Below are 487,587 nucleotides of genomic sequence, written 5' to 3' on the forward strand. Positions count from 1 at the left end.
TTCAATATTTGCCAGTGTTGACTGTTAAACTCAGCCTATCCATACTGGTGTGCTTAAGTTTCGCTATGCAGCATCATAAGCCATGCATCTCCCCTCCATTGTTCCAACACACCACAGGGTATTGCTTTAAAGCACAGTGTTCAGCCCAAATCACCCATACACACCTTGTGAGCACATGTTTTATTCTACTCAGCTCATGTTGTAATGAGGTCACCATGTAATCCATGGCATTGTTAATTATTGTTCATTGTTAAATACTATTTACTAATTGTGTCAATTTGTACATAGCTGCCACAGATTTAATGAACTGATTCCTTTGGCATTGTAAGCTAATTGGATATATTGTGTTCCTTTATTTTTTTAATATTCTTGGATCAGATAAACTAGTAATCTTATTTGAACATGGAATGCTAAAAGCATCTCCTAATTGGCCATCTGCTATACCCTGCATATTGATGTCAAGCAGATGTGTTACACAACTCCTGTTTCTCAGTGTAACTTTATCTTTCTTTCCCTTTGTTTTGTGTGTGTGAGATCTCAGTTTATTCTTTCAATAACTGTGGACATGTGTTTGTTCCACTCCTTACAACATGTATTGGTTTGTTAATGAACAACTAGCAAGTAAGTAGAAGATATGACGAGGCATATTATAATAATAATAATAATGCACATTTATAATGCGCCTTTTTCACGCCCTTAGGTACTCTCAAAGTGCTACAGAAATTAATGAAAATATGTAGATAGATGAAGATGAGTGAAATTATGTTAAGTATGCTGAGAAAAGGTGGGTTTTCAGGTTTGCTTTAAAACTATCAAAACTGTCAGAGTCTTTGATGTCACATGGAAGAGCATTCCAGAGGACTGGTTCTGTGTAGGAGAAACTGCGATGTCCGAAAGATTTCAGTTTGTAGGAGGGTATCACAAGAAGATTTTGAGAGTTGTTATGCTCATGAGACAATAGTTCCTTTTAGCTGAAATAATCAGCTGTCTGGTATCATTGCAATACTGCCGATATATTTGCGGATGTATTTCTAGCCAAGTACTGCGCCATTGTCTCTCTGCTCTGCGTCATAGATACTTCTAGTGACGTACAACCTCATCATACCATGGGGCATGAAGACGAAGGATCACTTTCTTCTTTCACTTATTCAAAAGTGATGTAAGAGTATCACAGAAGAGTTGAACAAGTTCGTCAATGTCAGAAGGAGGATCACTCAGTAATTTTGAGGTCAGTATATCGAGCCTGACTGTTATGCATGCACAGGCTCACCGCAGTATCATGGTACAGCTGAATTATCATACACAAAGAATATTCATATTTTAGTCTGGCAGGCACAACTGCCAGACCTAAATGTTGTTGAAAATGCCTTGCTTCAACTAGAAATTTAGTAAATTGGTAAGGTTGATAATTGTTCCATGCCATTTACATGATATGAACTTACCTCCAGAAAACAAGAGGCATATTTTCCATGAATCAAGTCCATACTGAAGGTTGGGGATATCTTGCCAATTATAAGGCTTGTGCATCTCAGCTATATCCCTGCAGGTCATTTTATACATAGTAACGCTTTGTTATAAACAATAGGATGGCAGCCATGTTGTCCCAATACTTTTGAGTCTGTATACTCTGTATATAGTGGAAACAAACATTGACAAAACAAAAGTATATACCTTATGTTACTGAAACACACAGACAACCAGTAGTTACGTTTTGGGGTTTTTTGAAGTTCCATGTTGCATGCATATATTTCTTCACTACGTGAATGTTTATGGGTAAACAAGTTGTGGCTTATCTGAATACCTTGCTATTGCAGTATACAGAAATGATAACAGTTGAATATTCTTATCTCAGAATTTTATCCAACTTAGTATAAAAGTAGTTTAACAAACTGATGCACTTTAAATGAGACACCACATAAGTCACATGCATTTGTTTCACTGTTCCTAGTACTGCCCTTATCCCCTTGTAATACAAATTATTACAAATTATTATACAAAGAATTACTTTACATGTAGCGTTTACGCTATGCTCGCTGTATATTTCGCCGTCTTCGACGTTTGCCAAAACTGATCTGCAAGCTCTCTATGACCAACTCCCGAAGCCCTGTATTATAATGGGAGATTTAAATGGGCACAACCCTCTCTGGGGTAGTGTAAATATAAACGCTAAAGGTAAGTTGTTGGAGGACTTCTGTTCTGACAACGATTTATGTATTTATAATGATGGCTCCAATACGTATTTACACCCTGGGACAGGGACCTATTCTGCTCTTGACCTGTCACTCACAAATTCAGAACTACTTAATGAATTCGAATGGTCAGTCCATGATGACCTCTGTGGAAGTGACCATTTTCCTACTATATTAAAAGCTGTAACTCCATCCGATGTTCCTCCATCATCAAGACGGAATTTTAAAGAGGCTAACTGGACTTTATATGAAACACTGTGTGCTGAAAAGCTTAAACCTGAACGTTTTACTGACGTTCCTGATGCTATTAAATGTTTTTCTGATGAATTGAACTCCATAGCTGATGAGTGTATACCAAAGTCCTCTGCAGTTCCACACATAAGAAAACCATGGTTCAACGATGAATGCAAACAAGCTAGGAAGGCAAGGAAAAAAGCAGAACATTATTTCCGTTGCCATCCTATGGTGCATAATTTGAATAAATTTAAAATTTTAAATGCTAAAGCACGGCGTACTTTTAAACAGAACAAACGCCAATCTTGGCAAAATTATGTATCTAAAATAAATTCTCGGACACCCATGTCCAAGGTATGGAATATGGTCCAGAAAATTAAAGGTAAAGGTACTAAATCTACTGTCAATCATCTTAAACATGGAGATCAAGTACTTACCGATAAATCAGATATCGCAAATAAACTGGGTGAAACCCTTGCTAAACACTCTTCCTCTTCTAATTATTTACCTAAATTCCAGCAGTATCAAAAACAACAAGAAAAGAAAACTATTAATTTCAACTCAGATAATGGGGAAGATTATAATGAAACTTTTTCTATTCATGAGCTCCATACTGCTCTTGATCAAGCTCATGATACTGCTACAGGAGCTGATAACATACATTATCAACTCCTGAAGCACTTACCAGAATCCTGCCTAGAAACTCTCCTAAATATTTTTGATGATATTTGGACATCGGGTAACTTTCCTTCATCATGGCGTGACGCCATAGTAGTACCCATACCTAAACCTGGACGTGATCATACCGATCCATCCAATTATCGTCCGATTTCGTTAACTAGCTGTGTTTGCAAGACCATGGAACGCATGATAAATAATCGACTTGTTTGGTACTTGGAAACAAATAACCTTATAACTGATATACAGTGTGGTTTCCGTAAAAACAGAAGTACTGTCGATCACTTAGTGCGACTGGAATCATTTGTTAAAAATGCACTGATTAATAATCAACATGCTGTGTCTATCTTTTTTGATCTTGAGAAGGCATATGACACAACCTGGAAATATGGTATTTTAAGAGATTTACATGACTTCGGCTTGCGAGGTCGTTTGCCTCAATTTATTGCCAACTTTTTAAATAACAGACAGTTTCAAGTTCGAGTGGGTTCTACCCTGTCTGATCATTACAATCAGGATCAGGGTGTTCCACAAGGCAGTATTCTGTCTGTCACACTTTTTAGCATCAAGATAAATAGTTTATCAAAAGTTTTAAACGATTCAATTGATGGATCGTTATTTGTGGATGATTTTAATATTTCTTGTCGTGGGAAAAATATGCATACCATTGAACGGCAACTGCAGCTTTGTTTAAACAAAATAAATAAATGGTGTCTTGAAAACGGCTTCAAATTTTCTAAATCGAAAACTAACTGCATACATTTTTGTCGTAGATATAAACCCCATAAAGATCCTGAACTGTCTCTAGATGGGACGCCCATTAAAGTTGTGAAGGAAGCCAAGTTCTTGGGTCTAATCTTTGATTCACATTTAACTTTTTTACCACATATTAAATCACTTAAAACTAAATGCCTGAAAGCACTTGACTTGTTGAAAGTTGTTCAAATTCAAAATGGGGAGGGGATCAAGCTACCCTTCTCCATCTCTATCGATCACTAGTTCGTTCTAAACTTGATTATGGCTCAATCGTTTACGGGGGAGCCTGCAAAAGCAATCTTAAACTTCTTGATCCTGTCCATCATCAAGGTCTGAGACTTTGTCTTGGATCTTTTAGAACTTCACCTATTGACAGTCTCTATGTTGAAGCTGATGAACCTTCTCTTGAGCAGCGCCGTATAAAGTTAGCTTTACAATACATTACTAAATTATACTCTAATCATTCTAACCCTGCATATAACTGTGTTTTCAATCCCCTTTATGAGGATTTATACAACAAAAAGTCTTCTCTTGTCCCGCCTCTGGGACATAGAATTACACTTTTTCTTTCTGCTGCTGGGATTCAGCTGGAAAACATAGCTCCCTCCCGTCTTCTTTCTTCTACTCCCTGGCAGTTGGTCAGGCCTCAAGTAGACCTAACATTGACCACATTTAAAAAATCAGAGACTAATGAATTACAATATAAGCAAAAATATAATCAATTAAAACATAAATATAGCAATTATAAATCCTTATTTACAGATGGGTCCAAGGATGGTGGCGCTGTGGCTTGTGCCACTGTCATTGGATCCAGAACAATATCTTCTAGATTACCAGTTAGTAGTTCTATTTTTACAGCTGAAGCTAACGCCATATTAACAGCTCTCAAATATATTCAAAGACACCCTAAACGTAAACAATATATAATCTATTCAGACTCTCTTTCTTGTCTCCAGGCGATTAAAAATTTATCATGTAAACATCCACTTTTAATTGACATTATTGAATTGTATAATAATCTTGCTACTGGCCAATACGACATCGTCTTCTGTTGGTTACCCAGCCATGTAGGCATTTCAGGGAACACAATGGCCGATCTTGCTGCCAAGGCAGCACTCAACAAATCTGTGACACCGCTTCTTATTCCCTACAGTGATTACAAAGCCACCATTAGATCTTACATCCGTGATCTGATGCAAAAGAAGTGGGACACCCAAGTGGGTATAAATAAATTACATGAGATAAAACCTTACATTGGTTATACCCACTTGGGTTGTCAATCCAGATTTGAAGAGGTCATACTACGACGATGTCGTGTTGGCCACACTAGATATACTCATGCATACCTGTTGAAAGGTGAGGATCCTCGATTTTGCATCCCTTGTGATGAGAGAGTCACGGTCAAGCATATTCTGCTTGACTGTGTTGAATTCTCCATCACAAGGGATAAATATTTTACAGTTAAAACAATGAAGGATCTTTTTACCAACGTTAATTCTCATTTTATTATAGGTTTTTTAAAAGAAATTGATTTTTTGGGTGAATTTTGAATAGTATGTTTCTGTAAATAGATGTATTTTAATGATTGGTAGTTTGAATTAGTAACTTGAATTGTTGGTGGCTGTACCCTCAAAGGGGGTTGAAGTATTGTAAAATTATTGTCCTCCTGAGAGGGTACGTAAGTCCACAAACATTCACAGTAAATTTAAGTCTGCCAGGTTTTTAATCGTAGTATTCATGTTGTTTTAATTTTGGCTAACCTTTCGTACAATCGCCAGCAGCTGAGGGGATGATGTAAATCCAACTAGGGTCCATGCAGGTAGCAAAGGTACTGTAAGTCCCCATGGTCCCTAGTGTGGTGATCTACCTTCAGTTGTTGGCGATCTATAGTCTGTTTTTATTATGTATTGTCTAAATAGTGCTATTAGTTTTAACTTTCCATACTAGTTTTACTTAAAACTGTGATATGCTAGTTGTTTTACTGTCCTCCGTTGACAGATTTTTCCATATGCATATATTTAATTTAAATGTTCTCGTCACGATATGGCTGAGATATTGCCGATGTGACGTTAAACATTAACTCACTCACTCACTCACCCTGTAATACAAACCGATAATATTCATTTGAAACTAGGATCATTTGTTGAGTTAATAAAATTCTGATATTTGAATGTTCAATTGGCAAAAATTCCCAGTGTTATTTTGACTTTATTTGCTTTACTTCTTCTGTTTATAGTGATTTTCATTGGTACATTTGCTTTGCAAATAGAAGATAGTATCAATGCCATCAATATCATCATTGACATAAATAAAAAATAATTAAATCCCCATGGAAAAAACAGAATCTTGTGAAATCCAGGTTTGAACACCTTGTAGATCTGATGACTGTCAATAACTTCCCTTTGCAAACACTTTTCTAGCAGTTTGGAGAATCATTTTTGGTTTCTGATTCAAAGTTGTAAAGGTACATCAGTGAGTAAGTAGTACAGTGACCTGGCAGAAAACCTAGATTTCTTTAGGTTCAGGTCTCCGTCTTCACTTCACTGGGCCTCTTTTCACGAAGCTCTTGTATGCCTTAGATGTCATAACTTTCCTCATAGCATTCGTATTTCCTCTACTGTACCATAGGAGGTATGAATGTTTCGAGAAAAATTACGAGACCTTAGGCTTATGAGAGCTTTGTGAAGTGGGGCCCTGATTTTCAGTTTGAAAGACAAATTTGCCTGTTTGTATCATATTATACTTATTCAGAGACAAAGCATTACTCTGTATCAAAATTATGTTTATTCAGAGACTAAGCATTACTCTAAAGTCTAAGGTTACTTACAGGTGTGGGGCTTTGACATTATTCACTATGGCCCTTTTAAAATATTCATATCACTAATGCTACTCTCCAAATATTAGGAATTACATTTTTCTAATAACATGTTCAAAATACCTAGTAAGTGGCAACTGGAATGCAAGAAGTTTTTACTAAATGTTTTGACTTACCTTACTACCTCTAAAGATTCCAACCAGTTGTAAATACAGTGTAAAATGAAAGATCTTTACCCCATGAAACATGTCTTGGAAGATTGCCTGAGTTTCTTTTTGTCACTAGACCGTTAGTATCTCAGGGAAGTCCTCACTGGATCTTGTACTATGTACCAAGCAGACGGGAAATATGGACTAGTTTGAACATGTGAACATTGGCAGCTTTATTATGTTTGATCATAGTGTCTTTATCTAACTATCTTGGGGATCATTATGTGTGAAAAGCCATAGGCACTGCGTTCTTTTTATATGATCTAGAGTTACAGTCACCACAGCTACAGCTACAGACAAATTAAGCATGAAAGACTGACGTGATCAGTTTATTTTAATTTTGGGTGGAAGTCATGCGGAAAATCCGATAATTCACTGATAACATTTTAAGTAAATTTAATCTTTTGAATTTATTTCTTTTGAAGTTAACTGTTGTTACTGTAACTCAGCTCATGATCCTGGTGTGATGAATGTCTTGGGCAGTTAGTATGTTGAATCCAGTATTCTGATGTGTCTTAACTATTGAAGTTGAACTTGAGTTCACTTGTTTCCTGGTTGTACTGCAGTCCACAGAAGTCAGATTTGATTATGTGCTAATGTGTACCATATTACACATTCATGAAGTATTGATCAAGTATTTCCACATAACAATGAGGAAGTCTGCATGTATGTTCACCAGTGCAGGGAGGAATGGATTAGATTGACCAGGCTTAGCGACTCAGATTATCCATGTTGTTCATGTGTTTATGCTGTAACTAAGGACGACGGCAGTCTGGACATGCTTGGATAGTCATGTGGTAATTTTGTGTACGACTCTCCCTGTTATATTCAAATGAAGACTTGGCTGAGTGTTGTGGCTGGTCAGGTTTGCAGTGAATACATATCTTTTGTGAGTATCTGCTGGAGTGAGGTCAGGGAGAACGATTACCCTGAGTGTGGCTGTCTTCTCACTGGGTGGATATAACCTGAGGCTGGTGGTCCTGTGTGTATACGTGTTGGGATACAATCAGCGATGGAGTTTGTGAGGAATCTTCTCAGGAAGATGGAGCATTGGTACTTCTTTTATAGTGTTAACTCTTCAGTGTATATGATGGAACCAGTTGAAGCTGTCATTGTCAGTATCCTCTGATGTTGTCATACTAATTGTGGTGGATAATATGAACATGATATACCACTAGTGGATAATATAATGTTATCCAGCAGATACCATAATGTTACAGAGCTCCAGATAAGGCACATATTTGTGTATTTTACTCAGTTAAAATCACATTTATTCAATTAATTACAAATCTGGGAGTACAAAAATTGCACAAGAATCACTTAAAACCCAATAGGTCTATAATACATTGCATACATTACTCAATTAACTAAATTGACTTGCGTATGATTTGTCATGGCAGCCAAACTCTACAACAGCATTAGCTAATAGTAGGTGGTGCCTATTTATACATATGCTATTAAAGCTGTAGCTACTGTTGGGGGATTACTCTAATAGTCACATGACTGCCATGTTGAGTGTTTAGAAATGGCTTCCAAATGTTTGGCAATATGACAAATACTAAAAACTGTTATTCTATTGAGATGCATCTATATATATTTAGAATAATTAAGGACCCTATAAGGATAAGACACTCTGTGTAAAAGTGCTCAGATCTTTTAACTAGTTACAGTTACAAAATGCTAGTTACTCCCCAAAAACTGCAGCTACTCATACATAAAAAGATATTGGAGTAAATAGCCAGTTGCTTGAAAAATTATCTGGAGTTGTGATGTTTCTATACAACCAGAGGATAACATGATTTTACTGTACCTCGAGTGGATAATATAATGTTACTGTGCCATCAGCGGAGAACATCATATTGCAGTAAACCACTGGTATGATGAAATAGCCCTGCCTGCATACACTGGCTGTCTCACACCTGGTATCTTTAGCTGGTCCTGCTTGCATTCTTTGGTTTCACATTTAGTTTAGACTTGCTGTGTACATGTGCAGGGCTTGCAACAATATTTCTGGTTTGGCAGTATTCTTTACTGATAAGTAAACACACTCTAAAGAAAACAAAACTCAAAACAAATACATTGATTTATGGCGAGAGCAGTTGATCACAATTCATTTATGAAACAAAGACAGGGATTAGCTAAATAAATAGCTTACTTTATGTGAACAAGCTTTTGTTTCAACACATCTCCCTACCACCATTCTTACTGCGCATCCCCTTCTCACTACTAACAAAACACAAGATTTTTTATGCAGTTGCAGCCAACATTGGACATCAAGGATAATGTTCTCAGCTATGAATAGTTGTCACACATGAATAATCTTCCTAAAAGCTTTTATTTGGAGTGTGTTTACAGTATCGATACACTCACAACCAAACAGGAACTGGCCAGTGTCTATTGGCCACAGCGAGGGGACAAGTAATGTGAAGCCACCCAATACACTGGCAATCTCATGGTCTGTCTCTGAGTCCCTACTTCTCCACTTCCAAGCCCACTCTGCAAGGCTAAAGCCTAAAATTAAGCAAGTCTAGATTTCCGTTGTTACTATGAAAATTATATATATTACTCAAAAAAAAAAGAAACGCATAGCTGAAAATAGTTATCAATTTATACACTCAAGGTTCAGTAGTACAGGGCAGTCATGAAGAAAACCAGAATAAACATTAACGGTCCAATGCTGTTCCAAGGTCAAGGTTGCAGAGCAGTCAGTATCTTGTGTGGCCACCATTAGCATCAATCAATGGTTGCTTGGCATCAGCGTCCTATAGACTGGACCCAATTCCAGATGAAATGCTGGGGAATGAGTTGGTACTCTTCCGTCAAGGCTACAAACAGAGCAGGTAAAGTCTGGCTGAGGGTAATGCTGTTGCACATGATGATCCAATTCATCCCACAAATGTTAAGTTGGATTAGGATCTGGTGATCAAGATGGCCAATCAAGAAGCGGAATGTTGTTCTGGACCAGGAAATCCCTGGTTATCATGGTTATTCTTGCTGTATGCGGGCATGCGTTGTCATGCTGAAAAATGACGTTCTGGCGGTTCATGGAAGGAGGGACATGAGGCCTGGTGATTTCATCACAGTAATATCGAGCTGCCAAATTGCCCTGGATCTGAATGAGATCTGTCCTGCTACTGTATGAGAATTCAACCCAAACCATGACGCTGCCACTACCAAATCTGTCCACTTCCTGTACACAATTTGCAACATAGTGTTGGTTAAGACATCAATATACACATGCTCTTCCGTCGGGATGTCACAGCATGTAACGTGACTCATCACTGAAGATAACAATTCTCCACCTTTGCAATGGCCATGGGAGATGCTGGCGACACCTCTTTCTGTGTTGTTGCCAATGTTGACATGTAAGGACAGGTCTTTTCAAAGGTCCTCTGGAAAGAATACCAGCCTCACATAAGTGGTTCCTCACAGTCTGATTAGAAATCCTGTCTGGTAATCCAGATGTTGTGAAGGATGCTGTGGTGTACCTGTTGAAATGTCGAAGGCGAATAAACCTGTCCTGAGCAGGCGTGGTCACTTGCCCTGAGCACGCGTGACATGGGGTCGACTTCACCTGGGGCACTCACGAGTTGACTCTTGTTGCTGGTAGTGATGCCATGTCTTGCTATGGCATTCTGTGACACATTCAGTTGACTTGCATTTGCAGACTGAAACTCCCAGCCACCAAATGACCAATCGCATTGTTGCGCTGTGCCTCAGTAAGTCTAGGCATGACTTTAACACCAAATTTATAATGGTCAACTGTCCAAAGAGCATTGAAACCCCCGACTTTTATTAGAAATGATGCATGGAATGTGCGTGGAAAAGGAAATGCATGAATTTCTTCCTGTTCACAATTTGTAGCGTTCATTGAGAAAAACAGATTTTGGTGCGTTTTGGCGAGTTGTCCTCAATGTCAATGGGTTCTAACTCGGAAATGTTTGCAAACAGCGTTCACCATAGAAATACTGATTACATAGACACCAATGATTCAAGTTCAGAAAGTTACATGGAAAATTACTACCTGTGCGTTTCTATTTTTGAGTAGTTTATATTCAGGGACTAAGCATTAGTCTAGCAATATCACTGCTGGTATCATTAGATGGCCCTGCCTGCATACATTGGCAATCTTTATGCTGGTATTGTTAGGTGGCCTTGCCTGCATACGCTGGCAATCTCATCGTTGGTCTCATTAGGTGGCCCTGACTGTATCGTGAATGCTCAGATGGCTTGCACTTGCAATCTCACCACTGGTATCTTTAGATGGCCCTGCCTGCATACACTGGTAATCTCACCACTAGTGTCTTTAGCTAGCCCTGACTGTGTATTGTGGATGCTACCACATACCCCGACAATACGAGCATACCTTGACTATCTATCTCAGCACAAGTAATAAGTTCAAGCAACCTGAGTTGGCCCAGAGGGTACAAAGTGATTACGACCACATGACTTGGCTATCTCAGCACAAGTATCCTATACCCAATTTAACAGATCATGGAGAGTAGAAACTGACTTTAAATGTTATTTTAAATACAGATTAAGTTATGAAAGGTTACAAACATATTGTAAATTACCTGCTTCAGTTGATTGTTAAAAGTTTTGTTGAATGGTCTCTTTTTTCCCCAACCAATATAAGCTAATGGCCTCTGAGGTGGTGCAATAATAGGACATCAGAAGCATTCTTGAAAATCAGGTAATCAAGGGCTTGGGAAAACTTTCAAGATGATTGTTGAAGCCGTTTTGCTTGTTTCACAGTGAGTGTGCGCACTTCATGGATCACAATTAAGAACCAAGAAATTTATGACTACATGTGTCGGACTAACTCCAAATGTGACAGCCCCAAATAACATTGTTAAATGTTACCATGGTGAAGAATTGTTCTGATAATTTATGTCTGGCAATAACACGTCACGCTTGGGGGATGAATCTTTTACACTGGCATGGGTTGCACCCGTATGGACATGTCATTGTCTGCCAGTGGATCAATAGTAAACCTGACCCCCACCAATCTCGCATTCAAGAAACAATACTCCCACTAGTAACCAATGGATACCGAGAAGTGTTGTCAGTATATAACATCTGTAGGGGAATACTCCTCCATGTTTCTTTTAGCAAGTTACTGTGGATGCATGCTGCCAGCATTAATTCGTGTTAACAGACAGAGGATGTAGCTGAAGTTGTGTCTGCAAGGTCAATTTTACATTTGGATTGTGCAGAATATCTGGACTGTTTTGAATATTCTGATTGGCTTTAAGTGCTTAAATGGAGTGTTTAAGGAAGATGGAGTGTCTAAACAAAGGGATTGAATGGCTGAAAGCGTGGTACTTTTGGTATACTGTTACCAGTTGTGTATATGTAATGGAGCCCATTGAAGCTTTCATATTTAGTATCCTTCATGCTGGTGGGATTTGTCACCTATGTCAGTTGTTTGTTGTGCAGTATTTCATTTGTATGGAACTTCGTGAGGATGCAGTCATCCAGTGCACCACAAGTTGCAGAGAGTCGTGTCATTTACCCATGCCTGAAACCTCTTATGACTGGTATAAATTCTTGTGTCTACTTCATCACCATATCTTTACTAGTGTATAAGATAAGCCCCATCTGACTGCCCGAGACAGGCTTGTCTCTACTTCATCACCATACCTGTACTAGTGTATAAATAAGCCCCATCTGACTGCCCGAGACAGGCTAGATTTTCAATCGACAGTCGTAATTTACAGCTAACCAGCACAGTGGTGTGATTATGAAAAATTAGAGGTTCCATTCATCTGGTTAAATTCTGGCCTGGTCTGGTTGAATCCTTTTTGGGTTGGTGACATTTTGAAGTTACCACTCCTGATGTCTGACTGGGTTTTTGCTTTATTTCCTACAATGCTGTAATCAGGGTGTCATGTGATTGGTCAATGTCTGTATCTGCATTTGTTGCTCGATAGGATTTTTTTTCTTTGTTCACTTTAACGAATTATGTAGAGAATGACCTAGATCAAAATCTTTTTCAGCGACATTTGAAATAGCAATGACTTTTCTATGAGATGTCTGTCATTTTAGGAAGCTTTTATTATGAATGTTCTCCAGTTGTGGTGTTATGAGTATGCAGTGGCAATTGTTATATACCTACTACAACACAAACTTGATGCTTGTTTGATTGAGTCCCACAATAGAAGAAGTGTATGCTTTATTCATGCAAATGCATGTGTATCATACAGCTACCATTCAGGTAATGTTACTATGAAAAATTATGTTACAATGAAAAATATTGACTTGTGCTTAGGGTTTAGACATGATAGAGAGCAGGAGAGAGCATAACACAGTTGAAGGATTGTGGTCAGTAATCAGATGTGCCTGGGCTTGATTCCAGTTGTTGTCACAACAAAACTATGGACTGGTGGTCACAGTGTGGCTGCACTGTGGCTGTTTCCAAGGACAAAAGCTGACACTCACACTTGATCGGTCAACTGTTGTAACCACATGTGTCACACAGACAATATAGCCCACAGGAAGCTAACTGTTAAATAGTCATTCTGCCAAATCATTCAAAGTAGTGAGATCCACTGGGTGACGTACTAGGCATTTTATTTTGTGTATTGTGTTTTAGCAAACTCTTTACTTGTGTACTGGAAGAAACTAAGTATCCATTTTTCTTGAAATCCGAATATCATAAAATCTGGCTGAACTATATATGTGATGTGCATGATGTCTTTTTCAAGTAGAAACATACATGTATTTGCATAGGGATAATTAGATGTTGTAGGGCTGAATATATGATAGTTTGTTTGGTTCATACTGCATTCCTCCAACATTTGTCCAACAGTTTTCGATTTTAGTGAAGTCCAATGAAATCAGTATATAAGAAACATGCATTTGAAAGCACTTATTTTGACCATACATGTATGTGTTTAAATATTGATGAATGTTTTACTAAATTGATAGTCTTTATATTTTATTTGAAACCAGATGCATGAATTTGGTGTTTCACCTGACCATTATCTTTCAAAGTGTCAAAGGTGTGATGCCAGTTTTAAAAAAGTGCTTCAAACCCACTGGATATGTCACCTTGTATAAACCATTCACCGTTCACCAGGTAGGCAAATCATTATATAAATTTTATTTTATTGTTTATTTATTTATTTTCATTTTTGGGGTTGTAAATTTTGTATAAATAGGGATGTATTTTTACAAGGCTTTTTGATAAGGTAGATACTGTTTGTTTATGGTTAGGTTTAGTTTTACGCCACTCTCATCAATATTCCAGCTATGTTGTGGCTTTATGGTTGGGGCTGTACATCATAATTGAGTTTGAATATTCATAAAAAAGGTAATTTGATATTGAGGTTCCCTAATAATTATGGAGGGAGAAATCATGTAATTGTATTTTTGCGAGTTTTAATAAATGTTGTATTTTTAACATTTCCATCACATCTGTTGTGTTGATATTAGGTGAAGGTGGTCAAGCTGAAGAAGTGTGTTAGTCTTGTATACATGCACAGTGAAGCGGTCCTATAAACAGATGCATTTTTAATCCAAACTGATAGTGTCTTATTTTATTTCTAACAATCAAAGTCATATATTTCATGTAGTACCATTAGAATTTTGTATGACACTTGCATAGCAGTCATGTAATATATAGGTCTGTGGATGGATTTGAACCAGAGACTTTTTGATGACAGGTCAGGTGCCTTGTCATATGTGATTTGCTACAGGGTATGTCCTAGAGTGAATTCATACAAGTATTGTTATGAGACTCATGGTCAGGGTTCATAGAAACAGTGTGTATGGATTGCTGAAACTGACTATTCCACTTCCTGATGTAATATACTGTTTCTGTGCAGTCTTTAGATGTTGCTTGTAATATATATCACTATTTTGCGGCTGACCTTATATAGCTGAAATAAACTGCAGCTGTCCACAACAAAAGTTATAAAATTATTTTTTGTTAATGAACTGGCACTCATTAGGTGTGACTATCCAATTTGTCATTGTGAGCAGTCAGTATAAAATCAATATGTCAGCAAGCATACCTGTGAATCAATAAATATATTGATGTAGCATAGAAATGCCAATGTAATATATTGTGTCCATACTCATTTTTGTTGGATGCAGGTATGCCCAACATTCTGGGGTGGTGGATATCTTTGGGTACTTCATCCAACTGTTTAAACATATAGAAATAGTAAAACTCTTATGTTGTATTTTCACTGATCTAAATGCTAAAGATATGCAGAGGTGCCAAGTGCAGATGAAGTATTACTTCTGTGATCAGTTGGTTGCAATGATTTAGCATTGTTAACATGATATATCAGGGAATTATGTAGATAGAAGAGGTATTATGTAAGATCATATAATATGCAGTCAAGTTTCATTAATCTTACTGACCTATGAAGGTCCCAGGGTAGAATAGGCCTACGCAGATCGATGATCATGTTGTTGATCCCTGGATTGTCCGTTCCAGACTCGATAATTTACAGACCACCACCACATACTGTAATACTGCTGACTGCAGCGTAAAACTAAACTCACTCACTCACTTAATCTGACCTCTGTTTATCTGACAATCAGCTTTATCCAATGCTTTTGTTGGTAACAAGTTGAACAAACGTAATTTAGTCTCGGTTATTTACTCTGACATCCTCATTAATTTCTTGTGCAATGGACAATGTTGGATTAACGAGACTTGATCGGAATTCATAGAATGTCTGCTGTTGAGCTATTTTTTTTCGATGAAATAGTTTCAAAGTGTGCAACACAGAAACAACACAGCTTGCTTTATGGTGAGAAACAATGTCTCAAGAAAATGAAGTTGATGGTTTATGGCTGTATGAATGGCACCAAGAGAAAGTGTGTTATGGACTGGCACAGTTCCAGACTAGTCTGCAGAGCTTCCCATGAGATTCAGTCTTACAGAAGTTATATAGTAAAGCTGTACCATATCTCAGTGGACTCTTGTATAGGTGAGGCTGAAGGTATTTCAGTAGAGCCAAATATTTGAAATAAACACTAGTAGTAACAGTAAGTGCTTCATAGACGACCATTTAACCTTGTCTGGTGAGACAGTCATTCCTTAAGACAAATGGTTGCCTTCCTGTCTTCCTTCACATCCTAAACATATGACCACTGGAAGTCAGCTTTTGGTCAGTATCCACTGTCACTGCATTTATGGAGTGATATTTGTACTGAAAATGCTGAAATTTTGAAGATACAATATTTAGCTCTTGCTGGATGTAGTAAAGGGGTAACCTCATTTAAACCGACTTGAGTGTTAATTACACCTGTTGAAAGGTCTGAGGATATCCCATCACTGGTCACACCAGTACAACCTCTTGACAAGGCTGTTTCCACACTGACAAGGTTTCACTGAAAATCATTAGATAATATACAGCTCTCAGCAGTGTTAACAAATGTATTTCTTGAATTAGGCTCTTGTATATTTGTTGGTTCAAATTGCATATGATCTGTGATGGAGGAATGTGTGTTGTCTTCAAAGATGTGAAGCATTGATGAAGTCGGAATGTGTTTGCTTAAATGTATCTCTATTTTCTCATTTACCCAGCCAAATGTTCCTTAACTTGTATCAGATACAATCCTTGTTGCTGTCATAGCAATGGTCCTGTACACAAGCTATCTGTTCCTGCCTGGACATGCTGTTATGATCATCCACTTCCTGTTACGACTGTTTGGGATGTCAACTGAAGAGGAGGACAGTATCACCCAGACAACATCATGACATGGGAGATGCTTGTGTGCAGATGTTTCATGGTGGATGAGTGCAGAGATGGATGGATCATGGAAATCAACTGACGGCTTCCTAATAAATGAATGCACCAAATCATCATCAACTGAAAGTTAGCAGTGAGCAGATGAGAAGTACAGTGACTGAAATTATGTTGAGTTTTAATTTGTCAGTACCCTGTTAACTACATGGTACAGTTTCCGGTGGTATCATACTAATTAACAGATACCAGGATGAATTATTCATGACTGCAATGTAAATGCCTTTGTATCAATACCATCTGGAAAGTGGGATTTCCAGACAGGGTTTTGCCATTTGAAGCAGTTTTGTGTGATTGCAGCAGGGTGGACACTAGCCACTTTAGAAGTGTACTTTGAACTGGACAAAATAGTCTTAACACTATATTCAGTTTGGGGATGTAAGCAAATGGAAAATAAAGTTGGAGTTGCTTTCATGTTGAAATAGTATAGATACTATTGTTATAACCGCAACATGTTTTCTGGGGGTATTGTTTTGTACTCTGTCCATCTGTGCAAATTTGTCTTTTCTGGAGTAGAACATAAAAACCGTCAAGTATTTCTTCATTGAACTTTGCACATTAATGGTGGTGAGCTGATGCCTTTTGGTAGTTTGGGATTTTTTAATCAAATGTTTTTTGCATTTCCATGGTAACAAGTTTGACTGACTGAAATTGGTGTTGGTGCTCTTTTCCGGTGCAGAAGTTTGACTATGACTGAAATTGGTGTTGGTTCTCCTCTCCAATGCAGAGCTTTAAAACCAGTCAGTGCTTCTTTGCCAAATTTGGCACAGATAGGTATGGTGGTGAACTGGTGACGTTTCATAGATATGGATTTCTGAATAATGTTTGCATTTCCATGGTAAAAGATTTTACTTTGAATTTGGTGGTGCTGCTCCTTTCTGGGACACAACTTTACACCTTTCTATATACTCCTTCCACCTTGTTGGGTATTCAAGAATCTATGACAGAAATCAACAATTTTTTATATTTACCTTAATGAGGTACTACAAACTGTAGAAGCACTTAGTCTATTGATGATACAAGCATGCTTGTATATGAATAGGTTACGTATGTATGTTTTTGGTGTGAAGAACAATGTAACATTGACATAGTCATGACTAGCTGACATACTCATGAAGAGTGTTTTATCATTGTAAGGGATATTAATGACTATTTCTTGTTTATATACTTTCTCTGTTCACAAAATGTTTATTTTAATGTACCAGTGGCTGATCATTACAACACTACATATTAAGACGTAAAATTAAGTTGAACCGATTCCTTCTACAGTTGTGGATGGATGCTCATCTCATCGTTAGGCTTCCAGATCATTTAGGAAAGATGTTCTAAGTTAGCTGAAGAATATTCATTTCTCCAATCCATCCAAATGAGAGTCTCTGGGTAATTAGAAACATAAGAAACCAAGAGGTTCTGTGCATATAGATGTATTTGGAAGTTCAGGTTGTGGTGGGTTGGTATATATACAAAGGACGCTTACATTTTGTTACTTCTGTTATGAGTGGAAGTGAATATCTGGTATGCTAGCTGATGAGTTTCCTTGTATTTCCTCATGTCTGAGGAAATGTAACATATCAAGCTGTATTGAATATGCTTTTCTAGTTTGCAGAATATGGAATGCCTATTTTTTATTTAAGGTTTGATTATCATATGTTAAATGAAGTATAACTCATTACATCACATGAAAAGCTATTTTGGTTTGTTAAACAGGTCTTATCGACTCTTACCATCTGAGATGGATTTTTCTTCACCTTGACATGGCATCAGTGATGTATTTCCTCTCATAAAAAGAGAAGATCTGTCTGTCTTCCGTTGTTGGTTTAAGTGAGGTGTGATCTAGTGTGTTCAAGCCATCTCCTTTATGTCAGGATCATCATGTGTTGTATGTTAAAGATGAATAAACTTTATCCCCCCCACAGAGAATGTGTTTTTCTTAACATTATGTGGAAAAGATGTTTTCACTACATTTCAGCTTTGATTCAAGCATTTCATCCATTAGTAAATCCTACATGAACAGGGCCCACTTGCCCTGTGATCCTAGCGCTACAAGTATCTTCAGCCTTAGGTGGAGAATGAGAGTTACAATCATTGTAGCACTAAGATCTCTTTGTGCAAGTGAGCTCAGATCTTCTACAACTTAAGTTGTGATCAGTATTAGGAAGAGTGTGATCCAAGCTGTGAGTGTTCCACAGGTTTCAAACTTTCAAGAAAATTGAAATGGTTGGTCCCTCATTTAAGGTAATACTCCCAACAGCTATTGTGGGTAGTCTGCAAGCATTGGGTATCTGGGACTACACATCCCGATGAACCGAGGATTCATGAGGTGATCATAATGACCTTGACTCTGCATCATGCATTTCTTTTTCATTTCAGGCAACAAGGAAACCACAATAGTGTTGATGATTTTATTTGATCACACAGATCAAGTTGAAAATACAGTATACACATAACAATGCAAAACCCACATGAAAAAGAGAAGAATATCATCAATGTTAGTTTCTAAACATTAACATCTCTTAAATTCCTCGTACAAAGATCAGTTAATAGTCAAATGATTCTTTAAGAAAGATGTGCTGCTGATTAACCATTTTTCAATAGCTGTCTCATTAAAACCTGCAACTGATTCAGTTCAACGTCCCAACTTTTTAAACACTAGTGGCGTTCTTGCAGTATGTGTTGAAAATATAGCAAAGGATGAATCCCTCCATGAAGTTCAGTAACACCACACGTATATGGATGCGAGTCTATGTAAATGTCTCTCTGACAACACTGGATCATGTTACTATAACTCTTCATCATCTGAATCATCAGACTCCTCAAGTGCTTCCTGGGAAAAGAAAGAATAAATGAATGAACAGTCCCTGTAGTGTAACAGAACATATATATATATATATGTCAAAGTCTCAGCAACATGCAATTCTATTCACAGAGCCATGCCACCTTCTTCATTTTGTTAAAACGACAGGTTTTAGACACATGATTCACCATCAAGTCATGATCTCCATATGTCCAGGCTAGGTATTCTCGAAACATTTGTAGCCTTACGAACTCTTTAGGCCATTTGCTCTGAATTTTTTGGGCTACGAATGTCTTAAGAATAAGGGCTAAGCTCCAGCTTTTCGGTGACCATATACGTAATCCCTTTGATCCCTGCTCATGGTTCTGATGAAGGCAGGTGAAGTGTAATCATTCCATTCTATCTCATTTACAGACATCTTTTGGGGGCACTTAAATAATGTCACAAGAAACTCTGAGTTCATCACCAGACTTAAAATGACAAAAAAAACTTCGTAAGTAATGAGTCCTATTATTACTCGCTTAGACCAATGTTGCCCCATCATCTCTGATTGACATTGCAAGACCAAAGCTGTTAGGATGTGAAGACACATCGTCACGAAGCAGCCTTGAACAACAAATATCTGTTATTGGGGACCTTGAGGATTTATCTAAGAACATTTCAAGAGAAAACCAGTAAATTTGCTTTCACACCATACCTTCGCGTATTTCTCAGCTTCTGTGAATACCTCTGGAGGTACAAGCTCATGTCTGCCACCTGTACCTGAAGAGAAACAATCCCCATTGTTATTATGACTGTTAGACTATAGTCCAATGACCACATAACCTCAAGCAACCATAATACAATCATTCCAAACACTGATTAATCCCCAAATGAAGCTTACACTATAATAGTCCTAAGTCCTAAGATAACATGTTGAAAGGCAAAGAGCTTACATTCATCTAGTAAAATTACATACTGCAAGGCAAATCATGAAAACAGTCTGAACTATATCAATATCCTGAGTAGCAGTAGCAGTGAGTGAATGTAGTTTTATGCCACTCTCAGCAATATTTCAGCTATATGGCAGACTCCACTGTTCTGCTTGAATAAATGGTCTGATTGGTAAGACATCCTCAGTGAAGGTGCTGTACTGTTTGTAATAACACTGATGCTGACTGGATTTCCATCATGATATATGCAAGTCCTGTTCTACTGATGTGTACAAGCCAAAGGATGAACGTCTGACTAGCCTTACTGAAGTGAGGGTCAATATAGCCATACATACCTTCTCCAACCCAGCTGAGCTCAAGTTCAAAAGCCTTGTCTTTCACTTCATCATGAACAATATAAATTCTGAAAAATGAAAAAACATTTTAATTGCGAATGCAGTTTTTTGGTTCATTACTGCTGAGAGTATTTGACATATGTAGTGTTCTGATGCTAAGGTAACTGAAATCTAAAACTTGTACAAACAACAATGAATTCTATTATTTTCTGTATGCACGAACACCAGAAATACCATGCCAACAAATTCACAAAATAATCATGCAGTTTCAATGTCTGGTAACACAAAGTGTTTATTGTGTATCTGGACTTATTTACCATTTTTTCAAAATAGATTTAAATTTTATATAAAATTTGAAATGCTAACATTACACTAAGCCAAATCAAGTGTTGCCAGTAAACCAACTCATAATTTAATTCAGTAAACTTGATCAGATTACCACTACTGATACGTTGAAACTAATGTTGACAGAAGAATGGAAATATTGATTCAAAACAGCCAGATTTTGACCTGTTTTAAGTTCTATTTGATGAAGTTTGACAATAATATGGTAACCAAGTTTTTGGTACTTCACAATGGTACGATTTAGTGCAGCAAGTTGAAAGTCAATTGAATTTGGGGTCACTCGGCATGCAACATTACTCACATTTTTGCTACTTCTTTCACAAGTTCTTGCATTGTCATATCTTTCATCTGCAATGAAATATACATAATAGGTTACATATCAACATTCTGGGCAAATTCTGATTCCCAGACAATTGCAACCTGGGATGAAATTCCAAACAATCAATTATGATTATAATTCCCACCAATCAATTACCATTCAGACAACTGCCACCTAATACTAACAGATACAATTGTGACATCCTGAACAGTCTGCGATTTGTGGCTCACAACTACAGGCCTACAGAGCTTTGTGACTCACAACTACAGGCCTAGAGTCGTTTGAGGCTCACAACTACAGGCCTACAGAGCTTTGTGACTCACAACTACAGGCCTACAGTCATTTGAGGCTCACAACTACAAGCCAACAGAGCTTTGTGACTCACACTTACAGGCCTTCAGTCGTTTGAGGCTGACAATTACAGCCTTACAGACCTTTGTGGCCCACAACTACAGAAATACAGAACTTTGTGACTCACAACTACAGGCCTACAGACCTTTGTGGCCCACAACTACAGGCTTACAGACCTTTTTGGCTCACAACTACAGGCCTTCAGTGGTTTGTGGCCCACAACTACAGGCCTTCAGACCTTTGTGGCCCACAACTACAGGCTTACAGACCTTTGTGGTCCACAATTACAGGTCTAGAGATCTTTGTGGCCCACAACTACAGGCTTACAGACCTTCGTGGCCCACAACTACGGAAATATAGACCTTTGTGGCCCACAACTACAGAAACATAGACCTTTGTGGCCCACAACTACAGAAATATAGACCTTCGTGGCCCACAATTACGGAAATATAGACCTTTGTGGCCCACAACTACAGAAATATAGACCTTTGTGGTCCACAACTACAGAAATATAGACCTTTGTGGCCCACAATTACGGAAATATAGACCTTTGTGGTCCACAACTACAGAAATATAGACCTTTGTGGCCCACAACTACAGAAAATGTTAATACCTGAATAAAATTGATATTTTATACATATCCTGACTCATGCTTAATTGCTTACTCTCCTCTTCCTGGTGAAGGTAATGAAACACCTGAAATCCCTTAAGTTCCCTTCTAAAAGAAGCGGACGTAAAATCACACTCACACAAGTATTACTTCCCTTTTCCCATGCACATGGTCAGCTGACCACCACGCTACTTCACTCTCTCCTGCAATCGCCCGACACAAGAATGTGAGAATTCAGCAAGAATGTGAGAATTCAGCGTGACTGTGAGGGGCGACTGGGAGGGCTTTCGCCTTGAGTCAGGATAAGTATAAAATATCAATTTTATTCAGAAAATTACCTGACTCACGCTTAATTGCTTACAGAATCCGACAGAAACGGCGGTGCATCAGGCCACGCTGCATTCTGCTGGCTGTCAAAGTTACGCCCAATAATTTCCCCCTTAACGGGAACTTGTAACGGCAATAATTCAGTCCTGTTCTTCTAATATTCACTGTAGATTCTGGGTGGTTCACATCCAGTCAAACTTGTCTTCTGCAGAAGGCTTCGTTGACTGGAACGTGATGATATCCAAAATAAGTAGGGTTCTGCTAGTGTCTGATGCAACTGAACTGAGCAATTCCCATGTAGCGCTAGAGCAGAGGTTTAAGGCTCTGACTTCATGTGGGTTGGAGGATCACAGAGGTTCCAATCCTGCTGCTTTGTAGGCTCTCAGTGTAACAGCTCTGATCCACACTGAAAGAGTGTTGCGGAATACTTCCATAGGTGTCTCAGCAGATATAGGGATGAAAAGGCGCTTGAAAAGTTGTCTTCTAGACTTGGTACGTGCGTATCATGAGGTCCAAGGATTGAAGACATGGCCAGTATGCGGAATTGTCTGTCCGATTGACCTGGTAATTGATTTTTCACAATAAAATCATAGACCCAGATGAGCTGTCTCTTGGTGACTTCCATCAAACTTCGTTCAATTGAAGTCTAAAGAATGAATTTCTTACATTCATGCAGCTGTAGCCAAGGCATGTTAAAAACAGCGTCTTCTGAGACAGCAGTTCAAGTGAGGTCCGGTCAAGCGGCTCATCCTTCCCACGGGATGCTGAGAGTGTCTATTGCCCAGACTAAGGGATCTGGTACTGGTGACACAAAGGTTGTTGTCTGTCTGTTGAACCTTGTTGCAAATAAGTCTATTTGCAGTGATCCGAATGTCTGACTGATTAGTTGAAACACCTCTTGATGCAGCATCCACTCTGTTGGTGATGGAGGAAGAGGACAAGATAAGGCATCTGGCATGATGTTGCAGACTCCAGGTATGTGACATGTTTTTATTTGGAGATTCAGACTGTCGGCCATATCGAAGAGTTGAAATGTCAGGTGTAGTAGAGATGGCAATCTCATTGATCCTTGCTTGTTTATTATAAAAAGACACTATTGAGTTGTCTGTGTGGATCATCAGTAGCTTGTCTCTCAGTGCTGTCAACCAGGGATGGATAACATGCATCACCACTTTCATCTCCAACTGGTTGATGTGAAGAGTTTGATCTTCCTTCTACCAGATTCCTGCTGCCACCTAGTTGTTTAGATGGGCACCCCATCCTTGGAAAGATGTGTCTACATAGAGATGGCTGTTGAATGTCGAATGTAACAGTTCCTGCACAGACATTTGACTGACGAGTCCCCCATAGCCGTTGTGGTCTCAAGATGGCCAGCGCCATAAACCGGACAAGACATGAAACCATGACTCAGGAATTGCTGTCATAGATGTAGTTGTAGGCGTCTTCGTCTGGTCATATCCTGAGGTGACGTGACCAGACCGAGTAGACACTGTCACTGGTAACGGAGAGAGTAGAACTTGTTCTATCATCGACTTGAACTTTGACCCACCAAATTTAGATTCATATTTCTTCCGAGCTGAGTCAGTAGCCTGATAGTGAAGTCCAACTGTAGACGAGTTGACTTCTCTCATGATGAACTTGTATGCCGTGAAGATGCATCATTCATCTTCAGATCGTCAACACTGATCATTATGAGCGACTTGACCTTTGAACCAAGTCTATTTATAGCTGGCTTCCTGTCTGATCAGAAACTGCAATTCATTGCTGCAAGCTTCCTGATAGGTAACGTTGAATCTGCTGTTAGAAGACCTCTATGCCTCCTGAAGAATCAAATGATGCTGTGCGCTGCCAATCTAGTGTGTAATCAACATCTTTTCCACATTGAAAAGTCTGACAACGAATGTTGATGACTGCCTGACACTGGAACAATAACACCACATTCTGCGCAAGGCGTTGTCTCTCAGGGACCAATCAGACTGTAGAGTTGACATCACCCGTGTAGCAGTCAACTGATCATCATGAAATCCTGTTCAAATGGTTATACCCTCACTAGCATTAAGCTTTGGTCAGCATGTGTCTACATGTGTAAAAGCGCACGAAAAAAACTCCCGCCGCTTAAGCTGATGTAGACAAACTGTCCTCAGGTAGATATGTTGGAATATTTCCACCGAAGATTTTTCCACCAAAGATAATACCATAATCTCTTGTGATCGGAGGCGTAGTTTGCAGAGGTATCTTGTAGTCATCTCGAAGAATCTTTGTGACGTATTCGTCATTGAGAAATCCATGATTCTTCCAGTAGAGTTGAAGGCGACGACTGGGGGTAGAAACCTCCAGTCGTTCCGTACCCTTAATGTTTACCTTTTCCTCCATCTCTTGACAAACGGATGGACGTCTGAAGGCGCTCGTTTCCTCCATTGGGGCGACAAAAGGAAGAAGATGACTTCTCCCCTTGAGCGTTAAACTTCTTATCCCTCACTCTTTGTACCCTGGAGAACTTGGACTTGCTAGTGTAACACTGATTTGTCTGCTTAAGTACTGAAGTCACTGGATTTGATCATCATTAGTCTTCTCTGGAATCTTGAGCAACTGTCCTTGCAGCCCTCGTCGATGCTGTAGATTTAGACCCACAGTAATAGAGGCTAGGTGTTCCGACATAAACTGTTGATCCTTCCTCTGAGTGATAAGTGCTGACAGGATCATTCTCTCTTCCTCGTTGGCAGGATTGCTGAACTTTGTAATGAGAGTCTCGTCGATGGCTCTAGATCGAGCTAGTCCGAAGAACGTTTGTCTCGTAGTAGTGTGAAGTTGAGCAAGCCTCCTGTCTTCTACCTTGTAGGATCTGCTGCGAGCTGTGCTGATTACCTTGTAATCTTCATCTACATCAGGTGCTCTGATGAAGGGCTCCATGTGTTGAAGAGTGAAATGATGAGCGTTGAATGGCAGCACCTGTTGTTGTTGAAACTTGGTTGCTGATTTAACCGCCATAGATAACGTCTCAGGGATCGTAGATAGGGGAGCTATCGGCGGGAACGTTAAAGTATCGATGTCATCATTCTTCATCTTGTACATGTTAAGTTCATTGGAGTCCTTAGATGGTGAGACCAAGTCTAAGCCACCTGTGATCCACGATGTGACTTCCCAATCCAAGAAGAGCGTTTCCTCCGGCGACGACTCTCGGTAGTGTCTATCTTCATCCCTCATAGAGTAAGACGCATTCACTGAACACCGTTGATCCCTTCAATGTCAGTCCAAGTCTGAAGGGGACGATGACTGCAAACGCCTTGTATGAGCTGGGGTGACTGAAGAAGATGTTCTGCGCCGAGATCCATGACTGCACTCACGCAAGCGAGCATCCTCACTCACACGAATGTAACCACTCGTGCGGATGCACTCACTTGGCATGGGTGGATCCCTCTCTGGACTGTGACGAGATGACGGGGACGTTTATCTTCTGGAGCATGTGTGTGCATACACCTCTTCTTCACCTTCGGGTGTGAGTGCAGGTCTAGATGAGTGCTCACGCTGAGTTGCAGTTGACATTGTTGACAAGTGCAGTCTTCTCTCTTCTTCCAACCGTCGCTCCATAAGGTTCATCATCTGCGTCATAAATTACTCCATGAAGGCGTAACAACTGCAGTAACGACTGAGTTGTAGAGTTGCCTGCTGCGATGCCCGAGGCTGCTGTCTAAGTCTGCAATGTCTGATGATGCTCACTAGGGTTCTGAGGCATTGATGATGCTGTCGGGGTCGATCTAGATGACACCACATATTGACTACGTTGGTTGATATCTTGCTCACTGCGTAGAATCAACGGAGGCTCATCAAAGATGTGTCATTCTTGATGATGAAATACATGCTAAATAAAGACACAATAATAAAAAAATTGATAAATAATGATAAATAATGATGCAAATACAAAAGTCAAACACCGCACAATTTTAGTTAAAGGACCAAAAGAAAGAAAAAACTAATCGCCTTATACGGGACCCAAGGTACCTCCAGCCGTCCTCGTTGGGCGATAGGGAGAAAGAGTGACAATCATGGCCGATCAGCTGACCATGTATGCAGGCAAAGGGGGGCTACTCGTGGGTGAGTGTATTTGTATGTCTGCATCTTTTAGAAGGGAACATTCAAAGGATTTCCACTACCTTCACCAGGGAAGGGGAGATAAGCAACTAAGCATGAGGCAGGATAAGGAAAAATGACAGACCTTTGTGGCGTGGACACACAACTACAGGACTACACAGCGTTGTGGCCCACAACTACAGAAATATAGTTCTCTGTGTCTCACAACAACAAACCCATAGTAGACTTTTGTGGGTCACAAAATGGATTAAGTGAGAACTGCCTTAGGTGAGAATTGCTCTGCTCCCAATTATAAGGAGGCCTATTTGTTTTATTTTAATGAGATATATATCAATAACAAAGACAAACCTTTAGTTTTTCTATTTCTGTTTTGGCATTCTGTTTTGCCTTTCCTACAGCACAGCCATGGTAGCCCTGGAAACAAAAAAACAACAACAAAAAATAAAATATAAACCCATAAATCAGTGTTTGGTGAAAACATTCTGTGAAGGAATTTGTGGGTTTGACCAACTATAATGTAGGGTTACCATATCTTATTTCCATTTACATAAAAACCGCATCAACACAAAGCTGACAGAATTAAGGTTGTTTTCCAGCAATTTCCCAGTTATGAGGTACTGTGAACTACTTACCCATGATACACCAGAAGGATCTATGAGATACATCTGAGGACCATCTGCTTCATAGGAGCCGAGGATGGCACCAACACCAAATGGTCTGATCGAACTGTATAGTGTGTAGGCATGGACATACATGGACACTCGGTCTGTCAGGTGCTGCAAGAAAACAAACATTTAAGTGGCAAAACTTCTTTCTTCTCTTGATCATAACAAGCATGCAAGTGGATGTGAGCACACATCTACAATGAAACCAGAATGCAGCTAAAAAATGACATTTCATGATCTCATGATGAGAACAAACATAAAATGAGAATGAACAGTTACTATGAAACCATGATCACATATTTCTTTCACAGATAACAGAGATGCCAACCTTGAGTCAAATGAAAGTCAAGCCTTGCCCAAAGCAATTCTTGAGACCTGAAGGTGCGAACTGGGGTCAGAGTGAGAGGGGGATTGGGCCCCTTTTGATGGTGCGTGTCTAGGGCCCACAACTACAGAAAATGTTAATACCTGAATAAAATTGATATTTTATACATATCCTGACTCATGCTTAATTGCTTACTCTCCTCTTCCTGGTGAAGGTAATGAAACACCTGAAATCCCTTAAGTTCCCTTCTAAAAGAAGCAGATGTAAAATCACACTCACACAAGTATTACTTCCCTTTTCCCATGCACATGGTCAGCTGACCACCACGCTACTTCACTCTCTCCTGCAATCGCCCGACACGAGAATGCGAGAATTTAGCGTGTCTGTGAGAGGCGGCTGGAAGGGCTTTTGCCATGAGTCAGGATAAGTATAAAATATCAATTTTATTCAGAAAATTACATATTTTTCCTTATCCTGACTCATGCTTAATTGTTTACAGAATCTGACAGAAACGGCGGTGGGCCAGGCCACACTGGATTCTGCTGTCAGTTGTAAATTATGTCCAATAATTCCCCTCCCCCCCAATGGGAACTTGTAACAACGATAATTCAGTCTTATTCTTCTCATATTCCTTGTAGATTTAGGGGGGGGAGTCATATCCAGTCAAAAAAAGGTTTTGTTGACTGGTATGTGATGACACTAATATAGCTAGTGTCTTGTTATATAATATCACGATATAACAATTGAAATTAGTTGCGACCTTTCTTCATGTTAATTATCTTCATAATGAATACAATGTCATAATCACTTATGCTAGTCTGTTCAAGAAGTGCGCATAGACTTTCCACCAAAATACTCCGCAGAGCGGCTGGCTTTCATAAGTCACGTGATAAATCGGGTGAGTTAAGTCAGCGTCATCAGGGAACTGTTAGTTGCTGAGCAATGACAAGTGGTCCAAACTGATGAATGCCTGTGACATCTTCCGTGGCTATGTCTCGCAGGTAATGGTTGGCGAATTCTGTATTTGACTTCTAAGAACAGCCTTCCATCATAGTAGATAGTGAGTAATTATCATGTAGCGCTAGTGTAGAGTCTAGGGCTCTGACTTCATGTGGGTTAGAGGCTCGTGGAGCTCTCATCCAGACTGAGATAGTGTTGCGGAATACTTCTGTGGGTGTCTCAGTAGATATAGGGATAAACAGGTGCTTGAACCATTGTCTTCTAGACTTGGTACGTGCAATGTATATTTTCAATGCTCCCTTATCTTACCTTACAAGGATAAATTTTGTGTATCATGTGGTCCAAAGATTGAAGACAAAGCTGGTATATGGAACTGTCTATCCGATGACCAGGCAGTTGATTCTTTGCTATGAAATCCCATGAGCTGTTTCCTGGTGACTTGTGTTGAAACGTGTTTGATTCAAGTCTAGAGCATGAATTTCTGATATTCTTGCCGCTTTAGCAAGTAAAATTAGAGTCTTCTGAGTCAACATTTCAACTGAAGTTCAATCAAATGGTTCATATACATCACTTGTGAGATGTTGGAGTACAATATTTAGATCCCACGCTGGAGCTCTAAATCTGTGTTGTTGATCTTCCAACTTGAATGAACGCACTAAGGCAATAAGCTCTGGTACTTTAGTCAGTTTGGTCCCATGGTGATGACTGAGCTGAGAACAGCCAAGTATGTAGATAATGTAGAACCCTTCATACCTTTATAATCTGCTATTTGAGGATGAGTTGCCTTGTTCGCCGAAAATCCTTTTTGCCTGGCGTATGCCTCCAACCGTTTCCACTTGTCGACATAAAGTGTGCGAGTGGATTTCCGTAAAGCTAAGGTGTTTTCGCTGCTCTCACTGAATATCCTCTGCCTTTCAAACAAGTCTTAATATGGTCCATACGTGAAGATGGAATACTGATGGTTAGCCGTGCATTTGTTTTGTGTAGGGATGAATGAGAAGATTCTTCCACTCTGGTAACTGTAGTGTTGGTTGTCCTAGCTCTTCTATACGTGTTGGAAACAAATCTCTCGTTGGCCAGTAAGGCACAACCGAAATCAGTTGTAACCTCTTTGGTTGTCTGATTTTCTCGATGACTTTTGGTAACAGTACTGGCGGGGGAAACGTTTACGAGTTTAGTCCTTCCCATGGAACTCTGAGAGCCCCCGTTGGCCAGACTAGGGGATCTGGTACTGGCGACAAAAGGTTGTCTGTTTGTTGAATCTGGTTGAAATAGGTCTATTTGTGGTGATCCAAAAGTTTGACTGATTAGTTGAAACGCTTCCCGATGCAGCATCCATTCTGTTGGTGATGGACGTAGGGGACGAGATAAGGTGTCTGCCATGACGTTGCAGATTCCTGGTACGCGACATGCTTTCACTTGAAGAATCAGACTGTCGACTTGGTTGAACAGTTGAAATGTTAGGCTTAGCAGAGATAGTGATCTTGTTGATCCATGTTTGTTTATGTAAAACACTACTTTTGAGTTGTCCGTGTGGATCATTAATAACTTGTTTTTCAAAGCTGTCGACCAATGGTGGATGGCATGAATGGTTGCTTTCATCTCCAACTGGTTGATATGAAGAGCTTGTTCCTCTTTGTTCCAGATTCCTGCTGCTCCCCCGTTTCCCAGATGGGCTCCCCATCCTTGTAGAGATACGTCTACGTAAAGGTGGTTGATGAATACCAACTCTAACATATAGGTTCCTGCGCAGACATTCGATCAGTGAGTCCACCACATCAAAAAAGGCTTCAGGCTGTCTGGGAGCGGAATCTGTCCTCTGTTGTTGACATGAAGGTTCAAGAATCATTGTAAGGTACGCAACTGCAGTCTTCCTCTTCTGGTCACATCTTGCGCTGACGTGAGGAGGCCTGGTAGACACTGCCATTGTCAAAGTGTTAGCGGAGAGAGTACAGCTTGCGTTATCATTTCTTGAATCTTGACCCATCGGTCCTCCAGAACTACAATATGATTCAACATAGTGATGAAATGAATCCCGAGGAATTTGATATCTTGTTGAGGTTCCAATTCCGACTTTAGGCGATTTACTAACCAACCTAGTTGTGTTAGTAGCCTGATCGTGAAGTCTAACTGTAGTCTGGGTTGACTTTTCCACTGATGCGTTTGTATCCCGTCATCCAGATAAAAAGCACTGCGTAGCCCCCTGAGGCGTATATAATTGACAATGGGCTTGGTTATCCATGTAAACAGCCAAAAGGTAGGACTGTCCATTGATAATGCTGACCGTTGAAAAGGAAGCGTAGCTATTTTCTGGATTCTCGATGTATCGGGATATGCAGGTATGCATCTTGCAGATCTATACTGGCTACATAGTCTGCTGGTCTGATGATGAGTCTTAATTGAGGAAGATTTACCGTCTTGAAATGTTCTGGCTTCCATATAAACTTTTTGTTGAATTCCTTCATGTTGTAAATGAGATGGAATTTCTCTCTGAAATTCTCCTTCGGTACTAGGAAAATTGGAGAGTAAAATCCCTTCCGCAACAGTGTTGATATAGCATCAGTCAACTTGTCTAGTTGTTTGTTTGCGTAGATGATGGGAGTTGGTTGCTTTGTGAGCGGTGGTGTATCCTACTGCAGATTCTTGTATCCGTCTCATCAAATATTTATGACATAATTGTCGTTGAGGATTCCCCAGTTTTCCCAGTAGCATTGAAAACATCCACCCACTTGAGACGGTTGTATGGGAACGGCTAGGGTGGAAGACTTCAGTCGTTCCGAACCTGGCCTTTAGCATTTTTTTCCTCCACTGCCCCTAGACAATCTTCCTAAAGTCTTAAAACGCTTACTTCCTCCATAGGGGCGATGAAATGAAGAAGATGATTTCTCCCCTCTATCATTGAATTTCTTGACCCTCCCTCATTGAACCCTGGAAAACTTGGACTTGCTAGTGTAACGTTGATTTGTTTAAGGACAGAAGTCAAAGTGTCGATGGATTTTATCATCATAACTTCCCTTGAATCTCGAGTAACTGATCTTGCTACCCCTTCAATCTTTCTGTTGAATACTGTAGGTGCAGACAAGGGCTTTGTGAAGTTCTCACTCCATGAGGTGGTGGACAGGAGCCCCTGCCTACAAAGTAAATTAATTCCCCCACACAGGTGAGTGCACTAACTCAGCGTGGGTATATCCTTCTCTCTGCTGCGATCTGATGATCAGGACCTGGATCCTCTGGTGTGCATGTGTGCATGCACCTCCTCTTCATCCTCAGACGTGAGTGATGGTCTAGATGAATGCTCACAGTCGACAAAGTTGACGAATGCAGTCGTCTTTCCTCTTCCAATCTTCGTTTCATGAGGTTCATCATCTGTGTTGCAAATTGTTGCATGAAGATGTCTGTGTCAAATGCATGCAGTGCATGCATTGACGGCTGTGTTGAAGAGGTGTCTATGATGTGTTCTGAAGTGTTGAAGATGCCGTCGGTGTCCATTTAGTTGCCGATGTCTGATGCATGGTGTCTTTACTCCGTATCATTAACGGAGATTCGTCAAAATTTTGACATTCTTCTAAGGGGACTACCTCCTCCCCGAATGACTTCTTTATCAGCGAGGGATGATTCTGCGATGATCTTGCAGATGACAACTTCAACGACTTAATTTTCTTAGTCTGAGACGGTCCTGTCTCAACAGATGATCTCTTCTGCCATGTACGGGACCCCAGTTGCCTCCAGCTGCCCTCGCCTGGTGATAGGGAGCTTGTGAAATAGCATGATGGTCAGCTGACCATGTGCACGGGATAAGGGAGGTAATACTTGGGTGAGTGTGATTTTACATCTGCTTCTTTGAGAAGGGAACTTCAAGGGATTTCAGGTGTTCCACTACCTTCGCCAGGAAGAGGAGAGTAAGCAGCTAAGAATGAGTTAGGATAAGGAAAATTTTCAATGTGCTGTAGATGATTACAGCATACAAATATTGCACATATATAGCTCTAACAATCTCCATTTCTAAATGCCATATGTGTTGGCCTAATGAACAGTAATGTTATGCTATGTTATAACAACACATGACAAAACGAATTCCGTCTTTCAAAATGGAGTGTTGTGATTGTCATCATTACTATACCACAGTGATTAGGTGAGTGTTTATTGCCCAGAATGGTTGTTGTACACAGCAAACAAATAGCCTTGTACACTAAAACTTGATGTATATCGTAACTGTCCCTTCACCTATTCCAATGCTTGAAGCTGGTGACATGTTACCTTGAGGGGAATGGATGAGCCATAGTTGTATCTGTAGTTAGATGCCTCTTCTCGGGCTTGGTCCACCAAGTGGCGTGCATCAGACAGGAGACCAGCCACAGCCTGCAGCATAACACCATGTATTAGAGTGGAATCAACATAACTGAATCAAGACATAAAAAATACACAGCATTTGATTTACTGGAAAGAAACCTTTGTTGGAGGTGTGCTGGGAGAATATAGCCCATGTGTTATATGGACAAATCAATAATGCAATGATAAAATATCTACGGTTGGTAATAACTGCAACAAGGGTTCCACTAGCATGTGTCATTCAATTACATGTGATACTTGTCATTGGCATAAATAATTCTATTTCAAAGCAACTCAGGATAGAATGGTAACAGATTCCTCTACACAAAGTATCACCAGTTAACTTACCGCTCCTATATGTTTGTCAACATTGAAGATCCGCTTGTTTGAGCCCGGTTCATACAACTTTGAAGTTACCAGTTTTTCCACACCAAATACAACACCATCCTTGCCACGAATGCCTATAGCTGTCCTGTAGCCAAATAAATACATAGGTATTGACTTATATCAGAAGCTCTAATGTTTATCGTGGAATGGCATAGTAATTCTCAAAAATGATACAGCATGCACAGAGAATGTTAAAATTATAAATGACATATGTTTTTACACATTTACAACAGCAAATTGAACAGTATCCATCAGTTGAAAACATTATTTGCAGAGAAAAATATTATTTTTCCCTTAATCTGTATTGTACTATTTGCTTCTCTCTCCCTAAACCTGGACATATGGTGGAAACATTCCATGTTATGCTTGAAACCTGAATTCGAATTCACTCTTCACGTAACCCCCACTGTGCTCTTGCATAATGGCTGCATGAATGTTTTTTGATGTGCCATAGACTTAAAAGAATTCATATTGATTATGAGTATCTTCCTCAGATGAATGTCTAGGAACAAACTCCATATTTCTCCTTTTCCTATCCAAACACAGTGGAACACTTGAATCCCTTGAAGTTCCTTTGAAACATCCATATTGTTAAGTCACTCACCCACTGTTTTCAACAGCTTTTTGAGCATATTCCACCTGGAACACACGTCCATCAGGAGAAAACTGAGACGCAGACAGGTCATACTGAAACATAACATGATTATGATTGATATTGTATAAAACTGGCACTGTTGATGTGGGATAGCACATTTCCACACACTTTTTCAGATCTACTACTTAGGCGGCTCAAAAGTGCTCCACATAAACACTTTGCTTATACACATACGCAAAAATGAAAACGTAAGCATTGAACGTGGATGTTACTGACCCCACACCTCACCATTCATCTTTTCATGGAAGAAACACTCACAATTGTTGTTTACGTGAGTGAGTTCAGTTTTACGCTGCACTCAGCAATATGGCAGCAGTCTGTAAATATTCAAGTCTGCACCAGACAATCCAGTGTTCAACAGCATGAGCATCGATATGGGAACCGTTCACATCTGTCAACCAAGTCGGTGCGTCTGACCACCCGATCCCATTAGTTGCCTTTTACGTCAAACATAATTGCCTTTTGTGGCAAGCATGGGTTGATGAAGACATGACGACGTGGCATGTTGTGTCACACCAACATCATGAACACTTGGACAATGACATGATCCCAAATCTTTGGCATGACAAGTGAATGCTTTAACCACTTGGCACCCTCACCACCCTGTGTTAAAGATGAGGCTGTCCTGGGAATGTTGGTGACATGTTGTACAATACTTTGAGTCATATTTGAGATGATCCCTTTAGCTTCATTTGGAGAGTAAGTATCTCTGCTCATGTTTATCAAATAACAAAATGTACTTGTCTTATAAGGGTGTTAGCATCTACACATATAACGGTGATAGCATCTTGAAATAAAGCTGTTCATCATACCAGATTCTACATGCCACAACCAAGAAGTTGAACAAAATGCTTACACTAAAGCTTATCCGTCCTGGTTGATACTTTCTTTGAAACTGAGTAATTTAACGGAGTTATTCCGAGGGCATTAGCGCGTATGATTCGTTTCTTTTAAAAATAAGTGTTTGTAGCAAGTGCCTAAGAATGCCGACACGTTCCTCAGATTCATTAGGAATAATTTCAACGTTGCAATTAAAATCACGATAATTTTTAAAAATGCAACGTTTCATGACATGAAATTATGATACTTACACCTGTTCCGATGGAACTCATAGTTTATATCGTTCTGTTTGTCGCCTTTAGTTCGCTAAGTCATGCAGCCGATGAAACTGTTACAACGCATGCCCAAGCACCTGCTTCCGGATTGCAAAAGTTTAATCTGTACTCGACACCACATCTCATTTTCGTTTTTATGCATTCGACGCATTTTAAAATATGATGATGTGTCCATATATCATCACACGGTTTTACATATGTTATTTTTATGATCAAATATTAAGTGTAGAATATATTATGAATACTCAGAAACATGTAATACAGAACGAGTTTTACAATATATTTTCCGCCTACTAGTTTTATAAGAAACTCAATGACATTCGCTCTTCCGGAAGGGATTGTTTACATTTTTCATCACTTGGAGAAATGTATAAGTATGTTTCTGTTATGTCTGTGCACATTTCCAGTCATATGTTAATCTACAGTATCAGTGATAATGCGCATTTTATTATCAGTCTGAAAGTTGGTTACATATTTCTCAGGACCGAGTAGGCAACAAGAGAAACCACAGCCATAGGCGATGTTCGCAGATATGTTATTATAAAAGTTTTCATTTTTACCCTTGTTTATTATGAATTTGCAGCCTGCCCTTTGCTATTAATTGGCATCAGTGTAGGTTTTCATATCCATCTCAGTGTTCATATCTAGCTGCATGCAGTGCAACCTGTCGAGGTGTATGAAGAATCGATGAAACATGAGCCTTAACAGACCGTAAGCTGACTGTTCTTAAAGTTCTCATGCAACCAAACCATCAAACAGAATTAAAACACAGTTATCACTTATTCATGATAAATAAAATGCATTACTGATTAAGAAAAAGAAAATAAACAAAATTAAAAGCATAAAATCGCAATTCAAAAGTACAGTATTTTGTACTTGGGTTTACCTCCCTCGAAACAAAGCAGCCGTGTTATTGAACCCAGTCGGAGCCAGTGGGTGTGCGCTCAAGTGTAGCAAAGCCTTTTTCATTGGTCATTGGTTCCTTTGCCGATTCGCTTAGTCGGCTCTTTGTTTATGGCTTATAAGCCCGATAAGTGTTCATTTCAAATTGCATGTGGTCAATGATTGATATTGTGCATTGCATATTGTCATTAGCTGACAGGCGGACAGACAGATAAGTGTCAATAAACCAGATATTGAGTTTTCTCTGTGACAGTCTGCTTATCACAATCAACATGTGTATGTAACAAGTAGATTACTTGTTTGTGTATTCAACCAGGATTAGACTACTGCTCACGACCTCATACTCCGGGCAGGCATACTGTTTAAAGCATAGGTAGTGAAACCAATTTTTGCCCCAGCACTGGTTTTTTCCCCCATTTCTGTCTTATTGGTTGCAAGACTGCATAATATAGACATTCTGTTATAACCATGAAGTGCATGACAGTGTAGCTTTATCATGTTTACACATCCAAATGAACATTTTGCTTACTCTACAATGACTTCACCAGGGTAATAAACACAAATAGTTTACAGACAGACAGACAGACAGACAGACAGATTTATTCCAGTATAAGGCCTCAAGCCCAAAATACAGTATTGCAATCAATTGATAATGTACATTGCATGCATTAAATTCCGTTTTAAATTTCACGAGGGTACACAACGTAGGTTGTACACTTTGTACAGGAACATAACTGTAGCATGGATTGTTTTTACATCACTAAATTCTTTGACTGTGGGGTATGTATGATAGCCAGATTATATTAATTAGTTGAAGTTGTTGAAACGGAATTTATCTATAAGATAAGATAATATTGGATGCCACATTGGATAAGATACTTTTCAACATCAAGGAGAGATTTACACAACTTGTAATCACAACATTTTGAGTTGTCATGTAGGGATGAATGCCAATCCTGAATTAGATTATCTCTCAGTCATTACATTCCAATAAGAACAAATCGGTGTTTCCCATGTCATGAAGCTATACATTTCCAAATCCCAGTTTAAAGAGTATAATTATTTCAAATCTCAGAAGGCCAAGAATAGTGACCTGTACCAGAGATGGATGTAATCATGTAGTAGGCTTGGTAAGGGAGTCTGCACCAGAATTTAACAGCTATTGTCATCTAAGTTAGCTGTAAGTAGGTTTTGCCCCATTCTCCAACAGCCATATTGTTCAGTATGACTTTGCTCAATCTAAGAAATCTTTTGCAGAACTGAATATGAACAGTCTCGATAATCTTCTGATGTGATGTTTCCAGAAATAGTTTATACATTACATGTATTTTAGGGGGTACAAATACATAAATCAGTTATTGACGGCATTATAAATGAAACCCCGTCATTAGAACTACTCATTTCAACCTTTAATTGCCTTTAATCTACCTTCTTGACAACAGTGCACAATTCTCTTCAAACAAAATTTCAACCAATCAGAAGGGAGCATCTCTGTCATGTAATTTGAGGTACATGTATGTCTATGTGGGGCACTGCAGAATTCATGGACACTTCTGGGGGTAAATTATCTTGTTTACAGGTTCGTGTAAATCTGAAATCATGACAGTTGTTGTAAAAAATAAAAGCTTTATGTTTTCACAATGTACTGCCATTTAATCCTGTCACCGGCTTTGCCTAGTTTCTGAGTTACAACTTGTTTTCCTAAATGATTCTCTCAAAATTGCTTGTTCTCATCACAGATCATTAGGTTGCAAGCTGTGTAATGCCAAATACTTTTGGTCATGATTCAAATACATATTTAACTACAAGTAGGAAGTAGATTTGGTCTTCTAACTTGATGAAAACAAACCATGATCTAACTGATTCTTGAACTGACTTTAGCCTGTGTTGTCACAGTGTTTGACGCAAACATCTGCCAGTCTGAAAATAAAGGCTATTTAGGTTTGTTTTGACTGCCATTTGGAATAAATAAGAGTTTTTCGAAATTTGTGTGCAAACGATTCTGTGTTATAATTCCAGATAATATGTTAGTTTTTGTTCCTCATCCATGAGTGATCTGGGGTCATCTCTTGCATTTACTCATGTAGCACTGTGTTGATGAACACATTGTTCTTGTTTTTTTGTACTGAAAAAGTTCTTGAATACATTTAAGAAAATAATCAATCACTAATCACAATCTTCAAGTTATTTCCTGAGCAGAGGGGCGGTGGGATAGCTTAGTGGTTAAAGTGTTCACCAGTCATGCTGAAGACCTGGGTTCAATTCGTCACATTGGTACAGTGTCTGAAGCCCATTTCTGGTGTACCCAGGCAGTGATATTGCTGGAATGTTGCTAAAATCATCGTTAACCCATATTTCCTCACTCACTCCTAAGCAGAGAGAGAAAAATACTTTTGAGTGGGATCTTAAACCCCCATTTCATCTTACCTCACCTCTTATTACGAACATCATAAATAATATGTTTTATTGTATTACAGGAAACCACTTTCCCAACAATGTGACTGAGCTAAAAGCTTGAGAGGCATCTATCATAGGCTGTCAAGATGTATTCTGAGTGGGCCTCTCTTCAGGAGGAGATCCAGTGTGACAAGGGTAACCAGTCAGTGCTCCACAAGTTCCCAGCTCAAGTAGGGCGAGATGTGGCCTGCAGCGTGGTGCGTCATATATCAGGGAATCTCAGCATTGCGGCTGCCAACGATGAGCCCAGTAGTCTGCAAGATGACAAGGACATTAAGTGGACCATGGAGGTACTGAGGGGATTATTCTGGCTGCTGCAATCTACATGAACTTAGTCTCAGTATTATTCGTTACACTCCTTGACTGAGTCTAACAAAATCTAGTAGGAGGTCATGTCAGGTAACCTTTGAGATGACCAATGAGAACACAGCTTAACAAATTGCAAAAGTGGACATTCGCACATACCTTTTGAAGTTTTACCTTGGAAAGGTTTGTACCCAAAAGATTCTGAATGTTATTTTCCATACAATGGCTACCGGGTAATGCACATGGAGTATGCTACAATACTGTCAACAGTGAGTAAACAGTCACTGAAAATAGCGTTTTTGTCAATATTCAAGGATGTCAGCTTGTGGAAATATTAGCTAATGGTAACCATGTCATCACAAAGCCATAAGCCTGTATACTACAGGTCAAATACTTGTGTTTTATGCAGATTTTCGTTTATTGAGGGATGAGTGTCAGTGACTAGTGAATTTTATAAGACCCGCCAAACCCCAAACAGTAGCTGTTGTCAGATTGGTTAAATCTGTTCGGCCTTTTCTTGTTAAATTGGATGATTATACTAATTATAGGTCACTCAAAGTCAAAGGTTACCTGACCCGACCTCCTACTAGGTTTTGTTAGATTCAAGGGTGGAGTATAAAGGAAAGTACTGAGACGTAGTTTACTTGGACTGCTGTTTGCTGCTTCTTAGTCAATCTTAATCTAGTATTCTGGCTAAATTTGTAAGGTTTATGATAAGTTTTACTAGATGGTCCTCTTTATTTTGTTTTTACTTATTTTTGAATAGTTTTAAAATCTAGTTGCTAATGATGGTATGAGGGGAGAAATTGGATTTGGAGAGTTGCATCCATTAGACGTGAGGACTTGTGTGTATTCCACCTTGGTCCTGGAAGTATACAATAAACACTTTAAAACAGGGAGGATAACTCACTTGCTGAAAAGATGCATAAAATGTTCACTTCAAGCTTGTGTTCTGTTCCTCATTTTGTTTCGATTTTAGAACCCCATTATTCATGAGCACCATTTTGATATTCACCCATTCACTTCGTGAAATGAAGGCCTGAAATTACTGTAAACTTGGCTTTCATGTCTTGTAATCACTGTTTCTATATTCATTATATTATCCTACATGGACATTAATCAGATTCCGTAGGTACCATGGAACAATCTGTTGGCCTGTCCATAGAGGCCATATAGGCTTATCCAGAGGTAAGGTCATGTTTTAAAACAACAGTTGCCAGGTTACTGAGTCATTACCATGGACAGTAGAAATCATTGGCTGAACAATGGGCTTATCCACAGACCAACCCATGGGACTATTCATAGACCAAACCAAGGGCCTATCCATACACCAACTATCCTCAGACCAAACCAGGTCTATCCGTTGACTGTTAATAGCTCTTAAATGATCCAAGAATAATAAAAGTCCAGGTTCAGATGGCTTTTCATATGAATTCTTTAAAATGTTCTGGCTTCATCTGGCTGACTTCGTTCTTTGATCAATTGACCATTGTTATAAAACTGGACACTTGTCAATCACCAGAAACAAGGAATTATCACCTGTATTCCAAAAAATGAAAAACCTACACAATTCATAAAAAACTGGTGTCCTGTTACCCTGTTAAATTCTATATATAAACTATTATCCTCAATGATAGATTTAAAAAAGTATTGCCTGAAATCATTCATGAAGACCAAACTGGTTTAATGTCTGGAAGATACATTAATTGTAACATCCACTAAAAAATGAGCTACTTTTATATACAGAATCTAACCAAATTCCAGGTATGTTATTTTTAGTGGACTTCGGAAAAGCTTTCCACTCTTCTTTGGTCTTTTATTTCTAACACCTTGAATTGTTTAGGATTTGGTGAAAGTGTCTGTAATGAATTTCTACACTCTATTTGGATATCAAGTCAATCCTTATCATATATGGAACTATGTCACCCTGGATTATTCCAGTCTGTCGTGGTTGTAGGCAGGGGGACCCATTATCCCCATAAATTTTTCTCCTGTGTGCTGAAGTTCTTGCCATTCTTGTTAAAAAAATTAAGATTTTCAAGGGTTAACTGTCGATGATAGGAGCCACTTAATTGCTCAATACACAGATGATAGCAAACTTCATTTGGATGGCTCTAAGAGATCCTTCGAGGTTTCCACAGACACTCTTGAAAGTTTTGCAAATATTTCTGGATTACAAATAAATTTTGATAAGTCACAAATTGTATGGATAGGATGAAAAAAACTTGTAACATCAAAATTTTAGACCAGACCTAAACCTGGAATGGAACTCTGAAACAATTAAAATTCTAGTCGTAATCTTTTCAAGTAATTGTGACAGAATGATTAAACTAAACTTTGAAAGCAAAATCTGTGAAATCCAACAAACTATTAAAAGATGGTTGGAAAGAATGATAACACGGATGGGAAAGATTGCTGTAATCAAATAATGTTCATTTCAAAACTCAACTTCCTTTTCCCTACACTCCCAAATCCACCAGCAGAATTTCTTAGAAAGCTAACAATATTCTTTTCAGGTTCTTTGGGGATAATAAACCAGACAAAATAAAAGGGGGACTCGGTATGATAGATATTTTTGCTTATGTTGACTCTTTGAAAATTATCTGGATGAAGAAACTACATGTACTAAATTTTGAAATGGAACAAGTTTTCTGATATACTCCTTCTTGCAAGTGATCTTCCACCAATGCTGGCTATAAAAACAAAACGACTTCTGTAAAGATAGCTTTATTGCCTTCTCCAAGTACAGCAACAAACTATAACCAAAAATACTATGAAGAGTTCCTAAGAGAACCCTTGCTAAACAACCAAAATATTACTATGAATGGCAAATCATTCTGTAATCAAAACTTCTATTTTAATAATATATATACTGTACAGTCATGCCCTGTTTATCCAAACCTCAGATATCTGGAAAACTTGCCTTCCGAACGAAAATTCCTTAAAACGAATTCATAACGTTGTAAAATTACTCACTTATCCGGAAATCCGGTTTCCGTAACCTTACGGTTATTTTCACATACAAAACTCCAATTTATGTACATTTTTTGTCTCGTATATCCGGATGGCTGAGCGCTGTATGTTTACACACACGATTACCATGGGTCTCGCCTATCATAACATGAAAGAAGTCGGCAGTCTTTGAAGCGTGAGAAGATTAGTTTCCTCTGAGTTGCAAAGTGACACTGAGTTAATTTTGAGGCGTGTCAATTTGTAGGTCACTATAATTACTGATGAAGTGACCGGCAAATCTTTAAATGACACTGACATCCTCCAAGCAGTGTGTTCGGACAGCAAGGCTGATGATGATGACGAAGTTGAGCTCGTGTTTGAGACATTGTAATTTGTATGCACTGATATTTATATATGTGTAATCAATAAAGATTATGTCTGATGCCAACTATGTTCGTTTCTTTTTACGTTTCTTTGTACATTCGTTGGTTTCACATTAATTTCAGTCTTGCTTTGGTCGTACGTTTACCGATAGTGTAAATACACTCAAAACAAACTGATTAAATAATAATAATTTACGAGTGACAACTGTTCATAGCTGACTAAATATAGCGATTTGCATATGCTTTTCAGTTATTGATGTCCTACTCCTGTTGTTGCTGCATCAGAACTGTGTGTTTTGTTAGTTGTGAGAAGGGGATGTGCGGGAAGAACGGTGGTGGTGAGATGTGTTTATACAAGAACTTATTGACATAAATTAAGCTATTTTTTCACTACTCCTGGTCTTTGGTGAATACAAGTATAAAAATAAGTCAACACTATCGGTAAACGTACGACCAAAGCAGAAGTTAGACAGTAGATATTTTTACATGCTCTGGGCATGCATACAGCGAATCTTAATGTGAAACCAACGAATATGGCCCATGATTCAGATAACTGAAAATTCGCTTATCCGGACGATTTCAATAAAAACACAATGGTTCGGATAAACAAGGCAAGACTGTATTCATTGCCTGCTCAATACCGAGGGCAATTTTATGACATTGCAACAATTCCGTAACAAATACTTCCCCATTAATTTCCTTGATTTTTATGGCATTATAAGGGCAGTTAGCATATACCTCAAATGCTTTAGGCACTAAAAAATCCCTCACTTGGAAATAACAAGCAACACAAATATGCACAAGGGTCAAAGAAATACTACTATGTAATAACTTAGACTGAAGATACTTTAAAAGTTACTGAAAAATGGGAAGTAGAACTTTTAATCAACAAGAACTGGCCTAGCCTATTTACAGCACACAAAACTACTCCAGACCCTAAGCTTAGATGGTGCATGCATGTGTGTGTGCGTGCATGCGTCTTTTAACTTGATTCTCAAAAACATTGCTGAATGTTTTCTTCTGCAGTATCTGACATGATGTCAAAAGCTTCTAGTTGTTCTGAGAGATGGTTGCCTCCCTTTTTCTCTTTGTCACAAGAGTTCCTCCTTTGGTCTCCGTTGGTGTCATCTCTTCCATTGCCATGCTGGATGCATCCAGCGTTTTCAGGATTAGAGTTGCCTCCCTTCCTACCACCATCGTCTTTGATTCTTTCCTTGCCACCAGCGATCTGTGAGTCAGTTGCCATTGCTCCATCTGACTCAATGCTGGTCATGTGACAGTCTGACCCAGGTTTGCTGCCAGATGTCCATGGCTCATTGTTGCTGAAGTGACCAAGTGTCAGCTTCATCTGAATATACAAACAGAAAATCATCTTTTCAGTTACTAAGGGAATAATCTGTGCAAAATGCTATCTCGTAAATTATGTCTCATATGACACCATGAAATGGTACTTTTCCTGTATGTACAATGCCACACATCGATGACGAAAACATTCTGAATGTCTGCATTACATGTGTCTAGACTGAATCTATTATCAAGCACTGAGATAAAGAGCCCAAGGTCACTACATCAACCAATACAAAATTGTATTTTTGCCAAATGTCCAGTGAAAAAAGTACCATTACAACAAACTTCTCACGTCTCACTGTCTCCCATCCTTGGTATCAATACTTACTCAAAGTTATACTACCGACAAGAAATAAGGGAACTAATGAAATAATAGCGAATTTGAAACTGCTTTAAATATCCACAAAATCAATTTTAGGCGTCAAGTGCAATATCTGGTGTGTCCACCATGTTGGGCAACACATTCACGGCATCTTGATGGCATGCTGTTAATCAATTTCCGGATGGTTGCCCGTGGTATTGCCCGCCATTCCTCTTGGAGAGCTGCACCAAGCTGGGCCAGGTTGGCGGGTCCTGGGTCCCTGGCGTACACCCTTCGACCAAGAATGTCCCAGAGATGTTCAATTGGGGACAGGTCTGGGGACTTAGAGGGCCAGTCCAATGTCTGGATACCTTCTTGTCGGAGGTAAGCGGAGACTATTCGGGCCCGATGTGGTCTGGCGTTATCATCTTGGAATACAAAATTTCGGCCAATAACTCTAGCCAATGGAGCCACAACAGGACGCAATATTTGGTCAACGTATCACTGACCAGTCATGGCTCCGTTAATGATGACCAAATCTGATCGTCTGTCATGTGTAATCCCACCCCACACCATGACACATCTATACCTCCATATCGATCATGGTCAAGAATTGCTGCTCTGGCATATCGCTCCCTGCTCCGACGCCAACAACGTTTTCTGCCATCTGTGAATCGTAGGCAAAACCTTGACTCATCAGAGAACATGGTGTAACGCCAGTGGCGTATAGCCCGTCCCTGATGCTGCCTAGCCCATGCCAATCTTTGGCGCTTATGGTGAGCTGAAAGGGTGACACCCTTAAAAGGCCGTCTTGCTTTCAGACGAGCTTGATAGAGTCGGTTTTTAACGGTTGAGGTTGAAATGCGTCTTCCAGTGAGTGTGCGGAATTCTCTATTGATGGCAGGGGCCGATTTAAACCTATCGCGTAGAGCAATTAACGTAATGAGACGATCCTGTCGTGGTGTCGTTGATTTTGGTCTACCACGCCCAGATCTCATTGCAACCCCACCCGTTTGACGGTACTTATCCCACAGGCGTGAAATTACACTTTTTGATTTACCCATCTGCCGGGCATCTTCACTTAATGATGTCCCCCCCTCTGTCATCCCCACAATTCTCCATTTTGTTGCTTCACGGAGATACTGCCTCGGAGGCATTTCTGTCAGTAAGTGTCAATCTCTATTGCATTAGTGACTGCGACTTCTCCAGTACATTTACAGGAGTTAACTTCTGTATGCACGTGTAGCACGTGCTGGGCATGCATTATGCGAAATTCCATTGTCATTGGATGTTGCGTTTGGGAGATACGCCACAATAACGGACCCTGTCACAGTCAAAGTCATCTACATTCAATTTCTTGGTTCCCTTATTTTCTGTCGGTAGTATAAGTACTGCAATGTGTTGTCAGACATAGTGACATATTGTAAACGACTATGTAATCCAAGAAATAAGGTGCCATCACATTTTGTTTGCACATGCATGGATGGTGATTGCAAATGACTTCGGTAAACAAATGTTTCATTCATGAGTGAAATATTAGGCATTTTCAATTTGCTGACTCAAGGAATACAATAATCAGTGAGTATGCAAAATGAAATTATGCAATTAGAATATGACTTCCTTCACTCTTCCCTTGTATCCATGAGTCAGGGTTATGATTGTATTACTTTTCAATGGACATTTCACTTTACCTTAGTGGACTGACTCCTTTCCTCTCGACTTGCGGCCATGGTTGCTGTTTGTGATACTTCATCTTTTATGTCCATAGGATTACACCCCGGTATATCATCAACATGAACCATTTCAGCAGCATCAAGCATGACATTTTCATTTTGTCGATCATTTGTCTTGTTTGGATTCTTTTCCTGTGCCTCTGCTTCAAGTTCAGTGGTACCAGTATATCCTCTTCCAAGTTCTCCAACATGATTGTCATCATCTGTACCATCACCTGTTGACTCCAGTGTGCTGTCATACAGGTTAGTAGCCAAGTCACTTGTTTTCTTATTTTCTTTTTCTCTGGAGGACTGCTTCATGTTTCCATCAGCACAGTCTTCATGTGCAGATAAGGGTCGTTTCTGTTTGGCATAACTGGATAGCTCCGCATTGTTCTCAGACTCTGCATCCGAGGAAGAATACTCATTATCGGCATCATAGTCATAGATTTCAGATGTCAAATCAGAAACAGTATTGATGCTTCTTGCAACAGCTTCATCTCTTCTTTGTGAGGATCTTCTCTGTTTGTTTTTTACTGTCACTGAATCTGAGGGAAACATATCTGACACAACAGCAGTGACATCTCTTTCTGCTGTGTGTTTCTTTATTTGATTTGGCTTAGAGAGGGTACTAAGTTCCTTTTCAGTGTATGTATTTTCTGCCTTTCGAGTTGTTTTACTTTGTGACAGCTTGTATTTCATACTGGTATCCTCTTTGCCTGACATAATTTGCTGCATACCTTGGTCAGCATTGTTTTCCAGGAACATGTTAACCTGGGTCTTCCGGGCTCTTTGTGATGCCTTTAAGTCCTGTCCATCTTCATTATTTCCCAGTTTTGTGTGTGTGAAAATGTCAGAATGCTGTGTTGAAACCAAGATATTATGATGACAATTTTGTGAGACCATTTCTAACTTACTTTTTGGTTCACTTTTAGAGAGTGTTATTTCAGACTGATCTGTTGTCCACCTATGACCCTTGGGGGACTCTTCTTCCTCAGTCAGTTCAGGTGAGTTGCAGGATCTTGATGAAGATGTTTCACTGTCACAAAGTAAATTCAGATTTTCTTTGTCATTCAGAGACATTTCATTGTTGCCTGTGTCAGCACTGCCCTTCTTTGAAACTGGCTTTAAATTGATAGCTTGTTCTTTAAACCAGATTCCAGCTTCTTTGTTTCCTGCTGGAGGTTCATCGCAAAGATCTTCTGTATGTCTTGTACTTTGATGTATATCTATGTCATTTTGTACGTGTCCATCACTAATTGATTTCTGGTATGTCACATCATTTAATGCTCCAGCATTTGTCTCTGTTGTTCCTCTTTTTATGGTATGATGGCTTGATGGGTTCTTTACAGTCTCTGAGACTTTTTTTGCTGTCATGTCTGACCTTTCTTGGTTACTCACTGCCATTGTTGTTGCCCTTTCTCTTTTTCTTGCTATGACCTCATGTCTTGGTGGGTCTATGACTGCATTTTTCACTGCCGTTAGTGATTCACTTGCTAAGGTCTCATGACTTTGTGGGTGTGTGATGATTGCCTCAGTTGTTTGTCTTGCTATAGCCTCATGATTTGGTGGGTCTGTGACTTCATCCATCACTGCCTCAGCTGTTTGTCTTGCTATGGCCTTGTGTCTTGGTGCATCTGTGACTTCATCCGTCATTGCCTCAGTTGTTTGTCTTGCTGTGGCCTTGTGTCTTGGTGGGTTTGTGACTTCATCCATCTCTGCCTCAGCTGTTTGTCTTGCTATGGCCTCGTGTCTTGGTGGGTCTGTGACTTCATCCGTCTCTGCCTCAGCTATTTGTCTTGCTATGGCCTCGTGTCTTGGTGAGTCTGTGACTTCATCCGTCACTGCCTGAGTTCTTTGTCTTGCTATGGCCTTGTGTCTTGGTGGGTCTGTGACTTCATCCGTCACTGCCTCAGTTCTTTGTCTTGCTATGGCCTCCTCATTTGGTTTGTCTGTGACTTCATCCGTCACTGCCTCAGTTCTTTGTCTTGCTATGGCCTTGTGTCTTAGTTTGTCTGTGACTTCATCCATCTCTGCCTCAGCTGTTTGTCTTGCTGTGGCCTCGTGTCTTGGTGGGTCTGTGACAGCATTCATCACTGCCTCAGTTGTTTGTCTTACTATGGCCTCATGTCTTGGTGGGTCTGTACCTTCATCTGTCACTGACTCAGTTGTTTGTCTTGCTATGGCCTCGTGTCTTGGTGTGTGTGTGATTTCATCCATCAGTGCCTCAGTTGTTTGTCTTGTTATGGCCTTGTGTCTTGGTGAGTCTGTGCCTTCATCCGTCACTGCCTCAGTTGTTTGTCTTGCTGTGGCCTCGTGTCTTGGTGGGTCTGTGACAGCATTCATCACTGCCTCTGCTGTTTGACTTGCTATGGCCTCATGATTTGTTAGGTCTGCAACTTCATCTGTCACTGCGTCTGCTGGGTGTTTTGCTATGGCCTCGTGTTGTGGTGAGGCTGTAACTGCCTCTGCTGTTTGTCTTGCTATGGCCTCATGTCTTGGTGGATCTGTAACCATATCTGTCACTGCCTCAGTTGTTTGTCTTACTGTGGCCTCATGTCTTGGTGGGTTTGTTTCCACTTCTGTTTCTGATATTCTGTTTGTTTCAGGATTTGGTGTTTGCCTTGTTGCCTCCCTATAGGAGGCTACTTCAGTAGCATGGCGACTTTGGATACTCTGTGGGGTCAGTGAATCTGACAAATTTGTTGCCAAGGGTCTTTGGACAAATGTTTGATCAGGTGGCCCACATGGGTCGGTTTGTGTAGAGACTGTTGAGATCCTGTATGATTTCCATCTACATCTTTGGTAAATGAGCTGAATTGTGTTTTGAATTTTCTTGATAAGTGGGAATCTTTCTTGAGAAAATACATCCATTCTGTGATTTTCTGACGGGTCATCTTCACCTTCAAAGAATTAAGCAATTCCTTCATAAGATTATTTGATTATGTAGCTTTTAACAGTCTGTTTGTCTCAAAAGCAGACCAATGAATTGCAATCTAACTCGAAACCTAATAAACATAAAATGCTAAATGAAACACTGATCACAATCAAACACAATCAATCACAATCAATCAGACCACCTCTTTAAGGCTCTGGTGGAATTTATGCCCTTAAAAAAAGTTATTTAACAAACTATCATTAAAATATTGACACTGTTCGCCATTTATTACAAGGGAAGAGTGCAGACAAAGGGACAGCCAGGTGTTCACGAAGCATATGCACAAGTGCTGACAAAGTTATTGTTTCATTAGCCTGTGCTGTGTTACATATGTCCTTTGGGATTTGACTTTCATAGTTAAAGTACGGATTCTAGTACTTTTTTGGTTGCGTCCCATCAGGGTTTTGGACCCACTCCCTCAGAGTCAGCCACCTAATCGCCAGCACTCAAAGTCAGCCTCCTAGCCCGCTCAACCACTACGACTTCCACAAAACTGAAATTCAGAGTGGTGCCTTTTGCTATTTACAGTGTTTTGGCATTTTTGTTTTTCCTGGTTTTCATTGAAACAATTCTGACTTAGTCTCAAAATGGATGGAAAGGCTTAGTTTCCGGAGCACAAGTCGAAAACTAGTTAATATCTTACAGCAAAACGTGGCAGATATTTGAGGCAGACCACAAAGTGGTGCCCTTTTGCTATTTACAATTTTTAGCATTTTTATTTTTCCTGGTTTCCATGGAAACAGTTTGGACATGGTCTCTAAAGGAAGGAATGGGCTTCGCTTCCAGAGCACAACTTGCAAATCATTTCATTTGATATCATTCAACAGGTCTTGGCAGATGTATGAGACAGATCTTGAAGTGGTGCCTTCAAGTAATGTGTGTGGGGGGGTTGCGGGAGGGGGGGGGGGGGGAAGGAAATATGTCTTCTTCTTCTGATGACTCTTGTTTATAATTGTTAAACAAAATTAAATTCTGCAAAAACCTCACAGTGTTGGTCTGATGTCAGAGTTGATTATGATCAGCATTTCATTGTGTAGTATATCTTTATTAGTTTTTGAGTTAGACTGCAATTTATCAGTCTGCTTTTGAGTCAAGCGGACTGTAATCCTGAAAATATTGCTTCTTTTTTTGTGCACTCCTGTTAAAATGTTATGACCCCATGGGAATGCCAGAACTGAAAAGAAGCAGTGTGTTTGTGTTTGCCATAAGAGATAACCAATAAGGATATGATAAGTAGGACTTGGCTGATAGTTTGTCATACCTCATTAGCGTACATCATTACTCACACTAGTAGCCACTAGTCTGGCTTGCCCAAATTTAATGGATAACTGGTCATGTACAACTGAAATATTTCTTTGTAAAACAATCTTCTGTCATTTATTTTTGTGAAAACATGTTATTACCTGATTCTTGTATAGAGTTGGAGAGTCTTGGGGTCACTCTGTTTCCTAGGAGATAGACCACTGCTATCAGCAGCAATAGGCACAAAATACCTATGGCGATTGCCTCATCCATTCTGAAAGCAGATGACATTTTGTATGAGAATTACATCCTCCTCTATTTTATAAATGATGCTATTCTTGGTGAAGAATCTGCATAGGGAAATTGTAAGACCTAACTAGGACCAAATAGTCACAACATGGTGCAGCTGAGCTGAGCAGTATATATAAGGTTTAAGCCCACTTTTGGCATTCGCACTTTTGGCATTCCCACTTTTGGCATTCCCTCTTTTGGCATTTCCACTTTTGGCATTTCCACTTTTGGCATTCCCACTTTTGGCTGTCAGACCAAATAGTCACAACATGGTGCAGCTGAGCTGAGCAGTATATATAAGGTTTAAGCCCACTTTTGGCATTCCCACTTTTGGCATTCCCACTTTTGGCATTCCCTCTTTTGGCATTTCCACTTTTGGCATTTCCACTTTTGGCATTCCCACTTTTGGCTGTCAGACCAAATAGTCACAACATGGTGCAGCTGAGCTGAGCAGTATATATAAGGTTTAAGCCCACTTTTGGCATTCCCACTTTTGGCATTCCCACTTTTGGCATTCCCTCTTTTGGCATTTCCACTTTTGGCATTTCCACTTTTGGCATTCCCACTTTTGGCTGTCAGACCAAATAGTCACAACATGGTGCAGCTGAGCTGAGCAGTATATATAAGGTTTAAGCCCACATTTGGCATTCCCACTTTTGGCATTCCCACTTTTGGCATTCCCTCTTTTGGCATTTCCACTTTTGGCATTCCCACTTTTGGCATTCCCACTTTTGGCTGTCAGATTTCACACCTGGTTAACCAGCTGGAACAGTTGTCCCAGTGTGGGCAGTTTATGACTCACACTTAACAATTAGCCCCTTGACACCTTGTTAATGAGTTTTGATTGATTTAATTAGCCCCTATGTAGAGTGAAGAAGAGAACAGAATAATGAAGAATTTTATAGGGTGATGATTGTTTTATTCACAATATTATTATAGGATATAAATATATAGTGCACAAGTGCTCAAGGTACTGGTATTTCCACCTGTCAGCACACTGCCCCAAGCGTTGGTGATGATTATTCAAAATGCATTTCCAAAATCTTCCTAATGTTCCATAACTCCAATGACAAGAATTCTGCTTCCATCCACCGCACTGTCTATAATTACAAAATCTTCACCAATCTCAGTCTTTGTCCACTTTACACTAAGTTTCAAAGTGTTTGGGGTAGTGTCTTTGCTCGCTGTCTATACAAACTTTGACTTTGATACCTTCAAACATCTTAAGACAGGCTGCAATATCTTCAGGAGCAGCAGACTTGTAACCGGTCAGGAACTTTTTCCTCTCCTCCTCATAGATCAGTGGGATGGTGGTCACTTCTTCTCGGGCACCCTTTTTCATGTTATCGGCAAGAAAGTGTGCACCAACAGCACCGTGGTCAGGAGCATGGGTGTGTTCCTGGCCTCAGCGGATGACTGTACTGTCAGCAGTTATCGTCAGTGTTGCAAGACATTTCTCTTTTACAGCCAGGCACCTCCATGGATTTGTGCCATTCTTATTCACTCTGAGACAGCGATAGCCATTCAGAGGCATGTTGGCACCTTGCTTTCTTGCATCCAGTATCTGTTCTTTCTCTTCCATAGTGAGTATAAGTGAAACGAGAAGATAGATAGATTTATGGGTTTTATTATAATCTATATATACTCTGTTCTAGTATGTGAGATGAACTTCCCTCTTCATCTACTCTTGAAATTGCTTATCTCAGCCATGTTTTCTAGTATGTCAGATGAACTTCCCTCTCCAGAAATTAAAACATCCTCAGTGCCTAATTGATCCGAATTGTTGCAGTTACTACCTTACTGATGGGACCTAACTGATCTTAACTGCTGCTACAAACTACATACTCGGCAAACATTCTCAGTAACTAATTAATCCAGTAGCAAATTAGTTACCACCTGACTGACGAGCCTAACACCTTACTGACGAGCCCTAATTGATCCAGTAGCAAATTAGTTACCACCTGACTGACGAGCCTAACACCTTACTGACGAGCCCTAATTGATCCAGTAGCAAATTAGTTACCACCTGACTGACAAGCCTAACACCTTACTGACGAGCCCTAATTGATCCAGTAGCAAATTAGTTACCACCTGACTGACGAGCCTAACACCTTACTGACGAGCCCTAATTGATCCAGTAGCAAATTAGTTACCACCTGACTGACAAGCCTAACATCTTACTGACAATCCCTAATTGATCCTAATTTTCACACCCGTTTTCCCAATTTTGGCAGTGAGATCCAAAACCTGCTTGGTCCAATGCACAACAGACTGCCAAAAATGTGAAGTTACCATATAACACGTTAACAATGGATAATAACAAAAACCAAGAACAGTTTATACAAGAAAGTAGGCGGTTTACTGAGAAGCCAGGTGATTGATAGAAGCCATGTAGTTGCTAGAGCCCCATGTGAAGTAGGGATATCGACTGATGCACCTGTAAGAGTGGGAATATATCTCTCACTTTCACAACAGAGTGACCCACTTATTTCATAATGTTGAAAGTATGCAACAGTGGTTAAACACATTCAAATGAAATGTTAACTTTTAGATACTGAGTGTACTAACTTTATATGTAGATATACAAACTGACACTGGATAGAAGCTTTTTGTATTCACATTGTTGTCAAGAGCTTGCTTTACATTAGGCTGAACTGAGAAGGTAGTGAGTTATTTTTCTTGGTATTTTAATGGTATTGTGCACATTGTATAGATGTTATGTTTTGGGACATTCTGAACGAGTTACACATCTGACATGGAGCTGAAAATGATTGCTTCCTGTTGTTACTACACTATATATTGACTGCTTCCATTATCTCGTGTAACAACCTGCAGGATATAAGTTCTACTTGAATCTATGTAGTGATAACAAAATATACTTGACCTGTTCCTGTATGAAATTATTGTACTGTAATGTCAGGGTTGCAAGAATCAACTGTTGATGGTCTCTTCAGTACGTGTTCTTATTCCGGATGTACAGGCGTGCACCTGGTGTGCGCATGTGCTGTGTTCACCTTCTGTAAAGGAAGGAATGCTATAACCTATAGCCTTGCTGCATGGCTGTATTTAATGGGTGTATAGTAATTCTAGTCAATAAAAAGACAAATCTAGATAAGCAGATAGTAAGGACCGGTCTGTTATGGAGCAGCTTGGTGTTTTAGTCATATTTTCTTGAAAATTATCATTTAAACTAATAATTATTGCCTTAGAGACATGGGCTTGTCTGGATAGCCAACCCAACGATCTGTCATTCTGAAGGACCTTGTCTCCTTTCTTAGCAATGATTTGCTACCCATTCCATTATATGCAAAGGCAAAATCTGCTTGCAGCTGTTAAATTGCTTTTAAGTAATTGTCTTCAGCATGTTACCCTGTGGAGTCATTTGTGAAATATATATGCAGTTGTGTACATATGTTTCTCTCCATATCTGTGTGTCTCTCCTGGTCCATGTGAGGGAGATATCTTTTGAACACTGAAAAAAGTTACAAACATTTTGACAAGTAGTCCATTAATCAAATCCAAGTACATAGAGAATCTCACCCAAGTGTCTAATTTTATCAACATGAGTTGATAAGGTCACAAATATCCAAGGCTTGCAGGGGATAGTTTTAACTTTATCAACAAGTATGTCATTCAACACTGTACTACCGTTGCAGTGCTGCCATATCATAGCATTGTGACTTCAACAGCCTCATAATGTCATAGCATTGTCAGGGCATTGTACAAAATCTACCACCAAAACGATATCTCCTAGGAAATATCATCTGATCTAGCTCACACAAACGATATCTCCTGTGGAACTGAGTTTTTGAGGAAAAAATGATACACTATTTGGAATTATTGAAGATATGAGCTAAATGGGTTTTTTTCAAATTGCCCTAATGTTGAAGAATGTTTGAAGTTTTTTTTTTCTTTATTTCAAAATCACCCAATTTTTAAACTTATCCTATCTCACATTATGCAGCTCTCTCTTCCTCTACGACCATTTGTGGAACGTGCTTTGAGTTTAGTTGAATGAAAATCTTGCTGGCCTCTGACCATCCAACTTCTGCCCCTACTCTGATATCGGCACCTGTCAATCATCATTAAGCATGTGCAACTTACCCAGCTGATCACGTGACACTCCGTGCCTGTCATTCTCATCTTGGAGCATCCCGTAATCTGTGATGTTGAGCAGGTTGAGTGGGCATTCATTGCGTGGGATAGGATAAGTATTTAAACATACAATTTATGGTTAAAATTTCCAAATTTTTAGACTGATCCCATCTCACATTATGCATTATGCCACAGTTGGCAGGAGGGCCGCAGATTACCCTAACACTGCCAAAGTCTGTATGCATAAAACAAGGCATCCTCGATATCTCCAGGGTATACGTTCCGAAAAGTCTCCACTATACCCTGGATGCATCTACGGCTCAGCCCGATAAATTTATTACCTCCCTTGGCTGGCTCTTTATCCAATCAGGCGTCTACGCTGGGAAGTTGAGCGAACCAATCACAACTCACTTTCGCTTTTTAAATTCTCTAACCGATTAAACTTGGCAAACAAACCATGCGTAGATTCTCTGAAAGAGGTAGATGGATTTCTTGCATATGTTTTTAAAAAGGTTTCGGACCTATAAAGTTGCCTGTATGATTTCCCCAATTGTGAGTCGCACGGCGAGCAAACCTTCACTGTTGCAACTGCTACCTTTGTTGACACTGGCAAGTTCGGTTATAATGACGACCATTCTGATTGGCTACTGTGAGAAGGCGGAGCCAGCAAAGGGAGGTAATAAAATTATCGGGCCGACCCGTAGATGCGTCCAGGGTATAGTGGAGACTTTTCGGAACATATACCCTGGAGATATCGAGGATGAAAACAAGGAGGCCAGGAGAAGCACTAACTCCCAATATGCAAACTCCACACTTGTGATGGGTCACTTGAAACTACCCCTTGGCTTACACAGCACAAACTCTAGTGAGCGGGCACTCCCGAATAATGTGGTTTTCAGTCGCAACTTTTGACAAGCAAAAGGACACAGGTTGGCATGTAGACCCTGCCACCCCACGATTTGTCAGGTGACCCCAGTGATTTAGCCAGTCCCTGCTTCTATTAGCTTTTTTTTATGGATTCACACATCCTAAAAGTTAACTATGCAAGCATTATTTATATCTTTTACCCATGTATTTTCATTTGCCAGAAGTTTCTATCTTTATTGGATTTACAAAACAATGTACCAGTGTGAAAGCTTGTATGATATTCTTCAATATTTGATCAAATGTAATTGGTGTATATCCAGTCTCAGCAAACAGGGAAAAAAGCCATCTCTGGCACAGAAATATGCAGAAATAGTAATATCCTCCATCTTGTACAGGTGTGTTGGTGTAGCCTAGTAGTTTCAAAAGCACTAGTACAGAGAAATTTCTGTGGACTAGTTGTTCCTTTTGTTATTGTTTTTCTCCCGTGAGTACTCAGATGATATCCCAGAATTCGTGACTGGTTTGTTACCTCTGCTGTGCCACCCGTATGCACAGTTATTGATAGTTTAAGTATAGACTGATCAACAAAGTCATTTTTACTTCATTATTATGAAAACAAATGAAACACTGTGATCTTGTCATCTGCCAGTGGTAAAAAAATGTTAGGACTGAAAAATAACAAAGTTAGTGTGTACGTCTTTATATTTTGTCTTAAAATTCTAATTAGTTTATGGTCACATGTGGATACATTTTGAAAGTTATTATTATCCCCCCGGCATGTAATCCAGGGGGATATAGTCGATGCCTCTTCTGTTTGTCCGTCCGTAATCATTTTGTTTCTGGAGCGTAACTCAGAAACCATTCAATATTTTTAGACCAAACTAGATATAATAATTTCAAGCTATAGTTGTGCCTTTTGCTACTTACAGAGTTTTGTTTTTCCATGGAACATTTTGTGGTGTTAGTCTAATGGTGGGATGGGCTTCGTTTCCGGAGCAGAACTCGAAAACCATTCAGTATTTTTCTGCAAAACTTTGTAGATATATCAATCAGAACCTGAAGTGGTGCCTTTTGCTATTTACAGGTTTTTGTGATTTATTGTTTTCTCAGTTTCCATGGAAACGTTTTGGACTCAATCTCAAAATGGAAGGATGGACTTTGTTTCCGGAGCACAACTCAAAAACCTATCAATATTTATCCGCAAAACTTGTTACATACATGAGCCAGAACCTGAAGTGATGCCTTTTGGTACTTTCAGGTTTTTGTGATATATTATTTTCTCGCTTTCCATGGAAATGTGTCAGACTTAGTCTCAAAGTGGAGAGATGGGCTTCATTTCCAGAGCAGAAATCGCAGATCATTTCATATCTTTCAACAGATCTTGGCAGATATATGAGACAGATCTTGAAGTGGTGCCTTTTGCTGTTTACAGATATATGGCATTTATATTTTTCATGACTTCCATGGAAACGATTCAAACTTAATCTAAGAAAACATCAAGTAACTCTCACATGATTTGTCCTTTCAAACATGTGGAAGCCGGGGGGATATGTCTTCTTCTGATGACTCTTGTCTATATACTCACCAAAACATTTGTCATAAATATAACTTGTAGACATATTCATGAGGCATATTTTGCCATTGTGGGGGATATTGATGACTTTGTCTTCTTCTTGTCTGTATTTAGTATTTTGTATATCTCAGAATTTGAGAACGAAAAAAGACCAGTGAATCTAAATGATATTTGCTGTTTGTGATATTATGTTTCAGGTGCTGTGCTATGGATTGGGTCTACCTCTAAATGAACATGATACCATCAATGACTGTGTGAAGGTGTATTGTGAGTGGCTGACTGCATTGATTGTCCCCAGGCCCTGTGTGCCACGCCCCATCGTTGACGACCCCAACCCCTATGCACAGGACATGCTGCACCATCTGTTGAATCTGTTCAAACCACGGCCAGCAGCTGGTAGGTCAAGGAAGCTAGGAGGGAGAAAGGGTGTTTCCATCATTACCTAGTGAGAATAGGCCTGATACATCCACGTGAAGGGGTGCAAATGGAATAGGATGTTTACTGACCAGAAAAGTGATAACAGATAAAAACATTCCGTGAAAAGCCTAAAGCAATATTGACTGTAATATAGTCTGATCACAGTCCCTGAACCATATTATTTTTCCAACTGTCTAGCCCTCCTTGCAATGCTTAAGCTGTAAATGAAGCAAGTCTGAATTTCCCCAGGTTCTGAATCTCTGGTCTGTCTTTGTCCCTTAGCTGTATGTTAAGTGTAGTCCATAAAATTGTTTGTTTCATTTTTTACCGGACAACTTCTAGAATACCGATCAAGCAACGCAGATCTACTGCTGAACAGATGTTTTGTAATGCTATGCAAGGGCACAAGGGTGGTGATGCTAGGCCCCCAGAACCTGGAGGATGCTAGGCCTCTAGAACCTGGAGGATGGTATAGCAACATTCCCTGGTGGTTAGGAACATTCCATTAACCATTGACTGGTCAGTTTTGTCCAGGCTGCCATGATGTAGTTTCATGACAGAAACTGTCATGGATACACTGTTCCACTAACTCACACACTATCAGCTCTCTCCAATGACTGTTCCTCAGGTGTGGACTTAGTCAAGAGACAGGCCCTGCTCTGTCACCGGGTCCTCAGGGCAATCGAGGGCGTAGCCAAAGAGTCTAATATCTTGACCCGTGCCACCTGGGAGGCCTTGCTGAAGTTCTTGCTGGCCGCCAATGACAGCCTGTTGTCTCCTCCCACAGAGAAAGGTAGGACAGCCCATCACACACTGCTATCATATCACATACATGTTAGTAGAGATATCAGTTATGTAATGAGTCGATACAATGTCAGCATGTTATATAGCAAGCTGAGGTTATATCAATAATGACATGTGTTATATACAAAGTTTAGGTTATATGGGTTATAAGATGAGTTGTATACCAAGGTTATATCAGTAGTGACATCAGTTATATACCAAGTTTAGGTTATATCAGTAGTAACATCAGTTATATACCAGCTTAAAGGTCACATGCAACCAAAAAATCAAACATAATTAAAACACATTTATCACTTATTCATGACATATAATATACATTGCTGCTTTAAAAAAAAAAAAAAAATTATAAGCGTACAATCGCGATTCAAAAGTGCAATTTTTTGTACTTGGGCTTACTTCCCCCGAAACAAAGCCTTCGGGAGACCGAACGCAGTCTTAGCACCTGGATGTGCACTCAAGTGTAACAGATTCTGATTGGCTGTTTCATTTGCTGATCTGCTGAGGGTTCATTGTGTGTACAGACAGATGATCTGTTCGATGGGCATTTTAGAAGGATAGCGAGTCACAAGAAAGTAAGATTCTTTATGGATAACAACTTCTTTTTGTGTATTTGATGCGTCGTTTCAGTATGGATTCATATACTGTTGTCAAACAAAATCATACACACTAAAACAAGTCGTTATCCATAAAGAATGTATATAGAGACGTTGGGTTTTGAAAATACATGTTCTCCGAATTTGCGCTCGATCCAATCAAAAATCACATCAGTAGAGATGGTAAACTACTGCGTGGCTGGAATCTGTCATTCGTCCAAGTACAAGGCAGGACTTGAAACTGACAAGAGTTTGCACCAGTTTCTGTCAGATCCAGTCATCCGAAAAAAGTGAATGTAGTTTGTTTGCAACCCACAGACATAAAAACATGTCATGTGTATCACACGTGCCTAATTACATAATGTGGCAGAGACGGGACTCGGGTGCACGAGTCATAAATCAACTTATTTTCTTTATGTCGTATACTCTGATAGGTGTTAAGTTCAAATTACACGTGGTCAATGATTGAAGCTGTGTACTGCATGTTGTCTTTAGCAGACAGGCAGGCAGACATACAGGTGTGAATAAACCAGACACTGAGCTTTCTCTGTGACAGAGACTGCTTACCACAATCAACAAGTTGTTTTTACGTAACGAGTAGATCATTTACTTGTTTGTGTACACAACCAAGATTAGACTACTGCTCACGACCTCAGACGCTGGGCATGCATACTGTTTCAAGCTCCGCGAACCTATTCACTGCGCATGCGTTATGGACGCAGCGCAGCACAGCCGTTGAAACCAGTTTTCCCCCCAGCGCTGGGGGGAATTTAGTGAAACGTTTGAACTCCGATTTCGCGGGCTTTTTTTTCATCGCGTTTTTTTTTCAACTTTCTAGGTTGAATTGGCATTTTTTATGATTTGTTTCGGTAAGTGCATACCGAAAGGTACCAGAATCTGCAAAGTTGTGTTTTACGTTGCATGTGACCTTTAAATTTTATCAGTAGTTACATGAGTTTTATACCAACTTTGGGTTATATTGGTAGTACCATCAGTTATATACCAACTTAAGGTTATATCAGTAGTAACATCAGTTATGTAGCTATTGCAGATAATATTAGTTAGTAACGTGAATTATATAGCATCTTCATGTTATATCCCTAGTAACATCAGTTATGTAGTAACTTTAGATAATACTCATAGTACCTGAGTTATATACTAGCTTTAGGTTATATCAGTAGTAGCAAGAGTTATATACCAATGTAAGGTTATGTCAGCAGTAACGTCAGTTATATGCCATGTTTAGGTAGCAACATCAGATATATACCAAGTTTAGGTTATATCGGTAGTAAAATCAGTTATATACCAAGTTTCGGTTATATCAATAGTAACATCAGTTATATACCATGTTTATTTTATATCAGTAGGAACATCATTTATATACCAAGTGTAGGTTATATCAATAGTAACATCAGTTATATACCAAGTTTAGGTTATATCAATAGTAACATCAGTTATATACCAAGATTAGGTTATATCAGTAGTAACATCAGTTATATGCCATGTTTAGGTTATATCAGTAGTAACATTTATATACCAAGTTTAGGTTTTATCAGTAGTAACATCAGTTATATACCATGTTTAGGTTTTATCACTAGTAACATCAGTTATATACCAAGTTTAGGTTATATCAATAGTAACATCAGTTATTTACCAAGTTTAGGTTTTATCAGTAGTAACATCAGTTATATACCAAGTTTAGGTTATATCAGTAGTAACATCAGTTATGTAACACCTTAAAGTAAGCTGGAAATGTATGGAAATAAGAGATGATTGAGACTGAAAGTATCAGCCATTACCTCATGAGTATATATACTCAATGTTCTTACATCACCTTGAGTGAGAATGGTGGTTGTGGGTTAATATTTGCAAGTCTGGTGAATCACTAAAAACTGACTTAAATTTGATGGAACCGCTTCCTATAAAAGAGCAATTCTGTTGTACCATCATAATAGAAATTGGTTTGTAGTCAAAACTATGGAAAAGCATGCACTGTGTAATGTAGGAGTCCTCTACTTCGAGTGACTGAGTATCTACATCATGTACATTTATTATCCTGATTAGAAATCTGGCATTTTGTTATCATTTACATTAACAATATGGTTGTGTTGAGTGCAAGTTTTCCCTTTTCTTTAACTATACAACTAAACATTGCATGTGGATGCCTGTGGTGTTGAGACTGTATGAGATATACAGACATGAAATACTACAACTTCGCATGCCTTGTTGCTGTTATACTGTGTGATGAACCATGGACATATCAGATGTAGGGTTGTGTTGACAAGACCAGGCCACAAGGTTTCTTGTTTCACACAGTTTCCTAATAGTACACCAAGACTCAGAGTTAATCTTGTTTTGTTAAATTGAGTTCAATTTTCTTTTTGATGATATACTTTACATGTATTACCCCAAAACAAAATTGCAAACTAAAGGTTTGTTCAGAATAAGTTTGTTTTTAATCAGTGAAACAAAGGAAGAATGATGGTCTGGCCTACTTGAATATACTCACTGAAACAGTTTTGTTTGTGATTTCATTCCAACATTTCCTTATTTAAAGATGACAGATATTGTACGAGTGAGTACAACTTAAATGTGGTGTGTCAGCCTATATTATTCCTAACCTCCAACAAACAGTATGGCTGTGTAACATATGTATGTATTTTCATGATTTCAAATCAGTTCCTCAGTTCATCCCAGCTGCAGATGCTAATGTTAAACAAGCATTCCATTTTATGTGAAGTATATGTATGTTGTTAGACTTACACGCTATCTTCAAATTGAAACTCACTCTTACTCAAACTATTTTCCACCCAGCATGGCTGAATTTTCAAGACCATGGTTTAAGAAAACCACAACTCCTTTTCACTGTTCCTGTTGCGTTTTACTAATCTTGGTAACTGCATGGCATTTTGTTTCCTTCGAGCAGACGACACAGGACTTAGTTCATGTAAGTGCAGATCGGTTGGTACAGATCTTTGCCTTATCATTTTGATCTTCACCTCATCTTCAAGCTATGTTGTGCTACCAGCTTTCAGTGCACTATGTACTCGCTATATTTTTTCTTTAAATGCTTCTACTTTGCCTCATTTCAAATGCTTGTATTTTCCTTATAACTGCTTCAGACTGAAATGTTTTGCATCCAGTCATGGATGTTGTATACTTTAGTACAGTGTTATGAAATTAATATCTGAAAATGTTTAATTACTGCTTAAATATTTTCTGCTGTCTTTTTTTCCTCTGCTCAAGATAACAGTAGAAATTTTGAAATATTTCTTCTATTTTTTTTATATTTTTTTAATGTCCAGTACTAACTGTTCATAGTCATGTTAGGTTATAGTGTTTTTTATTAACTGGTAAAAATAATTATGATCTTTGGTCTCCAGACTCCAGTCTCATAGACGTAACAATTACTGAGACGTGCCTCACCACAGACTATTACCCAACTTGACACAAGATACAGCCAGTACTGTTCAATCAAGCTCACATGCACTAGCATTTTCCAGAACACAACTTCCTCTCTTTGTATTCTACTGGTGTATAAGATCCTGTACTACATCCACCTAATACAGCCGTGCATGCATGCCCAGGCAGGTGATGGTGTGTTTGGTGTTTCTGAAGTGGGGACTGTATGAGGGGTTGCAGCAGATATCTACAGCATTGCTGCCTGCAGTAACTCACGGGGATTGTGTGTCACCATGCATTCATGCTTTGAATCCTTGAAGCAAGAGACAAGATGGTGTCTGGAAACACTCATGACATTGTGATTCAAAAATATTTAGTTTTTGTTACACATACATATTACAAAGTTGTTGATACAAATATAGTGTGGCACACACTTCAACAAGTCTGGGAAAGCAGATGGTGTTTAGTGTACATTGTGCTTATGAGCAAATATCAGATATTAATCATAACCTATTGTTATACTAACTAGAAATGATTATCTATGCCATGAATAAGAAAAGAAACAATCTCTTCCAGCATTTGGGCCAGGCAAAGTAGAAGTACCATATTCACTTTAATAAGCTCCCTGAATGCTTAAAACATTTACATAATGGACGCTTTAATAACAAGCCTTCTGAAAAGGAATGGTGGGGACAAACTTACTAGTAATTTAAACATCCAAGAAGCTGATACTCTTTTATGATATTTAATAATAATGCTCCTGCCTTTGAGAAAAAAAATATTCAATGTAATATGCACAAAAAAACATTGATTGTCATATAAATTTTCAGTTATAAAGGAGCACTAACAATGAATATTTCCAGGAGTGCTTAGTTTTGTGGGATGCTTAATATGGAGAATATGGTAATTGTGTTTGTGGAATGAAGCATGTCGTGTAACCTTGCAGGGCTCTCCTACACAAAGCCATCGTAGCTATGACTGTTGTGCAGGAAGGAAGTGACAACTCTTGTATTGGTTGGATATTGTGAGCTTAAAAGTATGGGAGCTGCAGAAATCATTGTTGTGACTTATGGGGTGTTGTAACAATAAGGGGCGTTGCTGTACTAGTGTAAATCTGTGATTGATATTAGCAGTTACTACAGTTAGAACACTACAACATCTCAGTTGTTAAAATACTGAAATCATGATTGCTGTAGAGCTTGTGGCAACAACATTTCCAAACGTTAGTTTGGGGAGTTACGATAAAACGTTTTTGGGCCGGAGTTATACAATATCAATGTTGGCATTTATGATGGTTTTGTGCTAGTTATCCTCAATGTTTCACAGTGGTGCTGAGGTAATTAAGTAGTGTTATTTTTGAAAAGCTGTGGTCAGTATCCATGTATCTTGTGTTTATATCGTTTCAGCCTAAGATTGCTTTCAGTATTTTTACCCCCAAAAATGTATATGTAAACATGAACCAGTGGTTTGAACCAAGCCGGTATGTGATGTGAAATGAAATGTCCAATAGATTAGCATAACCAGAAAACATCATTTCATCTCTGGTAATTATTATTTTATGGATTTTTATCCCCTCAGCATGTAATGCGGGAGATATAGTCAGTGCCTCGTCTGTCTGTCAGTCCGTCACCATTTTGTTTCTGGAGCATAGCTCTAAAAAGTTCAATATTTTTTAGACCAAAATTGGTAGATATAACAAATGAACCTAAGGATGTGCCTTTTGCTATTTACAGATTTTTTGCATTTTTATTCTTTTTGATTTCTAACGTTTTGTTCTTAGTCTAATGGGAGGGGTGGGCTTCATTTCCAGAGTGTAAATAAAAAAACATTCAATATTTTTCTGCAAAATGTGGTAGGTATATCAATCAGAACCTAAAGTGGAGCCTTTTGCTATTTACAGGTTTTTATGCTTTATCATTTTCTGAGTTTCCGTGGAAACTCTTTGTACTTAGTCTCAAAATGGAGGGATGGGCTTTGTTTCCAGACCACAACTCGAAAACTTCTTAATATCTGTCAGCAAAACTAGGTACATATGTGTGGCAGACCCCAAAATGGTGCCTTTTGCTATTTACATATTTTGGTGATTTATAATTTTCTGGGTTTCCATGGAAATGATTTGGACTTAGTCTCTAAAGGGAAGGATGGGCTTTGTTTCTGGAGCACAACTTGAAAACCATTTGATATCTTTCAACAGATCTTGTCAGATATATGTAACTGATCTTGAAGTGGTGCCTTTTTGCTGTTTACAGATACATGGCATTTATATTTTTCATGATTTCCATGGAAACGACTTAGCATAAAAAACTGAAGTAACTGTCACATTATATGTGCTTTCAAATAATGGGGAGGGGCCAAGGGGATATGTCATATTCTGATGACTCTTGTTTTTCAAAGCGAAGATGTTCGTTACTTTGTGTTATTGAGGTATTGCTCTAATCCTAAATGTGTTATTGAGGTATTGCTCCAATCCTAAATGTGTTATTGAGGTATTGCTCTAATCCTAAATGTGCTATTGAGGTATTGCTCTAATCCTAAATGTGTCATTGAGGTATTGCTCTAAATCTAAATGTGTTATTGAGGTATTGCTCTAATCCTAAATGTGTTATTGAGGTATTGCTCCAATCCTAAATGTGTTATTGAGGTATTGCTCTAATCCTAAATGTGTTATTGAGGTATTGCTCCAATCCTAAATGTGTTATTGACTTATTGCTCTAATCCTAAATGTGTTATTGAGGTATTGCTCCAATCCTAAATGTGCTATTGAGGTATTGCTCCAATCCTAAATGTGTTATTGAGGTATTGCTCCAATCCTAAATGTGTTATTGAGGTATTGCTCCAATCCTAAATGTGCTATTGAGGTATTGCGCCAATCCTAAATGTGCTATTGAGGTATTGCTCTAATCCTAAATGTGTTATTGAGGTATTGCTCTAATCCTAAATGTGCTATTGAGGTATTGCTCCAATCCTAAATGTGCTATTGAGGTATTGCTCTAATCCTAAATGTGTTATTGAGGTATTGCTCTAATCCTAAATGTGTTATTGAGGTATTGCTCCAATCCTAAATGTGCTATTGAGGTATTGCTCTAATCCTAAATGTGTTATTGAGGTATTGCTCCAATCCTAAATGTGCTATTGAGGTATTGCTCCAATCCTAAATGTGCTATTGAGGTATTGCTCTAATCCTAAATGAGTTATTGAGGTATTGCTCCAATCCTAAATGTGCTATTGAGGTATTGCTCTAATCCTAAATGTGCTATTGAGGTATTGCTGCAATCCTAAATGTGTTATTGAGGTATTGCTCCAATCCTAAATGTGCTATTGAGGTATTGCTCCAATCCTAAATGTGTTATTGACTTATTGCTCTAATCCTAAATGTGTTATTGAGGTATTGCTCCAATCCTAAATGTGCTATTGAGGTATTGCGCCAATCCTAAATGTGCTATTGAGGTATTGCTCCAATCCTAAATGTGTTATTGAGGTATTGCTCTAATCCTGAATGTGCTATTGAGGTATTGCTCTAATCCTAAATGTGCTATTGAGGTATTGCTCCAATCCTAAATGTGCTATTGAGGTATTGCTCTAATCCTAAATGTGTTATTGAGGTATTGCTCTAATCCTAAATGTGTTATTGAGGTATTGCTCCAATCCTAAATGTGCTATTGAGGTATTGCTCCAATCCTAAATGTGCTATTGAGGTATTGCTCTAATCCTAAATGTGTTATTGAGGTATTGCTCTTCCTAAATGTGTTATTGAGGTATTGCTCCAATCCTAAATGTGCTATTGAGGTATTGCTCCAATCCTAAATGTGCTATTGAGGTATTGCTCTAATCCTAAATGTGTTATTGAGGTATTGCTCTAATCCTAAATGTGTTATTGAGGTATTGCTCCAATCCTAAATGTGTTATTGAGGTATTGCTCTAATCCTAAATGTGTTATTGAGGTATTGCTCTAATCCTAAATGTGTTATTGAGGTATTGCTCCAATCCTAAATGTGCTATTGAGGTATTGCTCCAATCCTAAATGTGCTATTGAGGTATTGCTCTAATCCTAAATGTGTTATTGAGGTATTGCTCTTCCTAAATGTGTTATTGAGGTATTGCTCCAATCCTAAATGTGCTATTGAGGTATTGCTCCAATCCTAAATGTGCTATTGAGGTATTGCTCTAATCCTAAATGTGTTATTGAGGTATTGCTCTAATCCTAAATGTGTTATTGAGGTATTGCTCCAATCCTAAATGTGCTATTGAGGTATTGCTCTAATCCTAAATGTGTTATTGAGGTATTGCTCCAATCCTAAATGTGCTATTGAGGTATTGCTCCAATCCTAAATGTGCTATTGAGGTATTGCTCTAATCCTAAATGAGTTATTGAGGTATTGCTCCAATCCTAAATGTGCTATTGAGGTATTGCTCTAATCCTAAATGTGCTATTGAGGTATTGCTGCAATCCTAAATGTGTTATTGAGGTATTGCTCCAATCCTAAATGTGCTATTGAGGTATTGCTCCAATCCTAAATGTGTTATTGACTTATTGCTCTAATCCTAAATGTGTTATTGAGGTATTGCTCCAATCCTAAATGTGCTATTGAGGTATTGCGCCAATCCTAAATGTGCTATTGAGGTATTGCTCCAATCCTAAATGTGTTATTGAGGTATTGCTCTAATCCTGAATGTGCTATTGAGGTATTGCTCTAATCCTAAATGTGCTATTGAGGTATTGCTCCAATCCTAAATGTGCTATTGAGGTATTGCTCTAATCCTAAATGTGTTATTGAGGTATTGCTCTAATCCTAAATGTGTTATTGAGGTATTGCTCCAATCCTAAATGTGCTATTGAGGTATTGCTCCAATCCTAAATGTGCTATTGAGGTATTGCTCTAATCCTAAATGTGTTATTGAGGTATTGCTCTTCCTAAATGTGTTATTGAGGTATTGCTCCAATCCTAAATGTGCTATTGAGGTATTGCTCCAATCCTAAATGTGCTATTGAGGTATTGCTCTAATCCTAAATGTGTTATTGAGGTATTGCTCCAATCCTAAATGTGTTATTGAGGTATTGCTCCAATCCTAAATGTGTTATTGAGGTATTGCTCTAATCCTAAATGCGTTATTGAAGTATTGCTCTAATCCTACATGTGATGCAGAATGAGCCTTGATCTAGCTTGATCATGTGAGAAGCTTCAGTTAAACAAGTTACGCAAGATCTTTGCTGGCATGATTGTGTGGTATTTGTTGGTCATTAGTGAAGTAAAATATATGATTTGTTAGTGTAGTCAGTATTTATTGGTTTTGTATTTTGTTGCATTACTGTAAACACAGTGGCATAGAGTAGAACATTGCTGGTCATATTCAGCTTCCTGTGTTTGTGTGTTGTTGACAAACAAGAATTAAACTTGTATCCTTTTTCAGTCTTTGTATATAATTTATATACTAAAATTATAAACCCAGTGACATGAACATTTGGACGAGCGGGGCTGTTGGAGGAGTATTGCTGATGGGACACACTGGATCCTGGCATGGAGAAAACAGGAATATGTTTCCACGTTATTCAGTCAACTAGGCAGCAATGCTGGAGACAGGGTCAAATACACCCACATGGTTGATGCTAGCCTTCCTCGACTGAGTTTTATAGTTCCATTCTATTATGATAAGTTTTAATGCTCCACCTTTTGGTGTACAAAGGGTTTGGCCAGTAAGGTGCATGTGGGGGACTCATAAAGTTCTCAGACTAAGATACAGATTAGGTAGGAAGGTGAAATTCATAAGCAAGTAAGCACGATTTTCCAGATTATGGTGAATGAATTCAATGAAATGAATCTGTCAGAGTATCTTTGTACAATTCATGCACACAGTAAGTCATTTCAGTAGTGCAACTAATCTGCACTGGTAAAACCTTGACCAAGCTCCCAGCTCTCACAGTTAATGAATTAAGTCTCATACAGTGACCTTGGCCACTACCCCTATGTAATGCTACTGTGAACTCAGAAGTCGTCAAACAGCAAAATTTGTGTCCATGCTAACCTATAGCATACCTACTGCTCAAGATGTCTGGTGTTCTATATTGAAGCGACCCCTGAAGGTCCCAGGGTAGAATAGGCCTTCAACAACCCATGCTTGCCATAAAAGGCAACAATGCTTATTGTAAGAGGCAACTAATGGGATCAGGTGGTCAGACTCGATGACTTGGTTGACACATGTCATCGGTTCCCAATTGCGCAGATTGATGCTCATGTTGTTGGTCACTGGATTGTCTCGTCCAGACTCGATTATTTACAATCAGCCGCCACATGACTTTAAAACTAAACTCATTCACTCACTCACTGAGTGTGGCATAAAACTAAACTCACTCACTCACTCTATATTGAAGCCTTAAGCCAGCTTGTGGGCCACACTTGCAGTCACCTACCCTGATTGTCATAATCAAGTATTCCATATGTAGACCATTTTCATAACATGAAAGTACTGGTAGATTTGTGATAGGTCAAGGCCATAACTGTTGAGATAGCATATCACTGTAATACAAAATACAGCAGTGCTGCAGGAAAATAGTCTTGGATAATGAAATTGTGATGTAAAATCATCATTCTGAGGACAGTGTTTACTTCCACCAAATCTACAAGTGAGTTACAGCACAAATGTCTGCAAAGAAATAACTGAAAATCAGGAATAGCTGAAGATACTTGGCAGTTCATTGTTTCTATTTAGAGACAAATGAATTATAATCTATCTGTAGATATATTTACAGAGATAAATTCACAGAAAAGGAAGCACAATCAGCCAACTTTCTAACTCGAATCTACCATTTTTCAAAGGTCTGTGGTAGTGGGTACAGCTTCAGCTTGAACACCAGGGTTTTAATCCAGACATGAATAAACATCCTGGAAACAAAGTTTCTCCTTGAAGTCCATGGTAGTAGTGGAGTCTGATGTCAGAAATCATGTATGCACGCCCACTCTCACCACCATCACAGACTCACGATAGTTCCACTTCACAGCCATGGGATGTCAAGCACACAACACCTTAACAATAACACATTTATGCAGTATTAACCTTCTGAAGGGTTTTAATCTGGAATTTTTATGAAGTTTAAAATGGTTTTCTTAATGTGACCATGGCTATTCCATTTTGTTTGAAATACTTCCATTATTTTCACTAACATCAATACTAATTTAATTCTGTGTTTGTTTGATACTTTCACTAAAAGGGCTGAAGTAATTTTTTATGTAATCGGAGAAGAGATATATGATGGGGTTGTTTCAGTATTGTTAGTAGAAGGTTGGTCTGTTAAGTTCATCATTGACATATCAAGACACTGTATGCCTGCAGATGATATCGGAGATCACCTGTGTGAACGAGTCCTCAGCGTGCTGTTCGGGATCTGGATGCTGGCATGTTCAAAATGCTTCCCATCCCCATCACTGTGGAAGACATTCCGCAACATGTGTCAGTTCTGGCGCCACCATGAAGCTCTGGTGATTCAGTGGCACAAGATCAACCATGCCTTGACATCCAGGATCATACGGATGATGTATGGCCCTGAATACCCTGAGCTGCTTGTTGGTGAGGTCCCACAAATGTAGGAAAGATTCGTCTTCAATGAAATATGGGTCTTATCATATTGTTGCCCAAGTAAGGTCCACAGTACAAAGTATACTGAAGCCTACCATATCATAAATGATAAGATATTTGTCTTACAATAGTTTCAGAGTTATTTTTTAAAATGTATGTATATACTGTTAGGTGATCAGAATACTGTAAATTATGAAATTTTTGCGTCATGATAGTTTTTCAAGTGGCGACCAACAGACGTTTTTACATCACAATATTTTTGCGACTTGCCAAATTCTCAAAACATAGTTTAGTTTGACAGTTTCAAAGCTTACTTGCATCTGAAAGTTTTATCTGAAGTAAATCCAATCACATATTAAAGTTAGGAAGGTTTCCACATTAACAGGGTCAGAGCTAATGATGAATAGGGAGGGTTCCCTGAATGATAGGGTCTGACCTGATGATGATGTTTCAGGTGAGGAGGACAGCCAGGTGATCCCACCTGACACCAGCAATGAATGCATCACACAGAGCTGGTTCCGGTTCCTCCACATTATCCAGAACCCTGTGGACCTTTGTCGCCCAGATACCATCAGCAAAACACAGCGCTTCCTGCAGTATGCTCTGACCAGTGAGGCAGTCATCGATCCTAGTCATCACGAGTGTCTGTTAAAGCTACCCATCATCTTCTTCAAGGCAATGCGAGGCGTCTCTGTCATGGTCAATGCTTTCTTAGGTGAGCTATATATGTTCAGTTCTATATTAAAGTGAGGTGTTTCAGATGAACACGCACTCAAGAGTTGGGTTGTGTTCTTTCTATTTGTTGTTTGACTTCTGTGTTAAATGGCCTCCAGTATTTCCAGACATTGGTTTTGATGTCAACCTAGAGGGAGCTCTTGCTCCACTTTCAGGTAATCCAGTTACAGGACCTGACATGTGGGACTACAAGGGCTCTTCTGCCAATAAGTCCAAGATTTCACACAGTTGTAATTCACAGATTGTCACTTGCTCTTATCCTGTGTACATTTACTCTCTGTGTAAGAAAATAGTCTCTCATTCATTACACCAGTACCATCAGATTTGTAAATCATCACGTCTAATGATAATTTTCATTTTCAAAGAAAATTTTATATTGTAATTGATCACACAGCTCAACAAACTAAAGACTACTGCCAGAATTATCATGACACAAGTAGTGCACATACAAAGGGAAGTATCTGCTCACTATTTTGGATCTTGTAATTGTTTGTATTGCAGCATTTTCCTGTTGTGGCATGTTTATTATAAAATTATTTATTGTTTTAAATGAAATTGCAAATGAAACAAAGGGGCGCAGTGCCTGAGAACTTGAAATCATGATTATTTTTAAGACCTAATATTGGCAGAATTACATGAGTTAAATATCAAATGCATTTCATTAGTAACTTTTGGAATGACTCTATTCACCATGGTTTGACCTTGACCTTGAAGGTGTTCCTCAGTCTGTGAAGGAGGAGAACCTGATGGCAGCTGGACTGATCATCTCCACAGCTCTGTCTGCCACCCCCTCTACACCCCCGGGGCAGCGCAAGACCACCAAGGCCAACTTACCCATGTCAGTCCTCACCAGCACTCTCACCAGCAAAGGTAAACTGAGAACACTTCTACATCATCATGTGAGATTAGTCCAGTTGTGAAGGGGACTGTAATGGTTACCAAATTCAGTTTGAAAGAGAACTAAGTTTTACTGCACAACAGAGAAATATTCCAGAAAGTTAGTTTTGCAAAATTAACATCTGATGACACATTTGTTGACGCTGTTTGTGAAAATGAATATTTAGTACTCAAAGCTGTCTTTGAGGGTCAGTAGAATGGCCCTGGGGCTAACAACTGCAAAGAGGGTTAGAGTAAGTGAGTGAGTGAGTTTAGTCTTATGCCACACTCAGCAATATCTTGGCTATATGGCGACGGTCTGTAAATAATTGAGTCTGAATCAGACAATCCAGTGACCCACAACATGGGCATCAATCTGCGCAATTGGGAACCGATGACAAGTGTCAACCAAGTTAGCGAGCCTGACCACCTTATCCCTCTTACAACAGAGCATAGTCACCATTTATGGCAAGCATGGGTTGCTGAAGGCCTGTTCTACCTCGTGACCTTCATGGGTAGCAAACAAGGTTGGAACTATGTACTATTTAACCCCACACGTTTATGTTTTATGTTGATGGAAAAATTGTCTCAAGCAAACTCGGTGACTTCCCCTTCAACTCTGTTCTCAGGTTCAAGCAAGGGCTCCCAGAATGCAACACCCAAGACAGCTGCCCCTCCAATCAGTAGTAGTGTGGGTAGACTTTCCCTAGGGAGTCGCTTCCCATTTGCTCCAACACGTCCCTCATGTAACAGTGTGCTGCACCTATTCGGAGCTTGGTTATTTGATGCTTCACTTGCAGGGGTAAAGCTCCATGCAGCTCATGCTACTAAACGTAAGTTCAACTTGTTGAAGTTAATTACCAGAATGCGTTTTATGTCTCAGGGGTCTGAACTACTGATGTGCCATTGTGGCTTACACTCTTTCTCTGTCACATCGAGAAAAGTTAATCATGGAAACACAGGTTACAAATAGTGAGAGTCAGGTTGTTTTCTGCAAAACTGAAACTTCAGATCTTCGTATAGCTATCTAACATTTTGTGTTCATGGTATCTAGTAACTGTTTATGGAAGTGTATCATCCTTTTTGATAACCTTATAGAGGCTTCACATGTACAGTAATTTTAAGAATCCCAAGATATTTGGGAACAACTTGTGCATCCTGAACTTGTCTTTCCCAAACTCAGACAAAAATCAGCGTCGAACCAGCTCTTTCATTGAGTCGAAGCACAGTTCAACATCTGCGGACCCATCCGATACATCATTGAGCAGTGATAACACATATGAAGCAGGGCGGGCAGAGGCTTGCGGCGCCCTCTGCAGGATATTCTGTGCACACAAAACAAGGGAGGATATCCTGCCAGTGTACTATTCCAGGTTCTATCTCATCATGTATTATGGGCTGCAGACTGAGGAGGTTAGTATCGGGAAGTTCACAACAGTAGCTGTAGTTGTAGTATGGTGGCTTACATACTGGGATCATGAAACATGGAGAGAGAGAATTACTCCTGATTCACAACCACTACAGTATACATGGTGTTTACTATACTGAGATATGACTGATTATCACTGTCTTTACAGTAGGGGATTACTTTAATAAAATAACTGTTTTGACCATAAGATTCATGGCTGAATTTGGAATGGAGTTGCAACACAAGTTCTTCAGCAGGAGTCACCAAAAACAAAGTATGTAACAACTGGTGCTTGGAACAGTGTCAGACTGACCAGTCAGTAGTTGCTTCCCTTTAGTTATTGGACACCTTGGGAGACGTTGTTAGTCACAGTTTGATGAAGTAGCAAGATAATAAATACCTCTTATAGTTGAGGGTGAGTAAACCAAGAAGTATTCCCAGCTTCAAGTGCAGTGACATCCCAGACTGTAGTGATCATCATCAGACAGTCAGTAGGCATTGTAATTATGATGACCTCAATGAAACTGATGGTGATCTTGTTGATAGTAAACACTCCGGCATGAGATATGTAAAAAGTGTTGTGAAATTGTGATGATTATGGCAATCAGTGTAATAATTCCCGCTTACTGGTTTCCCTATGGAGTACCAGTTATATCCCTTGACACGCTCTCCCTGACGGCACTGAAAATGATCACTGATCATCTTGATTGTTTCACTAATGGTGTGACATCATTGTGCTGAGATTGATACTTTCAGCCATACAGTATTTCACTCACCTGATGAATGGCTAGATGATTTAAATCCATGATATATATACCAAAGCCATTGGGGCACATGGGTATTGCAAACAGTATATGTTGCCAGGGTGTGATCAGTGAAGCCATTTGGGGACATGGGTATTGCAAACAGTATATGTTGCCAGGGTGTGATCAGTGAAGCCATTGGGGGACATTGGTATTGCAAACAGTATATGTTGCCAGGGTTTCATCAGTGGTCAAGTGTTGTCCAACATCCTGTTCAACTCCTGCGACCTGCTGCGGGTTGACCTGGCAGGGGTACAGATACTGGTACCATACATCCTCAATGCCTTGGAACTGGTTCTTACAAAGACACAGCCAGACTTCAAGTGAGTTGGGTACTTTACACATAACCTTTCTTCTGTAAACAAACATGTCCATAGACATTTTTCAGTATTATGACCAAATTATAAAGCCTTCAGGGCATCCTGTATGATGATGAGTCAGTGCCGTAAATATGAACTGATATGAAACACAGACATGTTTGAATCACAGATTGACCGGGAGTTTGTTACCTATGTTTTCCAAATGGTGACCTACTCCCCATAATTAATGGTTTGAAGTAGGAACAATGAAAACAACTACAAATGATTCATCACATACACAGTGAAATTTATATACAATTATATGACTATGTTTTTCTGCTACAGACTGTGTGAGCAGATTCCATATGTGGAACTGAGGAAAGCTTGTGTCCATCTGCTGCTGTCTATGCTGTGTCTGCCTCTCCACTTCAAGGACCTGCAGATCAAAGGTCAGTCGTCTGTATCTCACCTCACCACTGGTAACCACTGTGGTTGACTTCTTTCCCAGTCAGTCCAACATACTAACATTCCCACTGATACATGCCCCATAAAAGATGTCTACTGGCTAGTCTTATAGTGCCAGCTGTCCTGTGTCTGTCCAACATCAAAATGAAGCTAGGCAGTCAAGATAAATTTTTTTTTAGTTAAATCATCAAGGTTTGTGGTTATTTCTCTAACAATTAAGTTACTTTTCATTTGAACAAATTCCTCAATAGGAGCTGAAGTCTTAGTATAGTAAGTGTTTCTTTACGAAGCAGGTATTTGTAGATTTGATTGAATTCCATTCAAGATTAGTCCCCAGTCATCCATTCTCTGAGATAGATTCAGGCTTGGTAGATCAGACTTAGTTACTTATTCATGTTTTCAATTACAACACCATTTCAGCCTGGTTCTCCAGGTCCAGACTTAACCATTTAAGGGCCGCAGTGATATATAAGTGGCTATCACAAAGTGTCGTGGATGTGAGCATCTTTCTGATATCCATTCATGGATGGATTATTGCTAACTAATTGAACCGCTTCCATTCACTTCCTCATTTCCTTTAGTGATGTATGAAATTCTAGGGCAGATTATGTCACTGTGGTCATCGCAGATACTGACATGAGAATTGTGTCACATCTAGACGTCATTACTGGATTTGACATGCCACCATTAAACACTGATAAATCATCACTCACTCACCCATGTTTCTCACAGACATCTTGTCCAGCCCAGAAACTCCTGACCACTGTCTGTCCTTCATCTCGCTCAAGACGCGCATCATAGACCTTCTGCAGAAGGCCCTGTTCAACGAGACAGACTCCGGCAACACGCAGATGCTGCTGGGTCAGTCACTGAGTAGTTAAACATCTAACATGGATACAAATACTTGTTTTGTATAATTCTGAAAGCACTGTCTAATTTCGCAGGAAGAACACAACATAACCAGCAAAATAGACACTGAGGAAAACAAATGAGGGAACGCATGAAAGCACAATTGTTCCTTTATTTCTTCACAAGCCTTGTGTTGCAATGCAGGTGAAGACTTTAGAATAGACAAAGGAACTCTGCTTTGAACTGATGTTTCCTTATTTAGTTCCTTCAGTATATGCTTGTGAGAATTCTGTGATATTGCCAGTGATAGTAGAAAGTAAATCTGACAAGTAAGTACACTGTTGGTACAATATACTGAACATACTAGTGACTTAACTACCAGTCCTTGACAGATTGTGGTATGACTTATAATTTCATGTTTTAATCAAAGAAGGAATCTAATACAAGACAATAATGCTCTTTGTGCTACAATAGAAGTTTGATTTTCTGTGAATGATTGTGTGGTTGGTTGCAGGTGGGCTGATGCTGGTAGTGCAGGATCTGGCAACGTGTGAGGAGGCAGAGCAGCTCACTCTACAACCACAGCAGGATGTTTCTGATGGAGACATACAGGCTGGTAAGCTTTTCTCAACATCCATTCCATCTGGCCTCTCTTCTGAAACTCTATGAAAATGTAGACATCATGAAAAATATCATTAAAGAACAATTGATGAGTTCATTCTTCCCAGTACTCAAGCCAGTATTTGTGTCATGATCTTCCATCATCTTCTGCTCGCTTTGTTTTTCTGTTTCCAAATAGTTGAGTCTTTTTTTTCTGTGACTAGTGTAGATTTGAGACGGTAAAGATGTTTATGCTGATCAGTTTATTTCCTGTGTGTCTGTGTGCAGATGTGAGTCAGACCAGCACCAGTACATCCTCCGGGGAGTCCAGTTATCATGACGCCTCCTATCATAGACTTCACTCTCAGCCCAGGGATCTAGGTCAGTATCAAACATCTGCTCACTGTGTGAAGACTAGTAATACATTACAGCAAAACGAAAAACTTCTTCAAACAAATAGTACAAGTCACCTTTTCCATCAACATCTTGAATCTTTGGAGATATGTGAAAACAGCTTTCACTCAGCAACACATTGTTTCAGACACAGCATATGGACTTTTTGGCCATGCAACCTCTCTTGTCTGCACTCGACTCATGGCCTCCTGGAAGTCGGAACTCAACACAGCACTAGCAGCAATGGAACTCCTTGCAGGGTTGGCCAAGGTCAGCATCAAGCCCCCCAATGCTATGATGTGCAAAAGAACAGTCAAGTGGATCTGCGATTTCATTGTCTTCCAATGTAGCAGACCAGCTCCATCTCACTCAAGAGATCTTCATTCGATGATAGTTGCTGCATTTAAATGTCTACAGCTGTGGCTTGTGGAGCACAGTAGCCTGCTGTATGACAAGGAATGTCTGCACAATGTACTGGAAGTTGTAGAATTGGGAATATCAGGCTCCAAGTCACAGGTCAGTTAACAAAACAGGTTTTAACTTCTGCATTCAGTTACCATGGTAATATGCATTAACTGCGATTAAGCTACTTATTGACATGGTCTTTTATCTTATACATAAAAAGCACTGCACTTACTCTGCATGAAAAAGTCTTGGATTTATATTTTATTTCTTATTTCATCCATGGTAATTCATTTTTGTGTTCATATAGACAGTTTCATTTTTTCACATTGTTTACTTTTCATGGTCCATTGTCTGAAAGCAGCCATGCAACTAAGAATATCTTAATCATGCGGTATAGTGCAGGACTGATGACATTCTTAGTGATAACATTGCCTTGTGGAACAGGGTCCTGCATTAAAACAAATGTCTCTTGGACAAAAAGACCTTAAAGGGCAAGTAAACTAGAAACAGTATTGCAACTGTTGTGAATATCTAAATCTAAGGTGTCTGAATAACATTACAATATACAGACTATATTAAAATGTCCAAATCAAAAATCACAATCTGTTTGGTGTAGCTTTCAGCCTGATCAGAAGAAACCATAATGGGAATTAAGTAAGTCTCGTATATGGTAATAGCCTGATGGTTGTAATTCATAGCACATCACTGACCTGGAATGGATTTGTTTTCATTTTGAGGAATGGTTTTGCCCATCATTTTATTTTGTTGGTTTTACACTATTTACAATATTTGTCCAGTATGATTGTGGTAAGGCATTTGTGATTTAGGTATATTTTGTTTGAAAATAAAATCTGCAAACATTGCAGTGGTGAGTTTCCTTGCCCTTCAAGTCTTTCTACGATATGTAAATATAGTAAACATATGATAGTTGTGACTGTTAGCCTGTAGGCTCAGTTGGACTATAGTGCTTCAGTGGTCTTGTTTACGTATTTCCACACTCTTGTCAAATCTTTTTCATGCACAATTTTTTTGAGTTTTGTTTTAGTTTGGTGTTTTCAATGGTTCACTTTCAGAGCAAGTCAGCAGATTCTCTATATCTTAAGGTTAAGGTTGAGAAGGATACTAAATCTCTGCCTGCAACCAAGGTAGACTGTGGACAGTGTGTAGTCCTGTACATCTAGACTAGTCATATTGTGGTGCTTGGGCTGCTTTGTCAGTAGCATGTGATGATGAAAGAAGAAACCTGTGTTGTTTATCTGAGAATGTACCCCCACATCCATGTAACCAGTGTTATTAGATGATAAACATACCTTGCCTTGACCTCTTCAGTAAAATACATATGCATGCAAGTATTACTGTGAAATTAATATGTGTTGCATACTAGAATACTGGGATGGCTGCCTGCTTGATGTATTCTACTTGTATTCCATGCCACAGGAATTTTACTTAGTTCACAAAGTTTTGATTAGATTTGGCCCAGGGAGGATAATCAAACATGGAAAGCCTGTACTGGATGGTCTTTGTGGTGAATGTTTGAAATATCCCTTCAGACTGTTCGTGCTGACTTAGGGTTGTGTAGAACGCAGGTTACATGGATGCTATACAACCAGTTGTGCTTGGGAATGTGAAGTGTGTGATTGCCTGCCTCCCTTACCAGTCTGTGTCACCACATGGTTTGAGACCCACAAAGTATCAAGTTTATTTGTTGCACTCAGCTACTGGTGAAAGTGCTGGCTGATGGCGGTAGATATTGTTATACTCTGTTGATCGACCAAAGCTGAATGTTGGACGTATATGTATAGCTATAGAGCAATAGATTCTCTTGGGTATTTCAAGGGGATTTGGTTATATGTCTATTTGGGACTGATGTTTTCTATAGATATTTTTTCAGATACCAAGAATTATATTACAAAGAGTGAATATGTTTGAAATATACTTTACAAGTGATGGTCTCTGTCCTTTATGCCATCTGTTTAGGTGGTAAGGAAATTCTTAAGTTAATATTAGAAAGTTTATTGAGTGTATGGCGCGTTCTAACATTCTCTCCATATGAATCATTCATGTATATTTTTACAGCCAGATTTTGGAGTGGTGGTGATAATGTATTGCATGAAACCCTGAAAACCATGTCTCCTGTATTTTTTCATCCAAGATGTTCATCAGAGCCTCAAGGATCCTGAGCTTATATAGTCACAGTTGTCCTATTTCTATAACCTGCAACCAATTTGATATGTGTACTGCTTGCAGCCAGAACACCCATTGCAACCCAATACTATCATATAAAATCCTGATCTGATGATCCATTCTGTATTTATACACTGTTAAGATATAATCAGATATCCCAGATAATTCTTTGTGTACTATGCACCCATTAACTATGCTCATAGCACTGGAGCTTCCATGTTTGGCCAGTTGACATGGCACATTACAGAGTTGTTTTCCCTTAGCTGTCGTGAGCCAGGGTGTGTGGTTATGATTCCAGATCCTTGATAGGAAAATACCAGAGCTGATGTACATGTGTGACCTATTTTATTAGTAACTGAGACTTGTGTACCTTGATTTGTGTGCTGGGTACTCAGAGTCTTTTTTATCTCTGCCCATGACGTATTGATATGTCTGTCGCATTGTCTGAGAGAGCTAGTTCTGCGGCAGGAATCAAACTCAAGTCTTCAAACTGATGAGCAATAACTTTACCCACTAGACTCCCCAGTATTAGTTAGTGGAATGACTGATAATTCTTTTTTACCCAGTACTCTCACATCGGTGCAAGAGTATCCCCATCAAAGTGTTCTTATCCCAGTTTTGAGATTTTGGTTCATGTCCTAACATAGAGCTAGATGTTACCACTGACTCTAGAAAAACTGTGGTATGGCTTTTTTTTTGTTAGCACAGATTTGAAATCCTACTTCATGAGGCCTCATTTTGTATATTTTGTAGACAGTTAGTTGATATTCCTGTCAGTTTCATACAGCATTATCATGTCAAAACATCATTATCTTAATAACAGGAGTTCTAGGTCAAGCTTGATGTTTATTGCTGTGTGTTTGTTAAGGCATGTTTGTTTTGTTATCATCTGTAGTGATCGTATCAGTGTGCATTAACAAATTACAATGTATGTACAGCACATTTTTATTTATCGTTAAGTTTGAAAAAAAATTCATCTTAACTGATTTAAGTCTTCAGAAGCATTTTGTGTGATTTTAGATTTTTCACTTTAGTTTACATAAGAATGCATGCTGAAATTGTAGAAACAGTAGGATGTCTGATGGCAGAAATGAAACAATGTCTATCAAAGGAAATGTAGAATGTCTGGTTGTCCACTTTAGAACCGAGCAAGTGACCCACCCAAATTCAAGGGAGATAAGCAGTTGATGCCTGCATCCATGAGGGTGAAGGATGCAGCAGAGGCAGTGCTCACCTGCATCATCGACCAGGTGGTGAGTATAAGCATGCTTCCTGCAAGCACTTCATTGATGTGGCTAATAATTACACAACTCTGCTTTATTAATCTCATCATGTTGCCCAGTCACATGTTCAAGAAGCTTGATCCACAAAGTTTCTGGCTATGCTCAAACTGAAACAAAGGTTATTAAATAGGCATTGTATTAGTGCTAAAAAAGCTTCATTGAACATTGCCCTGTGATATTTGGAGAAAGGACATTAATTACTCATAACAACAGAGTTTGCGGAAATCATGTGTGCAAATATCATTTCACACGTGTCAGTGTATTGTTGACAACATCCATGTAACTTTGTTAGTATTTTATGAGGTCAGAATGATGTCATATTAGAAATAACGTAATAGCTAATGATTGCTGTTTTCATTTAACTTTCTTCATGATTTCAGCTCATTTTCTAAGAGGAGCTCAAAATGACTGAAATATGATGGAAAATAAAGAAATCAGTACACATGCATGTGAATCATTCTAATTGTACACAACGTTTGAGAAATGCTTGAAATCTGACATTTGTTTTGTAAACACAGAATGACATACATGCACGTATAATAATCTCTTTCCGTGTACATACAGTATCTGTGGCAATATACACTGACATTGTACCTCACACACTGTCTTGTGTGTCTAGGGGGCGTTCCCTCCACCTTGTGGTCCTGAGTCACTGTTCTCCCTGCTGGATGAGAGATCCCTGCTCAAGTACGCTAAGGGGAGTGCTCTTCCTGAACATGGCTCCCCTTTCAGATACTTTGCCATTGACAACTCCATCATTATAGGTCTGCTGGAACAGCCGCTCGGTAATGTTGAAGGTAAAGGAGATTATCTATGAAAAAGAGAGGATACCCTCATATATTTCCATCCTGGCCAGTCTGCAGTCTCAGTGCAGTACAAATGTAAATATAGATTATCTTAATCTGAGCATAATAAAGGGGAGCTAATCCATCAACGTTTTGATCATCATCAGTTTTCTTTACCAGCTGCTGGATACTGTAGAAGGTACAAAAAGGAGATTTATTTCCATATTCAGTCATCATTGGGTTTTATTATTAAAATTATTATACTAACATTTGTATAGTGCCAAAGTCCATTTCAACTGCTCAAAGGTGCTTTGTTTTTCCCTCAATCATTGGATGTCCATCACAACGTATCATATTTTCAATCTCAACACCCTGGGGAGTATACAACTGAAAGGTTATTGTTGCCATTACACTACAAACTAATTAAAACTAATTAGGTCTTTTGTGATTGAATTTGTTCATGCATTGCTTTTGTTAGGTATGAAAAATTATTTATGCAGAAGTGCTTAGAATTAATCTTGAATGGTAAAAGTTTGGCATGAGCATGTTCTTGGGGTATTGCCCCTTTCGGAAACAGGGGTTGAAAATAATGGGTTTGGTATTTTCCCAGATCCTCTTCCGATGGTGACATCTTTAATCAGAGGACCATTTGGTCGCCATGCATGGACGATGCAACTGCGACATTCACCCAGGGCACAGAAGGTGAAGACTGACTTGTAGCTAGATGTGTATCTCCTTTAGGCAGCATTCATCTATGTGATCACTAGCACTTCAGACACTCTGTACCAGGACTGGTGTTTCTGTCTGTCTGGTGTTGACACTGGTACAGTGTGTGATGCCCTCTTGTGATGTCCCCCACTGTGATATTGCTGGAGTATTGCTGAAAGTGGTGTAGTACCCAACTCATTCACTCGTAAGGTTACAGGATGAAACAAATGTGTTGGTTTATCAAGACAGGTCAAACATTGTCTCTTACCATTGACACGTTTTCATTCCAGTAAGTGCAATCATAATCTTGAAGAGGTATTGGTCCATACTTGAGTTATTTCATATCCTTGTCCTAGGTATGTGTGGAGTTCCTATTTTAACATGAAGATTGTTCACCTGGCTAGTTGAGTGTCATTACCACATGGTGTCTTTTATTGTTGTCACATCATTGACCATTAGGAATCTACACCATCTGCCTTTACGGGCTTAAGTTCTCCAAACACTGATTTGATACCTGTGAATTTAATTTTTTTCCTTATCCAGACTCATGCTTATTATTCTTATCTCCTTCTTCTATGCGAGTGATAGTGGAACTCTTGAATCCCTTGTAGTTCCTATGAAGAGGACTTACATTAGTTCACTCACCCGTGAGTTGCCCCCCTTGAATACTTTCCTGCCAAAACATTAACATGACTGACCATGCTTGTCACTTGGATGGTTGGGGAGCACTGGAGTCCTGTATACAGCACTATATCCTTTTGTCTTCTGACCCTATTATCCAAATTTAGGTTTGAATGGGTTCTGGTTTGTAATTAGTTTTATTGTACGTCAAATTTTGTGAAAAAGTATCCATATTTTGTGACATTTTTTCATTATATGTACTTTGTTTACATTTGGTGAAGTCATGCAGTCAATGCAGGTACCAGTTATCAGCGGCTGATCCTCACCCCCAATGCCTGTCATTCATCAATCCACGTTCTTCCAACTTGTGTTGCAGATACTGCATTAATTTATCGGTTTTGCTTTTTAATCATTATTTGTTTTGCATCTATAGACGTGCGATGGACCAGATGAGGAAATCATCTCAAGTCATTGATGATAAACAAAGTAATGCTGCCGTTTGTTGTGAACTACTGCTGAAATTCATAACATAGGTGATTTGCAGGGGCAGTCATCTGTTGCTGGTCAGGTATCCAAGAAGAAGTCAGCTACTACTATGTCATCAGAGAATTAACAGCAGTGCAGAAGAAGTCATCTTCATCTAGAACCTCGATGAAGTCATCTTGTGAGACAGTGAATCATTAGAGGTCGTTTAATGAAGACATCATTCCTCCTGTTGAAGCTGAGATTTATGCTCATCCTTCGATACTGGTACTTGAAGTTCCACTAAGATCTACTAGAACAGCATTGCAGACAACCTCAATGGCGAGACAATAGTCCTCTGCAACCACAGCAGCTGCTCAGCTATTTGAAGACCAGCCTCCTGCAACACAGACGTCCATCATCAGAGACAACACCAGTGTAACAGCGGCACAGCTGCAAGAAGCTGCAGATGACATCATGATGTCCGGTATCGTTTGGGAAAGCATGAGCCTTTGAGAATCTGTTCCAAAGAGATCTACATCCTCATCCCTCAAGTGTACAGTCACAGATGATGTTTGAGAAGGTATGCGTTCCAGAAGATCCTCACTTTCATGAAAATCAGACATCATGGAGGCAGAAGGTTCTACAAACATTCCTGAGAATATTGGAGACTACTAAGTCACATCCATGAACCCTCAACCTCAGGGACTGTCAATTACAAATAGACTGAATCCTCGTCTAGATACAGTCACTCCATGTCGGAACTCACAGTTCCTACAAACTTTCGGAGAAGGAGGAACACACGAAGGTTCACGAAAGAGAGGATCACAGAAGGAAGGTTTGCAAATGCACAGTTCACCAGACCTGGATCTATCTGAGGGAATATTTATGGAAAAAGAGGGCGATTATGTCTTCTCAGAAGCAGAGGTTATGTCAAGGAGGCGTTGGTATCCAAGTTCCAGATCCCCAAGACATTAGAGGATAGATGATCCTATCAGTGTTAATAATAAGAAAAAGGACCAACACTTCATGTTGGATTGCCTGGCCTTGACATCAGTTGGTCTCACCCTACATGATCTAGTATCAATGTGTTCCTGGAATGACAAAATCACCAGGCCTCTACTAAGAGGCATCTACCATCTTCGGCAGGGAGATTAACAAAGTTGCCAAAGAAGTCACGCATGATTCCAGAAAAGTCATGATGATGATGATGTCAAATGTCACAGAGGTACAGCTACAAGTCAAAGTCCTTTGGTGTGCAGAAGGCAAAGGAGAAAAATTACTCCAGCTACAGAGCAGGAAATGCTCTTTTCCTGCTCATCTGGAAACAAAAGGAGCAACTCTGGGAGAGGACACACTCCAAGGAGTTCCAGAGGATCAAGACATTGAAGAGTGGGTTCAGAATGACTGGATAATTCCAGCCCAGCCATTCCTGTACAACCTTCAACAGGGAGTGGATGTCTACAAAGATACGGGGAGAATTGGGAAATACTAGAGGACAACTATGTCTCGCAAATATTGTGAGAAGGCCACAGAGTGCAGCAGCAGCTCATACCACTGCCGACCCTCCCCACGCTTGTCTTCAACGATGCAAACAATCAGGCAGAAAAGGTAGAGGAAGCCATCAACTCTCTGTTTTCCAAGAACATAGAAGTGATAGATCCCCATCATCTTGCACACGACCTCTTCTTCCCAATTTTCCTAGTGCCCAAGAAAACTCCAGAGAAAAGTTCAGATCAATATACAACATGAAGAGATTAAACGAAGACTATATATGCAAGCAGCAGCTAGACTTCTCCATCAAACTGCTTACACAACTGGGATGGCTAGTAAACTTGATGAAGTTGGAAACATTGCAAGATCTTCAATTCCTGGACTGGATTACCAGTTGGAGATGAAAGCAGTGATCAATGCCATACAACACGTGTCAATCTCACTGATCGACAGAATGATTCTTCCTGACAACTGAACAGTCTCATACCAGGAGCCAAGAATGTTTTAGCAGATGCTCTGTCTCGTCCACTTCATCCATCACCTACAGAATGGATGCCTCACTCAGAGGCATTCCGGCTCATCATAATGAAAGCAGGATCTCCCCATATAGACCTGTTTACAACATGGTTCAACAAACAACTACAGACATTTATCTCACCAGTACCAGATCCTTCAGCCCTGGGCAACAGACGTGAGCATCTCATGGGAAGGACTAAACGCACACGCATTCCCGTCTGTGGTTCTACTACCTCAAGTATAATTAGAGATCAAGCCGACTCGAGTGCTACAACTGACTTTGGTCACACCATACTGGCCAGCGAAAGTCTGGTTCCCAGGTCTAATACAAGGACTCAGAAGTCCAACCCTAAAACTACCAAAGTGGCTGAACCTACTAGTACATCCGCACACCAAGCAAGCTCACGGATACCCGCTCACATTCCAGCTACACGTATGGATCCTATCGACTTGCTTGAAGAAAAGAGGATACTTTACCAGACCAACAAAAGCTGTGGTGAAAACGTATCAATGAATGTCACTTTAAACAAAAAAGTAAATAATAAAGTGAAATTTAGATTGCTAATCCTCATAATTTTACCATGCCATTTGAATATTTAAATCCCAGAATTTTAACGAACGATCATAGTTTTATAATTGGTTTGTGCTATAAGGGGGCATGCACATTAAATGAAACACTGCATGTACTCCCTTGTAATAGAAACCATTATAAGAGATTTGAAACTCTGAATATTTGTTACACAACTTCTGTCTAAGTTTTATAAGTTGAATACTTTATTTGATTTACACAAGTAGTAAGAGGAAGGTACTAGTATATTTAAGATCAACATGAATCTTCAGGATTCACTTGTCTTAGAGAAGTATGACAAGATAAGGTCCCCTGAACTACAGCGGAAGTTGGAAGAAGAGGATCCAGGAAGTGCCATTACACAGTTCCCATGGGGGGATACAGGTTGTATCTAAGGACAGCTGATGAATCAGTGAAGTTGCTTGACCCACCATCAGCTTCTGGAATCATAATAAGCTTGAGTCAGGATAAGGAAAAGTATGTAATTTTTTAGATAAAATTGATATTTTATACTTATCCTGACTTAAGATTTCAAGCCCTCCCAACCTCCCCACAGGAGGTACTTCAGGTTTCCATGTAAATCCAAGTGTCAGGCATATTCACGAGAGAGTGACAAGCATAGTTGGTCATGTGACTGTTTTGGTGGGAAAGTATTCAAGGGCGGCAACTCGTGGGTGAGTGACCTTTTATGTTCTCTTCAAGGGAACTACAAGAGATTCAAGTGTTCCACTTTCATTTGCATAGGAGGAGATAAGCACAAGTCAGGATAATAATAAAGTATCAATTTTATCTAAACAATTACATACTTCAGTGTATATCTCATGTTGCAACATCAGTACAGTTGTATACTGTTTCCTGTGTTAGATTTCATGACTTCATGGTTCTGTCCCCTCTTATGCTCCTGGAGTTATTGTTATGTATGAAGCAGCTGACACTGATAGATGTCTTCCAGATTTCGTCCCAAGCCCACCTGTCTGATCCCGGCCGGCCTATTCCTGATGGTGATGTCGGCATCCACCACAATGTTCAGCACCGATACTTCCCTGAGAGCGTGGACAGAATTCCGCTCACTCAGGCGTAAGTCATCATCATAGCGTTATAGCCATTATTATTTAGTACAGGACACAAAATCTGAACTCATGTACAAAGATGACCTTACATTTCATTTCATTTTCCCTGGCACTAACACATTTTGTAGTGGATACTGAAGTTGGTACCTTCATCTGTCATGTTTAATTTAGTTCTTGAACCAGTCATTATTTCTTCATCCAATGCTGTATTTGATGGTTTTATACCCATGTACACAAACTGAACTACACTTTCAATTCATTAACCACTCCTGTGAACTCAATTTGTTCCTTTATGTTGGCTCCAGGGATAAGAGTATACCCCCCATGGAATCTCTGGTAACCGAGAGCAACAAGGAGGAACTAGATCAGCTGAAGGCACTCATTGAACAGCAGATTGTTTTTGAGGCAGATGTCAGCAACCGGGCCAGAAAAGCAAGGGAGAAAACTCTGTTCCCAGATCCACAGACAGAATGCAAACCCCCAAGGTTGTAGTAGTATTTATATCAGTCATCCATGTCAGTGCCACTAATGCTAGCGCAGTGTGTACCTTATTCATGATATTATTTACAAGTCTACAATGAACATGTTGTATTTTTAGATCATTTATGTATACTCAAGGTTGAGGGTCACCAGGCCATTTATCAAGTGAGTGTCTTCATGTTATTGCTGTACTACCAACAAACCCATTGAAATGAACGTAGCTATCAATGAGGTGTAACAGTATATTCACAGGAAAATGTCTCAACTTACATGAACAGAAATCAAAGTAAGAGTTGCTCTAGGTAAACAGGAACTGTGGGAGTGGGAGCAATGTCACACATGACAGGCAAACTAAGCTGCTGTGTGGAATTGGACTGTTTACAGTCTAGAGATATGATGACAATATTTGGTGTGCAGTCATTCCATTCAAGAGAACTGCCAGCTGACATAATGCAATAGCAGCATACAGACACTGGACTGAACAAGTATGTCCCAAGATATGTTCCCCAATGAGATTCTTTGGGATGTTCTCTGTACAAATATGACCCAGCGCCCGAGTAGGGTAACTCTTCAGGCAGAATGGTGAACAAAACCACTATATGCATGCTGATCAAAAGCATGCCTTCAAAGTGTTGTGATTGTATCACAAAAAATGGTGGACATACCAGATGTTCATCTGCTCATCAGAATATAATTTTACAGATATATATCATCATTACACCCTGTCAATCATTTCCCTTTTATTGTCAGTAGTATTGTGTCCAGTTTGACACAGCATGATAACACAGAGTTGACATTTGAAGAGATATGTTACATGCAATGTGTCTGTATTTCCAATCTCCAGGGTGACCCATGAGTACCAAACAGCGCGCCTCTTCCTTTCCCACTATGGCTTCCTGTCTCTAGAGGCTCTCAAGGTAGGCCTTGACATTGGCACACTTATACATATGAAGAGTTACATAGTCACATTCACAGGGTCACATTCATGATGTCACATGGACACAGTCAGTGTCACATGGTCATATTCATTGTGTCGCATTCATTTGTGCTATACGGTCACTTCAATAGTGTCAAAGTCATATTCAATGTGTGGCATTCATTTGTGTCACATGGTCACTTCAATAGAGTCAGAGTCATATTCATTGTGTCACATTCATTTGTGTCATATGGTCACTTCAATAGTGTTACAGTCATATTCATTGTGTCGCATTCATTTGTGTCACATGGTCATTCAATAGAGTCACTGTCATATTCATTGTGTCGCATTCATTTGTGTCACATGGTCACTTCAATAGTGTCACAGTCATATTCATTGTCACACATGGTCTTTGTCACATTGTATCACATGGTCATTTTGATAGTGTGACAGTCACATGATCACATTCATTGTCACATGGTCTCATTCTCATGTCAAATAGTCATTTTCACAGTTTTACAAGGTCACATTCACTGTGTCATATGGTCATTTTCACAGTGTCATATTAAGAGTCTTAGTCACAATCATTGTCATATTTTAGTGATGTGATGATATTGATAATGCTGTATTGTCACATGTGAATAGTGTAGTGTAGTAGTTATGGTGTGCCTGATTGTATGTAGATACATTTGTGGTGTTGAATCAGGCAGTCATCAGGAAAACAGGAAGTCATTTTCTAACACTCACACTTTGAAACTTTTAGTACATGGACACTTATAATGTTGTAAATGATAATTGTGATATCCTACAAATGACATGACTTAACACTGGTGCAGCTTTATGCTAAGACCTATCCTAGCCATCCAGTCTGTTTGGTTACAAGATGCATGAACTGACTTTGTTAGTGAGCTAACTGTGCCTTTCTCCAGGAACCCTCCACCAGCAGTGTCCCACCAGCCCTGGTCATGCTGGACAACTCGTCGGGTGGGCTGTGCGCTGACCTGGAGGCACTGGACGGTGTACCCAGCAGAGACAATGATACTGTCCACATTTTCTATGCTAAGCCAGGACAAAAGACACCACAAGAAATACTCAGCAATGTGGTGAGTTCATCTGTTTAGTGTTTTACATGATGTGGGATAGGTGGCATGTAGTGGCCCAGGTACAGGAGTTGCTGACCTGTGACTGGAATCACAGAATCTGTCATGATTCTTAAGTTCACTGAATCCATGGTGGTAGGTGACACCATTGAGGTGAAAGACTATCATCACTTTGCTCTCGTCCTCATGGTGGCTCACTATGTGTATATTCCTAATACTAGATATTCACTATCGTAAAACACTGAGCTTTATACAGTCAGAAAGTTTGATCTTTGATGTTACAAGATGTGAGACTGACCTCAGCCTTCCCCTACAGACCACTCAGTCCCGTGTTCAGCCCCAGTTCCTGGAGTTCCTGCACTCACTGGGATGGCCCGTGGATGTCCGGCGCCATGCAGGCTGGACGGGACATATCTCAACCAGCTGGAGGATCATGGAGACTGAAGACTTTGATGGTGAGCCAGACAAAACACTTGGTGTCACCCTTGACAAAACTATAGTACATAGCACTCAAGCATTAGTGTTCACCTTCACCATGTAAACACTCCATAATCTTGTAAAATATCGACAGTAGTTTGTTTTTACACCTACAATTTAATGGCTATAAGTTTATTGTAAACTAAACTTACATGTCATTTACTAGTGCTCCAAATGTTTCTCCAGTGTTTCTCCCCAACTAATTTGGTCATTGATGACAATTGTGTCATTGTTGCTTGATAGCTTTGTTTGTTGCTTATGTTATCAACCTCTGGTTTTCCTGGTTAGACTCAAACATTCTCATGATGTGGATGGTTTTGTCCTGATTGGTGAAAAACAAAATACACTTACTAACAGCAGGCATGTTTCCTGCTTCAGATGATGACTACCAGACTGGTACCGGTGGCAGTGTGTACGATGGGAGGCAGCAGGTACTATACTGGGCTGATGTGTCATCAGAAATGGCCTTTGTTGTGCCATCCCCAGAGACATTCAAGCTGAGGACAGTCAGTGTGGTCAGTGATGCAGGTATGTCAGTCTTGGATGGAGGTAAATTAGACATGGTGTCGGTATCTTTATTTTTAAAGTTTCTTCCATTCTAAGCATTCATTCTTCATGTGTTGGCAGAAGTTTCAGGTAGTTGTTGTGTGAACCAGTGTTCCAGACATATTGGTGAAGAGCTTGTTTGTCTCCTGGTCAGCAGTGTATGCATGAATGCCCTGTACTACTGCTTCAGGTGACACACAGGTGCATGTAAAATATCACAACTGTTGCAGCTGTGTTACACAATTGGTTGCAGCTGGTTGTCACCACACTTTACTGGGGGCTAAACCTGTAATATGTGTTTGTTGATTAACACTTCATGCAGAAATACTTTCACTACATCAAAGCAGATTATAAAATACTCCGGAGCAGAAAATCTAGTGATTGATACGGTGAACAATCATCCACAGGGTCATCGTACAGTGAGACAGAGGTTCCCATTTTACATTGCTCAAAATTCAGTTCTAGATATATGATTCACTACAACAATTTATACAATATCTAGATATTACAGTCATTTTACAAATGCAATAACAAAAAAGAGATTGACAAAATATTTTTATGAAGTTCCAAAGGACATATAAACAAAACAGTAGCAGAAGTTATGCCAGGATTATGAGCCAGATTATATAGACATATAAACAAAACAGTAGCAGAAGTTATGCCAGGATTATGAGCCAGATTATATAGACATATAAACAAAACAGTAGCAGAAGTTATGCCAGGATTATGAGCCAGATTATATAGACATATAAACAAAACAGTAGAAGAAGTTATGCCAGGATTATGAGCCAGATTATATAGAGATATATTGCCTTCCATACACATTCAGTCCTAGTGTCTTTAGTCAATGAGAGATGAAGCTTAATTTTAGAGTGTTTGGACTTGTTCTGATAATATATTAGGTGGACATATTTTACAGTCAGCTTGTAGACTATTAATGGCTCACAAAGACAACTACATTTCCAAATTACTTCCACTTGAAAATGGGTTTTATCTTTGTTGATCAATTTTGAAGAAGTTAGCTTACAGGGGGTGCAGCAAAAGTCACAAATGAGTCAAGAATTCTGGGATATCATCTAGTTCCCATAAGGCATAAACAATAACAACAACCAGTCCTAAGGAATTGCTCCAGGTAAGGGGCGCTTTGGTGAACACAGGATCATTATTACTTTTGCTTCCTCAGACAAATCTCCAACGAGTGACCGTTTCTCCATGAATGAGCCTCACATCCAGCTAACCAAGCCGAAGTCACTTGTTCTGGAGGCAGAGAAGGCAGGTCGACAGGATCGTGAAAGCCCTGGGTCACCACCTGAGGCAGCAGTTGCTAGCGGTAACCAGGCAAGGACACGGAGACTCGGGAGACAGCCCACCTCCATGTTTGGTCCCGATACTAAAGTGTTTGCTGTATGGTTGGAAAACTTTGAAGACCATGAGAACTTCCCTACAGGTTTGTACAATGTGTACCATCTCAAGGGAGAGCATGCATGACCAAACTGAGGAACAGAGCATTGAAAAGGACTTCCCCAAACTGGACTCTGTAGTTAGTACTCCTGTTGTCATTGTGTGGTCCCCACTATATTCAGTGCAATGTGTATTACAGGGGATCTGCTGAGTTTGGCTAGTACAGGACAGGACTCTAATCAGTGTGTAGTCCCCCACTAGAGTACTGTCTGAGATAGAAAAAAAAACAGCTGTTTTTTCACAGTTATCTCTACAGTTTATGTAGTTCATATCCGAAAGTGTGAATTATAAGTTAAAATAAGTTCCTCCTAACAACAGTTCCAATGGTAGGGAGGTAGGAAACATGAAGAATTGTTCTGTACTGAGGAGAGATTAGTGCCAAAATGTGCAATGCAGATTTTTTCAAAGTCCAAAGTGATTTATGTGGAACAGACCATTGCTTTATACAAATTAGTGTGCAATGATATTATATGACAAACGGTAGTTTTAAATGCCGATTTTGTAATTAGACTTAGCGGCATTATAGAAGATAGCTGATGTAAAAAATAATAACTTTCATGCTGAAGCTATTAAGGATGTACCTTACATGGAGTCTCACTATCACTGTGAAAAGAATCAGGTAGTGGGGATCATCTCAAAAGCAAGACCAGGACGGATGAAGCAGATGATGGTTAGAGTCAAACTGGGGATAGATATGTCAGTTAAGATATGATTATCCCATAGGGGAATCAAATTCGGGAAGTATCCGACATGCCATAACATATGTAATAATGTCCAGTCCTGTCGATCTTCAGGTTCTCATGCCACCTATATATTTTGAGACGTTTTATACAATGCTTTTCTACAGGTATCAGGTAACATACCTTTTTACATATGTTACCATCAACTTCATGAAAGAAAGACATGTAAGATGTTTGTTAATTAATAGAATGAGACACATTCAACACACATGAAAATGCACAAAATATCTTTGGGATGACCCCTTTGTGCCAGAGGTAGCACATGCTTTTCATACCATGTGAGTCAATTTTCTGTCGTCATACCTGGCTGAACGACCAAATTGTCATCTATAGTTTGAGGTATTGTTTTGAGCAGTTAGAAGTTTTGCATGATATAACGAGTAAACATGCTTTTCTGGATATCCTCTTATGCCTCCCACTGAATGCCCAGTTAGGCTGAAGTGAGTTATTTTGACATATTCTGTTTGCAGCTGTGTAAATTTGAGGGATACAGAGTAACAGTCTGAAAACAGTTTTTGTCTCCGACAGTACAGTAGTATTCAGTGCAATCTGTGTTACAGGGGATCTGCTGAGTGTGGCTAGCACAGGACAGGACCAACAGTGCAGCTCCAGCTCATCCTCTGTACAGAAGGTGCCAGAGAAGGACATCTTTATCCTCTTCATACATGCACTGCAGAACGGCTTGTTCCGCATCCATCTGCAGCTGCAGGACAAGGGCCACACCAAGTAAGGAAAGATGATATCACAGTAGTAGACTGACATTGTTGCACTGTTCCGTGGATCTCACATCCTGGGTTTGGAGGGAATCACAAGCTTGGTTGACGAGTTTCATCTAAGTGTGTAATGAAAGAAACTGGCACCAAAGTACCTATTGTCACTGGGGTATTTACAGTGAGCCTTGTTCAGTTGTCCTGAAAGGAATGTGATGAGTTGACCTTGGTACGCCCCGTTCCTGTTATATAGTGCTAAGACCTTCCCGGTGACAAAATATGCGTGGATCTATTGGCTTTACAACCCTCTGTCTACTATGTATAAAATGTTTGATTATCTCTTTGTAGGCAAAGATCATATTGTCCTGTGATTTCTATAGAAGAATGACATGGACTGGTCTCCTATATGCCAAAATGTTCATAAATTAGTTTACAAGGCCAGCCTCGATTATGTAAATTCTGCTTTGATATAGCCGACATTTGATGATTTTTGTGGCATTGAAATAATATAAAATAATATTGTGTTACTTTGTAGTGCCTCGTGTGTGTGTGTGTGTGCGTGTGCGTGTCCTCCCTAACATTCACAAAATGCAGAAGCAAGCACATACTTCAAAACATCATGTTATTCACAATAAAGAAGTCGCCATCCATAAACCTTGCTTTTCTTATGTATTACACTTCTAAATGCCCCTCGCAGATTTCATTCACCCTTTCATTGTGAAACAAATATTGGTTGATGCAGTTTTCTCTTTACCCACTCACCTACTCACTCATTTCGCCTCTCATACTGATATCATGTACATGACTTAGCTTATTCACTCACTCACTCACTCACTCACTCACTGCCTCACTCACTCATTCACTCATTCAGTGATGTCAGTGTATTAGTTGCTATAATCTTTCCCTTCCTCACTCGTTTGTGTCATAATTCTATCTAGGATGTCAATGGCCATCCCACTGGTGGACGGAATGTTGGTGAGTCGACGCACGCTAGGGACACTAGTCAGGCAGACCGCCATCAACATCTGCCGCAGGAAGAGACTTGAGAGTGAATCGTAAGTTACATGCTTGTAGTTGATCTTATACAGCCCATTTTCTAAATATCTATGTCACTGTGTCTAAGTGTACAACCACATCATTTTAGCATACAACGGGTGCTGGAGTAGCCATGGTGTGGAAGCATTGGAGTCCCACGATAAAATATGAAACTCATTTGAGCAGTAAGGGTGTCCACAGAGTCACTGATTTAATAATCTTTTATCATACACTGACATTCATTTGTTCACTTAACAAGTGCTTTTTCAAATAATCATAAGAAATGTTAAATTCTTCTTGCATTATATGTGTGTATTTATTGTCATGAAAAGGATTACTTTTAAGGTGGCATAAAGGAAGTATCCCTCTGAAGCAATCCATTGGACTTACAGTGCTATTATTGAAGTATATATTCCCTGCAGGTACCAGCCTCCCCACGTGAGACGCAAGCTGAAGATTCAAGAGGTGGTCAACAAGTATCGCAGCAGCTTGACGGAGGCAGAGTTCTACACTGCTCTCTTCCAGGATACCCCCAAGTGAACATATCATGGCCATCTCACACTGATAGTCTTTGTGTGGAACTTATGTCTCCATGCAATCATACTTCAATCATAGCTTCAGATTTTGAATTGCAAAGGTTGTATATACCAAGAATGTGAAAACAGCTGATGTTGAGTTATCTCCCAGTTAAGGAAGAGTCACTGAAGCAGAACATCAAGAAGAGCAGTTCTGAATGTCCTGCCCTGGGCTGCTACATCTTGTCGTGTGTGTATGGCAGTCATACAGCCAATATCACAGTGTAAGATGTCATACTAAAAAATGAGGGTGTGGTCAAAGCCTCTAGGTCATTGTGGCTATACACTGTGTGTGAACATTTTTCTTAGGAAATGTAATTTGTTTTGTCAGTTCCAAATGTTAGAAAGGTATGTGGTTATGTGTATGTTATTGATATTATACTGTTAATATCATTAATATTTGTTATTCATTATTCGATCAGCCACAGGTAATTTCTAGTCACCCAGAACTCTGTATAGTCCTCAAATGTGAAGCCACCTACTACTTACTGACATCCTATTGTGTTGTGACTGTGTTATGTCCTGGTGCTATATGTCAGCTCTCTGTATGCAGCTGTGTACATGCTACACCCCATGCATTATAACACAGAACTGGCCTTCATGGTCAGTGTCACAACAATGACATTGCATCACAATGCTGTGCTGACCATTGTGACATCATTGGTTACCATGATGTCACAGTCTGATGATGTCACTAATCGTTCTGCCCCTGAATCTGGTTAATACACTTTACAATCAAGACACTAGTTATCAATGTGTCCAAACTTAAAAAGATGGCAGATGATTTTGGATGATAAATGGAATCCTTGTATCCGTTGATATTAAACACATCATGTTCAGCACTCCTAGCTCGGCAAGCTTCAATGTTTAAACTGTTATTGACTTTATGATGGTAACATATCAATATAGACTGACACATAGATTCTTGGTATACTGTGCAGTGTAAAGTGCTGGCAGGTTTGGCACTATGGGTATGCTCTTGCTGTTGACACTGGTGAGAAATGAATGCATTTTGATGAATTTCTGTTTATGTTTTGAATGTTACTTCATTGTTACAGAGTGATTTGCCATCTTGACAGTATTGCTATGAAAAAACACAAGCTAAAGGAGCTAGGTCTGAAATATCATTAGAACATCATGGCAACCTCTAAATACGTAGTCTTGTTTAAATATGTCTGCTATAGTATTGATTGGTTACCATTCATGTGAGATAATCTTTCTCCCCTATGTAATGCATGTATGTTCACCTACTTAGAGCTGTTTTATGAAACAATATACCCTGCTTTGAGTACAATGGTCCTTGATTGTTAAGATGGTTGCAAGATGGGTGTTGTGTTGAATGTTCAGATTATCAAGTATTGACAGTACTTGATCCACCATTTCCTGATTTGGACCAGTATCATCTCAACAGTGTTATGACATACTGATTGTCATTGTTACTCAATAGGGCAAGTGCTTTTTATGGGAGGCGTGCAGTATTAAATTTTATATATTGTTCTTATTTGTTTTGTTGTTTTCAAATGAGGTCCATGTCATACTGGCTGAATAGATCACAGAGGACAGGCATGGACGTCTGGTGTCTACTGAACAATGAATAAGCACAAAAGGATCTCCAACTTCATGTCATAGTGCCTGAATCTTCTGATGGTTTGCCATGGTCTGATGGTGAAGGTGTCAGTGTTCGGCAACAATATGGGTAGTTGGTCATCTGACGGTTTACATGGACTAGTGGCTGTGCCTGTGTTCATCAGTAGCATGGGTAGTCGATCATCTGATGGTTTACATGGACTAGTGGCTGTGCCTGTGTTCATCAGTAGCATGGGTAGTTGGTCATCTGACGGTTTACATGGACTAGTGGCTGTGCCTGTGTTCATCAGTAGCATGGGTAGTCGATCATCTGATGGTTTTGCATGGGTTACATGCCACAAAGAACAAGTGATACTTGGGGTTTGATCACTTGTATGTAAAGCACTCAATGACCTGAACATTCATTACTGGTTTCACCAACTGAACTCATCCCGTGTAATCATTGTATTAATAGATGGAACCTACTCTTGTTGATGGGCTACATGTACATAACTTCTGGGCTCAGTTGTCATCTCCAGCTGAGGTGTTCATGTCAGGGGAGGAGGATGCATCATGATGCATACTGAACCAATAACTAGGGTGATGCAGTCTCTGGCTACAAAAGTATAACAGTACCAGCAGTAGTCAGGTTTCAGTGGATTAACGGTCAAGTCCCAGCTATGTCAGTTCATTTAGAGCAGTCTCAGATAAGCATCTAAATCTAGACTTTTGAGTGAAGTGTAGGTAGCGTTAGTGAGCGTTAGTGCCATATCTCATATGTATCATGAAAATGAAAAACAGTGTTTTTGTTTTTGTTATTTTGCAACACTTTGCAAACAAATCCCTGGAATTGTAGTCTGTGTACTAGAATGGTTCTACACAGCATATACATGATACACGTGAATGGAGGCAACCCTGTTTGAAGCATACATATAATATGTTGGCTAGTAATGATGCGATTATCATGTTGGTTCATCTCACTGTCTAAGTAAACATAGTCTCAGTATTATTCATTGCACTCCTCTACTAAGTCTAACAAACCCTAGTAGTAGGTCACGTCTTCTGACTGTCCAATCAAATGTGAGACGGCTGAACGGATTTTACCAATCAGACAACCGCTGATCCCTCAACAAATGGAAATCTGCATAAAACACAGATATTTGACCTGCAGTGTATACACTTTGGGCTTTCTGATGAAATGCTTACCATTAGCGAATAATTCAGCGAGCTGACATCCTTGAATATTGACAAAAACACTATTCAGCGACTGTTTACTCACTGTTGACAGTGTTCTAGCATGTTCCAGGTGCATCACCCATAAGCGATCGTACGGAAAATGCATTCAGATGCATTCAGGTACAAATCTTTTTGAAGTAAAAGTTCAAAAGGTATGTGCGATTTTGCGATTTGGTAAGCCATATTCTGATTGGTCAATCTCAAAGGTTACCTGATGCGACCTCCTACTAGGGTTTGTTAGACTCAGTTAAGGAGTGTAATGAAAAATACTGAGACTAAGTTTACTTAGAATGGTTCATCTCAGGAATGTATTTATACAAATATACCAGATCCTACATGAGTTGGATGGGTCACTGGAGTCCTAGAGTCACATGCTCATCTTCCTCACATATATATGATCATCGTAAATTTCAAAACTGACAAAATCTTTTTATAGAATTCCCAAGAAATTATTTTGCTAGTGTTTTCTTCCTTGTGTTTCAACGAATCAATAGTGTCAATATATACTTGCAGTCTCATGACTCATAAAAACTTTTTCAAACTGAAAAAACAGTTTGTCTGGCTGACAGACCAATTCTTCAAAAGTCAGGCCTGGTAAACTATCAGAGTTTTTTTAGCCTACCAATCATAATGGTTCACAGAATCAGTAGAATACAATAGTGATACATGGACAAAATGCGGAGGGCTGTGTTGGGTTGCACTGATCTGTATAATCTTGTTAACCCTCCTAATAGACTGATGAATCAATACTAATGTCCCAGTATACTGTATCCACAGAAAGTAACACCATGGCAATCTCCAGAGAAAACATCTGTCAATAAACTTCATCAAATGATTGATTTTGGCGTATGGGATAAGATTTCAGAGACAAATTTCCTTGGCTACAGTCCTCTGGGAAACAATGAATTCATCAAAAAGAGCTGTTCGCATGTTTGATATACTTGCTGTTTCCCTGAGTTTAATAACTGTAATAGGCTGTTATTACATTGCCGGCTGTAACTAACACAATGGATGAACATTATTGGGGCACTGTCGTCAGTGCTGTTATAGTTGCAGTCTGACAACGGTATCCTCTCTGTACATTCAGTCTGAACCAGACAAGCTAGTGGTGGATATTAGGAGCACCGTCACAAGTGTCAGCTTTGCATTAGAGGGACGTGTCTCTGCACAATATTTCCAATAGACTGACTGAAGCTGTCTGAGGAATAGGAAATATTGATTGTGAAGTTAAGCCTGCTCTGCTAATAAATATTCCAAGGAAATGCCCTTGGGAAATAATGTAGTTTTGTCAAAGCCAGTAAGTAAATATAGTGCAGTGATAAGGTCAGTGAAAACCTATTTGATTACAGTGAATATTAGAGCCTAATATGTTCTGGAAATGAATAAAATATATCTACAACATATTTTTAAGCATTTTTTTTTTACACATTGGCACACATCACAAAACCTTCCAGCACTATTGATTAAATATCTATTTTCTAATGATTAATATTGTAAGGGAGGGTCAATGCTTGTCCATATTTGTGTATATTTCAGACAAGGTCTATATTGATGGATGAACGCTCAAACATGGCCTTGATGAAGCGAGTTTCTATTCTTTTGGAACTATATCATGTAGTATTCATGCATAATTTCTGCAGTAAAACCTTATCCACATCTTCTGAAACATCCTTGAAACTGGCAAAAAAATATTGAAACACTGTCAAATTCACTGAATCTAAAAAAATATTACCTCCTGTCCTACTTAACCAATGTCTCCCACCATGATATTGCTGAAATATTGCTTACAGCAACATAAAATTAAGGTCACTATGTAACTAAATATATTTACTATGTAAGTATTTCCCCAAAACATGTTTTAGCTTTATGCTGTACAGAATGATCAAGATATTATATATCATTTATAGAACTTGTGTCTGCTTGTACATAAACAGTAGGTGATATTCTAGTACTGTGAAGTGTTATGAAGAGCAAACACATTAAGGCAGTAGGTGTCCCATATGACTGTAGAGCTGATTATCCATGAAGCATGACAGGTATTTAGTTTGTTGTCAGCATTATCCAGTCTATGTTAAGCTGAATATATTCTATACCTTATTGATAGTGTATTCATTATATAATTAATTTGCTATATGCACTATATATATTAAGTGCGCATACTGTATAAAAACATTACACTATGTGGAGTTCAAAAAAACATAATAACAAAGTTTTTGAGTTCATTTTGCTTTTCATAAACTTCTTTATTTACAAATGCAAGTTTCAAAATTTAGAATTAAGTTTTAGCAGATCTGTAAGGAAATGAACATTAGATACAAGAGAGAAAAGCACACAGCTTTTAGAAACAGCGATCAACATAAGTTCTATCAGGCCTGAATGTTATATCATGTACTTTTTGCGTCACTGGACCAGCATTAAGCAAGATTATTAAATGTATATTAAGCATGTAGACCAGCAGATTCCTATCAAGTTGTGTGTGAATGTAGGTGTGTAAGATGGTGAATGAGTGTTTGTCCTAATGGGGAAAAATCTTCTTCCACTGTACCTTCTTTAAACACCCACGAAATACAACATTACATGTATGGCATGCAGCAGCTTGCATTACCCTGGCTGTGACCTGTCACATTTGTCACGAGAAACAACATACGTGAAACCAAACAAAAAACCCAAACAAACAAAATTCAGGGCTCTCATCAAGTGTCTGAACCTTGCTTTAGCTACTGATAATAGGTGTTAAACTTCTAAACATCTGATTAAATAATAGCTAAATGGTTTTACAATGGATTTCTGCTTTGTATACATACAGCACCTAACTGTAGTGATTGTTGTGAACCCACATCTCCCAGGAATCTGCTGGTGGTGTTGCTTAAAGGTCAGATAATTTAACTCAAAATATCAATGTTGTTGGGGCGTCAGTACACAACATAAAATGTGTATCATTAGTCTCGCATGCCATCAAGCTGTGTTATATGTATGCAAATGTTCAGATAGTGATATTTGTTTTTATAACTCAAAATGCTTGTCGTAGAGTACCATGTGTCATTAGAGATTTGTTATTTAGCAGTCCAAATAGAAATGTCACAATTAGCAGTGAGATCTTATACAATTCAAATTTGAAAATGATCACTTCTTTGAAATGGTAACATGCCAAATTGTGTACTTTTGTTGAAACAGCTAAAGACAAGATTGGGTGAAGATAGGACGAAAATATCTGGAGTTACATGTGTCATCCAACACCAACAAACAGTATATGACTAATACTCGGTTGTATGACACTTCTCAGTGAGAATGACCAAAACATGGGAGGGAGCTGTGAAAATTAACACTTAACAAAGGGGTACTCAAAGCCCACAGTCTAGGCTAATAAAAATTCTGTCCAACTTTCATTTTTGTGGAAGTTGCGGTGATTGAGTGGGTTAGGGCCGTTAGGCAGCTGACTTTGTGTGCTGGCAGTTAGGTGCCTGACTCTGAGGGTGTGGGTCCGATTTCAGAGGGGTACACAAAGCCTGCAGTCTTGACTACCAGTTGTCTTACTTCCATTTTTGACTCTGAGGATGTGGGCTCAAATCCCAGATAGGACTCAACTCAAAAAAGTACTAGAATTTGTACTTTACTAAGAAAGTGTAATCCAAAATATATCATATGTTACAAAACATTCAAAGCTGGAATTCATATAGTGAAATAGTTCATGGTCCAAAAACAAACAACTGTGAGTAGATTCAGATCTCAGATCCATGTGATGCAAATACTGCCTCACAGTGTCATTGTGTTTTCCTGAGAAGTATCAGGATTGTTGCCAAGGAAAGACTGTTGGACTCCTTAGTATGGATATGGCCATTTCCTTGGGAAGATGCGGAGAGACAGGGTATGAGAAATACCCATTGCTGTTATGTTTGGCTATGCTGGTATGGCATAACATTTATCCCTTTCTATGCCTCACTCTTGCATGACATTCTGCGAACTCTTGTCCAACCATATTTTCTTGTGATGCAAATCTTGTCTGTACACTGAGGTATATTGTTAACCCATACGTTCTTGATTGGTTGCTGATATTTTGAGATCATCAAATCTTGATCCTTAGCAAACTTTGAGTAGTATATGTAAGTAAATAATGTTATATTAATATTAATACACTGGTGATTGTCCAGATCAGGCCAGTTACACTCATAAACACAATGCTTGTAGAGGAATCAACTAGTCTATGTATTTACAAAACATGTAAAAGCATTATTTTATATAGATAAATGAGCTACTTTAAGTGTGTACAAATAACATATGAATCCTTCAGCCATGTATCTCCCACCGGACGTGAAGGTGTGTCAACAGAAAACTGTCACATCAATTTGGAAAGAGGAAACCATATTTTCAAACTGTGACAAGTTTTGTGTCTTCTCACATTGATGTTGTCACAGCTTGGCAAGGCAGTTGGAGCAGTATTCAGTTCCTTGAAGACGAATGTATGTGTGAATTGTCCCTTCCACATAGTCCCGAATGATGTGTTCATCTCATTACACCTGCACAATGTATATGGAACCCTGGAATGTGTTTATTATATTGTTACCATGTATCTGATGCCCATTAATAACAACACACTAAATTAAATTTGTGATAAAGATACGACAATCACAACAGTTGTTTTGTATTTTGTTTAGCAAGCATGCAAGACACATGAATATTACATGTTATTCAGGACATTTTGCACGTTAATTACATGCTGTTCCCAGATGTTAGAATGATTTCTGTACACGGATGGGATGAAGTCCTTTATGTGTAAGGGACACAAATGGTCCAGTTTTCTAAGGGACTGCAAGTCCTTGTGCAGAGCCATCAATCTCATGCAATCCCACAGTCTGTTGTTTGTGGGAATAGCAAACTGGTGACATTGATAATGTCAACATCATGCCCAAGCTTGTGGCTTTACCAAATGTATAAACCTGCACCAGATCAGTTGTTTACACAGACAGAACGCATATGGTGTGATATAACAAACACACTGACCAATGCAGCATTAACCTGCTCATCAATCGGCATAGAGTGAAACAGGAAATACATCTTCAATACAACTGAATTCAAAGGACAAACGTTATTGTGCAACTGTTGACACATTATTCTCCTATCATTCCTAGGGTGGGTCTTGTCATCTTTTTACAGTGAAATGCAGCATTTACTGGAATCAGCTATACTAGGGCTTATCATCAAGCCTCGTGAATGCTGGAGTTGAAACTAGCAGTTGTTTTGTCTTCCTGGTTTGAGAAAGTGTGGCTCCCATTCTGTGCCTAAATTAGGGTAGGAATTGTCTTTCAGGCACGCCATTACCACTATTAACAATGTTTAGGTGAGAGGTTTACTGTATTTAGTGTCATGTTTCAGGCGATACTCTGATATGTTACTCGGAAATAAGTATGGGCATGAAATGTGTTAGGGCAGACAAACCTTTATCTTTTATGTAATGCATGTTTGATTTAATATTAAAGCCATAACATTCTTGTGAAATGTCAAGTTGATATATCACGCTGCTGAGAAGGTGTGCTTGCAGAGAGTCAGTGTGTTACATGATCATCTGGCATAACCTGTCATGCAGTTCGTGAATAAAAACAAACATGATGAGTTGACAAGGACAAAATAATCATGTCTCTTGGGATGACCACACCCAGCATGGTAATATAAAGGTATTGATTTTCCAGGTCTAATCATGCCTTGCAGAGAATGACTTTGCATAAAGCACAAGACTGCAACTCCCTTGATTACTGATAAATGCCTTATACAAGCTTTGGTAAGTTATCATGATTTGGCCAGGTGTAATCACCAGTGGAAGGAAGCATGAACTTCAGACACTTGAATGAAATTGTCAGGAACTGGTCAGACATGTACACTTGTATGAAACAGCCAGGAACTGTTCAGACGTACACTTGTATAAAACAGTCAGGAACCGTTCAGTCTTCTACTCGTGTATGAAACAGCCAGGAACTATTCAGACTTGTACATTTATATGAAACCCGAACTGTTCAGACTTGTGCACTTGTATGAAACAGTCAGGAACTTTTCAGACGTGTACATTTATATGAAACCCGAACTGTTCAGACTTGTACACTTGTATGAAACAGTCAGGAACTGTTCAGACGTGTTATCTTGTATGAGTGAGTTAGTGAGTTTTAGTTTTACGCCGCACTCAGCAATATTACAGCTATATGGCGACAGTCTGTAAATAATCGAGTCTGGACCAGACAATCCAGTGATCAACAACATGAGCATCGATCTGCGTACTTGGGAACCGATGACATGTGTCAACCAAGTCAGCTAGCCTGACCACCCGATCCCGTTAGTCGCCTCTTACGACAAGCTGAGTCGCCTTTAATAGCAAGCATGGGTTGCTGAAGGCCTATTCTACCCCGGAACCTTCACGGGTCTATCTTGTATGAAAGTGTCAGGAGGTGCACTCTTATATGAAACAGTCAGGAACTGTTCAGACTTCTTGTATGGAACTCTCAGCAAATGTTCAGTAATAAACACTTGTTGCATAGGACATTCAGAATGTTGACTGTGATAACCATCTGTTGAGTAAAGCAAGAATTAATAAGAGACAAAGTGCAAACAGAACAGCTACACATAGATAATGAATATAGCTGTAAAGGGAAGTTTAGGGCATAATATTTCATATTCTGTCCGTGAAAAATATAAACATCATTACCTTTCCATGCTCAGTAGATTCCATGCCACGGTGTCCAGTATTTATTCAGTTGATACAATGCCAAGGTATCCAGTAACCCTATAGAAGAGCCCATGTCGAAGCATCCATTGGCCTCTCACAAGATCCTTTTTCAAGTTGTCCAGTGACCTCTCACAAGATCCCACAGCAAGTTGCCCAGTGGCCTCTCACAAGACCCCTCGTGAAGTTGTCCATGGGCCACCAGAAGATCCCATGGTAAGTTGTCCGCTGACCTGTCATAAGATCCCATGTCAAGTTGTATAATGGCCTCTCAGAAGATGTGTCAAACAATCTTGTCACTTTCGAAATAAAAAAAATATTTACCAACATCAAGAAATGATAATAAACTTACAAGTATTGTTGAATTATTCCAAAAGACCTATTTGTTTGTGTGAAGATCAATATCTCCGGTAAACACTTTTCCCTGCTAAGTGCCATATATGTACAGAGTCATGGAGTTATGAACATAACATGTGTTAAAGCAACAAAATGCTGAACAAAAGAAACTACAAGGTACAGACTTCAAACCAAATCTCATTTCATGTTTACCTTGGCCGTATAAATTCATATGAACTTGCATCGTGGTCTGTTTGTCATGCGCCCTCCGTCCACAGTTACACATCTTCTCCTGAAACCACTGCCCCAAATGCAGCTGGGATTTCACTTCTTAAATTCTCTAAAATTCGGGGTTTATTTTGCACTGTAAAAACATTCCCCCAAGGACTTCCCCAGGTAAGCTCCAATTCCAGTTGCTTATTGCTACCAACGATGTCCACAACAGCCATTCTGAAACACACATCTATGGTTTTTACTCAGTTGTGTTTTGAATCAGACGTACACTCTACCACAAAAGAAACATCACATTTCAAAACAAAATGCAAATTTTGTTCTTGCAAAGAGATGTTTTTATGATTGTAACGTTTTGTTAACGTGGTTTTCAATCCAAACTGACAGTTATTTTCAACATCAGTGTGTTTCCTGATAAAAAGGCAGACGTGCTAAAAGGGTCCGTATGACATTCGTGAAAATGATATCCCAAACTCGCTCGAAATCATGTTTGTTTTGACTCAGTGACCATGGCACGAGAGATCTGAGGAAGCAAGTCTTCGGTCACTCTGCTAACCATTTCAAAGTGATGTTTGGACAATCTTCCATAGAACGACGGACACAGCACGCCAGACCATTGGGACTCACAACTGACCCATCTGCTGTCAGAGATCATATGGTAGTCCTGTCCTCAACGCTTATCACCACCAAAACCAACTTCAGTGGTCATCTGATTCAAAGAAGAATAAATGACCTCACAACAAGGCCGACAGACACTTCGTAGAGTATGGACCCAAGAGCATTTGGCCTGTCATCATCCGGCTAATTCTTTCCATGTACAGATAATGCAACGCTTCCATCGAGACTCATGGGTACCAGACACAATACTGACTTTAGGTTATTTAGTGATACCATTCTTTGGTGGTTGTTTTTTGTGTGAACCCTAAATGTAATTCCCCAACATGTGCTAACCATAATTGTCAAGTCTGAACTCAATCCTGGGAGTGAATTAAAGTGTGAGCTTCAGGAAACCGTTAAGTAGGCTTGTGTTTTGTCAGCAGAGTAATTCAACACACTTGTTCTGGTTCTTTTCTCGAAGTTTTAAACTGCTGACTATATGTTTAGATGAGAATTTGCGCTTTGAAACTGTTTTTATGACTTGTCTGGGTTTTTTTTCAGCTGTCCACGGCATTTTATTACCCTTAAAATAAATTTGTTCAGTTCTGTTTGATTAATAGGCAAAGTATACGAAACCATGTAGGCGGATTTGCCGGCGTGTCTGTCAATATATGTCAAGAAAAATAAGATACCTATACCAAAACGTTGCACCCTGATATTATAAAGAAGTTGTCATCCATAAATTGCCCTACCTTTCTTACAATGATGCTGTTGTATAACAACATTCATTAACCAACGCTTGAACACATTCTGGTGTCGTTGGTGGGAATAGGCATGTCAAGTTCCTTTTGAATGGTCAAGAGGGAGCTGTAGACACGTGGCCATGCAGGCCATGGCACACACATCCTACCTGATATCTGACTGAATGCTGAAGAACTTCTGTCGATGGTGACTGGCTTTGTCCCAGTAGGAACTCAACTAACTCACTCACTCAAACCAAGATATAAAGTATGTCTCAGTCAGTTTTCAGTCTTCCACGGGACATGAAGCAAAAAAAAAATCCTGACATATGTATGTCTGGCACCGTTGGGTTTATTTTCAGCAATTAACAGCTCATTCGGGTTAGAGTCAAATGCATGTCCTTGAAAACTTATCCGACTATTCAATGCTGATTGCTGATGTAAATGATAAATCCCACACCTCAGCTCACGTTGATTGAGATGTGGTATTTTGCCTGAAAACTGGTCTCCAGCAACTTTCTCCAGCGGCTCACTGAATGCAGAATAGCAATTATCGTCTTGCTATTGCCTTGAGAGAGCAACCGAGTGATGATCGCATCTAGCGGTGTTGTAGCTCATTCCATTCTAATGATTTGACTTCGGCTCGGGGACTTGGCGGGAGTGAACAGACGTTACGCTAGTGATCCTTGCCGATCCTCCCCGATCCCTTCTGAAGGGCCGCTTGGCTTGCTTTATAATACTTGTCTTTAGCGCGATCAATCGGAACTGTCGTTTGCGTGTTGCTATTTTTAGACCTCATTCCGACTAGCAATTTGATTGTTTTTTCATATCATGATGGCATTTGGCTCTCATATGGAGGTATTTCGTAAGCTGTTGTTACAGTGATGAGATACGGAATGTGATGGGAAATTAGATTTCACATAACCCACGCGGCAGGCTTCCGTCTGTATAATCTGCCCTAAGGTATCTCTACACACGCAAGGTTCAAACATCGTTGGCTATGTTGTTACTGGCAATCACTGCTGACGGTCTATATCGTACAGTATGTCAGCTCGGTAGGGGCTATCGTAAACGTTTGCGTTTCGTTGACAGTATTCAGATGATAGTCCAGTGTGACCCCACAATGCATGCGTACTTTGATCGTGTGTACTGACCAGGCTTCAAGAGGAACCATTGTGTTGGAAGTTAGAATTTCGTGCACGAGACTCTTTATTTAACAAAGCCAAACAAGTGAATCATTCTAGAACAATAAAACATTCCTCTTGAAAGAATAATTCAAACACAAGGAATAAAATGTTCAAACACACACATGGGCTTTTTCGTTGGTGATCTATTTCGTAGCCTGTAGTAATTGATGGTGTTAAAGTATTCAAAGCATTTATCGCACTTGGCATATTGTGACATCGCCGAGTGAGTTTTTCGGTGCTTTTTCATTGGGCATGACATAATCACTAAGCCAAGCACTATCTTATCGATAAAATGTGCAACTGTTTTGCTCCCATTTGTAAGGATTTGTTACGATCGTGAAACCTTGCGTGTCCAAATGTTGTTTCAAATGGCCTCAGTTTATCGGCAAGTCTACATAGGTCTTATGCGGTCTCCCCGTCTTTACAGGGGACTTAGAAGTTTTTTTCAGCGGTTACACAGCTGGTTTGCACAGCAATCGTGAGGCCTCTAGACATTAGTCCTCTACGAACAATACGGTACCAGTTTGTATTCTATATCCGCTTATCAATGCGGCGACGTCACTGTTGACAGCAAGGACGTAGCTACCAATGTTACAAAGGCACGGGTTTACACATGATTGTTGCTATACAGGCTGGACAAGCCCTCCATACTATCTAAATATAAAGTTTTTTCAAACTATCGGACTAACATGAAAACAGTGGGCTTATACATAAATATACAAGCACCACCCAAGCACATCTATATAATCTAAACAGGTTTTAAATCTAAACATGTTTGCAACAACATGCATGTTATTGTGTATACTCAGCATCTAAACATGTTTACATAATGAGAAAATCTCTGTTTTCTAACACTGGTAATAGAATTTTAAAATAGGTGTTACATTATGTAGAAAGCTTAAGGTACTCAGTATGGAACTCAACCCGTGTTGTGCACCTTACTACATCAAAAGTTATCTCCCAAGGTGTAGCAGGCAGATAAAATTAGGAAGACAGATAAAAATAGGCAGGCAACTAAAAGCGTTTAAGTCGTCAGGTATGTAGTGAAACCTTTAGACAAGAATTACAAAGACTTCACTGGGTGAAAAAGCGCTGAATTTCCACAACTTCGATGAAAGATGCACAAAAAGAAAAACTCTTAGGTCTTACGAAATAAAGATTGAGATATTGTTTTCTTTTCTGATGAAAGTTCCGTCTGGCGTTTCCGAACTGTGTGAAAATTTGGACAAGATATACCAACACCCAAAACATATCCCAAACATTCATATGTGGGGTGGGATATCATCACGTAAAGTGACGCCATTGTGATGATCACCTCTTTCCACTGTCTGATGATAATGACCAAAAACACACTGCAGGCTACACAAAACAGTGGTTGTCGAACGAAAATGTTTAAGACTGGCCCCGCAACAACCCAGACCATAACCCTACGGAGAATGTGTGTGGACTAATACAGGACAGAATAAACCAAAAACTGACCCACACAACATAAGATAAGGTGCCTAAATAGTACTAGAATCATATTCATTTAAGTAAAACGTCTGTAGTTTATATACATGTATTAGATATTTGCCGAAACAACCTTCTCAGTAATTTCTGGGAATGCTTTACACATGAACCACGCTTAGTTAAATGTGACAGGGAGCAGGGGGTTGCTTGAAGCATTAGGTAATCTCAACAAGTTTTCATCCTGCCCAAGGTTAAACTGGTGTTGTGTATGCGTCACGAATAGAGTTGTAACGTACAGGAAGCTGAATATGAAAGGTTTTTTTCTGATTGCTAATATAAAACATTACTCCTGGATCATACCTCAATTATCAGGAACTTCAGACGGTGAAGAGAAGATGACTTGACAATACGTGATATCTAAATGTTATGGCAATTGGCCAGTCCTAGTAGACTTCACCCTCATTCAAATTAAGATCAAATATATATAGCTAATTGGCAAAACAATAGATCTGTTCAGATACACTAGGATTATGTGGTTAACTTTCCCAACCATGTAGACTGAACTAATGAATTGTTTGATCAGACAACATCATGTTGCTTGCACAAAAGTGTCTATGTACTGAGATATCTTTATTCTCACAAACATGGCAGGTTTGCAGAGAGGTAGAACCGTGGTACACGTTCACCATGACCTCCTCGGCTTGATCAAGAGTACGGTATTCCAATACAGGTGACAATTTTGACAAACGCTTTCATCACAAATTAATTCATAATTTGGGCGGAATTATTGAAGTAATTGTCATGTAATGTTTATAAAATAAATATACAAAGCAGCTATTTGCCGATTCAAAAGGTTAAAACAAGTGAACAACAAAAACAACATCAAATGCGTTTACAAGAAACTCCTGTGGGTGTTATTCTGGTTTGCCTGAGGAAGGTATGCTGAGATCAAGTCTCAGGCACAAAGTGATGTCTCCAAGTTTCGTTTATATTTTGATTTGCATAAAAGGAATCGATAAATATGCTGTATCTTGAACACACGTGACACCCAGACAGTGAGATAAAGCATAGTCTGCAGTTACGTGGGTGCGTGCATGCATGCATGTGTGCGTGCGTTGTTGTGTTGCCATCCATTTGATACTATGAATGGCCCAGCAGTTATCTGGCACATTTCTGTTTACATATCCATGTCTGTTCTGAAGCTGAGACATTCAGAAATTCAGTCTGGGACGTTCACTTTTGTTAATTTGTTTTGCGATGTAATTTATATATTGAAGTCGATGTTCGAAATTGTAATAACAATATTGATTATATGTGTATTAACTAATCTATTGAAGTAACTGGCGGTTGTCTGAAATAAAGAAAAACGGTCTGATTAGTCGGCTAAGACCAAAGGTCTCTCCGCTTTCTCCTTGAGATTTGGGCATTACTGATCAGCAGTCAAAGTAGATTGGAAGGGGAAAAGAAGTTCTGAAACTTTGCCGTCAACCATTTGAATGGAAAACGTGTTGCATTAAGTTGAGAGTATTCCATCTCGCAGTTGTCCTTGTCGGGTTGGTAAGAGCGCCTGTTGACATCGGTTCCTCGGGGCCACTAATGGGAATTGCCTAGGGCGTTTGTCTGTCAGAAATTCATTGGGATTTCACTGCAGGCCCCAGCACATTTGTCCAATCAGGACAATCACACAGAGCAGGTCACGCCGACACGATAGTGATAGGGTGGGCTGTAGGATTAGATTTAATCACTAACTCACACATACTACAGTATAAGCCCCGTGGTCTATAACATGACCCCTCATCCAGTGTACCCTTGAAGCCATACTCCTAGCAGTGGTTCAGACCATCCCTCCAGGGCCATTCAGGTCGAGTAGCGGTACACGTCTTCAGTGGTCGAGAACTGGGCACAGTCTTCTTGGTACTGTCATCGTATAAGCCAAACGCTGGTGCCACAGGGGTTAGGGTTTACAGCAAAGTATGGCATCGTTGTCCCACGCGTTATTCAGAGGAAAACCCAGTTGAATGTGTCCTTGTTTAAGTAACAGCGGAAAAAACAAGTCGTGGGCTTTGTCAGCTTAATTGCCAGCTGTACAGTCGGACCTTAGGAACATCAGTTCAAGACCTACATTGGACATACACCAAGTCTGAAACGAAGCTTAACTAAAATCAGGAATTCCCACCAAAACAAACTAGATATTCGTGAAAACGAGGATTTCATTTGGTTCTACATTTTTAACTCGAACAAGAGTAGGTAAAATTGGTTTACTGGCAGGACGGTATCACTGGAACTTGAAACGCAAAAATCTGACAACTGACATCAACTTATATAGCCTACGATCACTAACGGGGTGTTAACTTTGTACAGGTACAATTTTATGCAGTGTTAAAACCCCGTTAGCGACAGTATGTACCTTGTTGACAGAATGTTGCGTTACAAACCCCTGTGAAGGACATATGGTATCTTGTTTAATGGAACTGAAACAGTCGTGTTGTGCACGACTTCAGTCATGAAACTATTAACAACGCGAGTGTTTTGAGAAATCACATCACTTGAACTAAGAGGTACCATTATACCACCTCACACACAACACAAGACCTGAGTGGAGAAACGATGAGTTTATTAGACAGTCACCGAATTTGGGATTGTAAACTGTTCCAGCTATCTCACTGAATAGCATTTTACTGATAATATGATGGCGTTGTTATTGTGAACTTAAGATAATATCATATAGATTAACCGAAGCATCGATGATGTATAGCGTGGCAGGCTTGTGATTTACCAAAGTCGGGATATAAACATGCAATACAGATAAACGCACACTGGTCTCCGGTTTACTTGTGTCTCTAGCCTACACAGGTCTGAAGTGAACAGACTCCAGTTTACATAGGCCTTAAGCTTACATAGGTGTTCAATCAACTGATGTCCTCAGCCTCCATACTGATTTCTCTTGGACCGTATATCGGTATCGGAAGGAAGTGACAACTTCGAGTTGAATATTTGGGATTAATTATGATCTTATACGTAGGTATATAAGTAATGCAGTTTAGGTTATCATGGCCATATACTTGTCCAAGCTACAGAGTAATCAACCTTTGTAATAAAATTATTTCCACGAACGTTGTCCTGTATCAGTCGGTACGGCGGTTTCATTATCAGCTCTCACGAAATGGAACCTTTCCGTGGCATTGACCTTTGGATTTGATCGAACTACATGAATGGGAATTGGAAAACTAAATAGGGAAAGACTTGCGTAAAGAAGGAAATGGCAGTTCGTTCTATGGTCAGTTCTTATGAGAAGCACATCCATGATCTTGGTGAGAGGTCGTGTGTTTCACATGTGTTCCAACACTAATGAACTCTCTACTTCATGCGATTAGACTAATGTCAACTGGATGGCGAGTTTTCTTCAGTTCGCACAGCAGCATGATATATGTCGAAGAGGTGTGCGTGTTTCATGAAATAGGTCAAGTGCACGTGCCCCCAGAACAGTTCTCAGTGCAATGCACTTGTTAGCCTATCAGTCCAGTCTGATGTATGCTCCTGTAATAGCAGGTAATACGTTTCTTATGAAACCTTAAGTCATAAATCACGAAACAAACGTAACTCGGAAACACCTAAAACCGGTCATACCTTTGTAGCTGAAATGCTCTTTATCGGCGTCTCACTCACTCACTCACTCTGAGTACCAAGTCAATACAGAACGGATTGAGAGTAGGGTGCAACATTAGCTTCAAATATGTTCACTTCATCACGCTGACATCATCAGCAAAACATTCGGACGGTTCCGACATAAGCATTGCGAGCTCATATATAACTTACTAATTTAAACATCCTATGACTCATCCACACCATCATCATGTCGCCTTTGTTCTTGAAAATAACTTTCTATTTTCACATTCAGTACATGTGTGTACATCATGATCGAGTTAAGGGGAAATGTTATGATCAAAGGACATACATTAGGAAACCATTACGCTGTGATTTAGGAATGTGTCTTTCATATTATCTAATCATTATGTAACATCACCTTTTCATCTTCAGATCTACAATATAACATCAGCTGTTGTCGTAATTGATGTCCACAGGGATGTACCTCGATATGGAGCAACTGGCAGACAAGCACGCGTTCGTACAATGTCCGATATACTTCTTGCTTTAAGTGTGTATTGATATTAGTATAAACACAACCGCCTATCGACAAAAACGTTAAAAACAAATGTTGAGATGTGCATATGTTCCAGGTCACAGTATGACGTTGTCCAGATTGGTCTCAGACCCAGACCGGTAATGATAAGGAACTTCCCACCAGACAGTGTCATATTGTGTTGTGTTTCGTACAGACCACTGCATACACTGTCATACATTGCATGTGTGATTCACGTGTTTGTTTCATACGCAATCTTGAGTTCTTGAAAGGTTTAGTACAAGAGAGAGGGTAGCGTTAACGAGAGTGGTGATGGCCGGATGGTATGTGATTCTCCGAGTTGATGGCGATGCATCACGTTCAAATACATCACGCCACCACCAGACCGTGGGACCAAGTCTATCTTAAAGCAAAGGCTTGCAGACAATCTGTGCACACTTGTTATGTGTCGGGGATGATTCCAGTCATGTACACTGTAAATGTGGGCTGTCAGAATGGAATTGGAAGGGCGAGCCATTGGCAAACGTCCTGGGCCTAGATTTTCGAAACTCTCTTAGCACAACGATAGTCGTAAGAGCCATACATTAACATTACCTAACGACTGTCTTAGCGCTAAGAGAGTTTGGAAAATCTAGGATTCGATACACTGCCCCCCACACACATAGCTCCCGCACAGTTGGTGAGTGAGGAAGTTTAGTTTTACGTCGCACTCATAAATAGTCCTGTTATATGGCGGAGGTCTGTAAATTTTCGAGTCTAGACCAGGCAATCCAGTGATCAAACAGCATGGGCATCGATCTATGCAAATGGGATAAGATGACACGTGTCAACCCGATACCGTTAGTCGCCTCTTACGACATGCGTTACTGAAGATCAGTTGTAAACCTGATCTTCATGGATGCACAGTGGGTGAACTTGCCCACCCAGTTCAGGGACAATGTACATCGATGAACAACAGAAACCATATTACTTAGTTCGTGTTATCAAATGGTTTACTTTAAACTGAAGATGGTGTGATCAGATGTTAAATTAGAAACTCTGATGGCGCATAGAGAGCATGGTCTAGTAATACTTCGGCATGGTTTGCCTTTTAAAAACATGATTTTATTTTTTCTTTAAATTTAAGAAATGTTTTACCATATTTACACACCTGGTGATAGATGCTGAAAACATGTTATCCTTTAATAATAATAACTATATTTTCCTCGTCACAAGTGTCCGACATTTCCAACATGGAGGGGTTTATGTGGCTGCCAATTCATTACGGCATTGTCTCCATTGACATTTTGCTCAAAATTACTCAGAATATTTTCACAAACTGTTGCAGGAATGAGTGATGGTTTGAGAGATGTAATCGAATGTGGCAACAGTTAATTTAATTTTCAAGCATCTAAAAGGACAGCTCGGGATTCAATGTTTTGTTCTTCAGTGAGAAATATTATTACCACAGCTCCATCCTTGGTAGCCTGTGCATTTCACCAGCATGAGCTGTATGATCAACATTCGGTGACACTGTACATCGTTCAAGAAGGCTTGTCAGTGATGAATAGTGGCATGTTGCGCTATTTCTGAAATCACATAATCAGCTCTTATTACTATTTAATAAAATAATTCTGTCACATGCATTCACTTATTCAACATCTAGGTTTTGCCTCCAAACGTCTATGACACATGCACCCGTGAAGATCCTGGTTAGAACTGATCTTCAGTAACCCAGCTTGTTGTAAGAGGCGACTAACGGGATCGGGTAATCAGACTCGCTGACTTGGTTGAAACACTGCATTGAGATCGAGGCCCGTGATGTTGATTACTGCATTGCCAGGTCCACACTTGACTATTTATAGACCGCAGTCCGGCGTAAAACAAAACACACCCACTATTTGTCTTTGCAATAAAACACAATGATAAACTTTAAGTAATTATAAACAACCTGTTTAATTGATGAACGAATTCGTTGGAGCAATGGAGGTACATTTGTACAGCTTCGTGTGGTAATGAAAGTTTATTCATATTATTAACCCAGTGAAAGAATTATATATCGATATGTAAAACAGTCATTGTAAGAGATGGCGGGTAATCGATCCAACTTTAGAAAATACACAACTGTCAAGAAAAATTATGACGATTAAGAATGTTATTGGTTTTGAGTGTATTCAAGAGGTTCTTCTGAAAATTTCCACTCTAAATCTGTACATGGAAATGACGATCGTAAGGATCATCACGGCAAGATCACCGATTAACAAGACCAAATAGACCATCTTTCCTAGGATAGCCGTATGGTGGAATGAATATGACAGTCAGTGTCCTACATGCCCGTTTTACATACTCATTTAAGTTTATGATACTAGCAATACTGCCAGTGCCATACGACGAACCTTGGCGGAGTCCGTACTGCAAGGCTGCCGGATCTACGAGTTCTAGTGATCAGCATTATTTGGATGCTCCTATATACATGTAAATTTACAAATGATATTTAGGTCACTGGTATTGCCATTTTTAAGGAGAAATATAATTAGGAAGTTGATTTGTGTCAAGTATCATTATATATTTTTTCTACCATGATCAGAACCTCGCTGTTGATCGTAGACGTCTACCACAAACCCGGAACTGTTCTTCAGTCTAGGATCCAAACTCATTGCCAGTAGCGGCGGCAGCTGGAGTATGTGATAGTCGACAAATTGTTACACCTAAGTCACTTGCACAATAGAACATTCGGAATACCTGGAGGTCCCTTCTTTGAACAAATTTAATTTACGTCAACCATTTGTCCATCTGTATCAAACTTCTGATTGTGGTTATGTCAAACTGTGCGGTATCAGGACACGCTGGGTGGAGATTGCCTAACATTGGTCTTTCATATCTATGCTCTTGTAAACCACGTATGTAAGTCACTTTCGAACCGTCTTTCATTACCACATCCAAACTGTATGAATACATGTTGTAAACGAAACTGGTTCAACGAGATCCGACAGGTGTGTAGTGATCAAACGACTGAGTAAAACGTTCGTTCGCCATGTGAGAAATTCGTGTTCCTGCAATAGGTACACGTTCAATTCTCTTGGTCGCCGCCACGATATTGCTTGAGAAGTGCAAAATATGTTGGACATAACCCAAGCACAGATTTCTTTGACTCAGTGGTTAAAGCGTTCGCTAGTCACAACGTAGACCCGGGTCGATTCACCACATAGGGACAATGCCAAATTCACCGTGATATTGCTGGAATATTGCTGAAAGCGGCGAAAAACCAAACTCGCTTACTCTTTGACTGTTTACCTGACAATCTATCACGACGTCAAGGCAAAGGCAAGTTTTTCTTCCTAAGCGAAAGGGTGGATGGCTGTTTTATACGTGGAAACTTCCGGACAAGGTTTCAAAAAGATTACGGAAAAATGCAAGTTACGACGAATGTTAGAAAAGATGGTCCAGCGTGCTTACACATTAACGAGGCGCCTGACCCTCTGGGAATCATCACAAGGGTTATGTCAATATACACAGTAACGATGGGTCATAAATATCACTTTAGAAAAAACTATTAGGCTGTCATAGTTAAATGGGCGTTCATTGTCCGCAGACGGTTGCTGTCCGTCAGACAAATTAGACCGCTCGTCTGTCGTGCGCGCCATCGACCAAAGGGAGGTAATCGATCGAGAAGAGACGACGAGAATCATTTAGAATCACTTACTGCAATCAATTAGACTCCACCTGGTACGGCACGCCACTTGGCATTGTTCAAGCTGTGTGATTGGGGATTGTTGAAAGACATAGTAATTCTGATTTCAGGGAAAGTTTTCACATTAATCAAATGAAAGTAAAGACGTTGAGACAATTTGACTCCATCGGGACGCTGATACTTCTCCGTGACGTACCGACGTGGTGTTCGAGGAGGCGCTCTGTTTAGATTGCGTTTGACTCTTGAGGACCTGACTGTGCCCTTCCTCCAACTTAATAACAATGTCCAGACTGATGTATATAAATTGAAGGATGCCTTTGCAACATTGCAGTAAGAACTGGATTCGTCTTCGGGCACAGCTGTAACTGAATGATGAATGTCATTGTTTGATTAAAATGAATGAATGAATGAATGAATGATGCTACGGCTGGGTTTAGAATTCGGGATGCTATCCTGATGAACTGACCTTGAAGTCTGACCTTTGATGTAAGAGTGAATCTAAGTGTGCTTGAAGCGCCATCTGGCGGCCGGTACTCGATGACCATGCTCTGATTATCGGGAACATGGATTATGTGGATTACTTACGGAATGTTCTTCAACCCATATAAAAACAGGCAGCTGTTGTCATGGTCACCAGACTTGCATGTATTACCAGCGGGGCAGACCAAGTTCGTTGTCTTAGTGAACACCTGGTGCCTAGTATTTCTGTGATGACATTTGTAGGAAGCGTTTTCATCAGTGTGCTGGAACTGTTTCAGCTTATTTTATTTCACCTGATCTAAGATCGCGTCCTGGTAATCCATCACTTGTAACTGTAAATGAACCATATTGCTCAGCTGTTCACTCCGCATTGTACATGACAAACAATTGCAGTATTGCTGGAGTAATGTGCCATACATTGGCCAGTACAAGTTGGTACAAGGTGCATGTCTGTCTCATGACAACAGCTGATACAATGTTTCCCATAAGGCCAGGGCCTCCCTTCACAAAGCACTAAGGTTATCGTAGGCACTAAGGTAAGATGTTAAAGAATGGGGGTTAAGGTTCACCTTAGTGAAGGTTACTTCCTGAAAGGAGCCTCTGGTTTTCTGAGGGACTTGTGTTTGAACAAAAATCCAGCTTATGACTCCCTTTCAAATAGGGTTACTGAACATTTTCCTACATCCACATTGTTGAGAATACCGAAACAATTGTTCATTACCCTTTCCATACAGGTGAATGTATAAAATAAGTAACAGGCTCTCTTTGCGCTAAGACAGTCGTAAGTGCCACACATTAACATACACGTACGACTACCTTAGCGCTAAGAGAACACCGAAAATCTTGGCCCTTGACCCCAATCCTCAAAGCTCGATCGTAGCGCTGAGACGATCGTACTCCCTTAGTTTTACATAGACTTATGACTGTCATAGCTCTAAGATCTCATTGATGAACGGAGCTCAGGAAGGTTGTTGTCACTCATGCTGTCAGCAACCGGATTGTTCATAAGCTACATATCTCACTACAGCTTAAATATTTCAATATGAATAATGTCAGTACGCGAAGTCGATGTGCCGAGGAAGTCGATAAATCCTCGATAGACGTCAATTCCTCTGTATGCTTTACAATAATAAACCCCACGAATGTACTTAGTTGTGCTGTCTTGGGAACCATAGATTGTGAATGTACTGTAAACGGCCTGGCTGGCCTGTTAGTTAATTTACTCACGTCAGTTCCATGGATGTCGTACCAGGGATTGTAGTATCATGGCGGCATGCCTAGTGCCAGAGAGTGCTGCCAGCTGACCCTCTAGGAGGCTTAGATACAATGGCTGGTTACATTAGATGAATGGCGCTTACTGTCTACGTCGACTTTGTGTAACATAAGAACTACTGACTGCTTGATGGAATAAATATCATTGTTATTTATGTCGTTAATATCTCAATGCAAACAAACATTTCCCATCATCGAGTTTGGGCAATAGAATATATCTAGAAAACACACGTATCCCTCTGGTGCCGCACTCCGCAATATCCTGATATGTCTTGGTCAGACGCTCCACTGACTGACGCTATGAACATTGATCTGCGGGGAGACGATGACAAGCAGCCCAAGCTTGACCATCCGATACCTACACCTAGCATGGGTTGCTGAACACCAACTGTAACCCGGAGTTCATGGGGTCTGCTTGTCTCCCAGGAGTAGGCTAAAGACCATCAGGTGGAAGTCCTGTGGCACCAGGTCGAGTTCGAACTTCAACACATTTTATCTCTTCATCAAATGGACTCTATATTGTAGAGAATCAATGAAATCTACGGACATTATTTACTAACTTGATAAATATACGAGACCAGGCTATGGTAATATTTCTTTATGTAGTTTGCGGAAAAGGTCGCGAATGTGGACGAATCGACCATTCGTATTTCTCTGGAATCATACGAGATGATCGCGACTGGGTTACTACGTGGCACGGGGGAGCAAAGATCAAAAGACGCCATGTGGCACTTGTGCCGACCTCTAAGGGGACACCAACTACACTTTGGTCTTCCTTCAACGTGTCACGCCATGGACTCGGAACTCCATGTAGCGTTAAAGACGATGTGACTTCATGGTCCTATGTCGGGACTGTGTGTCTCAAACTTCCGAAAAGTCGAGATATATCCTTATGGAATCACGCTGCCGCACTGAGTCAGGCAGCATATGTACCAACCACTTATTCACTCGGGTAAAACTGTGGAAACTGTATCAAACTGAATCCAACCTTTCCAAGAGATTCACTGAAATCTCACAATTCAAGAAACTTTTAAAATGAACTCGTTTCTTATCCAAATATTTATTCTGTCCACAATCTCATAGCTCAGAAACACTATGAGACAATATAAATATTAAAACAGGCTCACTTTCTTCTCCCTGTACTCCATCTTGGATTCTATCACCATCACAGCAGAGTTCTGTTTCTAATATTAGTTCTTCTTTCACCGTCGCTCGTCACCAACGCTCCACAGCCTTCATATTTGCGCATACAATTACGTGAAGATAAGATCAATTCTTAAACAAATTCTCCATATTTTTCACATTCTTCAAATTCTAAAATAACCCTTGATCTGCTATGTCCTCTCTGGTGTGAATCGATCTCACATGGCCCCATGTCGCTAGCCATCTGACGTGTTCTCATTCAACAGCACGTAAAGGCCAGTTTACACCATGCGACATGCAACATGTACGGAGGCGACTCTATAGCCGGCTAGCTTCAGTGCTTCGATCATGAACATAAAGCGTCTGTGACATAAGAAGTGTGTGAATGTTACGTTCGTTTATTGCCAGCAACGCATATGTATATGTCACGTAGACATGGATATGTTTTAGTCGAGGCAATGAAACCATTACACAGGTCAGTTCACATCCGTGCCAACGCACCCCTGTGGAGATATTATCCAATATATGCGTGATTAGTATCACGTATGTGCAGACCCGACTATTGAGAATCTGATGGCCATGCCAAGTAACTGACTTCTCCAGATCCGACTATTGTAACAATGATATTTGTTGAGGATTACATGGGGGTTCTTTTGTTGATGTTGTTGATGATGATGTTGTTGTTGTTGTTTTGCTGTGTTAGAATGTGACGATTCGGTGAATGTAAAGGTTTTGACTTTTAGGTCGTAAATCATAATTTCTTACTGACTGCAATACTCCCCGCAGCACCAGCGGTCAATACCTGCACTGATACAGCAATAATTTGTCGTGATGTCATGACTGAAAGTGGGCAATTAAATATGATCGAGAAAGTGTTGGACACGAAACTTGGCCAGGAAACTTTTTCTCAGTTGAAAAGGCAGCAAAAAGAAACACGAGCAATGATATTGTGTGTAAACGAGCTCGGACTGTCTCACAGCAATGGTAGAGCGGGTGTTGACAGGGTCGGAGACCAAGCTCTTACACAGCTGTCGGTGTCCACACACTGCATACATGAAGACGTCTTCCTTGTTCTTCCTACAAAACACGTTGCTACAGTAACCTGTTGCGTGAATCTCACATATCTTCCATGAAAAGGTACTGTAGTATTTCCTAACTATGTCCAGCTCTAGTATGATTCCTTCATGCAGATGGAGATTCATACATCTTGTAAGCACAGGCATCAAGTAAACTCACCAAATACATATACATGGAGTGGAATGACTTCGGGATATTTGAAATGACACCGTACGGAAATTTACTCTAAATCATTGCATTAATATTCTTTCTTTTGCTGTGTCCGTGATTTGCTAAGACTAGGAAATATATATCGTCCAGTTTCCTGAAACTGCTCTTCTGTTTCTTAGCATACACAGTTAACCAGGTCACAGTGTAACCCACCCAGTCCTTCCAAAATGGGTCGCCCCTCTGGAACTGCTCTCGTAGGTAAATATCTGGTACTCAGAGTCGATGTAGTAGTTGTTGGGTGATGCTGATGTCATCTGTGTCAGCCCACTGATACACCTGCCTTAGACGAGCCGATCTTTCCCATACTAGCCCTCGAGTAGGGTGTCAAGGAGTGTCTACATCGTCACTTCGTCGGATTTGTTCTTTGACAAAGGGGGTTGACACTAAGTCGTCACCGTTCTAGCGAGGAACCACCATGAGATATTCGGTCCAAGATCCAAGAATGGTTCTGAAGACATCAACAACCGAAAGCTAGTGTGAAAGCTGACGTGGTTACTGTTCTGTTGGTGCGACTCCTCAGCACGGGGACACATGTGAGTGAGTGAGTGAGTTTAGTATTACGCCGCTTTTATCAATACTCAAGCAATATCTCGGCGGGAGACAGCAGAAATGGGCTTTACACGTTGTACACATGTAGGGAGTCAAACCCGGGTCTCCGGTGTTACGAGTGAACGCTTCAACCGCTAGGCTACCTTACCGCCCCTGAACAAATGTGAATACAGTGGGTGAAGGCCATTCCTTCGCATCATGTATGTTTGTCGTAAGCAATCTGCAGACACGGCCAGGGTCGGCCAGTTTACCGATTGTCAACATTTTGTATGCTATAGGTGAAAGTTGAATACAATATTTACTCACCTTGTTTTACATTGCGCTACTGCTTGCAAGTGGCGTAAAACAATACTTACTGTCTATATACTGAGTGAAAAAAGAAACTTCACAAACTGTCATTTTTAAAAATAATGAATATTTTTTCTCTGATAACACATTTATGTATCCGAAATGGGATCCCTATCTTTCGACTCCAGAAAAACGTTAGCAAAACCCACCCAAACCAATCCATTCGTCGTGCAAGTGGCGTTAGTGCCAAATCAGGTTCTGCACCTGCAGTCGATCACGTGATCTTCGCATCGAAGTTTTCTCCATTTACGTGTTTACATTGGCCTCAAGAATTGAAAAAGACTTTTAAACCACAGTTCTAACGGCACTTTAAGTGCCACGATTGTCAAATGTGCAACGTGAACGTGTCGTTGGCATGTTGCAAGCGGGAAGATCAGTTATTGACGTCGCAAGAGCACTGGGATGCAGCTGTCGTACTGTGTATGACTTGCGAGGTCCTCTACAACAAACTGGCACCACTTCTTATGGCGCAAGGCCGGGTCGTCCACGTGAGACGTCACGAGCAGAAGACCGTCAAATCGTCCTACGTCACCTACGTGACAGTTTTCTGGCGGCTACACGAACCAGAGGTCGACTGTCCTCACAGACCATTCGAAATCGGTTGCGAGCTGCCTATCTCCATTCTCTACGTCCATGTCGTGGGTCAATACTGACGCCGTTTCATCAACGTCAGCGTCCGCTGTGGGTCCAACCTCATCCCCGATGGACCCAGAGAGACTGGAATCGAGTCGTCTTTAACGATGAATCCAGGTTTACCCTCAGATTCGCGGACGGCAGGCATAGAGTCTGGAGACTACGTCATGAACGGTGCCCAACGTTGAGTACAGCAATCCAGTGGATTTGGGGGAGGAAGCTGCATATTGTGGGGTGCTCTCTGTGGGAATAACCGTTCCCGACTTATTGTCATCCGTGGAAACCTCACAGCTGCTGCTTACCGCGAACATTTGCGCACCCGTGAACTCGGACCTTTCATGGCGGCTCATGGCCTAGGTCTACAGTTCCAGCATGATAATGGTCGGCCGCATACAGCGATGTTGACACGAAATTTCCTTCAAAACGCTGGAATCAACGTCATGGACTGGTCATCGAGGTCCCCTGACCTGAATCCAAAAGAGCACTTTTGGGACGCACTTGGGAGAAGGCTTCATGGTCTTAGGAACAAACCTCAGAATTTGCAGGAACTTGGCGCTGCCTTGCAAGAGCAATGGCCCAGAATCCCCAGCCACATCTTCAAAAGCATCAGGCAATCGATGTGGAGACGGTGTTTGGCAGTGGTGAATGCACGGAGCGGCCATACACAATATTGAACTGAGAAATTCCGAATTTTTATTCTTGTGACTTACCATTCTGTATACCCATGTTTTGGAACGGCGGTGAAGCCTAATGGGACTGATTATGGCACTGTCAGTGTACCGAGTACATCACACAAATCTCATCAATGAAATAATAACAATTTAATCATCTTGCCATCTCTTGTTCTTTTATAGTGCCCCGAAGAAAGAATGTGGTGTTTCTTGTTTGACTCAGTATATTTGCCCCAGTTCTACTTGAATTACCACGACAACTGCTTTAACAACAACAGTATTGCTACTCGAACACACGGGTGGTACAGTTGTTGTAGTGTTGGCCCCTCAGGGCTCAATTCCAATGATGAGTATTATGTGATGTCGCGTAATAATAGAGCCGCCTGCATTGGTGATGTTGGAATATTGATGAAGTACAATGACTACATCCACTCCAAACACTACAGCAACATCAGCAGACACCAGATCGAAACACTTCAGCCAAATACACAAACACGAGTTACAAATATTTAAAATATTTGTTAAATACAGATGGGAACAGTCAACACCCTACAGCAATCACAGATACGGAGCTACATCCAACAAATCGCGCCATGTGAACATGGCTATATACCAAGCCAATCAGAAGCATGTTCCTTTGAACTAATTTGCCATCTAAACGCCCCTGGAAACACTGTGTCGGAGCGACCGTGGATAGGGGACATCGGCTTGTTTGATGGGCCCATTTACGCTATCCCAGCCTTCATATATTGCTTGTTACGGGAAATTTAGTCCTTAAAAGGGCAGAAAGTTATTCACCTCTGCTGTAACCGCGATGAGCTTCTCGTGGCGTTTGAAGTTTTGTGGCGTCTCTTAATGTCACCATTAAAATTAAGGCTGAAATGTCGACGTCAATTAGAGCGTAATTTACGGGGGCGTTTTTAAAGAGACAGTGAACCGTCTCAAAAAGTCTGGAAACAGAATGTGAAAAAAAAATTAATTTTAGAAAAAAAAGTGCACACGTTAAAACACTGACTGCGAAGAAGCATAATACTATCCGTTGAACAAATTCCTCGGAACATATCATATATGTAACTCTTTGATAATTTTATAAACTAGAGTCCAAAAGAAACGATACCAACGTTTTTCAAACTAGTTTATTACTAAGTGATTTTTCTTTTACAAAAACGTGCCAATCCGCATTGCATATCCCAAAATTTGATGGAAAATACCGGGAATTCTTTACCACTTCCGGGGAAAACATAAATTTCGTGAAAGTGCAGTATGGTATCCGGCCCCGTCATCCCTACTGCGGACCGCTCCTTACGCCTCGACATCGGCACGACAGATTGTGGGCCAGGCGAGTCCGACGCTGGCAACGTCGTTACTGGGCACGTGTTCTGTTCTCGGATGAAAGCAGATTTATCATCTTCAGAAACGATGGACGGCAGCTTGTTTACCGAAGAGTTGGTGAACGTTTGACGCCTAACTGTCTTCATCAAGACCGGCAGTTTGGAGGTGGAGGGTTAATGGTTTGGGGTGGCATATGTGGTGACGTCAAGACAAGGCGTGTCCTAATTCGTGGAAATCTGAATGCGCAACGTTATCGTGATAACATCTTACAACCTGCTGTGGTGCCCTTTCTTCAGCAACAACCTCGTGGAATCATTTTCCAACAGGACAATGCAAGGCCACACACAGCAAGATTGACACAGGACTTCCTTAACAACGCCAACATACAGGTTTGCCATGGCCCACATGAATCCCATCGACACTTATGGGACCACCTCGATCGGCAAATCCGACGTCGCCCTGTGCCTCCAGTCAACGTTCAGGACTTGGAACGATATCTTCTCGAGGAATGGCAATGCATCACCCCTAACGTCATCAGACGTTTGACGTCATCAGTCCGTAGGCGTGTTCTGGCGTGTATTGAGGCTGACGGTGGACATACGCGCTACTGACTTGACTTTGAGACGTTTCAGTTGACATTTCATATTGTTTCTCTGTTTAGTGCTTTAAGGAAATGTTCATTTTTCGATCCCAACCATCTTTAAAGTTTTGTCAATTTGTGGAACGTTTCCGAGGGGCCTAGTACCTGGGGTGTCTGAAGTCCACATAAGGCTAACAGCGGTGTCATGTTCATACGGGTAGCCATACGGATGATCAAGACATCTACGTTTCCGAACTTCTTTCAGTGTCTTGGGCGTCTCAACCTGAATCATGTTGAACCTTTCAGAGTACTTGTATCACGTTGATCTTTCCTCAAACATCATGGCAAAACTAGGATATAACTTTAATGCTTTAACTTTGAAATCAGATACACCAAACTTACTGGACATGCATGACATACATATGCATCAGTATTAACTGATAGGTAGAAAACATTTCCTGAATTGCTTTTGGCTGTTCTCCCACATGTAGCTGAAATGACCTTGTGTATCTGTATTACCCAACTCCTCATTCATATCAGTCTTCAGGCATATAGCAACGGTCTACGAACCAGTCTAGCACCCAAAGACCTTTCATCAGTGTACACGTGAAGTTGCAAAAAACATATTAAAAATGAAATCATTAAAAAGCACGTGCCGACGACGAGGTGGTTACATGTCTATATTGTTTTACATTAAGTTCCATAGGTAGCTAAGTATCAAATACAATGATCAGGTCCAGCCCAAAGTATAAGGTGCAGATCAATGAAAGTGGATGTACTATCTTCTAATGACTCGTAATCAGACAGGCTTGGGCGTTTTCCAAAGCTTATATGTAACAAATATTGACCGGTGCCCCACCCATAGGCAGGACGCTGGTACCTCCCAACAGCTCCACTGAAGATGGACTCCTGGAGCATCAGTCAGTTGTCTCGTGTATTGATGGTGTAATTAACGGGATGTTGTCAAGCCGTGTTATTGAACGCTCATCTCCACTGACAGTCATACAATATTGGCTCGGGCATGTGCAACAATATCTGGCGACGTGGTGTGATAAATGCTTAGCGATGCCCCTGGGATCGCCATATCTCCGGCACATTAGGCTTTCAATATTTAACGGTCCTGATCGAAATATTCTTTTTTCAGAACATATAAGTCTGTCATTTTTATGTTTCCCAGAGACTGATTTGGGAAGGCACATATTGATACCCATAGGCACTTTACTTCATCCTCGATCCGTTAATCTGGAACTCAGGAAATTTCACGATTCTGCATGGATAACCGAGGATCTGTCTTAGCTTTACTTATGTTGAAAGCGGCGTGTTTTCGCACGAGTCAGACGGTGGCGTTATTTCAGAGGAAGAATACTTCAATTGTACACATAAGTAAATGCATGTTTGATAGTGATCAATGCATGTATGTTTGATGGTTTGAACCGAAGCGCCAATGACTGACAGAAGCATATCTGCATCTGTAACAACTCCTAACGCTATCATCCTGATTCCAACTGTAGAGCGACAGCCCCAAATCAACACCAGCAGCTTGACGGAACTGTGTGTTGTGATGAGAATGTCCGTCAAAGATGGCACTGCTATTAACATCCCATTGTTGCTCGGCTCGATCCAGGCTCAAACATCATCGTGATTAATGTGTCATATTTAACATCAACATCGCAGATCAGGATATTTCAGTAGGATTGACAACTGCTATGGTATGGGTTACGCTGAGACAGACATCAAACAAAACAGATGAAACCAATTTAAGCGCGATATTGAAATGCCACCCTGGGATCGCCAGTGCTTCAATATGGTACTCGTTAGATCACATATAGGTCGATATGATGTGGTTCCAAGAGCTATTCAGTGAACAAGTTTTCAGACCGCCTTCGTGCTGTTGAAATATGAACACATACACTGAAACGTTAGATTTGTGTTTAAACAAGGCGGTGTGTGGACAAGTAAACCAAGTACGGCTAAGTTAGCTGCAGTTGTACCTGGCTAACATGAATGCGGACACGAACGGTTACGCGGTGGACCTTAAGATTAGGTTGGAAGAAATGCAATGTACAATAAAAGAGAACACAAACAGAACTGGATGAAAAATGATATCGTAACTGAAGGAATAATTCTTCCATCAAACCCCGAAAGGAATGAAATTAGCTGAAAAACCTCGAGTTCAGAACTTTTCTGAATAGGGCAGTTATGAAATCTGAAAACAGATACAACCATGCTCCTGGTCCATTTACTAAACAACATAATCGACACACTTAATTGGTCAAATTGTTTAAAATCACCAGACACCCCACGTGAAGGATGGAAGGGGAGCTAATGTACGTTGAAGTATTAAGTCCCGGTTCTTATCGATTACGGCAAAATTAAATGAATTAGTTTGGAGTCATATAAGTATGTTTCTAATTGGATATTTAAACTTAGGATATGAAGCAGCAGCAAATTATCACCGTGTCGAACACGTTGGGTCATTTCTTGTTTTCCTAAATCAGTCAACTCAAAAGAACATTTAAAACTGGAGGCCAATACCTAATGTAGCCTACAAAATAGCTTTAGTGACAATAGCTTGTGCAATAAGACACTTCAAACAAAATAAATGAAGACCAGAAAGGATTCATGTCAAACATATATAAGATATATATATTATACAGAATGCAGCCGTCTAGTAGATGATATCCTGAACTATGCATAATGTATGGAAATACTAGGTTTTCACCCTCAGTTAGATTGTGAAAAAGAATTTGATTCCTATAAATGTCATTGCATTTAAGTATTTAATAAAAGCAGTATAACAAGAGACCGTAGGCAAGGAGATGCGTTATTGTCATGCATTTTCTAATTATATGCAGAAACGTTAACCTTGGCCATCACACTGACATCAACCTAGAATGGTTAGCTGATGATACACATTGATCCTTGGTGGTACAGAAGGTGTCTGCAAGACATCTTGGAAACTTTACAGAGCCATGCATCATTTTCTGGATTAAAATGAATACCGATGAAACTCGTGTAAGACAAATGGTTTCACCATAAAATCTCTACACAACTATGTGTGCTTAAAATGGATACCGATGAAACTTGTGTAAGACAAATGGTTTCACCATAAAATCTCTACACAACCATGTGTGATTACAATGAATACCGATGAAACTCGTGTAAGACAAATGGTTTCAACTGCATTTTCTAATGTAATACAACAGAATTTACTCTCCTCCACATTACCTTCACACATAATTTGAACGACTTTATAAACAAACTAAACGAATAATCAAGAAGACGTGTACAGGGAAAACGTCATCCCTGAGAGGGCGAAACACGTCTTAAATCCCCGACTTTTACCGAAGCACAGCTACAGCATTACCTCCAAACCCAAGCAGAATGTTTTAACGATTGGAAGCAGAGTGTTATAACATTTCGACAGCATAATAAATCCGACAATTTAGCGGTAACACAGAAGAACTAACCCATCGAGGAGGGTGGATTAAGGATCCCTGATAAATCTAACATGATAGGACCGCAAAGAATACCTCGGATTTAAAGACTACTAAAGAACAATCAGTTTCAAACGAAACAAAGTCATCAATATGCTCAGTGATGGTAAAATTACTCTATATAAATAATAACTCTATAATACTCTATAATAATAATAAATAAATAACGTAACCATGATTATGTCCAATAAATACACAGTAGTGTGTATGTATACTAGTATGTATAGTGGTACTGTTGGTTTATGCCATTAGGTTCTTGGACACACACACAGTGGAAAGAGAATATGAAATATGTTAAATTTCGGTTCCAGAAAAGATCAATAGCATTAATTTGTGTCGAGGTCAAACGTGTGGAAAATGCAAACACTATTTTATTCAGAAATGCGACATTACCAAAAAAGGTAACATTTCATCACTAGACCCATCTATGTGCCAAGTTTGGTGAAGAAATATTTAACGGTTTTAAGGTTCTGCTCCGAAAAAGTAAAATTTGCAAATAATATCCCCACAAAACGCGTTATATTTTGGAAACTTGTGTAAGACAAATGGTTTCACCATAAAATCTCTACACAACCATGTGTGATTACAATGAATACCGATGAAACTCGTGTAAGACAAATGGTTTCAACTGCATTTTCTAATGTAATACAACAGAATTTACTCTCCTCCACATTACCTTCACACATAATTTGAACGACTTTATAAACAAACTAAACGAATAATCAAGAAGACGTGTACAGGGAAAACGTCATCCCTGAGAGGGCGAAACACGTCTTAAATCCCCGACTTTTACCGAAGCACAGCTACAGCATTACCTCCAAACCCAAGCAGAATGTTTTAACGATTGGAAGCAGAGTGTTATAACATTTCGACAGCATAATAAATCCGACAATTTAGCGGTAACACAGAAGAACTAACCCATCGAGGAGGGTGGATTAAGGATCCCTGATAAATCTAACATGATAGGACCGCAAAGAATACCTCGGATTTAAAGACTACTAAAGAACAATCAGTTTCAAACGAAACAAAGTCATCAATATGCTCAGTGATGGTAAAATTACTCTATATAAATAATAACTCTATAATACTCTATAATAATAATAAATAAATAACGTAACCATGATTATGTCCAATAAATACACAGTAGTGTGTATGTATACTAGTATGTATAGTGGTACTGTTGGTTTATGCCATTAGGTTCTTGGACACACACACAGTGGAAAGAGAATATGAAATATGTTAAATTTCGGTTCCAGAAAAGATCAATAGCATTAATTTGTGTCGAGGTCAAACGTGTGGAAAATGCAAACACTATTTTATTCAGAAATGCGACATTACCAAAAAAGGTAACATTTCATCACTAGACCCATCTATGTGCCAAGTTTGGTGAAGAAATATTTAACGGTTTTAAGGTTCTGCTCCGAAAAAGTAAAATTTGCAAATAATATCCCCACAAAACGCGTTATATTTTGGAAATATATATGTATTATGATGACATGAAAATGATCAGAAAATGAGGAGTCTTTATCGGAGAACACACATGAACAAAAAGAATCAACAACATTTGGACTGAGATGTTACTTTTATGGGGAAAATACATGACATGTAATGGTCAGTTCCTAAACACTGGTGAATCTATATACAAGTACAGCCAGCTCGGCACAATGAACACATACGTATCGAAAACAACCCAATATATTACCCAGTTGTGGATACATTTTGTCATGAATTCACGTCGGGGCTGTAGCCAGAAAGTATTTATGTCTTGTGTACCTTATTTCTTCAAGGAGCTTATTGGATTGGATAACATATGATATACTTGAGACATATCAAAATAAATAGAACTAGACTGTACAATTGTCCACAATATTCCTTCAGGCGCTTGCAAACTGTTAATGTCAATGATTTCAGTACAGTATTATTCACAGATGCCTTTCGACAAACGACTTGTATTCAAAATGAAATTTTGAAACATTTGTTGTCAAAATGAAAGAGAAATTATCTAGACTTACATTTATCTTGCAATTGTTTACTGGTAGCAACAGACATCTAGAAACAAGTCAATACAAAACCTTCCATGATATTCGTCATAGGGTAAATATGATGTTTTAGAAGCTTAGCCAAAAGAAATGATCTTCCTGATATGATGTATCATGATAATCACAAAACATAACAACCTATCGTTTACACAACCCGACTAGGAAGCCGACAACTTCATATTAACCATTCCCAAGATGATACTAAATGAGCATACCATTTCCATAGATTCAGCTCCACAACAAATTACAAATATACATCCTTTGTGACGTTTTGCTCTTCATGTCATTTACCGTTAAAATGCCGGACTACATCAGAACTTATCAGAAGTACTTATTCCACTTCTGTCATTTAATTGTATTCAAGTCACTCTGTTAACACGTATGTGACATCTGAATATTCATTTGTATGTTGGTGTATAAACTTCGACATACTAAACTGTAAATATGACCTCTAAAATTGTAAACATAAACAATAGATTAGGCTTCTCACATTGTAGTCCCTTTGGGAATTGAACCAAGAGCCACGTACTAATGGCTACTTCTTAAAGCATGGGAACCATGCGCAAGAAGGCAGGGACACGACAGCTAGATGGTGGTGTTGCCAGGGATATTGTGTAGCTATACTTTTCACAAGGACGGTTTCCACATCTTCTACAACAAGTCATCTACCAACAAGTCATAAATGTCTGGGTCTACAACAGGTATCACTATTAGAGAGATTGTCTCTTGGGCATGCGCGTTCCTGGTTCGAATCTCATATGATCTGGTATCCATACTAATTCAGCAAATAAGCCAAGGATCTGCAGCGCCTCAAACTAAGGTGGTATCATGTAACTGTCAAATAGGCCGCGTTAAACCCAAGTATGTCCTTGTCGAGCTCTACCTACACATTGGTTAGAGAGGCCAGCACACACATCGCCTCCGCAGTGTAATGTAATTGCTGGTAATGCGTCAGATCTGAGGTAATAGGACTTCGCGAGGCCTGTGCTGTCTGCCATCCGACTTAATGCAGGCTCGCCACAAGGTCAGAACTTCAATCCATATTTGTCGAAATTGAATTAAACACTAATATCACATTACATGACTGTCGTTAGAACATGGGGTACGGTATTCGGATGCGCTGAGGAACTTGATAGGGTCTTGAAGGCGACCTAATTCATTCGATAGCTTGTACACACCTCTCCCTTGGGTGGTGCCAATGTACAACGCAAGTTTGCCTTTATAGCGATTGCTTATTCATTGAAAGCATAAACCTACTAACGGCCTCAGCAAGGACTCCTAAGTACAACACATATTTGACAGGTAGTTTAAAAGGATTTACACTGTAATTCACGTTTAACTGTCGTGGTCCTTCCATGTACATTAACGCTTTATCTGGGGTCCATTAAAGTATTTCAGAATGGGTGAGCGAGTGAGTATATATGGCTTTACGTCGCTTTTAGCAACATCATGGAGGGGACACAAGGTACCCTTGTAGAGAATCAAACCTGGGCCTACGACGTAACGAGCGATCGCTTTAACCACTAGGCTACCCATCTGCCTCTGTTACACTCTTCAAAAAAAAAAAAAAAAAAGAAAAGAAAAAAAAAAAAGAAACGTGTGGGATAAATATATGTGAACAACTACTAATTCCAACCTATGCACATTTCACATTTCTTGGCATTACGTTGTAGATGAGAGTGACAAAGCAAACCCCATGTACAACTATATTCCAGTCGAATTAATTTTAAACCACGGTCTTTCACGCCTTATGATATCAACTGAATCTTGTCAGTTCCCGAAATATAGCACCGTAGGTCATGAATTATTTGTAAATGTGATAGCTTTATTTCTGTGATAGAAATGAGCCTTAATTAAATATTTCTCCAGACCCCTCGGCCAGAGTAATCGTCAACACCGACGTGATGGCCAATACGTCCGTCAGCATCACATGTAAAGACCACATTAACAACGATGCGAAGGACAATTCTTCCACTTACAATCAGTTTAAGTAAACTTAGCCTCAGCAGTATTTTTTACACTCCCATACAGTACAGGAGTATGACGAATAATACTGTGCTAAGTTTACTTAGGTTTACGTAGATTGACCTTCAAATAACATCACATCAACGCCGATGGACAGGGCAATGCAAAACTCCCAAAACTCCCAAAACTCCCAAAACTCCCTTCACTGCTTTCTGGAACATTCTGGAAGCACCGTACAATGTATTTGTTTTCTCAACTATTTATTTTCAAGACATGAAGCTTTCACATCAAACAATGCTGCCCTTTTCCAGATGAGGACAAATTATCTTTTTTTTCGAGACTCGCTCGTCTTTGAAAAAACAAAAATCAGTCGAGGCTACCTGTGTAAATCCCATGTTGAGTCCTATTAATCCAATCCTTGCACAACCCCTTTAAAGTCCCCGATGGACACACTGGAAAGAATGGCGCAGCATTACCTCATTCTGAAGATTCTAAAGTCTTTACATATATTATCTAAATCACATTTAATCACTTAGGCTTCGGCTCGCAGAAGCACATACGACATACGTCTCGGAAAGCAAATCAATGTTTCTATTCAAAGTCCGATAAACTCGCAAACTCCTTGACGCTGCTAGACCCAAATAGAAATGGAGTTCAAACCATCTCCGTATAAATCTCCATCAATGCCGATGTCTACTGTTTAAATCGACCGGACGTTGTAACCCTAGGAGGACAACTACGACATGTCACCCCCGTATGCCGGTACCTTAGGGGCGAGCCAGGGGCAGTGGGTATAAGACATCCTCTAATTAGGGAGCTCACTTCTCCTGCTCCATGCCTACCACGTCCCCTTTACGCCATCACACGGAACTGTCGCTACACCAAACCCGGAGACGCTGGTACAAACACTCAGAGTGCTAGCAACGTGGCTATAGCTCTGTATCAATTATATCGATCAGCTAGATTTGTTTGTCAGGATCCTGGAATCGACGAATAAATACAATGGAGTAGCGGTTAAGTCTAACGGTATCCTTGGTTGTGCTTCAGACATGCGAACAACACAAGGCATGACTGGGTACATATGGAAATTGACCCATTAAGTAATGCGAGGAAATATTATTCCACTTATGAATACAATCTGCCATCGATAGGTTATTTCAACCAACAGCGATAAGGCACATTTGGTGTATGATTTTATGATCCAGTTACTTAGTACGTAAATAAATCGATATGTTCTATAATCTGAAAACTCAGTTTTGCTGAGAGGCATTGGGGACCGTACAGGGTTACGTCCCTTCAGCTACCGGACACCTGGAGTTCCAATGTCAGGTTCGCTCATCCCGTATTCCCAGTGTGGACAGAACAATACAATGTCCGAGGGATTCTCCCATCTGGAAAACGCCAGCTATGACCGGCATCTCTCGTCCATCTTAATTCCCAAAAGAAGCTGACATGTTGTGAGATAACTGCAATACTGTACCGAGCGGAGTCCAATCAATGACATCATTTCCGAAGTGATCGGAAATTTTACATCGTTGTCATATCTCTTAAATATTGGTCAGTTAAACAAACAAACAAACAAACGTTGAACCAGACTTGGAACAGAGTACACGACATACACTAATGATAGTCCATTTATAACGCATGACAGAACTAAGTTTGTGAACGCAAACCTCTGTTCAGTGTTAGTCTGAACGTTTACTTTCATACACGTTCATATGTGACAGCCTGACAGAACAACTCCAATAGAATCAAGTAAATAAGTAGACTTTAAAGTTCAGATTGTAAAATATTTACGCCAAAGACCCGGGTTCAATTCCCCACATGGTAGAATAACTGAAGCACAGGGGCTTGAAACGCTAAAACCTGCCATCAGGGTATGTACTGTCACTAACAGGGTCTTAGCACTATATCCAAGGATCCTTATGTAGCCTGGCAACATCATTTTATCAGTGCCGTGATATTGATATTCTGACTTGGGATAAATACCCCGTGGATCGAATGATCAGTGCGCGCACAACAACTCCGACGGGTATTGTTTATTTGCCTTAAATTCATGATGATTTTTCGCGTCATTTAAGAAGACGAAAACATCCGCAAACTACTTTTGCCTCATGATGGCGGTAAGAGCTGATTATCATCTCCAGCACCTGCAGCATCTCTAGGAAACAACAAATCTGTACAGCCTCCTGGCATCCGTGAGGTTTGACTCGGACATTTATCATCTAAATGAAAGCTACGCACACAGATAGATGAAGGAATAAAATAGCGCAAACTGAGAGTTGAACCCAAGATGGTGAAATCTACTGTAAGACAGCGACAAGTGCCCGTTGGACCTCATGGATCAAATCTCCCTTGTAAAAATACCCTAAAATCGATGGGGCTGAAATTTCCATTACATGAGAAATGAAGGATGAACTGTTTCAAGTTGAAAGACTGGTATTTGGTTAACTTTGCTTTCTCCAGCACAGACTCTCTGATCCAATAAACCGCTTTATCTCTCTTATTCATTTCTGTATGAATGGACTTAATCTGTGATTGAAAAAGGACATGTTACGGTCATGGCTCTAGACTCGCATAGTATCGCGTGATCTCACTATGAAAATAAGACTTTTAGTCAATAGTAACTGCTCTCTATTGTAGTAGTAGTAGTGGCTGTAGTGTCGGTTGAAGTTGCTGCTGTTGAGGAAACTGGGAAATGTAATGGCAGTGGTAGTAGCTCCTGTAGTAGTAGTAGTAGTAGTAGTAGCAGCAGCAGCAGCAGTAGTAGTGGTAGTAAGTGGTAGTAGCCTCTGTAGGAAAAGTGACAGTGGCAGTAGCTGCTGTAGTAATGGTAGTGAAAGTGGTAGTAGCCTCTGTAGAAAAACGTAGTAGTAGTAGTAGTAGTAGCAGCAGCAGCAGCAGCAGTAGTAGTGGTAGTAAGTGGTAGTAGCCTCTGTAGGAAAAGTGACAGTGGCAGTAGCTGCTGTAGTAATAGTAGTGAAAGTGGTAGTAGCCTCTGTAGAAAAACGTAATAATAGTAGTAGTAGTAGTAGCAGCAGCAGCAGTAGTAGTGGTAGTAAGTGGTAGTAGCCTCTGTAGGAAAAGTGACAGTGGCAGTAGCTGCTGTAGTAATAGTAGTGAAAGTGGTAGTAGCCTCTGTAGAAAAACGTAGTAGTAGTAGTAGTAGCAGCAGCAGCAGCAGCAGCAGTAGTAGTGGTAGTAAGTGGTAGTAGCCTCTGTAGGAAAAGTGACAGTGGCAGTAGCTGCTGTAGTAATAGTAGTGAAAGTGGTAGTAGCCTCTGTAGAAAAACGTAATAGTAGTAGTAGTAGTAGTAGCAGCAGCAGCAGTAGTAGTGGTAGTAAGTGGTAGTAGCCTCTGTAGGAAAAGTGACAGTGGCAGTAGCTGCTGTAGTAATAGTAGTGAAAGTGGTAGTAGCCTCTGTAGAAAAACGTAGTAGTAGTAATAGTAGCAGCAGCAGCAGCAGCAGCAGTAGTAGTGGTAGTAAGTGGTAGTAGCCTCTGGTGGAAAAGTGACAGTGGCAGTAGCTGCTGTAGTAATAGTAGTGAAAGTGGTAGTAGCCTTTGTAGAAAAACGTAATAGTAGTAGTAGTAGCAGCAGCAGCAGCAGTAGTAGTGGTAGTAAGTGGTAGTAGCCTCTGTAGGAAAAGTGACAGTGGCAGTAGCTGCTGCAGTAATAGTAGTGAAAGTGGTAGTAGCCTCTGTAGAAAAACGTAGTAGTATTAGTAGTAGCAGCAGTAGTAGTAGCAGCATCAGCAGTAGTAGTAGTAGTAGTAGCAGCAGTAGTAGTAGTAGTAGTAGTAGCAGCAGCAGCAGCAGCAGCAGTAGTAGTAGTAGTGAAAAGTGACAGTGGCAGTAGCTACTGTAGTAGGAGCACGGACACAAGTATATTTGCTATAAACGTGTGAATATTAGTAGCACTGATAGTGGTAGCATCTGCTGTTGACTGATTGAGTAGCGGCTACAGTTGTAGTAGTAATAGTTGTGATACTGGAAGTTGGTAGCTATGGCAGTGGTAGTGGTGGTGATGACAGGCTGACATAGTACCGTGCGTACTGACGTGCAGACTCTCACGGTATACCTTTGTAATACTACTGGTTCAACCCTTGTGATCACTTGAACAGTAACTGGCGGGCACTAGAGTTTAATGAGTCAATGACGCTAATCCCAAAGTGGAATGTTTTCATGCATTCAGGCAGAGGGAACAACGAGATTCTCTTGTAGATAAATCTCACTTCTAACATTTCAACCACGATTTGTTACATTCACATTTAAACCATATTGAAACTATTACTGAAAATTAAATGGAAAAAAAAATCAGCTAAAACCTTTTTAACCAGTTTACCTAGAATATAAAAGACATGAGTCGCCCTGGGTTAAATACGGCTGAATATTCACGCTGGCCGAGGCGCGAAGAAACAGCTCAAAGTGCCAACACACGTCCTTGTCGAGTCTTTTTTGTAGTGTTTTCGAGAACATTTTCAAATTAATTTTCACTTCCATTGCTTTCGTAAGACACCGTGCTAATGAGAAAATGGGTTTGATTCTGTGGCGGGATTGCTTTATCGAGGAGGGAATATATTTATGATGGCAGTTTTCACATGCAGCAGCAACATAGGGGTGTTATGATTGATCGGGATTGACGTTGAAGGCATTTTGGTCATATGATTATCGACCAAGCCGCATTAAATTTTGTCAAGCGCGATTTTCCGCCAGTTTTAATGAAAAATCAATGGTTTGTATATGTCTGCCTGTGCGATTAGTGACTACCTTATCAACGTCATGAGCAGACGACAAACGCAATCCAACATGGCTGACATTTACCGAAGATCGATGCACTTTAGGTTTTTTTGACACCGTACCGATTGGAGCCGAATGGCAGTCTTGGTTCGGATACAGGCTGGTTTATTGTGTAGATTGGGATAATACTATGACCGAGCAGTAGCAAACGGCACGGGGAGAAACTCGCCACGGGAAATCCGGGCCAAGAAAACAAGTCATATGTGATGGCGATGAGGTGACATTACAAGTATCTCAGCTTTGTGGGCTCAACGAGTTAATGCTACTCCGGCATCATCGGCTAGTTAGGGCACAGAACAAGCATCATCACCATCATCATCATCATCATCATCATCATCATCAATAGTGTGATGGCAATGAGGTGACATTGCAAGTATCTCCGCTTTGTGGGCTCAACGAGTTAATGCTACTCCGGCATCATCGGCTAGTTAGGGCACAGAACAAGCATCATCACCACCATCATCATCATCATCATCATCACCACCATCATCACTAGTGTCAGTGGCTAGACGGCTGTACCTGTAGCAGAAGATGTAGTTGCAGCATTAAAGGATGTAAAAGGTGCACGAGTTCAATCGCTGTAGAAGTAGCAGCACCAGTGTAGTTGTAGAAAAAGCAGCAGTAACGTATAAAATTCTGGCTCAAAATATTACTAATGAGCCCGAGTAAATATCATTTGAATATAATGTTGTCTTTGTTACTGTTAACCTCTTCCTTGTTTGGGGCTTTGTCTAGTTTGCACTAGGTGTGGATGACACCAATCTATTCGTGTATAAATACAGTGAAAGAGTTTATGACTGTGCACTTCAGGACTGACATATATCACCAGATACCACCTCATTTGAATTCTATACGCCTTATATATGGAGATGCAACTTTGTGAAAAGTATCTTTCAAATACTAATATCTATGAGTATAACCCGGAGCTAACGAAACATATGCATGGTGTTAACACCCTTGGTATCCAAAAGGTTAGTCGGGGTTTAGTAAGCCGTGGTGATCAAACTGTTTTGTGCAAGCATTGTAATGTATGTAAGATGAAATACATGTACATGTTATTTACCACCGGGTGCTCAATAACTATGAACGGAAATATGTAATTGCCAAAACTGTGAATGATAAAGACTATTCACTGTAAAAAATAAGTATGTCAGCAAAGGTCATGTTGAACCTGTTGTAAGACAAATCACTTTCTAGTCGCTCCTTTTTTAATAATTCTCTATATATCGTACTTGTAATCTCTATTTGTAATATCGGTCCGGTGACCTTTATACATGTAAAGTGTCTGCAGCTGTTGTAGAATCAACAATAGTTGTAACAGTTGTGGTTCTCGTTGTAGATATAATGGTAGCTTGCTGCAGATGAGGTAGAAGGAAAAGATTTTCAATGTATAATTGAAACTGGACTTAACTCTTCTGTGACAGGGACATATGATATATATTTATAGAAGTTTACTCTGAAAGATAACGATATTAATTTGAGGTAAGGTACGTCATTGACAGTAAAAATCATCATTGCCGACCTTGGCTCGACATTCGTGGCTCGATTGCAGTGCCATCAATGGCGAATGTGAGCTGTGTCCCTTCTATGTCCCTCCAGATGGCCAATCGGATTCCGTCTTTCATACCACTTGTATTTTCTTCAAATATAATGGCGGAGCCAGTCAGGATGAAGGGATCGAAAAGGAAGAACAGCATCGGAGTAAAAAGGATCTTACATCGCGAAGTGCATCAAGTCATTGGAGGACCTTGATTACAAACATGAAACGATTTTGCAAATATCTGTCGACGCCCAACTGACGGCGCACATACCTTGCAAGTCCTGCAGTCTACTTAAATCTCGACAAAGTAGCCATGTTGTTCATGAACCGGATGCAGATTTTCTTTCATGAGTTTGACTGGTTTGTTCATATGTTCGTTGGTCCAGACAAACTCCTAGTTTAGAGAGGCTGGAAACTTTTGCCTCTAGTCAGTCCGCTATCTCCTTTACCAAGTGACGACGACCATGATATGAGTGAAACTGACTCACTTTGCCATTTTACTTGGTAATAGTCATTCTCTAATTGCAAATGATAAGAAAAGCAAACACTAGACTAGTTTCAATGTTTTAGGTATTGCACCGCCTGAAGTAAAGTAGGTCCACTAATGCCACTACATTTGATCAGATGGTCTGTGGGGTACTACTGAGGGGGGAACAAATACCACGATAGATGATCTGACTTGTTGCGGCTCCTTGTATGTCATCGATTCGCTCATGTCAATCGGTGTTGTAATCTGCCCGAAACTCCATGATATGCAGGCACTCTTGATACAGCTGGACTTCTGCTGACCGTGCCATAACATCAGGCAATAGATGATGTACCACACTTTGAGACTAAGTCAGCTGTAGGAAGACTAAGGATTCAACGCTTCCTAAGAGTCAGTGCATGCATGTTTATACGTGTTCCACTCAGACTAGCAAACGCCGAGGGACCTCTTTAACAGTTTCATTATGATATGTGAGCTAGCAGACGAACAAAGAGGAACTCGAGGAACATGACTTGGTCGTTTCTATGGCATTTGTTGCTTATCAAAATGGCATTGAAGCGGTAGCTTTACATTAAGGCTTGTCAGTAGCGTGTGGGTTTCTCATCACCGACGGTCCTAAACTACCGGTCCTCTCAAACATCAGGGTAGGGGTTTCTTCATACCATTTCATCTGAAGGATATTCTGAGTTGGAACGTCTACTGCACTAGGCCATGAGATGACATGCTGAGCAAATACAAATTTGTGAAACGTTCCAACCTTTTTTTCACTGTATATTCTTTCATTTAATTTTTTCCACTTGCTCCCATCCCTCTGAAGCATATCTTTGTGGGTTTGAATGACAAAATCTCCGTGTCTGTACTAATTCATTAAAAGGTCGACCAGGGTTTATGGAACACTTTTTAACGACGACAACGTCGCGGATATCCCAAATGATGAAGTTTGGGAAGGATGTTCGGTACACCTCTGTAAGTAGGTTGATTTGGCTGTTGGATCAAACCATAAACTATTTCATTTTTTTGTAATTAGCAGAGATAAAGAAAATGTCGTGTCCTCTTATCCCCGTGTCTGCATCATAGTGACGTATAGAAACCGAGTGCCAAAGTCCTGTCGTAGGGTGAACAGAATTACGGGTCGTGCTCAGGCCAGGATCTGCTGATTAGACTGCTCTGGAGACGAAACTCACTAGTGTCACAATTTCAAGAAGTGGTCGCAAATGGAGCAAAAACAATTTTGTTGCCAGAGGAATCAAGGCGGCCAATGTTAACAGATACTCGAATGTTGACGGGATGAACAACATGTAATCGCCGTACAAGGTGTTAACAACTCAGTGGACATTTTAGTTATGTTTAACAACAGTCATGCATGAAGGTCTCGGTGCTTGTTTTGTATCAACACTTATAGTTTCTTGTCTTTGTTGGCTTCCTTCAAGAAAGACTACGAAGTGCATTTGCAATTCCTATCATCATTCATGTAACGCACCAATCAATCAGCGTGTATTGATTAACGTATAAGGAATGAATAATGTCGCGAGCTGCGATCTGTCTTTATGTAGACGCTGATGACAGTATGCATGTTTATGAGCCAGATGACCTCAGCGTTCAGTTACCTTGAATTATTCAGTCTGACATACTAACCAGGACCGCTTCTTAACTTGGACATATGCGTGTTTGCGGGTCACAGATATGACCTTGGTTCCAGTGATTAAGACAGTTTTACACCACAAACACACACGTTTGTGTGTTTCAATTTCTCAGTATGAAAAGTACGTATCTAACAGTTTCAAAACAGTACAAAGATCACAAGTAACACATTCTATCTTCCATTATATCGATTAATGTTGCACATTTACCGAAAATATATATATATCCAAACTATTCACCATGGCTTTTGTCCCTTAAAATACGACGTTGATACACATATAAGGCCACAAGTACTGGATAATACACATTGGTAAATTTCATTCACGGTGTTGTTTAGTGTATATTTCGAAATCTCAATATCGAATTTTATTCACAGAATTGAATTTTTAAAAAGCATATGTTTTGGTTGTTTGTTTGTTTGTTTGTTTTTTCATTAAATCAGTAATGATCATTGTGAAAGGTCGTCGTTGACCACAGAATGTCTATGAATGTTTTAGAACATGTGAAAACACGAACGTTAAAGTGAACCATATTGCGGAGAACCGATAAATCACGTTGCATACATGTCGTTATTACATCACTAACTCATGTTCCCAACACGCAGTCCTCATACATTTTACAATGAAATAACAAATGGTCTTTTATGTGTGTATACGAATCATCTCGTTGAAATCAAGCGACATAAATCAGGTGTTAAAACGAACGCCGTACATAAAAGTATATACGTCACTCCTGGATATATATCATGAATACATAATGCCTAAAATATACACCATAGAAACATTATTGAAATACTGTGTGAAACAAATATACGGTAACTAGATATACAATAGGATGATAAAAGCACAAGGATATAAATTATTTGTACACATATTTTTGTCGCATTAAAGGCATATTAAAGCAGCTTTTGAGCACATGTTTTAGAAAAGGTGTTCCCAGCTAAAGAGGAGCGTTAATTTCTCAACGTCAAGGTAAAAGGTAAAATCCTGGTAAACCCTGATAAGCATAAACAAAACCGAATACAGATTTTACTCCGTGTATCATTTTCTCATATCATGAGAGATCCGCGTACCTGTACTTGCTCCTTAACGACTGTTCATGGGAAAAGTATCCCTGCAAGAATTGGGGAAATTTTAAAAAGGTGTATTATAACGACTTGGCACATACAACACAATATTGTTTTCTCCAAGTCTAACGTCATGGCGCAAATTCACGAACACCGTTAAGGGTATTTGCTCTATTTTCTCACTATTTCTGTCGAATAGAATTAACACAAAAATAATATAACAACAAATAGATTGTCCAGACGTTTCTGATTCAGACTTACAAATCAAAATTAAGCACCATTGACGATCTCGATTCTTCCCAATATGCCACACTCTCTTGTTGGTGAGTGTTTGAAAGTCACTAATCGATAGTAATTTCGCACGTCTGCCAACATATACATATCTATGCATATTTTGCTATGCATATTTGCGATCTTCATAGAAGTGAGACTTATTCATATGAAAATACTCATGATCAATCTGTTCTGCTGTTTGCATCAGCAATCCATCTTTCGTGTTTTCTTTTACACATATCTTCACGCAATAAATTATTTGCTTGGGGACAAGACAGGACATGCACAGGTGTAAATCAGTTGGAACCAATGTTATTGCATAACAGTTCAAAGCGGATGTAGAGCGTACTAATTACAATGTGGGAGATATAAGTGTATACTTTGAAACATTGGTATTAACTTATTTTAAACCTTCACACGTCTTGTCGATGTGGTCAAGCCTCCAAGTCTCTACATATGATCAAGAAAAGCTTATTCTCTCTTTTTGTAATATAAATTGATCTGACTGAACAATTCATTTCCTCTCTACACAGATACATTACTACCGATGTGACTAAAAATCTTCACTCACTCATCCTTACTAAACCCCAGTGACCATGACCGCGATCTCGTGGGCGCTCAACTTGACATATCTTATACAATACAAGACAGGCAACTGTTAAATTATTGAAAGTCTTTTAAATGTTTTTATCAAAGTTGTCAATGTGAATGTTGAGAAATCACTTCAAGATCGCATCACACTATGAAGGTTCGCCATTGACAATGTGTAAGATTATGAAAATAAAGAGTGCTGGCTGTTGAAAGGCTTTGATGTATGTATGGCAACACCATGGATAATCTCTTACTTGATGAAAGGTAATCTTTCATACTTGCATTTTACGGATCAATAGCACCGGCCATCTCCAATGTTTGAAAATCGCCTCGGGTGGATGAAATATGGCCTGTGACTAGCTTGCATCGTTGGAGTGATGATGTTCACAACAAAGAGACGTTGTAATGTAAATGCCAGGAGCTGTCGTAGGATCCTGGCATCACAGGCCAAACATCTTAATTTATATCAAGGAGGAAATCAACCTTTGAATATTGTTTATCTTCTGGACCTCTTGGTGTACACTGCTGTCTGAGTTTGGTTGCGACAGCTTTAAGATGGACCTGGTTGTAGGGCTACAATAGCGTTTGTTGGCGTTGTGTTTGTTGAAGTACAGCAGTAGTCGTAAAAATACTTACTACAATAGACGGTGAAACAAGAGTACGGTATTTCCGTGAACCGTCGTCATCAGTCAGGAAGTATAATATATCCCAAAACATATCCGACGTTTGGCTAATTGAGGGATGTGGCGGAATGATAGTAGTAGCAGAGGTAGCAGTAGTGATGGTAGTAGCAGCAGCAGCAGCAGCAGAAATAGCAGCAGTAGTAGTGGTAGTAGTAGCAGCAGCAGCAGCAGAAATAGCAGTAGTAGTAGTAGTAGTAGCAGCAGCAGAAATAGCAGTAGTAGTAGTAGCAGCAGCAGAAATAGCAGTAGTAGTAGTAGTAGCAGCAGCAGAAATAGCAGTAGTAGTAGCAGCAGCAGAAATAGCAGCAGCAGCAGAAATAGCAGTAGTAGTAGTAGTAGCAGCAGCAGCAGTAGTAGTAGCAGTGGTTACAACAGCAATTGGTGTGGAAGTAGTAGTAGCAAGAGCAGTAGTAGGAGGAGCAGTCGTGGAAGTGGTAGAAGTAGCAGTAGTAGTAGGAGGAGTAGTCGTGGAAGTGGTAGAAGTAGCACTAGTAGTAGGAGCAGTCGTGGAAGTGGTAGAAGTAGCAGTAGTAGTAGTAGGAGCAGTCGTGGAAGTGGTACAAGTAGCAGTAGTAGTAGGAGGAGCAGTCGTGGAAGTGGTAGACGTAGCAGTAGTAGTAGTAGCAGTCGTGGAAGTGGTAGAAGTAACAGTAGTAGTAGGAGCAGTCGTGGAAGTGGTAGAAGTAGCAGTAGTAGTAGGAGGAGCAGTCGTGGAAGTGGTAGAAGTAGCAGTAGTAGTAGTAGCAGTCGTGGAAGTGGTAGAAGTAGCAGTAGTAGTAGGAGGAGCAGTCGTGGAAGTGGTAGAAGTAGCAGTAGTAGGAGGAGGAGCAGTCGTGGAAGTGGTAGAAGTAGCAGTAGTAGGAGGAGGAGCAGTCGTGGAAGTGGTAGAAGTAGCAGTAGTAGGAGGAGGAGCAGTCGTGGAAGTGGTAGAAGTAGCAGTAGTAGTAGGAGGAGCAGTCGTGGAAGTGGTAGAAGTAGTAGTAGTAGTAGGAGGAGCAGTCGTGGAAGTGGTAGAAGTAGTAGTAGTAGTAGGAGGAGCAGTCGTGGAAGTGGTAGAAGTAGCAGTAGTAGTAGGAGGAGCAGTCGTGGAAGTGGTAGAAGTAGCAGTAGTAGTAGTAGCAGTCGTGGAAGTGGTAGAAGTAGCAGTAGTAGTAGGAGGAGCAGTCGTGGAAGTGGTAGAAGTAGCAGTAGTAGGAGGAGGAGCAGTCGTGGAAGTGGTAGAAGTAGCAGTAGTAGGAGGAGGAGCAGTCGTGGAAGTGGTAGAAGTAGCAGTAGTAGGAGGAGGAGCAGTCGTGGAAGTGGTAGAAGTAGCACTAGTAGTAGGGGCAGTCGTGGAAGTGGTAGAAGTAGTAGTAGTAGTAGGAGGAGCAGTCGTGGAAGTGGTAGAAGTAGCAGTAGTAGTAGGAGGAGCAGTCGTGGAAGTGGTAGACGTAGCAGTAGTAGTAGTAGCAGTCGTGGAAGTGGTAGAAGTAACAGTAGTAGTAGGAGGAGCAGTCGTGGAAGTGGTAGACGTAGCAGTAGTAGTAGGAGGAGCAGTCGTGGAAGTGGTAGAAGTAGCAGTAGTAGTAGGAGGAGCAGTCGTGGAAGTGGTAGAAGTAGCAGTAGTAGTAGGAGGAGCAGTCGTGGAAGTGGTAGAAGTAGCAGTAGTAGTAGGAGGAGCAGTCGTGGAAGTGGTAGACGTAGCAGTAGTAGTAGGAGGAGCAGTCGTGGAAGTGGTAGAAGTAGCAGTAGTAGTAGGAGGAGCAGTCGTGGAAGTGGTAGAAGTAGCAGTAGTAGTAGGAGGAGCAGTCGTGGAAGTGGTAGAAGTAGCAGTAGTAGTAGGAGGAGCAGTCGTGGAAGTGGTAGAAGTAGCAGTAGTAGGAGGAGCAGTCGTGGAAGTGGTAGACGTAGCAGTAGTAGTAGGAGGAGCAGTCGTGGAAGTGGTAGAAGTAGCAGTAGTAGTAGTAGCAGTCGTGGAAGTGGTAGACGTAGCAGTAGTAGTAGTAGCAGTCGTGGAAGTGGTAGAAGTAGCAGTAGTAGTAGGAGGAGCAGTCGTGGAAGTGGTAGAAGTAGCAGTAGTAGTAGTAGGAGCAGTCGTGGAAGTGGTAGAAGTAGCACTAGTAGTAGTAGGAGCAGTCGTGGAAGTGGTAGACGTAGCAGTAGTAGTAGTAGCAGTCGTGGAAGTGGTAGAAGTAGCAGTAGTAGTAGGAGGAGCAGTCGTGGAAGTGGTAGAAGTAGCAGTAGTAGGAGGAGGAGGAGCAGTCGTGGAAGTGGTAGAAGTAGCAGTAGTAGTAGTAGCAGTCGTGGAAGTGGTAGAAGTAGCAGTAATAGTAGGAGGAGCAGTCGTGGAAGTGGTAGAAGTAGCAGTAGTAGTAGGAGGAGCAGTCGTGGAAGTGGTAGAAGTAGCAGTAGTAGGAGGAGGAGCAGTCGTGGAAGTGGTAGAAGTAGCAGTAGTAGTAGGGGCAGTCGTGGAAGTGGTAGAAGTAGCAGTAGTAGTAGGAGCAGTCGTGGAAGTGGTAGAAGTAGCAGTAGTAGTAGGGGCAGTCGTGGAAGTGGTAGAAGTAGCAGTAGTAGTAGGAGGAGCAGTCGTGGAAGTGGTAGAAGTAGCAGTAGTAGTAGGGGCAGTCGTGGAAGTGGTAGAAGTAGCAGTAGTAGTAGGAGCAGTCGTGGAAGTGGTACAAGTAGCAGTAGTAGTAGGGGCAGTCGTGGAAGTGGTAGAAGTAGCAGTAGTAGTAGGAGGAGCAGTCGTGGAAGTGGTAGAAGTAGTAGTAGTAGTAGGGGCAGTCGTGGAAGTGGTAGAAGTAGCAGTAGTAGTAGGGGCAGTCGTGGAAGTGGTAGAAGTAGCAGTAGTAGTAGGAGCAGTCGTGGAAGTGGTACAAGTAGCAGTAGTAGTAGGGGCAGTCGTGGAAGTGGTAGAAGTAGCAGTAGTAGTAGGGGCAGTCGTGGAAGTGGTAGAAGTAGCAGTAGTAGTAGGGGCAGTCGTGGAAGTGGTAGAAGTAGCACTAGTGGTACGAGCAGTCGTGGAAGTGGTAGCAGTAGTAGTAGGAGCAGTCGTGGAAGTGGTAGAAGTAGCACTAGTAGTAGTAGGAGCAGTCGTGGAAGTGGTAGAAGTAGCAGTAGTAGGAGGAGGAGCAGTCGTGGAAGTGGTAGAAGTAACAGTAGTAGTAGGAGCAGTCGTGGAAGTGGTAGAAGTAGCAGTAGTAGTAGGAGCAGTCGTGGAAGTGGTAGAAGTAGCAGTAGTAGTAGGAGCAGTCGTGGAAGTGGTAGAAGTAGTAGTAGGAGCAGTCGTGGAAGTGGTAGAAGTAGCAGTAGTAGTAGGAGCAGTCGTGGAAGTGGTAGAAGTAGTAGTAGTAGCAGTCGTGGAAGTGGTAGAAGTAACAGTAGTAGTAGGAGGAGCAGTCGTGGAAGTGGTAGAAGTAACAGTAGTAGTAGGGGCAGTCGTGGAAGTGGTAGAAGTAGCAGTAGTAGTAGGAGCAGTCGTGGAAGTGGTAGAAGTAGCAGTAGTTGTTTAACAGAGCCTTGGTTACTCGCTGGACGTAATCAAACCGTCAGACCAACTACGTGAGTTTTTTCCAGATTTTTTGTTCCCAAAATATAAAGAGTTCTTTAACAATTCATAATTATAATATTAACACAGTTGAAACAAATTGTTTGTTACGAGGGAGGAGTGTAAAGAAAAGGATAGGTAGGTGTTAGAGAAAGGAGACAGCACAACACAGGTTAATGAATAAATAACTCTCGAGAGCACGTTGCAGTCACAGTTGGCTGGCCGCAAAACACATCACCCTGAATAGATCGTTTCAATACACTTATCTATGCAGCATATCTTCTCCTGTTACAAGTAAGAAAATCTGTACAATAACCGGAAGACGAATTGCAACGTTTATCGCTAAAAAGCGTTCTTGTCACCATTGTTAATTTCTATAGAATCACAATAGCCGATTGTTAATACCCGATTATGCTACGACTATCTACTGACTATCTCCCGTCATCTTTCTGGTGGGAGGGGGTGGTAATAAGTTACATAACTTGTACCCAGTCCATTTCAAAGTTGAATAAAATATGTTCAAACAAACCGACTATCTCCGACAAGACATTAGACTGGATCGGTAGCTTCTTTGGCTTGTCACACTTGGATGTCCTTGTGGTGTTCTAGGCCGGAGAGTTGACGTAAGACATCCAGCACAAGTTGACAGTATATCGTCAAGGGGTCAGTTCCCTCAAGTTTTGCCGTGGTCTGAGACAAAGTATAGTTTCCAGGCAAGCAGCTCATTCAGAAGTTTGCAATTAAGAAGGTACTGTGGCTTTGCACTGTCCGGAATGACTGGTTGTCAACCAAGTCACGGAGCTTGACCACTCGATCCCGTTAGTCACCTCTAACGACAAAGATGTGTTGCTGAAGACCAATTTTAGGTCCTCCTGGGTCTCCTTGTACAGACACTATACATCACGTCAGAAGGGAGGAACGCTACAGCTATGAGTGCTTCTATTATCAGTGCTTCTGTTATACAGCAAAGTGTACAAGTAGAGGTGAGACACTAAGTAATGTCGTAATTAGGCGACTAAGATGATCGGGTGGTCAGGCTCGTTGACATGGGTGACACATGTCATCATATCAACTGCATAGATCGATGCTTATGCTGTTGATCACTGGATTGTCTGATTCATTATTTAGAGACAGACGCCACATTTAGCTGGGATATTGCTGAGTGTGGAGTGAGGCTAAACTCACTGTACATGTTTGTCGCGTGTGTCGTGTCTGTACATGCTTGTCGTGTGTGTCGTGTCTGTACATGCTTGTCGTGTGTGTCGTGTCTGTACATGCATGTCGTGTGTGTCGTGTCTGTACATGCTTGTCGTGTGTGTCGTGTCTGTACATGCTTGTCGTGTGTGTCGTCTCTGTACATGCATGTCGTGTGTGTCGTACCTGTGCATGCTTGTCGTGTGTGTCGTCTCTGTACATGCATGTCGTGTCTGTACATGCTTGTCGTGTGTGTCGTGTCTGTACATGCTTGTCGTGTGTGTCGTACCTGTACATGCTTGTCGTGTGTGTCGTACCTGTGCATGCTTGTCGTGTGTGTCGTGTCTGTACATGCTTGTCGTGTGTGTCGTCTCTGTACATGCATGTCGTGTGTGTCGTGTCTGTACATGCTTGTCGTGTGTGTCGTCTCTGTACATGCATGTCGTGTGTGTCGTACCTGTGCATGCTTGTCGTGTGTGTCGTGTCTGTACATATATGTCGTGTGTGTCGTGTCTGTACATGCTTGTCGTGTGTGTCGTCTCTGTACATGCATGTCGTGTGTGTCGTGTCTGTACATGCTTGTCGTGTGTGTCGTGTCTGTACAGACATGTCGTGTGTGTCGTGTCTGTACATGCTTGTCGTGTGTGTCGTCTCTGTACATGCTTGTCGTGTGTGTGGTGTCTGTACATGCTTGTCGTGTGTGTCGTGTCTGTACATACATGTCGTGTGTGTCGTGTCTGTACATGCTTGTCGTGTGTGTCGTCTCTGTACATGCATGTCGTACCTGTGCATGCTTGTCGTGTGTGTCGTGTCTGTACATACATGTCGTGTGTGTCGTGTCTGTACATGCTTGTCGTGTGTGTCGTCTCTGTACATGCATGTCGTGTGTGTCGTACCTGTGCATGCTTGTCGTGTGTGTCGTGTCTGTACATATATGTCGTGTCTGTACATGCTTGTCGTGTCTGTACATCCATGTCGTGTCGGTGTATGCATGTCGTACCTGTACATGCATGTCGTGTCTGTGTATGCATGTCGTGTCAGTGTATGCATGTCGTGTCGGTGTGTGCATGTCGTGTGTATTGTGTATGTATATACTGCTTACAGGAAGTTACAAGAGCCACGTCGCCAACTGACGGAGGCTCTCATCTTCCTGCTTGGTATCTATATAACTATTAAAGTGTTGTCTGTCGGCTTTCCTCTCGGAAGTAGCAATCTGCACTTGAAGGTTCAGCCTACAACGCTACTTGTGCCTATGAAAACTGTAGACTTCGCTGTATTTGCTGATCAAGCACGAAACTAGGTAAATGGCCACCAAATCATTCTTCATTATGTTATTTGAGACGGATCGGTTTATTTGCAAGAATGATTTCTTATGTATGCGTTGTTGTTTTACGGAACAGTCGGTGATAGGAAAATTATTTAATATCAGTCTCATTTTACCTGTCCCTGTCCGGTAGTCTGAGTCTAGGGACTGATAACATGGAGAACGTTCCCGCTTTCACTCGCGCATTGTAACCATTCATAGCTGGATCCACATAAGGGAAGCAAGTTTGTACTGCCTGTGTTACCGTCGCAATCATCCTGAAAATAATGTCTTATACTGATAGAAACCTGTAATCATTCTGTCCGAACCACGCTGACAATACTAGTATATTATGCAATATAATGGGGATCACGATCCCTTTCATTACATCTACAATCACGGAAATACTTTATGACTTTGTGCAGCTGTCACTGTGGTTCAGCTTTTACAAACTGTAAACCTAACTGCTAAGGCTTTGAACACATACAACATCCAGTCTAACATTAATTAATCACGAAAATGTCTTCTAACCTGTGCACCAAGTGTTCAGGCGTTGAATAATTATCTTCGCATGTCTGAACTCAATTTAAACACTGTGAGTGCTATAATACAGATCACCTACAAGTGAATCCATATTTTATACGTTCAAGAACGACAAAGGACTTACTGAAAAATTCACTGTTACTGAGAACAAGAGAATTATTTAAAGGAATAAACATGTCGAGGCATTACGCCTACGTGTGCATGCGTGCGTGAGGAAAAGGGGTATCTAGGTTGTTCTGAAATATGAAAGACACATAAATATAAAATCAAGAGGCATTTTTCGTAATGTTGTTGGTTGGTGTGTTGTTCAAATTTGCACTCAGCAATACTCCAGCTGTATGGTGGCAGTCTGTACATAAAGGGGTCTGGACCAGGACCTAGATTTTCGAAGCTCTCTTAGCGCTCAGATAGTCTCAAGTTAATGTATGGCACTACGACTATCTTCGAAAATGATCAACAGCATGACCATAGACCAGCGCAGTAAGGATACGGTGGTATGTGTCTACCGAGTCAGCGTGCTTGACCACCCGATCCCGTTAGTCGTCTCTTACGACAAGTATGGATCATTGAAGATAAACCCTATGGACAGACATCCCTAAAGTGTTGATCACGTGAGTATTTGATGAGTAAATGAGTAAAAACAGACTACAAAGACAATTTGAAATGTTATGTATAATATTGATACTAACGTTAATTAACATGATCATAATCAAAAGCTTTACACATAATTTTGTTTCATATGACTGGACGACGGTTATGAACAGAAATAATTATGAACAGAAATAATTATGAACAGATGGCCGTTTACATAACGCCCCCACTAGACATGAATGGCACTGCGCCATACTAAAGACGAGAGAATAAATAAAGCAGTTCCTGAAAACACAAAGAGAAACATGTACACAATTTGCATGTTTCATCTACCGTTACATTTGAAATAAATCCCTGCATACAGACATATATGTGTCGTTTTGTACATGATTTCAATATATATTCAGAATAACGTTCCACACCCACCTTGAAATCATCATATGGAATGAAAGTCAATAAAGTATAGTAAAATATATTGTTTATCGAGGACAAATTTATGAAATAATTACAAAATTATTAGTACACACACACGCATATACACACACATACACACCACTGCAGTAAGTTCCGAGTGACTTCTTCAGTGCGCGCGCGCACACACACACACACACACACACACACACTTTATGGCTGTTCCTACTCCTGTGCTGTCAGCTGGGTTTCCTGATAAAGAGGTTACGTTGTCGTCATATTGTATTTACTCTGTGAGACAGGAACGGGCGCACTGTTGCTAACCGTCGTAGTGTCAAATCCCATGAACGCATCACACGTGTCCTTCCTTATTGTTCAGCAGGTTTGTGGGGTTAATTGAGTAACCTTACATGTGTTACTGCGCCCCCCTAATAACAACCTATACAAACGTTTCCGGCTTGAACGTCTATTCTTTGTTAAATACACTATCTTTGATACATATTAAGTCGGCTTTTCTATGGACGGCATGTGACAGAAAGGCCCTGTGTCTTACCAAACTGAACTGTGTTGCTGGTGTTGGTTCTTAACTATTGTTTAACACGGTCATCACCGAGGTCCTCCAGCTCCCATCGGCGTTCCCAGCGCGATCTTTTCCAAACCAGATCATTCCCCAGTTACACAACGGCTGCCAAACATATCCTTCTAGACGAGATGATACAGGGCCAAATATGGTGGATACACGGGGTGTTGAGTGACTTCCGGGCAACATATGGTATTAAGGTCATGGTGTCAACAGACCTCTTCACAGGTGCGTTGTCCTAGTGTCCACACTTCAGAGGCGTGAATACTGTTACAGGAAGTAGTCCAGTCATACGATTTCTTTGGAATCCCAGAAAAAACAGAGCCACTGCCTTCCCTCATGCCTCATGGAACCCACTCTGCCTTCTTCGTAAAAGCCTCCACTGTTCGGATAGTTGCATTGTCTCAGAGTGGATAGCGTTTAACCCTACACTCATCAATGACGACGACAGAATCTGCTATCTTCTATTTAGAACGACGTGAATTCTGACGAGAGACGAGGAGTCTGGAAAGTCTGACCTGAACCCGGCGTACAGAAAACGCGACATGCCCAGTTTGCTCTAGTCTGTCGTACAAACCATGAAGTATATATACCCAAGAAAGCCCACGCAAGTCTAGAAAATGTGGCAAGTCTAGATTTCCACAGCTTCAGAAAATTCTGAAAATGAAGAAAGTCTCAGGGCTCCATTTCATTATATTATTTTTTTTCACTATGAAAGTTTTTTCAGTAAAATATGTTCATTTCAGAGACTAGCTGTTAGTCTAAGTTTGCTCTTGTGATGACAGTTGAAGGTCTTCCTGATCGCGGATAATCTTTCCGGCTGTCTCTTCCCATCTTGAGGCCTACTATCCTCCTTTCAGCACTCCTCGACCTCTGCAGATACCGGCATGGTGAATGCTGAAATTTCACTCTTTTAGTTCGCGATAATTGATGACTACACAGAAGCCAGTTTTGCCATCGTCACCATCAGAGACTATACCTACATTTTGATGTCCGTTTTATTCAGATATTGTACATAGACAGTATTCAACACATGATTACACAGTGCCATTTAGAAAGTGGTCAAATGTAACATATGTCATATTTTGGGATTACACTTTCTAAGTAAAGTACAAATTCTAGTAGTTGTTTGGTTCAGTCCCATCCGCGATTCGAATCGCACCCTCAGAGTCAGGCGCCTAATCGCCAGCACTCAAAGTCAGCCGCTTAATCCGTACAGCTACTACGACGAGACATGTTGAGAGTTCACTGAACATCCTTGCTGTAAAGCTCACCAACCGTTTAAGAGAGGATGAAAAGATAAAAAATAAAAATATATCTGAAAGATACTTTGATCGCCTTTCATTTAAAGCAGCACGTGACTCTGACGTTGCGAGCTGCGAAAGGCCATACATTTGATGCATTTCATAAGGTTGCCACATCGGAGTCCTATAGATGTTACGGTTCAAGTTACATCACATGGCACACACCACAACCGAGTGACGTAACGGGATTGCTGACCAGTTCGGTGTGCTACCGAATTAATGAATTATGTATTCTGTCACTCACACACTCAAAGCAACTGTCTCTTGTAATCGTTATCCCGTTCATGTGATCAGCAGTTGTCACATACTCGACACTCGATACTTGTATTACCCGTTTGTTTCAATATTGGTAGATACATCAGCATACCCTCGGATGTGGTAACTGGCTCGGTGGGGATACGCCCATAGGGCCACATGTTAAAAGTGCGTCGACTTGTTATGAAGCCTGTATGCATTGGGGCTCTTCCAAGGGTTTATTAGTTCACATAATTACATCAATTAATTTGCCATTATACGCCACAGTAATCTTTGGGGTATGACTGGGAATCTAGTGCACGTCACAGTATACATAATATGACACCGTTATGCAAACATCTTCGTCAATGTCAGGTCAGCGGTCTGAGGCGACTCAGATCGTTTACATATGGAAACTGAACGCTGAGGAGGGACTGAACATAGGTTCGAATCCAAGATACGCCTTTATCAGCATCTGCTGTCTGTCTGGCTGCAACCAACCTGTGTTCGTAGACGTCTGCGGGGAATCGAACATGGCAGTACAAACTGCGAGTGAGTGTTTGAGCACATATATAATGATGATTCACGTCATTTCCACCTTTTGAGAACAAGGCATGATCAGGATTGGATCCTGGCAGTGTAAGGGAGAAAACTCTGAAGAGCGAATTTAGTCATCCGGGTCCTTCCGTTGCTGCAGTAGCGATGTCGAATACCTGTGCAAACGTAATCACATATACACACTTGAAATCAGCCACGAAGAACCGTAATGTACATGGGGTTCTCACGTCCGCGATACACTGCAAACCGGATATCCTGTCTTCGGGGGAATTCCGCATTTCTTGAGGTATCCGGTCGATGCAGAATGTGAATGGAGGAATAGACGCATGAGCCAGGATATCTAGGTACAGAAACTCCGCAGCAGTTTTAGGAAATGCACTTTACATATACATGTGACGTCAGATCCTAGCTTCAGGGGCCAGTATTTCACAATGGATCTATAAAGTCTAAGATTACATCCTTAGCGATCATGGTGCTGATGCGTAATCGCTTGTAAATTCGTCGACATTGTAAAGTGAAATTGTAGAAGATTTCTCAGTCCCACTAAACGCTCACATAGTACCACAAAAGAAAACCATGTGTGAGTGCCCGAAGCGTAAATAAAATACTCTTACAGTACTTACCTCCCTTTACAATCTTCGCCCTGGAGGGTCAGTTTCGCAGTTCCATTTTGTAAACGTTGCTGGAAATAACTGTCACATGACATGCATAGTCATATCTCCAACATACACTTACTGCTGACATATTAAAAATCCATTCACACACGTATGAATCACGGTTTTTGGCCGGTCGGTGTTCTTCATCAATAGTCATCCTGTTGGTGTGTTCTATCTTAATACATTTAGCGTCGAAATGACAATCAAATGAGCTGACGTCTTACAGTCATTTAAACTAAAAAATCCAACAGTCTAAATATGTTTTCCATTGAAATATGTGTTTTTGGTGTTTGTGATAGTTCTTATCACTGCGTTATATTCGCAAATTGTAAACATTTTCTCAGGCTAAACGTGTGTAATTAGGACGGCCCCGGCCATGTTCATTCTAAAACTTGAAACTTACAACAAGTGCCGACAGAACGTCGTCTTCTTCCAGGTGACTTAAAAGATCTTCAAACCATGGGATGGAATATTGATCGTAATTAGGGATAACTGGCGACTTTTGTTGGCGACATGATTTTGCAGGTAGTAAAGGTTTGTAATGAATATGTAGGTAGGTGTATTTCTGGTGTTCAAAGTCGTAATATAGCTGAAATATTGCGAAAGCGGCGTTAAACTAAACTCACTTTCTCACTCCAGCAACCTAATGCGCTCCGCATACGTCATCAGTCCGAGTCCAGTAGATCGATCTGTCAAATGCTTGAAACTGAAAACCTGGAAATACATCGCTTGGTGTGCAATAACAGGCGTCAGATGTTGATACAACCTGTCTCCCTTCAACACGAGAAATAACAAAACGAAAGCGGGCGTGTCTGTCTATGCAAGTGACAACGCCGTTGCTTTAAAATGAGGCATTTACTCTATTACTTTACACACTTTGATTACATTCTGTAGTAGTAGCAGCAGCAGTGGTAGTAGTAGCAATAGTAGTGGTAAATTACGTACAACATATTTCAAGGGGTGTATCTTAACAGCATTTAAACCCGAAGTAGGCTTCTCACTGACAGCAGGATGGGTGTTCCTTTTTCGTTATAATACTATTTGTGATGACGAATTATCCAGGCAGGTATTACCAAATAGTCGCAAACAGAAACGCCAGTAATGCCTTGCCCATCAGGAGGTTATCACCATTTGCTAGGCGTTACAGTGCCAATTGATAATAACCACTGACGAGTGAATTCATCAGTCCTACCCTTAGCACGCCATATTGGTGATTAGGCGCTACTGACATGCTTGAATATATGCAATATGCATGGCCTGGAGTAACGGTACCGACCCCACCTGCCAGTGACAGCCAGGCGCCATTTTGATCAAGTCACATGACCGCTCACCTTCATATTCCGCGAAACAGTGCGAGTCGGGCGAGTTCCTGTCAACAGTGAGAAGATCATAAGCTCACGGCAACCAACTGTAGATTCTCAGTGATGATGTTGCAACGGAAGCTTGCGTTTACTTCTTGATGCAGCACACGAGAAGCCATTGTGCATGGCTGTATATCATAGTTTTGGAGTTTATCAGTAACATTTGAACGGAGTTAAATCGTGTGTGAGGTCGGGTTTCTCAGTGGAAAGGAATACGCTCTCAGTGGTGGGCTTGTGTCAAAATACACTCTCGCCTTTCGCAGGCTTCCGAACTAGTCGTGATCAACCGTTAGTAGTGATCTACTAAAGAAAGCCCGTAAGATCGCTGTGAAATGAAAGAAAAGGGGCTTGCGAAATAGCCTAATACAGTATGGCGGGGGCCAAACCCGGCGTGCATGTCGTCCAGCTCAGGCCTATCCGTGTTCCGGAGATTCTGATCAAAGGACACAAGTTTATCAAATGGGATGATGTAAGTACTTGCCTTTCTTAATTGTTTATTTACACAATCGCGGTTGAGTGGCGATTCACGTGGGTAAAGCTAACGCTTATGCGTGGAGCGACTGATAGATAAAGCCACGCCTTTCTTGAAAGAACGTTTGTGCATAACGGGAGGTTCACTGATCCATTGACAGCAGTTCTATCAAGGTTCCTAGGGAAGCGTAACGGGGTGCGCGCCACTGTCTATCTGTAATTATATATACTTTGCCACAAATCATTGACTCTCTTTCAGCTTCACAAACCAGATGATTAGATTTCTTTTGTGTACAAAAATGCTGATGGTTTTAGCGCTAGAAGTCCGCGCTTCCGCCGAGAAGCATCCGAATTCCAAATGTCAATATAATAAACATAAATATTATCACACATTTACTCTGTTTACAGGGCATATTCAAGTCATATACGAGCCAAATGGCAGTCAGTGTATAATTTCAACCACAACACCGTGCTGTCATGGTGTTGATGCATTTGATAACTACAAGTTATTCTTTGGAGGTTATATATATGACCGTTTGTTTCAAAATGGATCACTCTACATGGACACTGTCTATCTCATTATGCAATGATTCTCCAACTCAGCTTGTAGTTAACATGAAACTGCAGTGTATAAGTAACAGGAACATTATCTTTTAGAAACATACATGCAGTGAAAATACTGCATGCATGATATTGATAATTAAGCATGTCAGAACCCTCAAATTGTGATGTTTACATCATGTTATGTATGAGTTCATTTGTTTACATCTCTGACTGACCAAGTGTTCATCATACCAAACATAACAAGAATGTTGGAAAGTCCTCAGTATCTTCATTTCAGATAACATGATTTATGTCCTAACAATCAGTTTCATTACTTGTTTAAAAGTGGGTATGGAGGATCAATATCTCAAACTATTGAATGAACGTTATAGTCTGAAATATTACTAAGTTCAGTTTAGACAAATATGTTTTTGAAACATGCACATGTTTTTCTTTTATATGCTCAGTTACCCTTTTATCAGTGTGTGCAAGTTTTTAATCCGTTGTACTGTTGGTGGAAACCTAAGCTATTTGTGAAATGTATTTTAAGGAATGTCACCCAGTATTATGAGTTTGTGTGAACAGTTTGACAAAAGCACTTCCCAGAAGCTAGTTAACATAATACCATCTGTATGGCTCAGGCCCACCTGTTTCATATTGATTGTGTGTATTGACCAAACTCCTGACTGACTTCTGGTATATTGTTGGGGTATATGAAATCATGCTAGAATCTCAATCAACAGCTAGAATTTCACAATACTGATAAATGGGCTTTTTTTCAATGAGGTGAATAGCAAAACAGATGTGATCAAGAAATATTGACATCTTTAAGAATAGTAAGATACAGGTACGTGGAAACAGTGGACAGTTGGACATGGTGGATATTGACAATATACATGCATCCTGTCAGCTGCAATTGATGAGGTGGGGAAATGATGGCTTAAATTATTGATATAGGTCATGATTTGTTGACAAGATGTAGTTGTAATGGTGATGGATGTTTGGGAAATGTCAGGTTGTATCTGTACTTTGAAGAAGGTTAACATGGAGACCCCACACTGTCATATTGTGCATGTTAATATCTGGCAAAGGGAGAGGTAGAGTAAAGGCCTGTGTATGTTTAATTATGAGTTAGCAGTGAGGTTAGAAAGTGTACTTCATGGGAGTTCTCTTTAGCAACAATTCTTGGATCTGCCTCCGATAAAATGAAATATGTACAAGTATGTGAAAAGTAGAAATGTCTCTAAAGTCAAAAATCACAACCTGTACATCACAGTATTGATCTATTGTGTCCACCATACGCAGTGGTCAATATTTTGCTTCCATGATTGATCAAGAAATCCATTGCGTTGTTCAATCAGGAAATCACTCCTCTACAAACAACTCAACCTTCAATTTCACAACATCTATCAGTTTTATTTATGATTAAATCATCACTTAAAAGAATCTAGAGAGAATTGTCACGAAGTCCATATTTGGATTTTACAAGTGATATTGCAATGTACATTTGCCATCATGCTGAAACATACTGCAACATTATTTTTGTTGAGCGTAGGTTGATATATGTATATTTCATAAATTACTGCAGCATTCATAATTAAACTATAGCAATATAGCATACTGTATAAATGCCATTATATGTCATGACTCAAGAGAGAACCACATTGAAGCTCTACAGTATAGGACTGCATGTAGAATGTTGTTGTTTGGACCTTCAACTGAAGCTCTACAGTGTAGGACTGCATGTAGAATGTTGTTGTTTGGACCTTCAACTGAAGCTCTACAGTGTAGGACTGCATGCAGAATGTTGTTGTATAGACCTTCAACTGAAGCTCTACAGTGTAGGACTGCATGTTGAAGTACACTGGAATATTGTTGTATAGACCTTCAACTGAAGCTCTACAGTGTAGGACTGCATGTAGAATGTTGTATAGACCTTCAACTGAAGCTCTACAGTGTAGGACAGCATGTTGAAGTACACTGGAATATTGTTGTATAGACCTTCCACTGTAGATTAAAGTGGTGATATTACCTACCCATCTTTTATTTTCTCTTCCTTAGAAAAAAAATTAATTGTGAGATTGTTAAGACAGCATTCAGCAATATTCCATCTATATGACAGCGGTCTGTAAATAATCAACTCTGAACCCACCCAACTTTAATTTTCTCTTCCTTAGAAAAAAAATTAATTGTGAGATTGTTAAGACAGCACTCAGCAATATTCCAGCTATATGACAGCGGTCTGTAAATAATCAACTCTGTACCAGATAATCTAGTGACATACATGAGCATCAACCTCCACAATTGGGGAATGATGACATGCATTAGCCAAGTTATTGAGCTTGACTGATCAATTTAATGTGTCTTACATCAAGCCCCAAGGGTTGCTGAAGGCACATTCTTCTCCAGATCTTCACAGGATTGGCCAAACAATATTCATTTTACTTATTAATGTAATGTGAGAAAGCGTTCTGATAACCGTCATAGAGGCAGCTTGATAAAACCCAGATACTCCTTGAGGTTATAATGATTGTATGTAAAAAGTATGATTGTTATCACATTTACTCTGCAACATCAGTTATTCAATGCCATGATATAATATTCATGAATATCTACAGGTTTAAGAGGTTACTTACACATATTCAGTGCCACACACACAAGTAGGATGCTTTGTCTCAGTGCAGTGTCAAGGTGAAATAAGGGTTCAGTTTGATAAAACAGTTCTGCTACAATATGATATTTCTCAAAGTGGGAAATATATCTTTCTTTTGATAGATGAGTAAAATATTTTTATGTTTGATTTGGTTTTAACTCTGATGCTTTTTGCCTTTTTAGTGATATAATTAAGTCCCCAGAACTTCATGATTTTGTACCCGTGAAGGTCCCATTGTAGAATAGGCCTACAGCAACCCATGCTTGCCATTAAAGGCGACAGTGCTTGTTGTAAGAGGTGACTAACGGGATTGGGTGGTAAGGCTTGCTGACTTGTTTGACACATGTCATCGGTTCCCAATTGCTCATATCGATGCTCATGTTGTTGGTCACTGGATTGTCTGGTCCAGACTCGATTATTTACAGACCGCCACCATATAGCCGGAATATTGCTGAGTGTGGCATAAAACTAAACTCACTCACTCATGATTTTGTACTTTGATGCCTACATGGCTTGCTGGATAAATATTCATAGTTGACAAATTGTTCTTTGAACAGGTTGATCTGATTACTCCTGTCCTTGCTTCAGAGGTGATGGGTGATTGTTGCTTATTGTGTCAATGATAATTAGATGTTCAGGATTATTTTAACATCAAGTGTAATTTCCAGTTATTTATATTTAACTGAAAAAGATAGCTGCTCATTGAAATATTACAAATCAGTCATTATCTTGATAAAAAAAACATGAACTGGGCCTTTGAAACAGTAATTTATCTTATCCAAATTATAGGACTACTTGATGAAGTTGTTCAATTTGTAGCCAGTTGGGCAGAATTATGTGGCATATGGTTTATGGGGTTATTTATAGTGGCAGATCTCGAACAGTCTGTTTTATATAACAATGTCATATGTTGCCATCAGAATGATTGTGTGTGATAGCAATAGAGACACTAAGAAGTGGGTGATACGAGGTATTATCTGTGTCAGTCTGTTGTATATGACCTTGTTCACTGTCAGCAATGATAGGACAAGTGTTGTATGTTTATCAATATGAAATTGTTTTCTGATGTATTCATAATGTTTCCTGTAAGATACTGCAAGATAAGATACTGTAAGATAAAAGGTGTTATTTTTGTCATGTTGTTAAGGGTAATATTTATTTTAATAAACATGGAATGAAAGTATTATGAACATCAATAGAATGTAAGGAAGTGTTAAGTCAAAGGAAATATGAAGTGTTAATTGTAATCTGATTGTGCAGGCATGGACAAATAAATAGCTTAAGTAAGTAATTCACTTGTAATCTCTAATTAGATGTTTAATTAGAAAAAAAACCCAAACATGTAGTAACAATTAAGTGCACATCAACAGCATGAAATCAAGTTGAAGATCAAATCAAGAGACACATTGTTTGGACACTTTGTTGGTTTCAACATTAGCCTCAAACTAAACATGTTTGGGTGTGTCCATTGTATTAATGTGTAAGTCAGCCATGAAGAAAATCTTATGTGTGTAGTGTGTACAATGATAACTTAAACATTATTCAGCGGCTAGTAACTGTTATTGAAAGGACTCTGATGGGAAGACTAGAATAAGTCCCTTGCACACTATGTTCATGACAACTGGTGACTTGGCGGATGCAATAGTCTGACTCTGTGACTGTCATATACCAAGTCATGGTACCTCAATGGCATGGGTCCCAGCTTACAGGAGCAGTCACTGGATTGTCTGGTCACTTACTGGACACACTCACAGCTTGAAGTTTGGTTAGCGGGGCATTGGAAATGATACTATGAGTGGGTGGTGCTGGAGTGATGACATACTGATGCATGCAAGTCATGTTTCTAACATACTGCAGGCAAGGGAGATTACAGCTTCTTACAGCATTGCTGCAGGCTTATGATAAGAGCAGGTGACTGGGTGGTCACAATGCGCCCTGGTTGGTGTCTTGTATATCATGGTTCACTGGTTCAGTGGTTTGCTGGTCTCTGGACATGGTAAGTGATGGTGCCTGGAATATTGCTGACTTCACTTTGTTGTGTAACAGTGCACAATTTGTTCTCCCAATACAGATGTGTAGAGAGGTTTATGGTGGTTGGGGTTGGGCATTGTGCATCCCATACTGAAGTTTGATTGTTTTTGTCCAGGTGCACAGACATTACCATGTGCATATAGATACGGAAATACCATGTTTGTCAACCAATGGTTTGTCATGCAATTTCAGTCTCTGGTTGCATGTAGTGGTAGTTACATATGGCCAGACTTACGTTTTTAATCTTTCTTGTTCATTTTGTTCAAACTTTCATTTAATGTTGCTTACAATAAACTCAAAACTGCAAAATCATGTGTGAAGTTATTGGCAGTGCATCACCTCAACAACATTTACTGCAGCCACAGTCGCATTACTACCTGTGAAGATCTGGGTTACTGGCATATTACTACCTGTGAAGATCTGGGTTTACCGTCACATTACTACCTGTGAAGATCTGGGTTTACCGTCACATTACTACCTATGAAGATCCAGGTTGCAATAGGTGTTATGCAGTCCATGCTTGTAGTGAGAGGTGACTAATGGGATCAGGTGGTGAGGCTCACTGTCTTGTTTGACACATGTCATCATATCCCAATTCCACTATTGACATCTTCAAATGAACTTTAGTTGGCCAAGAATGTATACATTTTTCATAAAATAGCCTGAGTTGTTTGCCACAGTTTGATTAATAATATGCTGACGCTGTATACATTTACACCAGGAACAGGAATAATATTGTGGTTGATTATTAGATATATGATGGTGCATATTTCCACAACTACCACAGTGATAGCATCTGTGACTTCACATGCACTTTATTTTCTTGCTGTGGTCAGTGATCATTTTTCAGTCGTTTGTAATGTGATAATAAATTCATTATCTTAAAACTCTTGAGAGACTTTTTGAGGAAGGATTTTACTGACGTATATTGAGAAATACTGACGGACGAGATAGTGGGTTTGATAGGCAAACAGAGGTTGTTGTGGCAAAATCACAGTAAAATCTCACAGGGAATATTTCACATGTCTTAGATTACAAGGGTGTCCTGAGTACTATGGAGGGAAACATTGGGGCCAGGTAGAAAGTAGGTCAGAGGCTTTGGGAACAGAGAGAGAGAGAAGGAAAGAGAGAGAGAGAGAATGTGTGTGTGTGGATGGGGGTGGGGGTTGGTTTTGTGTCTGTGTGGGTGGGGTGATGAAGCCGGTTCAGGTGGTTGTTGGGGGTGAGGGCAGTTCAGGTGCTTGTGGGGGCTGAAGGAGGTTTAGGTGGTTGTGGGGGAGAAGGCGGTTCAGGTGGTTGTGGTGATGAAGGGGGTTCAGGTGCTTGTGGGGGTTTAAGGGGTCAGGAGCTTGGGGGTGAAGGGGTCAGGTGCTTGTGGAGGGTGAAGGGGATCAGGTGGTTGTGGTGATGAAGGCTGTTCAAGAGGTTGTTAGGATGAAGGGGTCAGATGGGTGTGATGATGAAGGGGACCAGGTGATTGTTGGGGTGAAGGGGGTCAGGTGGTTTAGGTTGTGGGAATAAAGGAGGTTAGTTGTGTGTGGAGACCAAAGGGTACGACCAGGTGGTTGTTGGGATGAGGGAGGTCAGGTGGTTGTGGGGGTGAAGAGGTCAGGTGGTTGTGGGGGTGAAATGGGTCAGATGGTTGTAGGATGAAGGGGGTCAGTTGGTTGTAGGATAAAGGGGTCAGATGGTTGTGGGTTGAAGGGGGTCAGGTGGTTGTAGGTGTGAAGGGGGTCAGGTGGTTGTAGGATAAAGGGGATCAGGTGGTTGTGGTGATGATGGGGGTTAGGTGGTTCAGGTTAGGGGATGAAGGGGGTCAGGTGGTTGTGGGGATAGCACATTGAAACACAGCACATTATTTGACACAATGATGTCTGCATGACACAACTTCAAGGTTGTCAGTCAAGTATTCACATTAGAAATAAAATGTTTCATGTTAACCATTCATGAAGTTATACCGATTCACTTACATCCTAAATCCAGTTAACCATTCATGAAGTTGTACCAATTCACATATATCCTAAATCCAGTTAACCATTCATGAAGTTGTACCGATTCACTTATATCCTAAATCCAGCTCATCATGATCTCAAGATAGGGATAAAGCAGTGTTCCAAAGAAGCAAACACAATGGCTGGTGTTTGATAGATATTCCCCTGAGGTCTCCCAATAGGGTTCACATAGTGCAGCAGCAGAGGGCATGATGCTCGTGCTGGTGAGAAGGCCACAACAAGGGGGGAACCATGACGACTCCAGGTATTTATCAAGTGTTTCACAGACCAGTCAGCTGTAGTTCTGCAGAAGTTTCCAAACTGGAATGCATTCATCTCTGAAAATTTTACTTTGCAAGTGTGACTGGTATTTCTTGAATAAGAACACAAAACTGTTTTGATGTTTAAATCAATATTTTTGAAGGAAGAGATGCTATAGGGTGTGAGGTTGGTTGGTATGCATCTAACAGAGACTCACATGTGTGTAGGGCAACCCTCTTAGAGACATCTTGTTGTGTTTATCTGAAGAAGGCTGCCATGTTGGATGTCTATGTTCCCGCCAGCAACTTAGTTCTAGATGCCATATTTTCAAAACCAAATGTTTTCATGCTGTGGTGTGTTGAGACACATAGCATTTGCTTAGTTCAAATGGTTACTTGGAGGATTCAAGTCAATAGAGATAGCTGTGATTGTTGAACATTTTCTGATTGAATACATTTTTGTTTCTTTACCCGAGCAGATTCAGATTTATGATATGTTTTCAAGGGATGTGAATATATTAATAAAGGTAATGTTTAACATTAACATAGTTCTCAGAAGATGGCATTTGTGTTGCAGCATCTAAGCCAAGTCGGGCTGAATGTGACACATGCTTGCCGTGTGGCACATAGCAGCACTGGCGTAGTATGGAGCATCACAGTTCTGTTGACAGATCCCTGCGATACAATAAGCCACATTTCTGTAAGCTAATTTGCTTGACCTATATCACAGTACAAAAGGAGAACTAAATCATTTATCAAACTGATTTCAGAACTTCTACACAGGTTAAAAAGACAGAATGATTTCTTTGTGACTGAAGTGTATAGGTTGCCTATGAAAAGAGACAGTTCCACGTTTAAGGAGATAAGGGAATATTACAGATTATTCATGGGGTACAAAACCTTGGTTGAAAAGAGTAATGCTAGTTGTACTACTTGTACTCTAAGAGGACTGAAGGTCAAATGAAGGTCACATTATATTGTATGTAAAATTCAAAGGACTAGACATGGACAGTGAAATGCAAGGTATATTGTATTGTCACATGTTTTAGTGTTGAGAGCCAACGTACCCATATTGCCAGGTGTTTCTGGGAGGTCATATAGAATCCATTCATATCTATTTATCCATTCATAACTTTTTATTTCTGCCATCTTCAAGAATTTTATTTGCCTTGTTGTGTATGGAGGGTGTGGATGTGAAAAATACTTTATTGGCTTGACTAATATATAATATATGTAGGTCATTGTGAATATGTTACTGTTCTTTGATTTGAACTTCATGTCAGATTTGCCTCAGTGTTCCACTTTATGTCAGTGGGGCTACAGTGTTAAGTTCAACTTTGTATCAGTGGGGGCTATAGTGATAAGTTTAGCTTTGTATCAGTGGGGGCTATAGTGTTAAGTTCAACTTTGTGTCAGTGGGGGCTATAGTGTTAAGTTCAACTTTGTGTCAGTGGGGGCTATAGTGATAAGTTCAGCTTTGTATCAGTGGGGGCTATAGTGTTAAGTTCAACTTTGTATCAGTGGGGGCTATAGTGTTAAGTTCAACTTTGTATCAGTGGGGGCTATAGTGATAAGTTCAACTTTGTGTTGGGGGGGCTATAGTGATAAGTTTAGCTTTGTATCAGTGGGGGCTATAGTGTTAAGTTCAGCTTTGTATCAGTGGGGGCTATAGTGATAAGTTCAACTTTGTATCAGTGGGGGCTACAGTGATAAGTTCAGCTTTGTATCAGTGGGGGCTACAGTGTTAAGTTCAACTTTGTATCAGTGGGGGCTATAGTGATAAGTTCAACTTTGTATCAGTGGGGGCTATAGTGATAAGTTCAGCTTTGTATCAGTGGGGGCTATAGTGATAAGTTCAGCTTTGTATCAGTGGGGGCTATAGTGTTAAGTTCAACTTTGTATCAGTGGGGGCTACAGTGATAAGTTCAGCTTTGTATCAGTGGGGGCTACAGTGATAAGTTCAGCTTTGTATCAGTGGGGGCTATAGTGTTAAGTTCAGCTTTGTATCAGTGGGGGCTATAGTGTTAAGTTCAGCTTTGTATCAGTGGGGGCTATAGTGATAAGTTCAACTTTGTATCAGTGGGGGCTACAGTGATAAGTTCAGCTTTGTATCAGTGGGGGCTACAGTGTTAAGTTCAACTTTGTATCAGTGGGGGCTATAGTGTTAAGTTCAGCTTTGTATCAGTGGGGGCTACAGTGATAAGTTCAGCTTTGTATCAGTGGGGGCTACAGTGATAAGTTCAACTTTGTATCAGTGGGGGCTATAGTGTTAAGTTCAACTTTGTATCAGTGGGGGCTATAGTGTTAAGTTCAACTTTGTATCAGTGGGGGCTATAGTGATAAGTTCAACTTTGTGTTGGGGGGGCTATAGTGTTAAGTTCAACTTTGTGTATGGCTGGTATTACAACGTTGTACTAAGACCTGTGAAACAGTAGTTAAGATTTCAGTACTAGCTTCAGACCCAGTATTTCAGCCTAAAGAATGAACATTCACCCACTAGACTACCCACTACCCAGCATTGCAGATACATGTTTCTTATATAACAACCTGGCACCTACCATCCATATGACAATTGCTCCTTTGACTACTTGGCAAGGCCATTGACTTGTTATCTTATTACCAGGCAAAACTGTTGAAGGGCCTTTTGTTGATCGTGGCTTGAGTCAACCGTGCCTATTAAGTAACACATCCAGCTTAATAAGTTCACCAAGCAGACAGAAATGTAGCGCTATAAACACAATGGGATCAGCTTCATTAATGATTCAAACGCAGAATCAATGCTAATACTGTTCTAGCCATTAGGCGGTCTTGTTTGGCACAACCAAACCTGTAATCTGTGCTAGCTAAGTCATTCACGTTTCATATGCATTACTGTTAATATATTAATACTTTCATATGGTCATGTCAGTTTTTTACCTCATTCATTACAATATGGAAGTTTAGCTCTGTTGTAGATTAAGAGAGGACTACTGACTATTTGGTCACCCATTGTGATTGAGTCTTGATTATGTGTGTTGCAAAACCTGTTTTATTCCTGCAAAATTTACAATTCCTTTCCACTTAATTCCATCTTTATTCTAGAGAGGGTCAGCATACTGACCATTAATTTTATGTAATGAAATTATGGTACACATTGGATTAGATAAGAGATAGTGAACTGCCAAGGTAGATGGTTGACAGAAGGTAGTAGAGTGGACTGTCTAGGTAGATGGTTCATTGGAGGTTGTGAAGTGGACTGCTATGATAGATGGTTGATAGAAGGTCAGAAGTTTGTGTAATGGTCAGGCAAGGTAGATGGTTGACAGAAGGTTGTGTAGTGAACTACCAATGTCCATAGGTAAAAGAAAGTCTGTGATTTTCTATCAGTTTTGTGCTTGAACATTTTGCTAGAATGAGTAATTTGTGTAGTGACGATGCTGGGCATCTTGAAACAAGGCCTGAACAGTGGGTTATCATAATCTGGGATTGAGATTGGGACACAGATTTTGACTTCATTGAACTGCCATGTGGCACAAACCTTAGTTACTCTCTAAATATGACTGGCTTTGTCTTTCCTTTCAAGGGTACACAAATATTGATATTCATCATTTAAGCCCCTCTGAGATTGGTTAACATTTATTGCACCTTTAAATGAAATCAGTGTGTATCTGAAGCAACCAAGGACTGATACAGTGACCATCTTTTTGCCATCGACAAATGTCTGCTAGAATCTCTGGATTGGCATTTATCACAAGACAGAGAGCATGCTCTGTACAGCTTTTCATGCCCCTTTGTCGGCATGCAAGCACTTTTAAAAAAGTTTGGGAGTTTTCATTGATTTCCAATCGTTTTTACACAACTGAAGCGGCTTGCTGACGTCTATACTGCTGTCAGTTTCGCGTATTTTTCATGAGCGTAACATTTATGTCTTTTTCAGCTTAACAATCCTGATCATTAAAAAACAATTTCTGTTTACAACAAACCTTTGAGACTAGAGACGTAATGTGACCTGGTATGCTCACAAAATACAAGCCCAAGTACATGTAGATAGACATAGGGCATGAAGCACAGGACTTGAACAACACAATCTCATTTGCATTGACAACTAGTCCATTTGTCTATAGTGTGAGACAGTACTGTTTAAGAGGTCTTCTAACTGTATTTCAGTAATGTCCCACCATGTTCAATCTGAGAGGAAACCTGTATGGAAGCTGGAGGAAAATGTTCTTCTCTGGACATGCTTAAGTTAAAACCGCATGGTACTATAATGACAGAGCAATGACAGTATTTTCTTCATTAAAACCCCATGGTACTACAATGACAGAGCAATGACAGTATTTTCTTCGTTAAAACCCCATGGTACTACAATGACAGAGCAATGACAGTATTTTCTTCAATGTAGAATGTAAATCCACAATACTATTGGATAACTCTAAATATTTCAATGATGTTTCCCCAATACTGATTCAAGAACATTAGTACGGACACTTTTTTAACCTTGGAAAACAGGGATTTGAAATTTTGTATCTCTGTAGAGCAAACATTAAATCTCCATCCTCAAAAAAACATTCGGAAATATCCTAGGAACTAGTGTCAACTTTATTTGGGATTTGGTAAAATCAACATCCACTTCAGTCCCCTGCCTACACACTCTCAAGACTTGACTAATTCTTCATAAATAACATACACATGTATAAGAGATGTGATTTATCTTCAGTAGAGCAGGTGTATTGCACGGCAATTAGGATGGTGGCTGAGTTAGGCTAACTGGCCAGGGTCTGTTTGCGCAGGGTCATACATTATGTTTACTGTGGGTTGTTGCTCTGGTCAGGCAGGGTGGGTCGCTGTAACTGTGCTTATCCATGACAAACTTGGGATGCTGGCAGAGATAAAGGGATACTCTGATAAGCATATAGCTGTGAGAGCATTTTTCTGGGTAGGAAGAGTAGATGGGTGTGTAGTGTTTGTGTGTAGTGTTGTTCGGTCTCTACGTATGTGTATGTGTGTGTCTGTGAGCATATGATGTGTTTGTATGTTTACACGTGTCTCGTGTCTGTGTGTATGTGTGTGGGAGTGGGTGTGTGACGTCCACATGTTTTGCCAGTAGGTTTCATCATTCAGCAAGGTGAGCCACCCTGTTTTGTATGTGCATACTTTTACAAACAGCTCAAGTTTACACCTTCACAATGGCTTCCATAGATGTTAACAGTGGTGTAAAGATAAGAACAGCTTTCTCTTCAGAAATATGTCCCCATTAAAACAAATTACCAGTCTAAATGCACATGTCAAAGAAGACTTGTCTGTTCTATTGTTGTGTAACATTTATAAGTAGATCTCATCTGCTTCATGGCAGTCTGCTGTCAGAGAGCCAGACTGGGACCCAATCTAAATTCAAGGACTTACCCTTATTCATGAACTTGCAATGAGTTCGATACTGTAGAGGCCCAGTACACAGAAGGGATATACATGACATGTTCCTCTCAAAATGCTCATATGCCAAAGTCTTCCATGAATGAAATTTCCTTTGGGCTTTCTCTTGTGTCAATAATCTTGCTGTGCGTTTTCTGTGATTCAATCCTAGATAAACGTGAACTAGCACATGGGATGAATGCAGTATTGTGCATTACATGGATACAGCAGACAGACCTTATAGACACACCAAACTCATCTCTCCTGCATACGCTGTGATATAGGAAAAGTGTCCCTCCAACTGGGAATATGTACAACGTTACTTAACCTTCTCCATAGCGATAAACACAACACAGATAGTCTGTGAATGTTGTAGTTTTACGCTTTTGTTTGCCATTTTCAGCCAGCAGGAAGATGTTAGATAGGGGGTAATTTTGGTAAAAATAAACATGATCTTGCTTTGTGAGGTGACATGAACTGAACCTTACCTTACGGCTGCAATACAAAAACCCAACACCCATTAAGGGATTTAAACCCTGGGTCTTTGATTCAGACGTATGCCTTATTGACATGACCAGAGGTTGTCTGTGTCAGCAAGTTAACAAAATATGGATGTTGCATGAGATCATTTCAAGCACATTCATTCTTGCACAGAATGTGTGAGTAGCTGCTTGTAGTAATCTTGACTAAAAGCTGACTGTATGGTGCTAGTCTCAGTTTAGATCAATAACTCTCTTCGATACATTCTAGTAACTTGGTCATCCTTATCCCCTTCACTGGCCAGGAAGAGTAACACTTAGTACCAGTTTTAAAATTAGAATCACATAGAGATGGGATCTTCCACCCTACAGACTTCACTATGGCAGCGGTCTGGTCTTCTTCACACTTAGATCATTCCCCTGCCCTGAAGGTTCTTAATTGTGATGAACATCATTAGTTTGTAACTGTTAATTTACAGTTTCTAGAAGATTCTTTCTCAGTTATGTACCTGCTGAATGTTTATGTTGCTGTAGAAAAATCCCAATGTGGAGGGGCCATTGAAATTCACACATTGCATAGAGGACATTCACATATACTGTAGGTATATCATCACCTACTGAATGTGCTGAGTTGGATTCGCAGATTATAATTGTTGGTAATACCTGCATCTTGTGGCCATCAGGGGCTTCACTTGTTCAGTGTATGTTATCATGGTCATAATAGTTCAGGATAGGACACTAGAGACGTCAGTGCTTTGGGGAGACATGCACTGTCCATGCACGAGCCTGAACATTACCAGTCAAAGTGAAGTCAGGACTAGTTAAGTGTTTCCAGGTTTGAAAGTAAATCATAATGCACACATGGAACATACAACATGGACTATCAGCATAAGAACGGATCGTCCCAATCAGCATGCATAGCTAGTTAGTGATTGGAAAATATATTTATAAAGACTGCACATTGGCTGCAACAATTATTGTTTCAGTAACAGTGACCCAGTGTAACTGTCCATTTGTATCCATGTTGTAATGGGTTGTCTTCTCAGCAGGATAAAACCAACTGTGGATGATGGCAGCCACTGGGGTCAATTTAAGATAAATGTACAAATATATAAAGGTCAAGCAGGTACTATTTTGAGTGTTATTAAACAAGCATGACATTGTCCTTGTTTGTTGGAAAATGAGTCAGAATTGATCAAGGACCTGGACAAATAACAAGGATAATTATTATCTTTATCCATGCAGTAGTTGTAGATGGGAAAAATATGAGTGTCAAACAGAAATATGGCGAAGATCCTTCACAACTGTAGGCAGCAGTGGAAATTATGAAGAAATCGGGATAATGTTTGAGATGCCAGTTTCTGTAGCCATACATGAGTACCTATGCAGTTGGGATCTTATTTCCCCTATTTAATATCTGTTGAATTTTAACTAGTCTGTGTCACAGTCCCTGAACCACATCATTTTGCATACTGCCAAGCTTTCTTTGCATTGCTAAACCCTTAAATGAAGCAAGTAGTTCTGAACCTCTGGTCTCCCTGGGGCACCTTTTCAGTTTATATGGTTTACTTTTTAACTATCAAAATTATATACATCCAGACTAAACATCAGTCTGTATTTGAACGTAATATAACTTCAATTGCATTTCATAATCTACTTACAGGCAAGACTGCAAATAAATCAGGACATATCATGGATTAGAGTAGACTCAATAAATGTCAGTTACTTCAGTAGGCAAGCTGACGTCCCGCCATGAAAAGTGATCACTACTTAAATATCTCTTTGTTCGTATGGTAGTTATTCCAAGGACAAGTTGGGAACAGTAGATACTGCTTTAGTGATGGGATGTTTTATCCATGATGCTGCAGTAAGATATCTAAGAACTGTCCAGGAAGACTGGCAGTGATAGGATTCTGTTTGGGTGATTGTTTCTGTTTTCATGAACGGTTTTATGGGATTTTGTCCTGACAGGATGGGTAATGGAAGGGGACACATCAGTGATACTGATTTACAGAATGTTTCATGTCGCAAGCTGTTTGTCTGGACTAGTTACAGTGTGGCCAGATGTTGCCAAAGCTTGTTCTAAATATATCATGTATCTGTTGAATGACAAATTATAGATACAGATGATTCATGTTAAGAATCATGTCACATTTTAAAGCACATCAGGGGAACATGAAGTGCAATAAGTACACTTGTAATTGAATAGAGTGCAGGAGTGGGAAAATAATTCTATAGGGTATAATTGTCAGATTTGCATTGAGAAATTTACTGTTAATCTGATAAAAGATGGATCACTAATAGCAAGTGATGACTGTCATTCAGGGTGACAATGTAAGCCACTTTGTGGTCAGCCATTGACAACAACCACTGTCGAAGGGCATGCATAGCGTGTCTGAAGTTTTAGACTTATACATGGGGTCAAGGATGGGTTTATTATGATAATGTTTGTCAAGTATGCACCCTTGGGGCATCTTGTGTTGCCAAGTTGGCCATTTATATTGTCTTTATGCCGGTTTGTCCAGACAGAAGAAATTGATGGATAGGTTTAATGGGTTCAACTGAACGTTTGCATGAATTTTCACAGAATGTGTGTATGGATGTCCATGGAATATATGTACGGATCTCCATGGAATGTGTGTATGGACGTCCATGGAATGTCTGTATGGATGTCCACTGTCTGTATTGTTAATGTGACATTAAATTCTAACTCACTCACTCACTCACCACACTGTGTGGTGACAGATTTTGGCTTTCTGGTTTGTGTTGACCCATTTTGTCATATCTTAGTTGCTAAGATCAATGCTGAATATGTCAATCACAATTCTGTCTGATCCAGACATGTTTGTAGACATGTTTATCTGTATACTGACGTCATGTAAGTGAAATATTTCTGTGTAGCATAAAACAATGAACAAAAGTGTTCAGGTGCATTCTTTTTCTTTGTTAGCACAAAAAATGATCCAAGATGAGAAATACATGAATTTCAAACTACTCCTTGATAATAAGTGTTGTGGTACATGAAATCACTACTGACAATCAGTGCATACATACATCTTAGCGATAAACAGCACAGATATGGTGATCCTGGATTGGCAAGAATCTACATAATATCATTGTAACACCACTGTTGCTCATGTTATCAACAATAGCCATTGTTGTAGATTTCGTCAAAGGAGTAACAGTTCAAGATATTACTGGCCACATTTCATTTAAAAAAGCCCATTAAAGTAAACCCATCGATATCACTCATTCACTCCCTAGCTCACTCACTCGCTTTCTGGCTCACCCAGTGCTGTGATGGTGAAAGCAGGTGATGTAGTAAGATCTGTGTCAAGCTGTCAGTCACAACCTTCCTTGCATGAGGAGATTAGTGAGACAAATCATCTGAGATGATCTGACAGTAATGTGGAATGGAGAGTTTCTGTATGCCCAGAATGTGCTAACTGCCTGTATTTGATGATGTATTTTTGTGAAGTGTTTCTCCTGCAGCACTACCCTGCTAATCCATGGGTTGCTATTGCCTTTGTTCCTTCAGACTGGCCCAGACACTTAAGGGAAACTTTATCATTGTAATCCTCATCATCCTAACTGATCAGTTAAAGCAGTTGACAGTTCTACCTGGCACCAACATCCCTATGTTAAGACCTTTACAATGATTCTCACACTGCCTGGAGAGGCCCCAGAAGTATGGAGAAAGCATTTCAATTTCCAAACCAAAACATGTTTGACGTTTGACTCTTTTGTATATACATGGAGCATTGGGCTTATTTAGATCTGTTTGTTTTCCTGAAAAAACAAGCCCAGGCTTACTTCCCTTTAGTGATATGATTAGGAATATTTTTTTAAATATTTCTATATGGATTCACGACAACTTCAATGCTACAGTCAGCAGTATTCCAGCTATACCTCAGTCATGTGTATATTCAGTGAAAGTGATTGGTACTTGTAGGCACAAGAGTTAATCCCAGCTGCCAGGACATGATCACTCATAGTGATAACATCCAAAAGACATTTTAATAGCTACAAATTCATTTTAACATTCTCCTTTTTGTTGATATGTAAATGCCGTCATATCATTAGTCTTCCAAGCTGTTGCCAGCTTCCAGCTGCACTGTCCTTCCTAAAAACACCCATTTACCTGAAGTTATCCATGGATTGTGTTGAAGCAAGCGGTACGCAACTGTAGCATTATATGAATAGTTCTTTATATAAGAACTATTCGTGATGCTGTCCTGTGCTTTGGATTCCATATTTTTCAAAAAATTTAAGTGAGCAAACATCCTTATGCTACATATTGTTAGTCAAGGGCTTCTATATATTGACCGACAAAATAGGCATGCTAAGGCCTATGGATTATTAGTTAACACGGTAGTGTTCCAATCAGTGCCAATGGTTGATCTCATTTAATGGACCATAGGTTGCCCTGATTTGTTAGATTTGAGAACGTCGAAGTAAACCTGTATTTATGAAAATATTATGCTCTCATGAGAAGTGAGTAATCTAGGTGTATTTTCGCAAGGCCTTTGTGCCTGGCCAATCGCAGTATTGATCATTCATTTGTTCTAATCATGCAGATGGGAGACATATGTACATTGTAATTATATTGATTAGAGATATAGATATGACCAAAGTCTACAAAAGGGTCAAACATGGAATGTGTGGGAGCTGGGAAAACAAATTAGGAATGGTGTCTCTGCTCCATGTTCTGTCAGTATACTGTTCTAACACAGCAAGTAATATTTCTCATGTGATCAGTGCATCAGTAGATAGGACAATGTGAGATGATATGAGCTGATCATAGCCATCAGTCCCTTACAGCTACTGACTAGTGACGCTTCTGCACAGCATAGGCAGCCATTAGTGTTGTCATTGGTGTCAAATGAGGATTGCATGTCAAAATGGCTGCTTCATACCTTTGAATCTCAGAATATTTGAAGTTTTGTAGTTTACTTGACATTTTGTTGTTTTATGTTTCTATATGAATCAAAAATAACAAGAAGGAAGCATTAATACTAATAACAAGTATTTGTAAGGTATGGTTTGAAATCATGTTTCTCGTCAATCTGTCTATGAGTTTGGCTAATCTGTAGTGTATTTTACGTAAAATGAACATGTTAAATGCCTTTGTATTAGTTATCCAGTCTTTCCCCTTGGTTTAACTGAAAGCTGCTACTGTTGACTTGCTCCCTTTTGCCAGCAAGAAGACTTGCAACTGTTAAATTGACTAACGAGTAACAGTAATTGTAATCAGTTCCACCTGACAAGATATATGGACATAAGTCCTAGTTTGCTCTTATGACTAACATGCTGGACATATGTGTGTTGTGATGGCAACAGTGTATCTGCCCTGAAGCTTCTGGTCCATGTACTGTAGAGTTGATTGATCTTCAAGTGGGAGAGGATAACCTTTAGTCCAAGTATTAGTGAAGGATAGGGCCCTGGTGCCTGGTTCACTGGTCCTTGAGGAGCCTGTGGCCTGCCTTCCAGTCATGTCTGTATATCAGGCCCCTTATTAACCTACTAGCTGTTTCAAGGTCTCCAGAATTTGCCTTATTTTGTTGTTCCATTTAGATTCTGAATTCATACCTTATAATTCTTTTCTAACTCTCATTTATATTCTTGAAGAAATAGCAGTTATATACCCATGGCATGTAAATACATGGGGATGTAGTTGATGCCTTGTCTGTCCGTCCCCTCTGTCCGTAATCATTTTGTTTCTGGAGCATAACTGAAAGGCCATTTGATATTTTTCAACAAAATGTGGTAGATGTAACAAACAGAAACTAAGGTGGTACCTTTTGCTATTTGCAGCTTTTTGTCATTTTTATTTTTTTCTATTTCCTTGGAAACATTTGGACTTAGTCTGAAAGAGGGGTGGACTTCATTTCCGGAGTATTGCTCAAAAACCGTGCAATATTTTTCTGTAAAACTTGGTAGATGTATCAAACAGAACCTAAGGTTGTGGGTTTTGCTATTTACAGATTTTTGGCATTTCTATTTTTTTGGTTTCCATCTAAATGGTTTGGACTTTGGTGCCTTTTGCTATTTACAGATTTCTATCATATTTATATTTCTTTAGTTCCATGGAAATGATCTGAACTGAATTTCAAAATTCAGTGGTGACCTTTGTGTACTTAACTTTCAACAAAATTGATAGATATATCAAACCGATCTGGAAGTAGTGCCATTTGCAGATTTTGGACATTTATATGTTTCATGATTCCATCATACTTGATATATTACGATAGTCATATTTGATACATATGGATCACAATGTGTGATATACTGGGATCACAATATTTGATATAGTGGGTTCATCTTACTTCAGTTCATGAAGTATATTTGTCATTTTCTCAATGATAACTTTTTCTACAGTATTCACATGTTATATGCAGTTTTATTGCTTGAATACTTAAATGAGCTAAGTATGACAATTAATGACATTCTCTTTGTCATGAATTAAGCATATGCAGTCAGAGTTTTGAAAAATACGTCATTAAAGATATCTCAATGATATCATGGTGTGTACGTTTATCTTCCTGTTGTTCTCCAGGAAAATCATTTTGACTCCAGCATTTGTCATATGAGGACGTGAAGGTAAAAGAAAGTGTTTCTAGTGTACCTTAAGAAAGATTTACGATAGATCAAGAAAATTTTACTTGTATCATGCTTAGGTTTGTGTTTAGATCTACACTAAAGGTCATTTCTACAGTATTTTGCAAGTTATACTGCAATGCCATTTTCTGCATCTGTTTTTGAAAGCTTATGGTCAGTTGTAAGCTAATTTTGTTGCTTTGTGGACTGAACAAACTCTCCATGCATGAGTCGTTTGTAAGAGCCAGCACACGCTTTCACCAGAAACGTGTGATTGGCTGAAAATGAAGGTCGAGGTGATAATACTGAAAGTGCATGTAACCTTTTGTGAGACAGAGGACTTTCAGTTTTGAAGTTGCACTATATTGGTCAATACTATGCCTTACAAGAAGTTATATTATTTCAAACAGAAGAGCTCATATCTTTGTGTGTGAGGTACCCAACAGGCACAGGGCGCAATAAATTTTAGTAACTTTAATAAACAGGAAGTGCTTATGACTTTGTTGAAGTTGACAACAAGTACAGTTTTGGGCCATTCAGAATGGTGATAATTTTATCAACTCTACTGTGTGAAAGGCGATGTTTCGACATAGATTTTAATGTTGCTGTCAAGCAAGTGATCTTTCTTCATCACCTAAATTCCAAAATGCCCCTCAAAGAAATCATTCAGAATAAGGTGAGAATAGGGCTACTTCTGTTTTTGCATGCAACCCAGACACCTTTCTAGTTTATTATTATCAGAACACAATAATGGACACAACATGAAACAAGCGTGAACAGTGATAACATACAAGGACACTCCCACAGAAACCTGAAATTCTACATCCTGCCAGATACCATTTACAGTTTAAAGCTGGATGATTGTTTGAATTTGAAGGTCTGAGGTGCATGTCATGAAACCTTAATTTATGCAGTCGTAAGTTCTTAATCGTGAAAAGTAAAAGCCTATTAGTCTGAATTGTTTAGCCATGGAAACCTTGCAAGGTATTCTGTAGGAAAATCAACACATGCACTGTCCTGCAACATGCTATGCATTAGTTCATGTTTTCCAAAGTCCAGTGTTCACAATGGAGTGTTGTTAATCTTAAGACCCAAATACGTTGCTGGTGAATTTGAATTCAGATTGAAATTCAGCATGGAGATGTGTACCATTACTGCTTCATGTCACACATTTCCCCTTGCAGTGCACCGTTCCTTCAACGGTGACCAGTGGTGGTTCTGTTAAGCAGCTTATTCAGACCAGTGGAAAGGATGCAATTCTGATGTAACGTCAGTGTCATCCCATTAGGGATCTGTTCACCAAAAGAAGTTGCGTTATTCTTCAGCTGGCATGTTCGTCCACTCACAAATTATACCTTGCTCGACGTGGGAATTGGAAATTCAACCTTGTTGTGTGTCTGCAAGAACTCGATTTACAACTGCTTGTCAGAGCATGTGATTTGAAACCTGTTCACACTTGTTGCAGTCGCCTTCGATTATCTGACTTTTTACTGCTTCCAAAATTGATCTGTTGCTCATGTAATTTTGTAGTTATTATATAATTTTTCCTGTTTTCACCATAAGTGTTGGACTAAAATTATCAGCAGTTTTTTTCCCACGTCATGCAAGCATTTCCAGAGTAATCAGTCTATCGTGTGAAATTTTGGTGATTGAATTACTGTATTATAACTAATTGGTTAAAAACCTCGGTTTTGACACAAGCCATGAACGATTTGTTGCAAATCAATATTTTCTTTTTATTGCGCACTGAAATGTCAAAATGGTTTAAAATTGGTTTCTTGTCAAAGATTTTACCAGACCATGCCAAAACAAATTGATGTAAAAATATTTTTATCAAAGAAATTACATTTCCATCATCATTTCAACCATCATGTGCCATGTATTTTAGCAGTGCTTGTAATAGTTCAATACATTACTGTCAAGATGTAATAAATTATGTTTTTCCTGATGTGTGAAGTTGAATGAAGCAGTTCTTCATCCTGATGTGTGAAGTTGAATGAAGCAGTACTTCATCCTGATGTGTGAAGTTGATTGAAGCAGTCTTTCATCCAGATGTGTGAAGTTGAATGAAGCAGTTCATCCTGATGGGTGATGTTGAATGAAGCAGTCCGTTATCCTGGTGTGTGAAGTTGAATGAAGCAGTCCTTCATCCAGATATGTGATGTTGAATGAAGCAGTTTTTCATCTTAATGTGTGACACTGATCCCTATTACCACCATGCATATGGTAGTGTCCAAAGTATGTAGGCTTTAACACTGGTTTATACATTGGGGTCATTTGCCATTTAACTCTTACATTTGCCTGACATGCATTGACATAAAATACAGTTCAAAACAACTCCCTCACTGACTGTCTCACTCACTCATTCAGTCATCTGCCAATGACCATAGAATGAAAACTCATTATAAAACCTCAACAGTGTTTTAATAAGCAGTTATTGTTTTGGAAATTCAGAAACCACTTACTTAAGATGTTTTCTAGATGAAATCTGTGCAGCTGCACAGTTTGACATTTGAAACATTCAACTAGGGAAATGAATAAGATGGATGAGGTCAACATTGTTTAAACTGATGATTTTCCTTTATGAGTAAGTCCCAACTCAGCTATTTTAGACATCATAGCTCTGTGAAAAGAAAAACAGATAACCATAGCACAGCATAAAGATGGAATGTAATGTATATTGTTAGCATAATGACAACGATAAATATCAGTTTGTATGTGTCTGTCTGTATTTGACTCTAATATATTTGAAAGTGATTTTATGAACAGTTATTTTATAAGTGTTATTTATCTGATGTTTATTTTGTACAAGTATTTAAGAAATGGATAAAATTAAGTGGAGTGTAGAGTGGACAAATTCTTTCATGATGTCAATATGATTCACACTGTTGGTAACCAGTAACAGTAGTCTGGATGTCCTGAATTCGGTATCAACGTATGAAATTACCATGCATTCATCACTAATTTCAGTGTAGCTGTCAGTCCAGAAAATGATTCTGTCAGTATAGCCAGTTACAATGTTTGCAAAGGAGTATTGGGATGAACTGTAAATCATAGTGACTGAAAAGTGGTCACAAGGAGGTTGTGGATATATTTAATATGGTGTGTCGGTGATTTAGAGCAATGTTGTGCTATGTTTATCTTGTAAAATGTCCTTGGCCACATTAATCTGTGAAACTGGACATTACGTTTTTAAACGAGGATACACTTCTCCACCTCACTAGGGGTAGTCCTCCACACTACCAGACATTATTCCTCCACACTAAGAGACACTATTCCTGTATTTTTAGGAGACACTATTCATCCATTCTAAGAAACACTACTCCTCCACACAAGGAGATACTACTCCTCCATACAAGGAGACAATACTCCACACAAGGAGACACTACTCCCCTGTATGATTAGACATTACACCTCCACACAAGGAGATGTTACTCTTCCACACAAGGAGACATTACACGTCCACACAAGGAGACATTACTCCTCCACATCAAGAGACACTGCTCCACTCAAGGAGACACCACTCCCCCACATAAGGTGACACTACTCCTCCACAGAAGGACACACTACTCTTTCACACAAGGAGATGCCACTACTCCACACAAGGAGACAATACTCCTCCATTCAAGAAAACACTACTCCAAACTAGGAGATACTACTCCACATAAGAAGACACTACTCCTCCACACTAAGAGACACTACTCCATATAAGGAAACACTACTCTACACAAGGAGACACTACTCCTCCACACTAAGAGACATTACTCCTCCACATAAGGAGACATTACTCCATGCTAAGAGACACCACTACTCCACATAAGGTGACACTACTGCTCCACACAAGGAGACATCACTATACTTCCCACAAGGAGATACTACACTTCTTTTTAGGAGACACTACTCCTCCATTCTATGAGACTTTACTCCTCCATACAAAGAGAGAGTTTTCCACATTAGACAACCCGAGATAGTGATGCTTAAGACCAGAATGGTGGTGCCTTGCTGTCTCCTCTCAAACAGCCACCTTTGCCCTACCGTCTGTCATCAATATTCAAGCCAGCATCTAGCGCTCATTCAGAATAACATTTAACATCCAACCATGTCTTATATGGATGTTTGTCCTGTAATGTCTTATGTTTTACATATCTAGGGCATGGAGGCATGTCAACTGAAGGCCTCCTTAAGTTAATGCAACAACATCAAGGGGCTAGGTCAGTAGGCCATGTGTTTGCTTGTAAATGTGTTTTGTTCCCTGCCTTTTTAGATAAAGTGGCACCAGATTTTTACATTAACCTATTACAATGAGTAAAGATATGGATCACTTGAGTAGTGACAGTGTGTGATTTCTACATTGTAATGGAGAACCTGTTTTGATTCTGGGATGGATTTCATCACCATGAATTCCTTTGTATCACAGGCTAACTGAAGACCAGGATACGTGCTTTACCTGGTCTAATGCCAGTGTCTTTAGAGTCAGTCTCAGCAATAGATGTATTGATTGACACCCTATGTGTCATATTTATACAAACAAATCCTGTTGTGTGTGAAACATGACTTAACTAAATTGTCAGACATTTTTCATAAGTAAAGTTAGTTGAAGAAACAGATACAACTGAGGGACCCTTGCAAACTATACAGTTACTCGGAAGAGTGAGAGATGTGTGACAGGGGAACATTAGTTTGGCGGGATGGTATATATCAACATATGAAATAATCAGGATTCTAATCAGTTTGTCTTCAGAGATTAACCCAAGAAACAGCATCTGTGCTAAGTATTCATCTGTATGAGGAAGAGATTAGTCCTCCTTGTCCTAATCATTGTGGGCAGTGCATGTTTCAGTGTTTCTGACTGACAAAAGACACAGGAAATATTAGTCAAAATGTGTAATAATAGCTAACGGAGAAATAAATTTGGCAATAAAGATGAAAAGATGACTGATTATTGGTTTGCTTATTGAGTTTGCATAGTGTTCCCTGCAGGTTTTATGCTCAAGTGAACTTGGGACCCATGCCGCTTCAGCCCTTTGTCATCTGGCATGCACCAGGTTGTTTCACGTTTGTTGCTTTAATGATTTCAAATAATATTGTTCAGAGCAATGTGGTTTGGAACACTTCTGATTTTCATAGCATTGGGTATTGAAATGAATATTGATTCATGTTGGATGTTGATTTGATTAGGTGTGTAATGGACATTAGTACTGAATGACAGCTTGTACATACTTTAGCCATACTGCTGGGAAGTACTGATTGAATACTGCTGCCATGATCTGTTCCAGCAAAACCCATGAGCAAAAGTGTAAAATCATCACAGCAAGACGGCATGAGGAACATTTCTATCAAATACTGTTGCCTCAGACGTCTGGGATTGTTGAACTGGCCAATCTGTCCTCCTCCTGTGTTGCTGAAGTGAGCACTTCAGACATCATTAGAATATGTCTGATTAACAGCTAAATACAGATCAACCCTGATTAACAGCTAAATATTTTCAATAAAATCTGATCGACCTAATTTCTGAGATGAGATTTCAATAATTAATGGTATTACAGATAGATGTTGTTGAATGTAAGGGTCATCATGACTTCTTCTTTGCAACTACAGGTTATATATTATTACCCCTGCATTTAGCGCGAAGTGGGGTATATAGTATTAGGCTCTGTCCGTCTGTACATCCACACGGATTGGAATATCTCAAGAACCTTTGACTAGATTCTTTTCATATTTGGTATCTAGGATTATCACATTGAAAGGTCACAAGGGGACTTTTACCTTGTCAGCAAGATATCTGAAGAACTGTTCTCTGGATTTTCTTCATATTCAACACCAATCTTCATCTAGGGAAGGTGCAGGGTCCAGTCGATTTTTGGTGACCTTCAGTTAATTTTCAAGGTCATGGCAGCTGTGTTTTTTAGGAGTTTCATACACTGGTCAAGGTCAAAGTGACTCTTCAAAATATGTTGTGTTGAACAACTACAGTGCAAGATACCAAGAGAATTTGAGATCCCTTGTTTTTGTTGACATTCTACTTCATCTGACACTACAACCTTCACTTTCATTTCTTTTTAAGTTTGATTTGATAATATGCGGCAGGGAATTATGTCACCTTGGTGACAATGCCTGTTTAACATACATTCATAACAAGGATACCAAAAATAACATTGAGGACTGCAGAATATTGATGATTTGTGGTTACATTTATAACAAGGATACCAAAGTTAACATTTGAGGACTGCAGAATATTGATGATTTGTGGTTACATTCATAACAAGGATACCAAAGTTAACATTTGAGGACTGCAGAATATTGATGATTTGTGGTTACATTTATAACAAGGATACCAAAGTTACCATTTGAGGACTGCAGAATATTGATGATTTGTGGTTACATTCATAACAAGGATACCAAAGTTAACATTTGAGGACTGCAGAATATTGATGATTTGTGGTTACATTTATAACAAGGATACCAAAGTTACCATTTGAGGACTGCAGAATATTGATGATTTGTGGTTACATTCATAACAAGGATACCAAAGTTAACATTTGAGGACTGCAGAATATTGATGATTTGTGGTTACATTCATAACAAGGATACCAAAGTTAACATTTGAGGACTGCAGAATATTGATGATTTGTAGTAAACCTAATTGCTGGAAACAACATCGCAAAAGACTTTAGACAGTTTAGAAATGTTTTACCTCTCCACCTAGCAATGGCCTCATACAGGACGGAAAGCACAAACCCAAGTGGGAAGTATTTAAATGAACTGTTGCACTTCTTCTACTATACAGATATGTAGTGGTAGTTTCACACATCATGAGGTTGGTACTAAGCAGTAAAGTTTCAGAAAACCTTGATTGGGATTTGTGTCAGTCACAGACATTTGATTAATACTGACATGTCACCACAACAGCTGCTTGTATGTGTAGACATGACCTAAGCACATATTTTTGGTAGGGGTACTTTGAAGTGCAGAGTTATGGTTTTTACAGTTTTCAAAGTGTAAATGGCAGCACAGACTGACAGAAAACAGGAGAAATCAAGGAAAAGTCAGCATGAAAGTGTCTATAGAGTCATTTCTTTGAGTTGCATTTTAGAGATTGGCCAGTGTAATATAGGCATTATTTTGTGAGTGTGATGGTTTGATACTGATTGCTGTACCTTTGTCCTGCATGTCAACTGTAAAAGTATCTGAATTAAAACATGGCACTCACAAAATGAAGAAGTTATTATCGATAAAGTTTGTCCTTATAAAGAGTCACAGTGAGCAGCAGCATAATAGTGGTGTTTACCTTTGCAATCTGATGGTATGCTTTGATTTTTTAATTCTATTTGGTGTGGCTATTTCTACGGGTAAGCTGTACATTGGAAACATAGATGCTAACACTAGTGTAGCAAATATAAGCTGAAAACAGGTAATATTTCATAACTCTGCAGAAGTAGGAGGAACATTTCACGTATGTTAATTTACCCATTGTATGATGTTTTGATAATATTGTTTCTTTAAAAGTTGTATCCACATCTTAAGTTTGGAGGCATTTCTTCAAATCCTCTGTTTTTCATTGTTCATGTTTTCTGTCCATGAATCAATATGTCTAATGTGAATGGAAGCAGTTGTGGTTCATGCCTTGTTTGTAATTTCATTGTCCTGCATTCTGCTATGCAAATGGGTGGATGTCTTGAAATACACCTCCTATTTGGAGTTGCAGTTTTGATTGTACACCATTCAAAATACCTTTGTTCAATTTGGGCATTAAGTCAATTTCTGAAAGAGAAAAAATCAAAGTAAATATTTAAATGTCCAAGTGAAAGTGCTGACATCACAACAGCCACAGCTGCCTTTCTTAAAAAACATATTTAGGGAGATCAGCCAAAAGTTACCAGTACATACGTGCATGATAAGTGCATCATTGGTTGTTGTGAGGTTTTTAGTGTCTATAATAAATATACTGTTCCTGATGTGTTTGTAAAGTTTACAGACAGCATAGCATACATTGCAGAATGTGTGAAACATTGCTTTTTATTTTGACATTACAATACCCTACAAGAACCTGTTACTAGCAATTTATTCCTAGCATCCTGTTTGCATGAAATACAGATGGACAGCTTACTCATCCAACAGCTGGCCCTGTGATAATCCTCACAGCAGGAGTTTAAGCTGGGCCATCATATCAAACACTGTAGGGGACACTCAGATAAATGGCTGTGAAACATAAAATGTTATTCAAAATGGGTTTCCTTCACATTAAATTTACACAATTCATAGTCCAAAATTAGTGAAATAACATTGTGAACATGGTTCCTTGGCTTCTAGTTGACAATTTTATTTTCTATTAATGGATGCTCAACTCAGTGAATTTGTGACGTTTGGATGCCACCCCACCCCCCACCCCCCTTGCAGTGATCTGTACGGCCCCCTCACATGATTTGCATGAGTGCTGAATGACATGTTCATAATAGTTCTTTGTAACAAAGTTATCTTTCATGTTAATGGTGGTTGGTCATCATCTTGGGAAACATTTCCACTGAACAGAAATTTCGATATCTGCCATAGATCACTATCTTATATCTAGCAGCATTGAAAAGCTCTTAGACATTTTAGGATTGACTGTGGAGCAGCCAGTGCTGTACTGTTGAAGACTATTCTTTTATTAAATCACTTTTATAGTTCATTTTATATTCACTTTGTCATAGATATATATTAGAAAACTTTTCACTCAGTACAGTGTATGTAAAACTTTACCACTTAGCTGTCTCCTTCCATTTTGCAAGATATGTACCAATATAGTTGTGTCAGATGTGAGGTGCCTCCTTCAGCCATCTGATGTGTTACCAGCCACAGTTTTTTGCATTCTTTTCCCACAGAGGTTACTTGTCGTATCTTCCTATGAACCTCTGTTTTAATATGGCCCTTTCCTGGTGCAAGTGTTCTGGATTCATGATTGGTTGCAATCAGATTTAGTGGTGCAATTTAGCAATGTTGTTTCAAAAGTGATCATTTTACAAAGCGTTGGTTAAAATTCTGTGCGCTTCAGGAAAACTAGAACCGCTTCCCCCGCACAATGTGCAAACATTTTTTCCAAACAGAACTCAGTCATATTCTAGGAGTTCCCTCTAAATACTTCTAAGCAAGTTTGTGACGTAAATGTCATGTATAATTCTAATGCTGACATTTGCTTGTATGTGGCTACCGTAAGTTAGAAACTTGACATTTAAAATCATAACAAAATATTCTCCATGAAACCATTTTTCAATAAATATTTTAGTGATTCAAAGTTTGTTTTGAATTATTTCACATTTCCAAAGGCAGTCCTGTAAAGGTGAATCTATCAAGTGTTCAAGAAATCACAGCTCTCTGGCAATACTGTTACTTAAAAATAACTGTCAAGATTGCATCCATGGAAGAAACCTGACTCTGTTGTTAATATGTAGCAAATGAAAATATTTCTATAATATATGTTGACAAATGTCCACTTGATTGTTATTTTGACCATGGCAGGTTTGACAGAGTAATATTAATGTAGTCAGAAGTCAAGTGTTTTGTATGTATTCTAAGCAAGTTGTTATAATCTGTGTTGAAGTACCGCTCAAAGTTCTTAATTATTTTAAACAGTTTTGTTGAATTGTGTTTTCACACTTTATTAGTAAGTTCTGATTTAGATGATGAAATTATATTTGCGTTTGAATGCCTTTTATGCAACGTGGAGGGACAAATCCCATGAGGAAATTTCAGTTTCAGCAAAAAATGCATGACTTTCTTTCAGTGCACAAACTTTGTAGATAATATTGATGATAACTTCAGGGTTTGACAGCTTTTTTTAAACATATTTTGTAAACCTGATATAAACAAACTGTAGTTTTGGATTATTCGCCATGCTGACAGTGTTGCTTGGTCAGTGGAAATATTTCAGAGAATCAAGAAAGATGACCCGTTCTCTATGTTTCCCATGATGCTCCAAAAATTTTTCTGATGTCATTAGATGCGAGTAATACATTTTCTAAAAGGATATTCTGTGACTGAAGTTCCACCTTCTAACATGTCTTGCAGCTTGGAAAGTATTGTATTTCTTTAGTGCAACCAGTAAACTATAACTGTCTTTGAACTGATGATTTGTGCAGTGTCAGTACTTCTCATGCCACTGCCCTTCCTTAATGCTTGTTTCCTGTTGATGTTGATCATTTCAGTGTTTCACTCCCCACCCCTCCATCTGCACATGATGGCCTGGTCTCACTTCTGTGTCTGCCTTCAGTTACCATATTGTGCTGTCATTTCACATCCTTTCCTCTCTTTCTGTCATTGCTGGATGTCTTTTCTGCAACACTATTGCTTTTAAGCTTTACAGATTTTGCAGTTGATTGCTTCAGTCGGTTCTGATCTTCAATGCAGCTGAGATGACAGGAGTATCTTTCATTTTTTAAAGATCTGCAGTGAGTTCCGTAGATGACCTGTGACATATACATGTGACTTATCAGATTCAAGTATACTTTTTTCTCACTTTTGGAAACATGACAGTTTCATTACCACTTGCACTGCAAGAGTCTATCATATCTCCTGTGATACATGCAACCTGAAAGAAAGACACAGACAAGGAGAGAACCAGCACACAGAACTGACAAGCTTGCTCTGTGTGTTCTGTCATGTGACTCCGTCATAGGACATTCCACTGTCATGGTTGTTTTTCAAATAGAGCAATGTCATAGCCCACGAGATGACTGGAGATTGTGGCTGATAGCATGTCTAAAAGGCATCCCAGACTCTGCAAAGGTATGAACTGTCATGCACAATTCATGATATGTGTTGGGTACTTGAAAAAATGTTACACCGGGTCATAAACAAATTTGATAACGAACAATTATTATGATGAATGTTGAAAGTACCATGTGACAAATTTTAAAAACATGTAATTCAGCAAGTAAACATGAATATTGCATCTGTTATATATTGAACTGGATAATAATGTATCTAAGAAAACATTTATAGTGGCATGTTAGACGTTGTGGTAGCTTGAAACTGTTGTCAGGTTTCCTTCATACATTGTGTCATGATTTCAGCATATTGTGTCTTGGATGTTGCAGACCAATAAATAAATAAATAAATAAATAAATAAATAAATAAATAAATAAATAAATAAATAAATAAATAAATAAATAAATAAATAAATAAATAAATAAATAAATAAATAAATAAATAAATAAATAAATAAATAAATAAATAAATAAATAAATAAATTTGCATTTACAATACTGATAAACATTATTACTATGTTATGTTACTATGTTATTTCTATGTTGGAACTTTTGAAAAATATTGAGAACTTTCTCTCCATCAGTTCTACATGATCTTTTTGTGTTATGCCTAGGTATTATTCTCATCCCAGATAATGGCTATTCAAAGTACAAGGTGAACTGGCTTTGTTATTGTAATATCTGTGACACGGTAAAACACATGGCAACAGATGTCGAAAAAACACATATGATGTATGTTTACAACATAAACTATACCAAATGAATGTATATTGAAAACTACGAAATGTTCTGAAACTATGTTAGTGTTTTCAGCATATTCGGTTGACAAGATCAAGTTATTAATCGTGTTTCAAATGATCTACATCTTTCATTTTTTGTTTACAATCTTGTTTCATTTGTTCAACATCATTGTTTGTATATTTCAGGTTTAGTATAGTATTTGCAACATATATTTGTGTAAAATAACACAAACAAATTTCAAAACAAAAGCCCCTGTTTTGCTAATATCTAAATTTTCAGTGAATTTTCAATTCAGTTACTCAAGTTGGCACACCTATTGAAATTTTATGTCAGTTTGAACAGATTTCCCAATGAACAAATGTTTGCAGCATGCTGTTTGGTCACGCTAATGGCAATATACGCCTTGTGTCTGAAAATGAACATGAAAACGTCAATAAATAATTGTCTTCCAGTTTGTGTCACATTGCAATTTTGTGTGTCTTTCATGGTGATTTGTTTACACTGCTGTGATTTGATGATTTAATCACACAAATTAAATCCTTCCCTAGGTAACTGAAAATATTTGACAGATGTGATCAGTGATATACTGGTATCTCATGCTTGCATATATCCTTTTAATATGACGCGTTATATCACTGTATGTCTGTTCCTTCCTCCTCCTCTTGTTGAACAGTTCCTAGAGCCCTGCCAATCAAGCAGCCTTTCTGTACTAGTGTATATGTGTCAGAGCCATATTTACCAACCACAGATTTATCAAGAGAACTCTGGCCATTGTCTTGTGCAATGTTGGACAATTCCAGGTCAGTCTCTGTGACAGTTCCATTGATCCTGCAAATTGCCAGGAATCATGTGACACTATCGATGTAACCATTAGTCAAAGCAGGTGGTCTGTGCAGCATTGCTGCAGCCAAGGTGCCAGCTAGCCACAGCAACCAGTACCAGCTCCACAGTCACCGAGGAACAGATTGCTGTGGTTATTATGTTTGTGAAAATATCACCTCACTTCTATAGAAGCAATTGTGACGGCATGGACCAAGGTAGATAACTGGTAAAGCTGAACTCAGATGTGAGCTGCAAAGATGAGCACATGATCATGGTAACAGCCGGCTCTGACAGACCAAATTACATCTTTGTAAACGTCTGCAGTCTAAAGGTCATGAGACTGTCATGTCTCGTATTTCTCAATGGACAAATGTATGATTTGTTGATAAGAACAGGATAAGTAAAGGCCATGCAGTTGAAGGACCACAGGGTGAAATATTCAGTGATGCAGATGCTACAGTTCCTGTCTTCCATATGAACCTGTCACACACTGAGGTTCACAGTGGCCCAGAAAGAAATGAAGAAAGGGACCAACAATTTATCTTTTTGTCCATAACATTTTACAGAAAATGAACTGTATCTGGTAAAATCTGGAACCAAGAAAATTTTTATTCCATGAATGGCATTATGAGCGTTTGATGAAAAGGAACAAGTTATATGGGTTGACAACTTCCTTGTAGCAGTAGATACAGTGTGTCAGTGTAGATACTGAGAAATTTATCAAGCAAGTGATACACAGGATTTATGCAAGGAAAACTGACTAGATATTGACAGAGTATGACTAATCCTTGCAGTTGATGAATATATTATACATGAAAGTGAAATATCCTTCAAAATTCCTTATCCAGAATGTGTAGGATTTTATTTACAGTGTTTATCTTTGATTTGAATGAGTTAGGAGGAACATTTTCTCAAAGTAAAATATATTTGCTGAGGGAATGAATTAGAATGATGAGTTTAATACATATGGTTTATCCAATGTCATTTTTACTGTGTGAAGTTGCATGTGATGAATGTTGTGACACATCTGTTGTAGAAGGGCAGCCTGTTCCTCGCGCTCTTTGTACGAGGCAATATCCTCAGTGTGGTGACTATCCCATATCTGGTTAGAGACAATTAACAGGCTTCATACCACCTATATTGACTGAGCCTGCCAGATGATTAAATAATTTCTGCTACAAGCGACCTCCATCACTTAACTACCGCCCGCTTACTTATTCCATGGAAGTGGTCTGATGACTCGTTAGTACAACAATACATGGGCAATTCCCTAACTCTGTCTCTTGCAGCTTTCCACAACACTAGTTGGAAAATAATTAAGATAAGGGAGCCTTTGTGCGTTAGTTTATTTCCTGGTAAATTTAGTGCTGTGTGTTAGAATTGAACCAACCAAGTGACAATGGATATGATTGAGGCTCCTATCTTTGTATTACTGAAATAAATCATTGGAGAAGAGTGAAGAAGAGTGAAGAAGTGGATTAATGGACCACTTTGCATGTAGACACACTTTTGGTGCTGACATTATGGTCTTCATGGAAGTTGGTGGTGCGACTTGTGAATTCTGATGATATTTGGGGATAGTTATCTGAGACTGTGGACAGATGTGAATAGATGAGATGAACACATCAGATGAACACATCAGATGAACATATATGATATATGTTACAGTCAGATTGTGAAATCAGTGATTTTGTGAAATGACTAAAAATTTTAGTTGTTTCAATGGCAACTTGTTAGACTTAGACTGAAATTGGTGGTAGTGTTCTTTTCCAGAGCAGAATTCTAAAACCGTTCACTATTTCTTCACCAAACATGACACAGAGATTGTTGTAGTGCTGTACTGGTGAATTTAGGTAGTTTAAATTGGAAATCTGAATAAAATATTTTTGGTGTTTCCATGGCAACAAGTTTGACTTCGTTTGAAATTGGTGGTAGTGCTCTCATCTGAAGCAGAACCGTTCACTGTTTCTTCTCCAAACTTGGAACATAGATAGATCTGGTGGTGTACTAGTGCCTTTTGGTAGTTTGTGTATTCAGAATAAAATATGTTTGGCGTCTCCATGGCAACAACTTTGACTTAGACTGAAATTGGTAGTAGTGCTCTTTTCACAAAATGACTGATTTCACAATCGGGCTATAAAAAATGCATGATATGGATTATGAAAAGTGAAGGCAGTATGACGAAGTGGTGTGCAGAGGCATAAACTGGGTATGCAGAAGGGATATATATAGATGGTTTCTGGACTAGTTATATGAAAAGGAAGTACAATATACAATATGGATGATAGTGTAAAGTGAGACTAGACAATATGTATATGGGCTGAAGATGGAGGTATGACTACATAATATGTACATGGACTGAAGTTGGAGGTATGACTAGATGATATGTACATGGACCATAGATGGAGGTTTGAATATATAGTGTTAAGTGATGACTAGAACATATGTATGTGGATTAAAGATGGAAGTATGAATAGGTGATAGATACATGGATTAGAGATGGAGGTATGACTAGGTGATATGTATGTGGATCAAAGCAGAAGGTATGAATAGATAGTGTTAAGTGATAGTTAAGATAGTGTTAAGATGATATGTATGTGGATTAGAGATATAGGTATGACTAGAATTGTCCAGAAGTTACAAGATGATGTTGCTAAAACTTCATATTTTGCTAGATAGAGTATTTGAAATATTTTACTACATGACCTGAGGTTATGGACAAAGGATAGACAATTGAATATGACAAAGTTGTATTTCTAACTGATAATTACAAATATGACTTTTATTTGTATATGATTAGATTGTATGAATAGTCATGACAGGTTGATGTGTATAACTGTTGAATGTGAATATATATTATTACAGTGATTAAACTATGCTATGAGTAAGTGATTCACAGAGATGATATCGTCAAGATGAATATTTATATGCATGACTGCATTGTAAATCAGGTCAAAGAACACTTGTCAGAACTGTGCAAAATGTATTAAAATGTCCTAACAAAACCATGCAACTAATATATATAATATTAGATCATCTGTAATGGCATCTGTTTGTGAAGATCTAGGTGTATTGTGGCTGCCTAGCAACTGATGAGAATACATATTACTGTTGTTGATGAGGCTGTTGGCTTAATACACAGGTCTATCATCAGAGACACCAGAGGGACAAAGTCACATTGTCATTTGAAGTGGAAGTAATGACAACTTGTTAAACATTAATATTGTGTTTCCAATTACATGCATTTCAAATAAGGTTTGGCTAGTGTTTTGTAAAATAAACAGACCTGCAATACAAGAGTGCATTCTGCCTAAAGTTGCAGGATCCAGTGATGTTTCATTTTTAATGCCACACTTATCAGTAATATTTCATGTATATGTCAGTGGTCTGAAAATAATATAGTAATAATAACTAGATAGTCATTGAATCCTGAGCTTTAGTTCACACAGATGGGGTATCGTAGCTTGCATCTACTAAGGTACCAAACCTGTCCATCCAAGCTTAGTGACTCCAGCTTTAACTAGCATGGCTTTTGAAAGACAGTTGACTGCATCTTTACAGGGACTGTGACTTTGGCTGGCCTATGTTGTAAGATATGAGATGCCAGTGTTCACATTCTGAGATCTTAATGAAAGATGACAACGTAAGTCAGCTGCTCTAAGTGAACTTAAAATCTATGACTTGCAGAATGTGGAGGGGGGGGGGGGGGGGGGGGCAATGCTCTAATTACTATCAGTTGGTTCAAAGTTCAAAGGTGCCATGTGTTTGCTTGGATAGCCTTGTTGTTTATATGACTTGAGCCCTGGTTCAGTTCCACAGAGGTAAATGATACAGAGTTCCTTTCTGCTGTCTTGGTGCTGGCAGTCTGTTCAAGGAGGGACATCAGCTATGTACTAGAATTTGTATTTTACTGAGAAAGTGTAATCACAAATATTTTACCAAGAAAGTGTAATCCCCAATACAACTTATGTTACTGCATTCTCTTCCCACAGTGGTTACTTGTCAAATCTTCCTAGGTAACCTCTGTTGTAATACGACCCTTTCATGGTGTGAGTGTTCAAGACTCGTGGTTGGAGGCAACCAGATTTAGCAGTGCAGTCAGTGACCTTGTTTCAAAAGTGATCGTTCGCAAGATGTCGGTAATTTCCGGATGCATCGTGAAAACTAGAACCTCTTCAAATGTACTCAAATGTTTCTTCTAGACAGAACTCAGTCTTGTCATATTTGTTTCTCCACATTGCTTGCATTTGCCCAGTTGAATCTAGGTCAATGTAACACGTGTTCTAATTGGACAGAAACAAGGGAGATAAATCTGATGCCATTTTTTGCCACTAGGGGATTTTATGAGAACCGCGAAATATGGCTGTATTAGAACAGATGTTGGTAGGAAGATTTGACAAGTAACCTCTGTGGGAAGAGAATGATGTTACTGAAGTATTCTGAACTATTTTGGGTAAATATCCAAATATGTTAGTAAAGTAAATTTCATCTTCAACTTAATTTGACTTTAACGAGAAAAAACAAAACAAAAAAAACTCTTGACTTTGAACACAATCACATCCTGCAGTAGTGTTACTTGTGGACAGTTTACATATCCTTATGTGGTATTTCTGTGTTTTATTTGCCTAGATTGTTGATTGTCCTGTACAGATGTTTCTTTGATTTTATAATGTATGTCCAAAGTTGAACTGGCAAAATATCTGAAAATATATGTACAACACAAAGTGTAATCATTGTTTCAAATTCTGTCAGAAAACATCCTTACCGCCAAATCTCTGCACTCCACAAAGACCAAATCTGAATTAATAATAATTGATTTCATCTTTGCAACTTTCCTAAAAACTACAGAGAGCACTTAGTAAATATGCTTCTTTGTAATGTATTGTTCACTATCTCCCATAAACTGTCACTATTTGGGATTTCACATCAAGCAAAACTGAAGCAAATCTACTTGGACAATGAATATGTGCATTTGATGAACATAGCCACTTGTCAAACACAGACAGATTACTCCGCACACTTGGAGCAAACATCTTTGAAGATGGTATTAAATTTAAAAAGGTATTTCATACAAATCAGATCATTTTCCTGATATGATATCTCTCTGCCTCAAATCTAAGAGTCTCAAGTGTATTATACAGCAGTTGTAAACACTTTACTGCAATCGGAACAGATGTGAAGTCAGATTGCAGTTGGAAAAAATGTTCTCATTTCAGCTGCAAAGGACAGTTAGTGTTTTTAGCACTACACAAGAATAAACCTCTGTCATTCATAATTAAATATTCACTCATGTTTTTCGAAAAGCATGTATCTGTCAACACATTATCAATACGATTAGATACTCTAGTCCCTATGTGCTGTCAGATAAAGGGAAACCACTCTCAATATCAATATAAAGTTTGTCCTTGACAAGAAAAGGTCATGATCATTGTGAAAGCATGAAAAACATGCTGCTATATTTCAACTGTTATGGAAAACTGTTACAAAGGTCGTTGATCATCAAAACTCTTGGTTAAATATGTAGAACAATCTCCAGAAGTTTACTGAGACAGACTTGACTTTGATGCACTGACACTCTGATGAACCTGCACACCAGAGCGACGATCTGTTTTAATGCTAGTGTTTTGAAGAATTTCTAACTAGTGCCATGCTTTTCAGGTTTTAAACTACTGTACAGATAGCAATGTGTTCTGAATTTTATGTACCAAGTTGAAACAAGAGAGTGTTGTAGTTACACATGACACAGTAGATCTATGCCCTGAACTGTTTTACTTCGATCATGTTTTCTGTAGTCTTACGTGTGTGAAGCTGCTAGGACATCCCTGGCATATCATCACACTTGGCGTTATTCCAGCTATATAGCAGTCTGTAAATAGTCTGGTCCAGACCAGACAATCCAGTGAGAAGTGATCTGCATAACTGAGATTCAGTGAAGTGTCAACCGAGGCAGTGTGCCTTACCTCCTGATCACATTAGTTCACCTCTTACAAGCATGGGTTGCTGAGGACCAATTCAAACTCCAATCTTCACAGGTGTGTCTGCTTTCTGTAAACACAAGATAACTTAGCACATAGACACTACAACAGCTTTTAGAACTACAACAGGTTAACGAATAGGCCACCTTGATTGTTACTTCAACTTCAGTAATCATGGTCTTAAACCTTCTGAAGGAAATTGTAACAAAGAGACAATGTGAGATGTGACCAGCTGAGTGTGTTAGTCTGGCCCACAGCTACTGCCATCTTGAAGACAAAGTAGAAAATGAACATAAGTGTCACGTGTGTAACATTTCTCAATGACTTTGTTGATGAGGTTGTGCATGACAAGGAAGTACCACTGACAGGAGAATGTATATTTGTCTGTATCAAAATTAATGCACTATATTCAGGATCTTGTAAAAATTGATTTCACGTCATGTTCAAGATTGTTGAGACACTGCGTATATGAATGTGTGGGAGGCTGACTGATGCTGGTTTGTCATGATAGCTCACTCTTGAGATACCCAACGTGTTAGTGTAGGTCTCCTTCACCCACTGACATGGTGGTTGTGTGTCTTCATACCTCTTAAATGTTTATGGTTACTCATAATGTTGATCATTGGATTGGATTGATTATTTACTGACTGCTGTCATACAACTGGAATATTGCGGATTGTGAAGTTTAGTAATAAACAAACAGATGAATAACATAGGGATGTTATTAAAGGAATGAAATAATATAACATGTTGAAGGGTCACCCGAGATGTGACACACGCTCATGGTATGCTGCCATTACTCTGCAAGGAATCATTAGACTGCCCTCTCTATACCAGGCCCTAATTACCATGGAATGTCACAATTATTGCTGGGCAAATACATTTATATATTTAGCAAATGACTGTGACTAGTGTGGATTTATGGAGTCTGAAGCTGAGATGAGAAGGTCAGACTTCATCAGCTGTGGTGATATAACTGGGACTACTTTATAACCCTCCAGGCCTCTTTACTCCATTGCTGTTACAAGGGTACAACAAAACTGGGAAATGTTAAGACTACTTTCTTCGCCACTTATCAAAGATCATGAATACAGACACGTGTCTTGAGAGCTGATTGTGTAGGGTGTCAGAGCAAATCTACCAAGTTTTCTCCCATGACCGAATGTTATGGATGCCCCAATCATTTCCCTGACATCTGCATCAGATGAGTTTGGATTTTTTAGCTATTGTTAAGCATAATTTGTAGGACATGTTCAACTGTCTTAGATAAACCATTTGATGGACATTTAATGTCATAAATTGAACCCAAGGACATCATGACCATGTAGCCATAATGTTCGTCAATGGATCATTAGTTAAAGGATCATGATCATGAGGTTCTGATATGCATGAGGTCAGGAGCCCAGATAATGGGACCAGTTCAAAAGGTTGGACTTAATTCACACATCCCAACTTCTACCACCACTGGTTGAAAAAATATTCAATGCTAAAATATTAAGTGCCTGAGTTTAGGGCTTTCTTTTTGTTAAGTATTTGCCAACTGAGATTTATTTACTTACTATTGAAAATCATTTGTAGTGTTTGTATCTCAGTATTACGCCCAAGACTCATGATGGACGGACTACTAGCGATGATGATAGCAAAACCCAATTCATGGAAAGACCACTTGATGTTTATACTGACAACTTTGACAACTTATCTATAGAAATTTGGTTACAGTTCTTCCTCAGTTATAATTTGGACAAATTAGATTTTATTTGCCGTCAAACTTTTGAAACGAATTTGATGGAATATATTTTGAGAATGTTGGCTGTCATCTGAAAAATAATCGTTCACATTTTTGTTCTAGAGTTTTATATTAATCACATTTTGAAAATAGCAATAGTAACCAGTGAACATACACAAGATAATTGATAGGATGAAGACACAAATTATGAACTTTATTCTGTGGTGTCTTTGCCCAATGCTGTTACAGTCAGCACTAATTAGCTGATGACTTCCCTTATAAGTGTTCACCATTATCATCTTGTTCAAGTTCTACTTCTTATATGTTTGTTATTTAACATCCCTCAGCTATTCTATAGCTTTGTATCAGCAGTTTGTAAATTTATCTAGGCTGAACCAGACAATCTAGTGATAGACATCATGAGCACCATTCTATAGTGTTAGGAAACTATGGCTTGTAGTCAAATGAGCAAGCCCAGTATCCTGCTTGTTTTTCTACTACTTGACCAAGGCCATGATAGACATCATATGCCTATGTTCATCACAACAGAAGACTAGATGTAGAATAAAGGTCTTCACACAGTAGTCATCCTGTTCCATCTGTGTAGATGATATCACCAGACATGTCATAGTAGCATCATTCTTTCACTCTCTTGTCCTTCCTTCACTTGTGAAAGAATTACTTTATATATTTGACTGAGTATTCCAAAAGTCTTACAAATTGCTGGTGTTTATGAGTGCCCTACCATTGTCCTACTCTACTGGAAGCATACATACTGATGAAGACAGGGTCTGGAGGAAGTAATACCCAGCTGTCTTTGCTAATATTTAAAGAAATAATTGTATTTTGTTACATTGTTTCATATAAGTAACAATAAATCTGTATTGCTCTATTTTCATGTTTTTAAATGATAATAACCTGCCATGTGAGTTCAAATGATAGCAGGGCGGTGGGGTGGCCTTGTGGTTAAGTGCTTGCTCACCGCAATGAAGACTCAGGTATGATGACCCTCATTAGTACAATTTGTGAAGTCCATTTCTTTTTTTCCCAAGATGTCTTGTTACTGGATTATTGCTAAAACTGACATTCACTCATTCAAATCAATTTGCATATTGAATAACCCAGAACATTTAATCTTTGTATTTACTCTGATGGCTGGCTCAGTTTCATCAAAATGTGTGACAGTTGTGAGCCATTATACTGTTCTTGTTTCTATATATTTTTGAAAAATTGTCAGTGATAGTCCCGTACATCATCCAAGGCATGAGATGATTCTGTGATGTGATTATCAATGAACAGTACAATGTTTTGTCCACTTGCATTGGTTTGTTCAGTGTGGGCAAACATTGTTATGTGTGGCCGTGTTCTTTACCTTTCGCTTGTTTCAGTTTCACTCTAAAGAAACTAATTGAATTTGTACATGCTGGAGCTACACATAAAGCCTTTCCTAGAATTCAGATCAAAGGTTTTTGTTACTAACAAAACTAACAAAACAATTCATTCTAAATAGAAAAGAGAACTCAATATATTTATGCCATGCAAAAATCAAATTTGTCAAAGTCAAGACTTGTACACAGTAATCTGGTCCCTGAAATATGCTATTAGTTGAATGTTTAGGACTGTCTTAATGTGTCTTCAGCAGGGATTGAATATTTTTTTCAAAACTCTACTGGACTCAGGTCCAGCAAACTTTCAAAATCCACTTGAACAATTTCACTTGACCACAATTAACAATTAAATGTCAATATGTTTTAGTTCAACCCCTGCCTCAGTGATACACATAGATGTATATTAATTAGCCCATTGTATCTGTGATTAGGCTTGAAAGATTTGTGTGTTTCTTTCTATAAAAGTGATCCCAATTTCTTATGGTTAAAAGCTGATAAATAAGAACTACTGTTAATTTTATTGTCAAATAAACACCCACCGTAGTGTTGATTTCTGACATTGTTTGAGAGTGTACTGTGGTATTGTTGATTTTTTAAAACATATCACAGTTCACTTTCTTATCACAGTCAAGTTAGATTTTGACTGAAAAAGAGTTTCCAAAATACCTCATACTTCAAGTTTAATAAATTTTAAACACAGTTAGTATGGCTTCTATTACTTTATTTTAGAAAGCTTGAGAAATGTGGATCACAGTGGATCAGAAAACAAATCAGCATTAACCATTTTAATGTTTGTGGAAATCTGGTGAATGTCCAAGTGTTCTACCAAAACTGGTCGGGCAAATCACACATCTGTATGTATTTGTATTCCTCCCTAATTAATGGGGATAGATTGCTGGAAGGGCACATTGATTTCTTCTCAGGAACATGCCTGTTATAAAGCCCCTAGGTGACTGTTTTCTGAAGCACATAATATAACAAAGTCAATATGTGCCCCATTGCTAGGCAAATTATTATCAACCAGATGCCTGGCAATCAAATGGTTAGTGTCTGAATCTTTGACTATAGGGGTCTTGTTACCAGTGGAAGGACAAGTCACAAATTGAGAAAATGTATGAGTTTTATACTTAGTGTTTGAAGGTGAATGTATAAGCAGGTATATGGAGGAGATGGAGTTGTAGAGCTTGAAGGTGAATGTTTGAGCAGGTATATGGAGGAGATGGAGTTGTAGAGCTTGAAGGTGAATGTAAGGGCAGGTATATGGAGGAGATGGAGTTGTAGAGCTTGAAGGTGAATGTAAGGGCAGGTATATGGAGCAGGAGTGGTTGTAGAGCTTGAAGGTGAATGTAAGGGCAGGTATATGGAGGAGATGGAGTTGTAGAGCTTGAAGGTGAATGTAAGGGCAGGTATATGGAGCAGGAGTGGTTGTAGAGCTTGAAGGTGAATGTAAGGGCAGGTATATGGAGGAGATGGAGTTGTAGAGCTTGAAGGTGAATGTAAGGGCAGGTAGATGGAGCAGGAGTGGTTGTAGAGCTTGAAGGTGAATGTATGATCAGGTATATGGAGGAGATGGAGTTGTAGAGCTTGAAGGTGAATGTAAGGGCAGGTATATAGATCAGGAGTGGTCGTAGAGCTTGAAGGTGAATGTATAAGCAGGTATATGTAGGAGATGGAGTTGTAGTGCTTGAAGGTGAATGTTTGATCAGGTATATGGAGGAGATGGAGTTGTAGAGCTTGAAGGTGAATGTATGAGCAGGTATATGGAGGAGATGGAGTTGTAGAGCTTGAAGGTGAATGTATAAGCAGGTATGTGTAGGAGATATAGTTGTAGAGCTTGAAGGTGAATGTATGAGCAGGTATATGGAGCAGGAGTGGTTGTAGAGCTTGAAGGTAAATGTATGAGCAGGTATATGGAGGAGATGGAGTTGTAGAGCTTGAAGGTGAATGTATGAGCAGGTATATGGAGCAGGAGTGGTCATAGAGCTTGAAGGTGAATGTATGAGCAGGTATATGGAGGAGATGGAGTTGTATAGCTTGAAGGTGAATGTATAAGCAGGTATATGTAGGAGATGGAGTTGTAGAGTTTGAAGGTGATTGTAAGGGCAGGTATATGGAGGAGATGGAGTTGTAGAGCTTGAAGGTGAATGTAAGGGCAGGTATATGTAGGAGATGGAGTTGTAGAGCTTGAAGGTGAATGTATGAGCAGGTATATGGAGCAGGAGTGGTCGTAGAGCTTGAAGGTGAATGTATGAGCAGGTATATGGAGGAGATGGAGTTGTAGAGCTTGAAGGTGAATGTATGAGCAGATATATGGAGCAGGAGTGGTCGTAGAGCTTGAAGGTGAATGTATGAGCAGGTATATGGAGGAGATGGAGTTGTAGAGCTTGAAGGTGAATGTATAAGCAGGTATATGTAGGAGATGGAGTTGTAGAGCTTGAAGGTGAATGTAAGGGCAGGTATATGGAGCAGGAGTGGTTGTCGAGCTTGAAGGTGAATGTTTGATCAGGTATATGGAGGAGATGGAGTTGTAGAGCTTGAAGGTGAATGTATGAGCAGGTATTTGTAGGAGATGGAGTTGTAGTGCTTGAAGGTGAATGTAAGGGCAGGTATATGGAGGAGATGGAGTTGTAGAGTTTGAAGGTGAATGTTTGATCAGGTATATGTAGGAGACGGAGTTGTAGAGCTTGAAGGTGAATGTTCGAGCACGTATATGGAGGAGATGGACTTATAGAGCTTGAAAGTGAATGTATGAGCAGGTATATGGAAGAGATGGAGTTGTAGTGCTTGAAGGTGAATGTTTGATCAGGTATATGGAGGAGATGGAATTGTAGAGCTTGAAGGTGAATGTAAGGGCAGGTATATGGAAGACATGGAGTTGTAGGGCTTGTAACATAGGTAGGGAGATTGTTTCACATGGTTGAATGTGATGTTACATCATGGTTGATATTAGTTATATATCAGTTTATCACAGTGGTCACAGCTGGGGGTTCATATGTACTTTCACTGATCTTCTGGAATACAACATCAGATGACATAGCAGTCTCTGGCATCCATAACATCAGATGACATAGCGGTCTCTGTCATACATAACATCAGATGACATAGCTGTCTCTGGCATCCATAACATCAGATGACATAGCAGTCTCTGGCATCCATAATATCAGATATCATAGCAGTCTCTGGCATCCATAACATCAGATGACATAGCAGTCTCTGGCATCCGTAACATCAGATGACATAGCAGTCTCTGGCATCCATAACATCAGATGACATAGCAGTCTCTGGCATCCATAACATCAGATGACATAGCAGTCTGTGTGCAGACTCTTGTGGCCTTCAGTAAATTATCTGTCGATTAATTTTCAACGGGAATGTTTCCCCATTTCTCCTTTATTAACGCTCTGGAATCATCTGCAAGCCATCATGTTGCGATATCTTACTGTTTCACCTCCTGCTATTTCAACACTTTTGGCATTGGAATGTCTACATCATCTACAAATATTAACTCCTCTGTATGACATAGGCTTCGCTTGATTTTTGTAGAAAGAGTGTTAAACCTTGAACAATGTAGTCCCAAAACGTAACATGTCACTTCTCTTGTTCCATGGTAACAAATTCTTGCTCTACTGCTGAATCTCAAGGTAGACACTAGATCCAATCCAATGGATGGACAGTCATGACATACACCAATGTTGTCTACCCAGAAATCCTAAACAAAATGCCAACAGTATGTCATTAGTCCTACTTGACAGCAGAATGCATGATAAAAGCACGGAACAACTGTGACTTGATTCCATGCCCAAATGCTGATGAGAAACAAGCATCAAGCCTTAGAGTCCTTTTCTGCTATATATAGAACTGCATTTGTTCTTTCTTTCCCTGGGGTGATGGGGTTTCTTACCATGTCTGCTTGTCACGCCATAGACCCGAGGTTGATTCCCAACATTGGTACAGTGTGTGAAGCCAGTTTCTGGTGTCCCCTGTTGTGATATTGATGGATATTGCTAAGAGTGGTGTAGTAACACACTCAGTCTGTCTTGGTTTCTCCACCACCACCACATCATAGAATGTGCAGTAAAGAAGTCCCAAGTGATGTATTTAACCACATTACCATTCTTACCAGGATTTATCTGAACCATTGTGTTGTAACTCGTTTCTCTCGTGCCATTTAATAGATTCCCTTTAAAGGTCACATGCAACGAAAAAATCAAACATAATTAAAACATTTACTCATGACATATAATATACCTGGCTGTTTGTTCAAAAGAAATAAACAAAATTATAAGCGTACAATCGCGATTCAAAGGTGCAATATTTTGTACTCGAAACGAAGCCCTCAGGAGACCAAACCCAGTCATAGCGGGTGGATGTGCACACAAGTGTAACGACGGCTTCCGATTGGCTGGCTCATTTGCTGATACGCTGAGGGCTCATTGTGTGTACAGAAAGATGATCTGTTTGATGAGCATTTTAGAAGTATGGCGAGTCACAAGAAAGTAAGATTCTTTATGGATAACAACTTTTATTGTACTTGATGTGCCTTTTCAGTATGGATTCATATACCATTGTCAAACAAAATCATATACACTAGAAGTAGTTGTTACCCATAAAGAATGTATATAGAGATGTTGGGTTTTGTAAATGCATGTTCTCTGAATTTGCGTTCCATCCAGTCAAAAATCATCTCAGTAGAGATGGTGAACTACTGAATGGCTGGAAACGGTCATTTGTCCAAGTACAAAGCAGGAATTGAAACTGACAAGAGTTTGTACCAGTTTCCGTCAGATCCAGTCATCCGAAAAAAATGGATGTAGTTTGTTTGCAACTCACAGGCATAAAAAACATGTAATGTGTACCAGTATCACTGGCCTCTCACTTGGTTGACGACGATACAAGAAGCTGTATCGAAACGTTGATTAAAGAAGTTGCTTATTCATGAAGTTTTCTCCTTATGTATCACACCTGCCTAATTACATAATGTGGCAGACAGGACTCGGGTGCATGAGTCATAAATCAATTTATTTTGTTTATGGGGTATAGCTTGATAGATGTTAAGTTCAAATTGCATGTGGTCAATGATTGAAGCTGTGTATTGCATATTGTCTTTAGCAGACAGGCAGGCAGGCAGACATATAGGTGTCAATAAACCAGACATTGAGTTTTCTCTGTGACAGAGGCTGCTTACCACAATCAACCAGTGTTTTTATGAGTAGATTATTTACTTGTTTGTGTACACAACCAAGATTAGACTACTGCTCACGACCTCATAATCCGGGCATGCTTACCGTTTCAAATTCCGCGAGCCTATTCACTGCGCTTGCGTTATGGGCGCAGCGCAGCACAGCTGTTGAAACCACTTTTTTCCCCAGCGCTGGGGGAAATTTAGTGAATCGTTTGAACTCCAGTTTCGCAGGCTTTTTTGTCATCGCGTTTTTTACAACTTTCTAGGTTGAATTGGCATTTTTTATGATTTGTTTAGGTAAGTGCATACCAAAAGGTATCAGAATCTGCAAAGTTATGTTTTACGTTGCATGTGACCTTTAAAAATTTAACAATTCTTTTAGCTGTTGCTCTTTTGTTCTTTGAAACTGAATTACTCATGTGATGAATGATGCTTTCAAACTAGCCACAAATGACATGAGATCTCAAATGGATGTAAATTGGTTATGCATGGAGGTGAACTGCTCACCTAGTTTTAGTTAATAAACAGCTTTGAGTTAATAAACAGTATTATAAACAGCTTCTGCTCCACCAGGTCTCAGATGAAGAATGGCAGTTTGAGGAAATATCATTCCAGATTTAATTGATGCAAATCAGAATTTTACAGAAGAATTTCACTTTAACTTGTCTAATGAAAGTTCTAGTGTGAGTGACTGGACTGCTTAATTCATCGAGGCCTTAGGGGATCCTGAGACTCATTTCTGGTGTATACTCCATTGATCCTGTATTGAGTGATAACTCCTCTACTTGTTATTGTGTGACAAAGAAGGCCATGGTAGTGCGGAGAGTGGACAAGCATCATTTCTTAATTAGTTGCTGTCCCAGCAGTGCTACTCAAATTGGACAATTTAGACAGAAATTTGGCCTGCTTTTTGCACCAGAGGTTGTTCCTTGAGAGTTTGGGGTGTTCATGGAGAGTAATGGGACATGAAAGGAAAACTAATGAAAGAGACAGGCTGATGGAACTTCTGATGAGGCATTTTTTTAGGTTAACACTTGACTTAGGGTCCATGATGAATTTTGTAAGGGAGTATTTTTGTTTTCAGTTGATGGATGAGCTGCTTTTTTTCAGGGTAAAATGTTAAAATATTTGTATAGTCTTCGTTGTATTTACATTTAAGCATTTTTAAGAGTAGCCTAACAGAAGGTGGAAATTGTTGAGCTATATCTTACATTTATTCATCCCAGCTGAAAATTATGTTCCACTACTGTGAACCCATTCTGTCCAGGAATCCCTATGGGAGACGGGCATGAGTCACTGGGAACCCATTCTGTCCTGGAGACAAGCAAGTTTTACTGGAAACCCATTCTGTTTTGGAGATGGGCATGTTTTACTGGAAACCCATTCTGTTCTGGAGATAAGCATGCTTTACTGGGAACCCATTTTGTCCTTGAGGATCTGCACTGAAGACCATCATTAGGGTACAAAGGTATCGGTAGTGTACAGTTTTTCTAAAAACATCTTGAAGTTTGACTTTTACATGAACTTTCCTTTGTTCATTTTTTTAAATTAAAAATGAATGGGTTTTTAAGCCCCTATATTTAGATTCTGTGATTCCCACAATGGAAGCAATTCTAGTTGCAAAAGATATCCTGTCCACAAGGAATGGTCAGAATTGCTGATACCAGTTTTGAGATTCTATAAATTTCTTTATATGGACGAAATTCATGTATTGGCACCAAAAACAGCTGAATCTTTTAGCAATCAATCTCTTTGCTAAGACAACCAAATAAACTTCAAAGAATTTGACAAGGGAAACTTGATATAAAAATGTGCTGTTTCATCAAAATTTTAGACTCCTTGCAGTTATAAAATCAATGAACATAACAGCCTTGAAATGGAATGGATTTTTTATGATTTTTTCAGTCTGAGAGCATTATTTTAATTTTAACTTCTTCTTTCCACAAGTTGAATTGAAATATATGAGCTTATAAAATACTTTTGAAAGTTTGAATATGATTTTGAAAATAGAATGTGATTTTGAGGCTTGACAAATTCTCTTTAAAGTATGACTTTTGAAATAAGTTGCTAACTGTTACTAAGGAAGAAGACTGTTGCTACAAAAAACACACAGTACTGTATCAACATGGTGCATGTCAGCTCAGTGGATCAGCCTCCTTCCAACCTGTAAAAGAAATGAAACGTGAAGTGACAAAGAAAATCCATTTCTTGTGTGTTGCTTTGAGAGCAGCATGGTCCTGGGATTGCAAGAGATAGGCTGACATGTCTCATGAAGAGCTTTCAGGATCTGCTGCTTTTACTGAACTGTTTGGGTTTCCTTGTAATTCACTAATAAAGAAGCTTGAAGACTGACTGGAGATTGATTTGTCCCACAGCAAAGATGGAGACTAAATATCAGTGAAGTGCAAGGTCTACAGCTTCCTAAAGACACTGGGGATGGTGAAGCAGTCTGGCATCTAGGGTTGATAAATGTTGGTCAGGTGTATAGTGCACAGGTTAGACCAAACATGATGGAATGGAAACAGCATTATGGATTGATTACCGGCGTATTCTTCTTACCAAAAGTACTTGAAGTGACCCACCAGGGTTATATGCTCTCTTTATGACGTAGTATGTTACTATGAGACAATATTTATGTATTACAACATCTTCATTAGAACATATGGAAGTCACCACTGAGTCCACCGTGGATGGTGCGTTGCCCAGAGGGCTGAAGATCACCAAGCATATCATGCTAAAGATATTATACGATGGTACTTGTTATTACCATGCCTGCACATTGCATTAAGTGATGAAGTATTTTGTGTGAATGCCTTCTGGTAGTCTGATAAATTGAACTAAAATGTCAACCTCTTTTCATGAGAGTAATTTTTAACCCGTTTCCAGAATTCTAATATGTATGATACTCTTAAGCTTAGAACAATGTTCAGATGTTTACTAGTGTAGGGCAGGGTGGTAGCCTAGTGGTTAAAGTGTATGCTTGTCACACCGAAGATCCAGGTTTGATGCTGAACATGGATACAATGTGTGAAGCCCAGTTCTGGTGTCCAATGTCATGATATTGCTGGAATATTACTAAAAGCAGTGTAAAACTAAACTCACTCACTTACTTGTTTTTTGTTAAACTGGTTGTTGATATGATCATGTTGTGAAGACCTGCAATCTGCTGAGTGACCCACTCAGACCACACCGTCCTCCGACTCTCATACAACAAACACATGCTGATTGGGAGCCTTTCTCACCCAAAATTCTCAAAGGCAGAATCTCATGTGGACATTGAAGCCGATTGAAATGCTACTAATACAGGTTTTTATTCACAGAACGAAACCAAATTGTTCCCACAAGCTGTTATAGGTTCTCCTTCTGCACATACCGATTCATCTCCAGTAGACTCTAGTGTGCACGTTACTTACATGGGTTTCCCTGCTTACATTTGTTGGAATGTTATAAAATGTAAAGGGTATTACTTGGCACTGTTTGCACCATGCAGGAAAGATCTTATGCAAGTTCAATTAGGATGTGTCATTTATCTTAAAGAGTCAATTCATCCCTTGAGAAATGTACCACTCACTACAATGTTTCATTTGTTCGGGGCAGCCAGACAGGAGGAGGCCAGAACAGGCAATGGCAGTGCCAGACGTATGCAAAAAGGCTTCCAAAGTGCTTGCAGGACAATGTGCACATACCAATATTTATGTTGTCTGAAACTTGACCTTTACATATCCTGAAACATGGTCGAGAGGTAATTTGAATGTACTGGTAGCTGGGATATCCTTTAGATGACCTACTTCTGTGACCACTCTCCAGGGGAATAGAATAATCACTTGTTCCAAAGATTCTGCTGCAGTATTGTTGAAGACACTGTGGGATGGTGTTATCACTGGGTGTAAGATGGGTGTGAGATGCGAATGTTAGACACCCTGGTCTATTTTTTTCATGAGTGCTTTTTTCATGTCAGATTTTCCAGCTTCAGTATTGAAAATGATTGAATTTGCTGCATACAAGTTGTGAACATTTTGGACTTGTACTCTCGAAAGTCCTTATACGTGACTGTTTATGATCCTTTCATGGAACGGTTATAGCTTGAAAGTCTAATACCTGGATCTGTAACCACTTGAAATATGTGACAATAAATAGTGTCATATGTTTTGCTGTTTTGGTAATGCTGTGATATTTTGGAAATAAAATTTGACCTGACCGCATGATTTAGACTACTTTTAAAAGTTGTGATTTGCATCTGATAGATATTCCTTATTAGTTTTACTGTAACTAGGTTTCTGTGCATTGATTAGTCCCTTCTGTACTCCATGTTGATCATGTAGATGTTGTTGCTACGGTAGCTGCTACAGTGGTGGAGTGGACAGAGTCGTTGCCCAGAGAACTGAAAGTTATTGTCCCATGGTTATACCAGAAGACACTAAAAATGTACAGGAGTACTTGTACTCACTGTGTGCATGGGTCATGAAGGAGACGGTTTCTGAGTCAGTGTCATATGTCTGACTGGGGTAAGCCAGTCCAACTAGTTCATGGTATGTCATAGATCCAGCTAGTAAAACTAGTCTGAACCTGTACAAGCACCCATTGACACATTTATGAACATCACTTTAGAAGTGGAATTCCCAGAACACAACATATATCTCACATCACCATGCTTTTTACATTGACTTTTAAGTCAGGTCTGACTTTGGTATAGATGTCCTTCACTCTTTACTAGAACAATTTGCATTGAACCTGCAGCCGTTACATGTTTTACCTGTTGTATATTGTACCAACAACATGACATGTAGTGTTGGATATCATAAACTAATGAGTATGAGACAGTGTGTCTAGGCTGGTACAGTCATCCCTCACAATAACGCACTTCGTTATACCACGGATTCGGCTAAACCGTGGGGTAATCTGTAGCTCCCATAAATAAGTTGAACTGTGATCACATTACTTCACGAAATCGAAATAGCTAATCAACAAATCCACTGTTGCACTCTGGTAAATAAGGTAAACTAGTGAAATTCAGTGCGGATGGCAACTGACAGTGTTTATCGTACATATCCATTGTGTCTCATCTGAGGGGTTTTCTCTGTAGTAATTGTACCAACATCATAGTAGTAACTTATGAAAGACAAGACATGCCATTAGTCAAGTTACGACGAGTGCTTACAATGTCAGCTGTGATGCAACACACAGTACTATAGCGTGATTAAACACAGTCATCCAAGAACATATGGTGTCAGAAAACACATTTAATTTGATTAAATTCAATCCCTTTTTTATTCATTAAAACTGTTGACAGAAACAACGGAGACACCGTGAGAGAACAGCATTACCCTATTCCATATATACGTTTTCATTTTCAAAGTTTATTTCCACCTTCAGTGATACAATAAAGTTTTGACAAGGCACAATACACAAAATAGCAGTTTTGTTATGTCCTTGGAAAATGCGATTTTACTTGGCCTTTGTTCCACATTATGTAATAGGTGCTATAGCGCGGATGTCTAATTACTCGTGACCCCAAGACCCTTGTTATGGCGAGGGATGACTGTATCATGTCCTTACGTGATTATTACAGGCAGCTGTGTCAAAACTGGAGTCACAGTTCTCACTGCATCAGTAATAACTTTCATTTCTTCACTTGGGAAGGTCATGCTGTGACTACTGAACCTGACACCTGACCCTTTCAATGTCTGAGCCAGCATCCTCCAGGATATCAGTGCAGCAGGAAGTGCTTGTATTTGTCCAGCTGAATCTGTAGCTGGATCATCCACAAGATGAAATGCCGTCCATATGTCTAAGCCATCTTATCCACCCTTGAGATACAACAATCTTAGGAGATGATCTGTCTGCTTGATGACCCTTATGGTATCAATGTATTGACCACAACTTGGCGTATTCACCGCATCATGTTGTAGAGGGGATTGCTGCTTTTGGCTGTTCCAGCTTTGCCCAGGTAGCCTGAGATGATCCATCCTGGAGCAAACACACCATGGTACAGAGTTCATAGCATGAACTTTGTGTACAGCATTAAGCTTACATATTCTGCAACAAACTGATCCTCATTAAAGTATATTTTGGCCCTCTCCTGCCCGTGATGCAGTATACCTTTCCCGTATACTCCCCGTCTGTGATATTGATGCAACATTACTCACTCACTCGTTCACTGCCAGGTATCATCATGCTCTCAATATTGTTGTTGATGTAGGTGCAAGTCAGTTGTTATTTATGACTCCTCAGCAATATCGGTGTTTAAAACTCCCAAAATTCCAAGCCTTACAGGGGAACTGGTTACTTTGAAATATTACCAATCCAGATACAAACTTGCCTGTCAGGTTTTCAACAACAGCAACCAAAAAAACAAAGCACAAAAAATCAGATTTCTTAATTGTTTACTGCAGGAAGCCAGACACATTTCTGTAACATTGTGTAGCTTTACTATAGCGACTGCCATCTCCAACCTGTGCAAGCTCCATTCACATTTTTTATGAGCATCACGATGAACTACATAGGGCTAACAGGCAATGCACTGAATGTAGGTAAACTGAAAGTACACTTGTGATTGGTTATCATAACTCTAAATGTCCAGTCATAAGTAGTTAAAAATAATTATCATAAATACCTTTAATGCCTCAAACTGACTTCAAGAGAACCTGTCTGATAATGTGCACTGGACGCGATAGTTTTGAAATGTGACTGAACATGCAGAAATAGAGTGTTCCAGACGGTTGAAGAGGTGGAAATTTTAAATGCTGGCAATATTCCAGTGATGTCATATCATGGTTTCACAAAATGTATTGTTGGTGGAACTAACTGCAAGCTTTTAGAATGATGGGCTAATGTCTCAGCTGCTTGGCTACTACACACTGGCCACAGGCAGCCTACACGTCTACAACTGTTCAAGTTTGGATTGGGTGAAGCTTGTGATTGTTTCAGAGTAGATTCATATATCTACATTCCCTCTTGATAAATACACACCAATTTTTGTTTTGAACACGTTTTGACACTTGTTAAAGCTGTCTTCTTAGGACCTTGGTTGTTATAGAATTAGGCAGAGCGTCAGTTGTTGTGTCCTTTCATCCTTCCTCATTGAAGGCCTGATGTGGTGTTTCATGTAGCTCTGCACTATGCCGGGATTGCCCATGGGATTGGTAATTGTGCAAAACCAAAGGGTAATCTGGCTCAATTGCCTTTGTGAGTATAAACTTGCCAAATAGAGCAAAAACACTAACAAAAAATCAAACCAACCTGTGCTAATGTTATTTTAAGAACTTGCATACCAATTCATTTGTAAAATGGCTAAGTGCTGAGGAGAGTTTCCAGTACTTAAAGGAATTTCTTCAAGAATGGATTTTTGAGATTACGTTTGGTCAGGATAAAAACTCAAACGTGATTAATCAATATATATTTCTGTTATGTTCAAGTGGGATTTCATGATCTAATGAGATGTGAAAATAAGATTCTGTCTCAAATGCATGTGTATTAGAAGTTTCTCCACACATCAATAACAGTAATTTGTTTTGTCCAAATGCAGAAGGCATTGTCTTATATTACAAGACAAATGGGAGCTACCATTAGTGTGATTAAGGCTATGGTTATCTTTGATATAAGAGAGCTCACAATGATACACTCTTATTCTCAGTTACTCACTGACCTTCTCTTCTGTTCTTTATACATTTACACTTGCATGGGACTGTAACATGCACTTAGTCTGTTGTCATTTTAAAAAAAATGTTACAATGGCCTTTTGGTGCATCTGCTTTTTATCATGTTTTATGATCTGATACATAAAATTCATCTAAAGACATCTGCCACCAGCTGGCTTTGTTATATCAAACTCTCTTTCACTCACATAAGAATGCAAGATTGGGGTTCAATTCCCCATTTCTTGTGTCTGATGTTGCGATACACTCACTCACTCATTCATGTACCTCATGCTGCTCTGTGCCCTGTCAAGTTGCTGTGTACGTCATGCTGTTGTGTACCCTGTCAAGCTGTGTACCTTGTCAAGTTGCTGTGTACCTCATGTTGCTTTGTACCCTGTCTAGTCAAACTGCTGTGTATGTTTCTGTGTACCCTGTCAAGCTGCTGTGTACCTCATGTTTCTGTGTACCTTGTCAAGTTGCTGTGTACCTTATGTTTCTGTGGACCCTGACAAGCTGCAGTGTACCTCATGTTGCTGTGTACCTCTTGTTGGTGTGCACCCTGTCAAGTTGCTGTGTGCCTCATGTTGCTGTGTACCTTGTCAGGTTGCTGTGTACCTCTTGTTGCTGTACACCCTGTCAAGTTGTTGTATGCCTCATGTTGCTGTGTACACTGTCAAGTTGTTGTGTATCTCATGTTGCTGTGTACCTGTCAAGCTGCTATGTACCCTGTCAGGTTGTTGTGCATCTCATGTTGCTGTGTACCTCATGTTGCCGTGTACCCTGTCAAGTTGTTGTGTGCCTCATGTTGCTGTGTAATTATTATTGTTTTATACCTCATGTTGCTATGTACCTTTATAGGACTCATTGCTGTTATTATTGCTTTGTATGTCTCATACACGTCTGTAGTTGGAATATCACTAAGGTGTAAAGCAGTGTTTATGTTGGTAACTGTAGCAGTATTGTCTTTTAAGAGTGATTACAGTCCAGCTAATGAAAGTAGTTCCTACGCTGAGTCTTGGCAATGTGTTTCCAGTCAAACATGAAAAATACCAGGTTAGCAGAGTTTATCATTGTCCTGGGGCTCAATAACTAGGACTTGCCTAATTGGCTGATTCCAAATCCTGTTTATTGCTTCAGTTATCAGTAAAGCTTTGTAAACTTTTCCAGTGTATGCCTTTGTCTGTTTCTCTCATGTCATTTCTGACTGTACAAGCAGACATTTTGTCACATGCGAGAAGTATACATTCATCATGGTTTGTGTTCAGTATTTTGTAGTTTGGCATTTTATCTCGTCAGGACTGAAAATAATGATACTGACACCATTGTTTATTTCTTCAGTGAACATGTGCAGAGTAACTGTTTTTGTTAGGTGGGAATTCGATGAAAAAAGCCACTCCAACACTGACCATGTGAAATATCCTGACACCTTTAATATGAAATAAGAACATTTTGATGAATCAATGTCATTCTGAATGATGTGACTTAATAGTCAAAGTACTTGTGCGTCACAAGACGAAATTTCAAAATTTATTTGAAAGAAAAATAAATGTGTGTCTTCATCTATGTGAAGTTTGTCTGATAAACCATATGTCTGTGTAGGCTACAGACAAGACTGGTGATGTTTGACCTATTATAACCAATTTACTGGTTCGACATGAAAACGAAAACTGATATGCCGAAAACTGATATTCTGACTTGCACTTGGAAAACTTAGAAACACTCTCAATTCTTCCAATATTTCCTTTTTCCCACAGGAAGATAAATTAAGTTTAGTTTGTTGTTAATGTTTTGGATGTGAATGTTTTAAATATTTACCCATAAATGACCACTCATCTCTGATATGTCCTGAGCAGTCGCTGTCTAAAATCCCAGGGCTCTGAGAGTGGAGAAACTAGTTCAAACTAATAGCCACTGTGGTGATGTTAAATTGTTCCTTTCTTTGCTTCATTTGTGGCAGCTGTTATTATTTCCTTCCATGCGTTTAGTATTATGCTCTGTCCGTCTGTCCAAACTTGAATATCTTAAGAAGTGTTGACTTGATTCTTTTCATATTTGGTACCTAGGTTCATCAGAATATAAGACAATTCCCAGGCAGGTTTGTGACCTTGACCATCATTTCAAAGTGACAAAGGGACTTTAACCTTTTACCCTTGTCAGCGAGATATCTCAAGAACTGTTTGCAGGATTTTCTTCATGTTCAACAGTGTTCAACACCAAGCTTTATCTAGGTTTGGTGACCTTGACTGTCATTTCTAAGTCACAAGGGGACTTTAACATTTTACCCTTGTCAATGATATATATCTCAAGAACCATTCAGAAGACTTTCCTCATACTCAACACCAAGTTTTATCTAGGGAAGGTACAGGGCCCAGCCAATTCTGGTGACCTCCACTTAATTTTCAAGGTCATGATGACACATAAAACATTTCATCATGTTAAGCTGCATGCTAAGTTAGTCAGCGAGGTATCTCAAGAACCGTTTGCTAGATAATTTTCATATTCAACACCAAGCTTTATGAAGGGGAAGGCGCAGGGCCTTTTGGTGATTTTGGTGACCTAGACATAATTTCTACAGTCATGGTGACGATACTTTGAAGATTCTGACCATGTTAAGCTGCATGTTAAGCTGCATGTTATGCTTGTTTGCGAGATATCTCAAGAACCATTCACCGTTGTTGTTAAAAAAAACTTGCATTATATTGCAATATTAAATATTCTCTGCAGTACCCCCTCCAAGTTTCACCCCATGTTATGGATCAGTGATAGATACTTGCTGGGAGATGTCCCCATGGAGACTGCAGACATGTACTAATGTAAGGGAATTAGACATCAATCATCATCTTGATGACTGTTTAACATCTGAATATTCACTTAGGCTGCCTGGACATAGTGGGATAATAAAACCTCAGGTTCCTCCACTTCAGGTGGCACAGTTGGAACCTTGTTAGTAGTTAAAGTGTTGTCATGACAATGTTCATTCCCAGTATGAGCATAATTCGTAAATCTCATTTATTTGTGTTTTTCACCTTGATATGCCTTTAAAATTTCATTTTCACTTACTCACCTCATATGTATTTTGGTTCTAGCTGCATTTTAATTGTGACTTTGGTCTGACTTCTTTCTCTACTTGTCTTCTGGAGAGCTGGACTCAACATCTTTACAATAGCTTTAATGATTCCCAGTACTTAACGAGGTTATTGTGCATCACCACTACACAACTATTGTTCAATCTGTATGTTGCCTTCCATCTAATTCTGCAAATTTCCACCATGTCACAGGTGGCGCAGTTGCAGAAGACACTAATCTGTGATGAAGAGTGAGTCATAGCTGTGATTGTTGAAGATACCGATTTATTCAGATTTTGACCTTTAATCTGCCTTTAATACATTCATTGTTTTTGTTTTTTTTCTAAGATTAATTTTGTCTCAGTGACACTCTTGCTTGAAAGCCGTTAAAGCAAATGAGGATTCCTGGATGTATGTGAGTTTCACTCAGTACAGCAAGTCAGTGTGGAATAGTCCTGAAATTACTGTTTTCAGACTGATCCCATCATAGTAACATCAAGTGACTGTCAAAATGGGACACAGGGGCACTGTCTTGTGCTTCTTTTTGTATTTGATAAGCTAAGCATCAGTTTCGGTCAACAGCAGTTTTTGTCAATGACACCAGTTTCTGTCAATACTTTGCAAGCAGTGAACGTAATATGATGATGTTGATTTATTCATTTTGTTTAGACTATATAGACTTTTCACACAATTCACTTGCCAAGGCATGAACAAAAAGGCATATTTGGCCCAGAAATCTGAAAAAAAGCTGCTACCTCCCACATTTTTACAAGAAGTATGATAAGGTAACCAATGCTAAAATGTGCATCTGCTTGTATGAATTTTTCATATGTGGAACAGCTTTCCATCATTTAATTGATGGATTAGTAGCAAGAGGAAATTAATAAAACATGTTTTTCCCTTGAATTGTTGATAGATTAGAGTGCTGTGGCAGGTAACGAAGATGATACGTTTGTGGAGTAAATTAATTCTATTTTGATGTCTGCCCTCATTATTCTTATTGTGGGTTATTGAGTGAAGACTCAATTTGGAGTAAATTCTAAGTGTATGGACTAATGCTTTGGTTTTCTTTGCTGCTGCAGTGATTTTAATACAGAACAAGAGAATGTTTGTCCCAGTTATCGGGATTACAAAATAATGCTTTTTCACTCAATTTGCAGAATTTGCATTATGGACCAGTTGTCCATCATAGCCATTGTGCTTTTATATTTCATAAAACAAAGGCTTGATGGATATCTCAAATCTTTCTGATGCAACACATTTTGTTTCCCTCCTTCCACATGCAATACTCAGAGAAACAGTGACAAAGAAAGAAATACAAACATGTCTTGCAGTATTCCTTGAGGTATATGTATGTGTATCTCTATTAATTGTGCTGATTCAGAGGTAACAGGTCACGGAGTCACAGGAATGATCAGATTGATGATATTTACAGGTCAGAGCTACAGGTGTGATCAGATGATGTTTACAGGTCATAGCTACAGAGCTACAGTCTAGCTAATATCACGTAACTGGGTCAATACTGGGCCAGTGAAGTCAGAGCATCAGGCCCATTTAAGGCATTCCGTAACTGGGCCTGTACTATTTTGCACACTGGCGTTGAACTGGCCCAGTACAGGCAGAGAACTCTGACCCAGTATACAGCCGTAACAGTTGCCTAACTGACCCTTTACAGATTGACCGGCATTGGCCCTGTTATAAGTTTAATACCGTTTCTACAGGCTAAAGCAAGCTGATACCAAACAAAAATAATCGGAAGGAGAAAAACAAAACAAAACACAATGTTATAAATATGAGTTTATTTCCTCCTGAATTGAACTCATGTTTTTGAATTAGATATGCAAACAGGATTTGCGTGATCTAAAAACATGACATATATGATGAATGACCAAATGTTTACAATTTTCAAAATGCTCTTGTGTCAGCAAAATTTATACTGCATGTCGGTATTCAAAATTTAGCTTAACACTTAACTTGTGTAGCAAAAGTAGTCTTTACAAGTGATTCAAGACAAAGGTTGTTACTATTTAGAGTCACATTAAATCAGTTTACTCTCAGAAATATGGAAAGTGTCAACCTCCACCTTTTGGCCACCTCTCTAGTGCAGACGACATGGTCCTGAGATAATCTCCCACAATTCCCCACTGCCTCTATTGGGCCAGTATTGGGCCAGTACAGCATTGTGGTGTTGTGTTTACAGGAACCATCCATATGTGTACAGTTTTGCCTGTAATGGGCCACTAAAGGAAAATAAGCACTGGTCCAATATTGGCTCTATGCTGGAGTACGTTATGCCAGTACCAACAGTATAGGCCAGAACGATGCCAGCACTGACCCAGTAATGTGATGTTAACTGGGAGGTGTTTTCAGACTGATGATGTTTACAGGTCATAGCTACAGAGCTACAGGTGTGATCAGATTGATGATGTTTACAGGTCATGGTTACAGGTGTCATCAGATTGATGGTGTTTACAGGTCATGGCTACAGGTGTGATCAAATTGGTGATGTGTACAGCTCATAGCTACAGGTGTGATCAGATTGATGGTATTTACAGGTCATGGCTACAGGTGTCATCAGATTGAGGGTGTTTACAGGTCATTGCTACAGGTGTCATCAGATTGAGGGTGTTTACCGGTCATTGCTACAGGTGTAATCAAATTGGTGATGTTTACAGGTCATGGCTACAAATGTAATGAGATTGATGGTGTTTACAGGTCATGGCTACAGGTGTGATCAGATTGATGGTGTTTACAGGTCATGACTACAGGTGTGATCAGATTGATGGTGTTTACAGGTCATGACTACAGGTGTAATCAAATTGGTAATCAAATTGGTGATGTTTACAGGTCATGGCTACAAATGTAATCAAGTTGATGATGTTTACAGGTCATGGCTACATGTGTGATCAGATTGATGGTGTTTACAGGTCATGACTACAGGTGTAATCAAATTGGTAATCAAATTGGTGATGTTTACAGGTCATTGCTACAAATGTAATCAAATTGATGATGTTTACAGGTCATGGCTACAGGTGTGATCAGAGTGATGGTGTTTACAGGTCATGACTACAGGTGTAATCAAATTGGTGATGTTTGCAGGTCATGGCTACATATGTAATGAGATTGATGGTGTTTACAGGTCATGGCTACAGATGTGATCAGATTGATGGTGTTTACAGGTCATGGCTACAGGTGTGATCAGATTGATGGTGTTTACAGGTCATGACTACAGGTGTAATCAAATTGGTGATGCTTACAGGTCATGGCTACAAATGTAATGAGATTGATGGTGTTTACAGGTCATGGCTACAGGTGTGATCAGATTGATGGTGTTTACAGGTCATGACTACAGGTGTAATCAAATTGGTAATCAAATTGGTGATGTTTACAGGTCATGGCTGCAAATGTAATCAGATTGATGGTGTTTACAGGTCATGGCTACAGGTGTGATCAGATTGATGGTGTTTACAGGTCATGACTACAGGTGTAATCAAATTGGTGATGTTTGCAGGTCATGGCTACAAATGTAATCAGATCGATGGTGTTTACAGTTCATGACTATAGATGTGATCAGATTGATGGTGTTTACAGGTCATGGCTACAGGTGTATTCAGATTGATGGTGTTTACAGGTTATGGCTACAGGTGTATTCAGATTGATTATGTTTACAGGTCATGACTACAGGGGTATTCAGATTGAGGGTGTTCACAGGTCATTACTACAGGTGTAATCAAATTGGTGATGTTTGCAGGTCATGGCTACAAATGTAATGAGATTGATGGTGTTTACAGGTCATGACTACAGGTGTAATCAAATTGGTAATTAAATTGGTGATGTTTACAGGTCATGACTACAGGGGTATTCAGATTGATGGTGTTTACAGGTCATGGCTACAGATGTCATCAGACTGATCATATGGAAGGGTGCTATCTCTTGATACCTTCCATATATGGCACTCCAAACCATTACCCATCCTGGTACGGAGACCATGTAGCTGCATTTCATCTTGTTTCATCTGAGATAATGCAGGTTTCCATGGTGTAATTATATTATGAAAAGTCAGCCTGTCACTGTCACTGAAAGACTGACTATGATTTGGTTTGACTAAAACTTTAGTGACTTGTCCCTATGATTATTTCAACTGAATGAATCAACATTCAAGCTAGTATTTTCAAATCTGAATTGCAAGAAATCTAGCCTCATTCTTTCATGAGAAATTACATTAGGCTTTCATGTCATACTGAATGTCTGTACAGTTTAAAAAAGGCATGGTTCAAACTGTTTTTGAATTTCAAATGTGTCAGCTGCTTTTCTGAAAGAATTCAGATTGGCACAGCCCATCATTCCACAGACCATTTGCAGGACCATCTTTTGTTTAGGGAAAATATGAAACTCTCTTGCATCCCCTACCAGGATGTTACTCTTGGCGTAACAAACATTGAATATTTATTGATATCACTGACTGATGACTTCCTTTCTCCTTATGCTTAATGATCATGCAGTTAAATACACATCAAACAGGCATGTGTTGACTCATTGAATCAGTCCTTTCTGCCCAGTTAGTCGTGGTAATTGAAACGCACATGTAATATCCATCACCGTGTCATGTGGCTCTGAGACCATTTGATGCAATGTTAATTGCTTGTTAATGAGTCTGATCTTTCATCTCATCAGTAATCAATGATGATGTGGAGTTAATATTGACATACAGCTCTTGATGCTAACAGATGGCTGGCCGTATCGTGACATTTAGCTGTGCGCCTATGTTTAGTGATGCTCAGACTCTCTATGTGGCTGACCCTTTACGTTTTGAAAAAAATATAACACTTATGAAAAAAAAAAGAATAAAAATGTTTCAGACACTTGCTGACACATCCAGTGTTGAACAAGCCACTTACACTGGAGCTTCCATGCAGAATTCTCACATAGGTCTAGTTTTGCTGAAGCTACTGATGAAATGTTAAACTGTTCATGTTACCTTGATCTCCATGTCTATCTAAAACTGTGTCAACAAGATGGTTATCTGTATTGCTCACATAAATGTCTCTGTTTCCAGAGCTCAACAGTTGGATCTCATGTAACCCTGAAAACAGACGCAAATGGCTACATCATCTACTGGAAGGACCAATCCAGCAAGGTAAACTTTCTCATTGCAGTCACTCTCACATGTGAAAAAATATGACAATCAATGTCATATTTTCAGCTGACTAAATCAGGGTTCATAATTTGACATATATTGTCAGAAATATGGATTTCCATGGCTTCATATTCACCAAACTTTTTACTTTGCAAAAACATGCCTCTCTATTTTGATCCTTAAATGAAACTCAGTGTATTTTCTGAGACAGTAAAATATGTTCATTGATAATTTGATAAATTATTTAAGACACAACCTTTATTTTCTGATCGTATGGTAATTTGTCTTGGAAGTTTTTCCCTAGCTGATGAATTATTCACAGTGGATACAGCCTGAAGAAAGTGACCCTGTTTCATCCATTTTCCACTCAGACATCAGGAGGCTGTTGGATGTTTTGTGCACACTTAAAATATTCCTGTTTTAATTGACTAAATTTTCTTCAATATTATGCATTGTCCGTTTGGGGTTTTGTGTAAGTTTGTCCCAAATCTGCTTGTGAAGAAAACATTTCTGTTTCATTATGTGATCCAAATTCAAATGATACATGAACTTGGTCCTAATGGTGATGTAGGACATGTCAGGAGAGTGCAAATCTAGCAGTTTTTGGTGACCAAAATTCTGTAGCGAAATGTTAAACTTTCGAAAATTAAAATTAAAGACAGGTTATGCTGAACTTTTTCAAAAGTGACAAGCCAGTTATTAAGTTTGGTTCAAATCAGAAATACCCCTGAAAGTTGACAATGGTTTAGGTTGCCGGATGTGAAGTGAAAGTGAGATTACAGGAGATGTTCATCAGCTCTAGGATGACTTTGAACCATTATAGGTTAAATATTTTCTTTACAAAAACCCAACTTGTGGACTTGATAATCCAGGAATGATTGTCTTGCTCACAGTTTGGTTGCTTTAGTTTTAATCATTGCAGCCACATTGAAAGTAAAGTGCTTGAAGTTCTCACAACTTCACAGTTGGTTCTTTGACCTAGTTCAACTGTTCTGATAGAAATAATATTCCTCAAGTACTAAAGCTTCAATGTATATTGCGGCACTATTAGCTTGATGGTCATATTTATCTTCTGTTTTAGGTATTTACTGAAGGTTACACATCAACATTTTTTCACTTGAAGTTGATAACCCAAACTGTCCTATATGACTGTTCTTGTCATATATATTTACTATAGTATGTAATGCATTGTGTTTTGCTGAAAACATGAAGAAAGTTAAAACATCCATTGTACAATGCATTGGTAGTCCTGGGCAGAAGTGCTTTGCTGATTATTCAAGTCAAGTTAGCCACTTCCTTCACCTGTAAGGACTCTATGAGACTTCATTGCAATGTTAAATCATTCACCACATTGATTAATTAGCCAGTCAACCACCCATCCAGGCCAAACCTTCTCCCCAGCATGTGAGCGTGATAAGGGTTGCTTATCAAGAAGCTATACTGACATATTGGGAGGTATCACTTGTATGCTAAACACTAGATCTGCAGCTGTATTTCTTACAAATGATAAAACTTAAGTTAATAGACACAGTATATATAAGATATTGTGAAGAAGAATCAACTGTGAAGTAGTCATGGAAACAAACTCAGAGCTTGTTGTTTCCTATTTATGAGTTTTCTAATCAAACATAAATAACATAACTGGCAAGAGATGTAATTGAAAGCTAATCTGACATCACATAAGCGAAAAGAATTCACTACAAAAAATCGTAATTTGCAAATCACTAAATCATGGTTCATTACGTTTTTCCCCAGAGGAATCCAAGAGATTTGAGAATGTAAATTAAAAAGCATCTTGCCTTAGGGCAACAGACTTGGTTCCACTGTTTTATTCATCCTGACATTTCTTTGTGGCTCCTGCATATACAATTGAATCAAGAAGTTGCTACCGACATTTGGAAATAGTTGCCTTGTGGTACACACCACTGTTTACATTGAACATGTAAATTTGGTGCTCCACAGTCTTGAAAAAATTGTCCGAAGAATCATCTTTAAATGAATGATAATGAAGTGAGTGTGGATGATGTATCACAATTCTTGTTCAGGTAATGGAATTATGGACACTTCCTGTACAGGGTTCTTTGGTCACTTATGCTTCATGATTATTAATCATCAAATGAAATTGAAACCTTACACTTGTAATGTCATATCTAATGGGCATGTATTTGCAGTGCTATGACGTCTCATGAGTGCTGGTGAAAAACCTGGGTGACGGATAGTTAAGAAAATTGATGAAGACATGCATATCTTTTGATTATGCATGCATATTAAAATAGTCCTTGTGATATCTTAGTCCAGTGTAATTTGAATGAATGAAATTTGTTGATGAAATGCTCTTCAGATACTAGCAGCATACCTAAACAGTTGTCAAATATTTTAACGTATTTCTCAACTTGTTGAAAGAAAATAGCTCAATCAGTGTAACTCCAGGTATATAGCATAACGCTAGGTAGATAACAGCTTGATAATGCCATGTAACTCACAGTGGCTTAACAGGGCTACTGGATAACACCATGTAACTGGCTATAGTTAAACAGAGCTACTGGTTAACATAGTAAACGGTATTTTGGTGTAATGGGGCTACAAGATAACACCATGTGCCATACTGTGGTTCAACACCTCGGCTACCAGATAACACCATGTAACTGGTATAAATAGACAGAACTACTAGATAACATCATATAACTCATTTTGGTGTAATGGGACTGTAAGATAACACCATGTAAATGATTTTGGTTCAACAGGGATACTAGATAACACCATGTAACTGTGATTCAACATAAACAAACCTCAAGGGTACATGAGCCCATGGACCCCGAGGGACCAATGAACAACATATTTATCTTATTGAACTCATGAATTTTAATTGAGAAGTGTTTGAAGCACTGGTACAGCCTCATAGTATGGCGAATCATTTCGTCGCCATTGTGCAGATGACATAAGGAAAACAAATTTAGAGTTATCTCCCATTTACTTTCAATCGCAGAATATCGGTAATTTCCATGCATCATGCATGATTCAGTGTTATTCGAGATAATGAAGTACTACCATGAAGAACCAAATGAGTTTGGCATTTCCAGCAGTGTACATTGAAAAAAATACATTTTCTGTAAGCGTGGTACTTTGAAAAAAAATACAAGGGCTCTTAGCCAATCAGAAAGCGACATTCATGTGTGAGTTAAGATAAATTGCAATGTACCCCGCTGCTAGTAGCAACTCATTCAGTACTTCGTGGTAGTACTTATCTCAAATAACACTGAAGCATGAATGATAAACAGAACTTATTGAATTTGTTTGCAAATGCAAATTGATGGAAGGGAAATAACTCTAAATGTGTTTTTCTTTGTGTTGTCTGCAAAATCTAGCAATGGCTGTGGAAGAATTTGCCTCTCATTCCAACTGATGCATGTTGGCAAAACGTTGAAATGTAGTCCCTGTGAACATGGATAAAGGGAATTACATCACAATGATTTTAAAAAAAAAAATATGGGAAAGATAGCAAGATGCAAGATTCAAATCATTTGATTCACATAGGTTGGTTAAAGTGTACGATCCAATACCCATACTTCAAACAGTTCAATATTAATTGAGGTGTTTGGTAAGATAAATATGTTGTTTACTTGTCCCTTGCCTTTCAGGCTCAGGGAACATGACCGATGCCTTCCTCATGACAAGTGAACAACTTATTTTATCTTAATCTACACATGAATGTCGCTTTCCGATTGGCTAAGCGCTATTCTATTATTTTCAATGTACACCGCTGGGAATTCTGAAGTCTTCAGGTGCTTCATGGTTGTACTCCTTTGCCTCGAATAACATTGAATTACGCATCAAGCATGGAAATTACCGATGTTTTGCGGTTGAAAATCGATGGAAGGGAGATCACTCTAAATCTGTTCCTTGTATCGTCTTCAAAATGGCGATTCGCCTCAAGTTCAACAGAAGTGCTTCAAACAGTTCAAAATTAAAATTCAGATGTACGGTAAGATAAATACGTTGTTCACTGGTCCCTAGGGGTCCATGGCTCATGTACCCATGGCCCCCTCGCGACCAGTGAACAACTTATAATATACCTCAGAAGTCGAGACAAGAATTTTATTGTATTCAAGGTCTCCAGCCCACGTACAGTTTATGAAGTTATACATAAATGTTTGTTTTACAAGTCATTTGTGACTAATTTTTCTGTAATTCATTTCTTAACTTACTGGCGTATTCTATAAACAATGACAGATTCCTGATATTTTATTCATTGCAAATGACAGGTTTGACAGGTGATAATCTGGTATATATTTCTTTCTACTGTCAGCATATCATTTACAGACAAAAGTGAAGTGAATTTTATTATCTACTGCATCTTTGCATAATGGACGGATTTTTTGCTTCCTTTGAATGACCATTTTCCTTCCTTCATCAAATTTAGCAAACCTAGTCTAAATTTTATGAACTTATACCTTAAATATTTTTCAGGTTGGAGTAAAGTTTTAAATGTCCTGTATCAATAATAACGTGTGCTATGATTCAAACTTGCCAAAGAAACCTGACAGTGGAAGTCGCGGTGGCTAAGCAGTCTAGGCGGCTGACTTTGTATGCTGGCGATTAGGTGCCTGACTCTGAGGGTGCAGGTTCGAATCCCGCATGGGACTCAACCGAAAAAGTGCTGGAATTTGTACTTTTACTTTGGAATTTGTGAGATCCCAAATATGACATATGTTGCATAGGCTTAGCAGGTTATCTCTGAATGACAACAGTCTTTGATGTCAACAATTTATCATAGTTTTATTTCGTGGCCAATTGATACAAATAGGAACAAAATGGAAACTACAAGATTTTATGAATTAAATCATTTTGATGTAATACTGAATGTGCATGAATCTTATTCTGGTGTAACTGGTACAGCTATAGGTAACCAACCGTATCAACATAGGTATCCATGGTATTACTGTAATACTTACAGGTAACAGTATAAGTACAGTGATCTGGAGTAGAACTCAGAATCATTATTGAATTTCATGCAGTTCTCTCTTTCATACGGAATTAATGCATGATATCATGCAGCTGTCTGTTATATAAATATCATTTAGCTGTGTGTAGTATTATTGTGTTATTGTATGATACATGCATCTCACTGTGGTATAAATGTGATGCTAGGTAACAGCATGCAGCCTATGATGAGCGTGTGTATTATTCATACACCTTTAATGTCATCTGAGGCATGTATTCAAATATCACGATTTACATCATTTGGTTTGCTTAAAGTACAATGTATTCTGTTGTTTGGTACATTTGAATCTGTGCAAATCATAAATCCTACAGAATTCTTATTGTTTCACTTTTGATGTTTGTTTTGTTTTTTGTTTTTTTTTTCAGGAGATGGATTTTATTGATATCTCCCAGATACGAGATACACGAACAGGGAAATATGCCCGCGTGCCCAAGGTAAGCACTTTTGTTAAATTGGTGTGTGTATATATATATAGCATGGAATAGAATGAATTAAGCCAGATATGAGGACATAAGTACTGTTGTTCCATATTGGCCAGACCATTTAGTCATGTATTTTGATGCTACAGACATTTTGCACCTGAAAAACCTACACTGTACCAGGAAGACTTTGTTGATACACAATTTATTCTGAAAGGCATCATGTCACAAGAATGTAACTTCTTGTTGTTTCATGCAGTGGTTGAGTTCAAACATTCTAGCACCATACACTGATTGAGTTTGCACAGTCTGTCATCATGCAGTGATTGAGTTTAGACAGTCTGTCACCATGCAGTGATTGAGTTCAGTCAGTGTCGCCATGCAGTGGCTGAGTTCAGACAGCCTGTCACCATGCAGTGATTGAGTTTAGACAGTCTGTCACCATGCAGTGGTTGAGTTCAGACAGTCTGTCACCGTGCAGTGATTGAGTTCAGTCCGAGTCGCCATGCAGTGGTTGAGTTCAGACAGTCTGTCACCATGCAGTGGTTGAGTTCAGACAGTCTGTCACCATGCAGTGGTTGAGTTCAGACAGTCTGTCACCGTGCAGTGATTGAGTTCAGTCCGAGTCGCCATGCAGTGGTTGAGTTTAGACAGTCTGTCATCATGCAGTGGTTGAGTTCAGACAGTCTGTGACCATGTAGTGGTTGAGTTCAGACAGTCTGTGACCATGTAGTGGTTGAGTTCAGACAGTCTGTGACCATGCACTGGTTGAGTTAAGACAGTCTATGACCATGCAGTGGTTGAGTTCAGACAGTCTGTGACCATGTAGTGGTTGAGTTCAGACAGTCTGTGACCATGTAGTGGTTGAGTTCAGACAGTCTGTGACCATGCACTGGTTGAGTTCAAACAGTCTATGACCATGCACTGGTTGAGTTCAGACAGTCTGTCGCCATGTAGTGGTTGAGTTCAGACAGTTTGTCACCATGTAGTGGTTGAGTTCAGACAGTCTGTCACCATGTAGTGGTTGAGTTCAGACAGTCTGTCACCATGCAGTGGTTGAGTTCAGACAGTCTGTGACCATGTAGTGGTTGAGTTCAGACAATCTGTGACCATGTAGTGGTTGAGTTCAGACAGTCTGTCACCATGCAGTGGTTGAGTTCAGACAGTCTGTGACCATGCAGTGGTTGAGTTCAGACAGTCTGTGACCATGTAGTGGTTGAGTTCAGACAGTCTGTCGCCATGCAGTGGTTGAGTTCAGACAGTCTGTGACCATGTAGTGGTTGAGTTTAGACATGGTGACCCAGTGGAATTTTACTGACTGTGAATTGAAATGTGTGTGTAGACCATACAGGAAGACTAATTCTACTAATCATTGTTGCACCAAAATCAAATGGTGATCTCCCTTAGAGATTCTTCCGTTGTGTCAAAGCTCTAATAATATAACTTTTTAAGACTGAATGTGGAATGTGATAAATTCTGTGAAGGCAGCATATTATTTGTTTTCAGTTCCAAATATTTGTTCAAGGAATTTTGATGGGAAATCAAATACGTGTAAAGGGCCAATGGACAATACAGTGTTATTGTGAGTCAGACATTGTCAGTGTCGTCATCTTCACCCAAGCCTAGGTTCCATGATGGTGAAACTTTCATGTGCCATCCATGGTGACACCTGAAATTTTTTTCAGTTGTTTAAATCTGTTTATCAGTATGTACACAGGAGCAGTCGCAAAATAGCAATTACAGGGGTATTTTTATCAAGCAGATAAAGTAAAACTATAACAACATTATTCGTCAGTTTTCCAGTGCTACTCACATCCATATAATTGAGGTTATATAGGGTGACCTTCAAGGACCTTTGACATGAGCCAGCCTTCATCAGAAAGAGATGCCAGTGAACTGACATCAGGTAGAATCGCACACCTGATCATGTTACAACTTGGATATAGAAGTGAATATTTATAACGCCAGTTTTTATGTATACATACATTTAAGGGTAGGACAGCCTCATAGCTAATATTATTACTCATTACAACAAAATCCCTGTTCACTTTCCCTTACAGGAATGTTTTAAACCCTCCTACCATCTGCAGAACATTGCCATTGTTCTCTTACAGGTCACATGCAACCAAAAAATCAAACATGATTAAAAGACAATTATCACTTATTCATGACATATAATATACATTGCTGCTTGTAAAAAATCAAATAAACAAAACTGTAAACGTACAATCGCGATTCCAAAGTGCAGTATTTTGTACTTCAGCTTACTTCCCTTGAAACGAAACCCTTGGCAGACCGAACCCAGTCATAGCGGGTTGCTGTGCACTCAAGTGTAACGATGGCTTCCGATTGGCTGGTTAATTTGCTGACACTATGATCTTTTTGCTGGGCATTTTAGAAGTATGGCGAGTCACAAGAAAGTAAGACTCTTTATGGATAACAACTTCTTTTATTGTGCTTGATGCATATGGATTCATAACAGCTAGCTGTTACATGGATTTAAACAAGATGAGATTGAACTCACTAACTCTGCTGCTATAGCAATGTAAAACATTAAGCAATAGAAGTGACCTTCACAAAGTGAAATTCAGGTTTTGTACGAAAACTAAACACACTAGCTCTCTCCCAGGGTATATCTCACTAAGAAAGTACACCATCTCCATATGAAGTAGCCTATCGTTAGCTACATCAGTGCATTGCCTTTTTAGTCTCGCCAAACTAGTGATCACAACGATGGCTGCCTATGGATGCAAGTATGGCAATAAAGGACATTTGTTGTAGTATTTCATCACAGTATGTGATTAATTCTTGAGGTCAGAAAAAGCATTAAGGTGATATTCTTCCTCCTGAAATATCTTCTTATGAGATGGTTTCCATCACTATATTGATTTTTGTCATTTTTATCAGTTTCTCTTGAGAATTAAATCCCGCAAGAGTGACTGATAAACTGATTATTGATCTCACCTTATGTACGGGTTGTCTGGGACAGATGACAACAATCTTGTCCATTTTCTGAAGCTGATGCAAACTTCATCCAAATGTTCACAACATTTGCAATTGACTGAGTGTTTCCATTTAAGAACAACCTGTCTCAGTGACACAGGTGCCTTCACTCAGTGACACAGTTGCCTTCACTCAGTGACACAGTTGCCCTCGCTCAGTGACACAGTTGCCTTCACTCAGTGACACAGTTGCCTTCACTCAGTGACACAGTTGCCTTCACTCAGTGACACAGTTGCCCTCACTCAGTGACACAGTTGCCTTCACTCAGTGATACAGTTGCCTTGTCACAGTGATACAGTTGCCTTGTCACAGTGATACAACAGTTACCTTACCTCTGTTTATAGCAGCCCCATAAATATTGCTCAAATGATGACAGTTTGTGACAGAATCAGTACAAGATCTAAGTCTTAATTAAGAAAATTAACATAACTGTTTTCTGTATCAATACATCTTACTTGTTAGCCACAGAAGTTGATACAGAGTAGGTGTTTGCATCTCAGATGATTAATCTTGTTACAAGTGTCAAACTTAAATGGACTGGGTCACCATGCACACCCTTCTACAAGGGAGTAGCCTTGCCACAAGCAGTACATGCTTTAGTTTTGGTACATGTGTAATGTTGCACTTGTGTATACTTGTGTATAGTGTCATGCAAATACCATGTTGTAATTCCCTAGTCAGACCCTGAGGAAATCAAACAGATGTCAGTGTGTAATGCAGATTAGACAGGTTGTCATACAATGCTAGTTTCCTGTTCATTTTGTGTTTTCCAGACAACTTACTCTTAGTATGTGTTTATTTATCCAAGTTTTCTGCATTCTTGTTTATAACCTAGGAAAACATGTGACTTAAAAAGAATTTCTTCCACAACCTATTTAATGACAATTTTTTCTTTTGAAAATATGAGAACAGGCCATTTTACTTTTTGTGTGCCATAGATTTTCTTTACATAAAAAATACATTGACAGTATTGTGATTGGTTTCAAATATTTGTAGTTTGAACATGTTTGTGTTCTTTTCTAAACCATTATTTAAATGAAACCCTAAATTTGTCAATTCACACCATCTCAGATGGAGAAGAAACACTTTCATTTATTGATCTACTTTAAAATAAAATAGAATATGGAAGTACATTTTGTTTAATTTTATTGTTTTGAGGAAGAAAGTGAAATTTCCACCACCAAGTAGATCAGTTATATGACTGCTTATCAATATAGAAACTAAAATATTGGCAAAATGTCATAATCAGTATACGTTGTTAGGTTCTTTTTCTTTAAACTTTTTAAAATCATATTATCAAGTTCAGTCCCAAGTGAAGGCACCAAGGTTGATATCCTGAGTTAGGCACATTTACATAGTATTCCTGGACAAGATGCTTTGATCCACATTGTCTCCATTCAACCAACAGTAAAATGGGTACCCATGAGAATGTGCTGGCATTGTGAGAGTTTAGTTCATTGTGGCTGTATGTTCCCTGGGAGTTCAAAAAGTATGGGAAAGAGTCCTATGACCACGACTAGTAATCTACATAGCACCATGAGCAAACCATGAGCTGGATATGAGCACCATGCAAGTTGAGTATAGCTGTTCTGTCATATATGATTTTCTCAGAAACCATGAAATATTGTTGTGTGAAAAGCATCTTAACATAGTAGTCAGCACTTCAGTTGTGAGTGTGTAGAAACCTAAACAAAAACACAAAGTCAACGAACAGGATTGTCCTGATAATTAATAAGAATACTGTTGATACCTCTCATATTGGGTTGCCTATGTTTTTATCACCATTAAAAGATTTTTTCTGAAATGGAAGACCTGCTTTGGTAAAGAACGCTTCCTGACAATAAATCAGAATGTAATGAATGCTCCTTCATAATGGGCACTAAGTGTAATGGAAGACGTCATTGATTGCGTGGTTCCCCCTTTGGACCTGAGTAAGTAGCCTGCTGGGCAGTTCTGATCGCAATGCAGACAAACATTGTTTAAGCTGGATCAAAGATGGCTGCTTAAAGAGACTGTGATCGTTGTTGGTAGTCTGTCACCTGATCAGCAATCAGGCTTCTTTTAGGATGATGACTTTAGTCTATAAATGGCTTTTATAGCTCCTTCCTATGATTGTGACAATTACTGAGTCTTATGTATACAGCAGGAGGAGGCTATGGAATAAGATGAACCATTTTCCTCTCATATTCCAATAATTAGGATGGATATCGACTGGTCAGTTAAGCTGGTGTGTGTTTGGATGGATTTTGAGATGCCTGAGAGTGCAAATGTGAACATTCCTGGAAATGTGTTGCCATGTGATTGATCAATGGCTGCAGTGTTGCTTTCTACTGTTACAACCGATGTATTGATGAAGACGACCACACTGTGCCTGTTCCTGCTGCTTGATGTGCCCTCACACTTGAAATCATGCTGTTACAACCGATGTATTGATGAAGACGACCACACTGTGCCTGTTCCTGCTGCTTGATGTGCCCTCACACTTGAAATCATGCTGTTACAACCGATGTATTGATGAAGACGACCACACTGTGCCTGTTCCTGCTGCTTGATGTGCCCACACACTTGAAATCATGCTGTTACAACCAATGTATTGATGAAGACGACCACACTGTGCCTGTTCCTGCTGCTTGATGTGCCCACACGCTTGAAATCATGCTGTTACAACCGATGTATTGATGAAGACGACCACACTGTGCCTGTTCCTGCTGCTTGATGTGCCCTCACACTTGAAATCATGCTGTTACAACCGATGTAGTGATGAAGACGACCACACTGTGCCTGTTCCTGCTGCTTGATGTGCCCACACACTTGAAATCATGCTGTTACAACCAATGTATTGATGAAGACGACCACACTGTGCCTGTTCCTGCTGCTTGATGTGCCCACACGCTTGAAATCATGCTGTTACAACCGATGTATTGATGAAGACGACCACACTGTGCCTGTTCCTGCTGCTTGATGTGCCCTCACACTTGAAATCATGCTGTTACAACCGATGTAGTGATGAAGACGACCACACTGTGCCTGTTCCTGCTGCTTGATGTGCCCACACACTTGAAATCATGCTGTTACAACCAATGTATTGATGAAGACGACCACACTGTGCCTGTTCCTGCTGCTTGATGTGCCCACACACTTGAAATCATGCTGCTACAACCAATGTATTGATGAAGACGACCACACTGTGCCTGTTCCTGCTGCTTGATGTGCCCTCACACTTGAAATCATGCTGTTACAACCAATGTATTGATGAAGACGACCACACTGTGCCTGTTCCTGCTGCTTGATGTGCCCACACACTTGAAATCATGCTGTTACAACCAATGTATTGATGAAGACGACCACACTGTGCCTGTTCCTGCTGCTTGATGTGCCCACACGCTTGAAATCATGCTGTTACAACCGATATATTGATGAAGACGACCACACTGTGCCTGTTCCTGCTGCTTGATGTGCCCTCACACTTGAAATCATGCTGTTACAACCGATGTAGTGATGAAGACGACCACACTGTGCCTGTTCCTGCTGCTTGATGTGCCCTCACACTTGAAATCATGCTGTTACAACCGATGTAGTGATGAAGACGACCACACTGTGCCTGTTCCTGCTGCTTGATGTGCCCACACACTTGAAATCATGCTGTTACAACCAATGTATTGATGAAGACGACCACACTGTGCCTGTTCCTGCTGCTTGATGTGCCCACACACTTGAAATCATGCTGTTACAACCAATGTATTGATGAAGACGACCACACTGTGCCTGTTCCTGCTGCTTGATGTGCCCACACGCTTGAAATCATGCTGTTACAACCGATGTATTGATGAAGACGACCACACTGTGCCTGTTCCTGCTGCTTGATGTGCCCTCACACTTGAAATCATGCTGTTACAACCGATGTATTGATGAAGACGACCACACTGTGCCTGTTCCTGCTGCTTGATGTGCCCTCACACATGAAATCATGCTGTTAGAACCAATGTATTGATGAAGACGACCACACTGTGCCTGTTCCTGCTGCTTGATGTGCCCACACACTTGAAATCATGCTGTTACAACCGATGTAGTGATGAAGACGACCACACTGTGCCTGTTCCTGCTGCTTGATGTGCCCACACACTTGAAATCATGCTGTTACAACCAATGTATTGATGAAGACGACCACACTGTGCCTGTTCCTGCTGCTTGATGTGCCCTCACACTTGAAATCATGCTGTTACAACCTATGTAGTGATGAAGACGACCACACTGTGCCTGTTCCTGCTGTTTGATGTGCCCACACACTTGAAATCATGCTGTTACAACCAATGTATTGATGAAGACGACCACACTGTGCCTGTTCCTGCTGCTTGATGTGCCCTCACACTTGAAATCATGCTGTTACAACCTATGTAGTGATGAAGACGACCACACTGTGCCTGTTCCTGCTGCTTGATGTGCCCTCACACTTGAAATCATGCTGTTACAACCTATGTAGTGATGAAGACGACCACACTGTGCCTGTTCCTGCTGTTTGATGTGCCCTCACACTTGAAATCATGCTGTTACAACCTATGTAGTGATGAAGACGACCACACTGTGCCTGTTCCTGCTGTTTGATGTGCCCTCACACTTGAAATCATGCTGTTACAACCAATGTAGTGATGAAGACGACCACACTGTGCCTGTTCCTGCTGTTTGATGTGCCCACACACTTGAAATCATGCTGTTACAACCAATGTATTGATGAAGACGACCACACTGTGCCTGTTCCTGCTGCTTGATGTGCCCACACACTTGAAATCATGCTGTTACAACCTATGTAGTGATGAAGACGACCACACTGTGCCTGTTCCTGCTGCTTGATGTGCCCTCACACTTGAAATCATGCTGTTACAACCTATGTAGTGATGAAGACGACCACACTGTGCCTGTTCCTGCTGTTTGATGTGCCCACACACTTGAAATCATGCTGTTCACTTGCTGATGAAGTGAAGTTGAATGAAGCTGAATTATTGCAACCTGCTGATGACATTCCAGGTTGATGACTGTCACACAGGAGCTGATGTCAGTGCAGACTGATGACCAGTGAAATCCCTTAAAGTTCTGTAGGAAGAACTATTTTGGCACAATGCTGTAAACCCTTATTTACTACCAACACCTCTGAAGAGACATGGAGTCACATTAGCAACTAAAATGTCAGTGTGGCAATACTTGCCACTTACTGTCAAAGCATAATGTTTTCCAGTTACTTGTACAACATTTTTATGAATATCATGTTAAACACATAGTTTTGCATGTCATGATTGAAAGAACATTTTTTTGCATGCTAAGGAAAATTGTGTTATCTTAGAATTAAACTAGTTAATAATGAATGAGGAATTCGTCTCTCAAATGAAACTTGCCACTAAAAGAGGATTTGCCAGCTCAGCCTTTAATGGCCAACCGTTATTTAGAAGCCCAGCTGAATCGTTGAACATTTTTCCACAGATCCTATTTACCTGGAAACTAGCATTAGTGAAATGAAAACTCAACTGCATAAGCCATTTCTTTAAAGACAAATTCTTCGTAATTCAAATCTCTCTTTCTTGGCGATTTGTCCATTTGCTTCATTCTTTCTTTGAAGGTCAGTAGAATACTTTGTTATCAGGCATTTGCTGTGTGAATGATTGTGTGGATGTGTGTGGATCATACCAAGTTATTATTCGTGATCAAAATGCTAGTATTTGACCTGTTTCGAATTACCCCTGACATTGGTAGAATCCTGCATAATTTATTGAGATCAATTAATGCCACTGATGCAAGTTTACTTTGGAAGATTAGTCAAGGTTAAATATATTCATTTCTTCATGGAAACTTTACTTGAAGGTCATTTTGGATTAGATATTCATGTTACATGCCTATACCTGGCTGCAGGGAAAATCTTGAAATGAGATTTTAACTTACGATTTTAACTTATTTTAACTTACTCTTCCACCCACTTTTCCCAACTGTATGACTTTCGTCACGGACTAAAATATAATGATATTGAATATATTTGCAGCATGGTTAAGGTTCAACAAACCATATTTCATGTGTTTGAAAAAGGAGCTAAAGTCCATAAATGTGGGCCTTCCAGCCAATGAGCAGGTCATACACTTTGGTGGCTTCAGAAAATATTACTGGTCAGTTGTTACAGACAAAGAATATTTTCTTCTGAATGAATACTTTTTCCAGGACATCTAGCATGTCAAGTGAACAGTTGATTTTCTGGTACAAATTATTCTTTTCAAACAGATCTCAGGCCCCTTTTGAAAATCCGCTGAACCTTACAATCTGTGAACCTATATGCAGTTGTTGATTCTATTTTGGTCAAGAATAATTTCAGCCAATCATAAGATTCAGTGAAATGTATTCCCTGAAGGTGGCTTAGTGTTAAAGATAACAGAGCTAATAAGCTTCTTTGATAATTGTTTAAAATGGTTTCCTCTGGGGATGTTTTCGATGTTGTCCATTTTGAACATTTCCCCTTTATACTTGTCAGATGTTCATTATGTGTATTGATTAGCCAAAGACAAATAGAACTGTGTTCCCTAATCCTGTAATTCTGGCCACTGATGAGCTCTATGATAATTTGGCAATGAAAGCAAAATTGTATTTGGTCTATTGGTAATAACGTGTGATGTAAATAGTTTGGGTTTTGACTAGTTTATGAATACAGGGTCAGCTGGGTTGGCCTTGGCTGCTTGGTTAGCCTCAGCTGATTGCTTATTGATAATGGTAACCACTGACGCTGACCTGGGTTGCCGACAGCCATTTGGAAATCGGAGGTACCATTCCTTCTTTTGATGGTTTATGATTGTCCATCATGGAAGATTAATGGTCATATTTGAAGTTTCTTGTAAAGTATAAAATTGAATCTCCAGTTTTAAATGTTAAAGTACTATATGCTGTGGAATTACATTGTCACAATGTCTGGGCATAAATCCCAGCAGCTTGAATGTACTCCTGTTGAATCTGACAGTTTGAACGCATGGATGACTGCTGGAGTACCATTCTGTGTAGACATCAGATGTCAGTCTAGTCATAGACTGGAATCAGTGGATAACTGCTGGAGTACCAGTCTGTTTAGACACCTGCAGGCAGTCTGGACATAGTTCCGAACCAGTATATGACTGCTGGAGTACCAGTCTGTGTAGACACCTGCAGGCAGTCTAGTCATAGATCGGAACCAGTGGATGACAGCTGGAGTACCAGTCTGTGTAGACACTCGCAGTCAGTCTAGTCATAGATCGGAACCAGTGGATGACAGCTGGAGTACCAGTCTGTGTAGACACTCGCAGTCAGTCTAGTCATAGATCGGAACCAGTGGATGACAGCTGGAGTACCAGTCTGTGTAGACACTTGCAGTCAGTCTAGTCATAGATCGGAACCAGTGGATGACAGCTGGAGTACCAGTCTGTGTAGACACTCGCAGTCAGTCTAGTCATAGATTGAAACTAGTGGATGACAGCTGGAGTACCAGTCTGTGTAGACACCTGCAGTCAGTCTAGTCATAGATCGGAACCAGTGGATGACTGCTGGAGTACCAGTCTGTGTAGACACTCGCAGTCAGTCTAGTGATAGATCGGAACCAGTGGATGACTGTTGGAGTACCAGTCTGTGTTGACACCTGCAGTCAGCTCAGTCATATACTCAAACCAGAAGTTGTTGGTACTTCTTACTGACACCATTGGCAATTGGGCTTCTGCTCTCTTCATAGTAAGCTTAAACATGGATGCTATACACAGTAGGCATTGAGATTCCAAGATTCCAGCCCCAATCCAGTGACTGGCAAGGAAAGTTTCTTCATGGGTTTTTATGTGCTGCATTTGGCAAGTGTGCGCCATACATTCCACTCTGAGGGCCACTGATCATTGCAAGGGGCCATAAATTCAGCATAACTTGAAAATGATTGCAGCTGAATTAAACACTTTTTTCTTTGGGGATTTCATCAATAAATTTTCGTGTGCCAAGTTACTGATGGCAGTGCTGATCTAAATGTGGTTCACCTCAATAAGCTGGCTTCAGTGTGTGCTGGTATAGGCAATACACATGTGCTGCTAGATAAATATGGTCATCTTCAGTGTGATGTTACACCTCATGTCACATTACCTCACATTTACCTCGAAAAAGCTGATAACACATTTTAAGCAAAAATAGTTTGAAGATTTCAAATACTTTATTGATAAATTTCCTTGATAGAATTCATATTAACATGAAATGGCATGAAATACTAGTTGCCATTTCATTTCATCGTTCAGAAAAGTGAATGATAATTTTTTTTTTTGAAACTTCATACAAGGATTGGTCATTTCTTGTTGAGGCCGGTGCTGATGTTTGTTTCAGTAGAATAACATAAACATAACTTTCAACATGTTAATTAATTTCAATATATTTATCGCTAAAAGTAATTAAGACATGTCATACTAGTCAGTAGTGACTTAGTATATACAGAATATCTCCATGTCAACACACAAGGTAAGCTAGGTGTCTGTAAACTGCTAAATGTTCTGATTTCCTGAGATGAAGACTGCTTCATAACCAGCCATCCAGACTGTTGGTTTCACTGAGATTTTTTGCACTGTTAGTTATCACATTGTGTAAATCAGGTCACCTTGGCCCCAGCACAGTTTGGACACAGCTAAGACTTAAGCTGAACAAAATTCAATTTGATTTCCATGAAAATAGGTTTTTCCGCAAGGGTATTGGATCTGTATATGTTACGAGGGGGAGCAATTTTGGCCCAACTAATTTCTTGTTTTATTGGGTGATTCCCTCATATTGTGCATATGTATGGCAGGCTTGGGTGTTCATAACATGATTACTGAGCCATTAAAGGAATAGCTGCGTCAATTCTTCCATTAGGTTTCTGTCGGAATTTCCATATAAATGGATGACCAGTACGTTGTTGGCAGCCTTGACACATAAGAACAAGGGTGGGATTGTTACATCCTCCATATATCTGTCATACCAATAAAACATTTTGAAGCCAGTCCTAACCCTGTTGTAATTTATAAGTAACTGCTGTATTTGATGATGGCTTGTGGAGCATTTGACAAATAGTTCAGTGCTATTTGAGCAGACCTTTGGAAGTGTGTGGAAAAACATGGCAGCATGATCTTTTCGAGTGGTGTCAAGCAATCCTCAGCTGGATCAGGATGAAACAGTTTCAAGACTATTCATGATTTACATTCAGTCTATCTGTTTGATGAACAAGTAAATGTGTCTCAAAGTTCTGTATTGTAGTGTGTCTTGTCAAGTCATGATGAATATGGAGGAATTTGTCTGCTGAAAGTTCTTGGAACACTTTATCTTCTGTATCAAGATTTTCACCTTTCTATTTCAAGTGCTAAAAGATTGCCCATATTATTATGTGTGTCCCTAGGTGTAGTTTCCAGCTAAAGCTATGGTTCATATACATAGCTATATGCTCATAGCTACAGTGAAGTTATGGGTACCCAGTTACAGTAGGAGATGTTGAATCAGATCAGGTGGACATGCTATAGGACTGACTATCTTATGTGGCCTCTTGCCCTTAGAGGGAGATGACTTCTTTACCTTAGAGATTTAAATATTTACAGACCATCATAAAAACTGTGATCGATTGCTGAAATCTGCTGGAAGTGGAGAGAGCACAGTTAATCAGTGAAAGGAGGATGTGGAACAAATCAGTTTCTTCTAATACCACATATTTTCGGGAAATTTAAAGTGCTAGTGAATCAAAATTGTTTCTTAAAATAGCACCACAACATGAAATGGTCACCCCCTTATGTATGGTATATTGTAGGCAAAAACGAGTTGCTGAAGTGAGTGTTTAAAAGTGTACCTGAATCAATCTGAATTGATGTAAACTGAGGGTAATTATATTTCCTATTGATAACACATTTCAGGTGACCATCAATAGCCCCAATCAGCATATTGAGAAATTTATCAGGATGAACATGACATGGAATAGTGAAATTGTAAATTTGCAAAGTATGGTAATACTATTATTATTCAGCGTGATTGCTGCATTGGTAACATGCATCAAGACCTATACATCTACATTAAAGACTAAAGTGGCCTCATTAGAATTGAGAGATTGTGCTCTGCGCTTTTATTGCTCACTGATGTAAGGGAACCCTGTAACTGATCGATCACCATGAAGCCTAGAGGTCAGGCAGCCCTTCTGAGCCGTCAGTCCCTTGAATATGGTGCTTGCGTAATGGTGCTCAGAGCATTCGGTTAACATTCTACATGCTCACTTCATGCAACCTTGTTAAGCTATCTCACATAAGCAAGCACATCTTACAATTGGTATTTTTAGTAGTAACAGCATGGTATTCAATACATTGCATAGATCCAAGATTTCAACCTGCCCTGTTTTTTTCTTGAAACAGTTCTTCAAAGATTGTTATGTAAATGATACATCTACAGAATTTCTGCAACATGAAATTTCCTGTTTATGTGAGAGACAATTCTGGAGGGTTGTAAACTGTGTGTGGGTGTATACTTACATATGACCTCAGTTGTGGCACTCTGATGTGATACCGTATTTTAGCATTCAGTGTTCTGAATGTGTGGCACTCCAATGCGATGCCTTAGTTTAGTGTTCATTGTTCTGAATTTGTGGCACTCTGATGTGATGCCTTATTTGAGCATTCAATGTTTTGAATGTGTGGCACTCTGATGTGATACCGTATTTTAGCATTCAGTGTTCTGAATGTGTGGCACTCCGATGCGATGCCTTAGTTAAGTGTTCATTGTTCTGAATGTGTGGCACTCTGATGTGATGCCTTATTTGAGCATTCAATGTTTTGAATGTGTGGCACTCTGATGTGATACCGTATTTTAGCATTCAGTGTTCTGAATGTGTGGCACTCTGATGCGATGCCTTAGTTTAGTGTTCATTGTTCTGAATGTGTGGCACTCTGATGTGATGCCTTATTTGAGCATTCAATGTTTTGAATGTGTGGCACTCTGATGTGATACCGTATTTTAGCATTCAGTGTTCTGAATGTGTGGCACTCCGATGCGATGCCTTAGTTTAGTGTTCATTGTTCTGAATGTGTGGCACTCTGATGTGATGCCTTATTTGAGCATTCAATGTTTTGAATGTGTGGCACTCTGATGTGATACCGTATTTTAGCATTCAGTGTTCTGAATGTGTGGCACTCCGATGCGATGCCTTAGTTTAGTGTTCATTGTTCTGAATTTGTGGCACTCTGATGTGATGCCTTATTTGAGCATTCAATGTTTTGAATGTGTGGCACTCTGATGTGATACCGTATTTTAGCATTCAGTGTTCTGAATGTGTGGCACTCCGATGCGATGCCTTAGTTAAGTGTTCATTGTTCTGAATGTGTGGCACTCTGATGTGATGCCTTATTTGAGCATTCAATGTTTTGAATGTGTGGCACTCTGATGTGATACCGTATTTTAGCATTCAGTGTTCTGAATGTGTGGCACTCCGATGCGATGCCTTAGTTTAGTGTTCATTGTTCTGAATGTGTGGCACTCTGATGTGATGCCTTATTTGAGCATTCAATGTTTTGAATGTGTGGCACTCTGATGTGATACCGTATTTTAGCATTCAGTGTTCTGAATGTGTGGCACTCCGATGCGATGCCTTAGTTAAGTGTTCATTGTTCTGAATGTGTGGCACTCTGATGTGATGCCTTATTTGAGCATTCAATGTTTTGAATGTGTGGCACTCTGATGTGATACCGTATTTTAGCATTCAGTGTTCTGAATGTGTGGCACTCCGATGCGATGCCTTAGTTTAGTGTTCATTGTTCTGAATGTGTGGCACTCTGATGTGATGCCTTATTTGAGCATTCAATGTTTTGAATGTGTGGCACTCTGATGTGATACCGTATTTTAGCATTCAGTGTTCTGAATGTGTGGCACTCCGATGCGATGCCTTAGTTTAGTGTTCATTGTTCTGAATGTGTGGCACTCTGATGTGATGCCTTATTTGAGCATTCAATGTTTTGAATGTGTGGCACTCTGATGTGATACCGTATTTTAGCATTCAGTGTTCTGAATGTGTGGCACTCCGATGCGATGCCTTAGTTAAGTGTTCATTGTTCTGAATGTGTGGCACTCTGATGTGATGCCTTATTTGAGCATTCAATGTTTTGAATGTGTGGCACTCTGATGTGATACCGTATTTTAGCATTCAGTGTTCTGAATGTGTGGCACTCCGATGCGATGCCTTAGTTTAGTGTTCATTGTTCTGAATGTGTGGCACTCTGATGTGATGCCTTATTTGAGCATTCAATGTTTTGAATGTGTGGCACTCTGATGTGATACCGTATTTTAGCATTCAGTTTTCTGAATGTGTGGCACTCCGATGCGATGCCTTAGTTTAGTGTTCATTGTTCTGAATGTGTGGCACTCTGATGTGATGCCTTATTTGAGCATTCAATGTTTTGAATGTGTGGCACTCTGATGTGATACCGTATTTTAGCATTCAGTGTTCTGAATGTGTGGCACTCCGATGCGATGCCTTAGTTTAGTGTTCATTGTTCTGAATGTGTGGCACTCTGATGTGATGCCTTATTTGAGCATTCAATGTTTTGAATGTGTGGCACTCTGATGTGATACCGTATTTTAGCATTCAGTGTTCTGAATGTGTGGCACTCCGATGCGATGCCTTAGTTTAGTGTTCATTGTTCTGAATGTGTGGCACTCTGATGTGATGCCTTATTTGAGCATTCAATGTTTTGAATGTGTGGCACTCTGATGTGATACCGTATTTTAGCATTCAGTGTTCTGAATGTGTGGCACTCCGATGCGATGCCTTAGTTTAGTGTTCATTGTTCTGAATTTGTGGCACTCTGATGTGATGCCTTATTTGAGCATTCAATGTTTTGAATGTGTGGCACTCTGATGCGATGCCTTAGTTTAGTGTTCATTGTTGTGAATGTGTGGCACTCTGATGTGATGCGTTATTTTAGTGTTCAATGTTCTGAATGTGTGCCAGTGTGATGTGATGTCTTATTGTAGCGTTCAATGTGCTGAATGTGTGGCACTTCGATGTGATGCCATATTTTAGTGTTCAATGTTCTGAATGTGTGGCATTCCGTAGCTGGAATTTGTTGAGTGATTTCTGAAGGTATGGCACTATGACTTGGGGCACAGTTCTTATCATTAGTAAAAATAATAATGTACTATTAGAAATTTATCTGTTCTCTACTTGTTTGCTAAAATATGCTTTCCTTGCAGGATGCCAAACTGCGAGAATCGTTACAGAGCGGAGGAGGAGATGGATCGCTGGAAGATCGAACTCTTTCTGTCGTGACAGGCAGTGACATGTATAACATGGAAATGACAAACTTTGTGACGACATCGAAGGAAGTAGCCAAGGTATGTGTAAAGGTGACGCCATGACCTCATTTGTCTCAGAGGGACCACTCCACACAGCAAAGGATTCTACTCTCTCACCCTCATGACATGCCACTCTACTGACTACTTCAACTCAAAATTCTACACCACTCACCCAACAAGGCATACACCTCAACTCACTCACTCACTCATTCACACAAAATGCATTGCTCAACAGACAGGATACAACTCTACTCACGACATCCATCAGACACCACCTCTCATTCATCCAACATCTTCCTCACTTGAACATCCTCCATGGAAACAGACCTGGTCTTAATGGTGTCAGTTTCCTTCACATAAACTTGGTCATGAATTCAGATTGCTTCATGCTGCACTGATCTCTAACTTGCTTTCATGAGCATAATTCAATAACATTGAATTCATTTTGATTAGAACAGAAACAGTGCAAGTGTCTTCATCACTGTATTTCATTTTAACCCATTTAGAAATTCACCGTGCATCAGGAACGATGCCTTGCTTGTTTTGATGAGAATAATTTATGAATAACATGGAGACAGCTGACGTCTATTGATTATTCAATTCTGGCTTCTGAGCGTTTGAGAGACCAATCTCATTTGTCTGGTGTTGGGATACAATCTCTATCGACATACAGTGCCCCTCACTGGCGTTTCCTTAACGTATAGGGAGTACCACGACCTAATTATAGGTTAACGATCGTCATTTGATAAACTGAGATATTTCATTGACCCAGACAGTGGTCTTGACTGTCACGGGATACTTTATGAAATTGTCAGCTCTTCTGTGGTCCTTATCTTATTAGTAAGACCATATGATGTTTGGAGGCTTACAGTTTATTTTGTTACTCTTTACAAGGTGCAGTCTAAGTAAACTTAGTCTCAGTGTTATTCGTTACACTCCTCCACAGAGTCTAACAAAACCTAGTAGAAGGTCACGTCAGGTAGCCTTTGTTCGTCCAATGACCGTCCAGTCAAACGCGAGACGGTCAAATAGGTTTAACCAATCAGACAACAGCTACTATTTAGGGATCGGAGGGACTTTCAAAATATTGAGGTCACTGACACAGAACTCTCCACGAACAAAAATCCGCATATAACAAACACAATTAGTATATACGCTTTGGGGTTTTCAGGGGCACCATTTTCAGCGACTGTTTACTCACCGTTGTCATGGTTGTATGTATGCCGTGTGCATCACCCGGAAGCAAGTGTATGCTAAGTAGCATTCGGAATCGTTCGGTTACGATAAAAAGTTCAAAAGGTATGTGCGAATGTCCACTTTCGCGATGTGGTAAGCTGTGTTCTGATTGGTCAATCTCAAAGGTAACCTGATGCGACCTCCCATAAGGTTTTGTTAGACTCAGTAGTGGAGTGTAATGAAAAGTACTGGGAATAAGTTTACATAGACTGCAACACATTACATTTTTACATCACACTACAGCATTGTGACTGATGGACGTGGATGACATTCAGTAATAATGGTTCAGTGTGACTGGACAGTTATGTATGTTTCTACAGAACTTGCTTGTTTTAGATTGCTTGTTTGACATCAGTTCCTAGGTCTCATTAAAAGTTCAGAAACCTCAGGACATCAGTAACTAGGCCTCCCCAATTGTTGGATGTCATTAGGTTAGAGTCAGTAGCTGGACCTCAGTAACTTTGCCTCTCCAGTAGCTTTGTCCGATTAACTTGATTCTGGACCTCAGTAACTTCGCCTCAGTAGTTGGATGTCTGTTACTTGGCTTCATCAGCTGTTGGATGTCATTACCATTGCCTCATATGCTGGACTTCAGGACATTGGCCAGACAGGTACCTTGACCTCAGTAACTTGGCCTCCTCAGTTGATGGAGGTGTTTCACTTTGTGTCAATAGTTTGGCCTCAGTAAGTTTGTCTGAGCAGGTGGGCTGAAAAGTGTATGAAATGACCAGGGCCTAGCTCGAAACGTTATATTAGTACTACAACCATTCCAATCCTTATAATAACACACACCAAGGATAAGTGCAGAGTGCAAATTATGGATGTGGACAAGGATTGTGGACCAGTTATCCTGCCTTGTCTAGTGTCAGTACTATTATTATTATTTGCGTTTAACGTGCAGCAGGGGATATAGTATTATGTTCTGTCCGTCCGTACGTACAAATTGGAATACCTTAAGAACCATTCACTAGATTCTTTTCATATTTGGTACCTAGGTTCATCATAGTAAAAGACAGGTTTGGTGTCCTTTCACCTTCATTTCAAGGTCACAAGGGGATGTTAACCTTTTACCCTTGTTAGTGAGACACCTCAAGAACAGCGGGAGACTATGTTACCTCAGTGACAATGCTTGTTATTATCTATTCTCAAAATGTCCATAGCCCTTCTTAATGTATTGGCTACGAATAAAGTTAAGAATTCTTAGGACTATGGATGTTTCAACAATAAGGGCCCAGATTGTTGAAAGGCCAACACTACAGATGCATTATGCAAGAACGTTCTTAAAAACTATTTTCTCACTAATTGTAAGTCATACTGTCTTAATGTAGACATAAGTGTAGTCACTGTAAAAACTGTCAACCAATTGATGTTTGCCATGATTCTGGTAAATTTTGTTGTTACATGTTACCATAGGCTCATTTTCTAAGGCAGTTGATGAGGTCATGTGTGAACTGTCTTACTAGACATTGTAGTTGGTGAGAATATGATGTTTCCAGGGGATACTGGTGTGATATTGCTTCCAGGATCTGCTTCTTACATTGCTGGATCATGATAGGTGGTTTGTTGGCACTATTGCTGTTAAATGATACAGCAGCCTGTTTCTCATATCACTAACCTCAATCCTTTACACCACTAACCTTGCTTCCTGGCAACAGTTTGCATTGCATCACTGACTTTACTAACTGTTTCATGGAGATAAGATTGGTAAGATAAGATATTGTCTTGCTAGGGACATTTGTCTTGCATTGAAAGAGCCAATACAAACCATGTAACAACGAATAATTTAAAGTATTATGTACACAATGTCAAGCTTGTCAGAATATAATGATGAATTATAACATAATCAAAGTACATGATATAATAATCACTCATGCCTCATCATAGATTTCACTATTACAATTTGGGAAGAAGATTAAGAAGTTTTATGCTGTATGGGACTAATGATTTTGAAGTTCTGTTAGTTTTGTAATACATGATTTTGAAATGGCCACCAGAAGGCAGAATAATAACATTAATTTAAAAGGTGTGATGGATCTGATTGAATGGGCAGAGCTTTCTTCTTAAATTTTGACTCATATTGAAAAAGTAGAGGTTTGAATTTGAAGAAAGGTTTACAATTTTGTCAGGTTTGTTTTGTGAGTAAGAGGAAGATTGCCATATCATGCATGAAAGCAGAAAGTTTAAACACTATAAATGAATGTTTGGTAGAATAGTTTTAAGATATTAGTGTTTGCATTAAATGATCACAATTTTCACAGAAAGAAAAGCCACTGTTGTGCTTTCCCATGTAAACGATGTGAATTTGATTTCCATGAAAGTTTATTATCAATGATAGCACCCAGATATTTATACTCTTCTACTGTGTCAGTTATCATTTACTTTGTTTTGTTTATGTACAGTGAGGAAATTATCTTTGCACCATGAAGTAAACTCATCAATGTCTTCCTATACTCTAACTCTGACTGGCAAATTCTTTCATCTACAACAATAAAAAAAGTAATGTAAGTGACCTTCATGATTTCCGACTGGCCCATCAATGACTGATTACATCTTGCATATTTTGTTAGCATTGCAGTAAAGGTTGCAAAGATGTTTGAATAGATGTGTGCATTGAGTGTTTACTGAGAAGTATCAGCCTCTGGTTTGGGTAATGATAGCTCTGTTCCTTCTGGTGAAGGCTTTGTTTGACTAATGTGTGTATGTTTTCTGCATATAGCGGTTTTGGACTAGTATATACAGAAGTGTAAATAATCAGTGCTAACTTTGATGTAAAGACATGGTTTGTTTTGATGTAGTTATTCTGTCTGCAGTCCAGACTACCAGTTGTGTGACTGCCATTTTTTATGAAAGTCGCTGTGGCTTTTTTTGTGTGCTGGATGGGACTCAACCCTAAAGAATCTGTACTTATATGTATAAGTTATAACATGTTACGTGAATATGATAGTTCAGCTGGAGTATGGACAGTAGGAGAATCATTCAAACTTGGAAATGTAAATGCACTGCATTGTAGGTTTATAATATATGAAAAAATACTTGTCCTGAGCATTTGTACAGACAATAAGCAGATGCAGGACTGATTTCGGGTTTAGACAGCGACAATAATGTATGAACTGAAGCTGAAATTATCGATACCATGGATATGACTCTCAATGTATCATGTTGGTACTTCCTGCATCAGTGTTTGTCATGTCTGCCGCGACAGGAGGAGATTAATTGAGGGGAAAACCCACATCACGACAGGCACTGAGATCACACACAGGAGACTTTCGTAGGAGTTGACCGAGATGTTCCTGCATCTAAATCGCCACCTTCTCTGGGAGACCAGACCACTAGAGCATCGCATGATTTCAATGAGTCTGCCGTTTGATTGATTGCTCTTCCTGGTTTCATTCTCAGCTAGGCTCATTCGTAATCTTCATTTTAAGGATTTGATAGTTTAGTTCTCTCCTGATGTCTGCTTTAGGTTTACCGTTAAAGACATACTCCCGGTACTTCTGGCACAGCCTTGCCTGCAACAGAACACGTACTTGGTGTTGGGAGTAAGGATGTCTTGCTGCTGTCTCTGTAAATCTCACTGACTTCACTGATAAGGCACATTATTGGTGCAGGTGTTTATTATGTGATAAATGTTAGTTGTAGTGATGTGGGATAGGTATGTCAAGTTACAATATTAAGTAGCTGTCAAAAGAGTACAATTATAGTAAGACTTGAACATACATTAAATGCAAGATTTAATACAACACTGAATAATTCAGACAGGTTTCTTTTGTATCATTGGTGTGATTTCCATGGAAGTATTCAGTTTTATGTCTTCATTAACATATGTACTGAAAATAATACAGTCAGATACTCTAGCTTTGTTGGGTTTACTTGCAGAAGGTGCAACTGTTGATTTGAGGGATAAGCATGATCATTGGAGTGTTAAAGTCTTTAGGAAGAAATCAATTCTTTCATACATTATTATCTATTCATTTATTAAGGAGGATGTTATACCTCAATATATTATTGACTGATGGGAATGATCTGAGATAAGGTTGGGAGAAAAGATGAATGACCCTGACCTTTGAAATTCACAGCCCAAGTTGTATTTCCTGCAGCACAACCTCTACCAGGTTACATTCTAGCACTGTGGAAAACTCATCTGGAAAAAAATTTATTCATTGTGATGAGACATAAAAGACAGTTGTAATTATTCATCCAAGTAAAAGTTTGCTTGGTATGTTGCGAACCACTGCCCAATGGCTTGATGTGGCATCTCAAATGTCTGGAATCCCAATTTTTTTTTGTCAGTGAATGGTATGTATAGGCAGACGGAAGTGGGCAGACGGTCAAAATAGAGCAGATGCTCAAAGTAGAAAGGGCACAAAGCAAGGAATGTATGTTAGATGAATTGTGGATGAGAATTGATCAAAGTAGAAAGGGCACAAAGCAAGGAATGTATGTTAGATGAATTGTGGATGAGAATTGATCAAAGTAGAAAGGGCACAAAGCAAGGAATGTATGTTAGATGAATTGTGGATGAGAATTGATCAAAGTAGAAAGGGCACAAAGCAAGGAATGTATGTTAGATGAATTGTGGATGAGAATTGATCAAAGTAGAAAGGGCACAAAGCAAGGAATGTATGTTAGATGAATTGTGGATGAGAATTGATCAAAGTACATAAAACAGTTGCAGGGAAGTTAAGTGTGACTAGATGATGACATTGTTTGTCACTTTGATGAGGAATATTTCTACAAGCACTGTGAGACCTGCATGTTTATGTCAATTCTAAGGTGTAGACTTGAATGTGTCCCATAGCTTAGAATGACATGCATTCATTTTAACTTGATTAATGAATTGGTAGAATAACCTATGACATTAAGTTGCCGTAAATGACTGATAGATTGATGATGATGATGATGATGATGATGATGATGATGATGATGATGATGGGTTAAGCAATATATTTTCTTACGTAACTCACAGTTGCTGACTGCAACACATGACTGAATTAAAGAAAATCTCTGTTCCTTCATAAAAAGGTTTGGCTGTTGTGATGTAAGTGAAGAGCAGCTGAATCCATGGCATTGACTGGCTGATCAAGCATATTCCTCAGGGAAACTTCAGCACACAAAGTACATATAGTCGTGTGACAGAAGTTGTTTTCTCACTGGCAGATGATAGAGTTGTAAGAAGTTCTTCATTATTGCACAGATTGTATGGTTGACTTTTGGTTTTTGTGTTAATGGTGGATTAAGATGTCATTGAAATGAGTATGGTAGACATTATTGCTCCTTTGCTCTCTAATCCTCCATGTTGAGTCATTTCTTCAATCTGTCAATGTTTATTATTAATCTCACCTGATTTACCTGTAACAGTTGTGCTGTGATGATCAACTGATAAATGTAAGTTGAATGGCTTCATCTGTATGTCAATACACAACAACCTACTCCCATAAGGAAAACAGTTTCTGTGATATTAGAAATATTATTGTCTCATACCTTTTTTCTGACAGTGTGTTAAGTTCTCAGAACAAAGTATAGCAAGGGAATATGATACCCATGCGTTTCTGTTAACCTGGACTGTCATTCCCCTGAGCAGCCAGTGCCCTGATATGGTCTACATAGTGGCAGTTTCCATGTATTATATCAGGTGTAACAATATAGCTCTACTAACACAGAATTTCGCTTTTCTTTTGTGGGTGGTAAGTATTATGTTTGTGTGTAAAACTCGATTTAAAATATCCCAGGATCCCAAATGGACAGTTCCCGATGGAAGGATATGATACATCAAACCCCATGGTGACATATGTCTCTGCAAAGCTGCTTTCAACACTAAACTTGTATTTTTGAAAGAAGCTTCGGCTCTGAGAGGGAAATGAGGAGTTGTGCTGATTCTTGACTACTGTCATGGGTGTTAATGGCTTGAATTTTCTATCCAACATGTACAGGTGGCAAGTCATCCTTTGTACAGCAGTTCACCGCCAAAATTACCTACCTTTATGGAACTGATCACTGTGTTGAAGTCCCTGTTTCACCCTCATTATTATCAAATTGACTGTCACACTTTTAGGTGTCCCTTTCCACATAAAGCTGACAAAATATGATGTATTAAGATACAGTGTGGCAAACAATCCATTCGGTAACACTGTCTTGACACACAGACCTTGTTGTTGGCCTGCAATATCACCAGTATGTGATGGAGTAGCTTGGTTTCTGCCAACTTCAGATATTACTAGTTGCAGAATTCCTTTGCTACCGCCAGCATGCAAATGTGTCAGTTGTGTACACTTCAATGCTAGATTGTGAAGTGACAATCAATTTGCTTTCATATGTTAGTTTGTGTTAGTGTGATTCTGATGAGACGTCAGAGGCCAGTATATATTGACCAAGATTGTGGGAGCTGGAGAGGATCTTACAGTTTACACATACGTAGATATTCAAAGCTAACATCATCTTTTCATTCTTTTTCAAATATATTTTGTTTATCGGGTGAACATTGTAATTTATTTTTCATCATTAGGCAAAACATGTTGATTCCTCTTATAAGATAGACAATATTTTAGATATCCCTGGATGACAAGATAGACCCAGCAATCAGCATATCAATTATTCAGTTTACTAACCTGTTTTTCAATTAAGGAGCAGAGCTTGCAAATTATTAAATATTTTTTAGTTAAATGTTCTGTGTATATCAGTCAGGTAATTAGCTGATGCCTTTTGATATTTTGGGTTATTACAAATACTGAACAGCATTATATTTTCTTTCTCTGAACTGAAGGTATCCATGGCAAGAAACCAAAACAGGGGTATAAGTAGCCGAACTCAATAGGTATGAATTGCAAATGTCAATACGTCCATCATGAGGCAGACATTTCTGTCAATTCCAAAAAGAAGTAAAAATCTGTGAATAATATTTTCCCTGAAATGGCAAAGTCTGTTCATTCTCCATCTGGCCAATATGTGTGCATATTTTGCTCTTAGTGTTGGTCCTTTTGTTGACTATGTCTTGATGAACAATTAGGATCTTCAAATCCGTAATATCCCTTGGTAAACATCCTTGGCATTAGCAGTAGTGCAAGAGGTTTTACAAAGGTGGTAACTCTGGTCTTCAGCCATTCTCCCTCACTTCTGTTCCATTAAGCTGACATAGGTGATGTTACCGAATGACTTGTCTTGTCAACTCACTCACTCACTCAATTTATGTTGGTTGTTTACAGGAATGGGCAGAAGAGCTGTTACAATACTCAACCAATCTCCTGGCAATCAATGGCAGCTCCTTGTCATTCCTGGAAAAGGCATACACTCGCATCAGCTACATCCAAAGCCCGGATGGAAAGATTCCCACAAAAAAGTAAGACAAACATATCTGCATAGGAGAAACTACAGAAACGTCAGTGAGTTGTTGATGGTGCCACAGATGTTGTGCTCATTCAGGTTTATGCTGATGTCTGTCTCCATTTCACCAACACCAATAGGATTCCAGTGGTCAGATTTGCAATAGTAGAAAACTACACTGAATTAGTATACATATAATTTTCTTTAATTAAAGTGATCTGAAAAAAGGTTGTGCAATTGCACGTATAGGACTGGCAAATCTGGCTGAAATTGGAGTTGCTCCTCATTCCTAGAAAGGACAAACTTGAATGGCCTAGTAACATTGTTTTCTTTCTCAATGGAACCTTAAAGTATATCTCCGAGATTGAACCCAAGTTTAATTAAGTGTAGATAAATCTGAATAAAATGGCTCTGCTTTATCACATACTTCCTCTTATTACTAGTATCCTGAAGATGATGGCACAGAACCGAGATGACCGGCGGCGTGTAGAGAAGGCTCTGGAAGCTGCAGGATTCCCTACAGAGAAGGTGGGTACTACAGGGTGGGCTTGGGTAGCACATGGTAAATGTGGTTAGTGGATTTGTTTAATACAGGGTGGTTGTGGGTGGTACAGGGTAGATGGAAATACCCATTGATATAAACTTATCTCTAAAAATTCAGCTACCGCTAAAAGCTGTATATGTGGTTATGGAATCTAATATACAGTGTATTAGTGGAAGATTGGTGGACAAATTACGATGTCAGTCTAGGTTATTTTGAGTTCCTGTGTTGAATTTCAAGAAAATTTTCAGTTTCTGTGAGTTATGTAGTGATTGAGCAATATGCAAAATTGATTTTAGGCAATTTGCAAATGCTGAAAATGAATGCATATTATGAAGACGGTGTAAACGCCTATAGGTCAAATAGTTTTGACATACATCCAGAATGTTTCATGAAATCAAGCAAATAAAGAGGTGTATGCCATGTTTCCATTCCTAATGGAGGATTGTGTTGTGGCCTGTGATGATACATGGGATGTGAAGTGTGTTACGTATAGGAGAAAACATGCCTCTGAGGTTTTGGTAGACAATGGAAGATTGTAAGGGAGAAATTTCCTGACCACAATGGTTTTACATTGTCTACCAAAACCGAGAAGTGATTTTTCTAACTAATATGCTGTCAAAGTTGGACAATTACAATGTAGATGATCTTTGAAGGAAGCTACATAACTGTAACTGAACCCCACTTTTTCGTCAGCCCGGTGGCAGTGTGGTAGAGCGTCTCTCTACAAATCTTGCTAGGGAAAACATTTCCACTTTGAGCTTAGTCTTGAATTAAATTCTTGTTTTCAAACACTCATTGATTGTTGATATTCATATAGAGTTCGGAAAAGATGATTGCAGAAAGTAAAACCTGGGAAAAGATCTTTCTAGCAAAAAGTAAAACCTGGGAAGAGGTCTTACTAACAAAAAGTAAAACCTGGGAAGAGGTCTTTCTAGCAAAAAGTAAAACCTGGGAAGAGGTCTTTCTAGCAAAAAGTAAAACCTGGGAAGAGGTCTTTCTAGCAAAAAGTAAAACCTGGGAAGAGGTCTTACTAACAAAAAGTAAAACCTGGGAAGAGGTCTTTCTAGCAAAAAGTAAAACTGTCCCTACAAAACAAAAATCAAATGCAGTTATTCTGGGAAAGCAAGAGATGACCTAATATATAGTGAGAAGCAAACTTCAGGTTTACATGTTTCTGTTGATGGTAAAACATTCGATTCATAAAAATTAACCTCACATAATTTCTCTGTTTCATCTTTGGTCTGAGAAAAAATACATAAATTAGAGATAAACCTACTGTGTTTGAAAATCAGAGACATGCTGTACTGAACTGATGGTGAACAAGTATTCCAGATGAAACGTCACGCTATGCGTTTTGTTTGCCGTGACCATGGTCACACAATAATAGAATCATCTGACCTACTTATTTTCTTGGAAGTAGATCTGTGCAACAGTTTGAAATGACGGATGAGCCAGTGTTTACATTTTTCGAAAAGTTTCAAATTTGACGTGAGGGTGGACAATACTTGACTGGCTGTCGTATCAGAACCCTCCAGAATCGAAGAGTAGATCCTTTTCTGATAGACCTATGACTGTAACTCACAAAAAACTGTTGATTGTTATGATCGGCGACTGTTGATCGTGCTTTCATGTACTTGCCTTCACCCAGACATGTGATGAAAGAGGACAGTGCCGCTTTGTCAAAATGTATGTACATGCAACTAACTTGGGATTCCTTGAAACTGTGAGGCCAAGGTTTTTTCAAAGTGTACAAACATAACAGCCTTGCAGGTAAAACGCCATCGCAGAACTCTAGAGGTACAATTTTTTACGTACATTATTCTGAACAATGCACAACGGGACATGATGGAGAATGAGTAGCATAAATCTGGTGTTTCGCCAGACTGTCATCTTGCAAATTTCCCATGGTAAACAGAAACAAATATACCATTTTCCAGGTAGGTAAATGTTTACTAATGTTTTGTGTAGATAGGGGTGTATTGTTGCAAGGCGTTCTGATTTATATGCTAGATACTGTTTTTGTAAGGGGCTCTGTATTGTAACTGAATATTTTCATAATAGACCGTAATATGATAGTGAAATTCCCAGATAATTGGTGGAGGAAAAATGAGATAATTGTATTTTTTGAGTTTTAATAAATTTTTTACCCTCATTTCCATCACGTCTGTTGTGTTGGTATCAGTCATGTTGGTGGTCAAGCTGAAGTAGTGTGACCGTGTTGTATATTCATATGTAGTGACGCGCCTGTTAAATCAGACACATTTCAATAAAAAAAAGGTCAATTTGTATTTGTGGAAAATTCCAAAGTCTGTGTCAAAATCCATGGAGTTGTTTTTACAATCCGCCATCATTGTGATCAAATGAAGTAGTTCTCTCAATATGCGCAGTGAAATGACCTAAAACCAGATGAGCATCAATCCAGAATTGATGCCATCTGATTTTTCTGAACAACTCATTAGAATCCAATATTTTCTTGAGTCATGGTAGAATAAACAATAATTAGACTGACTTTAGGTCTTGCACAAGTCTGCATAAATCTAGTAAAGTTTCATTGCTAATTCCTGTTTTACAAATGAGTATTGGCCCAGATGTAAGAAGGTTTAAGGGTCCCTAGCTGATATTGGACCTTTTCTGATTGATTTTGTCCAAAAATACGCTTCCCTAGGTAAATATGTTGGGGGAAAAGTGAATTACCAGTTGACCATAATGTTAGAATGACCACATATTGCCTATATTCAGTACTATGGATTTCACGTTATATCATATGATATGGAAGACATGTCACAGTTCCTAACACTGAAACACTCTTCTACAAAATCAATGTCCACCACAAGTGTGGCCAGATAGGACCTTGTTAACTTCTTATGGGTGTGTCAGGCCTTGTTATATTAATCGAACCAACCGATTGATTTGGCCATAAGAAGCTTTATGTGGCAGATGAAAACAAGTCTGTGGCCAGGAGCCATGTCACCATACCTGGGATACAGCCAGTTGGGATGCAACGCCCATTTGGATCCTTGGGGACCAACACTACCAATTAGGATTTGGTAGTGACTGGTTTCAATGACCTTATCACAATAACGTGCATCTGGGCAAGATGAACAGCTTGTTTGACGTGGATATTCCAAATGCATAAATCATTCAGATTTTGTAATTGGGTAAACTGAGAATTAGTTAAAATTCTAAAATACTGTTCATACACATTCTATACACTTGCATTATAAGTTCAAGTTGAATTGTACTACAGGAAAATAAATGTAACAAAATGCTAACTTAAATAAGTAGTGCCTCCAGAACATTTTTATCCCTCAGCATGTAATGTGGGAAGATATAGCTGATGCCTCATCTGTCAGTCTGTGACCCTTTTTGTTTCCAGAGCATAAGTCAAAAACGTTCAATATTTTTAGACCAGACTTGGTGGATATAATAAACTGAAAGCAAGGTTGTGCCTTTTGCTATTTACAGATTTTTGGTATTTTTTTTTTCCCAGTTTCCATGGAAACAATTCTGACTTAGTCTCAAAAGGGAGGGATGGGCTTCATTTCTGGAAGGCAACTCGAAAACCATTTGATATCTTTCAACAAATGTTAGCTGATACATAAGACAGATCTTGAAGTGATGCCTTTTGCAGATATATGGAACTTATATTTTTTATGATTTTTATGGAAACGATTCAAACTGAGTCTAAAAAAACATCAAGTAACTGTCAGATGATTTGTCCTTTCAAATATGTTAGGGGCCGGGGGGGATATGTCATCTTCTGATGACTCTTGTTGTAAGAACTCAGCATTTTCATGTTTTTGACACAAGACAACAGTTTTGCTCGAGTGATATTGAGGTTACATATTTACTAGAACAGGTTGTACTCTACCATTAGTTTCATAAGGTCCATAGTGTTTATACTGATCAGTATTATAGGAAAATAAAACTTTGATTAAGGTCAGAATTCAGTATGTCCTGTGCGGGAATTTATTCCAACTTGACTTGAAATTTTGTGATTTGTCCATGTAGTCTTCTTGAATGTTGCCTATGTCTAAGGTTGTCCTGATTAACAAGGATGTTTTTACACCTCTTTTAGCAATATTCCAGCAATATCATAGCAGGGAACACCAAAAATGGACCTCACACATTGTATACATGTGGGAAATTGAACCCAGACCTTCAGTGTTACAAGCAAATGCTTTAACTACTAAGCTACCCTACCGTCCCTTGGGCTTGTTGTAATGACTTGTGTATTGTGTCTAAAGGGGAGATCTGCCTTGTGGCCTTCGATCAGGCCAGTCCCATGTGCCAGAAGCAGGTCCACAACATTCTTTAACACCCACTAGCAACTGTCTAGAGCTACGTCTGCAGAGCAGCGAAGTGTGCAGGGAAGAACTGAATAGTTATGGCCTCAAGTGATGCCAGGAACTGTGGTGTGGAGTCCCTGATTCACCACAACATGCCATGATTGTATACACACTGCTCTGCAGCCAATACTGTCCAGGTCCTATCTCACTGGAGATGCAGTCGACATGCTACTGAAGTTGTGTTAGACCATAGATATTTGTTGTTTGTTGTAATTCTCAAGTGCTAAAAGCACTTTCATCTTGAGTTATTTCAATCATGGCTACTTCATTCTTATATCCTTCCCAGAATTCAGTTAATGTCCAAGGCATAATCCTTTGCCTGTCATCACATGAGGTAAAAAAATCATTGCCAATTTATCTCTATTATATGCCAAAACCCAGGCCACTCTCATAGTGAAAGTGTTGCCTAGGTCTGCTCCAGCAATACAAGGAAGTGGTCAACACTGTTCACCTGCACTACTGCAGGATTTCTTCCTCCATTCTGATAACATGGTCTGTAACTGACCATTCTTCAAATCAGAATTAAAAGGCAGGAAGCCATTCTTTTGATAAACGATAACTGAACCTTATCCAGCACTAAAAGGGGTTGATTGGTAAATCTTACAATCATACCTTCTCTCTAATGTTGATAAAGACCTTTGATTTTAACACAAAGTATCAACTGTATCTCCACAAGAAGAGGTTCCTTATTCTTTCAGTTGTTTAAATGCAGTGACTGAGGACAACTTCAATGTATATATTGGTAAAAAATACAAGTCTCTCACTGGCTGCTTTTGAAAACATGTTTGTTATGATTTATGTATAGGAATTTGTACATGTCTAGGTCTAAATAACCTGGTACAGAAACTATAAGAAACATTTACACACTTTGAAGGAGCTTATGAGATCAATATGAGTCACTCAAGATGTTTACCTTCTTTGTAACCTCCCTGTGTACTTTCTAAAATAAATCTCAGCAGTTGTTGAGAAGATATTTTGGTGAGGCCAAATGGCTAAAAAGGGCTACAGTTTGCAAGGAAGATTGTTAGAACTAGGGGAAGCATGCCATTGCTTTCCATAATGAACAGGATATCGTGCAGTTTATGCAGCTAGCATTTCGCGAAAGGCTTTCAGAAAACTAGAAACTACTTCCCTGGCAACTGATCACCAAAACACTTGCAGCAAAGGTGCTATGTGTGTCAGATGTAATTAGTTGTCTTGTGTACGTGATATTGATTTGCCCGTCAATAACAAGAAGGGCTCAATGGTCAGGATGTTGTTATCTTTTGTGGCGTAAGTTTACCATTTCTTGTTATATGACTTCCCAACTGAAGATATAGCGCAGATTTCAGTATGGTGTTTCTTGGTTGTATAGGGTTGCAGTTGTTATTAGAAAAACAGATTTATATCCACGGCAAAGGTTCATATGCATCATTAAATCTTGAAGATGATTTAACCATGGTGATTAGACTAGAGTGGAATGCTATGTCAGGGTGTTCATGTGGCAAGAATGTATGAGAACAATATCACATTTGTTCCCTTGTTAAGTCCACAAATCTTTGGTGAATTGATATATTAGTTGTCACATGTATTCTGTTACTGTTTATCGCAAATTGTGCATGAATGCAGTAGTAACTGAAGGCTGTCTTCTGAAGAAGAAATAATAAGGAAATGGGTTTGTGGTGGAGTTTTGATGGATCAATATCTCTCTGTCCTGTGTGGTGTTAATTCAGTAATGTATCGAGTACTTGAGCCACATCTCACTATAGTTGATGTGTTGACAAACACATTTTTAAATACTATTCCTTTAAGGATTATCTCAGTTGAACTTATAACAAATTTGCAAAATGGTGAAACTGAAAGGTTAGGAAGGGATAATGTCTGTCGGTTATCTAAACATAGGTCATTTTAATTTTGTATTTAGTCTGGGTTTGGTGTTGTTGGAAACAGTTTGTGGTGTGGTAGCAGTGCGGAGCATGAGTCTGGAGGTGTCTTTGGATCAATAGTCCAGCTGATCAGCACCAGGTTCAATTTTCAAAGAGTTGTTTTTCAGATTGTTACCAGTACTAGAGGGTAGTTGGGCAGAGTGCAAATGATTAAAAAGATTGAGATATTTCCAAATATAGATTTTCTTATCAATCATGGTAAATCAGTGATGCAGTGAAGAAACGATAGAATGCCTTGTTGATGACATTGAGATTTTGAATAGTGAATGGTGTAACCAGAAATTGGTGTTTGTTATTTCTCTACATCATAAATTTGTAGTAATGATGGCTCGTAATCTTTCTTTTCACGCTTGAAGTAGATGTAATACATAATAAGAACAAGACTGGAAGAAAGCTTTTGTATCTCACTGATGTTTTCATGATACTGTTTGTTCTTTCCAGAATGGCACAATCGACCCCAGCAAATTCACCTTTGACAATTTCTTCAATTTCCATCACCAGCTTGTTGGAAGGACAGAAGTTGTCAAGGTTTTTGAAGAAATGTAAGATTCAAATTTTGTTCTTGATTTGTGTCACATGTTAAATAGGTAGTGAATGATTTAAGAGGGTAGGAAATTAGTTATGTGAAATACTTGATTAATTGTTGTGATGTACAGCACCAGTAACCAGGGCATATCAGTTGTGTCCCTTATCTTCATACAGGATCTGCTAATCAATGGATTGGTATCTGGATGAATATTGTTGGTCTGCCAACATGATCAACCTGTATCACTTGAGGCTTTACCAAATTAACCCATGTGACAACGTGATAGGACTGAAATACTGTATAGTGTGACATGAAATCCATCCTACTCACTAAAAAGCAAACTATTGTACATCCATCATGGTATTTACGCTAGTTGTTTTGCTCAAACTACAAGCTACATACACATTGTACCCAAGATAAGTACAGGATGTCATGTGTATTATATGTATGGTGTACCAACATATGTTAATGGTGTACCTGTATCACAACATTATGTTACTGGTGTACCTGTATCACAACATTATGTTACTGGTGTACCTGTATCACAACATTATGTTACTGGTGTACCCGTATCACAACATTATGTTACTGGTGTACCTGTATCACAACATTATGTTACTGGTGTACCTGTATCACAACATTGTTTCTTGAGTACCTGCGACACTACATTATGTTACTGGTGTACCTGTATCACAACAGTGCTTCTTGAGTACCTGCGACACTACATTATGTTACTGGTGTACCTGTATCACAACATTGCTTCTTGAGTACCTGCGACACTACATTATGTTACTGGTGTACCTGTATCACAACATTGTTTCTTGAGTACCTGCGACACTACATTATGTTACTGGTGTACCTGTATCACAACAGTGCTTCTTGAGTACCTGCGACACTACATTATGTTACTGGTGTACCTGTATCACAACATTGTTTCTTGAGTACCTGCAACACTACATTATGTTACTGGTGTACCTGTATCACAATATTGCTTCTTGAGTACCTGCGACACTACATTATGTTACTGGTGTACCTGTATCACAACATTGCTTCTTGAGTACCTGCGACACTACATTATGTTACTGGTGTACCTGTGACACAACATTATGTTACTGATGTACCTTCGATACAACATTGTTTCTGGTGTACTTGTGACACAAGATCATTACGGATGTATCTGTGAGACAATGTTACGTCATTCGTGCACCTGTAACACCGCGTTATGTTACTGGTGCACCTCAGTGTGTTTGCATAATACTGGCCGTATGTGATGTAGGGGAGCCAAAAAGAAGCCATACCTGACTGTGGAGCAGTTTACGGAGTTCCTCAACAAACACCAGCGAGATCCGCGACTCAATGAGATCCTGTACCCATTCTACACGGTAGCACGAGCTCAGGAACTCATAGATCAGTATGAAACCAAAACTGGGATGGCACAGAAAGGTAGGTTGCTTGGTTCTCTAAGTTTATCTCCTATTCAAAGAATTAGTAAATAACTACAAGTATAATCTGATGTTCTGAAACTTGAGTATGAATGTCTTTGCTATGGATATATCAAGAGGTTATTCAATGGAAAGGAATAGATCCACACAATATGATGTATTTTGGGGAAACTGATTATATTGGCTGAACCTGGTTAGATGTTGTACTGCCTGGCTATGTTGTCTTCTTTGCTGAATAACTGTATGGGGACCCACTCTATGCAAAACTACTTACACTTACAATCATTTCAGTAGATATAATGGCATTAGATATTTTCTTAGATCATTACCTTTAATAATTTGATTTGTGTGTTGTCCAAGTAATGGATGACATGCCTGTACAAAGGGGAGTAACTCCTGTCAAATGAGACTTCATTTCTTTCAGAATATTAAAACTTTTATGTATGTCATGATGACATTTATATGTGTCTGTTTAATGTGGTTACTTGAAGTAATTTCTCAGTGTCTCATCTCTGTGACTGTTTGTGACTTCTATTTGACAAGCTTTCAGTCTAAATCTTACAGTTTAAATGTTCAACTGTCTTGAATAAATTCTGCATGTGTGGAAAAAGATTAAATCTGTCAACATTTCAATGTAAGATATCCATCTTGTATTCTCTCTCAGGAATGATGTTTTATGGATAAAATTACCATTATTTGAATGGTTCTAATGTGAATAGGACAAAAAGTGAGTGAGTGTAGCTTTAAGCCACACTCAGCAATATTCCAGCAATATGGTGGCGGTCTGTAAATAATCGAGTCTGGACCAGACAATCCAGTGATCAACAACATGAGCATCGATCTGCGCAACTGGGAACCGATGACATGTGTCAACCAAGTCAGCGAGCCTCACCACCAGATCCCGTTAGTCACCTCTTACAACATGCATAGTTGCCTTTTATGGCAAGCATGGGTTGCTGAAGGCCTATTCTACCCCGGCACCTTCACGAGTCAAATAGGACAAAAAGACAGTGGTTAAAGTGTTTGCTCATCACACTGGAGATCCTGGTTCGATTCTCCACATAGTTTACAATGTGTGAAGCCCATTTCTGGTGTCCCCTGCACTGATTTTGCTGGACTTTACTAAGAGCAGCAAGGATGTGTCCTTATATGGTTTTTTTTCCTCTTTCTATGTACATGCTTTTATTACATGTGAGGACTGTATTTTCATAATTTTTTTAAAGAAAACTGTCACCCAGAATTTGATGTGGAATAATATCTGTTTAATGATTTCAACTTTTACTTGTGTTTACAGAGGAAGGTAAGAATGGACCCTTTGTATACCTGAGAATGTAGACTTTTAAGTTGATTTCAGAAATTAATAAGCAGTTTGAAAACCAGTTCAATGAAGGTAAAATGTAGAAATGTTAAACATTAATATTTTACAAACATTACAAGTCTTGAGACCTAAATATGAAATATATATTTTCAAAATTTATAAACAATCATGAGCAAAGTTTTCTGGTATATTTATAGTATGCACCACTCTATTGGGCTGGTTTTACTTTGTTTTCCTTGCTTGTGTTGCATGGTGTGTTGAATACAACACCTCATTAGCTTGTAGACAGAACATTTATTTACTAGTACTGTTATATTTTAGTGGTCCTGTGACATGATATAGTCCACCTCCCAGTCTTTGGTTTTAGTGCATTTTAGGTTGGGACAAATACCTTGGCCTTTTCATGTATTTTTTATTCATTTGTTTCTACATACCACCTTGAATATGATTATCTTATTTTCATTCTGCACAAAGAAACACATGAATATTATGTTTTATATATACATAGATGTACATGACATTAGGCATGGTTCACTGATGCATCAAGGATAGAAAACCTAGGCTTGAATGGTTCACTGGTGCACCAAATATACAAAACCTAGGCTTGAATGATGCACTGGTGCACCAAGGATGGAAAACCTTGACTTGAATGGGTCACTGATGCACCAAGGATAGAAAACCTTGACTTGAATGGTTCACTGATGCATCAAGGATAGAAAACCTTGACTTGAATGGCTCACTGGTGCACCAAAGATAGAAAACCTTGACTTGAATGGTTCACTGTTGCACCGAGGATAGATAACTTTGACTTGAATGGTTCACTGGTGCTCCAAGAATAGAAAACCTTGACTCGAATGGTTCACTGGTGCTCCAAAGATAGAAAACCTTGACTCGAATGGTTCACTGGTGCTCCAAAGATAGAAAACCTTGACTTGAATGGTTCACTGATGCATCAACGATAGAAAACCTTGACTTGAATGGTTCACTGATACATCAACGATAGAAAACCTTGACTTCAGTGGTTCACTGATACATCAACGATAGAAAACCTTGACTTGAATGGTTCACTGATACATCAACGATAGAAAACCTTGACTTGAATGGTTCACTGATGCATCAACGATAGAAAACCTTGACTTGAATGGTTCACTGATACATCAACGATAGAAAACCTTGACTTGAATGGTTCACTGATACATCAACGATAGAAAACCTTGACTTGAATGGTTCACTGATACATCAACGATAGAAAACCTTGACTTGAATGGTTCACTGATACATCAACGATAGAAAACCTTGACTTGAATGGTTCACTGATACATCAACGATAGAAAACCTTGACTTGAATGGTTCACTGATGCATCAAAGATAGAAAACCTTGACTTGAATGGTTCACTGATACATCAACGATAGAAAACCTTGACTTGAATGGTTCACTGATGCATCAAAGATAGAAAACCTTGACTTGAATGGTTCACTGATACATCAAAGATAGAAAACCTTGACTTGAATGGTTCACTGATGCATCAACGATAGAAAACCTTGACTTGAATGGTTCACTGATACATCAACGATAGAAAACCTTGACTTGAATGGTTCACTGATACATCAACGATAGAAAACCTTGACTTGAATGGTTCACTGATACATCAACGATAGAAAACCTTGACTTGAATGGTTCACTGATGCATCAACGATAGAAAACCTTGACTTGAATGGTTCACTGATACATCAATGATAGAAAACCTTGACTTGAATGGGTCACTGATACGTCAACGATAGAAAACCTTGACTTGAATGGTTCACTGATACATCAACGATAGAAAACCTTGACTTGAATGGGTCACTGATACGTCAACGATAGAAAACCTTGACTTGAATGGTTCACTGATGCATCAAGGATAGAAAACCTTGACTTGAATGGGTCACTGATACGTCAACGATAGAAAACCTTGACTTGAATGGTTCACTGATACATCAACGATAGAAAACCTTGACTTGAATGGGTCACTGATACGTCAACGATAGAAAACCTTGACTTGAATGGTTCACTGATACATCAACGATAGAAAACCTTGACTTGAATGGGTCACTGATACGTCAACGATAGAAAACCTTGACTTGAATGGTTCACTGATGCATCAAGGATAGAAAACCTTGACTTGAATGGCTCACTGGTGCACCAAAGATAGAAAACCTTGACTTGAATGGTTCACTGTTGCACCGAGGATAGATAACTTTGACTTGAATGGTTCACTGGTGCTCCAAGAATAGAAAACCTTGACTCGAATGGTTCACTGGTGCTCCAAAGATAGAAAACCTTGACTCGAATGGTTCACTGGTGCTCCAAAGATAGAAAACCTTGACTTGAATGGTTCACTGATGCATCAACGATAGAAAACCTTGACTTGAATGGTTCACTGATACATCAACGATAGAAAACCTTGACTTGAATGGGTCACTGATACGTCAACGATAGAAAACCTTGACTTCAGTGGTTCACTGACGCATCAAGGATAGAAAACCTAGGCTTGTATGGTTCACTGATGCACCAAGGATAGAAAACCTAGGCTTGAATGGTTCACTGATGCACCAAGGATAGAAAACCTAGATTTGAATGGTTTACTGATGCACCTATGTGACCTAGGATATGAAACTTTAGGGATATAACACATACTCTAACCTTGTCAGAGAATCAGCAAGTTGACAATCACAGTCACAGTGCTCCCAGCTGGACAATCACAGTGCCATCAGTTTCTGGTCTGTCAGGATGGCTCAAGTCTGTAGCCTTCCATCATGTTCCAGAAATGTAGCTCTCCATAAACACCAGTCAGTCTCCCCTTCTAGAGAGATTTACCTCACAGATTGACCATATCTATCAGTTATTCCTCCAAATGGTGACCACCTGAGACCAACATGCAGGGACTGAGTAATTACATATTGTAATGCAATTCTGAGCAAGTCTGGACATCACTACTGCCAGATCCTGGACACCTTGTGGCAGGCAGCTTACTGGCATGTTAAAAAGTTGGTGTGTGATTGCTGTCAAACGTGATAGATTCTTTATTTATCATCTGTGGAAGAGCATTATTGTCCAGTTTTGAGAGGAAATGAATGATCAAATTTGGTCAGTTTGACCATGACTAATCCTGAATTAAGACTGAAGCTTGAAGGACAGGATATATATAAGCATTGAATTACTGATCTTTCATAAGACACTTTCATAACTGATTTCTGATTTTTGTGTCATTTTCACAGTTAGAAGTTCATTTCTATATTTCTTTATACATTGCATTCCTGCAACTATGCATGGCAAACGTGTTCTGTTATTTTTGTGTTGTTTTGATTTTGATCAAACAAATTCTGGAATTGTTTTATACATATTGGTCTGGTAAGTCTTTTGATGTTGTGACTGTGTTTTCATGTCCCCAAGACATCAGTTATCACTGCATCAGTACAGTAACTAACAGTATTAGTATTGGGCTCTGGGGGGATGCAATAAACAACCATCAACACAATTTTTTTATCAGTTTTGTAATTTTAATGCTGTTTTGAGGTTATTGTCTTTTCGAAAAGTAACAGTTCTTAGGGTTATTTCAGAATATTTTTAAATATACATTTGAGTGTAGGTTGACATTCTAACAGAATAATGACATGTTCCGAATATGTAGTAGTATGTATGTCCTTCTGGTTCATAATCATTTGAGTGTGTGTTGCCAGATAGTGTGAGTAGCTAGGGCGTGCTTGTTAGCAGGATGATACATGGTATTTATATCACTTTGTTCCAGGACACCTGTCCCAGGAAGGGTTCCTCAAGTTCCTGATGAGCGATGATAACAACCTTGTTCCTCCCGAGAAGCTGGATCTCAGTGAGGATATGGACCAACCTTTGTCTCATTACTTCATCAATTCCTCACATAACACTTATCTCACAGGTAGGTAATACAGTGTTTGTCTCAATATTGGGGTCTCACAGGTAGGCCATATAGGTTTTGTCACAATACCAGTTTCTCACAGGTATTCATACAGGATTTGTCACAATATCAGTATCTCACAGGTAGGCCATACAGGATTTGTCACAATATCAGTATTTCACAGGTAGGCCATACAGGATTTGTCACAATATCAGTATCTCACAGGTATTCATACAGGATTTGTCACAATATCAGTATTTCACAGGTAGGCCATACAGGATTTGTCACAATACCAGTTTCTCACAGGTATTCATACAGGATTTGTTACAATACTGGTATCTCACAGGTAGGCATACAGGATTTGTCACAATATCAGTATCTCACAGGTAGGCCATACAGGATTTGTCACAATATCAGTATCTCACAGGTAGGCATACAGGATTTGTCACAATATCAGTATCTCACAGGTAGGCCATACAGGATTTGTCACAATACCAGTATCTCACAGGTAGGCATACAGGATTTGTCACAATACCAGTATCTCACAGGTAGGCATACAGGAGTGGTCACAATAATTTCAAATACCTTGTGTTGTTATAGGTCACCAGTTCACTGGTAAGTCGTCGGTGGAGATCTATCGCCAGGTGCTGCTCAGTGGATGTCGATGTATTGAACTTGACTGCTGGGATGGCCGTGGACAAGATGAAGAACCAGTTATCACTCATGGCTTCACCATGTGTACAGAAGTACCATTCAAAGTAAGCACCAATCAGGCCTGTAACATGTGTAAAAGTAGTATTGCAGTATTGTAGGCTTCACCAAAGAATTTGTTAGAAATGAGTGAAATTATCACCACCAATGAAATGACTTGTTACATAGGTGTAAAAATAACATTCTCAGTTTCTCCAATTAAAGTGAGTCACAGTCATATAATAAAATTTATGCACCAATGAAACAGATTATTACATGTGTGTAAATGTAGCTTCCTAAGGAGAAGTGATTTAATCATTTAAAAATTACAAACAGAAATTTTGTTCAAGTAGATGTCAACATCAAATATCATGTTTTAAACTATACAAAAATAGTAATCGTGCTAAAAACATGTTACATGATGCATGACATGCTCAAAGCGTTAGTATGAGCACCAGTCGGGTAGCTTTGTTTGTGTGGACCAAGGTAGACTTCAGGAGCTTGTAGAAAAGCTGTCTGTTGTTCTGATATGTGTTCATACATCACCATAACCCATACTGCTTGATGTTTACAGGATGTGATAGAGGCTATCGCAGAGAGTGCCTTCAAAACCTCGGACTATCCAGTAATTCTCTCCTTTGAAAACCATTGCACGTGAGTTCTGGGACCTGTTTTTATCTATACAGCTTCCATTCCACCTGAGGATAATCAGCAGGTGCTGTGTACAATGGAACAGTGCCAGAAGAACATGATAAAGTGTTCATATCGGACATGTACTGTATTAAAATAGAGACCATTGAAAAGGAGGATAGTTAATCAGATTAAAATATGAAGTAGTGAGAAGCTACATAGAGTGTAACATGAAGTGACACAAAGACTTTTAGGGATCATGCTTTTAGGGACAGTTGCTATAATATGCATCACCATGACTTTAGGTAAAACTAGCCTGCAACTATTAACCACGAGGACAAGTGACGTGAAGTTGGCAATCAGAAGAATACTAGTAATTGTTGCATTTAGTATGTTGCCAATCTTGTGCTCTTGCATTGTATTTTCATCAACTGTGGACAGAGTATTGCACACTCAGCTGTTCTGTTTCAGTCCTCGTCAGCAAGCCAAGATGGCCCATTACTGTCGGAGTATATTTGGAGAGATGCTTTTGACTGACATCTTGGATGAATATCCAGTAAGTTAAGTTTTTCTTGCCCAGAAACAGTCATGAGAAATGTAGATAGATGAGGTTTTAGGGTGACCTTTGGCCTTAAAAGGCCTTTCTGTGTTCATAAGAAATGTCCCTGGACTGAGAAATAATTCCCTTTATGCATCATTTCAGGTGCGGTAGTTCACTGTGTTGATTTACCATTGAGCCACTAGACTGGAGGAAGGAAGGCTTATCTATTACATCAATGATGCTTTAAGGATGTAGGATGTTGGGGAGGAATGTCTTTTGTCTTTTTAAGTTTTAATATTTATATTTTCTATGATAAAACACACATTAAATGGAGAATATGTACAAATCTTGGTTGTCTTGGGGATTTTTAATCTGATACATTCCTCAGTGTCACAGCTATGAGTTATGAGTATGGACGGTACATCTCTCACATGGATGTCACCTGTCACCTGTATTTTGAACTGATCTAAACAGAATTAGTCACTGAAATGAATTTTAGCTTGTGTTATTGATTCCGGAATCCTTCAAATGATTAACCTCGTTTTGCTATACCAGGGATACTCTACAACAGGGATCGGTCAACAGTAACTTGGTTCAATCCCAGCGCACCTTCACTTGTGTTTATCAGTTCTTCAGCCAGTTTATTGTATGAATGAATTATGGCGAGAATTAAGAGCAAGAATTATATGTGAATGGATGAAAAAAGGCAGAAAAATAACAGAAGCAAGAAATACATATGTGAACGAATGAAAGAATAAATGATACACTACGTCACATTTTTCACACACCTAAAATGCACCCTCACATTTTTAAAAAAATTAAACTATCACTATTACTAGCAAACACCTTTCCCTTGATGGTATATTCCCCACATAAACATTAAAGGTGTATGTGAAAGATGTTTCAGAGCAATAAGTAGAAACACTCGAACAAGGCACTGTAGTATTTCAATGCGGATGACATCAAATCAGCAATTTGAGGCGATGACCTCAAATACATCCTATCAATTTTTCAATTTTTTTTTAAAGTTATAAAACTACTATTACTTGCAAACACATTTCAACTAAAGGTATATTTCCTGTCTGAAAATTAAACAAATGTGTGAAAGAAATTTGTAGCAATAGAATTCAGTCTTTCTTTGTTGTGTACTGAGAATTAAAGCCAGTGAGCTATAACATGCCGACTTGAAACTTTACAACAAATCCACTGTACCAATAGTGACACTAATAACAATTATTTGACTTAAAATGAAGTGACAGAATAGGTAACTTATCTCCTACATGTAGGTTTTTTAGTTATTACAACACTCAGCCAATGTATTCAGCTGTCGAAAAGAGACCGGTTTCAATCTTCAAAACTATACTATACTATAAGAGACATGCGCTAATGAGCTATTCGAGAAGTGACTACTCCCCCTGTTAGAGTCTCCCTGGTTATACACATGCTCGTGTGTTTGTTGATTTTAAGAGTCAAATTCTTCTTTCAGCTGGAGCCAGGCGCTCACCTCCCATCTCCTGACCTGTTGAAGAGGAAGATACTTGTCAAAAACAAAAAGAAACATTTCCATAAAAGCAAGTTCTTTATTCTCATTCGGATATAAATAGCAAATCAAGTGTATGATCAGACATTTTTATGTGAACAGAATCCCAAAGGAAAGTGTATAAGTTACAAAGAATTCATTAATCCTTAAAAAAGCATGCATTACTTCAACAAGCTCTTGGGATTTCAAAAGATTTCAAAGCGGGAGCATTAGAGGTCTGGTCAAAAGAGTTTGTTGTTGAAGGATATTGTCTGTTATTTACCACTTTGAAATCATATGGTTATATTCCTAGGAAAAACTCTGTATGCCCTAATTAAACACACTGGGCACCTTTTTACAAGCATGAAGAACAAGTCAAAACTCAGCAGTAATGAACCAGCTTTGTTCAATATAAATGAATCTAAATGAATTCTTCCTAAATATGAATGTGTTAATGCAGCAGAATATGCCCTACAGAGTTTGGAGGCAATGGTTGTAACTGAAACTGAACATGAAAAAGGCTTACACCACATGATGTATATATTTTTACCCCCACACAAGCGAGGAGATGTGTTGAATCCTTTTTGGTTTTTACATTTTATGTCCATAAAATTATGTATTAGTGGTTTTGGCTATTTATCTTAGTATTGGCAGCATGTGTACATAGGTGTACCGTAGAGTGACATACAAGATTTAATTAATGAGAATGCACAATGATTTCCCCAATCCATGAATCAAGGTTATCCGAAACTTCAGGTAATTCTTTTATAATATCCCCTAATGAAACATGGACAGGGTTTGGACAGAAATTGTGCCATTGATATTATTTGTAGAGTTACTGATTGATCAGTTGTGTTCCTAAAACTGGTTTTATTTTATGATTGATAGCACCAGATGAAGAAAAATCAACTCCAACCAAAGTATCAGCGAAAACCTCCGAGCCAAAACCTAAAGTTGCTGAGGAGGCTGCAGAAGAGACACACCCTGCAGAGAAACCACAGGATGATTCAGAAACAAAAACTATAACAAAGACTCTGTCCGTCTCTAGTGAAGGTGGTGGGGAGAAGGCAGATGCTCCGCCAGAGGGTGGGGCAAAGACTGAAGGGGGTGCTGAAGAGGAAATTTTCAACAGTGAATCAGAATCAGACGACAGTGAAGAAGAAGATGAGATTCCATCTGATATGATATCAGAGGAAGAAAAGAAGAGACGACAGCGGGTGAAGAAGGACAGGGTAAGTGAAACGTAGATCCATACTTCTGTTTCAAGGCGTCTTAATTCAGCAACAGGGGATATTGATTAAGGCCTGTTTTCAACTACTTGAACTGCAGTTTTATATTTATTATGTAAAACACTGAGACCAATGTTGTGAAATACTGAAAGTTTCATAACATGTTTAACGTAAAAGACAACATGCAACACAAATAAAACACAATCATCACTTATTCATGACATATAATATTGCTGATAGTGAAAAACAAATAAGCTAGCGTACAATCACTAATCAAAAGTGCAATGTTTTGTACTTGGGTTTACCTCCCCCAATATGAAGCACCCTGGAGACCAAACCCGATCAGACCGAGTGGATGTGCACTCAAGAGTAACAAACTGTTTCCATTGGCTTATTCAGTTGCCGATATGCAGAAACCTATTTGTGTGTAGATTTCAGAAGTATCTTGAGAGTAGGAGAATACGTTTTTTGTGGATAACTTCTTTCATTGTATATGATGCAACATTTCATTATGGATTGGTTGTCAAGCAAGAGTGATAACAGTATAAGAAACCATACTGAAATATCGCATCATATACAATAGAAGAAGTTGTTATCCATAAATACTGTATACAGAGATGCTGGGTTTTGTAAATATATGCTCTCTGCATTTCCGTTCGATCCAATCAACAAATACTCTGATGTTGAACTACTTGTGTTTGTCCAAGTTCATAACAGAACCTTGAAACTGACAATCTGTGTTTGCAACAGTGTCAATCAAGTCATGCAGGAAAAATGGATGCAGTTCGTTTGCAACCCAGAGATATAACAAGTCTTGTATACAAGTATGAAACCAGATAGGTGTTAAGTTCAAATTGCATGCGGTCAGTGATTGAAGTTGTGTATTGCGTGTTGTCATCAGCAGACAGACAGGTGGATACATAGGTGTCAGTAAAACAGACATTGAGTTTTGTTAGTGACAGAGACAGCTTGTCACAACCAACATATTTTCTATGTTTCTATAGACACGTGTTAAAACATTTCAGTTTTTTTTAAGCTGAGCACATTTTAGCTATGAAAGTAGTATTTCTAATGCGACACTTTCTTAGAATCTGCAAGTATGGGACCAGTGTTTTTATTACTACAGACGTAAGATGCTCTTGGTCATAAGAAACATCTCTTGTTTTCCAACTTCAACCGTAGCATTAATAGTTGCTGTGTTTGTACAAGTTGCTTTCCCAGTTCAAGCTGCATGAATCTAATCACTGCGCACTGGGGGAAAATTAGTGAATTGCGACTTCATGTCTTTTTTTTTTCATGGCGTTATTTTTCAATCTTTGATGGGCATTTAGAAGTGGAAAACATAAGAAAAGCCAGATTTATGGATATCAACTTCTTTATTGTGGATATCATAATGTTTCAGAACGTGTGTTTGCTCCTTCATCAGGTGGAATATTGTCATATTCTATATTATAGATAGCTCAATGTCTTAGAGCATGTGATTGCTTCTTCATCAGAAGGAGGAGCACCTGATGAAGGAGAAAGCACACGCTCGGAAACATGTTATGCACAATAAAGAAGTTGACATCCATAAATCTGAAATCTGGCTTTTTTGTTATTTTTCAACTTTACAAGTTGAAAGTGCATTTTTGATAATTTATTTCTGTAAGTCCATACCAAAAGATATCAGAATCTGCAAAATTGAATTTTGCATGTGACCTTTAAGTGATAAAATCTCTGGCTGCTTCCTCAATACATGCACATCATCTTTTTAGTGGCATGACTGAAATAGATTTACTAACTTCGTTGTGAAAATGGAAATCTGTTGAAACCTGTTTTGTTTGTAAATCTTTATGAGCCATAGATGATTAAAAATTGCTAAAAAATGAGTGATCTAGTCTTGTGGCTAGAGTGTCTGCCTGGAGCACAGAAGGCCACTTGTTTGGTCCCCAGGCTGCATCTTACCAAAAGACCAGGAGGTGTTGGAATATTCATGGTGAAAAGTGGCTCAACTGCTAGAACCTTCTAGTGCCAGCATATGTCCACACTTCTACAAGCAGCCACCCATCCATGCAAGAATCTATGCACCTGCAAATATCTTGAATGCAGTCAATCATATTTAACCCTTCCATAAATGTGACATTTAACATTTCACTCTTATAACCTTGCTAGCCATCAGTAGGTGCAGCACTACTGATGCAGATTAAGGCAACATGTATTCATTCAATATGGTTGGACTGTATTACGCGGTGATGTTGCATCATTTAATGTTTCCCAGGGTACAGCTGGCAAGGAAGCTGAGGCTGCCATGGAAATGTCACTCCTCGTCAACTACATACAGCCAGTGCATTTCCATGCCTTTGATGTATCAGAGAGTGAGTTTTGGGATTCCTTAAATAGTGTCGGGATGTTACAATCAAATGCTGTGTGGTATTTCTGATTGTCTGTATATTGAGATGCCTTTTTTTCATTGTTTCATAATAGGATTTTTAATGAATGGTATATCTAGTGAGTTCTGCATTTAATATTCTTCACCTTCCTATCCCATTGAAGAGTTTAAAAAATATTACAAAATGTAAGTTCCTGGAGAAAGATGCTAATTCTCAGCTACCTCCATCATGTGCACATGCATCCACATATACGTCAACAACATCAAGGGCCACAGGGTGGTGACATGTTCCACAGCATTGGGGTGGAAACATATATTCCTTTGTGTGACTTAAAAATATTCTGTATTTTTCCAGAGCGTGATAGAAGTTATGAGATCTCATCATTTGTGGAGACACAAGCTGCAAGTTTGCTGAATCAGTACCCAGTGGAATTTGTCAAGTATCCTTATCTACAGTCTGTCATATGCTTGCAAACAAATGTTTGCAATATTCTTAAAAGTTATTTTTAATGTTCAGCCTGGGTAACAGGACTGAGATTTCTTCAGAAGAATCCTGGTTAGAAAGCCTGGCAAAAATATGTGATTGGAGAAGCAGGTTGAATATGACTGGCTGATTGTTTTCCAGAATGTTTTCTTCCACATGTTTGACCAGGCCCAGTGTGAAAGCAATACTTATTGAAAACATACGTTAGACGTCTAAATGAAATTATATTTTATCTTACTCTCCAGGATGAATGCAAGGTTATGTTGTCAGTTATTTCCAGCCAATATCTAGTTTGTTCTGACATTCTTTAACTCAATGAAGCTACAACAAACGTCAGTTAAGTCGAATCTACCCAAAAGGAACTCGAGTGGACTCCAGCAATTTCATGCCTCAGGTACGAACCTTACACCCTGCCTTAATACAGATATCAGCCATAGAGCACAGTGCCTTTGCCATGAGTATCACGTTTACACACTATGTTCTCCCATTACAAGTTTAAGATAATGGAATGCATATAAATGACATTATGTTTATGATACATACACTGCTGATACATAAACTGCTGATACATAGTAATACCTGTATTATTGTGGAAAGAGTTATTGTGGAAAGTTTTGGAAGGGGGTCAGGTAGCCTAGTGGTTGAAGTGTTGGCTCATGCTTTTGACCCCAGTTCAATTTCTGGGTACAGTGTGTCAAACTGTATGCCATTGTTTGTCTAAATATAGTTCCCAAAATATGCTCAGTTTTGATGATTTGTTCACCGCATGTTAGACCTGTGACATTCATGACGAGAATACAGGGCTTTTATTGTACAGGTAATGTTTACTTTCAGATTTTCTGGAATGCAGGCTGTCAGCTTGTGGCACTGAACTTTCAAACTTTGGGTAAGGTTTTCTTGGTGTAGTTGGTTGATGTGGTCCTAAATATTTGATTGAAAGAGTAGCTGACAAAATCCACACTTTATTATTTCCCAGCTTGTTATATTTTGAGGCTTGTGAATACATTTATCAATTTAACATAGCATTGCTTGAAGTGATCCATTGATATGCTTTGCTAACCATTATTGTGTTCTGGTTGTTATTGCAGACCTTCCAATGCAGTTGAATATGGGAACATTTGAATATAATGGTAGATCTGGATACATACTCAAACCAGATTTCATGCGTCGAAAAGATCGCCACTTTGACCCCTTTGCCGAGTCTACAGTGGACGGGATTGTCGCAGGCACTGTTAGCATGAAGGTAATACATGGAAACCATTCATGTGCCACACAGCGGTATGTGTGTCCCACTGCTGTACAATCATGATCTCATTCACTAAATCATCTGTTGGCAGGTAATCTCTGGACAGTTTCTGTCAGACAAGAAGGTGGGCACATATGTAGAAGTCGACATGTATGGGCTGCCAACAGACACTGTCCGAAAGAAGTTCCGAACAAAAACCATTCCAGCAAACGGCATTAACCCTGTCTATGGTGAAGAGGCATTCGTTTTCAAGAAGGTAAATTTGTTAAAAATGTCATATTTTTTCACTTCTTTCTGGGTTTTTTTGTAGCAAGATGAACTTCATTTGTCCCATTTTCATTCTTTACACAAATATTCCAAATGTTGCTGAATTACAATTTATAGTGTATGTGATATTAGTGTTTGATAATGGATATAACACTAATGCTGTTTAAATATGAGGAAGTAGGGTGATAGTGATGATATATCAACATCTTTTTTGGAATTTACAATAACTATGACGACAAGAACCCAAATGACTAAGTGAAAGGACTGTTGTGCTTGTAATACTTGAGTTTCATGATGTGATTTCAGGTGGTATTGCCAAACTTGGCAACTATACGTATTGGCGTGTTTGAAGAAACAGGGAAATTAATTGGACATAGAGTTTTACCTGTTGAAGGCCTACGCCCAGGTTAGTATGTTTTCATGTGAAAGAGTTTAGTTTTATGCCACCCTCAGTAATATTCCAGCTATATGACAGTTTGTAAATAATCATGTCTGGATATTGATATTGCTGAATTAAAATTTTGAATACATTCTGATGATGTAAAACCGCTGGTGACAAGCTGGGATGATATTGGTAGATCATTGTTGTCTGTACTCACATGTTACTTCTGATTTCAGGTTATCGCCATATTCCACTCCGTAATGAATGTAACCAGCCTTTGCCGTTACAGACTCTGTTTGTTCACCTCAGCGTCAATGACTATGTTCCTGATGCATTTGCTGGTATGGTATAGAACATTCAGTTTCCCACATGCTCTTCAGGATTAGTGCATGCAATAATTTAGACCTGCAACATGACATGTATTTTATGGCAAACATGGTACCTAAGTATTGACTGGACATGGATACGAAATTTCAACATCAGTAAGTGGTCCCACTTTTTCCTTATCATTTGTGTGAAAGTGTGATTTTTATGCATACATTGGGAACAGTTGTTGGGCAAGTAGCTTAAGTGATCACATGAGAACTTCATGGTTTACCTTAGGAGCAGCTGAGCTTGGGTTGGAAACCCAGATACAATAATGATCCCTGATCTATCAAATTTCATAGGTACTTTTGGTGTGTAAGGCATGCTTCACATTGAGCTCTCCACCTTTATAGATTGTCATACTGTGATACAAACCAGTTATTTCAACTCACTCACCATTTCAGGCTTCGCCGATGCATTGTCCAACCCGCGCGAGTACTTATCGAAACAACTCATGGCAGAAAAACATGCCCAGCAGATGGCTGTACTGTTTGACGATGATGGGGTAAGTCAAAATACCTCTATAAACTTCACTTGTAAGAGATGATTTCATGCACTTGCCTCAAAAAAATGTTTCTGATCGATTTTGTTGATGAAGCGTTTAACAGGGAGAACAGTTTCCAGGTCATATGTGATTCAAAAGTGTTTTAATGCACTTTGCCCAGATATATAGAGTGGGAGTAGCATTTGTCTATCAGCAATCTTCTTTTTGTGTTCTGTATAAGTTAAAAATACTTGCTGCATCATTTCATGATTATTGCAGTTTGAATGTATGACCAGACCTTTAGAATAGTCTCTTCTCTGCTAAAGACACATTTTGATCTGAAAATGTATTGGAATTATTTCATTATGCACTCTGGTTTTGCATGATCAGTGTTTGAGCTAGTGTGGAACATGGATTTGCCCAGATAGAGAGACTGCATGGTTCTTGGTGTCAAAAACAAACTAAGCATAGCCATGTAATTCAAAATTTGAATAGTGACAGTTATCCAATCAAAATAAGAGTCAATATGTCAGTATGAAGTGAACCTAGAAAGGGGGCATCAATACATTTATGCAAGTTTTGTCTAAGCTCTGCCCACTTTCCATGTGCATGTAGCAACTGTTAACAACCCATTATCAAAGCTTTGTTTACACAGGAAAGGAACAGCAAATCTTGATGGACGGACCAACGAATATTAATCATCAGTATAACACACGCCCCACAGCACTTTACCATCCCACAGATGGGCAGAGAAATACCTCTTGATAGGGTGTGGAGAAAATTTTGCATTTTGATTGGTTCACATACTTGAGGATTGACAGGTGAAGGGCAAACTGAATTTGTGGATGACATCACATCACCCTTCTGTACTTGAAGTTGATTATGCAGAGAATAAGGGAAAAAATGTAAGATTAAAGCTTTTAGTACTTGGTTAAGATAGTATCCATTTCTCTAGAGCAAATGGCATATTTTAGATTTCAGTAAATAAATTGACTATCCACAGAACTTGCTTTTCCTCCAATACCAGTTCTGTGAGATACTGAATTATGGCCACATCTTCCTATGACCAGTTCTGTGAGATACTGAATTATGGCCACGTCTTCCTATGACCAGTTCTGTGAGATACTGAATTATGGCCACATCTTCCTATGACCAGTTCTGTGAGATAGTGAAGTATGGCCACGTCTTCCTATGACCAGTTCTGTGAGATAGTGAAGTATGGCCACACCTTCCTGTAGCACAAAACATAGAAGACACTATGACCAGTTATGTAACACAGTGAAATACCTCAGTCATCCCTATGGTATGAAATCCAGGACTATAGCTACAACTACTTGTAGTCTAAAACATCAGGGTTTAATTGGCAACATACTGGCTGAATACCCCCACATCATGTCCACCCAGCTCAAACACTGCATGAAGAAATCTATGAGAAGATGAATGACTTTGCACATATTTGTTGCTGACAGTTGCCTCACTTATGGATTGAAAACATTTGCACTGTCAAAGTTAATTTGCTCTTTCTACTTTATTTTCAAATTGTTTATGAGTTAAGTCAGATTTTGTCACTCAGGTTGTTTTCAATTAATTCCCATGTATCCTCTTGTCTATTAGGATGAGCCGTTGGACGTAAGTGCTAGTTGGCCTGGACATGTGTGTCATGTTTTTATCTGTCATGCAGATTGTTGGAAGAGGACATGAAGGAAAGATTGAAATAGTTTATAGAATTTTAGAATATATTTCCAAAACAAACTGGTGAAATCAAGCACAGTTTATTTTCTATAAGATTGCTTATGCATCCGATACAGTAAATGCCTACAATGTGATATAAATTTTCACTAAAATTATCAAAATCAAAATTACTACCTCATGTCTTTGAATAGGGCAATAATGTGAAAGGTAAATAGATTGACATGAGAAGGGAAGTAATTCTGTCAAGAAAGCAAGTACTTCAAGGAAGAGTTTTCTTCTCTTGATCTTACAGTTTGATGTAAATATGTTTTCCTGCCTGCATCTATAACTTTATTGGTAAACCTAAAAGGCAGAGGTTTCATTTTGATTGTGTATTATTTTTTAATTCCAAAAGATAAACCTGCACAGATTTCGCATGAATTACAGACTACTCCTGTAAGGACTAAATCTGTCAGTTTTTCTTTATTGAGAGGATTCATTGGTATCATATATTCATGATTTACTTTTCTTTTTTGCATTTGCCTTTTACAAAAATCTATAAATCATAAAATTAGTAAACCACAAAAGCTCTGAGTCCTTTCTTTTCTGGATTTGTATGTCAGTTTGATTCAGTAATTGCTTCTATTGTAAAAATTATTCTTAGTTTTAAACTTATGACTTTTTGCAGATAAGGAATGGTGTAAAGGAATATATGTCATATGTAGACAAAAATCTATAAATTGTTTCAACACCTTCTGTTTGTCCGTCTGACCAATCATTATAAAGTGATGTTTTCATTGTATGCATGTGCAATTACAGAGTCTTGTGTGTACACAAGGAATGATATACCCTGGGGTATATGCAGCCCTTTACCCAGCCCGACATATTAACCCCCATCTGTTCACAAGCTGCATATGATGAAGTGTACAAGAGACACAAGGATCATCCGACATTGTCGCACACTGGCCCACCCACCATATACCATGTTATGCATGATGAATATCATAATATCATCCAATGTCATGTGACTGGACTGTTGAATATAGACATTCCCTAATATTAATATCAACAATCTGCATTCTTGAAGAATTCTCAAGTTGAATATGTTCAATGATGATTAAACATTTTTTACACACCATAAATGGTGCAGCTTGTGTTGTGTCCCTTTGTCATTCTAAATCCAAGGATGGAATTCTAATTCCAGAGTCCAACCTCAGTTAGATTATTGGTTTGATAGAACCATACAATTGTTCGTTGGGTTTTACCAGTGGTAGATATCTGGCTGGAACATGATTATCTCTGGGCTAGCATTTCATGTCAAGTTTTCAAGAAGTAATAATGTGAACTATTGTTATATAACATAATCCATGTAAATACATCAGCGTTAGATTACATCCAAGTAGCACAAAGGCAGTAGGATGGTCAAGTGTTTCGCCTTGCCAAAATCATGAATTAACTTTCTGATACACACTGAATTATTATTTGAATGAATAGTATTGAAGTGAGCTGTCAGTCACAATGACCCTGGCCTCCTTTAAAAGATTCATGAAGGATAGCTTGTGCTAGTTGTACAATGATATGTATGTACTGAGGCGAATATCGCAGATTAGGTATTAGTGTAGACAATATAAACTGACACACAAAAGTAAGTACACACCTGATGTTTAGGATTATTTTGAAAAAGCAACGTTAATATTTTGAAAAGTGTTTTGATTGTGACTTACAAGTGACAAACATTGTGTACCTGTTGCCAATGTTATTGGAATTACAGCTGTTGAAAGCACACACAAAAATGCTAAGATAAACAGCAGGCGAGCAAGAAGCAGCCATTGGAATTCAGGAGAACGGGACTTCAGACAGCTATATTGTCCAAATGTTCAGCTGCACAGGCAGACTATTGAGCTACATTAGCCAGACAGGCCCTCCATCTGACAGTCTCAGAACTGGAGAACCGAGAGTGACCAGTCTGCAGGATGACCATCACTTGTGTAATCTCCATCTTTACAACTGGATGATCACATGACCTCATCAGCTTCATCTGCGTTTGGCCACCATGTCAGCAGGAGCACAGTGATAACACAGCTACATGCTGCGGGCATCCAGGGCCTAGATTTTTTAAGCTCTCTTACGATAGTCTTAAGTGCCATACATTAACATTAACTTATGACTATCTTAGCGCTAAGACAGCTTTGAAAATCTAGGCCCAGATGTATTGACCATTTTGGTTCAAGTCATTGCATTGTAAGCTTCACTAAGTCATATATGTTGGGCAAGGAATCTGTGGCACTGACGCCATCTCACTGTGGTACAGTACCTGTTGTGTGCGCAGCATGTATACAATGACTTGTAAGTCAAAAACAAAATGTTTTTTTAAATATTTACGTTGGTTTTTAAAAAAAAAAAAAATAGAATCCCAAAGCACCACGTGTGAGTTTTGTATGTCAGTTTACTAGAAGAGAGATTAGTGTAGTGTCTACTATGGACAGGTGACATTCCGTGTTTCTGTAGTGTGTTTGGTATGTTTCTCCTATATAGATCATTCTGTAATTGGTGTTAAACACACCATTCAAGCTAAATATCAATTTGTATGGTGTTTGTTACAAATATTTTAACAGTCTTTGTGTCACCTGTTGAAATATACATGTTATAGATGCCAAATGTGTGTTCAACTTTGTTGTGTTTTTCAATAAGTGTATGCATGTTATATTTGGAAGTTTTTGTAATGGTCAAACCTAAAACTGTTGTTCAAGTGTTGTTTCAACATGGAGATTTGTTGTTACAAATAGTCCTTGTGACTCATCTGTTCTAGATTCAAGGTCATTTGAATGTACACACATACATTTGACTGTCTATAGCATTGATATCTGAGTCCTATATCTTAGTACACCCACTGAAAGTCAGGGACTTGCTTCCCCGTGGGAAATATATATGACTGTTTTGGGAACTGGATATTGTGGAATGAACTCAGCTTATGAAAATATGTGTTTTTGTAAAGTAGGTCTGGTCACATAGTTCTGTGCCATAAAAAGGTCCAAAACTTGATAATGGAATGAGAGTAACTCTTTCATTGTCATCATTAGAACTATATAAAGCACTGTTTCTTTCAGAGTTCAAATTCTTTCTTACCAACTGTTGTTCACTCTGCTGAGAATACACTACAGACCTTATGTCCATTTTTTTTCACTTAGTCTGCCTAGAGCCCTTTATCTTTACCCACATAAGGGTTCCCCTCAATACACATTAGGATAAAGGTTGGATCCACAGTACCCAGTGCAAAGGTAGCATTGTTGGAGATTTGATTTCCACAATCTCTGGAGGATGTGATATAAGCAAATATTGTCTCAAGGTATAACTGTCTGGACTATGTACTTCCTTAGAAGTTATGGACTAATATTGTCAAATGTGAAAATGTGTAGCTGAGTGTTCCTCATACTGACGGCATTTCACAGCCTGACGTAAACATTATCTTGCTCTGGCTTTGCCCAAATAAATTACCCCATGTATCTGTAATATACCACTCTTAGTATATCTGTGATTTTGCCCATCCATCACTGCATATATCTGTTATAATGCCTACCCTTCACTGGATATATCTGTATTAATGCCCAACACCCTTCACTGGATAGATCAGTAATACAGTCAGCACCCCTCACAGGACATATCTGTAATACTGCCCAACTCCACTCCCTGGATACACCTGTCATACTGCCCAATCCCTCCACAATATCTGTAATACTACCCGCTCCACTCACTGGATACACCTGTCATACTGCCCAAACCCTCCACAATATCTGTAATACTGCCCAACTCCACTCACTGGATACACCTGTCATACTGCCCAATCCCTCCACAATATCTGTAATACTACCCGCTCCACTCACTGGATACACCTGTCATACTGCCCAAACCCTCCACAATATCTGTAATACTGCCCAACTCCACTCACTGGATACACCTGTCATACTGCCCAATCCCTCCACAATATCTGTAATACTGCCCAACTCCACTCCCTGGACACACCTGTCATACTGCCCAATTCCTCCACAATATCTGTAATACTGCCCAACTCCACTCACTGGACACACCTGTCATACTGCCCAATCCCTCCACAATATCTGTAATACTGCCCAACTCCACTCACTGGACACACCTGTCAAACTGCCCAATCCCTCCACAATATCTGTAATACTACCCAACTCCACTCACTGGACACACCTGTCATACTGCCCAATCCCTCCACAATATCTGTAATACTGCCCAACTCCACTCACTGGACACACCTGTCATACTGCCCAATCCCTCCACAATATCTGTAATACTACCCACTCCACTCACTGGACACACCTGTCATACTGCCCAATCCCTCCACAATATCTGTAATACTACCCACTCCACTCACTGAATATATACTACCCATCAAAAGTTTAGACTCACTACTAATGTAAATGTAGTTATTTACTCCAGTCATCCGTTTCAAAACTAGATTTGCAATTGCAAACTAATCCATACTGTTTTAAGGTACTGTTTATACATGAACTGGTGAATTGTAAAACAAATTCATACTGTTGAAAAGATTATTGTCATGCGTTCAATAAAAATAAAACTCAGTGAAAAATAGAAAATTCTTATTAAAACTTTACACCATAATGCAGCTGCTCACATGCACATGAGTTGCTCATGCTTTTCAGCAGTTTCATGCTTGATCCTCGTGCATTTGATCTGATTGAGGTTTGCAGTTGTTTCTGCAAAGTTTGAGGAGAAATTCATCTTCGTTGTTACCATATATACATCTATAACATACTGAGTGTTTTCAGGGAGTCTAAACTTTTGACGGGTTGTGTAACTGTAATTCTGCCCAACACCCTTCATTGATGTATCGGTAAATACTGCCAAACACCCTTCATTGATATTTATGTAATTGTTAGTCCCCCTCCCCCCACCCCCCTCCCATACATATGTAGCACCTGTCTGACATCCTTCATTCTGACATGCTTCATTCCCAACTTAACACAATGTTACAGTGTCTTCCTAAATAATAAAAACATTGCTTGTGACAATACAAGATATATACAAGTGCAATAATAACCTTTGTCATCTCCCCTATGTTTTATTACAGTATAACACCATTAAATCCTAGGTAAATTTCATAGCATGAGATAGCTGCCTGGATAAGCATGACTAGTAACTTCTAGCCTAGAACCAAACAGTGAATCTCTTTTTTATATGAGGAAAGACATACTTATTCATTCTATTCTGTTAGTTGATGTAGATGGGGCTAGTTGTATGGAAAATACCATTTGTCATAATATATTAGTGTTTATTGACATTGCGAATGGATAACCATCATCTTCAGTATTTCTAAAGTCATTGTTTTCCTATAAATAAACACAATATTCATTGTTTAAAAAGTTTGTCTCTTGACACCTCTTTCATTTTTCATTTTACTTACGATTTTTATTGTACTTACATACATCTCTGTTTTTAGGAAGGAACACAAGATGTTCCCGAGAAAGGACCGCAACGTGTAGACTCAGTACTGAGTAGGAAAAGTGTGACCAATTCAAGTGTAAAGACTGGCACTTCAGCATCGCAGATTGGTAAACAAATTCCTCAGACAGTTCCTGAAAGGACACTGGTCAAGCAGGAGAGTACTCAGTCTGGAGCAAGCCAGGGTAGTGGTAGTCCAGGTGAGCTTCATTCATTCATACTTTTTGTTATATCATACATGGTGTCATGTTCAGTTTTCACATTTTCAGGGTAATGCAGGACTCAGCAGTGACAACAGAGTGAATGGGGTTGTCAGGCAGCGATGTAGTTTTCAAGTGTTAGCTCTTCGTGCAAAAGACTCCGACTCACAGTTTATGCACAGTTGTCACAGTTGGAATGTTGTATGCATTAAACCCCTGTTGATATGTTCCAGCTCCCAGTGCCCTCACTCGTATACCCTCTTCTCACCCAGGAGTTGAGAACGGGACATCCTCAGTCTCTGTGGCACAGACAACAAAGCTCAATGGTAAGTTACCATGTGTCACATAGAGGCTTGATTGGCAAAATGTTCACTGTTGTGGTGAGAAGGAAGTTCCTTCTGAATCAGATCACTGTGGGCTCATAGGAATCACCTGAAACAGGTGTAGGATTATGTGTCAGGGGAAGACCTAGTGTCAATCCTCAGGGATCTTAATGCATGTATTAGTGACAAGTGTCTTCAGAGAGATTGTCCTAATTCACAATCAGAATAGATCCTCCGTGTTTCTTGCTGGTCTTTACCACTCACAGAGTTTGGTATTGGGTGTAATCAAGACAAACCTGGTCGGATCTATTGTACATCAATCATTTTGTTGGGTATACAGGATGTTAGCTCCAGGTGTGTTTTGTGGTCCACTGGTCTATGGCAAGACAATTGCCTGACAGTTACCTCAAGTCAATTGTCCGACTCACTTTACCTAATGAAGACATGTTATTCTGAATTATGTTTTGATTTCAGATCCTGAAATTCTGACACCCACCCCTTTGTCTGCCCTGAAACAACTGAAGCCACATCTGAAGGTTGCTGGGAAGCGGGACAAGGAATTGGAGTCACTTCGGAAAAAACATGAAAAGGTAGGATGATTCATGCAAAATTACACTTAACTGTACCTTTCTTGATAACTAGTATGATGCAGCCATGTACTAAGATACAAATGATACAGTACTATTGGTACAGTGGCAGTATTTTGTAATTGCCTATAAGCCCATCTTGTTCACTCACTCTTTGTGAGTCCTATGCACGAAAGCCATTTTAAGTAGCATCTGAACTCTCTTGTTGGGTAATAATAATAATAAGAGTATTTATATAGTGCTGACTTCCACCACACAAACGCAATGCTCAAAGCGCTGACAAGTCACAGTTAATATGCACAAGATAATCCACGGATTTATGAAACATATTTTTGAAACAGGTGTGTTTTGAGTCTCTTTTTTAAGAGTGGCAGAGTTGGCACTAGTTTAAGATGAAGGGGAAGAGTGTTCCAAAGGGTAGCAGCTGCATACTGAAAGGAATGATTTGAGTTTATAAGAAGGCACACACAGGAGAAACTGAGGCTAGTGAGGCTACAGTGTGTCCACACTCACCCATCCATTTGTGTTGTTCTTGCAGGCCCAGGAGAACATGATTGACCAGCACGCCCAACAGGTGGAGAAGGTGGCCTCCAGTCAGGAGAAGGCTGCCCGGACTCTGGATAAAACACACTGCAAACTGCTCAAGAAAGCTGGGAAGATGGGGCAGGGTCTCGGGGAGGTCCAGGCCAAGTGCTTTGAGGAGAAGACACAGTTTGATAAGGACAGAGAACAACAGGTAAGTCACTCCTCAAACACTGTGTAAGGACTTCTCTATGGTATGATCTCCGTTACTGAAATATCAGACAATAAAACAGAATGGACCAATTCTTTCTGTAGGAATTCAGCTTGGTATCCGTCCCCCATAACATAAGCTTGCCGTGATAGGAAGCTGGCGGGTTGTCATTCTCAATTACTTAAACCAGAAGGCAACAAATATCCTCTGCCCCCAGGGTGTTCACCAAGTTTATGTTAGTGCTGGCCACGTTAGCTCGGTTGCCAGGAAGGCATTGTCACCCTTACCTGGACGACTCGTTGCTGCAAGCACTAGCTCAACCAGTTAGTTTAGATTCAACTCATGTTGTGTTAGATAACCAAGGACTTGGTTTTTTCTCTGGCAGTTCAGTACACATCAGGGTCTGGTTTCCCTTTCACCCAATCGGTTCAGAGTAAGGAAGATGGTGTCCTCGTTCCTTTCACGTCCCCAGTTCCCGGTGCATACATGGCCCTGATTGCTTGGTCATATGGCAGCAACTGTCTGTGTCATGTGGCAGGTGTGGTTTAGGATGCGCCCTATACAGCAGGCTTTGGCATGTCTTTGGGCTCACTCCGAGCATCTGTCTCACAGAAATGTCTCACAGTTCCGAAGTGGTTATTCCCTTACCTTCAGTGGTGGCTGATGTCGGGAATCTCTCCAATGCCTTCAACTTGTGCCTCCCAATGCCGGCTCTCATCCCTCACGGGCTGGTGGGGAGGCTTTCTGGGCTGTCTGTCAGTGTCCAGATGCTATTTCACAGCTGGAGCCCATCTTTACATCAATGTGTTAGATGTAAAAGGACAACAGTACGGCCATGATGCACATACTGAAGCAAGGTGGCATGGTGTCTTCAGCACTTCTGCTGAAGACATAAGTGTTCCTACTGTGGTATGACCAATAAGACTGGTATATCTTCCGGGCCTAGAGAACATGCAAGCATCCTGGATCACATGAGTGGATGCTCAATCAGCAGATATTCAGAATCATTAGTACTGATCAGTTGTACTGATCATTCTAGGAAGGTCTGTTCACAGCTGGTGGGGTGAATCAGATACCAGTGTTCTGCTCTCAAATACTGGATCCAGCTGGATTGGATGGACAGGGTACTGTGGGCATTCCCACCTCTATGGATTAGGCTGCTTACACATGCATGAGAAGGGAGGTAACTCCACTTGGTGGACCGTATAGTAAATAAAAAGGCTTTTCTATTTATTGTAACCTGCAAACCTGTAAATAATCTTGGATTTCATTCCATGTCTGCTCATAATGAACCTATTAAATTTAGCACTAATATTAAAGTAGAGCTATTAGAGAGAGAAATTATCACTATTCAATAAGTAGTCCAGTAAACATTAACAACACGCATTGTGTCATAAAATCAGGGCAAGTGGAAAATTAGTCAGGACAAGTTACTTTCTTGAAGTCACTTGCCCTGTGGCAAGTGGCTTTTCAAAATATTTTTGAACGCCTGTTGTTACAAATATCTCATGACATTTTCAGTTGCCAAAATGCATATATACTTATATGTACCCCAAAGAAGATTCACGTCAAAGAATTGGAAACCTCTACATGTTTAGCTAAATTTATAATCAACAGCGCCTTATAACATTACTCTAAAATAATTATAATGATTGATTAAAACATATGAAGATGAGCCTCAGGGGAGTAGTTAGAAGAACGTGACAGTTGCCTCTTTACCACTGGCTTGATGTAGTGCAGGTATATGCTTAAAATTTTTGTCTAAAACTGCTACTGCTAAAATACAAAAACCTTGACCTTTCCAGATCCGTGAACTGAAGCAGAACCAGACTCAGATCTATGTGGCGCTATGCAAAGACCATTACCAAGCAGAAATGAATATATATTTACGCCATCATGATGCGATATACAGCTCACTTCAGCAGCTCTTTGATGCCAGCCAGGCTAGCCACAACAAGAGGTTGGAGGAACTGCATGACCGAGAGGTAGGGGAGCTCAAGAAGAAGATGGACCAACAGAACAGGGAGCATATGAAGGTTCTTGCCAAGAAACACAAGGACAAACAGGAACTTTCAAGGTAAGATCATTTGTTAGGGTTTTTACCAAGAAATACAGGGACAAACTGGTTAATATTAGTATAATATTAAAGAGAAAGTCATAAGTAGACATGTAAATATTTAGGTAAGAACACGTAATTGTTTTGTCAATAGGATAGAAAATATGCCAGAACTAATGTACAAAATGTAAAACCTGTAATGCCAAGGATGACAGGTAAACCTGATTAAGTTCTGGTTATAGCAGCTAATTTTCTAGGTATGGAGGCTTAGGCAGCTTGATGGCTGTATACTTCCTTATGATGCTGTGCTATGATCCACTGATAAGCACTGAAGGCATTTCATGCTCCTACTCATCATGAAGTTTTCCTCGCAGTGTTTGCTTACATTGTAGAGATCAATATGTTTGCTGACTCACACACTCAGGGAGTCACAACATAGGATGAGGATCTTTTGATTTTGTTTTGACATTAATTTGCCATAAAATGCATCCATCAGTGTTGAAGGTTGAGAGTGTATGCAGTAAACTCAGCAATCAATTGTTTCAGAATAAAGAGAGAGGCACAAACAAAACATATCCAGGTTGTGGTCCAAGAGAGACAGAGGGTATGTTTTCTTGCAGTCTTTTTACATTGTATGGAGGTTGGATTCATCTGAATGCACTGCCTCTCTGTATTACATCACAGCCATTAATTCTATTTGGATAGCATTATACTAAAAATGGTTTACTTTTCAACTATGTCTTCTTTACTGTAAGTCATCCCAACCACTTCTTGACCTTATGCATTGCCTTTGCATGTGGCACGAATATTGTGTGTGCATTTTTTCGTTTTTTTTGCTATATTCTTTGTGTCCTTAGTGTTAACATCAGTTCGAAGATAAGTTTAAATTGTTTCATAAGATATGTATAGTTTGTTCAAATCCTAAGGCATATGATATGGTAGGCGAATATTTGTTAACCTATTTCGGAAGCCACGAAATAATCCTTCATTATGGTGCTTCATCATTATGTGTACTGTATGAAAAGCCTTTGCTACTCCCCATCATTGCTGTTATCTGTGTGCAAAGATGAGGGACAGGTTTGGAGAGAGTATATACTAAACTTCACATGACCAAAAAATTAAGAATTCACTTCTGAGAAGATACCTAGAAAAGTTTCAAACCTGATCTCTCATCACTGTTTCATCTGAAGGAGGCTCTCATGTCAATGGTGTCAGAGTCCATGCAGGCTTGCGACCTCAGCATTGATGAATAAATCTGTCATAAGATTGATGGAAAGTCATGTAGATAGTCACTCTTAGATTTACATCAGCAGAAGGCTGTGTCAACAGACACATGACTTCCTCACACATCTGAAGATAAGAAACATGAATTGGGTATTCAGAGGACCCATACCAGTGTGTGAAGTTGCAAGTGATGACTATGGATGTAGTTAGTCCGCCCATCTAATCTTCGTCTTGATAGATGATGTTTTTTCTTATGGGTTACTGACATCTCTCCAAGATCTCACAGATGACAAATACATGTATAGCTCTGCCTACTTTAAATTTAGCCAAACTCAATAGGACCCTTTGATCTGAATGCCACTGGTGACACTACAGTCCAGTAGACATGACAGATGATAACAATTCTCTCTACATCAACATCTGGAGATGAAAACTTGGGAGGCAGGTTGTTGTTACAGGTTGCTTCTGACAGCACATAACAGTAGCATTGTTTCAGCAACAGTAGGGAATGAAATGTTTTGACTGAAACTGTACATTTGTTCAGCTTGGCAGACTCCCATCAGAATCATGAAATGGAGACATCCAATTTGTTAAAGTCTCCTCTGATCTGAGATACTTCTCCTTTGCCATACATGGTCTCGACCTCAACTTTAGAGAAACACCCTCTATGACAGTCAGAAAGTAGACCCTCTCACTCCCTCACATCCATATAGCAAACATACTAATTAGAAAAAAGTCATTTTGCCTAAGAGCTGTTTATGATGGCTAACAGTGAAGAAGACTGTTGAAAATCTAATGAATGGATATTATCTATGATGTAATACCGGTAACTCTTAGACACAATGATAACTATCCACATGATACAGGCCAAGTGGGTTCATTCCCTACTTGGGCACTGGTATTGTACTACTTAGTTGTAATATTATTCACAGTTTTGCATTTTGTTTGTATGCTTGTTTCGTGGTGATGTGATAAAGATCTCAATGCAAACTTCATGTACAGTTAAAGGACATTCTGGAGAAGAAGAAGGAGGAACTGAAGAAGAACCTTGAGGCAGTACAGGTGGAGTTGGAGCAGGAGAAGGAGGAGGTAAGTCAAAATGTTTAAATACTGGAGGGATGTTATTTTGGTGGATTGAGGTCATGGTAGTCCATTTGGTGAAGGGAGGTCATGATGGTCCAGTTGTGGGGAAGGAAATCATGCTGATTCAATTAGGGGAAGGAGGTCATGTGGTGAAGCTGGGGAAATAGGTCCAGTAGGGGGAAGGAGGTCATGCTGGTCCATTTGGGGGAAGGAGGCCGTGCTGGTCCAGTTAGAGGAAGGAGGTCATTATGGTCCAGGATGGAGGTCATGCTGGCCCATTGTGGGGAAGGGGTCATGCTGGTCTATTTGGGAAACTGTTGAGCATACAATATTTATGTTCTTCATTTGCAGGCCATGAAAAAGTATCAGGAGGAGTTTGTCCAGAAATGTGACAGTATCATGGACCAATACAAGGACAAAGTCTCAACCCCAGGAGCAGACGGGTCAGGGTTCCAGACTGACAGCCAAATGTCACCTCTCAAAACCCCCTCTGATACATCCTCCCCTTCTCGATCTTCAGCTCATTCCATTCCCTCGAAGCCCTCTTCTCCAGTTCCAGCAGAAGAGAAGGCAGGGTCACATTTAAATGGCGGGTCAAAAGTGAACAGTCGTGAGGAGATGACAGTTATGTAGATTGGAAGCCAGTTAACTAGCATAATCAAATGTTGATGTAAAATATTCCTTAATTTATTCTCCTTATTTTAGAGCAATTTGAATGTGTAATCTTTGACAAACCTATTTGCTCACATGTTTAGATGTGTATAGAGACACAATGTCTTAAGATAAAGCCAAGTTTCAACATGTATGTATTTTAATGTCTATTTGTAAATAATACATTTTAAGAGGGACATTTTTATGATTGGTATCATATTTCATAATTGAGAAAGTTTGAATTTTGTAAGACAACTGAAGTTTAAAATGAAAACTACTCCACACTGTAAATATTTAGTGTAGAAACATTTTACCCCAGGGTTTTGAACTATGCCAAAATGGCTGACACTACTGGTGTGTAGCATGTTTTATGCTTGTTGTCACATATAGTAGACAATCTGCATAGAATAAGTATCAAGTAATCTTAAGAGGTACAAACAAGAAGCTAAAAATATACATTTGCCGGAAATAAATGACAGGAAAAGGTAATTGATATGATTCAGACAAATTGTGCCTCAGAAATCAGAAAACTGTATATTTAAAGTAGATTAATGAAGGGCTGTGCCTAAAGATTCCTATTGTCTCTTTGTAATTAGGTTGTGGTTTACTGCCTCTATGATCTGAATTAAAAATGTTATGTTAGCAAAGTAGATATGAAATTACTTGACCAAACATGCCAGTTTGTTTGTTAGTCCGTCTTTAAAGATTTACACCAAATCACAATGGACAGATTTATGTTGTATAAAAAAACAAACAATTTTATGTTACAGACCAAGAAATTCATTGGGATTTTACATCTGAGAAATCTATTACATCACCCCCTAATCATGATAGTATCACTTGTAAGATTTGTATACTGTTATATATCATTTCCAGTGACCAAATCAGACCATTTCACATGTAAGATTTGTATACTGTTATGTATCATTTCCAGAGACCAAATCAGACCATTTCACTTGTAAGATTTGTATACTGTTATAGTCATTTCCAGTGACCAAATCTGACCATGTAAGATTCCAAACACTAAAGGGATGGACTGGGTGTTATCTGTGGAAGTAGATACAGTTTAAGTGGTGAAACACATAGTCGCATGTTATATCCCCACACACTATCTGCAGGGTTTAACTGTTCTCTATAAATATCATTGTGATCATACTGGTGTATTATGATACATGGTTTAGGTAACAGGATACTTCCACAGTACCATATGATTCTGTATAAGTATCTGTGCATGATAATACTCTGTAGAATTATTGTGCAACAATATGGTCCATTAGTCTTGGCTCATTGTGACAATCTAAGCATCGCTGCTTTAAGATATTCTGCACATGCAATGGATGGTCAGATTGTGCATGAATGCAGGACATTTTTACATGAAGAGAACATGTCCAGTGATATCACTGAAACTGTACACTTGTGCAACAGTTCGTAAAAAGATCCATGGATCTCAATAGTATGTGTAGATACAGAAGCATAGATGTATTATTGGGAAGACACTGGTTTAGTGAAAACATGAGTACATCTTTTTGCTTACAGTCAGTACAATTTCATTGGATAAACATTGAAATTTGACTGAATTATAATTCTTAGCCAGCTGAAATGGAGCTTTCATAACTTTTCTCGTAACATTGGTACCTCCTATGTTACAGTATAGGAGGTAGGGAGGCTACGAGAAAACTTACAAGATCTTAAGCTTACAAGAGCTTTTTGAAATGGGTCACAGAACCCTAGTACTACTCATTAAAGGACTAATGGACATTGGGATATGTGTTAGACTGGGAAATTTCATGTTTTCATTTCTTCACTCATTTTTTTCTTTTTTTTCATATTTAGGATGACCTAGGTGCCCTGTTTTAAGTCAGATCATGAAGTTGAAGAGTCTTTCATCTGTTTGGACAGCAAATATTACAACTGTTACCAGTATTATCTCCCACTTTTCACTTTCTAGTGACCAACTCTGAATAACATAACGAGTCACGAAGTTTCTTTGTTTTAGATAATATTATCACAATGTCACAATGCTTTTTGAAAGGTGCAGTGATAATATTTGTTAAGGGGTACTTTCATGTATTCAGTCAAAATCTTTTCTGATGATAGATAGATTTACAATACAAATTTTATAATGTTTACAGTGTCCTTCTTGTACAAATTTGTTTATCTGACATTCCTATGCAAATCTCTAATAACAGCATAGATATTAATGGAGTTAAAACAAAATACTCAAGGATCAATCTGAAACACGACAGTTTTCTGAGCATAGTTGTCTCTCTTAGAAGTGCCAGGACATCAGATGCTATATGAACCTTTGTAAGCACTGTATACCCATCCATCCCAATAGTTTTTGACTATGACATAAATGATGAAAAGAAATTTGATACCCATGCTTGAATGATAGTTTGAATAAGTCCAGTTAACATAACCATTTGTACTGTTCCTTACATAACAGAAGTGAACGGTGGGGAGGGGTGTGGGTGGGGTGGGGGGAGGGTACTGAAAATATTCACTTGCTTTGTCCAAACAATGAACCAAATGACATTTCTGTCCAAACAGATGTAGCTGAAAGACAATTAAGATGATTATATTGATCTTTCTTTTATGTATCTGTGATTTTATATGTCAACCAATTTGAATCATAATTGTTTTATGTTTCATATCAGACAAATGGCATCAATGATATATATCTGATAACTGGATTTGACTAGTTTGTAGAAATACGATTTTTCATGGTTGTTTAATGTTTAGTATCAGACAAATGGCATCAACAGTATAAATCTGGTAACTGCATATGAATATTTGGTACAAGTACTGATTTTCATGGGAACTATTTTTTATGAATTCATAATTTTTTTATATAATGAAATGAAAATGTGTGTCATGTTTCTTATATGCTGAGTAGCCATGTTTGTACTAGCATTTTAGTAGTGTACATGATATTCCAGATTTTATCAAGACTGTCAGTATTCTCTTGTTAGCCAATAACTCCTGAACATTGGTTTTCTTTAAGAATGAGAAAAAACATCTACAGCTTCAGAAAAATACTGTGAGTGCATAGTTTTATATAAGTGATTATTGATCAGTGGGAAATGATGATGTTATCAATAAGCCTGTTATTGTTTGTGATCGTGAATGAAAATGTTTTCTTATTTATACACCAGTAATCCTGCATTTACACAGATAAGTGATAAAACATGCAGAGGAAAGAAAGCATTCTCTGGTATTTGCAGATTATATGAAATCAGAAAGATCTAACTTCATGGATATTTATTCTAGATGTTTCTGGAATATTGCTGCAATTCAGTACATGCAAGTCATTTGTTTGGTGACCTGGAAAATTCAGAGAAATAAAATTTTCTGAATATGATTTGCGTATATTCAGATACTCAGAAATAATATGCAAATTTCTATCACACTTTGTGAGCTCACTAGACATAGTAGTGCTATTTATAGATTTTATACAAAGTAGATTTCAGTCATTCATAGTGATGTGTGGAAATTTTCAAAATGTCTTATTTGGTATGTTGTCAAATGAGGTTTATTCTTTTGAAACATGGCAAATCTTATCGAATCTCATTTTATTGATTTTTCATGTGAATAAGCTTTGTGCATTTACTGGTGTATGTACGTTGTACTGTTAATGGTGTCTTGCTTTTTGTATTGAAATATTGAAGGTGAATGTATCAAGATCAATGACAGGTAGATTCTGTGAACCAATACACAGTGGAGTGATTAGTAGACAAGTGTGAATGATTTGATTTCTCATTTCACTGCACAGAAGGCTGGTCATGTTGATCATAAATATATTTCCTGGTCAGCAGAATTCAAGTTTCTTTTTTTCTGCTACACTGTAGTTCTTAATTAGTGGAGAATCAGCTTATAAATAATTTGATCCATATCTTTTCATTGTGTCACCCAATCAAGTGACTGGTTTAGTGCATCATGTCAAGGATAGCATAGTCTGAAACTACATACTAGGCATCATATGTAAGCATTATCATATAAAACAAGTGTATTTTTTTCGAACATCTATGAAATATTTCTGATATGTCATGCTTGAAATTGTGTCCATAAACTAAGTCATGCAAACCACAAATAAATAATTAGAGCAGCAGTAACTGATGGCACTGAACTCCATGACAAATACTTTTAGAAGAACTGGCTTTGTCTGGATAATTCCTGCTTTCATTGCTCTTCAGATGCCTCAGTAAAGTTTCTCTGGCTCTTTGATGTGCCAGGTGAATTAGAATCCATGATTCATGATGATTATGATACCCTTTTGCATGTTATTTCTACCTGGTGGATGTGTAATACCTTATAACCTCTGGTCACCAATGGAACTCATTTGTAATTGACCATCATGTCCAAGTGTTATCTGTATGGATTTGGGGCGCTATCACCAAGTCAAAGTTGTTGTGTCTGCAAACATTTCTAGACTAAAACACATTTATATCAGCAGGCATTGGATTAGTTTGGCATGATTGATGAATGAATTTTGGGGATATTGTACTTTTCTTAAGATGTATCAAATATTATTAAAACCGTTAAAAAATGTTAACAAAACCCAAGAGATATCTTTTCAGTAACAACATCATTATATATGAACCAAACAGTATTTCTTTAGTATTGGTAGTTGTGTTTATATTATTTAAATGCTTTTGCAATAAAGTCTATATTTTCCACTTTTCACTCTTTACACACAGTTGCATGGAAAGTCTGGATTGAAATTGACCCTCATTACATATGTTCGGTTGACCTGCACATTCCAATTGATACCACCAAAATATAACATTTACCAAATATATTTATATATGTTCAAGTTAACCATTGTAAAGAACTTCAGCAATCAAGCTAGTGTGGTTCTTATGTTTATGCTATAAGCAGGGTTCGGTCAAAAACTTGGTTTACCCAAAGACATTAAAATATAAAATAAAAAGCACTAGAGTGGCTTTTTCTTCCGTGCCAGAAATAAGTACAGTGATTTCCCCTTGTTATAAACCAAGATAAACTATTAAAAGTAATATGATTAAAATTAACTTAAATTTTAGGAAATCCTCAAATATGCTTTTTCTTTTTTTTATTCTTGTTGTTGACCTACCAGCCATGTTGTTTTGTCAAGAGATCTTTTAACCCCTGAAAAGATTTTTGCCCAAGTTGGGCTAGTTGTTTGACTTTTAGAACTAGTCAGGTCTCCCAAAGGCCATGCAGTAGACATGTGTATTAAAATCTAGGGGAGATTACTCTGTAGATTTCCTAGAACATAGTCCTATCTACTTGAGATATTTATATTTTTACATTTACATGGTGTAAATGAAGATCACTGTTTGGTTGCTATCCATCAACCAGTAGATCTTGTGGTGGAATTTTAACTGACTTGTTGATTCTGGATTTCGTAACCCATGCCATGAATAAACATACCCATGCTATTTCCTGTGTATTATCTTTGTTCAACATTATATTCAGTGTAGCAAATTTCATTTCTTTAGTGTCCAGATTTTCATGACTTTTCATTTTACATTGAACGAAAATGTGTGACATACTTACATGTTTAGCCAGTTATCCATGGTGCTCTGTGTAGTGATTGAAAAAAGAAATTTGTTATATTTATGCCACATAAAAAGTCAGAATCTGGGGAGTCCTTGCTTTACAAACGTGGAAGTCTTTTATTAGCCAACAGAGTGACCCAGTAGGTTTCTTATTTTCTCTTTCTCTCAGAAATGCTGCATGTATGATTTCTACTTTATGATCTGTATTTATCATATGATCTTACAGGTAGATATTCATGAATCTTTCAGAATTAGAAAACAGTCATATGTATTAAATAGAAATATTTATCTTCTAGCATGTCTGTGGGTCATCACCTGGTCATATTTCCATATACAATGTGCATAATGTGCTGTCACGTTCACTGTGTCAAGAACAACAGGTCTTTTGTATTTTCAATCTTTGTGTTGCTTGAAAACGGTTAGTATGACTGGAATCAGTTTGATATGTCAGTCTATATGCATACATGATAATGTATCAGAGCAAATCATCCTAATCTTAATCATTCTTATTATATAACCTTTGACATACAAAATCTGGTATAAAACAAAATAACACTCCTTTGGCAGGTTTTATAAATGAAATGTTTTATAAGAATTGCATGTATTGTTTCCAACATTATGGAATTTTGTTAAACGAAGAAAGGACACATATTCCTTAAACATAAAGATTAGTTGAAAACTTGCTCATTCAGCAATATTCACTGAATCACTATAGAGGATCAAGATACAGAGAGAGTATAGATGACATGTTAATGATTTTGTATATAGATCTGTTTAAGTAGTGAAGTCTAAGTCAGTTTTGACCCAACTAAAGACTTGTGATATATGCATGATTCTGTTTTGTTTTATGTTGATATTATCATAGGGAGCACATAGTCCTAGGTGCCAGGAGTGGCTTATTCTTTTTCTCTATGATTGATAATAATGTAGTGACCCTAGGTAAATACATAAAATAAGAATGTAATGTATCGGTAGTTTAATATCTACTATATCATGATTGCTTTAAGTACTGAACAGCGAAAAAATGTGAAAGGTAGTGGGAATTTTGAACTTTGATCAGCTTATGCCATAAAACTTCTTGTAAAATTAACTTGTCATATACTGAAAATAACTGATGAATAAACATGACCCAAACTACTGTTCAGGTACCTGTTTTGTATACCCTACATGCATAGATGTTATAATAAATCAATATTTTACAATATACAGTGTATATATACAGTGTAATATACATTGTCAACTCTTAGTTGTTGCATCTGTGCTAGTCAGTTTGCTCATTTTACCTGGATATTGTATATAATAGTGGATGAGGCTCAAGTAGGGTAACAGTTACATCAAGTTATTTATATGTATTCACAGGTTTCGAGCACTTAGTCAAATAAATATACATCAAATTATTTTACTTGATTTCTTAGCAAAGCCAATTTTAACAGTGTGTCAATTCTGGTCAATATTCTGTTTAGTGGTTCCCATCTTGTGATATTTGCAAATATTTTTCGTAATTATGCCCCATATATGCATATACAAATGTCCTATATTTTCACTTTTTGTATATTTTTGTTTGTATAATATTCTCCTCAAAACTGATGTACATTTCCTCAAAATGTGTCATATATGTCCTTAGTGAAAATGTTTCTGTGTATATTTAAATCATAATCATTTGTTGATTGGTGTGAAATATGTTTCTTAGCTTAGAAATGTCAACTAAAATGTCTCACAGAGTATTGAGTTGCTACTCAATGAAAGCTATATTATGTATGACTGAAACAAACTGTTTTTGTTGGGCATGAGAAAAGTTCTGCCTTTTTGCCATGTTGTCTTTCTGCTTCATGTCATCATATGTGTTGTTGATGTTATTCCCTGTTGAAATGTTTTATTTGACCATCCAAAGGAGTCTTTCTTTCACCTTAAAACCAGTGGACATTAATTGTACAGTCTGAGTGATCTCCCCGTGTCCCCCTTTGCGACCTTCAATCCCATCCCTCCCCTCCCCTTCCCTCTTCCCCGACCAAAGCAAGGTGTTCGCTTCATTGTCTCAGTACTTCATATCCAGAGTAAAATTTTAATACCTATCTGACGCGGTTGTGGTTTTTTGTGCATTATTATACCTTTAACCGGAACAGTATCTGGTGAATGGGACACACTGATTGTTCCATCCCCCTGACACAATACCAAAAGGAGTTCAGAGCTTTTACTTGAAGTGTGTTGCTGAGCATTAAGGGGATCAACAATCTAGGGGATCTGTACACAAAAAATTAGTTGAGCACCCCCCGACAACTCACGATTGGATGAGGTTCGAGCTTCACCCCTTGGAGCATGTCTGACACATGATTGGTCTTCATGTGCAACAAAGACTATCTTTTTTCTTAAATGGTTTATGCCAAGAGAGTACGAAAGCGTCATAAATTGATCCAAATCATGTTCACACCATCAGTACAATACATTTCGTGAATTCGGAACGCAAAGACGTCGCTCTCTGTTCTTCGATAATTATAATTACCAACTGCGAGAGAACAGTATCTGATGTAGTAAGGTGAAGAGATAAATAACCAGTCACAAGTTGCGTTTCATACGCTTTGCCTAAATATGCTTGTCTTAGCCAGCAATGGTAATTCACGCAAGTCGACTATGCCCTCGTTAGATGTAAGCTTGTATTGAGGTATATAAGGTACTCAAGAGACGAGGATTGAGACAATAGCAAGTAGACTTACGATGTGGGCCGACTAAACTACTGCCATGACTGTATTTTCTTTTGGACTGTGACCCATTCATGCAGTTTATTGCTTTCGTTAGTCCTATGACTGAAATACAAAGAGGCTGCGAGTGACGGTTTTACGCTGCTTTCAGCAATATCACAGAGCGGGACACCAGAAATGGGCTTCACACAAGTGGAGAAACGGTATACCGTTGTGGGGAATCGAACCCGGGTCATATGCGTTACGTGCGTAAGCTTTAACGATTAGGTTACCCTACCGTCCCGGCTAGATAAGGAAAAATCGAATCAGAAGGTCATGAACATCGACAGGCAAAACTTAATACGCGTGTAGGCACCCAGCATAAATTACAGGATATGCAATTTCCTGTGTTCTGCCTTCTTACAATGTTACAAATATAACCAAACGTTCTAAATGTTCAGTACTGGTAGACACATATTAGATGATCCTGCGCACTAAACGCATTTGTGACAAGAGAGGCGGTACTACGATTTGGGCGAGTACACTTGGCTGCTACAGGTAGCTTGACGATTATGCACGTGCAATACATGCTAACCGTGACATGAAATCAACACCGCTACTGATTAACACCTGTCTCGCTACTATGTAACACCAGTCTCGCTACTGTTTTACACCTGTCTCAATACATACTGTTAAACAGATTTCAGTTGTAGTAAAAAATGTCCAAGTTAGGAAAACATGGGCAAATAGTTCAATCTCAGGCAAGGGAGATAGCAGACAATGTTATCATGTATATGGACAAAAATTGTGCAACCAAAGCAGATTCTCTTTTACAAAGTAGTCTTGCTACTGGACTCTCAACGGCAACTTTAAGGCGCATTAAGGCAGAAGGTGGTAGGAGTGCGAGTGGACCTACATTTATCAGTCCCACCAAGTTGCGCAAACCCAAAACTTGCAGTTAGAAACTTGATGATTTCGACCGGTGTGCAGTCCGTCAATTTGTACAAAGTTTATATGGCGTGAAAAAAACAACTACCCACTCTGGATACGATGTATGATATGGCAAAGTGCCAGTTGAACTACAAGGGTTCTAAGGAAAGTTTTCGAAAAAATCTCAAAGACATGGGGTTTAGGTGGCGAAAAACGCAGTCAAACCGTAAACTTTTACTGGAACGTAATGACATTGTTTCCAAGCGTTTGCAATACTTGCGTGCAATAAAGAAATACAGAGAAGAAAATCGAACACTCATCTTTATCGATGAAACATGGTTGCATATACACCACATTGTCCCAAAGTGTTGGCAACTTGAGGGTGAAGTCGTAATAAATGGGGTTCAACCTCCGTCTGGCAGCGGACCTCGGCTTATTGTGGTTCATGCAGGGGGTGAAAACGGTTTTGTTCCAAATGCTTTGCTTGTTTTTTATTCCAAACTCAAATCTGCAGACTGTCATGACGAGATGAACTTTGACAATTTTTCCAAATGGCTCCAGGAAAAGTTGATCCCAAACCTTCCACTGCACTCTGTCATCGTTATGGATAATGCACCATATCATAGCAAGCAAGTGGACAAATGTCCGACAACCGTCAACAGAAAAGATGACATAAAATCTACCGACAAATTTGTGTACAAAGATATTTCTCACTGACTTATCAAAGTCAAAAGTTATTTTCAGTTTTCTGTACACAATTTTGGTGAACATAATAAAAATATGACAGAAATTTGGAAATATTGTTAGAATACTAACCATTTCTCTGGAACCGGTTATATAAATTTCCAAGACATGCATTCCCGGTCGACCACCAGCGGAATTATGGACGAAAATCAGCACGTACAGAGAAATAAGAACAAAATTATGGGATAAAAATATTTCCCCCTTGCTACTCTGATTTAGCCACCACCATTCAGTAACAGATAACTTTTAACATTTTAAAAAGTTAAATGAAACACAATTAACTATATGTAGTATCATCTATTTAATATTTAGCAGACGAAAAGTCAACTTTACCCATTAAGACAACACCGCATATTCCTTTGAATGATAAGACTGCAATTTCAGGCACAAGATACTGATATTTCACGCTAACCTTTAGTTAAGACGAAGACAAATAGATGATTGGGGCATTGGCAAGCATTTTAGATATTCAACAATTTTGTTAAAAAAGAAGGAAAATGTCATCTGCTTCGTGAAGTGGATCCGTGGTCCTAAACATATTTGCTCAGCATATTGTGTTGATTTCAATTCGTTGGGATTGTACCTGTTTCCAAATCGAGTGTGCTATAACAATTCATGCGTGAAACGCACGGGGAAAATGAACTTCTCGGTATTTATTAGACAACCTGTCTCCCTCATGTTTCAAGTGGATCGTTCTGTGGGGCGTTCCCAAGTATGCAAATTGGGGTCATTTGTCAGGTCGTGGATCATCTTATATGTGTTTACCAGTAGTTGACAATTACTTTTCATATTTTAAAATGTTAAATCACTGCATCGCCGCAGCTATTTCTGCATTTCTGTACCGCTCACCTTCTATAAAAAAAATTCCAATTGCTTTTAGTAATGTCATTAAATACCCACTGAAAATTATTCTCAGACAATTACTGGGACGCCTCAAGACACGCCCACGTGTATCCAGGAAGTTCAGGGTAAACCCTGACTTCTCTAAAATCTTTACGCAAGGCAATTCCCGTAGTTTTCTGTGTCTTTAAAAACGCTATGAGCACCACTGGCGTCAGTAATGTTTTGAGAGTGTCTGGCAGAAACTTTTGATGGAGGGAGTTATTCGAACCCACGGCCATGGACCTCTCTACATTGTTACTGATGTTTGTAGCCACAAATGTAGCCACGTGTATATGTGTGACGTAAAACGAGTGCTGCAAGGCAACTTGACGCATGCTTTTGGTAGGTAACATATTTCCTCTTTCGCGTCATTGAAAATATAATTGACACTCAATTTACAAGCTGGGGCTCCTTTCAGGAAGCAACCGTAACCTTGGTTAACCTTAATCCATTCTTTAACATAGCAGTATGGTTACCTTAGTAATTTACGATCACCTTAGTGCTTTGTGAAAGTAGGTCCAGATCCATTTGTACCAAATACAGGAAGTACCGGGAACCCTAAACGGGGGTCCATATTCCTCAACCCCAAAACAAAACTGCATGTAGTTGTCTCCATTCATTGTGCAAGAGGTATTGTGTTTCGTGAAATATTCGTTACTGTGTATGGTCGTGTCTAATACACTCAGCTAACATCACATTACTGGGCCAGTGCTGGCGTCGTTCTGGCCTGTACCGGCAGTACTAGCATAACGTTCAGAGCTAGTATTGGACCAGTATTTACCTCTAGTGGCCCGTTACATGCAAAACTGTACCGGGCCACATATGGATGGTTACCTTCAACGCAACACCACATTACTGTACTGGTGCACTTCCTGTCTGGGGAATCGAGGGAGATTATCTCAGGACCATGTTGTCTGCTCTAGAGAGATGGCCAAAAGGTAGAGGTTGAGACTTTCCATACTTCAGAGTGTAAACTGATGTCATATGTGGCTCTAAGAGTTAACAATCTTTGTTTTGAATCACTTGTAGAAACTACTTTTGCTACTCAAGTTAAGTGTTGAGCTAAATTTTGAATAATAACATGCAGTATAAATTTTGCTAAGACAAGAGCATTTGGAAAATTTTAAACATTCGGCCATTCATCCTGTAAGCCATGTGTTAGGATCACGTAAAACCTGTTTGCATATCTAATTAAAAACATAAGTTCAATTCAGGAGGAATTAAACTCATATGGATAAACTTGTGTTGTGTTTTGTTTTGTTTTTCTCCTTTTAATTTTGTTTGGTATCAGCTTGTTACAAAGTGTAGAAACGGTATTAAACTTAAAACTGGGCCAGTGCCGGTCAAACTGTAAAGGGCCAATTAGGCAACCGTTACGGTTGTGTACTGGGCCAGTTCTCTGCCTGTACTGGGAAAGTTCAATGCCAGTGTGCTAAATAGTACAGGCCCAGTTCCGGAATGAATTAAATGGGCCTGATGCTCTGACTTCACTGGGCCAATACTGGCCCAGTTACGTGGTGTTAGCTGGGCAACGATGTCACATGCATTTTATACAACAGTATGGCCGTTCCGATGCATGCGTTCCTTGGTTTCGTTGCTGTTTTATTGCTGAAGCTGTGTATATAAAGGTTGACGAATCGGTGACAAATTCGTGTCAAGAAGACGATTATAGCTAATGTATGTTGCGTGAGAGAAATAACTTACACCGTGAGATAACAGCTGATTTACAATACCTATAGTGAAAATAACACATAAGGATTGATTGTATTTCTCAAGTATTGACAGCTGTGGTTGTTGCAGTAATGACAGTGTGTTTAGTCATAGACATGGTTGTGATCTATTGATAATGAAAACAAAATTCCAGCCTCTCTGCTGACAACAGATATCCATTACTGATAATTACAGTATGATGGTATTAAACACCATACCTGTGTCACTGCCAATTTTCTGACACTGAATCTTTTTTAGGACTCACGTCACTGAAAGGCTTGCCATGCCGACGAGCAGACGACTCACTAAGGGACGTAACTCCAATTTCTTATACCGCCGAGTCTGCACCTATCAAAATTCCTAAGGCTCCGAGAGACAGTGACAGTCCGACATGGGTATTAAAACGGGCTTGGTTATTACCCTCCACCCCCCACCCCAACGTGACATGGCCGTATGTCTGTATTCCAGCTAAGGCACATGATTAAAGAGCATAAATGAAAGTGACGAACATCGTCACCCCAGTGAGAGCCTTCTTTAGGAAGTGAGGCATGTCCTTTTTTTGTGCTATATCAGATGCTTTTCGAACCCTTCGAACTGATATTTCCTCAGACTTACACGTTGTCTCTCTAAATTTTACTTTCACTACAAACCAACAACGTTATGTCAACAATAAACAACGACGTCATTCAATGTCACAGTATTGTTGATATAACGTTATTGGTTTGTAGTGAAAATAGAATTACCTTTCTTGACTAAATGGACATGTTTTAGAAGCGCCTTTCCGGTAATCACATAATAAAATAATTATAAACTGGTGAATTCGGTCAATACCTGTTTTAATGGACTCGTGAAAAGCACTATTCACCTCGAACTTCGTCCTCGGACATTGCTTTTCGCGGGTGCATTAAAAACAGGTATTGACCGAATTCACCAGTCTATAATTGAATACTGTCAAGATGATATATCCTAAGAGATATGTAGAGATTATTAGATCTACACTTCATTTTCCATATCTTCCCCCTATCATCCCAAGACATTCATATCTGACCCAGGCCGTCCGGTCGAGGTCAGATATGGGATGAGGGATCATAGCGGACAAGATATGAAAAATGAAGTGTAATAATTTTTACTTATTTTATTTATTTTTTTTTAGTATTGATTGTTTTGTCCAAATACACATTGTTTATTAATAATAACTTATACAAACAACGAAGACAAATATTCCGTTCAATGTATTCAATAAACTCAGAAAACATAGAGAGTAAACATTTTCAGGTATGGACAAATATCAGGAGCAAGCATGCTTTTGTCGGTTCATATAGTGTTTGTAGAGCGTACGGAAGCATGAAAACTGATGAAGAAGTCACAAGGTGCTGTCTGTTGCATAGACATACCCTAATAGAATGATACAACACCTTTGTCGCAGACAGAGATCGGTAAATCCACGACAGATGGAATACTTCACAGGTGTGAAGAATCTTCACGTCATATTCAATTTTCCTTTTGTGTTGCCATTCTTCATACTTTCAACATACTGCTTCGTTTCGATTTCCATATTTCCTTGCTCCTCCCTCTCCACTAAGTCTTCTAGTTGAAGTAATCGTCGTGATAAAGACGCTAGCACCCTTTCCCCGGCCATGGTGAAAGGATGATGTGGCATGACGTCATTCTTGACGTGATGTCATTCGATTCATTAACGTTCCGCGATGTTGTGTACAATATTGACGGTGAAGATATCTTGCTCGGGGTCAGATTTCACCATGCCGATACTGCCCATATCGGGGTGGTAAAAGAAGTCCATATCAGGGAAAATGTCAGTGTATAAATGATACCGTATCTCCTGTGGAACACAGTTTGGGATGTAGTCCAGAAGGAGGCAGCTGAAAAATTTGATGTCGTAGCCTCCCCAGTACTGATTTGGTTTTGACACTATTTTCAGTTAGTATAATGTCTTGGGCTCATGAAAAGGTCTGTAATACTCTCAGATTGTCGTGTCAGTCTTTTTTCACAGGCCATTTTATGTGGTGGAGGTCAGTGAGCATTTTCATGACACTTAGTTTGCTGCCCGACAACACGTCACAGTTAATCATGAATAGTTTTACTACTATCATACTGATCACTTTCATTTTGACTTTTCTGTATTGCTAAAGGATGTAGAAATTACTTGACATATTTTTGTTTTGAAAAATAAAATCAAAATGGTCGCCATTTTGGCCGCCATCTTGAATTGTCGTATGGTGCCTTCTAGGCACTTAAATTTGCATAAATATTAACACTGAATGTTTCCATTTACATCCAAAGTTGATACTTTTGATGGTTTTTGACACTTGTCACTTCTAGAGTGGTGGTTTGGGCACAAAACAAGTAATTTTGTACGGTCATGTCGTGGTAATATAATGTTTTACAGCTTATTCTTTGAGGCAGGGTATTTCAGTGATTCTCCGACTTTTCATGGAAATGTGTGGTGGTGATTTATTTATTGAAAGTTTACAATATTTTTGCACCTAGAACCAGTTGTTTTTGTTTCCTGTTTAGTTCTAGAGTGACAGCATGTTATGTTTCACGAGGGACATAAACTTGATATGAAAGGGGAACGAGTTTTGTATCCTATTTATTACCCACGTTCTAAAAGTGGAAATATCGTTAAAATAAAGGAACGTTTTGCTTTCCTATACAGAACCATGTAACGCGGATTAATACATCATATTGGTGATTGGAATGTCAACCGCTTCACTCCAGGAAAACGTACGCTGCGTAGAGGCAATGTATTTCCTATACGGCGTCAAATCACAAGAAAATAAACAAATTGAGACAGAATCAAAACGTAATGAAACTTTAATTCTTTTCAGTTGAGGATTTGTTTTCAAAAGCAATAATGTGATTCATCAAAACACTTGCGAAGTGTAAATATTTTGAACTTGACTACGTGACCTAAATCTAGCCTGAACGTCAGTCCCCATCACTGTCGGGCTAGTCGTCATTTTGAGAGGTGTTCCCTGAGAAAAGGATTCTGGGGAGCATTTAATTAGGAGCGGCAACCTCAACAGCAAAGAGGAACGTGAATAACAGGGAACTGTATGTCTCAAATAGTTGTGCTTAATGTTCTTCATCGGGGGACGAGTTACTGTAAATAATTCGGCGACGCTTTGCGCAGGATGCCAGTGACGCCTTCTCATCGCGGCTTGGAATTCCCACTTGTCGAGATTCGATGTTCATGTTGAAGACTCCACCGAAAATTGGGTCTGAAAACACAGCTTAAAACCTCGAACGAAAACGATTTCAAGTCCATTGTGTTCAGATTCTTGGAAGTGCTTTTGACCCCTACATAAGAAACCACGGGAGGCATGGCAGTGACACTATGTGTGTGCGGGAGGATGCGAATGGATGCAGCTGACAGTGGCAGTGATAGAGACAAATGGGACAAATTGTATGGATAACAACTTCTTTATTGCGTGCTTGCGACGTTTCGGTGCAGATTCTTGTACAGTTGTCAAGCAGAAGTTGTTATCCATACAATTTGTCTTATTTGTACACCTCAACTTCTAAAATGTCCCTCAAACAAGTGATAGAGATACAAGAGCGCCGCTCGTCTTTTGATGTTGTGTGTTACTGTGCAGTCTTGGCAACATACACGCAGAAGGTATTCAATCTCTTCGTAACATTCAAAACCCTTCCAGCCAATTGTCCGTCAGTTTTGACGAAATCAATAACTTTTACGGGCGACGCCATATTTGTTTACACTCATGAGAGGCCTACTAGACGTGTTTGTTTACGTATTGTTATAGATTGTTTTATTTTCGTTTTTATTACAGACACTTGAGTTAACAAAGATTTGAAAATAATGCTTGTAACCACAATAAATGAAATAAATTTTATCTAATTCTATAGCAGTGTTTTCGTTTTACATGCTCTCAGGTGTGAAAACTTGAATGAAAATCATGAATGGAATGAGTGGTGAAAGTAGTACCAGACAGTAATGTCAAAGTTCACGTATTAGCCAATCAAATCACTCGAAGGTGTTATGACAAATATGTGTCATAACACTTTGTTATGAAACACCTTTACGAAGTACCACGTAGGTAATAAATATAGTTATTATCCAAAATATCGTTTTGACAGTATATTTTGTACAATGTCCTGACGTCATCATTTACATGAGGTAACACTGCTTTATCATCATCAATTACAGTACTCACAATGCCATGACGTCACAGTGCAATGAAATCGCAACACTACAGTATCGTGTTCAGAGACGTACACCAGTTTCAATGAAATCTATGAACAGTGATTTTTTTTAATGATAAGTAGAATCTAATCTTCATGTCTTCTGATATCACATATATGAACACACGTTGATAAAAGTAAAACTATCTTTGGAAAGCCTCGGATTTATCAACACGTGCTGGTGTAATCTCTCTCTCTCTCTCTCTCTCTCTCTCTCTCTCTCTCTCTCCTCTCTCTCTCTCTCTCTCTCTCTCTCTCTCTCTCTCTCTCATTGTTGTCTCATGGCACTTCTGTCCGAAAACCAACTCCTATTCGTAACCGAGGGTACACGAATCAGTCGTGGTCATAACAAATGAAACGGGTACTTGCATCAGAGTATGATGCAATATTTAGCCTTGTTACAACATTATATAATTAATTGTCGAACTGTTAATTTAGTATGGTTTGCAATGGCGGTCAATAGGTTGACTGGGCTTATTCTTACAATCTAATAGTGTCATAGTGTCAATGTGTCTATGGGTGATACTATCGTGGTTGTAATGTTTGCTATCGCTTGAATCGGCGTAGTGGATCGAATCAATAAATTCGCTGCGCAGTTTGGACTTTGGGGGGACGCATCAATACAAAATACGTCGTTATTTACGTATAGCTTTTATTGGCGAACAATAAAATGAAGAAAAACAGGAAGTAAAATATATACATTGATATTTTTGTACGTACATACCTAGACATTGCCTTAAAATACTGAGGGAGGTGGACACAGATATCAACCCGCAGTCCGTGATATGACCACATGAGTGTACCCTCGTGATATATGACGGGTAGTCAAAAATGGAAACTTACTCACACTGCTGGAGGCGGAAGAGCTACGTCATTTACCGCATATAGATCTTGAGACATAGCAACCAGAGGGATTGTGGTAACAAACCCTCATTCTTTGAGTAACTGCCGTGCGAGCAAGACGTACACTCACAACGGGACTCAATTTCTGATTTGGGAAATCATTTTCGCTGCTTTTGGACCTTTCGAGTGACTTTTATTTGTTTAAGTACGTTGCAGTGTCGGTGCCGATTGTTGTGTGACGAGTTTACCCTTCGCTGGGTCAAAATTGTTTTCAAATTTATCAAAATTTTGTTCGGCGTTTTCGATCAAATTAAGGGATGTTTCGTTCACTTTGATCTCTATTGCAATTCCAGGTAGCCATAGCCTTTTGTCTTCTTTGTTACTCACATGTCTCTGTGTCCATGTAAAATAGTTTGGATGGCGACGACTCATGGACTGTCAAGGACGACGATCGTCTCTGAGAGTGAAAATACGCCCAACAACATCTCCCGTAGCAAAATAGCAAGCACTTAGCCCAACCCAACCCTCCCCACCACACACATACTAACACTAACACACAGACACCACATTATCAAAATAACCCTCAACAGAAAAGTGAACATACCAACATTTGGGGGAAACTGTCCTAATCCTAAAATGTTACACCCACTAAATCCAAAAGTAATTACCCCACTTACGAAAACACACGGAAGGTATTCATAAACCTGAAAATAACACATTAATTTCAATAATCTCGTAAAGTGTTTTGCAATATACAAAGGGACAGAACTGAAATAGCGCTGTATAACACCGGTGTACACTATACATACGTAACTCTGAAATTACCTCCCTTTCCTAGATAGTTACAGTACGGCATGTTTTATCCTTTTCTGTGTCTTTTTCAGGTTTCCTTTCGGGACCAGGCTCTGACGTCATCTGCGAGTGAAAATGGCGGACGGGGATCTAAATGTCGATAGTTTGATAGCTCGACTACTCGAAGGTGAGTACCTGAATATGCTATTGAATATGTAATAGCTGCAGTTTGGATGTAGCCGTTACATGATTTTCCCCTAGAGTATAAATTTATGTTCGTTTTGTAACTTTTCTGACTCAGCAAAATACGATTTGTTTTGACATTTTGTGTTTTGGTTCAACTTTCAAGTTCCGGAACTAAACTAAGATTCGTAAGGAATAATATTCCCTATTACTCGCAACAATTTGGGATGTCTGTTGTCGCTTCATCCACGTTTAGTGCACCTGTTGTACAACGCATAATATGCAATCTATATGTGTTAACAACATGTGTATGGTCGAAACAGGCCTCACACGTCAATGTCAAACATCGCACATCCCCTAAAAAGTTACTTGCAATGAAAATCAATATGATACAGTTTTAGGGTTAAATCTGTGGAGGTACATTATTTAACGGCAGAAAATTATTATGTCATTCTTCAGGAGACCGGGATAAACGTGATAAATGTATGAGCGTAATTGTTACATAACTAGGTGAAGTCTCCATGTGTTGTATGGTGCATGTATCAGTTTATGGTCTCATAATCCTGACATGACTTTGGAAACATCTGATGGATCTGCTTTGTAAATTTGAACATTTAAAATAGCACAACATGTCACCTTGGTCATTGTCATGAGCATGATTACTGTATGAGTGTCTCAGTGTGTACTGTGGTATATGTTGTACAGTAACTCTTTTTTATTATTATTTTATTTACCCATGTAAACTTAGGATACAGAGGAGCAATATCGATGTCATGGTCAGTTCCGTATTGCACCCCAGATTACGTATTAAACCACTATGCTATAATCTGTATTATTAAGTAACACATAAATGCAAGATAAGAGGGTATATAATGATAATGGTAACATATATAAAATGTCATCTTCGAACTCATGTCTCAGCTCATCTTCATGTTAAGTATTGATCATTCAAATGCACTATTATGACATTCTATATATCTGGTCTATGGTATTTCTACAAGTGGAAGGGACTTGGGGGTAGGCTAGTGACTTAAGCATTTGCTCATCAAATTTGCCTAGGTTCTTTTACCCATACAAACACATGCTCACTCGTACTGTTCATGTAATCATTTCATTTTTCATATTTGTCTCAGAAGACCAGGAAAAACAAATATAGTTCACCATGTTTTGATGTCATCATTCCTGGGGTTTTAGTTTCTGTCTCCTTAGTTTCTTATTTGCATGGCTCTCAGCAAGGATGCTGAGCACTGCTTTATCATTTAGGTTTCTTTATAATGATTCTGTTTGTTAACAGTGCGAGGATGTCGGCCAGGCAAGACAGTGCAGATGACAGAAGCGGAGGTGCGGGGCTTGTGTCTCAAGTCAAGAGAGATATTCCTCAGTCAGCCAATCTTACTGGAATTGGAGGCTCCTCTTAAAATATGTGGTTAGTTGAGTTGTCAACTCTGCATATCCTTTTTTATGTGAGGTTCACCTGTAATAAGCACCTCATCTCAGCATCATCGTGTGTTGCTAGTGCATGGTTCATTCTAGAAATTGTATTGCAGGTTAGACTTGGACACAAAACTTGAAGTCAGTAACTCATAAAACTATTGACTGAAAATAGTCAGAAATGAGAATTTTCTGTGGATACGTGTAATTCCCCTAATTTGCTCATGCTCGTTATTACTTTGTGAATCATCTAAACCTGTGGCATCCAAGACCCCTTGCTCATTTTCCTCATTTGGTTACTCCTACCTATTCTCATCCCTGAACATTAAATGTCAGTTTGCATCAGTGTGCTGATGGTGGCAGTATTTTGTTATGTCTATTTTGTTACGGCAGTGTTCCCGTTAATACAGAAACCTGCGTTTTTCATGAAGGAAAAATAATAAACATGCAAAAAATATTTTGCATGCATGTTTTAGATTCCAATGTACAAATTTTTAAAAGTACCTTGAAACAGCAACATATAAAAAGAAAATAAATAATTTTTGAAATGATTCATGATTTTAATGAAAATTTCACAAACAAAAGGTTTATCTTTTTTTTTTGCACGCACTCATACAAAACCAAACATGAACACTGTTATGGTCTCTTACATATGAAAAATATTTGATGTAATGGAAACCTGTGACATGGTCTTCATCTCATTTGACTACATGTCACTGGCAGCATGAGGACAGAGCATGCTTGACTCCTTAATGAAACATGAGTTGTAACTTGTCAGATAATGAAGAATATCAACCCAACCTTGCAGTAGTATTTCAACTATGTATTGTATATTCTTCACTGGGGCTGGTTGAACAGATTGATGATCAGAAATAGCTTCAACAGGAAGAATTAGTTACAATTATCATTATGAAAATCGTGTCATAGGTAATGTCATACATAAACGATTACATTGATCTAAAGCAGTAACCAGCCCTAGAACACATGGGCTACTGCATTTTGAAAAAGATTATTGTGTTATTAGAGATCCTGGTGCATATGTGAGATCATTAATTTTGTGTCATCTGACCACAAGGGTTCACGTTTTAGTTGTCGCCATGCTTTCTATGTAGTGTATTGAGCCACAGTTCTATTTAGACAGGTACTGGTACAAGTGTAGAATAGGTCTGGTGAGAAGAATCTTGAATTTTAGCCAAAGTTGTACATACACTCTGGAGAAGTTTTACTTTTCTGTTGACTATGTAATGCATATGCTGCTCTTTGGTATAACCAATTGTTAGACTATCTGGAAATACTTTTCTCCACCTTTCCTGCATCCTATATTGACCGGGTCATACATCTGTCTGTATAGCAAACCAAGTGCCAATTTCTGTGATATAATCTGTTATAAAATGCAAGGGGTAATCCTGTATCCAGTTCTTTTGAAAGATACTTGTATTCAGTGTATATACTTATACAAATGTGAGCATTGAGAACCATGTCACCAACAGGGATGTTAGTGTGGCCGATATTTGATATTGTATTTTTACAATTATGTACATATTAGTTTTAACTCATTTAGCAATTTTATGAATGTTTGTATATTAACAGTTTATTGCAATTGCAGAGATATTACTTCACATTTGTAAAGTTATTCACAATTGTATAACAATCACTTTGCATTCCAGGTATAACGTTCTGTATTTATAGTAATGAATGCTTTACTATCAACAGGTATAACATTTTGAAACAGACTATACTCAGTATTGTCAAAAATTCAGTTTTACTGTGTAGATCGTGTGAATGGTTTCTGTTATGTAGAACTTTTCATACAAATGTATTCTATGTAGAGAGACATAAACTGTATGATGCATGAATGATCTTTGTCATGGTGTCGAGTGCTGTATTGTGTATTGTGCAATTCTCCATTGACCTGAAGCTATATCATGTATTACAGTGTTTGCCATTTTAATACTCTTGGCTTGAGACATATCAGCCATTAATCTCTGTTGACCTGTAATTAGTGTAAACTGTGAGTTCCCTGAACATGTAGTTCACAGCAATCAGTCCATAGTTTGATCTGCTGTGTTTAAGTTAATTTTTGGAACCTCATATAGTGAATCCTGTTCCCTCTTATCATTATATATGATGTAAGAGGGCAAAATATTTACAGTCAAACCCCGTTTGTCTGGACGTTTTGGTTTCAATCGAAAATCGTCATAGATAGCAAGATGTCTGGTTAACTGGATCAAATAAGCAAAAAGTGAAAAGTAAGTGACAGCAAAAAAATTCATGTACGCAACAGTGAATCATCATAACATATAAGTGCATCGATAATACATGGACGGCAGAACGCAGGTTACCATTTGTCAGGATGACTCGGACGTAATATTTATCATGTAGGGTGTGGCGCTTCAGATGGTAAGTTAGAAGAAAAATGTAAATCAGTGACAAAAAGTTTCCATTTTGCCAAAGACATATTCTTTTTTTTTTTAATTTTAAATTCCCTAAAAACATATGACATCGCATCAAACTTAAGCTGTCTGCAAAAAGTAAACTTCCGTACAGGATCACATGACTTAGATCATGTGGGAGGCTATTTTTCACTTGCATAGCGACAGATAGCAGGGGTCGATTTATAAGTGTTATGTACAGTACAATTACAATGTAGTTTACCTTAATCCTACTTAACATGTGTTTTCGTTACAAATTTGATGTTCTCACACGCGCCAAATCCTAATGAACAACCCGAGTGACACGGGTCACTAGTGTTTTGATGGCTAATTAATCAATTCACTCCAGATGCCTTCCGATAGATTAAGAATGAAATCACATAGTCGTGCAGTAAACGGTATTGACATGACACATCCACATGCAAGTTGCACAGATCTCTCCGTCCGGATAACTGGATCATTTTTCAGTGGAAATCTATGGGAAAGGGTTGAAAATTCGCTGTCCGGGTCCGGAAGCGCGGGGTCTGGTTAAACCAGTACAATTAATGAACGTAAGTTTCGTTTCACATAAAAATCATCCGGAAGGCGGGGTTTCCGGTATGTGAGGTCCAAGTAAACAGGATTCGACTGTACCCCTGTAACTATTCTGTACTTTCTTATGGTGTTCACCAACTCTTCAACTCTTTTGAAGTGAATTATCGTTTGTGCTGCTTCATATCATATTGGTTGCTGCATTATCAAAGCATAAATGGTTCATTAATCATGACAAGCTATTCTTGTAGGTCTGTTGTGTAATGTTGAGCTTTTGCCTTACTCATGAATATTGATATTAATGTTGTCTGATCACTTCTGCTTTGATACCAGGCAGAGAATGTGTGGGTTAGAAAATACAGAGTGACAAATGGACAATGCTACTGTGTAGAGTAGAATATCGCCATGATGGATATATTGTCCAAACTGGATATAGGATGACCAGTATAGACTTGCTAATAAGTAGGCCAAGGAGGCCAGCCTTGTATATCTTGCAGAGCAAGACAGAATGTGTTATTTCTAACAACTGCAACTACTCTGTGGCTTATGTCAGAGAAGTGGTTTAGGTTATAGATTTGTTACACGCCAGACGAGAAAATGTTGGTGGGGGTTGGATTGGGAGAGAATGTAACTTTCCCATGTTTGACTTCTACCCATATTTTCCACCCGGGAAGATCCAGGGTAGAACAGGTCTTCAGCACCCCATGCTTGCCTCAAAAGGTGACTATGCTTGTCAAAAGAGGAAACTAACAAGATCGGGTGGTCAGGCTCGCTGACTTGTTTGACAAGTCATTGGTTCCGATTTGCACTGATCGATGCTCATGCTGTTGATCACTGGATTGTCTGGTCCAGGCTCGATTATTTACAGACCACCGCCATATGGCTGGAATATTGCTGAGTGTGGTGTAAAAGTAAACTCACTCGCTCATTCCAGAGGAGCACTCCAATATTCCTTTGGAAACTTACCATTACAGATCAGTCTATTATACTGAACAATTGCAATTTGATAATCTGACATTTTGAGAAAATGCTGTATAACATTCTTTTTTTCTGAGCATGTTCATGCTGAAGTAAAGGTATCCAAAGGCAATGAGTATAATATGGCATGTAGCTAGCCAACTGGGAAGAGGGAATGATATGTCATCTCTTGATAGCTGGGTTTTTTAAGGAAACATCTTGTCCATCTAAATTTTCCATGTCTTAGCTGTGCTCCACGATAAAAAACACATCCAAGTGTTGTGATTGTTGTATTATGATGTACAAGCAAGGCTAGTTTAGTCTTATTTCTTTATCTTTTTGTATACTTTATATGTTAACTGTTAGTCCAAATATTGACTTGGCTCTGCCTTTTAGCAGATAACAAGCCGACTACATGACATTCATTTTGAACTGTTACAGCTACAGTAAGCATTTGCTACTGGATCTTTTTGATGTATCATCATTTTGTTGACAGTATGAATGAGTTGTTCATGTCTTTGCTGCTTCAGGTGACATCCATGGCCAGTATACAGATCTGCTTCGGTTGTTTGAATACGGAGGTTTCCCACCAGAATCTAACTACTTATTTCTTGGAGACTATGTTGACCGTGGCAAACAATCTTTAGAGACCATATGTCTCTTGTTAGCATACAAAATCAAATATCCTGAGAACTTTTTTCTTCTCCGAGGGAATCACGAATGCGCCAGTATCAACCGTATTTATGGCTTCTACGATGAATGTAAGTATATATATCATACATGTAATAGATTTCCATGATCCATCCCCATAATGATGATAAGTTTGTTTACTTGTACTTCAGTGTACACAGAGAACAGCAGTAGAAGTCATCATGACTTTTGGCATATGGTTGCCATGAAAACAAAAAAAAGAAATGTGATCCAGATAAGGTCTTGTTGTCATACAACCTTAATGCATTAGAAGAACTGCTTGTGGACCAAACTGACGATGGGACAGCATTTTGCATAATTTGACTAGTAAGGCTGTTATTCATTAGTTGGTGAAGGCCTAAGTAGCCATTTTTTGGCCATGAGCTATAGCTCTCTAGCTTTATCTTTTATCACAATAGACTACTTGAAAGTTGTAGGATGTCCTCATAAGTTATGAGGATATTTGAATACTAATGGTGCACAGAACCATGAAATAATCGTTTATTTATTGTTTGACAATCATACTTTGATAATCAATTGAAAATACTGTCAATCAATAACATTGTATACTCTCTTGAAGAATTGCTTACATGCAAGATTTGTAAATACCTTTATGAAGTTTAGTGACCACAGCTGTAACACAAGAAGTCAAGTCTATAGTTTGTCGAGGGAGCAGTTTTCTTCCTTTGCAGGTAGTAGATTGCAGCGTAATCACGGTTTTAGCATGGATACATATATTATTTAGACTCATGTTCATTACATGTTTGAATATGCAATCATTGATTAAGGTTTCATAAATGTAGTATGTTATGAAAACATGGTTTGAAATAAGCACTTTGATTGTCTCGTCAGGCTGTCAACAAAATGGCTGCTTTCCTGCACATGTTTACTTTGAAGTTTGAGAAAACATTTTGTGTTTGTTTGTTAGCTTTATTGATATTTGTCACATCTACTAGATGCCTAGCTGTTCTATTCTGATGTCTGCATCGAAGTCAACATATTTATCTTGAGTTCAACGTTTCTCAATTTTTGCACAAACAAATAATTGACATACTTATCTGCAAAAATACTGACCTAAATTCATCTATGTTGCCAACAACTCCATGATTTTCAATATCCTTTTGTCAAAGTGTTTTTCAGTCCATTTGTAAGAGGAATATCTATTTCAAGTGATCGTGTTGCAGTCATCTCATTAGCAGGTGTTGTCTTCGTAACTCCATGCTTGTAGTCCATCATTTATGCACATTTGACTGACAGAAGACATCGATTATGATTCTGCAACTTGTTCTTTGTTTTGAAGAAGATTTAGAGAATAACCAATGAGGTACGAGTGATGAAGGGAAATATGCCTGAGTATTAATAATGTCACAGTGTCGAGCCTTGGTGAGGCACTGAACATTATTTTAACAAGGGCATATTTCCCGAAATGGGTAAATCATGGGTAAGAGAAGTGACAGACTTGGCTGTGCTTTCATGGTTGCAAAAAGTTGGTATGTTTCAGAAATACCAAGGCTAAAAATAACTTTAAATGACAGTTGATCCGACACCTTGTGATTGGCCAACATAGTCAGTCATACAGAATTTTCAGTTCAATTATTATTATCTTGAATTATAGCTTAGCACTGGAGGAAGCCGAAGTTTTTCTGATTGTCTAACCACATTTTAAAAAGGCTCGAAGGCGGACGGCGCTTTCAATTGCAGATAGTCATCCCTTAGGGGTCAACAGATGACCCCCTGCAGTATAGTAACTATTACATAACCCGGAACCATGGCCAAGTAAAATTGTATTTTCCATGAACATAACAAAACTGCTGCTATTTTATGTATTGTGCTCAGTCAAAACTGTATACAGTGTATATCATATCACTGGAGGTGAATAAACAAACTTTGTAAATGAAAATATAAGTAAGTACGGGACACTTGCAATCAAACATCAAAAGACATGATGGATCTAATTCTGATGTTGTTCCAGTTATGCTACCTGTTATTTAACTGAGCCATAAATATAAATCAGCTGTGGTCCAATCACAGGCAAGCTGTAGTGCAAATGGGTTGCGCAGCACAGAGAAAATGACCAGTCTTCTTACATGCGAGCGAAGAGAGCAAAGGTTGGCAAAATACTTTCCTCGCTTCAGTTCAAAAAAGATTTTTCATGTCAAAGTAAACTATGGTCACCATCAAAAGTATACACCTATTTCTTCACTGGGTTGTGTTCTCACATTTCCACCCCCATGTTGAACAATTACTCACGTGAAATATTTTTTATTCATTTTAAGCGCAACTCGTATACCAGACCGTTCTTCGCCTCCATTACCCCTTTCAGCTTCTGGTTCAACAAAGTGAAGGAACAGGAGGGTATTTTTCCATTGGAATGCTTACAGTTACCTCCACTGCTTCAATCGCCCATTACACCAGAAGTGTTTTTATGTAGAATAAATGTTTCGAAAATTCATGATAAAATGAGCAATAGGGTATTTATTTTTTAATTTATGCTTGTTCTTGTTCCGTCACTCCGTTTAAACAGAAGCTGTCAAAGGTAATGGAGGCAAAGAACAATTTGAATACCATGAGTGGTGCTTAAAATGTTTAATAAAACATGTTTCACATGAGTAATTATTAAACATGGGGTAGGAAATCTGAGAGCACAACCAAGTGAGGAAATGGGAGTGTACCTTTGAAAGTGGCAATATTTTATTTTGACATGAAAAATATTTTTCGATCCGAAGCGAAGGTAGTACGTTGCCAACCTTTGCTCGATTCGCTCACATATATTCTCTATGCTGTGCAACCCCATTTGCGCTACAGTTTGCCTGTGGTCCAATGTAAGCGTAAGTTCTATGCATATGGATTGGGGTAGTGCCATTTCTGTCATGGTTTCTCCATTGTCACTGTAAACGGTTTTAATAAATGAAAATAGGACTGAATTTAATAATATAAAAAAATATGTTTCTGACATCATAAATTGTCAGATGGCTTTGTTAAGCCACGCTATAATGCATCACAGCAAACATTGCAAGTACTCAGCTAATGGCCGGCATGTCTTATTGTGTTTTGCTGTACATCTGAATGTTATTGAGAAAAAAAACCTGCATGTTTTAAGCATCTATGATCTAAGAACTCATGGATATGTACGATAAACACTGTCAACTGAACTTCACCAGTTTAAAACGTGATTAACTAGAGCTTAACACTAATAACAGTGGATTTGTTCATGTGCTATTTTCAATGATGTGAAGGGATGTGATTTTTTTTTGATAAACTACCTTGCGGTTTAATCAGATCTGCTGTATCGCAAAGAGCATTATTCTGTGACGTGACTGTAATATGATATGACCTGCAAACATCATTCTTGACCAGTAAAATTTTAGGTCGCCAGACACAGTGTCCGATAAGTAGTTAAGTCAGTGGAAACACTGGATAACTCTAATGAGAATCCATGTCAGTAGGAAGAATTGGTAAGAAGACTTATCATATAGGTCGCGACGCCAGTTTGTTCATTTCATTTGAAAACATTAAAACATTGAAAGTTATGCTGCATCCCTCAGAATGCTAAATTTTCTGTTTTCTATATCCGTTCTCATTTGGATGCACATTTTTGTGTCATGTGAGATTCAGCTTTGAAGTTTCACCAGAACTGTACTTTTTAGTCAATACAAAAAGTATTTGTTGTACATGTATTTGAGAATCTTGATCATATTGGATCGGAATGTTGTTAGATTACATTGAATGTGAAAAGAATTGATGGATTTTCATCTTTTTGTGTGTGTGACTTACAGGTAAAAGACGTTTCAATGTGAAACTGTGGAAAACATTTACAGACTGCTTCAACTGTCTACCTATTGCAGCCATTATTGATGAGAAGATCTTCTGTTGTCATGGAGGTATGTGTGTGCTTGTTATTGTGGATGATTAATACCTATATTCCATAATACTATGTGTAATTATATAATGACTGAATTGTCTTGTATTTAAACATAGATAGGTTGTTGTCTTCCACAGAGAACCAAGTCTGTTCTGCCTTGCCAGAAGCAGAGCAATATCTAGTTTATGTATTTTACTTATTCCAACCAGTGATGACACATTATCTTACTCAGTATATATTGCAAATCCTATTATTAAATGACCACTGTTAAGACATTTGAGAAAATTCAGCTCAACATATCATGTAGTTTGGTTAAATTCCCTCAAAGTGCTTATTTTCTTTTTTGATACCAAACTTAAGAATCTGATTTTTGGCATGTACATATTTCTCTATGTTGGTAGCATATTTTGTTCAAATACTGAGTTTGGCAAGGTATTTGAAAATGCCATATTAGGAGGGTTGAAGTTGAATGGTCTGCTCTAAATCTACCAAATGTTACTAAATATTGTTACTGAACATAGTTGCCATAAACATGATAAATACTTGAAAAAGATTAAAATGCAGACAAATGGTGCAAGATCTATCACCATGTAACCATAAGAACTATTGTATTGCCAGGTTTGTCACCTGATCTGCAGTCCATGGAACAGATCCGGCGTATCATGAGACCGACGGATGTCCCTGACACAGGTAGGCAGTTACAGGTGTACAAATCCACTCAGACACATCCTGTACATTTAGACTTACAATCAGGCACACTCTGCACATGGAGGCATACTGTCAGACACACACCCTATACATGGACACATACTTTCAGACACACACCCTGCACATGGAGAACTACCCTCAGACCCAACATCGTTTCTGTGACCTGCTCATAAGCTGTTCTTGGTAAACTTGCTTAGCGTAGAGTAGTGTCTGCTTATTAGGTAGTGTCTGTCCTCTTCAAATTTTGTGACAGTCTACTTTGGGGAATTACACCGACACCAGCTGATTTTTGCAACCCTTTCCTTATTTTCTAGGTCACATAACACTCTGAACTTTTTTCAAACTCTTGTTAACGTTAAATCTCATGCAGAGTTGTACCCAATATCTTCAAATTTGGTAACAGCCTACATTGGGGGATTACACAGACACCAATAGAATTGGGTGACCTAAACCTTATCTTCAAGGTCACCATTAAATATCCCATAAAGGGTCCTCAATTACAGCCTACACTGGGTGACGTAAGTAACTTGTTCTAGAAGATACTAACTGAAAATTAGTTTTTTCCCTTCAATTTTTACTTAGAAATAATTGTTCTCAGGGGGTGCTGGCTTGGTCTCTTTCCTCCTGTCCTTTGAAGGAAAGGAGCAACTTGGAGTACAGAAACTGAGAATGTATTGGCACATACTGTGTTTTTATCAGGGGCATCTCGGCTATACATTGACACTGTTCTCTTGGTCATGTTGCAGGGTTGTTGTGTGACTTGCTGTGGTCAGATCCAGACAAGGAAGTTCAAGGTTGGGGAGAGAATGACCGAGGTGTGTCTTTCACCTTTGGAGCAGATGTTGTTTGCAAGTTCCTAAGTCGACATGATCTGGATCTCATCTGCAGGGCACATCAGGTACAGAGATATTTGTAGTGACTTTTAACTACACCTGTCTAAGCTGAGACCTACACAGGGTAATCATGGTAATGCTGATATGTTTTAATCACTGCTTAGATTCATGAATCATGATTGGTGTTACCTTGTTTCTTGTCCATTGATGAATCTACCACATTAGAAAAGCTACCTGCCTTCCTGGATATGAACTTGCAGGTGTGGAGACAAACCAAACTATGTTGTATTCAGAAATAGCAGGATTTCTTGTAACCATGATTTGACCTGGTGATGAATTATTTCCTATTATTTCCATGAATGTCAAATTCCTGTACATGTTTGGCAAAGCTGACTTGTGTGCAACCAGTTGTATACAGTGATGTTTCATGTTGTAGGTGGTGGAAGATGGGTATGAATTCTTTGCTAAACGACAGTTGGTTACATTGTTCTCTGCACCAAACTACTGTGGAGAGTTTGATAATGCTGGAGGAATGATGTCTGTAGACGATACACTCATGTGTTCATTTCAGGTGAGCTAAATTTATTGCATCAGACATATATTTATCCTGTAATATATCGGCCTAATTTAACATAAGTTACTGTGCAGGTTTGCACTCTTTATTGAGGGGGATTGGTTATTGATGCAAGGATTTGAAGACCAATTTTAATATTATTTGTCACTAATACACAGTTTGCCAGTGGATGAAGATACTGCAATTTGCTCTGCCACTATATTGTGTAGAAATGTATTATACCCTGGATATCATTCATGTTAGCTTGTGATATTTCCAGAGATGGTATCTGTCACTTCCCTTCCACATTCAACACACATTGTGTTACAACTATCACTCATACTTGGCCAAGTATCTGGCCTAGATAGAGACTTATAATTTATTACCAAGAAATCTGAAGCAAACGTCTATTGAAATAAGGGGTTTTACTGTTGTACTTCAGGCTGAAGTTTACAGAAGCAATCTAAGAAACATATTTGGACTTATGTACTCCTCATAAAAAGTCAAGCAGCACAAATGTTTCGTCTCATTACATTTTCATTCACTGAAATTGCAAATCATGGAATGATGATTTAAAGACGAAACACACGTACATACGATTAACAAAATGAAGTGACATGGTATTGAGCAATGATGGACTTATGATTCATCAAAAGCATACGATTAACAAAATGAAGTGACATGGTATTGAGCAATGATGGACTTATGATTCATCAAAAGCATGTAGACATTGAAACAGTCGTGCAAAATGTGCTGTTTTGATAGAGCAAAACTTTTAAGTTCAAGTCAGTTTTTGACAGTGCAGCCGTGTTCAGTAACGCATATGACCATCATGCGCATGAATGCAGGCTTCTTCACATCTTACATTGAGAAGTGAGCCTTTAAACTTGCTGCTGTGGAAGTGTTCTGCCATTCTCTCTGTAACCCCTGTTCAAGTTCATCCAGAGTCTGGGGGTAGGGGGAGGTGTACATGAAAACCGTGAAAACGACTTCCAATAATGTTACAGGATCAGATGACCTTCCAGGCTAGTCCTTGTATGTGATGTTGTAGATAGAAAAAACATCATTAACAACCCTTTCTTGGGTGTTATCATCATTCAAAATTAAGATAGGATCCGCTTGTGGTACCAGAGGAATGATTACCGGTAGGTTTTAGCTGATCAGACTGCATGTGTGAAATGTGGAACACATTCATGCCACACATTTTTTTGCATATTGTTTCTGAGGGTGCTGGTGTTTGGGTGGTGTTATCAGGTATACCAATATGACATGCACTGACGCCACTGTATTCTTTGACTATTTACCTTTCAGTGACATGTCTGCAAAAATCGCTATTGAGATTGAAAAAGATACTACACTGAAAATACTTGTTGCTTAACATTTTTTTGAGGAGTATAGACCAGAACATATTTGGGCCATTGTTACTTGGTCTGACATGCTTATTGTAATGTGTGGATTGTATGTCATACTTGCCATTATTGGATACCCGGGTTCAGTCCTGATCCCCAACAACACAGGGTCCTACACACTCTAATATTTAGGTATACACAGTCAACCTGAAGCAGCCATATGAGCTTTAATGCTTCTCAGAATCTGGAAACCATGCTGTAATTGGATATATTAGATGTATGCCGTGTTTGTCCATTATAGAGTGGATGTTTTGTTGACACATTGATCAGTTAAATTCAGGGTCACTGCTGTCATTGATATGTCATGAAAATAATTTACTGTACAGTGCTGTAGATCAATGAAATGTTTTACCTACCTTTATTGGGAATAAGCCTTGAACTGAAAAGTTTTACCTGACTGAATATATCTCATGTTAAATTATGAGATCTGATACACAGACAGCTGCACTAAACAGTTTGATACAGTAACAACAAACTTACGGGGGCCAAATTTAGGTTCTTTATAACCAAATTATACCCATGTCCCTACAGCGAGTGGCTGGAACTAGAAAACAAGTATATTTGTCACTTGTCTGTCAAGTTGTGCTGTATGTTGTTTATTGCTAAGTGTGATACAAATCATTCATGGACTTGCAGCTATTGTCAGACTATGCTTATACAAGTGTTGTGTTTTTGTTGATAGATACTGAAACCATCTGAGAAGAAAGCCAAGTATCAGTATGGAGGATTAAACTCGGGTCGACCAATCACACCCCCAAGGGGGCCTCAGAAGAAGAAAAACTAGACAGACCCTGCATCAATATCATCTTCATCACACACCAATCACTATATCTGTACCGCTGACAGGCATCAAACCAATCAGGGTTGATCATATATCTGACAGGCAACAAAATCAATCAGCTGACATCTGCTTTAGAGTAAAATCAAGAACACTGAGAAAGTTGTTTGTGTGTATATGAATATCTGATGAGTCAATGCAAGTGAATTTACGAGGTTGTACAGGTATTTGAAAATGTAATTTGGTAAATAGGCACATGGACATTTGTTATTATTAGACTTGTTGAACTTGTTCCAAATATTTCTTGAAGTGTGGACTTTCCAGCTACCCAGCAAATATCCTGTACTGAAATATATGACCAATGTATGGGGTATGGTTTCACAGACCTGTTTGCTGGTATACAGAGTGGCACAACTGCTTTTCCCTTTTTTCTGTTAAATGTTTTGTTATCCCTGTATTTTTTATAGAACACAATGTTTGACACCAAGGTTATTTGTAGTGAGTAAATATTGATGTATTAACACAAGTTTTCAGTGTGAAGGTAAAGGTAAATTGCACTAAGTTTTGAAACCAAGTACACCTCAGATCAGGTTTCTCAAGTGCTATTTGTTGAAGACTAATCAATGTAATTGTCACCCTTACCAAATAAGCTCCCACACAAATGCTACTAAACATGAAGCATGCACCCATGATGTTCCTGTTGCTTCCACTGAACTCAAGGGTGGAAAAGTGAAAGAAGTATGTGTCAAAAAGTAGCTAGGTGCTTCCCCTGTTAGCAGGATGGTGGATCAGCAATACATCAAGGTATGGATTGAAGTTCCCTGCTGTGGCATGCTGGTAATATTGCAAACACTGGTGTAGAACTCACTCAGCTCAATTTGTTTGCTGTGTGGTCAGTTAGGACTGACAAGAAGACTGAAGCTGTTGTCTCTCTGGAATTAGCTCAGCAAAATAGTTAGCATGGGAAGTATGAACAGTATGAAGCAATGAGGATTAGTTCCCTGTAACTTGATTAGACACTGCTATTTACAGTGGTGGAGTTTGTAAATCCTACAATCACTTCACATTGGTAAGTAATATTTGTGGATTTGATGATGGACAGAATGCTGTATGATGAAGTGTTGGATATATTAATGTGTAACAAACATATGACATTATTGTAGGCTTTACTGGAGGAGAAGATGGTAGGACACACAAACATTTTGTTCTGTGTGTTGGTGAACATGCTGAAGTGCTGTGAGATCAACCATCACTGTTGTATGAATATTGCATATTATGCTTGGTTTGGCCAAGCAGCTTTGCCTGAACAAATGTTGTATCTCTAACACTGGTGTTTCACTGACGTTTGTTTTTTTAATGGCATTGCAATTTCCCCACTAGGTAGAGAACACGTGTAAACAATACACCATGCGCAGTGAAATTATTTGCCTGTAAACATCTGCTTATTATTCACTGTATAGCTAAAACATGTTTGCATCCTTCAAGTGTGTTCTATACCACTGTATAATATTTGATGTTGTGTCAGTAATTTTGTGCAATGCGGTCAAGTGTAAGCTATAGTTTTAAGATTGTTGCTCTACTCTATCATTGAGAGACAGAATATGGGATATTGCTTCTGTAATGATTCCTTACCAGTGTCATATGTTCTTTGTTATATTTGTAATATAGCTATGTTTATATATACCATTTAGTGCCTTCCCTCTTATTGCCTGGTGTGTTTGTTTCTGGTTATCACAAATGCATTATATACTTGTTTAAGAAGTCTTGTGAGTTGCAGTTGTTGCATTGTTTGTTGTTCGTAGGTAAGGTCACAAAGTAATTACTCAGAATTGCCACATACCTTTTCTGTTACTTTTGGTGGGATTGTTTAGGATTCCAGATGTTCTGGTTTCGTCTCCACAAGGTTTATTATCCTAATGCATCCAGTCTTTATTTGAGTTTTCATTTAAAATGCAGATATCACATTAATTTCAACTATTTTCATTGTTTAGATGTCATGGATATAATGCTATCAAAATCATTACAATTAAAACTAAAATTTATCTATTCACTTTGTAATTTAAGACATGCAATCTGTGAAACATGTACTTGGTTTGTTTGTGAGTGTACTGTTAAAGTAAGATAAGACTAGGGCCGATTGTAAAGCCTGAAACAATACAATGTAACTGTGTAACTTTAGAGTCATACATACACTGATCTTTAGTCAATGGACACAATGTTTCACATTTACTTATTCCTGAACCCAGATACTAGTATTATATTATTGAAATATTGGTTCAGCACAATATTTTTTCAAATTAAGGCGATGCTTGAGGTCAACTTTTAACATAAGGTTAAGACAAGACCCCTTCACTGTCGACCTGAATTTTGGATGTTGGTTAAGTACAAAAAAATTATAAGTTTTAGTATTCGTTTTAATGAATATACTGCTATGTCTTACATCCAGTCATACTAACTCTTAGAGTAATGATTTTGTATTTAATTTGGTGACTTTTCCTCAGCTTATCTCCTTTTTAAGTTTTCTTTTTTTCTTTATTTTGAACTGGTTGTTTGGTTATCTCCCTTTATGGAATATTTACTGTACATTAGTGAGACATGACTACAAGGTATGGCAACTTGTAAGAGCCAGTGAGAAAGAATAAACAGCTAACGCTACGAAGTGAAGTGTCAGCCAACCCTATCTTTAATGGATTGGCTTAGAGCACTATGCTCATGAATTAAAGAAGCTGTCATCCATATATACTTGTTCTATCTAACCTCCAACTTCTGAAAATGCCAGTCAAAGAATATCATGATGTTATTGTTCATGTAAGATCGGGAATGGGCTCTCTATGAAAACAACCTTCCTCTTGCCCTACTGATCAGAGTACATCTGTAGCCATCAACAAGATAGTTTGGGTTGATTGGTTTCAATTTACTTATTGACCAAAAAAGGACAGAATAATTTAGGATAAGAAAGAATCTCATTCCTAGAATTATTTAAGTAGATTGTCAGCATTATGAACATTTTATGTATTAAGTACAGAAAGTTGTGATTTGCATAGTAACAGAAAGCATGTAATTTGTTTACAGATGCTTATAGAATGAACCTCATGTCTTTTTTTGTTGTTGGTTTAAAAACATTTTGCCCTCAAGTTTTTAGTTAAAAATATTGAAGACTTTGTGTGGATTAATTTTGGAAGGTATATAATAGGAGGAGTAAATGTTGTGTTGTTGGCATGTTTGTGCAATTAGTATATGTATGCTATGCTGCTGGATTTATTGTTCTCCTAGAACTGTGCTAGCTTCCTATACTCACAGATGAAATGTAAATGACCATAGCAATCCTACACTGAAACAAAACACCCCTACTTCACCTGTACCAGGTGACAGCAGTTTTATCACCTGCAGTTTACCTGACACTGAAATCCTAATGCAATGATGAAATGGTCTAGTAAGCTGAACTGTCCCTCCTGTCAGGTGTAGATAGTGTAATGACATATCAAGTGTGAAATGTGCTTCTACTCTCAGATTAGTGATACCTGAGAGCTATGTGTGTATTAATACCGAACAAAGCTGAACATTCTAAAACGTGTTTCTAACAAGTGATGACATATGTGGAGTTTGAATTTTGAATTTTGAAAATGAATGATATTGGTATTTTTCATGTGACCATGTATACATTAACCCAGAATCAATGACACAAATGTTCGAAATATCTCTGCATTTGTAATTGGTGAGTAGAAGATGACGAGCATATAAGTACCTACAGCATGTAAGTACCTACAGCATATAAGTACCTACAGCATGTAAGTACCTTTGTGACATGTTGTGCTTTACCTTTACCTTGTTCTCACAGTGCTGGTTGTAGGGAATACAGCACCCATCATTGAAGGCACTACAGTTTTTTGTTTAGACCTCTTAGCAGCCTGAGATTGTGGTTTCATTTGCCATATGCCCCAATGATTGTATATTTCTCAGGACCATATGATAATGATGTTTGCGAAACCGACAAGTCCGTGAAGTACATCACTGCTGGGCTTTCTTCACACATCAAACAGACACTCAGCGATATCTATTTGAAAGGTATTAAATCAGACTAACTTACTGGTGTTTAAGAAATTGATACAGATGAACTGTTTCCTGTACTTCTTAAAAGTAAGGTGCCCTGTGGTTCTGACTTGACACTGTGGAGAATCAAGTGTATGTTAAGGCCAATCAATCTTCTTCTAACTATATTACTACATTACTAGTATATTGCATGTATAGTGTCTATATGGTTCTTGTAAAGCATTGTGAACAAGCAATCATCAAAAATCATGACATGCTTTGTAATAATACAAGCTAGTAAAGTACCCTGATTTATTAAGTCCGTTATGTTCAGGGGTATTGTTTAGTACTGATCAACTGCATGAATTTATCATATCATATAACTGAGACAGTTTTGTCATGCACTGTGCAGTTTTACAAACACGTGAAGATGATGTTTATGATAATCAGGTTTTCTTTTCAGCAGTTCTATCAAAATTGATCCAAAATAGATCATCATATCCCTATTGCTGTGTCAGTGCTACATTCAACTTGCTAGGACTTCCACAGCAACTCACAAACACTCATCTCAACATTGAATTGCACATTATACCAACATACAGTAAACACCTATGAAGAGTCTTGTAGACTTGCACAATCAGTGTAGGTGATGGATCTACAATGAAGAAACCACTGAAGTGTAGAAGAGATTCAGGAATATTTTGGGTTGACATCAGCAGAATCATATTTATGCTGTGGATACATATCTTCTCTCCAAATATATAGATCCCATCTATACAAATGTGCAGTTTACTGATAATTCTTACTTTGATAGTTTAGTATGCTAAGCCAGACCAAATTCATTCTTGTTTTCCAGACATTTGAGGAAAGTGCCAATTTGGCCAAAACTTATATTTTCCACTTATCCCTTATTTTCTTTCTTGGTATTTTGCCAAACCAATCTATATAGAGTAAGGAATAATTATGTCATTATGAAATATTATGTACACAAGAGAGTGTTATTACACGACTTGTCAAAAATATTTGTATACTTCAAAGGAAAAGTATTCTTGTTTTGTATTGGAAGTTTTCAGAGGATAATAACACTATTGTTGTATTAGATCTCAGTTAATGTCTCATTATACTACCATGTGAGGTGACATTACCTGCTCCAAAGTGTATCAAATACTGACCAGAATCTGGCAAGTCTATTGGTTGTGCTTCTTCAGATTCTATAGTCTGCATGCTCCTCATACAGTATTAGCTGTTATTCCCCTACATGCAGGGACGCAGTTCCATTGGTATCAGCACAGCATCATCGAGTACTGTAGTGTCAGACACTGATTATTTATGAAAGACTTCAATGTAGGTCATGTTCTTATTTCTGATTGACTAGCAGTGTGTCAACAAAAGTTAAGATTTTGCATCATTGTCATTAAAATTTTCATAACTGTTCCCAAGTGAAAGATTTCACATTTTCCTATTCTCTTTAGAAGAAATACAGCATGGCATTCATGACATTCTGCCATGGAGACAAGTGCAGATTGTGATCTCGTGATGTGAATGTTATTGAAGATGAGACTCCAGATCTTGATGCTGCTGCTCATTGCCCTTTGCACTGCATACCTCTAGATCACAAAACATTTTCAGTAGGAGTCTTGTGGTAAGAGCCATGCGGGATCACTGTAGCCCGTATGTTGTAATTTTATGTATTATTTATATCATTTATAATTACAGAATATTTGTTAAATCTTTGTCTGTTGTTTTTAAACTTGAATGATGTTGGGCATCATTGTTTACATAACAAATACCAGCCTGCTCTTCTGAGGAAAACATTTACTGGTACAGTGGACTCTTGTCAATACAGCCACCACTCGGGACCAAATAAAAATGCCAGTTTTGACAAAGTGCCGGTATAGGCAGTTTGCCTCATGACACCGATGCACAACAGAAGTCGTACTGTCTCGTTAGTCAGTTTTGCCAAATTGCTAATGCTGTTACACTACTGACATTATACGATTTTACCTTAAATACACCCTAATTACTCTATGTATGTGACACGTACCACTCACTAGTTAACAAGATACTGATTGACACTTCCCATTTCTGAATTATCTTGGGTAGTAACAACGAATTGTGTTGTTACATCATTTGGCCATAACTGCATCAAAGGGTTGCGCCGTCTTTCATATGCTGGTTATTACGGATTTGTTTTCATAACCATTTGTTTGTTGGGACTGAAAGACAATGCCGATATCCAGAGTAGACAGTAAGCCGATGTTTACAGATGTTTCTCTATGATAATTAAGTGTATTTCTGCCTGGACTGAAACTTTGTGCCGTTGTAGACAGAATGCCGATGTTTACAGAGGCCAGTATTGCCAAAGTCCACTGTATGTACTCTTTATGCATGTATATGAAAAATTTAAGAGAAAGATTTAAAGGTAAAAACTGTTTTCTTTTGTAGTTTACAACTGCTTCTGTCCACACAACTCAGTTGTTTTACATCAACCCATGGTGGGGATATGAAGACATGCTGTCAGTGGATTGTTGGGACCAGATTCAGATCTATCGCATGTGTATTGCTAAGCGAGTCTGGCAAACACAAAACAAAGGGAGTATTATATATGCCAGTTTTATTAGAAAAGCTGACTTGGCCTGCATTCAAGTAAAAGTAAACCTACTTTGAACTGATCAAACATAAACCGGTACATTAGTATTCCACCAAATTTACAGAAAGAATTTAACAACTACAGATGATCTTCTCAATTGCCTGAAACCTGGGGCATGGACCAAAGTTGCAAACAGCTGAAACATGATCCAGTTTTTATTTATTTTGTCATTTGTCTGCCTCAAATCATCATAATATTTGTTTCAAAACATGTTCAACAGCCCCTTAAAATTGTCATACTTACGGCAGCTCAATAGAGATATACTATCCAATGCACTAAATATGAGTTTTAACAGAGAAGCAACAAAACAAAGAGAACTGAAGAATCTTGCCAGTGAGATAGACAGAAACAACATATCAAATTGCATTGACAAGTAGCAGGGTTAATAGTAACAGATACCTTCAAATGAAGAAGAATAATGCCAAAAGTAATCCTGGTTGCCCAGTTAATGCTGAATGATAACAGATTTACAAATGATTTGACGTGTTCACAGGTTCTATATCACAGTGAAATTGTTTTTGAGCTGAACATGGGAAGACTTGCCAGGTTCTGAAACAAGACAAAATAGGTTACAAAACATGAATTATGGAGCAAGGGATTGATGCATTTAAAGCCATTTGATGAGAAGTATTTACCTGTATTTAGATTCCAAAGTAAATGTATACACGCTAAAAGGAAGAGCAAGGCTAGTAAGTGATGCATAACTGTCAAGGTGACAATTACAGCACATTGAGGAGGCCTGTCATAGAATGTTTGTGCAACACAAATACAACTGATTAGCTGATGAGCATTACACACTGCTCACAACTAAAAGCTGCACACCAATCCTACTAAATGAGCATAGTTAACTCCTGATCTAACATACCTGCAGATGGACAGCTTAGAAAAACTCTGGCTCGAAAAAGTTGGCATCACCAGTGAGCATGAGATGGCACACTCGATGGTAGTCGATACGATGGTTATAGTCCACATAGTGGTAACCGTTCACGTAGATCTGCAACACAACGATCTTCATCACACATCTGATACTATCTTAAATTCCTTAAAAAAGCTTTAGAGCTCAGCAACACCAGATCCAGTTATATGCTGGACAAAAAAAGTTAGGGATATTGGTATTGTTATGATTGATATTTCATCAGTGTGTCAGTGAATAAATAAACCCTTATTCACAATTTCAAAATTCACATATGCCCCGAAATTTTTTTGTCCAGTATAGTTATAGCTTGGTTAGTCATCCTCGATAATCTCCAAGGTATATGTTCAGGTAACTCTCCACTATACCCTGGATGCATCTATGGCATCTGTCATTTTTTTAACTCCCATTGCTGGCATTTATTCTCACAATAGCCATTCAGTTAAGCTGCTGAGCTAGCCAGTGTGTACAAAGATAGCAGTCACAGCTATGAAGGTTTTTGTGCAGTGCAATTCAGATTTTGATGGAAATCATACAGAGAAACTCACAGGTCTGAATCTTAGAAAAATATATTCAAGAACTCCCTCTACCTCTTTCAGAGTACCTCTGCACCAGTTGTGTTGCCAAGTTTAATCGGTTAGATAATTTAAGGTATGAAAGTGAGTTGTGATTGGTATACTCAACCTCCCAGCACAGATACTGATACATGAATCCAAATCAACAGCAAATGTGCTTTACAAATAGGACAGGAGAACCAGTGACTATGTCCACTTATCCAGCAAGTATGTATACGAAGGTGCAAACAGCTCACCCTGTATCTGTCCTCAAGACAGTTGATTGCTACTTCAAAAGCATCCTTGGGTTCAAAAGGGAAGTTGGGTTGTTCCAGCTCTTCCTCTCCCCAACCGCCATCCTCGTGGGTATTGCGGACTGAGTCCTCCCCGCTGAAGCGTGGATTGAAGTGGAGGGCAATGTCTGTATTGTAATCACCACTGTCACCGCACTGAAGGTTGATGGCAAAACTAGCAAAGGAAAATGAAATTGTGTTTCAGTCACCCTATTCTCACAACTGCTGAGATACTTCCACTACAATTACCAGTAGTTTCAGTGACCTAATTCTTACAACTGCTGTAAGATAATCAATTAGCTCTGATTATGGGCACCTGAAAATAAACATTGGTCTCAATCACCCTGCAAGCTTTGTCCTCAATTACCCATAAATAATATAAAGGCAGTGTGTTGTATTACTGATAAAACATGGAGAGGGTGAAATCACAAACAACAGGATCAGGAAATGACACTCTCAGCTACAGCATTTTGGGGAATGGAGAGGGTAAAATCACAAACAACAGGATCAGGAAATGACACTCTCAGCTACAGCATTTTGGGGAATGGAGAGGGTGAAATCACAAACAACAGGATCAGGAAATGACACTCTCAGCTACAGCATTTTGGGGAATGGAGAGGGTGAAATCACAAACAACAGGATCAGGAAATGACACTCTCAGCTACAGCATTTTGGGGAATGGAGAGGGTAAAATCACAAACAACAGGATCAGGAAATGACACTCTCAGCTACAGCATTTTGGGGAATGGAGAGGGTGAAATCACAAACAACAGGATCAGGAAATGACACTCTCAGCTACAGCATTTTGGGGAATGGAGAGGGTGAAATCACAAACAACAGGATCAGGAAATGACACTCTCAGCTACAGCATTTTGGGGAATGGAGTTTGGTTACTTAAACCTCACTCCTAGCTCAGAACCTTTCATTTCAGTGAAGTAGAAAATATTGCTGTACAGTATTTTTAAAAATCCTGAGGTGCCAGATCACCACTTAATGATCTTTGAAGCAAGTTACATTGGGAAATATTCCAACCAACAATCTGTTCACTACATCCCTCCTGGTTATCAAAATTATGGGAGTTTGGAAATGAAGCTGGTCAAGATTATTTCACTGCACCAGGATGCAGATATTGTTCACTTATACTTGAACATTTAAGACATACTCCAGCCAGATAGTAATCTTCACAAAGTGTTAAATGTTTAATGTTCTTCTGCTTAGTTCTTGCAATATTCTACTCATATCACAGGTGGGCCACCTAGAGTCGGAAGTGATGAATCAAACCAGAGTTGATGGGCAAAGTAACCCTTGTACAACATCCCCAACACTGTCATTAACTCAAATGGTCAAATCCATGAACAGGGAATGAAATAGTGCTTAGGTTTGTGTGTCATGGCACAGTAAATATTGAAATGTTTCCAATGTGACCTTGCCATTTGACTAACATTATAACAATAACACTATGTGTCATTTATGGAAACTGTAATAATCTTACCAACGCAAAAAATTTGAAAACTATTTTTGTGGCCCTTCAAATTATTTATCAGAGGCAGAGGGTTAACATGGACATGGTCATTCTGAATGCCACTGTTCATAACAGGAAATGTTGTTTTGGATAACATTGTTTGTCAGTTATTTTAATTCATGTGATGCTTTAAGTTTACATGCATCAAAGAAGGATATGGGCTCACTTTAAATTTCACAAAAGCACACCTAAATTATCTATCTGGTGCCCAATGGCACCCATGAAAAAACTGGATTTTTGTCCCTGAGGGATCATTACAAAATAGTTTCTTTGACAAAATGTTTATCCTATTGTTATTGTTATCTGATTGTTTGAGTGTTGCTGAAGACCACCTCAGCAGTGGTTGATATTGAGAGCAACTCTTTCCGTCCTTGGATCCCTGTGGAGATGCTGTGAGCCAAGTCACAGAGTGCCATCACGCAATCCATCGCCTACTACTAACAGATGTTGCTGAGGACTGGTGCTAGCGCAGTGATCCCCTCTCCCAGACATGTACACCTCCCTTACCTCTGCGCTTCTTTCTTGGCTGTTCCGTTGACAACAACCCAACTGCCAGGCTGCAAGCTCCCTGGGATTCTTTCAACATCTGGCAATTCCTGATACAAAATACATACTATGTACTTGATGTTTTCTTTATAAAGTAACAGTATAAACCAGGATTCAATTTATTTCAAAATAGTTTTTTAGATGTTTATAGTGGCCATAGATTATTCAGTGCACTTTGGAGTAGCTATATGATTACTAACCACTTTTGTAGACTTTATGAAGCACCAAAGAGAGCCACTATAGGTATGACAAACTCAGTTCTCAACCAGATACTTAAATATTCACAGTTTTGTCCAGCCTGAACAACCCCAGGAAAACTACAGTCCATGTGTATGGTGAAGAACACTTTGTGTAGACTCACCAGTCTCCTGAGGAGTTTGGCTTGGTAAAGAACACTTTGTGTAGACTCACCAGTCTCCTGAGGAGTTTGGCTTGGTAAAGAACACTTTGTGTAGACTCACCAGTCTCCTGAGGAGTTTGGCTTGGTAAAGAACACTTTGTGTAGACTCACCAGTCTCCTGAGGAGTTTGTATGGTAAAGAACACTTTGTGTAGACTCACCAGTCTCCTGAGGAGTTTGTATGGTAAAGAACACTTTGTGTAGACTCACCAGTCTCCTGAGGAGTTTGGCTTGGTAGAAGTAGGCACTTCCATTCACATTGATTCTTCGCATGGCTTCCACGCTACACCGCGAGCGGAAGCTGGTCAGCTTCTTGCCATTCACATAAATCTGGGAAAAGATAGTAGAAATATATAATTGAAAACGAAACACAAATAGGTGCAAGGAGTGGGACAGTCACATCTTGGAATATATCAGACACTACAGGTGTTATAATAAAGGAGGAACATCTGTATATAATATATGACCAAGTGGGGAGGCACATTTATACTCACATTACAGAACAGAAACATCAGTGTATGCTGTTCAGTGAAACTTTAATTACCATCATCGTGGTGAGGCATATTCAGCAGTCTTCCAATCTAATTGTCCTCTCTTTCTTTGCTTTCTAACACTTGTATCTTTCCTTCTCATACTCTCTCCCTGTTAGTAAAATACGATTAGCAGTTTTCGCATAAATCTATTTCTTACTTTGAACTTGTTCTTCTTGACAACAATTTTGACCTCAAAGGGAAGTAACTCTTGGAATGCATATGGTATGGCTTCTCGCTCCTCTTCTAACCACTCCCCGTCCACACGGTTATTCAAGACCACCTCTCCCTCCCCACGTCGGGGGTTGAAGTGAAGACCTACATCATCATCAAGGCTGTCGCCGTTCATGAGGTTGATTGCAAACCTAAATGAAAGGTGGAAGAGAAATTAATGAAACAAGACTAAGTTTTACCACAGTTCCTGAATATATGAAATACTGATGGCAACTTAAACAGCTCCAGTGAGATGTGAGATCTGGAAAAGATTCCTGCCCAAGCAAAGATATTGGTCCAAAACAGTCATGGCAGTTTCATTTGTTTACTACAGAGGTTCCCCTCTCAAACGAGCCAGTTGGCTTGCAGATAATGAAAGACCCTGAACCTGTGGAAATCTAGACTTGCTTCATTCAGGATGCTTGTATTGCCGACAGTGCCAAGCAGAAGGGAAGATCATAAAGAATTATCTTTCACTGATACACTAAGTTATGAAATGTTTTGTATATACATTCCTGAATATACAACAAACAATTTATCTTCTACTTATGAAAAAACACAAAAAAGCTTATTGTCTGTAAATGTCAAGCAACAGAATGTCCTGAAATTACCTAAAATGAAGTAATTCAATTATTTCTAAGTATGTTGTTGACTACCTGTCCCCTTCTGGGTAGAAGAACCCCTTGACAACAATCATGTCGCTATTTTCAAGACCGGAGGGAATCTCTTTCATGAAGTCATCTGGCTGCAGAAACAGAAGAAAACTTGGAATTTGCATCTTCAATATAATGTCCTGAACAGTTACCATTACAATCACTATATTTTAAAAATGACCAAGGTAAATTTATTAATACTTACAAGTGGCTCAAAAAACTCGACATCACAGATAGAGATATCTCCATTGATGGTAAGGTAGCGGATGTCATTGACGTCACAGCGGTAGTTGAACAGGGCAAAGTATTTCTCATTGATATAAATCTGCAAACATGGTTATGACAGTGAATAACAATTACAACAACTGACGCTATCAAGATAACAAATTCTACTACCAACTTTCCAAATTTGACTTCAGTTGTTATACAATGCAAATTCTTTCAGTTTAATTAATAGAAATCCTTCTAGTTCAACTCAGTAAACATTTTCATGTATTTGTGCTGAAATACTTATTAATATGAACATACAGAGAAGATTTCACTGTAGAAAATGACAAGAAATGTACTCCAAGCCTGAACCACTTTCAGTCTGCCAAAAAACCGACTTCTGTTTCATCCTGAGACTATCACAAGAAAGACAATCCATGGACGAGAACCATTATTATCCTCTGAGAAAGTGTACTTGTCAACAAATAACCCTTCACTTACATTGAATCTGTCCTCCTGGGCAATGAACAGTGCATCAAACATTGCCCCTCTTGAAAAAGGGAAGTCATCTTGTCCTCTCTCCTCCTCCCCCCAGCCATCAAGGTTAGCATTGCGTACCACTTCCCCATCTTCAAAACGTGGGTTGAAATGGAAACCTGTGGTATCACCACCACAGTCACAGTTGAAGTTCACTGAAAATCTGTGGACAGAGAGACCATGCTGCTACAGATCAACCAGTACATCTACCTTGCTCAGTGTCAGACAGGCAGGGGAAAAAATACTTCTAAAGTTTCCCGCTAGACCACAGGACCGGAGAGCGGATAATAATTAGTTGTCCTGTCTGTGCTTCACTGGTCCTAAATAACACTTGTAAATTTACTTCACTATCAATACAAAATTCACTCTCCACCAGGACAAAGCATCATTGCTAACACATTTATTGTTAAAAGCTGCACTTAATAGTTCAGCAATATGATGGCTGCCCGAAAAGAATTGAAATGACAACCCAGATTACTACAACATTCAGCTTTGCTGACACTATCAGCAAAATCATGGTGTATGCAATGATTAGCATCTCGTCGATGTGCACAGTGTAATGTGTCATTCCTCCCTCCTGCACATCCTGTAGGACACTCATGCTGTGCATTATGTCAAGCAGTTAAATGACACGTGGAAAAGTTATTCTATCTACTGATATTTCAAGTGCAGAGAGAAAACCATGAAACTACATCATGCATGGATCTAATTAACCGCATACTTGGTGGTTTTAAACAGGTTCTAGCCATGACAAATGAAATCATGTACTATACATAACTATGTAGTAAAAGCTGCCAGATGACAGTTTATTTGACACATGGACTTGGAAAGTATGTTCTCTGTACCTCTTATACATTTATATTCTACAGATTAGATATGTTTTTAGTACCAATAGATTTCAGTGCCTTTGCACTTTGAATAAATTGTCATAAGAAGAATTGTTTTGACATTATTTGTAACATTTATGAAATTAATGGCAGCAATGTGCTTACGACTGCATAATCTGCCCTCAGTTTCCACCGTTTCTTTACCCACTGGCTATCCATCCATAGAAGCATGACTGTTATCTAGCTACCATACTTCTATGATTCCACACTGCAGCCACACTGGACTGATGAGGAATAATTGCATAATTAATAATCCAGTCCATTTTCGCCATCGTCAACAACTAAGCTCCATGCAAGTGTTGATACTGTTCCTTCAGAACATATTAAATAGGGTTACCCCTTCAAATCTCTCTATTCAGACCAACTGGCTCATATCTCTCCGCCATGGATGAACTGGTGAGGATCTCTTACCGTTATAATGCATGTGTGAAACAGAGTGCATGACACACAGAGTTCAGTGTGTACAATTTGAATGATAAGTACTTGTACCACATAACCCAGTTCCAACAACCTTTCAGGAATTGTACAACTTGTGTTCACTGACCAAGAAAACTTTCCAAGGCACAGTTTTGTGAAATGACTGACTGACAAGGCTATATAACACATGAAATGAAAAATTCTTAGTAGCAAAGGTAACAAAGCTGCTCTTCAGCTTTTTAATGCCTCATGGAGCAATATTCACAATCATGATACAGGCCAATCGTCAGGTACAGGGTTTGGAAAGGGTGTCTGTGTATGCGGGTATGTGTGTGTTTGTGTTTGGGGATTGGTGACAACTGGAAGTTTTGTTACAGGTAGATTATGTTTTTAGTCACAGCACTGAGACATACTGCATGTTTTCTATGAAAGAGCACATCAATTATTTCTTTCTAGATGATGTATGTTTTTATGATATCTAGCAACAACTTCTTAATAGACATTACCCTCACCTATGATTTTATATTCCCAAAAGCTTTTACTACAGAAATTTCATGTTCCAGTTTTAAAAAAATGTTCTAGTCCTGATTACCAAGGTCTTACAATTAATGGTTTTCACAGCACCTTCCCTACTGATATACATATTCAATATACATTATAGCTGGCAGGTGTTTACCCAGTCTGTAAACACCTAGCTGGTGTCACCACAGAACCAAACACAGTGTTTCTGGCAGACGTCTGACACGTTTTCAAATTTGGTTGCCAGTGAGGCTGTGGCCTATACGTACGATTCAGCATCATCCTTGACAGCTCCTCTTATTCTCACAGCCTGGCCCACACCAAACCCCCGCTTGAACTCCTCAAAGTAGGGGTTGGTCTGAAATACACAACCACAAATACATGCTCTCCTTATGATCAGCTATATCTGGATTGGGTAGATTTGAATCAAAACCCCCATCACATGCTTCAAAACACATTTTTATGCTGAAAACATTTTACTTCACTGAAATAGGCAAATATGTGTACCAGTATGTGAGTACAGCTTTAGGTTATTCCTTGCATTAATCCAGCCATATCATAGCAGGGAACACAAGAAATGGGTTTGAGATATTATACCTGTAGGAAATCAAACCTTCCTAGAAGAATACATAAACCTGTCGCCATCTCTACTGTGCCCCAAGAGTAAATGATAGTGTCAGTGAACCAAGAAGCTTAGTCTGAGTCTAGTCTTTCATTTCAACTAACAAATGCATTTCCTTGCAAGGTCAATGTACACATCTTTGCATCTTGAATTTCGGTTCAAAAGACAACAAAGTCTCCATACTCAAACAAACTATCTCATCTCCAATCACCTTATAATAAAACATCAATATCCAAATAAGGGTAAACCACAGCTTCCACTTAACACATACCATGCTGTTCTGTATGGTGACATCAGAATATTCCGCTCCGGATCCAAGCTGGAGATAACGGATTTCACTCAGATCAGTACGGTAGGAGTAGGTGATGAAATCTTTGCCGTTGACAGTGACGCGGAACTCGTCGTGTGAGGCATGGATCCGGACCTGGAATGACCGTCCCTCCAGGAAAGGGAAGTAAGGCTGGTCCTTCTCCTCGTCCTGCCAGCCGCCCATGTAGGAGTTGCGAATCACCTCATTAGATGCTGGTCGGGGGTTGAAGTGGAAGGGGATGTTACAGTCATCCCCATCACCACACTTCAGATTAATGGAAAACCTGGAAGAAGGAATCATACACATACACGGAACAGCAAAAGACATGCAACACTGGATTTTTGTCAAGTTTTAAACAGAAGACATACACATAAACACTTACTGTTATGAGAATTCATTTTTTTAAAATTGTGCTTCTTTTGCTGTTAAGTATTGTTACATGCTAAATGCTGATGAACAATATTGTGGGGGTCTGGTAACAATACTGTTCACTGCCACTCTGAACCTACTCCGTCCATCAAGTAAGAGCTTCAGATACATGTCTTCAAATCACAATGTTAACATGTCAAACAACATTTTCAGTTCTTGTTTAACAATGTTTAAAATGTCAATTCAGTTTAATATGTAAAAGGATGGTAGTTTGATTTATTTCATATAATATGTCTCTAAATGGTCATTAGCACCATCAAAATAATAACGCTTATTGAGCAAAACCATTTCTTTAAAAAGTTGTGACTTGAAAACATTTTTTACATCTTTTATCAAACAGTGTACATAGTATATATATATATGTAAATGGAAAATGGTTTATTCTGTACTTTGGCCACATGGCCCATTGTACAATTACAAGAAAATATACAAAATTTTGTCACGTGCTTGACCTTACACTGAAAACATTTTTTCAGATATAGAGCAACAGATGTAATAACTGAAACATTTTCACTATTTAACAAATTTATCATAATTGGTTATTGATATTGTGGTGAATTGGCAGAAATATGTTCCTGAGAGATTCATATTTACTACAAATAAATAATACGTGTAATTCATCTTCCGTACCCAGGCTGCAATGAGGACATAGTGTGTCAGTGTCAAGTGTGGTATTTTCTTGTCGTTTCTTGTTAATAGAAAAATTGTGCAGGGATATTCAGAGTTTACAGTATGCTCGTCTCAACTTTTTATCCAGTGGCAATGTAATATATCTCTCAGGTTGCAGAAGAGACAGTTTCAAAAGCTTGTAGTGATCGAGAAAACTTGAGTTGTTGATGGAGTCATGCCAGTCTTGTAAATAAATATCAATTAAACTTTGTTGAAACATGTATAGAAATGGTTTATGGTGCCCAACATCTTGTATCATATATATATATATATAACCTTAATTTATATATATTCGGAGAATTTCTCTGTAGCAGTGATATGGGATAAGAAACTACTTATCTCAGCAAGCTGTTTTTAAATGTGGAATACTTGTCTGTGGATAAACTGTCATATCAAAACACTGTGATACTTTATTTTTTTTTTTTGACAATATCTGTCACAAGGAAACACTTCAGGTGATTTATCTGCTGAGGAAGGCAGTTGTGACATGCCCAGACTATCCTGTAATTGTAAACCTGAGCACTATCATTTGTACAGGCGTGCCAAGAACAAGCAGTAACTCGATCTCACATGACCTCCAACTTACAACAATCCACAATACTTACCATCACGTCTTTGTCAAATCAAAGCAAATTACTTTTCAACGTAACACGGTAAGTTTTTAGGGATTTTCAGCTCAGGGAGACATTGCTTACTTCGTGAACTTTGTTATCTTTCCAGTACTTCATGCACTTTGTTATCTTTCCAGTACTTCATGCACTTCGTTGTCATGCCAGTACTTTGTGCACTTTGTTGTCATGCCAGTACTTCATGCACTTTGTTGTCATGCCAGTACATAATGCACTTTGCTGTCACATCAGTACTTCATGCACTTTCTTGTCATACTAGTACTTCATGCACCTTCTTGTCATCCCAGTACTTCATGCACCTTCTCGTCATACTAGTACTTCATGCACCTTCTTGTCATCCCAGTACTTCATGCACCTTCTCGTCATACTAGTACTTCATGCACCTTCTTGTCACCCCAGTACTTCATGCACCTTCTCGTCATACTAGTACTTCATGCACCTTCTTGTCACCCCAGTACTTCATGCACCTTCTCGTCATACTAGTACTTCATGCACCTTCTTGTCACCCCAGTACTTCATGCACCTTCTTGTCATACTAGTACTTCATGCACCTTCTTGTCATCCCAGTACTTCATGCACTTTGTTGTCACCCCAGTACTTCATGCACCTTCTCGTCATACTAGTACTTCATGCACCTTCTTGTCATCCCAGTACTTCATGTACTTTGTTGTCACCCCAGTACTTCATGCACCTTCTTGTCATACTAGTACTTCATGGGCCTTGTTGTCACCCCAGTACCTCATGCACCTTCTTGTCATACTAGTACTTCATGGGCCTTGTTGTCACCCCAGTACTTCATGCACCTTCTCGTCATACTAGTACTTCATGCACCTTCTTGTCATCCCAGTACTTCATGCACTTTGTTGTCACCCCAGTACTTCATGCACCTTCTTGTCATACTAGTACTTCATGGGCCTTGTTGTCACCCCAGTACCTCATGCACCTTCTTGTCATACTAATGCTTCATGGATTTTGTTGTCATACTAGTATGTCATGCACTTTGTTGTCTCATCATTACTTCATGCACTTTGTTGTCATACTAGTCCTTCATGCATTTATTTGGACATCGTGCACAGTGTCATTATAAAGAGTCATCAGAAGATGACATATCCCCCCGGCCCCCACATATTTGAAAGGACAAAACATCTGACAGTTACTTGATGTTTTCTTAGGTTAAGTTTGAATTGTTTCCATGGAAGTCATGAAAAATATTAATGCCATATATCTGTAAACAGTAAAAGGCACCACTTCAAGAAACGTCTCATATATCTGCCTAGATCTGTTGAAAGATATCAAATGGTTTTCGAATTCTGGAAACGAAGCCTATCGCTCCATTTTAAGACTAAGTCAGAATTGTTTCCATGGAAACCAGGAAAAATAAAAATGCCAAAACATTGTAAATAGCAAAAGGCACCACTTTGTGGTCTGCTTCAAATATCTGTCAAGTTGTGCTGTAAGATATTGAATAGTTTTCGAGTTGTGCTCCGGAAACAAAGGCCATCCCTCCATTTTGAGACTAAGTCAGAAGCATTTCCACTGAAACTGGGAAAATGATAAATCACAAAACTCTGTAAATAGCAAAAGGCACCACTTTAGGGTCTCCCCTACATATCTGCCAAGTGTTAGGCAGAAAGATATTTAGAAGTTTTTGAGTTGTGCTTCGGAAACAAAGCCCATCCCTCCATTTTGAGACTATGTCCGAAAAGTTTCCATGGAAACCCAGAAAATTATAAATCACAAAAAATAGTCTGTAAATAGCAAAAGGCACCATTTTAGCTTCTGACTGGTATATCTACCAAAAAAAAGAAAAAAATAAAGAACAGATTTTGAGTTCTGCTCCAGAAACGAAGCCCATCCCTCCATTTTGAGAAATAGTCTGAAACATTTCCATTGAAACCGAGAAAATAATATATCACAAAAACTTGTAAATAGCAAAAGCCACCACTTTGGGGTCTGCCACACATATCTACCTAGTTTTGCAGAAAAATATTCAAAGGTTTTTGAGTTCTGCTCCAGAAACAAAGCCAGCCCACCCCACCATTAGACTAACAAAACAATGTTCCATGGAAAAACCAAAAAAATATAAATGCCAAAACTGAGTAAATAGCAAAAGGCACAACTATAGGTTGAGATTATTATATCTATCAAGTTTGGTCTAAAAATATTGAACGGTTTCTGAGTTATGCTCCGAGAAACAAAATGATTATGGATGGACAAACAGAGGACAGACGGACGGACAGACGAGGTGTCCACTATATCCCCCGCATTACATGCCAGGGGGTAACAAAAGTACCATTATGACACATCTGGACGCAAACGCATGTTTATTTTATTTTGCACTCAAACAAAACCTCATGTAACATAATAATGTAATCTTATCAAGAATGTTAAATATAATATGATCACTTACGATTCACATCCATACTGTGTCTTCCCCCTGATGATAATGGACGCACCAACTCGAAGTCCACCAGGAATGTAAATATGTTCGGGAGGATCCTGAGAATATGAGAAACTCATCTTTAACCAAGCAAATAGCTAATGGCAACCACTGTATGGCAGAGATGTGATATTGCTGGCTATGCTTGAACAAACTGGCAGTCTACGCAGTGTGCCACACTCTGTTGGGATGGACACAGCAAGATATTTCAGTGTGGACTAAGGTCCTTGTAATGCAAGTGGTATGAATGAGATATCGGTTGACAGGAACTTGATAAGTATTACTGCAGTTATCTTTCGACTTTCAACCTTGACCTAGCAAGATGTTCAAGCGTGGGCTGGCTGTACACTGATACCACTAGTATGTGGACATGTGATGTAAATTCCTCCCCCTTCCCTGTGCTCTTTGTCACTGGTGGTGTCCAGCCAATCATTATATTACAAAATGCTGACATACTGACTATTGACAGTGAGCTTGGGTTGCTCACATTCAGTGGTGAGTACATGAGTGTAGGCTGTAGGCTGTAGGCTGTAGGCTGTAACTGTAGTGTAAGGAGTGTGTGTGTGCTGGGCAGTGTGTGTGCTGGGCAGTGTGTGTGCAGGGCAGTGAGTCTGCCAGGCAGTGCATGTGCCTGGCAGAGAGTGGTGCTGGACAGAAGGTGGTCCTGGGCAGTGTGTGTGCTGGAGAGCTTGGTGCTGGGCAGAGTGTGTGCTGGGCAGAGTGTGTGCTTGGCAGAGCATGGTGCTTGGCAGAGTGTGTTGCTGGGCAGAATGTGTTGCTGGGCAGAGTGTGGTGCTGGGCAGTGTGTGGTGCTGGGCAGTGTGTGTGCTGGGCGGAGGGATGCTGGGTGGGTAGGTGGGTGGGGGAAAGATATGGAGGGATAATTGATAAGGGTATTTCTTCATGACATAGAACCTTTTATACAATAAGACATTTCATAGGCAGACAGGTACACACCAAGCATTGGTTACTTCTGACAGGGCACATGAGCAACTCTCCTGTCAACCACTGGTATGAATTCACTACTATCAACAGATTGTTATATGTTTTCCAAAGGTGTCGAATAACCGAATATTACCGAATAAAGTGTCTGAATAATTAACTTTTGGGCATGCATTTTTTCATTATTTACAGTGCATTCTGAAATATTAACAGTCTGGAGTTCCAGTGACTTATACACATTCAGTTTGGTAAAAAGTTTGGGGGTCGAATAATTAAAATAATTGTAAGGGAACAATCAGTGATCAGTTCAGTCCATTACATAATTCACACAAGCCTTATCAGTCCTATAAATTTGCTGTCATGTCAGCATTGAAAACTGAGACTTGTTCACAAATCCAGATGGTGGAGTAACATAAGAAGAATTGTTTATTCAATACTGTATATGTTTCCAGACTGGGTGATGCTGGCACTCACTTAGCTCAAGGTAACTGTGGTCACTGGTCGATACAAACATTGTCATATCTGGCCTTGTCAGGCATCTTGTTTCTACACTCAGTAACACATGACTATTCCTGCACTATGACAGTAGCCTGGTAATAATCAAGTTTTGATCAAACTGGCTTGTATTTGACACAATTAATACAGTTCCAGCATGGATGACTCACAGTCAAGTCAGAGAGCCTGACAACATCCTCCATTTAGAGGACTTGGCAATTGCTTGGACCCATAATAACCCAGAGGATGATGTACATGGTAATAAATTGAAGAAATAGTTCCCTTTCCTGCACTATGCTTCCCCCACCTAAATATGTATTTAACGAATAATCAGGGGCTGTTAACAATTTAAGGCTAGTGGGGTGATGCGGATTATCATGGAGAATGACAATGTGAATAAGGTACACCTCACCCACTGCATGTCATGCACATACCTCAACCCCTTCCAATAACGCTTAAACTTTAAAATGTTCGATCTGCACATAACCCACCAAGATAACCCGTACAATACTCATTTTTAACCCACCAAGACAACCCGTACAATAATACCTTTTTAACCCATTAAGATAACTGTACAATACTCATTTTTTTAACCCCCTACCTCCCAGAACAAAATGGGTGAGCACCCCCTTAAAATCAACATCCACAGCCACCCCATCTCATTTCATCTCAAGACTTTTGCGGTTTTACTTTCAGTCACAAAACTGGCAAGACCACTGTAGCCGCTGGCCTAAAAAAGTAAATATGTTTTGATGAAATGTATTGTCAGTGAGACAGATGCGGTACGTGGTTGCAACATCTATACGCACAGATTTGACAAAATCTTGAGTAGCCCTGTTCAGATTCCGCCTTTCACCTGAATTTCTCTGCATACATACCATTGGCATTCACACTGACGGACTATTGGTGAGATGCGGTGCTCTCGATCTTCCCACAGTGTTTTCGTATCTGGGGAAGGATCTACTTTAGAGCATGTATAATGAACGATCCCCCGCCGCCACCTTTGCTGAACATGTGCTGGACATTTCGAATTCGTCCTACCAATGTAAGTCATATCTCACCATGCCAGGTTAGCGATTGTTTTGTTCCTTCCTGGGAGCAGAGACCATCTATTATATGGTCTCTGCTGGGAGTATTTCTTGTGTACCCAATCTGATCTTCCGACAGCCACCACGCCCCTTACAACCCCGCCCTACAACAGGGAACAACTGTCGAAATGTCAAGGAATCTGTCCCAATCAATGATGTTGCCAATGTCTCAAGCAAAGGGGAACTGCATGTTCAATAACGCTGTACGAACATCGTCTGTTTCCTGAAAGAGCAATTCGCACTTACAATAACACTTAATTCTCACTGAAGGAACTCTCCCTAATGCACGTGCAAACTGAGGTCATGCATGGCGGCATGGCTGTGGTTGAGTTTATAATGTTTTACTGCCTGAGTGCGTTAAAAACAGCTCATATCGAAATACATCATTGGAATTGTTAATAAAATATTGAGTCCGTCGACATAAACGCAGATGTTTATCAGTTTTACGTACACGCAGATTGTTGAAATTATAGAACCAAATGGTCGATGTTTAAAAACACTGTATTTTTCAATTATACGTTAATTAAAATTCAAAGAGTGGAAGTCGGATATAAGCATGACACATTTGTTTTAGGTGTTTTACAACTAGGTTGAATACCCGGCTGGCTCAGTCACCCAGTAAGTAAACTGGTAGGCGTATATAAATAATGGCGTTCACAACAGTTCGCGTCAGAATTCAGAGTCGTTTTCTAAATATTTGACTCGACGTAGTTTAACTAATGCAGGTCCTACAGGTCCTTTCTGCATGCAATCCACTTGCGAGCCTCTTTGTCCTGTTGTCTTCGGACAGTTGTAAAAACGCTTTAAAATCACTCCGTGCGGTGGGGTAGCCTTAGTGAGAGCGTTCCCACATGGGCACAGGAGTAACGTTCAGTCCATTTCTTGTATTCTTCGTCATGATATTGCTGGAATATTGCTTAAATGGACGTAAAACCACACTCACTCTAAATCACTTTCATACTCATACACCGAGAATAAGAAGTTAAGCGCCAACCTATTTCAAAACTAAGATGTGAAGCTGTGGAAATGTTAGGCTGAACTAATTGGCAAAACCAGTCCATATCTAGAGAAGGTTCTTCTGGTATCTGTTTTAGGAATGTCATAATCATTTGTATTTACAATTAAAGGAATATTGTTATAGATATGATGACACTGCTTTTTAAAGCAAAATAACTATTCTTGTTGTACTTATACAACACTATTAACTTTAGGTTTCACTTGCTAAAAGTGACAGTCAAGTGACCTTATAACAGTCATTTCTGATTTTCACTTTTCAAAGAAAGTAAACTTTTCGTTTTCCAAAAGCGCATGCATCCTTCTGAAAGTAAAAGATAATTTCCATCATGGTTTTGATTTTAAATTAAAAGTGCTAAACCAACTTATGATCGCTCGTTTTTTTCTGAAAGATTTCCTATGTGCCAGCCTAGATATTTGCAAAATATACTGAGTGGCGCTTAAGTTTTTATTCACAGTATATTTGATGGACCTGGGTTTCTAAGAATTAAATCATGCGCCTTATAATTAAGGGCATGGCGTCAAGATACAAACATTTATGAGTGTAAATGTTACAAAGAATCCATTCCCCTGGTAAAACTTAAAGTTTGAACGTGAATTAAACATGCACTATATGTCACACATATTCTTCAAGAACGTTGTTCATCTTCACTTACGCAACTATATATAAATGGAACATATCTGAAGGCCCAGGCCGTCGAACGGTGCAATGCATTCGAAACGTCCTAAAATATCTTTCGTTGTCATATGAGTTCGCCCTCAGAATTATTCCCACTATATGGCGGCACACTGCAATTTCAGTGTTTGGTCTCCTCAGACTTGATCCATATCACTGGCATACGATGTCATTCCTGAACCAAACACAGATCACAGATCCATTTAGACGTCTCTTGCCAAAGCCCACCATTACGTAGCTGGAATATTGCTGAGTGTGGTCAAACTAAAACTAAACTCTTGCCAAAGCATAGATTATTGGCACGTGTTCAGTTCGGGGTCATTATTACATCACAGAGCATTCGTCACTTGGTTAGTTGTCAACAATTCGTGTTTAAATAACTTTGAAACACAAAACCGTGAGTACATCAAAAACTGAGCGATTATTACAATGTAAAAGTCGCTGCTATAGCCCTTAAACAGATTTTAGGTGTTTTCATACTTTTTCTCTCTCGGTATGTTTGTGTGTGTGTGCGTGCCTGCGTGTGTTTGTATGTATTCTTTTCTGGATTAGACCTATTTCGTGATAGATAAAATTGACTTCGACCGTATGACGGTATCCATGCACATAGGCGAAAAAAGAAAACCGAAACTATGGTGTGACTCTTAGTAAAAACTGATGAGTTGTTTTAAATACTGCTTCCTCAACCCCATCGCCTGTGCCTTATCCTAATAATACTTTCTAGTGCCCGTTCCTGGAAGCAATCTTCATACAGGTATCATATCTCGCCAGGAAGCCATCTTCTCCATACAGGTACCATATATCGCCAGGAAGCCATTTTCTCCACTGTATCATATCTCGCCAGGAAGCCATTTTCTCCACACAGGTATCATATCTCGCCAGGAAGCCATCTTCTCCACACAGGTATCACATCTCGCCAGGAAACCATCTTCTCCATTCAGGTATCATATATCGCCAGGAAGCCATCTTCTTCATACAGGTATCATATCTCGCCACTAAACCATCTTCTCCATACAGGTATCATGTCTCCCCACTAAACCATCTTCTCCATACAGGTATCATGTCTCCCAACTAAACCATCTTCTCCATACAGGTATCATGTCTCCCAACTAAACCATCTTCTCCATACAGGTATCATATCTCCCCACTAAACCATCTTCACTAGAAATTGATCATATCTGCCCAAAAGTAATCATCGCCATACTAGTATCATATCTCGACCGAAGCCATCATCTCCACAAAAGGTATCATATCTCCCTAGCAATACCATCAATGTAGCGTTATGGAATATGGAATGAGGCATTGACAAATTTGAAGTAATGTTATTCATCTAAATCTGAACCTTTTCACTATCGTTGAATCTACTACCCAATATTGCTGTTTACAATGTAAAACGTGACACGGCAAATCGATTTAATCACAGAATGTACAGGGTTACTAGGGTCTTCCCTACCATATGTTACATGGCACACGCTCATATGATTGCTTATATCATAAGTCATATGAACATCAGTTACATAGTATCTTAACGATTTAATCTGATGGACCATTACTTCACCACTCCTGTACATAGACAGTTGAATGTTGTGTTGTTTATATTTCAGCAATATGGCGGCGGTTGTGTAACAGACAGAAAGAAGGCTTGAACGCGCATTTCAGTGTGTGTAATGTCAAGATATCTTTCGTGTTATTTACGCCGACCTGATATCCCAGAACATCGTGTGCAGATGTCTTATCGTAGCTAGTACTGCCTCGTTCCCACTGTTCCACATGCACCGGTTGCTGTAATACACAGCTATGGTTCACAACGTTATACCGCTACCACAAGTTCCGTCATAGGGCAAAGTGCACATAACCATATAGGTCCCATACCATTCATCTGTATCTTATAGGCGTGTGACAAATATTTGTTTGGTACTAAACTTTCATAACATCCTGACTACTTGATTGGCAATATCGAATGTGCATTCTAATAATACATACACCCTGGATCCATTCTGTGCGTCACGAAAGGTGCGTTCCGAAAATGACTTAAGCACCACCTCTTCAAAATTAATCTCACTATGGACGCTTACTTCACCCGCACGTCCTTCGAATACGGTTCTAAACGAAGCTATTGTATACACAAGTTCTACTTTTTCATAACAGAATGAAGGAAAGCTTATAACGTGCTGTTTCAGAGATAATAGAGGATGAGTGTGGGTTAGTGAGTGAATTTAGTTGTATGCGCTTTTAGCAATATTTCATCAATATCACGGCGGAGGGCACCAGCAATGATCTTCACACATTGTACCCATATGGACTCGAACCAGGGACTTCGGCGTGACGAGCGAACGTTTTAACTATGCTACTCGTTGCCTTTAAGTGAAATACCCAGAACAAGTAGGGTTTGTCTAAGTGAGACAGACTAGACAGTAGGGAAGATAATGTGGTTCAGGGACTGTGAGGCTAATCAGTCAAGATTGTTGTTGTTTCCCTAAACCTTTTCCCAATTGGGGGTCATAATGCATCGAGTAATGAGGAATATAACTTACCAAACATTTCGGAGATGTTTTTCAAATCAATTGAAACATATATCCCTAACTGGTGTAAACTTTAGCAATACGGTGTTTCTGTGGAACTACTCACTGTGTTCCTTGACCATACTTACGATTCTGCTTGACATGAAGGCCATCTTGACTGTGATTTATAACCAAACTCTGAAATAAAAGATAAACACGATCAGTGTGTATGTACAGCTCGTGAGAAATACCGCATGATTCAACCACACACGCTCGTACAATATTTGTATGCCATTGATCTTATGCTAATTCCCTCATAGACATATAAGCTTTCGAAATAATAAATGGTGGAAAAGATTAACTTTTGGCAGAAAGCTTCTACCCATTTAGCGAACATGTTGGTTGTGTGAAGATACTGAACATATCGTTGCTCCCAATGACACCTTAATGAAATATTAGACTTTTGTGTATGTCCCCTCTGTTTTCATTGGTGAACGAGTAAAAGTTAGTATTTACAAAGATGACAACCTCTCTGTTTTATCATTAGCAGGAGAATATGTGTATGCTTAATGGGATAGCACCAAGGAATATGGGTTGACTGAATATAGTAACAATATAGAAGGAGGTCAACTGTGCATGAGGGACATTTCACCCACTTAGGCCAAGACTGGGTTTGTAGACAATGCCGTTGGCCTCTTCTCTTTGAAGTGTTGAACTGCAAAGACTTCAAGTAGGATTTTAAGAGACGTGGAACTGGTGAAGCATGCTTCAGCATACATCTCTTCAGTTAAGGATCTGTTATTAGTATCTTGCCAGTATTCTTAACGTATAACAACTACAAGGAGAAAGGAACAACTAGTCGGGTGCATACTGGTGTAACAGGATTAAATCAACTGAAACATCAAACAGACACCACGTCCTTTCGGCATATCTCTTTTTATCATATAGATATAAGACTACGAAAGTGCATTAACTCATTTGAAATAATCAAATCAATATTGTGTATTTACTTCAATCAATGTACCTAGTTAAAATCTACAAGTTTATGACCCGAAGAGACATTCGTTTCCATATTTCTTCATTAGTTAAAAGCAATGACCAATACCAGTTGTTTAGGTCAACGTTAATATATCTTGGCACATGCAATAACAACACGGCTACATTCATCCAAGTGGGTTATGTTGTGCAATTATTTCCTCACTGGAAAATTAAATCACCAAACGTGTTAAAATTGTGTCATACATGGAATGCCTACACAAGTGAAAAACGAAAACGTGTCTCCGAGGCCGCACGTCGTGTTAGGAGTTGACCAGGTCTCGTGACTCCAGCAGTATGCTAAAGAAGGTATGTGAGGATTCGTCCAGTGACGTAACAATGATTAGAACAGGGACCAAGCCCCTAACATTTAGTATTTGAATGAATGCAGGTAGAGATACATGCTGAAACTGTAGTTCGGCTGTGTGAAAATGCACTGGATTAGTAATTACCATACTGTTCGCCGCCGAATGAGTAATAATTACACAGCGACGTCTAGTTAGTGGAGAATGTCGGATGAGTGGACGACAGTGAAGGGTCGGCCTGTCCGGATATATTCTAAACTTACACTAATGTTTATATAGAAATGCAAAGTGATGGTGACATTTGCCAAACGCCTTGATTCATGAACTCGTGCGATCATTGTTCAGATGTCATAATGACCACCCCAGAATTGGACCGGAAATCGTGTCCAAGCATTCAAAATACTAATAGAAATGTAAAGTAACATATTTTACATTCCAATAAGACAAGAAATGTAAGCAAGCCTCTAGTTAGTCTGGGCTCAAAACTGTACTGTTTTAAACAGGATAGCATTTCGGTCTGATTTTAGGAATTGTTGAGTTTTGATTAAACATTAATTAACACTAACAGTGTATTCTTCAAGTTTATTCATCAAAGCGTTGTAAGAATAGATGATGGTACAACACCGTTATCAACCGTACTTTCTTTCTGGTTATTACGGTAGTCAGTCACATTATGAAGGTGAGATTGTGACAGGGATTTAAGTGGCGTTTGACAGACAGTAAGAAGCATTCCACTTGTAAACCATAAATAGTTTTCCTTGAACCGTTATCCAGCAAACGTCCACGCGCTATAACTATAATGGTTTAGGGTAACAGTACAGCTCAGTACACTATAAGACACACATGGCGAAACCAAAGCAAGCACTGAACATTCGGTATAATCGGCAGCCAATAGTAGAGACTATCAGTTCTACAGTTTAGTTTATTCTCCGAAAACCCAACCAACGTTGCGACGTGAGAAATAAAGTATCGAATGAATTCATATATGATAATAAAACCATTGCATTGGGCAAAGACATACACAGATTGTGAGTTTCACTGAAATCTCACAGAGTATGGTCACAGGAATCTCATACGGTTTTGAACGACTTCATTACTGAATTGACGACTTTTGACAACTTTTTTTCATCTCTTATACTTCAGTACAAAGAAAGACATTCTTTCAACATATATAAATTATGTCATTCGTGGAGATCTTTAGGCATGGGCCGAAACTGGAGACGAGCTTCAAGCGTGAAAAGGAGAGCTAAATACTTTTGTACAAACGTTACGTCTTGGGATATCAGATTTTCAGAATATCAAGATTGTGTGAAAGACATTTGAAATATAAATCTTTAAGCATTTCATGGTACACAGGACACGCCCTCAGAACTCCCAGAAAGGAACAGGTTTTTCAAAAATGAGTGAGTGAGTTTAGTTTTACGCCACACTCAGCAATATTCCAGCTATGTGGCGGCGTTCTGTAGTAATCGAGTATGGACCAGACAATCCAGTGATCAATAACATGAACATCGATCTGCACGACCTTCACGGGTCGGTTTTTCAAAAGTCCACCTGTTACAACTAACCAGCTTGAAGAACATGCTAGTATCAAATATTTTCTTAACAAAGGTTTCCCGTGGTGCTTTTTTCAGAGATGCCAGCGTAGTTGTGAGTGATAGATTTATTGATAATATTCGTTAATTTGGGAGTTTTATTATGAATGGACAAGTTATGCCAAAGTATAATAACACGTTTGTATATTCTGATACAGAGGGGATCCGTGAAGAGCTCTTCGTAAGTAATGTCGTTTGGTCTGGCATTTCGAAGACCTGCCGCCAATTTAAGAAATCTTAAATGGACTTGTTCAATCAGTTCAAAGTTTCCAAATGCCCGGATTTCGGAGCATTACATTAGGATCGTGGTAAACGATGTATCAAATGTGGACATTAAACAATTCAACGTCCAATTAATATTGGGTGCTTATCATATAGTGGCTTTTGTGGGATTTTCTGTTAAACCTTGATGACTTCTACATATTTCCCGTTTCTGTGCAAACTATTTTGATCAGGTTTACGTTTAATTTCCCTCAGCAACAGAATCTATGAAAATTGTCAAGTGATTGTTGCAGGTCTACAGGGTTTTCACTGAATACAGCATCATATGCGTGTAATAAAACAATTACCTGCATGCAAAGTGTTAAACCGATTTCGGTTTGATAATCTGATTTAATACCTCTTACCGGTAGACAGAGATCAATATCATTTTAAAAGAAAAAACAAGTGGCGATAGCTTATCCCTTGTCTTACTCCAGTATTCCAAGGGAAGAAAGAGGCTATTTGATTATGTAGCACGACAGTGGTGTCGTAACGGGCTGGTGTGGTTTGCCGACATAATTGATAGCAGGACGTGCGTAGATCCATGGCTTCATTAGTTACAGGTAGCCACAAGTTAGCTGGGACAAAGCTGTGTGCGGCGTGAAACAAGAAACGCGACTGGTCATTTCACTCTTTCGTTTGACCTAACAACCACACACAAGCGGTTCACGATACGTGTCAGTAATTTGGAAGTACAAATCGTGGTCTCAAAGACGAAACGTTATCCGAACTTGAATGCAATAAAGCCTAGTCCAACGCTACATAGTACTACATACACTTGCCCTTCTCCATACAAAGCGTGACTGTCAGTGTGGCAAGTCCAGTATTTACCTACCCTGGTATGTCGAATGCCGGGTATGTGGGTGTTTGCTGGATAAAATGGGGTTATCTCACTGATTGTCTTCAGGCATTGCCCTTCTGGCATTGCTCTACATATGGCCTTATCGGGGAGTTTCACTCACTATCAAACAGTGAATGAAAATGTTTCTAATTTACAACCAGGGGCAAGGACATGTTTTGGATTGTCTGCATAGACGACTATATAGAAGCTGGTCACATGATAGAGAGGATGTGCTTATGATGTTTCTCATTTCTCCAACAATGCAGCTTAAAGACTGTGACAATAAATCGGAATGGTGTACTTCTCCCAAATGTGAAATATGGATTTCCTAACAGATTCACATCCAGGTGAGACGTGGATCCAGTATGTTGTTAATTAATGGGCGCACATTATATCCATGTCACGAAGCCTCCTGCCAGTACACTTTTCCTGAGGCCTCATATGCAACAAATTTGACCATTTAAGAAGAATACCACCAACTTCATGGCATCCATAGACGTTTCTCAGTGCCAAATTACCATCACACCCCATTCCCACACACCATGCCACTCGTAAGACGTTCAGGAAAAGATGTATTGTTAAAGCATCCCATAGACCATCGCTGTATGAAATTATACTGTTAGTAAGTCTCAGCTTCGCCACCTTTGCAACATAAACACCCTTTCACATTTCATGTCTGATAACCTATTTTCCAACCAGCTATACATAAAACACGCTGGAAACAATACTACAGCCTAAAACAGTCTTGTATAAGCTCGGGGTACTGGGGATATGTATATATAATAGATGCTAAAAGTCGCAACGATCAAGTAGATGAACTGTGTTATGTGATACGAGTACTTGTTACTCAACTTGTACCGAGTGGTATCCATATCTCTCTTGGTCATGTACTCTGTGATACACATGCTTCACAAAGACACGGGACTGTGATACACATGCTTCACAAAAACACTGGAGTCACGGCACACTGACCGTGGACAACAGATTTATAGAATTACCTCAACAGTCAAGTATGCAGAGGAAACGTAATTCGAAATGGCTCCAATGTATTAAGCACGATTATATTCAGTGTAACTGGCGTTGGAATATTTACGACAGCCACAATGGTTATAAGTAGTAAAGGTCTTTCCTAAAGCTTTACAGTTTGTCACAGCATGTCTTGTTACAATCACTCGGTTGTTTCCATTTCCTATAGTTTCTGCTTTGCAGTCTACTGTTCAGATTGTACTGAAAATGAAATGTTCGTTTCATAAATGTCACTGCTCTAATACAATACACATATAACAAAGTCTCCCTCATGACGATGCCACACGTTGATTAATGGTACTATGTCAGGTCAAGGTGACTCTGCCAAATCATGTCCTGGTGAGGAGTTACGTTAACCGGAGCTCGACGGAGCCAGTCACAGTTTAATCTCTGCCTGTATATCTGAGTCCGAGAGGACACTTGACTATACACAAACATGCTATAGTTAGTGTTCACAAACTCGTCCTACAAAATTAAAGACGCATTGCTCAAGTCCCTAAATGCTAAAGAATATCCATCCATCATTGTGCAGCGACCAAAATCAGTGTAGCGCTCATTTGTTGCCTCAATACCACCCCATTAGGGCCCCCTTTCAAATCAAAATCAAACGGAACTCTTTGATTATTCTTACAAAATTATATATTTGCAAAGAGGAAGGATTCTAGTAGCGGTTGGAGAATTAGTTTAATTACGTTGTGAATGTTATAACTTGGATAACGGTATTGACAAATAGAGCAAAATAAACAATCCCGTCGGAGTGTCAGCGCCATTTCAGCATTGTATAATGGAAATAATGGATTCATCTGTTGCCTTATAAATAGTAACAGTTCGCCGAGACAATAAACCGAACACAAATCCATCCATTGAACACTGGTTGTCGCAACTTGCAGTAACATCACTGACTTGGAAAGACTAAAATGCTTAAGAATACCCCGAACACAACTGTATCGACACACAACTTAGGACGATTAATCAGTCTGTGGCCTATTACTGACTCTGCTTGAATCCTACAATAAGTAATTTGACCTAATATCGATGGCCTACAGAACATATAGAGTTACCATGGTTTCATTGGATTCTTCCAAACTGCAAATCCTAAAAAAAATTCAGAGTCGAAAGGTATCTCGATGTTTGAGATACAGGTGTCGGTATACAAGTGTTCCAATGCTGTTACATGTGTCCCCAGTCACAGTGCTTACCAGTCAGGTGATTCAACCTGCAATTACACTCTTCTGTTTACCGGCAAGTTTCGTTGACCATTATATGTTTTAACGTCGTAATTTTCACACCTGTGTAAAACACGTCTTTCGGTTCAGCTTACTCACCAAGTGCATAACAGTACTAACACAAGCACGTACAATACAGAATGTCAAAGAGAGACGCTCTTCAACATTTTCCAAAACATATGCTTATGTAATCGCGGGGGATAATTATATTTACTTAATCAAATATCACACGGTGCAAAAGGACTACATATTTGGCCACATCATTTGTTATGTACACTGCGTAACTACATCAGCTGGTAGTGTCTTTATTATATTCAACTAAACAATGACCCATTTCACGCATGTAGTCCCACCACTTGATGTTAGGGCAAGTGCAGGTTTAAACCTTAATGTATTTACAAGCAAACTGTCCTGGGATGCGAACACTATCAAATGTTACATTCTTGGAGTGGAAGTTTAGAAAATGGGAAATCCAATAGATGTATAGAGAACCATTATGGACAACACCTTCCTGTTTTACGTGAGTACATTTCGACAGATTCGTGCACCGTTGTAAGCAATGTAACAGTATAAGAACCTGTACCGAAACGTCGCACTCACGAAATAAAAGAACTTGTTATCCTTTAAGGTCGCGTATATTGTACAATGAACTATTCCGAAGGAAACCTTCTTATCCGTCGGGTCCATCGTATTGCTACAGGCTTATGTCTTATCCCCATACACGCCGCGAATAGCTGCAGCATAGCTCATGCGGCCTTCAGCTATATTCACTCACTCGCTCACTCACGTATCTCAACGGGGTGGGGTGCTCATGCCTTGACTGAACATTGCCACCACTCCCTCCTTGTGTTCGCTACCAGGTTTAAATCAGCCTCTACTTTGTTCCGCGTTATTTACAGATCGGTGAGAAGGGTCGTATTTAATTTCCACCCTCATTTACATCAACTGCGTATATCGATGCTCATAATGTTGATCACTGCATCAACTCGGTCCAGACTAGATTACATACACATCGCTGCCACACAGCTAGAATAGTGCTGACAGTAGAGAGTTGTGTGGGCATCGACTCCTAGACAAAATACTGGAGTTTAACTTCTCTTTCAAAGGCAGTTCAGTCACACGTAAAGGGGCGTAACTTTAATGTTGGTGTGACGCAGTTCGGAACTACTATCCACTCTGGTGAAAATCCAGAGGAGACGTCCCCGGTCTCACCACAATAACACAGTCAGCAAATCGATGTTATTTCAAAGCTTGCATGAATGACGATTTTGGAGTTGACGATGGCAGTTTCTGTAGCAGCACAACATCCTAAACATGTCTCCACCTGTAACTGATAAACCTTCACGACTACTCCATAGTATGTAAAGTATACCACTCATCAGGATTTAAAACGTGAAGTCCTGAACCACGCACCTTTTCTATTGGACACACAGAGATGCACAAACACAAATGTCGCAAGTCAGTCGGGTGACAGGAGGCACGAGGGTTGTCGGTCGGCAGATAAGTAAAAGAGGGAGCGTACATTTGTGAGTTCGGAAAATGCCCAACCGACGTCATTGCAGCTGGGGCCAGCAGGTACGCGTATCTTTGCTACGAAATCATATAAACAGAGCGAATCTGCTGTTATAGGTATTGGTAAGGTATTCCAACGGCCTGTAACGGAACAGCGATATGATGTACCCCCACTGGGGCCTATGTTATGAGTTGTACTTCACGGGGCTTGCACATCCATGCCAACAGGTTACGTTCTGAAAACGTGCATGAGCACATGTGTATAAAATGTTCTTCAGTTCCACTCAGTCTGTTATCTGGGATATAAAGAACTGACACCTCGTGACTGAAACTTAGGAATATTATGATTTCATGTTCAAACTGGGAATTTCGAGCTAAAAATCATCATTTCCGAGACTGTCGGGTACTCAATGGTACCATTAGAATAACAAACAAAATACATATAACAAATGTTATATGACCTTTGATACGTTCTTTGATATCGCTTCCTTAATTACAAATATTTAATTTTGAACTTGTCACTATAACACTTGTTTAAATTCTCGCTGTATCAAAATTACCCTAATTTCGGTATAGAGCGGTTCGTAGTATTCGTTACACTTCACTCATTTAAACACAACAAACACGAACAATCCCATTGTAAATCGACACGAATATCGCATCACACTTTGGCAAAGGATGTGTGTACGGTAACACACCTTCACCCAACATATCGTTTGCCGACAAACTTATTTTTAGCCCACGGATGCACCGTCTGAGTACTCGCACTGTTCTGCCTAGTCAGTGATAATTACTTATCACAAATATGGTCCATGTGAATATAATCAAGGCGTCAACTCGTCAACAATACGACCTTGGTCATCACATCGATACATGTATATCAACTTACCTGTTGAACATCGACCGTATGTCAAGTAATGAGTGGGCCTTCCGCAAGCTGCACCGGTATTGTACACGCAGACGATGTGTGGTCATGTGACCAAATGATTCACGGGATGTTGTCGTCTGCTCGTGGAATGTGTAAGACAAACGTCAGAATTAATCGTCTGTCTGATAGCAAGACGGGGCTTAGGCCAACCCCCGCAAAGTGACGAGCCTTTGCTCTTTGGGTGGGGTCAGACTGAGCTAATAATTCGTTTCGCCAGGAACGAACACGGATATAAAACCTTATGACCCACCTCTCTATACCGCGATTTCTCACTTTTCGACACTATACCCTTGAGCCCCGAGGCTTCATATCGCTGGTGTTCCGCCAATAGCAAATGTCCATGACATTATTACCTGAACTAAAGCAAACCTGTGACGATCCTGGTGAGCATTCGTCTCTAGCAACTTATCCTGGAGGACTGAGACGACTGACAGACTAATGATTTTTTATAAGCAGCGTGTTTGCGTGCGCGCGAGTGTGTGTCTGTGTGTGTGAATGTTGGTATGCAGTTTGGGGGCGTTCCATTAAATGACACAACAGTGCACAACAGTGGATTAATGCTATATGTGTGGTTACAGTAGACCAAACAAAACAGAGCGTAGAGCCATGACACCAGTGAGATTTAATCAAGATATTCATAATGAAATACTCCTCACTTACCCTATATATACAGAGCGTGGTCATATAGGAGGTAAACTGCTGCGTATAGCGCTAAACATCAATAAGACACACTGAAACTTAAATATTGATAAACTTGCATTTGTAAACGAAACATACAGTTTACAAGTTACAAAAAGCATGAGTTATATCAGGAAAGGCATTTGATTTTCACAACGACACAAAAATGATTCGAGTTTGAAAACAATTTTAATATTCATATTTATGTGGTCTTTCGAACGAGTTAATGTATATTCCCTGTACCACTGTGCAGCCCAGTAGATGTTTCCTCTATAGATGGCTGTACTCCCTACCTTAAGACATCAACTTCTACACGTTACAACGCGACAGTATGTTAAGCAACTTTTTTCTAGTAATGGGTAAACAATTTCAAACAGCAGATATTGTTGGGTACAGTGTTAGATTAATCCCGTCAAGATAACAAAGACTGCTAGGTTTTCCTCTCTAGTAAGCAAATAAACACAAATATCAAATATTGAGAGTACCCCAGCATTGACCGGCAGCTCTTCACAACATATGTTAGAGTTCCTAACATCGCATCATTAATATACAAATATAATACTCCACTTAACTTTTTCTTTAGGCACAGTCTCGGTGCCCACCACTCACAAGGGGATTAACGGTAACCCTGGTCTTACACACTAGACGCAGACCTAATACCCGGGTGTGGGTGTTGGTGGGTGGGTGGTAATACTTTCATGCTCTTTTTACGATCTTGGAAATGACATGAATAATATGTGCAGTAAAAGTATCTACGTGTGTCGTAAAGTCGGTTACAACGTGAGATGCCCGGTGTCCCGAGCCCTGATATTGTTGGAATATTGCTGAAAGTGGAGTAGAACCAAAGTCACTCACGCACTAAATGGCAATTTGAACTCTGTGAAAAAGTAGCCTCTGTCGCGGAAGCAAAGTGTGGGTTTAAACATATTTCCAAAATGTTGAAAGATTGGTTTGATCAAAACTGTAAAGCGGCAAGAAAGCAGTAACATAAAAAAAGTAAGCGTATATTAGGCCAAAACAAATCTGACACAAATGTTTACTACGGTCTGCAAAAGCTACCAGCACTCTAAAACGGCCAAGTCAGGATATGTGCAGAAAAATACGCTCGGCACAAAATGTAAATTTCAAATCATTTTGGGATATATTAAAAGAACAATGCTTGTGGTGTTGATATTGTACACACTAACTAATAAAAACAAAACTTGATTGTTTCATTTTGTATTTTATTGTGGAGATGTACCTGAATCTTGGTTAATAAGTTACAGCAGACCAGACAATGCAATGATGGACGCATCAGCATCGACGTACTTATTACGATACGATGACATACATCAAGACACACCTGACAATGTGAGTTGCCTCTTGCAACAAGCATCAGTTGCTGAACATCAGTTCTAAACCCAATTGCGAGACATTACCGCAGACATGGATGTTGTCTTGTGTAACACACCCACTGGCAGTTCCTGCAGACAGTCACATCGACATGTTATCGAATATCTACACGGTAATCTGCAACACTGCATGACGGTATGACAAGTATGACGACATGACGTCCGGTATGCGATATCGACGGTCACCCGGGGGTATGTCTCGATAACAAGGGCGTAACGACATTTGCATTTTGTCACGTGATGTTGAAGCCGTTTCGTATTGTTATCGTATTAGTGTTATCCTCTATCACCAGCACCCGATATGGCACTAGATCCCTAGTCTTATGTTGATACGAGAATACCAGTTAGTGGGCGGGTGGTAGACATTTACACCTGTAGCGAAGCCTACAATTCTGTCTAGCGATGTCTCTTAAAATCAGTTACATGTAGATGATAGAACAGACCGAGGTTCACAACTGTTGTATGACTTAAGGGTCATAACGCGAAGGTACTGCAACTGATATTGAGCCGCAAATTTGGGGATTTAAACCCACATCATGCCATTACATTTGTAGTTCGTATAAAATCTAGTAACAGCGCATATGATGTTTTTCTTTTATTAAAACTGTCAGTGCTCAGTCAACCAGTCAATAAGTAAATGGGTTTTCCCCCTCGGTTTTATACCAACTAAACAATGACAGCCGTTATCATTCACGTATTAATCACACTACTAAATAATCAACGAGTTGAGAGAACAGTTAAAGTGTTAACACCAGACCAGGTTAAGGATTGGAAGGGAACATATACAGGCCCCCCTACCAGGCCCCCCTAAGTAATTGACGGAATTACAGCAAATTTGAAGGAATTGCATCTCAAATGTAAACAAACGCAGCCCACTCGCGAAACAATTGCAGCGATATCGGTAGTTTAGCGGTAATAACAGAAACACATCGGCCTTATCGGAAGCAATGTCGGTAATACTGGAAACACGATCGGCCATCTTCGGAGATATTTCGGTCGCGAGCGGAAACTCACACAGCAAAACATGGCGTCGTTGGAAGAAACACCCGTCTCGGTGAGTTGTGTTTTTCGTTCCTACTATTACATTTTTATACTTATCCATCTTTGACCACCCGTGTTGAATGCCTTTAGGTATGAGGTGTTGTCGGGACAATAGCTTATGTTTTTAGGAAAAGATTGTCACTGCAGAAGAGTGTCACAAGTCATGCCCCTGGAGATTGTTTACACCTGAACATCGAAGTCGTGCCGATGATTACGAACATCATGAACGTGCGCCATGAAGAAGTTTATGAGCCATAATTTTTCTTTCTGTGAAGTGCAATTGACAAATTTAAACACATTTTACAAAAAAAATTGATGTTATATCTAGCGCACGTTCGTAATCATCGGCACGACTTCGATGTTCAGATGTAAACAATCTCCAGGGGCATGACTTGTGACACTCTTCTAGAGTGACTATCTTTTCCTAAAAACATAAGCTATTGTCCCGACAACACCTCATACCTAAACGCATTCAACACGGGTAGGCAAAGATGGATAAGTATAAAAGTGTAATAGTAGGAACTAAAAACACAACTCACCGAGACGGGTGTTTCTTCAAACGACGCCATGTTTTGCTGCGTGAGTTTCCGCTCGCGACCGAAAAGTCTCCGAAGATGGCCGAACGTGTTTCCAGTATTACCGACATTGCTTCCGTTAGGGCCGATGTGTTTCTGTTATTACCGCTAAACTACCGATATCGCTGCAATTGTTTCGCTAGTGGGCTGCGTTTGTTTACATTTGAGATGCAACTCCTTCAAATTTGCTGTAATTTCTTCAATTACTTAGGGGGGCCTGAACAATCAAAGAATACAAAACAGAACCAGAAAGTGATCTCCAGTCCTGTAACTACCTATTCTAAAGAAAACACCAGCTTCATGCACAGCTTGCTGTAGTTTACACTGTCTTAGTGTGGGTGCGAAGAGGTACAGCAAGAGCAAACACTAAAGGTTTCCTTGTGAGGAAAGAATATGGCCAGGTTCTTGTCCGGGTGACCGAATGCTCTGCTGTGTGCTTGTACGCAAATAAGAAAAGATCTGTTAAGAAAATAAGCGGTCTAGGCAAATACTTTATCTACTCGTTCGCGACTACCTCCGTGTATTGTTTCGGATGGAGCATCTGCTCGGCAGGTGCAAGGTCGGGTTCGGTCTTCCGTCCGTGTCATACGTTAAACGATAGTAGTTGTTGTTACCCTGCCTGGCTCTCGGAGTAAAGATGCTAGAGCAAAGATGTTCAATCGAGTTCTAGTGCCCTTCCCAATTATGTGTTGTCTCACTTACTTAGCATCAAAACAATGCGTGAAGGCACCAGCATGAGGGTATACCGGCAAATAGCTGAACGCAGACAGCCCGCACCTATTGGTCAGCTACTGCTATTGTACTGCAATTTTGACATATTGTTATTAAAAACATGTGACCCATCCCCACGACTTATCTCACGTACTCACGCCCACGAGGCAATCTACAGGAAGTATTCTTATCTCTGACCAACACACACAGGAAAAACGAATCTCATATTTTGCCTGGGAAAGTGAGTGAGTTAATATTTAACGTCACATCGGCAAAATTGCAGCCATATCGTGACACGGACATACGTGGCATAAAAAAAAAGAAATATATGTGCATATTATGAAGAACCTGTCGACGAAGTAAAGTAAAACCACTAGACACTATCACAGTTAGTATTAAAATGCCTGGGAAAGGCACATTAAATCTTTAATCATGTTTTCAGTAAAATATTGAAACGGTAGATAACGGACATTTACGTTTCGGCTTTTGAATTGATTTTGAGTACAGTTAAGGACGCATCCATTTGAAATGCATTTTGGCAGATGGTGTTGGTATTTTCAGAACAATATATTGTGTTCTCCAACTTTATCAATAAACTGGTTATTTATCAGATCATTTGACAATTTTAAATTGCAGCTGAAAACTCACCATCTATTCACCATCTACTATGCTTGAATCCCAATCTGCATACAGACTCACTAGTGTTCACTCTTTCCGTCAAATGTCCTGTCTTTTATAATGTGTTCTAGTTTATTTCATGTAGCGCTTTGAGCATATGTTCTTATGGAATCTATACAAAACTACATTATTAATATTATTATTATTGAACACTATCAAACGATCTATTCATTCTTACTATCAAGGCACGAATTGTGAGTGGGTATTTTGTTCTACGAAATTTGTTCCCCATTCTCATTCACCTGATGAAGGAGTAATCATTAACTATGAAACGCTGTGTTCCCATAATAAAGAACTTGATATCCATAAAATCTTCATTCTGATGATGTACTGAGTTTTTGAACCAATAATAGAGTCTATATAGGGCTTGTCCAGGAACATTGTATCCAACTGTGTCGTTATTCGTGTTCCTTTGTATAATTTAGTCAAGCAGCTTTAGGAGTTCAAGATCTATAGTATATTCAGTTTCAGTTTATTCTGAAACTATCAAGCATGGAAGACCAAGTAGTCTTTGGCGCTGGACGTGAATCCAATGTGAGAAATCTTTTGGTATTGGCACATATCCAGGGGTTACCGTAGATAGACAAAGGTCGTCCAACTGCATTTCGTTTGGCTTTCTTCTCACATCAAGCTTACAAAGTACAGACAAAACCAGCTGTGTCGATGAAAAGTAAAAAATGTACAACTACGTGCGTCTTCCCAGCAAGACTGAGATAGTAAGAACTCACCTTGACTCTCCAGATGTGTGACTGTTACCCTTAGACCCGGTGAATGTAGAGCCAGGGGAGAAATCGGGTATCAAGTGGACTGACATACCTGAGGATACCACAGTGAAAACCCGCCAATAAATCACATACCTCTACCACACCCTAAACCAGATAAGACAGAGCAGTGGGTTCCCCTAACCTGATTATACCACCAGCTTCAAGTGCAGGTTGGTCTTAGCTACAGTAGCATGCACAGTACGCAAGGCTTTCCTCACTCTAGTACTTACCCATTTACAGATTTGAAAGTTGTGGAAAAATGGGGTTTGACGTCCCGTTCAAGGTTGTTTTCAATTAATATGTTATTTCTGACCCCTGTTACAGGCAAAATGAATGGCGCATGTGCGTGCTTGGCCCAAATCAGATTAGGAAAGATATAGACAACTTTGTGATACAGCAGCAAGATAAAGCCTCAAAAAGCTATAAAAATGTACATTAATTCTGTTACTGAGCTTCATAATAGAGGTATGACACCGGGGACCCAGATAAGTTTTAATTTAACACACACGTGTACATAGATATTCATTGATACTTAGATTCACTCACTAAACCATAACAAAGTTAAATATAGCCACTTTGAAACATCAAGTGATCGAGTACTGTTGTACTTATTAAATTAAGACAGCGAACTTATTTACATTTATTCCAGATCAGGCCCCGATTTCACGAAGCAAACTTAAAAGTTTTTATATAATTACTCAAATTTCAAAGTTTGACAAAATGAAACAGCTGAATATTAACCCAAATGTAATTTTGATATAAAAAATCCATACATACTTAATTAATCTATCCACCAAAGTGAAATTGTCTACTGTGTTTGAGTTTAATATTGATTTAAGTTCATTCTAGAAAATGGAGTGCTGTGGACACATTCTGTCCCGGGTCCACACGGGAGCCATAGAATAGAACTATATGTACCTAAACATCACCTTTTAAAGTTACAAAATGCAACATGTAAAGATAACCGGTCCCTTAAAGTGAAGCTCTTTTCGCTCTCCATTCTCAACATAGCCTCGATCAAAAGTGTTAAGTCTCTGTTCGGCCCGACTCGTCCCGAACTATCAAACAGCTTAAACCCCACACGTTTATATTGATTAGTGTATATATGCATAGAATAGTATTATATCTACCTAATAAGTCATTTATAGAGTCTCAAAACATAGTATTTAAAGCAAACACGTTGCTTAGAAAGAAGCCCAAAGTTCTGTCTGGCATTGCTCGGGCTACACCTACTAATGACACCTGAATCCAGCTTGCTTAGTTGGCCCTTGTCTGATCGCAATCAACCAGGTGTTGTGGTTCAATCAACATACTGTTGCCCTTAATTACCTGTCAGGGGCCTTCATTGTTAATGAACTTTTAAAGGGACACTGATGCGGAGCAATTTCCGTGGACTGGTGGTTTCCTTTGTTATTGCTTTTCTCCCGTGAGTACCCGGATGATATCCCAGAATTCGTGACTGGTTCGTGCTCTCTGCTGCGTCTCCTATGTGCGCAATTGATAGTTTATGTGTAGACTCATCAACAAAGATGAAGTCATTTTACTTCGTTATTATGAAAACAAATCAAACACCTTTGAAGTTTACTCACCCGCCAGTGGTATAAAAAACCGTTAGGACTGAAAAATAGCGAAGTCAGTGTAGTCTTTATATTTTGTCTTATAAACCTAATTAGTTCCTTGTCACACTTGTACGCATTTTGAAAGTTAATTGTGACAGGGTGATCTTTCCCTATATACTTAAGGTAATGGGGAGATTCCTTTGAGACACATGAGCTAGTGTTTGGGGATAAAGCTATAAAGACTTGTCGGCTGGGGTTAGCTTAAGGCACTCAGGACAAGGGTCGCCCCAGCACTGGTCCAGAGTGAAAGATCAACTGATCTCTGAGAGTTTAAGACAGAGAAAGTGTGGGTATGAGCACGGAGACAGAGGGTAGGTAAACAAATATTCAATGTGGTTTCAGGAAACGTCGTAGTACCATTGACCATTTGGTACGTCTAGAATCCTTTGTCAAAACAAGCTATAGTAAATAAACAAAATGCAGGATCGATATTCTTTGATTTTGAGAAAGCATACGATACCACTTGGAAGCATGGCATTTTAAAGGATTTACATGGCTTCGGTTTAAGGGGTCGTTTACCTCTTTTTATATCACAATTTTTAAAAGACAGTTTCAAGTCCGAGTGGGTTCAACCCTGTCTGACCATTATAATCAGGATCGGAGTGCCCCACATGGCAGTATATTGTTTGCAACACATTTCAGTATCAAGATAAACAGTTTATCCAATGTTTTAAATGAGTCAATTGGTGGATCATTATTTGTGGATGATTTTAACATTTCCTGTCGTGGTAACAATATGCATACTATCGGACGGCAATTACAGTCTCTACGTTGAGACTGACGAACCATCTCTTGAACAGCGCCGTATAAAATTAGCTTTACAGCACGTTACTAAATTATACTCTAATGAATCTAAGCCTGTACATAACTGTGTTTTCAATTACCCTAATGAGGATTTATACAGCAAGAGGTTCCACCTTTAGGACAGAGAATTAAACCCTTTCTTTCTTCGGCAGGCATTGAGCTGGAAAATATAGCTCCTTCCTGACTTCTTTCTTCTCCTCCTTGGCAATTGGTTAGGTCACAAGTTGACCTAGCATTAAAAAAATCAGAAACTAATAAATTACAATATAAACAAGAATATCATCAATTAAAAACTAAATATAGCAACTCACATGGGTCCAAGGATGGTGGCGCAGTGGCTTGTGCCACTGTCACTGGATCCAAAACAATATCTTCTAGATTACCGGATATTAGCTCTATTTTCAATACCGAAGCTAACGCCATATTAACGACTCTTATATATATTCAGAAACATCCTAGACATAAACAGCATATAATCTATTCCGACTCTCTTTCTTGCCTCCAGGCAATTAAAAACCTGTCGTGTAAACATCCACTTTTAAAACAATTTATTGAACTGTATAATGATCTTGCTACTGGCCAATACGACATCGTATTTTGTTGATTACCAAGACACGTATGAATTTCCGGTAACACAATGGCTGATCCTGCTGTCCTTAGCATGGTGATCTACCTTCAGTTTTTGGCACCCTGTTGCTCATTTTTATATTGTATTGCATATGCAAACGTGTCAATAAACAACCTTTCAAAATATTTCATTTGTCATTATTTCAGTATTATACTTATTTTCACACTTGAAGATTGTTTTCAAGACTGTCATAATCATACAAATTTATGCTTATCATAAGCATTAGAAATAAAACAGGACAATGACAGGACAGGACAACCCTCAGAAACATGTACTTATACATCACCAGTTCATGTAATCTTTGTCCCTGTGGACGGTGATGTGGGGTAGTGCCTCTCCTCCATCATTGTCTGTGGTACTGCATCCCTCCCCTTGGTAGTGGAAAACAACATCAGTCGACAAGTCATTGCAGTAGGCAGCGTACTCAGGAAATTGAATTGCCATTTTAAGTATCTGTGCTCGTCAACGTCAAGACGTCTTTTTTCAATCGTTGACGCTCGATTTCCAGTCTTTCTTTTTCAACTGTTATTATTTCTTCCTCGTTATTTTCTTTCATGGTTTTCGTATATTTTCTTTGTTTTGTGAAATGCTCGAGTGAAATGTTGTCTTGCTCCATTTCCTCTATATATCAGAACAAGTTTGACACTTAAGATAGGACATTTCAAGAACTATAGCAACGCCGTCTCTGTGTATGTCAGTTCTACCAAGATAGCAGTGAAGATGTAGAATAGAGCGGCAAGTGTCGCAGATTACCAGTATTGTGCTGCGGTCAATGAACAAACTGTTGGTAGTGTTCTGTGTGAACTTATACAGTTTCTCAACTTCATTAAAAGTACTATCCAAACAGATGGAACAGTACAAAGCGTCACACGTAACTGTGCTATCACTGCCTGTAATATGCTGAATTGTCGTGCTGTCTGCCATTGCACAATGTTTGCTCCAAAACCACCTGATTCACAGGGAATCCCATTGCCTTTAACCTTGCCTTAAGTTGGCTAGATTTCGAGTTACGCGTGTTTAAGGAACGCCTAATGAACGTGTAAGTATTGTTTAGCTAATGTTTTGTGATACACTCCTTAAATGTTTTGACGACGTTCCTAAAGCGTTCGTTAACCATGCGTTAGGGATGGATTTAACGACTGCTTCGAGTTACCAGCCCCAGATAATGTAATAGAAGGGAACAAAGGTTCCAGTTTCGTTGTCCACGGGTTTACAGACCTGAGAGCTTGTATTGAGGAAACTACGACGACGGACATCAAGATGGAAAGGATTTAAAGATTTATATAAAGGAAAATCTGCGAGAAACAATGTATGAAAGTAGCATTCCTTTGTCTTTGCTCCTTTTATAAATGTTTAGTGAGAAGGTGTAAATCAGCCATGTCACTGTCATTATCCGTTTTCTGTACATCGTTTACAGCATTTTAAAGACAGTAGGTAAACTCTAAAGCACAGTGAACCCCACGGAATATTTGATCACATTCTTGAAACTGTTTAGAACGTATCTAATACAGTTACATAATTCCGATGTTGTTAAACAATAGTGAACCACACTAGAACTGTTACAGATGAATCTCCTCTTTTCTGGGCCAGATCGTATTCGTCCGGTTACAATGTAGGTTCAAGTGTTCTTACAAACAGCTAATAGTTTGCATTCATGAGAGCTGGCAGTAATGCCCATTGAAACACATCAAGTTTCTTTAAAGTTTGTAATTTACAGTTTATATGATAATTTCAACATCTTTTGTATCATTTGCAATAAACGCATCTACTTCGATATATAGTCAGAATGTTTGCACGTACGGTCAAATCGCCATAAACTGAGTGAGTGACTTTGGGTTTACGCCACTGTTAATAATATTCCAACAATATCCCAGCGGGGGACATCAGAAATGGCAGTGTTTGAAACTCCTAAATATCACAGGGAGCCCACAGGGCTGATAACTGAAAACTGTTGCTGGCCCTGGTAATGTAACCAGCCCTGATCTGCGGTAGTTATTGTTTGATCGATCATGAACTACATGCATACGTCGTCTACCTACCACAGCTGGAAATTATTTTCGAAATATTTCCTGCAGTCAATCACATGGTGAAATATATACCATTGGAAAGTGTATTGGTCCACAGGGCTCGCTAAAACAAGTTGTAAGCCCGTCATGGTACTAGCAAGCAGCGAGCCACGGTACTCAGCACCCTAGGCCTGGCGTGTATCATGGTGTAGATCTGTGTCAGCCGGCCTTTCCTAGATGTTATCCTATGCTTACACGTTCTATAGCTAACATCTGGTATGGATGCTTCATGGGACACTTAGTACATAGTGTGGTGAACGTAAAGAGTTCCTGAAGTGGCTGTAGCTTTTGGCAGTTACTTACATAAACACCAGATAGCTGTTTAAACTGATCTGTAAAACGTTTAATGTGTTTAATTAATATACATTCAAGATGAACGCTTTTTATGGATAGTCAACTTCTTTATTGCAGTGAATGCCACGTTTCGTTTCGGTATAGATCCTATCACCGTTGTCAAGCAAATGATACACAACAAATGCACAAGGAGAAATATATACATTGCGGGTACTTCATCATATCACCTTCTAAATGTCAACTAAAAGAAACTATACATTCATCATGTAACACTGCCCCATACACTGACAGTGTGGTTTATCTGTCCGTTGCCATTATGGCCTAGAGGTAAATCTGTCTTTCCTGGATAGCACATGGGGGTGACAAGAGGACAAAGACATCCGGTAACAGCGAGGAATCCAGAAGGTTGTCAGTTCACAGAGCTCGGACACGAGCTATTGTTGACTGCTTATGGTTTGTATGGCTTCGAGTCATTTTACGAGGGCTTCTTTTGTATTTTGAAACTTGAAATATCCTTGGATCAGGGTATAACAGTGGCTATGTATTTCGCCACTAATTGTAAACCAATAGAAACAAATGACCAGTCATGGTTAGAGAGCATCGAATTAATCGAGTGAAAATCTTCTAGATTCATTTATACAAACTGTAGAAACATAATAAATGAGTTCTTTGAGGTGAAGTTTAGAAGTAGTAAAGATAAGATAACCACCTTTATCAATTAACCCGCGAGAACGGCGCTACACCAAAACGTCCCATTCATTTAATCAAGACGCTGACCATCCATAGAACATACTTCATCCATAGAACATACTTCATCCATAGAACATACTTCATCCATAGAACATACTTCATCCATAGAACATACTTCATCCATTGAGACATTCTTCAGATAACTTCACTTGTATGTATAACAGATGTTTCATCTTATCAGCAATATATTATTTGCTTGTTTAGACTCCAAATAATCCACCATGTCTTTCAGTTACAAACGCACAGAAAGATGAGAGTAAAACATTTTACTGTCCAACAGCATGAAAATGTAGTGATAATGTACGTGTCATTTCCAAAATTCATGCGAATTTGTCCCACATGTACAGAAAACGTTTTGATGTTGTAGTTTTTCCTGAAGGGTTATGTATACTCATGCTAAACAATAACATTAAACTTGATAAACAAATTGATGTTTTTTAAATATCGACATTTTATCATGTTGGGTATGTCACAAGCTGAAAATTGTAACTTTGACAATGATTCGAACAATGACAAAATTGTCGTATTTCTTAAACTCCTATATCTTATTAATCTACACATTTTTGTCTTTCTCCTCAACAAACACGCAAAATTGTCATTGCATGCTTTTATTGAAAAAAGTGAAGAAACTGTGTGTCACAAGGTTTGATTCCATCCTGTTACTTTTTACCATTAACCACAATAAAACAATAACTTATCCTTGAGTTGAAAGTGAGGTTGGTACCATATGCAGGGCACTTCCTGTTCTTCAACTTGGTAGACAGGTGCTGAAGCTCATCTGTTTTTATCATTGAACATTTCGGTCTACATTGTGCAGACTGTGAGTAGTACTTTTTAAGTTTTCTCTCCTGTTACCGGTCATAAAATGACTTAGGGTGCTAGTGAAAAATGTGTAATTTTACAGATATCAGGTTGCTCTATGGTATCTCTCACTCGGCCTCTTTCCAAAGAAATTGGGGATCATTAATTGTATCAAAAATAATTATTGTGAATAATTTTCTCTCCTGTTACATTCTTTTCTGTTACCATATATTTGATACCTGATATTTTTCTTGCAGTTAATACAATTTTGTTCAGATGGGATTTATGTTTAGCAGACAGATTGCCATAGAACCACTGCAACGAAAATGTCAAAACAGATTCAACAAAACAACGATACAAACATGAAAGGATGTGGTGATTAACATTAAAATATCGCATTATGCGCATAAAGTGTAGTCTTTGTTGGCATTTCTTAAAGATAAGGCACCCAGGGCTAACCCCGCATTTAATTGTGTCTTTAATCCTCTTTATGAGGATTTGTATAACAAAAAGTCTTCCCTTGTTCCGCACCTTGGGCGCAGAATTAAGCCATTTCTTGCTGCTTCTAGTATTGAGCTGGAAAATATAGCTCCTTCCCGACTTCTTTCTTCTCCTCCTTGGCAATTCATTAGGCCACAAGTGGACCTAACATTAACTAAATTTTAAAAAATCAGAAACTAATAAATTACAAAACAAACAAGAATATAATCAATTAAAACATAAAAATAGCAATTATAAATCCTTATTTACAGATGGGTCCAAGGACGGTGGAGCAGTGGCTTGTGCCTCTGTCATTGGATCCAGAACAATATCCTCTAGATTACCAGACAACAGTTCTATTTTTACAGCAGAAGCTAACGCCATATTAACAGCTCTTAAATATATTCAAAGACACCCTAAACGTAAACAATATATAATCTATTCCGACTCTCTTTCTTACCTTCAGGATATTAAAAATATTTCTTGCAAACATCCACTTTTAATAGAAATTAATGAATTGTATAATGATCTTGCTACTGGCCAATACGACACCGTCTTCTGTTGGTTACCCAGCCATGTAGGAATCTCTGGGAACTCATTGGCTGACTTGCTGCTGAAGCAGCACTCAACAAATCTGTGACACCACTTCTTATTCCTTACAGTGAATTCAAAGCCACCATTAGATCTTATATCCGTGATCTGATGCATAAGAAGTGGGACACCCAAGTGGGTATCAATAAATTACATGAGATAAAACCTTACATTGGTTATACCCACTTGGGTTGTCAGTCCATACTACGAGGTCATACTACGGCGATGTCGTATTGGCCATACAAGATATACACATAACTACCTGTTACAAGGTAAGGATCCTCCATTTTGTATCCCTTGTGATGAGAGAGTCACGGCCAAGCATATTCTGCTTGACTGTGTTGAATTCTCCCTCACAAAATATTTCAATGTCAGAATCATCAAGGATCTTTTTACCACTGTTGCTTCTCATTTAGTTATTGGTTTTTTTAAAAGAAATTGTTTTTTTGGTTGAATTTTGAGTAATATGTTCTGTAAATAGATGGATTTTAAATATTGGTAGCTTAGATTAGTAACTTGTATTGTTAATGGCTGTACCCTCAAAGGGGGTTGAAGTATTGTAAAATTATTGTCCTCCTGAGAGGGTACGTAAGTCCCAAAACATTCGATGTAAATTTTAGTCTACCAGGTTTTTAATCGTAGTATTCTTGTCATTTTAAATTTGGCTAGCATTTCGTAGACTCGCCAGCAGCTGAAGGGATGGTGTAAATCCAGCTAGGGTCCATGCAGGTAGCAAAGGTACTGTAAATCCCTATGGTCCCTAGTATGGTGATCTGCCTTCAGTTGTTGGCGATCTATAGCCCGTGTTTTATAATGTATTGTCTTCTTAAATTACAATGTTTTAGATTTTCATGCTGGTTTTATATTCATATCTGCGATATTCTTGTGTTTTGCTGTCCTTTGTCGACAGATTTTTATATTACACATATATTCCATTTCAGTGTTAAGTTCCCGTCACGATATGGCTGAAATATTGCCGATGTGACGTTAAATATTAACTCACTCACTCTTAAAGATAAAATCTCCACTTGCATTCCACGATAATTTATTGTCAATGATAGTGCCAAGGTATTTATACTCTGTTACGATATCAACAGGGGTATTGTCAATTTCAACAGGCTCAATCTTATCTTTTTTGGTCCTGAAATCTACAATAAGTTCCTTTGTCTTCTTCACATTTAACAAGAGGAAATTGTCCTTACACCAAGATACAAAGATACAAGATAAAGTTATCGGTCCATATTCGTTTGACAAAAGATTCCTCATAATACTATATCAGTACTATAGCCAAGCACGTCCTTCCCTTAAAGACATGACATCATTGATTATACAGTTTCTTTAGATCCAGTCTGTCGTTAGGTATACTGATATGTTAGTCAGTTAAGGGTGGAGTCCTAGCTGTATGATATGGAGCTGTAACCGAAGACGTCATGAAACGCACATGACGTTGCCTATGCTCTGGGGTGTCTCACTTCATGTGCCAAACACCTGGGCCCAAGTTCCGGTCCTTTCTTAATTGTTTGTCTGTGTTTCCTAGCCTTGATCATGTGTTTGACAACCAAACAGACCGATTGTTTTGCTTTTGTTGATTGATTTTGTGCTGTATATGTATTGACAAAACGGGGACCAGAATGTCACGCAAACCGCACTACAGTGTACTACAGGGACCGGCGTGTTGTGTTGGTAGTACCGTTAGGAGACCCTGCCATAAACAATCTACAGCGAGGTTCTGAAAATCGAAGAGATCTACCCCAACAATATCATGTTGCCCTAGACCAATGTTCGCATGACTTGCGTAAGCACTTCGTGCGATAGACCAGTAAATCTTTACAAATCTGAAAGCATTACACTTCATGACCATCTTGAGTTCAATATTGTGTATGGCCGCCTCGTGCATTCACCACTGCCAAACACCGTTTCCTCATCGACTACCTGATGCTTGTGAACACATGGCTGGGGATTCTCCGTCATTGCTCTTGCAAGGCAGCGCCAAGTGCATGCAAATTCAGAGGTTGGTTCCTAAGACCACGCAGCTTTCTCCTAGACAGACAGACAGACAGACAGATATGCACTGCTTCAGTTAAGGCTCGATAGAAGGCGATGGTGGGCAAGTTTCTAAATTTACATTGTAAATTGATTTAAATCTAGACGCTTCTGACGCACTTATAATTTTCACGCTACCCACCGTTTTACAAAATATTCAAGAAGAGAGATTTCTTGAAGCTTTCTACATAAGTATAGTGGTACTCTGTTCTCTTCTAATCACACTCTCACATCACATGCAAGAGTCCCAGTTGGAAGAAGTGACGTGAAAGAAACTGTTAGATATACTGAGTTGTTTTAAGATTTTCCTGAATCACCACCAAGTCGTCAAACATATCGCAACGTACACGTGCATTCAGATTTTACATAGGCCCCATAAGTAGGTCACAGCGCTTCCGGTGACAAACAACGTTTCATACCTTTCCAAATGGTCAGGAAAGAACCGATAGTTTCAATCTAAACATTCCCAAATTAGCGAGCTATTACGACCATCAATGGCTCTTTGTTCGCTTGGTTCGGTCTATTAAAGTCATATGTAGTCATAATTTGGAAACAAAACTGGTTCTTGTGTATACGTATTACTTTTATAAATATGTAAGCTGGTTCCAGCCTCTCTTACCACAAGTTGGTGCGCTCAGTGGCAGCTGAGAACCAGTTTTATGATGCCCATTAGTAGAAATCATTTGTTCCCCATTTTCTAAATTAATTGTTTTCTATACTATATATAGACGAGGAAGAAAGTTTAGCCAAAATTTCACCTAGTTCATTTGCAATATCTGAAGTAGTCGGTTGTTTGGTTTTGTTGTGGCTAAAATCAATTAATTATTCATACAGAGAATCATTTTTCGTTTCCTTAAGTTCCAAATTTGTATCATTCCCAATTCACTTAAGTTCCAAATTAAAATTCTTATTTCATTCTAAGTTTTTGATCCAACCTGTCTTAAGATACCCTTCCACATCTGATTAGGGGACCTAAATGCTTTGGGTTGTTCATATGATGCCATGTGCTCTCAGCATCCACGTGGCCAAGTCATCAAGTCCCCAATTCCGCAACTTAAAAGGTCTAAAACGATGGTAAGGCACTTAGACTTTTAACTTATACATGAAGTGGTAACCTTAAATGCAATACTGTGTTACGTATATATTTAGTATGTTGAAGCAAAGGTAGTTCCATGTTATCCATTTTCAGCAGATATGTTTTTTCCATGTGTTAGTATGCCACCTGTGAGCTCACCTTAAAATATATATCCTTAATGATCATTGAAACTAGTCATTTTTAAGTGAAACTAGTTAACAATGAAATTGTCATAAGGTTAAATGATAAGATAGCTTTTCATCTTTTCCAGTCAATCTGTGTTTGTAACAAGATTTGTATGTGAGTGAGTGAGTTTAGTTTCACTCCGCACTCAACAATATTCCAGCTATATGGCGGCGGCCTGTAAATAATCGAGTCTAGACCAGACAATCCAGTGATCAACAACATGGGCATCAATCAGTGAAGTTGGGAACCGATGATATGTGTCAACCAAGTCAGCGAGCGTGACCACCCGATCCCGTTAGTCGCCTTTTACGACAAGCATAGTCACCTTTTATGACCAGCATGGACTGCTGAAGACCTATTCTACCCCGGAACCTTCACGTGTCATTGTGTATTTGAGACAGTTGTCGTACTTATTATGCATTTTCGCGCCTGTCCACGACGAAAATAAAATTAGGCCTGACACGACGATGGGATTACAATCCCATTTGGCACTCACGATTAAGATATCGTCTGACAAAGCGTGACAAGATTAAACATACATATTAGGGATTGTTGGTACGAGAGATGACAATCGCAGTTTTCTCTCACGATTTGGATATCGCCTGCCAGACACGATTCTCTCTATTCTCTGTTTTCTATCTATATGTATGAGATACGGAGGGATTACAATGTTAGTTACCTTTCTTTGATCACTTTTTAGATATCACAATCGTGATAACAATTATTCATCATTATTCACATTTTTGTTGAAGTGCAGTGGAAATTATAATCTACCGACAGTATATTTGGTATTTGGTATTGGATGACAACTTTACATGTCAGCCTGACATCAAAGCTTTGACAGCTCAACTCAAACCACATACATGGGTTGAATCGTCAGACGCTAATTTGGGTATAATCTCTAGAAGTATGCAGTTCCTGCTTCAGGTCATGATGCAGTGTTTATACTCATGTTTCTTGCAATTTTCTTCGTACACCTTCAGTATTGCAAGAATTCTTAGCAAGCGTTGATCGACGGTCATAATGTCAGTCACAACAGTGTCTGGTCCAGATATATTCACAACTGCGTCTTACATCAGGACTATTGTTTAGTACGGCTTACACCAACAACCAACGTTCCTCTCTGTCTCTCAGTAACCAGGCCAGTCTGTCCCCCTGGTATCTCACCACTGGCAGCTCATAGACAAGACGGATCAGAAGAAGCTACTGGCTACCCTGCTGACGGTATACAGTGGTTTGAAGAGTTCTTCCACCATTGTGCCGGATGTAAGGTGGGCTACATAGCCACGCATGCGTACTGGTCCAACGCAGACACCACAATACAATACCTTCAAATGCTGTAAATGTTCCACAAGAAGATTTGGTTACCGAATTTGTCCATCCCACAATTCCGTGCAGGATCAGCTGAGTAATATGACGGCCATCTTATCTCGCTTGGAAGTGGGGTCATAGGTCTCGCGGTTCGTATTACGAGGTTGTGTAATACAGACTAATAATTAGATAAATGAATCGCCTATGGCAAGCATTGAAATCGTCCAAAAATCACCCACCAAGTAAGTTTACCCCCAAATCAGCTAAGTAATAAATGTCAAGTTTCATATTTCTTTTAGCTGACACATTATGACAGTGCACGACAACTTCAACTGTACTTTCCCGTCTGTCACTGCTTTAGCGATCAAGCCGCCATAGCGCTTCTCGCCCATGATAATGTAAGGCAGCACATATATGTGAAGAAAAGTCTTTTTTTTTTGACAGTGAAAATTCCACTATCCGGAGATAGCTTATCTGATTTGGATAGAAATTGCACAACAGCACGCCGTTTAAGTGGAGCCCAGGGCAGGTACCTATGGAAATCCGAGGAGGGACATTGTCGCGTTTTTGCATTGTGCGCTTTGGTTAAATTTTCCCCCATTTTGCGTGTATTTGAGGTATCACAGCAACAAGTTGCATTTTTTATATGTGCTGAAGTTATAAAATATATCACCCATCAAACGTTTGGACTCACTTTAAGAACTCACTATACCTTACTTGGTTGAACCATCTGCAAACCCTGTGCAGATGAAAACTACCAGGATGATGCATCAAATTGATGAAAACCATGTGCAAATATCGTGCAGTACTTTGGTATAAATTTTCATTAAGTTTCATTTACTGAACTCAATAAAATAATCTTTTCAACGTTACGAATTTGTTTTAACCTTTAATCTGTATGGATTATTTTTTCAGCAATTTGCTGCATGATCCTTGTGCAGTTCATCTGCATAAAGTTTGCAATTGGTTCCCCTAGACAGTGGGGTTACGGAGATATTCATCTTCCATGTGGGGCAGTGGGGTAGCCTAATGGTTAAAGCGTTCGCTCGTCACGCCGAAGACCCGGGTTCGATTCCCCATATGGGTACAATGTGTGAAGCCCATTTTCTGGTGTCCCCCGTCGTGATATTGCTGGAATATTGCTAAAAAGCGGCGTAATACTAAACTCACTCACTCACTCACTCACTCATCTTCCATGTAACCATATATATAGTGCGCGCATTAAGAGAGCCCATGGGTAGTATAGCTGGGTTTATAAACAACATCCAACCAACCAACCAACAATCGACCAAAATATAGATATTTTCATTTTACATTCTCTTAAAGGAACGCATGTAAAGAGGTCATCCTTCGCCATGAATTAAAATATGATCTCTGTGATTACCTCCATAAAACTATATAAGTATGTCAAGTATGTAGATTGGAACCTTGTGTCTTTGGAAGGTGCAAATATCGTGACTTTAGATTCCGAGCCCAAATTCCTGCTCATAATTTGTACCGCTTACTTCATGAGGCCACTGATGTAAAGCTGAACGAGGATGCTCTAGGCGCACATTGCTGCGTGTGAGGCACTATAGAAGGTTAACAGACATGACTCATATGACTGATAACCATTTTCGGCTGGGTGCAACTCACTTCTCTGATGTGAGATGACGTGTGTGACCACACTCAAGAATCACGTTACTTTTGACGGTCACCTATCCAAGGTCTCTGGCAACGCTGACTGACAAATGACATGTGACTTGAAGCTTTGCACGACATCACACGCCGCTCTTACGTTTCGAATATCGTTTACACAACAGACACGTACCAAAACACGTGTTTCATCCCTTATTTAGCCCGCTCTGAAATAGTCAGCGATAAGACTGGTATAGATAATTACTGACAGATCAGATGCTAAACACACGAGATCCAAGAGCACTAACAAACGACTATTCAAATTTTGATATACATAAAATACTATTTGTTCTATGTTGAAAAGTTCAGCAAGGATATGTAAAGATAGGACTGTGAAATATCCATGTTCAAATCCAACATGTACTCAATATTATTGATGAAAGAATTTTGACAGATGAGTGCATGGTTAGGATGTGAAAAGTTTCAAGGCTCAAACCATGATGTTATTTTAACGACATGTACATAGACATCTGTCATGACATATGCAGGTGTCTCGCGGGAACAGATCATCAGCATCACAGAATGGCAAGGACATGAATTATTTCCTAAATACGGATACAAAAAAGACACATATGCTCTTTGAACAATAGCGGAACTTCAGTTTTAATTGACGATTGAAAAAGTTGTGAGATCTATCCGTGTCAATCAATATTGATATGATAATCATGATTGTTTTAAGAGTGCATGACCGCTAGTACTTCCACATGATCACAGTTGTTTGTACAGTTCTCGCTCTTGACAGATGTTTGGTGTATAATAGACCAATTTTCAGACATAATTTGCATGTGAACGATGTTCATGTTCAAACAAACAAAATGCTGGAAACACTCCAACAACTATGTGATGCAAGACTGGCTACAGTTATTTATCGGCCGTCTTGAAAACCTTCAAAATCAAGATTTCATAAGATTTTATTGTGACTGAGGTTGTGACTCAGGCCAGTGGTCTCTTGGAGCAGTTGACGGTTGTGTGTGTGTCTGTGTGTGTCTGTGTGTGTCTGTGTGTGTGTGTGTCTGTCTGTGTCTGTGTATGGGGTGGGGGTGAAGTATGGGTGGGTGTGTGGGTGTGGATGTGACCCTGTCAACTGTTTCGAATAATTTCATATTTGCTTGAAATAACAGAGGATTTATACCATTTAAAATATACATTTAACTACATAATAATATGGCTTTTAAACTAAAAATATCATATGTTATCCACCAAGAAAGGATGTTTTAACTAGTCTCAGTCATTTATCTCTTGCAGCTGTGACATCATTAGAGAAGCAGTCAGTTCTCTCTGGCAGCCAACCATGTCAGTTAGCAGACGTTTAAGAGCCATAGCCATTTCTAATTTCATCCCGTAACTAATCTTCAAGCACTTGAGAAATAGTTATAATGTTGTTTCCTTTTACACAAATCATTGCCCCACCGTAATACAACACAGCAATCCATAAACAAGGTAACTATTTATCTTGTTTGCAAGCGTAAAGTGACACCACTTGTCAGCTGCTGTGTTGCCAGCTGGACGAAGTCTGACTCTACCACGTCTCACATATAGCAGCTAACTCCAGCACTGTATACGTTTAACATGGATCCGTAAACACTATGATAGTGCCTATGAGTTACTAATATATATATACTAACTTTTCTTCATGGCACAACTAGTCGGCGAGTCAACTCAGCTGTGATCTTATGTAATGTCCACAAAGAACTCACAAGTACGCAAATCCTTCATGGAGAAGTACAGAGCACAGAAATATATCGATATGACAACAAGTTTTATGTTTATGCTCTTTGGTTGATTTCATGCAAAGCAGTTAAAGGTTATTTGTAAAATGCATAGTAACGGTAGAGGGTTATGCGCATCATCCTATGCGCAATATATTGTGCGCGACATCCCCGACAATCAAGATGAAGTTAATGGTGTGAACACCAGCAAGGGAATGATTCCCATAGCGTGACAGCGTTCATGCAGTTCGGATTCTAATCCCTACAAAGTGAATATATCAAATTAATTTTAGATAAGCTACATGGACGTATGACATCCCTTGTTTTGCGGAAACAAAACACCGTTGATATTAATCGGAAACACGCACCGCCTCGTATAAATGTCCTGCCAGCCACTGAGGAGAGCCACTCATACTTCCCTGTTCGTCCAACAGTACGTCATTGCATTGGCCATCTCTAGGCCCCAGTAATGTGGATGCAGATTACGGTTGCCCTCATTGGGATTTCGTTGCCCTCGGTCTCTACATTCGGAATCTTCAGCTTTTTAAATCCGATGAACAGTCTACCAAACACTGCACCAGCAGCCCGAGATGATGTACAAAGCGGTCCATTCGAAGATATCACGGAAGCTGACGTACTAAATAATGCTTTTGGCATCAGTGGTATCCAAGTCGCTCATTCAGAGAGCGATCAAGAGACAGAAGATGAGTGCATGAAAACTTGTTCCAGGAATAGCTCCTGCGTCGTTGCCGTGTACTGTGAGCGCAAGGCGATACGTGGACCTTTGTGTACTGTACCCAGCTTCAGTTGCTTGGTTAATAAGATCTCAAGGAAGAAAGGAGGTGACTGTCATATCTATGTCGAGGCTGATGCAGCAGGATATCTGCCTAGCAGCTTCTCTGCTGCTGAGTGTAAATACATAAGCCTTCGTAAGTATGTTGCAGATACGATTCCACTGATTCCACAAGAAATGAAATATTGAGGGATTAACATGGTAAACACGAAATGGTCGTTCTTGAAAGAAAATCCAGTCTAAAACATAATTTGGGTAGTACAGTCGACCAAGGTAATACGGGTAGTATGTGCATCCTCACCCATGTCTAATCTGGTAACTATGTGCACTCTCGTCCACGTCAAATCTGGGTAGTATGTGCACCCTCACCCATGTCTAATCTGGTACGTATGTGCACTCTCGTCCAAGTTAAATCTGGGTAGTATGTGCACCCTCACCTATGTCTAATCTGGTAACTATGTGCACCCTCGTCAAAGTGAAATCTTGGTAGTATCTGCACCGTCCACAAAATTTCGTAGGTTGGAGGTATTTACCACTGGGCTTTTTTCTTGTTCAACATGTTTTTTTAAAAGTGACAGTTACCAAGGGATACAGTTATCGTCAGTCACCATGTACTCACTTCGTACATCATAAGTGTATTACTCTATTATGGACCCTTTCCATATAACTGTGGTTTTGTAAATAGCTATTTTGAGTCCAGATATGGATGCGTGTGGTTCAAGTACTTCAAGAAATGTTTCCCTAAATGAGCGTCCAGACTCATCTAAAATCATAGTTGTGTCATCGGCAAATGAATTGGAATTGAGGAATCGTCAGTCACCATGTACTCACCTCGTGGATCACCATTCACCATTATATTGAATGTTGCAATGTTTCCAAGTTCACCTTTCCTAAAATATCGCATATGAAACTCACCCTTTCCTTCCCATATTTAGTGTAGTCTTTGCAGCGTATTCCTTTCCGTTGCCGCACTTGCGTGATAGATAGAACTAAACAAAATGGTTCTTCAAAATCTTGGTACAAAAATTCGTGTTTCTATCACAATTATATATATTCAGAGAAGACTAAGCCTTAGTCTATGTGATAGTAAACAGCTTCAAAATGTGACATGTTAACCCCCGCTCCTAGTTTAAGAAGTGCTAAACGCAATATTTACCAAAACGTCACCCCAAAAAACAACATTCAATGCAAAATGCAAGTAAGCGGAAAAGCATGCGATTTGTATTAAAGTGGCAAACGTTGTGTTCAGACCAGTTCCGCCTATGATGAAGAGATGTGACCATTTAAGAATTACCCAGGAACAGGGCCCTTATTCTCGAAACGTTCGTAGCCCTAAGAATTCTTAACTTTGATCGTAGCCAATGTGTTAAGAATGGGCTTATGAAGTTCGTTTCGAGAAAAGCTAGCCAGGACGGTTGCTCACTTGCGTCACAGGCGTGAAGACCGTACACGCACCCTTGGTTGGATAAGTTTGTCCGCCCAAATTGTCAAAAAACGATTCCGTGAAGTGGGGATTCGACCAGGAAGGCCAGTTGTCGCCCCTGTTTTGAGAGACTTTCAACAGCACAATATCCTGTGGTGGTGTCGTTGAGTCCAGAACTGGTACGTTAGAAACTGGAGGCGAGTGTGGTTCAGTGATGTATCATTTCTTCTTTACGGGCGAGATGGAAGAGAGAAAGGAACCTTTGGCCTCTGATTGCATCCGACAGGTTAACAGACTGATGGAGGGTGTGGTACGGTGTGGGGTGAGATATCAAGCACACAAAGATCTGATTTTGTGGTGGTTCATGGAAATTTGATTGCAAATCGGGAGAAGTCCCTGCACTTCACATGCTTCCGATTATGAACCGACAGAGTGAGTTGTTCCAGAATGACAATGTCACTTCACATATCTGACACGTCATGGTGCGCTACCATGTCAGTTCTAACGTCAGTGTCTTGCTATAGCCTTCCCGATCACCGGATCTAAACCTGATAGAGCACGCCTGTGGAAGGAATGTGACTGACGTGTCAGTCAACTTCAAAACACGCCTGAAACACTTCAACAACTGGCTATCACAGTACAGGAAGAGTAGGGAAGAATTCGTCGTTGTATCCAGTCTGCCGAGACGATGTCGAGCAGTAATTGCCTCCAATGGTGGCCATACAAAGTAATGACTTTGACGTCAGATTGTCATCCTCGATATTCTCCAGGGTATACGTTACAGGAAATCCCCTCTTTTCTCTGGATGCATATATGGTTTGGCCAGATAGTTTTATTACCTCCTTTAGCTGGCTCCGCATTTTCACAGTAGCCAATCAGCTAAGCCGCCGTTACGACCAAGCTTGATCGTGTTAACCACAGGCAAACTGTAGGGCAAATGGGGTTGCGCAGCAGAGAGAATATGACATGTCTTCTTATAAGCGAGCGAAGCGAGCAAAGGTTGGCAACGTACTTTCCTCGCTTCGGATCGAAAAATATTTTTCATGTCAAAATAAAATATCGCCAGCATCAAAGGTACACAGGTAACACTTATTGTAAACAAAGGTTGTTTCGTAACACATATTCTGGCATTTTGGGCGAATGAAGCAGGGGAGGTAATTGTAAGTGTCCCATATGGAATAATATCATCCTTCACTCCAGTGTACCGGAAGCTGGAAGGGGAAATGGAGGCGAAGAACGGTCTGAATACCACGAGTTGCGCTAAAAATGTTGAATAAACATATTTCACGTGAGTAATTGTTTACCATAGGGTTGGAAATATGAGAGAGAAATGGGTGTCTACCTTTGATGGTAACGATATTTTATTTTGACATGAAAAATATTTTCCGAACCGAAGCGAGGAAAGTAGTTGCCAGCCTTTACATGCTTCGCTCGCATTTAATAAGACGTGTCATTTTCTCTATGCTGCGCAAACCCATTTGTGCTACAGTTTGCCTGTGTGTCAACCAAGACAGCCGCGAAGGTTTGCTCGCAGCACGTCGCAGCGCGTCGCAGCGCGTCGCAGCGCGTCTCAGATTAGGAACAAGCTGACAGGTCGGAACCTTTACAAAACTATATGCTTCTAACTTCACCTTCTACCCCTTTCACAGCACCTGTGCATCATTTTGTTGCTAAGTTTTAATCGGTTTGATAATTGAAAAGGCCCTTATCGCTACGCGTTCCATTCCAACTAAAGAATGAAGATTTTATGGATATCAACTTCTTTATGAGAGAACACAACGTTTCGGAGTTAATGCTTACTCCTTCATCAGGTGATGAAGGAGTAAGCATTAACTCCGAAACGTTGTGTTCTCTCATAAAGAAGTTGATATCCATAAAATCTTCATTCTTATGTATTTACACTTCTAAATGACATTCAAAGACTTGATTCCAACTAAAGTTTAGTCGCCATCAATTCAGTAAAACACGTCTCTGATTTCCAAATACACAAGGTTTATTTGCAAATTATTACACATCCCTGATAACTGAAGAATGTAACATTTAGTTATAAATATGAATTATACGTTTTGATCAGCAGTTCCTCACACACTTCATTTTGTTTTTAAATTCTTACACTATGTTTCTGATGCACATGCATATACGTAATGTACCATACACCGGTTATCCAAACGCCTGTTGCAGCATAAATACCAGTCATCGTAGTTTGAAATAAAACATTTAGCCCTTATAACATGTGTCTATCAGTCAGTTCTGTGAGTCATTATGTATGTTAATTTGTATGTTTATTTATCAGTTTTTTACAAAAGTTTCACTGCGCACCTTAGCGCAATAGCCAGTCCAGAATTTTTAGACTGTGTCATTTAACTGGATGCATAAAAAGTAATCCGTATGATTTGAGAAGTCGAAGCACTTGGATATTGCAACACTGCGCTCCTAGTCCTTGCAAACACTTCGTACTCTGTCGTATAGCGGGCTCTGACAAACGGAAACTTGGAAATCGTGGAGATCTCAGAACTCTTTGTGGTGTCTATTTTCACTTTAACTCGTGAAAATTCTGCTCGGCTGAAAAGAAGATCATTATCGGAATACGTTAATGAGACTTATGTTTCGGCATGAACACCATTTAACCAAGATAAATGGTCATTTACAGAGAATTGTCTCAACAAACAACAGATCATTATGACCACCCAAAAAGGTTTGCGTGTTTGAATTACATGACATATGCTTGAGAGACCATTCAAAATATTACATATTGTTTCAAGCTGACCAAACCTGGGTTAGATGAAGTTATAATGTAAGTCATGCATAGACACTTCCTCCACGGGCTGTACTGGGTCATGTGCCAGTGACTTTCATCAACCGGCTAATTCTTTCCATCTACAGATGATGCAACGCTTTCATCAAAGCCCATGGTAGCCACACACTGTGCTGACTTTCGGGTGTCTCAATGATACCGTTTTGGGTGATTTTGTTTGTGTGAACTATGCGTGTCTTTCCCGATAATGTGTCAACCATAACTGTCAAGTTTCAACTCATTCCTTAATTTTGAGTAAATTTAGGTGTGTGCTTCAAGAAACTGCTATCAGTACGACATTTCATTTGTGGTGCAGTAATCCCATACATGTACCAGTACCGTCTTGTTTCAACATAGACCTATTCAATCACAATAATTATCATCGGAATTGCCAGTAACTAAGCATCACGCTATAGGTGTGGCATCTGGAGCTCTTACCACGTCCCTGATGAATACATCAAACTTGAGTTACCCAACACCCCTTAACCCACAAACCTCACGGCCACATGTAAGTTCATGTATTATTGTTCTGAGTTCGATTCCTGGTAACCTCTGCCCTGTCAAAACGTCGAAAAGTAATCATGTTTGTTATAGTTATATAAATTCCGCAGTAACTGATATACATGCGCCAATGTCGCATTGTTGCATTGTCGCGCTTTGTTAAAATATTGAGTATAGTATGCATTAGAACATGTTAACTAGGAACATGACACAGTCTAAGTAAACTTAGTCTTAGTGTATTTCGTTACACTCCACCACTGAGCCTAACAAACCCTAGTAGAAGGTCGCGTCAGGTAACCTTTCAGCGACCAATGACCGTCCAATCAAACGCGAGACGGTTAAATAGATTTAACCAATCACACAACGGCTACTATTTAGGGATCGGAGGGACCTTCAAGATATTCAGTTCACTCTCCACAAGCAAAAATCCGCATATAACACAGTTATTTGACCGGCATTATATACGCTTTGGGGTTTCTGTTGACATGGCTACCATTAGCTAATATTTCCGCTAGATAACATCCTTGAATGTTGCCCAAAACACTATTTTTCAGCAACTGTTTACTCACCGTTGTCATGGTTGCACATACGCCGTGTGCATCACCCGGAAGCGAGCGCACGCTAAATAGCATTCGGAATCGTTCGGGTACAAACCTTTTCGACATAAAAAGTTAAAAAGATATGTGCGAATGTGCACTTTAGCGATTTGGTTAAGCTATGTTCTGATTGGTCAATCTCAAAGGTTACCTGATGCAACCTCCCATAAGGTTTTGTTAGACTCAGTGGTGGAGTGTAACGAAAAGTACTGAGGATAAGTTTACTTAGACTGGAACGTGACAATAGGACAACGCGACAATGTTCTTCTACGATTCCATAATTTGGGTCTGTGGTTGTATTCTTTGATGAAATGATTAAACACTGAGATAATGACTTGATTGTATGTGATTAACATTTATGTACATAATAGTGTTGAGAGTAGGGGTTTACACGCAATGTACAACAAACTTTGGTTTCAATATGTGTCACATGATAAGTTATGTCTCTCATTGTCATATTATTACATTGTCTCCCTTAATGACATCCTCTAATATGCTAATTTGAAAGGTAAGGGTAATACCTTTTTGGGTGATGGGGAACTAAGACCTAGTACTTAGATTTTGATCTATATATGGATTTAGAAAATTGTCAATTTCACAGTTTCGTGCAAGCGTTTTTCACAATAAGCGTGTGAACATCGTTGAGATAAAAGTGTGGCTGTACATTACGGTGATAGAAACCAGGTATAGGGGTGTTTTAACGTTTCGATCAAACGTGTGTTATGTATGTACCGTGGATTTGCCATGTTGTAACAAGACAGAGCGTTGTGGCAGGGGGTGAGTGAGTGAGTTTAGTTTTACGTCGCACTTAGCAATATTCCAGCTATATGGCGACGGTCTGTAAATAATCGAGTCTGGACCAGACAATCCAGTGATCAACAACATGAGCATCGATTTGCGCAATTGGGAACCGATGACATGTGTCAACCAAGTCAGCTAGTCTGACCACCCGATCCCGTTAGTCGCCTCTTACGACAAGCATAGTCACCTTTTATGGCAAGCATGGGTTGCTGAAGGCCGTTGTGGCAGGAGCCCTTCACCTTTACTTTACCAGTAATAATCAGATTACATTCACGTCATCGACAGACAAATAACGTGGATGGCAGACGCCGGTCTGCTCGATAAAGGGCGATAACTGGCGCACTTGGCCTTGTAGAGCAGCCGGCAGAGAGACAGACAATAGTTTCATTAAGTCTCACTTCATTACACTAAGACACGTGCAACCTACCCACTCAAAAAAAAACAGCAAAAGGAAGCAAATTTAACGAAAGCGTGACAATACGACAACGCGACATTTGTCGCTCAGTCGCATTGTCGCGTTTTGAAAAATAGTTTTCTGTCCATCCAAAGGGATTATGTCAGAGATATTTGAATGAAAATGGTCTTCTTAGGTTTGATGAGCTAAAGCAGAGGTATAAAGTAAGAGGAAACTTCTCAGATCATCATCATTTGTTAAACAACATTCCAGTAAACTGGAGACAACTTTTAGGTAACAGTACTATCTCCTTAAATCAATTAAACATTAACAGTGTATACCAAGATATGATCTCAAATGTTGAAGGTTCAAGGGTATTTTATGATAAATTGATGGAGAACAACAATACTCCTGGGGTGATAGAGTACTGGAATACTGTCTTTGAGCATATAATGTGGAGTAATGTATTCAAATACTACAGAAAATGTACAATGATTGTAAGGTGTCAGATTTCAAATACAGAAGTATTTACAGAATACTTTATACAAGGAAAAACTATTGAAGATGAAACTAGTGGATACTGATACATGTAATCTCTGTAAAAATATCTCAGAAGACATATCGCATGTATTCTTCTACTGTGATTTAGTTCTTTTTTAATCTTTTGGTAAAATGTAGAACAATTTCTAAATAACCACCTCCAGTGTAATGTCTCTTTTACAAAATTCACCATCATGTTTGGAAAATATTAAAACAATAAAATACTAAATCATATTTAACTTCTAGCCCAAAGATTCATTTATGTTTCAAATGTTAAACAACATGCACCCTGTTTGAAACATTTCTTAGACTACATTTACAACCGAAAAGTATATAGCCAGGGAATACAATAGATTAGATCACTTTATAGGGAAGTGGAAACATGATTGCACAATGCCATTTAGAAAGTTGTCAAACGCAACACATGTCATATTTTGTGAAAGTCGTGGTGGCTCTGCAGGCTAGGCGGTTGACTTTGTGTGCTGGCGATTAGGTGCCTAACTCTGGGGGTGCGGGTTCGAATACCGGATGGGACTCAACCGAAAGGTACTAGAATTTGTACTTTACTATGAAACAGAAATCCCAAATGACATATGCTGCAAGTGAAAACATTTATCGGCTGTTCTATGTTCTGTCTTCTGTTCTATGTGAGCAATGAAGCGCTCTTATAATATAACACCCAATCTCTTCCCAACATATTTCTGTAACGTGTTTTTGTAACCTTATTTTTTAATCATTTATCATCTATAGAAACTGTCACGATAATCTATGTTTCTATATGCATATGCATGTGTATCTATATACTTCAGAGATGTGATATGTATTGTCTTGCCATGTGTAACGTATCACATACATACACACACACACACACATACACATACACACACACACACACACACACATAATTGTCGACTGTAACAAAAAGGGATCAAAACAGAGAAGTCAACTAAATGCACATGTAGTTAGCATGAAATTCACGTGCTGACTCAGATGCATGCTTTTCATGCTAAAGTTCATTCTCATTGCTTTCTTATCGACGCATCAAGGCTTTCTGAAAATACCAGATGGCAGATTATTGGTATGCATGAAGCTGGTTTGTGTTGTCGCAGCATTGGGTCCAGATTGAATATCAATCACACTGTCATTAGTCGCCTTGTAAGGAAACATGCGGCGACAGGTTACGTCAAGGATCGTCCACGATCAGGAAGGCCGGGAAAGACCACTCCCCGTGATGACCGTGCCCTAGTTCGCCCAGTGAGACGCAGGCCCATGACCAATGCCAAAGATCTCGGAGAACAACGGAACAACGGGTTCGTCTCTCAGCCAGCACCATTACTCACTGAAAGACACAAGGCTCAACGTTTGCCGTGGTGTAATCAACGGCAAAACCACATGAGCACATGGCGCAGGATCCTTGGTCCGATGAAAGCCGTTTTCTTCTTCGTGTTACTGATGGCCGTTGGCGAGTCTGGAGTAATGAGGCTTATCAACAGCGGATGATCCATGCAACTGAACCCTTTGGCGGTGACTCCGATGACTGTAAGCTGAATCTTATCACCATTCAAGGGACACTCAATGGTCAGAGATACCAACAGGAAGTACTGGAAGCTGCTGTTGTCCCGCATTTTGATAATCACACCGTCGCCAGTCGGCCAGAATTTATGGACGATAATGCTAGGCCCCATCATTCCAGAGCTGTTATCGCATACTTGCAGAACAACACAGTTGAAAGATTACCTCTTCCCGTGAGAAGCCCTAATCTCAAAGCAATTGATCATTTATGGGACCTCCTGGGGCGTCAAGTTCAAGTATGGGATCCACCTGTTCAAAATCTACAGAGATTAGCCCAGGCTCTTCATGACGAATGGCAGAGGATTTCCACCATGACCAGGAGGGTTGCAGCAGTTATCCGTGCGAGGGGAGGATACACCTAACACTGATGTCACCATTACTGCTGGCTTAGGATTGAACAGTGAAATGAAATATGGGATTTACATTAAAAACACGAAATGGTCGTTCTTGGGAAAAAATCTCGCGTAAAATATAATCTGGGTCGACAGTAGACCAAAGCACAAGCTGTAGTGTGTGCACCCTCGACCAGTCTGATTTGGGAAGTGTGTGCACTCTCATCCAAATCTCATCTGGGTTATATGTGCATTCTCGTCCAAGTCAAATCTGGTTAGTATGTGCACCCGACCACACAATTTCAAAGATCATTTCGTAGGAAATAAGTATTTACTACGTCGTTGTTTTTTCTCTTTCCAAATTTTCTTTTAAAAGTACCAGTTACCAAGGACTAGATGCTTTTTATCATTTTCTTTCTTTTTGATCTGGGTACAGTATTTCTTGCACTTTTAACAAGTTAGCATATTTATGATTTATACCAAGTCAAATTACGGAGTCATCTTGTCTGTAAATAAGTTGTTGCAAACGACCAAAATGTGACGAAATTTGCAATGAGAGTATGCATTAAATTCATGTAATTGATAATTGTAATTTAGTTTATATTTCAGACCAGCGAGAGAAGATACAATGTTTGCTACCTCTCTAGAATATATGTATTCTTTTGTTGATATAAAATGGATATCATTTTCTCTCTCTTTTTATTCAAATGATAACGGCTTCTGCATACAATTTCAAATGGGCGTCTGTTTCATTTTCAGTACATTCTAGTAGATCTTGTCACAACTTTTGGACATGTTTCCATTCATATAAAAATGAATGATGGGCTCTACTTCAGCATCACAAAGTGTACAAAGTGGGGATTCTGTAAGTTTGTATTTATATAAATCTTTATTGGTTGCGAGGATCCTATGGAGAAGATGCCAGAAATGGTATAAAATTGCATGTTTTCCACCGATTAAGTGTGATATCTGTGTTCAGTCCCTTCCACTTACTTTGATAAAGCAGTTTTGTTTATAGTTTCCTTGTGGAGAAGCCTGTTTTAAAATATTCTACATCCTTTCTTAGTTCTGAGTAGTTTGTCCAACCTAAGGTTTAAAAGGTAAATCTTCCTGAATATTAATTTTGTGTCCGCTCTGTTTTAAATATGATCCTGTATATTCAAGGAATTTGTTTTAACCCATACTGTTCTAAGAATTCTTTATAAGACACAAATGTATTATCTTTTAGGAAATCGCTTTCATATACTACTGGTTTTCTCACTATTGTCATCTGATCATTTGCCCATATGTACTGTCTGCTGAGACAGTCATTTTCATATTTACTTTGTTCTTGTAATTCAGACCAGGCTTCAAATACATCTTTCTAGAACGGGCTGATGCGTTTGGAATATTTTAATATAATGTGTCTTAAGAAACAATGGCCCCATTTCTGTGGGTTTTTGTTGCCTCACTGGTTGTGAAGCATACAACAGATTATTAAATTTGGAGTCATGTAAGGACAATCCTCTGATCCATGGGTATTTTCTGGGATTTAATTGTTTCAAGTATAGCTTGTACTTTTACAGTATTTTCTTGATATGCTTTGTTATTAAACAGCGTTATTCTATCAGGTTTACCTTTCCAAATAAGGGAGAAACATTTCTTATGAAGATTCACTATCGTTTCTAATTTAGTGTTTGTCATCAAGAGATGATTAAGTGCTGGTAAAATCAAGCTCTTTAGAATAGTTATTCTTCCTAAAGGTGTATGGTCTCTAATAACGTTTCAATTTTTATTTTATTTTATCGATATAATTTTCCCCCACCGTTTCTGCTTTATTACTTTGAAATAGAACTTCTAGAAGTACAAAGGGTTTTTGAGTCCAGTCAAGGTTGTTGTTTTCTCGACAGTATTGCAAACTTGAATATTGTTTTGACCCTTTCCATATAACTGTGCTTTTGCCAATAGCTATTTTGAGTCCAGATATGGATGCGTGTGGTTCAAGTACTTGTAATGTTTCCCTAAATGAGCGCCCAGACCCATCTAAAATCATAGTTGTGTCATCCGCAAATGAACTGGAATCGAGGAATCGTCAGTCACCATGTACTCATCTCGTGGATCACCATTGTATTGAATGTTGCAATGTTCCTAAGCTCACATCCCCCAAAATATCGCATACGAAACTCACCCGATCCTACCCTTATTTGGTGTAGTCTTTCTTTTCTTTTCCATTATCAAACTTGCGTGATAGATACAACTTAACACAACGGTTCTTGAAAATTTGGGTCCCAAATTCGCGAAAAAGTAAATGGTACCTTGCTTGATCCTACATTCTAAATAAGCGAATGCTATTCAACGCAGCAATCACAGTGCCTGGACTATATCACGACGACCTGGAAATAATTCAGTCCAGCTGACACATAGTAAAACACTTATGTTCATGCACAATGGTGATGCGATTCTGCATTCTCTCCTTCAGATCCCAGCTGTCGTGAGAAGCCAACGATTACCGACTCAGTTGGCTCAAGAAGTCCTATTGTGAAAGCTGGCGGTGTGGTTGAATACAAGCATTCTTGTCGATTCCAATACGTCAACGCCAATGACGGCACAACGACGTCTACATGCGACAGACAGGGCCATTGGGTTCCAGCCACCATGATCTGCGAGAAAAACGGTTAGTGCTCCAGTTTAGTTATAACCAACATTATAGATTACGAGGTGAGAAATGAATTCGTTGACAGTTCTCCTGACGACAGGGTATTATCCAATATCAGGCTCGTGTGTATGAGAGGTTATAATGAAGCTCTACCATACGACTCTTTCCACATATGTTTTATACGATAAGCTTCGCCTTACTGCCTCAGCATACTATAGTTAACACAACATTGTTCAGACTCTCATACTCGACATGGCTTTCGCCCATCTCAAGATGTGCTTTAAAAGATTATTTTGCGCCGTACCATGTCAATCACACCACTGACCATCATATAGTGTGCATCATAACACTGCCCCGCCATTCGATGTTTGTGATAATATTGCCTAACACTTTGATGCCCAACCGCACCCATTTCTGTCACATTGCCCCATCCATCATAAGATGTTTAATTCTAGAAACACCTTTCAAAACTGTATCTGTTGCAGGCGCGAATACTTCGTCAGGCATCCCCGGTCCGGACGATCTGGGCACTCAGATACCTAACTCACTCAATCTGGTTGCTTCAAAACCAGTGGCTGACTTGATAAGCTACAATAACGGTGGAGCTTTCAAAGCACGGCCAACTTCTCCAACCACTTCTGCAACCACGTCTAAAACAACTTCACGCACAACTTCTGCGACCACTTCTAAAACAACTTCACGCACAACTTCTGCGACCACTTCTAAGACAACTTCGGTCACTACTTCTCCCACCACTTCTAAAACAACTTCACGCACAACTTCTCCAACCACTTCTAAGACAACTTCGGCCACAACTTCACCCACCACTTCTAAAACAACCTCACGCACAACTTCTGCGACCACTTCTGCAACCACTTCACGCACAACTTCTCCCACCACTTCTGCAACCACTTCACGCACAACTTCTCCCACCACTTCTGCGACCACTTCTAAAACAACTTCACGCACAACTTCTGCAACCACTTCTGCAACCACTTCACGCACAACTTCTCCAACCACTTCTGCGACCACTTCTAAAACAACTTCACGCACAACTTCTGCGACCACTTCTGCAACCACTTCACGCACAACTTCTCCCACCACTTCTGCCACCACTTCTAAAACAACTTCACGCACAACTTCTCCCACCACTTCTGCAACCACTTCACGCACAACTTCTGCGACCACTTCTGCAACCACTTCACGCACAACTTCTCCCACCACTTCTGCAACCACTTCTAAAACAACTTCACGCACAACTTCTCCCACCACTTCTGCAACCACTTCTAAAACAACTTCACGCACAACTTCTCCCACCACTTCTGCAACCACTTCTAAAACAACTTCACGCACAACTTCTCCCACCACTTCTGCAACCACTTCTAAAACAACTTCACGCACAACTTCTCCCACCACTTCTGCAACCACTTCTAAAACAACTTCACGCACAACTTCTCCCACCACTTCTGCGACCACTTCTAAAACAACTTCACGCACAACTTCTGCGACCACTTCTAAAACAACTTCACGCACCACTTCTCCCACCACTTCTAAAACAACCTCACGCACAACTTCTCCAACCACTTCTAAAACAACTTCACGCACCACTTCTGCGACCACTTCTGCGACCACTTCTAAAACAACTTCACGCACAACTTCTCGAACCACTTCTAAAACAACTTCACGCACAACTTCTCGTACAACTTCACGCACAACAACGACTACATATTCATTCTGGGGTGGTTGGTAACACAGAGTTTTGTGGACAGAACTCACTAGTTCTTGTTTCTGTAACTTACAATGGCCTTACATAACTTACATAAATTCAGTGTTTGTTTTAACATGATACGGCCATATATTTGGCTTTACTCACGGGCGTCAATCCTAGTTTGGTCTATGTTAAGTAGGTAGGCGTGAAATCATTTCAGTAAATAAACGAACTTCATGTCGAACGTTGAACTATGTTGTCTGTTGATGGTCAAAATTTGATGGTCATACTTGAACATAACCGGGGATTTCATTGCTGTCGGCTATGGTTGCGATTCTCGGGGGAATGTCATAGTGTTTCCAAATCCTGCATTAAATTTACTTTATTTTCTTACTTGCTCACAACTGTCAGAGTAATGTCAAATATTGAGCACGGAAAATGAGTATTTACACCCTTAGCAAAATGAAACGAATATGTGATTTTGAGAATATTGGACTCATGTAGCAACGGCTAAAAGCATGCAAATATACTGTTTCTTTCCAAAACGCGGCACCCGTGGCGAGCCACCTTCTCGTGGTCGGTGCTGGGTAACAATAGGAGCTCGCCAACTAGCTTGTAGACACTGGGGCATATTTAGTTCATCAACCCGTTTGCCGTGGGTTGCGGTCCTGTGTCGGTGGAGGAAGGGATCCTGGTGGTTGAGGACCAGGAACCGTGTTCCTACTGCACAACACACCACTTTGGCCTTGACTTCACCTAGACGGGTGGTTGAATGTGCCCGGTTCAACTAATCGGCTGGGCATGCCAAGCACGGAGCACTGAACCTTTATTGCTCTGTCATTCGTTGGCTTGGTTTTGTGATACACATTATTGATCTATCTTGTAATTTGTATATATGTAATATGATACATGTATTGTCAAATTTGAGAAAATGTACCTAGATGCGGGTGCCAGAAGGTGATGGTTCATGGGCCAAACTGGTAGATCTTTCTATTGTGTGATCTTTCTACTACTTTCTACCGTGTTCCTATTGCACAACACACCACTTTGGCCCTGACTTCACCTGAACGGGTGGTTGAATGTGCCCGGTTCAAATATCGGCTGGGCATGCCAAGCCCTGTACATAGATAATAAATACATTTATCATTGCACAAATATGATTTGGAATTGTTTAAATTTTGGTCTTGACTTTATTGTGTAAAATTTTGTTTTGAAATATGTTGTTCTGAACTCTGTCTTATGCCTAGAAGGCGGCGGCTCATGGGCCAATCTAGTGGATTAATTATTTATAATTCTTCTGCTGGAGTATATCATCCGGGTATCCTTCGTGCTGCAAGTTGGAGACCCACTTGTTGACAGTCTCTACCGATATTCAGTATTGGCCACATGTCCTTGTGATTGAGTTGAGACTTCTGACACCATTAAAGCTGAACCCATTTTGCAGTATCTAAGGGTATTCAAGGTATTGCTGGGGGTGTTAAGAAAATTAGACTAGTCTGATGAGTATTGAAACATTCGTAAGCATTCCAGTCACGGTCTCTGCTCACAACACATCGAACGCAAATAAAAATGTATTTTCAGAGATCGTGATCGATTGTTTGTTGATATGTCGGAATTTCACATAGTGTCAGAAATGAAAGACCAAGGTGTGCTTTATGTAAAGCGCTTTTTAACCCCGAAAAAAAGCAATGAAGCTTTCCAACAAACACCTATCTGTTTTCCTCTTCTCCCCAAATACTTCCAAATCAGTGAAGGCAGGTTACTGTAACATTCAGTTGACACATTCATCTCCCAGCCCGCTCAGGTGTTTTGTGAATGCCAGAAATATGGACACGGTGTAACTACTTGCACATTGTGTGTTGTGTATGCTAACCGTGGCGAGGAGACACACAACAGAAGACTGTCACAGCAATTTAAAAAAATGCACAAACTGCAACAATTCATCGTTTTCTCATCGGTGTCCAATTTGGAAAGCGCAAATGGCGATTAGCAAAATAAAATTTACCCAAGATATCTTTTTCTGAGGCAAAAAGAAAATGGTGAAGAGATCTGACCTTACAGAAAGGTATGCTGAATCTAGCTCTAAAATAACAAAATTATCCACAAGCTGCGAAACTACGTTGACTTGGGTCAGTTGCGACTCTCCACAGATTTTGTACCCTGCTATATCATCTCGGACTGATTAATCACTTCCTGGTACATCAGAGTTCTCTTCTGATCATAAATCATCATCTCAGTGTCATGCTCAGTGTCTCAATCGACAGTTGATAGTCAACAAATTGTTAAAGGTAAACCTAAACCTAAACCTGATGCTTCAAAACAACAAAGAGGCAGAGCCCTAAAAGGGTTACAAAATATAATTCAGTCGTTCAACAAATATGGATCTCTTGAAGACATGGACGTATCTGAAAACGTCCATTCTAGGGCACATAGCTTGTCGCCCTCCAGTAAAGTGTGGGGTAGAAGTCCAATAAATCCCTCAAAAGATAGTTTATTCCAGTAATATTGCACAGTGGAACTGAGAACTAATTTGAATTATTTACAGCTATTAGTCCAAGATTTTACATCTTCAGCGATCTGACTCAAGGAAACATATCTGAAACAGACAGATACATTTGACCTTCGTCGTTTGCATCTCATTGCTTTTCACCTGGGGATGATAGGGCCACTGGAGGTTCGTCCATCCTGGTCAAACAGAACGTTATCAGTAGCCCGGTTTCACCTATTACTAATATGCAGGCTGTTGCAGTGAGAATTACTTTACATGTCGCGTTTTCACTATGCTCTCTCCTCATCTCTTAGTCTTCACATTTCACAAATCCGATCTTCAAGCTCTATATGACCAACCACTCAAACCCTGCATTATCATGGGAGATCAAAATGGCCATAATCCACACTTGGGTGGTGTACATACAAACGCTAAAGGTAACAACTGGAGGATTTTGTTCAGATAATGATTTATGTATTTGGTTCCAACACATATTTACACCCTGGTACACGAGCCTATTCAGTTCTTGTATTGACTTGTCACTCAAAAATTCAGAATTGCTAAATGAATTCCAATGGTCAGTCCATGATGACCTCTGTGGAAGTGACCATTTTCCTACAATACTGAAACCTGTAAGTCCATCAGATGTATATCCATCATCAAGGCGGAATTTCAAAATGGCTAACTGGGCTTTATATGAAACACCGTGTGCTGCAAAACTTAAACCTGAACGATTAATTGACGTTCCTGATGCTATTAAATGTTGGTTTTTAATTCTGATGAACTGAATTCCATGAGCTGATGAGTGTATACCAAACTCCTCGGCAGTTCTACATATCCGGAAACCATGGTTCAATGATGAATGCAGACATGGCAGGAAGGCAAGGAAAAAAGCAGAACATTATTGCCGTCGCACTCCTATGGTGCATAATTTAAATGCATATAGAATTCTAAGTTACTAAAGCGCGACGTACCATTAAACAGAATACAAGCCAGTCTTGGCCAAGTTATCCATCCAAAATAAGTTCTCGGACAGCCATGTGCAAGGTATGGAACATGGTCCAGAAACTTAAAGGTAAAGGTACTAAATCTACTGTCCATCATCTTAAACATGCAGATCAATTACTTACCAATAAATCAGATATTACGATACGACTGCTCAACTGCTCAAGGGCGCATTGTTTTTCCCTCGATCATTGGATGTCCATCACAAACGGCACATACTATTTGCAATCTCAACTCCTTGGGGATCATACAACTCTTGCAGCCTACCAGTTAATGTGGTTTCCCATCCTAGTGAGGTACCCATTCACAGCTGGGTGGACTGGGACAGAAAGTCACAGTACTTTGTCCATGTTTACTGCACGTTGCTGTTCCCACAACTGTGTGGTGGCTGATTTGAGCCATCGCTTTCTCGCCTTACATTTTGGAGGATATACCGCCGGAAGGATCTCATTATAACCATGTTGATACTAACAGTAGCTTAAATATACTGGGGGAGTTTATATTAGACAAGCAATCGGAACTTAGTGACACACATACAGTTTTGTGTGGTGATCTATATTCCCGATCTGGTAATACTAATAACCCTCAACATCCTCAAATGATGATATATTACACAGACACTTTAGATTTCATGAAGATGATGATGTTAATGTTGATAATTGGAACTGCCACTATTCAGTTACAAATTTGACCAGAAACTTTTAGACATATAATTTGCATTTCAGTTGTTTATCGCTAATGGGAGAGTACACGGTGATTTACAAGGGGGATATACATACTGTGCGAATCAAGGTGCTAGTGTCAAGGATTATTATATATACTCGCCTGGTTTCGTCCAGTATATCGGCCTGTTGAATATTGGGGATCGGCATGAGTCTGACCATTTCCCTCTTGAATTAACTTGTACGTTCCCCGGTTTTAATCGTAGCATGAACAATGATAAGGGGTCCTCAAATATTAAACGACTGGCATGGAATGATAATTTTGCAAGTACTTCTTATCGAATGTAAAAGTCAACATAACTTCGTTTGGAGAAATTTTACTTAAAAAATTGATACAGATGTAAATGGGTCCATAAATGACTTTGTAAAGCTTTTGTCGACTTCAGCTAATTGTACGCTTGAAGATGGCAGTCACAAACGACTAGCAAATACTCTGAATACAAATTGTAGAAAAGCGCGAAGCAATTCTCGTAGACATCTTCGGAGATTCAGTCTGACTCGCAGCAATTATGGTGGAATGAAATACTGCGAAAGCAGAATTAAGTACAAAGCTTGTTTTCGGAAATATAAGTCTGATAGGAGAATGCGTCGACAAGAAAGGTTAGAAAAATCTGTTAACAGCCCAGCTGCATGTTGGAAATTTATCCGCCATTTACAAGAAACAAATAAGTCAAGAAACAACATAACTAAAACTCAGTGGTTAAATCATTTCAAAGATGTATATTCAAGTGGTGAGATATTTGACTCGACATTCGACGAGGTAATTAATACTCCAGATTCCAATAATGATTGATATACAGAAGTAGACCAACTTGAGCTGGACAGTCCTATTGCTGAACAGGAAATATTAGAAGCGATCAATCGTCTTAAAAATGGGAAAGCTGCTGGAACTGACGATATCATAACAGAAATGACAAAGTGTGCTAAATTTGAAATTATGCCGTTCCTAAAGAAATGTTTCAATAAGCTGTTTGAAAAAGCGGCCCTGTGGCCACAAACGAACGCTGGTTTTATGGTGGTCAATTGATTAATGTATCTGATCAGTATTCCTACTTAGGATTTTTGTTTTCAAATAGAATGAATTTGACTAAATGTATACAGAACTTAACTTTACGTGAAAAAAGGCTTTAATGCAAATTTTAACGGTTTTATACAAAGCCGGAACTATGTCACTCGGTGTGTTTTTTAAGAAATCTAATACTTAGATTCACCTATTCTATCATATGAAGCTGAAAATATGGGGTTTTCAGCGGTTCGATTGTATAGAGAGAGTTCATCTTTTAGCCTGTAAAAAGTACCTCAATATAAGCCCAAAAAAACCCACCTAACTGTATGGTATATGGTGAATGCGGCAGATTCCCCTTATATATTAAATTCTTAAATAGGATGTTTATAATATTGGTTCAAGATTCTGAATATGCACGAACAACGTCTGCCAAAATTAGCTTACGATATGCTCTTAAACCTGGATTGTTTGGGAAAACATATTTGGGTAACTGATATCAGAAATATATTATTTTCTCACGGTTTCGGTTTCATATGGTTATGCCAGTTAGTTGGCGATGTGAATTGGTTTATAAATGAATTTCGCGTTAGATCAATAGACATGTTTAATCAAGAATTAGATTCAAGCTCACGATATGAAAATTACAGGATGTTTAAAACGTTACTTCAAACGGAAACATATTTATCAATAATTACAACATATAGCTTACGAACAATGTTTGTAAAATATCGTTTAGGTCTGTTATCGCTAATGATTAATGAGGGTAGAAAAAGCGCTGTCGATAAGGAAAGTCGATATTGTCCTTTATGTAACATGGGATTAGAAAATGAAATCCATTTCACACTGATATGTCCTTGCTGTGATGAATTAAGACAGAAATACATACCACACCCTTTTCTTCAAATACAACCCATTTATGCATATACGTCTTTGTTACAAAGCAATAACGAAACTATTATTGTTCAACTGCCTTTGTATATACATCATGCATTAGCAAAAAGAGATGCTCTTATTAAATGAATTGTATACCCTTAAATATATATGTAAATATTTCTTCTTCATTTAGGAGATAAACACCATGTGTTGGCCAATTGCCGGGTGTTATTGAGTATTTGAAGCACAGGAATGCATTTGGAACCGACGGCGTCAGCCGGAGGTTTCAAATGAAATATTCCCGTGCTTCAAATACTCAATAACACCCGGCAATTGGCCAACACATGATGTTTATCGACATTGTAAACACAAAAGTAAACCAAAGGGGTTTTAGTGTCTGCACTCGTTTACATCGAATACGGACACAGCAGTGAAGTGTCATCAGCTGGCCGTTTCAGCTGGTTCTCATGGCAGCATCTGGAGTTGCTCATTTGTGACGTCATTCTAACTTTACGTCACAATATGATTTGAATGACGTCACCACTGTTGATGACACAACAAAACAGTTGTTTACGTGTCAATACGCGGTGAATAGTCTTTCAGTTTCCGGGAATCTAATACCATTTAATCATGTTTTTCAACCAATTAGATTACAGAACACAGTAACTTTTGGTTTACAATGTAAGTCTGATGTATGTGGCCGGAAGCCTCACATACAATAAACATCTTTTGACTTTGACTTTGACTGTTGTTCCATCTCTACAGAATTCTTTCTTCTCCTTGGCAATTGGCTAGGTCACCAGTCGACCAAACATTAACTACTTTTAAAAAATCAGAAACTAATGAGTTACAATATGAACAAGATTACTATCAGTTAAAAAGTAAATATAGCAATTACAAATACTTATTTACCGACGGGTCTAAGGACGGTGGCGCAGTGGCTTGTGCCGCTGTCAGTGGATCTAGAACAATGTCTTCTAGATTACCGGATAACAGCTCTATTTTCACAACTGATGCAAACGCTATATAAACGGCTCTTAGATATATTCAGTGACATTCTAAACATAAACAATATATAATCTATTCAGACTCTCTTTCTTGTCTTCGGGCCATTAAACATTTTTCTTGTAAACATTCACTTTTAATAAATATTATTGAATTGTGTAATAATCTTGCTACTGGCCAGTACGTCATCGTCTTTTGTTGGTTACCCAGCCATGTTGTTATTTATGGGAATACAATAGCCGATTTTGCTGCAAAGACAGCACCCAACAAATCTGTGACATCATTTCTTATCCCATACTCTAATTACAAAGCTAGCATTAGAACGACATACGTAATCTTGTGCGAAAGAAGTGGGACTCCCAAGTTGGTATCAATAAATTACATGAAATAAAAACCTATATTGGCTACACCTACTTGGGTTGTCAGTCCAGATTTGAAGAGGTCATTTTGCGACGATGCCGTATTGGCCATACAAGATATTCTCATGCATACCTGTTCAAAGGTGGGGATCCCCCATTTCGTATCCATTGTGATGAGAGAGTCACGGTCAAGCATATCCTGCCTGACTGTGTTGAATTCTCAGTTGTTAGGGATAAATATTTTACTGTTAAAACAGTTAAAGATCTTTTAAACACCGTAAGTTCTCATTTAATTATTGCGGTTGCTTTTAAAGGAAATTGATTTCATTGCTGAATTAGTATGTTCTGTAGATAGATGTATTTTAATGATTGGTGGTTCAGATTAGTATTTAGAATAGTTAGTGACTGTACCCTCAACAGGGGTGAAGTGTTCTAAAATTATTGTCCTCCTGAAAGGGTACCAAAACATTCTATGTGAATTTAAGTCTTTCGAGTTTTTAATCGTAGTATTCTTCTTATTTTAATTTTTTACACTCGCCAGCTGCTGAAGGGATGGTGTAAATCCAACTAGGGTCCATGCAGGTAGCAAAGGTACTGTAAGTCCCCATGGTCCTCAGTGTTGTGATCTACCCTCAGTTGTTCTATAGCGATCTATAGCCCGTGTTCTGTATTGTATTGTCTGCTTTAATTACTAGAATGTTTTACCTTTCCATGCTAGTTGTATATCCGTGACAGTGATACCCTAGTTCTTTAACTGTCCATCGTGACAGGTTTTATTCTTCAAAATGTTTTCATTTTTCTCATATAAATTGTTTTCGTCACGAGGAGGCTGAGATATTGCCGATGGGATAATAAATATTAACCCACTCACTCCAAAACGTCATCTTTGTGTGATTGTAAACAGCTTCAGCAACAAGTTAAATTTCCCTCTTATTTGCCAAAACATCACCAAGAAAATATTCAAAGCAAAATGCAAGTGCAAGTAAGCGGAAAAGCATGCAATTTCGATCACTGTATTAAAGTGGCAAACGTTGTGTACAGACCAGTTCCGCCTAAGATGAAGAGAACTGGCCATTTGAGAACTACCCAGGACCTGGACCACTACATTCGGGTTGCTCACTTGCGTCATCGTCTTGCCTTGCTTGAGGAGAATTTCCGACCAAACTGTCAGAAAACGGTTCCGTGAAGTGGGGATTCGACCAGGAAGGCCAGTTGTCGCCCCTGTTTTGAGAGACTTTCATCAGCGCAATGTCCTGCGGTGATGTCGTTGAGTCCAGAACTGGTACGTTAGAAACTGGAGGCGAGTGTGGTTCAGTGATGTATCACGATTTCTTCTTTACATTCGAGATGGAAGAGAGAAAGGAGCGTTTGGCCTCTGATTGCATCCGACAGGTCAACAGATTGATGGAGGATGTGGTGTGGGGTGAGATATCAAGTACACAAAGATCTGATTTTGTGGTGGTTCATGGAAATTTGATTGCAAATCGGGAGAAGTCCCTGCACTTCACATGCTTCCGATTATGAACCGACAGAGTGAGTTGTTCCAGAATGACAATGTCACTTCACATATCTGACACGTCATGGTGCGCTACCATGTCAGTTCTAACGTCAGTGTCTTGCTATAGCCTTCCCGATCACCGGATCTAAACCTGATAGAGTACGCCTGTGGAAGGAATGTGACTGACGTGTGCGTCAACTTCAAAACACGCCTGAAACACTTCAACAATTGGCCATCCATTACTGGAAGAGTGAGGAAGAAACTCGACTTCCTCGACTTCCTCCCAGACTGTGCCGAGACGGTTTAAAGCAGTAGTTGCCTCCAATGGTGATTCTACAAAGTGATGACTTTGACGCCATCTTGTCATCCTCGATATTTGACATATACTGGCCAAAATTAGTTTGGTATATATGTAAATTTTGAAATCATTAATAGTGATATATTTATGTATTGACACACTAACAAGATATCAAACATAAAAATACCAATATCCCTAACTTCATAGCATATCATTAAATGACAGGAAACTATATGATATGCTGAGAGAATCCATGTATTGGCTCTTAATTCAATACATTATGCGACAAACTTTTAATAGAGCCTTTTTAAAAATCACATTGGATCGGAATACAACAAAAGCAGTTCTTCAAAACTGTCACTGTCTATTTTGGGGAGATTTATAGCTTTCTGAAGGTTTTCTTTGTTGTTGTTTTTGTTTGTTTTTTGCCACGGGTCAAAGGCTGTCGTCCGTGTAGCACAGTGGTTGCCTTTCCAGTTAGTGTAATATCCAAGCACAATACGACTTTTGAGTGAGTGAGTGAGTTTAGCATCACATCGGCATTATTGCAGCCATATCGTGACGAAAACAATTTGATTTATATCAGTACCAAAATAAAAAAACTGAGAAAAATCCTGTCATCAAAGGACAGTAAAAGACTAGACTACCACAGATATGAACAAAAAAACTAGCATATAAAACTAACACAATTTAATGAAAGAAGACAAAACGTTATAAAACACGGGCTATAGGTCACCAATAATTGAAGATGGATCGCCATACTAGGGTCCATAGGGACTTACAGTACATTTGCTGCCTGCATGAACCCTAACTGGATCTACATCATCCCTTCAGCCATGGCGATTATACTGAAATTTAGCCATTATTAAAACGACAAATACACTATGATTAAAAGCTTGGCAGGACTAAATTTACATAGAATGTTTTGGAACTTACGTACAATTTCAGGAGGACAATAATTGTACAATACTTCAGTCCCCTTTGAGGATACGAGGGTAACTATCGACAATTTGACCCCCTCCTCTAGATCCACGTGTACAAAAGTGATGTCTTATATACAACTAGACACCCTCCTCCAGATCCACGTGTACAAGAGTGGTGTCTTGTATACAATGAGAACTATCGTCAACTTTACACCCTCCTCTAGATCCTTGGTAGGGAATGCGGATTCTGACTGGGGATGCTTGATTTTGGGGCCGTCGTTGGTTTTGCTGGTTGAGGGTTTTAGCTTTGGTCAGCTGTACAAGGTTTTTGGGATAACCGAAAGTTGTCTTGGGGTGATCTGTCCCCAGTCAGAATCAGTATCCCCTACCAAGGGACCCGTGGAGTTCCCGGGGTTGACTAGGTCTTCAGCAACCCATGCTTGCCATAAAAGGCGACTATGCCTGTCGTAAGAGGCGACTAACGGGATCGGGTGGTCAGTCTCGCTGACTTGGTTGACACATGTCATCAGTTCCCAATTGCGCTGATTGATGCTCATGTTGTTGATCACTGGATTGTCTGGTCCAGACTCGATTATTTACAGATATAGCTGGAATATTGCCGAGTGCGGCGTAAAACTAAACTCACTCACACCCCTACCAAGGCCAGACTAGTCATCACATCAGCCGGCTTCCCAGGAAAACTACAAGCATAGATTCGGACGAAACTTTGAAGACCATCCTTAAGGCAAAAGGACGAGGTACCAACAACCAGACTATGCAAAACCCCCGCGGTTGCATATACCAACTAAACTGCAATTGTAGCAGTAGTTACATTGGAGAAACGCCATGCCCATTTGATATAGGACTCAAAGATCACGAAACATCATTTGAAAAGGCCGACAACAAATCTGCCCTTTCAGAACACATCGAAAACAACCCCACCCAATCCACTGACTGGCAACAGACTAATATCCTGGCTACCAACATTCACTATGGGCGCAACTACTAGACGCCATCGACATCAGGAGACCCCAGAAATTAATAGAGATCAAGGTGTATATCTCCCCAGTGCCTGGAACATCACAAAAGCGACCCCTGATGTCATTTAATCAGCTGTGTTGTGTTTACATCTCCCCATCATCATTGTTTATATATCGTCTATTTGATCTACCTCTTTGATCAGTGAGTGAGTGAGTGAGTTAATATTTAACGTCACATCGGCAATGTCTCAGCCATATCGTGACGAGAACATTTAATTCTGAAATGAAATATATGTATAGTATAAGACCCTGTCAACGAAGGACAGTAAAACAACTAGGATATCACAGTTTGAATTAAAACTAGTGTGGAAAGTTAAAACTAATATCACTATTCGGACAATACAATATAAAATCAGGCTATAGATTGCCAACAACCGAAGGTAGATCACCATAGTAGGGACCATGGGGACTTACAGTGCCTTTGCTACCTGCATGGACCCTAGTTGGAATTACATCATCCCTTCAGCTGTTAGCAATTTAGACACATTTAGCCAAAAGTTAAAAATACACAAATACTACGATTAAGAACAATGGAAAGTCTAAATTGACTGTGAATGCTTTTGGACTTACGTACCCTCTCAGGAGGACAATAATTTTACAATACTTCAACCCCCTTTGAGGGTACAGCCACCAACAATTCAAGTTACTAATCCAAACTTCCAATAATTAAAATACATCTATTTACACGAAAGGTTTTCAAAATTCAACCAAGAAATCAATTTCTTTTAAAAAACCAATAATTAAATGAGACCCAACACTGGTAAAAAGATCCTTAATTGTTTTAACTGTATAATACTTATCCCTTGTGATGGAGAATTCAACACAGTCAAGCAGGATATGCCTGACTGTGACTCTCTCATCACAAGGGATACAAAACGGAGGATCCTCACCTTTCAATAGGTATGCATGAGTATATCGTGTGTGGCCAATACGACATCGTCTTAAAATAACCTCTTCAAATCTGGACTGACATCCCAAGTAGGTGTAACCAATATACGGTTTTATTTCATGTAATTTATTTATACCTACTTGGGTGTCCCACTTCTTCTGCATCAGATCACGGATGTAGGTTCTAATGCTAGCTTTGTAATCAGAGTATGGAATAAGAAGTGGTGTCACAGATTTGTTGAGTGCTGCCTTGGCAGCAAGATCGGCCATTGTGTTACCAGAAATGCCTACGTGGCTTGGTAACCAACAGAAGACGATGTCGCATTGGCCAGTAGCAAGATTATTATACAATTCAATAATGTCAATTAAAAGTGGATGTCTACATGATAAATTTTCAATCGCCTGAAGACAAGAAAGAGAATCGGAAAAGATTATATATTGTTTATGTTTAGGGTGTCTTTGAATATATTTGAGAGCTGTTAATATGGCGTTAGCTTCTGCTGTAAAAATAGAACTATTATCTGGTAATCTAGAAGATATTGTTCTGGATCCAATGACAGTGGCACAAGCCACTGCGCCACCGTCCTTGGACCCATCTGTAAACAAGGATTTATAACTGCTATATTTATGTTTCAATTGATGATATTCTTGCTTATACTGCAATTCATTCGTTTCTGATTTTTTAAATGTAGTTAATGTTAGGTCAACTTGTGGTCTAACTATCTGCCAAGGAGGAGAAGAAAGGAGACGGGAGGGAGCTATGTTTTCCAGCTGAATGCCGGCTGAAGAAAGAAAAGGTTTAATTCTGTGTCCTAGAGGTGGAATAAGAGAAGACTTTTTGTTATATAAATCCTCATAAAGAGGGTTAAAGACACAATTAAATGCAGGGTTAGATTTGTTAGAGTATAGTTTTGTAGCATATTGTAAAGATAATTTTATACGTCGCTGAGTGAGAGATGGCTCATCTGCCTCGACATAGAGACTGTCAACGGGAGAAGTTCTAAAAGATCCAAGACATAATCTTAGACCTTGATGATGGATAGAATCTAACATTTTCAGGCTGCTTTTACAGGCTCCGCCATATACAATGGAACCATAGTCAAGTTTGGAGCGAATGAGTGATCTGTATAAGTGAAGTAGGGTGGTTTGATCGCCTCCCCATTTTGAATTGGAAACAACTTTTAACAGGTCGAGTGCCTTCAAACATTTAACTTTAAGGGATTTAATATGCGGCAAGAACGTCAAGTGGGAGTCAAATATAAGACCCAGAAACTTGGCCTCCTTTACAACTTTAATAGGTGTGCCGTTTAGATACAGTTCAGGGTCCTTATGTGGTTTGTATTTACGGCAGAAATGTATACAGTTAGTTTTAGGCTTAGAAAATTTAAAGCCGTTTTCCAAACACCATTTATTTATCTTGTTTAGACACAACTGCATTTGCATATGCATATTTTTACCACGACAAGAAATATTAAAATCATCCACAAATAAAGATCCATCTATTAAATCATTTAAAACTTTAGATAGACTGTTGATCTTGATGCTAAAAAGAGTGACTGACAAAATACTGCCTTGTGGAACACCCTGATCCTGATTGTAATGATCAGACAGGGTAGAACCCACACGGACTTGAAATTGCCTGTTATTTAAAAATTTAGCTATGAATTGAGGCAAACGACCTCGCAAACCGAAATCATGTAAATCTCTCAGAATGCCATATTTCCAGGTTGTGTCATATGCCTTCTCAAGGTCAAAAAAGATAGACACAGCATGTTGTTGATTAATCAGCGCATTTTTAACAAATGATTCTAAACGCACTAAGTGATCGATTGTTCTTCTGTTTTTACGGAAACCACATTGTATGTCTGCGATAAGGTTATTGGTTTCCAAGTACCAAACAAGTCGATTATTTATCATGCGTTCCATGGTCTTGCAAACACAGCTAGTTAGTGAAATAGGTCGATAATTGGACGGATCCGTATGATCACGTCCAGGTTTAGGTATTGGTACTACTATGGCGTCACGCCATGAATGAGGAAAGTTACCCGATGTCCAAATCTCATCAAAAATATTTAGAAGAGTTTCTAGGCAGGATTCTGGTAAGTGCTTCAGGAGTTGATAATGTATGTTAGCAGTATCATGAGCTTGCTCAAGAGCAGTATGGAGCTCATGAATAGAAAAAGTTTCATTATAATCTTCCCCATTATCTGACTTGAAATTAATAGTTTTCTTTTCTTGTTGCTTTTGATACTGCTGGAATTTAGGTAAATAATTAGAAGAGGAAGAGTGTTTAGCAAGAGTTTCGCCTAGTTTATTTGCGATATCTGATTTATTCGTAAGTAACTGATCTCCATGTTTAAGATGATGGACAGTAAATTTAGTACCTTTACCTTTAATTTTTTGGACCATGTTCCATACCTTGGACATGGGTGTCCGAGAATTTATTTTGGATACATAATTTTGCCAAGATTGACGTTTGTTCTGTTTAAAAGTACGTCGTGCTTTAGCATTTAAAATTTTAAATCTATTTAAATTATGCACCATAGGATGGCGACGGAAATAATGTTCTGCTTTTTTCCTTGCCTTCCTAGCTTGTTTGCACTCATCGTTGAACCATGGTTTTCGTATATGTGGAACTGCAGAGGACTTCGGTATACACTCATCAGCTATGGAATTCAGTTCATCAGAAAAGCATTTAATAGCATCGGGAACGTCAATAAAACGTTCAGGTTTAAGTTTTTCAGCACACAGTGTTTGATATAAAGCCCAGTTAGCCTTTTTAAAATTTCGCCTTGATGATGGAGGAACATCAGATGGAGTTACAGCTTTTAATACAGTAGGAAAATGGTCACTTCCACAGAGGTCATCGTGGACTGACCATTCGAATTCATTTAGTAGTTCTGAACCTGTCAATGACAAGTCAAGAGCAGAATAGGTCCCTGTACCAGGGTGTAAATATGTGCTGGAACCATCATTATAAATACATAAATCATTGTCAGAACAAAAGTCCTCCAATAACTTACCTTTAGTGTTTGTAGTTACACTTACCCAGAGTGGGTTATGCCCATTTAAATCTCCCATTATAATACAGGGCTTCGGGAGTTGGTCATACAGGGCTTGAAGATCAGTTTTGGCAAAAGTCGAAGACGGCGAAATATAGAGTGAGCATAGCGTAAACGCTACATGTAAAGTAATTCTCACAGCAACAGCCTGCATATTAGTATTTAGTGAAACAGGGCTTTGAATAACGTTTTGTCTGACTAGAATGGATGACCCGCCAGTGGCCCTATCACCCGGAGGTGAAAAACAATGATATGCATTAAATTGACGAAGGTCAAATGTATCTGTTTGTTTTAAATATGTCGCTTGGAGACATATCGCTGAAGGTGTAAAATCCTGGACTAATAGCTGTAATTCATGTAAATTAGTCCTCAATCCTCTGCAGTTCCACTGTACAATATTATTGGAATAAACTATCTTTTGGGGGGATTTATTGGGGATCTACCCCGCACTCTTTTGGAGGGCGACAAGCTATGTGCCCTGGAATGGACGTTTTCAGAAACGTCCATATCTTCAAGAGACCCATACTTATTGTACAATTGAATTTTATTTTGTGATCCTTTAGGAGCTCTGCCACTTTGTTGTTTTGAAGCATCAGGCTTAGGCTTTGGTTTACTTTTCACCGTTTGTTGACTATCAGCTGTCGATTTGGATTTTGAGTGTGACTGAGATGATGATGATTTGTGATCAGAAGAAGACTTTGATGTACCAGGAAGTAATTCCTCAGTCTGGGATGATATAGCAGGGTACAAAAGCTGTGGAGAGTCGCAATTTACCCAGGTCAAGGTAGTTTGGCATCCTGTGGATGATTTTGTTATTTTAGAGGTAGACGCCGATGATGTTTTTGCTACCGTAGCATAACTCTCTGGAAGATTAGACCTCTTTACCAGTGTTTTTGCCTCAGAAAAGGAGATATTCTGAGTAAACTTTATTCTGTCAATCGCCATTTGCTCTTTCCAAATTGGACACTGTTTCGAAGAAGATGAGTGATCGCCTGAGCAATTGGTGCATTTTTTAAAATCACTGTTACAATCTTCTGTTGTGTGTGTCTTCTCACCACAGTGAGCACACACAACAGACAATGTACAGGTAGATACACCGTGTCCGTATTTCTGGCATTTAAAACACCTGAGCGGGTTGGGGATGTATGTTTCAACTTGGATGTTACAGTAGCCTGCCTTTACTGACTTAGGAGTGTTTGGAGACGAGAAGGAAAACAGATACGTGTTTGTTTGGATAGTTTCATTATTTTTCCGGGTTGAAAAACGCTTGACATAAAGCACACCTTGATCTTTCATTTCGCAGGCTATGTCAAGTTCGGACATGTCAGCAAACAGTCGATCACGATCTCTGACAATACCTTTACTTGTGTTCAGGGTTTTGTGAGCAGAGACCGTGACCGGAATGCCCACGAAAGATTTAATACTCATCAGATTGGTCGCTTGCTGTTTTTTCCCGCACTCAACTAGCAGTGCACCCGAACGTAAGCGTCTAATGTTTTTAACATCCCCTGCAATACCTTGAATACCCTTAGATACTGCAAAAGGGTTCAACTGTAATGGTTTCTTGTCAGGAGTTTCAATTACAAGGAAACGTGGCCAATATTCAATCGATGCAGACGGTCTGTGCTCAGTATCAACAGGATCAATATCAAGTGGACGTTTTGTTTTTTTTGTTGGGATTTCATAAGCCATGGTTAGTGTAATACGGTTCATCATCCGAGCTCCCCACCCACCACGGAGTATCACAAGGACAATGCTAAAAGCAAGTGGGTCTCCAACTTGCAGCACCAAGGATACCCGGATGATATACTCCAGCAGAAGCATTATGAATAATTAATCTACCAGATTGGCCCATGAGCCATCGCCTTCTGGGCATAAGACTCTAGGCAAGGTAAGAACTTCAAAAATGCATTTCAAACTCAGAAGATATCGATGAACAATAAGGCCAAGACCGAAATTAAAATGTCCAAATAAAATTTGTGCAATGGCATGTATATGTAGTCCATGCACAGGGCTTGGCATGACCAGCCGATTGGTTGAATCGGGCCAATTCAACCACCCGTCTAGGTGAAGTAAGGGCCGAAGTGGTGTGTTAGGCAAACAGAACATGGTCAAAGGCCCAGTTGCCCTCAACCACCAGGATCCCGTCCTCCATCGACATGGGACGCAACCCACGGCAAACAGGTTGCCCAATTTAGTCGCCTCTTACGACAAGCAATGGGGTGCTATGAACACATTCTGTCCCGGGTCCACACGGGATCTTTGATCAGATACACATATACACCCCTGACTTCCTGTAAATCTAATTATCTGTATATCACTCTGCTGTGTACACATCTGTTAACTGGCTTTATAACTGCATTTGATCTGCTCTCTGTGGTGTGTCTGTATATACATGTATTTATCTTCTTCCAGTAAATACTGGTATTTATTACCCACGTGGTACTTCGTAAAGGTGTTTCATAACAAAGTGTTATGACACATATGTGTCATAACACCTTCGAGTGATTTGATTGGCTAATGCGTGAACTTTGACATTGCTGGTACTGCTTTCATCACTCATCCCTTTCATGATTTTCATTCAAGTTTTCACACCTGAGAGCATGTAATTTGTAAAACGAAAACACTTCTATGGAATTAGATAAAATTTATTTCATTAAGTGGGGTTACTAGCATTATTTCCAATTCTATCATAACTCAAGTTTCTATAATAAAAACGAAAATAAAACAATCTATAACAATACGTAAACAAATACGTCTAGTAGGCCTCTCATGAGTGTAAACAAATATGGCATCGCCCGTAAAAGTTATTGATTTCGTCAAAATTGACGGACAATTGGTTGGAAGAGTTGTGAATATTATCAAGAGATTGAATACCTTCTGCGTGTATGTTGTCACGACTGCACAGTAACACACAACATCAAAAGACGAGCGGCGCTCTTGTGTCTCTATCACTGTCACTGTCAGTCGCATCCATTCGCGTCCTCCCGCACAAACATATTGTCACTGCCATGCCTCCCGTGGTTTCTTATGTAGGGATCAAAAGCACTTCCCCGATTCTGAACACAATAGGCTTGAAATCGTCTTCGTTCGAGGTTGCAGGCTGTGTTTTCAGACCCAATTTTCGGTGGAGTCCTCAACATAAACATCGAATCTCGACAAGTGGGAATTGCAAGCCGAGATGAGAAGGCGTCACTGGCATCCTGCGCAAAGCGTCGCCGAATTATTTTGAAGAGATTCAAGATTTTATTGCAGTATTATAGGCCTCCAGCCCAGAGTACGTGATTCACACATAAGCATTTTTCCAAAAACACATATCCATCAATAAATAGTCAAGTCGAACATTATCAATAATATATACAATGATAGCGAGTGAAGTGCTCATAGTATATGGTTACGCCATCAAGTAATACAGATCAAACCATATTGGCAGTGCAGTATACAGTGATCATAGAAATTGTGATGATAGTGAATGAAGCGCCCATAAACTCCCTTTAAATAATTTTGTCTTTACACACTGCAATAAGCTTGTCTTTTCAGGTGACATTTCATAATATACAAAAATAAATGTTCACACACAGAGCTGTCTCTCATTACTTTCGCAAAATTTGTGAAGATTACCACTTATGCTAATGCTTGGCAAAAACTTATTTATTTATGTAAGTAACATAGAATTATAAGGTGAGCTTCATCCTCAACAACATTAAGCATTTTTTCCAAAAATACATATCCATCATTAAACATTCAAGTCAAACATTAACAATAATATATACAATGAAAGCGAGTGGAGTGCTCCTAGTATATGGTTATAGCATCAAGTAATACAGATCAAACCATGTTGGCAGTACAGTTTACAGTGATCATTGAGATCTGATGATAGTAATTGAAGCGCTCATGAAGCTGTCTTTCATTACTTTTACAAATTTGTCAACATTGCAAAGGCTACTTGTGCTAATGTTTGGCAAAAACTTATTTCTCAAATTATTATACAAGTGACATGAAGTTATAAAGTGAACTTCGTCCTCAACGACCATAACATTCAGATTATCATAACAATATTTACAAACTCACTCTTCTCTCGAAATTCCTCCCCATTGCCCTGTCTCAACTGCTAGTTTGTGATTACCACATCTAAATCTGCTAAGAGCAATTCGTAAACTTCTACTTTTAATATCATACAAATACCTTTCAGGCTCTAACAGCGATTTAATGAGGGAGTAATTTGTGAGTTTACTGGTTTCACTCACAGACAGTGCCCATGTTTGCCTCCAACAATCCTGCAGCCTTTCTTTGACATTTCTAAGGAAAAGATAGGAATCTCCAACACCTTGCTCCAACCATACAACTCCAAAATCTAACATATTCAGTAGATGTTTAATTCTTGAGGCCCATGTGGGTCTTCCAGCCTCATCCAACTGATGCAACATCAAGTAACAAACCTTAGGATATCTGTTGCTGGGCATATACAAGATCTTAAGCCAGTATTTAATGGAGTTGAACATAGTGGTGACATGTAATGGATACCTTCCGCCGAATTATTTACAGACATACAGTTCCCTGTTATTCACATTCATCTTTGCTGTTGAGTTTGCCGCTCCTACTTAAATGCTCCCTAGAATCTTCTTCTTAGGGAACACTTCTCAACATGCCGACTAACCCGACAGTGGTGGCCGACTGACGTTCAGGCAAGCTTTCATAATTTGGATCTGTGGTTGTAATCTTTGATGAAATCGTTAGATATTCAAAGATAATGACTTATCGGTGTCATCTGTCATGTGTGAAGGTCGGGTGTTTTGTTCAATTTGTTGGTGTATAGGAGAATGTGGTACAATGAATTTCAGAATAGGTTATACTTAATCCCTTGTTAATCCCCCCACTGTCAGTTAACCATGGGTAACTGCTTCACATCCTGAAATTAAGGCAGGGAGCACAGTGAGGTGCCTTCATGCCGTCATTTGTTGTATAGTGGTCTCCACTGTACAGTGGTCTCTGTCAATACCGGCATCACCGGACCAAACAAAAATGCCGGTTTTGACAAAGTTCCGGTAAAGGCAGTTTGCCTCATGACACCGACGCAGAACGGAAGTGTCTCGTTAGCATTAACAACATTTTCGAATAAGGAACAAGGCAGTGTCAGAATTCAGTCATTTATTACTCATTCAAATAATAACAAGGTTGTTCACATTGTAAAAACGTCACTGATCTTGCTTTGTATTTTCTGTGCCGATGCCTCGAGTGCAATGTCCTCACATGATGTAGAGATCGTACTTGCTGGCTGGATGCACAGTGTTTGATCTGAGCGCACATTCTCAAAACTTCACTTACAGTCAGTTTATGAAACACATTTTCGTCTTCAACTTCGACTTCATTCTCTTCTTCATCGTGACACTTGCTCTCAGTCTGTTTTACTTGGGTTATCAAGTCTGTTTCGAATTCACTCAAATCGGGAATTTCAGTAGGCAAATCGTCATCACACCCGACATCTTCATTGAATGTACAGCTTGTAGCTTCCTTGTGTATCGTGGCCACTAATGTAGCTAGGGGAATGGTGTCTTCTTTGTCGTCACTGCAAACAATTTCAAACACACCAAATCCACATGAAGCAAAACACGTGCGAATAGTGAGGGGTGTTGTCTCATTCCACGCTCTTGCGGTCCAGTACACTGCATCTAACACCGTGATTGCTTTGCACAGATGATCATTGCTGGTACATGTGTCCATTCTACAGACAAGTGATCTCAACACATATCGACGATAACGCGCCTTAAATGCACGGATTATGCCTTGATCTAGAGGTTGAAGAACTGACGTCGTGTTTGCAGGAAGGTAGCAAAGTTTCACGTTACTCAGGCTAAGGCCATGGTTGTGGGAAGGGGCGTTGCCCATGAATAATAAAATGTTTCTACTTTGTCTTCGCATTTGCCGATTAAGCTGTTCCAACCAATCACGACAGAGGACAGACGTCTTCCAAGCTTTGTGATTGGCTTTGTAGTGATTGCAGTTTGATTTGCATTCCAGAATTGGGTGAATCTATAATGAGGCACGTGACGTTATGGACAACGACGTCGGGTTTAATGCATATGGGGACGTTTGAGTGTAGATTCTTGCACTATTGTACAACTAATAGTGAGTACAACCAAGTAATTAGAAGTATATCTACATAGTTTGTCATGATAAACTGCACATTAACATTAACAACACCATGCAATTGAACAACAAGTGGCACATGACTGGACGAGGCCAGATATGGGAGGAGAATGATTCCGGCTTGGTCAGTTTCTGCTTGAGTGTGGTCGAGATTTTCCTCTTGGCAAACTCTTAGTAGAATACTGATTGAGGTTAGTAAAGCAATGCAACTGTTGGTATAGCTCATGTTCTACGTCCTGACTGATAGAACTAATGTTCTTGGTGCGCTAGGTCTGGTCTGAGATGACACCAGACTTAGTTTTGGAAAGAATGGTTGGAGTTGAAAGGAATGATTGTACAGTACGTTTTCTGTGGACTGTGGTTTGGATGCCTCTACCGACGTATCTCGATACAAGGACGTTTGGGTAGTCGAGTTTGTTTTTGTTCTCTGTATCCACAGTGAGTTTGACTATTCAGATATGCTAGATGTTCAGGTGTTTGAGTAGTGAGAGCGCATGCACGTCTTTTCTGAGGATAACAAAAGTGTCGCCCATCTCCCTGTACCAGCAGATAGCTGAGGATGTGGATATAGCTTCTTCTTAAAATGGTTCATTTTGACCTCTGCTCGGATGGGGGAAAGAGATCCCATGAACAGAGCATCTATCAGAGGATTAATATTTGTTAATAATCACAAACTGTTGTAAGTACTTCAGTGCTGCTTTTGATCTTCATGGCCTTAAACCTTTATCATGTAGAAAGCATACTGAAAGCATACGTCCCATTCCGAACAATTTCAGCTATGTGGTGTGAACATTAATTTAGCACCGCTCACTTCAGCTAAGGACACCCAAGTTTCTGTGTTCCTGATAGATTGAACCCTGAATATGAGCCTGGAAATAAATTTGATCTGAGCCAGATTACATAACTCCTATTTAAATATTCCTTCATTGGCTTCCTATTGCATAACGGCTCTAAGCTGATCTGAATAAGTTCTCAAACGATAACCTGGTACAAAAGGACTAGGCCCCTTATTTACAGTGAAGCCCGACATTGCTGCTCGCTGCCATATTTCTAACTGCTTTTACAACTTAATCCGGCATGTATATCATTTCTATCCTACGCGTTACTTGTGATTGAAAGCAATACAGCAAACACCGGAACACAAATGTTAAGTGTTTGGAAGCTCTTACCCTGGAAGTTTCAGTCATCTTCCACAGGCAAGTCGTAATGGCTAATAAGTCTTCTATTGCATCGAGATGTGCCACATGGTTCTCTCCTCGCTTCCCAGACAGACGTTCGATCGCCCTTATGTACACATCCTCCTAACATCAAGGTGTGTCGGATGGTCCTCACCACGCTCCCCAGACAGACGTACGATCGCCTTTATGTATACATCCTACAAACATCAAGATGTGTCGGATGGTTCTCTCCTCGCTTCCCAGACAGACGTACGATCGCCCGTGTGTATACATCCTCCTAACATCAAGATGTGTCGGATGGTTCTCTCCTCCCTCCCCAGACAGACGTACGATCACCCTTATGTATACATCCTCCTAACATCAAGATGTGTCGGATGGTTCTCTCCTCCCTCCCCAGACAGACGTACGATCACCCTTATGTATACATCCTACAAACATCAAGATGTGTCGGGTGGTCCTCACCAAGCTCCCCAGACAGACGTACGATCACCCTTATGTATACATCCTCCTAACATCAAGATGTGTCGGGTGGTCCTCACCAAGCTCCCCAGACAGACGTACGATCGCCCTTATGTATACATCCTCCTAACATCAAGATGTGTCGGGTGGTTCTCACCACGCTCCCCAGACAGACGTACGATCACTCTTATGTATACATCCTCCTGACATCAAGATGCGCCAAACAATAAGTCAAGCTAAGAGAGAGAAATCACAAGGTATTCCAGTTGAGGTTTTGGAAAAATGACATTTGTATAACTGATTTTCATAAACTGTTTCTACGTGTTATAGGCCTGGTCATGCACCCTCCAGCTGAACCCAGGGTATCATTGACCTCTCATTATCATTGTAACAAAATGGCTGGGTTTTTTCGTGGTGATATACAATTGGAAGGCTTAGCTGAGAGTTATACTTGCGGCTTTACTGCTGGGTCTGAAGTTCATAGGTGACTTCATGGTATGTAACCAGCTGCTTTCCCATGTTTTGTTTTAGCACTCCACGTCATGACTGTTGATGTCAGTGTGAGCATCTTCATATAAGACATTGGGTAAGGACCTGTGCAAGTTGCAAACATGTGCAAACTGGTTCTGAAGAGGAAGCTGGCAGCTGTGATAAGAGTGATGAGGATGACATATATGCTGAATGGACACTGTCGTCAAATGCATCAAAATAAGCAGGTAAATAATGTAAACACGAAATGTATTTGATATTTTATTTACAAATCTCGATGTCCATTGAATCAGAAAGGTGGTGATTTAACTGTTTGGTGCAAGTTAGTTAAAGGTCACATGCAACCAAAAAATCAAACATAATTAAAGCACAATTATCACTTAGTCATGATATATGAAATGCATTGCTGATGAAGAAAAAAGACCAAATAAACAAAATTATAAGCGTATAATCGCAAATCCAAAGTGCAATATTTTGTACTTGGATTTATCTCCCTCGAAACGATCGCAATGCGATACCGAATCCAGTCAGAACCGGTGGATGTGCACTCAAGTGTAACGGGGCTTTTTCAATGGCCGATACGCTTAGACGGTTCTTTGTTTATGGCTTATATGCTCAATAGGTGGTCAGTGATTGAAGTTCTGCATTGTACATTGTCATTGACAGACAGACAGACAGACAGACAGACATAAAAGTGTATATAAACCAGACATTGAGTTTTCCCTGTGACAGAGTCTGCCTATCACAATCAACATGTTTTTATGTAACGAGTAGATTATTTACTTGTTTGTGTACACAACCAAAATTAGACTACTGCTCACGACCTCATACTCCGGGCAGACATACTGCTTCAAGCTCCGCGAACCTATTCACTGCGCATGCGTTATAAGCGTAGCGCATCATAGATGTTGAAACCACTTTTTTCCCCAGCGCTGAAAATTCATGAAAACTGTGAAAAGTGCAAGATACTAAATATTTCTTTGTACCATCTACCACTCTTTGACAAAAAAATACTAAAAAAGACTTCATGACTACTAAGTGTTTTGTAACTAAGTGTTTCGCCTCAGAGGTCAAAGGTCAGTTTTATTAAATAACTGCCACGAATACTTTGCTATAACATGACAACATTATAGCCACATGTAGGACTGTTGAAAAAAATCGATCTCCCTTTGTACTCGCAAGTGGTACCAATCACCATCATTTTAACTCTTGGATCAAGGCGGTAGGCAGTCGTTTAGGCGGTATGGAGTCATGTTTCAAAGAGCATTAAGATATAAGCGGAATGTTTTAACGTTAAGATATAAAGGGATTATATAATTCAACATAAATATATAATCGTATTTGGCAAGGCACTGACAAGACATTTGAAAATATAGCATTTAAATATTTTGTTTTCTTTACTGAAACCTGTTTCTATCAGTGAATTGTGATTTGATACCCTAAACTGAAGACCTGGAACAAGAATATGTTTGGGAAGGAAGGTGTAGATTTCAAAGCATCTATTTCCTGTTTGTCCTCAGAGTCTTCTTTCTGCAAATGACGTGACAATGAACTCAGGACTAGTGCTGTTTCTCCGGACTGCTGTGATCTCCGAGTCGAATTGTGGCGGTCACGGCTTCTAACCAATGTAAATCAATATATGTTGTAAATGTTTTAAAGCGCTACTAAAGAGTAACAGTCGGTGTCATAACAGTTGATCTTCTCCCAACAAATTAATTTTATCAGCATATACTCTGAACACACTTTATACATTAAAGTAAAGGCTTACGTGGACTTCATAAAATACCTGAGCTAATATTTCAGTAATTTCATGAAATGTCTGGACATTTCAATGCATAAAACTCCCGTGGGTCACACTGATTTAATAAAATTACTGACTCTTTTAGGGATTACGTGAAATCCATGTTTTCATACATTCCCTGTAACACGTACACATGTACAGGTTTTACCTGGTGTCAAGAATACAACATGATACTTTTGACCGCTTTCAAAGTCCCATGTTGAGTATATACATACAAGTCCCATGTTGGGTATATACATACAAGTCCCATGTTGGACATATACATACAAGTCCCATGTTGGGTATATACATACAAGTCCCATGTTGGGTATATACATACAAGTCCCATGTTGCGTATATACATACAAGTCCCATGTTGGACATATACATACAAGTCCCATGTTGGGTATATACATACAAGTCCCATGTTGGGTATATACATACAAGTCCCATGTTGGACATATACATACAAGTCCCATGTTGGGTATATACATACAAGTCCCATGTTGGGTATATACATACAAGTCCCATGTTGGACATATACATACAAGTCCCATGTTGGACATATACATACAAGTCCCATGTTGGACATATACATACAAGTCCCATGTTGGGCATATACATACAAGTCCCATGTTGGACATATACATACAGGTCCCATGTTGGACATATACATACAAGTCCCATGTTGGACATATACATACAAGTCCCATGTTGGACATATACATACAAGTCCCATGTTGGGTATATACATACAAGTCCCATGTTGGACATATACATACAAGTCCCATGTTGGACATATACATACAAGTCCCATGTTGGACATATACATACAAGTCCCATGTTGGACATATACATACAAGTCCCATGTTGGGTATATACATACAAGTCCCATGTTGGACATATACATACAAGTCCCATGTTGGACATATACATACAAGTCCCATGTTGGACATATACATACAAGTCCCATGTTGGGCATATACATACAAGTCCCATGTTGGACATATACATACAGGTCCCATGTTGGACATATACATACAAGTCCCATGTTGGGTATATACATACAAGTCCCATGTTGGACATATACATACAAGTCCCATGTTGGGTATATACATACAAGTCCCATGTTGGACATATACATACAAGTCCCATGTTGGACATATACATACAAGTCCCATGTTGGACATATACATACAAGTCCCATGTTGGGCATATACATACAAGTCCCATGTTGGACATATACATACAGGTCCCATGTTGGACATATACATACAAGTCCCATGTTGGACATATACATACAAGTCCCATGTTGGACATATACATACAAGTCCCATGTTGGGCATATACATACAAGTCCCATGTTGGGTATATACATACAAGTCCCATGTTGGGCATATACATACATGTCCTATGTTTGGTATATACATACAAATCCCAATTTGGACATATACATACAAGTCCCATGTTGGGTATATACATACAAGTCCCATGTTGGGCATATACATACATGTCCCATGTTGGTTATGTACATACAAGTCCCATGTTGGACATATACATACAAGTCCCATGTTCGACATATACATACAAGTCCCATGTTGGGTACACGTACATATAACATATGGTGCATTTGTACCTAGGCGTAGACTAATTATCTGTTTGCGTGCCAACACTAGAAAGGAAAAAAAATAATTAAAAAGGCCCAGTCTATCTCATGTTGCCGATATTCTCCGAATTTAAATATTTTTAATGCATCGTGAAATCTTGACTAGCATTTCTCTGTTGTCAAAGTCGCCACAGCAAGATTGACTATTTGGCTATCATGGCCGATCAAGCTTACAGTACTAACGTTCTACTCCTGTGATAACAATCCTTGTTACATGTCATAGAATTTTATCATATCATCTCCTAAGATAACCAACCATCTATTCAACACGACAGCAGGACAGCGTTGTATGGCCATGCCGACCGCTTTGTGAATTATCAGATAAACTTGCCACGATATCTACCGAACGTTTACCTGAATTTAATACACGTGTTCCAAATGGTGGTTCACAATGTCTAAGACTTACTGCTCACGCATGCCACCAGAGGAGACCGCAAGGTGACCGACCCTATCAAGATAAATACGATATGTATGAAACTCGTTCTACACATAATTTCAACATAGTCACTCTTGAGTAATACACACTTGATCCAATGTTTCTCAAACATGTGTAGCCCATCCACGTGACCGTAAAGAGGGCATCAGGGCAGTAATAACGTGCTTATTTGCCTCACATTTGTGGCCTCGAAGCTAAGACGTAAAAGGTCTAGATGGGGCTAGATCTGGAGACTAGGCTGGACGGTAGGAGGGCCCTAAAGCCACAGTCTTGGGCAGGCTGACTGCACCTTGAGCAGTGTCCACTGGAGCATGCTCTTGAAGCAGCCAGACTCCTCAACGAAGCTCACCTCTGCGTTTTACCTTGCGTTACCAGTTCATCTGCACAGCATGCACCCTTCTCAGAAAAGGCAGGCCATGAGCATGCCCGTAGAAGGAATTGTTTTGAACTTTTTGGGTGTCGGTGGTCCCTTTGTCTCAGGACCAGAATGAATAACCCAGGTTTCACCCTGCGTTACCAGATGAGCCAGAAATAGCATATAAAATGGGGATCTACCCAAGAGTCACCATGAAGGTGTTGGCTAACCTTGGCTCTTTACCGTTTTGGTTCCCCTGGTAACATTCTGGGCGACCAAGGAGCTGACATCTTACTCGTGATATAATGTTGATGCATAATCTCTACTGACGGTTTACTAATGTCACATGCTGTATAGCTAACTGTCTCATAGCCTGTCACACGCCAGCCCTGCATTATTGTGCTAAGAACATAAGAACACCATTGACTTTATCTTCGGTGGTGATCACGTGGTTCGCATTCAGTGCTTTGTCTACCCCTTATGATATCAGCACACCACTGGTGTCCTTTACAGTTCTAAGCAGTTTGGCACCCGTGGCGAGCCACCTCCCCGTGGTGGGTGCTGGGTAACGCCAAGAGCTCGCCGACACCCCCGTAGTGGACCCGGGGGGATATTTGGTCCACCAACCCGTTTGCCGTGGGTTGAGGCCCTGTGTTGGTTGAGGGCAATGGGAGCAAGACCACTGTTCCTATTGCTCAACACACCACTTCGGCCCTAACTTCACCTAGACGGGTGGTTGAATGGGCCCGGTTCAACCAATCGGCTGGTCACGCCAAGCCCTGAACATCACTATATGTAATGGTGCACAAAATTTTGACAATTGTACTGTGTGTATTATTAGGTCTTGGTCGATTTTTAAGTCTTATGAATTTCCATTTTACAAATTTATGTTTTTGCCTAGAGTCGTATGCCCAGAAGGCGGTGGCTCATGGGCCAATCTGGTGGAATAATTAAACTTATAATTTTTCTGCTGGAGTATATCATCCGGGTATCCTTGGTGCTGCAAGTCGGAGACCCGCTTGTCATTAGCATTGTCCTTGTGATACTCCGTGGTGGGTGGGGAGCTCGGATGATGAAAATGTATACATTAAAAATGGCTTATGAAACCCCAACTAAGAAAACCAAACGTCCTCTTCTTAAATACAAGCAAAGGCATCGTCAGAGACCGCGATCGACTATTTGCTGAAATGTCAGAACTTGATATTGGGTACGAAATGAAAGATCAAGGTGTGCTCTGCGTCAAACGTTTTTCAACCCGTAAAAACAATGAAACTGTTCCAACCAACACGTATCTGTTCTCCTTTTCATCTCCGATAGCTCCAAAATCATTGAAGGCTGGTTACTGCAACATCAAGGTTGACGTCTACATTCCGAACCCGCTGAGATGTTTTAAATGCCAGAAGTACGGCCATGGTGTAACTACTTGTACATTGTCCGTTGTGTGTGCTCACTGTGGTGAGAAGACACATACAACGGAAGATTGCAAAAGTACCTTTGAAAAATGCACCAACTGTTCAGGAAACCACTCATCTTTTTCGAAAGAGTGTCCGATTTGGAAAGAACACATGGAAATTAACAAGATCAAATTTACCCAAAATATCAGTTTTTCTGATGCCAAAAAACTTGTAAAGAGATCTGAACTTCCAGACAGTTATGCTTCTATAACCAAAACATCAACTGAACCAAGCCATAAAATATCTACTTCTTCCACAAGCTGTCAAACAAATGTGATTCTCCCCAGATTTTCTATCCTACTACACCATCTCAAACTACGGAATCACTTCCAAGTAAGTCACAAAAGCAGTCAGAATCATCTTCTGATCCTAAGCCACCCTCTCAGTCGCGTTCACAATCTCAATCGTCATCTGATACGCAGTCAGTTAGTACAAGCAAAACTAAAATGAAGCATGAGGCCTCAAAAAAACTTAGTGGAAGAGCCCCGAAAGGGTCGGAAAATAAAATTCAGCTATACAACAAATATGGATCTTTGGAGGACATGGACGTGTCTGAAAACCTCCATTCTAGGGCACATAGCTTGTCGCCCTCTAAAAGAGTGCGGGGTAGATCCCCAATAAATCCCCCCAAAAGATAGTTTATTCCAATAATATTGTACAGTGGAACTGCAGAGGATTAAGGACTAATTTACATGAATTACAGCTATTAGTCCAAGATTTTATACCTTCAGCGATATGTCTCCAAGAGACATATTTATAACAAACAGATACATTTAATTTTCGTCATTTTAATTCATATCATTGTTTTTCACCTCCGGGTGATCGGGCCACTGGCGGATCATCCATTCTAGTCAAACAAAACGTTGTTCAAAGCCCTGTTTCACTTAATACTAATACGCAGGCTGTTGCAGTGAGAATTACGTTACATGTAGCGTTTACGCTATGCTCTCTTTATATTTCGCCATCTTCGACGTTTGCCAGAACTGATCTTCAAGCTCCATATGATCAGCTCCCGAAGCCCTGTATTATAATGGGAGATTTAAATGGGCACAACCCACTCTGGGGTAGTGTAACTACAAACACTAAAGGGAAATTGTTGGAGGACTTTTGTTCTGATAATGATTTATGTATTTATAATGATGGTTCCAACACATATTTACACCCTGGTACAGGGACTTATTCTGCTCTTGACTTATCATTGACAACTTCAGAACGACTAAATGAATTCGAATGGTCAGTCCACGATGACCTCTGTGGAAGTGACCATTTTCCTACTATGTTAAAAGCTGTAACTCCATCCGATGTTCCTCCATCATCAAGACGAAATTTTGAAAAGGCTAACTGGGCTTTATATGAAACACTGTGTGCTGAAAAACTTAAACCTGAACGTTTTATTGACGTTCCCGATGCTATTAAATGCTTTTCTGATGAACTGAATTCCATAGCTGATGAGTGTATACCAAAGTCCTCTGTAGTTCCACACATAAGAAAACCATGGTTCAACGATGAGTGTAAACAAGCTAGGAAGGCAAGGAAAAAAGAAGAACATTATTTCCGTCGCCATCCTATGGTGCATAATTTAAATAAATTTAAAATTTTAAATGCTAAAGCACGGCGTACTTTTAAACAGAACAAACGCCAATCTTGGCAAAATTATGTGTCCAAAATAAATTCTCGGACACCCATGTCCAAGGTATGGAACATGGTCCAGAAAATTAAGGGTAAAGGTACTAAATCTACTGTCCATCATCTTAAACATGGCGATCAATTACTTACTGATAAATCAGATATTGCTAATAAACTGGGCGAAACTCTTGCTAAACATTCTTCCTCTTCTAATTATGTACCTAAATTTCAGCAATATCAAAAACAACAAGAAAAGAAAACTATTAATTTCAATTCTGATAACGGGGAAGATTATAACGAAACGTTTTCTATTCATGAACTCCATACTGCTCTTGATCAAGCTCATGACACTGCTACAGGAGCTGATAACATACATTATCAACTCCTGAAGCATTTACCAGAATCCTGTTTAGAGACGCTCTTAGCAATATTTGATGATATTTGGACTTCCGGGAAATTTCCTTCTTCTTGGCGTGACGCCATAGTAGTACCAATACCATCCAATTATCGTCCGATTTCATTAACTAGCTGTGTTTGCAAGACCATGGAACGCATGATAAATAATCGACTTGTTTGGTACTTGGAAACAAATAGCCTTATAACAGATATACAGTGTGGTTTCCGGAAAAACAGGAGTACTGTCGATCACTTAGTGCGTTTAGAATCATTTGTGAAAAACGCACTGATAAATAATCAACATGCTGTGTCTGTCTTTTTTTATCTTGAGAAGGCATATGACACAACCTGGAAATATGGCATTTTAAGAGATTTACATGACTTCGTTTGCCTGAATTTATAGCCAATTTTTTAAATAACAGACAATTCCAGGTCCGTGTGGGTTCAACCCTGTCTGATCATTACAATCAGGATCAGGGTGTTCCACAAGGCAGTATTTTGTCTGTTACTCTTTTTAGCATCAAGATCAACAGTTTATCGCAAGTTTTACATGATTCAATTGATGGATCGTTATTTGTGGATGATTTTAATATTTTTTGTCGTGGTAAAAATATGCATACCATAGAGCGGCAATTGCAGTTGTGTTTAAACAAGATAAATAAATGGTGTCTTGAAAACGGCTTTAAATTTTCTAAATCAAAAACTAACTGCATACATTTTTGTCGTAAATACAAACCACATAAAGACCCTGAACTGTCTCTAGATGGGGCGCCCATTAAAGTTGTGAAGGAAGCCAAGTTCTTGGGTCTTATCTTTGATTCACATTTAACCTTTTTACCACATATTAAATCACTTAAAACTAAATGCCTGAAAGCACTTGACTTGTTGAAAGTTGTTTCAAATTCAAAATGGGGAGGGGATCAAGCTACCCTTCTCCATCTCTATCGATCACTCGTTCGTTCCAAACTCGATTATGGCTCAATCGTCTTTGGTGGAGCCTGCAAAAGCAATCTTAAACTTCTGGATTCTGTCCATCATCAAGGTCTAAGACTTTGTCTTGGATCTTTTAGAACTTCACCTATTGACAGTCTCTACGTTGAGGCTGATGAACCATCTCTTGAGGAGCGCCGTATAAAGTTAGCTTTACAGTACATTACTAAATTATACTCTAATGAATCTAACCCTGCATATAACTGTGTGTTCAATCCCCTTTATGAGGATTTATACAACAAAAAGTCTTCTCTTGTCCCGCCTCTAGGACACAGAATTAAACCATTTATTTCTGCTGCCGGCATTCAGTTGAAAAACATAGCTGCCTCCCGTCTTATTTCTTCTCCTCCTTGACAGTTGGTCAGGCCCCAGGTAGACCTGACATTGACCACATTTAAAAAATCAGAAACTAATGAATTACAATATAAGCAAGAATATAATCAATTAAAACATAAATATAGCAATTATAAATCCTTATTTACAGATGGGTCCAAGGATGGTGGCGCAGTAGCTTGTGCCACTGTCATTGGATCCAGAACAATATCTTCTAGATTACCAGATAATAGTTCTATTTTCACAGCTGAAGCTAACGCCATATTAACAGCTCTTAAATATATTCAAAGACACCCTAAACATAAACAATATATAATCTATTCAGACTCAGACTCATTTATCATGTAAACATCCACTTTTAATTGACATTATTGAATTGTATAATGATCTTGCTACTGGCCAATACGACATCGTCTTTTGTTGGTTACCCAGCCACGTAGGCATTTCTGGTAACACAATGGCTGATCTTGCTGCCAAGGCAGCACTCAACAAATCCGTGACACCACTTCTTATCCCATACTCTGATTACAAAGCTAGCATTAGAACCTACATCCGTGATCTGATGCAGAAGAAGTGGGACACCCAAGTAGGTATGAATAAATTACATGAAATAAAACCGTATATTGGTTACACCTACTTGGGCTGTCAGTCCAGATTTGAAGAGGTTATTTTAAGACGATGTCGTATTGGCCATACACGATATACACATGCATACCTATTGAAAGGTGAGGATCCTCCGTTTTGTATCCCTTGTGATGACAGAGTCACGGTCAAGCATATCCTGTTTGACTGTGTTGAATTCTCCATCACAAGGAATAAGTATTATACAGTTAAAACAATCACGGATCTTTTTACCAGCATTAGGTCTCATTTAATTATTGGTTTTTTAAACTTCATACTACCAAGCTCACGATACTGCTTCTGGAGCTGATGGTATACATTATCAACTTCTGAAGCACTTGCCAGAATCCTGTTTAGAGACACTTTTACATATTTTTGATGACATTTGGACAACTGCAAAATTTCCTCCTTCGTGGCGAGATGCCATAATTGTACCATCCCTAAACCTGGACGTGATCATACTGATCCATCGAATTATAGACCAATTTCACTAACAAGCTGCGTTTGCAAAACCATGGAACGCATGATAAATAATCGACTTGGGGTAACCAGCTCTGCTTGACTGTGTTGAATTCTCCATCACAAGGGAGAAATATTTCAAAGTCAAAACCATCAAGTATCTTTTTAATAGTGTTAGTTCTCATTTACTTATTGGTTTTTTAAAAGAAATTGATTTCATGATTGAATTTTGATTAATAACTGTTGTAGATAGATATATTTTAATGATTGGTAGTGTAACTTAGCAACTGGTATTGTTAATGGCTGTATCCTCAAAGGGGGTTAAAGTATCGTAAAAGTATTGTCCTCCTGAGAGGATACGTAAGTCCCAAAACTTTCACAGTTTAATTTCCGCTTACCCGAGTTTAAACGTAGTATATTTGTTCTTTTAAAAGTTGGCTAAACATTCGTACAATCGCCAGCGGCTGAAGGGATGGTGTAAATCCAACTAGGGTCCATGCAGGTAGCAAAGGTACTGTAAGACCCCATGGACCCTGGTATGGTGATCTACCTTCAGTTGTCGGCGGTCTATAGCCTGTTTTTATATTGTATCGTCCTCTATAGTTGAATTGTTTTAGATTTCATTACTAGTTTTAAATATTTTCCTGTGATAGTCTAGTTGCTTTACTGTCCTTCGTTGACAGATTTTTTACCATTCTCTATTATGTATGACATTAATGGTTCTCGTCACGATATGGCTGAAATATTGCCGATGTGACGTTAAATGTTAACTCACTCACTCACTCACTAACATTCCACACTAGTTTTAATCCCAATTGTGATATTCTAGTTGTTTTACTGTCCGTCGTTGACAGGTTTTTATAGTATCCATATATTTCATTTCAGTATTTAACGTTCTCGTCACGATATGGCTGAGATATTGCCGATGTGACGTTAAATATTAACTCACTCACTCACTCACTCTAAGCAGTTTTGTTGTGTAGGGGAGATCTGTTCATGGTCAGGCCGAAAACTTCTGGGATACCCAGTTATGTGGATTGACGCCAAGATTGGAAAAACAATAATTTTATGTTGGAACATTTGGAAATGAACATTCAAGTCGATGTTGATGAAAATTCTACGTTTTTGTTGTTGTTTTGGTTTGATTTTTTTGTTGTTCTATTTTGTTTGTTTCTTTTGTATTTGCTTTGTTTTGTTTTGTGTTGGTTTGGGGGTTTTTTAATATAAAGACACTGTACACATATAGAACCGATATCTGTTATATATGCAAAGCAAAAATATCCCAAGTAACGTTAAAACCCTGTCATTTGTTTTAGAGAGATAGGCTACTTTTTCAGAAAGAAGATGTTCTTGGTCAGTACAAGTACAGTCTATAGAATTGAGCGATTATTCATGGAGAACACGAACGCTATTTCTTTCATAGGGGTAAAGGCATTCTGAACAAAAAGTTTCTAAAATCGCAATAAACACATAGCAACGTACTCGTAATTGTGTTATAATAGTGGGGCGTCTAAGGCCAGAATTATGTCAAAATTGTGATGATGGTGAATGAATGCAGGCAGTTGCCTATTTATCGTTCATCCAGCCGCTATGAGTCAATGTGTCTTACCTGCTAATGTAGCTCTTGTGGCGGCAAATACAATGTCACAGTTGAAACTGCAAAAAAGCTTGTCACTGCGGAAAAAATCGGCGTACGACCAAATTCGCCAGCTGAATATGCATTGTCACCAATAGTCATGGTGCTGCAGAACCTTTGAAAATGGCATGTTTTACGAATTATAAACGTTTACAGGTCATTCATTAAATCCGTGTTCAGCTGTTTCAAGAAAGATATTTAAGTAACTACACAAACGCACTGTAAAATTGTGTGTGAATAATTGATAATGACGAGTTCTTAAAGGAATAATATTATTTTCCATTGCTAAGAAGTTGGAAAATTATCGGCCTCCTGCAATCCTCCTTAAGATGGACGTATACAGGAGTGGTGTCTTATATACACGGAGAACTATCGGCAATTGGACACCCTCCTCTAGATCCACGTGTACAAGGGTAACTATCGGCAGCGTGATACCCTCCTCCAGATCCACATGTGCAAGAGTGGTGTCTTATTTACAAGGGTAACTATCGGCAGCTTGATACCCTTCTCTGGATCCACGTGTGCAAGAGTGGTGTCTTATTTACAAGGGTAACTATCGGCAGCTTGATACCCTTCTCTGGATCCACGTGTGCAAGAGTGGTGTCTTATTTACAAGGGTAACTATCGGCAGCTTGACACTCTAGTCTAGATCCACGTGTACAAGGGTAACTATCGACAGCTGGACACCCTCCTCTAGGTCCACGTGGACAGGATCGGCGTCTTAAATACAAGGAGAACTATCGGCACCAATCTGAATCTCGACAATTTACCTGAACATCGTTCTATTCAGAAATGGTAATACCTGAAAGCACATGAGAAAAACAAGGCAGTATCTGTATCATACACCCATGGACTCAAACCAGAACCACCCAAGCACAAATGCCCCGTGGAGGCACAGACAATGAAGTGGGGTGTGAATACAAAGTTGTATCCTGTTGTAAAGGTCTGGTCAATCAGATAACATGTAATGTGTCGTGTTCACCATTCATATTCGCCATGGGCTTTTTTGTGTCGTTCATTTAGAGTTGGTTCCTCGCTGAAGGTGCACGGATCTTCAGTTCGTCCCAGCCAACCATATCCAATGCGTCGCTTACTTCTTGTGTGGCTGATAGGCATGACCTTTCTGCCAGAGAGCCAGGAGTTGAAATCTTCAGGTATATCCCTTGGAAATCTATTACAGATACCTTTAAGTAGCGAGGCAGGTTCTCTGAACTCACTCTCAAGCAAAGGTTCTATTTCTAAGCAGTCGTCTAATAATCAACTTTCCAGTGGTTCTGATCCTTACATCGCCATAGCGGAACAAGACGCCCTGAGCAACAACTTTGGCATAGAAAATATTGAGCTTGCATACAGAAACGGCAAGATGATGAGCAAGGCACATTGCATGCAAAATTGTAGCATGGATGACTCTTGCGTAGTGGCGATGTACTGCAATGACAGCCCAGTTGAGGAAAAGTGTGCCAGTCTCCTGACATGCACCATTCTCAGGAGGGAGAAGGGACGGCAATGTCACACGTACATGAAGGCTGGCAGCCCCAGGTACCTGCCACAAGACTACTCCGCCAGTTCCTGTCAGTACGTTAGCATACGTAGGTACTAAAACGTTTCTTCCATATATTGGTCTGTAGCAGATAATATAAGTAAATGACATTGAATGTTTTGTTTGCTGAAAATATGTTACCATGTGATTTTGTAATAACGCTTGTCAATGAACCCCTCAAAATAGAGACAGTCTAAGTAAACGTAGTCTCAGTATTATGCTGGGGTTTGTTAGACTCAGAAGAGGAGTGTAACGAATAATACTGAAACTAAGTTTACTTAGACTGATAATAGAGTAAACCAGAGGCTGTTGAGTTTTGTTATAATAGCAAATAAATCGTAAATAGACGTGATCGGTTTCTTCTTGACGAGAACCTACTGATGATACCTTTGTTAAGTTCTTCATAATGCCGGTGACGAATATCATCGCTCCTTTGCGTTGTTATTTCTAGTACGTTGCTCCTTTACAGATCCGAACTGTCGCAAGCAGCCTCATATCTCCAACACGAACGTTGATCAACATCCAGCACTGGAGGACGGGGTCGTCCGATACCGATATGCATGTGTAGCTGGCTACGAGAATGTTAACAAAGGCTCGGTGTTCGGTGTGTGCGACAAGCAGGGAGACTGGATCTTTCCCTCTCTCACCTGCAGACAGTCTCAGTGTAGGTGCCACATGTCATGTTCAGTAAGAGTATGTATTCTGACTCCGCTTCTATCAGTTACATCGCGTTATTTAGTCGTAAATATTTGATAATGTCCTAAGTCTAAAACTTGATCGTGTAATGAACTAAGTCAGTACATCAAACTCAGATATTTCCAATTGTCTTAGTCTTCATTTGATGGCTTCTGTCAATGCACGGAGCATTAAGACCTACATTACGTGTAAAGTAAGGTATCATGAGATTGGAGGAGCCCCATTTACAAATGCAATGGTTGTCACGGTGTACTGGTAAATATGCCGTTTGGGATTCAGGGTTAGATAACTCAACGCTCAGCAATAGTCCAGCTATATGGTGGCGGTCTGTACATAATCGAGTTTGGACCAGACAATTTAGTAATCAACACCATGCGCATCAGTCTACGGATATGGGGTATGATGACATGTCAACCAAGTAAGCGAGTCTGACCACCTGATAGTTGCCTCTTACGATATGCCTGGGTTACTGAAAATCAATTCTAACCCGGATTTTCCCGGGTGGATTATCCAGTATTATGCAGTGTTACTTATACCATTGTGACCCGGATGTCGCGGTACAATGACGGTATGCATGGTGGCACGTGTTAATAAACAATGGACTCTTTGGTTAAGGGTCGATTATTTATAGGCCGCAGTCTGAAATATTGTTGAGTGTTACTTTGGACGACAATTTCAAACAAAGCTCATCCTATCCTGTAGCGCTTCTACTGTTCTGTATCTACTGTTCCTAATTGCAGCGAAAGGAACCCCCTCTTCAGTAGTCAGCCTAGTCCGGAAAGCCACGGCAGTTGGAGGAAAGCAGGGTGTACAAGGTCCAGTTGAGATTCCACTAGCACGGCCAGACGTGGGTGGGGTGTTCGGTGGTTCGGCAGTTCCAGCCCGACCTCCCATGGCTGCGCCATCACCAACACAAGCACCTGCCTCAGCAACCAAGTCGGCGTTAGAACAGGCTGCACAGCATATCAAATCTAAATTCTTCAGTGATGTGTAAATCTAGACTACTGGGTATGTCTGCATAGCTTGAATTGTCATCATTTCATTGTAAGGCATTGATGTGAGTATCACAATATTTCTTAATAAAGTCAGTAAACTGAATTGAGCAATACGCGGTTTGTTTATTGTTACAATATTCTGGATACTTTGACACAGTTACTGTGCTGAGTACCCAATGTGCATATTTCATTTAACGATGCATGGATGATACTTACGGGCCGTTCATAATTTATGGCTAGAGGTCCATGATGATTTTAAAGGGTTATGATGATTTTAAGGGGTGTGGGTGGTTTGACCCGTTGTTCTGTGGAGGTAGGGTGAAGGTGGGAGGTGTCATCAGTTTTGTAGTGAGGGTGTGGGGTGTGCAGTGTTGTACAAAATTAAATTTGTGCTTTAAAATTGTGCTTTAGAACCATGGGAAGGAGGAGGAGGAGGGGATGTGTGGTGGTAGTTGATTTTGCACATAACATACATGACACAGACCTATTCTGTCCTCTGGAACTCTCTTTGGGGTACGTCATTGATGTGCAAATCTGTTCCGTTCGTACCAGATTGGACTAGTGAATGGTAATGGTCAACAATGACGTCCTACAGTGTGACTCTCCAACCGAAGGGATTTAATGTTAGTCTGAACCTACTGCAGGCGCTGAGTTGACCTTTGTTTTCCTCAATATTTCGGACCATGGATAGATGTTACATGTTGGTGATTGAGTTTAACGATACTTTAAACAGCATTATTACCTATAGGAAGATTAATCTTATTGAACATGAACGCCCTTTGTGATTATAAAGTCGATGAAATGTATACATGATGTGACATGAAACATGTTCAGAGAGAATTTAGGATTCGAAGCCACGGACAAATGTTTTACACACCCAAGTGATACAGCTCTACAGAGCCTTAAATAGACCACTACATTAGGATTTATCTGTCGGCTTTCCTTTATCGAAGACCCAGCTTTATCTCTTGCGTCTTTACACAATCATTCAGGTTCGACTAGTTTGTAACGTTCGTGTTACCGTCCAATAGTGTTCGTTTGTACGCAGTACGCACAATCAAACCAGTGAAGATCTGTGATAGAACTGATCTTCAGCAGCCCTTGCTTGTTGTAAAAGGCAACCAGTGTGATCCAGTGGTCAGGCTCGCTCACGTGGTTGATATGTCACTATATCCCATTTGCGTAGGCCGATGTCCGTGCTGTCGATCACTGTCTGGTCCAGACCCGATTTCTTACCGTCTGTCGCTATGTAGCTGTAATAATTCTAACATTGGCGCTTAACTCTGATTTATATTTGGAGGTATGACCTAAATATATAAGATATTGAAAGGTGTGACACTAAAATGGCGGCCCGGCTCGCCTCGGCTCTTTTTCGGGCTGATGAACGCTTCTGTAGCTTTGATCGTTGAAAAAACTGCACAATTTATACTACGTTGACCTCTGTAAAGTACCTTACCACTTACCTGCTGATTTTATTTCCATTTAAAGCTTTCAAAATTTGTACCGTCCATTCTCGGACGAAGTCAGGACATATGCCCGGAAGAAAATAAATCTCAAGCTACAGACCCGCACCAAACAGTGGCGCGAGTCCATGACTGGATATTATAGATGTACGTTACAATAGGTGAGAATAATAAAAAACGCAATCCAATCAGAGACTCGCTCTGCTCCTCGGTGCTGGTTTGAAACCAAGGAGCCTTTATACCACTACACCATGACAACCATGGCTAATCACTCATTTACTCACTCACACAATCAGATTAGTCACTTGGCCGACACGATGTAGGCGTGTCCCCCACTTCTGTTGAAGCAAACAACACGAAAATCATGAAAAAAGCATGTTATACTACTATTACCACCAGTTGAACATTCCACATTACGACTATATATAATTTTTCTGTAAACGACACAAAAATGAAAGTATGGTGCAGTCGCAACTAAGAACATGATGACTCAGACAGAGCGCTATTGTGAATTTGTTATGTACGCACTTGGGCAGAAACCTTCCAATCAATAAAGAACAACATGTATTGCAATGTATTATAAATTAATGCAGCATATCACAATATGAGAAGCAGGGCATTATCCAGCCCTGTATGAAACATATGAGTGTCTGCTCTGTATTACTGTGACGTAAACGAACATAGTTACATTGGTTTGTGACCTCGTGTTTGATGTACAACTGCATATGACGCGGTTAATTTCAATGTGCATGGTATACAACTATGACTGGTCGAACTGTATGTGTTTGTTGTGTGCTGGACTGAGAGTGTATCTTTGATGGTGGCGATATTTTCTTTTGACATGAAGAATATTTTCGAACGAGGCGAGACGAGTACGTTGGCAACCTTTGCTCTCTCCTCGTTCATATAAGAAGACTGGTCATATTCTCTATGCTGCGCAACCCCATTTGCGCTACAGTTTGCCTTTGCACAAATATACTCGCACAGTTAAATGAATCACACAACAATTTGACTATGGTAATGAGAACGTATTTATACTATCCTGATAATAATACATCTAGTAATTAGTAAATTATAAACCCAAAATAAACACAAGTAAACCACGTGTAGACACAATGTATAGGGCATAATACATAACAGTAATCGTTGGCAAAGCGATGTGCAGTTAGTGGTTTCAATGCTTTGTTTATGGTCGACAGGGGAAATATAGCTCATTGAGACGAACAATGCGTTGACGAAGACAAAGGAATAGTTGAGTTCAAAGTTCTTTAGTTACATGACAAACAATGACACAAGACATAAATGAAGTGACCGGAGTTCCAGCTCAACCCCAGGGCGTTTCCTACAAGCGGCATTATCCTGATCGTGGTGGTCCCTACACACAGTCTGAATACCGGAGTGACTGACAAAATAGACGTGATCATATATACAGTGTTTGACAACAATGTACTGGGGCGACGACTCGGTAACGAACAGATAGAGAAACAATTCCTGGAAGCAGTTGATGTGATGTCAGACATGGCCAAGGAGAGTGACCATGTAGGAAATCAAACCCGCTTCTACGGCGTGACGAGCGACCGCTTCATCCACTCGGCTACCCCACCGCCCCATTATCACCAATTACAACATTTAGAGACGAATGCATAATGTTGTCTTGTCTGTTGGAATCCCGTGTTTAGGAGTTCGGCATTCGTAAAAGTACACGAGAAATGGCTTGTTCCGCCAGGCTGTGTCGCCTGTGTGGCCTAAATCTGTATGACCTGTGTTACGGATCCCTTTACAGGGGACCGGCTGACTGACGCCATGCGGGAGCAGTGGACACCTTAATCAGATCACGAAGTCATGATTCCAGTACTCATGGCACTCCTATGACATATCTATGACACACCTATGACATATCTATGACACACCTATGAGATATCTATGACACACCTATGAGATATCTATGACACACCTATGAGATATCTATGACATACCTATGAGATATCTATGACATACCTATGAGATATCTATGACACACCTATGACATATCTATGACACACCTATGAGATATCTATGACACACCTATGAGATATCTATGACACACCTATGACATATCTATGACACACCTATGAGATATCTATGACACACCTATGAGATATCTATGACACACCTATGACATATCTATGACACACCTATGAGATATCTATGACACACCTATGAGATATCTATGACACACCTATGACATATCTATGACACACCTATGAGATATCTATGACACACCTATGAGATATCTATGACACACCTATGAGATATCTATGACATACCTATGAGATATCTATGACACACCTATGAGATATCTATGACATACCTATGAGATATCTATGACATACCTATGAGATATCTATGACACACCTATGAGATATCTATGACACACCTATGAGATATCTATGACACACCTATGACATATCTATGACACACCTATGAGATATCTATGACACACCTATGAGATATCTATGACACACCTATGAGATATCTATGACATACCTATGAGATATCTATGACATACCTATGAGATATCTATGACACACCTATGAGATATCTATGACATACCTATGAGATATCTATGACACACCTATGACATATCTATGACACACCTATGAGATATCTATGACACACCTATGACATATCTATGACACACCTATGAGATATCTATGACACACCTATGAGATATCTATGACACACCTATGACATATCTATGACACACCTATGAGATATCTATGACACACCTATGAGATATCTATGACACACCTATGAGATATCTATGACATACCTATGAGATATCTATGACACACCTATGAGATATCTATGACATACCTATGAGATATCTATGACATACCTATGAGATATCTATGACACACCTATGAGATATCTATGACACACCTATGAGATATCTATGACACACCTATGACATATCTATGACACACCTATGAGATATCTATGACACACCTATGAGATATCTATGACACACCTATGAGATATCTATGACATACCTATGAGATATCTATGACATACCTATGAGATATCTATGACACACCTATGAGATATCTATGACATACCTATGAGATATCTATGACATACCTATGAGATATCTATGACATACCTATGAGATATCTATGACATACCTATGAGATATCTATGACACACCTATGAGATATCTATGACACACCTATGACATATCTATGACACACCTATGAGATATCTATGACATACCTATGAGATATCTATGACATACCTATGAGATATCTATGACACACCTATGAGATATCTATGACACACCTATGAGATATCTATGACATACCTATGAGATATCTATGACATACCTATGAGATATCTGCCACAGATAGATGCGAACTCCTAACGTCACATCACAATTCTTAGTTTTGTTTAGGAAAGTTATTCACCTGTCTTTTGAACCCCAGATTAAACAGTTACCTTGAATTAGACAACATTCTCAGTCCTTCACAGAGAAAACATACTTCTGAGAAAACATGTCAACGCTTGATAATATATTCATTTTAAAAATGTTAAACCAGTATTTCAAAACATGTAAACGAAATCCTTTATACGCTCTTATCGATTTTACATGAGCATTCGATAGCGTATGGAGAGTAGGTCTTTGGCACAAAATGTGTAATAATCTAAAATCTTGTGTTGTGGTTGACAAACAAATTTCCAATTTCTTCTTTAGTTAATCTGGTGTTCGACAGGGAAAAAAGCTCTCACCATTATAATTTTCGATTTTTCTCAATAACTTGGATGTTTGTCTTGAGAGCAAAGTGTCTAAAGGCGTCGAGGTCAATCGTGTGTAAGAAGCGTATCAATCTATTATTTTTCTATCTGCGAATTATGCGATACAACTTTAGAATTTCCTTTATGCATTCAAAATATATTGTGGTACATGGAAACGTGTACACATACCAACAACTAGAATTATTATGTTTGGTGTCGGTAATAAATCTAAACTATCTTTTCAGTTTGATTCTAAACCATTTGAAACTGTAAATAATTATACGTACTTTGGCATGAATGTTCAAAGCAACAGGCAATTTAATTTCGCAGTCAATAATTTATTGTCAAGCCATGTTTGCATTACTGAACAAATCAAGAAGCTTCAGTCTGGCACTTAATACTAAAATTAATCTCTTCGATATTGCCTTATATGGAAACGAAATATGGGGGCATGAAAATACTGTAAATATTGTTATAGTGTCTAGTTCAGGACAGCCATGTCCAAATATTTCTACTGACCAAAAACTATGTGACCAGGCTATATGATATTTAGTTATTATTATTCAATCTGCAACCTTGATCTTTATCACTACCGCAGAGTACATTGTTTTGTCAGCTACCTTGTTCCTCTTTGTCACTTCCATTAATTACTGTATATGACATTTATGGCCTTTATTGGTCATCCCCCTTGGCTGTGTCTGTCATCACATCAGTTGTAGAAGGAAGTGCTATTAGCTTCTCTATCTGTCCATTGTTGAATCTTTGCCTGTCTATTGTTGTTAAAAACTATATATATGTATGCTCACATCTATACTGTACGTGAGAGATGAGAAGTGAGATGTGAGTGTGGAGACCGGCATTCCGACTGTCTTTGTGGGGACGACCGCGAGCAGGATTATGCCGCTCGCAGGAAAGGCCCTGGGGTTGAGCTGGAAGTCCGCTCACCTCATTCATGTATACTCGTTTGTCATGTCTTGTGAAAGCAACTAAAGAAGTTTGAACTAAACTATGCCTTCGTCTCACCAACGTATTCATCATTTGTCTTCGTCAACGTAATATTCATTCATCTCACATACCAAGTCGATGTCTACAGGCACCCGTTGACACTATTGAAAAGTTTCATCTTAAATGTTTGCTACTGGCCTACGATTATCAACCCCTAACTTAATGACAACTGGGTCGTTGACAACATAAGATCCTACCGCATTCCTACTTCTTACAGTAACTGGCCGAATGTCCCAAACAATGAAACTATACTGATTACCCCATTGATTACCTTAGATGATTATCCATTTGTTAAGAATATGTCCATATTTATAAGAACTATCAATAACACCATAAAAGGTGAGTGAGTGAGTTAATATTTAACGTCACAGCGGCAATATCTCAGCCATATCGTGACGAGAACACTTAATACTGAAATGGAAGATATGTATTTCATAAATAAACCTGTCGTCAAAGGACAGTAAAACAACTTGAAGAATCACAGTTACAATTTAAAACCAGTGTGGAAAGTTAAAACCAATATCACCATTTGGGCAAGACAATATAAAATACGGGCTATATATCACCAAGGACAGAAGGTAGATCACCATACTAGGGACCATAGGGACTTACAGTACATTTGCTTCCTGCATGGACCCTAGTTGGATTTACATCATCCCTTCAGCCGTTAGTAATTTAGGAAATCTAGCCATAAATTAAAAAGACGGGCATTCTACGATTAGAAACAGTGGAACGTTTTGATGTACTTTAAATGTTTTGGGACTTACGTACCCTCTTAGGAGGACAATAATTTTATAATGCTTTAACCCCCCTCGAGGATACAGCCACTAACTTTCTGAGTTACTAATTCAAACTTCCAATCATGCAATATTTATCTTTTTACAATTCATTTAGCAAATCTAATTCTTTTAAAAAGGCAATAATTAAATGAGAGCTAACATTATTAAAAAGATATTTCCAAGTTTGTGAGTTAAAATATTTATCCCTTGTGATGGAACATTCAACACAGTCAAGCAGGGCATGCTTGACTGTGATTTTTTCATCACAAGGGATACAAAACGGAGGATCATCACCTTTTAATAAATATTCGTGAGTATACCTCGTATGGCCAATGCGACATCGTCGCATAATGACCTCCTCTAATCTGTACTGGCAACCCAAGTAAGTATATCCGATATAAGGTTTTATTGCATGTAATTTATTTATACCTCCCTGGGTGTCCCACTTCTTCTGCATCAGTTCACGGATATAAGATCTTATTGTTGCTTTGTAATCAGAGTATGGAATAAGAAGTGGTGTCACAGATTTGTTGAGTGCTGCCTTAGCAGCAAGATCGGTCATTGTGTTCCCAGAAATGCCAACGTGACTGGGTAACCAACAAAGGACGATGTCGCACTGGCCAGTAGCAAGATCATTATACAATTCAAAAATTTAAAGTAAAAGTGGATGTTTACAAGCCAATTTTTCAATCGCCTGAAGTCAAGAAAGAAAAGATTATACATTGGTGGTGTTTAGGGTGTTTTTTAAATATATTTGAGGGCTGTCAAGATGGCGTTTGCTTCCGCTGTGAAAATAGAGCTGTAATCTGGTAAACGAGAAGGCATTGTTCTGGATCCAATGACAGTGGCACAAGCCACCGCGCCACCGTCCCTGGACCCATCTGTAAATAAGGGTTTGTATGCATTATATTTACTTTTTAATTGATTATATTTTTGTATTTTTTATATTGTAAGTCGTTTGTTTCTGATTTCTTAAACTATGTTAGAGCGAAGTCAATTTGTGGCCTAACCATTTGCCAAAGAGGGGAAGAATGCAAACAGGAAGGAGCGGAAGGAGGGAAGAAGTCCAAGAGGCGGAACAAGAGAAGTCTTTTTGTTGTACAAATCCTCATAAAGAGGATTAAAGACACAATTATATACAGGATTAGATTCATTAGAAGCTACTTTTGGAATGTATTGTAAATATAGTTTTATACGAATTGGTTGTCAGAAGGCTCATCAGCTTCGACGTAGAGACTGTCGATAGAAGAGGTTCTAAAAGAACCAAGACAAAGTCTTAGGCCTTGGAGTTGCACAAAATCGAGTAGTTCTAGGTTACGCTCCACCGATGGAGCCGTAATCAAGTTTAGATCGCACCAGTGATCTTTATAAGTGAAGAAGGGTAGTTTGATTCCCTCTCAATTTTGAATTAGAAACAACTTTTAATAAATCGAGTGCCGTCGGGCATTTGACTTTAAGGGATTTAATATGCGGCAAAAAAGACCAAATGTGAATCGAAAATAAGGCCCAAGAACTTGGCCTCCTTCACCTATTTGATTGGGTTACCATTTGGAAATAGTTCTGGGTCTCTACGAGGTTTGTATTTACGACAGAAGTGTATACAATTGGTTTTTTATTTAGAAAATTTGAAGCCGTTTTCAAGACACCATTTATCTATTTTCTTTAAACAAAACTGTAGTTGCCGTTCAGTAGTATGCATATTTCTCCCACGACAGTAAATATTAAAATCATCCACAAATAACGATTCATCTATTAAATCGTTTAAAACTTTTGATAAACTGTTGATCTTGATGCTAAAAAGAGTGACAGACAAAATATTGCCTTGTGGAACATCCTGATCCTGATTGTAATGACCAGACAGGGTAGAGCCCACACGGACCTGGAATTGTCTGTCATTTAAAAAGTTAGCTATAAATTCAGGCAAACGACCTCGCAGGCCGAAGTCATGTAAATCTCTTAAAATGCCATATTTCCACGTAGTGTCATATGTTTTTTCGAGATCAAAAAGACAGACACAGCGTGTTGTTTATTAATTAGTGCGTTTTTTAACAAATGATTCCAGTCGCAAGAGGTGATCGACAGTACTTCTATTTTTACGGAAACCACACTGTATATCTCTTATGACGTCATTTGTTTCCAAGTACCAAACAAGTCTATTATTTATTTTGCGTTCCATGGTTTTGCAAATACAGCAAACGATGATGATTTGTGATCAGAAGAAGACTTTGAATTTACCCAAGTTAATTTGGCAACATGTGGATGGTTTCGTTATTTTAGAGCTAGACTCAGATGATGATTTTGCTACTATACCATAGCTTTCTGGGTGATCAGATGTCTTTGACATTTTTTGCCTCAGAAAAAGAGATATTTTGAGTAAACTTTATTCTGTTTATCTCCATTTTCTCTTTCCAAATATGACACTGTTTAGAAAATGAGGAATGGTCGCCTGAGCAGTTGGTGCACTATTTAAAATCACTGTCAAGATCTTCTGTTGAGTAGTGTGAGCACACACAACTGACAATGTGCAAGTAGTTACACCATGTCCATATTTCTGGCATTTAAAACACCTGAGCGGGTTGGGGATGTAAGTGTCAAATTGAATGTTACAGTAGCCTGCCTTCACTGATTTTGGAGCATTTTGACATGAAAAAGTCAACAGATTCGTGTTTGTTTTGATGGTTTCATTGTTTTATTTTTGACATAAAGCGCACCTTGATCCTTCATTTCTGATACTATATCAAGGTCCGACATATCAAACAATCGATCACGATCTCTCACAATACCTTTACTTGTGTTCAAGGTTTTGTGAGCAGAGACCGTGACCGGAATGCCCACGAAAGATTTAATGTTCATCAGGTTGGTTGCGTGTTGCTCTTTCCCGCATTCAATTAACAGCGCACCCGAATGTGAGCGTCTAATTTTTTCACATCCCAGCAATACCTCGAATACCCTTGGATACAGCAAAGGGGTTCAACTTTAACGATGTCTTGTCAGGAGTCTCAATCACAAGGAAACGCGGTCAATACTCAGTCGATGCAGACGGTCTATGATCAGTATCAACAGGGTCAATATCAAGTGGACGTTTTGGGTTTTTTGTTAGGATTTCATAAGCCATGGTTAGTGGTATATGGTTCATCATCCGAGCTCCCCACCCACCACGGAGTATCACAAGGACAATGCTAAAAACAAGTGGGTCTCCAACTTGCAGCACCCGGATGATATACTCCAGTAGAAGAATTATGAATAATTAATCCACCAGATTGGCCCATGGGCCATCGCCTTCTGGACATTAGTTCCAAACAACATGATTCAAAATCAAACATGTTTTAGACAATAAAGCCAAGACCAAAATCAATCAAAATTAATTCCAAGTTATATTTGTGCAAAGATAAATATATTTATAGTCTATGCACAGGGCTTGGCATGACCAGCCGATTGGTTGAACTGGGCCCATTCAACCTCCCATCTAGGTGAAGTAAGGGTCGAAAGGGTGTGTTGAGCAAAGGGAACGTGGTTACAGGCTCCCAGTGCCCTCAACCCCCAGACTCCCGTCCTCCACTGACACAGGGCCGCAACCCACGGCAAACGGGTTGGTGGACCAAATATCCCCCCGGGTCCACAACGGGGTTGTTGGCGAGCTCTTAGCGTTACCCAGCACCCACCACGGGGAGGGTGCCCACCATAAAAAGATAAACACACTAATATACTCATTGTTGCCAAGTGATCGTAACAATTTATCATTTATATTATGACTTTATTTGTACTGTTCCTGTACCAGTAATGGTGGTTTGTCGAAACACTAGTAAATACAGAATTGAATTCAAATGGTTTATGTTATTGCACTTTGCACTTTCTTAGGCTTACAACCGGCATTAAGTATAGGATAAAGCATGATCGGCGGGCATTATTTTTCAAGTAAAGCCTGAGGGAAAACTGCCTTACGTTTTCATAGTGCCCACGGGTCACGTTTTATCCAACGTATAAACCGACCGAAGATACACTTCAGATATAATTTCAATATTTTGTACTCACTGATCAACTGGGATGAGACTGGCTGCCGATGCCTCGCATTGCACGTGCCATATACGTGTTCTGAACGCGCTACCCTGCACGAGAGGTGACCGCACACCGTTCATACCGAGAAACAATCTGAATCGTAACAGCGATCCTTCATAGCCTAGTGGATAAAACCGCCAAGATTGAAACCGTGGGGATGGAGGTTCGAAATATTGTAGATAATGTCATATTTTACTTTCATATTCAGAGATGGCAAGACAAACTCACATCAGTCTTCAAACACAAGTAATAATTCAAAGTTAGGGGACCGTATTGAATATCCCGGGGCAGAGGGACGATATTAAAGCAATACCCCCTCATCGATCTGGATATGACAAGGAATATAGAGAACAATAGAGAGACGTCATACTAGGTTTATAATAGACATGCAAATTACATGTAAATAGTAAGTAGATGTTCAAGCATGAAAAACAATATCACAGTTTTAAAAAGATGAAATGTCTGTTAACATGCTTCGTTCATAGAAAGGCGTCCGTTCCTAGTTGGGCATGGTCTTCCACGAGACCCCAAAATGCCCGGCACCGTTTTGGCATGGACTGAATGAGTCTTTGCTTTGGAGCGTATGAAATTCTGGACCATTTCCGCGACAACTGATCTAACGTGTAGGGCGCTGGTTGACTGACACATACGTGTAAGGCTAAAGCCTTAAATAAAACATATCTAGATTTCTTCTGGCACAGGCAAACTGTAGTGCAAATGAGTTGCGCCGCATAGAGAAAATAACCAGTCTTCTTACAACGTACTTTCCTCGCTTCGGTTTGATAAATATTTTTCGTGTCAAAATAAAATATCACCACCATAAGCAGACCGTTCTTTGCCTCCATTCCCCCTCCCAACTTCCGATTCAACGGAGTGAAGGAACAGGAGTGTATTATTACATAGGTAGGTAGGTAGGTAGGTAGGTAGGTAGGTAGGTAGGTAGGTAGGTAGGTAGGTAGGTAGGTAGGTAGTGAGGTGAGGTGAGGTGAGGTGAGGTGAGGTGAGGTGAGGTGAGGTGAGGTGAGGTGAGGTGAGGTGAGGTGAGGTGAGGTGAGGTGAGGTGAGGTGAGGTGTTAGGGCGACATTGGGCGTTTAAACCATATACATGAAATTATCGCCAAGTATTGTGTTCAATGTCTCTAAGAGCCTTACGTTGGTTTTCACGAGCTGGACATTCAATGAGGTAGTGCTGAACTGTTTTTGGGCAGAGTAAGTTACAACTTTCACACATAGGAGAGATGTTTTTATCTAAAATGTATGCCTTTAATGCACAATGTCCTAGCCTAGGGCGAGTTAAAACAACTTCATCTGTGCGGCAACGCCGACGAATATTGAAATGTATTTTGCCAAGATGCATTTATTGACGATGAAATGACAAACCAGTAATCTCTTGGATTGGGCTTATTTGATTGAATATCTGGCTGTGAAGCCATCTTAGCAAGTGTGTCAACTACTTCGTTCACAGCTACACCAACAAGTGCAGGAATCCAAACAATATCACAGCTGATGTACATGGAGTTTCAGTATCAAGATACAATAATTATGTCGTATATAATATCACTGCGTGGACCTTGGACACCTGATTGAATTGCTTGTATAGCTGATAACGAATTAGTAAGAATCATTATCTTTTACCCATTTTAAAGCTTGAAGTATGGCTGTGAATTCTGCTGTAAACACAGACAGATGATCAGTCAGTCTAAATCTTTTTGATAAACCAAGATCGGGAATATAAAAGGCCCCACCAACATGACCGGTTCTGGGATCCTTTGAAGCATCAGTGTAAATATGAGTAAAATTTCTATATTTGGTGTGAATGTAATCTTGGGTTAGGAGTTTATTAACACTTGGCGACATTTGTTTGTTTACAAGCTCCGAGAAATCATGAGAAATCGAGGGTTGTGTTAAAGTCCATGGACCCGTTTAGAGAGAGATTGCGCAGCATTCAGCTGAAGATTGTTCAACTCGTACTGCGAGAAAGGCATCAGTGCATATCCGAAGAGCTTTGGCTTGAACACGATCGAGTTTAGCCAGACAGCATTTTGCAGCATTCATGAAAACTTGACAACCGTATTCTAATCTACACAAAATGAGTGCTTTGTACAAAAGAAGCAAGGACGATTTATCAGCACCCCACTTTGTGGCAGACACGCTCTTCAGTCAATTGAGAGACAAAAATCCGTACCACGCACATCACACACAGTAAGAACGAGACACATCACACACAGTCAGTACCAGTCACATCAGACACAATCAGAACCAGACACGCCACATACATTCAGTACCAGACAAATGAGACACGGACAGTACTACAAAAATTAGACATTCAGTACCAGACACACCGCAGAGTCGGCACCAGACAAATCAGACACAGTCTGAGCCAGACACACCACACACAGTCAGTACCAGACACACCACACACATTCTGTATCAGACACATTACACAGGCACATTACACAGTCAGTACCAGACACATCACACACAATCACTACCAGACACACCACACACAGTCATTACCCGATACACCACAGTTAGTACCAGACACATTAAACACATTCTGTATCAGACACATTAGACAGTCAGTACCAGACACACCACACACAGTCAGTACCGGACACACCACACAGTCACTGCCCGACACACCATACACAGTTAGTACCAGACACATTAAACACATTCTGTATCAGACACAGTCAGTACCTGATACACCACACACAGTCAGACACACTGACAGACACACCACACAGCCATTGCCCGACACACCACACACAGTCAGTACCAGACACATTAAACACATTCTGTATCAGACACAATCAGTACCAGACACATCACACACAGTCAGTACCAGACACACGACACACAGTCAGTACCAGACACATGACACACAGTCAGTGCCAGACACACTACACACAGTCAGTACCAGACACACCACACAGTCAGTACCAGACACATGACACACAGTCAGTACCAGACACACTACACACAGTCAGTACCAGACACACCACACAGTCAGTACCAGACACTCTACAGAGTCAGTACCAGACACACTACACACACAGTCAGTACCAGACACACTACACAGTCAGTACCTGACACACCACACGCACATTAAGAACCAGGCAGTGCCAGGCTCGTCAGACACATAAGACACATTACCAGGCTCGCCAGACACATCAGACACAGTACCAGGCTCACCAGACATAGACACAGTGCCTGGCTCACCAGACCATCAGACACAGTACGAGGCACACCACACGCACACAAAGAACCAGACACGACAGACACAGTACCGGGCTCATCTGACACAATCAGTACCAGACACATCACACGCACACTAACAACTAGACACATCAGACACAATCACTACCAGACACTAGACACACAGTTTCAGTTACATGTACATAGTTCTGTTTTGGCCAGTGCAGGGTAAGGAGAGAATTCTTCAGATCTAATCAACATATTTATGTGTATTCGAAGAAAACGAGCCAAGTAACACAAGCTATGATTTTAATCTAATCTGAAATTGAAGCATATAACATATATGTAGGTGCGGTGTTCAGTGAATTCAGATCTCAAGAGCTTTCCCCTTGTCCAATATACCAGTCGGGACGATGGTGGATGCACTACCTATGTTCGTAGTTTGGCTGTTTATTGCCTGTGTCATACCAAATGTCTTTTCACTGGGTGGTCACGGTTTCAGTTTGCCTCCCGGTGTTCTCCCAAACTCTGGGACAGTCTCAGCACCTTCCCAACTAGTATCCGCACCTGCACCGTCGTTTGTTCCATCGATGTCCAGATCAGAATCGAGTGATGTTTTCAGTGATATCTCCGAAAACGACGTGCTGGCTAATTCATTTGGCATAAACAATGTCAATCTTCGTTACTCAAATACAGTGACGACGACGAAATCCAGCTGCAAGTCGAAATGCATCCGAGAGAACACGTGTGTCGTAGCGCTGTATTGTCTGAAGGAGAAAGAGGACGCCCCTATATGTTTGAACCCCGCGGTTTGCACGTGGACACTTAACGTACATAAAGGAGACTCATGTCACATCTACATCCAGGCGGATACTGATGAGTTTCTGCCCAGCAACTCATCTGCAAGTTCTTGCCAGTACTTTAGTATACGTAAGTACATTTGCTATTTTCTTTGAGAATATAGTCCTAACACACAGCCATTATAACGTAGAACACAGCGGCTATGTTGCAGCCCATCTTGGAATATAACCCTAAAACAGAGTCATTATAATGAACGTTCAGTACAGCATAGCGGCTATGTTGCAGTCCAAGTTGGAATATCACCCTAAAATACATTCATTCCAGATCCCAACTGTCGGGAAAAGCCCGATGTCTCAAACTCAATGCCCGGTAAATCTCCAACGCTGAGCGCCGACGGGAATGTCCAGTACACGTACAGCTGCCAGAGAGGCTACGAAAACAGCAACTCAGGAACCACGTTAGGTGTTTGCAACAAGCAAGGGACCTGGACCAAACCAACTGCACTGTGCCTGGCCGATCCATGTAGGTTGAAGCCACTTGAAAACACACCTCAAACATCAGTAGTAAAAGACCAGGGACACAATACCGCTACGAACTGGCGTGATTAAATGCAACAATAATGTAACTGTGCTGATAGAACATTATTTTCGGAGTGGGTATTCTATCAGAATCGGAAATATACACGAGAAACAAACATCTAGCGGCCAACCTACCTACTTATTATTTGCATGACGTGACAGAAGTTCCATTCTTTTGTGTCATCTTTCAAAATTTCTTGCCAATTTACGGAATGGAATCATTAAACCGTGACGATTCGGGTGGGTTAATTTCAGGCAAACCGTGAGTCACTGGTCACTTCGATAGGTATTAACTCGCCCATGTTACAGCACATTGTACGGGTAAGGCAAACAGTGATGATATAATGGCTTTTACTTGAAGGGGGCGATGGCTTGGCTTGAGTGGGTGTATCGGTAACGAAAGAACCATTAAGAACTGAAACTAGGGAATGTATGCTTTGAGAATCGGAAAATAGGTAATTTGACTGAAAGTGATAGAAATATGCTATAGCTTCGGCATTTGCAGTAGCTGGAGACATAGTATGGTAGGATGGTTGGGTTTCTGTTTAATGCCACACACAGCAATGTGAACTTTAGACCAGATTATCCAGTGATCAACAGCATGAACAATTTACGCAACTGAGATACGATGGCATATGTAAAACAGTGAGCCTGACCACAAGATCCCCTTAGTCGCCTCTTACGACAAGCATGTGTTACTTAATATCAGTTCTAATCTGGATCTTCACGGCTCGACATAATCTGTTATGAGATGTGATTGGCATAAATTTATTTAAACCGAATGATATCACACACAAGGTACTGATATCAACTAGAAACAGTTTCATGTCCAGCAGAACATAAGGCTGCCGAGTTACTTGAATGAATCTGACAAGAATTCTCAGTTGTCCCAAGTCTAATCTTAACTCCTGATAAATTCTCATCTCTACTTAGGTTTAACCTAATCGTAGAGTATCCCGGTTTTGCTTTAACGACCTTCTTACGGGAACCATAATGCCTGCTATCTCAGGCAAGCCTTCGATACTATATACGGTCAAAAAGCATTAAGTTAACTTTGATTCTGAATATATCGATCATTACTGCTCTTGTTTGCAGCAATGGCAAACCCGCTTTCTGGACTTGTCTTACCTTCAGTCCCTAACGTGAAGCCTGTTGTAGTACCCTCCGCTCCGGCAGGTGTTGGTCCTGGACCGGCTGTCACTGCAGCTCCAAGTCCCGGTATTGCACCTCCATCTCTTCCTTCTATAACGATTGGAGGTCAAATAGTTCCGTCTTTCTTAAAACGACCGACCACAACTACAGCTACAACCCCAAGACCTACTACCTCTGGGACGACCTCCTCAGCTACGACCACAAGTCCAACCACGCCTAAGACAGCCTCCTCAACTACGACCACGAGCAGTACTACTTCGAGGACAACCTCCTCAACTACGACCACAAGGCCAACTATGTCAAGGACAACGTCCTCAACTACGACCACAAGTCCAACCACCTCAAAGACAATCTCCGCAACTACGACCACGAGTCCAACCACCTCAAAGACAACTTCCTCAACTACGACCACGAGCCCAACAACGTCTAGCACAACCTCCTCAACTACGACCACAAGTCCAACCACATCAAAGACAACCTCCTCACCTACGACCACAAGTCCAACCACATCAAAGACAACCTCCTCAACTACGACCACAAATCCTACTACTTCCAGGACAACCTCAACTACGACCACAAGCCCAACCACACCAAAGACAACCTCCTCAACAACGACCACAAGTCCCACCACATCAAAGACAACCTCCTCAACTACGACCACAAGTCCAACCACGTCAAAGACAACCTCCTCAACTACGACCACGAGTCCAACCACGTCAAAGACAACCTCCTCAACTACGACCACAAGTCCAACTACGTCAAAGACAACCTCCTCAACAACGACCACGAGTCCCACCACATCAAAGACAACCTCCTCAACTACGACCACAAGTCCAACCACATCAAAGACAACCTCCTCAACTACGACCACAAGTCCAACCACGTCAAAGACAACCTCCTCAACAACGACCACGAGTCCCATCACATCAAAGACAACCTCCTCAACTACGACCACGAGTCCAACAACGTCTAGGACAACCTACTCAACTACGACCACGAGCCCTACTACTTCGAGGACAACCTCCTCAACTACGACCACGAGCCCTACTACTTCGAGGACAACCTCCTCAACTACGACCACGAGCCCTACTACTTCGAGGACAACCTCCTCAACTACGACCACGAGCCCTACTACTTCGAGGACAACCTCCTCAACTACGACCACGAGCAGTACTACTTCGAGGACAACCTCCTCAACTACGACCACGAGCCCTACTACTTCGAAGACAACCTCCTCAACTACGACCACGAGTCCCACCACGTCGAGGACAACTTACCCAACAACCACCACATCGTTTTGGGATTATTTTGTTGAAGTTATGACCTCATGGTAAAAAGGTGGTGTTGATTATTGCATTAAGGAAGAGATTTTAAGAAGTCTTCTATTTGTATACTCTCCGAAATGAGCAACGCATAGGTTAATTTAATCTGCACATATTGAAATGAGCTAACATTAGTAGCAAACACTTTTCACAGTGAAAAAGATCGAATGGCTGTTAACATCTAGAGACAATGAAAAGTTCAATAATAATTATATCAAGTCTTCAATATCTGTTGTGACCACCATGGGCCCCCAAATCTACACAGCACCTCCTCGACGTGGACTGAATATCTTTTACTGAAGTCTTTGAATTCGACCATGTGGAATTCTGATCCATTCCCCTTGCAATTCCTGTGACAGGGGATCTAACATATGGGGCGCCGGTTGATCGATACATACTCCCGAGGTCATCCCACAAATGCCGATGGGGTTGAGGATGGGAGATTTGGAAGGGCATAGCAGCCCTGTAATGTTCTTACTCCGAAGATACTGAATAGTGGCATGTACTGTCGGAGGCCTCTCATTACCTTGCGCACAAAAGTAGGTTTATGCGTGTAGGATAACCCTTCCCTTACGATTTACAGCAGTGAGTCACGGCATAACGATATTCTTTCATTTAATTTAGCTAAGAAATGCCAAAGACCGTCTAAAATGAACCCGGCCTTACAAAGGCAATGTCCATGCTCACGATTCATCAGAACTGCATGTGCATATTGCGATCAACTTTTTCTACATGACATTGTTACAAAAAGAGACACTTTCGAACGTAAACGTGCATCACGTTTACGAAGATGCGTTTTTGCGCTGTGCCGTCATTCAATGCACACAAACCAGATTTATAATGGCAAAATTATAACAATTAAACACCAATTTTGACTTCATACATCAATATGACCTATGCGTTTCTGTTTTGATTTGAGTGTATTAATTTCATGTTATATTCTGGAAACATTTCCGAACACAATTTAGCGGTTTTGGGATCATTTGGATTGTCCTGTGTTACTTGAACAACGTGATCATAACCTACATTGGAGGATGTAATCACCTCCATCACCCGCCACAATGCTGACTGACCAAACACTTAGTTTGTTAGTTGTTTAAGGCCGCACTCACCTGTTTTCAAGATATAGGACGCCGCTTTGTTATAATCGAGTCAGAGAGGATCCAAAATATTACCCACGATCCCATACTTCATAAATTGTGTGACAAATAACTGAAAATGTTAATTATAAATCAAAGGTCAATAAAATGTAAAAAGCATTTCAGCTCATTTTGTTTTATCGCTGATTGGGGGGGGGGGGGGGGGGGGGGGCCTGAATATCGCATGCTACATAGTGAGCTGAATATTTCATATGTAGTACGCAAATGAAAATACTCAGATGTGTACAGACAACACATGGGTGGAGGGGTGGGATGGTGTGTGTACGTGTGTGTGTGCGTGCGTGCGTGCGTGCGTGCGTGCGTGCGTGCGTGTGAGTGTGCGTGCATAACTCTGCGTATGGTTTAGTCGTAACGTGAGTGTTGTAAACGTACATAACATGGAGTAGCTGGTTTGGCTTCCGGGATTCGTATAGACACGATCGTGTTTCCGGTAGTCCTAATGGACGCAACCCCACACAGCGTAGTGCCTTAAAAAATAGGGCAGTATATGAAATCAAGACTCGGGTAACGTTGAAAAAATAACCTGATCAAAAACATTTTTTTCCGCTAATGATAGAATCTAAATTGTATTAGTTCTTATCTTTCAAAATTGAAAGCAGAGGCTGCTGATACTGGCTTCGATGGATGCGAATCAGCGGTAAGTTGACAACATACATTGACAGTGTAGTCTATACAGAAACTTTTATAGTTCACTGTAATAGCATACTTTAAGTATAATAGGTGCTGCTGATGTATCTCTTGAAACTCTAAACAACATCATTAAGACACGATTTCAAACTCATACATTGGCAGCGAGGGGGCTGGTTTTATCTGAAAGCCGAATTCATGTATGAAATAAGAATGGCTGCATTATTATACTCCCGCTACGACGTAGTCGGGGATAAATAGCCGTGCGTATGTCCGTGCGTCCGGAATGGTTTCCCTGAGCATAACACAATAACCATACTACATACAAACTTCAAATTTGGCATTGAACTTGCTCTAATGGTGGCATTGTCCTTTTAGGGAGTTTCAACTCTGTACAGCCCGAAATTGTGAAATTTTCACCATAAACGCCCCCAAGTTCTGAACGCACGCCCATCCTTCGACGCCTGAAGTCATACGTCTGAACAACGTTCAGCTACTGCGTTTCCACATAAGAAAGTGATAGCACGAGACAAAAAAGCGAAAAAGCGATATAACAAGGTGAGAAAGTGATAAAGCGATATATCGAGAAAGCGATATAGCCAGTCGAGAAAATGATAGTGCGATAAAGCGATATAGAGCGAGAAGCGATATTTTCCATAATTTTATCTGCATGTTATGGTGCTTGATAAGGATCATCGCTTTCTCGCCATAAAATTCGGAGTCGAGAAAGCCAATAATCGGAGTCCGTATACATCACATTCAGAGAGTTTAGAAGTATGAGACACTATACATGAGCCATATGAAGCCAATTATGTAATGATTATCAGTTCTCGCTGTCCGGGACCCATGAAGGGCCCGGGGTAGAATAGGCCTTCAGCAACCCATGCTTGCCATAAAAGGTGACTATGCTTGTCGTAAGAGGCGACTAACGGGATCGGGTGGTCAGACTAGCTGACTTGGTTGACACATGTCATCGGCTCCCCATTGCGCAGATCGATGCTCATGTTGTTGATCACTGGATTGTCTGGTCCAGACTCGATTATTTACAGACCGTCGCCATATAGCTGGAATATTGCTAAGTGCGACGTAAAACTAAACTCACTCACTCACTCTCGCTGTCCGGCAACCTTTTATGTTTACGTCATTTTAATGTATTTTATGGTTATCAAACTGTAGGTTCTTTCAATTAATAAAGATGATAAAATTTATTAACCCACGATCTTCACCTACCTGAACCGAAATCGCTCCTACCCAAGGATAGAGAGGACGCGCTTGTCAGTAAAGCATAGGTCATAGGTCCAAACATTCCTTACTTTTTCTTTGCTATTTCTACACCAAGTCTTCTTTTATACATCCACATCGATATCCCAGTTTTACATTTTACAGGTGTTTCAGTGCTTTATTTCGCAAGTGATGATTTTATTACGTTCTCGTTAAACGAACCTATAATGTCGATGGATTGTGGCATTGTCTCAAGTCCAGCCACGTTTTTTGGTCACTTACCTATAAATATCAGTGTATCAAAATTGTACAGATCCTGATATGTGTAAATATTATGTGATAATGAACACTAAAAAAGCAAGTAATATTCGTAAACATAGAATATATCCTCGGCGTCGTTAATGAATGGTAAAGCTATTGGTAACATCTTAAAAGTTGTAAAACCTTATTTTTTTATAACAAACTGAATGTTATACAAACTTGACTTGAAAATTGATTTTCCTGCTTATTACATATCAATACTGAAATATCTTTCTTTAAAAAACACATATTGAATTATGAAAGTGAACAATTTACGTTTATGACGGTGTCACATGGGGCCCCACTTATCAAACATATGCTTTGGTAACTTGCTACTTTTATTACATAATTGGATTCGGGACACATTTTGTCTACAAAACGATACAAAATTTAGCAATTTCTTGATATTTTTATATTTTGTAGCCAACCTCCTAAATTGCAGCTTACGTTTTTTGACACTTGTAAAGGGAGCAAGCCTTTTGGAATCTGGTCAAACACTGGTTGATGTCCTCTTAAATGCGAGTCAGGGTGCTATTGTTAGACTGGCAGTGGGGTTCATGGAATATGCACATAGACCAGGTCAACCCCGAGTCACAACAGCCCGAGGGCAGCTGGACTTCTTGGACCACTATCACCTTGCAAACAGGCCGGCGCCTTTCAAATGTGGTAGACATAATTGCCGCTGGAATCAACGTCAGTAGTCTCGTGTGCTCTTTACACATGAAAACAGATTCAGTTTGCCAAATGGTCGGCACAGGATTTATCGTCAAAATGGATAGCGAATCCCAGATGCATCTGGGCCCACGCCTAACCCATCTGGCGGGTGTCGGTCATGGTTTGGACAGGGATACGTACCTCCTACTGGGCGTACTCCTCTTAACATTATCGACGGTGACGGACAGTATTATCGGGGCGAAATTCTGGCCTCTAGAGCAGTGCCATTCCTGTAAGCTATGCATGGGTTTTATGATCGACCCTCTTCACTGCAAGACGACAACGATAGATCTGGGTCATAGGATTCCTCAGACAGCAAGGTGTAGAGCGGGTTTGGTCTAAACAACTGGTGTTAGCTAGTGCTGTTGGAAAGTTTTGTCTTATGTCAAGTTTATCAATACATTAAACATTACGATGGTACGTTTAGTTCTGTTATTTCTGAGAAACTGTTCTTTACATGTGCAATATATCATCTGACCCTGCATTAGTGACACGAAGTGACACTGTCTATGGACCATGTCTTTGTACAGTAAGCGTCTGTGAACATTGTGACTGTATGCCATTATTGAAATCCACTTTATCATGTCGAGGCACAACAAACACGTTTCTGAAGGATTTTGATTTATTGACTAAGAATAAATTATGTAATAGTGCATTGTATGGTTCAACACATACCAGGTAGCATTGCAGATCATCCATTTGGATATTCTGTACAAACATTTGGGAGAATGACAATCCATATGAAACAAGTCCGTAAGGACATATGAGAAGGCTCAAAACAGATATTGATATTACATAACTATGAGCACATCACGGACACCCACTGAAACACAAGAAAGGTTATAGACCTCATGCACTCCAAAGAACTCAACTCATCATGCCATTCTTGGAACAATGGTAGAAGAATAGTTAGGTGTTAACTTCCCTTCGCATTGCTTAACACTGCTTGTCACTTTCATCATTCTCTTTTTCTGGTGTAAAACCATTCATCACATTACTCATTATCAATTAGTGGTCTGTCCTTGATTGAGTTTTCCTTGATGGACACCACAGGATTCACACTGGACTCTGGAACTGCATTGATCAAGTACTATTTAGCCTCCTGTAGTATTAAGCTGGCAGGGCAGCTCCACCTACCACCTTCGAACCTTTCCTAATACAGTATCAGTGCTTGCAGGTAAGCTTGTTTGTCTGGCTTTGGATCCTGCCTGTGAGAAAATGTATCCTCAAGTGTATTTGTACATCTGTTGCACAATGGGTTTTTTGCTTCCGGCTCATCCTAGTTACACTGTGTACCACAATAACATTGCAGTATGTGAAAGATTGGTTCCTATTAATAGTAGTCACAGAAAGAAACCATACTTAAACAATAAAATATTTGATTTTGTATTTCCATTCATTTTTATTTACTCCAATACATCTTCATATGTTGACTCCATTTACAATTATAATGTTTCTTAATCTCAAAATCTTAATCTCCTTTCTACCCTGCAAACAAGTGTTATCTTGTATAAAGTACCAATCCTCACAGAAAACCTGATATATGGATGTGTACATCTACATGGAAAATCGACCTTGAATGGCAAACCCCCTTTCAGGCACCATCCAATATTGCACCAGTCTGACTTCATGAACTACTCTGGGTGACAAGTACATACTACATACAATATGGAGGATAGAATGTCAAAATGTGGTCACTGTCCTGTCTCCCCACAATTAAATGACCCTCCCACTGTTCTCAATTAACTATTCTGTATCACGGAATTTCAGCATACTCAATACAGAGCCTGGTCACCCTCTACTAACAACATGCCCAAACCTATTTCATCAACAAGACATTTTCCGCTAAGTAGCAGGCCTGCTGCCATGGTCATGTAAAGTTTCCATTTGTCTGCAGACTACTTCAAATATATTAATCCTGTAGGTTAGGGCAGATACAGTTACTCAGATCAGATCTAACATTTCAATAGGACACTAAAGAGGTTATAACAAGCTTCATCCACGAAATATTCAAAACAATACTTAAATCAGTTAATGGCTAGTAGTAACAAAATTTAGAAAACAACAGTGCCCATCAAAGTGACATCACTCAAGAAACATTTAAATATGAAAACATCCTTGATCTTTATTCAACATGATACTAACTACACCTACCAAACCCAAGAGGACAAATCTGACACACAGCAAGACCACACTCTCGGAACGTTTGTTCCCATCTTCCTCCAAGTACATTCTCTTTCACTAAATGTGTATTTATAAACTGCTCTATTTCCAGAAACAAACGTTAGGTGATATTTCCCCCTTTTTTCAGTACTTCAGTATTTTTGCAGGAAAACAGCAAATGAGGTTACATTCATAGATAGCTGGCACTTTGGTAAACCTACAAACACTGACAATCCCATTTCAGGGGACCATGAGAATAGTTAGTGTATCCTTGAAGGCCTGGCCAGCTATTTTAGAAACATTCGTAGCCTTACAAACTTCTTAAGCCCTTTCTCAACACATTGGCTACGATCAAAGTTACAAATCCTTAGGGCTACGAATGCTTTGAGAAAAAAAGCCCTGAAGCACATCAAAACAACCAGGGAGTAGCAGCCAGGACAGATTCACAGGGACCCTATGCTGCATTATGGTTGTAGTGCCAGGCATACTTTTAGGAAAGGTATAAATACACTAGGACCCCATCGCACAAATTAGGCTTTTGTATGAAACATAGCATTTTGACACTGATTTTATGGGTCAAGTTGGGGGATCAACTAATCTATGAGATAAGCATATCTATGGCAACATACAATAATTTGTTGGATGAATTATCAAGGATACAGCATATGGAAAATGTTCCTGATAGGTTTGTGGCAAATTGAGTCTCTACTGATGCTGGTTATATACACAAAGTATGTACTTAATAAAGCTCTTGGTGTTCACAATGTTGGGATAACGCTCACAAACTAAGTATGGCTCATTTGGCAGAATCAATACTGTTGTAAATTCATTTTAAAACATCCAAAATCTTCACTAAAACATATTCTAACAAGTGTGGCATTCACAGACAAAAATCTGCTAAACAGGGTCATTTTAGTTTTATACAAATAAAACATGGGCTAAAACAATGGCAATCTAGAGTGTACTAAAAGTGCATAATGATCAGTGCATTTCAATCAGTTTGTAGAACAATGCCTTGCCTAGAATTTGTGCATAATTGTGTAATTATTGTTGCTTTGTAAGCAATAGCGGGTACATAAAACACTGAAAATATATCCTTACATATATGAGTAATGATAGACGTTTTTCAAAATACTGCCACGGAAGTAGTTCAACATCACAATGTCCTGTTGAACTGAAATACATCTATACAAGAAATACATCCATTTAAAATAGTCATACTTTGTTCATTCCAGATAGTTGTTCACAAGTGTCTGAAATCACATATTGCAGAGTCCTCACAATCAAACAAGCTTCATAATGGGAGGGGGAAGGGTGTCAGAAATCACACATTGGAGAGTCCTAGCAAGCGAACAAACTTCACATTGGGAGGGGGAGGGCGTTGGGGGTGTAGGTAGGGAAGGAAAGACGTCGCTGTCTAACAGCATGAAACACAGGCACCATGTGTGACACCAGCAGACCTTCGACTGTCAGCCTGCTATAAGACAGTCCAGCTAAGATGTAACCTATGACCTTAACAAAGAGAACATTGTCTGTACAGCTACTGAGTAATTGTTGGAACATAACTATTAGTTTCCTGCATACTCTGTAATGTCTAATTGCTTGTAATGTGGTAATCAAAACCTGGTTCATCTAATTTTTTTAGAAAGTGCATTTTGTGCTTCTTTCAGCGGAATTCCTGACCCAGCATGGAGTCAAAAATTGGCCTTTGGCATAATAGCAAATACTTACCAACGAGGCTACCAGAAACCAACATTATACTTCAGGTTTTGTCAACAATCATGTCACAAATATATTCAAAAATAAATACATCAGGACAGACTATTTACATAACAGTTGGACTAGTGCAAAACAACCCTAACACGAAGACCATCATCGACAAATAACTCCAGCATTAGGACATCCAGGTGGAAGAAGTTGGCCTAGCCCTTTTCCAAGATAATTTGCATCAAAACACAAAATGCTCTTCAGCATTATGAAGCCTTAACCAACTTTGGTGGCTGCACACCACGTATCTGCTTTTAACAGATTTACATGTTTTTCTACCAGAACTTACTTCCACTAAAAACAACCCTTTACATCTGATCAGGAAGACACAAACACAACACTTTCATAACAGTCCTACTAATACCACCATGAACAAACAGCACATAGCTTAAACAAGTACTAAAAATCTTGTACACTGCTTAAATGAACATGTGACACTGTAATCTCCAAATTTATTCAAATTTCAAACAAAAAATTGCAGTGGAGCATATCCATAAATATTTGCCACAAGTTCATGTGTAAGTCACCTGGTGAAGTGAATAGGCACGTGGAAGTGTTAAGTCTATCTACACACTTTAGTCCTCTTCGTCCACAAAGATGGGTGGTACACTCACATACACCATGACACATTATCATTGTTGTATTGTAAAAACAGGGAATTAATACTTTAAACTCACCAATAATCCTGATAATACTCATATATTTCATCTTATGGCATCCAGGATTCTTTTTTTTTAAAGGTTCCTTACTGGTAACTGTTTTGAGAAAATAGTACAAATACAAGTTTCCCTTATCTTTCATATGGTGACTAAATAGGTTAGGTACACTGATGACTAGTCCTGATTGTGATAATTCTCATTCCCTTTATTTGAACAGCTTTGTGTTTCAGTCCCTTGGTGGCACCCTCTAGAAGGCTGCTGTTTTGAAAAAATAGGATTAGGACACATAAAAACACATTTTTCAAAATGTGCAATCTTACTAAATCATAGATTGGAATGTTAAACAATATATTTTGCACATTTTTTGTGAGATTTCGTTTGTAAATCGGCTTAATTCAAAGGCCTGACTATATCAAAAGATAACTTGCAATATGGAAAAATAGCTGAATATGCAATATTGCAAACATGATGTTCCCATGATGGAAGATTTCTCAGCTGTTCATGTTGTGACACAAACTGGCCTTGGTTCTAACAACAATGTCTGTAACCACTGTAAGACTAGAAGGATTGAACTCTGGGTAAATCATAGCACTTTTATCAATCAACCAACAGTGACAAAACAAACAAAACACTAATCGTTAAACCAAGATCAAATCTGTTCAGAGGGTGTGATGAACGTTTGAACAATACTAAATCCAGTGACCTACATCATTTGTAGACTCAGTTGAGTACATGGCATGAATGAATACTGAACCAATAAATGCAAAGAAATAAAATATGGTTTTGATACAATCTTGATGTTCTTTGAGCTGAATGGTATGCAGAACTAAACACAATATAGCCAATTCTATACATACACATCACAGACTGCTATTTTATAACCATGGATTCGTAAATGTAGCAGAAATATACATAGCTGACACTGCCTATTTCATTCTTAATGAGCTCGACCTTGAAGAATCAGTATATCCATCTGGCAGTCATGGTGTTGTCTGATTGAATATGAAGATTTATATACTCATGTGTACACAAAGAAACACACATGCGTACATAAGAAACATTACTTCAAAGCATTTGAAACCATGACAGCCTCAAGAATGTATTCAACATATTCAGTTCCAGGTCTTCCGTAAGTCAATAAGTAGGAACATTATATTTGTTTTAGATCCATTAATGATCAGCTAAATTATACTAATATCGCTGTTTTAAACAGGACAATATGGACTTAATCATATACTATAAAAAAAAACAACTAAAATAGATGAGAAGATAGCAATTATTTGAAAACTGTCAAGTCATTATTTGTGCTTAACATACCCCTATTACTATACTGAAGAACTTTGTGTGACTTACGGATGCCAATAGTGTCACGGCACTTGACCACTGTGCTCCATTCCGGCAGGCAGATATGTAGTCATGCCACAGTTAGGAACATGCCATCCAGGAATGGGTAAATATATGTGGTATTAGCACTGTTTCAGTTATTTAGTAACAATCTGCCATTGGTAGTGCTGTGTTAGATGCAGACAACATCCCTATTTCTCTGTCTTAGGTCTCTGTGAGATGGCCTTGCCTTGAAACATGTACAGTTTGACTGCCTTTAACTTGTTGCAACAAAATCCCAAATTGAGACTATGCATACAGCATAGTCATCAAGCCAAGACCATCTCTGAACATTTTGAAAACTGAGGAACTAAACATGTTGATTACAGTGTATACCATTTCAGAAGGTGCACCACAGAATGAAATGAAACACTGTGGTATATATCCCTGTAACATCATATAACATGTATGGCCTTTCAAGAGCACTTTTATCAGGGCAAGATACATCATGTAGACATCATCAAAGAACACTTCCTGTGTATTACATACGCAGAATGAGTAGTCAGCACATGAAGCTGTCAGCCACATGTCCTTCCAACAGTCTACATCACACAACATGTACAATAACCAGCATGTAAAAATATACAAAATAGAACTGGTTCTCAATGTGGAAGAAGTCATGGCAATGGATACATGGTATTGCTGTTCAAGAAAACAGTTACTTTTCTGTTTTGGTAAACTCTGAAAGCACTTTGAGATGATTTTACTACAGATTATACACCTTTTCATCACCATTTTTGTAGTTACAGAAACATAATGTGTAACCATTGTAACGATACTATCCACAAGATTCCACTTATAGTTGCAATTAATTTCAACAGTTACAAGTCATCACATTAAAAACCACACTGCAGATTTTCCAAATAATCCATTGAAACAAAACCAACAGAGGGATTTGTTCACTAAACCCAATCAATAACACTGTTAGGGACAAGGTTACCACTAGTTACCTATCCTGAATAAGAGTAATGTTAAGGAGTCCCTAGGGTAGTTGAGTCTCACAAACCCTGGCTCCTAATTTTTCAACAAATTTACCACTGGTGTGTATAAATAACAAATTAACTTTCTAAAACATTATTCTACGTAACACTGCCAACTGTGAAATAATATCAAGTATCATGTTACATCTGGTGTCACTGATAATTTGCATACTTCTTTCGATGCATACAGGCTTTTCCATGTTTGTTCAAACCTTTGAAAGAATCACAGGATGTTCCACCATTGTAAAACAAACTCTAACACATTTCATGGCTCTAGCAGTCAAATAAACATGACAAAGTTACTACCATCTACACTGAATTGTAGCTTTGAAAGAACAAACAAGTTGAAATCAATAAATCAACTCCATCTCCATGTATAGAATCCTTCAACATTTACTGGTATTGTCAATTTCATTCTCAAGTTTTGGACTTATACCTCATTCAATTTCAAAGTTCAACAGACAGAAAATTGCACAAATGTTACCACGGTTACTGATGATATACAAACAACAACTGAAAGAGACTACTGGAATCATGGATGAGTATCAATTCTTCATGTGGAGCTCAGTATGAGCAGCAACTGGGGTTTCTGATGCACTGATGATGATGATGATGATGATGATGATGATGATCATGGATGATTTACTGGAGGTGATGATATGATGTCAACGATGAATTAATATGGATGAATGTTAAAAATCTAGGTTGTGGATGAAAGTTCCTGGTGACACCGGACCATGCATTTGACCTTGGTGGCACACTGACTTGTTTCATGAACTGTCACAGTCCATTTGTGATGACTGGGAATCTGAAACACAAACAAACACACATCATCTATCTTCTCAGATGATGAAGCCTAACAGTCGTTCTTTTTATCTATTTTGGAAAACACTTCACATGTTATGACTACGTATAATCACTTGAAAGTTTTCCCAAAATGTCAACAAAACTTCCCTGACCAACTATGGGAAAATGATCACTACACCTTGGGTACTACTGACAGCTGACAAAAGAAAGGAGGCGATGGTAAGTGTTGCGTAAAACCGTGTTCCGTCTGCTTGCTGAGAAAAACTTTCTGGGTTGATTTGGTTCAAAATATCTATCCAGTTATTCCTTGTCATTATTATTTGGGGATTCTATCAGCGACACTGTAATCAAGAGTTTCTCGATCAAACGACTACCAATTCTGTAGACAATCTCAAAAAGTACACCTTCATCTCAAAGGGCACTAGTGCACAGCTATTTCCATGGACTGGTTGTTCCTTTTGTTATTGTTTTTCTCCTGTGATATCCCAGAATTTGTGACTGGTTCGTGACCTCTGGTGTGCCACCCGTATGTGCAATTGATAGTTTAGGTATAGACTGATCAACAAAGATGAAGTCATTCATTTTTCATTATTATGAAAACAAATGAAACACTTTGAAGTTTAATCATCTGCCAGTGGTAAAAAACTGATAGGACTGAACAAGAACAAAGTCAATGTATGCCTTTATATTTTGTCTTATAACCCTAATTAGTTTATTATATTGGTATGCATTTTGAAAGTTACTAAAAAGCACAGTCTGGTTATACTTACAGTAACTTTATAACATGACTGTAATATATAAACATTGTATAGACTGCTAACATGAATCATATTTCTCACAAGCTCTTGGTGCGACCCAATGTATGTTGTCTGTAAACTGTAATACAGATTCTGCTGAATGCTAGAACAAATAAATTGAATCAAAATACAAATATTAAATTTAAAAACAGACTCAACTTGTAGCAACAATGTCAGGCTATTACCTTGTTCAGGAATGTATCCATCAATATCCACAAAAAAGATTGATATGCCATTCATCTGCAGCTGGTAAATAATCCTGCTCTTTGTCAACAGTCTAATATATGCCAAAAAGTGATTCATCATTTCTTTGTCAACAGTCTAATATATGCCAAAAAGTGATACATCATTTCAGGTTTTTCACATTTGTGTATAGTCTCACTGGTCACCCAAGATAGCACACCTGGCAACTATCTGTATGATGTCCACCAGTCGAAGTAATTTAGTTAGCCAATAATGAGCAATCAAGCAAAGTTGTAGCGGTTAATTCTTTGAAGGAAAGATGTTTCTACACTCGCACTTCATGACAGGGTGTAGCCATTATAGATAAGGAAATCTACAAACACAAACACTGCCTTTTGACAAATCTGCTGTGGAGGATGAAAGTAAGTAACCAATCAGTGTGTTATCGGATAATCCTTTGATCAATGTTTGTTATGGTAACTCAGGTGATAAACCCTCTTGCATCACTTACATGCACATATTCCATAACATATAATACATATCAGACCGAATGTTGAGTATTTACCCTAGATGGGAGAAATGCCAAATGGGAGTAACCTGAGTGGTGTTACCACTAATTATACTTGTTATATATTCAATAACAGACAATCAAGTGAATGATGACAAGTAACATACATGTGTAGGTTTATACCACTAAACGTGGGTCACAGCAAGGGAGAAAGAATCACTCTACTGCATGCAGCCTGAAAGCACTTATAGGCCCAAAATGCTTTGAGGACACCAACAGAACTTTGTTGTTATACAAGAAATACATATAAGCTTTTGCTGTGTACTTCAGTAAATAGGTAAAATCAGTTTTTTACCTAAGAGAATTTACAGATTTTTTTTACCAATAGCAATGTCGTTGTTACTAGTTTACGGATTCAAATAAATCAAATGTGTGTTTTATTACAATAGATAATAGAACAGGGATGAAGCTACCACAAATTACACATAATTTTTGCAATGTAAGTTAGGCCAACCCTCAATACTATCTAACCACAAAGCTTTGCAATCTATCGCACTTATACAAAACAAATGTAGACATCATATTTTCACATGACATATCAAGGTAAAAAAAAAAACAGACACTTGATCAGTCACTGCACCATCCAGGCATTAGAAAAAAAACTACACTGCTGGGATACTTTATGACAATCAGACAAGGAACACCAGGGATATTTGCAAATAACGGCATGTGATGGGCATCCAACCTTCTCACTGTCCAGGGTGAAGAAAATTTACCGATGTGGACAGTAGCCTAGTTCCCGCTTCGAGGAAGCAGGTGCTGACCAACTTACAGATTGGTTTCATAATTAGACTGTTGGCGAGAAACATTAACTGCTCCACATCAGTGCCCTTTTAAAACTACTGTTCTTTAACTTCTATTTATTCTCTTGAATTACCACGCAATCCAAGGGAAAGGTGAAGACTTTCAGCCCATAAAAACTGGGGTTGACAGACAGCTGGACTTACTTTCTCTCTCTTTCCGCTTTGCACGTTTCCTCCGCCTATCGATACATGCTACTTCCTGTTTGAGATTCATATAGATTTTGCGAATTTCTTGCATCTTGTCTATCAGGAACTCTATCCTCTTTTCTCCCTCCAAATACTTGCCCTCCTCTGAAATATCAAGTTAATGTAAATAACCAGTGCAACACAATCGCTCAAATGAGCCAAACACACATTTATGCAAACAAATTTGTGAAACAATACTATGTTTGGCAAGAAAAGAACAGAAACACTGACTAAAACAGTGTTTCTTTTGAAACTAAGTCCTTGGAAATTGAGAAAAATATAAATGACAAAAATCTTTAAATAGCAAAAGGAACCAATTTCAGTTCTGTTTGATATATCTACCAAGCTTTGCATAAAAATGTTGAACAGTTTTTGAGTTAAGCAAGTTTGAATTGCTTGCATGGAAACCAAGAAAAATATAAATGACAAAAAAAAAGACGAGTTATGTTTCAGAAATACTCCTTTAAGACTAAGTCCAAGACACTTCTATGGAAACCAAGAATAATAAAATTGACAAAAATCTGTAAATAGCAAAAGGCACCTCCTTAGGTTCTGTTTGACACATCTCCGAACTTTTGTTGAAAAACATTGAAGTGTTTTTGAGTGATGCTCCGGAAACAAAATTATTATGGACAGACAAGGCATCAACTATACAACCCCCGCATTACATGCCAGGATGATAACTTGCAGTGCAGCTCACCTATGTTGAAATTATATTTAGGAGGTCGGGGGGACCTGGTTTGAGCAGATTCTGGCATCTTCATAGGGGAGCTTGGTCCTGGGATATGGACTGGACTTGGCTGTTTGACAGTGTTGGTTTCATCACTGTCACTGCCTGCAACACACCAGGGGAGGTAATACAGGAACCATTGTCCAATCAATACACCTTATCACATGTGTAACAAGTTCTACTCCGATGAAAGCAATACACTTACAAGCACTGTGACTGCAGAAATAACAGCTTGGGAATCCTTTTCACATTCAGTAATATATTTTTTATCACCTTTAACGCTTTATGGAAGAACTCGCTTTGTGTCACATAAGGATGTAAGTACACTCACAGAACTTGCGTAAAGGGTTACCCCAAGGATTTATATCAAGTCCTGTATCTGAGGATCCCTTGGAGTGGGATTCATACTCTTAATTTGCAAGTTCCATGGGCAACAAAATGGGGGACCAGAGACTTATGTATCATTATTAATACAGTTATTGTATTGTGTATCATGAATATTACATAAAATTAATATCACAGTTAAATTGCAAATCATACTATAACCCAGCTTGTAGCAAACTTGGTGATAATTTATTCTTACTTGAGCAGCAAAAAGTATTTAGACATATTCTGCGTCCCTGAGGATGTGCTTAAATACTTTGTTAATTTTTAAGTGATACTATCACTGATAGGATGCAGGAATTTGAACCCCATGATGAACCATATCATGATAATATGCATGGTACCTTTCCTATGTCATTACTGAGTGAGTGAGCTTACTTTTATGCCGGCATTATCACACAAGGTACACCAGAAATGGGTTTCACATACTGTACCCATGTGGGAAATCAAACATAAGTTCTCTGTGTTACGAGCGAACGCTCCACCACTGGACTACCCCAACACTCCTATGTGATTACTGAGTTGCCCTGACCAATACATTCACATAAATTACATACAATTACTGACATCTTATAACCAACAGAATTCATTTCTAAACATTTAAAGTAAAATTGAGTTCACCAAGTAAGTTCAGATAAGAATTACTTTATAAACAATGACCCTTACTCTGAACTGTCTTCATCTTCTTCTCTGCTGCCTTTCCACCTTTACTAACACGTTTTTTCTTCTTGGATGGTGTAGTGTCTACAGACTCCCTTTTCCTCTTGCCAATGGCAACAGATGCTACTTCAACATCATTACTACTTTCAGAAGTTGGCAGAGCACTGTTGTTTTCATTAACCTCTAAGGAGCTTGCACTGCACTCCCCAACTGATGGGGACTCACTGCGGAGTTTAGCTGTCCGTTCTACAGGCACACTGTCTTTAATTTCAGCCCGAGCTTCATTTGTCCTGATCGGGGCTGCAGGCTCGGCCTCGTTCAGCTCATGCTCTGGAGTGGTGGGTGGAGTATTGTCTAGCATAGTGTTCACACTTAACTCAGCAACAGGCTCAGCTTCTTTAGGTATATCTTTGACAGTAGAGACAGTTTCAGCACTTGTACTTGGTTTTGGCAAGGAACACACAGGTTCAATTTTAAGAACTTTTGAGCAAGTGTCAACAGGACTTGGTGACCTTGATCGAGGACGTTTCTCTTTTTTCTCTTTACCACCACTCTCAGTTGGCTCAGTGTCACTAACTTTCACATCTTTAAGCTTTTTAGAATCTTTTTTAGCACACCTTTCCCCTTTTACACCCTTCACCTTAGCACTATCCTTTACAGAGTCCTTCTTCACTTCTGTATCTTTCTTTTCACTCTCCTTCTTACTTTCAATAACAGCCTCCTTTGAATCACTCTCCTTCTTTAGGTCTTCTTCAGAGATAACTTTCTTCTTGACTTTCTTCTTAACCTTCTTCTTCTCTGTTTCTCCACCTTCTTGGACATCAGGCTTCACATCCTTGTCAATGGTCAGGAACCTCCTACCCAGGAGATCTGATTTCTTATCCCGCCTCAACACCAACTCTTCTGGTTCCTCAAATCCCTGGAAGTCATACAAATCCATTGCAGCCTTCATCCTGGCTTCCTGAGGTGTCATCACATGAGGTTCTGCTGGCTTGGTTTCCATTACAACCGGTTCAACAACTTTTTGTTTCTTCCCTTCCTTCACATCTTTCTTTTGTTTCCTTCCACGTTCCTTCTTCTCTAATTCCTTCTCCTTCTTTGGCATTTCAGGTTCTATCTTCTTAATCTCAGGCATTGGCAAAGGTTCCTGTTTTTTCACCTCTGACACGATCTCTTTTGGTTCTTCAGGCAACTTTTTGAAAGCTTCATGAAGAACTGGCATTTGCAGCAAAGCTTCTGAAGCTTCGTACCTTGCCTCATCAGCAGCTGTGTCGGTTTTCCCATCAACACATTTTGTCACCAATTCCTTGAATGGTTTCTCAGCCACAAGTTCTGGAGCAGAATCCTTCTCCATAGCCTTCTCCTCAATCTCCTCTTTCTTCTCAGTTGGTGTTACTTTCTTGGGTTCCTCAATCACTATTGGATTTTCTTTAACCTCAATCACCTCAGAAACTTGTTCCGCCTCCTCAGTCACAATTTTTGCAGGTTCCGGTTCCAAGGATGGACTGATCTGTTCCTCTCCTTGTTCCATGTCTTCTTCCTCTGACTTCAACATCTCCTCTGTGCACTGCAACAATGATTCTTCCTCTGCTGTAACCAAATCAAGTTCTCCATCCCGACTGACATCTGTGTCCTTTTCCTCCATGCTTGTGTCATGCTCTTCCTCTGGAGGTTCCTCTTCAATGCTGGTGTCATGCTCAGACTCCTTCACATCAAATTCATCATTGTCTTTTTCTAGTTTATGCTCCTCAACCACCACAACAATCTTCTGTTCTGGTTCATCAATGTCAGAGTCACTGCTTTCATCACTTGCTGAAATCACAACATTCATGTCAAAAAATCATTACATAAAATCATTCTTATCCAGAGGTATTATACAGTTTTAAATAGTGTTGAGTTCTCAGACTACAAATGAGTGTGGACCAGACATCCAGTGATTTTTCCAATGAGGAACATCATCAGGGTAAGATTAGCCTGACCACTCAATCCTTATCCACCAACCATGTGATCAACATGAGACTATGCTAACCCTCAATCCCTACTGTGTTTAAAGCAGCGATGCCACAACTGAATCTTATGAAAGTAGAGTGATGACTGGCTCCATTATTCTGCCTCACTTACAAACGGGTATGATATGCAAAAAATATTTTTTGTGAAAGTCTGTTGTCAATAACATGCAATATACGTTGAGACCCAAAAGATCATACACAGTGTTAGCTTTAATGCAGAAACATGTGTTTTTCACGCAAAAAAATAATAAAACCATGCAAAAATATTTTGCACGCATGTTTGGGATGCACACATTTTGATCTACATAATTTTAAAAAGTACCTTAAAACCACAACATATAGACACACATGATTCAGGATTGTACTGAAAATTTCAACTCGCGCAAAAGAGTTGGACTACATATCTATAATTTTATTTCTGCACAAAACTCATACAAAACCTACCGCAATCAGTGATACACTAAGCTCTGCTGATGACATTACCTTACAGAAAGCTTATTACAGATCTGCTTACCATGTGAAACTGTATCTGAGGTTTCTGTGATGCCAGAACTTCTTCGTGTAAGTCTTTTTGCTGAAACATCAATGATTTATGTTACAATTTACTTACAAGAGCCCATGTGGCCATCTTTCTAAAGGTTTTGAAGCCAAAAATAAGCGTCATGGAAAATAGTGTTTCAACTCTCACCATGAACATATACCAAATGCATGACAAAGAATGCAGTTTTGCTACTAAGACATACCACTCAATATATGAAAACAGCCTGTGAGTGATCATGTACGGACCAGTAAAACCAGTGATTGTCAATAGCATCCTACACCATCAGTGTTCACTGAGACACTACGAACCAATGTCATTTCCTCTTTTTGTTGTTTAATGCTGCACTCAGCAATATTCCTGCTATGTGGATGCGTTCTGTGAAAAGTTGTGTCTGGGCCAGAAAATCCAGTGATTAACAGCATGAGCATCAATTTATGCAACTGCGGAACAGTGACATGTTTCAGCTACATCAACGAGCCTCACTACTGGATCAATTCAAAACCAATTCTTTATGAACCTGAACATGACATGGAGGGTAACAGGTTGGGCACGATACACATTACTGAAGACAGAGTTGGGAAGCAAGCAATATTCAAGTTAACAATCATAGCAAGTCTTGCGTGAACAAACCCAGATGCTTAATTTGACAATTGTATACAAAGATGACAAATCCCTCCGGCTGCCACATATTTGACAGAACATAAGTAACGTTTTATATTTGACCAAAAATCCGTAAACAGCCAAAGGCACCACTTTAAGATCTGTTTGGTATATCTTGTAGAAAAACAGTGAAAGGTTTTCACATTGTGCTCTGGACTACGTCTCAACAGACAAATGTGCACAGAGGGATGGATGCACAGAGTCCATTTTAATACCGCCTGTAAAACATCTAAATTTCACAAGAGCAAATAACAAAGAGCCAACTACATGTCAACCAGCATGCATGCAGCAATTATACATGTATTAACTTACGAGGCAGTCCCTCCATGACCTGTCCCTCCATACTGTTGGAGCGGGTGGGTCGGGTCTTGGAACTCTGGCCACTGCCAGGGGCTGGTGACTTGCTCTTGGGGGTGGGTGTACGGAACTCTGCAGTGGTGCTGCCTCCAGGACTGGGGGTGCCGCTAGATGGAGGCCGGCCTCGCTTCTTCAACAAATTGCTGGCCTGTTGCTGTTGGTTTTGTTGTTGCTGCTGTTGTAGCTGCTGACACAATGAGAGCATTAACTCATTTGTGTGACTGTTATTTATTCCGTGATTGATCCACAAACATTAACAAAGGATGAATAATAACATCCATTCTTTTTAGGAAATACACAAAGTTGTTCCTCAAACCTTGATTCCTAATTAACCAAACAAACAGAAGCACTTCAAGAACATCAAGATTCTGTGCATACAGATAACTGGATGTCCGTAAGCTGAATATAGAAACAGGTTTTGCCTCCTTTCTGGCAATATTGTCTAACATCAGGAATTCAATCTAAAAATATTGCCTAACATCAGGAATTCAATGTAAAAAAAATGTAATCTAAACAAGTAGACAACAATAATCCTTGGTTAACACAACCAGAACACTCTTTCATCTTTATGTTCAGATTCAGTACCTTTGGAGATGGTGCTTTTGGTGACACAATTTTCTTCTGTGAGTGTTTTCCTGTATCTGGCCTGTTGACAACTGAGATAATTCTGTCTGCCTTCACCCATTCATCATACCTGGAAGTAAAAATACACACTACACTGAAATGCTGTCACACAGTTAGAAAATAGAAAGAAAAAAAACACCAAAAGATTTTACTGAGTGAATGAGGATGGTTTTACGCCACTTTTAGCAATGTTAAAGCAATTACACAGCATGGGACACAAGAAATGGGCTTCACACACTATGTGATGTGTGAACACTTAAACCACTAGGCTACCCCTTCGCCCATCAAGGCTTGGATTCGCAGTGAAATGGGATTCAAGATTATTTTGCCAGTGCAGAAATGACATACATGTGACATTTTGTATTAGTCCCTGGCAGTTATACTGTTCAGGCTCTCTGATATACTATGCCACAGTGGCAACACTACCCACATACACTACACCATCTGGGGTTTTATCCCCAATGTTTCACTGCATAAAGACAAGCGGCTTCTTTCATCATCTTAGGTAGAACTGAGAGATAAAAGCTTTCTTTCAAAAGGAACACTAAATGATATGTAAATTTCATGTCAATAATACAGGCTACACATTAGTGCAAACACCTGGAGACCTAAAGAAAGATTTTAGTACTTTTTGTTATCTTATGTAACAAGAGGCAATTACTAAAGGTTGATACAATCATCACATGTCCAAAGATAAGGCCTAACTTAAAACCATATTCTTTACCTGTTATTCCAGCCCGCATAATGCACCAGGTAAGTCTTATGGGATCCATCTTTATTTGCTTCAACCACCTGCAAATTAAACAAACATTCAAGAAATAGTTTTGTGTTTGTATACTTTCTGGTACTTTGAATGTTATTCTGCTTATATCACGAAATATCAACCTCAGTTTGATGACATAAACTGATACAGTCTGATAGATCGGAGGTCATCATCAATTTCAACATCTGATCAATATCAGTAGTAAAGGTTACAGTAGCGCCACTTACTGCCATATTCACTGATTCTGCTCACCTTAGCTTCATACACCTTCTGGTTCCGCCCCCTTCCATACCGGACTTTCAATTTGGTACCAGTGGGGAACTCTTCCCGTGGCCGTAACGTAATTTCCTCTTGTCCTTCCTCAACATCACTGTAAAGCAAACAGTACTAGGTAATGTAACTATGCTCCTGGTCATCACACGGTTATTCACGTTAAAATACTGCCATGATCATCAACTCATTTACCACAAGAGATTCGATTCCTTGCTTATTAATATTCCATAACATGTTCTGTCACTTGATCATATCAGTTTAGTCATCTATGCCAGATTAATGCATTTTTGTCCTTATGGGTCAGACTAATAATGTGTTTAACTGTGTTTCTTTGAATATGTGATTAAGTTTCTCTGTGAAACAACATTGAGATGAATATGTTTTACTTGTTTATTTGTAATTAACACACACAAGAATATCAACAAAGAATATTTTCTGAAACCATACAGAAATTGACCTGGGGCTCCTTTCACAAAGCAACCTTTACTAAGGTTACCCTTAACTCCCATTCTTTAACACTGCACTAAGGTTACAATAGTGACTTATGATCACCTTGCAGCTTTATGAAAGGAGTCCCTGTTCACTTCAACATTCTGAATGCACTTACACATCAGAATCCTCTTCCTCCTGTGACTTAGGCTTGATTTCCTCCTTTGGTTTTGGGCTCTCTTTGGATTCTTTTTTCTTGTCTTCCTTTTTCTCCTCCTTTTTTGACTCCTTTCTGTCTTCCTTCTTACTTTCTTTTTTGTCTTCCTTCTTAACCTTGTTTCCATCCTCCTTCTTCATTTTCTTCTCTTCTTTTTTGTCCTCAGTTTTCTTCTCTTCAGCCTTCTTGTCTTCAGCTTTTTTCTCCCCATTTCTTTTCTCATCAACCTTCTTTTCCTCAACTTTTATCTCCTCAACTTTCTTCTCCTCAACCTTTTTCTCTTCAACCTTCTTCTCATCAGCTACATCATCTGTCTTCTCTTCAGATTCTTTCTTCGCCTCATCCCCTCTCCCTGACTTCCTCCTCGTGACCTGGGATACAATGCTTGTCATTATAAGGATAAAAGAATACATGATAAAAGAATACATGATAACAGGGGAAGTGCCATTTTTCAACAGTTTACCACTTAACAGTGTACATGGATTGCAGTCCATTTGCAACATGACGGTTTGAAACTAGTATGCAGTTCTGATGGTCACTACAAAAACATTTCCATACATTTATAGCTTGTGCTGAAAGGTATACCATCTTTACACAACCTTGTGCTGAAATGACAGACCAAGGCCAATAAATCAAAATGCTCTCTGCTCTTCTTCAAATCTAAAAGTTTCCAAGATGGTAATTTGACAATAATTAAAACCTTCTGTGCAATGCCTGTTTAGTAGAAGATACTATATAAAGGTCTAAACACAATGTCTCAGCAGGTCGAATGTGCAACATCCTTACCATCTTATCTTATCTTAGGAAATCATTTCCATTTAATAGTATAATTTGATCTAACACACAAAAAATCTAATTTGTAAATCAGAATCCTCACCCTTTGCTTCTTAACTACTTTTTCTTCCTCCTCTCCTTTGGTTTCTTCTTCCTTGTCCTTATCCTCTTCTTTTTCTTTCTCTTTCCGTTTTGGCTTTTCCTTTTCCACTTTCACTTCTTCCTTCTGTCTATCCCTCTGTCCTCTTGTTTCTCTATCAGACTTCACTTCTTCCTTTCTACTGTCTGCTTTATCTTCCTGCTTATCTCTCCTTGATGACTTACGATCGTCTTCAGCTTTCTTGTCATCCTTCTTTCCCTTGTGATCATCCTTCTCTTCCTTCTTGCTCTTAGCATCCTCTTTCTCTTCTTTTTTACTTTTTGCTTCTTCTCGTTCTTCCTTCTTTGATTTCGCTTGCTGTGTGATTAAAAACAGTAGGCACTAAATTTTACAAAATTAAGGTACCAGTATTGTCGTTTATCTGGTAAAAAGGTTTTGTTCTACAGGAACAAATACTTACTATATATAACTCTTATTGAAACCTGGAGCTGATTTTTTAATACTTTCTATTTTTATGCCATCGACATCAATGACTTATCACATTAAGGGCACTTATGGAAATATTCAGTATGAGATATGATAGACATTTTCGTTTTCTTTGAGATCTTTCATATTCAATAACACTAATACTGCTATATGCTAAATGGACAATTGAAACTGTTTTATCTTTTAGCATAGAAAACATTTTTTAATGTTGGACACCAGACTTCCAATGCAGTAATACACAATGTGTGTGGATGACACACTCTGTACATAAATGAAAATCACTGAGTCCTAGAATAGTAGTCAAAACAGAGATACTTGCAGCTCGCATTCTAAGAAAAGCTTTTAACATGATATACTAAGACATCTGTAGTGATAATAATGTGCTGCTCATGTTTACTGTTTTTATATGGTTAACGATTGTGTGGTTTTCTCAAGGTGTAGAACACAAAGTTTACTTCCTTAACAAATTGTAAATGTTGCTGTAAATATGTTCTTCAAAGCATGGGTCAGCACAAAATGTAGTAGTTAAAGATACAATATGCATAAATGAGTCTAGTTTTACACCACTCTCAGCCATATTCCGGCTGAATGGCACTGTTTGTAAATAATCAAGTCGAGACGACTATTTCTGGTTTCACCTTAATTCAATCTTTGACCTTACATAAAACACACATCAGTATTTGTCCTACTTATATTAAATAAATTTCCAAAACAAAAAACTTGACAACTGACCTCTTCTTTCTCTTCCTTCTTCCTCCTAGCTTCTTCTTTCTTTTCCCTCTCCTTTTCCTTGGCCTCCTTCAGATCATCCCGCAGCATCCTACGTGGAGTTGTTCGCTCTTTGCGCACTGGTTCCACATCCAACTCCTCCTTCTTGGATGACACCTCGTCTTTACTGGAAGATTCTTCCTCCACATCCTTTCCATCTTCAGACTGACTCTCATCGGACTTAGACCTGCCTTTGTCACTGTCCTCCTGTATGCAGTTCACAGCATTAGCATTTATTTAAACGTAACAAAGTTAAATACGTTGGTCTACAACCCTAACCCATAATCAATCTTCCATTGTTTTTTGATGCCTCAGTTTCAGTCCGCACCAAAAATGGCGATCCCAACCAAGCTCTTTTCTCATCTTTTTCAGATTTGACCTGAAAACACTGTTAGTGGTGATTCATACACTGAATAATTAAATTTTTATTGTGTTCATTAAAATTCTGGCAAACTGATTGGTTAACTGGGAACATTTCTTTTGATTTTATTTCCCAATGAATCTAAAAAAAATAAGCCACGCCAACCGAACTGGACTACTTTCGGCCTGAGGAATGTCGGGGAATACCTTTACACAGCGAGGGAATTCCCTTGCACTCAGGTACCCTAATGAACTTTGGACAAACATTGAAGTGATACATTGTGGTTAACATAAACAAACAACTCAAAATTATCCGTGAACGATAATAATGTTGTAACTCCTCGACAAGAGCATGCGCGCGATGGAACATCAGTTCATAGCATCGCAATCCCAGTCACATCACAGCTCTTTCCACTTGCGCAAAAACTGCTGCCACTAACAATCTCAGTTCCACTCAGTTCAGTAGCGGATTCTTACAAAAGTTTGCACATTGATTTTTAGTTAGCCGATTCTTACAAAAGAATACACATTGATTTTTAGTTTCATACCTCAATGCAACAAAAGAAATACACAGTCAATCCTTAAAAGAATTTCAGTAAAGCATGGTCTAAGCAATTTATATAAAAAAAACCCATCAATGTTGGTTTTGCCAAAAAAAAGGACATAACTTCATCTCTCTGGAAAAAGAGTGCTCATTACATTGTATAACCATCTTTTCTTCTATTTTAAATATTGTACAACAAAATTACATGGGCACTAATTTGCCAGCAATTTGTAAGTATCATCTAAAACTGTGATCACACCAAATCATATTTAGAACAGAAGACATTCAACTTCACACAAAATTGGAAATGAATGCTTGCCTGTAGGGCATGGGCCAGTAGAAAATACCATGGGCTCCTCCTTTTCTTCCAGTATTGGCTTAAGGACTAGTAACCGTTAAGAGGGCATGCTTGCACTATGGACTTGCTTGTTTAGGAAGTTAAGACTTAATTACGTCTTGTTTTTTTCAAGCTCACCTTATCACTTTCTTTGGATCTGACAGGTTTGGGGGACTTTGAATCTTTCTCTCTCCCCCTGAAGGCAAGGATGCTTCTACCTGAACTGTGTCGACTGCGGCCTGGTCTGCTAATGGTCCCCATGGTACTGCCAAGCTTACGATAGAAGTCTTCAAATGCATGGAGGAACCTAGAACATAACATGGGATAGTGACGCTGTTGTACAAATCATGAAAGCATTCCAGTAGTGGCAGTTTAGAGGTTGGATTTGAAGATTCAGGAGTGGTTTTTGTAGGAGCCATGTGCAAGACCCATATCTAATGCCCCCTCATGGGAAATGGATGGACTACTCCAAACAACAATCTCCAACCATGCTCATTAAACGCATTATCATTTCTGACAAATTCTTGGCTGTTTTATTGATGGAGGAAGACAAACAAAAAGCAGTACTCACTTCTTATAAGCATTCTTGATCTGATGTGAAGCAGTGTTTGATTGTGGTAGGCCCATTTTTGAGTAAACCAGTCTCCACTTCATCTGGTTTGTTACCTGAATAGAACAGCATTAATTAATTCCATATTAAATTCTAATCTAAAATCTTGAATATGTGTGAACAAACCCTGTACATAGATAATACATAATTATATATTTCACCTAATGCAGATTGTCTCAATCACAAAATAAAGGACTTGCACTACACTAAATAGCAAGACAGCAATACTTTCAGGTAACATTTCAATTGTTTGAAGAGCAATATCAGGTAATATCATGTGCAATTTTCTTTACACCAAATGACAACTTTCACCAACAGAACATACCCTGTTATAACCACCTAGGTTCTGTACAACCCTGAACAACTTGTACAGATTGAGGTCGCGTGTTCCAATACTGGGCCCTTTGTTGATCGGAGTTCCTGAAACAACAGTCAGGCACATGAAACAAGGGCATACCAATCTACAGTTAAAAAACCCTCAAAGCTATTATACTTGTACAGGCAAAATACATGACACACTCAAGCAAAACCCAAATGGAGTAACTTTGTGACAATTTGTCTATCAAAGATGTAGAACAATAGAACTAACCTCTATCATCCATAAACTTATACAGCTGGGCTACAAATCGATCCTTCTCCTCACTAGGTTCATCATCAGAGGACTGAAATAGGATTAAAATAGTGCCAATGAACAGAGGAATGGGATGGTCCAAATATGAAGCATTTTGACTGATTAATGTTGGCCCACTGCTGCTGTCAACAGTATTCTGGTGCCATAACATGGGAGGTTCAAAGACAATGGCTATCGTTACATTTATCCAACCGATAGGGAAACTGACCCAGGTGCAAGTGATTAAGTAATTAGTATAATCTCACATTAATCTGAAAGAAATTTGTATCTCTCATCACAATACCCACTGTGTTCAAAATATTCCATTTTGCAACATCCCACTAGCCAATGCCCATGCATATGAGAACAAGATTGATCAGAAGATGGCATCTCCCACAGACCCACATGTTTGAAAGAACAAATGAGATAGTGTCCTAAATTCCAGTTTGATGTTTTGATTCCAAATCGTTTCCATGGAAATCATGAAAGGTTTAATAAATGCCACAAATCTGTAAATAGCCATTGGCACCATTAAAAGATCTGCCTCACAAATCTGCCAAGTTTTGTTGAATGATATTAAGACGTTTTCGAGATGTGCTCCGGAAACGAAACCCACCCCTCTCTTTTGAGATAAAGTCTACACTGTTTCAAATGAAACCAAGAAAAATGAAAATGTCCAAAATCTGCAAATAGGATAAGGCACCACTTTGGGGTCTGCCTCACAAATCTGCCAAGTTTCAGTAAAAGATACTGTCACATTTTCCCTTAATTTCTCTGCATCATCTGTTTCTCCCTTGGCTTCATCATCAGCATTTTATCAATGTTGTAAATCTAATATTGTCCCCTACTTTTTTGAATGGTACATATTATTTATTAAGAGCACTATCGGGAGCAATGGTTTGGGATGTATTGCGAGACCTTCTCTCCAGACATTATCAGTATCAGTGCCTCCCAAGGATACCATTCTGGATACAATGTTCTCACTTCATGGTGAATTCCACTGTTTTAAGTTTAGTACATACACTCTCGTGGGGCCTCATATTTCAGAAAATTCTCAAAACACCTACATCATCATCGCCAATATCTTCTTCCTCATCAGAACCCAGCAGTTCGTCTCTCTTCCATGGACCAGGTAGCTCATGATTGTCAAAATACAGCAGTGCTTTCTCTAAAGCTGTACAACAAATATTAGTATCAGAACACTGTCAAAACAGAACAACGTTTTCAATAAAGCAGATATCTAAACACATCAATAGCATTGTCCAAATACAGCAGCACTTATTTCATTTATTCTAAAGCTGAATAATTTACCTAGCATCAATGTGTTTCAACAAAAAAGTTGAACTAAGGATAAAGGGGTAACAAGTAAAATTGATTTTCTTATACTTATCCTGATTCATGCTTATTATAAAGACTCATGGTTATTATGTTTATCTCTTCCATCTATGTGAATGAATGAGACTGTTTGAGCTTCAATAACACTCAAGGTAGACACTGGAACACATATGTGTTACGTCCTTCCCATGATATGCACAAGGTATTCATTGCCAAGACTTTAGGGTTTGGCATTGATGAGCCTTTTGAATGAATAGGTGGCGAATGGGTCTATGAGGGGAGATCCTATTGCCTTTATGACAAGCCGGAATGCCTGTGGGTGGAGCATCTATTCTGCTGGCATCAGTTGAGGTAGAGTTAACACATTCTCCGCTTTTGGGACCCTCCTTCAAGCAGATGTTCAACTCATCTCCAATGTTAAAGACGAGGGGATGTCAGAAAGTTGTATTCTCAGTGTCCAATGTCTGTAACGTTTCCATTTTATCCTGAAGGGATCATAAGCAATGCCACATCCAAAGCTTCACATATGTGGGTCACGACATGAGTCATCACAACATACTGGAGCATAATATTTGTCAAAAAAATGCAGAAAATGAAAATGAAATCTGGTACCTCGAGGAAAATGGTATGTCCTCAGGTATCATATAAAATATGTTCAGAATGGTCATGGATGAATTCCCTTCATAATCAATCACTTTAGTTTCAAACTGCTTTTTGACTCTAGTGGACTTTTACCAATCTACAACACACAAAACGTTACTTGCTTATTTTGTTTTCAGAAGTTTGTGATGCATCCCCTCAAAGATGGGAGGTGAGCTAAGTACACTTGGTGATCTTCTTGATCTTTGCTGGTTTATGCAAAACACCACTGTCAAGTTGTCTGAGTGGAACATCAGCATTCAGTTGATCAATGGGTCTGACCAGTATTTATCTCAGCTCTCGTTTCCAGCTGAGTGATGAGAAGGGTTTTTTCTTCTTTTGATCACTTCACTGAAACCACTTTGTTGTCAAGATATGCTCCTCATTCTTGTAGTGATGCATCTACGTTGAGGTGCCTATTGAAGAATGGCTCTTGTAAATTGGTTCCCCCGCAACACTTGATCTCTCGGTCTACCACAATAAGTACACCTTGAAATTGCCTGGTAGAGCAATCTAGTCCCTTCTGTCCAGTATTCTACTTTGAATTCCAGTAGTGAACGAAGTTGAAGTCTCCTCCTGCAAGTCAAGTCTTGAGCTGAGGTTGATTACAGCAAGGAGGCACTGACATGTTCGTAGACAGGAGAGATGACTGTTTCTGGAATCACAGCTTGAATCTTGTCTCATTGATCTCTTGTAAACTGCACTGGAATGATGTCTAATGGAGAAGATCTGCATGTAGTTGTATTTGTGTAAAGTGGACATCATCTTCTTCACGCAGGTTAACTTTGAGTAACCAGTCTGCCGTCTACTATTGCTTCATGCAGATTAGTCTTTGGTGCTTTCTCGAACGTTGTCCGACATTGTTGGGCTCTGGCATGCACCTCTTTCTTCAGACAAATGTTTACCAACATTACAACAAGTTCTGTGATGTGGACTGAACCTGATAGGATGCAGTCAAGAGGTGCTGTCTTCATCTTCATGATGAGGCTATGCTGGAGTTGCCGTGGATGACAAATATCTGTGCTGCCGGTGGTTATCATCAAACAGTTGGGTAGCTGTTGTAACTGGGAGGCAACTCGTGGACGAGTGAACTTTCACATTCATTTTACGGGAACTTCAAGGGATTTAAGAGTTGCACTATCATTTGTACAGAAGAATGAGATAAGCATGATAAGTATGGGTTAAGATAAGGAAAAATAACTACAAGTACTATCTTACTACTTCAATCACTGTTACACGATGTAGATCTCCTTGACATACAGAGCTTCATAACAAGTGAACCAACTTCAAGATGAGGTCTGCCATGTTTCTGTTTGTAAGACTGACATGAATCATTATCCGACTAGACAAGTAAATGTTCGCAAGTGCTGCAGTCACAATTATCAGCAATGTGACATAGCTGTTGTTTGTCAGAAGTCCTAAGGGAGCAAGGTCTTTATGAGACATGATCCACACTGACAGAGCCATGACAGCATTAATCAGGCAGTACATTGTACACACAGTTTATTAAGCCTGTACAACAAGCCTTTATAGACCTCAAAATTCCTGATCCGTGAATGCCTGGGGTAGAATATGCCTTCAGCAGTCCATGCTTGCCATAAAAGACAACTATGCTAGTCATAAGACGCAATTAACGGGATCTGGTGGTCAGGCTTGCTGACTTGATCAACACATCATCCGTTCCCAGTTGCGAAGATCAATGCTCATGCTGTTGATCGCTGGATTGTCTGGTCCAGACTCAATTATATACAGACCGCCGCCATATAGCTGGAATACTGCTGAGTGCGGCGTAAAACTAAACTCACACACAATTTCTCACTGATAGATTATTTAGAATATAAACTCACCAGTTTTGAGATTTTTGTCCTCGTTCTTGATGGCTATTTCACGGGTGAAATCCTTTAATTCTTTCTTCAACACAGATAAGCTGAATAACAAAAAAAATTATATTTAAAAAACAAAACAGTATTTATAGTGTGTCCCACAAGATCTAAAAGGTATATAACATTAAGGCAGATAACAACAGAGTGAACACACGATTCTGTTAGCTGTACCTTGAAACCAGTAACAGTTTCACCGTGCTTCAGCTGTAGTTAAAAAACAGCAGATGCATCTCCATTCTACCATGTCAAAATTAGAACTTTTTGGCATGTCGAGTAGTCACGACATGGGAATGACTCTAAATTATAATGTCTTAAGAAGACTGCAAGGGGTACATGAATCAAACAAATAATCAGTTTAATGATCGTTTGACAATCAAACTTCAATAACCGATTGAAAAAAATTCCATTCGATAACACTGTATACATCTCCAAGAATAACAAGAATTCATGTAGTTACAAGGTTTATAAATAACACCAAGTAGGCTCACCATCTCAGCCACAAGACAAGAAGTCAAGTCTATTAATAGTTTGCTGAGGGAGCAGTCGTTTTCTGCTTGTGAAATTAGTGGCTTGCAGGGTATTAACAGTTTAAGCATGGATACATATATTATTTAGACCCATGTTTCATGACATGCTTGAAGAGGCAAGCATTAATTAGTGTTTTGTAAATGTAGCATGTTGGTTCTAAAAACAACAGATACTCTAGAAAATACAACACAATAGAAACAAGCAATTTGACTGGCCGGTCAGACTGTCAACAAAATGCCTGCTTTCACACACACGTTTGCTTAAAGAAACCCTTTTGTGTTTGCAAAAGGCTTAATTCTCGTCAAATTACCAAACAAGGTTGGAAATGGATAGCTTTAGTGATATTTGGCACGTCTACTGTTAGATGTATAGCCGTTCTATTCTGATTTCTGCATCAAAGTTGACACATAGACCACAAGTGCAACATTTCTCAATTTTTTCACACACAAATAACTGACGTACATGAAGTAAATACAGCCAGGTCTCGTTAATGCTACATCATCCGTTATAGAGCAAATAGTTGGATTAATGAGGATGTCAGACTAAATAATTGAGACTAAATACCCTTTGTTTACTTCGTTGCAAACAAATGCGTCGGATAAAGCTGATTGTCAAATAAACAGGTCAGATTAACGAGACTTGACAATAGTGATTTAAATTCATATTTATTGTCCGATATTCTAATATTTTCAAAGTACTTTCGTCAAAGTGTTTTTCAATCCATTTCTAAGAAGAATGGGTTACAATCTCATGTAATATAACATATCTTGATTACAACAGAAGACACTGATAATCGAGTAAGGTTTAAGAGGTTGATTTCAAACACTAAAGGCTGTCACTCTGAATTAATCAATACCTGTATCAACATTCTATTTTTCAAATTGTGAAGAGATAGAGAGAACGTCAAGATCATGCTTACAATTTCCCATCCTTGAAAGACTTCACTAGAACATGATCCTTAGTCTTGAGATCGATCGAGGCAGCATCAGGAAGTACGACTAGAACAGGGTTGGGACCTCCTTTACGTTTGTCTCCTGCCTCAATGACCATCACCTTGCCAACCAGCTCCTGCTGACGACCCCTATAGGAAGCTCTTTTGGGGGAACTGTCCTCAGAACTACTTTCATCTGACTCAGTGTCCTCTTGGGCAAGATACAGGGTGTTGAATCTGAAGCCCAAATAGTTCTACCATAAATGAAATAGCAAGACAGCAGTAACAAACAACTTTTACTTTTAACATCATAAACAGTAAACGTGGGCATCAAATTGTTCATTCAGGATGCATGTTAACACTAACAGACTCTTGGAAGTTTTAACTCTTATCTGTGATACCCACCAATGATGCTGAGTGTATTTCAAGATCATCAAAAGTCAATACTTTCTATTTTGAAATATTATTGTTAGCTAAAACTTCTTTGAATTTTGAACTTCCTCTCAGTGTGTAAATATTTTCATCAATGTCCTTATTTTGTAGTTACTGTCAAAGTTAATGTGTTATCAACAGCACATTATATTAATATACCTCAGTCAATGTTAACCAACAGACACTTAGGACTTTGTGTTGCAGCCATTACAAAGCCAACATGCCTGCTGTAATTGTTGATTTCACAATGTATACTTACTGCAAATCACATCAGAATTTATAGTGACACAAAAATGAGTAAGTTTAGTTACATGCCGTATAGCAATATTCTAGCAATATATTGGCGAAGGACACCAGAAATGAGCTCCACATACACCCACGTGGGGAATCAAACCCAGGTGTTTGGTGTGACAAGCAAACAGTTTAACTACTCTGTTACCTCACTGCTTAACAAGAAATGAAGCATATAAATCAGTAAATATGCTGTTTTATGTGTAAGTGAGAAACTACTTTTGTTGGGGGAATTACGCTGAAAACCATACCACCCAATACATTCACTGGTTACAGCTCTTCCTTCTGAACATTGCAAGATGCAGGAGAATAGAAATATGTTGATTGTTTGATCAAGTGAGAGGTGCGAAACCACATGCGAAAGTGCTTCTGATGCACCACAGTGCATAATCATAACAGGTATAAATGCATGAAGTTGCAGACTGTAGATATTTACCACCTGTGTGAGTCCACTTCCGGGGGTGAAACTAAAATACCCCCCTCGCCACTCCATGTTTACAGATGTATCTAACATATATGATTCACAGAAAAGACAGATCCAAATTGTAGACATCAGTGCCCCTCTTTGCATCTGCTCTAGATGTTCTTTGTAATTATGACATGCAAAAGCAGGGCTCGAATTGAAGTGATGCTGACCTACATGCACCAGGTGCAACCCAAGATACAAAGCCACCAGCATCTGCGAAATTCCAGCTTCACTGCTCTAATTGCAATATATAGATGCAAATATTTACACATTATATTCAGAAGTTTACCCATTCAATAAATAACTTGCACCTGGTGCAAGTTACACTAATAACTCGGTTACAATTTGAAATACTTGCACTGATGCAAATAACAGAGCACTAAATCAAGCCCTGAACAGAGAAATATTATTTGTCGTGCTGAACTTACCCAGGTGACCCCATCTTAACTGTCCTTTTCCTGCTCTTTGTCTGAAGCACTGGAGTACCAAAGTGTTCAGGATGTGAGAGGGGTAGGTTGTCCAAGGTCTGAAATAAGCATCATCAGTGTTATAAAACAAATATGATCAGGAGGTCCATGAAGATTCCTGCCATGGTTTTAGAACTAACATACCACCAAATATCTACTGGTTTTGTGTCGTGTCACTCTCCTAAAAGCACCAACTTTTTCTTTTAATTAACACACTGAATAATAGATGAACAGGCAAATTCCATCTGAATGATATACACCGATGTATATGATTTTTTTCTCCATTACATGAACACCATTCAAAATTGCATTTAACTCACCTCACTCTCAATGAAGTGTTTCTCCCCTTTCAAACACAACTGTGTTCTTCTCAATGTCTTTTCATCTCCATCATCAAACACTGAAATTCAAGGTTTGAATGAAGGACAAGATTGAAATAAGCTTCTCGAATCAACATTACATATTACAGTGTTCACGAATGGTGTTTCAAAGTAACAGGACATCGAATCCTAATAGTTTTAGATGTGTGTCTGATGTTCTAAAATTCACAAGACCCATAGAATTTAATTAAACATGCATTTCCAATGTAACATTTCTTATAACTGGCACTGAAATTATTAACAAACATAAGACTTATAAATAGTAAACAAGTGTGACAAGTCACTTGTAACAACTTCAGAGTCATTGTGAAATATACTGGTCAGACAATGGGACCAGAGAGTTGTAGCCTTCTATCGAACTGCTGGTGAATCGACCAAATTTCTGACAGGGTCAGTCTCTACTTGCGAACACTGATTTTAAGTAATTGTGTACAAACGACCATACAAAGAAAGCTTTACTTACCCACTGTGTACATGCTCTGGTCCATCAGCTTACTGATAACTCCTTCCATCACCTGGCTGGTTTCTGGGTGTTTAATCTCTACACCAACTCCAACCTGAAAAGGAAAAACTACTAGTATGATGACAGGAAAGCATGTTTTCTGTGTCTTTGAGAAATACAGAATTGCTGTCAGCAGAGCAAAGAATATGCAATAAAACATGAAAACTTAATGCCAGTGAATGAAAAACACTAAACAAAAAACCCATGTTCACACGAGGTCAAAACAACAATGAATATGTACCCAATACATCAACATCATGTTGCATATCGCATCTATTGAGGCCAGCTGATGTCTAGACCTTCAACTTTTGAAAAATAATGACAGTAATATGAATGACTGTTCAAATGATGAACAGTTATCAAAGTTTCAAAAACTTTACTGTTAGAATGAAAACACGGCTATCACATCATCCAATAGCGACATTGGCAGCTTGTTTCTAAACAAAATCCCATATAGGCTAAGGTACATATTATTTCTTACAGCACAGGTCCATAAAGCTGTATTAGCTTTAACTTACCAACATTACTTATTTATCTTTGATTTGCAGGATTTTGTTATCACTATCAGTGCATAAAAAAATATCACACCTCTTAATCTTGTTATTTGAAATGGATACCTCGATTTTAAAAATAAGATGGGCACCCAAGAGTACAGATATACACTTGGAAATACATAGTTAGTTTCAAAGGGATGGGTATACTATCACACCCACATGTTTAAACACTGCTCTGGAGCTCTGTGTCAGTATCATGAAGCACAATGCAGCCATACCGTTCATGAATGCTTGTCTAACTTGAGGGCCAAGTATGAGCTATAACCAAGTGAACAGTTGCCACTTGCTGTGGCTATCAGCAATATTACAGGTCTATAACGGTAACAAGATATAAATTCCCGAAAACCAATGGAGGAGATAGTCCAAGGTATGCAATATGCTTCATCAAATGAGTTCCTTACCTTCAGTGTGCCTTTGACATTGTCATCTGTGACAAGCACTGATGTCTGTGTCTCTTTCAGTATCACCTTCAGAGAAAGAAAGGTCGAACATTAATATATTCTTGAATTCGTAAACGCAATGGAAATTACCAATACCTCTCACTTGTAAATAGATTACACTGTATACATAGAATAAACCCTCTCCAAACTCTCCACATATTCTCTTTTAATCTTGGTGGCACTGTATCATAATCACATATTTCCACTGCAGCACTTGACTCATTTACTAAGGTCTATTAATTTTAATGATTTTTACCTTGCATTTCACTGTACGAACAATTTTCTTTACTTTGGCTTCACAGAAAGCACCTCGATATTTTGCACTGACATCAGTCCCAACAGGGAGGTAGGGGGGTTCATTCCCCGCCTGAAAGAAAAAACAGTTTCCTACATTGCATCTTGCATGTTTGAAAGAGCCAAAGAATAAAGTCAATGACAATAATCTAACCTTATACGGCTGTTGATATTCAGAATTAAAAGGCAGGAGCCACTGTATTAAGAAGCTTACTGAACCACTGAATGTACAAAATAAGGGGATGTGAAATATCTTCTTTCAATCATACACGTCGTACACGATGTCTGTGATTCCTCTAAATCACATGCTTATAAAGGTCAACAAATAATCTGTTGCTGCATTAGTTTGAAAAGATAATTATGACATATACTACATTCGGGTACGGGAGAGCTGTCAAAACAAGTGAGGCCATGTTTGGATGCGTCATGATGGCTGCCATTCCAACACGAGTCGAAAACAGCTGGCTTTTAGCCAAATCAATATTCTGAAAGTGTTGCTTGACAAATGAGCATGGGTAAAGAAACGTATTCGAAGGTGACAAATAAACTTCTTACATGTTGTGAGGGATACAAAAAGAGCTACTTGGGACGCTACATCACCTTCATCAACCTCAGATCATGTTTAGATGTCATTGCTTATGTTGCATTTAACGTCAGAAAAAATGACCTAGCGGCTTGTCAATCTGAATACAAGTCTCCCAGTAACAGCTATTCAGAATACGAACTGATAATACTGATACTTAATACGCTTCGAAACCCCATTAGATACTTTGGAAGTTTGTACAATTCCGTATTGCTGAAATTAGAAACACATCAGAGCAAAATCACACTGATACTGGATTGAATGACTCCAAAACATGATCAGCAGATTCAACGCATTCGTTAGAGAATGAAATGCAAAATTATCACTCTACGTACCATTGTCAGATTGTCACCGATGAAACTTTACAGCAATCGGAGACAGTTTTTGGATAAATCTCAGGTGATGATCGTTGAAAACATGAAATATTTGATCAACAAGTTCGGGACGGTCAACAGAGAACCACGATGAGAACAACAACTTGTCATGGAAAGTCCTCGATGTTGATTGGTTAACCGGTCCGTGAATGCGGAATGTGTCTCGAGATTGCGCGTTGCGCCTGCGCAGTCGATATGAAAATGGCAGCCTTTGGTGTTTTGAAGAAGTGGAAAGTTAGTGGTTATTTTGTCCATTGTGTCTTAAATCGGGATTTTGCCAGTGGAATAACCACGGATATTCAAAGGAAAGGGTTTAAAGTATGACAAACAATGCTTGTAACACACGCTAGATGTATTTCAGTGTAGTATTTTGTATTATAATATGGTACGTGTGGGTTGAGAATGCCAATTCCCATCCGGGCACTGCGTGACCTCGAGGTCATGTTGACAGGTGGCGCTTTGCACCATGTGCCGGGAGCCCACGTGATTTTCTCCAGCTGACCCGGCTTATGGGAGAAAAGAAACGAATGGTGTGAATTATGTAATAGTGTACATCAATGTAGATTGAAGATTCAACACTATTATGAAGGAGGTTATGGTTGATATGTTGTTCTTGTAAATCTATAAGTAGAAATCTAGCATAACTTCTCTGAGTGGCATTTTAGAAGTTATGAAAATCTAGCATGCTTAGATTATCTCTGTTGACGTTTTAGTTAGTGTGGGTGTGATATTGAAGCCATCCTTTTCCAAGTTGGTATAACATTGCTCCACAGTTTCAGTGTAATGTACTGTTGTGTGGTTGCAACAACATTGTTATGGTAATGAAGAACAACATTTAAGCATAAAGCAACCAACGGCCTTAATGGTGTCCATTCTTGTTCCATTCTCTTCATATATCAAAAGATCATCAGCTGTACTGCAGAAAAATGCTTACTGGAGGTTGAATTGAGTGAAGCCAGAGTGCGCTGGTCTTTCTGCAAAGATGAATCAATAAGTATGTGTAGACAGTTCCAGTCAATCCTAACAATCAACATGTGCCACTGCTGCTCTTTAAACATGTTAAAGCACTGTACTCAGAGCTCCAGATAAGGCACGTATTTGCATATTTTTATGCAATTAATTACAAATCTGGCAGTACAAAAAACAAAACGCATCAGAATCACTTAAAACCCAGTAGGTCTATAACACCTTGCATGGTTAACTCAATTAACTAAATTAACGTGCGGGGTTTTACTTCATTAGTCACATGACTTCTATGTTGAGTATTTAGAAATGGCTGCAAAATATGTGGCAATACGGCGATTACTAAACAGATTTAGTCTATTGAGATGCATTTATATTTATATATTTAGAAGATTTAAGTACTCAGTAAGAGAAGAAGGTCTGTATAAAAGTACTCAATTCTTTTAAATAGTGGAATTATACAAAATGCTAGTTACTCCTTAGAACATGCAATTACTCATACACAAACAGACGTAGGTGTTCAAAAATATTGTAAAAAGCCACTTGCCACAAGGCAAGTGACCTCAAAGTAACTTGTCCTGATAATTTTCCACTTGCCCTGATTTTATGACACAATGCGTGATGTTAATGTTTATTGGACTATTTCTCGTAGAGAGATAATTTCACTCGTACTAGCTCTACTTTATTAGTAGTGCTAACTTTAATAGCTTCATTATGAGCAGATATGAAATGAAATCCAAGATTATTTTCAGTTTGAAAAGTAAGATACCATTATTTGATTGCCCGAAATAAAAACTGACTTGTCCAGGCATGGATCGATGGGATTTTTGAACCCCTGAGACATGGGAGTAAATGCTCAATTGCTTGAAAGAACATCAGGAGCTCTGTGTATCTCACTATAGCATTTTCACTTTTTACGATCCTTAGGCTTCGATGTTGTAGTAGCAGGCTCAACTGATGGAAATGATGTGTGCATCCATGGACATGTTGGAATCGAGGATAACACCAAGATTCCTGGCACTCTCTTCTGGTGGGACATCCATATCACCAATACAAAGTGAAACTGTTGGAGAACCAGTCTTCAACTTCATAGGATGATGTTTGGAGCCAATGAGTTGGAACTCAGTCTTCTCCTCATTCAACAGCAAATAGTAGGATATCATCCACGATTTGATTTCGTGAATGAAGAGTAAAATATCAGATTCAAAGGCAATGTAAAGCTGTGTATCATCTGCATATATGTGAAAACCTATAATGTTAGGCACCCTTTTCGATTCTCTGGGTAAGGGTTTTAGGCTAGGGTACCCTTTCTGATGTTTGGGGAGTGCTAATTATCTGAAAAAGTCTGCCAGGTAAAGTGCACTTCTCCCCATATATTACTAAGTCAAAGAAAAGTTATTACTTGTACAATGCCCTCCACCACTAATGATTACTGTTTTCTTAGGACAAGTGCACATAACTTCATTTTAAAGGAAGACCATGCATAACAGAATGGCAGAGATCTAAGCTAAAGATTGTTAACAGTCAATTGGTCACAAGCATCGTCCATTTGCTCATATTGTTAAGTATAATACATCCCTACAAAGCTATAGAATTAACAGTGTTAATTGTTATTTAATTTTGGATTTTTTGTGATATTTGCTGCATATTTTGGGGGCCTCTGAGTTGTCTGAATACCTTTGTAATGTATATACTCCTTGAGTTCTTATAGATACTGTGTACATGCAGATAGTGCCATACATGAAACAGGGAAGAGGAAGAGCCAATTGTCATTGGTAGTGTTACTAAAGCTGAACTACATGCAGTTTCAGTTTTGGGTTGCCAGGTATTTGGGCTCATCCCTTTTCACCTAATAGATACATTTCTCTATTTTGATTTTAGGGATATGTACGGTGCAATACAGTACCTGTGCCAGCAACAACCCCTCCTGACAATATGGAGCCTGTATCATAGCTTGCTAAGGAGAGGGTAGCTAATTTTTTAAAAACCTTATTTATACCTCTGAATGTCCATAGTAAACATAGCATCCAAAGTTCAAGGGTTAATTTTACATTATTTTATAAATGCATAATTGTTTTGACCACATTTAAGTATGTTCAAGACTTTTAACCCCAGCTTGTAGTGTTTCAGAGACACAGTGGACAAACCATGCATGATTCCATGGTAAAGGTGATTATGGTCACATCACTGTGATTTGTGAGATTGTGTGACACTGAACTACTCTTGACATGTCCTGTACTAAAGAATCGGTAAGACGTATTTGCCTTGTCCAGTGAAGCTTTGAACGACAAATTCAACCCTTGGGGTTCTATTACTCACTTGGATACACTGTGCTATGTTCATTTCTGGTGTTCTAAGCTGTGATAGTTTAGGAATATTGCCAAAAGAGATATAAAACCATATTGAGTCTTCCAATTTCATAGATGTTTTTCAAACAGCTTCTGTTTTGGGAAAAGGTATTCTGTTCTTTTTTTCTTCCAAGAAATGTGTATATGTTGATAAATAATTTCTCTCTTACAAATGAGAAAACTTCTTGACATAGTGCTGGAGTATCTGCTTGGACAGTGGAAGGTGGTTTGTTCAGTCATACCAGGAGATGGTATTAGTGGTGTTACCTGGCACTCAGCACTAAAGGCAGAAAGTTGTTACAGGTATCATTGTGCTACATTACTTAGACCTGTGAAGATCTGGTTACACTTGGTCTTCAGTAACCCATGCTTGTCATAAGAGGCAGCTAATGGGATTGTGTGGTCAAGCTCGCTGACTTGGTTAACACTTGTCTTAATTGCGTACACTGATGCTCATGCCTTTGATCACTGGAGTTTCTGGTCCAGAATCAGTCCATACCACTGCCATATAGCTGGAATAGTGTGGAGTCTGATGTTACATAACACATCCAACCAACATCCGATTAGAGTCGTCCATTTTAAGCCACTCTATGTGTCTGTTTGGTAGCACTTTAGGATTAGAATAAGTTTAGTGAAAGCAATTATTTGGACAGTGTTGTTTAAGTGCTGTAATGTTCAGGGTTGTGTCCAGTCTAAGTTCTTTTCATCACACTTCAATACTGAGTCTAGCATAACCG

At 39.2% G+C, this 487,587-nt stretch overlaps 10 protein-coding genes across 19 annotated transcripts; 5 read left to right on the forward strand and 5 right to left on the reverse strand.

The window, feature by feature from the left end:
• Positions 1-19,036: 19,036 nt before the first annotated feature.
• Positions 19,037-35,278, reverse strand: LOC137294162 (proteasome subunit alpha type-3-like). The gene is made up of 10 exons (XM_067825147.1): positions 35,163-35,278; positions 34,021-34,103; positions 33,378-33,501; positions 32,958-33,059; positions 27,383-27,526; positions 27,099-27,164; positions 21,356-21,402; positions 20,710-20,777; positions 20,140-20,204; positions 19,037-19,472 (listed from the first exon to the last, which is right to left on the reverse strand). The coding sequence occupies exons 1-10, from the start codon at positions 35,181-35,183 to the stop codon at positions 19,428-19,430; spliced, it is 765 nt and encodes a 254-aa protein (XP_067681248.1). The 5' UTR covers positions 35,184-35,278; the 3' UTR covers positions 19,037-19,427.
• Positions 35,279-35,498: 220 nt separating this feature from the next.
• LOC137294654 (ral GTPase-activating protein subunit beta-like) lies at positions 35,499-409,759 on the forward strand. Of its 5 annotated transcripts, XM_067825718.1 has the most exons (31): positions 35,499-35,560; positions 38,567-38,836; positions 56,751-56,949; positions 57,599-57,763; positions 61,294-61,314; positions 69,096-69,329; positions 69,793-70,053; positions 70,788-70,943; positions 71,579-71,782; positions 72,133-72,362; positions 73,338-73,483; positions 73,805-73,908; positions 74,657-74,785; positions 75,288-75,389; positions 75,662-75,754; positions 75,915-76,282; positions 77,245-77,316; positions 79,498-79,608; positions 80,258-80,435; positions 81,034-81,125; positions 85,745-85,869; positions 86,168-86,347; positions 87,187-87,259; positions 88,188-88,361; positions 88,675-88,813; positions 89,214-89,363; positions 90,565-90,828; positions 92,143-92,308; positions 93,231-93,347; positions 93,750-93,882; positions 409,749-409,759. In XM_067825718.1, exons 2-30 carry the CDS (start codon positions 38,633-38,635, stop codon positions 93,865-93,867), a joined length of 4,575 nt encoding a protein of 1,524 aa, XP_067681819.1. In that variant the 5' UTR covers positions 35,499-35,560; positions 38,567-38,632; the 3' UTR covers positions 93,868-93,882; positions 409,749-409,759. The 5 variants fall into 5 exon arrangements, with proteins under 5 accessions (XP_067681819.1, XP_067681818.1, XP_067681821.1 ...); XM_067825717.1 differs by lacking the exon at positions 409,749-409,759 and having other exon boundaries at positions 93,750-95,399; XM_067825720.1 differs by lacking the exons at positions 77,245-77,316; positions 409,749-409,759 and having other exon boundaries at positions 93,750-95,399.
• LOC137294696 (uncharacterized) lies at positions 42,922-45,694 on the reverse strand. Its single transcript, XM_067825770.1, has 2 exons — positions 45,527-45,694; positions 42,922-43,535 (listed from the first exon to the last, which is right to left on the reverse strand). Exons 1-2 carry the CDS (start codon positions 45,653-45,655, stop codon positions 43,182-43,184), a joined length of 483 nt encoding a protein of 160 aa, XP_067681871.1. The 5' UTR covers positions 45,656-45,694; the 3' UTR covers positions 42,922-43,181.
• On the reverse strand, positions 45,675-53,008 carry LOC137294241 (extracellular matrix-binding protein ebh-like). The gene is made up of 4 exons (XM_067825238.1): positions 52,903-53,008; positions 49,889-50,001; positions 45,810-48,450; positions 45,675-45,708 (listed from the first exon to the last, which is right to left on the reverse strand). The coding sequence occupies exons 2-4, from the start codon at positions 49,998-50,000 to the stop codon at positions 45,675-45,677; spliced, it is 2,787 nt and encodes a 928-aa protein (XP_067681339.1). The 5' UTR covers position 50,001; positions 52,903-53,008.
• Positions 154,860-288,614, forward strand: LOC137294986 (1-phosphatidylinositol 4,5-bisphosphate phosphodiesterase beta-1-like). 2 transcript variants are annotated; one of them, XM_067826222.1, is made up of 32 exons: positions 154,860-155,368; positions 217,647-217,727; positions 223,095-223,163; positions 239,364-239,504; positions 247,901-248,034; positions 248,462-248,546; positions 255,278-255,378; positions 256,639-256,805; positions 261,911-262,057; positions 262,637-262,794; positions 263,301-263,380; positions 263,828-263,912; positions 265,384-265,468; positions 266,305-266,648; positions 268,903-268,999; positions 269,369-269,453; positions 269,819-269,891; positions 270,332-270,383; positions 270,586-270,740; positions 270,835-270,999; positions 271,317-271,416; positions 271,629-271,733; positions 272,163-272,263; positions 273,857-273,871; positions 279,399-279,600; positions 279,834-279,926; positions 280,398-280,513; positions 281,049-281,246; positions 283,049-283,320; positions 283,846-283,903; positions 285,526-285,612; positions 285,958-288,614. In XM_067826222.1, exons 1-32 carry the CDS (start codon positions 155,270-155,272, stop codon positions 286,237-286,239), a joined length of 4,032 nt encoding a protein of 1,343 aa, XP_067682323.1. In that variant the 5' UTR covers positions 154,860-155,269; the 3' UTR covers positions 286,240-288,614. The 2 variants fall into 2 exon arrangements, with proteins under 2 accessions (XP_067682323.1, XP_067682324.1); XM_067826223.1 differs by lacking the exon at positions 273,857-273,871.
• Positions 304,708-324,722, forward strand: LOC137293847 (serine/threonine-protein phosphatase PP1-beta catalytic subunit). The gene is made up of 8 exons (XM_067824620.1): positions 304,708-304,784; positions 306,075-306,206; positions 310,662-310,892; positions 314,598-314,702; positions 315,302-315,373; positions 316,138-316,289; positions 316,661-316,795; positions 318,869-324,722. Exons 1-8 carry the CDS (start codon positions 304,733-304,735, stop codon positions 318,968-318,970), a joined length of 981 nt encoding a protein of 326 aa, XP_067680721.1. The 5' UTR covers positions 304,708-304,732; the 3' UTR covers positions 318,971-324,722.
• LOC137294863 (galectin-9-like) lies at positions 325,588-360,336 on the reverse strand. Of its 4 annotated transcripts, none has more exons than XM_067826003.1 (14): positions 360,180-360,336; positions 345,798-345,846; positions 338,903-338,991; positions 334,727-335,048; positions 334,103-334,191; positions 331,975-332,173; positions 331,472-331,591; positions 331,270-331,358; positions 330,561-330,765; positions 330,081-330,200; positions 329,433-329,521; positions 327,368-327,578; positions 326,509-326,637; positions 325,588-326,192 (listed from the first exon to the last, which is right to left on the reverse strand). In XM_067826003.1, the coding sequence occupies exons 2-13, from the start codon at positions 345,819-345,821 to the stop codon at positions 326,524-326,526; spliced, it is 1,671 nt and encodes a 556-aa protein (XP_067682104.1). In that variant the 5' UTR covers positions 345,822-345,846; positions 360,180-360,336; the 3' UTR covers positions 325,588-326,192; positions 326,509-326,523. The 4 variants fall into 4 exon arrangements, with proteins under 4 accessions (XP_067682104.1, XP_067682103.1, XP_067682107.1 ...); XM_067826002.1 differs by lacking the exon at positions 360,180-360,336 and adding an exon at positions 354,339-354,600; XM_067826006.1 differs by lacking the exons at positions 345,798-345,846; positions 360,180-360,336 and adding an exon at positions 341,431-341,766.
• Positions 376,803-446,898, forward strand: LOC137295284 (mucin-5AC-like). Its single transcript, XM_067826598.1, has 4 exons — positions 376,803-377,178; positions 388,454-388,648; positions 389,116-390,075; positions 445,757-446,898. Exons 1-4 carry the CDS (start codon positions 376,803-376,805, stop codon positions 446,896-446,898), a joined length of 2,673 nt encoding a protein of 890 aa, XP_067682699.1.
• LOC137294242 (uncharacterized) lies at positions 426,612-428,760 on the forward strand. The gene is made up of 3 exons (XM_067825239.1): positions 426,612-427,119; positions 427,540-427,734; positions 428,507-428,760. Exons 1-3 carry the CDS (start codon positions 426,612-426,614, stop codon positions 428,758-428,760), a joined length of 957 nt encoding a protein of 318 aa, XP_067681340.1.
• An 11,652-nt stretch (positions 446,899-458,550) lies between the features above and the next one.
• LOC137295419 (AT-rich interactive domain-containing protein 4B-like) lies at positions 458,551-483,671 on the reverse strand. 2 transcript variants are annotated; one of them, XM_067826783.1, is made up of 25 exons: positions 483,501-483,671; positions 482,545-482,655; positions 482,250-482,315; positions 481,256-481,349; positions 480,733-480,812; positions 480,374-480,471; positions 478,745-478,993; positions 477,262-477,341; positions 474,508-474,614; positions 473,420-473,492; positions 473,156-473,250; positions 472,792-472,886; positions 472,359-472,527; positions 470,944-471,186; positions 469,729-470,082; positions 468,813-469,222; positions 468,185-468,302; positions 467,894-467,961; positions 467,131-467,239; positions 466,501-466,729; positions 465,502-465,561; positions 462,985-464,790; positions 461,905-462,039; positions 461,163-461,309; positions 458,551-458,668 (listed from the first exon to the last, which is right to left on the reverse strand). In XM_067826783.1, the coding sequence occupies exons 1-25, from the start codon at positions 483,501-483,503 to the stop codon at positions 458,631-458,633; spliced, it is 5,037 nt and encodes a 1,678-aa protein (XP_067682884.1). In that variant the 5' UTR covers positions 483,504-483,671; the 3' UTR covers positions 458,551-458,630. The 2 variants fall into 2 exon arrangements, with proteins under 2 accessions (XP_067682884.1, XP_067682882.1); XM_067826781.1 differs by having other exon boundaries at positions 466,501-466,732.
• Positions 483,672-487,587: the final 3,916 nt, after the last annotated feature.

This window comes from Haliotis asinina, chromosome 8, assembly GCF_037392515.1.
Source record: "Haliotis asinina isolate JCU_RB_2024 chromosome 8, JCU_Hal_asi_v2, whole genome shotgun sequence".
Classification (NCBI taxonomy): Eukaryota; Metazoa; Mollusca; class Gastropoda; order Lepetellida; family Haliotidae; genus Haliotis; species Haliotis asinina.

Coding starts and splice junctions, on each gene's coding strand:
- LOC137294162 (XM_067825147.1), bottom strand. CDS start 35,183: ATGAGTTCCATCGGAACAGGT. Junction 34,104..35,162: donor TGAGTTCCATCGGAACAGGT/GTAAGTATCATA, acceptor GTTATGTTTCAG/TATGACCTGTCTGCGTCTCA. Junction 20,205..20,709: donor GCTCAGCTGGGTTGGAGAAG/GTATGTATGGCT, acceptor GTTTCTCTTCAG/GTACAGGTGGCAGACATGAG.
- LOC137294654 (XM_067825718.1), top strand. CDS start 38,633: ATGTATTCTGAGTGGGCCTCTCTTCAGGAGGAGATCCAGTGTGACAAG. Junction 56,950..57,598: donor CAAACCACGGCCAGCAGCTG/GTAGGTCAAGGA, acceptor ACTGTTCCTCAG/GTGTGGACTTAGTCAAGAGA. Junction 85,870..86,167: donor AGAATTCCGCTCACTCAGGC/GTAAGTCATCAT, acceptor TGTTGGCTCCAG/GGATAAGAGTATACCCCCCA.
- LOC137294696 (XM_067825770.1), bottom strand. CDS start 45,655: ATGCTTGATGCTGCTGAAATGGTTCATGTTGATGATATACCGGGGTGT. Junction 43,536..45,526: donor AAAGGAGTCAGTCCACTAAG/GTAAAGTGAAAT, acceptor TTGTATATTCAG/ATGAAGCTGACACTTGGTCA.
- LOC137294241 (XM_067825238.1), bottom strand. CDS start 50,000: ATGGATGAGGCAATCGCCATAGGTATTTTGTGCCTATTGCTGCTGATA. Junction 48,451..49,888: donor CAACTCTATACAAGAATCAG/GTAATAACATGT, acceptor AATTCTTTGAAG/GTGAAGATGACCCGTCAGAA. Junction 45,709..45,809: donor AGTGACTTGGCTACTAACCT/GTATGACAGCAC, acceptor AACTTGAAGCAG/AGGCACAGGAAAAGAATCCA.
- LOC137294986 (XM_067826222.1), top strand. CDS start 155,270: ATGGCGGGGGCCAAACCCGGCGTGCATGTCGTCCAGCTCAGGCCTATC. Junction 271,734..272,162: donor TGTTCCTGATGCATTTGCTG/GTATGGTATAGA, acceptor TCACCATTTCAG/GCTTCGCCGATGCATTGTCC. Junction 281,247..283,048: donor ATAAGGACAGAGAACAACAG/GTAAGTCACTCC, acceptor TGACCTTTCCAG/ATCCGTGAACTGAAGCAGAA.
- LOC137293847 (XM_067824620.1), top strand. CDS start 304,733: ATGGCGGACGGGGATCTAAATGTCGATAGTTTGATAGCTCGACTACTC. Junction 306,207..310,661: donor GGCTCCTCTTAAAATATGTG/GTTAGTTGAGTT, acceptor TTGCTGCTTCAG/GTGACATCCATGGCCAGTAT. Junction 316,290..316,660: donor TCATCTGCAGGGCACATCAG/GTACAGAGATAT, acceptor TTCATGTTGTAG/GTGGTGGAAGATGGGTATGA.
- LOC137294863 (XM_067826003.1), bottom strand. CDS start 345,821: ATGGCCTTCATGTCAAGCAGAATC. Junction 338,992..345,797: donor CCTTCATGTCAAGCAGAATC/GTAAGTATGGTC, acceptor TCATATTCTCAG/GATCCTCCCGAACATATTTA. Junction 329,522..330,080: donor CCAAACTCCTCAGGAGACTG/GTGAGTCTACAC, acceptor ATTTTGTATCAG/GAATTGCCAGATGTTGAAAG.
- LOC137295284 (XM_067826598.1), top strand. CDS start 376,803: ATGAACAGTCTACCAAACACTGCACCAGCAGCCCGAGATGATGTACAA. Junction 388,649..389,115: donor CATGATCTGCGAGAAAAACG/GTTAGTGCTCCA, acceptor TATCTGTTGCAG/GCGCGAATACTTCGTCAGGC. Junction 390,076..445,756: donor CACTTCTAAAACAACTTCAC/GCACAACTTCTC, acceptor CGACCTCCTCAG/CTACGACCACAAGTCCAACC.
- LOC137294242 (XM_067825239.1), top strand. CDS start 426,612: ATGCGTCGCTTACTTCTTGTGTGGCTGATAGGCATGACCTTTCTGCCA. Junction 427,120..427,539: donor CTGTCAGTACGTTAGCATAC/GTAGGTACTAAA, acceptor GCTCCTTTACAG/ATCCGAACTGTCGCAAGCAG. Junction 427,735..428,506: donor CACCTGCAGACAGTCTCAGT/GTAGGTGCCACA, acceptor TCCTAATTGCAG/CGAAAGGAACCCCCTCTTCA.
- LOC137295419 (XM_067826781.1), bottom strand. Junction 478,994..480,373: donor GTTAAGATGGGGTCACCTGG/GTAAGTTCAGCA, acceptor TTTGGGCTTCAG/ATTCAACACCCTGTATCTTG. Junction 470,083..470,943: donor AGAAGGAAGAGAAAGAAGAG/GTCAGTTGTCAA, acceptor TTAATCACACAG/CAAGCGAAATCAAAGAAGGA.